The sequence below is a fragment of the Xiphophorus maculatus genome, chromosome 23, assembly GCF_002775205.1.
Source record: "Xiphophorus maculatus strain JP 163 A chromosome 23, X_maculatus-5.0-male, whole genome shotgun sequence".
NCBI classification, from domain to species: domain Eukaryota; kingdom Metazoa; phylum Chordata; class Actinopteri; order Cyprinodontiformes; family Poeciliidae; genus Xiphophorus; species Xiphophorus maculatus.
The window spans coordinates 16,274,441-16,843,020 of NC_036465.1; the positions used below are offsets into that span (position 1 = coordinate 16,274,441).

General features: G+C 39.3%; 12 protein-coding genes and 1 pseudogene across 72 annotated transcripts; 2 read left to right on the top strand and 11 right to left on the bottom strand.

The window, feature by feature from the left end:
* Positions 1-10,030: 10,030 nt before the first annotated feature.
* Positions 10,031-68,563, top strand: LOC102236441 (short transient receptor potential channel 7). 2 transcript variants are annotated; one of them, XM_014473238.2, is made up of 12 exons: positions 10,031-10,629; positions 14,862-15,624; positions 24,519-24,701; positions 28,449-28,613; positions 35,177-35,393; positions 36,680-36,913; positions 39,253-39,517; positions 56,309-56,504; positions 56,862-57,083; positions 61,405-61,485; positions 62,369-62,444; positions 63,829-68,563. In XM_014473238.2, the coding sequence occupies exons 1-12, from the start codon at positions 10,142-10,144 to the stop codon at positions 63,966-63,968; spliced, it is 3,030 nt and encodes a 1,009-aa protein (XP_014328724.1). In that variant the 5' UTR covers positions 10,031-10,141; the 3' UTR covers positions 63,969-68,563. The 2 variants fall into 2 exon arrangements, with proteins under 2 accessions (XP_014328724.1, XP_023183946.1); XM_023328178.1 differs by lacking the exon at positions 28,449-28,613.
* Positions 68,564-90,851: 22,288 nt separating this feature from the next.
* Positions 90,852-192,254, top strand: diaph1 (diaphanous related formin 1). Of its 2 annotated transcripts, XM_023328741.1 has the most exons (28): positions 90,852-91,623; positions 113,026-113,052; positions 114,410-114,571; positions 115,066-115,167; positions 115,820-115,953; positions 117,075-117,158; positions 117,250-117,322; positions 117,912-118,051; positions 118,261-118,366; positions 118,577-118,687; positions 118,891-119,009; positions 120,151-120,267; positions 124,508-124,623; positions 126,923-126,987; positions 129,012-129,191; positions 131,557-132,135; positions 133,302-133,416; positions 133,539-133,547; positions 174,230-174,325; positions 174,424-174,518; positions 174,778-174,879; positions 175,437-175,676; positions 176,919-177,048; positions 177,381-177,505; positions 177,634-177,798; positions 178,141-178,273; positions 182,116-182,205; positions 190,401-192,254. In XM_023328741.1, exons 1-28 carry the CDS (start codon positions 91,513-91,515, stop codon positions 190,583-190,585), a joined length of 3,711 nt encoding a protein of 1,236 aa, XP_023184509.1. In that variant the 5' UTR covers positions 90,852-91,512; the 3' UTR covers positions 190,586-192,254. The 2 variants fall into 2 exon arrangements, with proteins under 2 accessions (XP_023184509.1, XP_023184510.1); XM_023328742.1 differs by lacking the exon at positions 113,026-113,052.
* An 18,130-nt stretch (positions 192,255-210,384) lies between these two features.
* LOC102232233 (protocadherin gamma-C5-like) lies at positions 210,385-465,466 on the bottom strand. 50 transcript variants are annotated; one of them, XM_023328437.1, is made up of 6 exons: positions 375,780-377,598; positions 363,539-364,270; positions 218,636-218,694; positions 217,704-217,757; positions 214,949-215,046; positions 210,385-212,965 (listed from the first exon to the last, which is right to left on the bottom strand). In XM_023328437.1, the coding sequence occupies exons 1-6, from the start codon at positions 377,457-377,459 to the stop codon at positions 212,682-212,684; spliced, it is 2,907 nt and encodes a 968-aa protein (XP_023184205.1). In that variant the 5' UTR covers positions 377,460-377,598; the 3' UTR covers positions 210,385-212,681. The 50 variants fall into 50 exon arrangements, with proteins under 50 accessions (XP_023184205.1, XP_023184198.1, XP_023184212.1 ...); XM_023328430.1 differs by lacking the exons at positions 363,539-364,270; positions 375,780-377,598 and adding an exon at positions 462,958-465,466; XM_023328444.1 differs by lacking the exons at positions 363,539-364,270; positions 375,780-377,598 and adding an exon at positions 459,200-461,704.
* LOC102235430 (protocadherin gamma-C5-like) lies at positions 232,974-236,209 on the bottom strand. The gene has a single exon (XM_023328474.1). The coding sequence runs from the start codon at positions 235,507-235,509 to the stop codon at positions 233,047-233,049; it is 2,463 nt and encodes an 820-aa protein (XP_023184242.1). The 5' UTR covers positions 235,510-236,209; the 3' UTR covers positions 232,974-233,046.
* On the bottom strand, positions 236,913-247,167 carry LOC102220311 (protocadherin gamma-C5-like). 3 transcript variants are annotated; one of them, XM_023328473.1, is made up of 2 exons: positions 243,525-246,108; positions 236,913-236,946 (listed from the first exon to the last, which is right to left on the bottom strand). In XM_023328473.1, the coding sequence occupies exons 1-2, from the start codon at positions 245,991-245,993 to the stop codon at positions 236,938-236,940; spliced, it is 2,478 nt and encodes an 825-aa protein (XP_023184241.1). In that variant the 5' UTR covers positions 245,994-246,108; the 3' UTR covers positions 236,913-236,937. The 3 variants fall into 3 exon arrangements, with proteins under 3 accessions (XP_023184241.1, XP_023184240.1, XP_023184239.1); XM_023328472.1 differs by lacking the exon at positions 236,913-236,946 and adding an exon at positions 240,218-240,265 and having other exon boundaries at positions 243,525-247,167; XM_023328471.1 differs by lacking the exon at positions 236,913-236,946 and adding an exon at positions 240,218-241,266 and having other exon boundaries at positions 244,526-246,206.
* On the bottom strand, positions 236,923-239,581 carry LOC102220576 (protocadherin gamma-C5-like). Its single transcript, XM_014475685.2, has one exon. The coding sequence runs from the start codon at positions 239,398-239,400 to the stop codon at positions 236,938-236,940; it is 2,463 nt and encodes an 820-aa protein (XP_014331171.2). The 5' UTR covers positions 239,401-239,581; the 3' UTR covers positions 236,923-236,937.
* On the bottom strand, positions 380,927-385,216 carry LOC102225846 (protocadherin gamma-A6-like). Its single transcript, XM_014475201.2, has one exon. It carries the CDS (start codon positions 385,011-385,013, stop codon positions 382,542-382,544), a length of 2,472 nt encoding a protein of 823 aa, XP_014330687.1. The 5' UTR covers positions 385,014-385,216; the 3' UTR covers positions 380,927-382,541.
* LOC102223956 (protocadherin gamma-A10-like) lies at positions 455,688-458,105 on the bottom strand. The gene has a single exon (XM_023328613.1). The coding sequence runs from the start codon at positions 458,103-458,105 to the stop codon at positions 455,688-455,690; it is 2,418 nt and encodes an 805-aa protein (XP_023184381.1).
* A 5,213-nt stretch (positions 465,467-470,679) lies between the features above and the next one.
* LOC106699707 (protocadherin gamma-A7-like) lies at positions 470,680-476,486 on the bottom strand. The gene is made up of 7 exons (XM_023329064.1): positions 476,394-476,486; positions 475,539-475,601; positions 475,278-475,433; positions 474,987-475,235; positions 472,788-472,890; positions 471,712-471,869; positions 470,680-471,606 (listed from the first exon to the last, which is right to left on the bottom strand). The coding sequence occupies exons 1-7, from the start codon at positions 476,484-476,486 to the stop codon at positions 470,680-470,682; spliced, it is 1,749 nt and encodes a 582-aa protein (XP_023184832.1).
* A 10,583-nt stretch (positions 476,487-487,069) lies between these two features.
* Positions 487,070-537,657, bottom strand: LOC102228344 (protocadherin alpha-C2-like). Of its 8 annotated transcripts, none has more exons than XM_023328422.1 (4): positions 535,191-537,657; positions 500,211-500,275; positions 497,299-497,384; positions 487,070-490,166 (listed from the first exon to the last, which is right to left on the bottom strand). In XM_023328422.1, the coding sequence occupies exons 1-4, from the start codon at positions 537,558-537,560 to the stop codon at positions 489,853-489,855; spliced, it is 2,835 nt and encodes a 944-aa protein (XP_023184190.1). In that variant the 5' UTR covers positions 537,561-537,657; the 3' UTR covers positions 487,070-489,852. The 8 variants fall into 8 exon arrangements, with proteins under 8 accessions (XP_023184190.1, XP_023184187.1, XP_023184189.1 ...); XM_023328419.1 differs by lacking the exon at positions 535,191-537,657 and adding an exon at positions 532,158-534,664; XM_023328421.1 differs by lacking the exon at positions 535,191-537,657 and adding an exon at positions 528,683-531,176.
* A 667-nt stretch (positions 537,658-538,324) lies between these two features.
* Positions 538,325-540,260, bottom strand: LOC111607148 (annotated as a pseudogene).
* Positions 540,261-551,267: 11,007 nt separating this feature from the next.
* Positions 551,268-553,805, bottom strand: LOC106699709 (protocadherin alpha-10-like). Its single transcript, XM_023328476.1, has one exon. It carries the CDS (start codon positions 553,656-553,658, stop codon positions 551,268-551,270), a length of 2,391 nt encoding a protein of 796 aa, XP_023184244.1. The 5' UTR covers positions 553,659-553,805.
* LOC102226038 (protocadherin beta-17-like) lies at positions 553,692-565,021 on the bottom strand. The gene is made up of 5 exons (XM_023329065.1): positions 562,482-565,021; positions 559,024-559,698; positions 558,688-558,791; positions 554,551-555,208; positions 553,692-553,712 (listed from the first exon to the last, which is right to left on the bottom strand). Exons 1-5 carry the CDS (start codon positions 564,858-564,860, stop codon positions 553,692-553,694), a joined length of 3,837 nt encoding a protein of 1,278 aa, XP_023184833.1. The 5' UTR covers positions 564,861-565,021.
* Between the last annotated feature and the right edge of the window lie 3,559 nt (positions 565,022-568,580).

Below are 568,580 nucleotides of genomic sequence, written 5' to 3' on the forward strand. Positions count from 1 at the left end.
ATCTATAACTCACCACTTTATTCTCTCTGGACCTCTTTCAATTTGCAGCATGGATTTCCCATGGCTGTCAAAAGTGGTTGAGACTGAGATGAAGGGGTTTGGCAGAGAAATCGGATGTGTAACAAGCCACATGTGAGGCTATTGTGGGTTCAGCACGGTGCTGAAAGTGTGGAGTCATTCACAGTTCAGAGCGAAGCAGAGTGTGGCTGTAGGTTGGGTATGTGGGGACACAACAAGACAGAGGGTCCTCAGAACACCCAAATAACTCTGTTCAGTCTCCTGTGAGTGCTGTAATGATGGTACTTTGTTCCGTTAATATAAAAAACAACAGGTGGTAAATTTCACTGAGTGTAGTAGATTAGGATCTCTGCTGATATTCAAAATGCAACTCTTAGGTATCAGTTTCAACAGTTCTGTTTATGTCTGCGAGGGCTTTTATCTGGGTTCTTGAGGGATTTGAACATCATCACTTCTGTTGCTTATGTCTGCTGGCATTTACCAAAGAGCCACACACTGAATGTTTTTCGAAATGATTTGTGATTGTTAGTGGTAGAGCTGTCTTCTTTGGACCACAGAGTGGTGGCATCCAGTGCTCCAGCTGAGGAAGCAGGCTGGGACCCACAGCCAGTGTTGATCCTCCCAGTAAAGGCCACTGGTGGGGATAATTGATGGTAGGTTTCAATGTTCTGCTTCACATGTGGCAATGAAGCTGCATTTCCCCACTTTACACGGGCTGGTAGTTGCAAGTTTGTCACAAGTCCCAAGCTACACTTTTAAATTGTTAGCACAGAGGTGAAAGTATGAATCCAATTATAATTTTTTTCAGTAACAGTATTTCAGCAAAACTTCTGCCTTCCAAAAAGAGTTTGTAATATGGTAACATTAAAAATACAAATACATAATTTTAATAATAAGAATTATCAGCATATTTCAAAGGATTTTGGTTACAGAGAGTTTGTCAACAATAATATACTGTGTACCCACTAAAATATTTTCAGTGGGTTAACAGGTGGGGCTAATAATAATAATAATAACAATAATAATAGTGTTGCAATGGCACACAATAACCAAAAATGTTTTATTTAATTATATTGCTATAGTAGAACTTGAAGTTTGTCGATTTGATATGTGACATCAAATCGACAACTCTCCAAAGTTTTTATAACTCAGCAGTATTAGTATCCATGGCTTTAGAGGAATATAACTCCACAGATTAGGGTGTACTTATTTATCAGTGCCAATTTCCTTAATTTTGGGAGATCAGTGGTCAGAGACAATACTTACATGGGTAGCAGATCTTATCCTCCAATCTTATCCGCCGATCTTATGTATCTCAAGAAGGTTTAAAAGTCAACAATTGTCCTTTTCTGCTCTCCCTTCAGAAAAATTTGACTTCTCTGAAGGGAGAGCATGACCTGGTCCACCATGCTCCAGAAGTACCATCTTTTCCTTTAATTCGTTTGTCTTTTACCAAAATTACTTCTCCTCAAAATCCCTTTGCGTTTGAAGTGAATGAATAAACAGACTTTTAAAAAATCAGTAACTCAGTATCCTTCATTCTTAGCATATTACTGATCAAGTTTATCTACTCCCTTTAGATAGTTTAATGCCCTGGATATTGTGTCTGCAGGCTAATTTTAATGCTTCAAAAGACCTAGATCCCTGTGTGCTTTAGTGCTATGAATAATAACTAGCAATGATTAATCAGTTTATCATGGATTTTAACTTTTTAAATATCTCAAAACATTTTCATGCTTCACCTCTGACTCTGTCATAACAAACAAAATGGACCAAGATAATTTTTTTCCCACATAGTGTTTATTTGCATAAACTTTGATGATTTTCTGTCTGACATGAAACTGTGTTTTGTGAGTGGCACAGGCACCTGTGCATTTAATAAAAACAAGTTGGCAGACAATCTTGTCATAACCCCTGTCAATAGTCATTCATCAAAATCTATCAAGCAGACACTGTAAACATCCAATATATTTCAGGGTCTCTATTGCTTTTTGCTACTAAAATATGAAAATTTCCTAATACTGGTTTTTGCCTTCTATAAAATCCCATCTGTGAAAATGAAACTATAAACCCACGAGTATAGCACCAAATTTGTAGCCTTCAGAGAAATCTGGTTCCTACAGATGTAATAAACAAAAGATCAAGAGATCAATAAAATAACAGTGAAGTCAAATGGCCTAAAGGCGTAAGGTACCTTCACTGTTAACATTTTGTGAAACAGAAATAAAGCAGAGCAGTGTTGAGCTCATTTTCCTGCAGTTGTGTATTACCCAAAAATATGAAAAACAAAGACTATCAACACAAATTAAAATAGGATTCAGGAACAAAACGTTCATAAATAGTACAATGGTCAATTTGCTGAGAGGAAATAGAAAGCATCCTGTAAAATAATTAAAATGTGAAAATTCATAAAATAAATGCAGCATGTTAAAAATTTTAATTAAAAATAAAATCAGAATATCATGCACCACATTTTTCAGACAGTCTAATTTAACTTATGACACCTCAGAGTGTTTCATGTTTGAGGTTAATTTCTTGTCCAATAAACAACAACTAAACAGGAAACAATGATTAGTAAGAGCCAATACCAAAGTTTGTTTTACTAATTTGAGCTGATTCATAGTCATGTTCATTAATAATTGCTTTTTTCAGCAGATGGACTCACAGAAGAAGAGCAGATAAATTAATGTAGGTCCGTAATGGTGAGTAAATTCTAAATGAGAAGAACTTTTTGGATGATTTTGACACTTCTGCTGCACCAAATAACTTCAAAAATGTCTTTCTCAGAGCCTTTAGACCAATTGTTGTTTTCTATTTCCGGTGAAGTAGAACAACGTTATGCCCTGCAGTCTCTTAACAAACTTAAACGAAAGGAACAGAGATTGACGACTGTGCTGAAGCCATGGGATTGCAGCTTTCTTTGTTCAGCCAAAACCACAAACAAGTCCAGTCTTAATGATCTGTCAGTGGTTTCTGGTGGATTTTCTGTCAAGATGCCAAACAATTGTAGAGGCAAAGCAACTGTCAAATGTGGAGCCAGGACTTGGAAAGTTTATTCCAGAGTAAGTGATCGCTCGCATCAACACTCTGGCAATTCTGCTGTTCAGTGACACAAGAGAAAGGAAACCCCCCTGACAACCTATCCAACAGACTGAACTGGCTTAACTGTGTGAGGGGTACGTCTGCTTGGTTTTCCACCAGAAGCTGCAGGCAGCTAGCTGATAACACAGATGGGATTGACTGAAAGCAGTGCCCTTACTGCACATACGATGGTTATTATTGTTAAACTGTTTTCTGTAAGATTAAGAATTTTAGAAAAAGTCCTTGAGTCGATATTAAATGAGCAGTATTTATCATGCCAAGATAAAAAGATGATTCTGTGTTTGAGGTTATTTGAATGTGTCTTGTGATCTGTTTATAAACAAACTAATGGGAATTTATAGCTCCAATAACGTGTAATGTAGACTTTGATGAGTAATGGACCCTTGCAAGTGAGAGTTTTCATCTAAAAATGTTTTTATAATGGCAATTTCATGCCAAATCACACTGGGCAGAAAGATGTTCTACACAAGCTTGTTGCTTTTCTATTATCACCCAATCAGTGATTTCACAGCAGGAACTATACTTGTGACAGACAATAAATCCCCCCTACTGTGACGAAGTGATTGGACTGAGGCCAAATTTCAGACCCACACAGAGTCTTCACATTATCTAAAACCCGATCACCCCTTTGAATGATGAAACGAAGATTAATTATTTTCAACATTTCACTAGACTAATATAAGCAAATTCCTAAAAGCAGAGCAGTGATTATTTCCGTCAAATGTCATCATGCCTTCCAAAAAAACCCTCTTGAACATTTCCATTTTGTCACATTACAATCACAAACTCCTATATATTTATATTAGGATTTTTTGTGGTAAAACAAAGCAAAGCAGCATGTTTGAGAAGAGGAACATATTATGCAGAACGAGTTTTTGCTGCAAGTCTTTTTTGGGGGATGGGGGGACAATGTCAAAATGTAAATGCACAAGTGGATTTAGGTCTGGACTTTAACTGGGCCATTTTCTTCCATACATTATTCCGTTGTAGTTCTGGCAGTGTAAACGAAAGTGCAGCCTCTAATGAGTTTTTGTCTTCAACTGAATTTCATCGATCTTCCTCACAACTCTAGTCTGCTTTGGTGATGAAAAGCATCATCACAGCATAATCCTGTCATTGCACATCACTCTGAAAATACCATATGCTGACACATGAAAATAGTGTTTTCAGAGTAATGTGCAGCTCTGATTTTCTGCTACACAAAACATGACAGCCACAAAATTCAGTTTTCGTCTTTTCTGATCTGAGTACCTTCTTCCACATGTTTACTTTGTACCTTGTCCTGTAAACTTTAGCGAACTTGAACTTTACATTTTATGAACTTCTTTCCATAATGGTCTTCTAGGGGCCTTCTTTCCCTAAAAACCAGCCTTGTAGAGACCACAACTAATAGTTTTATTGTCATCCAATGTTCCCATTGGATGACAATAAAGCTCTGCAGCTCCTCTGTTTGTTCTCTAATGTTCTCCGGAACACTAAGGCCTTCAGAAAACAGCTGGATTTATACTGAAATTCAATTAAACAAAAATGGCCTTTCTTTAGTAATAGCTGACTTATGAAGCCAGTTGATTTTGCTGAGTGTCATTTAAGGGTAGCAGAGATAATGAGTAAATACAAATGGACACCGCTCTATTCAGATTTATAAATGTAAAAATATTTGAAAATTTTTCTTCCACTTTACAAGTTAAGACTTATTTTCACTGGTATGTTACATAAAATCTCAAACTGCATTGTTTTTGTAATGTGGCATGGGGAAAAGTTCAAGGTGTGACCACCACCATTTTTGCTAAAAAGCAGTACTTATAACTGTAGATGAGACACGAGGAGAACTTAAAAGCTGTAGTAAACAAGTAGCAACAGGAGAACAAGTGAACTACATCACAGGAAACCGGCAGAGGGAGAAGCTGACTAGCTTTTAACGGCATGGGAGGTGATAGAATGACACAAGGACCAAGGAAGGCTAATCAGTGTATTAGAATATAACACAGAGATGTAACTGGACACACAAAGAATCTAACAAAGTTAATAACTAAGGACTAACAATAGGATGTGAACCTAAACCAATGCACAAAAACACAACAGAAGAAACAACTAAAAAACTGTTTACAAATCAAAGTAGTCCAGCACAAAACGTAACGTGATGAAAGACCAGAATACACAGCTCATGACGGTAACTAATGAATAAAGTGTCCAACTAAAAACTCACTGCTGTCTTCTTCTCAGCTTCATCTTGTGAAAATAAAGTGTTTTTAATGTTCAGAGAATGAGATATCTGCTTAATAAAGTAGTCAGTGTATTATATGTTTTGAAATTTGTAACATATTGCTTTAATCGCAGTTAAAGTAAAAAGTCCCTGAAATGGTTTTCAGAGATTGATATATTACAGACTTGCCTCCCCACCTCTTAAATGTTTAAAATCGGCAAAAAATGTTAAACAAAATTCTTTTCGCAGCTTAATCATAGACAACTTTTTTTTTTTTTTACCCAAAATGACAATAAAATACTCAGAGCTTTGCGGTTTTAATCTTAATATATGAAGAATTTATGGGGTATTTTAACTAGTTTCTGGCATGAATCCCCATATCACAACACTTACTAAGTACTTCATGTAAATATCCTCGGGAAAGATTAGCTACAGCTTTGTTTTTCATCTTATTTAATATTCCAGCTTCTTCTGCTTTTGTTGATGCTGCTGATCTATCCCCATGCCTGGAGCCGATCTCCTGCAGAGGAATCGACTCACCTGTTGCTCACCTGCTTATCAGGTCGGCTAAGTGAAAGAAATCGTGCATGATCCTCAGTTCTTTGCCTGACATCTTGCAGTGGCAGCAGTAGGAGGGTGTTTTGGCTTGAAGCTATGTTATGTTACTTTAATGCTGCTACCAAGTGTTAACTTTTGGTTTCTGCAGAGTAGTTCTGCAATCTTCTGTTTATCTCCTCTGATCTATATGAGGTGCACATTGACTCACATACTGACTTTACTGCTGCCTTTTGCTGAAAAAGGTCTGTCAGTCTAATTTATGTTAGACTTGTTATGACCAGCAGCCAGTTGCCTCTCTTGCCGAAATTAGAAAAGCAAAAGATTTAGTATGGATATAATCCATATGTGCAAATCATATTTTCAGTCTGAAATGAACAAACTATGCAGCTCAGTTGTAAAATCTTTATTTGTTTTCTGCATGACCAAGAGAACAACAAAACTCCAATAAATTTAGACTTCTGATGTAAAGCTTACTGATGTTTTTCTTCAGTAGTATTCTAAATCTCTTCAGTATTAAATGTTTCAGTTCATCATCAAAAGAGCTTCAAAAATTGACTCCTTGAACTGAAGCTTATTTTTAATGTTTGTTCTTATTTTGTTTATTTTTTATTTTATTTATTTTTTTCTGTTTAAAAAACACCAGCCTTTCCAAAAGGCTAATTATAACTATGTTCTCTTCCCTGGCAGAAGTGAATCTAACTCACTTCACTCCTTCCATGGAGTCCGGCTCTTCCAAAGTCCCTTAGCTGTTCAGGTTCAGTTATATTTATTAACAACCTGCTCAGTGTTTTGATTCATAGATTTTAAAACAACACTGAGAAAATAAATATTTACTTTATTATAAATTTACTCTGGAGTGTAGTTGGTCAAAACATGTCTACATTTAGGGTTTTCAGATATGATTAAATTGAGTTTCAAATTGTGTTTCAATGTCTCTTATGAAATTAAAATATAAAGGGACCTTCTTTTCCACAAACTACTAATACCTGCAACAACAACTGAAAAGAGGTCACTAAAAGTATTCAGATTTATGAAAATCAACAGCACAGTGGATTATTTTCATAAAGCAGTTTTCCTTAGAGATCTTTAAAATACTGCATTAAAGAGCACCTTTTTAATAAAGCACTTGAAAATCATTAGACTAATCCCTGTTCGGAAGTAAGATCAAAATATTGTCTGCAGAGTTAAAATTTCCTTTTAACTACGGTACATGCACACACTTGAGGGGTTAGTGGCGTATGCCTAGTGCACTAGTTCTGCTTTTTTATATTGAACTTTTTAATTGGCAGGCATGGTATTTCTGTTCGTGCGAACTTGGAGTCATAGTTTTCGTACTGTGAATATGTTTTCCTGCTTAAAGAAAGTTCAAGTCTTTAAAATATTCTATCAAATGTTAAATCCTGCATTGACAAATTCTCCACTGCATTGATTTACAATTAAAGAAAGCTATATTGTGAAATGAAAATGTGAGGCGTAATTGTTAGCACTTTGACCTCAGTAATAAGACGCAGGTCTTTGTGTTTTGTGTTTTCATTTATTTTCTATGGATGTTACAGTTTTCTCAGACTACTCCAGTTTCACAATGTAGTGTAAAAACAATCATTAGTGCTGGAAGTGAGTAAGAGAGCTGACTGGGGGGTATAGTTTTGTGTTGCTGATGGATACAGCAATGTAATGCATCAGGACGTTTTCACTTAGAGTATACAGTAAACCAGAAAAGAACATTACATTTTTTCTTAAGCTGAGACGTTAACACTGTCGTAGTTTTAGACATTTACTTTGGATGTGAAAGCCAGAATCACACCTTGATGCAGGTAACCATGACTTGTGTTTAAACTCGTACTCATCACTGTCTCTAAAATAAAAAAGGCATCTACTGTATTTATAAAGTGTGAGTTTTTCTACCAACTGTGGTTTGAGTGTTGTGCTTAATTGATTTAATCATTTTAATGTTTTCACTTTGTTTATATATTACTCTAGGATTACAATAGCTTTTCCTCAGTTCAACATTTTGTTTCATAATTATTGATAATGTAGTTTGCCATTTTCTGGTGTTAGTGTGGACTGTTGTTTTAGAACTTGGCGCTTTATTTTCAACTTTTGCAAAGCACTTTGTTTTAATGTGAGTGGCTGAGTGGCAAACTGTGAGTTTTTGACTTTTGAGCAATTATGTAAAATGCAAATGCTTTAAATATTGAGCCTATCCCTAATTCAAAATGCATACATGTGTCGTATCCACTAGAAACATACTTGTGTTCAGCATCAGCAAAAGAAATCCTAGATGACACATGTTAACAAATACATTTTTTATCTTATTTTACTGATTGTTTGGTATTTTTATGTTGTAAAATCAGATCGTTTTCTTTACAACATAAAGAATTAAGAAGTTAAAAGTTGATCAGTATGAATAAAATGCTTGTTTTAAATTTGTAATTTCATTCAGTCTAGCTGCTTCATTGCTTTTTCCTTTTTATAGATTCTTAATGCAAAAACACAAACATAATAAATGATATTCATAATCTATCGTGTGTTAGAGAAGAATTTGTGTAAAGAACTGTTCCGTTTGGTTGAGCAGTTTCAGACCTCCCATATGTGCTTTGCAAATTATGGACTGTGGAAAAGCGGTGATAACAGAATAAATTTACGCCTAACAGTTTGTTTTCCTTCTTAAAGAAGAATACATATTTGGCTTGTAAGCCAAATTACTCAGTAAGTGTAGCATTTATTTTAATACATGTAGGAAGCTCTCTTTTGCAGAATAGTGCTCAGACTTCAGGGCGTTTTGTGAATGATTTTCTTCCCACATGTAATCACAAATGAAAACAGGTGTTGCGAGTGGCTGCGTCCGGTGCATAAACATAATAGCGGATCAAAGAGCTGGGTCAGGACTGGTTATTGTCTGTGTGTGGGTGCAGGAAGTCTCCATCATGACTAATGGGTCTGTGCTTCTAATTAGAGGACCATACGCGCACACTATCATGCACAGACACACACATAAAATGGATGATATTCAAGCTTATCTTCTTGTTTAATTCTAATAGGAACAACTTTAAATGGTGTTTAGTTTTGTCCACACCTTTAAGAAGTACTGCTTTGTTAAGTGCAACACTCACATTAAATATAAAGGGATTTTTTTTTAAATGGCTGTGAGCTAGTGAGTTAAAACAGTTGTCAGATTGAGAGTGTGGTCAGAAGAAGATATTCTAGTCTTGTTGCATCCACCAAAACAAGTGGGCTGCAGTCCTGGTAAATAGAGCACACTTTTTACTCTTAACATTTAAAGACACATTTTAGGATATATATGTTTTTCACCTCTAAAAAGTATATGGACTATAGAAAGAGAGATACATAAAGAGGTAGGGATTGTCAGAATTATACAAAACATTTTTAAAAAGTGGACTGAAGAAAAAATAATACCCTGCTAAATCTATTTTGTGTGCATCTGAGTTGATGACATCACAAGTGGCACAATAATTTGGCGCATGTCACGCATTAAGAAATATTTTGTCAGAACAGTGAAAGATCTCAACGTCAAATTTGATGCATCTTCATTCTTTAAATCCACAGCATCCAGACAGTAAGCTTATACTGTTGTAGCTAAAGGGTAATGGTCCTGTATGCCATTCCGCTCCCAAAGGTAATTCTGCCCATGGCCCCAATGGACTTTTGGGCGGCTCTGTGCATAGAAGATTGTTTTGGAAAGTTGATTAAATAACAATGTAGAAAAAAAAAGCAGAAACCTGCGCATTACATGTCCAATCAGCGCGTAAGTATATCTAGATTGAGTTGAAGCTTATATAAAAATCTGGTTTAAAGTTTTTTTTTTGTTTGTTTTGTTTTTAAGGCACATCATCCAAAGAAAAGGTCGCTGTTAGACTATTATAATTATTTCTTGTCTCGTTTCATTCTGTCATAGTTGATCAGTTGGCTGTGTTTCATTCTAGATAACCAATGTCGGTAAGTTCTATTTTACTCTGTAGTTTAATTATAGTTGTCTATGTTTTCTGTCTCCACTTGTTTGGTAATATTTGTTTGTGTTTCACTTGTTCCTCATCTTCCATTTTGTAAAAGGTCGGGCTTCCTGCGCGCGCGCTCTCTCTAATTAGTGTGCGCGGACCTCTGAGTGAAGGTGGAGGTTTTTGCCCCTCGCTGCCGCGCGTCTCAGCGGCAACTTGTTCAATGGAAACTTTAAAAAACACAGGAAATATGTGCCACTTTGCACAAATGCTTTAGAGTAAATGGTGCTGCCGAACTCTCCCGATGTCTGACAGGGGGGAGGAAAGCGACGGCGGCGGGAGAGCACATCTGTCGGAGTCTCCCTCGCCGCCTCTCTCTGTCAGTCTTCCCCGAGGATCTCCTTCCACTTCGCGGCCCTTGGACTTCTTCTCCTCAGCCTCTCCACTGCTTGGGGAATCGGACCCGCCTTTTCTCACCTCCTCAGAGTGTCTGAACCCGTCTCCAGGGACCCGGGAACTCGGGGGCTCCCCACATTTCACCCCGCCAAAGTTCCGCCAGCGTGCCGTGGACTCCGGGTGTACCTCTCGCTCGCGGCCGGATGTTGGGATAGATGTCGGACATGAACAGCACGATGACCCGCTTCCCATATGGAGGGGACGCGGCGCGGAGAGCACTGAGCGCCTTCAGCACCGTGGACAGAGGCTGTACAGGGCTCCGGAGCTCTCGGAGTACGGGAACCACTTCTCTGCTGAGCACATAGAGACCGAGTTCAGCTCAGACAGCCGGCAATCGTGAGTCCTGACAGTTTTATTTCTCAGTTTTAATGTAGTATTTCTGAGGCCTTGCGTAGAGTGTGCATTCATGAACTTTGCGGATATTGGACAATTGCAATTTCAAGGCAAACTCTGCATTGTGGGAATTTAATCACCGACGTCAAATCCCTCTTGTCAACAGGTACAGGTCAGGTTTGGTGAGTTTAGGATCTCCGCTGACCCAGTTGCATGAAGCATGTGAGAAGAAATGCTCTAAACACACTTCTACCTTTTAATGTGTCTCACATCAAGTGGGGAAAAGGAGGCTTTTTTTCTGTAGAAGCATCAACCTGGTTGACTAGCAATAGTTTGAGATAAATACTGTAATTGTCAGCCTCTTTTTGCGTCTCTTTGCTCTTTTAGACTCAGTTTATTACTGTGTTTCGCCTATGTTATACCTGAAGAGACTACAATGCAATGCAGTCAGATACTTTTTTTTTTTAACCAGTGACTATTATTACTGTCCTGCAATCAAACCACGAGTTTCTACTTTTGCTACCCATTTTCACTGCTTAACTATGAGATAAAGGCTCAATATTTTCAGCTTCCAGCCACTGCTCCAGTGTGGAAGCGCTCCACAGAGATCTAGGAACATGCACAATGGCACGTAATGAAAATTTAGCAGCTTATATCCATGACTATCAGAAGTTGGCAGTGGCAGGCCTCTCTATTGGCTCTTTGATCCTCCCTGGTCTGCCTCTTTGATACTCCAGTGTTCAGCTTTAAAGGTCTATCATGTGGAAAGAAGCACGTTGACTTTTACTAATGCCTGTCACCAGAATGTGAGTGTTGTCCAAAATGCAAGCAAGAGAGGGTGGACTGCATGTTTTTGTCAGCAATACAATATAGTGAAAAATGCCTTACAAAGTCTGTATTTAAGTGCATATTTAAATTAGACAAATGTGCTTAATCGCTAAGCTGATCTGAGTTGAAAAATTAATTTTCACACTTTTTCAGTGGTCTCCTTGCATTTGACTTGAAACCAAATTCATCTCTTCTCTTTTGCATGTCTTGTTAAACTGTAAATGATCTGGTATAAATGATTGCATGCACTGATAATAAATGACCCAGCGCTCACACCTTAGAGAGATCAGTTTTGAAAAGAAGCACATTATGAGCAATTAAGATCAGATTGTAGAGTTTTGTTCGGTAGATGTAATTAAACAGGTGAAAAAAGGTGTAGTGGAAGTGATGCCCGAATAAGAATATTAAGGCAAAAGATAGTCAATAGAGATTTTTCCTTTATATTGAGACATAAAAGACAATAGGATTCCTTTAACCTCAACAAATTGCTTCAGTTTAATTATACTTTTTTATATAATTTCTGAATCATAAACTTAAGTTCTTTTGAAATGGCCCCCGTTTCCTGAGTGATGGGGATTGGTTTTCTAATGTCTGTCCCTCTTGGCAATGTGTTTAGTTTAGCAATCTGCTGAAGGCCTCTGCTACATTTTGAACTAAATAACTATTATATGACATATTATAGTAATGCCTGATGTCCATTTTATTACTTGTGGTGACAGGGCAAGTGGGCTTAGTTGCTCACTGGTTTTGTGTTTTGGATTAAACTTTGACATGGACTCACATGTCATTGGTTTTCATCTAAAGTTTTAGGGGCCTAATTTATAGAAATAGTGAAGACCAAATGCTGTTTTTAAATTATGCATAAATGTTGCTTTTTAGAGGGAGAATCATCCTCAGAACAATGTTCTGTCGATTTAAGAGTCATCATTTATCTTCAGCAGAGGAGTGAAATGAAAAGGATGGATGTTTTCAGTGCAGGACTCAATAGATTGGAGTTTTTCTTCAATTTGTCAAGTGTTACATTTATTTTCAATATATATAGAAAATTTTCTCTGCATTTCCATACAGCCTGTCTGTGATTTTGGACAAACTGTCAGAAACAGTCATTTAGCATGATCACCAAATCCTACCTGAAGGAAATGGGATTATATGAGTATCATTAAAATTTGCTTTATGAACAATCAGGCAAATATAGGAAATTTAAATGAACCTGATTGGTAAATGCATTTTCATTACTCAACCTATAAAGTAATTTGCTTAATGATTTGAAAATTCCCTCAGCTAAGTAAGTAATGGCATAGGTAATTGTCTAATATTGTGGTTTATAAGTGTCCTGTATCTCTTTTGTCAAAGTTTTGCATTATATGTAAGGCTGAGCAGTATTTTGCGCATTGTTATCGCATATAATAACTGTACATGCGATATTCAGACTGCAAAGGTCTGTTTAGAGTGCAGTAATTGTTGAATAATATATCCAAATTATCCAAATCCCCCCAGGATAAATTAAGCCAAATGATTCACTTATATTTGTACATTTTGTACAAAATTGAATAAACCTTTAAAAGTTGCTTTAAGCCAGTAGTCTAGATCAACTCCTGCACACCACAGGTTCTCTGGTTTGTTTAGTTCAATATGATCATCTTTCACATAAACTCACTTGTTTTAATCTGGTGTACAAGAATAATCATAGAATGGTGCATGAATGTTATGCATCTTGTCAACAGTTAGGCATAAAATACATTTTAGAATAATTTGATAATGTATGGTATTATGTGCTTTAGTATAAAAATCACTTGGGGCTCCTGCTTCTGTGCCAGATAATCTGCCCACTTTTTTCCAGAATGATAAAAATGATCCAATTTTAGATGCATCCTCATGCAAAGTGTGCATGTAATCATACCATATCATAAGTAAGTAATGTAAGCAATCTTTTTCCTGTACGGAAATTTGTTTTTTGTCCCCAAAGCACACAGACAGTATCTCTCTATTGTGTGAGCTTCCTCTTGTCCACATTGCTGTAATTCAACTCTGCAATGATGCAAAAACATTCTATTTCTAGACCAAATCACAAGCAATCAAAGATGGATGGAGAAAGAGATTAAAAGAGATGGGAAAAGGCAATTTATTACTTGATTATAAGGTTATCCAAATGGGCTGGAAGGAGACTGTTCTTCTGTTTATCATGAATCTTCTAAATGCTTTGAAATGCAGGACGTTTTGGTGATGGTGTGAAGCTGCTAACATAAACTATAGAGTGTAACTCAAAAGCCATACACAAATTCTGATTGCCAAAGGGCTAATAATTTACATTACATGTTGCAGATAATGTATGCTATGTTGACATTATGCATGGATAGTCTGACACTTTAAATGTATGAGGAATGAAGAAGAAAAATTTCCTTCTTACAGTGATTGGCGTCCTGAGATGTTGATGGTGTAAATGAAAAATTAAAACATTGCTGACCTTTAATATGGTTTAATCACACACATTTGAGAACACGCCTACACACACCCTCTCTAAACCATGTGCATGGGATTTGGCATAGGGAGCTGTCTTCATTTTCTCAGCTCCACATCCACAAAACCCCCCAGGTGAATACATCTAGCATGAACGGGTTTCCATTTTCGCCTTCTGCTTTCTGCTCACGCACACACACCCACACCAACACACACACGCAACGAGAGTCAAAAGGGAATTACAACTAACTGAAATTACAAGCCTGTAATTTAGCAGCAACACTTGTTTTCAAACTGGACCTTTAAGAAGTTGTGTAAATATTAATGTCAATAATATTGGAATTATGTCACAAGCTTTTGTGGGAAATAATAAACTTTAAAAGTGTAGCTTTATAATCATTCATGTTCATAAGTTCTGTGGGTTATTTTGCTTTTACTATCTAATTGTTTTGATTTTTTTCTGTTAATGACTGAATGACAAAGCAAGGCATTGTAGGAAAGAAGTTTTTTTTTCACTCTTTGATGATGGTTAAATCCCAGTTCAGCGAGCAGTGTGTTTGAAATATCACTGGATCACATATTTATTTTGTCATGCCAAAAGATATTGAGCAACAAATATTGTTCTTGCAAGTTAAAGCTCAGAGCTTTAACTGGGGGCTTTGACCTTTTTAGATTTGGTAACAGTTTGTTGCTTTAGTCGGGATTGGGCTTTTCTCTGAGATCTGGATAGAAATCTGTGTTAAACACGGCCATCATCATAATCCACACAAAAAAAGAAATTACTCAATTTTGTGTTGATGTACCACAGTTCAACGTAACTGATTATACTTCTCTGACTCTTACAGCTAAATCACAAAATTGTCTGATATGTTAAACACATCTTCTCCTCCTTCATTACACTAAGTATTGCTTTTACTGACTTCTGTTTTCTGTCTTTTTCTTGCTCCCAGAGTGGAAGCCATGCATCGCCGGCACACCACACTTAGGGAAAAGGGGCGTCGCCAGGCTGTGCGGGGTCCTGCCTACATGTTTAATGAGCGTGGCTCTGCTCTCACTGCAGAAGAGGAACGTTTTCTGGATGCTGCAGAGTATGGCAACATTCCTGTGGTGCGCAAAATGCTAGAAGAGTCCAAAACACTGAACTTTAACTCTGTGGACTATATGGGCCAGAATGCTCTACAACTGGCAGTGGGCAATGAACACCTGGAAGTGACGGAGCTGCTGCTGAAAAAAGATGGCCTGGCTCGGATTGGGGACGGTCTGCTTTTGGCCATCTCCAAAGGTTATGTCAGAATAGTCGAGGCCATTCTCGGTCATCCTGCTTTTGGTGGAGGTCTCCGTCTGGCTTTGAGCCCTCTGGAGCAAGAGATGAGAGATGATGACTTTTATGCATACGACGAGGATGGAACGCGTTTTTCCCATGACATCACACCCATCATTCTGGCAGCTCATTGCCAGGAGTATGAGATTGTTCACATCCTTTTGACGAAGGGGGCCCGCATAGAAAGGCCTCATGACTACTTTTGTAAATGCTCAGAATGTGTGGAGAAGCAGAAGAAGGACTCCTTCAGTCACTCACGCTCAAGGATGAATGCGTACAAGGGCCTGGCCAGTGCAGCCTACCTGTCGCTCAGCAGTGAGGACCCTGTGCTCACAGCCCTTGAGCTCAGCAACGAACTCGCAAGGCTCGCCAACATTGAAACAGAGTTTAAGGTGAGGCGGCTAAGTGTTTATATCCTTCCTTATTTTAACTACTTTGCAAAGATATGAAGCTTCTCTTTACAGTACCTAAAACTTTTGCACATTTTTTCAGGTTACACCCACAACATGGAATTATTTGAAAAGGATTTTATGTAATCACAGAGGAGCAGATAGTTATGATGTGAAAAGGAAATGAATTTTCATTCTGTTGTATTCAGCGCCCCGATGCACCGTTGTAGATGCACTGTTCTCTCTCTGTTGTCTTTTACACTATAATGCAAAATCCTACCAAGTATTTTTGTCTAGTTTTTAATGCAAATTCCTTAGTACATTTGCAATAGGACAAAACTAACTCATAAGTAACCTTTCAGCATGTATTAGAGCAGAGGTACCCAAAGTTGGTCCTGGAGGGCCGGCATCCTGCACGTTTTAGTTCTCTCCCTGGTAGTACCAACAACCTTTTCAGCATGTCAGTGTTCTTCTTAGGCCTTCTATCGACTCATCATTTGAGCCAGGTGCGTTAAACCAGGGAGAGAACTAAAACATGCAGGACGCCGGCCCTCGAGGACTGACTTTGGGCACCCCTGAATTAGAGCTTGTTTTAAGTCAATAATTTCTTAATATGGATAAAACGTGTAAGATCCACATCAGGCAGATTGTTTCACTTACAAGGCATTGTCCATATTTTAAGTGAAATAATTTGCCAGTGGAACTATTACTTCAATATTAAGGAATTATTTGTCTAAAACAAGCTCCTAAATCTTGCTGAAAAATTACTTGTAAGTTAGCTTTGTCTTTTTTCACTTGTACTAAGATATTTACACTAAACACTACACAAAAATACTCGATTTTAATACGATTGCGTGTTCTTGCATTGTAGGGTTTGACTTCCGACTTAGCCAAAATAGCATCTGATTTTAAAAAAATTCTTTCTATCCATTTTTCTTTACAATATCAAAGTAAAATACATTTGAAATAGGACAAAGTTTGTGAACATCACTTTTCAAGTATTTCCACAGATTAACAATTAGATTTAGGTCTAGGCCTTTCTAACACATGAATATGCTTTGATTTTAACCACCCCACTGTAGCTGCATGATTAAGGTTATTGTCCCACTGGCAAGCCTCTATAAAGTTTAATTTTGTTCTCATCTGATCAGAGCATCTTCTTTAACCTGTTTGCTGTGTCCCTTATCTGGCTTGTTTCAAACTGCAGATTGACATTTGTACCTCATTCTTGTAGAAATTGACACTGACACATACTCCCTTATCAGAGCTGTGGATCTCATGTAGGAGAATGTGCCAGATCTCATTTTGCTGTAAAAATGAGCTGAATGCAAATGCATGGCCCACTTGACAGAATTTTGAGGTCTTTCTAAACAGATTTTAATTTTAAATGGATATTCAGAGTGCTTTGCTTATTGTCGGTTATGTGCATGAAGCAGCTTTCAAGTCACGTTCAACCAGACTGACCAACAGCTTCATACTTTGGGCCGTCAGAACTGCTTACACTCACAGTCGCATACAAACAGACTTGCATAACACGCCTAAGCAATAGCCAAAAATTGACTTAATCCGTCTCCTCACAGAATTTTTAACCATTTTTATGGAAGTAACACATTTTTTAAAAATCTTTCATAACTTTATCTTTTTGCTTTATGTCATTTTTTTTGTTTTTTTAATGAGTTCTTATTTTGGCGGTGCAGGGTGGCTCAGTGGGAGCTCTCAATTTCACTGCACCTCTGGGTATAATAAAGATTATTCTATTCTTTTATTGCTTTTATAAATTTTGTAATACTCATCCTGGCAAACACTCAATAAAACACTTGAATTTCATAATTGCACAAATGAAATAGGGAAAGCGCTAGAAATCAGAATGGCATGTTTCTCTGTATTTTTGTAGCATTATATACTGTACATAAATTACAGTTTTAGTTGAGGAGCTGTATAGTGCTGAAGCAAAGATTTCTACACCACACTCAGTCTGTTATTCAACATTCTCCTGCAATAATCAGGCTCTCATCTTTAATGGATTTTTAAGGCCTTTCTTTATTTGTAGAACTACTTATTTCCAATTCAGTATCTTTTCTCAGATGAAACAAAACTTGTAAATTGTACCTTAACTCTTTGTAAAATTTTAAACATTAAAAATTGTCTCGATGTGTGCGTTATATTTTCCCAGTCATTGCCTGTGTCTTAGAGCCAAACTGCTCAAGTTTTTGAAAATGTTTCAATAGCATCTCAAAAATATATAGAATTTTAAAGAAAAGGAAATAAATTCTATAACCCTTTTCTGCTTTCATCTCTCCGGGAGAAAGCTCATCGGTTTGAGCTGGGGGCAGAACATGGAAGCTATAAAGCAGCTGGGCCCATTTTAAGCCAGAGCTTGAGTTACAGAGGTGCCTGAATCCATCCTGAGCCTGATACTTTGACACATATTTTTACCTGACCCAGATAAGCAAGCATTGACATAAAAGCCACCTGGCAAATGAAATATACTCCTGGATAAAAGCTAGGTATAAACTTTCTAAAAAGATACCTTCTAGATAATTACATGTAACCATTATGATGATTGCAATTGCTTTGTTATTCTACTACGATGAAAAACAGAAATTCACATCAGTCAAAATGCTATTTTGTGCGTTTTTAGTGAAATCATTGCTTATGTAAGCTTCCTTTCTATAAGGTTTACCATTCCTAAAATTGTTATTACAGACATAATTCTTGTCAATAAATGTATTATTTTCCAAGACTATATCACAGTCACAATTTCAAGACACTGATAAGATGCAAAAAGGTGGACTTGATTGATTGGCCTCAGTCCACAAATTGGTTTTAGTAAACATGAACAGCAATCATCTAAATTACATATAATTAGACCAATATTAAGACTCATGTAATTAAAAGCACTCTTTGTGTTGCACCCATATCTTAGGTAAAATCAATACACAAATATGTGTTATGCTCATTCAATCAGATTGGATTTTAACTGTCTATTATTGTGATTTTTTTTCAATCTCTACTTCTGTGAAGTTTAGTTCACCTATTTCTTTTTTTCCCTGAAGTCTATTAATTTATGGCTGTGCCTGCCTGTCAGTTCTCACCACTTTCTGACCACATTTGTGTTTGATATGCTGCCTTTCTGCTTGTCATTCTGTTTCCCATCTCCCAACAAATTAATGAGAGGGGCTCACCTGAGGGACCAGGGTTGTGTTAGGACTTATCTGTCTCATTACCATCTCATTACCATCCCCATGTCTTCTCTCTTTATTTATCTCCCTGTCTCCCTTCACATTATCTCCTCATTGCTTTAAAGCATCAAATAATGTCTACTCGGTTTGCTAATAGCATTAGTCAATCAACTTTACATGGGCAAATTACACGTGACAAATAAACATTCATAAATAGTCTAATGAGAAACAGATTAAACTAAATGTGCATCTTTTAATGGGACTGCTGACAGAGAAATGTTTATGTCATCCTAAGTCCCCCTTTAAACCAGATTAATATCAGTCTATAAAAATGCAAATTTTTGCAACCAAACTATCCACTTTCTGTAAAAGTTGAAACACTCACAATTTAATTATTATGTTTCTGGAATCAAAAGAGGCTGCAGGGCAAAGCTTCTCTCTGACATTGTGACAAATATAAACATATTCAATCCCCTCACAGATTTAAAGTTGAAAGTAATGTTTAAGTCTGATGATCATGTTTCTTTCCTGGAAGGAATGCTTACATTTTTGAGTGTCCCGCTCCGAGCCAAAGTGATGATTTGAATCCAACTGAGAATCTGAGATTGGAGCTAAAGATTAGAATAATGAAACGGAGGCCTCCCAACCTGAAAGACATGGAACACACTGCGAAAATATGAATCACCAAATATACCAGTAGAAACATGAAAAAACCTGGTCAGCTATTATAAGAAGTATTTCATTGCTGCAATTCCAACAAAACCTTTGTTGAGAAGAGTATACCTAAACAGGCCCATGTGATTTTCATTAAAACATCAATAAAAACAAAGAAATATACATAAATGTTTTTAGATATTTCTGAGAGATCTACATTTTTTCCTGAAAAAAAACAAACAATCTCCTTGGTTAAATGAAAGTTATAAACCAAATCAGCCAGTGTTATGAATGATTTTGTGCATTATGCTTAGAATTGCAGCAGGAGGAAGTGATACATTTCTTTGGCCTCTTACTATCCTGAATAAAGCAGTATTTTATTTTTTTACCTGTAGCAAAGTATCTCTAAAAATCTGTTCTTATGTTATGTATTAGAATGAAAATAGGGGTAAAGTTTTTGTTTTACCTGTTTCCTCGAAACAAGTATGTTTGTTTGAAGTTTTTTGGCCATTTCTTTTATGGAGCGTCTTATGTTCTTTCAAATAAGTCTCAACTTAACAACCTCTCCATTTTCTGATTGTAAATGTTGTTTTTTGTGTTTGTGTGTTTTTTTTTTTTATTGGCTGGTATTTTAAAATACGTTGAATCTGCTGGACAATGCTTTGTTGAGGTTTAGGGACTAAAGTTTGTTCTCTTTTGAGAATTTAGTATTTCTCTTGGTCATCAAATTGGCTAAGAGTTTTAGGCAAAAATAGGAAATATAACAAAAGCTACTTATAGTAAACTGAACATCCTTCCATTGTCTGTTGCTTTTTCTTAAAGGGTCGCTGTGGGCCTTGTGGCTGTCTCCAGCAGTCTTTGGGCGATAGGCAGATTAAACAAACACATGGGGGCAAATTTAGAATAATGAAATAAAATAACAGTCATGTTTTTGGACTGTGGGAGGAAGCCAGAGTAATCAGAGAAAACCCACACATATATGAGGAAAGCATTTGAACTCCAACAATGAAGATGTGAGGCCGGGATTCAAACCCAGGGCGTCTGGTTGCATGGCAACAACTGCTACATCATTCAGCTTTAAACTGAACTGGTTCTCTGAAAATAACTAAGAAAAAATATAATTTTTGGTTGTTAGCCTTATGCTAATGTTTAGATTTTATATTAAAAATGTGATTGGAAATTATCTAAATAAATAAAATAAGTCCCTAAAATGACCAGAAAAAGATATACTCTTTCCATGTTGGAAGCTGGTAATTGCACATCTAAAAAAGATCTGATACCAGGTGCTCCAAATCTCTTTGGGTGCAGCAATCAAGCTATGGCATCAGCTCCCGTGTCATCTCAGAGCCACACAGATGCATAATCATAATCACGGCATACACATAACCAGCACAGCTGTCATATCTGAGATTTGAAGGACAGCTTGTGAACAGCAGCCTTTTTGATTTGAGAATCCTCCAAATTTACATCATCACAACTCAGCAATATACATTTCCTATTGTTTATTTCTTGGGTGGGTGAAACTTTGCATAAGTTTGAGAAATCAGAGCTTTTCTCTAGTTCATAAGTACAGAAAGCATTCACTGGCTTATTTCCAAGCAGACATGTTGACTTGAAACAAATTTGTAATAATTAGCAAGCTTGTAACTGTTTTAATTCATGTGTGAATGGTTGTTGTCAGTTGAATCTGTTAAAAAATATACAAGAACTTAATTTTAAATGAAAGTCGGTACCTATTCTTTGAAGAGGAAATTTCTTTTACATCAGATGTCTGATTTGCAACACAAAGTAAATGGCCGTCTTTCACTAATTTGTGAGAGCAGAACTGGACTTTAGCATTGTGGGGTTTGCTGTAATGACTGTCTCCTTACTCTGGTGGTTCAGCCTTTGGGTAGGAGCATGTTATTAGTATCTTGTAGAAAATAAACCTAATTTTAGTTACTGTATCCTCTGAGGTTCGTCTTCAAAAAGTCTAAAACTCAGATATTTTTATAGACTTGATCCATTGTGTGCTTTGCAGATTTCAACATGTCTGAGCTTCAAGAAATAACAAGCCTCTGTATACCTCACAACAGTCTTCTCTGGTGACTGGAAGCTCTGAATTAATATCCTAAACATTGGGATAATATAGAATAAGTGTGTGTAAAAAATCTCAGTAATGTGTGTATCTAAAAAGAACACAACTGCGAGAGAAATTACCAACTCTATTTCCTCTGGCAAAATACCTGACGTCAAAAAATGCAGAATTTTTTTGTTTTTAAGTTGCACATTAAATGAAGATGTGAGTACAGCTACCGCCACCAGAACCTGCCATAGTGGCTTGACATTTATCATCAAACATCTTACTTTTCAAGACAGGCTATCAATTTTGCATGTCAGCCTCCGGACAAAGGTACCCACACTTTTTAAGAAAGCGCAGTGGGGAGGGAGTTGTTTCATTTACGCAGTTCTGATTTTCTGTTTTAATTAATTTAGCTCATTTTAATGTTAAAAGAGCCAGGATGAAACACAAAGCTAATTATTGAATGAGTTTAATTCTCAGTAAAATTAGATTTTTGTTGTTCATATCCAGTTTTGTCTTGTTTATCTCTCTTGGGTTCCTCCCCATTTTGGCTGATTCACACCACATCATTCAATTTTAATCTCATGAATCTTTTGTAATCTCATATCCTGCTAAAAAAAGACATGCATCTGACATTGATATTGGATTTTTATACGCGTATCATCTGTTAGACTAGATTTTCCCACCTTGCCGTGTAAATGTTGTTGCTTATCAATATATTGTTAGTACATGTAGCACCCTGTTGTATTGTCTTCAGATTAAAATGGATTTATTTCAGCAAGCTGTCTGAAAGAAACACAGACCAAACAGATGTTACTAACAGATAGTGTAAATTATTTTCCTTTAATTGACAGACAGTGATGAGTCATCTAACCAGCGTTATCAAACGCACTTCTCTCTAGTTTTATTAATGAATCCAAGGAAATTGCACACTGCTCCAGGAGCTAACATCACTGTTTTATATTCAGCACAAATGATACAAGTTATGCTTGGAAGAACACAATCATCACAGAGGTCACACACTGAAGGAATGCAAATGAAGTTTATGATCAGTAGGTGAGCACCATACAGTTTAGATTTTTAAAAACCTGGCTGCAGAAAAAATCTATCAAAATCAAATTTCACACACTTTTTCACCTTTCCATAGAAGATGTTTTTTTTTTTTTACTTTTACTAAAATTTCATGAATCATTTGTTCTTGTAAAGCTTTGCAGGAAGTTCAACAGCATACAAATGTTCAATCTGACCTTTGTACTTTCTTTGTCCTGTCTTTGACCCTTTTGAGGTAATAGATAGCTGGAAGGAGGGACAAATGGAAAGACAGAGATAGACGGTCATATTCAATAAATTTGAATATCACTGAAAAGCTCATTTATTTCTGCACTAAGGGAAACACACTATATAGATTAATTACACACAGAATTATTTTTTCAATCCTTAATTTCTGTTAATGATTTATGAAATGTAGCTCTTCATACTGTGATGTTGGCTGAGATTTTAAGTCTTTTTTTTATTTTTCTTTCTAATGTGCCATTTATAAACCCAAATATAGAACATCAAATAGTGCTGTTTTTAAGTTATTTGGGAGTTTTTCTTTCTAAATCAGACTTTTGCTGAGGAAGACACGGTTAGTCTCTTTTTTCCTTTTCTGACAAAGGTAATCTTGAATGATTCATAAGAAGAGGTCAAGAAATGGCAGATGAACTCTTCAAATTATTTAACACATGAGTCATATTATAATTGCAAATAGCGGGGTTGTCATTTATCATGTCAAAAGTCAGGGAAGCTTTTTCAAGTATTAGTGGAAAAAGGTTCAGGAACTTTAAAACAGTGTGAAGTATGAATGTCAGTTGAGAGAATAAACCAGAAATTTGTCTGAGGTGACATAAACATGCACACACACAGAGCACGCTGTGTGTGTGCATGTTTCACACATTCAGTGATGTGTATAATCACTCATCACGTACCAGTGTGACTTTTAACCCAAAATAATCTAAAAATCTCACAGTCATGTGACATTTCTTTTCCCTTTATATATACTTGTGACATTGTATGAGTTTGTGTTGACATCATTTGCAAATTGTAGAAGTGCCTGATCAGCAACTGTGACAGAACAAACTAATTTTAGAAAGCTTGCTTTTTGTCACTGAAGATTTCACTAATTTAATACGTAAAATAACTATCGATCACACATAAGTAGTTAGAACAAATTCATAATAAACATATTCTGATACATTTATGCTACATCAAAAAATTAAGCTGTGAAATTATCAGTTAAAATCCCATGTGACATATAAGAAATGTACAGAATTTTCACAGTGTTGTAATGAATCCACATTTTAATTTATGACAAAATAATTGAACTAACTAATCTGATTCAGCATAGAGTATGTACATGAAAGGACTGAAGATGCTTAACCCTCCCACAGTAATTTAGACCCCACAAGTTTTTTGCTTTGTGCGCAGTCCGACGCAGTCGCACTGACACTGGGTGCGCTTTTACAGGGGTTTTTTTGTGTGTAGTTTCGGAAACTGACAGTCTGACGGAAAAACTCCAGCTTCCTCGCTGTCTGGCCGTGACATTTGCCATACTCCTCTTAAGCATTGCAAAAAGACCTCAGGAGGGTTAACAGAACTGAAAAATTAACATGACGGTTTATCTTTTATCTATTTGGAAACAGTTGATGCAGGTTTCTATGTCCAACATGCAATGTAAGAAAAAAGTCATGTACAGAGACCCTGACTCTAGATGGTGGAACTCAAAATCTGTTTCTCAAAATGAGATCCATAAGGTATATTTAGTTCATGCAATATATTGTACCTTATAATTATACACCATATAATTGTTTTTTATCATGGGTAATGAAAAAGAAAGTGGTGGAGGGTTACTAAAAACACTGCTAAATATCTGTTAAACTGCTTGCATTGTGTAAAAGTAGTTTTTGACATTATTTGTAATTCTGATATTATTAATGCTTCTAACCCCCTCTCTTCTGCAGAATGACTACCGTAAGTTGTCCATGCAGTGCAAAGACTTTGTGGTGGGTGTGCTGGACCTTTGTCGAGACACAGAAGAAGTTGAGGCCATTTTGAATGGAGATGTGGACCAATGCCCACCAAGTCCCTACAACCGGCCCTGCCTCAGTCGCGTCAAGCTGGCCATCAAATACGAAGTCAAAAAGGTATGAAGAAAGTAAAAATTTCAGAAACAGGAAATTGCTAAACCAGATATATAGAGTGAAATATAACCAAGATTAAAACAAAGAACAAATGAAGTTTAGCTCTATTCTTGATAACCTGGCACTCAAAAAAGATTAATTCATATGTTTGATATTACACAATATTATATATTAAATCACAGATTTGAAAAATATCAAAACTCTTCATATTTTATTAGATCAATTTGCATTCTTGAATTTTTTTCTGTACCCTTGTTATGTGAGTTTAAACTTTCGATATGCTGTTTTTGATAAAGGGACAAATGAAAATGTTTTTCCACTTAAAAGGATTTTCACTCATCCTTTTAGGTGGTATCCCATTTTATTTGGAAGTTATAAGTTTATAAACTAACCAGCAGAGTTATGAGATCAAGTTGCCTTCACTGCAACATAGTATATTTTAGATTGTAATGGGCCTTTAAAAGCTACAGGAAGAAATCCAATATAAAAAAAATACTTTCTAAGCTTAGTAAAGCCACCTGGCATAATCCAGTCATAATAGGGTTTGTTGAGGACATGTTACAGTTCAACAAAGTGTTATATAAAGAGCTTAAAATGAATGTGTTATGAATGGGTAAATAAAGCTTGCTGCCTATCACAAACTACACAGAGAGGAAAAGCCAACCAAGCTTAAAATTGTTCCAAAAACAAAATTTTATTAGTGAACATCTATGCAGAATACAAAAAAAAATCTTTAAAAAAATAAATTTCACCAGTACACATAATTCATCCAAATGTTGTAATCCTATAGACAACCTATTTGTAAAAAAAATAAATAAACAAAGTAAGAATCCAGCTCATTCTGCAGACCATATTTTGTGTAACACCATGTTGCTCTACAAATAATGAAAGTAAAAAAATGTAGCATGTTGTTTAAAAAATAAATATATAGTTCAAAGCTTTTCCCCTACCTATGACATGTTGGCTGAGCAATCACTTATATTCCATTTCAACCCACTTTGTTCTAGAAAAGCCAAACCAACAAACCAAAGTTTGAGTTTGAGGGCTACATGGAATACATGTCATGGTTTTAGGATTAAAATAGCTACTTCTGAATATTGGAAAATTTTATAAAACCATTTGCCTCTTACGTGGTCAACTGCTTGTAACATGAAAATGAATTACTATACACAAGTATCAGATATATAACAATTATACCCAGAACAATGATAATGTTCTGAGTAGAAATTCATATCCAGCTATGAACATGATTGTAAAGTAGATGTCAAGCTGTCTTTGGAGATGGAGACCATGAAGATCATTCAGATTTTTTTTCCAAGTTGCACAATACAAACATACAGTATAATGAGTGTGTATAGTGAAAAGAACAATTGTTTATCCTCATTCCTAAATTAAAATTATAGAATAAATGTCAGAAAGAATTTATCAAGGGTAACATTGTTTTTTTTTATGGGGGGTACTTAATATCAGCTGGATCAAATTACATTTTGGACCAAATTTAAAAATGCATTCATTTTATACGTATTTCAGCAAAAAATCTTACTAAATGATGTAAACGGAGTTACAGATTCATGTTTCATTTGGTGTATCTGTTTAAAAGCCTCCAACCATTTGTGGTAATGAACTCAGCAATAGCACCTGGGTCATTTAATAACTATGTGGGTAAGCATGAAGTGTTTGTACAAAAAAAATTAAAACTTTTGTGTTATTGTGCCTTTAGAAGATCTAAAGTAAGCAACTGACAGGCCCCTATGGGAGAACTAATCCGTGCTGAGCAGAGGTGGCTTTAAAATGTCAAATCAAATCCCTTTCCCCCATTTCACTTCACTAAAGTCCCATTGGCACATACTTCCATTTGGCAACAGTGCTGTATGTTTTTCTGAACCATGGCTACCCTCGTGTATGTTTATGTTAGAAATTGTTTTCCTGCGTCTTTGTTATGTGTGTGTGTTGGGCAGCAAGAAAACTGTTTGATGCCCTTTTTGTTTTTAACTAGTAAACAAAAGCATCTCCAGTAGCAAGCTGCTAATTACTGAAGTTGCAGGGATGAGACACAGTGCCGTAGGAACAAGGTGGAGCACGACTGTGTTGAGCTCACATTTCTGGACACAGGCAGAATTAAGGGTATGGGTCAGTGGCTTAAAGGACTAACTGGAAACTGACTGGAAACAATGTTATCTTTGTTTTTTAACTGAACTGCTGCACAAATACACCTTATCCATACGTCTTGCTATTGTCAGATTTGATCAGATGAATTTAACCCTACTGGGATGGAGGTGAAAACGACTGGAATGGAAACTTTTAGTTGTTATAGGTGCTTTCTCTACATCTACAACAAAGATGTAGAGAAAGCATGTTTGAACCAACAGAAACTCAGCTCCTTGCAATGTTAAACATGAAGATAATAACACTTCCACATGGAATTTGATTGTTAGGTTTAGCCATTGACTGAGCATTGATTCCTTTCCATCCCACATCCTTCCTCCAGCTAAAAGAGAAGCATGTACTCTATTTGTCCCCATAATACCTTTGCTACCTTTCATTTATCTCCCTGAGTAATGTCATTAATTAATGTGTGCACTCAGTCATTTCTACTTGCTGCCTGCTTTCATTCTTTCCTTTGCAAATCCTTCATTAAAGTGATTTCAAAACCTGCTCATAGACATATTTTCAAAATTAATGCAATTCAGAGTCATTTATGCAATATTTACAGCACAAATAACTGAGTTATAGATCTAGATCTTTATGGTTAAATACTTATTCAAATAGAACAGATTTTCTACTTAATTTACTCAATGAATAGAGGAAACATGTTCATTCTTTACATCTATCATTTTGGTTATCTTGCACTTTTTGTTTAAGGTCAAAGTACATGTAGACACAGTTTGAAATTTACTTTTTGCTGCTTTTTGTTCAGTGCTTTCTTTTGACTGATGTCAAAGAAGCCAACATTACTCCAAATGTTGCACACACTGAATGGCAGCATAAGAGCAAAGACCAGAAATCAACTTTCCAGACCAGTCACCCACTCTGCAGTTTAAGCATATTGAAATATAACTAACCTTCCCAAGGCTAAACAATTTAACTTTAAAACTATAAATTGTAATTTCTTGGTACTGATAGAGTTTTTGAATAAAATAATGATGCAGCTCAACGCCTCATTGCAATCCCCCTGTTTTACAGCGGTACGAATTAACGCAGGAAATTGTTAATCAGCTGACAATTAAATCAGCTACAGTGGTTTGTGTCAAACTATGACACAAACCATTGTAAACTTTTCTTCTGTTGTAGTAAAGAAAACAGTATGTAAAATTACCAGAAAAACATAAATTGGACAGACCTGTTGCTGAAGACATTTGCATGAAATAGATACTTGTTTTCATTATTTTTTTAAATACAATTTATTTTAGTATAGCGTGATCCTTTATTGTCCTTTGTAACAAAATGTATTAGTATCAACATCAAATTGACAAATGGAAACACACAGTGGCACAATTAAACAAATATAGTACATTAATATAATTGAAATAGTATTCTGTATTTTTCTTGGTATCAGTATCAAGTGTGAAATTTTTGTATCATTCTACCTTAATTACAGCCTTTCATCATATTGAAAAAGTGTTATTTCCAGGAACATATTACCAAAGGCACATTGGTTTCTACTTTAATTGCCTTTCATCTTGCTTTTCCACATCCCTTCGTCTATTATTTCCACATTTTTTAAATTTTCTTTTTGTTTTTTGTCTTCAGTTTGTTGCACATCCCAACTGCCAGCAGCAGCTGCTGACTATTTGGTATGAGAACCTGCCAGGCCTGAGGCAGCAGTCCATCGGCGTGAAGTGCTGGACAGTCCTGGGGGTAACCGTAGGTCTCCCCTTCCTGGCTATTGCCTACTGGATAATGCCATGTAGCAAGGTAGGACCTGACAGCAACAGCAACATCAATGTAAAACAGTGTGGAGCACTTTTGGAATTATTGTTGTTTCTATATGCAAAGCAATAGAAACATTTCTCTTGGTGTTTTATCATGTTGGTGCACCTGTAGTAAGGAAATATGCGATTGTGGACTAAAGGTTAACATTAAGGTTATCACAGCTGTCTTTCATTTGGCAGTGGTACTGTTTTTGTCTAGTTCTGACAAAAACAGAAATAGATTGCATGTATCAGTACCAACAATTTTGCATTATGATATTTTAAAGATCTAGCATTCTTGTTCTGCTTGTATAATCTGCTGCTTTTGGAAACTGTAGTTAGTATGTTAACTGTCCAAACTTTTGACAGGAGAGGTTCAAAAAAAAGTTCAAGCAAGTGTGGCTTTTTGAAAGGATTGCAATGAAAAAGTCTATTCTTAATTCAAAGACTTTTGGAGCAATGTCTGTTAGATATATGAGTCTGAAATAAAGAGCCACAGCTGTAATACACTGTATTATATTTAAGAAATCAACATACTTAGGATCTGTGCACCTTGCAGTCACTGATTCAACCATGAACTCCTTTGTATACCAAAGCATTTCAGAGTCAAATGTGAGTGTGTTTGACAGGTGGAGTTTATATGCAACCGGACTGTGGATTCAAACACAGCAAACTGAAACAGAATAGGTGAAAGTACTGAGACCCAAGGTGTTGCAGTGGCTCATTCAAAGCTCAAATTAATTGAAATGCTTTGCTGGGATTTTAACAGAAAAGCTCTGCAGAAACTAATACAATTTGTGAAAACCTTAATTAGCTGGAGCTTTGTTATAAAGAAAAAAAACACCTTTATTCTGAACAGAGTGAGAGACGGAGAAAGTCAAACAGAAAATTACTACTGCAAGTTGTTGCTACTATAGATGTTACTACATGGTATATTATCATGGGGCATTCTTGCTTTTACCTTTAATTGTAGGTACTGGATGTCACCAGCAACCAATGACAGAAGAAGAAAAGCAATATACACAGAAATGGGAATTAGTGAGTGCTTTCTTGGTGGTAGAGTTGTTTTTATTTTGTTGTTCTACAAAGAGCAAAATAAATGTGTGTGTGTGTTTGTGTTTGTGTGTTTTTAAAGTAATTTAACAGCTGGCACACTTCTACTGGTCTGGTTGGTTGAAGCTAAGCTCAAAGATAGTGATGGACTAATGGTTCATTCAATCATCTTATTTTTTGAGTGGATTTTTCTCTTGTACACATTTAACTTTTGATATGGTTTATGGATTCACAGTTTATATACTAGAACAAAACTTCATCCAAGATGTACAGTGCTGTGAAGAAGACATGATGGTAGTCACTTTTTCATATAGGACCCGTGTGGTTTGGATAGCATTTTTCTCATTCTAAACAAAAACATAATTTGAAAACTGATATTTATCCATCCATCCATCTTCTTCTTCCACTTATCCGGGGTCAGGTCATGGAAGCAGCAGCCTAAGTAGGGAGGCCCAGACTTTCCTCTCCCCAGCCACTTGTTCCAGCTCCTCCGGGGGAATCCTAAGGCGCTCCCAGTGCAGCTGAGAAACATAGTCCCTCCAGCGTGTCCTGGGTCTTCCCCAGGTCCTCCTACCGGTGGGAGGTGCCCGGAACACCTCACCTGAGAGGCGTGCAAGAGGCATCCTGACCAGATGTCCGAGCCACCTCAACTGCCTCCTCTCGACAAGAAGGAGCAGCACCTCTACTCTGAGTCCCTCCCGGATGACCAAGCTTCTCACCTAGTTCTCTAAGGGAGAACCCAGAAACCCTACGGAGAAAATTCATTTCGGCTGCTTGTATCCATGACCTCGTTCTTTCGGTCATGACCCAAAGCTGCTGACCATAGATGGAACGTAGATCAACCGGCAAACTGAGAGTTTTGATATTTGACTCGGCTCTCTCTTCACCACGACAGACCGGTAGAGCCCCCGCTTCACTGCAGATGCTGCGCCAATCCGCTCCATTTTTCCCTCATTCGTGAACAAGATCCCCAGATACTTAAACTCCTCCACTTGGGGCAGGACATCCGCCCCGACCCGGAAAAGGCACTCTACCCTTTTCCGGCTCAAGACTGTGGTCTCGGATTTGGAGGCACTGATCCTCATCCCGGCCATTTCAAACTCGGCTGCGAACTGCTCCAGTGAAAGCTGGATGAAGCCAATAGGACCACATCATCCGCAAAAAGAAGAGATGCGATCCTAAGGCCAGAAAAACGGATCCCCTCAACACCTTGGCTGCGCCTAGAAATTCTGTCCATGACAGTAATGAACAGAATCGGTGATAAAGGGCAGCCCTGGCAGAGACTGCACACAGTGTTGTTCTCTGATCAGCACACTAATTATTGAAACTTGTGGATGTGTTTGTTGGAGTGGAGCAACTGAGGTGAGAACATGAGTTTCCTTACAAAGTCTGAACCAGCTTTTAACAGATTAAGATGTTTGCCTTGAGGTTTAAAAATGACTGACTTCTCACTTTCATTACAGTGCCAAAGGCATTTTATCACACGTTCTTAATTTTCCATCAAGGAAATTATAATTTGTGGAGTGACAATATTGCAAAGGCCATGCAGGAACTCTGCAAGCAGTTATGCAAATCTGCTCATCATGCTGGATAATCCTCTACCACCTCATCATCAAGTGGGGAATGCATGCATGCGTGTGTGCGTGCTTTCCTGTGTGTAAGATTCACATACAGTGTTGTGGACCACTGGTTCCTGCCTGGTCTTTTACTGATGAGTGTGTCATTTTGCAGGGAGTGAGAGCAGTTGATGTCGAGTGTTTGAGTGAGAGGATGGCGAGTGCTATACAGCTGAGAGATTCCTCACCACTGAGACAGGGATTCAATCATGACGGACTGTCTGCATTTGATCTCACTGTGTCACAAAAACATTTGTGTACGTACGTGCGTGTGTGTGCATGTGGGTATGATTACTTTTAATTATGAATCAGCCAACCGATGAGGCTGGATCTGACAGTCTGTAATTTGTGACACTGGAAAGTGCACAAGAAGCACTGCACTAAAATGAAGTGTTGATTTAGGGATGTAGAGGCTGCTGTTTATTAGTATTAATTATATCATTCTGGTAGCTAGATTTATCAGGTTATAAAGACAAAACTACTGTAAGGGCAGAAGGACAACTACTGCAAAACAGCAATCTGGAAAATCTAGATGGCTTCTTGTATGCACTTTGATCCTCAGGTTTTTACATAGATTTTTTAATTTGAGTTGTTTGAGTTGGCCATTCCCTCAGTTTTATTTTCTTTCTTTGAAATCATTTTGTTGGCTCACTTCAGGATTGTTGTCTTGCTGAAAAATGTACCTTTGTTCATTCTCAGATTCTTATTGTACATTTCAGTACATTTCTCCATTCATCTGCTACCATCATGTTCTCACTATCAAATTCACTGCTGGTCTTTTATTTTTAGAATGATGTTTAGTGCCTTTTGTCCTCTATTTATTGGGTTTGCAGTGACATCCAAAGTTCAATTTTGGTCCCTTCTGACAAGACCATGTTGTTCAATTATTTCAACTTGTTCAAAAGCTGTAAAGCGAACTTTAAACAAGCTTTAACTTGTTTTCCTTTCAGCAGTGGAGTCTTGTGCTGTAAGTTACTTGTTGTTGAAAATTGTACCTGCTAATTCCAAGTCTTGACGGAGATCTGCTTAATAGTCTTTTGTTCATGGACAATTCTGTTGATTATTCTTTTGAATCCACTTTTGTAGATCTTACCCTATAAAATAATGATTTTTGTGATAACAATAACATTGTATTTTCTCTCAGTTTAGACAAAGTAGTTAAGATTAGCTCACATTCATAGAGAACTGGGTTACTGTGCTGGTTTCTTGATTTCCTGCGCCTGTAGCTGCTCTATTTTTCATATGTTCTGTAATTATTCCTCTGTGTCAATGCACTGGATCACACATTCATAATTTATTGAAGTAATCTTTTTGATTTCTTTGTAGGGGCCTATGTGTGGATTACTGGAGTTATTATTAACACAGAATACTGTTTTTGTACAGGAAAGCTGATTTGCACAGTATTTTTTTCTGTATGGTAGTTGAATTTTAAAATAAGATAGCTCATTTTAAAGCAACTTGCAGCAGTTTGAAGCCTGCTTCAATCTGCTGCAGAGAAGCTTTGATGTTTTTATATTACATTTTTGTAATGCCTTATCAAATACAGCTATCAATAATGATTTTATGAAAATTCAGCACAAATATTATTTAACATCTAAGATATAATTGTCCTTTTATTTACATTTCTATTAAATGAAGTAGGAAATTCCACATTGAGAGCAGCCAAGTAAAGAGAAAAAGAGTGACTCTTATGTGAACTGGTTGAAGCCTCCAGAGATGAGTCTTAGGTGTTTTGTCAAGGATTAACTCAGTCTCTGTTTGGCTAATTAAGACAGGCTGGGTGTGTGTGAGAAACATGGACTAAATAAAAATAGGTTCTACTGGAATTATGGCAGATTTGCTGTCCTTATCTTGGAACATAATTGCAACACAGTAATTACAGAAAGACTCTGTTGATGGTGATTATGAAAGCAAACCAAATCAATGATATGCTAACATTTGGAAACAGTTCAACATTTGTGAACATTCATCCAATTGATTTAAAACACAAATATTTAAGTTTAATTTTGCAAAGTGAATGTTCTTACCCTTTCAATTTTGTCTGGAGAATTTAAATCACACACAGTTTTCTATAAAAGTACACCTCTTATTTGGTGCAGGTGCAGGGACAAAAGCAGGACCTTCCAAAGCACAATGTAGGTGGTAGCTGATGGCGCCATGTTCTGGGATCAAAACTAAATCAAATTTCCAACAGCATGTGTTAACTCCAGATCTGTGCTCCTAGGTAACTTGATTATTTTCAGACAGAAAAGGTAAAATACATTATGAAGTCTCGTTGTTGAAAATTACTGAACAGAAGGAAGGAGCTGAAATGAAAACAAAGGTAATTACCCCATTTCATTGTATTTTCTATCTCATGTTTTATATTCATTTTACTAGCCGGAACATACAAGATAATGAAGATAATATAGATTGCTAGCTTAATTTTTTTATTGACATAGTTATAAAAATCATTTTCTTATAGTGCAGTTTTAGTCAGGTGCATTTGACTTTAAATACATTGCAAATGTTTTTTTAATTATTGCAGCAAAAGATAATTTTTTCCCCCATTTTTTTCCACCATTTTCCACCATATAAAAGAAACATATGTACATATACAGCATATCTTAAAATGATGCAACAGCAGCACACATTTTGCTAACATACGTTTATGACTCCTCAATGCACATCACAAATTAGAAAATACTTTATATATGTTGATTTTACAAATTCTTAAAGTTATACAGTGCTGAGCTCTGTGCAGTGTGCATAAACAACTTAAACAACTTAAAGGTTAAGACCTTTATGTTTTAACATTACGATTAAAACATAAAGGTTTTAGCCTTTATGTTTAAAACCTAAACATAAAGGTTTATATCTGTTGATTTGACAAATACTGGAAGTTATAAAGTGCTGAGCTCTGTGCAGTGTGCATAAACAACTTAAAGGTTAGCACCTTTATGTCCCTGAGAGTAAATTTGATTTACACACAGTACTCACACATGTACATATACCAAAATGTATTTCTGTTACAGTTAATGCCACTTGATAAGTCAGAGAGCACTAAAGCTTCATTATGGGTCTATGATTTCTCGATTCATAAAACCACATACTTTGCAGTTCTCATGCATCAAAAGAACATAAGCCTGGTCAGAGTTGGCCGTCTTATGAGGCTGATGGTGAAGTTGGACCAGTCTCTTTAATGCATCAGCAAAGTGAAATGAAGGAGGCCAGATCTTTAGATAAAGTTTTACAAGGTTAAAAATTATCAGGCAACCTTTACCTGCTTGATGTAGCAGTGTGTGTTGCGTCCATTCACCTTCATGTGTTACTCTGCATAGAGCAGGTAGAGGTGTCCCGTAGGTAGTTAATATTGAACACAGCAGGTTATGAGACTGGCAAATGTTGAGATCCCAGAGGTCTATATGTGGCTGCGAGTGAGAGCATGTGTGTATTTATAATCACTGACATACTGCAACCCTTGTGGTATTTTTTAACAGTTTTTGCTCAGTACCTTCCATCCTTTCCTCCTGTCCATATGGTGCTTTTCTGTTAACTGTTGATTGTTTGGCAGTGAGTTACTCTGGCATTGTTGCTTGGAAAATGGATCATTGAATCAGAACAGCTGCTGTTTTCCTGCTAAGATGGGTTTGTAGTGATGCTTTCCATCTTTTCATCTCTGAGGACCAGAATGTGTATAACTCCTCAGAAAGGCTAAGTTACCTGAGGAAAGAAACAGATGTTGTGTTTGGCTTCAATTATAATAGTTGAAAAAAATGTTTGAAAGGTTGACTCCTAGGTAACTCAACAATTTTAAAACATTCCTATTGTGTATTTAAGATAGTTTATTCAACAATATCAACAAACCACAGATCTAAACACAACTGAACAAACTAAATCCTGTTATTTTTGCCTCCAGCTTGGTCAGATTCTTCGCAGTCCCTTCATGAAGTTCGTGGCTCATGCCGTCTCCTTCACCCTCTTCCTCGGCCTGCTGGTCGTCAATGCTTCAGACCGTTTTGAGGGTGTGAAGAACCTGCCCAACGAGACCATCACAGACCATCCCCGACAGGTTTTCAGGGTCAAAACCACACAGTTCTCGTGGACAGAAATGTTGATCATGAAGTGGGTGTTGGGTGAGTCGAATAATGCACAAATATACTGATGATTTGACATTTAAGTAAAAAACAATAATGCTAGAATATATATATATTTTTTAAATACATTTATGGACCACTGCATGTATACAGTAGGTGTATGCAAAGTAAGAGAGTGTAGATACCAAACAAAGGTTTGTTTAAAACATATCCTTTGTAAATTAGTACAGGTTCTCTTCAGGGTCAGAAACATTTTGCCCGACTTTCAGATATTGCATAATTAAAATTTCTTACAGCAACACAGTAACCAAGTGGATAAAAGACAAGGTTATAGTTGTACAACCAATTATACTCTTTCATCTTCCAAAGATCAAACAGAGGTTACTGCCAGCATGGATTCAGTCCCATTCTGACTTGCTGAAGCAGTATTCATCCTGAGTCTTAATGATGAGCCTGGAGGGAAAGTTTCAGGTTCACCCGAGATGTTGTGCTGAGGAAATATACAGAGAGCTGGAGAGAAGCAGAAATGAGGGAAAAGTTTGAAGTGGCTAAAAGAGAAAGATAAAAAAAAAAGAGTGCACAAGAATGAAGCCTGTGGCTCACCAAAAGACAGGCATGAGGAAACAAGAAAATAGAGGCGAATGACAAAGATAAACTCAAAGGATAAATAGCCCATGGCGATATCTGTCAGACCTCAGCTGCTTCCCATCTGCTGATATTCTTCCTCCCGTTCATTCACACATAACAACATTATAAGTGTGGTTTGTCCATGTTGGTTCTCATATGGTCCTGCTTTTATTTGCTTATGTGTAATAGCATCATTCGTCCCTCTTACATGCTCATCTTTGGCAGCAGCTGTTTGTACAATTGTGTGTTACCCCAAATGTGTATGCATATGTGCGTTTGCACAGAGGCTCGTGGCTTAGTTGCTGCATAATTTCATTCGCAGCCATGCTTTTGTCATCCAGTAATTGTAAAAGAGATGGTGCCGATCAGGGTTTCCTTTTCACTAGGCAATTTTCCCCTTGTTTGGCTCCGTCTGGAGAGAGACATAATGGGTTCACAGCAAAGAATTTGGCTTTCAGACTTGTATGTCTGTTTGTATACACCTGAGCATCAAATAGCATCTCTTAAGTGGTTTTGTTTGAATGGAAAACCTTTGTTAGCAGTTTATTTAGATTTCTGACTCAGTTTATTTCTAATTTTGTGCTTTTTCATACATGTTCATCCCTAAATTAATAGATTTTCATACAGCTACCATCAAAAGCCTTATCACCCTTTAATGAGATACTGATGTTGGTTATAACACGTTTCTTTTCCTTTAGGTATGATTTGGTCAGAATGTAAGGAGATTTGGAGCGATGGGCCCAGGGAGTACATCATGCACCTTTGGAATGTTCTGGACTTTGGCATGTTGTCCATCTTTGTGGCGTCCTTCACTGCACGTCTCATGGCGTTCCTGAAGGCATCAAAAGCCCAGCAGTATGTAGACATGCATGTGCCAGATGAAGACCTCAGCAATGCCTCACTGCCTGACGAAGTGGCTTACTTCACCTACGGTAAACAGTTGATACACTTTGGGGGAAAAAATGGCAATAGTATAAAACAATGTTTGTTTCAACCATTTGCTAAACTTTGCTTTGGCAAAAGCTAAGTTCCCCGTGTGTGGAAACTCTTCTATTATGATGTTTAGCAATTATTTTCATATAAATGGATTATTTGACATTGTTTTAAAATCGAAAATCTTTTCTGGGTTGGTTATTTACTCTGATGCATGCATTGCTAATAAGAAGCTTCAAGTCAGATATGTAAATGTCACAAATGTAGAAATATCTCCGCTTTTGACCTGAAACATTTGCACCTGGTATTGCCATGCATATCTATGGCTCGGATTGCTTATAGACAGCTTTCTGCAGTAAAAGAGCATCTAGCAAAGTAAATAAACTCCTTTCACAGTGAAAGGCAATGCAAATGTTGCTACAGTTACAGGAAATTATTTTATCATAAAGATTTTGTCATAGCATTGATTGAATGAACATGAGGCATTTTAAAGATAGGGTCAATTCAGTTTATAGCCTCTCATGCACTGCCTGTTCTAAATGATATTGCTGCATCCTCATTATGCCGTGCCATTCTCAATATATACTACAAAGGAACTAAGCATTGAAGTTGCTTCACCCCTGAATTGGCCCTAGAGGTAATCACTTTGCCTTACAATGTTGGAGATGATACGGTGACTCAGATTTTCCTTTCTCTCCACCAGACTTTAAGCACAGACCAGGACTTCTGGTTGATCACTGTAAATAGGCAGAGTGGAGCAACAGCAGCAAAATGAGTACACCTTAGCTGCAACATTTATTTTTGTTTAAAAATTTGGCACATAATTGATCACGTTTGATTTTTGCATTGTGGTCATACGCAGATCCAAATGATGGTTGAAATTAACAGAGTGACGAGTTACAATCTACTTTTGAGATTCTGCTGGATGTGTATTAGAAGAGCTTTATAATCACACTTCTGCAAAGCAAAATGATATGGATGTTGCTTATTAATTGATATGCAGTGCATGACGTGCCAGCTGTGGCCTGCTTGTGATTCTCTCAACAAAGTGATCGCATTCAAAGCTGTATATTATTCTATAATGTGAACAATGATTAGAAAGTATGATATTTAGTGTTACTTAAATTTACAACAAGCAAATCTGTGTGAACATTTACCAAGTAATTCATTCATTTATGGTCCCTAACATATTTATGTAGCAAAAGGACTGCAGGCTGCAGGTAATGTGCTTATCTGCACATGAAAAGAAACTTCACTAGTGCTTCCCCCTGCTGGCCGGACTTTGTCACGACAAACGACTCAGCAGATGGAGGCGATTGTTCTAAATAGATACTAACAGACACAACAAAACTATAGATTTATTATATTTAGCATTTTTAAGTTGAAGGTTAACATTTCTATTCAACACACTTCCCTTTGACTCTCAGCTTATCTTCATTGCCTTCCGTCTTAATGCTCTCCTTCTATCCAATTTAAAAGATTTACTTTTACATTTCTGTTTAATCAATTCCTTTTCCCCCTCTCCCTTTGTTTGCTTTTTAACAACGTTTCCAAGCATTCATTTTCATTCACACCCTTTTACTGAATATTTGTCTGCTCTGCAATCAGAAACATTTGTAAAAGCAATCAACATGACGACAATGGTAAAATGTACAGCATGTTTGATTCAGTTTTAACCCTTTATCAATTTAGCTTTTCATTGTGTTTTTAAGAAACATGTATGTCTTGTGATCTTTTGAAGTGATTATAATTAACTTTTTTTTTTTTGCTTTTTGTAGTAATTTCTAACGCTTCACTCTTGTCCAGATCATTTTCAGGACACTTCTTTTTCCTCATTTTTTTTATTTGCCCACCTGATTTGACCTACAAAATATTCAAGCTGAAAAAAGTTTAAATAATTTTATATAACATTTTTTATATAAATAATTTTGTTAATATATTGTTTGCTGTTTTTGATTTGATCTATTTTGTGTGCCTGCCCTTATATATGTATGAAAGCTTTAGTTAGTCTGAGTTGGAAACTAGTTCAGTATCATGTCTTGACATTACATTTTAATTTTATTTATGTGTCATAGTTTTCTTTTTATCCCTGACAGTTCTTCCTCTATTATTAACTTTTCTACCTTCCCAATTTCTAAGTGCACTACTGAATATAGTCAAGAAGAAGGAGCAAAAGTAAGAATAAAAAGTTCACAAAGCAATAGAAAACTACTCAAAAACATCAATTTAGAAGACAACAAGAAGGTTTTATTCTTGAAGAAATATCTAAAGATACTAAAGGTCAGTTTACAATCCTTAAAGTTTTTTACACAAATACATTTCTGCCTTTCTTCTTCAGCCAGGATCAAGTGGCGCCCCTCTGACCCTCAGATCATCTCAGAGGGTTTGTACGCCATTGCCGTGGTGCTGAGCTTCTCACGCATCGCTTACATCTTGCCAGCCAACGAGAGCTTCGGCCCGCTGCAGATCTCTTTGGGACGGACAGTCAAAGACATCTTCAAGTTCATGGTCATCTTCATCATGGTGTTTGTGGCCTTCATGATTGGGATGTTCAACCTCTACTCATACTACCTTGGGGCCAAATACAATCCAGCTTTCACCACGTGAGTTAAGTCTGGCAGTAAGACTAGTTTGATATGTTTGAGGTTTAATTGTCTTTATTGTTACTATACTTTGAAAAAGTATTGCCCCTTACAGACTTCTTCTGGTTTTCTTTAGAGTTTTTCACACTTAAACATGTCAGGTCATTGCATTTTTAAATTGTGACTTCCTGTCACTGATGATCAGAGAATGTCCAACCAAGAAAGATTTGTAATTTTGTAAATACTTTTTGACATTGTTGTGTTCCAGAGGTATTCAATTTGTGCTCAATCTGTGTTATTGCTGCACAAGGTACAAAATAAACTGAAATATTAAAGTCATGGGGCTCTTGTAGAGGAAACGTCAGTTTTTAATCTTTATGCATTAAAACCAGACTACTTGGTTGCATTATATAAGACCTAAAGTTATGCAATAATCTATCTAATGATATGTCTACAGGCAGCTTGGATCTTGGCTTTGTGTCACTGCTTTAGCTGCACCAAATATAATTGCCATTTAGTCATTACTTTCTGGTCTTCAAGGTTTTGCTTTATCTTAAAGTGAAAAACAAAAATGGCTGATTGAAATTGACCTCTGTGAAATAAATCAGAATAAAAAAATTCAAAGACATAAGAAATTTCCAAGTGAACTAGAAACTTAAAAAGGTTAATATCACTTTACATCAGCCTATATTTGAACATGTGAAGGTATGAAACAGAGCTGTTTGAGGTGTGTTTTGGTTTAAACACCTTGGTCCTCCATCATCAATGTATTTGGTATTTGGTTTGGCATCTTTGAACCGTATTGATTACAGCAATCATATCTCACGTTCTGCACAATGTCACTTTCTTCCAGCAGGTCTATGATGTGTTTTAAACAATTTGTGGGAAAGTTGAAGTGAGGCAGGTTGTTTATTTGAGAATTTTAAATTGCAAAGAAGCTTTCAGCAACACTCATAGCGAACCTTAAAAGCTTTAATCTGCTTAGGTGTCTGTTCCTCCTATGATTATTGTCTGCCATTTCAAACTGTTAAAGTGTTTACTCTTTAAAGGCAGCAATGCATAAAGCCATTTATGTTTGCATTTTTCAGACATCATCTACAGAGGCAACATTTTTGGGGGAGAGAGTTTTCTGATAGAAAATATGTTCTGCAAAAAATGTTTACTTTTACAAAAATTAGCTGTTAGAACATCTCCTATAACATCAGTTATTCTGCCTCTTACCTCTGCATAGTTTTTCGTGTTTCCCAAATATCCGACATCAACAATGTCGGATATTTGTTTTAAGATATCAGTGTTTGGCTGCTAACATAATGTTACTGATTATTATCACTCATATTTGACAAGAAATACCCTTTATATTTTTCCCTGCTACATATCGTACTTTATTTTCTCCAAGGAAGAAAAGACTCACCCAGACAAATTTTTTAGCACTTCTAATGAAAATGTGCCAAAAGCATTAAAATAAACATGTATCTTATCACAGCTGCAGAACTTTAAACTGTATAAGAAAAAAATAGAAATATTTTCTATCATAATCTTTTTGTGATGCTATATTCACTCCGGATACTTCTAAAAGTATTAACCATTATATAAAAAACTGATTAACAATAAAAAATAGTACATTGTATAATATTGAAAGAATTGAGATTGAAAAATTTGTTGCATTCCTTCAATAGATTGAATTAGCACCTAAATTTACACTAACAGTAGGTTTATTGTTCAAAATGAGTAACCTCAAATTAGTTTAACAACTGGTTAACAACAAAAACACAAGTTCAGTTGGACATAAATTCAGGCATTAAGGTTTGAGACTTTTCATATATCTGGGCTGCCAACACATTTGTCCTTATTTGTATGTCTACGTTCACTTTGCAAATATGATCTTCATAGTTATGCAAATCCTCCTACTGAATGGCAAAAGCCATGTCATTGTACTACTATAATGTTTCATATCTAATTTCAACTTGTCGCCTTTTTACTTTCCCTTTCTCTTTGTCAGCCAGATCAGCAAAAAAGGGTGTATACCTGTGTATTTATTCTCAACCTAGCTTTGCATGTTCACTAATACTCTTTACTTGATGTACTACATCAAGCTACTATAAAGTTCAAGCTACTTTATAGTAGCTTATAGTAGCTTGAACTATTTTAAACAGTTATTGTTAGATCCTTTGTTTAAATTGTCAACTCAGATGTACATAGGGTCAAAATCAAAAATTTGATTTCAAATATCATTATCCTCATATCCTTCACCTATCAGTTATGTGTATAATGCAAAAAAATACGAAAACAAGTATATGACCTCACTAATCTTTATAGTCACTTGTTATAACAGGGAGCATAAAAGAAATTGTACTTTCTTGTTCTAGCTTACAGCCATAGCTGTGCTGTGTACAGTATCTCGTGTGCAGAGTCTCTGCACCGAGTGGCTTTGTGTTCTGCTTGGCTACCTACATGGAGCCAAATATCCAGACAATGTGGCGAGCAGACAGAAAGAGCAGAGAGTTAACTGACAGCAGCACACACAGACAGGCAGAAACAAGGTCTAATGGAGTTGGAATTGAGTGTCAAAGAGATCGTGGCCACAGACCAACCATCTGACATTAATGAAGACTTCTCACAAAGCAAAGAACAAGCACAGCACAGATGTGCAGCTTTAGACAGAAAGAAGTGTAGAATCCAGTCTCTTCTCTGTTTTAGAGTTTCTTCCTCAAAGAAGGTTGTGAATTTTGCTCAAATAAGACTGTGTTAATGCATTACTGACCTTTGTGAGTGTCTATATTTCTCCTGTGTAATAAGGAGAAATATTACACAGAAATATTGATGAATATCATCAATGAATTGATGATATTCAATGAATTGCTCAGTCTACCTGTACACACAGTAGATTTTCACTTTCGTAGAAATCGATGTTGTCTGTTTTACCACCAGGGGTCAGTCTGGTATTAAATCTTATCCAGTCGGCATGTCAGAACAAAGTATCTGGAGGCAGGCGTGCAGAGAAAGAAATATAATTTTTTATATGTATATCTCTATATGTAAGACAATATATACATTTTTGTGTTGTACATCTAACTGGAAGATTTCAGAGGGGCTTTTTGATTGTTTTTAGCATAATATTCACCCACTAGAAGAGGTAGAATAGCAGCTGAGTGTTAATAATAGTAGTGTAACAGTGTCAAATCTGTCCCTTTTGTCCTTTATTCTCTTGCAAAGAAACATGTCGCAGTGTCCTGTTTTGTAAGTGGGGGTGCGTGTGTGTGTGTGACGTCAGATATCTGAAAGGGCACGTTTGATGGAGGGATGAAGAACAGCCCAGTCTGATAGCTCTCACTCATAGAAGGGGGCGCCAGGTGTAGGAGGTAATGATACCCCAGGAGGGAAAACTCAGGCTGGATGTTGCAGTGAAGGAGGTGATGTGGAAGAAGGGAAGATTAACATAAAAAAGTGAGGCCAAAACACAGATTTACCTCAAATACCCTCACACTAATATAAACTCACGCATGAACGCACAACTTGATAGAGCTTAATGAAGACTGAACCACCCTTTTACAAAACCTGGGAAAAGCTTGAAGACACTTCCAAAATGTACAGATAAGATGCTGTTATCTGTATCTTATTATGCTCTGTTAAGAGCCCATAGACTAGTCGGTGCATATTTGTTCTTACTGTTCTTCAGAGTTTGTTTTGCTGAAATAGCTGCATATGTGCAAAGAATCTTCTGATGTTTACTGACAAACACTAAATCAAGAAATTGATTTAGACGGAGCTTTTACACTCTGGTCAGCTGTGCATGACTACATGACACACAAAGAAAGGTGGACAAAACAGAAGACATGTGACAATAAAAATATGGATAATCCTCTCTTTAAGTTAGACAGAAGAGATATGAGAATAAATACAGAAATGCCTCTGGGTGCAAAAAAGTAAGGCGACAAAGTTAATTAGGAGAAGGAGGAGAAAGATGGAGGGAAATGGAGGGGATGACAGATGAGAGGAGAACCACAGGGAGCGATGCAGAGGTGGATTTTTTTGGATTGGCTCTTTGTTCAGGCAAAATGCAGGAGACCTGCCAGAATACGTAGACAAAGGAAGAAGAAGAGCGAAGAGAGGATGAGAGAAGGTCATGGAGACTGAGCAACAGCCATACATCCTCACAGGATTAGCACAGATTTAAGCGTAAGCATTTGGAAAGGTGGGAAGACATCAGGACGCGAGCTCTGAGTATGTTTATTGCCAGCTGGCTCTCAGTGTTCATTTTATTCTGTAACATTTCATGTGACACAAGCTGCTATTTGAATTTTGCCTTAAATATTACATGAGTTTCGTTTTAGTGAAACACGTTTAAAAACACACCGTGGATATTGATTAAAGCAGACTAGATTTAATTTATGGCGAAAAGATTTTTGCTCTCTAACCTTGTAAAGCACTTTAGTCTTACAGTGTTTACCACTTACCTGGCAGACTATTGTGATAGATCACTTAAATAAGTTAGGATTTTAGCTTTTCCTTTGTAGATCTGCTATATGTTTTGGGTTATTGTTCTACTTGAAGGTGAACTTCCATCTCAGTCTCAGCTCTTTAGAAGAAAAGCTTCACGACAACAAGGTGCTGTCAGTTTCATGATGGGGAGCGGTGGAGTCAGGACGAAGTGCAATCTTAGTTTTCTGCTTCACATACCGTCTTGCAATTAGGTAAAAGAAAGCTGAGTTTTGGTGTCACTGACTACCAGCCTTATTATGTTGTCTCCTTTACATTTACAACGGTACTTCTTTCAGCTATTGGTTACTTTGTTTTGCTTATCTATGGCAAGATTTGAGGAATCTTCAACTAATAGTTGTACTCTGAGCTTTAGATCACTGCAGCTTCTCTAGATTTAATGACCTACTTGGTTCCCTTTATGATTCATAATTCAACAGTATTTTCACCTGACCTAGTGGAGAGCAGCTTAGGTTTCATGGTGTTTGTTTACTTCGGTTCTCCTGCAAATGTCAGATAAATTTATGGAAAAGCTGTATTTTTATTGGAATAATTACAACGAGGGGAGAATACAGCATTTACTAGATATGTGACTTCCAAGGAATATGGTCGTACTAAATTTTATTTAGGGTTAACAAAATGAATGGGATTAAACACAACTGCACAACACTCCTTAATGTTTTTATTTGCAAATATCTATGAAAACCTTGAAACCTTGTCCTTCCACTTGACAATTGTTTTCTGCTCTTTGTTTATCTATCACTTTAATTTCCATTAAAATACATGAAAGTTTGAGATCAGTGCATGGCAAGTGCTATTGCAAAGCATCATGTACACAATTCAATTATCTAAATAATAATCCTACCAAACATGGATGGCAATGTGTCTGTTGGAAAAATATTTCTCAGTAAATTCCTATCTTGGAGTTTTCCAAGTAGACAATGTATTCTGCAAGCCTAACATTTTGATTCTTACTTTGACATCAGCTGTTGCCCTTGAAAACATTGGTTCCATCTCAATGAAGCACAGAATGAAAACAGGTGCCACACCGCTCCATACACATGAGGTACATAAACCTCTTATGTTTTTTGTTGTGTGACTTTCTTTAGATGCTTTGTCAGTATTTATGAAAGGGAGGACGGAGCTGTCAAACTGATGGACCACTAAAGAAAATAAAATGAAAAAATAGTAGCTAACTGAATTTACTTTGAACAACGCTGACAGACGTAGACAGATTTCTCTTATTTTTTCAAAGAAGGATAAATACAGTTTGACGTTACAAAGCAGTGTCCTCACAACCCAAGTGTAATTTGGACTTTTTTGGAAAAAAATGTAATTAAAATAAGATTATTCTTAGGAATATGATTTTATTATTTTTGGATGGATGGATGTTTTTGCCATCAACCCACTTCTCTTTCCATGCCTTAAAATCAAAGTTTAGTTTCCTCATGATGAGGAATAAAATACCAACTAACAAAGAAATCCTGACTGACTTACACTCAAAAGCAAACCAATGTTTCAGATTACATATTTGATGTCTGTGATGATTCTAGTTGACAGGAGGGTTTGCCTCTCCTCTTGTCATTTCTCCTCCCTCTTCATTATGTGTCTGTTAGTCTCTTATCTGTCTCTCTGTCTGTGTGTGTGCTCGCCCATGTGGCTTCCTGGTCCCTGATAGCTTACCTGGTGCAGCTGTTGTTCATCTCCTCATTACTGCTCTGTTTATCCTCTGTGGGCTTTTTTCACTTTTCACCATAACGTTAGGCACGCCACTGGGAGCTGAAGTCTGCTTCCAGTACTCTTCCAGTACACCCCACTGCCAATCAGCCACCATCTCTTCAGCTGCTCTTTCAGTCTTTCCGGCAGGAATCAATATTCTCTATTTTACGTTTGAGTCAAATCTTTTTAATATCCTCAAGGTAAAATTATCTCTGAGTGACCTAGAAGAAGCAGTAGCAAAGCTCTGCCATGAATCAGTGGATCAGATGATTCAAGTCACCCTGCCTTTCTTTTTTTTCTGCCTTTGTAATATGTTTTACAAAATGTTATTAGTCATTTAAATTATTCTACCACAATTCATCTGAACAAGGAAGCCTCTGAATTTAAAGTCAGTCATCTGAACTTGGTCACTTTTAATCTGCTCCCACTGCTAAATGCTCTTGACTGTCATTGACCCTTTACAATTTTATTTTATGCAGTCATTTAGCAGATAAGTTTGCTTCATTGTTATATGTTACCTTAAATTGCCTCTGATACGGTGTTATTTATTGGTAAAAGCTCATCATCCTATAAAAACAAGTTGGAGCTTTAGTTTGAGTCCTCGCTGTATGTTGTCTGTCACTGTCAGAGAAAATCCTGTCACTACAGAAAAGCCCAGACATCCAGCTGACCTCTCTGCTAGGTGTATCTTGACCTAGATGACTTTTTCTGCACCTCTCTACACCCACAAGCCATTTTTACTGTATGTATCCAGCAGGCAAACAAGTCATGAAAGAGTACATTATTGGATTTTTAGCAGCAGGCATAGCCTTATAGGCCTCTTGTCCTCTGTGGCACTACTTTCCTCTCTATTTCCTAGTAAAGCAAGACATCTCCATCCCTGTATTGATCCAAACTAAATATTAATTTCCCATCTATAAATGTTTAGTCCAACAGTCAATAGCAGCCTTAACTCATCTCTCCATCTATAAACTGCCTTTCTATGAATCATAAAGTTTAAAAAGACTCTACTATCAGTAACTGGAAGAGAGAGGTTATAGATAGATTGCATGGTGAGGTTCAAGCTACTTCATGACAGACTGGAAAACTGTTCATAAATGAACGGCTGACATTGAATTGAGCGAATAAACTCCTCATTGTGTTTGAATCAGTCATAAAAAAAAACTCCTGTGTTTATTTAGCTCAAAGACCCTCTTTGCCCTCTGGGCTGCCTGTCAGGCTTCGGTCTCTCATTGAACTTACCAACACGGTTGACAAGGCTTTAGAAACCTTCATTTGTAAACATGGAGCTGCCTCACAGTGTGAAAGTTTATTCTTGCTTTTATGTCTGTCAACTCAGATCAGTTGCTTCTGAGTTTTTACCTTTACTCCTTCCACCCAACTAGGCCATTGATATAAGTTACTGGAGGGAGGGCTACAAGTACTTTGTAGCTTAAATTCAATCCCCTCTGAATACCTTACAACTCTCTAATTTGTGCCTTTCAACGTCATCATCCTGGAAAACAATGTGGTCACCATCCTGTCATGTATAAAGATTTATCTCTTAACTTTGTCACTATTTTTTGTTTACCCAAGTTTCTGGTTGTTATATTATCTGGCACTGTTTCTGTGTGTTCATGCACTGGTGGCTTCCTGGTACCTGACGCAGGTGTTGTTTGTTTCCTCATTACATACATGACATTGTACCTAATAACTGAGACAAAAACTGCACGGCCCAGGGATGCAAATACAAGAACTAAATGTGTTATTAGACAAAATAAATGAGAATTATTGTAATTTTTTTTCCCCAAAAGGTTTAGTGGAATATTTTTAGTTCACATAATGATTTAAGAGGAGCACTGAAACAGATTAATGGGTTGATGAGTTAGGCAGGGCCCAAAGCCAGAGTTTTCAGTGTAACAACAGTGGCTTTTGTTAATCTGATTAGATCTGATGGTAATTTTAGCTGCACGCCCATTCAGCACTGAGTAGTCTCAAATCAAATGAAGTGGAAAAAAACTGACTGATTTCACAAGAAAATTTCCATGAGTGATTTATGTTCTCAACAAAGAAGTAATATTACCAACCCAAACGTCATACAAGTAAAGTCATTGCAGTTTTTAGAAACAGATTTTAGAAAAAAAGAAAAAGTTCAACTTTGGTTTAAGCTGATTATAACACATTCTCCCAAAGTGTGTTTGGAGATTAAAAGAAATTAGCAAAAGGCTACAAAAGAAGTCAATGCAAATTAGTCGGCAAGTAGCTTTGGGTGAAACATTGGAATGGCACATGGAATGATTGCAATGATTTGCAATGTGATAATTAACAAAAATATTTTCTGTTCTTTTTAAAGAATAATTGCTGCCTGAACAGAAAATAAATAAATAAATTTGTGTAGGGAAGCAGACAGCCTGGTCGTCCATTCTTTTCCCTGTTATTTTTTTCTAGATGTGTTTGTTTTGTACATTTCACATTTTAATTCTGTGACTTACTTCAACATCTTGTCCTAAACCATATCTCATGAGCGTAATTTCAACTACATATGCTCGGAAACACAAAACAGAAAATATCTAAGCTAGCATTAGTCTTTAAAATTGCTCCACATCTTGTGAGGAAACAGAACAGGGCAGCTAGAGCCAAAAACCAGTCAGGCACATAAAAAGGGAACCTTAAGACATGCTTGATTCTGTAATTGCTCCTCTTTTGGCATTAAATCCTATTCTCTGCTAAATATGGTTCCTCTTACATCTTGCCTGAAGACTCACCACAACAGCCTCCCTTTGCTTTTCCTCTCTTTTAGCCTCATTTTGTATTTCCGCTGTCTATCACACATGCACACGCATGCACAAGTGCGTATAAGAGGCAAACACATCAGCTTATGTTGTTCTTCCCTCTTGGTTGATTGGCTCACTATCAGACATACACACAGATGCACATCTCTTGGGAGCCAAATTTATTTGTTGATTAAATTGAGAAGTGGATATGACCCCACCCGTCTGGTTACCATGGTGACATCTCTCTCTTTTTTCCCCCACAACAGGTAGTTATCACTCAATTTAATATTTTGTCTATATTTGCCTGTCTGACTACTTGTTTGCCTTTAGAGGTGTAGAAGAGCGGTGAATTAAATGTCTTGCTAATGACAGAATGCAGTAAGATAATGAGCAGCATACCATCTGCAGCCATTCACTGAGGGTATGTTTACATTTGCTCTATGTTATGTTAAACCCATTAGAAAAGATTTGCTGTGGATTACACAAAAATTAGAAAATAAATTATAAGAAGAGAAGATGACAGAAATAGGTAAAAGCTGTTTGGTGAAAACGATGGAGAGAGTGATATGCTAGGAGAGAAATGGGGAGAATCCTGTAAAAGCAGTGAAAATATAATGAGAAATTGGGAGCAGGACATGGCACCAAAGAGAGGCACAGAGGAGCTGGAAACATAAAGCATGGAGAAAGAAAATAAAGGCTTGTCTCTGAGACGATGAGGTTGATTTGGGCCCATTGGTGATTAAGTTTGGTCTTCTCCCGCAGAGCTGGGGTGAGTCACCAGTCTCCCACTCACAGACGCACGCCGTGCTGCATGTGGCATGATTTTGGTAGAAAGAGAATGAGAAGCAGCATCAGTTTTTTTTTACTGTTAGAGTCCTGCAGGGCTGAGTGTAAGGGTTTGTATTATTCACACCCTGGGACAGAAATCTGGGAGGCTGACTTCTTTGGAGGGACAAAAGCCAACTCTCCTAAAGCAAATATGGGGGATGGTCGTTGCTTTGGTTTAGGTCAGACCTCAAGGAAAATTATTTAAAATAGTCAGATTTCACATTCATGACTGTGCCTGTGTTTATGTGTGAAGCCTTCATGCCTTATGCAGCCTTTTGTTAGCTGGCAGCTGTGAAAACAAACAACAGACTATCTATTTCGGCTTCAAGATGAGTCCTATAAAATACAGACACATGCAATTTTAAAATGAATGAATCAGAATCTTAGCTTGTCAGAAACATTAATCCTCCATAATCTGAGGGATCAAGTATATCATCCGTCTCTTCTTGTAAAATACGCTCATAAATGGCTGACATTGGGCAAATTTGAATTTATAAGGGCTGTTGATCTCCAGGGATACATTTTAGATTTCCCATAATTGGACTTCCTCCCTGGGAGGCACCTCGCATAGATTTCAGTAAATTAAATAACCTGAAAACAAGATAAGCAAAACAAATGATGATACTCAGCAACGCTCCCTGCTCATGCATCAATATATGCCAGAACGAAAGCAGAAGCTCTTTCCTCAGTTTATACCTGCATCCACATTCTATCTGTAATGTCTCGGGTTGGTGCAGAAAGAGGTGATGCGTGGAGACTTTCCCAGTTGTACTGAGATTCAGACACATTTTATTTTGTTAGATTTCCCTTCTAGGAGTTACAGGTATGAACTATTAGTAAAGATTTTAAATTGGAGAAAAAAACAACTATTCAGATCCAATTAATAAAATGCTGCATGGTTTACAGCTCTTCAAATTGAAAAAAAAAATCTGTTTAATCAGTTGCTGGCTTTATTGCCATTATCTTTTGATCACTCAAACAAGACAAATGGTTGCATTTGATTAAAGAACAGGGAACTTCTAAGCTGTTGCTGTGAGCTACTTAGTTTAAGTTGCCTTTAAAGCAGGAGAGGGAGGATATACTCCACTAAAAAAACATAGCCATCTACTGGAAAAGTGAAACACTGCAAAGACACAACAATTCTGAAATTCATTTATTTGGTAATATTAATCTAAGATCAAACAAAACTCTAAATTTAAAAAATATATGAGAAAATTATGAATGGTACAGAGTCAGGAGAATGTCATGTCACATCTGAGAATATTAAAGCCATTTATTCTTGTCAAAAATAAAGTACAAAGTGTTGAAATATTGTCTTTAACCATAACATTATCTTTACTCTATTTTAAAATATTTTGTGGCATATAATCTTTTTGTTAAACAGTTTTATTTCATTACCACCTTGTAGCTTATGGCCCAATTCATTCATCTATCCATCCATTTTCTATCGCTGGTTATTCGAATTTCATGGAGATGCGGGGTTTCTTTGTCCAGCAGTCCACACAGAGTCACACAAACCAATTAAAATATACATTAAAATTTAGTCAGTCACAAAAACCATTAGATGAAAAAGTTGTTCCTCCAAGAGACTGGAACCAGTTATGTCAGGTCATCGACTCATCGACCCTTCAAAGAATCATTTTATGAAGTACTGAACAGCTAACAACCAAGTTTTTTAAAGGTTTTTTGGGATTTAATCTTGCCTGAGGCCTTTCTATGTTTTGTTTGCATGTTTCTCCATGTTTGAGTATTATTCAAGTGCTCCAGTTTTTTCCAACACTTCAGAAACACACCTGTAAAGTTGATTAGACATTCTTCACTGATTTTCAAGCATCATGGCTAATGAAGAAACTACATGTGGAAGAATGGTCAAGCTACCTGTTCTCTCTTGACAAACATCACTATTTGTCATTTGCACATTTTGCATGGGTTGCTGTAAATATGAAGATGTCTGTGATGTATCATGGAAGTCCTGCTGTGGTATTGCCCAGTATACCCCAACCACCTGGTCGGGTGGTTGGGATTTATTTTATCTTTATATCTAAAGATAAAACAAACAAAAACACTTTATAGTTGTAGTAAGACCTGCCTTAACAGCATAAAATAGTATTTTGTTGTTCATTAGTAGTCATTTATTGCAGAAGATCAGATATGAATTCTTTTAAAATATGCTTATATGTGCGAAAGAGCAGAAACATCTTAACTGTCACAAAATCTAGATCTATATAAAGTGAAAACTCCAGTTTGTGTCCACATTTATTAAACGATAACACCCTCTGAGCCACTCTGCCAACGCATGAATGTCACATTTTTGCAAGTCTCCTCCTATCAAACTAACAATCTGCCCCAGCAGATGAGCAATGACTATTTATAGACTTGCCTTTTGGTGAGTGTAGAATTTTAATTGTGTTTGTTCCTGCAAATGTCTGCTTAACAACACTTTAACGTTGGCTAGAAGAAAGTTGTCTATAATTATCTCCTCTTACATTTTAGAAAAACTCCTCTATATCGGGCAAGCGTTTCACAGGTTGGGAAGTAGGACCTTGAGACTGATTTTAAAAAAATCATTAGATTAGAAAGATAAATGGGCTATAACATAATCAAGAGCAGAAAAGTATCGCCCTTTTTGGAGTTGATTCAAAAGTCACTTTTTTATCTTGTAAGAGAGTCTCAGTCACTGGTCTTCACAGCATGCCCTCCAAAATCACCTTCTTTATCTCCTCTGATTGCACCAAAGCCTTTTGGATTTCATTATTTAAACAGTGCTGGAGGGGAAGTACTAATGGAAACAGCCTTCCTCCCTAGTTGCTGCCAGTAAGCCACTTAAAACCCAACACGGTGGTTTGTAAAAGTTCTTTGTTTTGGACACCTTCACTGTACATGAGATTTAATTAGATGATTGTACTGTAATCTGATGTGGAGATGGCAACCATTTAATCCCTTATTAAGTTATGTTTTTATGAATATTGCTGGCACACAAAAAAAGTACAGTGGCGCAGTTGGTAGCACTGTGATGAAGCAAGAAGGTTCTGGGTTCAATTCCCAGACCTGGGTCTTCCTGCACGGAGTTTGCATGTTCTCCCTGTGCATGCGTGGGTTCTCTCCGGGTTCTCCAGCTTCCTCCCACAGTCCAAAAACATGACTGTTAGGTAAATTGGTCTCTCTAAATTCTCCCTAGGTGTGAGTGTGTGTGTGTCTGTCTCTGTGTTGCCCTGACAGACTGGCGACCTGTCCAGGGTGAACCCCGCCTCTTGCCCAGAACATTAGCTGGAGATAGGCACCAGCACCCCTCCTAACCCCGCTAGGGACAAGGGTGTTAGAAAATGTATGGATGAATATTGCATAGAACCAATAAATGTTTGGGTAATCTCTTTGTAGGAGTTCTTCCTTTTTAACTACACTAATGTGGTGTAAACCAAAACCATTATGGCTTTTGTTTTTTTTTAAAAGAGTAATCATTGTATGAATTGTACTTGTTCCCTACAAACTAGAATGCCATAACTACATAAATGTCTACATGAGGAAGACTACTGGAGATGTCTTCTCTTTTTGCTTTTGCAACAAGATCCCACTGTGTTTTATGCTGAGGGTGTAGTTCTTGATCAAAGAATCACTACTGGTGGAGCGTTGCTACCAGTGGTCAAAGTCTTTAAAGTACCAGTCATTCATTGAGATCTACTTGACTTAGTCTGTACTGAAGTACATTGTAGATGTTCTGTGTCAGCTAAATATGCCAGGAAAGTAACAGGTAATAGTTTAAAGAAGAGACTGACTAGACATGCTTTCTTTAGTTGTAAATAAGGTTGAAAACCATGTTTTACTTTCCTCGGCTTTAAAATTATGTGTTGCATTTTGTTGGTAAAATTAAAACAGAATATTTCTATGTTGTGGATTTAATGCTTTGACATGGAAAAGTTAATTTTATTGTGAAAACGCTTCTGAGGCACATTAAAATCTCCCACATCATTAGTTGTAATTTTAGTTAAGTGGTCTGCTGATGTCATACATCATTTGTTTGAGCTGAACTGTGCTAGCTAAAACTGACCACTCCACACACTCTCCAATAGCAAAAATATAATATTTCAGATTTGTTCTGCCACTCAGTGAAAATCAGACTCCAGGTAATGATTCAACTTTTATTTAACATTTATTTCTGTTACATTTGTCATTTCTCTTCTGCAATTATTCTTTAACGCTCTCTTGATGTCAACTCACTGCCACACATATAACTCCTACATGTCATCCATGTTGCAGCCATTACAACTAATGTGCCACTGACATGACAGAGCAGTCATTACAACTAAAGCACAGCCATGGCCTCAATTACAGCAATGGCATCTCGTGGAAATAGCCATAATCACGGTTCTAGTCCGTCTCCAACAGCAACAGCAGCAGTCTGCAAAAAACTGGCAATTTGAAGGGAGTGCAATGGCACAAAGAAAATATTCCTCTATAAACCTTCCTTGCATCTAACACAATTTTCTATTGCTCAGCAGAAGCCTCTATGCACAGAGGTTTGAGTGAAAAGGAAGTCGTTTCTTTTGAAGATATGAAGCAATGTTATTATCTCAAAGCTGTCTATGCACATTAATCATTAATTATACTTTTTCAACAAATTCATGAGATTCACAAAGAGCAACAACAGCATGCCAACGTTTAGAGAACATTATAGAAATTAATTTCCACTGAACAGGCTAATTATAAATACTTTGCCCAGAATCACAATGTTTTGGAAGATATGTGAGTAAAAAAGTTACTCTAGCTGCATAGAAGAGTAAAGGATTTTTTCCCCGTCTTCTTCTATGGTATAAAAGGTGAAGCACCCAGAGGATTTTCTGTTTTCAAGAGTGAGAAAGAGAAACGTGGGGGAAGTTGACGATTGTGTATGTTCCTGTCTGACAGACTCCTTTCATGCATGTGAGATGATGGTTTTTCCTCTGTGCCAACATCTAGCCTTTTTTTGTGTGCCAGTGGATGAAGTTTTTTTGGAAGACGCTCGCAGTTCCACAACCTACACATCTTTCCTTTCCTCAGTGCTCTCTTACCTCCAAGCCCTCCAGCAGTTCAACCTGGCCGCTCATTCCTCCCACTGTGCCTCCCCTCTGTCATCTCAAGCCCCATGTTGCCTCTCATGGAATATTTTAATATACGCAGATGTACATGAAACTGGTGCTCACAGGTCATGCAGCCTTTTGCCCTGTTACTGGTTTTTCTCTTTCCAACCTTCAGGCTCAGAAACACAACTGGACATTTAACTGTGGAACTCAGAAACTTTAGATATGTCCTTTTATTTATTAAACTCTTGATTTAGAATACTTGAATAACAGAGGAAAAGCCAAATAGAGGTTAAGAACTGCCTGTATTTCATCCACAGGGATAGACAATTCTGTCAAAATTCATTCAACTGATAAAAGTAATTTTGACACAGAAGATTTTTTGAAAATGGGACACAAATTGGGTTCATTTGTGACATATTTGTTAAAATGAGAAGGGTGCCATGAATGTTATGTTTTCAGTTTTTAGTTGTGAATTTGACCTGTTCTTTTTCAGGGAGGGATGATAATATAACATACATCTTCAATGAATTAAAGAAAAACAAGTAGATTCATACATTTGAGTTCATGTTTATATACTGACCTGGTTTTTAGCACAGTCCACAAATTTTCACTATAGTTGAGGTCAAAGCTTTCCAAATATTTGACGTTAGCCAACTTTATCTACAGTATTTCAGAACCAGTTTTGATACATGACTTGTGTAAAATTCTCAAATATCTAGCTGTTGATTTTATTTAAGGTAAAAAACGTACAGGATGTCCTGCCTCTTTATTAATCTATCCATTTTGTAAAACATACCAGTACCACTGGTAGCAACTTAGCACCACATGAAGATGCTGCCATCACCAGACTTCACAGTTGTCTCAAAGTTCTTAAGTTTGCAACCCTCACATTGAATTATCTTTGATGAAAACATGTTATTGACCAAGAACCTTTGTGAAATAAAGAGCCAATGATAAAATTGTGCCGACATTGTCACTATGGAGTGCATGCTGTACTCTACCTCAAATTATGTTTTGCTTACAAAACAGGAACCATCCAGTAGTTAAGTAGCTAAGCTAAGTCTTTCTGTCTCAATCGAACATAAAGCTTTTCTCAGTTGAACTTTAATGTGTCTAATTTGAAGTGGATGCTTCTTTAAATGGAGAGCTCGCTTATCTGCAGACAGAGCCACTGTTGGTGTTCCAGCAGAGCCCTGTTTATGATGGACTTGAGCCTTGGTGATTTCTGGCCTGTTTCTGATCCATCAAACCACTTGCATTCATTTGAGTAACGATGTGAGTCAGATGGTTGAATGTTTGACTCAATGTGACGTGATTCTGAACCAGAACTTTGTCACAAATGTATTGACAACTACAAATAGCTTGTGGTTCTGAGCCACGTGTATTAATTATCTATATATTTGGGTCTGCATGTATAATTTGGAGTATTTGTGGAGTAGACATAATTATCTACCAGATGTGCATCCAATTCTTTTGGCTAAAATTCAAGAAGGTTGTTTGTTGTATAATTATTCCATTCAGAAAAATAATGGTTTAATTAAAGTATTAAAAGTCTTAAATTAAAAATATATATATTTCCAACCATATTATATGGAAGCTTTTTACAAATTTTTGTTCTGGACAAACTTTTAATATGTCTCCATTAACGTAAGGTGTCTGCTTTGCATAAAGTTTGACAAAGGGTTATAACTTAATAAACTTAGTTTGAGAAGTTAATTATCTCCTAAATGCTGCAGCTGAGTCATTGTCTGCTTTTTCATGTGTGCGCAGTTGCAGCACTTTGTGTTCGGCAGAGGCAGAAACGGGGTTGTGTGTTCAAATTGGACATGACTCATCACTCCTGCCTCACAAATCAAACATCATTAGATCACACATTGTCTGTCTTCATGTGTGTGACTCAGCAACTAGCAGCTAACAGTGTTTACCCACACCTGCACCCTCTTATGTACTGATTTCACCCCATCTCTCTTTTCCCTCAGGGTGGAGGAGAGCTTCAAGACTCTGTTCTGGTCTATCTTTGGGCTGTCTGAGGTGATCTCTGTGGTGCTGAAATACGACCATAAGTTCATAGAGAACATCGGCTACGTGCTTTACGGAGTCTATAACGTCACCATGGTGGTGGTACTCCTCAACATGCTCATTGCCATGATCAACAGCTCGTACCAGGAGATAGAGGTATGTAGCGGCTCAATAGTAAAAAGGTCAGGACGTTGTCAACAAGTCAATAAGGATCATCTGGTATCAGTGATGTGTCTACGAGAGGATTAGACTGCGACTTAAAAAATGGCATCAGCTATTGAAAATCAATCAAACAACATCAGACTCCATCAAACATAGAAAAAATTCAAAGTTTTTTTTCTCAAAGATACAAAACACAGACATGTTGTCAACAGGCAGATGTTGGACTGTCTGCCGTCGTAGCACTGTCCTCTAGAAGTCAAAGTGCTCAAGCAAGTCATTTGTTATTCCTGTCTCTCTTGTCATCATCCATCAGCAGACTCACCCTGCGTCTGTGTTTGCTTGTCCCCGTAGGAGGATGCAGACGTGGAGTGGAAGTTTGCCCGCGCCAAGCTGTGGCTGTCCTACTTTGACGAGGGTCGGACCCTGCCTGCCCCGTTTAATTTGGTTCCCAGCCCCAAATCCTTCTACTACCTGGTCCTTCGCATCAAGTCGTGCCTGATACGCCTCTGCAAGGCCAATGGCCGCCGCCGCAACAATGAGGTGGAGATGGGCATGCTCCACACACAGGCCAAGGTCAAAATTTTGCATTTTCTACTTACAGTATCTTGCAAAAGGGTACATAGCGTACCAATAGAACTTTTACATATTTTGCCACGTTAGACCAGAAACTTCAATGTATTTTGTATCAGGATTTTACAGAATAAACCTTTACAAGGTATGACATAATACCCGAACAGAAAAAAATTATATATAGTTTTCTTTGTTAAATTTCTACAAATGAATATATGAAAAATGTGGTGTGCGTTTGTGTGTAAGCTGAATCAACACTTAGAAGTAGAAGTGCGTTTTGCAGAAACTCCGGCTGCATGTGTTTTGGGCTTTGTGTGTACCAGCTTTGCACATTTAGACTGAAGTGTGTGCCCATTGTTTGCAAAGTAGCTCTTGCTCCATCAGATTGGATGCAGAGATTTTTTTCTTTCCTTTCAAGCCATAATACAGATTCCCAGTAGAATTTAGCTCTGAACTATGGCTGCTTGAATGTCCTTTTATTTAAATCATTCCATTGTACGACTGGCTGCATGTTTAATTTTGCCATTTTGCTGCTGAAGAAAAATCCTTTTTTCCAGCTTCTGATAGGTTTGAACTGGCATTGCTCTGCATTTATCATAGTTTATCTTTCCATTTACTTTTAACAGCTTTCTAGATAATGCATGCCACATTTTCCAGATCTGTATTTGTTTTATTTATTTAGATGTCCTTTATATTGCTGTATATATCTTGACTATTTTCAGAAGCCTTTTATCAGTTCCCATCCTTGTGTTTCTTGGAGTTGATCTATCTCATATTACAAGTTTTAAAAACAACTCATTTAAATTTATGGTTGTAACTTAAAATATATATGAAAAAGTTCAACGTCTGTAAGTGCTTTTTTAATAGGTTTTTCATATAAAATGAGGTTTATAATCCCTCCATCAATGTTTTTCTCTGCATCTTTCATCTAAAGTCATTTTATTTCTATCTCTTGAATTAATGTTGCAGGAGATTATTAATTTAAAAGCAGCTTATTCTTTTACCTTCTCTTTCAATATAATTTTCAGACAGTTTAATCTCCATTTTATTCTCTAGTTAAACAAAACCTGCTGCAGTGACTCCCTAATTATAGACTAATTTGTGCATTTACTGTACTAAATACTTCCTGTCAAATTAACATTTTCTGATTTCCAACATAGATCTATATAACTGCCATAATTACACTGAGGGAGAATGATAGTTGCACAAACAACAACAAAAAATCATTGTTTTCCTTCTATAATTAGACATCTGTCTGTGGTTGTTTCTGAAAGTATAATCTGTATATTTAGGAAACATGCAGATTTAAGTGGAGCATCTCTCTATATCAGATCTCTATAATAAAAAGAAAGTTTTAATTTTTAATTGGAAACACCAGAGAACATTGAACATGGCATCAAACGTAGCGCTAGCCATCATCCGCAGACATTTCCTCCGCCGGCCTGCTCGGCTGGAATGGCTCACCTCACCGGAGCTATTAGTCAGCCCATTGCTTCTGCCTGCGTTTACTGAAATGCCCAGGCAGATTTCGGATAGGGACAAGATAGGCTTCACCCTGCTGCCTCTGTGAGTGTCTAAAACCTTCTGCAGACCTGACAGTTTAACTGAGGCAGAGGCAGGAAGGTGCAGGAGGCGATCAATGGATAAGCCCACATTAGCCCACAGGAAAGCGTTGAGGATGTCAAGCGAGATTTAAGAGTGATGGGGTGGTATGTCTGAACCACTGATTCATTTTTTCTCTCTTTCAGTACTTTAATTATGATATAAGGGTGCATGTGGGCATTAAACTAAAACAAATGTTTGAGCAAAAGCAGCTGTGCCAGCTGATTGCTTTAAAACTATGTGTGAAACTATAATGAAAGTCAAGGATTTGATGTGATTATATTGTGTTGGTATTTGGCTAAAAACTGCCAGCCTGGACTTTATGTGAATCTTAGTTAAACAGAGTCAGGAGAGCCCAGCAAATCGAGCTTCTAATGTTGACTAAGAATTACAGGAAATACATTTTAACATTGCCAGTTGGCTTTGGGGATACTTCTGCATAGAAGATGCCTTCTCAGCATTCACATAAAAACTGGAAATCTCGGTCTCATCTGGGTGTAGCTGCAGTAATGTGGTGAATAGATAAATAAAATGGATATCTGAGCCACTGGCTTCTGTTCCTCTGCAGAAATGCTTCTCTTAAAAATATATTTTTTTTAAAAGTTCTTGCAGTTAATTAATAAATAATATACTCTTCATAAACACTTTATAAAGTAGCACAAAACTTTTTCTCTCTGTCTGAATTTCAGACACTTTGTTTTTTTAGGCTGATGAAATTATCAAAATGGATTTTAATTATTTATTTAAACTGTACTTTTTCCAACCTGGGATAGTCATAAAACAGTCAACTTTTTGATTTTTAGCAACATATAATCTCATGGGAGTATCACGAATGTGTGGATAAAGTTGCAGAGAAACCAAACGCTTTTACTGTTGGCTACTGTTGGCAGAAATGGTTGAGCTCATTTAACTGGATTGTTTTATTTGGCCCAGTGAACTAAGCCTGTGTCACTGCACCTCTCAGCTCCTGTTTAACATAAACAGGGAGTGAATGGGCACTGGGCCAAGAAAGACACATTTTCTACAAAATCAGCACCTTCTGACATTTGTTGCTGCCTACATGGACCAGCCGAATTATAATGTTGATAATAATGTTGGAAAAACATTATTATCAGAGGAGGTAATGAATGAAAGGACCAGAAGTATGTCTGAATGAGTCAGGGTGAGGCTTTAAATCTCATGTTTTGTCCCCGAATTTTGATCCAGACAGAAAATCACAAGAACATACAATTAAAGTTTAACCAGTTTTTTGTAAACATGAATCAACCCTGAAAAAAAGAAGAATTTGTAACATTCAAGTGAGACTTTTTATAAATGTATTTATTTATTGATCTTACTTTCTTGCTGATGAAGCCTTACCATTGGAGAGTTGACAAGAGATCTCCGGATGGCAGCAGAGACAATAAAACAGAGTAGGTGGTCGGTACAGTTGTCATTGTTTCCTTTGTGGCTTGGAGGTATGGTGAGTGGCGTGGCAGACTGAGGGTGGACAGGTAGCTATGGACTGTTTTTTCTCTAACTTGTTTTTTGGCAGTGAGATGGGTGACAGATGCAGATAAGTTAGTCCAGCAGTTCTTCTCATAAAGTTAAGCTCTAGGTAGGTGACATGTAATGGTGATGTCTGGTTTGAGAGCATAGAGTACTGAGATCACACAGGCGGGAACTCAAAGACAGTGCCAGGGCTTTCCAAAGGTGCACAGAAACAGTGCAGGTTAGTGACAGGCAAGGCAAACTTGGAAATACAAGAGGGTTGGATTTCTGCAGCCATAAATAAAAATTAGGTGGCAGGATGAGAGAACGTATGAAGGAAGAAGAAAAAAAAAATAACATTTGGAAATATGCCAGGACCTTGTTAATGTCTACAAACCTTTGTCTTCTCTGCAACTTGAAAAGTCACATTTAACCCAATGTTAGTTGGGATTCATGTAGAATTTGTAAGCTGTGTGAAACAGAAAAAAATAATCCAAAATAAATTAGATTATGTTATATGATCTGCATTCCCCTTGAAATGATTGATTAATTAATTTAAGAAGGTCAGAATTAACGATACGCAGCTGATGATGAATGCATAGAAATCTACGTCCAGAACCCAAGTGGTTCATTTGTTTCAATGTTTTCAGACATGCAGACATAGTCCTTCAGTTCATATTATATTTCTCATTGTATTTTAAGGACTAAATATTGAAAATATTTATACAACAACCCATTTAAGGATTGTATTCTGTTCTCTTATAACGCGGTTTTGGTTGAAAGGGAAAATAAAGTTACAAATAGGTTATAATCACGGCTTCAAAAGTGCTTTTTTTTCTTGATTGTAAATCTGAAGAATGGGTAAATGTTTTTAACATACGTTTGTAAATTCATCTTTGTGTTACATTTTCCTTTCTGGCTTTTTGATATTTTCACATTAATCAGACCTTATATTGATAGATTTTTAATGCTCTGTGGATTTAATGCTTTCAGTATATAATAGATTATTTTGTCTGTCCACACTAGAGGTAAAAGTCTCACACTGCAATGTGAAACTAGCACACAAGCTACAAACCCAAGTCAAATTATCTAGCAGGTAAAACATGAGTTGTTTTCAGATAAAGCAGCGTTGCTGATTCTCTCATGAATACTGAACACTGTCATTTGTTTAGTTTTTAGTTTGCAGCCTTCTCCAACATCCTTCACAAGTACTTCAATTATTCTGAAGTGTCTCTACTTCTTGCTGTTGCAGGATGAACGGTTTAGGTCTCACACACGATCAGGAGAGGAGTTCATCCAGAGAAAAGCTCGAAAACACCCGACCAGATATCAGGTGAGAGATTGACAGAACTGAAAGCAGATGACAAAGTTTAGGGTGGAGTGAAGATGAGACGGAAGGGAATTGGAAATTAGATTGAATCTGGAGGAAGAATGAAATGTGAGACAAACAGGCAGAGGAATATGTAGCAGAGAGGAATCAAAGAACTGCAGCTGCACAGATTGAGGTTGGTTGGATGGACGCTGATGGCAGGATCAGAGGAAGGAAGGAAAGAAAAGGTGCGGTAGAGATGAGGAGGTGTAAGTGAGACAAAACCAAACGACAGTAATAAGGGAATGTAACAAGTTTGAAATGAAAGGGAACTTGTACAAAGAGAGAGAGAATAATGAACATGGCTGAAAATTCCTCTAATGAGATCTTTGAGAGTAATTGAGATGAAGACACTGTGCATCAACTCATACTACATTATTTCACAAAGTAAAAGTCAAAACTCATTTTTACGCTGCTGTGAGGAAAATCCTCACAGGTCACCTGGATTATTTTTTTTTTCTGAAAATATTCTAGTTTTGTACATTTTTAAGGATATCCATTGCACACACACCAACAGCTAAACACACACAGCAGGGAATTGTCACCTGATTAGACATATGTAAGCGCTCTGTTTGGATGGTGGCAGCTATCGACCCGTATCCAGAGTGCCTACATTCAGAGACTGACTGCCTCAGGCTCAGCAGCAGCAACTGGTTACAAATCAATACTCAATATTCTACACACTGTCTGAGAGGCCGAGTGAAACTCTGTACCACAATTAACATTGTTTTCTTTTTGTCTCAAGAATGCGATGAGTTTTCTGTCTTCATAAATGCAGAATGCGTTGTCACCTCCCGCTGCTGTGTCCTTTGTCTTTAATCTTCACCTTTTTCTTTCCTCGCTGCAGAAGATCATGAAGCGGCTCATTAAACGTTATGTGCTGAAAGCTCAAGTGGACAAAGAAAGTGATGAAGTGAATGAGGGTAAGAATCGCTTTTTCAATTCAGCACACTTCAGTTGCATCATTATCAGCTCATAATGGTATGAGTGTAGAAGTGTGGACAGGAATTGATCAGTGAGTTTCTATGTACATCTGCACATCCTTGGGTTTAATGTGTTTTTTTTTCTTTAGCAGGCTGCATGTAATCATAAATAAAAATGTTTATTGGAGTAGTTAGCTAATCCATTTAACACAACAGACTGACTTTTATAACTCATTGATATCCAAGCAGTTTTCTTCTTGTGTTTGACATTTCCTGCCTGGGTTTGAAGAATCTTCCGACTACTTGAGGTTTATTTGAACTTATTGGAAAGCCATAAAAAACACGTTATCATACTTTTGTGGTATAAAACATGTAAGCTAATAACAATAACACAGCCTCTTAAACCAGGAATCTGAATCTGCATTGCTGAATCAAAAGACCATGATACGATTGGTTGCCATTTGTGCTCCAACTACAGCATCATTTTAGCACAAAGCTCAGGATTTTATTGTCTACAGCAGATTCTGCTGGGCAACATATTTCTGTGATTAGTTGGAGGGGAAAGGATCATAAAGTGGAGTTGACTTGGACCCATGTACCACTGTCTCTTCACTCTGTATCTTATCACTACATCTCACCTGGTCTTATCTTTGCATCATCAAAAGTAGATATGCAGGAGAGCTTTCGACCGTTGAGTGAAAATATAACCTGAATGGGGTCACCTTTGCAGCAGCCATTCGCTCAAAGGAATGCTGTTTATTTTTAGTTTTCAGTTTTAACTATGTTGCTTTTTATTTTGGCACCAAAATAAAATTTATGCTTAAATTTTGTGAAAATATGAACATTCTCATGAATGAGTTTCTTTTAACTGTCAAATTGTCATCACTGCAACAATATGTGCAGTGTCACAAATGCAAAAGAAAGCTTTTAAGCAATGTTGTGCGTTATCCATAGCTCGTGGGTACACTGTGATGACAAAACCAGAAGGAAAGAGTGAAGAAAATGTGACTGCAACTGTTATCATCACTGCAGTATTCAGTAATTTCACAAATTTTCCTTATATTAAGGTGCACATCTCCTCCGCCAGATTGGTTTTCCTTTGGGTTTGAACTGGCCAATCTAGGTTTCCTCAGTGAAACCTGGGGGTAAATGAATGAATGTGTCCACATCCGTATATAAAATATTTCTTACAAAATTATCCTCCTCCTTCTATACTGTATACATTGCAGAGATTTAAACTAAACATCAAAAATAAAATGCTAAAACCTCAAAGGGTCGTGTCCATTTAGACTTTACACACTGACTCCAGTTCATGCCTGGATTTGTTCCCGTCTTGATTGGTGTTTGTTCACTTCATTCTTTCTTTTCTGTGTGTGTGTTGCAGGCGAGCTGAAGGAGATCAAGCAAGACATTTCCAGCCTCCGCTATGAGCTGCTGGAGGAGAAGTCCCAGGCCGCTGGGGAGCTGGCTCTGCTCATCCAGCAACTCGGCGACAAGTTTGGCAAAAACACCATGAGACACTGACAGGCCTTGCACGACGGGGAGGGAGGAAGGAGGAGAAGATTGGCGTAGAAAGCAGATTCGGGCCAGGTAGTTCATGACCTCAGTGGGAAGACGAGAGACAATGGAGAGGCAGGATGTTTATGTGAATGGACAGGATGAACGAAGAATAGTTAGCAGCTTAAAATATTGAAACTGTGCCGAGTTAAAATGAGCTAGCTTTAGATAAAAACCCAAGTGCTTTGGACGCAAAATGACCAATTAGAGAAGAAAAGTAGAAGACTTTTGTAACTGCAACTGACTGTGAGGTTAGGAAAATAAACTCACTTGGAAGGACTTTGTGTTGACAGCTCAATTCTAATTAGAGGGAAAGATAGAGACGAGTAAGAAGGAGAAGACAAGTGTGAGGAGATATGAAGAGACACCATGGGGATCAACAGCGATGCAGTGCAGCAATGAGGGCCCCACAACCACTGCCAGAAGATATCAGTGTATCAGCTTATCACCAATTTAGAGGAGAGAGGGGAAACCCAGCGAAGGGAAGACACTGGAACAGCAAGAGAATGAGGAGAAACTGCTAGTGCTACTCACAGCAGAGATGCCTGCTACGTACCATATTCGTAATTTGTCAGATGAAGTGCTGATGCTGGTTGAGATGATGCACACACCTTTATACACAAGGCTGTCTAATTAATGCAGTTCTAATTCTCAATGCACAACCTATGATACAAGTCGAAGCAGGAACATGTATTCATTGCACTGATGTTCAACTCTTTCACAGAAATGGTTTGAAGAGTAAGATGATGTTTTTGTGTCTCTTAGAAATGAACACAACCAGTTAATTAATTGATAAATGCACTAAGTCAGCATGAAAAGATACTATGGTTATTTCATCTCAGCTGCAGACATTTTGCAAATATACACAAAGACAAAAAAGAAAATGTGTATCCCTTAAAACAGCCTGGAAAATAGGAATTGAACAACATCAACATTTTTCAGAGTAGATGTTTTTCTACTATTGGCCTGAAGTTCACCTTGTAAATAGCAACCAAAGTAACCCCCACATTAAAATGAAAACAAACTGTCTTTAAAACTAAAAGGTTCTTTCATTTTCTTCCATGCATTCTGATCTTCAATTGCCCACGTAGATTATCGTATAAACTGTTGGTCAGTTTGTTGATTCCTGCAGCTTTGTGGGGTTTTTTTTTTCTCTGAAACCAACTAAGAATTTCTTTAACTCTTTTTGTGTGTTTGGGATTGTCTTGCTAAAAAAGAAAATCCACCGGTGTTTGATATTCAGATTCTTATCCAAAGTGATTTTGGTCTCTTACAGCCACACTATATTCTTTCACTATTTCTTTGAGTTGGCCAAATGTTCTCCCGCAAACTTTAAATGTCACCATGCTGTTCCTTCAGCAGTGAATGTGCACAGCGACCACGCAGCGCAACTCTGAGTGGTCCTTGGCTCTTAATTTTTCTTTTCACTCACCTGCCAAACATTTTTAAAAGAGCCACCAGTTGTGGATGATTTGTGGTGAAATTATTCTCTCCCTGTTTTTGATTATTCAAAAGTTTGACAATACATCTATAACCGGTTACATAAGCATGTTCGGCAACACCAAAGTTGGAGAGATCTTTGCTTCATGTGATACTTTGATGATAGGACATCTCTTCAGAGCTTTAGAATACCTAATATCAATTAGCACTGACAGGAGATATGGTTACTTTCTAAACACAAACACTTTCTTTGCTTGTTGATTCAGTTTTGTTTCCTTTCTAAATTGCTTTGATTTCAAACTATGTAGAGTTTGCTTGGGTTGTTACCAACATCTGATATTAATTTAATGTAAGTAAACCACTTGAAAATATAGTTACTGAGAAAAATGTTAACGTGTTCAATACTTACTTTTCTCTGCTACGTTTCCTGAAATTTTCATGACCCATTTTCAGGACATTTTCCAAAATGTCAAAACACGTTGACAGAGTTGTGTTTGCAGCTGTAAAATCCAGGAGTCGATTTTTTAAGGCGAAGCAGTGCATTTGGGAGATGAGAGAACCTTGCAATGTGGGAATTTATTTCCACATGCATTGATTTGGCTATAAAGGTGAGATTCTTTTACAGAAGCTGCATGGAGTCATTTTCTGGTCTATTTTTTCCTGTCCCCCGAGACTCTGCTGCACAGCGTTGAGACATGAGCAGTAACAGTCTGTAGGCAACAACTGAATTTTAGCTTTTTTGATTCCTAGTTGTTTAGTTTTGCAGAGTAATAACTTAGACTTTACCATAATAAATATTGGCATGTGGTGCCTAAGCAGCTTGAAGAAATGATCATATTTTCTGATTTATGGTCTGTTCACAATAAAAAAAAAAGTAATTGACTATATTATACTAATTGCTAACAGTATACATTTTTGTGTTGATAAACCTTTGTGTAGAGACAACAATTTGACTAGCAGCAACTAAGATGTGCGCTGTTATAGCACGAGGCAAAGAAAAACAATATTTGTCATATTTGTGCTCAGATTGGCATTAAATAAAAAACCCTAACAGACTTGCACCACTTTTCCAATAATCTGAGGGTGACTGAACACGGGAACGTCATGTCTGAATGAGCACCCTGCTGCTTTGGGTAAATCAAAATGAGACATTAATCTCTGTGGGTCAGATGTAATAATATTTATCTAACACTTTCACCATGGCACAAGTTTCAACCTTTTTCCAATAATACTTCTTTACCCTTCTTGCAGCATTTCCTACAGTTTATGACAATGGAAAACATCTTTCTTGATTTCACATACTTTTATTAAATTGTTCATGAGAAGCAAATCAGACATATTTTCAATAGACTGAGCAAATAAAAGTAGATAATCTCAGCTGCTTACATCTACATGAGTGCACATCCTAATAATTGTGCAATTGTTATTTTTTTATGGCCACATATTTATGTTTAATCATGTAAGAAAGTAACTTAGATTATTCCTGATGAACATCTAATATTACCCTTTGCAATTACCTGAGTACAATTACCTGTTTTACTCATGAAATAAAATATCAAGAATACGTTTTCTAGCTTAGGAAAATGTTTATACTAACTTTAGTTTAGCTGACATGTTTTCTTAGAGAGCAAAACTTTCTTCCTCGCACATATCCCACCGAAGTTGAGTTTCTTTCTGATTTTAGAGGCATACAATTTCATATAAACAGCAGCAAAGTCTTGCTGCAGGTCCCATGCTGACATTTTAGGGTTTTTGAAGATTTACCATCTGCTTTCAGGATGAACTTGCTTAGATAACCAGACCATAGTATGTTGGAAATTACTTTGAATCTCCTTCACTTATACCCTTTGCTCTTCAACAGTCAGGAGAAGGCAAAAAAATTGGTTCAAAATGGCCGGAAATTAAAATGTTTTAAACATTTCCACGTGATTTGTTACAGTGTCTCACTATATTAAATATCTGTTTGTCCAAATATGTTTGGAAAACACACAGTCTGTTAGGTATCCTGTTTTTTTAAATAACTTTATCTAAAAAATGAAGACATTGCGACATTTACTATAAACTGAGTCACTTCTGCAAAGTGAAGAAGCCATTATTGGTTCCTGTGTCAGCTGCTTAAAGAATCTGACTGCATTATGGAAAGAATCTCTACAGAAATAAACTTTTTCTGTTTATGTTTCACTCCTCAGTCCAGTCTCAGTCGTCTCCTCTCTTTCAGTGCCTGCGTTATTTGTGCCGTGACGCAGGTTGTGTGCTGTTTACACAAAAACAGAAGTCTCCCTGATTTTCATCTTCATCTTCTGCCTGATTTGCATTTTCAGCAGCTCCAAAATCCAACAAAAGTAGTCTAACAGAGCAGTGCAAACTGAGGTTGAGCACCTTCTTGATATAATTTTGAACCTGGGCACCATTATTCCAATCTTGTCAGTGCAGCTCAGTCAGTCGCAGCTCACTTTTTTTGTGCACTCTGCTGCAACTCTTTAAAAGTTCGAATGAAACGCTTCCCATGCTGTTTCATGCCATTTTAGTAACAACTTGAGCAGTGAAGAGTCTTAAGTTCTAACAACAATGAGTTATTTTTAATTGGGAAAATTTAAATGTTTTCCATCCTGATTAACACTGACTGTGTATGAACGAGTTCCAGGGGCTTTTCTTCCTCCTCTACAGAGTTTAAACCTTTAATCCCATGAGCAGAACCAGACTCAGAAGACCCGGGGTTACGTTTGCCAGTATCTGAGTTTTTGGGGGTTATTTTTATCTGATCTATCTGATAGTTATTGCATCATTTTATTTTCAACCTGTAGTAAATTAATTTGTTTCACATACACAAATGCCCTTTATTTTAGACAAGAAGATAAAACTCAAAAGTCTCTTCATGTAGTAATGTCATGTGTGAGAGCTGCTGATTGCTCTTATTGTTTGTCTGTTTTTTTTGTTTTTTTTTCTGAATTTATGAAATCAGACAAACTATAAGATTTGGCCAAGAGAAAGTTTAATCGTTCCTATACAAATAAAGTATCTGAAATACTGTATTTTTGACTTGTATGCGAGACACACTGACCAAAATCTTGTACTGTATATTGTCATATTTTTGATCCTTGAAATAAATATGATCTAAACTGGTTGGTTTGGGATTAATGCACTTTGTGTGTCTGAGCTGGTGCAGTCTAATTGTGCTTGTCCCTGCCAGGATGATGGGTACTGGAGCGAAACCAGACAGGTGGCTGCAGAGTTGCTCTACACTTCCACAAAAGCACACAAACACACTCAGAAGGAACAAAGCCCACAGACGCTCTCGAAATAGAAATTTTAGCAGCATGTGGATCCCACCTTGAACAAACTGTATACTCAAACATACTGAGATGTAGTATTTATTATACGTCATATTTTTCTTCTGTTCAACTCAATAATTTAGTTGAGTTTTATGCTAGCTTGCAAAACTGAGCTAAAGGAACATTACAAAACAGTTTCTAATATTTAATCTAATACTGTCATATTCAGGCTAATATAAAATTGTAATTTGATTCAGATAGTAGTAATGTTCAGTAGAACCCATTGTTAAGAAAATAATCATTTAAACCAGCAGACTTTTACCTTATCTTAACTTTTAGTCAATTCCATTTCAGAGTGACCAAAAGGTAACTTTTAAAGCTACAGCATATAACACTTATTAAAAAAAACATATGTTTTTTACACATTGAACAAAACTGCCACTATAGTTTATAGTAAACAGTGGTGGAGAGGAGGACACTGAAGAAGGTTCTGTCTATTATGGACAATAACCAGCACCCTCTCCACCACATAGTGGACAGACAGCGGAGCACCTTCTCACATAGGCTGCTCCAGCTCCGCTATCGTGGGGACAGATACAGGAAATCCTTCCTGCCACATGCCATCTCACCGTACAATAAAAGCTAAATCATTGTTCTGCACTAATCAGTCCAATTTTGCACAACTGCACTGTGGCACACTTACTGTACATATATTTACATATACATATCTGGATTTTTTGAATCTTTGCAAGGACTGCTCTTAAGTTGCTTTTTATATTAACAGCATTTTATATTTTTACAATTTATAGCATTTTATGTTTTATTTTTTATTTTATCTACAACTACTACTCAGTGGTAGTTGTTATTGTGTCTTGTCTCTATGCTGTAACTGCGAAGTAATTTCCCTGCTGGGATGAATAAAGTACTTCTATTCTATTCTATTCTATTCTAGTTGTCACAGTACATTATGAGACAAACACTGTGAAAAAATCAGGCCCCTGTCTCTCCTTTGTGGTCCTACTGCTAAATGCAGAAATGCATCGTTCCTGGTTAGAAATGACCAATCAGAGCCGGCAGGAGGGTCTTAGTGCTGTTCTTTTTTCCTGGTGCAAATGATTCACATCATTAAGACCCCCCTCCTCCTGGCTCTGATTGGTTGTTTCTGACCAGGAGCTGTGCATCAATTTTTGTTAATTACCTATCATGTTATGCTGCCCCATGTCTTGACAGTTTTATGAAATGTGTAAAAGCAGCTATTCACACAGAGAAGAAACATAAATACTGAAGGCAATAGTAGGCTAAAAGAAAAGAAGTAAAGGTATAGTGCTTGGTATTGTTTACCATCCTATGCCTATGGCAGCATAACCTACAGTACATCGATAATTGGAGTCAGTTCTAACTATAAGCATTATCAAAAATGCACATTTTCAACAATAAACTTGTAGTTAATGAGTAAGATGCACTGCTGTAAAAGATTTAATCATTAGTTCTTTAAGAAAAGATGGAGCATGGTCATTAAGAGCTTTATACATGAAAGAACAAATGATTTCTGTCTTGCATGAAGAGAAGCTGAAACTGTAGAAACATGATCTTTTCATTTAATGCTTATCAGAACGCTCTGCTGTGGTTGGGTTAAACTGAAGGCTTTTTACTGAATTGCTCTGTAGGGAGTTCTACATTTACATGCTAGGAGGTTCCATTTAATATGCAAATCATCTCCTTCAGCAGCGTTTTCAGATCAGTGGCACCTGTCACATGAAATGATTCGCAGACATGTGAGGAGTAAGAGAAAAAAGTAATGACTTAGTAAGGTTTTGGGCCCCAAACCTGCAACCAGCACTGCTTATATGTACCTAGGAAAAAATTAAATCAATCTCTGCAATACAAGAAGAACGAAGCTGATCTTTTTGTCTTTGGTGTTCCACTTATGCCATCTTTAATCTGATGAGGGAGACAACATTAAACTTGCTAACAAAAACTGACTACAACATAAGAAAATTGTAAGATTTTCTTACTTATTGATCAGTATGTTTTTATTGTAATTTCAAACTGATGGCCAATGAGTTCACATGGCATTTTTGGCCATATTAATATTGTTAATCTCCTCAAAGGATTCTGTTTGTTGCAGAATATATTGATAAAATCTTCTATATTAACAAACTGTTAAAATTTGGATAAATAGCTCTCTTCATATGAGTTCTTCTAAGAATTAAATAATAATGAACTTCGATGTAATCTGGCAGCATACAGATAAAAACTCCTTTGACTTGACTGATAAAATATTTAAACACAAAACTGATATCTTGAAGGTTCTGTTTTTGTGTCCCTCTGGAGTCTAGAGGGCCACATAAGAAGCTATGGCGGTCCAGATTTGGCTCCAGAGCCTTAAGTTTGAAACATATCATTAGACTTTTGCTCTGTAGTCCAAGAATCCTCTTCTTCAAATACGCAACACTGACAGCAACCCCAGTGAGCGCTGTCCTTTTCACAGATCCAAACACAGATGTCGCTTTACTCTGTTCCTGTTTAAACACTGAGCGCTTCATGTGCCTGAAGCCCCAGCAACTCAACAGAGAGACATCATAGTTCATTAGCATACTGAAATAGCATTTTAAATCCCCATTTGTTAGATATTCTAACAAACCATATGGCATGTCAAATGACATATTGCACGTTTTTAACTTTAATAAGGACAGAAACAGAAAATAATTAGCAATGTAACATAAAGTCATACTTATAACACCACTTGATCAGCTTTCATTGACTGGTGTCCTTGTCCAAGTTTTCCTCTAGATTCTATTCTTATATACAGTGGAAAAAAAATATGTAACTGACACACAATTGTACTTAACATAACTCTGCGGGTCTTAAAGCTGCACTAATTGTCCTTACTCCCACCTCACTTATTTGATGTAAAGTAACTTTTAGAAGGTTTGAAAGTCAAAGAGCTAATGTGGAATTTGAAACCTTATTTGCCTGTAAGTGTGAGTGTGTTGGTGGGGTGGTCTTGCACCTGAGTTGACCCCACCAAAGACACTTGGCGTGAAACAGACACATCCTGAAACAGTCCCCCATAAAGCCACACTGTAAACACTGTGGTCCTACATACATCCAGATGTTTATGAGAAGTCAAACTCATCCATACCTTTCACTCAAACCGTTCTCTGCAGTGTTTTAAGCTGTGTCTGAACCACTCAGTTTTATTATCCGGGTCTGCTTGTAGCCAAAGTGAAGCTGTCATTAAAAAAAAAAAAAAAAAAAGAAACTTCCCTTAAATAGGCATCTTGTAAAATCCTGTCAGGTCTGCTACGTCTTCCTTTTTCTTTTTCATATCTTTGACAACCTTATTTATTTTGCAGAAAACCTTCAGGAAAAAAAAATCATTCAAATGTTGGATTCTGGCAACAAGTTATTTAACCCCAGTAGATGCAATGAGGAGCCCCTCATTTCTTAAACAACCATGTCAAAAGACACATTTAGGTGTTGTGGAAAAGTTATTTGTCTGTTTAGGTGCCACGAAATCATTGGCATGCTGAGAAAATATCTAAAAAGACTGCAGAAGTTACTTAAATTGTGTTACGAACTGTCCAACACTTTATTCAAAACTGGAAGACAAAAGGAGGATCATCGTCTTTGATGTGGTCCGAACAAATCCTGAGTGATAATAATTGGTGATCACTTAAATTAAATCAAATTTTAAAAAAAATAATAATAAACAACAGAACTCGATGCTGTGTGTAATGGTGAATGGAAGAGCATTTTCACATGTACAGTGTGAAGGGGAAAATGTGTAGCCATAAGACAACCACTGATTAGTGAGGCTACCTGGATAAAAGGCATTAATTTGCTAGGGAGCATAAAGATTGGACTCTAGAATGATGTAAGAAGGTCATGTGGTCTGACGCGTCCAGATTTACCCTCTTCCAGAGTGATGGGTGCAGAACACAGTGATGCTACTGTAGCAGTCTGTGAGGCAGCACTATGATTGCAGTTGGTCAGGTCCAGGTTCAGCAACATTATGAGGTCAGCTGAGTACTAAAATGCTGAATGACCAGATTAATCCATCAATTATTTTTTTTTTTCTTTTCTGATGGCATGGGTGTATTCCAAGATGACAAAGATCAGACTCAAATTGTTAAAGAGTGGTTCAGGGAGCATGAGACATCATTTTCACACAGGGATTAGTGTGCATTTTGTGTATGTACTGTGTAGACTATTGGGTAAAATAACGCAAAAGCAGGAAAAAAAATCGGGTTAGTTTAAAAATGCTGCACAGCCTGCAGGCACAAACAACCAAGCCCCTTTGCTGTAATAAATTTAGTCTGAGGAACACGGGGTCCTGGAGGTTCACAGGAGAAGTTATTATCTCACTTCCTTCAATGCTCTCCCTTACATTTCTGATATGAGTTTGAGCTTTAGGGGCATTACTCAACAATTCACTCAGTGACTGTTTGTGCATCGGTGAGCATAGTTCTCTGTTTTAATAAAAGATAATTATGTAGATAGTTTAATGTATTGATGCTTTATATGTGTGAAATGCAATCTGACAATAGATTGCAAAATTAAACAACAACAAAAACCCCAGCAATTCCATAGAGATTAGTTTGTGTCTTGATTGTTACTTTGAGCTGCATGGTATAAAGTGACATTGCTTTTCTGGTGTAATTTGTCCCTGTGGCCCGAGGTGAGGAAGAATTTTCGTCTTCTCTCCTCTTAGTGTCTCCATCTGTCTTTCTCTGTCTTCCTCTCGCTCTCTCCTGAGAGCATAGAGCCTTGTGACCTCCAGCCACTGAGAGACAGGGAATCCATGGATTTGGAGAAGAGTCTCCTACGCTCTCTCAGGGAGATAAACTTCTGCTGCATTCACAGGTCTAAAATATGGCAATTTTCTTCACAAAAGCTTCTATTGTGGTCTCAGATGCAACCTGCAAGCATTACACAGTCACTGGAGCGTTAACGCACAGAAACCCATGCAGATCTACACACCATACAACTTTTAGCATAGAAACAACAGTCGTGCAAAAGTGTGAATTTCTCTTGAACTTTTTGACATTTAAATTTTAGTGTATGCTTATTGGATTATATTTCATTGACCAAACTTAAACATCAAATAACACTGGAGTGTATCGTTTTGACCTTTTATAAATATTCCTAAAAGTGTGGTTTGTAATTATATTAATAATTGAAAAGTGGTAACAAAGACACAAGAAAGCCGTGAAAAGTCACATTTACAGTTTGCCACAACATGTGTCAGAGGTTGCGTAGACCTGCCAGACACTGGAAGTTTTCAAAAATAGTTCTTAATTTAACAGAAATGTCAGCAACAAAAAAATCTTTCAAAATGATAAGTTGGACCCAAACTTCAGGCCAAAATAATAGACTTCAATTCAGGTAGTAACACAAAGAACACAAGCACAAACTGACCTGACAAACAAGACATGGAGGGAAACTTAATAGCGGCTGATCAGACTGCTGCTGTAAATGACCAACAAACTAACATTCAGATACTGGAAATAACATTATTAATAAGTAACCTGTAAATAAATCCAATGCTATTGGGTAACAATAAGTTGCCCAAAATATTAGAAAAACTAAACAAATAACAAATTTCCCTCCTCCTTGCAATCAAATGGTATGATCCGCTTATGAGGTTGTGCCATTTAAGGAGAACTGAAGCAGATGGGACTCTCTTCTTTGTGGCTCTCCAGCAGCAGCTCCAAGGTAACATTCAGCCTCTTGTCTGATGTATGACAGCAGGAACAGATGTCACACCTTGTAGGGGTCATAGCGAGCACCCTGGTCAGATGAGACCAAAGCATTTGGCAGGAAACTAAAGCTGTACAGGCCGCTGAAGACGCCATGCCCGCAATCAAACAAAGCGGTTGCTGCTTCATACTGTGGGATGCTTTTTTCTACAAAGGACAGGAAAACTAGTCAGGGATTATTAGAAGATACATGGAAGAAAACGAGTGAGTGGCTTCAAAAGACCCGAGACTGGCCTGGGGGTTCACCTTCAGTCCGGTCAACAGCCCTAAACGTGCATCCAGAGATACAATGGATTGATTTAAATCACTGCATAGCCATTCTCGAGAATGGCTCACTCAAAGTCTAGACCTAAATTCAGGGGTTAGGGTTGAGTCTGACTAAGTAGGTAAAGACACAATGCAGTCCTTCAGCTGTAACTGCAAAATGGGATTTAACTAAGTACTGAGGAACAAATACCCCATTTTTCAGGTTCTTATTTGTAAATATTTTGGAATCCATCTATGTTTTTCCTCTTACATTACTTTGAGCTGGTCTATCACATTAAGTTCCAATAAGATATACTGAGGTTTATGGTCGTAATTTTAAAAAGCTAAACAGTGTGTATATTTTTGCAATCAACATACCTTCTGGTCGACAAACAGAAAGATTGCAAATATACTCCGAGGGATTTGCCAGGAAGCAGGTTTAAATTCAAATGCATCTCTGGCTCTAAAGTGGCGCATGTGCTGCATGTCGCTTTTATACACATATACAGCTTATATACAGGAGATTAATCACACCCGTAAGCTGTTTCAGCCTGTCATCTCGGTACTTTGTAAGAAGAACGCCTTCTGGAGGTGACTTTATCAACAAATTCCTGCTAAACAAGCTAAAGAACAGCCACGGAGCTGGAAGCTGTCACGAGCCTCCAATCGTATTCAAGTTTTTCCAACAGAAAAAAACGTGCCTTTGGAGACGTAGGAATAATTTCTAACTTGTTCTATCTCGGTTTTACTTCTCCGGCATGACGGCTGGCAAAATGAATCCGAAGTTCATGACTGTGTGACTTCTGCTGTGAATTCCGACCAATGGCGTAACGCCAATATCTCATTTCTGGAGCAGTCAGGGAGGTGATGGAGTGGCAGAGGACAGGGCCACGGGGAGGGGCGGGAGCATCAAGATGAAAAGATTTGCTGAGTATTTACCTTCTCCTCAGAGCCGCCCTCCACCAGTTCAGGATGGATGAAGAGCCTGATAGGACAGCTCCTACTGGCTCTCCAGGTGGCTCCGCAGAGCCGCGAGGGCCATGAACCGCTGCACCGAGGGATGAGAGTGGAGGCAGCCTCGACTCGAGATAAATGTGTCACGAGAGCATCTTTGTAATTGGATGCATTTTCTTTTTGCCCCCTCAGAGAAATATTCATCCTCCATCGTCACAAAATATTCTATTGTAGTTTGAGAATTATGTCCGCTCAGGCCCTCCAAGGTTCAAAACAGAGCTGGAATTTTTTGCAGTTGTGATCTGAAAGTCTTTTGGACGTGTATCTAATTAATCATCACAGGGACAACCTTCTGACTGCTGGCCCTGCAGCGTGCCAGAGACTCCTCAGGCAAGAAACCGCACTTCCTAGTGTCCTCTGCTTGTTGTCTGGGTTCAAGTGAGAATAAAAAGTGCTCCATGTGTAAAGCATAAATGTGTAATAAAAACCCTTATTATGAGCGAATGGATAAATAAAAGACATTTTAAAGCAGTTTCTAGAAACTAAATGAGAGCAAAAAGACGCTAACAGTGAAACTAAATCATTCTCTATGCTTCAGTCTTTGACCTCTTGATTAACCATTCATGAAGAACAATTGAATAAATTTCTGTATGACTATCAATCTGAATTCAGCCAACAAAGTCTACCTCAGTTCCTTTATTGTATTGTTCCATTTAGAGAGCACTCCACAGGTGATATTTGCTTAAGATGGATTTATCTTTTGAATAATCAGTTCTCTCTTCACCGTCTTACTCGTTGTGTGAAGTAACAAAATAAGGTGGGCTCCTTGTTCAGCTTTGATTATCAAAGCTCCAGCTGTTCTAACATTTTTCATTTTTGATCTGACTCTAGATATCTGCTGGTTTAGATGGACAACTATTTTCTTTTCAGTCATTTCCTGACTTTTGAAGATCACACATCTATCATGTTTTTAACAAATAAAATGATCTTTTTAACATTTTGAAAGGTGGCTAAAAGAAACGAGCTGCTGTGTTCATATTTACAACCCAGAAAAACAGGAAGTAATGAATTATTGATCAAATGTTTGTACATAATCTGATCAGCTAAAGAGTAGTTTGAAAATGCTTGTTGCATTTTTTCACATATGGAGGTGACATTTCTTTCTTTACTGCTGTAAAATGCTGTAAGTTATAGGTCGACTTTTTTTTCTACATTTTTCGGCGTAAGAATGTGCTGCTGATTTATTTTAAGTTTATTTACAATCTCTTTGAATGGTGCCAATAAATGTGCAAGCGTTTTCTGCATGTGTGTGGCAGGAATCCTTCATTTCTCGTTTCCCTCAGTTTTAAGATCAGAATAGTTACACAGCTTTTAGGATTTTGCCGTATTTCAATCCTTAATCATTATTCAGATTTGTTGTCTTGATTTTGTTTTGGCTGTGATACGTTCCTGGAGGGAGCATCACCTGAGATAATGCTGCCATCCTGCAATTGTTCCTCTACTGCTATGAACTTTCTGCTCATACTGAGCGACCATGGTTCTGCTGGAGTCTTTCCTCTTTACTGTCGCTGCATGCATGTTCGGTATGAGGGACTGCTGCAAAGTCAACAACACAATGCAAGTGATATTAGGAGGAATGAGTGCTCCAAGTCGATGACTTGAAACAATCTACTGGGTTTCCGTAAATAGAAACTTTTTAAACTAATGTGAATAATTAACTGAACTTGACTTTATTGCTTGATAACAAGGATTAATTAGAATGCATGCATGATTCAATTGATTTTCTGTTTTTTTTCCGATTTTTGTAAAGTGCCTCGGGATGATTTGTTGTGAATTGGTGCTACGTAGATAAACTGAATTGAATTGAAGTGTATGGCTTCTAAATTGCCCAAATTGTAGATTAAACCTTTCAGTTGACAAATATATTTTGTTTACTTTTCATACTTTGTTTCAGAAAAAGTCTAAAACAAAGTAGGGACAGAGCTGCTCAGTATCCGGAAATCCACTTTGAATAATATGTGAAAATATAACCTTTTAAAACGAGGATAACTACATTCATCAGATGGGGAATAGTTTTATTTGAACTTCTATTTTTAATAGAAGCTCGGAGTTCAGGAAACTATCTCATTTGGTTTGAAGTTTTATTGTGACAAATTTGCACATTTCTTTTGAGATTATAACATGGAAATTTCAGATTTTTACGTTGGCAAAAAAAAAAATTATTTTGAATATGAACTAAATTATTTAGTGTAGACATTAATATAATATAATGTCATTTTAACTTTATTATGTACTCTATGTCACAGGCAACTCCACATGTTCTTTGAGTGTTAAAACGAATCCACTGTAATCAGAGCACAGCTAATGAAATCTGAGCTGTTAAAGTCAGCATCAGCCATAATTGACCACCATGTTCCAATAATTCATCCTCTTATGAAATGCATCAGTCATATTGGCAGCTGCGCTCGGCAGATAGGAAATGCTGTTCCAGGCCATTTCCTGAACTGCAGATTTTTACTCAGATTTTCCTTCTCTGTATGAGAAATAACTGAGAGAAACCAGGAGGGAATTACAAAGAAAGTTATGTTCACAGTCGCAGCAACTCGGCTCGTAAATACAGCTAAATTTCCTCTCGGTTCTTTATGTACCTGCGACATAGTTTCCCTTTTATGGGCTTGCTGCAGTTTTTTTGGCCGACATTCATCTTCTGAATCACTTTTCTCCTTTTCACCCCCGTTTGGTTATGATCAATTTTGTTCTACTTTTTCACACTTATCCTACTTCTTTGTTTTCTTTTTTCACTTGAGTTCCTTTGTGTTTTTTATTTCTCCTTGTATGTGACATTTTTTTCAACTATCTGTCACCTCCTGTTTGTTTCAGTCTGCTTTCATTTTAGTTCGTGTCACGTTTCACGTGTCTCTTCGGCTCAGGCACACATACATGCATACTTCTGGTGGGATCAGAGGCTATGTTCTATATGGAGTGCTAGTTCTGTCATTTCCCATCTGTTTGTTTCGTTGGTCTGATATCCTCTGTTCCAGCCTTTTGCTGCTCAACATTTCCCTCTTTCCCCACTCCTTCTTCTTCAGTCATTTGCTTCTTTTTCCCCCCTTAGATCTCAGGCTTTTGGGATAATGTTTTGCTCCATCATGTGGCAACTGAACCGAGGACCTCCCCACACTCTACTCACCCGGAGCAGACCCACCTTTCACTTTACAGAACTTCTTCACTGATCCCGAACGCAAACTCCACTGAATCAGTCACATTTGAAATTCAGATCAAGCAAGGCCAACAAGATCAATGATTCTCAGCAGCTTTGCTTAGATGCTAAGAATAAACAGCATCTAAGCAAAGATACTGTAGTTCTAAAGATTGATTACACATTACGATCCCTCGTGCTTATGCAAAGTGAGCTTTATTTCTATAGTTGTCCTGCAATGATAAGATAAGATATTTTAAATTTAGCTGAGGAAATGTGGTGCAGCAGAGAAAGAAATTATATGTTAATTAAGTAAGTAATTAAGTAAGTCTTTGCTGAGAGATTCAGATTTCTTTCACTTAATTGTAGAAATACTGAAATCTTTTTTGTATCATTTCTGTCTGAATTGTGTTGATTCTTAATGCTTCTGATTAGGTACACAACAGAAAGATTTCTTTCTTTATTTCTTTTTGTTTGTTTTTTTAATAGGCGGTATGGGGTGGAGTGCGTGTGTGTGTTTGTGGGGGTGTTAGAAGGGTGTGTGGGATGGCAGATGGATAGGTTTGCCCAGGGCGCCAGTAACACTAGAATCGCTGTTGTTTCCACAAACATCCTTCACAGACTTCTGTCACAAAGTTTATTACTTGTTTCCACAACTTTGAAGGATCCCAAGAGGTTTATGATTGAAAGTGCTTTAATGGCCTTCCAAACTGATGATTTATGGTCATCACTTTGCAGTGCTTTCAATTATAGCATCTTCGAGGGTATCAAACAGCTCTGTTGTCTCACCTGTTGTAAAACGGCAAGCCCATATTTATACATTATGCTGTGGGGAACAATAAGCGCCTCTCCTTTTATCCCTCTCTCACAGAAAAAAATGGTCTAAGCATTTGGCGCTTTGTGAGATAATCAAGTGACTAATTGTGCAGCATCTGAGTTCTGCCATCGGGGGCATTTTAAGCACTGGCAGAAGAAAGTTGTGATTTGCCAGATGAAGAAGATGTGTTGAAGAGATTGAATGCAATTGCAGAAAATGAGAGAGAGGAGACATCTGCTTTGTTTGTTTAAGATTCATTCCCACTGAATCAGTCTTGGTGATAATTGGAGTTTATTGACATAAAAGACAAAAGAGCGCTCGCTGCCCATATAGATATTAGTCATCATGTTGTCTTTCGTGTGGTTGCCTGTTTTCTCTCTCAATCCGTCTCTCTGTCTGTGTTTATGTAAGTGTAAGCAATGTGTGATTCAAGATTGAGATTTATAAAGGCCAGATGACGCCCATGCATGTGTTTCATGTGCTGCATACGCAGGACCATGTACAGCAGAGCCCTTGCAATCAGTCTCTTGTGTCACTGAGAAGTCTGTCTGTGAAACTGCTATTATCTGAGGCCAATTGTAGTGTCTTGGCATGCAAACCTAGAGGATCTTATTGTTTCGAAATATCGATCATTAGTGATTTGGGGACTTTGGCAGAACTGTTTTTATGAGCCCATCTGCCACTGAGGCAGCGTAAAGCAGAGATGGATAGACCCTATAGACACTATATTTGGGTGGCTGTTGGCATCCTGCCGGTGCGTCGGCTGACTCCTCTGCTCTGTGGGGTTCATGCTGAGGAAAGCAAGAAAATAATTTAATGGAGCAAAAAATAAACAAAACTCAGCAAACTAAAGCAATTTGCCTCAGAGGAACAAGCCGTAACGGCTGAGTAAAGCACCGCTGCGAGTGGAGATTACCTCCTCTTTTGTTGCTGCTATTAACGGTGCCCTCACTTTACTGATAATTCTAGGTGACTGAAATGTAATGATGCAAAACAGCAGAGCTGCTTGAGGAGATATTTCCTGTATTTTTGTCCTGTCAATCATTGAAAAAACTGACTGATAACAAATTAGAATAGCCAAATTGTCCAGCTAGCTGATAGAGACAGAGCGGTGTCTTTGTAGGGGCTACAAACAAAATCACTGCCGACCATTCAGGTCCGTCACTTGCTTTCTGTGTGTCACATCACTGGAAGCAAGAAGACTATTTTAAACATTTAGCGTCTACAAAACTGAATGATTGAAGCACCCAAACATTCATTTTTGTGTTGTTATTATTATTAAATCTTACTTTGAGTCGTCAGTTCTTAATGAATGAGTTTCTTTCATCCTTTTATGGGATTATAGGTATTAAGAAACAGTAAATAATGAATAAAAATCAAGAAGGAATACAAGAGACAAAAGGAGTTTTCCAACAAAGTGATTTTTGTGCTGTTGTTTGAGGTAAGTGTTCACTGAGCCACAGTTGTTTCTACTGCAGCCTTAAACACAAAACCCAGCCCTGATTAACTACACAAACTATAAGTATGGGCATGGATGGGTCCATGTCAGGTCGCCCCTTCACTACCTCCATTATCATTTCATATTAGAGTAATTCTCTTGGCAGTTGAGTATAATGACTCATGAAAAAAACTATTGCTCTCAAAAGCACAGTTAGTATACTGGTGTGTTTGTGAGTAAAATAACAAGCAGCACCTTAAATCATTTCAAAATGTTTCCACATATAGGGCTATATTCATCCGGCATAACTCAAATGTAATGCAAATCTGTTAAAAGGGAAAAAATGAAAAATTGCAGTAATATATTTGCCATACAAAGACCAAAACAGCAAAAGGACAAAATGAAAAACAGTCAATATTGTACTTAAAAACTCGGGTTTTATTGTCTTTCTCTTGACCTGAAGCAATTCTGTAAGAAAATCTTGGATTCGTTGTCCAGGACTTTTGTTTTCGCTACATATTCAGGAGAAAAAAGCTTTTCGAAGATGATGACTATGCTTTTGCAACATAAAACATACAGGTTATTTCATCTTTTTATTGCTATTATATAGACTCAGTGCAGTACCATTTTGTTAGGTCAAAAGCAAATCAATAAACACACTACAGTTCATCCAAAATGCAGCCACCAGGGTACTTTCAGGTACACCAAAGATAAATATTTGGCTTCTCTTCAGTAGTTGATCTAAGAAATAATCTTAGATTTTTGCAGTTTACTTATAAAACTTTCAGTAGCCTGTAGCCCCTCTTTACAGAAAATGTCTAATTATCCCATAACATTCACTTGAACCCTTTGGTTGCAAAATGTTCATGTGAAAAACAGAGCTTCTTTTCCATGATCCCAGAGTATTTCTGTCTTTGTTTTTAAATATATAGTAAAAAAAAAAAAGTACTTGTTGAAATGAGGCTTACATCCATCGTCTGATTAATCCTTGCTTTATGCAGTACTAAATCACATTCAGTTTATTAATATTAATCTGCAAATCCTTTTACTTTACTTTACAAACCAACAATATGATAACTGAATTTAATTGTGTGAAATTAAGCTGAGTTTACTTGAATTTTATTGATGCACATATATCTATTAAAAGGGGCCGTGTAGAAGGCCGAGTCCAACTTCCAACAACCAGTTCAACCATTCTGAGATGCTCTGCTTTATCTATTAAAACCGACTTGACATTGTGTTTGATAAGATACCAAATGTCTTCAAAGGGGTTATTTCAGTTTAGTGGTATAAGGAAATGTTCTGCCATCACACTATCAAAGTGTTTAGAGAATAATGCAATGGCAGTCAGTGGTAGAAGCTTGCAACTCACCTTTTTATTACTATTTCAGGACAATGTTCAGTAAAAAAGAAAACACTGAAGAGTTGTTTTTTTTCCACTGAAATTGAAAAATGTATTATAACAATGGTGAACATTCATACAATAGAAATGTTTGCCCAATCTCTTCCTTTGGTTTGGATGAAATCCTCGCACAGGGTGAAGCAGTCTTTGTCAACATCTCCTCTTGTGTCATCGCACGGCATCTCAGTAGGCACACCTGATGTTTTGCCAATTTATTTTCATATCTATAAGAGAGAGATCGCTCCAGACAGCTTCAGTAATGGTGAGTATGGTGGAAGGAATTCACCATACAGCAAATTTGACCTTGGTTTAGTGGAGGTCAATATTATCCCACCCGATAAATGCTTCTACTAATTAAATCTGGCCCACCTAAGCCTCCTTCTTGTTCTGCCATGAGCTCTCTGAGAAGTAATTTAAAAAAGGCTTGAAGAAAATAGATATAATACGATATAATATGATTAATGCAGTACAAATTAAAACTCACACTCTCCTTTAGTCTCCTTTAGTCTGGACAACAATTTCCACCAAGAACATTTAGTCTATGTCTGTTTTTCTGAGCCCACTCTTGTCTAAAACATTTGTTATAGTGTGATTTAATAACTTAGCAGGCATCACAAGCTATTTAACTCATTAACATTTATCGTTTTAGGAAATATTTGTGGCGAATAAGTCTTCTTCTTATGCAAAAAATTCCTCCTTTTGCACTATGTGGCAAAACATGTGCAATTTGCTTGGCTTAATGTGAAATCCTAATCTTCTATGAAAAATTGAGAACTGAGAGCATACTGTTTGAAACAAAAGTAATCCTCTTAAAATAAAGCGAGTCAAAGAAAATGAGAAAAACCGCAATGAAGAATATTAAAGAATAATAAAGAGATGCCGCATTAAACTGTAATCTCCTTATAAATCACAATAACTACTGTTTCAACAACGCTTCGGGCTGTTTTCCGATTTCCCAGGAGACACACTTTCTCCCAGATACTGGATGGTTGTAATCCTCTTTCTGGGTGTGCTGTAAAGCAGGTGCAGGACAGCAGGACCTCACAAAGTAGCATGCATTATTTGCTGATTTTTTATGTTTTTTTGTAAATCATTTTGCTTGTGTCAATACGTCATTAATGTTGGTTGCTGGTTGAGACGTGTTGTATGTACGTTTGTTTGTGCGTTTGCCCCTCTGTTCTTGGGTTCTAGGCTTACCGGTTTAATTCAGTTGAAAGAGAGCAGATGCAGATGAATATGAAACAGGGCAGTGCCTTGTATGCACACTCCATCTTTAGCACCTTCACTTAAGCATCAGATGATATCAAATGCATTTCACATAGAAAGCAAACAAATCAGTGGGCCAAGTACTCACATCAGTTAGGACTTTGGTCAAAACTTAAATTAGCAAACGTTTGATCATTGAGGTAACTATTGAGTTTCCTAGGAGAACTTTTTCATTGACTAAGCGATTAAAGATTAGAACATTCTTCATTCTCCCTAATCTTTCCAACCACAGCTCTACACCATTCTCTGCTAAGTCAGTCTGCTTTGATAATATTTCTGTTTTAATGAGGGACTATGAAATACTTTGGCCCTTGATACTGTTATGACCCTAAGGGTCCTTGTAAAATCCTGCACTGTCTTTGGGCCAAGTCTGCTGGTCATAAACACTGGTGTTGTACCTGGATTACTTAAAATAATTTCAGTTAAATCCATTTATGAGAATCCTCATCTGAACCTACAGTCGCTAATAAATTACTGACCTACGTCTAAGTTTCACATTTTATCTAAAATCTGAGGGGTAAAAAGTTAAAATATCTCTTAAATTAAAATCAAATAAAATAGTCCTTTATTGTCTCAAAAGAACAAAGTAAAATATTCTTTGTGAAAGACAAAGACTATTTATCCTAGGATTATGAATGATATCCCAAAGTTAAATCTGTCAGGTTTCTGTTAGGTTATTGAGTTTCTCCATTGTTTGCATTTTTGATCACGTTTCTTGTTTATTGGTGCTTAGCCATAGTTTTTAATTATTTCTGTTTCTATCAATCATGTTTTTATTTCAACCAGTCTTCCTTAACTGCTTATCTACTTATGTTTAGATTTTACTGTGTTAGTTCATTCTTTGTGTTCAGCCTGATTCTGATAATATTCATAAATATCAGTTTGCACAAATCACTAGATTGGCACCTGGGTAACAATAATGTTGAAATTCCCAGTTTATGCTTTTTTAGAGGGTTTTAGAGGTTTGCTCTCTCCATAGCTTCACCCTGTTTCCAATCAATCACCTGTTCTGTGTTTGGTAATCAGGCTCCTCATTCTCTATTCAGGAGTCTCAAACTCCAGTCCTCGAGGGCCGCGGTCCTGCAACTTTTAGATGTGCCTCTGCTGCACCACACCTGATTAGAATAATTAGGTCATTAGCAAGGCTCTGGAGAACTTATCTACACAAGGAGGAGGTAATTAAACCATTTCATTCCAGCGTTTTGTACCTGTGGCACATCTAAAAACTGCAGGACAGTGGCCCTCGAGGACTGGAGTTTGAGACCCCTGTAGATCCTTCCGTTACCTAGCTGTTGTGCCTGTTTCCCTTGTCATATGACCAGGCCTCTTTGTGAGAGCTTTGTTAGTTTATTATCCTTTATTTTCATTCAATTAAATACTCATCTCCCTGAATATCTTTACGCCTGGGTCCTTTACAAATTGAATTACGATAAGATCATAACATTTCTCGTACAGTTCTGTTGATTCCGTCAGGGATCAAATTGAAAGTTTTATGTGACAACTGATGAGTTGGACTCTTACCTGGTATTCTTCCCCCTTGGCATCCCGCAGGTATTGATGCTTGGACCTTTTTTCTTTGTATTTATTTCCCTTGGGTCACCTCCTTCAAAGATTTAGTTCATCCTACAAAGGTCACAACTTAACAGCAATGCTTTTCAGTTATTATTAACAAAATAGCTCTTAATTTCCTCTGCTGAAATTACAAACAGATGTTCTAGTTTGTTTAGTCTTTTTTTTTTTTTTGCACCAAAGAACATTCCCAATAATTTTGTCTGATCCATTAGAGTCAAGTGTATAATATAAAACACATGACAATTTAGATCTGTTATTTATTGTAGCTATTTTCCTCTAAGTGATAAAATAAGTACCGTCCTGCCTTATGGAAACAGTAATTCTTGCTTTTATTACATTGCTCCAACATTGCTGCAACTCTGTCTATTCCTGTTTAAATAATGAGTCGGCTTCCTGCTTGCAGATGCTCTAAAACTCATCTGCAGAACTGCTTACCAACACTCCATCCATGCTCACATGATTACAGGTCTCATGTCCCTTCTCTGGCTACCAGTCGCATTCAGAATTCAATACATCCTTCTCCTCTTCCACAAAACAATCCATCACTTGGTTCCGACTTACATCTGCATTCTGGTAACATCATGGCCTCCCATTAGACCTATAAAGTCTTCCAAACTAGATCTTTTGTTTGTTCCTCAATATAGACTGAAAACGTAGTCTGTGCTTTTTCAGTGGTGTCTTTGTGCTGTGGAACAATATTCCTCTGAGAAACCAGGAAAACTACCTTTTACACATTTTTGGACACATCTCTTGTGTGTTTTTTGTTTGACTCACGTTTGATTCTGCTTTGCATCATATTTGCATTAATTTATTGTCTTGCAGTCTATTGTGTTTTTCTTACAATCTTAAGCACTTTGAAGGTTATGCTTTGAAGAAACGCACCACAAACGAAGGTAGGTCTATTCTGAAGGTTAATCATCCATTTTGAGGTAAGACATGTACCCTTCAATCTCACACCTTTCCACTGCTCTCTCATCACCCCAGTGTGAGACATTCCCCAATGCCGGTCCAGAAATGGACCAGAGCTGGGAATGGACTTCCTATCACCCCTCTGAAAACGAACCTTTATGAATTGAAAAAAGATAGACAGGGAAAACAGATGGAATAGATAGAGACGTGGTGTCCGGGGATGTGCGTGCCTCCTGATCTGCAATTCTCTCTCTGTTTTCCTCTCTCTCCTCCTTCTCTCTCCCCCTCTCTGTGTCACTAACATGCAGCCCAGGGAGAGGATGGAAAGCTGTTCATGACCTGGCGCGCTGGTGTGTTTTGCTATCCATTAATCCTCGCCTTTCACCTCGTTTTAGTGACACCGAATCGATGAACTCGTAAGGGCAGGCCGTCGGAATAGTATCAAATCAACACGCATCGATTCTTTACTGGATAAAAAGGGCAACCAGAAGGGCGGGCGACGGAGATCGCTTGCCGAGTCCCGTGCGCGCATGCAGGCGGTCCGCGACGCACAAGCCTGGCTACACGTGTGCGCACCGGCGCTCGTCGCTCAACTTCAAATTCCCAATTCATCTGGATATTGTTCTCGTAGAAAGTGTGGGCTGTGAAGCGGGACGATTGCTAGTGAGACAATGTTTTGGTTTGGTACCGTCTCCACACGTGGATTTGGTTGCATCCTCTTTATGTGACGGGAGACGGCGTTACAGCAGTCACCAGGACCCACTCAGCACGCGTGGACGCCGATAAGAAGCTGTCGACGAGCGACGGAGGGGCCGATTCGTCCTTGGCGGCGCTGGATCAGAGTCGGGGACGCTAAGGAATGCGGATCCGAGATTTTGACTTCTTCAGATTACCTGCGGAACTCTTCGCAGCTCACACCAAAGTAAATTAGTTTTTTTTTTCCCCCTGTGGAATAATCAGTGTCATAAGACCATTATTTCCTGTTAGAACCTACTTGACTACTTTATGGTTTATTTTTCTAATATCATCATTATCTTGCTGAATAGGCTACAAATGTTTTTGACGGGATATTTAAAAAAAAAACATTTCTACTCTGAAGCTTCTTCTTCTTTTTTTTCCATCTGCCTTTATTCAAACACTAAATGCCCCGTGTGAACAATTGAGATGTCAGTCAGTTGTATAATTTGTTTATTTGATTGTTTGTTTGTTTCCCTGCAGCCGACCTTCGGTGAACCCACAGGGCGTCATGTTGAGACAGATCCTCCTGAACTCCACCGACTCCCCGGACTTCGACCTGGTGCTCATGGCCCAGTCCACGACGCACGCCCCTTCCTCCCTAAATGCCTCCAACACCGGCTCGGTGAGCGTGGCCGCCCTTCTAAGACCCACCACGGGGAGGGGCGGCGGCGGAGGGGGCCTCCGGGGGGGCGAGCTGCACAAACCGGACCTGATCACCTACATCGTCATGTGCCTACTGCTTTTCCTGCTGGTCCTGCTGATTGTGTTCTTCATCAACTGTCAGCTGCGGAACTCCTTCTTCGCCTCCATGCCATATGACAGGTCACTGAGAGAGGCCCGGACCTCCTACAAATAACTCCCCACAGGGACAACGCTCTGGCATTCATGTTGTTTAGTGAACTTCTGGTGCACATTTGCTGGATCTCTTACCTGGAGTGTTATCGGTTCCGATAGATGCTGCCTGCAGGCCTGAAACTGACATATAAAAACACTTCAGTGTTGTGACGGGTGGAAAGATAAAAGGGGGACCTCAGAATTGATTCATTAATCATAGGCCTGTACTTTCTGCTAATCTAAATAATGAAACGTGAAAAAAATCCTCTGCCATGATTCACCGGCAGCTCTCCACAAAACGGAAGCCAATTTTTTCCAGGATCCTCATTCCAGTTAGTCGTTCCAGGATTAACTCATCAAACTGCTTACAAATCTGACATGGCGCCTGCTCTTTGCACCACAGAACTGAGCCCTGGGCCTGTTTTCCTTCATGCAAACATGGCTCGCAATGTGTCAGCATAGGAACTACTGTTCTAGTCTGTACAAAAGTATTTTGTAATACTGTAACTGGACTGTCTTGTCTTGTAAGACAATTAGGATACAATCTGAAAAGGTTTTTTTTTCCAACTGTAAAATGACAGATTATAGTGGCTATATATTGTTGTATAAAGATACTGAAATGTCTTCTGTAGTTTTTTTGGTTGTGCACCTGTGACCGAATAATACAGGAGAAGATGTTGCAAACTGCTGATATGACAGGCCAACTGTTTATCATTTATTACACCCACAGAGGCATTTACACACAGTGCCGCAGGATTGCAAGCCTTATCGCTTTTATAATTAACTTCTCATAGACAATTTTTAGCTTCATAACCATCATAGGGGAGGGAGACTTGTGGCGGAGTCCTGTGCGATAAAGCAGACCAAAGTGTTGTCTTTTTCAGTGCCACCAGTGATGTGCAAATCCTCTCCAATCTTGTTATTGGGAAACATCACTCACATACCACGACAGATAAAATAAGCTTGTCTTTGTGATCCTGTCTCTCTTACTGTGTGAGTGATGGCGAGAGGGAGATTAGGGGCGCTTACAAGTTTGTGTATGTCTGAGTCAAAGTTATGCAATGAATTACACCTTGTTATATCCACAAAACATACAGCAAAAATAATACCAAACACTCATTCTGTCAAAGTTTCATCTATATATTTTTAACTGATATGAAAGTCGACGTATATAATTTTTGCTTATTTTGTACCTAAGTTGAATTGCAACTTCTTTGAAAATGTATGTTTAAAAAAAGTACTTGAGGTTGTATGCTTTCTAAATTCAGAATCGAGATCCAGTCCTCCAATTTAGCATGTTAACACCAGCATGAATCCACTCCCTTCTCGCCTTGAAATAACTGCCGTTTACATTTTGACCACACGGTGGAGCCCCAGGTCCTATTATTTGTATGCACAGCATGGTTGCAGAGCAAAATGCAGAAGGGCTGCAACCACTGCAGGAAGGGAGGACTCACACATTGCTTCATAAAAAAAGAGTTCAGGCATTGAAACGTGTATGCTTGCAGAATGGAAAGGATGGAAACTTAAAGGTGGGCCATTTCACAGGGCGATACAATATGCCTTTGATAATTTCAACACCTACACACTTAAGAGCACAATGGTTAATTATTCCCTTTTTAAGACTTAGAAAATAAACTAAGTTGCCTTTGTATTATCAAAGAGGTTGGGACCCTAGGAGAATTAAGAGTTGTGTTTTTTTGGAGCATTTAGCCTGTATTTAGCTTCTTCCATCCTCCTGTGATCAGAGTTCCTCCACATCCTTGCTGTTTCACCAACATGGCTTGTAGCAAACTTTAAACAAGCTAGCTTTAAACAAGCTAATGGCTTTCTTTCAACATTGCACTTTCTTTTTGCTACTCCTCCACAAAGACCAGATTTGTGTAGTGCACAAATATTAGTTCTTCAGTCTATTCTCCCACCACATCTGTGGATCTACCGGTCCTTCAGATTTACAATGGACCTCTTTTCTTCTTTGTTGGTTGATGCTCTTCTTGCCATGCCTGTCACTTTAAGTGGATGCCTGGTTTCAGGATGCTTGTAGTTCTCCCATACTCTTTACATTTTCAGATTATGGAGTGCCATAGGGATGTTTAAAGTTTGGGATACAGTTGTAGAAACTATGCTTTAAATTTCTCTTTTAAAGGTGTTTGCATATCAACTGTAACCATGGAGGAAGCACAGACAAAATAAACATGTCTGTTGGCTTTCATGATGCAGTTTGTTCAATGTTCTCTGAAAAAACTCTTCACAGAACAGGAGTTATGTAAATTCAATTCAGTTTATATTTCCTATTAACAAATAGTCTCCAGACAAAAAAGAAAATCAATTTAATTCAATCACACATACATTCCAATTAATTCTAGTTATCAAACACTACAGTATGCTTAATTAATTATTCAAAGTAGTTTAAAAAGCTTATATCTAAGGAAGTCCAGCAGACGATCCTGGGATTAAACTACAAACAAATGAGCTCTATTTAGTAATTAGGTCAATTCTCAATTTTAATGCAATGGAAGTTATTTCGAGATGTCTGATTAAAAGGGGATGAATAAAATTTAAATAATTTTATTGTTTAATTTTTAAATTTGCATTCTTTTTCTTCCATTTCACAAATGAGAAATGGTTTAAGCTGGTATGTTTCATAAAACCCTAATAATGTAACATTTTTGCTTCCAATGTGATAGAATGAAAAAAAAAAACAACAACAACAACAAAAACTTTTGGCCAGGCGCTGCAGCTGCACACCTTACTCATTTAACGTTTGCGCTGATTCTTTCTTAATTGTTCTAGATACTAATTGATTTCTTTGATATTTTAAAAATCTAGATTATGGCACAAAGTGAAAGAGAATTCCTCTTGTTGTTCCCCTTGTTGTTTGGTGATGCTGCTTAAGCTTGATAAGATGTGATGATCGGTGTTCTTTTGCCCTGTGCAGTGATCTGTCTGTTAAATCGGCTCAGGTGAAGCTCCAGGGCGCATGCTCCGCCCACTCACCAGGACTGTCAAAGAACAGGAAGAAGTAGTCTACCGTGGAAACTACTCGCTTCTCCGTTGTCACACAGGGGTTAAAGAGTTACCTAAACTTTATTGAGCAGCCATGGAAACCAAGATTAGACACGCCACCGACTCTGGTCATCTTTAACGCCGACTCCGCGTTGTTGTTACCGAAACAACGGGAGGAAGTGGACGCGCAGGCTTTTTGTTCCGTTTTAACTAACTAATTACTGGAGCCCGCAGGCTAGCCCGGGCTAAAGCTAACGTTAGCCTTTTTTTTGTACCACATATTTGCGGGGTTTGATGTTGTTTCTTAACTCTGTGGCTGGTGTAACCTATAGAAAGTAACAGCGTTAGGTGCTCGTTGGTATTCCACAGGCGCAACAAGTTGTTTTCGTTCTTCTTGACTCGAGTACTTCGGCTTGTGCTTTGAATTTCCCTCCTTTGGTCATACACACGGGCGGCTTTGCGAGGGGGGTCGCTTGGCTGTGTACCAAATTACTAGCAGACCTGTGCTGATTGTGGCTAACTAGCTGAGATACTGCCACTGAACCTTTGGGGATACACTTTCCCACCCAAGTTAGACAGCGTTGCTGGGGAGAACGCCCGCTACATGTGTCAATCTGTACGCCAAATTCAAGGAAACGGAGTAATTTACCAATATGGATCAGAACACGGGAAGTTCAGCTTCATTTGCTGGATCCAAGAAAGAGAAGGATAGGAAATCAAAGAAGAAGGACAAGGACGAGGATGGAGATGGGAAAAAGAAATTTGTGAGTATCTCACTTGACTGAACTTAACGCATTTCTATCTTTCTTAGCCATCTGTAGAGTTGGGCCCAGGTGTTGCACCAAACTCCACACACACTGCTGGTCAGGTTTTCTTCTCAAGTTTCACACCGACACCCTACTTGTAATTACGGTAACCTCTCCAGGCTATTCACCGGCTGTTACGAGCTTCAGATATTACCCTCTGTGTATACATAGCTGAGGTCATAGTTCTGGCTACATATGAGGAAGTTATTGGCGCTTCACTTTTTTAAAAAGTTCAACTCATTTCTGCATCTGAGGCTTATACATTCCTGACTGATTGCAACATGCCAACACAGGACTTACACATTTGTCTGAGCACAGCACACACCCCTGTGTGGTTGTATTCTTTTCTACAGAGGCAGTGCATTCCCGTCTCTAAATAAAACAGTCCATGCAGAAGAATGTTTTTAAATGAATTAACTTTCAGTTTATAGGTGTGGCTAAAACTTTCTGCAGATGACTTAGTATGGATTTTTCCCTGGCTGTGTCAGCTTTTATGACTCAGGGTGCTGACTGGATGGCAACACTGAAGTAAGAGTCAACACGGTGATAAAGTTTGTCATCAGCCTGGACAAACTCTTGTGCAACTTTATCCTCTGGTCACCTCTAGCAGCAGGTGAAAGCTGATATTGATCACAAACCGTAACCATAGAGTATGTGCAGACCAACTCAACTTTTTCTCTTCTCAGGACTGAATGCACACGTTAAAAAAAGTAAATTGTCTTTTATCATCAGGGCTTCTACAACAGCCTAAGTACCAGGCAGCTGGTCCAGATAAAATTCTTGACGTTTATCATGATTGGTTTGAGTGTCCAGAGTTGGTATGTTAGTTCAGTTTTTCACAATTTCATAATGCTGCATGAATGGTCAGCTTTTGTATGTGTTGCACTGCTCATATTATGAGATAAATATATTTTATATATAGACAAGTAGAGTTTTAAATCAGCATTCCACATAATTAGACATTTAATGCTTCTAAATTATATTCAAATTGATTACTTATTGTAGTATAAATAAATATTTAATATGTAAAATAGTTATGTATTTATCTAGCTAAAATAACACCTGCATAGGAGGCTGCATCTGGGTGTGGTTTATTTAAAAAGGAGAATTGTCTCTACTGGTTGCTCTGTCATTTAGTAACTTTACAAGACATTTCAAATAATAAACTTGTTAGTAGATTGAATACCTAGCAAATGTATTACGGAAACTTAAGAGGCTCAGTATATGCATATATGATTTAGTGATAACCTGCATCCATTTCTTGATATTGTTTAAAAAAATAAATACAAGCTTAAGCAATTATATTGTGTCTGAACAGGATTGTAGTGTTATAAAATCATTTAAGGGTTGTTTCAGGTTTTCTAATTGATTTGTCACATATACGTCAATTAAAAAAACCCAACTTATTTTACCACAGTCAATGCGACGTGGTACAAAGTAATCTTTAATACAAAGTTAAAAAATCAACACATAACTTTAAAAAAAAAAATTAGCCTCTTAACGTATTGAGTTCATCGCATCTAAATGGGTTGCGCAGCAGGCAGCATTCTTTACAGCTAAGGATTTGATCCAAAGGTGTGCTTGCATTTCATGGAAATTGTATTATATTTCCATTAGCTTTTGGATTCTCAGAATTACCATAATAACCAGTCAGCACTTTTTTTAATCTCCCATTCTGTTACTGACAGCTGTGCTATCCAAGTTTCTTTTTGCTGTAGAAATCCGCTGTACTTAAATTTTTAGATAGATAGTCCACACTTAAATTTCCAGGCAGGACTTAGCTTCTGCTGTGTCCCTTTTTTTCTACCTGGCTACAGACTCATGCTCCAAGATTAGCACACTGAAGAAAAGCAAAGCAGGCATTGATGCATTTCATCTTCATGTATCACAGGCTGCCTCCAGTAGCCAATCAGCATCAATTTTCCTTTTTGTTGTCTGACCTCCCTTCCCAGCATTTGTGCTTTTATTGTTCGGAAGCTGCCTGATTTTGACGTTTTGTTTCTGGCTTAGCTTGGTCAGGTTCCCTTCCCTTCAGTTTCTGATAGCTGCTGTGCTAAGTTTGCAAAAGTTTTACATATTTGTCTTGTTCTTTTTTTTTATTAAGGATCTGTAAATATAGAGAATGTTTGGTCTTTTTTTCTTTTTATTAGAAATATTCCCCTCATTCAAAACTGTAGGTCAATTGGCTGCTCTAAATTGCCCTCAAGTCTGTTTTTATACCTTATTTGTTTCTATGTTGTCCTGAAATGTATTTTCTTCCTTTGTGGGGTAAATCCCTCCCCTTGCCCAATGGCTGCTGGAGATTGCAGCTTCAGCATGATTTAAATATAGTTATCAAGAAAAGATAATATATAGATATGTATGTTTTTCTTTACTTTGGTCAACAGTAAACAATTTTTTTTTTCAATTTGTGAAAATTAGATTTCATTATGCTCTAAAACTCTCATATTAGTACGTACAGCTGATGCTTGGGTAACAATATACCTACTTGAAAATGTCCAATCTTAATGCTTAGACTTTATTAAAGATTGTGCTCCTACTTATGACTCAGAATCAGTTTTATTCACCAAGTGTGAGCAGAATAAAACAACCTTAAATCTCTGAAGTTGTTTGGATATTTGGGCATTCTAGTGTATCAGTTGTATCAAAATGGTGGCTCTGCAACTCCACTATCTGGGCTGCTAAATAAAATGTCAGATTTTTTGGTGGTGTGTCTACATCTTTTTTTAGCTACAATTTAATAAAAATATTTAAATACCCATCATAGTTGAGATTATTTTTTAAAATTTACTAGTAAAATTATAATTTCATGCCAAAAGGCAACCCTTCTCAACACATATAATGTTGAGAGTATTTGGGCAAAAGACCTTTACTGAACCAATTTTTCAATATGGCTGTTGAAAGTATGGTGTTGTCCTGTTGTCCTGACCTTTGATAATGTAGGTCACACTAATGAGATGATTCTTTCAAGTCAGCATTTCTTGATCAGTAAATAAATTCTCTTCCCATGCCTTCCCAAGAAAGACAGCAGATCTGTTACTTAGCTTGACTATGCATGTTTATAAATTGGCTCCAAGATGTTAAACCCAATGGAGTTGTCTTTTTATTGCACCTTGTAGTTGTATAGACCTGAAATGAACTTGTTTTACAGTGTGACATCAACACTCAGCTGTTTTTCCTGTTCTACTGACTGCTCTGATTTTATTATAATTCTTCACCTCATTCAGTTGAAACCAGTAAATGGAAGACCAATGTGTCACACCTATGTGTGTGTTTTGTCTATACAACTTATTACATGGAAACCTAATCAAAATGATTAGGTTCCATAACCAGATAACTAATATGTTTTGTCACTGAATCAGTCTGTCACTCGCTAGTCAATTTTAGCCAAAAATGTCACAAATAATCAGTTACATTATTTTATGACAGCTTGGTCTTTTTTATATGCTCATTAGCTCAGGTACAGCAGAGCTTATCAACCCATATCTGACATTAAAGATAATAACTGAAGCTGACACAGAAAAAAAACAACAAATTCTTCTCTGGAACTTGAAGATGTGCTTGATAGGGGTGATATGCATCTTCCTCCATATCTACATATGTCAGGTATTTGGTTCGAAACCAAAAGCGAAGCTCCGTAAAGTCCCATCTATATCAGGTCCAGAGAAACAGAAGGTCAGCATACATAAATGCTGTTGATGTAAACATGCCTTCTGGCTCAAGCCAGTAGGCAGACAAAGTGGGGATTAGCCAGGGATCACTGCCTTGGACAGTTGTTTGGGATACAAGGTGAATTCTAGATCCCAGATTTTGGCCTAGAGTCTTTGTTTTTCCAGTGTCCAGCATAGTTTTCCCTGCAGATTTAGTGTCTTGTAGTAATAATGAGGTGTAAGTGTATCTCTTGTTGTTTTACACAAATGTAAAACAACAAAACAGCAGAAGTGTTTACATTTGACAATATGGCTTTTCTTAGGGGTTGGTAACATGCAGAATGTATTTAAAATAGTCAGCATTCTTCAAAGTGTTTGTTAGCTGGGAGAAAGCGCAGTGACAGTGAAAAAAAGACAGCCTGATTATGTCTGAACATTCCTAGGCTGAATTTCTACATGTTTGCAGATGAAAGAGTTGTTTAACAACTGCATGGTTACTTGAAGTCAGACGACTTTTCTTTTTCCTGTTATAATTAACGCTGCTGCTCCGGTCTCTGTCCATTTTTATTGCAGATTTGTAATACTGTAATTGTGTGCTTGACACACGGGAAGCAACATTGCTTTCTCTCCATTCAGTTTCTATGGAACTTGTGTGATGAGGTGACAATTGCCTTCCCTCCTCCAGCCAAGCGACCAGCGAAATTTGTGCCTGTGAAATTTTGAGCTCATACACGTGCACACGCAGGCAAGCGATGCAACAAAAGAGTATCAAAATGTTCAACCTTTATCACTGCTGTTGCTTTCCTTTTGTTGGGAAAAGTTTTGAAATGTTCGACTTCTGTTCAACTTTTATCGCTTTTGTTAAGTTTTTGCTACTGTTACGTCCTGTTTCTTGTGTTCACCCAGAATAGCGGAAAACTGTCACTTTTGTTCCGTGTATCAAGTCCATTAGGGTTGAACTCAAAATTCTTTGTACACCAGCAGATTTCAAGTAATTTTAAAAACTTTAACAAGATGTCTCTCTTGATCGGAACTAAGATTCCATTTAAGGGTGGCAAAGTTGGTCCTTATTTTTATTTTTTCATTTCTAAGGTTTTATTGGCTCTAGTGGCCTTTATTTGACAGTTGCCAGACAGGAAAGTGGGTTACAAGAGAGAGGGAAGACATGCGGTAAAAGTCATTAGGCCAGGACTAAAACCTGTGACGGCCACGTTGAGGAGTAAGGCCTCTATACCATATTTCTTATCAAAAATCTGCAGATAAGGGTGAGGGAGGCATTCCAACCTCAGAGATTTGGAGCCCATCACCAAAATGATCAAATAGCAGGGAAAATCTTCAAAAAGCTGTACTGTAATTATAGGAAGGTTTTGGTTCTTGGCATGGCAACAAACATTTACCCATTTCTTTAAATAAATGACACTTAGAAATTGTATGTTTTATTTGTCCATAAATTTAGGGTTCCCCTACACTGTTTAATACAGATGACTCTAATTTTTAATTGACTAATAAACTATTTATTTCTCAAAATACTGTAAAAACCAATTGTTTAATGAACACCTGTCATATTGTGTTGGATGTATTTACGCCTAAAAATGTAACCTGTTGTGCTTGTTTCTGCAAGAAAACATGATGTGCTTTAAATAACTCATTCTAAGAACCTGTCACTGAAAATGGTTGTGATGTTTTGATGACTGGCTTGTGTGGGCGCTCTGATAGTGTCAGCTATAGTCATTGGGTGTTTTTTTTTTGTGTGTGTGTGTGTGTTGGGCTGTAAATAATTTTGGTCAGTTACCATTCAGCTCCTGTGTGTTATGTCAGGTGGGATTTGCAATATACCTGAACTGTGAGTTACTACGGGTTTTAAAATGTTCATCAGTTTAAAGTACTTTTTACAAATTTAGCCATACTTTTTAAAAGTAACTCCAGTTGTTCAGTTATGTAGAGAATACAGCACAGAAACACTGGTCCAGGTGTAATGTCTGTGAGAAGAACATACAGTTAATAGCAGCAATATCTGCAGATGATAATTTTAAGAGTAATAGAAGTAGTTGTATAATAATTTAGAAAAAGTTCTGAATTATTAAAATGTGCTAAATAGTTTCCAAGTAAACATGAAGTCGAGATATTCATCTGATGCTAATGAGCAAAAGGAATTGTCCAATGAACGGTTTACAACAGAGCAGGAAGCTGACTTTTTCCGCAGCAGATGGTAGAACATGAAGGCGATCAATTATGTTGCAGGGATGGAGAAACCATTGTATGGCAGACCACTTGTCAGATTTTATAGATTTAACAGAGACATGTTTCCACTCCGACTAATAAGCAACAAGTAGCCTAATTAAGAGAAAAGCATGAAGGTATAACTGCGAGGATGTTTTAATATGTTCTAAAGCAGTGTTTCCCAGTTACAGTCCTCAGGGACCACTGCCTTGCATATTTTAAATGTCTACTAATTTAAATGGTTGCATGATATCCTCTACAGCCATCAAGTGCTGCATAAACCCTGCTAATCACCCAGTTATTCAAACCAGGTGTGTCGAAGAAGGGAAACATCTAAATCATGCAGGGCAGTGGTCCGTAAGGACTGAAATGGAAAAACACTTTTTTAAAGCAATCAAACGCTAAGTTACAGAACCAGATGTTGTGTAATGTAGAAAACCAATTTATAACTGAACAACATGCTGTTGTGATCAAAAGTCATACATGCAATCTGCTGTCTCCACGAATTAATCAGATGTCTTTAACTGATGTTATGAATTTTAACTTACTCTGTGAATGAGGAAGTACATGTGTACTGTCTGTGGCTACAGATGCATTTTACACACTCACAGGATGTAAATCTAACTAATCAGCTAGTGTTTATGCATCACTGTACCAGTTTGGCTATTTGGAGTTTTACTACAAAATGCATGTAGAAAAGTTAGTATCAGTTATATGGTACTACAGAGAGTGGTAAACCAGGCAAGGGGTTCTACTGCACCGTACTATGTGCTGTAAAAGCATGAAGCGTAGACTAAATATTGGAAATGATGGGTCTGTTGTGGCTGTTTTCTGTGTTTATGTCCATTCTGGTGTATAAACATGGCTTTAGATGTTTTATATTCATCTTTCGACTTAATAATGGGAGTTTTTCACTAATCTCTGGCTGGAGTTGATAACGTGCAATCTATGACCTTTTTTCCACTCAAGGACTGTTGCTCTCTAAAACCACACATCTTCAAAGTAATGGGATGTTGCACCCTTTTGCAAATGTTTTTAAATGTATTTTTTCTAGAGTACACAAATAGCTGTAGCTTGATATGAGTTCGAAGTGCTTTTAATCAGTAAACATCAGCATTATTGCAAAGTGCATCATCTTTCGAGCGTGACATCTTCTCCCTGACTGTGACTTTATGCATCAGTGTGATTACTTCCTGGGGGAACCACCTCAGCAAATGCTTATCCTTCTGTAGTGGCACAAATAAGCAGGCTAGGTCACGACTTCTCAGTCCCTCTTAAATCTGTCTCAAGTGCTCAGAGTCAAGTGGAATAGGTAAATATGCACTTGTTCTCTGATTCTCCTTGGCATCTTTTTTTAAACGTACCCACTCCTTTTGAACAACACAAACCCACATGCTGCAACAGACCTGCAACTGTTTGGTGCATCTTGGTGTAACAGGAGCATGCTCTACAGTGAATAAAAGTCTTGCCAATATGAAACTAGAGTGTTGAGTAGACTGTTAATAGGAGGGGCTGCTTGGGTTAGACTGTGGTGGTTCTCTAAAGAGCAAAACTAGACTAAAACAGTTCTAGGAGAGCTGCACTAAAGAGATGATCAGAGCTATTTTTTGAAGTATAATTACTGGGTTGACTGAGAAAAAAAAAGAATCACCCATGAGCTCATTTTGACAGCAATGTATTTCTGGCCAAGATTGAAGCACATTCATCACAACTTGAGTTGCAGACTATATATCATAGATGCGTTGAGCATTTATTTTTTATTTTCGCATCTGAATTTTTCTTTCTGCCAAAACAGTTAGTGGTGTTTTGGGTCATGGTGTTAAAAAGTTTATAAGGGTGTGAAAAAGGTCTCACAAGCCACTACATATTGCATCAGCGTTAACGTTGATTTTATAACCTAACAAGCTTTTATACCACTAACAGTCATTCATTATTCATGAGTGGACACTACCTGTGTGGAAATTAAAAATTAACATGCAGCATATTAAAGTGTTTTTTAAATGAAGACAACATATGACGATTTGGTAAACTGTTCTTGAAAACTTTAGTAATTGGTAGTGGGTTGGCATTACTGCAGAATTGATGCATTTTCTACATTCTGAGCATTTGTACCTCCTGTCAGTGTCTCTCACCAGGTTGCCAATATTTCTAAATCCCATGCTTCATGGGAGAAAGTCGCTGACGGCTTAAAAAATTAAAATAAAGCAATGTTCTGTAATCCAGTTGGCTTTCATTTGACAGCTGGAGCTCCTTGTTGCTCCTTTGTAGAGATCCAAGGAGTTCCCTCCAGTTGATATTGCTGTAGCAAGTGTACACTATAGCAAATATTTTTTTCAATTAATCAAGATTAATACATTATTGAAGTAACTGTTAACTAATTTAGTCACTGAATAAACATTAACTGAAATGTACAGCCTATAAAACATCCCATTTGCTGAAAGAACACAGTCAGAGCAGTAATTAAGCCAAAACTGTACATGAAATGTATACAATTGCATTTGAAAAACCCTCTTTGTCTAAATATATTCTACCTAGAAATCAAGTCGCGTAGTTTTTTTCTGGTTCAAATTTTGTAAAAAAAAAAAAAAACAAACAAAAGAAAAAAAACAACTTTTGTTATCCAATTATTAATTGAAAAATTTGTCAGCTTAGCCCTACAAGCAGAAAGAGCTGAGCTTTTTTTTTTTTTTTTTTTTACCTGCAAATGCATTGTTTGCTATAAATGATCAAGCTTGTAGTAAAGGGAAGCTATGCTATTGCATTTTACGTAACACAATGGGTAACACTTTGATGGGCTGTGAATAAGACTGTCATGACACTGTCATAAACATGGCATAACACCTGTCATGAGCATGAGTGAGTCTTAATGAATATTTATGAGTGTTGTCATAAAGTGTCATTCGGTAAATCATGACACTTTTGATACAAAGTTGACATTATTCAAAATGTCTTTATGACAACTTGACATTTACCAAGAAATCATGATCTGACATAAATTTATTATAAAAGTATTACTGATTAAACTTTAAAAATGATGTAGCTTTATGTTATTAAAGCTCAAGTTTAATCAGTAATACTTTTATAACACTCATAAATATTCATGAAGACTTACTCATGTTCATGACAGGTGTTATGTCATGTTTATGACAGTGTCATGACAGTCTAATTCCCAACCCGTCAAATAAAGTGTTGCCACACAATGTTTGATTTATTAGTTAAAAATTGAGGAGTCATATGCATTTATGATATCATATAACATGAACTCGCAAGATTAACTGAAACATCTGAATATGCCAACTCTTTCATCCGGTTAATCGACAATATCAATAGCATAATCGATTCCTAAAATAATCATTAGCTGCTGCGCTAGTCTTGTTAGAAATTATAAAACTTTGCAGAGCTCAAATTAAAATCTCAATCTTATTTAAACAATGATTTCTAACTTTAATAAAAGATCTAATTTGGAATAAAAACTGACCATCCACTTCTTCACATTAACAGCATCCCTGTAAAGAGGATAAGTGGTAAATTTTGCAAAACTCGTCATCATGGAGAATCTCAATGCTATGCAAAGCTAAAATATCTTGGTTAAACCTGACCTGAGGAAAGGGAGAATTTCATTTTTGTTTTAAAATTAAACTACAGTTTTATGGGTGGATTATGGATGTGATTTGTGTATTACATGTCACATAGTTATGCTAATGGCTCGTCTGAACTCCAGTAACTGCATAATAGACACCTTAGCTGAACAATGGATTAATGCAATGATTCTGCTACAGTCAAATATTTGCTGTTTTATCTGCATACCTCAGATGACTGGTATGCCATTCTGTGTGTTTATAACAAAGTTCTTTTTGCAGGCAGGTGGAAGTTGGAATGCGGAGCCACTACACCTTTTAAATACCTTACTAAGAATAGATTAAGTTCACCCCAGTGAATGTTCAAAAGTTTGGGTTAGTCTGCACTGTCACTGTGGAGGTCAAACATTACAACGTGTAACTGACCAGCACCCTGTGCCACAGTAAGCTTTTTCACACATTAAGATATTTCACATTGTCAGAAACAAACAATTGTTGACATTCCTGTTCAACAACTCATATTCCTTTCGCCCGCCTTGCCTGCTCGCCTCTGTCAGGTTGCCTCAATGGCGAGTTGGTGACTACAGCGTGTGAATGTGTGGGTGAAAGACTGAATGTAGTGTGAAGCGCTTTGGGGTCCTCTGGACTAGACAAGGCGCTATAAAAGTACAGGCCATTTCGCTGTGTTCAGAAAGCCCTAGTAGATGTTGCTGAATGCACAGTAAATGATTAACCAGTCAATTAGAAACAGTTCTAAAGGCAAATCCACCTTTTTTCATTATGCATTGCCATAAATTAGCCCTAGACGTTTAATGGTGGCTTGCCATATGTCATTAGTAATTCTGTCTCACTACTGAGATTTAAAAAATATATGTATATATTACCAGAAACCAGCAATCAAAGCCAAGTATCCAAATTTAAAATAAATAGAATTCTCAAAGAAAAATATTTGCTGGAAATCTGCAGTTATTGCAAATAACTAATCTGTCTTCATCCAGCTGGTACTAACAAGAAGTAAATGGCCTGTACTTTTGTGAATCTATCAACATTTGATTTGTTTGTGTGCTTTGTCTAAGCTTTCCTTAGTAACAGGAAGTTTTTGCTTGCATGTTTTGTTGCTCCTTCAAACTGACTGAAGGTGCAGTTAGCTTTAGGCGCTTTTCCATTGGGAATACACGAAATAACAAGTTAATGTGTGGTTTGGTTCTACCCCAGGTAGTGAGCTTCTCCATTATACAGTCTGTTCTTCACTATTGTTGGTGGGCCATTAGCATGCATCATCTGTGGTCAACTCTCCACTGATGTTTGGAGCAACACTGGTTCTGATAGATTCAAATAAACCCAGATATTTCATGTGGTGTTATAGAAGTTCATTGCGAGACCAAATATATCGATGAAGATTTCACAGCTAAGCTATCATTTTGTTTTGGAGTTTGCCCTGAGGTAATCACAAGATAATCAATGAATACAGTAAGCTGTCAATCAAATCGCTTCAGTACAGTACTCGGCTCAGTATTGCCAAAGCAGGTAAAAAGTCTGCAAACAGCCACGTGGTGCCACGATCTGCTTATGGAAAATGAATCTGGCCGGTGAGGACCAGAACCAAAGCGGTTACAGGCACTCTAGTGGAAAAGAGCCTTTTGTTGTCTCAGTGCTAATTCAACTTGTTAACTCTTGGGTGTAAAGATTAAAAATCTCAAAGTGGGTCATTCTCGCCTGTTAACTCATCCTTAACACAACAAGCTACTATAATACAGGTGCTCATTTGATGCCCAATCACTGCTTTCCCTTGCTCTTGTCGCAAAGTGCAGCTGTGTCACCCTTATTTTCACATCTTCCGGTACAAGTCTGCTTCTTGTAGCTTGTTGCTGTGCTTACATGTGCTTTCGCGTGCATTGAGCCTCTGGAGAAAACAGAAGTTTCTCTTTCTGTCTGACTTTGTTTGTCATGCGAACGGAGAGTTGTTTGAGCTGACAGTCATGCAGATTTGGTGCCCAGTATTTTTGACTTTTTAAAAAACAAATTGTTTGTTTTTCCTCATCTCGTATTTACATATACTGATGGGTTCCTGTCGAACACAGTTATATTTCTCAAATTCAGAGGGTTGTGACAGGAAGTTGTGCAAAAATGGCAAACAGGATGCTTCCTTATTTGTACTCATTATTTCTCACTCTTATCTTTCTCATTCTTTTTTCCATCAATTGTGTAAATAGGTACCAGAAGGCCAGTAATTATAATGACCCTTCTATGACTTTCTATTCTGAAGGTCTGGAAGCTTTAAAGGTCTCTGCTGGTTGAATCTAGATCAGGGTCTTTGTTACTGTAGTGATCTCAGTTTGGGGTCTGATGTTAGTTTCACATATATTTGTTGTACAGCTAGTTGCACATTTTACAATTAAGTGTTCATTTTCTTGTGGTTGAGGTTGCAAAGCTTTTGATTAACTTCCATTCTAAATAATTTATTATTCAGCTTTGTTTACTTGCACTAGTGAAAGTTTTTTTTTGTCTAGTTTTATCAACTCAAGAGTTTTCAAAATAATTGGCATATTATGTTGCATCATTAGATAAGAAATTATTAAATTTCTTAATTTTACTTATTCACACACATTTTTTTACCAAATGCTCTGCAGTAACTTTTCCTCTCTGAAGTCACCCAATCACATAAGGTCACTAGGTCACAGTCTCCAAGCCTAAATTTTCTTTGTAACCATAATCTTGTCATAATGCGGTTTTGCTGATCTTTATTCTGTGTAAGTAACTCGGCTTGGCAATTTAATTGAATGACGAGTCTAATCTGCTACTAAGTGTATGTGGTTTTATGTCATGTCTGATAGCAGGTTATTCTTTTTAATAGATCAAATAGTTTTTGTATTTCTGAGCTTTATATAGAACAAGTGTGTCTCTCTCATATGCTAGTAGACTAGTATAACACAGAATCTGTGTCACTGTCTTCATGTACATGAATTAATGAATGCTGATGTTTTAAGTACGCTATACTGAAAATTGCTGAATTGATTAGTTTTTGTAAGATGTAGCTTAGGCTTGCTGTGTCCTCAAAAGTGCTTGTTGGACTCTTCAATGGTTTTCTAGTAAGTGGGTAGAAATAATTAGCAAATACGGTAATAGTTTTCAAGGCTTAGGCTTTCATCTTTCATGATTGTGACTTTCTAATAACAGCAAGCCAGGTAACTAGCAGTAAATTATGAAATAAAATTTATTATAATGGCAATGCTAAGTACCTAGAATAAATTAGCTGCAGGATTCTTTTTTTTTTTCAACTTTTCTGCGCTACTCAAATAGCTGTTTTCTAATGGAACTTAGTTTGAGGACTGTCCCCAAACATAAGCACTTTTAATCTCCCTATTATTTTGAACAGTCAGCGGAGAGCTGGTTAGACAGAACAGCTCCTGATCCTCACAGATATGACTGGCCTCACTGCTGTGTGTTACTCGTGCCATAAAGGAGGAGCTTAGTTGGGATTACGGTGTCAGACCTTGTCTCTCTCTCTGTCTTCCCTTTAGTGATTACAGCTAATCTTTTGTCAGCTTTGTGTACCAACAACACTGTTTCAAGAAAAGGGGAAAAAAAGCATGATTCTGCTGCAACAAAATTGTAATTGTAATTTAATAGAGTAATACTGTGAACTAGTGCATTGGTTTCCTAAACTTAAATAGTGTAGCTCCAGGTTGTCAGGATAAGGTCACGATGGAAGTTTGACATTTGGACAAGTACATGAATTTAAGCAAGTACATTTTATTTAGAAAGCACTGTTTGCTGAAGAAAATGACACAAAGTGCTTTTCAGTGAAACACGGAACACTAAAGGGTACATAAGACATAGTTTAAGAGCATAAAACAATAAAGTAAATTATAGGCAGTAAAACCCTCAGTAACTAGAAAAGAAATGTCATCTGCTTTTTAAAATGATCAATAGTCTAAATATTAATGAGCATCTTAAACTAATTGTGCACTATTACTTAAAAAGTGACTATCTGCTAATTAGTTCTTGATTAGGACTATCAATAGAAGATTTGAGTGTTTGCTGAATAGTCAGACAATATCTGCCCTACTCTTGTTTTGATAACTGTAGAGGTCTGGAAACCCACCAGTATTATCGTAGTTAAATGCTGGAACAAGTTTAGATTAGCCTCAGTTCAGCAATGCAGTCAGGGAACAAGTCGGCCTCAGGGGGTTTGGCTTAATTGTTTTCACAACTTCAGCTAGCTCTGGAATTACCGTAAGCCAGTGAAAAGGCTTCAATGCATACTAGCTAGGTGCGGGAATCTTTAAGAACTTCACAATTCGATTCACTTACATTTGCGATGGGTTTATAAATCGGTTATTTATATAACATAAATTTAATCCTACTTAGCTTCTGTTGGGGGGGTAAGTGTTGACATCACTAATTTGATAGTTTTCCTGTTTACGGTGGTAGGAATAATCAGCTGTTTCATTTTTATTGCCTCTGGATTTGGTGGCACTATCTTATAAAATCTCGCACAGACATAATATTGGTAAATATTGCGATGACAATATTAGTTACGATATATGCCCGTTTTCTTTTTTTATTACTTCCTCGTGTGTGCTTCTAACACTGGCCAAAATGCTACAGGTCACAATGTCATCTGTGTCCGGTATGAGCATCTGCTGTAATGAGACTCTGTTCAGTTGGACTAATTTAACATAGGCCTGTAAAATCCATAAATCTCGGAACAAATTAGCCAACACTTAATTACTCTCCAGTCAGGCCTTTGGAAAATGAAAACTGCTTTCACTCATGTCCTCATACTATAATTACCTGCGTCTAAGTTTCACCACCTGATGTCCTCAAAATTAAGTCATAAGTTTAAAATAGTCAACTTTTGATGTTCAATTCTTAATTGTTCATATCTGCAATGTATTGACTCCTCCACACCTATTGCTACACAATGCCCAAATAAGAAAAAAAAGTTTCTTAACCCATCTGGAATATCTCCCCTATAAAATTATCAGCCAAGAAATGCACACCCAACAATCTCATTTTCAAAGGCAGTCATTAGAATAGGAAAAAATCCTCAACAATTTTGGCTTAAGACTTTTTATGATTAATTTTTCAGCAAGGGACTTTTCTGTAATGCTTCATTTCTCAGCAACGTAGCCATTTTTTTCCTCCAATGCTGCCTTTTGCTGTAGCTTTGGATTAAACAATGGTAATGGCACCATTAAGAAAGACTAACAAGGGATTTATGAACCTACACAGGGGAACCAATTGTATGTGCTTGGTAAGAAAGACCAGTAAAAACATTTCACAGAAATGAAGGGTGCTTTGTTTTTTTACCATCTATGATTTTCAGAAGTCGATATCTGATGGTGGCATGTCTTAGAGTTTTTAATTGTGCAGTTTGTCCTCTTTTTTGAGACAAGAAGAGTAGAAATCTATCACCATAGAAAGAGGATAAATAAATATCAGTTCAATCCTCTTCTGTTGGGGCTTGAACCATCAGGTTGTACCAGATTTGACTGTAGAACCCTCTAAAAATGTCTTTGTTTCTTCACGGGGCCAGAAAGACAACAAAGAGCTACATATTTGCATCATTTTAAATACGTATTACAGGTTTGGTCCTGTATTTGGTTCTGTCTTTAAAACCTATGAGCATTTAGCATTCTGTAGCCACAGTGCTGGGAGCTGCTGTCCCCTCAGCAGTTATCAGCAATGTTTTGTGCTAAACGTAGCATAAAAGGAAACTGAAAAACTGCAGTGTTATTGTTGGCTAGTGCAATGAGAACATCCACTGTGATTAACCTGTATTTTCCCCACTCTACTTTCTATTCCACCCTATAATTGTTCTAACCACTGCCTTTCAAGTTCACTAAGACCTACCTTGGATCTGTACATAAAGGACAGTGAAAAATCCTCCTGCTGGAGGAGAGTTTGGAATATATTATTTGCTTGCAGAGTTTAAATGCATAACTCATGAAATATTATAGCCTACCAAACATTGTATCCAAACAGAACAGCCCTTTGTATGTGTTATACTGCACACATAAAATTGGATCTATTGTACAGCTCTACTTCTGGTAAATATGTACTGAAGGAAACACGATGCAGATTTTTTTTAAAGCAGGGATCATAAATGTTGTTTGTGACAACAAAACAGCATTTTGGAAAGAAGCTGCATTTTAGGCTAAGTTGTCTTGTGTTGTTTTGGGCATAGAGCAACATTAATGAATGTAGATCCCAAATTGTAGCAAGTTTATATTTGAACTTCAGTTTTTATTCTATATAACCATTTTTAACCCAATACTATTTTACTAATATTAAAATAATGTTGGTCAGAATGATCTCAGCCAAATCCTCTGGTTATTCCTAGAAAAGCAGGATTCTGATTCCAGTTTCTTGGCTGATAGTTGGTGTCGGGTGCTGGAAAAATCTCTAGTGGCCAATTGTCTGAGTGCACAGTTTATCGGCCAGCAGATTTATTGGTACTGATTTTCTTAATTTTCTGAGATCCTGAAAAGATCGGCTGACACTTGAATGCAAAGGTGATCTTATCCCTTGATCTTATCTACATCTGCAAATGTTTAAAAGTCAATCACTGTCCTCTTCTGCTCTTCCATCAGAGAGATTTGACCCACCAGGCCATGTCTCCACATTTTCAGTTAACAATAGTCACAGCACTGTTGCCAACTCAGCAACTTTCTTGCTACATTTAGCAACATTCCAGACCAAAAAAAAAAGGGTATTGGCCAAAATCAAAGTCGGTCAGCAGAGCAGGCTTTTTACAGGTTGGTAATCGGCGATTGGCCAGAAAACTGCAGTCAGTGCACCTCTAGTCATCGGGCAAGAGGCGGGGAGTACCCTTTACAGGTCGAAACTTCTCACAGGATAACACAGAGACACACAGGACAAAACAGCATGCTTGCTCCTATGGGCAACACTCATTAACATAAACGTCATGCTTTTGGACTTTGGCGTTAAGCTGGAAACCCCAGACTGGTATTGCAAAACCTTTTTTCTGAAAACTGCTTTAACCTTTCATCTGCAATGGTAATTTAATTGTTGTGCTTATTGTTTTGCTTTCCACACTTGGGATTTTCCAGAACTAATGAAAGCTCATCTTGGCAATAGCTGCCTATTAATTGCACTTCATAGTAATCTCTTTTGGCCAGTATGTCTGAAAAATGAAAAAAAAAACTCTCCACAGTTAAAACAAATTAATAGTTGGTCGTTCTTGGGATTGTAGTGTGTAGAGTAAAGCTTACAGGAGAGCTGATTGTTGTTTTTTTTTTTTACATTTAAAACTCATAACTTTCTAGTAGGTGGTTTAGAAAGAAGTTGTTTTTTTTGCTTTGTTTTTTTTTTTTTTGTTGTTGCCAAAATTGCTAGCAATATGCCTGGGTGAATGGGCAGTCATGCAGCAAAAATGCCCTACTTGTTATTGCATTCAGACATAATATCTCTCACACAGTGAGTCTACTGAAAAGCACTGGATCTGTGCTCTGTAAGGCATTTAGGGACAATACCAGAATGTAGCTGTGAAAGATTGGGATTTTAAAGGATTGCTGCTCAACTCATCAGTGTAATCTTGGCCTCGTAAGGGTAGCACATTCACTCTGTTTTGGTACCATTTTTTTTAGTGGTTTAGTTTTAAAGGGGTTTTTTTATGCATTAGTTTGCACTTTGTGTGGGTTCTGTAGAGATGATAAACAGTTTTTCTTTACTGATTGTATAGTACGTTATGTTGACAATGCTTTGAGTTTGTTAAATGCATCAGAATTTAACATTTCCTGCTTTGGTATGATGTGTATGAGGCTGTAGTGTCTGGGTGTGCCTGTCACAATACTACGGTACTTCCCTATGCACACCAAGTATGCAACCATGGCAACCCAGTTTGAACAATTACATAGAGAACATAGTACACTCGTCGCCCCAATTTTACTTCAAGTTTTAAGTACTTTTTATTGTTACACAGAGTAGAAATTATTTAGTATATTCATGTATTTCATTTGCACCAAAAAAATGCATCAATCAACATTAAAAAATATTTTGCCACTTTTTGTGTTTGTAGTGGGTGACATATTTCAGGTGCAACAAGGTGCAGGTTGTTCCAATTAAGTCACTACCTTTCTTCACACTCTGTGGACTTTAGTCTTTTAGGCAAGAAAATCTTTGAGGTTTTGGTATTAAGTATGTGGAAGATTAAATAATAATGCTATTGTATTGAAATGTGATAACAGCAGCCCTTAGAAAGTTCTATTTTTTTGCACATATTTGTAATGACAATGGCAATTCAGCATATTCTACATCTGTAGCTGAAAGAACTGAACCGTTGGGCTCTTGGAACAACAGGTTATATTTAAAGGACTAAGAGTTGCTTTCAGTGTTTGCCAAAAAAAATGGTTCATCTGGTGGTCAACTATGCATCATAGTCATATCTGATGCCTTGAAATTGTCCTTTGTCTCTATAAGTAAATCCTTCCCTTTTGGAAACACTTCATTCTGCATGTCACCATAACAATGCTTCTCCATTCGTTCCATTGACACCATTTACAAGTGTAAAAGAGGCTTTTGGTTTGCATGATAAGCTGCGGATGCGCAGTCCTGCCAGGTGTTTGCTAATTGCTGCTGCCGCTAGTCTTGTGGAGCTGAGTGGAGGAGTTGTGCTCAGCTGGGGACTGAAGCTCCAAGCTGCACCTTTAGTAAATGGGCTTTGCACTGTAAGTATAGGCTTTTATGCAGCCTCTAATGGTTGCCATGGGAGAATCAGACATGCATGAATGAATCAAAGAAACTCCTTAAGTATGTGTACAACACATTGTACATGACATAATAACATTATATAAAAAATTGAAAAGTGAAAGTACATTTTTCATGATGCAACCTATAGCAGAAAAATATTATTTTTTAATTGTTTGGAAGCCATGGAGCATTTCCCAATATTTTCACACATCACATGTTTTCTTAATATCGTTCAATGGTGAACACTGTCAGTGAGGCGACTGTCGTCATTGCCCAGTATTTTTTAGGACAAAGGCTATTATCTCAGGACTAGCCACTCTGCTTTGGAGGAAGCAGTGGGAAGAACACCACTGGAAAGAGGGAGAGTGACAGCCCTGCCTAAGAGGAGAGTGATAAAGCTACAGAGAGGAAGTCATTCTATGCCACTATCAGTTAGTGAAAGCAGCAATACTGCTGCAGTGAGAGGATGGTGGCGTTATTCCACACTATATGCGGGAAATGATATGTGAAATATAATAGGGCCAATAACTTTAGGTTGTATTTGTTTTCACTGTTTGTAAACTTTGTTTCTTATGTAATGTTTGTGTGAGACTAGGAGGCTATTTAAGACTCTGTGAAGTCATCTCTATAGAGAAAAGTTAATAGCTCACTTTATTCTCAGGTTGCTGGTTTTACATGGAGCTCATGGTTTTACATGAGCTCCATGTAAAACCCATCCTTGCTTTGGGTGTTTTAATTTTGCTTATGAGTTGAAATTGCACTTTCAGAACAATGATAGTAGTACATCTCTTGGCCTGTTGTATGAAAGCAGAATATATTTAGCATATATAGTGCAGCTGAGCTGTTATCCTGTGAGTGAATCTGACTTTTGCACTTTTACAATATCTTCAGGGCATGTGAAATATTGTTTTAATGCTTTATTTGGTCAGTAAACAATAAGTTTGGCAGCATAGTTAAAAAGTGTACAAATCAGATATATTATCTTTTTTTTTAAATTAAGCATTTAGTTATGAATATTAAACAATTCATAGCTGTCAATTCTAAGGCTTCTTTTCTAGTAAGCTATGTTACCAGATGTTATATCAAGAGCTGTCTTGTCTCAAACATGATTTCAATTCTGCATAAATTCAGTTGTGGCTTAAAAAGCAGAACTTCATAGTTTATTTTTCTAAGTAGTTTTGAGTCTTGTTGTTACCCTGAACACACTCTGTTCAGGGTAAGAGCAGAGTGCGTTCAGACAGTGCATTTCCGTTGTGTGGGCACAATGCTACCACAGCTCTGGTTTTCACCTGTATGGGATTTTTCTCACATTCTGCACACGTTTATGATGTGGGTTTATCTAATGACAAGTGCTGGAGGAGAAACATCTTTCTTTTGAGGCCTTTTCCTATGAACAGAATGTTCCCACTTTCTCTTTTCGATTTCCTGCTTATGCAGGACTTACATTAATCTCCTTAGTACTTAGTACTAAATGTAAAGATGACTAATACTTAACATTAGCCTGCCTGAAACCTAAATTTGAAGTTTTTAAACCCCCATGCAGACCTAAAACATGCCTCTATGAATAATATAATCCGTGTTGAGATTATTATATTTAATATGGTCTTATCAGACTTCCTCACGTGTAAATAGGGTGAGTTTGTATTGTGTTTTTATACCAGAGCCTCAGGCAACACTCAAACAAGCACCATATGGTGATGAACAGATTGGTAGGGAAATAGCCACTCAGTGCCTTGCCCAAGGGCGCATCAACAAGTGGTAAGCGAGGAAGCTGAAATCGAAACCAAAACTTTGAGCATGCACCTGCCTGACTGTGGCTCAGCAGGAAGAGCCTAATCACACTAACAGACACACTTGTCTGATGCTCACATCTTGAATTATTACTCTGCAATTGGCTGGTGAAAATATTTTAATTCGAAACATATTGTTGAATTCTGCATAATTTTATTATTAATTAACTTTAACATTTTTCCATTCTTTATATAAATACACTTTATGTTTGTGTGAAATCCTTAGAAATGTTAAAGACAATTAATCCGTCTGCTCTTTCTTCACCACTGCCTCAGCTTTAACGGCCTGATATAATATAGTTTGCTGAGGTTTTGTTTAATATAAAATGGAATAAGTTGTGGGAGTCGCTGAAATTATGTGCAATACCAACCGTCTGGCTGAAATTATTTTGTGTGGATCCGAGCACCACTTTCATTTGAGAAGAAATGTATGGAATTATGGAGTTTTAAGTGCTTTTTTTTTTTTTTTTACTTTTCTCCCACCAGTTATTCAACTTTTTATTTTCATGAAGACCAATAAAAAAGCCTGCAGAAACAAACTTATCATAGCAGGGTTTTTTGTTTCCAACTTTCATAAAACCTCATATCTTACATGGCTGATATCAGACAATGAAACAAAATTAAGCTGAAAATTTTAAAAACCTTGAAATATTTGAACCTTGCAAAGGTAAAGTAATATTTTGTTGTTAGGTTCTCATTGGTTGTAAGAATATTAAACAGAAGTATGATGCTTTCTCCTAGCCGATTATTTCAGCCTGACATATTTGTTGGAGCATTTTCTAATCTGCCTTGATATCTAAAGTATTTGCAGCACCTTCAAAACCCAAAAGTTGGAAAATGCCTACTTTTTAATTTATTTTTCAAATATGCCTCATTTTTCAAAAATGTATTTTTCATTCTTTGTGTGTTCTTGTACATTTTCCTATGTGGTGCTATAATTCCTTTTATAATTTAATTGGAGAAGGTTAAATGGATGTGTGTAATTCATTCTTTCATTGCTTTGATCTTCCATCAGAAACATTATTTGGTACATACTGACATCTAGTGGCTCACATGTGCCATCTTGTTTTTGAAACTATATTAGTCAATTTTTTCCTTCTTTACCTTTTGTTAATCAAGACTGTATTTGGTACCTTAACATAGAATGTGTTTGCACTAATATAGAACATAATTATCCTCAATTAATAACTGGATGAAGTTTCCATAGCATTTTTTTTAGATTTTTCTCTGAATTGCTTATGTACTCTACATAATTTCCTGGAGCTGTTGCCTGTCATAATTTCTGTCTAATGGATTCTTTATTTTTCTCCCTCTCCTCCTTGTCGCCTCTTTTCTGTCATCTTGGCTGATATTTCCTACCCTCTCGTTCCATTTCCCCCCTTGTAATCTTTATACAATCTGCAGAATCTCAAACGGCTGATTCCAGATGAGGTAGGTCTGCTAATGTGTGTTACAATCACCTATGCTCGACTCACCAGCTGTCTGTCAGAGTCCCAGTTAAATGTAACCAGCACTGAGTGTGTGTTTTGTCTTGCGTTGAACATGAGCTTGATATGCATAATTTAGAGAAATTCATTGAAAGTATAAATGCTTGGCACAAAGATTAGTGAATTATTATATCACATCTTTGTGCCAAGACCTTGTACACTACTGAGCTCATGTTCTTGTGTGTTTTAAGTTATTTTAATACACAGTGTATGTCTTGGCAATACTCACAATGTTAGCACAAAGACTTAGCACAAAGACTTAACCCTAAGTATTAGACATCACCCATGTTGTTTACGTTGTGTGGTCATTGTTTTGTGCCAAAATGTCTGACACAAAACAATGACCTCATTTTGCTAAAAGTGTTCCTTTTGAAGATTTTAGCCCTTTTCAGACTCTTAATTTGGAGTGTTTCTAGTCTTAATACTTTTGAGTGACTTCTAAACTTTGATAACTAAAGCTGTTCAAGTTTAATTCATGTTTAAAAAATAAATTGGTACAGTTGATGTACACAGCACCTAAAAGTTAGATGCTGCCACCATCTTTTGGAAGGAAGGCGCCTTTGGCTCAGGAGGTGCAGATTTGTCCTGGCGTTGCCTATTCAAATCCCCAATTCTCTGTGCCAGTTGTCTTCATTGGCAAGAGACTTCAGCCACTTTGCCTGCTGCTGGTGGTCAGTAGATGACATCTGAATGGCAGCCTTGGTTCTGTCAGTCTGCCTCAGGGCTGCTGTGGCTGCAGTGGAGTTTACCACCATCACTGCATTATGAGTGAATGGTTGATTGTAGTATAATGTGCTTTGGAACCCTGGGCCTTTAAAAAGCAGACCAATGTCTAATGTGCAATGTATTCATCTAGGAAATTGGCATGAATAAATGTTCATAATACATAAGCAATTCATAAAACGTCCCTCTTCAGGTTAGGTGTAGTTCAATGAACAGGTGTGTGTGAGGTTGGAAGATTGAGACGTGATATACTGTAGGTCACATTTGTGGTTGAAGACGCACCTTTTTATTTTGGTGATTTCTATATTCCTTTCAAACATCTAGCTTGCATAGCTAGAGTCCAGTAATCTAACCACAAAAAATGTTGGTAATTTAGCTCCCTTCAAATTTTCTGCAAAGAGTTGTAAGTCTGAAAACGGCTAATGTCATATCTGCAAACTAAAACAACTTATTGGCATTAAAAACCTGATGACACTGTGGGTGTGTTTTAAAGGAGAGTAGGGCTTGCATGTTTAGATATGCCCTCTCTTTGATGTGTGTGTTTCCTCTAACCCATCTTATCTTGTTCACCCTCCCAGTTGGAGCGTCTCACCAGTATGAGAACAAAAAAGGACAAGGAAAAGCCTCTCCCTCCAAATCAGCGACACTCTTCAGCTGCCAACTATGAACTCTCACCTCAAAGCGCTATGCTCCATGAACAAAGTGATGAAGATATCCTGGCACTCTTTGAAAAAATGCTGGTGAGGAAAAAAAGGTTTCTGTTGAAAATTCACCCACTAAGAAGTCAAATAAAATTCATTATCTTGAATGTGCAGTTTAGTAAACTTGTAATCCTCAGAACTACTGAACCCCTCATTGTTTAAAGAGCCTTCATGTGGGATTACCTTAATACCTTCAAAATAATTTTGACAGCAGTTTTACAGAGTTAAGTTTTTTCTGTAAACCGATGTAAAGTCATTATGCGCTCCTATTTTCATGTGGTCACATCGTACAACAGATTTCAGCACAAACATGTATGTTTTCATGTTTAATAAAGACCAACTGTCATTTCAAAAGTTAGGACCTCAAAATACATTAAGCTATACAAAAGTGTAATAATACACCTATTTTGTGTATTTTTTTCTTTCAATCTTTTGTTTTCTTTGAGGATAAATAAATTAAATTCACAAAGTGGTTTGCCCTTCACATCATTTAATTTTTTTCTATTTATTTGCGCTTCCTATTTCTCCTAAAGGTGGACATGAACCTGAATGAGGAAAAGCAGCGGCCGCTGAGGGAAAAACACATATCGATTAAACGTGAGATGGTCTCCCAATACCTCCACACCTCTAAAGCTGTAAGTACCCAAATTAAATGCCTAGTGGACGATGCCAAAATCATTGCGCAGATAAAACATTAAAATGCATAAATAGAAACTATTGTGCTAGAAATTAATTTATGTTTCAAAAGGTGTGGGGAAGACGGCAGCATCAAAAAAAATTACAATAAGAAAAATTATTTCAGTTCAGTTTTTCATATAACTTTTACTCTGTGCAGGAGGTTTTGTTTAAAAAAATGGCTATCCTTCTCTTACCCATTTTGATTGGAGTAAGATGCAAGACCTTCTAGTTGCTATACTGTTTATATTCCATTTTGATTCAACAGATTACTTCTACTTTGCAGCTACAGTTTAAGAAAAAAATCTTCTGCACTTGGCCTTTTAATACTTTAAAGGGCAACTAATTTAACATGGAATGCTTTTCAAAGCTGAAAGGTTTTTGATTACTATTGAAGCTACTGGGATTTCATTGTAAATGAATGACTCTATATAAATAAATTTGGACTTTGATCCTGGTGTGGAAAATTCAGATGTTAAAGCAGCACAAACCAATAAATTGCAGATAAAGGAATAAAATGGCATAAATAAGAATAGGATTAAGTCTAACATAATTACTAATACATTTTGAATTGCAAATACTTTAAAATGTATTGTTTGATGTGTTTTTCAGGGACAAGACCAAAGGGAGAGGTCCAAGTCAGCAGTAATGTACATCCAGGAGATAAAGATGGAGTACAGAGACCCACAGCAGCTGCTTAGCTGTCTGGAGTCTTTGAGAGTCTCACTCAATAACAACCCTGTCAGGTAATACATACAAGACAAAAGGAATTTGGCCTTTTTTTTACCGTCAAACCAGAGGCTTCATTAAATTACATTTCAAACAAGTTAACCTATCCTACATGTGTTGGGAATCTCATCTTTAACTTGTGTGATAACAGGATCTGAAGTGGTGAACATTTTATGTTGTCAAACACTTTTTGAATGCAGTGATGGCCTGACGTCCTTTGTAGGTTTTCTTGGACACTTTGTGTCTTCTCTGGTCATGTCCTTTGTGTTTTGCTGCAGCTGGCACTAGTTTGAGGGGTTTTATGTTCTGTTCCTTTCTTTCTTCTAGTTGGAAGCATTATGATAAATGTGACTGTTGCATTAACTTACAAACTGGCCTTTCTCTTTGTGTTAAAAGCTGCTATTTCATTCAGCCTTTTTCAGTTAAAAATGTTCAGTGGATACACATGTTTCATTGTTATGAAATAATGCAAGCATTTGGTTACAGTTTCTAAGAATTGCCAATGGGGAAAATAACCATTATGGAGTCACAAAAGAATGATGTTTTCAGTTACATTTGTGCCAAACTTTATCCGGTAGAAAGTGATATTGAAGATCATATAAAGACGTTTGAAATATTTTTATCAGTCAACAATAGATGCAGATTTTTAATGAAATCTTTGGAAAGCACAAATCGATTTGTGCTTTCCAAAATAAAAATGTCGGCTGAACAAAATGGTAAACGTCTTCTTGCTGCTGTTTTTGAAAAGTTTAGCTTGCATCAAATCTAAGACGTTCTAATTTGTTCTTGGTACGCTGAAGTAGGTCAGTGAAGACACTTCTAATCATGGATTTTTATTATATGACGGATTCAAATAATTTTTTCAGATAATCTATTAGCTTAAAGTAACCTTTTTGTTATTAGTAAGGTAAACGGTAGTAAAAGTAATATAAAAAAAAAATGTATTTTGTTTCAAAGATCTATTGCCTTCTGGTACCTTTTAGTCAATCCAACTCATTAGTCTGGATTGTGTGGATGAGTTTTTGATTTGCAGATCGAGTTTCAGAAATGTCTCAGTCTTGATACATCTGAAAACTTCAAATGATATATACTGAAAAAGAAAATAAAATCTAACTTTTGTTCACCTTTTCACTTTAAGTTGGGTGCAGAATTTTGGAGATGAAGGCCTCATGCTGCTTTTGAATCTACTGAAACGACTTCAAGACGAGAAAGACGATAACTCGTAAGTCACAGAAATCAGTTAAGCAAAGTTGGGCCTTTTTATGGAATCAACTATATTTTGTAATACATTTCTGTTTTATATTCTGTTTTAGCCAATCTAGAAGTATGGGATACAAATGTCAACATGAGATCATTCGCTGTCTGAAGGCCTTTATGAATAACATGGTAAGAAAACTGTGAAGTTCATCGGTAGATTAGATTTTTTTTTTTTCTTCTTTAAAACCAGAGGATATTTGCTTTATTTGACATGAGTACTTGTTTTTTGTTTTATTAAATGTATGTAGTATACAATTCATACCACTAGAGGACAACATGACCACTATTTTAGGTTTCACTGATTATTTTTTGGATTTTCAAAGTAAATCTGAATTCTAATGACCTGAATTGAAGCAGAACATCTAAGATTGTTGTAAAAGACACGTATGCACTCTAAATATATTGAAGTATGTTTAAAGGATGAAATTATTGTGAAGCCCTTTATAAGTTCTACTGTATATTCAAGATAAAGTAGTATTTCTAATAATGTTTTCAAATGAGACATGTTCTTTTTAGTATAGTTAATTTCCTGTATAACTTATATTTTCTAATGGAAAATAGCCTTGGATTATTAGAAATTTGGGAGTGTTCCTTTTTTTTATAAGAATGTTTTTATTCCTCTATATCAAAGTAAATAATGCTTGATATGAGTGTTGTAGGCTGAAAACCCCATAAATCCCTTCTGAAATATGTGTTTTGTTTTTTATCTTTCTGTTAGTATGGTATAAAATCCATGTTGGGGACGGAAGACGGGATTCGTCTTCTAGTCAGAGCCATGAACTACAAGGTGCCCAACATGATGGTGGATGCTGCCAAGCTACTTTCTGCCATCTGTATTTTCCATCATCCTGACAACCTGTGAGGATAAATAAACTAAGTGATAACATGGTGTGACTGAGCTTAGTGAAGTGATAGTTATGTTAGGCCTGATTTAAATGTTCCTTCTATGATAATTTGTAGCCTAGTTTGACAGTCATTAAATCATGCAACAACCTGGGCTTTTTTTTGGATTTCTGTGTGTATTATTTGTTATTAGATAATGAAAATAAATCTTTCTCTATTCCAAGTCACGATCGTGTTTTGGAGGCCATTACAGAGGAAGCTGAAAAACGGGACGCTGAGAGATTTCAGCCTCTTATAGATGGGATGCAGACTAACCACATTGGTCTTAAGGTATGCAGTCTGTTTTAGAACTAAGAAAGAGAACTAAGAAAGCTCTCTTAGTTACTAAGAACTAAGAAAGAGATTTATTTAATCTGTTATACTCCTGTTTGATAAAATTCCTCATTAACAGTACTTGATATAGCCTGTCATGTAAAAGGCAAATGTTTTTACATTAAACGGTTTTCTTAATGTAAAGCTAACTTGAAGTGTCTTTTGCAGAGTGGATGTATGCAGCTGATCAACGCCCTAATCAGCCAGGCAGAGGAACTGGACTTTAGAATCCATATTCGTTCTGAACTCTTAAGACTGGGATTTAGAGGACTCCTGAGTGTAAGTTATTAGGAAATCTATCAGAGTGCGTTATATATACCTGTTCATATTGTTACTTTTGCTGTAGAGTCACTGATGGATTCTTCTGGTTAAAGAAAAAGTCTCAGCTGTCTAAGCTGAAAGATGTTTCACTGTGACACACCTCCTGCCATTCTCCTTCGAGTGCTTTCATCTCTTCTTCCATCCCATCCTGTTCCCTGCAGGAGATCCGGGGGATAGAAAATGAGGAGCTGCAGGTCCAACTCACTGTGTTTGATGAGCAGGCCGAAGATGACTCAGATGAGCTCAGAGGACGTCTTGAAGACGTCCGCATAGAAATGGAATATCCTTTCAATAGGCCTTTGTTGAACACACCACTCACATTACTTTACAAAAGAAAGAAAAGTAGAGTATTTTTCCCCTATAGTATTATGATGCATTCTTTGAATTTTTCTGTTCACACAACCCCTAAAGGGCGATTAGCAAAATATATCTGTATTATGAACACTTTTTGAAAGACATGCCCATAGTATGACCGACTGCATATTAGCTTATTCTTTTAAATTTGAATTTGGATTCTCTGCTATTTTCCTTATTCAATTTCTGGTTGACAACATTTATAAAGTGAATATTTTTCATACACAACAAACACAGTCTCGTTACTCCCTCTGTTACTTTGTTTTTGTTTATTTCTGGCAAATTCAATTTTGTGAACATAATCAAATTAGCTGTGGTAATGTCACAGTCAGCAAATAACCCAACCACTGGAGTTTTCTTAAAATAGCTCTAAATTATTTCTGTATTAGTCGTACAGTCTAGCACCCCACAAGCACAATTATTTTTAAAACGTGCCTAATTTTAAATTCTCTTTCACAGCGCTGGGTAAATTAGTGCACTGCCTACAATAAACAGTAACAAATGCATTACATCAAATGGAGTGTTTATGGTTGCTGTTATATAGTGCACAATTAGTTATTCTGACTGGATGACACATTTTTTATCACCATTATGTTTTTCCCCTGTATTAAATAAATGGGACAGTTGTGAGATAAGTTATTACAAAGAATTAAACTAAATGTATTTCACTGCTTTTGACTTGCAGTTGCTGATTTTCAACACCAGGTGTCTCCCAGGTCTTACTGCAATTATGTCCGCTTTGCACAAAGCAGCACTGCTGGTCCCTAAACACATTTCAAATCCATTAGAACAGCTTTTCAAATGACTTTTATAATTGTGTATATATATGCGTATATAGATACCTTTATATAGCTACTTATCTGAGGTAATTTTTTAAGTTAATATTACTGTTTGTCTGATCATCCAACCTCAGTATTGTTCAGTTTCCAGCAATGAATATTTATTTTTACTGTACAAATATTTCTATTAGATTGTTTATTAATGATATATTCTAGGTATACATTTTATGTATTTTTTTTTACATGATCCTCTGTCTAATGTATTCATTGAGCCTTGACTTGCTTCAATGATGTGAGGGAAGTGTTTGACATCCTGGTCAACACAGTGAAGGATTCCAAGGCTGAAAGTCACTTCCTGTCCGTGATGCAACACCTGCTCCTGATCCGTAACGATTATTTGGCCAGGTATTCCACACTAATATACAAAACACACCGATACGCATTTATTCTGTCAAAGGTAGCTGCTGCTTGCGGATTCACATGTTACATTTGACACAATTTTGCATTTATTTACCTTTAATTTATAGTGACTCATTTTGTCATTTATTGTGTCTTTGCGTTTGGGACTGAATTGGAACAGTCAACTCTTTCCTTTGCAGACATTTTGTCGCTGTGAACTGATGAAAGAGAAAACCACCATTAAGGAAAACATTGGCTATATTTTCTTATAAATTGTCAATGACATTTTATGTGATAAACCAGCACCCACTATTGCATAATTTTGAAGAGGTAAATAAACAGCTAAAAAAAAATTATATTCAGCCCTGTTGTGACAGTATTTTGTAGAGCAAGCTTGGTTTCTACCAGCTTAGCACATTAACATAATGTTGCCCATGTTGTCAGATTGGATGAGGTGTACCTGTGTCAACGTCAACTTTCAAATATTGACACAGATTCTCAACCAGTGTCGGACACGGTGTTGGGCAGTTTTGACACACAAATATTCTTAAACTTATGCCATTACATTAGCTGTGGCTGTGTGTTTGGTGTCATCTTCTGGGAGGTGAAGATTTACTTCTGTCTCAAGTATTTTTCAGCCTATGACTGAAAACTATTATTTTACTCCAGGATTGACTTGTATTTAGCTCTTGATTCCTATTAACCTTTACTGGCTTTCCTGTCCCTGTTGAGGAAAAACAAAATGGCGCCGTGATGGTTTTCCATAGTTCTAGTTATCTAAAACATGTATTATTTTAAAGTGGGCTAAAAGGTATATTATGTTCTCATTTTTCACAAAAGTGGGGTTTGTGGAGTTCACACTAGTAGTTGTCTTGCAGAGAGTCCTGAGCTCTTCATGTTTGCAGCTCCTCTAGAGTAAATGTGTGCCTCTTGGCCATTCCTCTGACTGCTGATGCTCTCCTCGCTCAGACCATCAGGTGGATGGCCAAGAAATCTTTTGATCATCTAAGAGTCATCTTGCTAGCTTGGCAGCTGTACCATATTCAATGTTTTCAGATGATTGGGCAGTGCTCTTAGAGCACTGGAGTAAACTTCTTCACACCTTCATCTGTGGAGGTCTGCTGTGTTCCTTAGTCTTTATGAAGCTAATTGTTCAAACAAATGTCTGAGGCTTTTATAGAACTCCAGTATTTGTTCTGAGATGACATCATCCTCAGGTATATAATTTTTTCCCTACTTCACAAGTATGTGCCACTTTTTGTTGATTTATTACTCAAAGCGAGTAACTAATGTTTTTCCGTTTTGATCTGACTATCGTTGATCAGAGCTGATCAAGGAAAAATTGCCCATTTTTAATCTCTGGATGATTAACTGCTCTATCTCTATAATTGGAGCAGAAAAACTCTGTAGAGATAATAAGAATGCACAGTTCAAAAGCCTAAAAGATAATGACGGGTGTACGGTTTTAAAATAAATCAAGCATACCAGAAACTGCAGTCCTCTGCTTTTAATGTGAGCAATTTACAGATAAAAAAATAAAATCATAACACTACACTGAGCACCAATGAAACATGGTAATATTGTTATCCCCATGTAACAAATACATGAGCCTGATTATGTCTTTAGGCCATAATAATCAGGAGTCTCTAGTAAATTTTTCACATCACTAGTTTGCTTATCGGCAAAAATGAACATAGCAAAAAAAACAAAAAAAACATTGTTTTATGCCATTAGATAATGAGAACAAAGTAAGAGCAAATGCAACATTTTAGTTAATGGGTAAGGGGTTAATGTTAACATGAAAGTGAAACTTGGAGAACATTATTGCCAATGCATTAAAATCTGATCAAAGGCAGTTTTTGCAGCAGATAACAGGCCTGTTTATGGTAATTTGATAAAATGTAGAACTTATGCTAATTGTTTCATGGCCAATGAAATAAAAATAAAAGAAGAACAATCTCATTTTTAACCAAAGTTTATAAGAACCAAAGTGCTTCTTGTGGCCCCAGAGCTGTAGGTTGCATACACCTGCTATGGAGAAACAATGGAATATTGTCAAAGGAAGATGATGATACTCAACAGTACAAACATCAGCAGGACTATTAAAGCAACCTGGGCTTCCTTATCTTGTCAGCATAGGACAAGTTGATCATCTCTATGCCTTGCAGAAATTATGCTTTCTACATACATAAGGAACCACAAGGAAGTGTTGTATTCATGCACTGCACAATATTTTGACAGGTTATTCAGATTGGATGAGGTGTACCTGTGTCAACATCTCTAAATTGAAATAATTTTTTCAGAGAAATTGCGTTTTGGTTTGATTTTAAGCAGTAAACTATCAAAATAAACAGAAATAAGCTCTTGAAGTAAACAATCAGGTTCAATTTCTTAAAGTGAATTAGTAAAATAAATTACTTTTTGGTGAAATAATTTATAACGCACCTGGAGCCTAGTTTGTGTCATTGCCTTTAAATCAAATGATTTAACTGTTTGATTAGCATATCGGCGCATAAAGCTTAGAAAAATAACTCATCATATAGGTAATAAACAGCATGTTTTTATAGACTAAGTGAGGCTGTGGTCAACAGAAATAATCCGATGATGATGTCACCACAGCCAAGATAGAAGTAATTTCAAAAATATTTATTAATCTTATTTTGATTCTCCTCACATCTTCCTTATTTCAGCAGTTTTTCCCATTTGCTGTTTGTTTTCTAGAGGGCCTTATCAAGACAGTGAAATTAATAAATGCAAAGAAGTCCAGTTTCATTTTAATGGAATTGAGCACCATCCACGCTTATCAGAAGAAATATGCTAATGTCTCGCTTGGTGTCCTCCAAAACCCCTCGGAGTGTGATTTAAAGGAAAGAAAGGGGAGAGAATGATTGAATGACAAAGCCATTGCAGAATAATATTAATATTTACTTAGCGTTGTGTATTTGTGTGTCCCTTATTAATTAAAAAAAAATGTTGGCAACTGCATTCTTGGCATAAAAAATTATAAGTCTGCCTGCTTAAATGGTTGTCTGCCCAGTGTCTTGACTGATGTAATAATGCAGACATTGTGGTCTATATGGTCTATTTTTATATCTTTACCAAGCAAATTTTGAAAAAAACATCTCACCAACTGATGTGTTTTTTTTGTGTGTGTAGCAACTTTTTTTTTTCCATCAAGCTGACACACAATGGAGGTGGTCTGTAATGGACTCCAAAGAGATATCGAAAGTAAGAGGAGGAGAAAGGGCTTCACAGGGCACAAAGTACAGCTTTGTTAATACAGAGATGAAAGGAAAATGAAGGTGGAGACTGTGAGACAATAACACAGAGAAAATTGAGAGCAGTGGTAAATTGCTACATAGAGTACCTGCTGATTTGCTCCTTTCTTCAGTCGTGGTTGGTTTCAGGCTCAAGTGGCGCACAGGGAAGAGTTTAGTGGATAATTGTACTATATATGCTTTATGTAGTTTTATGCACATAGTACATATTGGTAGTCTTTTAAAGGTTTAGTAGATGTACTTATAGAATTCAATTTGTTCTCTATATGCTCTTTATGTAGTAAAATAGATAAACCCCTGGCCCACTACAAACTCTTACTTGTCATTTGTAGTTGAAATCAATGTCCTCAGGATTATTAAGAATATAACATTTTTATGATAAAGTTTTTTTTTTCTTACAACACTAGATGTCTCTCTCGCTCCACGGATAAATCTCAACTTTGGGGAGGGAAAAAAACCACCTAAAGTATAGTGAAGTAGTGAAATAAGCTTAAGACAAAAGCAAAGTGAGCGAGCAGAGTACAGAGACAGAATAAATAGTGTTGAGTTTTTGAATCTGGCAGCGTCTAATGGGGTCGAAGAATAAGGCACCTCTGAAATTGAGTGTCTGTGTGAAGCTGGTTTGATCAGACGTTTGACGCTGGACACAAACCAGCAAGCGCTCGCACGAGCAGTTGCACACAATCAATCTTTGTGACAAGAAACTCAAACTGCCCTGCTCGCACAGACATCCAATCTCAGTTTCAAAGACAGAGTAGCGGAGGATGTGTGCTCACACATTTTTTTTTTTTTTTCCTGAGCAGGGTAACATCATTTGTCTTGCACAAAGTCAGAGGCTCTGTTATTGACGAGTTGAAAATACGTGCCATTTGCTTTATTTTGCACGTCAGGTTTGAAAAAAAGAAAGTGATGCTCCAAGAGTGTTTTGAAAATGTTTCTAATGATACATTTCTTCTTGCTTCTAATAGGCCTCAGTACTACAAGCTGATAGATGAGTGTATTGCTCAGATTGTGCTACACAAGAATGGGTCAGACCCTGACTTCAAGTGCCGCAAGCTCTGTGTTGACATCGAAGGTTTGATAGGTGAGTTACTGGATCAGAACATACCAGGCTTCAAGGATTTTTCATCCTTTTAAATGCTACCTTCAAGCTTTTCTGTACTTCTGTACTTGAATGCACCTTCACTCTTTGAACATGAACACAGAATGCCAATAGATGAAAAGAAAAATTGGTACAAACTGTTGGCCGTATTTGACTTGAGTCATAGCAGGTTTGCATATGAAGTTGAATATATCATTAGTAAAACCACAAGGTGGAGCCAGAGAGGAAGTACTGATATAGTCAGAATGGTGCTACAGGTTTTAACAGCACAAATAAGTTGTATAAAACACATTTTTATGAAACAAAAGATTAAAAACTGCCTCTTTCATTCCGTACAACTCTAAAATCAGCTTGCTGCTGGATGGTAGCTTGAATACTCTGCTGGGGAATGCATAAATAAAACAAGCCAGCAGTGCCCATTTTCATTTGTCTGCAGGGCACACCATCTCTTGCAGCTGCAGGCATGACACACACTTATTTTCTGGGAATCAAAGTATTAGGACTGATTTATGGTGTGTCAAAACCACTTTGTAGAACTCGCTACCTTGGATGTTTTTACCAGATCCAAATAGCTATTCTGAAAGATAAACGGAAAAGCGTCTCCAGCGATGGAGGTGATGCTTTATCATTAAAGTGGGGGCATTAAGTGTCTTCAGGGTGAAATGTATGCTGTCCCACATGGTTTACTGATTGAAAAGCTCCACAAATAGTTGAGCAACTGAAAAAAAAAACTTAAGGTTTTAACCAGTTTTTTATGACTGACAACCTGGTCAGTCACAATATGAAGTAGGAAGAAATGACTGTCAGTTTTTAGAAGAGACAGAAATGGTTGGACACAGACCTTAATCCGCCATCAGAAAGGTGTCGGGGGAGGGGATTAAAGTCGACTTTGTGATTGCCACTGATCCGTGAGATCCGTTTCATGTCACTCTCCATTGAATACAAATATAAGATGTGGATTTCTCCCCTGTAAAATAATCATTCCTGGGAGAAGCCGTGAACACTTGTCTAAATACAGAATTTCATTTTTTCTTTCGCTTGAGTGGCAGTTGTTAAAGATCACTGCCAGCAGATGGAAAAAACAAAGCAAAATGCAGGTGCAGGCCATGTCTCATGAGTTCAATGCTCTTTATAGCAGGTCTCCGTTGCTCACTGCAGGAGACTCTAATTGCGCTGCTTCTAAATGCGTCCTGACACACGCGCAGGCTGGCTGGCCTCTTTTAAGCCTGTCAGAGTTATTATTGGTGGAAAGCAGCCCAATTCTGCCCTGCATGCATTATTTAGTGTTTTTCTTTGAACTCTGAAATTCAGCACAGTTTTTTCCCCCTCCACATTCTGTCTCCCTCTGCTCTCTATTCAAAGTTTGTCCCATTTAGCCTAGCCACCATAAGAGACTCGCCCCCTCCACTAAATCCATTTCACATCCAATAACCACGTAAACTCGTACACAAATACACCCTGAAATTGCATGGAGGTTGGCATATTATATATTTCTTTTTAATCGGGGAAGGTCTTGATCTCCAGTTTTTCATTCAGTTTATCTTATTATAGAAAATCATTCTTTCCCATTTTATCTATTCCGATAGCGTTTTTCTTTTATCTCATCTCTATCTTTATGGTTCACTTTCTACTTAAGCATGCACAGATTTTTGTAATTTTCTGTGAGCTTCACGCAACTTTCTGCTTGTACTTATCTGCATCGATTCCCCCCAGTGCGACCACCCCACACCCCACTCCACACCCCGGGCACCATAAGCTGCCTTTGATCTGGTGACATAGTGGCATTTATCTTCATATTAATTAGCTCCATCACCAGCTCTGAGCCACCTGTTGACCCTGCAATTATGCAGTAAAGGCATCCTGTTGGCCATTCAGTGTCCTTCTCACCCTGTCCTCTGCCAAGAAGCATATCTGATAATACATAACTCCCAGAGCAGAGATTTATTTTGCATGAAGGGAAAACAAAGGTGTGTGTGCTGAAGGCTTAAAAGGTAATGATATGTAAAAGCAGCATGCGACACAAAGCGTCCTATTGTAATGAGATGCCTCTGCAATCGCCTCATGGATCTTGACTGCGAGTGTTGTGATAAGGGAAAAATAGGAAGACAGATGGCTTGTATCCTTCTGTGAATTTATGTGAGTGCACAAACCCCGTACCACACTGAAGGGTACAATGGCTTCGAGGCACGATGTGTGCAACTGTGTTGTCAAAATACTTATTTGTGACCACTCTTCTGGTTTCTCTCCCCTCCCCTTTTGTTTCCTCTGTTTCTGTGCAAAGACAACATGGTGGACAAGACCAAAGTGGAAGTCAGTGAGGCCAAAGCAACAGATCTGGAGAAGAAGGTACACACAAATCTACTCAATAGTGAAATAAGCCTTGCAGACACGACACAAACAATTCAAGAACAAACTGATCAACTGAGAATCACGCGACCTATAACCTAAAAGACAGTAAATAAAAAAATAAATACTGCAAAAGTGTTCTTCAGTCTGACTCAGACGTGTTTGAGTTATAATGAGTCTAGGTTGGCCATCGTCAGGCTGACATGAGATGACAAATTACAAAAAGTGAGAAAGAGAGGTTGACTGAAAATGAGCATCCACTCTCCTGAAAGCCACCCGACAGACAAGCGGACGCACGTGCTCACCCAGACACACGGGGGGGGGGGGTAAATGCCTTGATTGTGGCTCGTTGCCAGCCTGATGTTTCTGTCCTAGTGACAGGATAATTGCAAAGAGGAAGCTAAAAACTAGTCTTCATTCATAATACGCAGTTATATGTGGGATCATATCAATCGACGAGACACATCCACACTAGCAGGCGCGCCATGACGTCTAATTGTCATGGACCACACATCATATTGGTGGTTGAGCATGATGGGGTAATTGCGAGCAGTCCCTTTTGGCAGGAATTAGGGATAAGGCTGTCAGGCTGCTGACAGGCAGAGTAACGGATCCGCTTTTTGCAAATTAAACAGCTGTGTTTGTGCCTGTGTCTTCATGTATTTTTCTTTTTTTTATATCATCCTGTTTGTCAAGTGTCTGAGGGAAAATGATTTGAAAATTGTGTTAAAGTGAGAAAATTAAAAATGCTGTAAGAAGTTTCACTTAGGAGGGAGAAGGCGTTGAAAGAACACTGAGAAGGGCGCTCATTTAAAAACATTGAAGCCTCCTCACTTTATAATTGACTGCAATTTTCAGAGTAAATTATACAATAAAACAGAAAAGCACTAGACTGCAAGAAATGTTCTCACAGGCTCAACAGAAATTCTCTCAGCAGGTTTGAAATATGTAAGAACAGCTGTCTCGTTCAACAAGAATCCTTAAACCTTCTGTATGAGAGCACAGTTGGCTCTTATTTGTAAAAAATAAATAAATAAAAAACAACACTAAAAAAATAACACTTCTCAGCCATCTTTTAAATGAATTGTTTATAAAGTTAGGTTAAGTTTAAACTCTCATTGTATCCTTTGAGTACTTCAACTCCTTTGCTTTTCACATAACAAGTCGCAACGACAAACCTCAGTGTATTTTGTTGGGATTTTTGTGGTAGACCAACACCAAGTAAAACAGAGAGGTAAAATGGAAAGAAAATGATGCATGTTTTTTTTAAAATTATGAATAAAAATCTGAATCCTTTATTTTCAGCCCCCCTCCGAGTCAGTTTGTAGAACCCCTTTGTGCTGCAATTAGTGCTGCATATGTTTGGGAGGAAATGCCTCCAAAAGGTTTAGGCTGAGATTTTTGCCCCTTCTTCTTTGCAAAATACCTCGGGTCTTGCCACCGACTCTGTTTTGTTCTGGACTTTGACTTGGACATTCTGTTGCCGTGGTTTTAGCTAAACCATTAATTTTCCTACTGGGATGTCAATTTCATTTAAAAGAAAAAGGCTTAAACTATTCAGATTCCTCAACTTACACCACTTTGCTGATCTACAACACAAACTCCCTAGAAAATGGATTAAGGTTTGTTGTTGTTACCCAACAAAGGTAAAAAGAGGTAGGAGTACTTTTGGAAAACACTTTTGTAGTGTAGTTTGTAGGGGAATGTTTTTTCTATCGGAGTCCAATGTTTTTAGAAACAAGCATGATTACAAACATCTTTTAATTCATTAAATAATTACCCTTTTTTTAATCGTGTTTTCAAGTAGCAAACACAGTCAGGATTTCTGTGCAGCTCAGGGACCTTTGTGACTTTTTCTGAGTGTCCTTGTGAAATTTAGGAGAAACAATGGCTCCCTGCTTTCCAGCTAACACCTCTGCACAATAAATACAAACAAAATACTGCTACGTTTAAGCTTTTCCCTCCTCTTTTTAAGTACACTAATTATTTGGTGTCTCTCCAATCATGACTTAAATATACATCAGCTGGATGCAGAGCTGACAGCGCGCCACGAGCTGCAGGTGGAGAAGAATAAACTGGAGAGTGATTATGACCAAAAGCTGCAGGACCTGAGCCAAGAAAAGGAACAACTGGCCTGCGCCAAACTGGAGCGAGAAAAGGAGAACCAGGGTCTGCAAGAACAGCTAGGCTCTTTACAAAACCAGGTATACACAAACAGATAATCATGGTTGTATTTTCAATTGTCACTTTAATCACTGTTTTCAGTTTTATTGTGTGGATCATTAAACTTCCGATGCATTTATGTTTGCAGTTCATATATTAAGCTCTACTTCTGTATTTTGTTAATCATTCTAGTTATATAGTTAGATCAGCTACAACATGCTCTGGAAACATGCACAGAAAACTACATGAAGCAAAATATTTCAAGGTGCAGAAAAAATGCAATCTTTCAATTCCCTAGGTTGAAACGTTGCCTAAAATTAGTGAACGCCCACATTAAGACTGAAGCCCCTCATGCTTCTTGATTTTAGGAAATGCCACTGATGAATGGAAGAAAAATAAAAGGATATTGTGAGTGCGCCAAATTCTGCAGGGATTAGGGAATTTTATAAATAATAAAAAAGCGGGACATTCGGAGGGACTAAAAAGAGAAGGAAAAAAACAGGATGGAGTTGGGACAAACATATTTTCTAAGGCCAAGATACACATGCAGTTTGTGTGTATTTGTGTATTCACTCATGGGGAGGCAAAGATGAGGATTGTTTAGCTGTCATTGTCCTGCTGCCACACCAGCTGGACTCTGCCTCATAGTGACAAACAAACTCACAAACACATCAAGTGACCCAGAACCGTCTGCCTCTGAGCACGTGTGCTCATTAACTTTATGAAGATGTTTTTGTGTGTGGATGTGTGTGTGTCTGTCATTTGGACAACCACCCAACTTCCAACACGAGCTTCATCCACAGAGGCTGATGCCAGCAGAGTCAACTTCTCATCAAACAAAGGCTCTAAACAAACACACACACAGACAGTTGTCCAAAGCGTCACCAGCACCACGAGCCAGGCATCAAACAAGCTTCTCATACTAAGATGGCTCACGTTCTGTGTTTGAGGCGCTGCCGATGGAAGATTTCTTCACATGTAGAGATCTCTCGGTGTCCCCTCGTATGATGCTGTGCCCAGTTCTTCATCTGCTGCTGCAATAAGAAAGCCTGCCTTCGAGGCTCCCTGCGTCTGTTACTGTCTTCTTTTCAAAGTCCGAGGAAACAACACAGACAATTTGTTACACTGGTGCATACAGACAGGGATTCACACACATACGTGCACGCACACAGTATTTTCACTACAAATACAGAAGAATACATAGAGGAAATGAGCTTTTTGGTGCGTGCTAACTCTAAATTGTGTGTGGTGTATCAATATTCAAAAGCTAGTCTGCTTTTATTAGCTGACTGACTTTAATGACTTGGACAGTCTTCTCAAAATTTGGCACCAACTGATGTAAATACTGTAATCAGTACTTCAGTATGGAAATGAAAAATTCATTACACTCTCACTTCTCATTTAGAACTTTATCCTCGTCTTTCAAAACTTTTTTCTTTGAATTCCTCTGTAGACTTAATTCCCTTCTGCTATCGTTTTCTGTGTACTTTAATTTGCCCTGCATTCTCTTCTCATTTCTTCCAAAACTAAATCTTTTTTAGACCGTAATCACTAGCTCACTACTTTAGTTATTTTCTTTCAGTTGGCTTCTGTTTTCCTTGGAAACACAATTTGGCAAGGATGAAATTGAAAATGATGATTCAAGGGATTTCAGCGCGAGCGTCGACCTCTTCCAGTTCTACAAAAAAGACTGAAAATATATCTAGAAATGAGAGGTCATGACTGGATGCGTTTAAAAAAAATATTCATTTAAACCCCATCTTCTTGTGGCACTTTGCCTTTGAACACTTTATAACAGGAGTGTAAACTTTTTTTTTTTTTTATGTGTTTTTTTTGTTGCATGTGTTCAAGACAGCAGACTTAGAAAATCTGAACTCTGGACATGTTCCAGTTTTTTTTTCTTTTTTTTCCTGAAGTAAAGAAATGAGACCAATATGAATTGATGCGCCTTTTGGGTTGCACTATGGCACATCTTAACTTGGCTTTCTTGGCTCCTCTTTTCAAAAGTCTTCCAGATCTGTCAGATTGTGAGGGCATCTGCTGTGCACAGATTTTAAATTAGCTTCAGGCCTGATCTCTGATTGGGACTTTAAAAAACATCTGTCTTTTTCTGTTATGTTAAATAATATTGTAAAAAAAAAGGACAAAATGGATCTTGAACTTGCTACACCAAAGCTGAAACCAGCAGAAATTGCACTGCATACCCGAATAACAGTCTAAAGCCAATATGTTGGGTTTACTTAAAGCTTGGACCTAAAAATTAAAGTTGGGTCCGATGGGGCTCGGACTCTGCCTGCCAGCTCAGGCTTAGTTTTGATATTTCTTTTGACGTGTTTAGACTGGATCTAAACTTGACTGTGACTAAATGTTCTTTTCCTGGTTCTTTTCATAATGATTCACCTGCAGATTGAAAAGCTGTCAAAGGATCTGGAAGAAGCCAAAACAAAGGTGGTTACGGTTACTGTTCCTGTGCCAACACCCGGTGTGCCACCTCCTCCACCCCTTCCAGGACAGTCTGGAAGGGGTGTTGCACCTCAAACTTCGCCTGTACCAGGCCATGCAGCTATACCTGGTCCATTTCCTCCCCCTCCACCCCCACCTCCTTTACCTGGGATGCCAGGACCTCCACCTCCTCCGCCTCTTCCCGGCATGCCAGGACCTCCACCTCCTCCGCCTCTTCCCGGCATGCCAGGACCACCACCGCCTCCGCCTCTTCCCGGCATGCCAGGACCACCACCGCCTCCGCCTCTTCCCGGCATGCCAGGACCACCACCGCCTCCACCTCTTCCCGGCATGGGAGGACCACCACCTCCTCCACCCTTACCAGGTGGTCCTGGTATTCCTCCTCCACCCCCAGGACTAGGTATGCCGCCACCTCCACCAGCAAACTGGGGTCCTCCTGCACCACCTTCACTACCCTTTGGGCTCCAGCCTAAAAAGGAATACAAGCCAGAGGTCCAGTTGAAGAGGGCTAACTGGAGTAAGGTTAGTGCTGACAAAAATTGTTAAAAATTACATTTAGAATATTTAGCAACCTGTAGGTTAATTAACATGTATTTAAGCCACAGAGACTTGTAGAAACATCATTGCATAGCGTAACATTTATTCTTATGGGTTCCTCTGTACAAGTAAAATGTGAGCTGGAGCTTTTCTAGTGAAATATTCAATAAAAGTAGCTTCCATGCATACGTGTATCTCATGACTATGTGCTTCATGTTCTTCAACACCCTCTCCTCTATGATGGTTAAAACATCAAAACGTCTTTCTTTCTTTCTTTAGCCTAAAGCTACTGTTTAATGGCTAAAGCAGACTTCATCAGCATTTACTCTCTCTCTCTTTCTCAATTCTCCTTTGTTGGGGTGGTACGAGGGTTTGACAAGGATGTCAAAGAAATTGCGTTTTAATAAGCCTCCTTCTTTTAACTGCACCACTGAAAGATAATTAAAATGGTGGCTAGAAAGGATGGTATTCTTTTGTAATTTAAATTGACTTTTTTTTCTGGCTTGGGTGTCATCCTTTTTTTCCCTCCTATGCATGCTCTCTTGCTTTCTTTCTTGCTCCTTAGACTCATTGCCATATCACATTTCTTTTGCCTCACTCGCTGTCTTTTCTGTCCTACACCCATCCCTGAGGCTTTGTCCATAATGAAAGGCCTGATATCTCTAAATTTACTACCCCTACTTTCTCTTTCGTTATGGGCTTTTAATTCTCTTGATAAGAATTTTGAGAAAGTGAAGGAGAGGAAAAAAAGCATGGTTAATTTTGACTTGTGTGAAAACATGCAGATAAAACTAAGGGGTAAAGGGATTTAGAAGTAAAAAGAAGTTGGTTATTTGAAACTTAATCTGAAGTTGTTTTACACCATAATATGTACAATAATTAGAGATCATGACTACATGCGTCGTTTTCTCTCTTTCCTCTTTGTTTCCTTCATCCTCTCTACTGTCATATTTCTACCAATTTCCTTTTGTTTCTATTGACTTCTTCATCTGCGGGTCTCATTGTTTGCCAGGTGTGCAGATAACCAATTTTGGGCTATTGAGGCAATTTGATGGAAAGATTATATAACAGCTGTGATTCCTTTCCCTCCTATTCATGTCATGCTTCTCTGTCTTCCCTCTCCTGTATATTCTGACCTTTGTGATTTTTAGATTGGAGCTGACGACCTGAGTGAGAACAGTTTCTGGACCAAGACCAATGAGGAACAATTTCAGAGCAATGAACTGTTTGCCAAACTCACATTAGCTTTCTCATCACAAACAAAGCGTAAGTTTTTATCTAGTGTGTAATATCTCATTGCATTTCTAAATATTAAGTAATGCTCTTTTTTTGGTCTTTTTCTATGTAATTTCCACAATCCCTGATGCCTTTTCTACTTCTTTCATCAGCCAAGGGTGGTAAGTGTATTGCACACTGATTTTCACACATTTTCTCTTGCGCTTCTCTCTTTCTCTTATAAGCCGATGACACAGCAGGACTCCACACTAACTTTTTCAACTGGTTGCACTAGTGTGTCTAACCTTTTCAATTAGGTGCAGCCAGATGTTCACATCTCCTTTATTAGTACCATGATATGTCTTTGAAACTCAGATTTTGGTCATTTCCAGTGCAGATTGTAAATGTAAATGGGAATTTAACAACATGAAGATTTTGTATCATAATACAAAGTCATCCTTTATGTATTCAATACTGAGAAAATATAATTGACTTTTATTCTCATTTTAGTATTTCTTTCATCCCCAAATCCCACAAAGTGATAACTTTTTAACACTTTTTTAAAGTATAGCCACTAATGTTAACCAAATTTACTAAAATTAGCTTGATGAAAATGTTTTTGTGTGTGTGTCTGTCATTTGGACAACAACTACCTGTCTTTGAATATATGGCAGTTGAAGGACAAATGGCAGTCTTTTCATTCAGATAAAAAGAGATATTTATTACTATGAAATGTTACCATTAATAAGAGCAAAACAGAATATTGTCTCCAATCTGAGAAATTCTGGCACATCTAGTTTCTATTTCGATAGAAACTTTGTTTTTTCTGAAACATGAAATCGTTGGCAATATGCCTGAACTATAGCGCTCTGAGGTATAGAAAAATAATCTATTTTTCTGTGTGTGTTTTCTTGACATTATCAATACAAGTTTTCAAAACTACAAACCTCAACATAGAAGGAGAAGATATAGCCAGCAGCATAATCAGCCAAGAAATGAGTGCAAATGACAGCTGCAGACTTTCTCATATGGACATAATCAGCCATAGTTGTTAATCTGACGATATTAGCATCACTGTCTGTTGTCATGGAAACCGTCCTTGTAAATGGACTGAACTTACACAGTGCTGTTCCAATCATTTTGACCACTCAAAGCGCTTTACAATGAAGTCACATTCACCCATTTGCACTCACAAACGCACACACATTTTTACACCGATATGCAGATTGGTGGGCAACTTGTGGTTAGGTACCCAGGGGCACATCAACATGTGACAAGAGCAAGCTGAAATCGAACCTACATCGTTCTGATCACCAGACTGCTCTACCCACAGAACCACAGTGGCCCCACTTTTAGCCAGAGTCATGTTAGCATTTCAATCATGCTTAGTGTAACAATGCTTGTGCATTTGTCTTCAAGCACCCACTAAAGCAATTTCAAAGAAGCTGAAACCTGAGCCTAATTTTAATACAATCATCCGGTACTCTTCCGAGCAAAAGCTCAAACAGATTTGACCTACACTGGTTAAATAGTATTCTACTTACACCCTAGTATGCATGCAAGCTATTTTGTTTCTTCCTTTTTTTGTTATTGTTTTGCAAGGTGAGGAAAATGCTTTATCATTAAAGAATTTCTAAATGAAAAACACTATTACAGCTTTTATGAAAAATATATTGAAAATAATAAATTTCAGCAATTTTTAAAAAATGTAATTTTACATATTACCTCTCCCTAAAACATGCTGAATATCTTGTGTGTCACCTTGTTTGTTTCACAGGTCTCTTATTCAGTTTTTTGCCAATTAGTATTAGCACTAGAATAAATCTAACATGCTGGTAAAAATTAGAGATAAACTGGAGATAAACTTTAATTCTAAATAGTCTTTTTTAATTTATTTGTGTTTTAAAATGTAATTTTGACAAAAAACATGTGTGCAGTTTGTAGCTATGTTGATTTGCAGCAAGAAGGTACCAGTCTGGGGTGTTCCTGTTTGGTGTTTGCATGAGCTCAATGCTAACTGACTTAGCTTTAGCAGCAGTACAGGAAATCTTACTAGTCATACTAGAGATACAAAAGAAAAGAATTTGCAGATTCACCGATTTTTACTTACCTTTACAGGGTTGTTATTTGGAAAGGGCAAATCAAAACGATGTTATCCTCGACTTGATTACATGTCACTGAGGACCATTTTGTCATTGCACTCAGGGATTGAGCTGGGACAATCACTACTTGGGCACATTTGGAGCACACCAATGCAGGTAGACACAGACAATGGGACGACAGTATAGGAAGGGATAAGAAGAAGGTCACTGATGTCCTTTGACGAGTCACCAGCTGTCCTGGCACAAAACGCTGACACACACACACACCCCACACACGCACACACACACACACCTGTCCACTCCTCTCACCTTGTCCCGGTGTCACTGAGCCTTCTGCTCCAACTCCTCCATATTCAAATTATATCCCGGACATCAGGAGCTCCCAGACAGTGTGTATGCAATTTTATCTCACCTTCAGTCTCAATACTCATCACACACACTCAGGTCATATACATAAACAGTAGTGTGCATGCACAAGACAGCTTATGCTAGCTTTTGATGTCAGTTAAATGTCAGAGCTGGCAGCTGTCCCATCTGCATCCATCTGTATATCAAATCCTTACGTCCACCTGCCACTCCATAATATGACCTCCTCTACACTCCATTTGGCCCATGCTCCCATGAATCCTTTTTTTATTGGCTGAGACAGCCGCCTGTTCCGTATGATGTCTAATAACCTTTTCCAAGCGCTGTATATAAAGACACCATGGCCTTTTCATAGCCTCACACCTGTCTGCTGGTGGGGATGAGAATGGGGTGGGTAATGGAAGTAGGGGGTGCACAGGTAGGCGTTATTGATTTTCCTCGCATATTCTTAGGATGCTGAAACTCAGTAGTTTTTATTAAAACATTCTTACGTGCAAGATCTTTTATTTTTGCAAGGCTGATTGTGTCCAAGTCTCTAAAAAGTATTTTTTGTGAATATGTCTGTATTAGTTGCTGCTGTATAAAGTATCTGAAGCACAGATGCCACTAAGCTCTCACTCTGCTCAAACCGTGTTCCTTTGCCCATCATTCTGTTAAAAACAGCTGAAGGCCTGTTATATCCCCCCTGAGCTTCCTCTCACTTCCAGAAGCTCTCTTTCACTCTTTCCATTGTGCTTGTGTTTTTTTGCTCCTTTTGTGCTGCTCATTCCCCAGTCTCCTTGAAAAGCAAACTGAGATCACACGAAGTCTTTGCTGACCCACGCTGACCCTTCCTCCTCCTCTTCATCAGTTGCCCGGCAGCTGGACGAGCAAGCGCATACAGCCACACAAAAAATAGACATGCAGCATGGGTAATATGCTCAGGGCACGGTCAGAAGTGTCGACCTCTGCTGCTTAGTTGAAGACCAGACAACTGATGGAGGGAGACACTCATCCTCTGGCTGCACAGAGCTCCTGTAGTTGCAGTTAAACAATTTCACATATAACAATTGCATGTGCCAGAATTTTTCTAAAACTATTAGCAATTTATAGCTGTAGTAATTGTGTCCATGGTAAGAATCCTCCTACACTTGAGCTTATTTCAACACCAGCCTTCATCACCATAATGATGAGCTGTTCACCTTCTGCTTCTTCAGTTAGTGAATCTCATACAGTCTGCTCCATTTTAATTGCTCCAGTCTGCCTTCCTTTGCTGTTTCTGCAAATCCCTCACCCCAGGTCTTCCTTTTTTTTTCTTTTAATTTCATCTGACCTTATCAATGTCAAGTTTTTTCATTGATTCGGTTCTGTTCTGCACCCTTAGCAATTATTGGAGTCGTTCAACTGGGTATAAAGTGCTGTAAGTTGTTGCTCTATTTACTAGGGGTTAGAATTATCTTTTCCACTAAGCGGTAATTTATTATTTATATACATCTAGCAGATTTATTTACAAACTTTTTATCATTACACCCATCTCTACCTTTTTTAAATATTAAAACTTCCTGCTTTTTTAATCATGTCTCTTGGAGATGCCTAATAAACCTCCAAGATTGAGCGACTATCCAAATTTCCAGAATGGATTGCACTTCAATATGAGCCACACCCAATAACTTAAATGTTTCTTTACATATATAGCCTGCACTTGTCCTTAAGCCACAGGCATAACATACGATTTTTTTTTCTCTTTACTTTTCAGGAAATATGTGAATTATTTTTCCAAAAATAAAAATACAGTAGCCTACCAGGAAAAGTCATTGATCACATATTCCTTTTCTTCCTCATCCGCTTTTATTTTTGCTGTTAATGTCACTTGTTTCACTCTCGAGCATTGCTGTCCTCATCACACTGGAGTCCATCCTTTAGAAACTGCTTTGTAAAATGCCACATATCAGCTGCCTCACAGTGTTCAAAATGTGTGAAAAGGTAGCGGATTGTGGTCTGGAAATTATGGCATACGAGCTTGGATTGAACAACAAGTTGTTCTGTCTTCAGCGTTATTGTATTTCTGTATCTGCTGTTTACCAATACCCTATAGAGTCATTTATGCAAAAATATGTAAGGACTAAAGACACAGGAGTTTTCTGCAAGTAATTTTACTTCCAAATTGAGCAAGCAGAGAGGAAAAATGACAGCAATGAAAATAGACAGAAGATAAAATTGATGCAGAATTTTATTTGTACCGTCTCTTTAACTTTACCTCTATGTAGTCAAAGAGACACACTTATGCCTGTTAAAGGTAGAATGTGGATGCATAACATGGATGAGTAGAGTTGTTGAATATATCTGTACATGTGTGTATATACATATTTAAATATATACATTTGTAAAATTGTTCCTAAGACTGCATATTGAGGTTTATATGTAATGTTTGGAAATCTGATTAATAAGAAAGCTTAGTTGCTTGTTTTTTTTTTTTTGTTTTTTTTTACAGACTAGATTTTTTTTTTTTTACCATTCCTTTTGAGTAGCCATTTATTAAATAAAATCAGTTTTTTAATTCTAGTGGAATATTAATAGACGATCATCAATCGTTCTTTTATATTGTCAGACGTGCTTTTCCTCATTAGTCTAATCGTAACTGTAAACAGCCTTGTTTTGGATTTGCACTGAGTCTATAAAGCGATTAGTGCAGCAGCAAGCTTATCCCTGTATTTCCCCTTAAGCTACTTTTTAAAAATTCCTCACTTTGAAGTGGTTTGTTTATTTATTACCTTTCAGTGTTTGTTTGCTCCTCTCTTTCATAAGAAGGAATAACACTGGCTGATCAGGATTTAAAGGTCTGTTTTCAAAAGTACAAGAGATCAGTGGCGCCATTAGAATTCATGCACTGTTTTCCAGCATTTACGTATTCATCCCAAACTGCTGTCCTTTTTTAAAACTTTTTTCAGACTTTGTGTTTGGTGGCAGGTGCCTTTTTAAGTTGGCACCTCGAATAGCCCAATTAGCAAAAGAATGAGAGAGAGAGCAAGTGATGGAGGAGGTGGTGGGTGAAATAAAAGCAGACTGAGCAGAGGGAAAAGGGTATGCTAGTGGGAGCAATGGTGATTAATTTGATTCAGGAGAGAAAAGAGCCAGAAGCATATACTGTATAGTTATTAATCCTTATAATGGGTGGATCATCTTCGCATCCCAATTCTCCAGCCTTTAGAGCAATCTCCTTTTCTTTGTGTTGCTGTGTTATAGCATGTTGTCCTTATTTCTTTTTCTGCTGCCAACACCATGCAACACATTTACACATGTCACCACAGCTTTCTGTGTTACATTCCCCTCCCGTGAATAACAAATTTATTGAGAATTCATTCAGGTTTGCTGGTGCGATGTCTGTATTCTGGTGTTTGTGCTTGTGAGAGTGGGTTGGTGAGCTCTGCCACATTTAGAGACCAATTATAATAAGCCTTTTGATCTCCCTGTGTTCTGACGAAATCAATTTTCCCTCTCTGTAGGTGTGATTGTGTTCTCTCTAGGTGTGTTTGGGTCTGTATGAACACATAGACCTATTTAGTGCGTCTTCTCTTCCCCCCCCGTACCTCCTCCATTGCCTCCTCACTTTAATGAGGTACCAGTCAGCATGAAAGTACCTGCTGTGTATGTGTGTGTTTGCACAAGTTTGCAAGCCAATCAGTTATTAGGATCAAAGATGGAATATATTAAAAATAAAAGACCTAGACATGGAGAACTATGGTGTCGTGTTGATTAGGTCATTTGGTTCTTTTGCCGAGTACACTTGTTTTTGAAAAATTTCCATTTTAATCAAATAGCTGAGGCACTCCTCTGCTTTTCTATCACTGTTGTTTACTGCAGTCTGATTGCTGGACTGTTACAAAATGTCAGCACTAGGACTGTGAAATGGTGTCTCTTTACCCTCTTGTCAGCACGGCTGTCAGTTTATTTTGATGGTTTTTAACTAATTGGCATTTAAAAATGCCAAATAACTGTTTGGCAAATGTGGTTGAATAGTAGTCTTTTCCAACACAGAAAGCCAGAGTGGGCATGTATAAAGTAGTCCTCTGTTATTATTTTTAACAATCCCTGATAAGCCACTCCCACATACACACAATAAGCCTTTTTTTCATTTCCAGGTTGAAAATCATTTAAAATATTAATATTTTTCTGAAATCTCAACTTCTGCGTGGATGTTCGATTCAGATGGAGAGCTTAGAAACTGTTTATCAAAATACCTGGGGCCACTATGCACTTATGGAAGCTATACTCTATGTACGGTACCCTCCACACCTGTTGGCACCATTGGTAAAATAGTCGTAGTTCAAGTTAATGCCAAAACATGTTAATAAACTTTAAGCTTTTGAGTATATTTACTTATTGCTCCCACAAGAAAAACCCCACATTCAGAAATGTTTGGTTTTTACAAAATGACAACTGACCTATGTAGGACTTCTTGTGCCAATTCCTTTTACAACCCCTTTTGCCAGTAGGACATTATATATAGAGGAATCTCTCTGTATAATCGCTCTCTAGATTGTCCTTAGCCCCCAGGCCCTTTTTTGTTTTTGTTTTTTGTCTTTAATGCTCCCCGCAGGGCTCAGGTCTGGGTAATGAGATTGCCTTGGAAGAATGTCAGTTTTATTGGGAGAACCCATTTTTTATTTTGTGCTGTGTTCTGAATTAGTTCACAGTAGAAAGACCCAGTGAAGATTTCAATTTTCTGGCAGAGGCCAACAAATTATTATTTTTAGTGTCCTGGTGTTTTATAGTGTTCATGATGACATGCTCGTGTTCTCACTAAAACCAGGAAGATAAAGCACATAACACCAGTTTTAAAGTTCCCACACTGGCTCCCTATAGCTCAAAGAATAGACTTTAAAATACTGTTGTTACGTAGTTTACAAATCACTGAACGGCTTAGCACCACAATACATTAAAGATATGCTGTTGTATCAACCTTCCAGACCTCTCAAGTCTTCCGGTTCTGGTCTGCTCTGCATCCCCAGAACCAAACGAGGAGAAGCTGCTTTCAGCATCTATGCACCACAAATTTGGAACAAACCTCCAGAAAACTATAAAACAGCTGAAACACTGACTTCCTTTAAATCTCGACTAAAAACCCACCTGTTTAGGATTGTATTTGAAACGTAATCAATTACAAATTTATTGATGGAACTTGACTTAATATCGTGTTTTGATTATTGATTCTATGTTGCATTGTGTTTCTGTGTTTTATATGATGTAAAGCACTTTAAAATGCCTTGCTGCTGAAATGTGCCATACAAATAAAATTTTATTGATTGATTGATTGATGAATTCTAACATTCCAAGGGCCTTTGGAAGAGAGATAAGCCTACAGGATCACTGTTTTTCCACCATACTTAATAAGGCGTGAGGTGCTTCTCCATATATTTTAGTTTACTGAGAAGCATGCACCTTGGTTAGTATTATTCAACAAAGGTGCTTGCTCAAAACTTTAAAACACATCCTGAATTGAATTTAGCCTACTTCTTTAGAGTAGACTAAATCGTGAATGTTACCCAAGGGAAATTAGTCTGAGCATCATCATTTATCTCTTGGGAAAACAGTTTTTATATGGTAATTAAAATTTCCCTATGATTCTGATCAGCTTTGTTTTTTTTAAAAAAAAAAGGAAATTATACATAGATAAGATACATTTGCTTTAAATGGATTCATAGCTTTGCCAAGTAGAATGGTACTGTTTTTCCTTATGTGATTTATTTTTATTTCTAATTCCTCAACCAATTAAATGCCCTTAACATTGGGTTGTTTTGAAAATTTCAGAGTGAGATTATGCTACTTCAATAAAAGTGATGTGGTTTTTGAAATGTCTTATCCAGGGCTGCCAATAAGTATGAAGGCAGCTTTGAGATGTCAAGTTTATTCAGGCACATAAGATTACCATGACGGAAAAGGTAGTCCAGCAGAAATCTGGGAGACTAGGTGATAAAGAGACTATATTCTTCATCTATTTTTGAAATGTGGCTCAGGGCTTTCTGAAGAAATATCTGAGAACTCCAGAAGGAGAGATTAGTGAACATTTAATATCTGTTGGTCCCAAGCATGAATGTAAAATAGCTGTTCCATCTCACAGGAGGCTCTGGTGCCTCCCGTATATTAGAAAAATGAATTTACTGTGGCAGTTTATTTCTTTTACTATCAAATATTTCTACTAGAGTTCTCCTAGCATCTTGGCCTGGAGCCTGAATGTTACAATACAGGAGCACAGATGGTTTTATTGTTTTCTTTTCTTTCTTTTTTTAAGAAAAACAGTGCTCAGAAACTCTTAAGGTTCTCAGGGAAATGTTATTGGGTTCATTAGTTGACAGGAATTGATGGCTTTGAATGTCTGAAACTAAAATTCACCACATTGTTTAAATGTGAGATTAGTCCTGTATATATTAAGTTGAGATAGTTGTGATCACATCCAAGCACTTTGCTTTTACTTCAAATGAAAGATTTAGCTATTTTTGTCCACTACCTGTTTCCAGACAACCCGGATTCTCTAGCTGCATCACATAGAGTATGCCTGAGCATGAGGGAATCTGCCACTATCTTCTGTCAGAGAATCATGGCCTGGAACTTGGTGGTAGAAGCTTTCATTATTACCGCTCCAGTAAACTGCAAACCATCCAGTGCATGCTCAAGAACCGTTTGGAAAGCTCAGGATTGCTTTTCCTTCCTGTGCTGCAGCTCAAAAACCTATCCATGAAAATCCTGTGCCTAGCATTCTAAACAGCCCTTATGTCCCATATGAAGACTAAATGTAGACCAGCTACGTTTTTATGACATGCAAATTAGAATTGGTATTTTCAGGCCTGGCCTGCTTTGTATTTGTGTATACATTTCAGTGTTTATGTTCTGCCACCGCTTAAGTTTGAATCTTAGCTATACCTCTTGAAGCCCCAGCAGTGGCAGGGCATTAGCTTGGCTTTGCTGGCTCCTTAAGCCTCAGCATGTATCCTCAGTACGGCAGTAGCTTGCGTTCCCTCATTCACCATCTCTTCATGCTTACAGAACATCCGCAAAGCACTGTTTATTCATCAGGCCTTATCAGGTTCAAACACATCTGAGCGTGTTCACATTGGTTCTCGCTGCCAGCCGCAGCAGTGCTCATATGCTCAGAGAGTAGCGTACGTTTGCACATACACATGTAAGCATCTTCATAAACATGCACACAATCCCACACCTTCTCTTCCTTCCATTCCTCCCTTGTTGCATCTCTCTCCACTGTTTTACATGCAAATGAGCTAAGTGGGTTCATGCCGGCGCATTACCGCTGTGTGTCCCTAATCTCCTTGCAACCTATTCTCTTTCCTAAAGATTATCCTGTTTTTAGACGGAATAAGTCCTCTTCACAACCAGCCAGCCGGTCAGTTAGCCAGGCAGCTAGCCTGCCAAGGACCCAATCTCTCATTCCACTTCCAGTACCATGTAAATGTTCCTTTTGATGTGACAGCTGAAGATAGAATGATGGAATTTGTGTGTTTTAATGTGGATGCGCTTTTAGTATGTTTATAGTCTCTGAGTGCATGTTTAAGGTACTGGTTGATAAGTCCGAAAGCCTGTTAGAGATGCTAATGTATTATCAATGCTTGCAATTCTGTCTGGTTTCACCCACAGCTAGACCAAACAGAAGGAATGAGGGATGAAAGCAAATATCTATGCACACCTACAATCTATCCACCCACTCTTCTCTTGGTCACAGTCACATACTCTTTACTCTACATGTGTGCTTCTTTCATAGATGTCTGCTTTAGTCTTTGTGCACATGTCTGTAGATGTATTGAAAGTGTCAAAGTGAGAATAGAAGTGCTTCACTTTTGATACTGATGAGCTGAGGAGCAGCAGAAGTCATTATGATGCTGTGACTATGATTAGAAAGTACGGTTATCAGGAGGAAAAGGAAAAGCGGGGGATTAGAGTCAAAAAGTAGATTGCGTTTGTCTTCTCTCACAAACGGCAGGAACTTGCACTCTGTTTACTTTATTTGCAATATAAGCTACCTATCCCTGCGGGCAGAGAAGAACTAACGCAGGCACACATGCTTCAGACTTGGCCCACTTTGATGTCACTGATAGTGTAAGAAAGGAAAAAAAAGCACTGGTAAAGAGCAACAACTTCAAAGATGGAGCTGACAAGATATGAGCATTAACTTGCATCTCTCATCTTCTTCTCTCTCCTGCTTTCCTCAGCTCTCCCATCAATTCTGGGTAAAGAAGCCCATATGAAATGAGACAATGAGTGAGGTCTGGATCAGAAAATACTTTTCTGAACAAAACGGGGAAAAAAAAGTTGTTAAACAGAGAATGATGTACGACAGCAGTGGAGGCATGCGGAAATGTCATTAAGATGTCTAATTCTCCCAGCTCAGTGAAATTGTTTCACAGTAGCCTTAAGGCTGCAAGTGACTTGATGTTAGCTACATAGTGAGTTATTAGGCGCTACAAGGCCATTAGGCTATTGTGCTAATGGCTCCGACCATGTCCACAGGGTTCTAATACACCCAGACTTATTAAAACTATCAATTCCATTCACATTGCACTTAAGGTACACATTTTCTTGTTTACTTCCACATAGCCGTGCGTGTGCTTCATGCCCTGCCGGGTTCTATGTGAGCTTTGGGTGTGCTAGAAGCTTTTATTGCCACATCTGCTGGTGCAACGTGTCTGTTGCTGCAGAAGCGGTGTTCAAAATGGATAACCCAGTGGCATTTACACCAGACACCAGTGGTATTTACAAGGCTCTGTAGGCTAGGCCACGCTCCAATTTCTGACCTTAATTTCCTGCCAGTCTCCATGTGACTATGTGTAGAGCAACTGTTTAGGCCAAGATGTTTGACCTATGCATATTTCTGTGTGTAACTACATTATGTGTAGGTATATGTGACTTAGTTGCTGTGACGTCCGTAGCTTTGTGTTTGTGTGTTGCTCCATTACTCAGCCTCTCCATTTGTCAAGTTCTGTGAGACGTGGGTTCTGCTTTGCCTGCGAGGCACCTTAATTTTTCACCATTCTGTTTGCTACACTGTGCAGCACAAAACTGTACATCTACATCCTCTCCCTCTGTATTCATCTACCTCCCCTGTTTTTGTACTCCCCTGCGACAGCCGGCACCCCAACTGCTCGCCCATTACCGCACGTGCTCAGCTAATCAACACGAGGAGCTCCCCAGATTAGCACTTGAGAGAACTCCCTCAAGACGTTTGTTCACTTTTTACCATTTCAGGTACCCTCTTCCCTTCTCCATGTCCACCTCCTCTTCCCTAGCTTTGAATTTTTAACCTCCCCACTGAATAAGAGATGCGGCTGGCCTCATGGGGAAAGGAGAGTTGGAGGGAGGGCAGAGAAGGAAGGAAGGGAGAAGGCGGGGGAGCCAAAAGGGAAGAGGTTTTCCCTAAACACACTTTCACATTTATCCCCTAAAAACTCTACTCTGTATGCTCAATAATGCATGGCCATTCCTCATTCCCTGTTCCCATCCCTTTCCTCTCATTTCCCTCTTCCTTCATCTTCTTCTCGCTGGTTCCCAAAGCTCTCATCACTCTACCGAGCAGATTAACTACAGGGAGAAACTGAGAATGGCAAATCAGGGTGTTGGGAGCTGGCCATGAGGGGCTAGCGGTACAACAGAGAGTAGGAAAGAAAGCAGATGAGTCACTTGTCACACTTTGAAAGGAGTTAAAGCAGTGATTAGAGTGTGTGCTTTGAAGTTTTGCCATTTTAGTTGGACAGTAAAGCTTGACTGGCCTTAAGAATTTAAATTTAAGTTGAACCAAAACCACCAATATATTATCTCAACTTGAACAATGCCAGCGAAGTCTAAAACCACATTCATTTTCTAGTTCGTTCTAAGCTTGCTTTCACTCACAGTGACAGACCCATCAGTACCTAGTCCCAAAAAAATAAAAACACTGAAGAGGTTTCAAAAGTGACATTTAATTTTAGATTAAGTTTCTAACTATAATTCACACATTTATGCCTTGAATTATATTATGTGCTCAAACTTTTTTGCTTTAGTAGGCTGAGACATTCAGGGCTTATTGCGCATGCATATGGCATCAGCAAGCAGCCCGTCTCTGTTTGGATGAATGGAGCAGTGCAAAAAAGACATCTTAAGATTTCTGCAAGTTTTCCAAGTTTTTGAACTGTTTGCTGAGTTTGTGCTTTCAAATCTTTCCATGTTTGTTATTTTGGTTTTAAAGTTTTTTCCCCCTCCTTCGTTGTTTTTTTTTTGTTGTTTAAAAAAATGTGCTGTAACATTGCAAGAGCATCATAAAACACATATTTAGACTGTATGCCAAAGAGGTATTATGAGATGTTAAACAATTCTTTAAGGACGTGTGTAAAGTCTGTTTTCAAAACAATTTGTTTCCTTTAACTAAGAATGGAAAGCAAGATCACATTCTTTGTGATGCTACTTTAAAATTCAGTGTTGAACTCTAGTTATCTACAATTGTCTGGCATTTAATTTCTAATATGCAAAAACTGGGCCTCTTTTTTTTAGAAAAGTTTGTGAAGTTGTTTTCTCACAGGCCAGTCGGCTAATTACAGACAGAAAAGCTTCATTGCCTGTGGAAGTTTTTAAGCAGCAGTTAAATAAAAAGTTTAATTCTTAGATGAAGCCACTTAGAAGAACCAAACCTTTACTGTGTTTGTCAGGAGGCAAGGATGAATACAGAACAAAAACATAAAGTGGAAAAGCTCCTGGTAAGGCTTCACACCTACATACTGAAAATCAAATCTGAAAGAAGTCAAATGGTTTGCATTTATTGAAGGTATGAATCAAAATTGACATGCAACTCTACTGTTGCAGATGATTGCTAAGATGCCTTATTAGATAGGCTATTAGATTTCAAGCCGCATTCATTCACATTCTGTATGTCAGTAATAGTCTTTATAAAGAAGTATTTATTTGCTTTGAACTTTTTTACATTTTGCCTAGTTGCAACTACAAATACTTTCCAAAACCATCCTTTGCCTGTGAGTGTGTTGTTAATCTCTACCAGCTTTACATTCGTAAAGGATCATTTTTTGCTTATTCTTCACTGCACAGTAACTGAACTGTAAACAGATCCGATGGAAAGTGCCTAATCAGAAATGTTCAATTCTTGCAAAAAATTCTTAACGTTAAAATCTCACTACAAGGATTTGCGTTGAACAAATGCTACAGAACCCTGTTAATCAGCCACTATTTTAAGTCATGTGTGGCAGCAGGGAAATGGCTAAATAATGTATTCCTAGATTAAATTCTGAGCTTTATTTTATTTGCCCATTTTATATTATTATATATTATCTAGAATATGATTATGGTAAAATTTAGCAAATACCAGTGGTGCCTGTAAGTATAGACCAATAAAAGTGAGATTTTTGTCAAAGATGCAGGGGATTTGACACTCATCCTGGTTCAATAGACAAGACGGATGACGTTATTTAGGATGAAGTGAATGAGGGAGAAGCCCAAAATGAATGAAGTCGAGAGAAGGACGAGTAGAGGCAGGATTGATGTGTATACGATTGAAAAGAGCAACGAGGGAGGAAATGACAAACGATGAAAAGGTGAGCAGACTTGACGCAAACACAGTGATTGAGCAGACGGATATGAAGGTGAGGTAAAATGGGGGAAAGTGAGTTAAGCTGACTGGGAGTGAATAAGGTAAAAGGTGAAATGTGTCCATAGGTTGAGTGTTCAGGGTGGTCACATTGCTCACTGGTTGTTATAATAGTTGATTGTAATTCTCTCCTAAGCAAGTTTTCTTCTAGAAATATGGCTCTTTCCTTCTTGACACAGGAGTATACATCAGTGTGTGTGTGTGTGTCCCATATGCCCTTTCTGTCAGTACAGCTACAGTCTGTAAGAGTCTTTGTTTCCTATTCTTGTAAAGATTTCAATGCATCGTCGTCCAGCAGTGTTTGACTTTCCACTGAATCTCTCCAGACTTTATCCATGCTTTCCTTTTTCCTGATAGGTTATTTAGGGCTCTGTACTTAACTGTACATGGTTAGCGGTCAACAAGCAAACAACACACACACACACTATGCCTCTGAGTCTCCTTGGAGGTTATCTGGTTAATACTTCATAGCACTTAGAGGCATCAACAAGCCTTGTGGTGTTCCAGTGAAGCGGAGAACGCATGAAAGCATGTTAATCCCCCACCACAACCACAAAATCTCATTCCCTTTGTGACCTCCCCTTTCCGTCAAACTACTTCCACTTTCTGTCCATCCAAATATTCTCTGTATCCACTATCATTAGTGAGCAGAGAAAATGCAACAGTGCACTCACTGCAACAAACAAAACAAGCTAATAAGTAGCATTCATTTATTCTGTCAGTCATATTGCCCGTTATTCAAAATACTTAGGATCTATCACCAAATTATGTATTCAAGAAATTGTAAATATTCTTCCTCCACCATTCTATTGCTTAAAAGGCTTAAAACAAATGTTTTCCATAATTAAAAACCACCCTAACAGAATTGTTTTCTAATTTATTGAGAATATTTTTGTTGATTAATTACATCAGGAAATTTAATCAGAGAATGCTTAGATGTGAATCCAAATGCTGGAAAGAATTGGTCAACAGTTCAAATTACCATAATTAAGAACTCATTGATTTTTGTTTTATAATGGTCACAGTACAGCTTTCTGATAGTTTCCCTTCCTAGTGTATCTAAATTTAAGTTGTTTTAAACAATTATTGTATTTTCCAGACTATGTCACTGTTGAGTATTTTAGATCAGTCAAAAATGCATCAAAAAAACATATATAAGACACACCTGATTATAAGTTACAGGACCAGCCAAGAGAAAAATGTGACTTGTAGTCTGGAAAAATGGTAATGTCCTGTGCAAGCAATATTAATTTATTGCTTTTTGGGAGTTTGAGAATTAGTGTCAATTTGATACAATGTTTTACTGCAAAGACTTGCATACTAAATTCAATAATGTTCTTAGAATAAATCCCGTTTATATGACGGACATTTCAGCAGCTCGACAGTCATTTGAATATCTTACAGTGGCAGTCTTCTTTACAGTATTTACTGTTTCTGTGGAGCTACGCAGTGATGACTTTCTTGTGCACCATCGACTATATTATGTTCAGCAAGCAGCCCACGATTGAGACCCCTGTATCATCTATTGCTTTTTTGTGTTCATTTGTTGTATTATCATTCAAAATGGCGTGAACACACTCTTTGTTCATTTTTGCAATCAGTTTTATGTCTTGTGCATAGTCTCTGCAGTATGAGATTCACAAAACCAATGGACAAATGGTGTACTCTGTTTTTGATCAATGAAGGATCAATGCAATGTGCCATGAGGCTGAGCAATGATATTGGGTAAACCCCTAAACTCTCAAGTGTTTGTAGTAAAGCTATAAGCAGCCACATCTGTTAACATACTGCAATGATGATGCAGTTTTTCACCCAGCTGAGACAGCACTGAGAACTCATCTGTGTTGAGGGTAGAACATACTGTGGCTCCAGCTGCTGCAACAACCTATGACAGCCAAGATTGCTGAGTGCAGCAATAGGTTGATCATCCAAAGTGATGAATCTGTTCTGTAATGCATTTTGTTTTGTCATTGTCCCTTGGAAGCTTTTCATCTACTTGGTTTTCTCTAAGGCGTTACTTCACCTTGCTCAATTATAGCCTTGGTGAACTGGATCCATTTAGCTTTTTAGCTCTTTCTTTGCTTCCTGAGAGTTGGCTTAACTAACTTCTAAGTTTGTAAAGTCCACGGGGTTGTGTTTAATTTTGTATTTTAAAATGGTTCTGAGCTACAGACAGGATGGCATGTTGGCAACTCATGTTTTTTGTTAACTATTGGGCTTTATAAACAAAGTGTGTTGTTGCCCAACAATCTTGTTGTATAAACTTGTTGTTGGGCAACAACAAGTTTGGGGATGCGAGAGGAGTCTGGTATGACAATATAGGTCAGGGGTCTTCATATCCCGGTCTTAAGGGCTAGTGTTCTGCAACTTTTAGATGGATTCAAGAGCCCTTGATATAGTTCGTTCAAAACGAAATGATTGGGAGCCCGAGCTGATATTTGAGATCAAATTAGATCAAGATATCCCTGATTGGCATAAAAATGTTTTCTCATTTTCAACTTCTGCTTTTAATATTCTTCTTTGGGTAGTTCTTTCCCAGAAACAAGAAGGAAAAAAGGAGTGAACACAAATTGAACTCGTTTGTCTGTGAAAGTTGTTTTTATAAACTCATTTACAAAGAATTGGACTTAAAATGAATTCCATTAGTATTGGTGTCATTACAGTGCTCTGGTATTTCAGACAGTGTAAAACGGCGCCGCGTGGGACAGTTTGTGCGGCAGCTTTCAGACTAAATGTGACAGGGGAGCACTGTCATAAACACGTCCTGTATTCCCCAGTGAATCCTTACTTTAAGTCTGTAAACTCAAGCTGGAAGTCCTTGCCACTTTCAGCAGTGATTCAGAAGCATTTCTAGACCTATGATCTAGGGACCTTCATTTGTGTATTTGTGTGTGCACAAGACGTACCACTTGTATGTGCGTGAAAAGCTGGATATGTCTGCAGTTGTGTCATAGGGGACCACAGACACTGTCAGCTTCATTTCCTAACATCATGTAACTGAGGACATGCAGGCCTTATGAGACCTCAAACTGAAAAACGGCAAAATGATGCCCCCCCACACCCCTCCACACACACACACACGCGCGCGCACACACACACACACACGCACACCCCGTCATCAGGGCAAAGAGTTGAATCCTGGTCTTGTCATGCTCTGTGCAATAATCCAGTTTAGGAGGATTAATTAGGAATTAAGGAGTGTAATGTTATCGGTGCGTGATCCATTCACATACGTACACACACCCCTACACACTGAATGTGTATGTAGGCCACATATTATTTAGAGCTAAAATAGAAACTTTTTTATTTTACTTTTTCCTATTACTTTCTTTCCAATCTCCCTACTTCTTGTTGCTCATATTCCTTTCCTCAATATGAGCAGTACTTTTTTTTTTTATCTTATGTTCTTTGAATATCCATGAAATACATTTTCACTTTTTTTTCCCCCCTCACCTCTGTTTCCTGCTACATCTTTCCGTGTTCTGCCGCACCATTATCTGGTCTTTAAAGGTCCTGTGTAGGCTTTTATTCAGGCCTTTCATCCTTCTAGCCTGGCTTTGTCAAAGAGAAAAAGATGAGAGAGATTTCTATAGCTTTGCTTCCCTTTCAAGAAGGCTGCAGCATTCAGGTGTTGCCTCTCTGGATGTCCATTTTGTGTCTGGCATCCCATTTTCTTTTTCAATGGTGGGGAAGTGCGACTGGGGAGGTTCGGTACTTACAGTGGCTTTACTCAAGTCTCCATCTCTTTGCTGTGTGAAGTAGCTCGGAGTTGAGTAGCTGACCTTTGTTTTCGAGACAATGCTTTTATACTTCATTTTACCTTCTCCAGCCTTTCAGATGTACCTTATAAAAAGATTCATCTTTCTTGAACTTGATGAAATGTTTTCATGTTGCAACCACAAATCTGACTTCGTTTTGTTGGGATTTAATGCACCTACAACTAGCTGGTACATAATTGTCGAGTGGAAGAAAAACAATACATGGTGTCTGAAAAGAAAAGCGGCCTCATTCACTTTGATGCCTCTGAATAAAATGCAGTGCAAACAGTTGGCTTCAGAAGTAAACAGAGTTCATATGTTTGTAGTTTAATCCAAACCTAGCTGTACTGTCAGACTTCATGGGGGTTGTTGCTGGACATTGGTGCACAAAATGCATCGGGAAGACCAAGGAACACACCAGATAGTGTGTTAGGTTATTAAACATCCCAAGATGTAAAAATCTGAGGACCTTTCCATTTATCATCCAACAAAGAATATAGCCTACCATGAAATGGTCATTGAACATAATTAATACTCTTAAGTAAGGAGAACATTAATTGGAGAGGCATCAAAGGTGTCAGATGAGACAAAATTCAACTGTTGCTTTTGTGCAAAACATTGAATGGCTGAAAACTAAATACACATCACCCTGAATATTTAAGAAAACGTGGTGGTAGCATTATGGTGTGGAGATGCTTTTCTTCATAAGACACAAGGAAGTTCATCAGAGATGGGAGAATAGCGGAGCTAAATACGGGGAAATTCTATAATAAAACCTTTTGTCCTGCAAAATACTTTTTTTTTTGGTGCTTGTGTCTTTTTTTTTTCCAGTCGAGGTTCTGACTGAACTTGCAACCAAATTCACGTCTTGTATATTTTTCAGTTTCATTTAAGTTACTACAACTTCAGAGTTGTAGTAACCTTTCTAGCAGGACATTAAATATTTCCAAATGCCTTTTACATGAACTTGAAATAGTTTGGCCTATTTCAAGTCCAAATCTACATCGGATTGAGAACTTATTGCTAATCACACGTGCTCTTGGTCAAATTCGACTGAGCTTGACCCATTTTGCAGAGAGTAATGGACACAGATAGTTTCTAGATGTGTGATTCAGGTAGCGGCATAACTGAGACTTGCAGCTGCAATTTCAGTAAAAGGTGGTTCTACAGTTGACTGAGAGGGACTAAATGCAAATGCATACCATACTTTTCAGAAGTGTATGATGTAGATTTTGAAAAACCACACATCCTTTTCCTTCCATGTCTGAATTATGTCTGCCTTTATGTTGGTCTAAAAATGTGAATTTCCAGTAAAGTAAAATAGTTGTACATAGGAAGTGTAAAAAAGCTTAGGGGTTGTGAATACTTTTTAAACTGTTTTATCGCACTGTGCTGGAGTGATTTTAGTCAGTAACTGTAAATATAGATTTCTTTGATGAAAGGTAATAAGAGGCAGCAGAAGGGAGCCAATAAAGAGTGTAAAAATAGGAAAAGTGCATTATGAATGATTAGGATTAGTTATATCTGCCTGAGTGTTTCCTGGACTGTAATTTTCTGTGCGCCTCCCTGCAAGTACTCATGAGGTTTGTGTTTCCTGAGGCAGACGGTAATGATGTTGCTTTATTAATGCCTGTTTAATTTTTCAGCACACACTGCGCTGCTGTCAGTCATTAGTCATTTTTAATTACGAATGTCGAACGCTGCATCTCCAAATTTTCCCGAGAACAAACATTCAAGCACACAAAGGCAGTAGCTGACTAGATGTCAGTCATCCTGTTGCCACTGTTCTCTAGTACACCTGTATTTTCATGCCTCGGGTTTTGCACGCGCTTTGTCTCCATTCTTGAACCATAATTCCTTTTTTTTTTTTGTCATCTCTTTGCTGTCTGCCACCTTCCATCTCACTTGTTCCCTCTGGCACTATTGGCAGCACTGTCACTGTCAGGTGAGTGTGAGATAGCCTTCACACCAATGACTTTGAGGAGATGGGCTTTTGGATGTCTCATCCTCAATATAACTGCTTCCTTAACTCTCAGTCGCCCAGCCATGAAGAACAAGATCACTTGTTGAAACTGATCCCATTGGATTTGATTCAGGGGTTTTTGATATTTATTTGATCACGTCGAATGTGCCACATTTGTCATCCTCTACAAGAAACCCACTTGTTTTTGTCACGTTTGTTTTCCTTTTGTAAGTCGTCTTTGTATAATAGTGAGCTGGCTGCAGCACCCCATGATATTCATTGCATATCAGAGCTTGTCTGATATCCCACCATGGAGAGAGAAAACAGACCATTACTGACACACAACTGAGCCTCTCGCTACATCATAGAAGCAGAGACTATTAATATTCTTGTTTTATTCTTAATTTCAGCAGTCAGACGGCATGCATAGTGTTATCTGTGATGAACAGCAAAGTTCATGCAAGTTTAAAATCTTACACAGTTAAAACAAATTCTGTACTTAATCAAAAAGTTCTCTGAACTTCGTGTCTTGTTACACTGGTGTTACCAAGGGTTTTGACTGTAGTAACATGGGAATTAAATTTGGGTCATAATCCCAGTGGGCACCTGATATACATGGAGTCAGATTATATTTCAAGAAGGAATCTATTAGTCTTTGAATTTGTAGGATCACAACCTGGTGAAATAATTTTGCAATGTACATAGGTTGCAAGGTTCTGAAATAAAATGTGACATTTAATGCAATCGAGATGTAATTTTTTAAATAGCAAATGTCAGCCAGTAAAGCATTTTACTGTTGGACATCAAGATATATTTAAATTTTAATTGCCATAAATAATTAATGAAATAAGTGCATGTTCATTTTAAATATTTTAACTAAACCATTTTTATATGTTATGCAGCTTGTTAGGCTTACTGAAGCTCTATTAAAGTAAATTTCAGATTTTATGTGTGTGAGAGTGGGAGTCTATGAAAAAAGGGGGGGGGGGGGGGGGCATAAAAAATACTGAGTAACAAGGCCAGCTCTGCCTCTAGGCTGTTTGGCCCCAAACTCTCATCAGCCTGCTGGTGCTGAAACGGAAAACCTTCTGCCCCTTGCCAGTTTGTAACCACACAAACACAAGCATGCATAATGAGAACCTGCATGCATTCAGAATGCATACAATCAGAGTTTGCGACAATATCATCTCCCCCATCTCCCGCTGTCATCTTTACTTGTTTTATCAGTACTTCCTGTCTTCTTTCATCCACCACCCCAATCTGTCTGGGTGTCTATCACACACTTCTACTTCCCATATTTTCCCTATGAGACAAGCTCTTTTTCTCTTAGTTCTTCCGTATCTTCTGTGCACAGCTATACATTCACCAGCTTTGGATTACTTTGCAAATGTTTCTTGCCGTTTCTCTGCGCCTCCAACCCTCTGCTTCCCCACATGTAGTTTCCTCCCTCCCTCCTTCTCCCTGTCTTCTCAGCGGTGGGTTTAATGCATTATGAAAATGGATTCGGGCTAAGAAAGCGAAACAGGACAAGTTTGCCTGTTTAATGTGACTTCTTTCACTCCTCATCTGCCTCATTGGCAGTATGAATTTGTGTGTGGCGTGAAGCTTTGCTTTCTATGTGCGCTTTTGGTAGCGCTTTGGGCACACATGAAGCCTCCCGCACCCCTCCTTTTAAACACTGAAGGCTGAATGTGTCTAACGCTACTGCTGTTTTTTTTGTTGTTTTTTTTTTAAGTCATGCAGTGGCTTTTTCTTGCAAACATGAACCTCCAACACTAAAGCTTGCACACACTTAGGGCGAGCATTAAACTGCATTAATAATAAAACGGACAGGCAGACGGCGTGGAACACATGTTTCTCCGAGTTGTGTGTTAATGGAAAAGCATGTTAGGCCATGGATGGAGGGGTGTAGAGTTGTACCACAGACTTGGGATAAGTCTTACCCTACAGGCTGGTGTGACCTGGATGCAAGCCCCCCTCCCTCCCCACTCCACTCTATTTCTTGCCTCTCTTACTTTTTCCTCTTTCCCATAATAATCTCTCCAATGCCCTCCCCCCTATCCCCACTTTGTTAATTTACGTGGAGTTAAAGCTCTTCATCTCTGGAGAGAGGAAGATCATCCTGTGGAGAGTTGACTCCATATGAGCTGATTAAATGGATAAAGATGAACTGATGGCAGATGCAGAGCGGTAGAAGCACAACTGAGCAAGGAAAAATTAGTTGCTGTGTGATGAGTTAGATTAAGATGGAGACGGTGGGTGTGGTGAGCCCACTAAGCCTTCTCGTACCATCTAATGTCAACTTTTATGGTTTGAATAGAGTTGATAAAAATTGACTAAGTTTAATGAAGTTTTTCTTTGTTGCATGAAAGAACAGTAGCAGTGAATTAAAACAGCCTTAGTCTTGTCATTTTTTTTATCCCCCTTCCAGCCTCTCTGCCACCTCCTCCTTCCTCTTGCACTTTCTCTCTGATGTTGCTGAGAAAGTGTGTGTCTGTGTGGTTGGCGGAGGATATTCTGAGCTTGGGCCATGTATGTGTGTGCATCAGAGTTTAATTACGGTGTGCATAGAAACGAGTGTAATTAGCCAGCGCTCGCTTCCCTGCCGCCCAGCTAACAACCAGCATCCCCTCTGTGCCTGCTCTTTCTCTCCCTGCCTTTCTTCTTTGTCTCTCTCCCTCCCTCCTTCCTCTTGTCTCCTGCCTGTTGCCACAACGACAAGCCCCACTCCGCCATTGTTCCCCGCTGTTCTCCAAGAACAAAGGAGGAGGCTATTAGCTCCCTGAGAGAGGAGTGGTGGAAATGGAGGATAGGAATGGAGGGAAAGAGAAAGAGGATTGCTGTGAGAGTGGGATGATGAGCGTGGGGAAGAGAGAGAGAGCCGACGAACAAGTGAGGGAAGGAGAGAAACAAGCACGAAGGAAGTGCACAAGGACACAAAGGAGATGGATAAGGGAGCAGAGTTTGGGAAATTTACAAAAAGAGGTGAAAGAATGGAGAGGGAAAAAAAAAAGAGCACAAGCATTAGAGGATAAATCGTTTAGAAGAGTAGAGAGGTTTATGGGGCAGTTGAGATTGCCCTTTTTTCAGAAGAAAGAATTGAGTTATGAAGTCATTATGTTTAATTTCGAGAAACATACTTTTCTCTGCAGTTTCTTCCCCTTTTTGCCCTTTTTCTGTCCATTACGGCACAAATTTGAGAACCGGTGTGTTTGTGTGTGCTTGTGGAAGTGTTGATGCGTACGCTTCTTTGTGCGCTCATGACTACGTGTCCTTGCTCGTCACTTGTCTCCGTGTGTGTGTGTGTGGTCCGTTTGAGGGTCATTAGCAGAGAGTGTAGGCGGGTAATGCCCCGTCTACAATGCTGGCCATCTGAATGTTAACAGATTGTAATTTGAGACAGAAAGTGAATTTGGTTTCCTCGGGAAAATGGAGCAAATTACACTTTTATGGCTCTCTGCCACTGTCCTTTGCTCCTGCCATTACTCACAATGTGTAGTGAGGGGGAGATCAGGTGACTGGGAAGATGTCCTTATTGGTGAACACAATTTAAGAGTGGTGACAAAACTGGAGTTTATGGTGTACATGTGGAAGTTTTTCACTTAAGAGCACCTTTCTGTATGAGTTTAAAAGGACCTAAAGGATGTATAGGTGATCCGATTTGTGCTTGTATAGCACCAAACTACAAAAAATAAATAAATAAAAATCTCATGCCACTTTACAAAGAGGGCCAAATCAGATATGATTGCATAGAATCCTGTTCAGTTCAAATTAATTTCAGATTAGTCCATTTAAGTCCAATATAACACAATGACATATTCACATTAAAATCAAGTTACATGTATTTCAATTAAATTCCTATTACATGCAGTACAGTCAGTTGGTCGTATAATGCCATCTGGTAAAAATATACCCAGCAATTGCTTCTAATATTTGACTAAATTAGGACATTTTGGGCATTTCCTAATCCTGATTGTCCCAATCGTCAAGATTTTTCTTTTTACTTTTGAAATCTCTCCATGGTCTTTTTCAATTTTGGTTATACAGTATGTTTGTGGTTTCTCAGTTTTTCAGATAACTTAACTGAGATTCATGAAACAACTATGTAGTTTCTTTATTCTTAGTGTATAAAAAAGTTTGAATACATGTAAGCCACACCACCAAAAACATTTTCTAAATGCATATTTTCATAATACCAAAATAGGGCAGTATTAATTTTCAAATTTTGTAAACATCCCTATTAAAACATAAATTTAATTTCTGTGGAAAAATTAATTTTTTTGAAAGACAAAGGGTTCTTTCTAATGAAGATCAAAAACACTAAAGTAATGTTTGTCTTAATTTGTCCAAAACTTATAAATATATTCAAGTGGATTCCGGTCAGCCTCTATTTAAATACAATAAAAGTATTTAATTTATTGCAACCCAGTAAACTAAATATGCTTGTAGTGCTGGAAGTGTAGGCTCTAGATTCAATTGGGGAAGTATCCGTTTCTAAACTGTGTAAACAAGGACCTGCAAGTGTGTCACACAGCAGATGTGTCCAGTTTCAGTCTTTCTAGGAATTTTGCATCATACTTTCTTTGTCATGTAACAGAAGATTTTTTTTAACTGGCAACAGCAACTCACTGAGGTATATACGTATGTGTATATATATATATATATATATACTTTTTTTCAGTTCAGCTCTTCAATTGATTGAGCACTTTGGACTTACTGTGCATATTTTTTGTCAAATATCTAATTAACTATATAATTTGGCAAGGGTATTAGATTCTTATAATACACCCTCACCAAATTTTTTCTTGTAATTAAGCAGAAAGTGTAGGGGCCTTTTGTCAGCCAGCTGACTGGCAGCGCTATGTTACCCTCTGCTCCTTCATGTTAGAGAAAACGGATCAGTCTGGCACTTTCTCTGTAAACAGCCTTTAAACTGTACAAATGAATTTAACTTTTGAAAATCTTGAAACGAGTAACTAGCCAACAGCTAGTTACTCAAACAACTTGATTAATTTGTTTAGGCAGATGAAGCGCAACTCCAAGAGCTGGCACAGCAGTTTAGAACAAACTATTCTGGATTATAATATTTATAACAATAAATATGTTTATAATGAGTGGTACTGCCTCAGCGGATGTGATGCACTATAGGATCTCACTTTAGTAAATATATGGAGTTTTTACTTTTAAATGTCCTTAGGTTTTTCCCATTGACCTAAGGTTATCTGGGAAGAACTGTTTAACTCATTAAAGTTTGATTTCTTTTTAATATTCACCTCACTTATGTTCTTCTTGACATCCTGCATATATTATTTTATTCACTGCTGACTTTGGCCTGGCTTTTTGACACCATGGAGGGCTTGAAATGGGTTTCAAAGTTGAGATGCTTCTGATTCAGTATTTCTGTTATAATCTGAGCGATATTTCCAGTAGGGAATGTAAAGGTACGCTCTGACCCTGCTCACTCTCTGCTGCTCTGTATGCAGCGGTGGGTCTCGTAAATTTTCTCAGTGCCAGTACACTCTGAATCAAACAATTATTATCAGAGGGTTATTTAAATATCGACTTACTTGTGCTTGAGAAAGGAAAATTGTAGAGTGAAAAATCCACCTGGAACATTTCGGCAGTTCTGCAATTGCTGTCCATCAGCTATAATACAGCGGCAGAGTTACCCTTGAAAGCAGGGCAGACACTGTGCCCATTTATTAGACCAGGATGATTGTAGCGTTGAGTTAACTCACATGTTGAATTTGAATGAGTTTTGCAACTTCTCTGCTTGCAATGGAGTAGTCACCATGTGGATTTTTATCTGAACAGAAATGCCAAGCTTAATCTCTTTTGTCCATTTCCATGTACGTATTAATTTGAAGTAATGACTAACTCCAATGCCTTTAATACAAGAGGGGAAAAAAAATCCCTGTCTTAAATGTTACATTGGACTTTTTTAGTTTTACTCAGCAAGGTTAGACTGCCATTTTTGTAGCTGTACAACCTTCTTTCCCATCTCTTGATTTTGAAATAGATGCTCTCTAGTAGTAGATGTAAAATGTTATTCTCTGTTAAAAAAACATTATTCTGTTTTTTGTACTGCATTTTATTTAGTTTTTCCCTTTTGTTTTGAGATGATGTGAATAATTTGATAATTTCAACATTATTAGTTATTATATGATTATAAAAGAAATCCTTCTAGAAAGGGTTGGCTCTTTCATTCACTATAGTTATGTGTGTGGGTTTGCTATTTTTGGTGCCTCTTTTGGATAACAAAGGATGAACTCAAAGGCTTAAGTTAAAAGGCGTACAAGAAATCAGAAAAGCATTAAGATTCTTATCTCATTTTAAAAAAGTAACATCAAAGAAAAGGAATTAGTTTTTGATTAGAAATGAATCCCCCTTTTTCTGGAACTGAGTGAAACAGCAGCCAAGGTTGACTCAAGGGCAACATTTCACAGCCAGCCAGTTGATGTTAGTGCAGCTACACACAAGTATACTCACACACGTATAACACGCTCATATGAGGATTCACCTGCCTGACCTGGCAGATCCTTTTCCCTGCAGTGGGAGATAGGGAATATTTTTTTTTCCTTTCCTGGTGATGTGTTGCTTCTTAGCATCTCAAAGATTGTATTACCTCTTAGTGGGGGGAGCACCAGTGGGGAAGTGTCTCCATCAGTACAACTCAAGCTTTTGCATAGATTTTCTTTCATTTTGTACTTTATTCTTTTCCTTACCTTTCTCTCCATGATTTTTTTAGCCCCTCTGTCGTCCTCTGTTCCTCTCTCAATCGCCTCCTCTCCCTGAGCTGACGTTTGCTGTCAGGCAGCCTTATTATTTTTGTTCTTCAGAGTTCTGATTAGAAATCTTCTGTTCCCTCTCTTTCTCTCTTCATCCCTCTCCTTTGCTTGGTCTCTGTCCCTCTGGCCCACCCCCACAATCAGCTCTGTCCAATATTGTTTCCCTATTGCTTTTTCTCTCACTTTTCCCCCCATTCTTTTCATCGCTACATTCAGTTTGGCACAATCGAATTCATTCCGTCTCCCTCCATCCTGTCTTCGATTGTATCTTTCCCATCTCGGGTTTTTAAGGTCAATTTTATTTTTCTGTCTCACAGCCACTTTTTTTGCTCAGTATAAAGTTATTGCTGTAGTTACAACCAAGGCTTTGTCTCTGTTTTTTAATAATACTACTTTATCCTCACGTAGCCTGTTTTATGCACCTCCTTACAAGAACATGGCGTACTCAGACAAGGTGAATACCATCGCAATTAGTTTCTAGATGTTAACTTATGGATCTTGAATTAAGATTATCAAATTTAAAGGATGTTAGAACTTCTTATGGCAAGTTAATTCACCAAGACTGTTAGCTGGTTTGCCAAAGTATCCAGGAGTTCACTGTGCAACCGGACAGCAAAGGAGAAAGAAGAGGGTTGTCATGGTGATATGAATCCCTTGAGGGGATATTTCTCCCCCTCATTTACTCTCTCCCCAAGTCTGCATCTTGTCCACAACATGATTTTTTCTTTTAGGTTTTCTTGCTTCTTCTGGTCTTCCTCTGCGTATCACTCTCAGCTCTCCTGTTTGTTTGTTGTCTCCACATCTCAGGCGTTTTATTTTTTCTTTTCTCTCTCTTAATGTCTTCTTTTATTCCCATCTTTCTTCTTTTTCCTCTTTCTGTCTTCATTCTTCTGTCCCTGTGGTCCTCACCTCTTGTCCGGGCATCGAGGGAGGAGAGAAGCAGAGGAAGGAAAGGAATGCTAATTTTGTCACCACAGTGACGGAGTAGAGAAGGAGAAACTGAAATAGGAGAGAGAGGAAAATGTCACTTGTCTGAGGAAATGAGATGGCCATTGCACTCTGTTTGTGTATGTGTATGTGTCTGCATGCGTCTCCACTGAAAGATCAGGGTGACAGTTTGGGTGACATTGTGTGTTTTCCTCTGCTTTACCTCACTAAGTAAATGAGATGTATAATATAAATGTGTAAATTATTCTACGGTGGCCAAAGGGTTGTATATCTATGCTGTGTGTCTGCACATTTGTTGTTGTTGGTTTTTGTTTTCCATTGGTGTTTAATGTGGTTTTCTGCCCTTGTTGTTTTTCCAAGTCAATTATCAGTCTCTCACTTCTTCCCTCTTCACCTCTCAGTCATGTCGGAAGTGTAATCACGTTCAGGGGCTGAACTGAGGCAGAGATGGGGAGGTTGATGGGAAGGAGAGGGGGGCAAGAGAGAGTTTGGAGCGAATGCTAGAAAGAGGAAGAGAAAAAGGAAGGAAAAAAAACATCGGTATGTGTACCCAATTACCACTCCAGCCAGCCCAAAGTCACCTTCGCAGAGAATGGACGCACGCACTCTCAAAATAGCTGCTTCCATCCCGCCTCCTCTGTGCGCGCATGTATGTGTGTTTATTATAGTGGTGATGAGGCAGACTGAATAATATCATGGCCTTCCTCTCGTCCGTCAGCACAAGGCTTATTATGAGTGTGTCATCTTGTGTGTGTGGGTGTGGAAGAATGTGGGTGATTGTGTGTGTCCTGTGTCTGATTGCGCTAGCTGATTGAGTCCTGGCCCTGCAGTTTTCAGGTCCTCATCCTCTGATTAGGTGTTGCAATGTCTGAAAGAGGAAGAAATCTTGTGTGTTAGTTGAAAAGACTTAGAAGGAGAAACCTGAGGGCAGTGGCGTTCACCAGAGCCTGTTGCTCTGGTTCTTAGTAAGCAGGTTCTCAGTCTTTTGTTTGGGTGAATTCTTGCATGAAAAAAAAATTGACTTGTTTGCCTTGTTATGAAAAAGTTTTTAGCAAAGTGTAATGTCTTTTGCATCTCTTGTTATTGTTTGTGGCCATACATACCACCTAAACTTCTTGCAACTACAAATATTAATGTATTTTATTGGGATTTTAGGTGATATTGTTTTTGAAGAAAAAGATGTGTATTTAGCCCCCTTATCGCTGTACCTCTAAAGTAAAACAGTAATTTAATGTCCCTTGAGCACAGCTGTTCTATGAATATTTTTAGAAAACAAACATCCTCATGAAGACCAAGGAACACAACAGACAGAGCAGGGGTAAAGTTTCAGCAAGGTTTAAAGTGGGCCGAGGTCGTAGAACAGCCACAGGTCACTTTTAAGGACAAGTAGAAAACTGAAAACCAATTTCTGAGGCTTAAGAAGTGCTCTTTACAGGTTGCTAAAGCAAACAAAAACGTGCTTTGAAGAGACTGAAATGAACTTTTAGGCCTATAAGCGGAGTCCCTTGTGTTTGAAAACTAATAGTGCACATCCCTGGAATTCACATGCTGTCTGGGGAAGTATGGAAGTATATTTCAATGTTTTCTAGGAGAAATATTGAGATTCTAGACTTTAAGCTTTTTTCCATTGTTTGAATGTTGTCCTTCCTTCCACCATTCCTTTGTCCTTCTTGTCCTTTTGTCATTGCTCCCCATGTATACTTGTATATATTTTCTGTCCTTCTTTTTGCATTTTCCTTCTTCATGTCCTCCCTTCCTTCCTCATACACTTATTTGTTCCCTCCTTCTTGTACTTATTTCTTTATTTTCTTTATCAGTTTTCCTTCCTATCTTTCCTACTTCTATCCTTCTTCCCTTCCTCCTATCCTTTCATTCCTTGACTAAATTCTTCATTCTTTTGAGGCTGGAAACAAATATGTGAAAACCCTACATCCCCCAGAGCACTCAATTTTCCCTTTCAAATGTGGTGGTGGCAGCATTATGCAGTAGGGAAGCTGTTCTTTTGCAGGGATAGGTAATCTCATGAAGTGGTTCAGGTGAAAGTATATTCATGAACTTAAGTGGCCTAGTCAACGTCTTGACCAAAATTCAACTGAGAATCCTTGTTAAAACTCAAAAAGTTGCTCAGATGTACTCTGTCTAATCTGATTGAAGTTAAGCGAAGAAGAATGAGTGAACATTTCATTCTCTGAATAAATTGACTTGAAGGTGTAAATATACACATAAAACTTGTTTAATTTGTCAAAAGTTTTGTAAAGGACTAATCCTTCAAACCATAATTTATGCCCAACCTTGTGCTGGCCCTTTACATAAATCCTGATAAAATATATTGAAGTTTTTGAAAGTAATATGACTAGATGTAAACACTGTACTGTTGCAGACAGCGTGGGACCTCATAAGCAAACAGAGCGACCATATGTGTGTTCCCTTGTTAGCAGTGTCCTCCTTTTCTCTTGGCATTTAATTAAGAGACAATAGACCTAACACTGCCTGCTATCCCACTGTCTAGTGAGAAAAACAAAGAACAGACCAGAACAAGAGAGGGATCAAGTTGGAAAAGCTATATGCGTAGAAAATAAGGAAGGCAAGTGCCAGAAATGTTCAACCAAAAAGAATAATAGAATAAAGAGGAAGAAAAACCAAAGAGGGATTACATGAGTTGGAATAAGTGGCTCGAGCTGATGAGGAAGAAAGCAATACAAAGCATGAAATAGTGCAGACTGATGAGGATGTAAGGTCCACACACATTTTCTATTTCCTCTGGTGAATTGAAGCCATTCATTTCCATAGCCGCCTGAACATTATGCAAGCGTGCATGTGGTTTTCAAGCAGTAATCTGCTCCGTCTTATTTTTTATTTTCCATCTGTGTAGGATCTTTCACTCCATCGCTTCCAATCTTTCGCTATCACATCTGACTGATTCCTGTGGAATGAGTGCATGTGGGGTTGTACGCGCCCCTGTCTTTGGTTAGAGAACACATCCCTGTGTATCCTGGCTGAGCATCTTTGCTGTTCTCTCACCCTCTCCTGTCAGCGTGTGGTGAGTGTTGAGATAGTGGGTTAAATTTTAATGGTGCTGCCATCTCTGAGTAGCTTCTAAAGGGGGCCAATGCAGACTGACACACTCACTGAGCCGTAAGCAGAGACAAGACGGAGATAGGGACGATAGCTGGGTAGACATACACACATTCATGTGGGGCCCTGTATAAACAGGTAAATAATAAAAACCCGATTCTGTCTTTGTTTCACTATATTTTGGGCTGGGTCAGGTTGGTTTCCTACAAACCAGAGTCTAGTACTTTAGAATTTCAGCTCTGCCATGAACTTTTTAGGTACTGTTTTAAATCATCACAGTGAATTGTAGAGAATGTGCAGTCATGCTTTGAATAAATGAAATAAATCACATGTCCTCCAGTAGGTTTAACCTTAAAGAAGATAATCCTGACATAATTTCCTGAGACCTTAGAGCTGCTGTGAGCCCTAAAACATTACCCTAAAACATTACGTTACACTTCCCTTCAATATTTTGTCATTTATAGAAAACTTTAAAAATCTCTGCATACTCGCACACTGCCTCTAGGAATGCATTAGGTGAGCATAGCAGCCAGTTTGAACTCAGTCAAGCAAACACTTGTGCTTATAAGCACATTCTCTGAGCCATATTGTGTGTTGTTCCTTGATTGTTTTCATTCGGCCAACATCACATAGCTGTCTGATTGGCAACATTTCCCCTGATGGCTCACTAAGCACATGGAGGGATTAGGTGTGTGTTTTTGTGAATCCTTTGTGATTGTTTGTGTTTTTGTCTGTCTTTTTTTTCATCTTGCCCCAACAGCAGCCAATTCCTGGGAGAGGGCAGCAGACAGATGTTCGAGGACAGAATTCACATATCTATCTCCCAGTTTAAATATCATTTTCTCCTGTGTAGTTTATTTTTGTGAGCTGCTGCTTCTTTTCCAAAGAGGTTAAATCTAATTTCACAAACTTGGAGTGGTACAGCATCCCAGTAGATTATGAAGTAAACTTTTTCTGAAGTTCTTGAGTAGAGGTACAGGTTGCCAGCTCTCATTGCTTCCAGCTTCTTAGTTTCACTGATCTTTTGGTATTGCTGAATTTTAAAACTACCTGGAGCTTTAAAACTATATGGCAAAAAGGGGAGATTCTTACTGAGGCAGGGCAATGAAGTTAAAACTGAATGATTTTGTGGAATTTATTTCAATGACAGTAAAAGTGATAATTTTGGTGTTGACAGTGACTTTGGAAAAGTAGCCTATTTGGTGGGTATTTAATGAGTCATTTTATTACCTCTGGAAAATGTAAATTTCAACTTATTTTCACTCAATCAAGAAGTTTATTTTTGATAATCATGATTGGCATTTTCCAAACATAATAAATCATGCTGTGTATATGGAAAAGTCACAGTTTCAGCACAAAATTCTTCAGGTGTATTTAGAGAAAAGTACAAAAAAAGTACATAACTAATCAATTGCAACCCTTTTGCTTTATTAATCCTTGATATTTTCATGAAAACAAAATTCTAGAAAAATCACCTTTAACACATTATTGCTGAAACTGGCACATACATTTAAAAATGAAAACCAAGCCCAGAAACTATCTGGACTTCAGTTGCATTTTTTGGCTGCAAATAGATTAGTCCAGGGGTTAAATATATATGTATGGTATGTGACAAAAAGCATAGTGGTTGTAGTAACTCTGAAGTACTACGTGAACTGTGAAGTAAGTACGTCTGAAACCTCCAAGACTCTTAATAACATTGGCCTTTAAGCCAAGCTGAGTAGCAGAGCCTTGGGGCCTTGTCAAGGAGGTGACCAATATCTTGACAGTCTCTCTAAAAGCACCTATGAAGTCCTCTGCCAGAAGGTCTGCCATCTTGGCAGCACTTCAACATTAGGCTTTTAGTGGCATGATAGAAACCACTTGTGTGGGGGAGAAAAGGCTTAAATGATGCTTGAAGTTTGCCGAGTGATATTTAAAAGGATTCTGAGAGCATGAAGGAAAAGCTGTTCTGGTCTGAAGAGACAAATCTTTAACTGTTTCAAGGACAGTATCTGGCAAACCCTAGGCGCAGCTCATCGGCTGGCTAATATCTCTGCGCTAAAGAGTCATTTTGGTCCCGTCATGCTTTGAGGGGCTTGTCAAAGAATGGAGTAAGCATTCAGATGCACATGTTCTCCAAGGAAAACCTGCATGAGAGTGTGCAAAATGAAACTGGATGACCTTTTGCAATCACCAGATGGCCAAGACAGAACTGGAGTGGGTTCAGGACTTGACTGTCCTTGAGTGGGCTGCCAAAAGCCCAAACATGAATCCCCTGGAGAACATCTGTGGAGAGACGTGAAGATTGCGCTTCCCAACCACTCAGAAGGTGCTGAAAGAAGTCTGCCAAAGAGAATTTTATGAAGTGGCCAAATCCAAATTTAAACGACTTGTAGGGACTAAAATTAATTGTAAGTTGGCTGAAGTGCATTTTAAAATTGCTATTTGTTTAAATCTGAACAATGTTTGATTATTAATCGTAAATTAAACCACCATAGCATTATTGAAAGGCGAATCTTGGTCATAATTAAAAAGAAATTAATTTAAATATCAGTGTAAAATGCATTTGAAAGGTCTAAAACTGATGTCAGCTGTGTGTGTAGAGAGTCATTTCTCTCTGTTAATCAAAGCAATTGTTGCAGTCCTCCTTAAACTAGGCTCTAATTTCTTTTTCTTTATTGGTATTAAATTGACTGAATAACCTAATCTTTATTCTTTTCCTTTTTGTTCGTATCTCCTTCAGCTCTGCCTCTTCTGCAATTTCTCGACATGGATACTTATCATTAATTCACATCTTTTTTGTCTTTTTCCTTTTTTCCACTTCTCTCATTTCCTTTGCCTCATTATATTAATATGTTCCCAGAGAACAAAAAAAAAAAAACTTAACGGCAACCACCAGAAACGGCTCAATGTTTTTGCCTCCAGACAGACACTCAACTCTCTGTATGTGCAAGTCCTGCGGGTGATGACTGACATTAAAAATGGCAAATTTCCCCACTTCCTCCCTCCCATCCCCTTTTCCTCTGTGTGTCTTGCTCAAGGGATAATCAGACCTGGCAAAACTGGCCTTGTCCTCCTCCTTGTCACAATTGTGTGTCGGTGGACAAATTTGTGCTTGTTCGCACAGTCTTTTTCACCATGCGGTCAAGTCACAATTGCTAATCAGGCCTCTGAGCTTTGCCTGGAGGGACCAAGAGGAAAGGAAGAGGGAGGAAGGGTGGTCAAATGATTGAGTGCTTTCCTTTGTCCTCATCACTGAAGCAGAGATAAATACGAGAAAGGATGGATGGTTTCAGACGAGAGGATGGAAACTGAGGGATTAACAGGATGAGAGTGTGCACCAGCACTCTGACACGCTTTTAACTGTCCTCCATGGCATGACACCGTGTAGACCTCCATTTTTCTCTGTCCTCCTTTCATCTATATTTCTTTCCATAAGTCAGCGCTGCTTGTATTCATAGAGCTCTATCATGTATTCATCCCTCTCCCTCTTTTTTTTCTTGCTTCTTCTAGTTCCCACTCACTTTGCTATCTTTCCATAAGGTAATAACGAATGTTTGAGAGCTGACAGGAGTGCTGTACCTAATCCCCTTTGCCCAGGGCAAATGTGCCTCATGGGGTGCACTACTGTTGGAGTTCATCTAACTTTTTAATTGAGATGGAAATCCAATTTTTAAGTTTTCATTTCTACTTCTCTGCTCTTGTAAATGAGACTGCATGGTTGTGCATGTATCATACCAGCTGTCGGTAAGAATAGTATATGTTGCCAGTGGGGATATGCTACAAGGTAACTGGCCTAGGCATTGACCAGCATTTAGCTGTGCTTCCTAAGACTGACCTCAATGAATTTGGAGGCTCTAAGAGCTTCCTACACAAACAATGATGTTCTGTCCTTTGTTTACAACCATTATTCTTAAGTCATTCTGATTTCCTTACATAACGCTCTGTAAGAAGTCTCATTGGTCAGTGAAATGCACACAACGTGTACAGTGCCTGTAAATGTCACTCCATAGCAAGAAACAAGGATCAGACCTGATTGATACCCAGGCTACCAGAGAGCCTGGTTTATAGCGTAATTCACTCTCTTCTCCATAGAGGGAGCACTGTGCTGTGAAGGCCAGAGATGCATCAAGGGCATTCACACTTTGAATAACAAACACCATAGCACCACAGAAGGACACAGTCTGAGTCACTCACTCTCACACACACAGCTGGTTTGGGCTTCTGAACAATGAGTTTTTGTCTTTTTGTTGTTTCTGTGGACTGCATAAAAAGGCTCTGATGTTGCAGGTGGCTTCAAGGTCACTTCCTCATCATATTTGTCCTTTAAACTTCTTTCCCCTTTTATTTGCTTTCTCGTGGTCTCGGGTTTCACACCTTTATTTGCACTCGCTCCTTGTGATTTGATTTTCTTCTACACTCTGTAGCTCTCCCACACTCCCTCCCTTTCTCCTCCTTGTAATTAGCTAGTGTAATTGCTGTAGTAAATCTTTTCTGATGTCCCAAGGAGACTGGCTGATATAGGACTGATTTAATAAGCACACCATAGCGGCTCACCTCTCCCTCTGTGTTGTGTGTGCGTGTAAGTGCACACATACACCGGGGGGGTAGCTCTGTATCTTCTGTTATTTGCTTTGGGGATTTATTGGCTGTTTGTGTGGTTTCAGCAAGTGCAAATTCAAGTTCAAGGTAGTGCTGTGTCGATGTGTCAACCACAGTGTGCCTTATCAGTTATGCGGGTGGCATACTCGGGTGTTCAAGTTTGTGTGTCTCATCAGTGATGCTGCTACGTGCCATGTGTGCGTCATCACCGAAGACCTTCATGGCCAAAAGAGCACAGAGAGGTCATATTGGTCCTGGGAGAACAACACTAACAGCCTCACATCCATACAAACACAAGCCAACTGACCGAATCATGGGCCTTTCAACAGCCTCCAGGATCACCTTTGCACAAGCAGTGTTGTTTAAACTTTTTCTTCCTTTTTTTGTAGTAAATGGTATGGTTAGGGATTTGTCTGCTTTTTGTTGTAGAGCAGCAGTTTAGCAGTATGACCACTAGAGGGCAATGTGACTCCACACATGAAATGTGGGCTCATTGTAAAACCCACACATTCTTCCTCCTTGTTCTATCATTTCTATTAGAAAAATGATTTTAAAAAACTTGAAACGTTATTTTTTTACCAGTTGACATTGATGAAGACAAGGTCAAATGTAATAAAGGCAAAATATTCTTTAGGATCTCTTTTGCAGATTTGTACTGTTTTGTATATATATTTTTGTGTTATTATTTTTCTTTTTCTTTTTTTTGCCAACAAAACTTATTTAAATCATTGTTACAGTTTATTAGTAGTACTATGATTGGCCATGTATAATTATTAAGGTATTAAATCAGTTTACTTTTCTATACTTTTAGCGTAAACGACAAAATGTATTTAAATCATTGTAAATTCTATGTAATATATATATATATATATATATATATATATATATATATATATATATATATATATATATATATAATTAGCTTCTAACTAGTAAAACACTAAAGGATTGGGGGTAAAATTGTTTTGGTAATTTTATTTATTTATTTTTTCTTTGTTTACAGTAAAAGTTTTTGTTTCATCCAGCAGCTCAGGTCGATCAATTAGAAGGAAACTTGTCTTTTTCAGGACACAATTTGTTTTTTATTTTTTGATTTATAATAAATAAAACCATAAATAAAATTTGTTTAAATTTCACCTGCAGTTGCACTTTTCATGCGCCAGGGGAGCGCAAGGGAGCAAGGTCCTAGTCCCTCCCATATGCCGTCCCCCTGCGTCCTGGCCCTCCCACATCCTGCCCAGTCCCCCTCCCCACTGCCCCACCCTGCCATCTGGTGCTTTTCACACAATGGCGTGCCCGTGGACACATGCACGTACGCACACACCGTCGGGAATCTTTTCTCCTCATTTCCTTTCACAGTGGAAAAACAGGATGAAGGGGCTCTTTCAGCCTTGTGGTTACCCTGGAAACTCTTTTATTCTTCTCCTGTCAAACTCTTACATCGCAACACCAACACTTCTATATAATGTGTCAGAATGGAAGTTTAAAGTTTAAAGGGACCAGAGCAACAGCTGTCGCTCTGTCTGCCATAGTTGACACAAAGAGCAGCTTTTCCCCTCATTTTTTTATGTTTCTTGTCTGTCTTCTCAGTTTTAATAGTTCTAAACTTCTAAAGTTCTAAACTAAAACCATGTGAAGTTCTTTATTAGTTTCCATGAAATATCAAAGATTTGGCACAGGCTGTATGTGTGTTTTTCTTTCTGTGGATCACATTCAGAAGCCTTTTTTTTTTTTTCCAAAGAACTTTTCAGCTCAGGAATATTGATGTTTAAACTCGACTCCCTCTTCTCAGTTTCTGTTTAGACAGCTTCCAGACCTGGAATGCAGAATGGAAAAAGTTAGGTTGGTATTATATAAAGTTAATATGAGGGTTTTCTTCCATCGTGCCACAAGGGGGCCCATGAAAAACTCTTGATGCTACAAATATACAATGAAACACATCATCTGTAAGCTTTTAGCGGGTTAAAAATAAACCACTGGGATCTACAAACAGGGAGTGGTGATGAAAGGATGAATAGGCTACATGAAAAGGCTGAAAAAGCTGTTGTGAAGAGAAAAGGTTTTGCTTTATGAAAGAGGGATGAAACTTCTTTTGAGTCCATGCTTTAGGTTCAGCTTGGAAAGATATGAAAGAGTTTTATGTTTTTAATTTCTTTGTTCGTCTCTTTCTACCCCTCCTTTTCTTTCTATATTTCTTTTTCTTTTATGTTTCAACTAAGCCTGGCTACACATCACTCTCTCCACTCCACATTTTTGTCCTTTTAAGGAGTGAGGGAATGAGAATGGAAAGCTAGCTGAAATGGGGTGAAGGACACTCTCCGGGCTCACTAACTGATAAACAGACTCCTCTTTGTGCAGACGGACACACAAACACTGACACACAGTTTGTTACGTATTGACAAAATCCCCATCATGACTTGGCTCCTCGTGATTCTGCTGAAGCCCCCTCCTTTTCCTTTCCCCCCCTCCAACTTTCTGCATTTTTTTGGTCTCTCCACATAATTAAAAGCAGATGTCAGCAATAGAAGAATTTCTACCATGACACACACACAGCCCCTGCCAGTGTGCGTTCACTCACACACCCACACACGCAGACACACATGGTGCCAAGCAGCTGTCGAGGGGAGAAGAAGGTGGGGGTGTTCCAGGAAAAGAGGATTGTGTGTCCGTCTGTGTTGAAGCAAAGTTGGTTTGTTTTTGTAATAAAACCTGTTTTTTGTTGACTATAAGCAAAACGGACCATAAAAAACATTTCTTTCATGTGTTTTCAGCACTCCACAATTGTTTTGTGCTGGAAATGTTCATATGTGTGTGTGTCTGGTCAGACATGTGTTCTGCCTCCATCATCTTTCTTTCCTCCCCCACTATGACTAAGTGTAACAGGATGCAATGCTCTGTAGTTGCCGCCAGAGGTGCCATCGGCTCATAAATGAAAAGCCCTTGTACATGTAGAAACCACGGAGCAGCCATTTTACAGTCTGCACACCAGACCCCATTTTATGAATCAGCTATGATGTCAACACAGCTCAGACTGCGTCTATTGGCTAAGGCGCAGCCCGAGCTTTAGCTCTGTACATCCACACATATGCTTCAGTTCTGGGTCTGCCTCTCTCTGAGACACACACACTGACCCACTGACATGATGCTTCCACTGGGTCACCAGTCCTGCTCAGAGGAATTTTGTAGTATCCTAAATCTGTGCAATAATAAATAAGTTTATTTGTTTATTACTGTCACAATAATAAAGTTTGCTGGATGATAAATTGTCCCAGAAGTTATTGCGATGGAGTATAATATTGCTGATTTGAGAGCATTTTCAAGCAACATAATGGCATAATAATGTAAGAACACATTCTCAAAGATTAATAAACATTAAATTCAGATGAACATTTAACACTGGAACTGAAAGACATTTTTTAAATATTCAAAATAAGTAAAACAGAAAAAAAACAAATAAAATAAATTATGAAGTCTTTGTAAACAAAATTGTCCTTAAGAAACAGTGGTAATTAACACCAATGCACCAAATTGAAAACTTTTGTCATCCAATTTTGGGAGAAGAACGGAGAAAACAGTTCAGTCGTGGAATTGGAAATTGTTGAGCCTGTTTCAATACATCGTGCGACTTATTGCTTGTTGTGAAGGGCCTAGCTGTAGTTTTTACTTTTCTTACAGATTTGCTGAAACATGGTTACTGTTGAATGTTGTAAATTTTCCTACTATTGTTTGTAGAAATACTTTTTCTCCAATTTTGCGTCTTGCAGAAATGAAAATTGGTTTAGAGATATAGATTTTAAAAAAAATCTCATCTCTCTTCCTGTAATATGTTCAGCTGTGGCTTGCTGTGGTTATGTGTTTGTGCAAAGATGTTATTTCCTTATTGATGTGTGGATTTTCCTATCCTGTGTCTATATTGGTTACCTTCCTGCCTTAGTTTCCTGCAGGGATTGTGAAAAGTATTGGATACACAATAGTGCTTTATATGGTAACCATGCACACAGGCACAGGCTGTTTTCATAATCCCAAATATACTAAAACAATGAAAATTGTTTGTTGTTGAAAAGTTCTTATTTCTGTGAGATACGTTTCATAAAGTGGAAGCTACTGCTGAGGCAAATGATCTTAAACCCAGTGACACACTCTTCTCCCTGTGTGTATCTAAATGAGGACATGGTGTCCTCATTAGGACTATTGGCAGTTCACAGACTGTTGAACTGACTGCCGTCTCTCATTCAGACAGAGGACTCTTTGGACAGACTTGTGGATGGATCAGTGGATGAATAGAGCTGTTATCCTGTGGCAATTATGTGACTATGTGGTGACTGCTGACACTTCCACTGTTTGAATCAGGCCTCTTCAATAAACTGTGCACCATGATAATAAAGAAATTAATGCATATAGGCTGTGCAACAAGCAGGTTGGGACTTATGCTGCTAGTAACACAAGTGAAAATAGATTTGTCTGTTTGATTTCTTGTCTTTTTTTTGTACAAGTTGCAATACTTTGCTTTAGTAGTACTTTACATTATGGTGTAGAAGCACCATACAAGAGAGCTATAGAGTCATCCTGACCAGCAGTGCTCTAGAAGTTCTCATTTAACAAGAATTAGTTCTAAGGTCAGTTTAAAGAGCTTAAAACAGAGCTAGTACATGATCACATTTAACCACCTAAACATTCTGGCCTGAATTCAGTCCCAACATGAGATGGTTTTAGCTCATGACACCGATATTCAATTTGCATTTAAATTGTGTCCTCATCTAGCACTTACATTCTGGCCTTCACACTTAAAAACATCTAATTATTCCTATCTTGTTCTTTTTGTTCGTCTAAATGTAGTGTGTGGTAGCAGAATTTCCCATAAAGCCGCTCTTATCTACTCACTTGGGGATAAACCAAAACTTAGATGTGAGATCAGCCATTTTTTATCATTACAGAAATCAAAATTGGTACAGAAAAGGATGGACACTTAATAGTTTTTACTTCGAGTCCTTAAACTTTTGAGGCATTGTCAGTTCTGTGATCATAAATTAATAAGCAGTGATTGAGTAGATATTTCCTGACAGGAACAGCAGGACAGCTGTGACATCCAGAACTCTGCTGACCTTAGACCCAATGTGCCTGGAAACAGCAAGCTGTTACGTGGCCAAAGTCCACGTGACTGTTCATCTTTCACTCTTAATTTTCATCCACTTCATATCCACCCCCACACTGACACATCCTTACAGTCACAACTCTGACCTTGTCAGAACCAGTTAATCTAAAGTGTCTCTTCTCAGTGTTTGTGTGTGCGTGCAGATGCATAAGTTTAATGCAATCTCTGAATGCCCCACAGTAAGCAGATGTCTGGCCACATTTAAAAAGCCCAAGCTCAACAGAGACGTTACCCACATTTTTAAGCCATTTCATGTTAGTTTGGTATTACCCGGGGCAGCTCAAACAAAAATCCAACACCTCAGTGACATCATACAGTTGGACGAGAGTGAAAACGGCAAAGGCCGTACCAACTCTGCCACTTTTAATATGCATCATACAGGCATTGTGATGCATATTAATCTATTGGTTTTTATCCTTCAGCAATACTTATCATACACCTATTCATGCTCCACAGTCGCCTTATGTGAATAAGACGGTTTGAATGACCTCTTGTTTTCTTTCATTGTCTCCAGTTAAAAAAGACCAGGATGGTGGACAGGAAAAACAGACACAGAAGAAGAAGGTGAAGGAGCTAAAGGTTCTTGATTCGAAATCTTCACAAAATCTCTGTAAGTCACTTCTACAGATTTTTTTTATTTTATCTAGAAGTACTTTCTTTTGTTTTTGTTCATGAGGCAATGTTTTTCTTTGTGTCTTCTTCATGTAGCAATTTTTCTGGGATCATTCCGTCTTCCTTACGAGGAGATCAAGAATGCAATCTTGCAAGTCAATGAGAAGATTCTCACAGAGTCCATGGTTCAGGTACCAAGATCATACCATTTTAGATACCATTTTATTTTATATTTGTACCCAATAAAAAAGGTTGCTTTGTCCTTTAAGATTACATATAATAGGATGCAGTTATGTAGGAGTCTAAACTCTACATGTTTATTCGTTTAATTAATTTTCTATTTTCTCCATGTCTCAGTTTATTTTATAAGTAGTCAGACATGCATTGGTAAACTGGTAACTTCAGGTATACATGAACATAATCTTCTATTTTGGTCTCTGTATCACATAGAACCTGATAAAACAGCTTCCGGGTCCTGAGCAGCTAAGTGTTCTTGGAGAGATGAAGGATGAATACGATGATCTGGCTGAGTCTGAACAGTTTGGAGTAGTGGTAAGAAATTATCACCACACACACATGCAAATAAATATAAAACACAAAGAATGAAACACAAGATATGTGCATATTAAGGTATATTTGGTGTTTGAACTCTTAAAATAAGCAGATATAAACGTTTTCAGAGTCTCGTGTAATTCTGGGTTTTAGCCATTCAGAGCGGCTGTGATCCCTAACCCCCGCAAATACTGGAGTCTAATGAATTATACATAGCCGTTTTGTTTTTGTGAACAGCCTAATGGCAACTAGTTTAAGTATCCGAATGTTCTGGACCTAATAGTTTAATTTATATGTGTATATACTGTATATGTGATGACTAAGCCCAAACATACCAGAGACATTGATTTGACATCATCACATTTAAAATGTTGACACTGAGCACTGCCAGTGTACGGGACACAAAATATTCTCATGCCCACAAAGAAAGCTTGTATTGTTCAGCTGTCTTAGATTGACTGTTACTAATGCACATCTGTGTTAATACACTCACTCACATACTGGCAACCACTGCACCAAGAAGGGCCCTCTAATCGTCCATACTCTGGTTTCTCCAGATGTCCAGTGTGAAGCGACTGATGCCACGGCTTCAGGCCATCCAGTTCAAGTTGCAGTTTGAGGAGCAGCAAAACAACATCAAGCCAGATGTGGTGGCTGTGACGGCTGCCTGTGAAGAGCTCAGGAATAGCAACACATTTGCCAAGTTGCTGCAGATCATCCTTCTAGTTGGGAACTACATGAATTCCGGCTCTCGAAATGGAGCCGCATTCGGCTTCTCCATATCCTATTTGTGCAAGGTGAAGAATAGATATGTTATTTAGGGGGGAAATGGATACTTATCCTTAAGAGGACTTTGATATGGAAATATTGAACAATGACCTGAATAATGGACTGTTATGCATAGTTGTTTCTTTGCAAAACCATTGATACTCCTTTTTGTCATGTTATGTTACACCCAATAGTCTCAGTGCATTTTCTTTCTGATGTCATAAACCAACACAAACCAACTGTAAAATTATTTTTTTTTGGCAACAAAAGATCTGAAAAGTGTGTAATCAATTTATATTCAGCTACTTGTACCAGTGCTTTGCAGAACCCACTTTTATTGCACTTAAAGCCACGAGCAGCTCTGGCTTTCTCTGCCACATTTCCACGTGAAATGACCCACTGAGAATTCAAACTGAGAAGCATCTCCCCCCTAACACGTATCCTGTACTTCCTTACCTTATGTACTGCACATTTCTTTCTGCACTTCCAAATATATATTTTCTTTCTTCCTGTACCATCACACTGCTACCGCTAACCAAGCCTAACTAGTTTTTTCTATGCAACTTATTGTTAACTTTAATTTTAACTGAATTGTCATTTGTTCATTTGTAAGTTGCGTTAAATAACAGGTGTCTGCCAAATGCATAATCATAATTTTCAACTCCTTGCCACAAATTCTCATTTGGACATAGGTCTGGGCTTGGACTAGGCCATTCTAACTCATGCATTCTTATCTAGAATAGAAATTAATAAAATAGAAATAACCTTTATTGTCCCTAACGGGGAAAATTCAGGTCTAACCGCACCTGAATTTGGGATGTCATCTTTTTTTTGACTCTTATGTATTTTTCAGCAAAGTCCATCCAAAGAAACATGGACTAGAGCTAAATCTAGAGCTGGATTTAGCTCTAGATTTGATAATGAAGGGAGCAGAATACAAATGCATACCACACTTCTCAGATCATCACATAAGATTCAATACACTAAAGTTCTGGAGAGATGAATAGTGTTAGTCATATCTCTAACACTAATTTGGCACTAATTTCATCAGCCAAATAATTTTACACAGTTTATTGATAGTGATAGTAGGTATATAAAATTTCAATGGAGGGTGTTAAGTAATTTATCTAGTTTCAGTGCCTACATCCTGTTAACTTTAACACACAAAGTCAGACTTAGGAAAACAGAAAACATGCAGGCATTTGATGTTTGATCGATTTTTTTTTTTTTTTCATGTGATCCTTTTTAAAATCAATTCTGTTTTCCATTAGCTGCGCGACACCAAGTCAGCTGATCTGAAGCAGACGCTGCTCCACTTTCTTGCCGATGTTTGCACTGAGCATTATCCTGATGTCATGAAATTTCCTGAAGAGCTTATTCATGTGGAAAAGGCCAGCAGAGGTATATAGGACACTCAGCCTTTAATCTAATCCAGTTTAAGCAATTAACTATCCACTTCACCTGGTTTTACCTACAAGACATGTATTTAAGATGGTTGAGGCTGCATTTTTCTACTGTAATCTCTATGTAATAAATGAAATATTTTGAGATTTTAAATGCCATATAACTTATAAATGATGATTCAGCTATATATCCATAGTCAGAAATGTGTGAGAATGATTTCAATACTTAAAGCTTATTATTATTAGCATATATTGAATATTTCTAATGCAATCTGATGTGGTCATATTACAGTCTTAAAATTTTTATTTTTTTTATTTTTTGTCATGCAGTTTCTGCAGAGACGATTCAGAAGAATTTGGAGCAAATTGGGCGTCAGATCAAAAGTCTGCAGAAAGATCTGGAAACTTTCCCTCCTGCACAAAATGAAAATGACCATTTTGTGGAAAAGATGTCTATATCCTTTGTCTATCTGATATAATACCAGTATTCTTATTAGAAAAAAAAACACAACAAATTTTATATTATTTCAACAACTAGCTGACTGGGATGTGAGTTTTACGTACCTTAACTGTATGATTTCACAGTTTTGTAGCCTACGCTCAAGAACAGTATGAGAAATTGGATGGGATGCATAAAAATATGGAGAAGCAATACACTGAACTTGGAGACTACTTCGTCTTTGATCCAAGAAAGATGTCAGTGGAGGAGTTCTTTGGAGACCTCCACAACTTCACAAACATGTTTCAGGTGTGTGCTTGGAAAAAATGGTTGTTTTAGTTTAAACACTGAAATCTTTACAGATGGTGTATAAAAATGGAGTTTGAAATATGTCATGGATGACAGGCAATTAAAACCAGACTTCAATCATGTCAGTTTATTCTGTGTTTTAACAGTAAATTCGCCTCTGGAACATTTTACTTGTTTTACTTGCTACAGGTTGTAACCATCATTCTGTTTTTGAAGTTTTGTTTACATTTCACATCCTCTTCAGATGCCTCTTTACTGATGATGCATAGACTTGAAATACTACTTTCTATTCTTGCACTGTCTTAGTTATATTTGCTGTGCTTTTTTTTCTTCCTTTTACAGCAAGCGGTGAAAGAGAACCAGAAGAGGAAGGAAGCTGAAGAGAAGATCAGGAAGGCCAAGCTGGCTAGAGAAAAAGCAGAGAAGGAGAAAGAGGAGAAACTGAAAAGAAGCCAGCTTCCCGACATCAACGCAGGTCATGATTGCAGAGTCTTTTGTTTTTACCTGTGTGTGACTGAAGCAGACTCACACAATCCACATCTCTCAATTTGTATTTCTCTCACATTCCAGTTGGGGGCAGTCAGAGTCCACACTTCTGCGTAATATGTTTGTGTGTCAGTGTGTGAGTGTAGATGATGAAGCCTTCCATATTTATAGACCAGAGTTAATCTGATGTTGATGACTTGTTTTGAAGCAACGAACAATGAAGCTTCAGATAAAGTGAAGACACGGAGGTGGATACAATAACGGCTTGACCCTTTTTCACGCTTCTAAAGTTTTGGGGGATTTTCTTTCATGACATAAATGTGGTTTAAAAGAGCAACTTAAATGTCTTTATCAGCAATTGCAGATTTCCAGCCTTCTATTTGATGCTATAAATGCTCTTAGCGTATTGCCCCATGTAATACAACCCACCACTCTCATCCCTGCATGCAGAGTTAGCACTCAAATCCTGCCTTGCAGACACACATTTATGCACAGAGACTTTCCCCCCTCTTTCAGGCTGTGACCTACTTTTAGTACATTCCTCCTCTTTCTGGCTCCATTTGGGTTCTCCAGAGGCTCTGCTCTTCCAGGGTCACACTTTTAACAGCCTCAGTGCATTTCATCTAGTGACTGATTCTGTTTTGCTTTGCTCATGTGCTAAAAAGAACTTTGTTGGCTAATATGAGTGGTTTCTTTTTGTGTTTGTAGCTTAGCAAAAGTTTTTTATGGAGTTTGACCTACTCCTCCATGTCCCATCTGGCATGTCATCTTTTTTTTCTGACTCCTATTTATTTTTCTGCCATTCATGTAAAGTGCACTTTAAAAGAAGCCCTACTCTGGATATTGTTTCATTCATGTTGAAAAACTTGAAACATTTGTTGCTGATAGTGATTAAATTTCATGGTCATCCTCTGGAAGCACACACTATAGTAACTTCATAGAACTTGAAAGATAAGCCCAAGTGTGAGTGAGAGATAATTTACATACAGGTGGCACTTTTGACTGCGCCTGCAGCCTGGAGTCATTCAACACCCCCTATTTGAATTCAACCATACACAAATCAGTCTGATACCTGCTCTTTGTTTTGCATTTGTTTATTACCCTCATACTAAAATTTAGTTGAACAAAGTGTCCTTTCAGTAGCTGGTCTTTAACACGCTGATATCTCTCTGCTTTTATTTGTTCCTCCGATTTGCTATCTCACATGCTGTCACTATCTCATGATTTCACTTAATGCTTCTGTCTTTTTTTTGGTCTCTGTGTGTAAATCCCAAATGCTTGTAAAAAACCTGGAAAGGTCAGTGTGTGTTTGCAGTTTGTGGCCTTCTCATTCCTATGTGACTCAGTATGCACGTGTTTAAACACATGATGATAGGTACTATGAGCTGCTGTGAATGGCTCATTCTTCAGGGAGTCTGTGAAGGCTATAGCTCCTCACATACTTAAATTATCTAATCATGTGTTTTGACTATATCTGAAGGCCTTGGGGGTCAGAATGGTGAACAGGGTCAGGAGTTTGATGCTACACCCAAAGGTTCACATTCTCCTTCTGGACTTCAAATGTGATGTTTGCACTCACTAGATCTGACGGCTGCTGTACCATATATTTACAACTAGATGTCAGTGGTGTCCGCAAAAGGCTGTTGGAGACCTCGTGTTCTCATAAAGGGTGTGTGCTGATGTGGTTTGAACAAATTCAAGTGCTGGTATGGGAACTGCCACTGGGAGTGCTCACACTCCACACATAGAGTGAGCAGAGCAGCAATGAGGGGGGAGGGGATGGAGGAGAGCAGGGCAGCAGCAGATGGTTTGCTGTGGATTAGGCTGTGTTGTCGTCGCTTTGAAAAGAGGGTAAGATGAAGGTAGGAGAAAAGCATGAGATATGAGAGGATGAAATGGGATAAGCCTGGCTTGCCTCACACAGGGATGCTGTGAAAGAGGGATTCTGTTTTAGCACATTAGAAAAATAAAAATCCTGTCTCCATCTCTCAGCTGTCGTGTTTTTCACAATATGTTATATTGTTTGTTTACAGTCTACTTCATTTAGTAAATTATGTCATTAATATTCTCATTAGCAATTGTGTGAACATCCACTAGAGGTGCTGTTGCTTCACAAAAGACACTGTGCAATGTGTATCTGAGGATATGTGTGAGTGGAGAGGAGGGAAAAGTGGGTGGGTGTATTTGTTGCACAGGAACATGCCTGTGTGGGTTTCAGCAGACCCGATCCAGATAGACAGCTTTAAAAACTCACACTCTAATGCTATTGCACTAATTAATCCGTCTTACCATCTTAGTTGCTCTAAGTGCTGCTACTCCGTTTCATGCACTCTGCTGTTTATGTACGAGAAGCCACCTTGTTTTTGATGCTTTAGCTTTGGCCACATTGATTTAAGAAGCATTTTTCAACATCTAATCACAAAACAAATTCCTTTAAACAGATATAATTATCTACATTAATCCTGACTAACTTGCCATGATCTCTCCAACGTGGCTGAATCCTGGAAAGTTTTCACACTTTACACCTTTCTTATTAACAAGTTGAACTTTGTTAAACTTTTTTTTTCAGTTTAAAAGATCCAATACTGTATGTTGTCAGCAATAACTGGAAAAACAAAGTGCAAGAGAGCATGGGCTCGCTACGTCTTTTTTAGTTTTCTTTGGGTGTTTCCTGAGACCAAGAAAAGCATATCTAGTAAACAGCCAGTTTACTGTTTGACCTCAGAAGTGCCTCCAGTTTATTTTCACAAGTAGGTTTGTGTGTTTCTGTGCCTGCACGACTGCTTTAAGCCAACCATGTGATTAGCGTAAGTGGAAATATGCCAGATGTGTTCACCCTGAAGAGGAAAACTGCAGTGTGTTTTCTTTTTCTGCTCTTTTGGTGCAGTTCCATCTCTTGGGCATTGAGGGGTGTATGTGAACCATGTAAGACTCAGAGAGTGAGCCTTGCAGAGAGACTTTCTCAGACATGACAGGCGACACCACAGACCATCTGGTGCATGGCTTACTGCAGGATTAAACGCTGTGTGTTTGTGTGAGCTTGGCATGTGCTCTATGTTTGGGGGTTGGGAAGGTGACGGCATAAACCTTTAACCCTAAGGCCTACTGCCCCTTTTCCAGAACCCTTCGTCCCTTTTCAGAGTCGGAGAGACATAATTAAAAGCATCTGTCTGTGTGCTAAACACTGCCCCCGACTGCTGCACATGAAGCACACACACATGTATGCACACACTGGGCACCCCATAACCAGACAAAGGTATGAAGCACTTTTGTCTGGTAATGGTCCTCAGACACAGAGACTGTGCCGAGGAACAGGATGTAAACAAACAGACAGCCCACCATCACAGATGACACAGGCAAACATCCACAAACTCCAGATTTATATTCAGTCAGTACAAATTTAAAATGTAGGCCTCAATTACACATGCATTTTGGAGAATTTGTGGCTTTATGGGGTGTGTCTTTTTAGTTGGGGGTTTATATATTTTCAGAAGATCGCTTCCTCAGACTGAACCATGCAGCTTTTAGCAGTGATGGCTTAACTAGGTCGCTGCCTATCTGGGTTAATGAAAACAACCGCATGTCAGGAACATATATCCATTTTCTAAGTATGTGTTTGCAAGTAAGAAAAATGACAACCCAGATAATTTAGCAAATACAATTTTTTATGATCAGGAAAGAAAATGAGAAACTGGTGCTGATTTATACTAACCCTCTGATTTAGGTAGTTTTTTTGAACGCGTATGGATAGATATTTCCATGTACATCCACTTAAGATAACTTGACATTTGTTGATGCATTTCTGACGTGTTGTTTTCTTTTTATTTACAGAGGGTGATGAAACTGGTATCATGGATGGCCTGTTGGAGGCGCTGCAGTCAGGTGCTGCTTTCAGAAGGAAGCGAGGACCTCGACAAGCAGGTACCCATTCTCACAAAACATGGTGGTCTTTCAGCTTCCTGTCCTCCCAGACAGATGTGTATTAGACCTACTGGTGGTGTGGCACACATGCCGCATCTGAGACTTATTTGCTTATTTCCCCCCTTTTCACTGTGTGTGTCTGTGTCAACGCTCAGCAACAGATTTGTTTATCTTCCCCATCTCTGTTGCATGCCTCAGAGGCGGCACGGGTTGGTTTAATTCTTGGGATGTAGTAGCAGAGAACAAAGCCAGTGGCATCAGATGCTGGCACAACAACAAAGTAAAGCGAGGGTGCCATGAGTGGGTGTGGGCAGCAAAAAATTCAGTGCGGCAAATGATAAAGGTATGGTCATAGAATAGGAAAATAGAGATTTAAAACTAGGGAAAGAACCAAACAAAATGTGAGTGGAAACTTAAATAAAAGGACATCAGGGAGTAAGAAATAAGATACATGTTATAAATGTTTGTTTTTCTTTTAAAAAGTGTTGTTATGCTTAGTATGCCAGATTGGAAAGTAATTGCTTCCTTATTTGGTGAAACTTTACTGTTCTGAAGTTAAGGGTTTTTTTTGTTAATCTTTTGGAGATTAGTGGCCATTTGTAAGTTATTTTCAGTCAAACTTGCTTCCTTACAATAGATAAAATTAATCCTGTCCTACATTAGTGAAAGGTCTTTGAAAATTCATCTTTTACTTAAAAGTATTCATTCAGTGAAGGGGATTTCAAAATTTTAAAAATATATTTTTGTGAGCATTACAATTATTGACATCTCAAATATTAATGTACTTGAAGTATTTGTGTTTGTGTAGAAGTATGAGATAGAAACCAACTTGTCCTAGAGACTGCTTAAAAATGATAAATCCAGGAAAACATGTCATTCAACTAAGCCAGATCTATATTGATTTTGCAGAGCTGAATCAGCACTCTGCAGTGTCTATTTGGTCTTTCTCAGGTAATTTAGCTCTTTCAGTTATTTCAATAAGAGATTGGGTCATTTTAACACTTGAAAGAGTTAAAACTACTCAATCTCTTGTTGAAATAACTCTAAAAGAGTTAAATTAATTCTAAAAAGGCCCAAATAGACTCGGCATAGTGCTGATTTACTCTGCCAAGTTGGCTGTTTACTCGGAGCAATTATCCACAAATTTGTGGATTTGTGCAGCAATATGGCCTTCTGGTCACACCACGACAGTGAAATCAACAATGAACACACTTTGGACAACAGCTTAACCTGATTGTTGTTTCAGGCAAGTTATGTCTTACCATACAAGTTAGATAATGTCCAGTGGCCATTAACGGAAAGCAAAGGAGATGGTGTGTGTGTTCATTCACATGCAGTTTAGTGTATGTTCTCAAATTGTAGAGGAGTGTGTGCAACCCAATCCGTCCCTCAATAGAAGCCAGATGTGCAGCTTTGTTACAGTGCAGGGTAGCTTAAAGTCAGAGGGGTAGACTGCATTGCTTTTTTTCTTTTGATCTGAATTTTCTTAAACTTCATTCTTACTTATGCTTTCATTTTAATCTGTAAATGTGTTTACATAATGTTGTTGACTTGCTCTAGCAGTTGTAAAACTCATGCTGTGGTCCTGAGTTGACCTCAGTGAGGAAATATTTGAGTGCAGAAAGCTCTGCCGTAATAAACAGCGCTGTTGCATTTCTTCCAAATTCACTGAGACAAAAGTGTGGGGCGAACTGGAGGGAGAAGAGAACGGGAAGAAAAAAAAGAAACTGGGGCCCAGTCTGGGGTTCACTCAGTCATCCATAACACTGTTTGGGCACCTAACACTCCTTTACAGGAAAACCTTGATCATTTCTGTGAGAGAAAGAAACAAATTTTCCCCCATCATTACAGGACGATGATCTGGGAAGTTTGCGCAGTGTTGGGCAGAATGTCGCCTTTTCTACACTGCCCTTTTTTTTTCTTACTCTTCCCAAGTTCAGAGTTTTCTGACTCTTTTGAAGCTGGGCTGTGGTTTATTTGCAGTCTTTGTGAGAAGTTTATATTATCCTCAGCCATGTTTAAAGGTCTTGTCTTTAGTTACCCATGTTGTGTTTGGAAGGCATGAGGCCAGAAAACCGCTTCACCACCACTAGAGGATGGTATTTTGTTTTTGTGTGTGCAAGTTTTACTGGATGAGTTGAGTCAGAGGTCTTTATTTAGTGAAGCTGGAGGAGATTCATCTTAATTCTCACTCTGCTGACACATATCTGGCAATTTTCTTTTTTTTTTTTTATATAGCCTTGGCTGCCTCCTCTTCAGAATGTGAATGTAGACTTCAACAACTTGATATAAAAACTCTTTTGTCACAGGATTACTCTGGATTGTTTACTTAAACTCCTTTTGGAAATGATTATGAAGTTGGGACATCCTCAGCTTTGACAGCTCATAAAAGAATAATTTTCATTTGATTACTCATCCTTTCCAACCCCTGCTATTGTGACACATAATATGCATCTCTCCCCTGGGCCAATAGAACCAGTTAATGGCTTTACTGCAATCTAATTACTTGTCCTTGCAGCTAAAAGCACTATTAGTTTAATCCTTGGTGGTGCAGAGTTTGGCATCATCAGAAGTGACACAAACCATTTCCAAAAACCCAATAAGTATTTATTTAAGATGTAGTGAAGTTAAGTTGAGTGTTTCAGATATTTTTTAAATTGATTCTTGTCACTTTGTACATGTTTCAAATGATAACATTTCCAAAACTGAGGCAAACTAGTTAATGCCAAAGCTCTGTAGCCAGGACTAAAGTGGCATCACTGATGGGCTCCAGGATTTACAACGCTTTCGTCTTTGTTTCTGTTACAGAAATTAATGTTTAAGCTTTTCTAAGAAGTAGGCAGATGTCTTCACATAATAACATTAGACTAGTATAAATATTTGACCATCTACAGCTGTCATTTCCAGGCAGAGTTGTCTTTCCCCTGGATTAAATCCTGATAATAAATTTAGATTAATCATCTTTAGAGTGATTAATATAATCACTGTAAAGAAGTACATGTCCTGACCCCCAAGTATTAAAACAACAATTATTAATATATACATTTTTAAAAGTGTTTAGAAAATGTATTTTAAAGGAGCTGATTGTAGTTTATAGCTTATATCAATTAATCCAATAAAAGTAAACATTTGTTAAAAACATGCAATTGTTTTTCAAACATATTGACTGACTGTTGTGCCTCATTTGGATTGGTTGGAGGGCTTGCATCTGTATAACAATGGCAACATGTTTTTACTCTAAATTTATGAATCTGGACTCTGATATTTTTCATTCTGATTTTGTTTCTAATGTCTGTCGGTATGCGAAGAGTTCCCCTCCCCTTTGAATCCACCACTCACAGCTGCAGTGACTGCAAACGACACTGCTGAGCAATAAAAGACCACCGAGGGCCTATTGAGTTTGTCGTCATGCTCATTGTGTCACTGCGGTTTTACTGAATGGTGTGCCACGAGGCTGTGGAGCCAATCTGCCCACTCACCTTTGACCTGTACCCTCTGATCTGTGTTTGTGTGCATGTGGGATCCTCAGCTGCCTACCCTCCCTCCGTCTGTCTGCCACCCCCTCCTTCCTAAAGCACAAAAAGACAAAACACACACGCCAGATGCTCGCATGCCGATACAAAGACATGCAAATGAATAAAGCTAAACGCACATTAGAGGATGGACGTTTTGTATGCAAAACATCTAAGCTATCAACTTCAAATCTTTAGTTTTGAAATGTTTCTGATATTTTTATATGAATTCAGACTAAAGCAGCTCTGAAAAATCTGTTGATTTGTGTTCAGACAGGATGTCTATGCTTTTTCAGCATTGTTTAAGTCTAGATGAGTGTGGGAAAAGTTGAAAAGTACATGGATTAATACTTGCATTTAGATTCTACGTTCTATTATCTAAATGTCATCCTCCTTTTCTTTCTTATATTCTTTGTTTTTCTCCTCCCTAATGCCCTTCTGTCTTTTTGTTCTACCTTGTGCCATTCCCTTTTTCCTTTGTCCTTCCTTCCTGATGCCCTGCCTCTATTTATTATATTTGCCTCTGTGTCTTCCTTTTGTTTTTCTAGTGTCTACTTCTCCTTCACTCTTTGTGTCTCATCCTGTCCTACCTCCATTCCTTCCTTATGTCTAACCCTTATTTCCTTTCTTGCGTCTTCTTTCCCATTATTTTTTATATTTTTATAAGCATGTGTACTCTAGACGTCTTTAGAATATAAATACTAAAGTTAACTAAGAATTTATGACCAAGTAAACACAAAGAAGTCTCAACTTTTTCAATTTGAGTCTGGAAAAGCTTGGATGTTTTTCATGAGAATAAATAAGAATCCTGTTTAGGATAAATTAAGTGGAGGAATGTTGTGTCTAAACACACTATAGACCCATCTGCTCGGTCATGACCCTGAGTGCAGCATCCAATGATAGAGGTGACTTCCTGACAAAGTACCAATCACAACAGAGAGGAGGAGATAAAGAGCATAGCAACAATAGAGAGAGGCACACGCTGTCTGAGCAGTCTGAAAATCCACCACCTGATGGAATGCTTTCACAGACGCTCCCAAACACCAGCTACCATACAGACATGTAAAGCAGGATCAGTCCAACTAGACAAAGGTCGTCCATCAAGCTGTGACTGAAAAAGCAGTGACATCACATGTGTCTATACCCACAAACACAATGAAATGCAACCATGTGCCCCAGAGGCAGAAAATGCTTAATGTTTTAGCATCAATAGTTTCCTCAACAACTTGCAGTGATGCTAGATGATGTCACTATTTCCCACAATCCTCAGCTGTAGAGCAGCAGTGCATTACCCACAGCAGCCTGAGGAGGGAGGTATGTGTCCCTGGTAAAATGAAAACCAAGCTCTATCCGTATCTGCAGATACACCATTATCTTAGCTGCATCACCATCATTATGTTGTCCTGTGTGTTTCTGGGCCATAAACAGTCTGCACGATACAGAGCCAAGGTCTAAACCACATCTTATTCCCTCGTACTTCCGAGAAGTCTGACTTACCTGTAATCTATTAAAGTGGTTTTTGTTCTTGAATTACAAAGAAGTCTGAAAAGTTTGCTTTTAAGACTTTAATAGAACATAAGGGGACAGAATAGGGTTTTTTAATCCTTATAAATACCTGCAATACAGAAAAGTGTCTGAAAGTCTGAAAAGTGGGGAAGTAAGACATTTAAAAAAAAAAAAGCCTTTAAAGATTCTGATCCTTTTTTTTATGTTTTCAGCTTCTAGCTCCTTTGGAGTTACCTAGTTGAAGCTAAAGTACAAATTTGTAAAGCAGTGTTAAATATTGTTTAATGTTGTTTTAGATAGACTCGACTAAAGTGGAAAAAAGGCTGCTACTTATACAGATCCAGAGTAAAGCTCTTTTCTTTTAGTAAGTTGGCTAAATAAACACAGCACTAATTTATCCCACAAGTTGCCTGTTTTTTTGTTTTTTTTTCTCTTTTATTTCTGCATGTCTCCGCTATCAAATTTAACCGGTTCAATAAACGAAACAAACCTTTCTGAAACTACCTGAACTGAATTAGAGTGAAAAAGGAGCGCTTTAAGAAAGGCTGTGGAAATGTTGCCCCAGACGCTGTAAAAAGATTGAGAGATCGGGAAACATCATTTAAAAGTGAAGGACAAAACAATAACTTTGAGTGCTGTTGCCTACCTGCACAAAACTGCAGAGCATCTCTCATCCAGATCCTTATTTGTTAACGCAAGAATCACAACACATTGTGCAGCAGAACATTATCTCTCATCAGGTGCTCATTACATCGTCTCCTGCAGTGTAATGTGTTGCAGACTTTTTTCACTCGGCTTTTTGTGCTACAAAGCCCCCTACAGTGTGCAAACATTCATCAGTAAACAGACCATCAGCAGCCTTCATCAGCCTCAACAGATCCTGCAAATATGCTGCAGACTGTGCACCAAAATACTTTCAACATATTTCAGATCATCATATTTCTCTTCTTGTATTTAAACTTCAGTTTTTTTTGTCTGAATGTCTGTTTCCCATCCTGCTTCCTCTTCCTCTCCTCCTCGGCTCTCAAGAGGAAGAGAAGCTGTGTTGAAGGCCTTTGAAGAACTTTTTCTCTACGGGTTTCAACATGTAGGACAAGTTCATCACACATGAAGTCAGCCACACCAACATGTGCCGTTTCTCATGGCTTTTGGGCCATTTGCATAATTTCTAATTAGCACATTTATGAGTAGGAAGGGGTTGAATTGGCTAAAAATAATGAGAGAAGAGGGGGTGTTTATGATGGGGAGAGATCGGTTTCCCACAGGAAACAGTGGAAGGTGATTGTTGCTACATTAGCTGTTGTGCTGTTTATTTAAACTGATATATATATATATATAAGGATTACAGGCCTAAAGCCTGCAGCTCTGGATTGATACATGTTTTCTCCTCTCTTTCTGTAGACTCAGTTTTGTCTCTGTCGCAGCTAGTTCTGGAAACGTGCTCGGTAAATCTGTGTGGAGTTTTTTGTGTTTTTTCTTGCATCTCGTGTTGCTTGTTAAACCGTGGTCCATTTGCATGCCTATTTTTACTTACAGGATGTTTGCTTTTTGGTTTTGCATTGTCTGCGTGAGGAGTGAAGACCTCTAAACATTCACCTGGTGTAAAATAATAGCAAACACACAAGAGCAATCTTCCACTGACCTATATAGCTCAAAATGGCTGCTGCTGTACAGCTGTACTCCTACGCAGAAGAGTAAAGAGAGGTAAAGAATAGGCGAAGGAGAGGAGCAATGAGGCGGCTGTTGCTATGTAAGGAGATGACTGTAAGCAGGTAGATGAATAAAAAGACAGCATCCTCAGGGTCCGATCCGTCATACATATTCTCTTCATGAAATTTCTGTCTTATTTCTGTCAGCTCTCGTCATTCCTCTCTGCTTATTCCCTCTCTGACTCAAGTCTCTGTAGCCATTTTCGTTTCATTTTCATTCATCCCTCTGTCTTTAATCTTCCCACAGCATGAATCATCCTGCTGTTTAACCCGCTGCCTTACCTCTTGGATTTTGCATACATCATTTCTGTTTGTTCCTCTCAACAACTCCACTTTCTGTTCTCCCACTTCTGTCTTATTCCATTTGATTCCCTTATTTTGCTTCACTATATCAAGGACAGATGGACTTTGATCTAACAATAGCACTAAGTTGTTCCAGATATTACATTGATGTGCTTCTCATACAAACCACATTGGGCTTCTGTCTGTTTTGATTAAGTTGAGTTGTGAAATTTCTTTTTGACCTGCTCTTTTAGTCATCTCTGAATACAGTGTACCAGGGTTCCTAAACGATCTGAGAAATGTTTAGGAACCCAGGGTAACATGCTTTAATGTTTTTTTTTTTTTTCCCCATTTCATTTTTTATTTCATTCACTCAATAAATATGAATACTTTATGCAACAACTAAAATAATGAATGAATGAAAAGAAGCAGCAAAAAGTATAAACTTTTGTCTGCCCCCCTATTCACGTCAAGAGAAAATTAGCTATTAAATTTGGACGACTATTAGACATATTTCAAAAGACAAAAAAATCACAATAAAACATCAGCTGATTCGATGTCATATCACTCCATTAGGAATTTCACATTTCTTACTTAGGTTGTTTTTTCTCACTGTCAAGACTGTTGCATAAACTGATAGATTTAATTGAAGTTAAATCTGGATATACTTTTTTATCTGTTCTTTTTACATTGCATTTCTTTTCTCTTGTCACACATTTGTTTTATATATTGTTTGGTGTAAAAAAAAACAAAGTTTGTACTGTGTACATAGATTTTAAAATATTGTACTCTATAAATTCATTAAGTTTAACTGTATAAATATTAGGTTTGTGTGGTCTTTTTATCCACTTATGGCTCTAAGAGCTCTCTTCTGTAAGATAATAATTTAATCTGTTTTATAAATACAACCCCAAATTTCAATACAATATGTTAGATATGGAACGGTCTGAGTAATGCAATATATTCAAGGCCTGTTTGTATAGTAATTCATTTGCCTTATTTAAAATACCAATAGTTTTGGATATGATTTATACAAAATGTCCTTAACAAATGTACATTAGTGAGAACACCCAAAATCCTAATTTCTTTAGTTTTGTGTATCTCAATTCATCTTCAACATGTAATTGTGCATCAGCACAATGCATATTAATTTTTTTAATCTCACTTTGTCATTTTCCTTTCTCAGCCAACCACCGGCGAGCTGGTCATGCAGTGACCAACATCCTGGCCAAAGAGCTGATGCAGGAAGACACAACTTCATCCGGTAAAAGCCCCAAAAAGAAGGCAAAGTCTGAAAAGGAGGAGCCAAAACTAGAAGACGCAGAATCCTTGGAGGAGCTACTGGACCCTCTTTCCTCTCGGTCTAGTTAGGCCTCCAAGTACAGAAGTTAATTTTTTTTATATATATATAGTGGTATTGAAAACAGATTTTTATCCAATCCAGGGGCCAACAGCAACATTGTATTATTTTCCTGATCCCTTTGCTTGCTTGGATTATTTTCAGGATTTCTTTCCTGTTCTGGGTTAGACAGAGGCAGAACCAGAGGGCCAGCCTCTCGCCTCAGCATCAGCTTCTGAATGTTTGCCAATTTCTTTCATCAGCATGCACCTAAAGGTTAAAGTTTTGATCAAAGGGTGTTCCCCAAAGACTTCGTCAGGACTGAATCGCCTCCTTTTATTTCATGTCAGCAATTTCCTATCAGAAATTACGGCTCTTATTTCCAGGATGTCTGTACAATAGAAACGTTCTAATTTCTTTCCCCAACAAGGTAAAAAGTACTTCTTTGTAACATTTTGCGATACTGTGCGTCTGTAATACTTTGTCCATGTGTTTTATTGAAGTGCCAACGAGTCTCATAATTTCACTTGCAAGTGTAGTTCCCACTGAAGAGAGCATGTGGACCAGATCATTACGCTTCACCCGAGTTTATCTTGTAGACACGATTTATCTCAATGGTGTGCAACAAATGGTTATTTTGTACAAATAAAAATGTAGACCATAACCTACACTGTAATGGGGAGTGAATTTACATAGAAACCAAAAATATTTTTCAAAGTGTGGTTTCATACAGACATACTGTAGCCGCAGTAGTTTGCATTCCTCTGTTTTTTTTTGTACACAAGAAAAACTTGAGTGTGAAATTATCCACTTATTTTTAGTTTTGTGTGCACAAATCTGTGTGTGTGTGTTTGCTTGCAGGTTTCTGTGTTGGCGTGCACATGTGTGTTGCCATCTGTAATTACTGTACAATACCAACCGGGCTGTCATGAATGATGATCTTGTGGTCTTTCTGCTGAGAGTATAGCACACTGGAAAACAGCCCAGAAACTGCTGAGACAAGTATCTGTGTTCACTTGTTAGTCTGTCTGTTCTCCCACTGAACTGCAGCCGTCGTCTCCGGATGTCTGGCCTCGCTCCTGCAGCCCTCGGCAGACATGTTGCCATGATGTTTTGGTGTAAGACCTGACAGGAAGCACGCCAGGTGATGTCAGCTGCTCAATGCAGCGTCTCCTCCTATGCAAATCCTTCAGTGTAACCTGCAGCCCAGCTCTTTATAAGTCAGTCAGCGCAGCACTGATATGGTATGTTCTGTAAAAATGAATGTTTATTACTTTTTCTCTTTGTTTATTTTGGGAGAAAGTGGCACTTAAAGGTCATGGAACGGATTCCAGTGAAGCACTAGAGGTGTGGAAATGTCTGAGCCTGGATCCTAGTGCTTTATTTTAATCTTGAAACACAGGAAACATCCACCTGCACAAAACATCTCGTCGCTGTAATTAAACCGATGTAACTGCTGTGTTAATGATTTTCTGTGTTCAGGTAGGCAGCACTAGATTGTAAGCTTCCAACAATAGGAACATCAGAACACCACTGGAATATTCTGGCTGAGTTATTTCTTCTTTTTCTGTACTTTTTTTTTTTTTGTCCTTCTATAACATATATTGTTCCAAATAAACTTTTACAACAATTTTAATGATTTACACAATAAGAAAATGCACATTCCTTCTGTAATTTTGAATTAAAATGTCTTAAATTAAAGTGTTTGCTCTGTTTTTTTTTTTGTTTTTTTTTTTTTTTTGCCTGGTGATGTTTTCTACCCGCATACTTTCCTGTTTACTAAGATCTTTCTTTTGGGCTCTCAGTAAATTGATTGTGACATGTTTTTTGCAGCTCTGCTCCTCCCTCTCTTGTAAACACATTGTGCTGTAAAATACCATCCAGTCACTGCAGTCTGGCCTTTTGTAATTTTATGGCCAAAAGGCAGCACAAGAATGAATAAACAGTGAAGTTGATTATTTCTGCAGATAAATCCAAAGATTTTCCACGGCTCAAGTGTTTCCAGAGAGATTTTTCCAACATTGATTGCCAGTATCCAACAGGAAAGTCTCTTCTGTGTGTGTGTGTGTGTGTGGGTGTGGGTGTGTGTGTGTGTGTGTGTGTGTGTGTGTGTGTGCGTGTGCGCGCGTGTGTGTGTGTGTGTGTGTGTGTGTGTGTGTGTGTGTGTGTGTGTGTGCGTGTGCGCGCGTGCGTGTGTGTGCGTGTGTGTGTGTGTGTGTGTGCAGTGAGGGATATGGAAAATTACTTTGCAGTGTCATTGATACATGATTTTTTTTTTTTTTTTCATTCATAGACATTTCTAACTGTTTTTATTTTTATTTTTACTGACACAGTATTCTTGAAAGCCAAAATACGTATGTGGCTCAGTAGAGCAAAACTTTGTTCAGACCAGCAGGCTACACAGGTTTAGCTGGCTTTTATTTCTAGATGCAGCTCTCATTGTGGATAACCTTACTTTGGCTGTGATTGAAGAGATGAGGGGCAAAAACGGAAAAAACATTTTTCACACTTTTTCCATATTCAATAAATGCATCAAAGCTTAAGAGCTTCCACCAGTTCAGTACTATAAGCATCAATCCAACAGGAGGATAAAGTTTAGTCATTTTCTGTAATACATGGATAATCTTGTAACTCCATTTTCTTTTGGTAAGACGTGAGTTTTGAAGCAAATAACCTGTAAATCGGTTTCTTGCTTGAGTTCCTTTTTAAAAAACAAGGGAATCAAGCAAAGCCTGAGTGGTGCAACTTTAGACTCTCTCCAACAAAACATCCTAAAGTTTTCTGTCAGCTGCACAATTTTAGACAGTTTCAGACTGGAGTCGCACTCTGCAGCTCTTTAAAAATTATTTTGTCTATTTACAAGAATTAAAGAATCTCCAAGTTTAGGAGAATATCTTAATTCTTTAGTGGGAATATCTAGAAATAAAACTATTTCTTGAAGATTCTGCTAGTGGAGGATTGTGCATATTTTTTTTTCTGTCCTGAAATAGTGGACACAAAAACGACCTTACAGGTTAAAATAATTTATTAACTTATTCCTGGAGGATGCAGCTACTTTCTGTACATGTGCTTTCTATTCTAGATAGAGTTACACATAAATCCTGTCTTGTTCTAATAGATCCTGATCCCTTAAATTAGCCAGAAAAACTGAATTCAGTGTTGTTACATTCTTTGACAGGCTTTTTCAGCCCAGACTGTAAATTCTGCCGTCTTAGCGAAGCCCAGCTCGCGCGCTGATGTTTACTAGGCTGTAAATTTACAGAGAAAGCTGAGCAGAGCTCCACGTTTATGGATAGATGCGAGTCCAGATAGAGGGTCTTAAAATCACAAAACTCTTGTTAAACTTAGAATTTGTCATTTTAGGAATGACCCATTTTATACTCACGCCAGTAATCATTTTAAAAGCATTCTTCAACAGCACATGCTTTCATGCAGTTTTTGCAACTTGCTGTGCCAGTCTTGTGCAATATGAGTTGTGCATTTCAAAGCCGTTACAGTAAACATCCTGGAGACGTCGACTCGCGCTCTCATATCTCTCCCATGCATTCTTCAGGGACCCAAAGCTTCCTTTCACCCAATTAGCAGGACCAGTTAACACCACCAGAAAAACCACAGCTTCCTTTAATCCTTTATGACCTCCCGTTTGGCTCACAAACGTGAACGCCAGAGGGCAGAAATCGTTCTGGCCCAACACTAAAGACCATATTTAGATGATACTTAAATTCCTTAGTTTTAGGGGTTTTTTGTCATACTTGCTGATTATTAGAACATGCATATAGATGAATATTTTTAATCTTAATCCTCATTTAAGCCAACGTGGAAATATCATGCTTTTGATGTTTAATATAAGGATTGTAACCATTATGTATTTTATGGAGGTTTATATGTGACTTGGTTAAAGTCAGATATGTGAGCTTAGGTTGGAAGCATTGATGCTGAAAGTAGCGTGCGAAGTTATAAAATCAACTTTTAAAACAGTTTGCTGTTTTTTACCCTCAACTGAAATTACTCATGAATCTGACTGCAAGCTATTGTACATTTAACAGAATTTCAGTAAGTTACATTTTCACTTGACATGAGTCCTTTCTCAGCAGCATCAGCCAGTTTCTACAACAGTTAGTCCTAACACAACCTCTTTAAGAGTGTTTTCTGTCTTTCTGAGCTCCCGTCACTGTTTTCCCAACATGTTGGAGAGTGAAGGGTGTGGCACCAAACCTTCATGCCACTTAAACGTACACACTGCCACTTTTAGACGTCTCCCCGAAACATACAGCTGATCCATGGCTTTGTTTTACAGCCCTGTCTTACAATAAAAATCTATAAATAGTGTTAATTGCTACAAATTTGAAAGCCTGAACTGTATTTTCACTTTCTAATTAAAACCAGAAGTGAGTAGTCTGGGATCATTTTTTTTGTTTTAAAATTGTATTCTTTATTATTTTTGTCAAAATTATTAATATTCATATGTTCAAATATGCTAGACTTTCACAAGGCATCCTATTTTTTTCTTTAAACCAGATGGTCTTACAGGGTAAACAAGACAAATAAAAGCAACAGGTGAAAGATGGCACTGAGGAAAAAAACTATTTAGGGAGAAAAACTTAAAATACTTGGAAGTATTTATCTTGAAGCTCCATTATTATTTATCATTTTATTCTAACCGTTTTCATATATGAGGGTTAACAGTGATCTATATAGAAGTCTCATTACTATGAGTTTCAGGTCCTCCTGATTCCCAGACTCCATCATGACATTCTGAGGAGCTAGAGGAGATTGGTATGCATGTGTCAGTCGGTGTGTGTTTGTGTGTGTTCATGGTGTTAAAAGTGTGAAGGGGGTCTACGAGAGAAAAGGGCTCCGAATAGAAGAAAAGGGGGCAGTATAATTGGCTTTGGCAGTGCCAGACGACACAATGACAAGGCATTGATAGAGGAATGAACTCTGGGGAGCAGGGGACCAATGGAGGAGCAGGAGGCTGTTTTTCACAGCCTCTGATTGGCCAAGCAGTGAGGCTGTCGGTCTCCAGGTAGCAAAGTGAATCTGCCACCCTTCCTGGAGGAGAGAGGGAGGGAGCGCCGGAAGAGCTGCGACCTCAGCTGTGGGGGAAACAATGAATTTACATAAACAGAACATGTGATGTTTTATGCTCTGCGTCATCTCTTCTCCTAGTTCCTCTTACCTACTAGACCAAACTCCCATCGGTCAGATTTCTCTTCAACCAGTTTGGATTTCTTTGGCTGCCATTAGTGTCACCAGGCCAGGGGCTCTGAAATAAATGTTTAGTTTATCTTTGACTTGGCTGTAAACCCCTCAGTGGTTCTTTCTCTCTCAGTCTGTTTCTAGGAACTGTGTAGTTTAAGCTGGACGCCGTTCGGCATTCCTACTGCTTGGGGGGAGAAATATACACCAGAGTGGCATTTAAACTCCAACAAAACTGACTTGTACTGACTACTAATGAAGCTAAAAAGGTTTGTTCTTAGCACATGGTTTATATGCATCAGTGTATGTCTTATCCTTATCCCAGCTCTTCACACATCTGGAAAAATTGTCTCTTGTTGCATAAAAATGTTTCACCAAACTGTAACAGCATTTTTTCATTATTAATAGAGCAAAATGAGAGTAATTCAAGTCCTTTTTTTTTTTTTTAGTACAGTTGCCAATCTTGGAGTAATAGTTCTGTTGAGCTACCCACATCCTCAGCTCTCAGCAATAATGACTTCATGGAATTTTTATGAATACATCTGATTGTTTTAAACACAGAATCACAGGGATTCTTCTTAATGTGATTATTTCATCTGATTGTTTATGAATCAGATGAAATAATCTGATTATTTGTTCTGCCACTAAGTGAGGCAGAACAAAATGAAACTACAGCACCGGATATTTGTTTGGACTGTCTTGGCTCATTTATCAAAAAAATATTAGCTTCTTCCAAACCTTTGACTTGCATGTTGGAGGCCCTGCCCCAACCAAAAGAAATGTTCCTTTTGATTACTGCCCCCATTTTAGATTTGATTAACCTATACTAAATAACAGGTCAAACGTGTGAAGGGAGTCTATGAGAGACCCCTCTCTGTAATTAAACCTTCACTTAAGAAACCTTCTCACGATCTTGATTCTCCAATTGGAATATAAGTGACTGAATGTCCATACACCATATAGCCTCATATAATTCAATTCTTATAAACTGTATTAAATGAATTTGAATGAGTAGATTGGTTGTTGCACTGAATTTGCCTACAAGTGAGTGGCTAAACTCCTGCCACTGCATCTTAATCTTTTCCATTTAGTCCTCCTGCATCAGCCGTTATATCTTTATGATTTCAACATGATCCGATTACTCGGTTGTTTGTAAAACATCCTCCATGTGACACACAATTAACAATTAATTAAAACGGGACCAGCAGTGTCAACCGATTGGCTGTGCCGCTGCACCTGTGAGTGACATCTCCATCGTCTCATGGCGACCGGTCGTCACCCTGAAGCAACAGGATTCAAGCCCAGAAATCTTCTCTCTGACTCATGCAGGAATCTGTCCATCTCGGTTTAGTTATAGTTGTTGAGCTGCTTCCACTATTCCTATAAACAGTAACATTTTCTCTTAATTGTGTGGCCCTTTTAAAAGTCTTCTGCTTGTCATTTAATTTCCTCATTCGTTTCCTCATTGCTCACACGACTCCCTGAAACAAAATATTTCTGCTGAGAAAACATCCTGCATGTCAGCACAAGCATCTGCAACTGACATCATGTTGGGAAGAGGCCTTTGATCCCTAGCGGAACAAGTCAGCGTGGGACCGGGGGGCGGGGCAAATGACCGGACTCTATACCCAAATAATAAAGCTCATGATAATTTAACTTTACAACATAGACCTGCCCGCAACAGCGGAGCTTACATGTTTCACCACCGCAGAGAGCGACTATGTCATTCTGAAATCCATCTGACATGAAGTACAACAAACCAAGAGAACAACAGAAACATCAGGCTACTGGTCACTAATGACGAAACAACACAAATTCAAATCAGTTCAGAACCGCGGATAGCGATCGGATCATTTGAACACTTCCATCAATTTACCTCGTTGAACCAGCATGCAGCGCGCCGAGTCCGTAAAAATGCTCTAACTAGTTTGCCATCTGTTGCCAAGTGACTGATGATGACGTTGGTGGACGGTTGGTGACAAGCTCTACCCAGAATAAACTTGGAGACAATATGGACGATCCGCTTGCAATTTTGTGTGTCATAAAGTTAAATGTACATAAAGAAAGTCATGTAGCAAAACGTTTCATTCAATATTTCACACTCACTGTGTCACTAAAATCAGTCGGTCTTGTAAAGTTTTTAACAACCATGAGTCAACAATGACTGGGGTAACCTACTTTATAATATACTGGGGCACCATTCTATATAATCCTGCATCATACTCAACAGGAGAGGGCCCGCCTTCTCCAGCTCTCATCAGACGTGGTAAAGGTTTGATCCCTGAAGTCATATTCAGGCCGCCCTCCCAGGCCCCCCTGACGCTCCGCTCCTGCCCTTGATGTGTAGCAATGCCTACCTCAGACCTGAAGACATCCACCAGCATTAAATAGCATTGGAGAGCAGATGTGAGATTTGTAATATTTCTGAAGGAGACCACAAATTGAGACAAAATATGACCTTTAACCACGTGAGGTTAAAGAACTATTATTTTTGGACCAGCAGCTCCTGAAGAACATTAGGTTTCACTTTATTTCTTTCATTTCATTTCCATGTTGGATTAGTTGTATTTTGTTTATAAAATTTAGGTTGAAAAATCAAAGTCTACAAATATAAACTGCATGTCTAAAACATTTTAAGATAAGTTGATTTTTGTTTTATTCTTGGAATATATGTGTGATTCAACTAACTAGAAACATTTTGATATTTATTGTCCACTCAATTGATTTTTTTCTATTTTATTTTTGATCTTTTTTTCTTTTATAAAAGGCTCTGTAATTTCACAGTTATATTAACAGTTCTCAAAGTATAGCAAGGTGGCAGAATAAAAAATTTAAAAATTACATATTGATGTATTGACCCTTTGCACGTGACGTCACGCTCTTCGAAACTCTTTCGGCTCCACCATGACGGACGTAAAAAAAACTTAAATTGTAATGACTGTCATAAACACACACGGGGCAGCCCAATATCCTTTTTATTTAGCTGATTTCACTTTTAAAAAAAGATGTCAAATATCGCATTGTGGCGAAGTGTCTAACTATTAGTAACCATGGAAACAATGTCATGTAGCCTAGCATATACGGAAGAAACTGGTTAGCGTCTGGTCTTCTGTACGTTTTTAAGGCTGCTCCGGTGAAAGGGGAAACGCTGTTTATGACAAAGTGACATAAATCATCTTGTTAATTCAGGAAAAGTCGGTAATTTGATGAACATACCTGGAGAGGGTCGAGGAATGGGTCGGTTTCTAAGCTAGCTATTTCCAACTTTTGTAAATACCGTCATCTCGGGGTCCCGACCACGTGTGTTACGTTCTGAGACAAATTAGCTCGACTTGAACAAGCAGAAGCCAAACTGGCAAAGCAACTTTAGAAAACAATTTCAGACAGTCCCTCAGTTCAATGCTTCGAATGATTAAGTGAGGTAGTTGCAAAGGATCAATATTCCTCTGGTAGGTCTCTCGCGTTGGGAATAATTACAAACAGTATCAAACGGATTATATTTTCTGCTTTTTTCTTGTGAAGTTTGCTTTATTTTATTACACATTGATATCCAGAGATTAACGTTTTTTTTTTAAATAGGTTAACATTCCTCTAGTCTCTCCTGTATTTTTGCTTGTCTCGCCATCCATGGATTATTTTCTCTGATACTTACTGGCTAAATAAAGGAGGAAATAGATCTTCTCTCTGCCTTCACTGGCATGATGAAACTTTGGGAAATGTCACATGCCATTTTTATTTTACCTCCACCATTTTTGCTGTGCTCCTTCAAAATAACAATCGCCTCAATGTTTTTTTAAGCATCTTCAGATATCATGCCACATATTAACGGAACACTTTCTCACTGTAGGTTTTAAATCATCACAAGAGCAAGAGCAAAGGTAGGCCAGCACCCATCAATACGCGCCAGAGGTTACAGAGCCATGTTTATCCACATAGTGTTACTTTTTGCTGCCCTTTGATTTTCTCACAATCACACAGGCTGTCAGTGATCCCTATAGAGCCTTTACATGTGTAGCAAACAAATAATGTGGGCACTAACATCTTGTTTACTACTAAACTCAGAAGCATTGTAGATGCAACAAACCTGACACAACTTTTCCTAAGCAAGCAATAATGTCCTTGACCATTCTGATTGTGTGAGTTGTGAATCATTCTGGTGGTGTGGTAAAGGGGGGAATGCTATGCAAAGTAATTTTTTAAGCTTTATATTATAATATTATTTCTTCATCAAAGAAAACACACCTGGAGTGTTGCTTTGATTCTGTCATATTTTTTTGAAAAACCCTTGAATTTCACGTGGCAGCTCATCCTACAAATTACTTCTCAGTGCAACACTGGTAAAAACCGTTGTAAATGGCATCATGGGAAACATTGTTGTGATGACTTCTTGAGGGCAGATTGTCAGAAAGAGCAGAAAGTTCATAAAGAGATGGGCTTAATTTCTAGCTTTAATAACATAAAGCTATATAATCTTTAAAGTTTAATCAGTAATACTTTTATAACAAATTTATGTCAGATCATGATTTCTTGGTTAATGTCAAGTTGTCATAACAAAGACATTTTGAATAATGTCAACTTTGTATTAAAAGTGTCATGATTTACTGAATGACACTTTTTGACAACAGTCATAAATATTCATAAAGACTTACTCATGTTCATGACAGGTGTTATGTCATGTTTATGACCGTGTCAGGACAGTCTCATTCACAACCCGTCAAATAAAGTGTTATCCACATTTGTTAAAACTGTCATTATGTATGAGTATGAGACACACTGGAAAAAAAAAATTAAATGGTTTTCCTAAAAATGGTAACTTGTTTCTCCATCTAGCAATGCATACACAAGGTTGATTGACAGCACTATGACCTTCCACCTGGCATTGATTAGTTAAATACCCCAGCTTTAATGTTGTCACTGTGTTATTGGTGTTGGGTGGATGTGACTCCCAAACAATCCACCGACTTCTTATTATTTTATATTTAGCAGCAAGTGTCTGAATAGAAACTCAGACAGAAAGTGTGCAGGCACCGTGTAGCTGAAAATATTTGCAGTTTAAGCAGAGACAATAATAAAAGTTGTAGATTTTGTAGTAGATAAGTTTTTGCTTTCAGGGGAAACAATCACAACACTCCTCTGTCCTTGTTTTAAGCACATGTAGTTTTAGGGGAGAGAAGGTGACAGCAACTGAGAGAAAAGCATGATGGGACAAAGTTGAAATGATGCTAACGTTCATGTGGAAATCCCCCTGAAGCTGTTGTGTCTCCTCCAGCAGTCAGGCTGAAGTCACAAGAGTCCGACTCTTTGACCCATATGAGGAGATCTTTCTTTTATTTGCTACATGTTTGTGCTTGCAGGCCCGGTCACATGGTACGCTGCGCCACAGAGGGTTAAATTTTGATTACACTGTGGTAGAGATCATAAAAATAAAGAGCTTTTGAATTAATTTACAATATTTGTATCTGCGTGTTTATATGCCTGCCCCGCCCTCTTGCACCATTTACGTCCACACACATCATTGGAGGTCAGGAAGATGTCAGTCAATTGACCTACATCAGCAGAGTCTGCGACAGTCTGATTTCCTCGGGTGTGGTGTATCTGTGGTGCAGAGACGTGACTTGCAGGAATGTCTGCATCTAAGGAGGGTCAGCACTTAAAGAGGACTGTATCCACAGTGACATTTCAAGGTTAAAAAAGGAAAAACTGAAAAATCTTAAATGACACGTTCGTGTTCACAATCCTAAAGATGAACATGGATTATTTTCCTGAACCCTTTTTTATGCTGTCTCTTTAAACGTTGACCACGTAGTTATAAGAAAATTTCTCAATCTTTAAATTTTGCATTTTTATTATTGGGAGATTAAATGCTCACAGATAAATGTTCTTCGGGTAAAGTGAACTCAGCTTTGTCAAAACGTCAGAGTCTGTTACCTTTGTGCTGAATTTTAGCCTGTTATCAGTTGGTGTTGTTTATTAAAGCAAACCTAAAATAAATGATCTCATAATTTGTGGCTAATTAAAATAGTAACTAATAGGTAATAGTAGGATCCAGCAGGAGATGAATAGTCTGATTTGGGCTTCATCTGCAGTTTTGCAGGCGATGCTTTGATCATCACAGGAAGCACAGAGCTGAGGCAAACGTAAAAGCTCTTGATTTAGTGGTCTGTCGACATTCAGATCCTCAAATATGGTCATGAGATTTGGATCATAGCTTAAGAGAAGGAGGTCCCAGACCGAAGCGACTGAAAAGAGCTTCCTCCATAAGATCAGCATTAGAGATAAGGTGAGGAGAGGGCAGACAGGCTTCTAGGGCCGTCCAGCAGGAAGGAGACCACAAGCCGGAACAATAACTCTGTCTTCTATATACACAGGTTTTTGGACTCAAGATTTAGATCCAAAAAAGTGATCCTGGGAGGAGAAATATTAGTTTCTGTACTTGTTTTATGTCTGAGAAAATACTGTTCATTTCAGCTTATTAATATAAAAATGTCATCTCACGGCAGCTTATAAAAAGATATAATAATAATTTAAATACAATTACACATACATTCCAATTGATGCTAGAGTTAGGGCTCAAAATACATTTAAAAATTTCTAAGAAAAATGAAGATAAATAAATTTCCTCTCCTTCTGACATCAACTGAAGTACTGACAGTAAAGTAAGACTCCATAAAAAAGACAAAGACAATACCACCGCACCTGGAGAACAAAAATGATGTCACTCCTTTGCTTTGTTGCCATGGTTACACTCACCTGCTGCTGTCAAACATCAGTATTTTTCGTTGCCTCCTCTGTTCTCACACTTTTTTCTGTGTGTTTGGGTTTCCGGTAGTTTTATTTCCCTTCCCCTTTGTTCTAGTGGATTTAACTTTTCTCTTTCTTCTGTTTCATATATGAATTTATTTCATTTTTAAGAGGCTCTGTTTGACTGCCTGGTAAAACGGAGGCTCAGGTGGTGGCAGAGGAGTGAGTAAAAACAAAGACGAGTGTGTATAGACACAACTGGAAGTGACCCACATGAAAAAAGACACACACACATAGATGGGATAATATCACTGCAGCTCAAAAGGGCTGGTGGTCTCTAACAAAGGGCAATAAAAACTGGGCAGTGATGCTCAGTCAGGCAGAATATATGACAAATTGGAAGTGATGAGAAGAAAAGATCAGGCAAGAGACCAACAGCTAAAGTGAGATTTGCAGGCAGTCCCAGCTGGAGGTGTTTTCACTCTGAATCACAGCTTTGTGCTGGTAACATAAAGGAGAGTTGGGTCAAGAGCTCCATTTGATTTTTTTAAATTTTTTTTAAGGAAGTTACACCTCAGTGCAAAGAAGAGGATGAATGCTGCATCCTGGTCCAATTTGTTCAGACACTCAGGGAGGGAGGTGGGGAGCGGGGAACGAGACATGCTACAAGTCTTTGTTTAGCTGCATTATAGTAAGCAGCTTACAGTCTCGCTGCAGAGCTGCTGCTTTATACGTGCTGGGTGGGTGAGACGGGGGGCAGGCAGTGCAGAGGGGAGACAAAGAGGCGACGAAGAGGAGGAAGGAAAAAAAACAACAACCAGAAGACATGCAGTCCCATCATCTCCTGGTGATCTACTCTCTGTGATGCCAAGATCCCTCGTCTGCTCGCGACTTGTTTCCAGGGAGGTATCGGTCGCCCCTCCCTGTGCTGCCCAACAAAGGCGAGAGAGGAGGGATGGAAATGGATGGTGGGGGTTGCCATGGAAACTGAGTCTTTCGCCAGCCGACTTCATCTGCTGTTGCATGGCGAGGCGCCGCGGCAAGAAGCGGGCACATGAATATTTGATCTTTATGGACACAGACAGACGAGTGCGACACACTGCGATGTCCACTGGCTCCTCGGATGCAAATGCAGAGAGGTCACTGGAAGAGTAGGGAAAGAAGGAGGGAGGAATGGACGGTGGGGTCAGCAAGACAGACTGCCAGACCACACTGCTATCTGGAGCAGGAGTCTCTGTTATTTGGCTTGACCAAAGACAGGCAAGGGAGTGGAAGCAGGAACATGTAATAAGAGGGGATAAAATAAAAGGATTTTATGAAGCAAATTAGATTTGTGCACTGACAAAAATGCAGAGTAAAGAAAGCAAGAAGGGAGGGAGAGAACAAAGAGAGAGAGAGAGGTGGAGGGAGGGAGAGGCGGCGTACCATGAGAACAGTAAACTAGGGCACTGGAGCTGCTTTTTCCACTCAAATCTCTCCTCATTTTCCCTTAAGCCATTCTGCAGTGTTTATAATGAATCATCTTAAAGGGCTGTTTTCCCTACAAGATAAACACACTGATGCAAACAAGAGATTGATGATCCAAGCAGGTTTCCAAATAAGAGTGAACAGATTTGACTGTACTGGATCAAAAGGCACAGGTTTACATCTCTGATCTGGGTTTATAGAGTCCCTCTTTTTTTTTTATCAGCATTTGCATTTTTATATTCGTTCTTGCATTTGAGTTCATTTCCTGCAGACTGCGCTGCTCCTGCTGATGGCTTTAACACCTGTCCCCGAGCTCTCAGCATTCAGCAGAGTCCCTGGTGTCTCATCCACACTGCTGATTTTCAAATCACTGTCAGAACATGAGCTGCAGCCCCTGAAATATTCCCACGTTCCCCTCGGTTAAGTTCATGTCTTAAAATCCAGATTATTATCCCCCAGTGTTTAACAAATATGCAACTTTCTCACGACTTCCTGTTGTGTGTCTGACTGCTACAAGTCATCTTCACTGAGGATTTACGATGTGGCTGGAAATCTGTGCATTCCACAGATGTTTGACATTTCTGTCTGCTGGCACACAGGCAAAACTGACCCTGAAAAAAAGGTGTATGTCTTCATTTTAATTCAATGCAATTGAAATGGTTGTAAGTAGCATCCACTATCCATATAATTAACCATCAGGTGAAATATAGTTGCAGTATATGGACAGAGCCTGAGTAGGGCAGAGCGATATGGCTTAAGAATAAAATTGCTTTTTTTTTCATACCAGGTTTTAATACTTTTTTCTTGCTTTCTTTTCTAAGAAAAAAACGACAAATGACATCCAATATTTTCAAAAAGTGACTTTTATATCAATCATCCCTTCTGTATGATGGCGGATTAGGGTCATGCTACAGGAATGTTGTAGAATTACAAGAATAGTCATGATCAGAATAACGGTGCAATTCAAGGAACATACATAAAACTGATCTTGACTTCAAAGTCCGCTTGAAGCCATATTGTTTTTAACAATTGTGAACAATTTTCTAACAATTTTCAAAGGAAGACAAAATGATATACTTTAAAGATTGCATTGTAGCATTTTAAAGAGCAAATTTTTCCAATTATTTATCATAATTTTCTCTTTTATCCATTGTATATCATTTTTAATCCTTAAATGATTTTTAAATGAACAGATACCAACATGATATTGAGCCTTGTATCACAATCTTTAGACTGGACTACACACACAATAACTTTGATTGTCTTTTTTATTTCAACCCCAATAATTTCAACAACTCATCTGATTGCTTTGTCAGTTTATGCATCAATGTGACTGTTTCTTAGTTGTGAGCGCTCAAAGTTAGAAATATTCTCACTAGAAAGTTCCTACTATCCTCCAGTTATTGATTATTTGAAGTTGTAGCTGCTATTGGCTTTATAATTTCTCTTGAGTATTTCTTCTCCAAAGAAAGTACTGCTATATGTGTGTTTTTTGTTTTTTTTTCCCTAATAGTCAGGCGTTCTGTAATAAGCAAAGTCCCTCTGGGGACTGGTTTTTACAAGGCTGACTTACTCTTTATCTTTAACAAGAAAAAGCGTAAGACAATACAGATTAGGAAAAGTCAGATGTACAACAAAGCTTTTATTTGTGAAAAGGGTGTGTTGGTGGTAAACGACCACAAACACCTGAGTTCACCTGGATACCTGACAGGACTAGAAAAATAAAACTAAAGCTGTTTCTTCAAAATACATAGACTGAGCACGTTTTCACAGCAACAAATTTGTTTTTATTTTTATAGGAAATGCTAGATAGTCAATATATTTTTCAGACTGATACTTTTACTTTGCTCCAATGAAGAGAAGCAAGAATTCAAATCAAGATATAGTAATGCTCTTATTTCAGGACTCCATAATGACCAATGCCAATGATTTGTTTATTTATTCTTCAATTGTATTTTTAAATGAATAAATTGTGATCTTACTCCAGCTGATAAATGAATTTTAATTTCAGGTCTGACCTATCTCTACTTTTGCTGACTTTTCCTTTGGTGAAGCTCATATGACGACATGCAAGTAAACATTTCAAAACAGACCTACCAATCCCTTTGTCCTTTGTGATGGACTGATGTGTCAGTTTTTAATACTCTATGAAGTGAAACGTCTTTTTTTAGGCAAAGCAGTCATTTTTATAACAGCAATGGAAGAAGAGTTTTTGGTTTGTTCTTAAACAAACAGTATGTGTAATGACGGGCTCCCAGTTTGAGTTTGCACTTTTTCTTTCTGATTCCAGTCTGGGGTGTGTTGGCTCAGAGCTGAGGGATGGGGAGGGGAAATGGAGAGCTGTTTGATGGTCCGGGCTTATTAGCTCGAAATATCCAGGCAACAGCTGCACCATTTCCGCAGCAACACCTGTCAGCATGGCGTGGAGCTGTCGACATGCGCCTGTGTCAGTGCCTCCATGTCTGAGGGGCCTGGTGTTCACAGACCTTTGGTAACATGAACACGCTAACACTTTAACACACAGTTGCTTTCTCAGCTAAAGCCCTGGCATGTGCAGCATCTAGTACATGTTGCAGAACATCTAATCTTTGATGCCAAATCGTTCACATGAACACAACTCCTCCCCCAGGCCCCCTGTCTTTAAGGCTTCTTTGTCACACATTTTGGTTGACAGCTTCCTCGCAGCTTCCTGCTAATTCCCGCATCTGAAATCTGGAATTTTCCGTAACTATGACAACAGCAGCGGTGGAGGCAGTGGATTAGATGGTGCGTGCTGCTGTGGGGGGTGTGGCAGCTGCATTTGTGTGAGAGCTGTGGGCTGCTTAAATGGGGGGGGTGTATGATGTGTGTGGTGGGATTGGGGTTATGCTGGCATGTTGTTATTTCATGTGTGTTGGATGCAAGGTGGGGGTGAGGGACGCCCTCAGCCCACTTTACACCAGATGGATTGTTCTGAATCTCCTGAAAACACAAATATTTATGGTACAACTCAGATTTATTCATGATTCCTTGAATAGTTCACATGATTTTATTGCCACTAATTGTTGCTTTGGATGTAGTTCCGCTCTCCTCTTGCTACTTGTCAATGAATCAGTTAACCCTGTCTATTTAGTTGTCTAAATTCGCCCCTTTCTTCATCCCTCAGCTTATCATTCCTTGCTTCATTCCTGTCTCCCCAATAGCCCCCCTCTTTTTCCCCTGTCTGACTTCCATCCTCCCAGCTGAGAAAACAGGCCCCGAGAGCACTTGGCAAAGGAGACGCGGGGAGAGACAGAAGAGAGAAGGGTCCTTTCAGATCAAGAGACTAAAAAAGAGTTTTCAGCATTCAAAGGACGCATTGTGCTCTTTTTCCACATTGCTACAGCTCCATCTCTGCGATTCAGCGGAGCCAGCAGCCAGCACATTACTGTGTCTCTTTAAATCAGGGTAGCGTTAGCCGTAGCAACGTTCAGGCTTCGGTGCTTCGGTGCTCTTCCTCGCTCCTCTGCCTGTCTGGCCTCCTTATTATCTGAGCCTGATGGGCGCATTCCTCTCAGCAGAAATGATAAACAAAAACAGACTTTATGGAAACAGGGCTTGAGGTCTGGTAACTTTAGAGTGTTTGGTAAGATCTGAAGAGTCCTGGAAAGGATACAAGCATGAGGGCAGCATGTGTTCATTCTTAATCAGAGCAGGATATTTGACCCTTGATTCTGCGGAGGACCGTCAGGGAGTATTTTTAGAGTTGGCTGAGTTTTTTTATTCCTCTCCCTTTCCCTTAATTATTTTTTATTGTGACATCAAAAGAACAACGTATTTTCAGACTATGCACTGGCAAAAATCACATTCTTTTGACAAAATAAATCTTTAAAGAGGGTGTCATTCAGTTTCAGTGCTAAAGTCCATGGGTAAACTGGTCTTTGTGTTTCCACCAGTGCATATTCACAGAGCAGTGCTCTGTCCTCCAACATGTGGACACAGAGACAGCTGCAGGATGGGAGGAAGGAGGAGACTGGAGGGAGGCAGGGGGGGCGATCAGGGAAGGAAGGAGAGAGGAAACCAGTGGTGGAGGATGGGGAATGTGGGAGCACTCCTTCCTTTCGCCTCACCTCTGAAGGGTTAAAAAAAAACACGCGGGAAACTCGCTTCCTCTCCCGCCACTAGCAGCCAAAAGCGTCACATCCTGATTTCTTTCCTTTCAGCGGAACCAATATGACCTCCTCGCATTACATAATGTTTTCTTATTCCAAGCTCAGATACTGAAACTTTCATTTTTGCTTTAGTACTATGGAAAAAATGAACATCAGCTTTTTGTCAAATCTGCTCCTCTTTTTTTTTTTTTTTTAATTAAAGGTGCTTCCAACTTTTTGTGACTCATGTCTGCGGAACGTGAGCAAGTTCCTGTTTAAGGAAGTGTAAATGCTTACTTGGCTGTTTTCCAGACTTTCTGACTAAGTTTATGGTCGAAATCTAGCATCCAATCATCATGTGTCGATGATGTTTTCTTATTTCACAGTGAAACTTGTGAACTGTTCTTGTGCAACTATTGTAAGACAAATTATTATAAATTCAATTTAAAGTTAGTTTCATCCTTATTTTTTTCTTTCTTTGTGTGTTGACTATTTGTGACTCGTATTACTACAAAGCATGTTTCTCAGCTTCCTTTCCATTATAAAGGAAGGGAAGATCTCCACCGTTCTGCTTTGTGTCCGTCCTGTCTGACTGATATTGTAAAACACAGACAGGTCATTGTCTACATCCAGTCTGAAGCTCCTCTTCTTTGCTATAACTTCACTACTTTCGAAGGCCTTTACAGTATATTGGTCTGTGTCTAATGAACAAGAATGTGCTTAATTGAGTGAGCTATGGTGGTGGGGCACAAAAGGGGGCAACGCCAGAACAATCTCCTCATTCTGCCGTCTCCTCCAGGGGAAATGGGTGACCCACGGGGACACCGGGAGCCTCTGTGAGTCACAGGATGACAAACATCAGCTGACATAGTAACTCTATGTGCTAATAGTCCACGCATTATTCCCCTATGAGAATACTTCTTTAGTTTCCTTCGATTGTTGCCCAGATTTAGATCAGCTCCCGTACTACAGATCTCCAGTGAATGAAACTGAGACAAGCCCACGCTGCTTTATTGTCTCTGACTCATCGGACTTGTGCCTGTGTGTGTGGGGGGAAGTTCTCCTCCATGTTTCCTGCATAAGTCTCCCTGGGTTGCCAGGTTTGACTAATGGGTGAACATGTTTGCCTTTTTGTGGCCTGGAGCAGCGGCCAGTGATGGCCACTTCTGGGATCAGTAATGAAGACGTGTGGTGAAGAGCATAGAGTTGCTGGGGCTGACAGTTGCCATGGCAACCCTGTAATACATCTAGGGGTAGGGGGTAAATGGAGTCAGCCATTTTGGGTTTGTGAGTCTGTAGTGACTGGTGCTGGAGAAACTACAGGCTCAAATGAAGAATGAGCCTGTCAGTCAAAAACTGACGATTTTATTTCTTCAGGCAGGCAGATGTTTCACAGCTGTGCTTTTACAGGTGTTCATGAAACTCAGTCTAGAAAAAATACATTATTCACCACTGAATTGGGCGTCATGCCTTTTTAATGAACAATACCGGTCACCGCCGTCCCTCCAGCTGCTTGGTCTTTTCTTTTATCCCCCCCCCTGAACATCTGCAGCAGCATGTTGCAGGCTGCTCCTTTTGTTATGCTCAGCAATGTATCATTGGCTATTTATAGGTTGTGAAGGGCACAAAGAGCCTGAGTGCTGACTGCTATGATCTCTGTTTGGTCTTCTGATTTTTACATGAATAAAAATAACATGTCTCTAATTTCCCAAAAATAGGGAAAAAGAAACTTTTTTTTACTATTAAAATGATTTGAGAATTTGATGAATGAACAAAATGGGACTTAGAATGTGGTGGAGAAATCTTTGGTGGTGCCCACAGCACTGCAGTATCACTTAAAGATAGCCAAAAATGACTATTTGTCTTTATGTGAGACACTCTGGGTCACAGAGTGAAAGCAACAGATAAAATGGAATAATGATAAATTGACATTCCAAGAACTCTACACTTTCATGATTACAGCTATTATAAGACATCCAGACACTTTGTTCTGTGTTTTTACATTTTCTTTTTGGATTTAGTGGTTCGTATTCAGTTTCTTTACAAGAACCTGAAATCCCCTCAACAATTAGAGGCTGTTAGTTTTTAGTAAGTAAATGTTTCACACAAGCTTGGTTAAGTTGCGTTAAACCCTCTCATTTTGGTTTTGTTCCATTTATCTTTCATAAAATCATAAAAACAGATTCATAGAGTTACTTGCCTGCACTGTTGCATGTTAAAGCTGTAAAATGTCACAGTAGGATTAACAAATCCTACTTTGAATTTGTTAATCTACATTTACTGTAAACAGAATTAAAACAAGCAACGTACATGTAAGGTTTTTCATATGATTTCTTTTATTTGAAATGTCAGTGTCCAAGAGAAAATAAAACAGAAATATAAATATTAGCATAAAAATAAGAGAGTAACACAGGGTTGTAGCGTGGGGAGAGGGCAAAGCATTTTATAAGAAAGATAATACAGCAGGATAGAGTAGTATTAATTCAGCAGCGGACGGACTTACACATATATAATATTTATAATCATTTGTTCATATGGACAGAAAGAGAATGAGAGGCATTATTTCACAAATGCACAAGAGAAAAATCACCGCAAAGTAACATTAAGAGGTTACAGAAGGATAGAAAGACTTCCATATTTTTTTTGTCTCATTTCTTTACAGGGTGATAAAGGGTAGTAAAGAGAAAAATAAACACAAAAATATGCGCAACACATACCACAAGTTACCTAGTCTACGTGTGTCACTTTGTTTTTTACTCATCTAAAGTTATCTTTAAGTCATTTATTTACACTGAAGAGTTAGTTGGCTTCAATGGTGCTCAGTTACTACATTGCAACACAAACTGTTGAAGAACATGTCAAACGTTTTGATTATTGTTGATAAATTTTTTGTGGGGTTTTTTTTGTTGTTTTTTTTTTTTTTTAAGCTGTGGTTTTTATTTTTCTTGAAAAACAAAATGCAAACACATTCCAGTAGTAAGCCGCGCCTTGTTGAGAGGGGACAGTTGGAGAAGGTCCCTGCTGTACAAATACTTGGCTCATACCATCAACCGGACTCGTGTTTATTTACAGCGGGGTGGGAGCCTCGCAGAACGAGGGGGGAGCGGACGCAGACAGGTGAGAGGCGGAGAGGGTCGTGTTTGCCACTGATTTCAAAAGTGGAGAAGATGCCCCAGAGGGGCGTCTCCTCACCAACAGGTTTGACTGTGCTTGGCTCTGTTGACCTCTATCAGGGTCAGTGCATTGGAGAAAATTAAAAAGGGCGGGCAGGCCAGCATTGGTTCCTCTGTACATTCAGTGGGCAGAGCCAAAGGTTGTAGGTTGTACCCCACCTCGATCGGTTTAGCTCTCACCGATCCCCTTTTGCTCCCCTTTGACCCAGCCTGCGAGCTGCCCTCTTTTTCATGCAGTTTTATCCTGACAGACAGATATATGGCAAAGTATCTTAAAACAAACCCCTTTTATGCTATTGAATCAATATCTCCCAAAAGGAAAAAAAAGGAAAGAAAACACATCAAGAAATTTCTTTTCAGCACCTCAAGAAAGTGCCCTAGAGGCTTACAAAGTGTCTAGAAACTCCTAAGCACTTAAGTTTACCACATCTACATGTTTCCCTAAAGATTGAAGTGATTACAACCCCAACTCGGTTTCTTCTTCAGCATACGAACAGTGCATTTCTCATAGTTTGGCTCAAATTGGGGGTGAGGGAAGGACACTAGCTGGGCGCAAGGGGGGGGAGAGGGCAGCAGGACATGTCTGTACTCGTCCTGAGGTTTTATATAGGAACCAGGATAAATCAGAGTACGTGCCATGCCTTCACCACAGTCCTCTGCCAACCCCTCCCTTCAACTGCGGGTGCATGCTCAGATCATAGAAAATATCAGAAGATTAAATTCTTATATCTTTTTCTTTTCCTTTAAAACTATGATTACAAAAGTTATTCTCGTTTTCTGTCAAGTAAACACTACATGTGCATTACGTTGACCTGCGATTGGAGGGAGGAACAAGGATTCAGAATGTTCCTCTCTTTGCTTTTGCAATGCATAGTTTGCAACTCTAAACTAGCATATGTGGTTTGAACCTTAATGAGCATGCAGAAGAGTCTGTAATACCTGTCAAACAGCAGCCTTATGCTTTACGGCTGACCCTACAGAGGAATATAATGAATGGCAACTAGCAAACTTTACAATAGCCGGCTTTCCACTTTCGGAAAGTGCACAATAAATCCAACATGAAAGACATTAACTTTTCATCTCTGAATACATCGCTGTGTGTAGCCTTGTCATTCCAGCAAGGTTTTCTACACTGAATCTCTTTGTCTATTAATTTTTTTTTTTTCATTTAAAGAAAATAATGGGGGGGGGGGGAACCAACAGCAACCCCCCATACCCAGCCAAAAAATATCTACCCACAAAGATTACATGAACAATACTAGACCTTTAAGCACAACATGGGTTAGTAACACTAAAACCTCCAGCACATTTGGATTCTTGGAGAAAATCTTCAAAGAACCACCAACAGCGTCCATGTGACAGCAGATACCTAATGGTGGGGCATGGGGGGTTGGGTTTCTCATCACTTCATCATGCCTCCACCTCCTCTCCACCAGCATCTACTTCTTCTCCTTCTTGGTGGACTTCTTCTTGGAGGCGGGGGTCTGGGCGGCCTTTGGAGGCTCAGCCTGTGCCGAGGCCTGAGGCGGAGGCAGCGCCTGCTGCGTGGCCTGCTGGGCCGTAGCCTGCTGCTGCTGAGGGTTGGAGGTGAGGGTGGCCGTGCTCCCGGGGATGTAGACGTTCTGGCGGTAGTCGGGGACGTGCTGCAGGGTGAACTGGGGGCTGTAGCGGGTGCTCAAGCCCATGGTGCCGGGCCCGAGGGTGGCCGTCGCCTCACTTACTTCTGGGGAGAACAGAGATAAGAGTTTGGGGGATGACGGGGGGCAAAGACAGAGGAGGAGGAGGAGGAGAAGAAGAAGGGTGGAACGTGTTAAAAGTGCTGGAAAGTTTTACGGCGACAGTGTTAAAAGAAGCAGTGAGTAAAAAAAAAAAAAAAAACATGGCCAAAAAAAAGAGCAATTACCTAAGCTAAATGAATGTGATGTGAATGGAAGTAAAAGCTGAGCACTGAACAAAAGGAGAAACGGTGCAACCAGAGCAGACGCATGCTTGTTTGTGTCAACGGGTCTGTACTGGGCATGCTCTGTGTCTTTAACTGCATGACGTAGCTGCTCTGCTCATAATTCTCCCAGAGCCCCTGCATTGCAGAGCCAGAAACACAAATGCTCCCTCCCCCATCCTGAAGCTCCTCTTACACCATATAAACCATATATACAGACAAAAAAAATTGTCAGATTTTTAGTAAAATCCTTTTCAAAGAGCAAAACTAATGCTGAAAACAAAATTATCTCCAGTCAATGCATGGAACAATAAGGTTAAGCAACGAGAGGAGAAATGACCTTCAGGGTTTATCACCAGTCGTTGTTTACCCTTTCCTCCCTGATCATTGTAACTATTCAATCTGTCTAACCTTGTGCTGATATTCATCTAATCAGACGTTTCTCCTTCAGTTTGGATTTTCCTTTCAGTGGAAAATAAAATCCACACAGAATCCTCTGTGATGTCCAAGATTGGAGTGTGAGTTTCTCAAGGGAAGGAAATATGATTTGTTAAAATTACACTGGAAACAATGACTTTAGTGCGTTTTCTTATTGGTTTTCTTACTCTGCTTTCTGCAAATATGATCAATATTTTCCATGAAGTATCAAATACTTGCCAGGTCGATAATGACTCTCTACATGTGCGCGTCTCTTGTTCATTTGTACAATAGGAACAAGAAATAGAATGATAATAGTTCCTGGGTGTCCCTGGAGCTCTGCTTATGTTAAAACACTTTACGGATGTGTAGAGTGGAAACACATCTTGGTTGTGTTTTTAAATTCAACACTGTACTGCAGAAAGGAAAACAACTACAGGTACTCATGTCCGCTCTCTGACTTTGGGTACTTATTACCACACGACCTCAAAATGGAATTTTTTTCTAATGTGGACAGAGAGGGCTTTATCAATGAATGAGCCTGGCTGGACGCTGTCCGAGCAAACAGGAAGGCACACAAACAAGCACTTCCCACGCATCCATGTGCACATGAAGAGAAAAAAGGCTAGCAGGGAAGGGATAGAAAAGAGAAAGATAATAGCTGCGTTTCCATTGGCCATAGAAATGTGCCAATTGAAATTCTGAAAATAAATCTGCTTAATGGAAACTTTGAACAATTTTGAAAAAACGTTTTTGATAAAAAAGTTTCTGCGCTATCAGAATGGATGTATTTCGCAAAACTGCAATGGAAACACTTTTTTGCGCATCATACGACTTACGTGATCAACAGTCAGATGATGACTGGCAAAAATGACAAAGAAGGCGACAGGAAGTAGTTGGAGGATGATGGTTTGTTTTTGTTTGCTCTCACAGCATCGCACAGTTCATAAGAATTTGTGTGTTATTCAAATGTGTTGAATCCATACCTCTATTTTAAAATTGCCGACTACAATTTTCCCAAAACGCAGCATATGTAGCCACTCCCTTTTCCCTCCAACGCCTGAATAAGATGCCAACAATCTCCTCTGATGACTGATAGATGACGAGCACCATCGCCATTTCTGAGTTATGAGTATATCTCATGTAACTGTTTACATCAGTTTCTTAATGTCTTATCGCGTGAACGAGCTTATTCACGTGCGATTTTAATTCAATTTCTTATTTCTTTATCTTTTTAAACACCGCAATTACGAAATTGTGTTGTTTTTCTTTTACATTAGCAGAATATCGACAAAATACTTGTGCACATTAGTAATGGAAATGCAGCTGGTGACAAGGTGTCGGACTCACCGTTGGCTGCTGCCATCAGTGCCTGAAGCTGCTCGGCTTCGGTGGGGGGCTGGGGCCAAGGGCCAGTTCCCATGGCTACCTCAGGTCCTCCAGTTGCCCTAGAGGTAAAAAGAAAAATAACAAAAAACAGAGAGCACCTAAGTAAGAGGTAGCTAATCCTCAGCAGTTTGTGTGTTTAGCATAATGCCTTCACAGTTGGCGCTTTATCATGTAAAAGCAAAGCAGCTGATGGTGGACTCAGCAAGAATAACAAGAAGGACGTATAGTTTACAGAACAGGGCGAATCTCAAACAGTTGTGGAGGCGCGAGCAAATGCATATGCACACAGCAGCCAGCAGTGTGTTGGTGTATTCATGGTACCACACTCACTGGTATGCCAGTGAGCACTGAGCCCGCTAGTAAATCCGACTAAATATTTAATGATTCCTTCTTTAATGAAGGAAATAGCAGTCTACATGGTGACACACGTGGCGCCCATTGAGAGCTGAACATTTCCATATGGGCAAACTTTGTCTTCAAAGCCTGGTTTATTTACAGTCTAGAATTTGCATGTGAGGCGAACAAAGGAGAAAGCAGACATTCACCAATCTACTCCCCACATGTGCAGCAGACCAACATGCGCTCAACGGACAACTAGATCACGATACTCTAATCCTGCTTGGACTACTGCTGCTAGATAGCAAATAAAGTTCATATTTGGCTTTTTTTAAAGGTAGCATACATTATATAATTGTATGCAGATGACGTTCTGTTATTTGCATACAATTTGTATAACCCCGGCTTTAGAAGTGCTGGACAAATAACTCTAGGCAAAGGGACTTCCTTGTTAGCAACAAAAATAACTATCAATCTACGTGGAACATTGATTTTTTGGACTTTTCACTTAAGAACACTTAGCCGAGGACCATGTTTTAAAAAAAGGGTTCATAATAAACAGCTAAAGCAGAAATGTATACACAGCACATTGAAAAGGCTTTAGGCACCTGAGATATCCATATATATTCTTAGGAAGCTACATGGAGCATGTTTTTGAGCATAATCAGACAACCTGCGCTATATAAAGATATTCCTACATCTGGTCATTTTGCCCCATCGTCATTTCATACCCTAATTTGGTATCAGGCCAATAACACATTAAAATAAGATGCAATATCATTTTTGAGAAATTGAGACAAAATTATGTGAAATTATACATGGGAGTTGGCCGTTTATACGACAATTTGTGTTTACAAATAAAAATGATATATTGATGTACAATAGTTTTAAGTACATTTTTACAAAATCATGTCTACAGTTATGAAAATGGAAGTGGGAAGAGACAAAATATCAACATGTGGATATGAAATGGAAATATAAATTGAGGATGGGCAAATTGAGCAAAAGATCCTGAAAAAATGGTTTGAACTACATGCAGTCTGAATTTTGAGTCGTTTTATGCTCACATGAAGATGTTATGAGAGATTAAATCAAGATAACTGAGGTGAGGTCGGTACCGCAACTACTGAGGTGTTATAGACTATTTTAAGCAGTGTTGTAGTTGGTCTAATTTTTTTTATGTCATCCATCACTGACAAATTTAAAGAATTTCAAGCCTCGTTTCTAAAGTCCTCAAATGATCTTAAGTGCCTCAAACCTTGGAGAGATAAACACAGGGGATGTTCACAGGAACAAGTTTTTCCTTCTCCAAACCACCTAAAATGTCCTCAGATGCTGAGATAAATTAGTTTTTTCCCCAGGATATTCAAAAAAAGTACATGGCAAAAAAGAAAAAAAAAAGGAATTCCAACACAAAACATAAGGCCTTCTTAGAGAACAGGTTACCAGTTTGTACTGCAAAAAAGTGGTTCTCAGTTTGATGCCAGAGACAGAGAGAGGGAGAGAAACATCTAGGTCCTGTGCCAGGCAGACAATGCAAAACAGACAGAGCAAAAACACAGTGAAGGCGACCATTTTGTGCCTCTTCACACATTTGGAGATAAAAAGGAAGGCTTGGTTCAAGCTAAATTAACATCTAGTTAGACTTATCACATCCTGTGGTTTGTTGAGCATTTCCCGTTGTCGGGATTATCACTTCCTGACCAGATAATTGTCCTAAGTGGGCCAGAAAGGACCATCAATTTCCCTCCGCAACCTTGCATGACATGTTTTTTACCTCCTCTGGCCAGCTCGTCCTTTTTCAGCACTAATATTTTGATTGTAGCAATTTAATGCAGGCTTTTGTTTCCTCTGGAAGAGGACTTCTCCAATGATATGAAACATCCATTTTTATTATCCTCTGCTTCATCATAAATCACAGAGAAAAGCTGCATGTGGTGGTGTTGGGCTACAACATCACAGACACACATCAAAGGCAGCAAAGAAGGAGAGGAAAAAAGGAGCTCTTGGACTTAAATGACTAAATGTATAGCACACATACAAGGCACAGCAAATCTACAAAAAAAAAAAAAAACACTGTACAGAAATATGCCACAGTCCTTGTTCTATGCCACAGCAGGCATTGTGGCCTATTTGCACATCGACCAACAACAAACCCCATCAAACTTTCAGGGAGGCTATCAGAAGCTATGGGTTAGGTACAACTACACACAGCACAGCACTTGACTGCAGTGCACTACCTAAAGTTTTTTCAGTCACTCTCTGCCCTTAGGAGAGGATCCAATTCTTTTTCCATTGATGGATTAGAGGGTTTAGCTGAACCCAGATCAGCTGCTAAGGACAGAAAGCGACCGCACAGAGTCTAAGTCTAAGCTGGTACCTTGTCCCATTCTTCGGCGTCCATCGTATGTGTGTACCGTACGGCATGTGGGGACTAAAAACACAACAAGTTATACAAACTGAAAGAACCACTGTGTATTTAGCTGAAAGCTGGGGTTCATTTAAAAGGACATTTCTGAAACAATCTGCTGTAGATCTGACTGTGTTGCATAAACTCAAAGTTTCTTTCAGTTTATGTTAATTTTGGGACTGTGCAGCCAAAATCTAACACTCTTCTGTCTTGTGCTTTTCTAGCTATACAAGTTTTGCCTCAGCTGGTGTGTTTCAGGGGAATGACTTGACTTATTCAACTTATACGCAATCACTGCTAGGAAAACAGTTTTAGCCCACACAAGATGGGCTAAAACCAACATTCATGCTTAAAAAAAAAAACTATACATCTGAAACAGAAAAATCTCACACCTGATCTGCTGCATTTTAACAGGAAAGCTAAAAAAAAGCTATATTTGGCTATGCGTCAGTGGAAAATGAAGATAGAGAAAAATGGATAAACACGGTATCCAACCCCTACTCCCCCAGCTCTGGTCAGTGTCGCTCATCAGTAGTACTGAGTGATGGCGCACAGGCTCGGGGAGAGCAGGGAGGAGAGACACAGCAGGGGAGGGGGAGGGGAGTGCAAGCTGTGGCAGCCATTTTATAAGGCAGCCTGGAAACAAGCAGAGATTCTCATTCTGGAGTCTGGACACATCTAGCAGAATCTTTCAGTGGAATTTGACTAAAGTCGATGCTAACGTGCAGCTCCAAGTCAGACTAAGACGTTCACGCCGTCATTCAAAATCAACCCCCTACAGGCAACTTTCCTCATCCGTTTTTATTCTTTTATCTTCATGTTGAACAACGCTGGGGCTGATATTAATTAACACTTTAACTGCGGGGGTGTGGGCGCGCACAAGTGTGTCTCAGTTAACTTACCCACTAGGTCCAGGCCTCTGTCCTTGCGTGAAGCGCCAGTCATTGTTGGGGGGCTTTTGCTGCAGAGAGAAGAGAAGATGCAACATGAAATGGACGTTTCATTGCAGCAATGGCAAAAATGTTTCTCAGGTTTGTGTGTGTGTGCTTTGTAACTGAGACATCTGCATGTAATAAAATCTGTGTGTGTATGTGTTTGTGGAAGAGTTCCCTTTTGTGTGATTCAGAAAACATGAGGCTCAACAAAGAGCTACAGATGGCTACAAATGTGTTGACGTTCAGGCGGCCATGCTGTTCTGAAGGCTGTGAGGCACAAAGTGCAGCACAGGAGCACATTTACACTGCAGTGCAAGGTTTATACAGACTAGGAATAAACAGCAGGTAATTCAAGAAGAAATGTACATGATCAGTGAACCAAAAAAAAAAGAGATGTAAAGAGATCTAAAATTCTAAAAAGCATCAATGCAGCCAGAATATAAAACATGATGGCTAGATAGCTACGTTCTCACAAAATGATTTCTAGTTGATGTAAGAGGACACAGAAAGTCCTTGGACATTCATTTAGTTTGTGTCCTGAAATCAAAACAGTCCATGTTCCTTACTAAGCCTGGATAAAGGACTCAGTGCTATTCTTTATTAATATCTTCAAGCCCACTGCACTCCTGTCCATCGCTACCCGTGTCGCCATGTCTTTCCCATCTCTCCTGCACTCTCCCTCTCTCTCAGCTTCTCTCATTGTGCAGTGATGCGATGAATAAAAAACCCTGGCTTAGCTCCAGACTCTGCCGCCTAATCGACACGAGAGCTCCCGGGAGAGAGAGTCCAGGAGCCCAATGTGCTGCATTATTAAAAGAACTGTCCTACCCGATGGAATGATGGAAAAAAAAAAAACAAGGGCGCAGGGGAAAAACAAACACGGAATCCAGCAAAACATTCCTAAACAGAAGGGAAACAATATAAAACTTTTGAACATCATGACCAAGAAGAGGATAATAGTAAATAAATGTGCAAGTGAATAGAAAATGAGTCTTGGAATCAACGGTCGTTCAATTAAAAAAGGCCTTGAAATGCATATAGAATAAAGTGAACCAAGTTCATTTCAACTTTCTTTTGAAATGATTTCATGTATTTCAAGGAATGGTAAAAATGGTAAAGGTGCACAAATAAAGACTTATGTGGCACTATCCTCAAGCAATTATTAACATTACAGATAGAATATCTATAACAGGACTGGGTCCATGCAAAGAAGCTAAAAACAAACTCAAAAAATGTGCAAATATGCGTGGGTGTGAGAGTCTGAGTTGTAGGAAGAGTAAAAGATGAGCACAGACCAGTGGGACAGAAAGCACACTCACTCAGAAAAATATGTCAGTATTCAGCTTTGATCAAACCAAATGTATACCCTACTAGGATACTACACTCTGTTACAGCTTTACGTCTCTCCATGCATTATGCTTTTCTATGTTTTCGCCTGTAGGTGTGCAAAATTCAAAATGATGCATTTCTATTTGGCACATAAAAGATTATTTCAGTATGTTTTCATTAGTAACTTGAAAACTTTTATTAGTCGCATTATTTTTTTAACAAGCTATCTATGCAGCAGCACAGATGTCAAGGCTTCAGAGGATTATCCGTGAAATCTACTTCTTATCTAGTCTAAAAGAAAAACACACTAATTTGCATAAAGGTCTGTGTATAAAGGATAGACAAGTAGGACACAATCACTCAGTTCAGAGCAAGACTAATGGAGCTGTGTGGACCGAGATTCTCACTTAACAGACAATCACACTAACCTTAAAGCCATCAGTCTTTTTCTGTACATCTTTCACTCGAGTCAAAGAGCTCTGAGGCATCTCTAGGTTAATTACAACCTGACCATGTTACACCTTAATGTCATTTGAGGACTACCATGTGTAGAGCTGGATTTAGCAGTGGGTTTAAGTTAAATCCATGAGGACACGACACACCTGAATGCCACCTGGGGTGAGGTGAGCATGTGAGTGTGAACCATGCACAATAATCCCATATACAGGCTAACAACTTCTCTAGTTAGTTGTTCTGTTTGTATGAACCGACATACAATCAGCGCAATCCATTTTGTTCAACATCTGGAAAGAGAAACATATGCATGTACAACACATAAATGCGAGATTTATTAGATACATGTTGCGGTTTGTGATTATGTTTGCCAAATGCAAACATAATCATGCCAAATGCAATGACTCTACCGGTATTGTTCTACTATTATTTCAATATCAAATAGCTTGTGAAGTTTTATAAGAGAACATCTTTTGTACAGTAATATATATATAAAAAAACAATGGATGAAAAAAAAAAATAATCTAAGTTTGGATATGATCTTGATTGACTCTGAGGGTCGAACTCACTTAAATTGAAAAACAGTAAAACTCGGCCATGAGAAAGTTTAGGTTGTGAGAAAGATGAGTAAACTAAACTGCAGAAAATTAACTAAAGCAGCTTCATGTAAATCAAACATACAACATTAGTCACTACGAACATAGGTCTCTGACCCCTTAAAACTGACACATTACTAAACAAACTGTGCCAAAACAACACACTGTGGATCAATAAAGGACACAAAGAGGAGCAGTGAGAAGGCACTACGGCCCCCAGGGTCCTGCTAAAATTAGACACGACCACAGAGCTACTTGTTATTGAAGCTTTGTACACGCAATCTCATGCACATAAACACCCCTAGTGAGGGCAACTGCTCTAAAGCCATTAGGCCTGAGCCTTCTGTCACTGTGGCACACGTGCATAAAGCCAAGCTTCCTTTTCAGTTTTCTGTCCCTTTATCTCTTTTCCACTGCTGTCCTCATTCCACACGTGTCACTAGAGCAGGGAGACAGATGGCGTCCTCCTGACCGCGGGTACAACACAACTCAGATTAGTCTTAGCAAACTTGCATGAAAAGGAAGAATATTATACATGAAAGCAGGAGAAAAAAAGGTTAAAAAGGTTTTTAAAAAAGAAAAAAAAAGCTCTAGCAACAGTAATGATTGTACAGGACACACGGCGCAAGACCCGCTTCACATGTGCTGCTGATTCCTGGAACCAATCACCAGAAGTTCAGAGGACAAGAGGAAGTCAGGGTCGGGCCGATGACCCCACAAATTCCTGTTTTTCGGTGACTGCTTTATTCTTTGGCCTACACTTCCACCTATCTGGCCATTTTCCTCTTCACCCCCACCATCCCTCCTTCTGTCATCCTGTTCCTCTCTGTCTCCACTCCACTGAGTGGACTCTGCAGGACCCATTTCATCTGGATGTCTCCTCCTCCCCATCTGTTAGAAGCACTAATGTTTTCCCCTTTACTTTTCTATGTGACCGTTTGCTGAACTAGCTTCCTTCATCTTAATTTGTCTTTATCGTTCTCTTTTTTGTCTATGCAGAAAGCTCTACTTCAAACGAAGTAGCCGTGTAGATTAGGGGAACTTCAAAAATCCTCTCACAATATGAAGGAACTAATCTTCAAACTAAAGTGACACTCACATAAAATCCAGCAAAGACACATTTTGCTATACTGCCATAATTCAAAATTAACCAACTGAACGAAAACTGCTTTTGGAGATGTTTAAAAGACATCTAAAATGGAATGATCTACAATAAAACTCAGTAATGCTCTTATCCCAACTGTGGATGGCTTCCTCTCACCTCAATGGCTGAGTTCATGAGGTTCTTCCTGCTGAGCGTCATGTTGAGCGTGTTGTTATGACTCAGCATGGGTGTCTTCATAAATACAAAGTCACTTCGACTAGATATAGTGGAGTAGCAGGGTCGATAGGTGCGTGTGTGTGGCTCCTGGGGCCCTCCCACCACCTCCATGTATCGTATGGGTCCATCGGTGTTGAGCTGCAGGTGCAGGTCTTTGCTGGGCCTCTGATGGTAGCGGCTGGACCTGTGGTGGCCATAGCAGCAGCATTCAGAGTCTCCCAGCCCTGAGTCACGGTGCCTTAGGCAGCGCACCATGAGAACCATAAATGTGATGAAAGCTACACCCGACACACATGCAAGAGAGATTATGAGATATAAAGTGATGTTAGACATTCCGTTATGGTGATAGAAGTGGTTGTGGCGAGTGTTCACTGGAACGTCGATGGCTGTGGATTTCTCCTCCACAGTTATGGTGATGTTCACCGAGCTGGACCTCGGTGGGTCACCATTGTCCTGGATGATGACCGTTATGTCATAAGTAGAGCCCACTTCCTCTTCGGCCCATTTGCGGGCTGTGCGGAGCTCCCCGGTGTGGGCCCCGATACGGAACATGCCAACATTTGGTCCAGGAGCGATTGAGTAAAACAACCACGCATTGTGCCCACTGTCTGCATCCACTGCCACCAGTTTATTTATGATGTGGCCTGGGCCAGCAGATGGGGGCACAGTGAGCTGCAGTCTTTTGTCTTTTGGGTAGGAGGGATGAACAATCACTGGTGAGTTGTCATTCACATCCACAACAAAGACATGTACAGTGACATTTGTTGCCCGTGGGGGTTCCCCTGCGTCCCGGGCCTGCACCTGAATGCGGAAAGCATTGAGCTTCTCATGGTCAAGGGAGCGCATGCTGTATATGTGGCCAGTTTCTGGGTTAATGTACACATAAGAAGAAATAGGCGAATCCTGGACCATGCTGGGAAGGATGGCATAGGAGATCCGAGCATTCTCACCCAGATCGGCGTCTGTGGCAGAAACGGCAGCGATCGGGGAGCTGGGGGAATTGTTCTCAGGGAGGTCCACAGAGTATGAAGGCTGGGAGAAAGATGGAGCATTGTCATTTACATCCAAGAGCTTCACTACAAAAGTTTTCTGAGATGAGAGGGGTGGGGAGCCAGCATCAGTCGCCTTGATAACCACTGTGTACTCTGGGACAGTTTCTCTGTCCAGGCTGCCAGCAGTTTTCAAACTATAATGGCCATCAAAGGCTAAAATAAGTTTAAATGGCAAACCTGGTGGGATGGTTAATGTAACCTTTCCATTGTCTCCAGAGTCCAGGTCTTTAGCGGTTATGACAGCAATCATTTTCTCTGGAGGCGAGTCTTCTCTGATGGAGCTGGTCGGTGACATCAGTGTCACCTCTGGGGCGTTGTCATTCACATCGATGATGTCCACTATGACGTTACAGGAACCCTCCATGGCAGGGTATCCCCCATCTCTGGCCTGCACTGTGATGTGATAAGATGCGGCCTTCTCGTAGTCTACATCCCCCTTCACACGGATCTCCCCGCTCTTGGAGTCCACAGTGAAGAGCTGGAGAACACGTTCTGGTGTGTATTTACTAAACAGGAATGATATTTCACCGTTGCTGCCAGAATCAGCGTCAGTCGCATTTAATTTTGTAACTAAAGTGCCCTGTGCGACGTTTTCCGACAGCGTCACCTTCGTCACCGTCTCCGCAAAAACCGGAGCATTGTCATTTACATCCAAAATTTTAATGAGCAAAAGTGTTGAGCCAGACTTCTCCGGCTGACCCCCATCCACGGCAGTGAGCAACAGGCGAAAGGAGGCCTGTGTCTCTCTGTCCAGAGGTTTATCCACGACAAGTTCTGGAAACTTGCTGCCGTCACTCTTAGCCTGCACATTCAGTGCAAAAAAGTCATTTGTAGCCACATGGTACGTGCGTAAGGAGTTGGTGCCCACGTCTGGATCGTGTGCGCTTTCCAGGCGGAACCGCGTGCCCGGCGCGGCCGCCTCCGACACCTCCAGAGAAATATTGCTGGTTGAAAACTGCGGCGCGTTATCGTTCACATCCAGGATGTCCACCATGACGCGATGAATCTCCAGTGGGTCCTCCAGCATAATTTGTATTTGTTGCGAACACGTTGGACTCAGTTCGCACAGTTGTTCCCTGTCAATTTTTTGTTTAATAATTAAATCACCAGTTGCCTGTTTCACCTCGAAATACTCCACCGCTGACTCGGAGACCACCCGTAAATTCCTCTGGACGATACTCTGAGCCGTATAGCTCAGATCTTTCGCGATGTTTCCAACCACCGAGCCTGGCTTTAGTTCCTCTGATACGGAATACCTGAGCTCAGCGGACGCTGAGCACACGCAGGCCAGATAGAGGTAAATCCTCCACAGCGTCCCTCCTCCGGAGCGCTTCCTCTGCCTGGAGTCCATTGTGCTGCGCTCCCAGGATCGGGAAAGTTTCTAACTTCTTTCACCGTCACGTATCCATAACCAAGTGTTAAAACGAGCCTACACGGCTCGATGTAAACATTTCCACTCTAACAGCAAAGCGATGGAAAGCTTTGATATGGTCATGGCGGCCGACATTAAAGAGAGAGAGAAAAAAGAGAAAATCACGGAGAAAACTCAAAGTTGTCCTTGGCTCCACTAAAACTCTGCTCTGTCTCCTCCGCCTCACTCTCTCTGTGGGCGGGGAGAGACCACAGAAGCCTGCCCTCTCATTGGAAGACAAAGCTGGAGCAGCGCTGTCACACTTCCGACACCCACACCAAACTTTTCAGTAACTTCTCTTTCACAGGCGAGTAAAAAACAAAACTGTAACGTTTTAGGAGGTTTGAAAGGGCAGATGGAACAGAAAAAAAAATGCAGCAAGGATATGAAAAAGTACACTTAGCACAACAATGGGCGTTTAAGTAAATGAAAGACATTTACCTCCTGTCAGATTAGTCTCCGCACCGTCAAACTATTATTAAACAAATAACACAGAGACCTGTGCGCTCTACTTCCGCGTGGGGGCGTAGTTTCCAAAGAAACTCTTTGACTTACAATAACTTTACTTTTTATCTGGACTTAATCGGGATCATATAAAAAAAAAGCAGTAACGCTCATTCTTAAAATTATTATTTTAAAGGGCCAATTTAAGTTTGTGAGAATGACAACTGAAAAACAAAGTAGAAATTATGTAAACAGTTTTTAGCAATTGTATCTCATAGATTTCGATTACTTTAAATAAGGAAAAGAAAAGAGAAACTAAAATATACAACAATTTGGATTAATGCATAAAAAATTTGATCGAGACAGAACTATAAATATGGAAAAAGAAGAACCAACAATGAAGGAATTTTTTTTAAATACATTTGCTCTAAAAGATGCAATTAGAGACACACATTGTGCGGTGTTAATCTTTTTTTATTTATTTGTTGTGGGGATTATTTTCAATGTCACTCTAGATAAAATGTTTTTAACCTATTTTTCAATTTAAGCCATGTCCTCAAAAATAGACTAACAGAACGCAAATTAAATCCATGACGCGTAACCTCAAAATAGGCACTAAGGAACAAAATAAATATAAAAATTAACCAGAAGCGAGCCAGTAAACGCATGTGTGTACACTATAGCTGCTGTTCTTTTAGCTCACCTGTTGGCTCTCAAAGGTCCAGGTGCTGTCGGGTAAAGACGCATCCAGAACACTGATGACTTCTTTAAAGTCTGTGGTGCTGCTGGGTTTGATCAATGTGAAATCACTGTACTCTGACATCGGAGACATGCAGGACCTGAACGACTGACTCTGAGACATCATGTCTCCTCCCAGGACCTCCACGTATTTTATAGGTCCATCAGTGTTGAGCTGAATCTGCAGGTTTCTGTTGGGGTTCTTGTAATCATCACAGTCGCTCCTTCTCATGCAGCAGCTCCCGCTGCTTCTGTTCCCCCTGATGCATTTCACCGCCAGGATGAGGAAAGTCACCAGAGACAGCACGGACACCGAGGCCAGAGACAGAATCAAATAAAGGGTGATTCTGCCAGTTTTCTTGCTGGGCTCGGACATTTTGTGTCGGAGGTCTAAAATGGGTTCATGGAGACCGTCCTCCAGTAGGATGGACACCGTGGCGGTGGCGGACTGAACCGGCTGCCCGTCGTCCTTGATCTCTATCAGCAGCCTCTGAGAGGAGTCGTCCTGCTCGTACACAGCGCGTTTAGTCCTCACCTCTCCTGTGTACTGATTGACGGTGAACAGAGAGGCGTCTGTGGCCTCCGCCAGTCTGTATGAGATCCAAGCATTATAGCCCGAGTCAGCGTCCACGGCCGTTACTTTGGTAACCAGGTGACCCGCTTTAGCGGAGCGGGGCATCCTCTGATGAGAGAGAGAGCCCAGCGCAGCGGAGGAGGGGTAAATAACAGCGGGGGTATTATCGTTCTGGTCCAGGATGAAAACATGGACAGTGGCGTTGCTGCTGTGAGAGGGAGAGCCCTGGTCCTTTGCCTGAACCTGAATCTGAAACACTTTCAGCTTCTCATAGTCAAACGAGTGCATGCTGTAGATGCTCCCGTTATCTGAGTTAATGTAAACATAAGACGAGACAGAGACGTCCTGCACTTTAGAGTCCAGTATGGAGTAAGAGATCTTTGCGTTTTCACCAGAATCCAGATCAGATGCGGACACTGAATAAAGTATAGATCCCGGTAATCCATTTTCTTTTAAATACACATTATAGGACGACTGAGAAAAACTAGGAGAGTTGTCATTTACATCAGTGATGCTGACATGAATAGTTTTCGTACTGGACAGTTGTGGAGTACCTGAATCAGTGGCGGTTATCTCAATATTATACTCAGAGGCGCTCTCTCTGTCTAAAGTTCTGCTGGTAACCAGCGCATAATTATTAGAAAATGAAGGCTTCAGATTAAAAGGGGGACCTTTGGCGAGATGTAGAGTCACTTTACCGTTATCACCGGAGTCAAGGTCTTTTGCGTTTATCAAAGCAACTACAGTACCGCTTGGCGCGTCTTCGCGCACAGGTTTCGGCTGAGAAGTAAAAACAATTTCAGGGGCGTTATCATTAAAATCAGTGACGTCTACCTGGACACGACAGTGGCCTTCCATTTGAGGACTGCCTTTGTCCTTTGCGATGACATCAATGTCATATGACTTAACTGTCTCATAGTCTAAATCCCCTTTCAGAGTTATTTCACCTGTTAAAGGGTGAATATCAAAGGCTGACAGCACAGAAGGCGGCGTACGAGGCGCAAATGAAAATTCAACTTCACCGTTTGAGCCTTCGTCTGCATCTGTCGCTCTGGGTTTAATAATAACTATTCCTTTCAAACTTTTTTCACCCAAAGATATTTTGTACAGGTTTTTCTCAAACACCGGAAAATTATCATTGATATCAAGAACAGTTATAGTTATTTGTGTAGTCCCAGACCTTACAGGATTTCCTCCGTCTAACGCTGTCAGCAATATTTTGTGAACAGACGTTTTCTCTCGGTCGAGAGTTTTTTCCAAAAACAGCTCCGGGGCAGCCTTGCCACCCTCAATTTCTTTGATCTTCAGGGAGAAGCAGTCGTTTTTACTGAGTGTATAAGATTTAAGTGAATTGCTCCCAACATCAGGGTCCCCTGCGCTCTCTAAAGGAAAGCGCGTACCAACAGCCGCCGATTCGGCTATATATAAAGAAATCTCGTTTGAAAGGAAATTTGGAGAATTGTCATTAATATCTCTTATTTCAACTTCAATTCGATGTAGCTGTAGAGGATCCTCGATTACAACCTGCAGAGGCAATATGCAGCTGGTGCTTTGTCCACATAAAGCCTCTCTGTCTATTCTGTCATTCACCACTAACTCGCCCTTCCCCACATCCACGCTGAAATGCTGCCCACCAGCCTCGGAGGGGACACGTAGCTTGCGCTCAAAAATGTCCGATAATCCCAAACCCAGATCTTTTGCAAGATTTCCAACCACAGAACCCCGTTTCAGCTCCTCTTGTATGCTGTAACGAGTCTGTCCATGTATTGTATTCCACAGAAGAAAGAAATGATGCCACCAAAGCGCCATCCATCTCCAGTCTCGGTGTTCTTTCCTCTTTGTCATCCTCATTCTACAAACGAACCCGTTTCCATTCCATATAAGCGCAGATCAGAGAGAAAAAAAGGAATATCCGGCGAGCGCAACATATCCACTTGGAATGAGGGCTATTTCTGGTCAAACATTAAATAAAGACATGATGCTGAGCTCTAAATATATGAATTATTTGCTGATTGTTCTCCCACTCTGAGCGTTGTGGTGGCTGAAGCTGCAGGGGGAGGGACTAGATCTCTTTTTTACAGAGATGAATTCTATTGGTTCACAGCATCCACCACTGATTTCCAGTCAGAGTAACACTGGTAAAGACACATCTACCTGCTTTTTGATGCATGATAAGATAGCAAAGAAACAGCAAAGTCAGATATTTTAATTTACATCCGACAATATGAAAAAAAAAATCACAAATATTACTCAAGATTGTAAATATATTTTGTACAATTAAGTTATATTTTGTTTATAATAAAATAAAATATTTCGTTCATCAATTAATTGTTATTTTTTAAAGAATTAAATAAAAGCGGTCTGTGTCAACATTCAGTGTATCCTCTACACTTCATGGGATTACGGTCGCTGTCCAGCAGTGCAGTGCTGAAGTGCTTTGCTCTGTACTGCACTCAACATTTGATTTCTGAGATGATTTTTTAAACCGGACACATTATTTTTCAGGGTTTTTAAAAAACAAAAACAAACAAACAAAAAAAAAAACAACAGTCAGCGGAGCACAGGTAAGGCAAGTCAGCAGAAAGCAACTAGATTAGTAAAGTGTTTTTTGTTAAGATACATATAACCTTCACAAAATGTGTTTAATGTTGATGTAAATCTTTCTAAATGACAATTAAAGCAACTCTATGCTCACCTGTTGGCTCTCAAAGGTCCAGGTGCTGTCGGGTAAAGACGCGTCCAGAACACTGATGACTTCTTTAAAGTCTGTGGTGCTGCTGGGTTTGATCAAAGTGAAATCACTGTACTCTGACATCGGAGACATGCAGGACCTGAACGACTGACTCTGAGACATCATGTCTCCTCCCAGGACCTCCACGTATTTTATAGGTCCGTCAGTGTTGAGCTGAATCTGCAGGTTTCTGTTGGGGTTCTTGTAATCATCACAGTCGCTCCTTCTCATGCAGCAGCTCCCGCTGCTTCTGTTCCCCCTGATGCATTTCACTGCCAGGATGAGAAAAGTCACCAGAGACAGCACGGACACCGAGGCCAGAGACAGAATCAAATAAAGGGTGATTCTGCCAGTTTTCTTGCTGGGCTCGGACATTTTGTGTCGGAGGTCTAAAATGGGTTCATGGAGACCGTCCTCCAGTAGGATGGACACCGTGGCGGTGGCGGACTGAACCGGTTGCCCGTCGTCCTTGATCTCTATCAGCAGCCTCTGAGAGGAGTCGTCCTGCTCGTACACAGCGCGTTTAGTCCTCACCTCTCCTGTGTACTGATTGACGGTGAACAGAGAGGCGTCTGTGGCCTCCGCCAGTCTGTATGAGATCCAGGCATTATGGCCCGAGTCAGCGTCCACGGCCGTTACCTTGGTAACCAGGTGACCCGCTTTAGCGGAGCGGGGCATCCTCTGGTGAGAGAGGGAGCCCAGGGCAGCGGAGGAGGGGTAAATAACAGCGGGGGTATTATCGTTCTGGTCCAGGATGAAAACATGGACAGTGGCGTTGCTGCTGAGAGAGGGAGAGCCCTGGTCCTTTGCCTGAACCTGAATCTGAAACACTTTCAGCTTCTCATAGTCAAACGAGTGCATGCTGTAGATGCTCCCGTTATCTGAGTTAATGTAAACATAAGACGAGACAGAAACGTCCTGCACTTTAGAGTCCAATATGGAGTAAGAGATCTTTGCGTTTTCACCAGAATCCAGATCAGATGCTGATACTGAATAAAGTATAGATCCTGGGACTCCGTTCTCTTTCACATACACATTATAAAAGGACTGGGTAAAAACAGGTGGGTTGTCATTTACATCAGTGATGCTGACATGAATTGTTTTCTTACTTGACAGAGGCGGGGAACCTGAATCAGTCGCTGTTATCTCAACATTATATTCTGCTGTTTGTTCTCGGTCTAAAACATCAGCAGTAATCAGGGCATAATTGTTTGAAAAAGAAGCTTTCAGACTGAAAGGAGACCGATGGGCAAGTTTTAATGCCACGTTGCCATTATTGCCTGAATCGAGATCACGTGCACTTATTAAAGCTACCACGGTACCTTTTGGTGCGTCCTCTCGTACGGGACTGGGCTTGGACGTTAACATTATTTCTGGCACGTTATCATTGACATCTATTACAACTATTTGTACGCGACAGTGACCCTCCATTTCTGGAAATCCTTTGTCCTTTGCAGTGATACTTATTTCAATCTTACTGCTGCTCTCATAATCTAACGCGTCCAATAAGATAATTTCGCCTGTATCTGAATTCATCTTAAAAATGGACAGCAGCGACTGGGGCGTGCTGTCAGCAAATCTGTATTCAATCTCTGCATTGACCCCCTCGTCTTCATCCGTGGCTTCAACTTGAACAAGCACAGAACCGACGGCGCTATTTTCAGGCACAGAAATATTATACAACGTCCTTTTAAACACTGGCACGTTGTCGTTATTGTCCAACACGGTCACGATGATATTTGTGGTTCCAGTTTTCACCGGGCTGCCTCCGTCTAACGCCGTCAGTAACAACTGATGCACGCTCTGTTTCTCTCGGTCTAGCGGTTTCTCCAGCACGAGCTCAGGAACATGTCGGTCACCAGACAGTTCCTTCATTTTCAAGCTAAAACATTCGCTTTTACTTAATGTGTACGACTTTACCGAATTACTGCCAAAATCCTGATCCTGTGCGGTGTCCAAAGGGAAGCGTATACCGGCAGCGGTAGATTCGGCGATCTTTAGATGCCGCTCTTCTTTCATGAAAACCGGAGAGTTGTCATTTATGTCTTTTACTTCCACTTCTATCCGGTGCAGCTGTAGCGGATTCTCTGTCACAACTTGCAGTGATAGAATACAGCTGGCGCTTTGTCCACACAGAGCCTCTCTGTCTATTCTGTCATTTACCACCAGCTCGCCCTTCCCCGGGTCCACGCTGAAATACTGCTCGCCAGCCTCAGAGGCGACACGCAGCTTACGGTCCAAAATGTCTGATAATCCCAAGCCGAGATCTTTTGCGAGGTTTCCAACCACAGAACCCCGTTTCACTTCCTCCGGGATGCTGTAGCGAGTCTGTCCTTCTATTGTAATCCTCAACAGAACGAAATGATACCACCAAAGCCCAAGCCATTTCCACTCTCGATATCTCATTCTCTTTGTCATCCACGGCGGCTGCCCGGTCCGCTACAACGTTGTATTTCCCATGAAGATATTCATCCACGTAATCCTGACTTTGAAGTCACCATTAATACGGAAATTTTTCGACAATTTGGTCAATTATGACTAACAGAACACATGATAAAGTTGGATAAAGACGTAACGTACGAAATGCATCTCCTCTCCGGCTCTGAGCACAGTGAGGGTTGCTGTGAGGAGAGCGAGTGGGGGAAGGACTAGATCTCTTTGTACAATTTTGTGAGCTATTGGTCTCCATCTTCCAGCCCATCAGTCCAATCACAAGAAGCCGAGCATGCCTACGAAGCTGCAGCAGGAATCACAGCAGGCGCAACATCACGTACATGAACAAATAAAGTGGTAAATAAATGAATTCTGGATCTACATCTTAATAAAAGCTACTTTCATTTTAAAGGTTTTGATCCAAAGAATGTTTTTCTTTTCTGTTCCTGTCTTTTATTTCTTTCATTTTTGTTTTACAAATGCATATTGTACTGCAAAAATTCAACAACAATGAAATGCACAAAAACAATAAAATAGCTTATTAACGCCCACGAGAGACATTAAATTTTTTATTAAAATTTAATCAAAACGTTTGACATTTATATGTTGTATGTGTGTGGGTGCCTTTGATTCAGCTACATTTATGGATTTTGGTTAATGTTAATGGGTTTTAGGCTTTAAATTGAAAGGCTAATCGAGGCAAGGACTTTGCAGGTCCTAATGAACGTTTTTAAATTTCTTTATGAAAAGTCCTTAAACATACTGAAACAAACAACCGATTTGGCTAAAGTGAAAATAAATTACTGTTATTTAAAAATGTTAAATGTTCATTCATTCATTCATTCATTCATTCATTCATTCATTCATTCATTCATTCATTCATTCATTCATTCGTTTCTTGAATAGAGGCCCCCAAACAATACCAATCCCCGTGCTCCAGCCGTCTTAGTGAAATAATGTCGCTGTCCAGGCCAGCAGTGCTGAAACACTGAAACGCAATCAAAACTTAAGGTTTGGCTGCCACAGATGGCAAGAAACAGTAAGAATTAATAAGTGATTAATATACTTCTGCAACATAGCATACTTTAATGTCTGCTGTGAGACGAACTGTCCAATAGAAAAAATAAAGAAATCTTCAACTATGTAAGTTTAAGTTTAAAAAAAAAAAGAAAAAAAAAGAAGATCTGAAATGCTTTAGTTTTATGGGAACAAATGGACGAATCACCCATTAATTTTTATGCTCGTTAAACATATAGTAAAAATGTAGTGGAAATATTTATGAAATCTGATTAATCTTTAGCTCACCTGTTGGCTCTCAAAGGTCCAGGTGCTGTCGGGTAAAGACGCGTCCAGAACACTGATGACTTCTTTAAAGTCTGTGGTGCTGCTGGGTTTGATCAATGTGAAATCACTGTACTCTGACATCGGAGACATGCAGGACCTGAACGACTGACTCTGAGACATCATGTCTCCTCCCAGGACCTCCACGTATTTTATAGGTCCATCAGTGTTGAGCTGAATCTGCAGGTTTCTGTTGGGGTTCTTGTAATCATCACAGTCGCTCCTTCTCATGCAGCACCTCCCACTGCTTCTGTTGCCCCTGATGCATTTCACCGCCAGGATGAGAAAAGTCACCAGAGACAGCACGGACACTGAGGCCAGAGACAGAATCAAATAAAGGGTGATTCTGCCAGTTTTCTTGCTGGGCTCGGACATTTTGTGTCGGAGGTCTAAAATGGGTTCATGGAGACCGTCCTCCAGTAAGATGGACACCGTGGCGGTGGCGGACTGAACCGGCTGCCCGTCGTCCTTGATCTCTATCAGCAGCCTCTGAGAGGAGTCGTCCTGCTCGTACACAGCGCGTTTAGTCCTCACCTCTCCTGTGTACTGATTGACGGTGAACAGAGAGGCGTCTGTGGCCTCCGCCAGTCTGTATGAGATCCAGGCATTATGGCCCGAGTCAGCGTCCACGGCCGTTACCTTAGTAACCAGGTGACCCGCTTTAGCGGAGCGGGGCATTCTTTGATGAGAGAGAGAGCCCATGGCAGCGGAGGAGGGGTAAATAACAGCGGGGGTATTATCGTTCTGGTCCAGGATGAAAACATGGACAGTGGCGTTGCTGCTGAGAGAGGGAGAGCCCTGGTCCTTTGCCTGAACCTGAATCTGAAACACTTTCAGCTTCTCATAGTCAAACGAGTGCATGCTGTAGATGCTCCCGTTATCTGAGTTAATGTAAACATAAGACGAGACAGAGACGTCCTGCACTTTAGAGTCCAGTATGGAGTAAGAGATCTTTGCGTTTTCACCAGAATCCAGATCAGATGCTGATACTGAATATAGTATAGATCCCGGTAATCCATTTTCTTTTAAATACACACTATATGTGAATTGCGTAAAAATAGGTGGATTGTCATTTACATCAGTAATATTAACGTTTATTGTCTTCTTACTGCTCATTGGTGGTGAACCTAAGTCTGTCGCGGTTATCTCAACTTCATACTCTGAGAATTTTTCTCTGTCTAAAGGACCGTTTGTAATCAAAGCATAGTTATCAGAAAATGACGCTTTTAGTTTAAAAGGAACATTTTTATTAAGATGTAGTATTACTTTACCATTATCTCCAGAGTCAACATCTCTTGCGCTAATTAAAGCCACTACAGTCCCACTCGGTGAATTCTCAGGCACAGAGTTTGGTTGAGAGGTCAGAAATATATTTGGAGGATTATCATTAACGTCTAAGACTTCAACATGGACAGTGCAATGACCCTCCATTCTCGGACTTCCTTTATCTGTAGCGGAAATGTCTATCTCATAATTAGAGTTGGTTTCAAAATCTAAATGACCAATCAGGCGTATTTCCCCAGTTAACGGGTCAATATTAAAAACAGATCTGACGTTATCTGGTGTGTGCGCACCAAAAGCAAATTCAACCTCTCCGTTAAGACCTTCATCAGCATCTTTTGCAGCCAGTGTAAGAACTGAAGCCCCTTTCAGCGCGTTTTCACCTATGGACACTTTATATATGCTTTTCTCAAATGCAGGAAAATTGTCGTTAATATCAAGGACATTTATCGTTATTTGACAGGTCCCAGACCTTACTGGATTTCCCCCATCTACTGCAGTGAGAGTCAGTGTATGTGTGGGTTTTTTCTCTCTGTCAATAGATTTAGACAGCGCTAACTCTGGAACTCTCTTTCCACCAGACACTTCTTTAATTTTCAAACTAAAGAACTCATCTTTGCTCAAAGTATAAGATCTCACCGAGTTAACGCCAACATCAAGATCTTGAGCTGTTTCTAGCGGAAAATGCGTCCCCGCCGCTGCCGACTCGGCTATTTGCAATATTTTTTCTGTCGACGGAAACGTGGGAGAATTATCATTCACATCTTGTATTTCCACTTCTACTCGGTACAGCTGTAAAGGCTTATCAATAACAATTTGCAGAGTTAAAACACAGCTGGCGCTTTGTCCACACAGAGCCTCTCGGTCTATTCTGTCATTCACCACCAGCTCGCCCTTCCCCGCATCCACGCTGAAATACTGCTCGCCAGCCTCGGAGGCGACCCGCAGCTTACGGTCAAAAATGTCAGATAATGACAAACCCAAATCTTTGGCGAGATTTCCGACCACAGAACCCGGTTTCAGTTCCTCTGGGATGCTGTAGCGAGTCTGTGCTTCTATTGTACTCCACAGGAGAAATAACTGATTCCACCAGAGCGCTTTCCATCTCCAGTCCCGGGATCCTTTTGTCTTTGTCATCCCGGATTCTCAAGAATTATTTCCCAGTGAAATGGTCAAGAATGAAAAATATCAATGTCGTCCATGGCAGTAAAGAATCGATCATACGAAAGATTCCAGAATCACGACTAAAAAACATGTGTATTTTTTTGGTTTGCTTTAGCTGTGTTAGTAGCATCGCTCCGTTTCATCCATCTGCTTGCAGAGGTAGAGATTGTGACTGTGTGGCTGCATGGGGGAGGGACTAGATCTCTTTGTACAGCTCTGCATTTCATTGGTGCTCAACACCCATTTCTGCCATCCATTAAGGGAGTGAGAATTTCATATAAAGACACAGATGAGCTGAGGAGAACTAAATTCAAAGTAGAGTTAATCTTTCTCAAAGAGTGAGGTAACATTTTATCTGGCGGGCTGTGAATAAGACTGTCATGACACCGTCATAAATATTACATAACACCTGTCATGAACAGGTGTTATGTAACACCTGTTACATAACACAGGTGTTACGTAACAGGTAACACCTGTTACCTGTTACAGAAGTCCGGGCGAAGTCCGGCCCCTCCGCCCGAGCTTCGCCGCTCTGGGGCCGTGGAACAAAGTACTCACTGCGCCCTCTCTCCCCCTCGTCCCCGGCGCGGCTGTCGACCGGGGCAGACTGTCCTCAGTGCGCCCCAGACCGCGCCGCCACGGCGGGGACCGGCCCACGTCAAACATAAATTATGTAGCTTTATGTTATTAAAGCGAAAGTTTAATCAGTAATACTTTTATAACAAATTTATGTCAGATCATGATTTCTTGTTTAATGTCAAGTTGTCATAACAAAGACATTTTGAATAAAGTCAGCTTTATATTAAAAGTGTCATGATTTACGGAATGACGCTTTATGATAACAGTCATAAATATTCATGAAGACTAACTCATGTTCATGACGGTGTCATGACAGTCTTATTCACAACCCGTCAAATAACGTGTTACCAAGAGGGAGACTGAAACTCTCCCCGCACTTAATTACAAAAATATAGATATATAAAAAGTTGTGATTTACAATAAAGACAGATTTATAAATCACGTACCGTATGAAACTAACTCATTATGCTATTTCAAACAACCAATTTTCAGCAGCTTAAATCTCATATCAGAAATCTTGTTGAAGTTGTCGCTATTCAGGGTTGAGGTGCTGGACAGCGACAACATGAACTGAAAAGATAAAATTGATACACCATAAAAAACAGATTACGTGGAACGAAGAAGTCACTATTTGGAAGCTACTGTGCGAAAGCGAAATGAATGACGTATCAAACAGCCCCAAGATGCAAGACTAGCGGCACAGATAAAAATCAACGTCAAAACAAGTCAGTTATAGCTTGTACTAATTCAGCATTTCGAAGAAAAATAAAATGGCATAAATGCATAAAACATTTGTTTCAATAAATAAAGATGGCTGTTCGCTTAGCTCACCTGTTGGCTCTCAAAGGTCCAGGTGCTGTCGGGTAAAGACGCGTCCAGAACACTGATGACTTCTTTAAAGTCTGTGGTGCTGCTGGGTTTGATCAATGTGAAATCACTGTACTCTGACATCGGAGACATGCAGGACCTGAACGACTGACTCTGAGACATCATGTCTCCTCCCAGGACCTCCACGTATTTTATAGGTCCATCAGTGTTGAGCTGAATCTGCAGGTTTCTGTTGGGGTTCTTGTAATCATCACAGTCGCTCCGTCTCATGCAGCAGCTCCCGCTGCTTCTGCTGCCCCTGATGCATTTCACCGCCAGGATGAGGAAAGTCACCAGAGACAGCACGGACACTGAGGCCAGAGACAGAATCAAATAAAGGGTGATTCTGCCAGTTTTCTTGCTGGGCTCGGACATTTTGTGTCGGAGGTCTAAAATGGGTTCATGGAGACCGTCCTCCAGTAGGATGGACACCGTGGCGGTGGCGGACTGAACCGGTTGCCCGTCGTCCTTGATCTCTATCAGCAGCCTCTGAGAGGAGTCGTCCTGCTCGTACACAGCGCGTTTAGTCCTCACCTCTCCTGTGTACTGATTGACGGTGAACAGAGAGGCGTCTGTGGCCTCCGCTAGTCTATATGAGATCCAGGCATTATGACCCGAGTCAGCGTCCACGGCTGTTACCTTAGTAACCAGGTGACCCGCTTTAGCGGAGCGGGGCATTCTCTGATGAGAGAGAGAGCCCAGTGCAGCGGAGGAGGGGTAAATAACAGCGGGGGTATTATCGTTCTGGTCCAGGATGAAAACATGGACAGTGGCGTTGCTGCTGAGAGAGGGAGAGCCCTGGTCCTTTGCCTGAACCTGAATCTGAAACACTTTCAGCTTCTCATAGTCAAACGAGTGCATGCTGTAGATGCTCCCGTTATCTGAGTTAATGTAAACATAAGACGAGACAGAGACGTCCTGCACTTTAGAGTCCAGTATGGAGTAAGAAATCTTTGCGTTTTCACCAGAATCCAGATCAGATGCTGATACTGAATAAAGTATAGATCCCGGGACTCCATTCTCTTTTAAATACACATCATATGAGGCCTGACTGAAAATTGGAGGATTGTCATTCACATCAATGATAGTTACTGGTATAACTTTTTTACTAGAAAGTGGAGGAGAACCTGAATCACTCGCTGTTATCTCGATATTATACTCTGAGAATTTTTCTCTATCCAAAGGGCCGCTTGTAACCAGCGCATAATTATTAGAAAACGAAGGTTTAAGGGCAAAAGGAAAGACTTTATTTGACTGTAGCGTAACTTTGCTATTATTACCAGAATCAGCATCACGTGCATTTAGCAAAGCAACTACAGTACCGCTTGGTGCGTCTTCCCGCACAGGCTGAGGTTCGGAGGTGAGAACAATTTCCGGTATATTGTCATTAATGTCTAAAACGTATATCTGTAAATGACAGTAACTTTCCATTTCAGGAACTCCTTTGTCTTTCGCAGATATTTCTATTTTATAGGAGACGTCTTTCTCATAATCCAAATGTCCTTTCAAATATATTTCTCCTGTTAATGGTCTAATTTCAAATATGGATAACACGGACTCTGGGGTCCTCGAACCAAATGAAAATTCAATTTCTCCGTTAGATCCCTCATCTGCATCCGTGGCCGTAATTTTAATTACAGAGGTGTCCTTGACAGTGCTCTCCTCCAGAGAGACTGTGTAGGTATTTTTTTCAAATACAGGAAAATTGTCATTAATATCAAGAACTGTAATTACAATTTCTGAGGTACCGGACAGGGCTGGATTCCCCCCATCTACTGCTGTCAATTTTAGCTTATGAACAGCTTTTTTCTCCCGATCAAGAGCCTTTTCTAACACCAACTCAGGAACTGCTCTGCCACCATTAACATCCTTCATTTTTAGTGTGAAGCATTCGTTTCTTGTCAAAGTGTAAGACTTGACAGAATTAACCCCGACGTCTAAATCCTCCGCGGTTTCCAAAAGAAAGCGAGTTCCCACTGCTGCCGATTCTGCAATTTTCAAAGACAGTTCTTTTGCTTGAAACACGGGAGAATTATCATTAATATCTTTAATTTCAACCTCCAGTCGGTGTAAATGTAATGGGTTTTCAATAACAAGTTGCAAAGGTAACACACAGCTGGCGCTTTGTCCACACAGAGCCTCTCGGTCTATTCTGTCATTCACCACCAGCTCGCCCTTCCCCGCATCCACGCTGAAAAACTGCTCGCCAGCCTCAGAGGCGACCCGCAGCTTACGGTCAAAAATCTCAGCTAATGACAAACCCAAATCTTTGGCGAGATTTCCGACCACAGAACCCGGACTTAGCTCCTCCGGAATACTGTAACGTGTTTGAGCTTCTATTGTAGTCCACAGGAGAAAGAATCGCTGCCACCAAACTGCTTTCCATCTCCAGCCTCGGTATCCTATTGTCTTTGTCATCCCGGATTCTCAAGAATTATTTTCCAGTGAGGTAATCAAAATGTGGTCGGTATCAGTCATGGTAGTAAACAATCAATCCAATGCAAGAATCCAAAGTTAAGGTTAATAAATATTTCCATCTCATTTGTTTGCTTGAGGTCTATTAGTAACATCGCTCCGTTTCATCCATCTGCTTGCTCTGGGAGAGATTGCGACTGTGTGGGTCTGGATGGGGGAGGGACTAGATCTCTTTGTACAGCTTTGCGTTTCATTGGTGCTCACTACACACTTCTATCACCCAGTAAAAAAAGTGGTGAGGATTTCATTTAAAGACGTGTGTGCTGAAAAGCTCAGCAGCATCAGCGCAACGGAGGAAGGAGAGACAAATCTCCACCGAACATAATGAGAAAGACGAGGCATGGCTGATTTTAAAATGTGATGACAAAAATAAATAAATAAATAAAAAAACACAACATTGACTCTGTACTTTACATCAATTTGAAACAAACTGTGAATCAAAGTTTTACTAAAAAATGCATTTTCAGCAGTTTGTGTTTCGTGTAAGAAATTATGCAGTTGTCGCTGTCCAGTATGTGGTGCTGAAAAATTATGTCTTTCATGAAAGTGTAAAGGGAAGTTTGGATCATACCAGAATATCTCGAGGTGAAAACAAATATCATATACTGAACACGACTTCAAGAAAATCAGCTAATAGACACATAAATATGCCACAAGTTACAACTGACACATAAAAAACTCAACAAGAAACAAACCGCTAAAGGATCGCTTTCACTCAATGTCAGTCACGCAATGCAACTTATTTAAAGAACATATGAATATTAAACCACTGATTTTATGCATGAAGGTTGCTGCTCCCTTGACTCACCTGTTGGCTCTCAAAGGTCCAGGTGCTGTCGGGTAAAGACGCGTCCAGAACACTGATGACTTCTTTAAAGTCTGTGGTGCTGCTGGGTTTGATCAAAGTGAAATCACTGTACTCTGACATCGGAGACATGCAGGACCTGAACGACTGACTCTGAGACATCATGTCTCCTCCCAGGACCTCCACGTATTTTATAGGTCCATCAGTGTTGAGCTGAATCTGCAGGTTTCTGTTGGGGTTCTTGTAATCATCACAGTCGCTCCTTCTCATGCAGCAGCTCCCGCTGCTTCTGCTGCCCCTGATGCATTTCACCGCCAGGATGAGAAAAGTCACCAGAGACAGCACGGACACCGAGCCCAGAGACAGAATCAAATAAAGGGTGATTCTGCCAGTTTTCTTGCTGGGCTCGGACATTTTGTGTCGGAGGTCTAAAATGGGTTCATGGAGACCGTCCTCCAGTAGGATGGACACCGTGGCGGTGGCGGACTGAACCGGTTGCCCGTCGTCCTTGATCTCTATCAGCAGCCTCTGAGAGGAGTCGTCCTGCTCGTACACAGCGCGTTTAGTCCTCACCTCTCCTGTGTACTGATTGACGGTGAACAGAGAGGCGTCTGTGGCCTCCGCCAGTCTGTATGAGATCCAGGCATTATAGCCCGAGTCAGCGTCCACGGCCGTTACTTTGGTAACCAGGTGACCCGCTTTAGCGGAGCGGGGCATCCTCTGATGAGAGAGAGAGCCCAGGGCAGCGGAGGAGGGGTAAATAACAGCGGGGGTATTATCGTTCTGGTCCAGGATGAAAACATGGACAGTGGCGTTGCTGCTGAGAGAGGGAGAGCCCTGGTCCTTTGCCTGAACCTGAATCTGAAACACTTTCAGCTTCTCATAGTCAAACGAGTGCATGCTGTAGATGCTCCCGTTATCTGAGTTAATGTAAACATAAGACGAGACAGAGACGTCCTGCACTTTAGAGTCCAGTATGGAGTAAGAGATCTTTGCGTTTTCACCAGAATCCAGATCAGATGCTGATACTGAATAAAGTATAGATCCTGGGACTCCATTCTCTTTTAAATACACATTATAGGAGGCCTGACTGAAAATTGGAGGATTGTCATTCACATCAATGATAGTTACTGGTATAACTTTTTTACTAGAAAGTGGAGGAAAACCTGAATCACTCGCTGTTATCTCGATATTATACTCTGAGATTTTTTCTCTATCCAAAGGGCCGCTTGTAACCAGCGCATAATTATTAGAAAACGAAGGTTTAAGAGCAAAAGGAAAGACTTTATTTGTCTGTAGCATAACTTTGCTATTATTACCAGAGTCAGCATCACGTGCATTTAGCAAAGCAACTACTGTACCGCTTGGTGCGTCTTCCCGCACAAGCTGAGGTTCGGAGGTGAGAACAATTTCCGGTATATTGTCATTAATGTCTAAAACATCAACCTGTAGTCGACAGTGGCTCTCCATTTCAGGAACTCCTTTGTCTTTCGCAGATATTTCTATTTTATAGGAGGTGGATTTTTCATAATCCAAATTTCCCGTTAAATAAATATCTCCAGTTAATGATTTTATTTCAAATATGGATAAGACGGACTCTGGGGTCCTCGGACCAAAAAAGAACTCAATTTCTCCGTTCGGTCCCTCATCTGCGTCAGTAGCAGTAATTTTAATCACAGAGGTACCCTTCTCAGTATTTTCTGGTAAAGAAATTTTATAATTGTTTTTTTCGAATACTGGGAAATTGTCGTTTACATCAAGCACAATAATTACAATTTGCGCGGTACCGGACAGGGCCGGATTTCCCCCATCGACTGCAGTCAGTTTTAGTTCATGAACAGCTTTCTTCTCTCGATCAAGAGATTTTTCCAACACTAGTTCGGGGACTGCTCTACCATCATCTACCTCCTTCATTTTTAGCGCAAAACATTCGTTTCTTGACAAACTGTATGATTTTACTGAGTTACTTCCAACATCCAGATCCTCTGCATTCTCCAATGCGAAGCGAGTTCCCACCGCCGCTGATTCTGCGATTTTTATAGACAGTTGTTTTGCTTGAAACACGGGAGAATTATCATTAATATCTTTAATTTCTACATCAAGTCGGTGTAAATGTAAGGGGTTTTCAATAACAAGTTGTAAAGGTAAAACACAGCTGACGCTTTGTCCACACAGAGCCTCTCTGTCTATTCTGTCATTCACCACCAGCTCGCCCTTCGCCGCATCCACGCTGAAATACTGCTCACCAGCCTCAGAGGCGACCCGCAACTTACGGTCAAAAATCTCAGATAATGACAAACCCAAATCTTTGGCGAGATTTCCGACCACAGAACCCGGTTTCAGTTCCTCTGGGATGATGTAGCGAGTCTGTGCTTCTATTGTACTCCACAGGATAAAGAGCTGATGCCACCAGAGCGCCAGCCCTCTCCAGTCTCGGTATCCCATTTTCTTTGTCATTCCCGATCCGTTAGCTCGTAAGATTTCCCATCATGAAAATTATGGCACTCATCCAGCTCCAGGAAGGTTCAAACAGGATGGTAAACGATCCAAAATCATCTTCATTCATGCCTTCAACTGAAAATCTATTATTTTATTCTAAGGGCCGAGTTATACGCGCCTCACACTGCAATCTAACTCATTGCATTACGAACGTGGTGCTGAAGCTGATGGAGGAGGGGGTCGATCTCTTTGTACTTTCCTTGTCTGCTATTGGAGCACAGAATGCTTCACTGTCATCCAACGGGAAGCGCTCTGAGCAGAGCTTTTAAAGATACAGCAGCGCTCATGAAAGCAGCTCGGCATGCTGTTGTACAGATTGAAGTTGTGTTACATGTACTTTAATTTACTAATGGATTAAAAATAACAATAAGTAATAAATAAATAAATAAATTAATTAAATTAAAAATAATTTTCGATCAAGATTTTACAGACATACACCAGCGTAAATGTTTACTTGAATATACATTTAATTATATAACGAAAACTTTCACAAGCATCAAAATATTTTGCTTGTGAAAAATATTTTATTTAACGAATAAAATATTTGTGAACATATTTGATTGCCATATTAACCTGTTTGACAAAATCTGCTTTTAATAACGAACAAAGCTCAGAACTGAAAACAGTCACCCACATCATACTGCAAAAAAGTAAATTAAAGTATATACAACTGGCAACAGAAACTAGCAAGCAAGAATGCCCGCCATTTATTTCTTTCACTGAATTATTCAACTAATGTGATAACGCAATTCTTTTAGCTCACCTGTTGGCTCTCAAAGGTCCAGGTGCTGTCGGGTAAAGACGCGTCCAGAACACTGATGACTTCTTTAAAGTCTGTGGTGCTGCTGGGTTTGATCAATGTGAAATCACTGTACTCTGACATCGGAGACATGCAGGACCTGAACGACTGACTCTGAGACATCATGTCTCCTCCCAGGACCTCCACGTATTTTATAGGTCCGTCAGTGTTGAGCTGAATCTGCAGGTTTCTGTTGGGGTTCTTGTAATCATCACAGTCGCTCCTTCTCATGCAGCAGCTCCCGCTGCTTCTGCTGCCCCTGATGCATTTCACCGCCAGGATGAGAAAAGTCACCAGAGACAGCACGGACACCGAGGCCAGAGACAGAATCAAATAAAGGGTGATTCTGCCAGTTTTCTTGCTGGGCTCGGACATTTTGTGTCGGAGGTCTAAAATGGGTTCATGGAGACCGTCCTCCAGTAGGATGGACACCGTGGCGGTGGCGGACTGAACCGGTTGCCCGTCGTCCTTGATCTCTATCAGCAGCCTCTGAGAGGAGTCGTCCTGCTCGTACACAGCGCGTTTAGTCCTCACCTCTCCTGTGTACTGATTGACGGTGAACAGAGAGGCGTCTGTGGCCTCCGCCAGTCTATATGAGATCCAGGCGTTATGGCCCGAGTCAGCGTCCACGGCTGTTACCTTAGTAACCAGGTGACCCGCTTTAGCGGAGCGGGGCATTCTCTGGTGAGAGAGAGAGCCCAGGGCAGCGGAGGAGGGGTAAATAACAGCGGGGGTATTATCGTTCTGGTCCAGGATGAAAACATGGACAGTGGCGTTGCTGCTGTGAGAGGGAGAGCCCTGGTCCTTTGCCTGAACCTGAATCTGAAACACCTTCAGCTTCTCATAGTCAAACGAGTGCATGCTGTAGATGCTCCCGTTATCTGAGTTAATGTAAACATAAGACGAGACAGAGACGTCCTGCACTTTAGAGTCCAGTATGGAGTAAGAGATCTTTGCGTTTTCACCAGAATCCAGATCAGACGCTGCTACCGCGCACAAAATCATCCCTGCAGCATTGTTTTCTTTAACATAAACTGTATACAATTTTTGAGAGAAAACTGGTGGATTGTCATTTACATCTAAAAGTTGAACTATTATTGTTTTTTCACTTGTTAATGGCGGTTTTCCAGAATCTGAGGCGGTTACCTTAATACTATACTGGCTGTTTTTTTCACGGTCAAGTGGACCATTTGTGACTAGTGAAAAATGTTTTGAGATCGATGGGTTTAATTTGAACAGGGATTTCGGTGACAACGTTAATGTCACTTTCCCATTGTCACCTGAGTCTGCGTCTCTTGTGCTTATGATTGCAATGACTGTTCCAATTGCAGAGTCTTCGGGAACGGGTGTTGTTAAAGAGGTAACAACTATTTCTGGATTATTGTCATTGATGTCATTTATTTTGATTTCCACTCCACAATGCCCGTCCATTTCCGGATTTCCTTTGTCTTTTGCAGTTATATCGAATCTGTGTAAAGAATTTGATTCATGGTCTAAAACCCCTTTGACAGTAATAACCCCAGTGGATGGGTTGATGTCAAATAAGGATAAAGTAATATCTGAAGTTTGCTCCGCAAACACATATTCTATTTCTCCATTCAGTCCTTCATCTGCATCTGAAGCTTTAACCTGCAGGATTTCGGTTCCAATTGCAGACCTTTCGCTGACATTTGCTTCATATACTTGTTTTTCAAATTGCGGTGCATTATCATTGATATCGAGCACTATAACTGCAATTTCTGACGTCCCTGAACGCACCGGATCTCCCCCGTCCACAGCTGTAATGACGAGGTTGTGTACAGCCTGCGTCTCTCGATCAAGAGCTTTTTCAAGCACCAGTTCAGGAATTTTTCTCCCATCTTTAAGATTTTTAACTGTCAATTTAAAATGCTCATTTTTGCTTATGAGATACGTGCGCACAGAATTAGCACCGACATCAGGATCAGTGGCACTCTCTAAGGGAAACCGCGCACCTGGATTTACTAACTCCGCGATTTTCACCACTTTCTCTTTGGTGAGAAAACTAGGGGAATGATCGTTCGTATCCTGTATTTCAATTTCAACTCTGTGCACCTGCAGCGGGTTATCTATAACCAGCTCCAAAGGCAGCAAACAGGACGGCCTTTGTCCACACAGTTCCTCCCTGTCTATTCTGTCGGTCACCAGCAGCTCTCCCTTTCCCAAGTCTACATTAAAATACTGCTTACCAGCCTCCGAGGTTATCCGCATTTTACGCCGAAGCAGTTCAGGCACAAGCAAACCCAAATCTTTGGCTATATTTCCCACCACGGATCCCCGTTTCAGCTCCTCAGGGATGCTGTAGCGAGTCTGCGCGTCTATTGTACTCCACAAGATAAAGAAATTATGCCACCACAGAAGCACCTGCCATGTTGACAATTTGTTCCACATTATTCCACGTCCCGCACGCTCCATATCGTTTCACCCCAGTCCCAACCTCTGAACTGAAGATATTGTTTGTAATCCAACGCAGACGAGGCTTGGAAATCAACAGTAAAAGTCATGCTTCGTGTCTGCATCCGTCTCTTCTTGTGCAGGACATTGTAGCGCTTCTGAGCTGACGCTTCTCACTGAGACAGAGTAGATCTCTTTGTACAGCTCTTAACATCATTGGTGCACAGAGCAGAGGGATTTCCACCAATCAGGTCCACGCAAATGTGACGTATTAACACAGATTAAAAAAACCCCTGTATTTAATTAATTTATTAGATGGAATAATATTCCATATTAGACGTATTACTTTAATCTCTTTTGTAATATTTATGTAATATGAATATATACACACAAGAATGTATTTCACTATTAAAACTTCAAGAGAGTAGAAGCACAAATACAGTAATACGTGTACAGTTGCATTATTAATCAACATCGTTTTTATTAATCAGTCTGTCCTTTTTATGGTGTTCATCTGCAAGCTTGCACCTGCATCTGTGGAAGGCAAGGCTCTTTGTTGCCTTCCCGTGGTGACACAAAGTCAGTGCAGCCTGCATACTCCATGACGTCCTCGCAGCTCTCTGCACAGCTTAGACAAAAAAAGATCTCTGACAGCGACTGACGTAAAACACCCGTATGGAGGTTTGTAGAGCAAATGAAAAGGGAGGGGAAGAGCACATGATGCAGAAAGGGGCTCACTGCGGCTCTCTCTCTATCTCTCTCTTTTCCTGCCTCTCTCTTTCTCTCCCACACACACTAACAGACATGGAGGCTGTTTAATCTGTTCTATTAAAAAAAAACCCACATATTCCAGGAGCGAAGGTCCTAAATTAATCAATAAATAGAAAAGAAGCAGCTTGTTTAATTTCGGAATAGATTAAAAACAAAAAAAAGATCAGAATAATATTTTGCTGTTTGTTCTGTTCAGACTATGTAGAAAGAGCAGAGCAGCACAGACGGAGACGTGGAGAGTCGAGTGTGAGAGGAAAGGAGACGAAGGGAGGGGTGAGCCGGAGAGTATTTCAGCACCACCGGCTGTGCGGACAGCGCCACACAGGCGGCGAAGTGATGCAGCTGCAAGATGCTGCAGACGTTACAGCCCTCACAGTCTGTCTCTGCAGGGAGGCAGAACAACAACAACACAACTCACCTATCACAGATTGCTTTTTTCTTTTCATCCTTTTCTTTTCTTTTCTTTTCTCTTCTATTCTTTTATTTTCTTTTGTTCCCTTTTCCTTTCTTGCCTTTTTTCCCCCCAGTAGACGACAGCAAACCCCGAAGCTTATTTATTTACTTATATTTATTTACTTAAACACATACACATACAGAAGTTTAATTAACAAAAATAGCTGTAAACATGCCTCTAAGTGTAGTTTCTGAGCTCAAACAGGAAAAATAAGCATACAGCCTTATACCTTTAAAACGTGTGAATTGTAAAATTTGTATGTTCTGATATGGAGCAGCATGTTTGAGCGTTGCCATGACAAGTTTAGATGCCTAGTACAATCCAGCAGCCCTGTACTAAAACCTGAAAACAACATTTTCTCAATGGATTTAGAAATCTGAACGTAAAAAAGATACAAAAAGAACTACAAAGCATTATTTGCAAAGGTTCTTATTTTATCTTCATTTTCTTGTTATAGAGATTATTTAGTTTTGCAAAACTATTTTCCACTGTTTTCCCTGAAAGTCTTTTTCAACCATTTAAAGTTTTTTTTTCAACTAATTGCCAACATTGTATTATGTTGGCAATTGTGCAACAAAGTTCACAATAAAATATTAACTGAAAATAAAAATAAAAAACTCTAAATGAATACTCCTTTCCAATAATCAACATAAAAATTAGACAAACTTAGAAGTTTTACTGTGGTTTATTTTTAACATGTTTATTGCTGATGAACGTGTGTTTGCATTTAAGTGATCTTTGTACTGTAGGTGTGTGTAAATAATTAGGTCAAAGCTAAGTAAACAAATAAAGAACCAACACAAAACCACAGCAAGCCAATATAATCATGCAACACTATTTCTTCAAGTACACTTACCTGGACTCACAGAAGGAAAACAAAACATATTTACCTTATTTCAGTCATGACTGAGTCTGAGTCTTAGTTTCAGTTTTAGATCAAAGTGTTTTATATTCACTGATGTTTGTGTGTTAGTTATTATATTTGTTCTATTGTTATTGTACAGGAAAACATATTTATTGTTGTACTTTCCTTTTTACTTAACCTATATACTTCACTTAGGTCATAATCTCTGGCACTTCAGCTGAACTCAAAGTGCCAGAGAGTCTTTACTGCTAATACTTTTCTTAAACCACATAAGCCTATTAGCAAGTAAAGCTGTCTTACAACACACAGTCCAGTTTGAAACTTTTTGGTATCCTTAAATCTTGTGCATCTTTAGGTAACCTAACTGTATCTAATCTGCAGAATGAGGTACAAATATTCTTCAAATGATGACAAGTGAAGTTTCAGTGAAGCTTAAGGGACCCTCTAGTGATTATGTTGTGCTGTGAGCAGCAAGACACACAAAATATTTTACATCAGTGTTGTTAACAGTACATCGCGACTACCTGAGATATAACAGTTTCAGTTGCCATGAAAAAGTTATTTCATTTTTAAGACACAGCACTTTGCATAAGTCTTGAAACATTCCTTTCTGGGTTTTTAATCCCATTTTAATTATTTCTATTCTACTAGAACTGGTTTTTGAAACCCTTGACAAATTTCACAGTAGTTTGTTTAGTCGACCACTAAATTATGTGATCAATTAATCAATTCAAAAAAGTTTTCTAAATATGAGTGTTCTCACAGCATATGTGCTACACAACGTCTCAAAGCTAGCAGTCTAGTCTTAGCACATTATTATCATTCTATTACAAAAACACAGTTGGTTCCCAAATTGCGCTTCCTTTAGTCAACTCAACTGTAATAAAACACTAAAGACAGCAGATTTCCACACATGACAAACTACTTTAGGAACAACTAAAGAGAATTTAACATAGTTATGATAATCAGCTGAAGAACAATGGATTCTTTAGATCCTGTGTCAGGGCTTTGGTGGGTCATTTCCCTGTTTTATAAAGACATAATTTTCATATGTTTATTATTTATCTGGTCAAGATATTCTTAATGTATCAATATATTCCATTTTCTATAAACACACACTTCACAACATGATAGGCTACCTCGGTCACATAAAAACGCTGACAATAATCAGTACAATATAGTCAAAGTGCTAAGATCAATTTCAAAAGACTTTAAGAAAGTCTAGAGAACTACTGATGAAGATCCCTTTAACAGATTATAAGAAACTTTGAATCCATGGAAGCAAGACACCAATATGATAGGGTGAAATCAAACTTTCGCAATGTCACATACTGTATGTAACATGTGTATGTCATTAGATGTGTACCTTGTGAATAAATCACACAATTGGCTTCTGTCAGAGTGAATATTGGCAGTTTGAGCACAGCTATAAAACAGTTTGTGTTTTAACTGTGTTCACGCAAGGTGAAATTAACATGACTGACTGTCAGGATGCCTATAACGATTGTGTGCAACTATATGTGCTTTGTTGGATGTACTATGACTTATATAGATAGAAACAATTTCTTACCTTATTAGGTGAGTCAGGATTCGACACAGGTTGGGGAGGAAGCAGGACAGCCATCATGGAGAAAGAAGGACATGGAAAAGAAAAAACAGAAGAAAGAAAATCTGTTAGACTGGTGGTGGGCATACGCAGTCTGTGGGGAATGCATCATACTTACCATGCGGAGCACAACAAATAAAGTTGCAAGTTGTTTGGTGTTAAAGAGAAAACCAAATTTGCTACTTTACATATTTGTATTTATGCTGTGTAGAAAATATTGAGTGCTGCTAAAAATACACTTGAAACATTTAGATTGAAAGTAAAGAGCTCATAGAAATATATATGTAAATAACTGTAGAATGTGCTTATGGAATAGGTTTGGCATGTATTTAAAACAAAATACTAAAACATACATATATGTAAAACTGCAGTGAAGAAGCCTAGATGTGAGCTTATAATCATAAGAAAATGTGTGTAAATGTTAGATTCATGGGGTTGAAAGAGACAGAGAGGAATGATACACAAACGAAAATAAACAGGAATCAAGAGTGAACCCTAGTAGAATAGTTATAAATTTGCTTAGAGGAGTAAGGAAAATAAAATATAAGTATAAAGAATTGCAGAACATGTAGTGTATAAATAAAAATGTATCCTTAGTATTTTGAAATATTTTCAACAGCTTTCACTATCTTTTTCTTTAAAAAAGCTTACACCAACCTTCTGACAAATATATACAAAGATCAACCAATATTGTCTAAAAAAGTAACAATTATCAAAGTGAAGCAAATACAAGAACCATATTACATGATCAATCTATGAATGTATCAAAAATGCTGCACTAATGCACAGAATCACTACCTTAATACCAACAGCAGAGGGCCTCAAGGCGATGGCCTGAAACAGCTCTGTGGCATATTAATGAGATTATTATCCTCCTGTTTGTCACAGCTGATGCAGGCATGACTGCTTTTAGATTTGATGTCAAATCTAAGCTTTTGGGACAAAACAATACACCATCTGTATTAATTAGACTTTACTGTAATTTAATGTAAAAAAACCAAAAAAACAAAATGTTACTGTTTTGCAACTTTGAGACAAACAAAGAGATCTAATAATATATGGGTTGAATCATTACATATCATGAGCTTTAGGTCTTGACAACAGGGCATCCTACAAAGACTGGAAAATAAAATATCACCAGAAGCCATTATAACCTCCCCTCAAAGCCCTCTTTATCATCACACACCCAAGGTCTGAGAACACTGAAGCAAAACAGGGGTGATTCCTGGCCCCTCAGATTCAATATGCACATGTACTTATCATACAGTGTGGGCTGCATCGGCTGCTGACCCCCATAGATACAAAAAATGGTACAGTCTTGCCAGTGAGTCAGCTTGTTGCTATGGTACCACATCCCACCTCCCCTGCTTGCAATCTATCCTGCTCACTGCAAGCAACTGGGTTGGTAAAAAAAAAAACTAAAAACAAAAAGAGGCAACAACAACATGGAGATGACATGTGGCACCAGAAAGAGACAAGAAATGACATTTTCTGACAAATATATGTGTATATCGGTTAAACCAGAACATACATAACATCAAAATAGAGCACACTCAAATCTCTTGATTAGATGTAAAAACGGTACAAAGGACACCATTTTTCTTTGGTCAAAGCATCACAAAGAAGGAACCAGAAGCCACAAATCTTTTTATAGACATGATAAAAACGTCCTGCATTTACAATTTTCCTCTTCCTTTTTCTCTGTGTGCCTTTCTTTCTCTGCAGCAAAGTGGTGCAGCTGGAGAGGGGGAGGGGAGGGATGCAGAAAATGAGATCAGGAGGAAAGAGGAGCACTGTTGGAAACCAAGACAGGCAGATGAACAGTGGCTATCCAGTTTTGTCAAATTGAATATGTTTAAAACAAATCATTTGATTAAATGCTAATTTTATAAATAGCCAGTGAAGTAAGTTGTTTGCATTGGTATAAAATTACAAAATAATTAAATGTAAACAAGTGTATAGGTTATCTTACTTGTGTCCAATGTTTCCTCTAATTTTTCATGTGTCTGTGCATACACACAGGCTCCCTGAGTAAACTGAGGACCACTGTGAGCAACATCAGCTGTGCGCACTATGGCCACACACCAGTATTACACCTGTTATAAATCTGGGATCATAGAAAGTTACATGGCTTATTAAAATAATCAGATTACAGCAGCAACTTCCATTAGTTTGCTTTTAATATAAGTGATTTGCCCCACTTAAAATGAAAAAAACACAAACATTGCTGTTCATGAGATGCATATTATCTTATATATAAGAGTCCTGCTTTGGCCATGGTGAGAAATGAGACAATTTCACCTTTCAGACATAACTTTTTGTTCACATTAAAACAATCACATTCTGCACAATGAAATGTGTGCTCTAGCTTGTGATAGTGTCTAATTTTTTGTAACTCTTTGTCTTAAAATATTTAATTTCAGTTTTTTCAAGTCTGTCGTTCTCACTTCTCCAGTAGTTGTTCGCTCGAGGTAGTCCAACTTCCATTCAGTCCATTTTTCCCTCTGAAAACTTGCTTGCTACTTTGGCTTCGCTGCATGTTTTGCAGAGTAAACCTTTCTCACTCGATAAAGAAAAAATATCACCCAGTTTCACCACTTGTTCTTCTTTTTGCACAAGCTCCGACAGCCATTCCATCTTAAAAGAAGCGCATTTCTGTTTTGCTTTGGCTTGATGAGTGGATGTCCCACTGCCCACTGGTCGCTTAGCCATGATAGAGTTGTAGCTTTAGCGTCTCTTAACTCCGCCGTACTTTTCCTACCTAGCAAATCTGCACGGTGCCACAGCGCAAGGCACGTACACACAATAGCATGCAATGATTGGCTACGTAGCGTAAGTGAGCCGCATCGTATCATTGGCTGGACACCTGTGACTCACCGAGTTATATCGTTATACGTTATTGGTCCATAGTTAAAACTGATGTCTGAGCTCAATGTATAGTTTACGTTGGATTTTATTTTATGCGCTGCATAGATTTTATTATGCGCTGAGAATGTGCGAGCAGTGCGCGATTGCGCAAAAGCGCAGCTTAGAGGGAACATTGCTTGTGTCTTGCAAACCTTATTTGATATTATGAAGTTAGTGTTTTAGTTGAGCTCAAAGGTGACTCTAAATCACGCTAATACATAAAGGTTGAAAACTAAGCAATGTTTTACATACCAAAAACATACACTTCTTATGATTAAACATGTTACAACTGATCAGTGGTGTTATCTAACACCACTAATTATGTTTTTGACACTTTCACATCTTGAACAGCAGTCAATTCTGTTTTAAATCTAATTTATAAGTTCCATAGAAAATGAGTTCATCCAAGTTAGATTTTCCTCTCACTGTCATCTTATTCACCCATAACAGTAAAATACATTTGAAGCAGAAAAATCCAAAAAGATAAACAGCACACCTAAAGAAAAAGTAGAAAGAGAAGCAGAAGATGAGAAAATCTACTAAAATAGATTGAAGGTTAAATTCAAAATACCAACTAAGCAAACACAAAAGTGAACATAGAAAAAACAGTCTCCACTTACAAACAGTAAGTACAGTACTCACAATACAATTAACTCTATTGTGATGTGAATACTGTCTATTCAAAATATTTAAGAAAGGTACTGTATGTCACAAGTAAGTGCATGATATCACACTCTAAAGTCCCTACAGTGCAATATTTTGCAAAAGTATCCATACCTCTTGAAGTTTTCTTATTGTTACAAGCACAAATGTCGATGTGTTTTTCAGATATTTTATTTGATGGAACGACACAAAGAAGCACATCATTAAATGAAAATAAAGTGTTGCATGGTTTAAATTTTCTATTTTTACAAATAAAATCTGTGTGACATACATGCATATTCAGCTCATTTTACTTGAATGTATCTTTTGTATTTTAGCTGTAGTATAAATTTAGTGACTCTGTAAAGGTTTTGGAGGTTTGCTAGAGAACAAAGGTGAACTGTAGCAAATGTGGGACAACATTCTCTGCTCAGATGAGGACTTGTAAGCCTACATGTAAATTCCCACAGTGAAAAGTAGGTGTGGCAGTACCATGCTGTGTCGGTGGTATTCTTTAGGAAGGTAAGGGAAGTTGATAAGAACTGGTGTAAAGGTGGAATCAATTACTAGCCAGTCACAGAAGTTAACATTTACCTAAACATACAGCCAAAGCTAAAATGAAAGGATGTACTTCCAAGCATTTTCATGTAATAGAAGAATGTTTTCCAGACCCAAATTCAGTTGAGAATCTGCTGCAGGACTTTAACACTGCTGTTCACTCAATGTGATTGAGTTTAGGCTGTTTGACAAAACTGAATGGCAAAAATGTTCAGATTTTTGATGTTCAAAGCTACTGTCAACCTCCTAAACTCTTATAACTGTAACGGCTTTGAGATCAGTTAAGCAAAAGAACTGACTTGGGGGGATTTATTACATTTCAATTGGTTAGATTTTAAATAAATAGAAAACCATGTGTCCTTTTCTTTCCACTTCTCTTCTATACACTATTTTGTGTTGTTCCATAACAAAAGATTTAATCAAATTTATTCATTTGTGTGGTTGCAGAGTGACATAAACAAGAAAAAAGTTAAAATATGTGGATACTTTTCAAAGGTACTCTGTGTACAATGTGTGCTCTAACTTGTAAACACATAAAAAACGGCTCACAGCATTAACACTAACCACATCCTCAGAAGCAAAGCAGAAAGTGCTAAATAGACCCGTCGGCATAAACGAGGGCACACAGCTGCTCAACACACTTCTTTACTGGGGAGAACCGGACCATTAAAGTACTGCTTGGGTCTGTGAGAAACAGGAGCATCTGCATCTGATTAGTCAAAGGAAAGTTAACAAAATTGATTCATGGAGGTTGTGCAGCACAGAAAATAGCTGGTAATTAAAACTTCAAAGGTGGTTTTCCTACAGGAGAATCATAAAATAAGGCATTCAACTAGTGCAGCTTGACAGACAGCCTGAAGTGTTTACTTGATTGCTCAAATGTTTCAGAGAGCATTAACCCCTATGGGGTAACTGAGATCAAAGGGAATTATAACACAGACAAGATGCCCCCATCACAACTTTAAACCTGGGAAAAGAGGCTAAACTGTTTGGATAAATCTGAAACAAAAGCATTGATGTGATCTAAAAATAACAATAGAGTCTTTCAGGTAAAAATAACACAACAACGTTTCACTTTTACTTGTCATATGCACTTTTTACATCCACACTTTAAAATACACTTACAACATAACCCAGAACTGTCTCATGCAGACTATTTTATACCCTCAATGAACTCTGACTCCATTTCAGAACAGAAAAGTTATTCTCCAACTGTGCCAGGATTAACTGATCTTTAGTGAATTATTAAAAAGAAAAAAAAAACGTAAAGTATTTTAAAAATAATAACTTTGACTTATTATTCTGCCACAATAATTCAAAATAAATATTACATTAAAATGCAAAGCTGTGCATTTTAATCAATCTCTCTCTTTGTATTTTCATGACCTTGCTATTTTTTTCAAACAATTTAAAAATAATCCAGGTGAATTCCTTTGTCACTGCATTTTGATCAAACTGCCTCTATCCTGATTACTGACCTTCTCTTATTTATTGTTATGTAAGCAATTTCACGCTCCCTGTCTTGCTGTATCTCATGTCAAACCTCTCATACTTTTTCAAGACAAATATCTATGTGCCTGTATCCTCCACACTGTAAGAAGTACCTGCATTCAAATATGTTTTGAAACATGTAAGACTTCCCTGTTTTCAGCTCATTTCAGCAGACAAAGCAAGCACCAGATCAAAATGGCTGCTGTGCATCACTAGCACTGCTGCACAGGGTTGCTGAGGCTGTGCTGCCTCCTCCCCTCCCCCGCTGCCTCTCTGCATCTCACCATCACAGTGTCCCTCCCTTGTTGTCAGTCTCTCTGTGGTCATGAGTGTGCCCTCGTTTTCTCCACCACAATTTAAACGCTTGATCACAAAGATCGTGTCACTTTTTTAATGTTCTTGTGCCCAAAATGAATTTCTCCTGTTGAAAGAAAACATATGTGGTCTCCATCTTTCCTCCAATTCTTTGTACGCACAAATGAGTGCTCATGATTAGATGGTGTTATGAAGAGAAGTAGGTCATTGAAAATCTAGTGCAGCGCACAGTTCGGTATCTCTCCGTGGAAACAGTCTTTAATAAAGCTTTGGTACAAATGAAGTGTTGATTTAAAAAAAACAAAACATTTTAGCTATCAGAAATATATATGCCATCTCTGTCAGGTTTTCTGATATACGTTAAAGACTTAGTTATGAATCAATCCACAGATGAGGTACAGGTTTGTTTAAACATTGACAAGTATCACGTGATATCAAGCTTATTATGGTGCTTTCAACCGCTAAAATTATTACTTTACAAATTTAAAGCAACAATATGATTTGATGTTAAGAGTACTGAAAATGACAGCTATTGTCAAGGATTTGATGTACCTTATAAAATGCACAGATGAATAAACGGATGGATGGATGGATGGATGGATGGATGGATGGATGGATGGATGCAGACAAAATATTTTATGTCATCTAAAAAAGATAAATTCAACATCCACTGTGTTGGATGTAGAGAACATGTTTTATTGACAACTAAAAATACTAAATTTGTTAAGATTTAGGTACAAAGAAAGAAAACGATGCATGGCAGCAATCATGTCAGGGAAGCTGCGGTGATCTCACCTCTGTTAGTAAATTCTCCGACTCTGTTTTAAGCCTTGGCATTGTCCTGCTAGCGCTGCGGTCAACACTCAGAGTGCTTTCACCGAAGGGCCTCAAGTCTTTGACATCACTCATCCTAGAATCAGTAGTGCCGTACACCTCGTAGCCAAAATCCTGCTTTAAATTGCCTGTACCGTCTGCATAAAGAGGCGGGTAATATGGAATCACTGGGAGATTCCCACTAGATTTGTAAAATACTCGCTCCTGTCTCCATCTGTAGATCTTCACTGATATAATAACCACTAAACACGTGATGAAGAGGAAGGAAACCACAGCCAGAGCCAACACTAAGTAAAAAGTCAGATTATCATTGTATTCCTTATCATGTGGAAAGTCACTGAACTCCGACAACACTTCAGGGAAGCTGTCCGCCACCGCCACGTTAACAATGACTGTAGCTGAACGAGAGGGCTGCCCGTTGTCCTCCACTATGACAGTCAGTCTTTGTTTCACAGTATCTTTATCAGTCACCTGACGGATAGTTCTTATTTCTCCATTCTGTAAGCCCACTTCAAACAGCGCTCTGTCTGTGGCTTTCTGTAGTTTATAGGAGAGCCAGGCATTCTGTCCAGAGTCCACATCCACAGCCACCACTTTAGTCACCAGGTAGCCCACATCTGCTGAACGAGGCACCATTTCAGCCACCATGGAGCCACCAGTCTGGACTGGATACAGAACCTGGGGTGGATTATCATTCTGGTCCTGGATGAGGATTTTCACAGTCACGTTGCTGCTGAGCGGAGGAGAGCCTCCATCCTGCGCTTTGATATGAATGTTGAACTCTTTAAGTTGCTCGTAGTCAAAGGAGCGCACTGCCAGAATCTCTCCGCTCTCTGCATTTACCGAAAAATAAGTTAAAGCCGACATCCCATTCAGCTGGATGTCCTCTAGAAAATAAGAAATGCGCGCGTTGTTTCCATCATCTTTGTCCCTGGCTTTGACAGACAGAAGACTCATACCCGGCGAATTGTTTTCAGACACAAACGCAGTGAAAGAAGGCTGTTTGAACACCGGGGCGTTATCATTTACATCTGATATTTTTAAATTAATTGTTTTGTTTGCGGAAAAAGCGGGCGAACCCTTATCCACTGCTGTTATCGTTATATTATAAACAGGATTAGTTTCACGATCCAGAGCATCATCAGACACGAGACTATAAAAATTAGGTGTTGATGATTTGATTTTGAAAGGCAGTTCTGGGTTTATAAAACAGTGAACTTGGCCATTCTTTCCTGAGTCTAAATCTTTAATATTGATCATAGCAATAACTGTATTTAACTCAGCATCTTCAGGAATGGGATTGGAAAGTGAAATTATGCTGATTATAGGAGGATTGTCATTTATGTCAGTCACCTCAATCAGAACCTTACAGGCGTCTGTTAACCCTCCGTTGTCTGTAGCTTCAATATCGATTTCATAATGCTTAACTTTTTCATAATCTAACACAGCAATTAATGTAATTTCTCCAGTTTGATGATCAATACTAAACAGGGATGACACAGTGTTAGTATGCTGTGAAAAAGAATACGTCACCTCTTGGTTTTCCCCCTTATCACTATCAGTAGCACTAACTCTGACAACAGCTGTACCTCGAGGTGCGTTTTCAGGAACGATGACTCTGTAAACAGACTGACTAAACACTGGCGCATTGTCATTAGCATCCAAGACAATCACATTTATTTTAACAGATCCGGATTTCTGAGGATTACCCCCATCTAGCGCAGTCAGGGTCAGTTTGTGCTCGTCTTGTTTCTCTCTGTCTAGCAGCGTGTGAAGAACCATTTCAATGTACTTTGTTCCGTCAGACCGAGACACGGCGTTCAATTTGAAATGGTCTGTAGGGTTTAGTTTATATGTTTGTATGGTGTTTTGAGCTACATCTGGATCTTTGGCACTCTCCAGCAAATAACGAGACCCCGAAGAGGCAGATTCGCTAACCTGGAAATTGTATTCTTTTTTAGAAAAAAACGGAGAATTATCGTTAACATCTGTAATCTCTACGTCTACCCTTTGCAGCTCCATTGGATTTTCTAAAATAATTTGGAAATGCAGAGAGCAGGGAGACACCTGCTTGCACAATTCTTCTCTATCAATCCTTTTAGTCACGACCAAGGTTCCTTTCTCTATATTCAGCCCGATGTACTCACTGCCGTCTTCGGTAAAAATCCTGGCACGCCCAGACTTCAGTCGTTTAATATCCAAGCCTAGATCCTGGACAATATTCCCGACGACCGAGCCAGTCGACATCTCTTCGGGGATTGAATAACGGACCTGACCGACAGCAATCTCTGCGACACAGAGGCTGAGGAGCAGCAGCCACATCGGAAAAATTCCCTCCTTGTTTAAACGCCACAAAGCAGCCATTTTGAAAAACCACTGAAAGAACCGAATGGACAAAGTAATAGATGTTCAATACTGACGGAATATTACACTATGAGCGCATGTTGAGTTCGGAGCGAGTCTCTTTGTCGGGCAATCTGCGAATAAAACAGAGGATGGAGCGTTTCTGTCGAAGAGAAGGTTTAATTTTCCTCACATTAACCAACAGCGACCCCTCGAGATATAAGAGGAAACTACATAATTTTTACACAGTCAAAGGGCTAAGTAAAATATGAATCGATAAAATAAGATAGACATACAGACGAACATTCAGACAGACAAACAGACATACAGACAGACAGACAGTCACACCGATAGATATAAGGAAAATACGAAGATTTTCCTCTGTCCAAGGTGCTGATCAACTGGAGTCAGCTAAGACCGTAACTAAAAATAAAATAAATAAATAAATAAATAAATAAATAAATAAATAAATAAATAAATAAATAAATAAATAAATAAATAAATAAATAAATAAATAAATAAATAAATAGTGGTGGCTTGAAACACAAATAACCAACCTCCAGAGGAGAATCGGGTTCATCCAGGATGTTCTTTTTACTCTGTATCCGCTGCAGCGTCTCTGAAGAACTGGGGTCCATTATCAACACATTCTGACTACCAGCTCTTCCTAATTTACAGTCACTCTTTCTGGAGTCAGTCGTCCTGCACACCTCATAATTGTACACGTGTGGCAGAGTTCCTGTTCCCAAAGTGTCTGAGTAACGAGGTGGATAATATGGAATCACAGGGAGGCTGGAGTGATACAGGATGCGAGACTGTCTCCATCTGTAGATCTTCACTGATATAATAACCACTAAACACGTGATGAAGAGGAAGGAAACCACAGCCAGAGCCAACACTAAGTAAAAAGTCAGGTTGTCATTGTATTCCTTATCGTGTGGAAAGTCAGTGAACTCCGACAACACTTCAGGGAAGCTGTCCGCCACCGCCACGTTAACAATGACTGTAGCTGAACGAGAGGGCTGCCCGTTGTCCTCCACTATGACAGTCAGTCTTTGTTTCACAGCATCTTTATCAGTCACCTGACGGATAGTTCTTATTTCTCCATTCTGTAAGCCCACTTCAAACAGCGCTCTGTCTGTGGCTTTCTGTAGTTTATAGGAGAGCCAGGCATTCTGTCCAGAGTCCACATCCACAGCCACCACTTTAGTCACCAGGTAGCCCACATCTGCTGAACGAGGAACCATTTCAGCCACCATGGAGCCACCAGTCTGGACTGGGTACAGAACCTGAGGCGGGTTATCGTTCTGGTCCTGGATCAGGATTTTCACAGTCACGTTGCTGCTGAGTGGAGGAGAGCCTCCATCCTGCGCTTTAACATGAAACTGGAAATCTTTGATCTGCTCGTAGTCAAAAGAGCGAACTGCATGGATGACTCCACTATCAGCACTGATTGACACATATGAGGAGACTGGCACTCCGTTAACAGAGGATTCCTCCAGAATGTAAGAAACACGAGCATTCTGTTTCCAATCAGCGTCTCTAGCTTTTACTGTGAATATAGAGACACCTGGTGTGTTGTTTTCTACAATGTAAGCCTCATATGAGCTTCTCTCAAATACAGGTGCGTTGTCATTTACATCAGAGATCTGTAAGTTGAGAGTGACGCTGCTAGAGAGGGAGGGCACACCTTCATCAGAGCAGGTCACTGTGATGTTATACTCGGATGCTATTTCTCTATCTAATTCATTTTCTGTTATTAAGCTATAAAATTCTCCTGTTGAATATTTCATCAGAAACGGAATATTTTCATTTATGTAGCAGTGAACCTTTCCATTGTCTCCTGAATCTGCGTCTTCTATGTTTATCATCGTCACAACAGTGCCGAGCGTGGCATCTTCTGATATAACGTTTGATTTGGATATAATTTGGATATTGGGTTGATTGTCATTTACGTCTATGACGTCAATCGTCACTTTGCAAGAGTCTTCTAACCCACCATCATCACTTGCACGAATATTCATTTGAAACGAGTTAACTTTTTCATAATCAACATCTCTTTTCAGTGTAATTTCACCACTTTCAGCATTTACTTCAAATATCCCGCGCGCATTTTCAATTGTACTAGATATTGAATAAGTTATTCTACCATTGGAGCCTTCGTCTGCATCTGTCGCTGTGACTGCCATTACAACTGTTCCTACCGGGGAATCTTCTCTGATTGAAGCCTTATAAGCCGACTGTGTGAAAACAGGAGCGTTATCATTGGCGTCTAAAACAGTGATGAGGATCTGCATTGTTCCCGTCATCTGTGGCTCTCCCCCATCCAGCGCAGTCAAAACCAAAGAAATGCGTTCCTGCTTTTCCCTGTCAAGCGGATTCTCCAAAATCATCTCAACATTCTTGGTACCGTCTGCCTGGTCATGTAACTTGACCACAAAATGTTCCTTCGGTTCAAGTGTATAGGTCTTTAGTCCGTTTATGCCCACATCAAGATCAAAAGCACGATCTAAAATGAATTTAGCCCCACGGACAGCCGATTCTCTTATTTTGAATTTCACATCGCTTTTTTCAAACGAAGGAGGATTGTCATTAATATCTGTAATCTCAAGAGTAACGCTGTAAAATTCCATGGGATTTTCTAATATAATCTGGAAATGCAGCGAACAGGGCGTCGTTTGTCCACACAGCGTCTCTCTGTCTATTCGGTTTTTGATGAGAAGGACGCCTCTTTCATTATGCAGCTCAACATATTTATCACCGTCTCGACTAAATATTCGAGCTTTTCCTGTTTTTAGTCTTTTAATATCCAACCCAAAATCGTCAGCAACATTACCGACTAGAGAGCCTTTCGGCATTTCCTCGGGAATGGAGTAGCTGACCTGACCGAACACCGAGCAGACGAAATGGGCCGAAAAAAACAACAGCACTTCCCTTCTCATTGTTTGTCCGACGTGATCCACAGGCAAAGTACTAAGAACCAAAATGTGTTGTATTCCATAAAATAAAGTATTAAAAAAATTCCACGAGGACTATGAATTATTCAAAGAAAGAAAATTGTATCCAGATATCCAGGACGCTGCATTTCGCTTCTCTCTCTTTCTCTGTCTAAAATAAAGACGTGATGGGAGGCAAAACGAGTCTGCAGTGTATTTGATACAAACTAGCCAACAGCGGCACTTCGAGCTCAAAACGAAGCAGTGCACCGAGAAATCAACAACTAACATAGAATTTAGAATTCTATGTTTTAGAATTTAGAATTAAATCCCAGTGTTCTTACAACCAATCAAAAATATTAAATAATAAGCATATGTCATCAACCGACTGAAAACGCTAATGTTTAAATGAAAGGAATCTTTGGTCTTTGCATTTCATAAGGGATTTTTATACATAAATAGAAGGGCATGTGAATGGAGGGGCGGGACATTCACTGGCCAGGGTACTGAAAACAAGGCATTAAATTTTTTTTTTTAATGAAATATTCATTTCATATTTGCAATGGCATGAAATATAAAATGATAATATCATTTTTGCATAACATTGTAGATTAGGGCGAGGAACTTATAAATACAAAAGCAGATCACTAGCCAGGGTACTGAAAACAAGACAAATTATTTAAAAGTTTCACAACCAATAAAAATCACAGCAGAAAATGCTAACCTCTAGAGCAGTGGTCCCCAACCACCGGTACCGGTCCGCGGACCAATTGGTACCGGGCCGCGCAAGAAATAATGAACTACTTCCGGATCTTTTATTTTGAAAATCCTAAACCGGATTTTACCGGTTACGTCTTGCGCGTCAAAATTGAGTCAACTTGCAGCAGAATGAGTAACAAAACAACATCGGAGTACAGTGAACCCTCGCTATTTCGCGGTTCACCTTTCACGGTCTCGCTGCTTCGCGGATTTGCATCGTGCATTGTGTTCTGCATTCTGATTGGCTAAACAGTCTCTCCCCTTCTTCTCTACCTGTGTGTCAACAACGTTGCGGTTTAATATGTACACGTAGCTACGTAAAACAGCTTGCCAAATTTAACATAATCGATGGTGGCATGTCAGTTTATAAGAATCTTTTTGCCCAGAAGAAAAAAGAGCGACAACAGCTACCGATAACTATGTTCTTTTCTCAAAAAAACAAAACGCACCTGCACCGCGGGCTTTAGAAGAAAAAACCGCTACAGAGCGGAGTCAGGATGTAGCGGCTCAGTCAGAAGAGCAGTGAAATACAGGCGAGTCACTATTTGTGCACTTTGTTATGTTTTTTTTCATAATCATTTTTTATTTTCTCCCGTTCTAATCCAATAACTCAGGTCGCGGTGGGGCGGCGCTGATCTCCGCAATTCGGCCTTCAGTTCATATTAAACTTATTATTTTACAGTACAGTAGTTATTTGTAAAAAAAAAAATGTTTACACAGTACTTTTTATTTGTTAAACAAATGTTTGGGCCTGTAAAAAGGTTTTGTTCTTTGGTTTCAATGTATTATGGAATATTTCATTGTATAATAATTGTAAAAAAAATAAGGGTTCACTGTACTGCCCGTTGTCCAGCGTCACGTTTTGTACTAATACAAAACGTTTTAAACATGTACGTATTCCTCAAAACGAGATCAAAATTCCGACACGATATTGTTGAATCTTATAGACATCCGTGCATTTATCATTTACTGCCATGTCCAAGTCTTACGTCTTTCTAAAATGTAGAGACAAAGGGAGGTACCACTCGCTTATCGAGTGTAAAACGAGCACAGACTGGTCAACAGCGTCGCTTGGAGTTAAAAAAAAATAACAAAATTGCAATGCACATGCTCCCACTGAAATTCTGATCACTGGACTAGGATAAGATGTGCAAAACCAATAAGCACTTTGGAGCATGACAGTAACAAACAAGAAGGATGAATCAGTGCAGGAAAGTGAGGGGAATGAAAAAGGCAAACACTTTCTCATGAGAAAAGTTATTTCTTTGTATTACGTTGAAGAGTACACAGTGAAAAGAGATACATTATATAGTAGGTTTGTGGTGTCTTATTAAGAAAGATACTCATATACTAAAATACAACATTCTTTATGATGAAATGTTGACAATAAAACGTAAAAGAAAAGAGAAAAGACAATATCATGTCAAATGCAATTTCTAGAAGAAAGCAAGGTTTGACTCTATCCATGGTCCTGAATGCAAGTGTATTATAATGATGAGGCACACATGACTGATCACATGACACCCCCACACGCACGCACGCACGCACACACACACACACACACACACACACAAATATATATATTTTAGATTCCAAAACATGTCTGAAATAACTAACCTCTAGAGGAGAATCTGGTTCATCCAGAATGTTCGTCTCATTCTGTATCCGCTGCATCGTGCCTGTAGAACTGGGATCCATTATCAACATGTTCTGACTACCAGCTCTGCCAAATTTACTTTCACTCTTTCTGGAGTCAGTCGTCCTGCAGACCTCGTAATTATACACGTGTGGCAGAGTTCCTGTTCCCAAAGTGTCTGAGTAACGAGGTGGATAATATGGAATCACAGGGAGACTGGAGTGATACAGGATGCGAGACTGTCTCCATCTGTAGATCTTCACTGATATAATAACCACTAAACACGTGATGAAGAGGAAGGAAACCACAGCCAGAGCCAACACTAAGTAAAAAGTCAGATTGTCATTGTATTCCTTATTGTGTGGAAATTCACTGAACTCCGACAACACTTCAGGGAAGCTGTCCGCCACCGCCACGTTAACAATGACTGTAGCTGAACGAGAGGGCTGCCCGTTGTCCTCCACTATGACAGTCAGTCTTTGTTTCACAGCATCTTTATCAGTCACCTGACGGATAGTTCTTATTTCTCCATTCTGTAAGCCCACTTCAAACAGCGCTCTGTCTGTGGCTTTCTGTAGTTTATAGGAGAGCCAGGCATTCTGTCCAGAGTCCACATCCACAGCCACCACTTTAGTCACCAGGTAGCCCACATCTGCTGAACGAGGAACCATTTCAGCCACCATGGAGCCACCAGTCTGGACTGGATACAGAACCTGAGGAGGATTATCGTTCTGATCCTGGATCAGGATTTTCACAGTCACATTGCTGCTCAGTGGAGGAGAGCCTCCATCTTGCGCTTTAATGATGAACTGGAAATCTTTGATCTGCTCGTAGTCAAAAGATTTCACTGCATGGATGACTCCACTATCAGCACTAACAGATACATATGAGGAGACTGGCACTCCGTTAACAGAGGAGTCCTCCAAAATGTAAGAAACACGAGCATTCTGGTTCCAATCAGCGTCTCTAGCTTTTACTGTGAATATAGACACACCTGGTGTGTTGTTTTCTACAATGTAGGCCTCATATGAGCTTCTCTCAAACACAGGTGGGTTGTCATTTACATCAGAGATCTGTAAGGTGAGAGTGACGCTGCTGGAGAGGGAGGGAACTCCTTCATCAGAGCAGGTCACTGTGATATTATACTCAGAGTCTCGCTCTCTGTCTAATTCACCTTCTGTCACCAAACTGTAGAAATTATTTGTGGTTAATTTAAGAATAAAGGGAATGTCCTCATTTAAAAAACATTGAACATTTCCATTTTTACCTGCATCTGGATCCTGGATATTAATCATTGTAACAACTGTATTGGGATTTGCACTCTCAGATATTACAGTAGATTTGGACATAATTTTAATTACTGGCTCATTATCATTTATGTCTACAACATCAACCATCACTTTGCATGAATCTGTTAGCCCTCCATTATCTCTTGCACGAACGTTGATCTGAAACAGTTTTTTCTTTTCATAATCCAAGCGCCCAATTAATGTAACTTCACCGTTTTCTTCGTTTACTTCAAAAATCTGCCTTACTTCATCCATAGTGCTTGTAATGGAATATGTGATCTTCCCATTCAAACCCTGATCAGCATCTGAGGCACTAACAGTGGTCACAACCGTGCCCTTTGCAGAATTTTCACTAACAGTGGCTTTGTATATTGGCTGCGTAAAAACAGGCGCATTGTCATTGGCGTCTAACACTGTAATGAGAATCTGCATTGTTCCAGACATCTGCGGCTCTCCTCCATCAACAGCTGTTAATACCAATGAAATGAACTCATTTTTTTCCCTGTCTAGAGGTTTCTGTAATACCATTTCTACATTCTTTGTGCCGTCAGCATGATTCTGTAGTTTCAATAAAAAATGACCACTGGGTTTAAGAACGTAGCTTTGGAGAGTATTAATGCCAACATCCAAATCCACAGCTCTCTCTAAGTCAAATTTTGCCCCAACAGCCGAAGACTCGCTGATTAAGAATTTGATTTCAGCTTTTTCAAAAGTCGGAGCGTTGTCGTTGATATCTGTAATCTCAACAGTTACGCTGTAAAATTCCATGGGATTTTCCAGCACAATCTGAAAATGCAGAGCGCATGGCGTTGTGTCACCGCATAGCGCCTCTCTGTCTATTCTTTCTTTGACGAGGAGAACTCCTCTCTCAGCATTCAGCTCGACGTAATCGCTACTATCACCAGAATAAACGCGGCCGTTTCCTAACCTCAGTCGTTTAACATCTAAGCCTAAATCTTGAGCTACGCTACCAACCAACGAACCTTTCGCCATTTCTTCCGGAATAGAATAGCTGACTTGACTGGATACTGCTCTAAAAAGCAGAATGGTTACAAACAACAGCGCTTGCCGTCTCATTGTGTAAGGAAAATATCGGTAAGAGAACAGTGCACCCTCCTGATTGTCCGCTTCAACGAAAGAAGAAAAAAAAAACATAGAGATAAAGAATCCTCAGATTTACGTGGGAAATAGATATCCTGCCGCAGTTGAAGTGTTGAAAAAAATCCCAAATGAAGACAAAGCGGTCAACGCCGTCCCCTTCAATCTTAAACATCTAAGCGGAGAGGAGGTGCTGCTGTTTAAATATTGTAACTGCGACGTAGCAGACAACAGCGGCCCACTGAGTCAAAACAAGAAAACTGCATGAAATGGATTATGTAAAGCCAAAAAAGTAAGAGAAAGAAAAAAAAAACAAAACAGAGAAACGAAGATCTACGATTAATTAAATCATCCACTGCAAAACTAATTTATATAAAGCACATATGTAAGAATCAATACGAAGAAAAAAGTCTTTATCACATTGTATAGCTAATAAAAATATGATAATGTTGCTCTCCAAGGTGCTGAAGAAAATAAATTGTGCAAAAGCTTTCGCAATGATCACAACTGTGTTATTAAAAAAATATATGAAAGGGGCAGAAAAATGTCTAAGAACATGTACATTTAAAAATATGTTTGTTTTTTTTTAGGTTACTGAATGCTAACCTCTAGAGGAGAGTCGGGTTCATCCAGGATGTTATTCTCATTTTGTATCCGCTGCATCGTGCCTGTAGAACTGGGATCCATTATCAACATGTTCTGACTACCAGCTCTTCCGAACTTATTGTCGCTTTTTCTGGAGTCAGTTGTCCTGCACACCTCATAATTGTACACGTGTGGCAGAGTTCCTGTTCCCAAAGTGTCTGAGTAACGAGGTGGATAATATGGAATCACAGGGAGGCTGGAGTGATACAGGATGCGAGACTGTCTCCATCTGTAGATCTTCACTGATATAATAACCACTAAACACGTGATGAAGAGGAAGGAAACCACAGCCAGAGCCAACACTAAGTAAAAAGTCAGATTATCATTGTATTCCTTATCGTGTGGAAATTCACTGAACTCCGACAACACTTCAGGGAAGCTGTCCGCCACCGCCACGTTAACAACGACTGTAGCTGAACGAGAGGGCTGCCCGTTGTCCTCCACTATGACAGTCAGTCTTTGTTTCACAGCATCTTTATCAGTCACCTGACGGATAGTTCTGATTTCTCCATTCTGTAAGCCCACTTCAAACAGCGCTCTGTCTGTGGCTTTCTGTAGTTTATAGGAGAGCCAGGCATTCTGTCCAGAGTCCACATCCACAGCCACCACTTTAGTCACCAGGTAGCCCACATCTGCTGAACGAGGAACCATTTCAGCCACCATGGAGCCACCAGTTTGGACTGGGTACAGAACCTGAGGTGGATTATCGTTCTGATCTTGGATCAGGATTTTCACAGTTGCGTTACTGCTGAGTGGAGGAGAGCCTCCATCCTGTGCTTTAATGTAGAACTTGAAATCTTTTATCTGCTCATAGTCAAAAGAGCGAACTGCATGGATGACTCCACTATCAGCACTAACAGATACGTATGAAGAGACTGGCACTCCATTAACAGAGGAGTCTTCCAGTATGTACGACACACGAGCATTCTGGTTCCAGTCAGCGTCTCTAGCTTTTACTGTGAATATAGACACACCTGGTGTGTTGTTTTCTACAATGTAGGCCTCATATGAGCTTCTCTCAAATACAGGTGCGTTGTCATTTACATCAGAGATCTGTAAGGTGAGAGTGACGCTGCTGGAGAGGGAGGGAACTCCTTCATCAGAGCAGGTCACTGTGATATTATACTCAGAGGCTGTCTCTCTGTCTAACTCACTGTCTGTCACCAAGCTATACAAATTACTGGATGTTGACATAATCGTAAACGGAGTATTTTTATTTATTGCACATCGGACTTTACCATTTTCTTCAGAATCAGGATCACTAACGCTCATTATGGCTACCACTGTGTTTGACTTCAAATCTTCTCCTATTGAAATAGATGACGAAATAATGTTGATAATTGGACTGTTGTCATTAATATCACCTACATCAATAATTACCTTACAAGAGTCAGAAAGACCTCCCCTGTCCACCGCTTCTACATCGATTTCATATTTTTTGGTTTTCTCATAATTTATAGGCCCATTTAAAATTAGCTCACCATCTTCATTAATGTGGAATATTTCTAAAATAGATTTCACGCTATTTCCTATTACGTAGCTTACTTCTCCATTCGAGCCTTTGTCTGCATCGGAGGCACTCACTTTGGTGATTAGTGTTCCTTTGACTGAGTTCTCCTGGACTGTAGCTTTGTAAATGGGTTGTGTGAAAACAGGAGCATTATCGTTTGCGTCTAACACTGTAATATGAATCTGCATAGTGCCAGACCGCTGCGGCTCTCCGCCATCTACTGCTGTTAGCAACAATGAAATAAATTCCTCTTTTTCCCTGTCGAGAGGTTTCTGTAAAATCATTTCAGCTCTTTTTCCACCGTCGGACTGACTGTGCACTTTAAGAATAAAATTATCACTTGGCTTCAGGGAATAGCTTTGGAGACCATTTAACCCGATGTCTGGGTCTATTGCTTTCTCTAGCATGAATTTGGAGCCCACGACTGCAGATTCGCTAATTTCAAACCGTCTTTCTTCCTTTTCAAATACAGGAGCATTATCATTTATATCAGTGATTTCTACGGTAACGGAAAATATTTCCATCGGGTTCTCTAACGCAATCTGCAAATGCAAAGCGCAAGGCGTTGTCTGAGCACAGAGAGCTTCGCGGTCTATTTTTTCTCTGATCGTAAGGAGCCCCCTCTCCTTGTTGAGCTGAATGTACTCTGCATTGTCTCCCATATGGATGCGAGCTTTACCAGCGTTCAAACGTTTAATATCCAGTCCTAAATCCTGAGCTATGTTACCGATCAACGACCCTTTGCTCATTTCCTCCGGAATGGAATAGCTGACCTGGCCGAGCACCAAATGCAAAGCGACGGCAGAAAAGACCAACAGTACTTGCCGTTTCATTGTTATATCGGGAGCATCGGTCCAGCAAAAATACATCCGCTTATGTCAGTCAGATTTATTGAAGAAGAATATGGTTGAAAATTGGATTGTTTTGAATGAAGGATGGAAAAAACATGTTCCAGATTGATATATTCCTTGACGATTGTTTCTTTCGGTGTGCTCCACTGAAAAGCCCGATCTTACTGAGAAAAAGCATGGCGCTTTCCTTCTCTATAAACGCTATTTAAATAGCATTACGTTGATCAACAGCGGCCCAGAGAGTTCACATCACGCAACTGCACTACACGAGTAATAAAAAAAAATCTTTGCAACTCCCAATATGGTTAATGAGGAACACAACTTATGTTCCCTCTAATATTTCATGTGTCTGGACATACACACAGGCTCCCTGAGTAAACTGAGGACCACTGTGAGCAACATCAGCTGTGCGCACTATGGCCACACACCAGTATTACACCTGTTATAAATCTGGGATCATAGAAAGTTACATGGCTTATTAAAAGAATCAGATTACAGCAGCAACTTCCATTAGTTTGCTTTCAATATAAGTGATTTGCCCCACTTAAAAATGAAAAAAACAAAAATATTGCTGTTCATGAGTTGCATAGTATGTTTTATATAAGAGTCCTGCTTTGGCCATGGTGAGAAATGAGACAATTTCACCTTTCAGACATAACTTTTTGTTCACATTAAAACGTTCACATTCTGCACAATGAAATGTGTGCTCTAGCTTGTGATAGTGTATAAATTCTTGTAGCTCTTTTTCTTAAAATATTTCATTACACAGTTTTTTCAAGTCTGTCGTTTTCACTTCTCCAGTGGTTGTTCGCTCGAGGTAGTCCAACTTCCATTCAGTCCATTTGTCCCTCTGAAAACTTGCTTGCTACTTTGGCTTCGCTGCATGTTTTGCAGAGTAAACCTTTCTCACTCGAAAAAGAAAAATTCTCACCCGGTTTCACTACTTGTTCTTCTTTTTGCACAAGCTCCGACAACCATTCCATCTTAAAAGAAGCGCATTTCTGTTTTACTTTGGCTTGATGAGTGGATGTCCCACTGCCCACTGTTCGCTTAGCCATGATAGGGTTGTAGCTTTAGCGTCTCTTAACTCCTCCGTACTTTTCCTACCTAGCAAATCTGCACGGTGCCACAGCGCAAGGCACGTACACACAATAGCATGCAATGATTGGCTACGTAGCGTAAGTGAGCCGCATCGTATCATTGGCTGGACACCTGTGACTCACCGAGTTATATCGTTATACGTTCTTGGTCCATTGTTAAAACTGATGTCTGAGCTCAATGTATAGTTTACGTTGGATTTTATTTTATGCGCTGCATAGATTTTATTGTGCGCTGAGAATGTGCGAGCAGTGCGCGATTGCGCAAAAGCGCAGTTTACAGGGAACATTGAACATGAGTACTAAACAGTCAAAGTTGCCTTCTTCACAAAATAATTAAATAAAAAAATATGAATAACTATGGGGAAAATAATTAAAACATTCAAAGATTATTGATCATGTTAAGAAAGAGAGAGGTTTAATAAAATATATGAAATAAATATGTTGCTAACCATGGTGCTGAAACCACATCGACTACAATAATAATAAAAAAACAGTTATTGTTTAGTAAATATAAGATGTATGGAGCATTCTAACCTCTAGAGGAGAGTCAGGTTCATCGAGGATGTTCTTCTCACTTTGTATCCGCTGCATTGTCCCTGTAGTACTTGGGTCCATTATCAACATGTTTTGACTACCAGCTCTGCCAACCTTAATGTCACTTTTTCTGGAGTCAGTCGTCCTGCACACCTCGTAATTATATACATGTGGCAGAGTTCCTGTTCCCAAAGTGTCTGAGTAACGAGGTGGATAATATGGAATCACAGGGAGGCTGGAGTGATACAGGATGCGAGACTGTCTCCATCTGTAGATCTTCACTGATATAATAACCACTAAACACGTGATGAAGAGGAAGGAAACCACAGCCAGAGCCAACACTAAGTAAAAAGTCAGGTTGTCATTGTATTCCTTATCGTGTGGAAATTCAGTGAACTCCGACAACACTTCAGGGAAGCTGTCCGCCACCGCCACGTTAACAATGACTGTAGCTGAACGAGAGGGCTGCCCGTTGTCCTCCACTATGACAGTCAGTCTTTGTTTCACAGCATCTTTATCAGTCACCTGACGGATAGTTCTTATTTCTCCATTCTGTAAGCCCACTTCAAACAGCGCTCTGTCTGTGGCTTTCTGTAGTTTATAGGAGAGCCAGGCATTCTGTCCAGAGTCCACATCCACAGCCACCACTTTAGTCACCAGGTAGCCCACATCTGCTGAACGAGGAACCATTTCAGCCACCATGGAGCCACCAGTCTGGACTGGGTACAGAACCTGAGGAGGATTATCGTTCTGGTCCTGGATCAGGATTTTCACAGTCACGTTGCTGCTTAGTGGAGGAGAGCCTCCATCCTGCGCTTTAATGCAGAACTGGAAATCTTTGATCTGCTCGTAATCAAAAGAACGAACAGCATGGATGACTCCACTATCAGCACTAACAGATACGTATGAAGAGATTGGCACTCCGTTAACAGATGATTCCTCCAGTATGTACGACACACGAGCATTCTGGTTCCAGTCAGCGTCTCTAGCTTTTACTGTGAATATAGACACACCTGGTGTGTTGTTTTCTACAATGTAGGCCTGATATGAGCTTCTCTCAAATACAGGTGTGTTGTCATTTACATCAGAGATCTGTAAGGTGAGAGTGACGCTACTAGAGAGGGAGGGAACTCCTTCATCAGAGCAGGTCACTGTGATATTATACTCAGAGGCTGTCTCTCTGTCTAACTCACTGTCTGTCACCAAGCTATACAAATTACTGGATGTTGACATAATCGTAAACGGAGTATTTTTATTTATTGCACATCGGACTTTACCATTTTCTTCTGAATCAGGATCACTAACGCTCATTACAGCTACCACTGTGTTTGATTTCGAATTTTCTCCTATGGAAACAGATGTCGAAATAATTTTAATAATCGGACTGTTGTCATTAATATCACCTACATCAATAATTACCTTACAAGAGTCAGAAAGACCTCCCCTGTCCACCGCCTCTACATCGATTTCATATTTTTTGGTTTTCTCATAATTTATAGGCCCATTTAAAATTAGCTCACCATCTTCATTAATGTGGAATATTTCCAAAATAGATCTCACGCTATTTCCTATTACGTAGCTTACTTCTCCATTCGAGCCTTTGTCTGCATCGGAGGCACTCACTTTGGTGATTAGTGTTCCTTTGACTGAGTTCTCCTGGACTGTAGCTTTGTAAATGGGTTGTGTGAAAACAGGAGCATTATCATTTACGTCTAACACTGTAATATGAATCTGCATAGTGCCAGACCGCTGCGGCTCTCCGCCATCTACTGCTGTTAGCAACAATGAAATAAATTCCTCTTTTTCCCTGTCGAGAGGTTTCTGTAAAATCATTTCAGCTCTTTTTCCACCGTCGGACTGACTGTGCACTTTAAGAATAAAATTATCACTTGGCTTCAGGGAATAGCTTTGGAGACCATTTAACCCGATGTCTGGGTCTATTGCTTTCTCTAGCATGAATTTGGAGCCCACGACTGCAGACTCGCTAATTTCAAACCTTCTTTCTTCCTTTTCAAATACAGGAGCATTATCATTTTTATCAGTGATTTCTACGGTAACGGAAAATATTTCTATCGGGTCCTCTAAGGCAATCTGCAAATGCAAAGCGCAAGGCGTTGTCTGAGCACAGAGAGCTTCGCGGTCTATTTTTTCTCTGATCGTAAGGAGCCCCCTCTCCTTGTTGAGCTGAATGTACTCTGCATTGTCTCCCATATGGATGCGAGCTTTACCAGCGTTCAAACGTTTAATATCCAGTCCTAAATCCTGAGCTATGTTACCGATCAACGACCCTTTGCTCATTTCCTCCGGAATGGAATAGCTGACCTGGCCGAGCACCAAATGCAAAGCGACGGCAGAAAAGACCAACAGTACTTGCCGTTTCATTGTTATATCGGGAGCATCGGTCCAGCAAAAATACATCCGCTTATGTCAGTCAGATTTATTGAAGAAGAATATGGTTGAAAATTGGATTGTTTTGAACGAAGGATGGAAAAAACATGTTCCAGATTGATATATTCCTTAACGATTGTTTCTTTCGGTGTGCTCCACTGAAAAGCCCGATCTTACTGAGAAAAAGCATGGCGCTTTCCTTGTCTATAAACGCTATTTAAATAGCATTACGTTGATCAACAGCGGCCCAGAGAGTTCACATCACGCAACTGCAGTAGACGAAAAAAAAAATCTTTGCAACTCCCCATATGGTTAATGAGGAACATAACTTATGTTTCCTCTAATATTTCATGTGTCTGGGCATACACACAGGCTCCCTGAGTAAACTGAGGACCACTGAGAGCAACATCAGCTGTGCGCACTATGGCCACACACCTGTATTACACCTGTTATAAATCTGGGATCATAGAAAGTTACATGGCTTATTAAAAGAATCAGATTACAGCAGCAACTTCCATTAGTTTGCTTTTTATATAAGTGATTTGCCCCACTTAAAAATGAAAAAAACAAAAACATTGCTGTTCATGAGATGCATAGTATTATATATATATAAGAGTCCTGCTTTGGCCATGGTGAGAAATGAGACAATTTCACCTTTCAGACATAACTTGTGGTTCACATTAAAACATTCACATTCTGCACAATGAAATGTGTGCTCTAGCTTGTGATAGTGTATCAATTCCTGTAAGTCTTCGTCTTAAAATATTTCACTACACAGTTTTTTCACGTCTGTCTTTCTCACTTCTCCAGGGGTTGTTCGCTCGAGGTAGTCCAACTTCCATTCAGTCAATTTTTACCTCTGAAAACTTGCTTGCTACTTTGGCTTCGCTGCATGTTTTGCAGAGTAAACCTTTCTCACTCGAAAAATAAAAAAATCTCACCCACTTTCACCACTTATTCTTCTTTTTGCACAAGCTCCGACAGCCATTACATCTTTAAAGAAGCGCATTTCTGTTTTACTTTGGCTTGATGAGTGGATGTCCCACTTGTCGCTTAGCCATGATAGGGTCGTAGCTTTAGCGTCTCTTAACTCCGCCGTATTTTTCCTACCTAGCAAATCTGCACGGTGCCACAGCGCAAGGCACGTACACACAATAGCATGCAATGATTGGCTACGTAGCGTAAGTGAGCCGTATCGTATCATTGGCTGGACACCTGTGATTCACCGAGTTAGATCGTTATACGTTATTGGTCCATAGATAAAACTGATGTCTGAGCTCAATGTATAGTTTACGTTGGATTTTATTTTATGCGCTGCATAGATTTTATTGTGCGCTGAGAATGTGCGAGCAGTGCGCGATTGCGCAAAAGCGCAGCTTAGAGGGAACATTGAACATAAGTACTAAACAGTCAAAGTTGCCTTCTTCACAAAATAATTAAATAAAAACAAATATATGAATGAACATGTGGAAAATAATTAAAACATTCAAAGATTATTGATCATGATAAGAAAGAGAGAGGTTTAATGAAATACATGAAATAAATATGTTGCTAACCATGGTGCTGAAACCACATCAACTACAATAATATAATAAAAAACAGTTATTGTTTAGTAAATATAAGTTGTATGGAGCTTTCAAACCTCTAGAGGAGAGTCAGGTTCATCCAGGATGTTCTTCTCACTCTGTATCCGCTGCATTGTCCCTGTAGTACTTGGGTCCATTATCAACATGTTTTGACTACCAGTTCTGCCAACCTTAATGTCACTTTTTCTGGAGTCAGTCGTCCTGCACACCTCGTAATTATACACGTGTGGCAGAGTTCCTGTTCCCAAAGTGTCTGAGTAACGAGGTGGATAATATGGAATCACAGGGAGGCTGGAGTGATACAGGATGCGAGACTGTCTCCATCTGTAGATCTTCACTGATATAATAACCACTAAACACGTGATGAAGAGGAAGGAAACCACAGCCAGAGCCAACACCAAGTAAAAAGTCAGGTTGTCATTGTATTCCTTATCGTGTGGAAATTCAGTGAACTCCGACAACACTTCAGGGAAGCTGTCCGCCACCGCCACGTTAACAATGACTGTAGCTGAACGAGAGGGCTGCCCGTTGTCCTCCACTATGACAGTCAGTCTTTGTTTCACAGCATCTTTATCAGTCACCTGACGGATAGTTCTTATTTCTCCATTCTGTAAGCCCACTTCAAACAGCGCTCTGTCTGTGGCTTTCTGTAGTTTATAGGAGAGCCAGGCATTCTGTCCAGAGTCCACATCCACAGCCACCACTTTGGTCACCAGGTAGCCCACATCTGCTGAACGAGGAACCATTTCAGCCACCATGGAGCCACCAGTCTGGACTGGATACAGAACCTGGGGTGGATTATCGTTCTGGTCCTGGATCAGGATTTTTATAGTGACGTTGCTGCTCAGTGGAGGAGAGCCTCCATCTTGCGCTTTGACACTGAACTGGAAATCTTTGATCTGCTCGTAGTCAAAAGAACGAACAGCATGGATGACTCCACTATCAGCAATAACAGATACATATGAGGACACTGGCACTCCGTTGATAGAGAATTCCTCTAGAATGTAAGAAACACGAGCATTCTGGTTCCAGTCAGCGTCTGTAGCTTTAACTGTAAATATAGACACACCTGGTGTGTTGTTTTCTACAATGTAGGCCTCATAAGAGCTTCTCTCAAAGACAGGTGCGTTGTCATTTACATCAGAGATCTGTAATGTAAGAGTGACGCTGCTGGAGAGGGAGGGAACTCCTTCATCAGAGCAGGTCACTCTGATATCATACCCAGAATCCCTTTCTCGGTCTAATTCACCGTCTGTCACTAAACTGTAGAAATTATTTGACGTAAATTTAATATTAAAAGGCACGTTTTCATTTATAACACAGGTAACCTTACCGTTATTTTCAGAGTCTGGGTCATCAACACTCATTAAAGCTATGACTGTGTTCAGTGCTGAACTTTCAGGTACTGAGTCTGAAGTGGATATCATATTAATAGTTGGGCTATTGTCGTTCACATCACTTACATCAATTATTATTTTACTCGAATCAGAGAGTCCACCTTGATCGATCGCTTCTATGTCGAGGTTAAATATTTTTTCTTTTTCATAGTCGATTGGTCCGTCCAGTATGACGTCACCATTACGAGTAATGCGGAACAATTTTGAGACTGGGTCCATGCTATTTCCTACAACATACGTCACGTTTCCATTTTGTCCGCTGTCCGCATCAGAGGCAGTCACCTTAATAACGAGAGTTCCCTTTTCTGAGTTTTCAGTGATGGCTGCTTTGTAGATAGCTTGACTAAAAACTGGCGCGTTGTCATTTACATCTAGAACTGTAACGTGAATCTGCATCGTCCCCGTCATTTGCGGTTCTCCTCCATCCTCCGCTGTCAGAATTAAAGATACATGCTCTTGTTTCTCGCGATCTAGAGGCTTCTGTAAAATCATCTCTACCTTTTTGCTTCCGTCAGACTGAGGGTGCGATTTAAGAATAAAATTATCTATAGGTTTAAGCGTGTATCTCTGCAAACCATTTATTCCAATATCAGGATCAATCGCTTTCTCTAGCATAAACTTTGAGCCGACAGCTGCCGACTCGCTTATTTCAAAAATCCTCTCCTCTTTTTGGAAAACGGGAGCATTATCATTAATGTCAGTAATTTCAACTGTTACAGGGAATAACTCCAGTGGATTCTCCAAAGTGATTTGAAAATGTAAAGCGCAGGGTGTCGTCTGTCTGCAGAGGGCTTCGCGGTCTATTTTTTCTTTTATGAGGAGAACTCCTCTTTCTTTGTTCAGCTCGATGAACTGAGCACTGTCGCCGATGTAAAGGCGAGCTTTTCCGGACTTCACACGTTTCAGATCTAAACCTAAATCCTGTACAATGTTTCCGACCAAGGAGCCTCTTGCCATTTCCTCGGGAATTGAGTAGCTGACATGACCGATCACATAGTCGAAGCAGAGGACGGAGATCACCAGTACTTGCCGTATCATTGTTCTTTTTTTTTTGTCTCCGCTGTCACAGGAAAGCCGCCGAACTCTGGTCGTTTAAAATGTAAATCCGGTCAGACACACAAAGTATTCAAAAATATTTAACATAATCCAAGGCGTGGTAAAGAAAATTCCACTTTAAAGTGTCCACAGAAAAACGTGAACCCCAGCGAGTGCGACGTGTTTCTGACGGCTCCACAGTAATATGGTGAGAACGATGTCTTGGTGAATGTGTTATGAAAGCTAGTCTAAACCTCAACACACTGGGCAACAGCGGCCCGATGAGTACAAATGGTGAAAGTACAGAGAAGACCATAATAGTGCGACAAACACACACACACACGGTTAAGAGGAAGACTGAGAAAAATATTACAATTATTTCACCTGAAACCAATTTAAATCTAATATTTAAAATAGGAAGGCATACAAATTGATCATAAAACAAAACTAAAAATAAATTAATTAATTAAGAAGAGACGAGGTTTATTAAAAGGAAGGAAGAAAGACTGGCGCAAGAAAAGGGCACTTTCTAAAGCCAGAGTCCATTTGCCACTGTCCGGGGTGCTGAAGTACACTCAGTTATTCACTCGCCACTCGTCATATATTGACGCATCGGACGGTCCGTCCTCGTCACATATTGACGCGCAGGGTACCCCTTTCGCGTCATTATGTGACGCGAGGGGTTTTACCCTATGCCATACCGTAATTTTTGCCCTAAACTTAACCAAATCATCGGCGTTTGGAAGGTTCGGCAGCGGTTGCGAGAACCCTTCGCGTTAATAATCCACGTAAAACATGTGACCTACCCAAATCGTCAACATGTGACGCTGAAGGACCCTGCCCAAGTCGTCAATATGTGACGAGTCGGGAGTGAGAATGTGTTGGTTAATCGATTGAGCAAAGCCTGACACATTTCAAATCAAAAAAGTCAAACGAGGTTAATAAAAAAGCTCAGCAGAAACAAAATTTTGATTAAAATGAAAATTGGAGAGATAATGTGAAATCAAAATTACACAAGAAAAGCACGGGTATGTTTTTTTTTTTTTAATTTATGTAAATATCACACGAAAAAGTGATGCCCACAATCAATAAATTGATTAAACATCAGGATGGTGGTCTAACCTCAATAGGAGAGTCGAGTTCATCCAGGATGTTCTTCTCATTCTGTATCCGCTGCATCGTCCCGGTAGAACTTGGATCCATTATCAACATATTCTGACTACCAGCTCTTCCTAACTTATTGTCACTTTTTCTGGAGTCAGTCGTCCTGCACACCTCATAATTGTACACGTGTGGCAGAGTTCCTGTTCCCAAAGTGTCTGAGTAACGAGGTGGATAATATGGAATCACAGGGAGGCTGGAGTGATACAGGATGCGAGACTGTCTCCATCTGTAGATCTTCACTGATATAATAACCACTAAACACGTGATGAAGAGGAAGGAAACCACAGCCAGAGCCAACACTAAGTAAAAAGTCAGGTTGTCATTGTATTCCTTATCGTGTGGAAAGTCACTGAACTCCGACAACACTTCAGGGAAGCTGTCCGCCACCGCCACGTTAACAATGACTGTAGCTGAACGAGAGGGCTGCCCGTTGTCCTCCACTATGACAGTCAGTCTTTGTTTCACAGCATCTTTATCAGTCACCTGACGGATAGTTCTGATTTCTCCATTCTGTAAGCCCACTTCAAACAGCGCTCTGTCTGTGGCTTTCTGTAGTTTATAGGAGAGCCAGGCATTCTGTCCAGAGTCCACATCCACAGCCACCACTTTAGTCACCAGGTAGCCCACATCTGCTGAACGAGGAACCATTTCAGCCACCATGGAGCCACCAGTCTGGACTGGATACAGAACCTGGGGTGGATTATCGTTCTGATCCTGGATCAGGATTTTCACAGTCACATTGCTGCTGAGTGGAGGAGAGCCTCCATCCTGCGCTTTAACGCAGAACTGGAAATCTTTGATCTGCTCGTAGTCAAAAGATCGCACTGCATTGATGACTCCACTATCAGCACTGATGGACACATAAGAGGAGACTGGCACCCCGTTAACAGAGGAGTCCATCAGAATGTAAGAAACACGAGCGTTCTGGTTCCAATCAGCGTCTCTAGCTTTTACTGTGAATACAGACACACCTGGTGTGTTGTTTTCTACAATGTAGGCCTCATATGAGCTTCTCTCAAATACAGGTGCGTTGTCATTTACATCAGAGATCTGTAAGGTGAGAGTCACGCTGCTGGAGAGGGAGGGCACACCTTCATCAGAGCAGGTCACTGTGACATTAAATTGTGCGGTTTCTTCTCTATCTAAAGCTACGCCTGTTTCTAGACTATAAAATCCGTTCTTTGAGTCCTTTATTTTGAAAGGAATCTCGTCATTAATTTTACAGTGCACCTCGCCATTTCTTTCGGAATCTGGATCATTTACGCTGAGCATGGCAATCACAGTATTCTCAGGCGCGTTTTCTAAAACAGATGCTGATTTTGAGAGTATTTTTAACTGGGGACTGTTGTCATTAATGTCAATCACATCAATAATAATCTTACTGGAATCAGAAAGCCCTCCGTTATCTGTCGCCTCGACGTCTATTTGTAAGACCTTCGCCTTTTCATAATCTATTTCTCCTGTCAAAATAACCTCCCCGGATTTTCTATCGATTTGGAAGAGCTCGGATAATCGTTGCTTGCTATTTGTAATTGTGTATGAAACCTGCCCGTTTAACCCTTCGTCTTTGTCTGAAGCTCTAACAGCAATAACACTTGTACCACGGGGAGAATTTTCCACTAATGTCGTCTTGTAGACGGATTTAGTGAAAACTGGTGCATTGTCGTTTGCGTCTAACACATTAACAGTTATCTGCATTGTACCAGACATTCGCGGCTCTCCGCCGTCCACAGCAGTCAGTAGTAAAGATATTTCTCTCTCTTTCTCTCGATCTAGAGGCTTCTGTAAAATCATTTCTACCTTTTTACTCCCATCCGCTTGACTCTCTAGTTTAAGAGCAAAATTGGTTGTTGGTTCAAGCAAATAGCTTTGAAGTCCGTTCACGCCAATGTCAGCATCCAAAGCTTTTTCCAAGACAAATTTAGACCCAATAAAGGCCGTCTCGCTGATTTCAAAACGTTTCGTAGTCGAAGCAAAACTGGGCACATTATCGTTAATGTCGGTAATCTCTACAGTTATTCGAAACAGCTCCATCGGATTTTCCAATATCATCTGTAAATGCAAAGCACAGGGAGTCATGTCTCCACACAATGCCTCTCTGTCGATTCTCTCTTTGATTATGAGGACACCCCTGTCTCTGCTGAGCTCGATGTATTCTCCACTGTCCCCCGAATAAGGGTGAGCATTGCCCGACTTCAGCCTTTTTAATTCTAAACCTAAATCCTGAGCAATGTTACAGACTAATGAACCTTTCACCATTTCCTCAGGAATAGAATAGCTGACCTGCCCCGAAACCACGTCCACGCAGAAAACGCAGAAGAATAGCAGCACTTCTCCTCTCATTGCGTAGCCGGGATATTCCGAATCGAAATCCAGATGGAAAAAGGCGGAAAACGTCAAAAGGGTATTAAATATCCGTCCAAAAATGACGAGGAGTTTTAAGCATGAGCGAGGATAGATCCGTTCAACCAACTGCAGGCGTTTCGGGTCTTTTTATTGTCTAAGACATCACATGTAAAGGGGAGGAATATTTACAAGTCCTATCTAAGACTGCCACATACTGGCCAATAGCGGCGATTCCGTTAAATGCTTTGAAAAAGAAAAGATACGCAAGACGAGCAGAATGAATAATATTGCTCAATAAGCACTGAAATAAATGAATAAATATTAAAAATGATAATAAAAACTATAATAAAAGACTATATAATAATAATAATAATATAATAATAATAATAATAATATTAATAGATAATATTAATAATATATTATATATTAATATATAATACACATCATATATTAATAATAATATATAATATTATATATAATAATATATAATTCAATATTATATATTATAATATGTATTCTAATATATAATAATAATAATAATAATAATAATAATAATAATAATAATAATAATAATAATAATAATAATAATAATTTTTATTATTATTATTATTGTTATTATTTCACTGTAAATAATGCATCTCTTTATAAGAACTAGTGTCATCCACCCTTTATAATGATATAGTCATTATTATTGATTTACTGTTGATATTACTTTTTACTGATTCAACCAAATGAAAAAAGTTGTATTACTAATATGATACATGTATAGTTCCCTAATAATTTTCCATTAACTGTGAGCATTAATAATCTTTGCTTTTATTGTTACAATAAATAACAGAAACACAGAACCCGAGAGAAAAATCATTGTACAATATAGAGAGACAGTGGTAGAATTTTCAAAAAATAACACAAAACCATATTTAAATAAGATAAAAAAAACCCATCAAAATCAGAAGTATAATATTTTGAGTATTAAAAAAAATGTAGTATTCATCATCTATATTGATCTCTAACCTCTAGTGGAGAGTCGGGTTCATCCAGGATGTTCTTCTCACTCTGTATCCGCTGCATCGTCCCTGTGGAACTGGGGTCCATTATCAACAGGTTTTGATTGACAGTTCTGCCGAACTTATTGTCACTCTTTCTGGAGTCAGTCGTCCTGCACACCTCGTAATTGTACACGTGTGGCAGAGTTCCTGTTCCCAAAGTGTCTGAGTAACGAGGTGGATAATATGGAATCACAGGGAGGCTGGAGTGATACAGGATGCGAGACTGTCTCCATCTGTAGATCTTCACTGATATAATAACCACTAAACACGTGATGAAGAGGAAGGAAACCACAGCCAGAGCCAACACTAAGTAAAATGTCAGGTTGTCATTGTATTCCTTATCGTGTGGAAATTCACTGAACTCCGACAACACTTCAGGGAAGCTGTCCGCCACCGCCACGTTAACAATGACTGTAGCTGAACGAGAGGGCTGCCCGTTGTCCTCCACTATGACAGTCAGTCTTTGTTTCACAGCATCTTTATCAGTCACCTGACGGATAGTTCTTATTTCTCCATTCTGTAAGCCCACTTCAAACAGCGCTCTGTCTGTGGCTTTCTGTAGTTTATAGGAGAGCCAGGCATTCTGTCCAGAGTCCACATCCACAGCCACCACTTTAGTCACCAGGTAGCCCACATCTGCTGAACGAGGAACCATTTCAGCCACCATGGAGCCACCAGTCTGGACTGGATACAGAACCTGAGGCGGATTATCGTTCTGATCCTGGATTATCATTTTCACAGTCACGTTGCTGCTCAGTGGAGGAGAGCCTCCATCTTGCGCTTTTATGCAGAACTGGAAATCTTTGATCTGCTCATAGTCAAAAGAGCGAACTGCATGGATGACTCCACTATCAGCGCTAACAGATACATATGAGGACACTGGCACTCCGTTAAGAGCAGAGTCCATCAGAATGTAAGAAACACGAGCATTCTGGTTCCAGTCAGCGTCTGTAGCTTTTACTGTGAATATAGACACACCTGGTGTGTTGTTTTCTACAATGTAGGCCTCATATGAGCTCCTCTCAAAGACAGGTGCGTTGTCATTCACGTCAGAGATCTGTAAGGTGAGAGTGACGCTGCTGGAGAGGGAGGGAACTCCTTCATCAGAGCAGGTCACTGTGATATCATAATTGGGAGAAACTTCTCTATCTAAAGCTACTTCCGTAACTAATCTATAAAACCCATTTAAAGTCGCCTCTATTTTAAAGGGAACATTATCCTGTATATAACACCCAACTTTTCCGCTACTCTCTGAGTCTGGATCACTGATACTTAACATTGCAATTACAGTATTTTTTGGTGCGTCCTCCATTAGATTATCTGTCTTTGAGGCAATATTTATTTGGGGGAAATTGTCATTTTCATCGATAACATCAACTATTAATTTTGTGGAATCTGACAAACCACCACTATCAACCACCTCAATATCCATTTGATAAATGGCTGACTTTTCATAATCTATTTCACCAGTCAGTGTAATTTCACCAGTTTTAGGGTTAATATTAAACATCTCAGTCAAATGATGTTTGCCTGGAGATATGAGATACGACAATTCCTGATTTGAACCAATATCTTTATCGGACGCTTTTACGGTGGTTACACTGACGCCCTTTGGGGAATTTTCTGATATCTTAGCTCTGTACAGTGGTTTATCAAATATTGGAGCATTGTCATTTGCATCTAAAACAGTGACGAATATCTGCATTGTCCCTGACATCTGCGGCTCTCCGCCATCTGTAGCTGTCAGCAGCAGTGTCATAGATTCCTGCTCTTCTCTGTCTAGCGGCTTCTGTAAAACCATCTCAACCTTTTTGCTTCCATCTGCTTGATTTTGTAGCTTTAAAACGAAGTTATCAGTCGGAGAAAGTGTATATTCTTGCAGTCCATTCATCCCAATGTCAGAATCCATCGCTTTCTCTAATATAAATTTCGAGCCTATGGCTGCAGACTCGCTGATTTCAAAGCGCTTTTCCGCGCGTGTGAAACTAGGCGAGTTGTCATTTATGTCGGTAATCTCGACTGTGACGCGAAACAATTCCATAGGATTTTCTAAAATAAGCTGAAAATGCAAAGCACAAGGCGTCGTCTCCCCGCACAAAGCCTCTCTGTCTATCTGCTCTTGAACAACGAGGACTCCCCTCTCTTTATTTAGACGAATATATTCCATACTACCCCCTGTATATACACGAGCGTTACCTGATTTCAGCCTTTTCAAATCCAAACCCAAATCGTGAGCTATGTTTCCTAACACCGAACCTTTGGGCATTTCCTCGGGAATGATGTAACTGACCTGTCCAAGCGCGTAGCTCACACAGAGCACGGAAAGAAAAGAAAGTACTTGCCGTTTCATTGTTCTGTCAAACCTGGATCCTTTCTAAAAAACACACACAAAAAACACCGATCTTTCTAAAAGAGTCCATGCAAAGAAAGCATAGTAGTCGTTCCACTCTGCAAATTAAACAGAAAATGCGCATTCATAAGAAAAAATCTCTCCTTCCTAGAGATTTTAGCGAACGTGAACTGCTCGTGTCGTCTATTAAAACGCTAGGAAACGAAGGCGTAATGCAACACAAGGAGACGAGGAGGAGAGAGAGAGAGACACTATAAAAATACAACCTTTCAAACAGCGACCCTTAGAGTTGAAAATATTAATTGCAGAAATTAGAGGCAGACAACTTTCTTTTTCAGAGTCCGATTAAACAAAAATGATACTCAAAATCAGCTTGACTGAATTATTTTTAAAATTTTAATATTTGTTTTATATTTTGTTGCAGAGACAACCCACACTCCAAACTATGTCACTGCAGAAGGTATCTGCAGCAGTAGATTGATGTATTTAAAAAGTTACGCAATGAAGCATCATTCCTCTATCCAGGGTACTGAACAACAAAACGTGTTACATTTGAAAAGGAGAAAAGTCAAACAAAACCTCGTGGCTTAATGGTCCGCAATCAAAGCTGTAGATGATGAAATACATTAGGAATAACAAGCAACTTAAAAGTCTCTAACCTCTAGAGGAGAGTCGAGCTCATCCAGGATGTTCTTCTCACTCTGTATCCGCTGCATCGTCCCTGCAGTACTGGAGTCCATTATCAACAAGTTGGGATTACCAGCTCCGCCAAATTTAGTATCACTTTTTCTGGAGTCAGTCGTCCTGCACACCTCGTAATTGTACACGTGTGGCAGAGTTCCTGTTCCCATAGTGTCTGAGTAACGAGGTGGATAATATGGAATCACAGGGAGGCTGGAGTGATACAGGATGCGAGACTGTCTCCATCTGTAGATCTTCACTGATATAATAACCACTAAACACGTGATGAAGAGGAAGGAAACCACAGCCAGAGCCAACACTAAGTAAAAAGTCAGGTTGTCATTGTATTCCTTATCGTGTGGAAATTCAGTGAACTCCGACAACACTTCAGGGAAGCTGTCCGCCACCGCCACGTTAACAATGACTGTAGCTGAACGAGAGGGCTGCCCGTTGTCCTCCACTATGACAGTCAGTCTTTGTTTCACAGCATCTTTATCAGTCACCTGACGGATAGTTCTGATTTCTCCATTCTGTAAGCCCACTTCAAACAGCGCTCTGTCTGTGGCTTTCTGTAGTTTATAGGAGAGCCAGGCATTCTGTCCAGAGTCCACATCCACAGCCACCACTTTAGTCACCAGGTAGCCCACATCTGCTGAACGAGGCACCATTTCAGCCACCATGGAGCCACCAGTCTGGACTGGATACAGAACCTGAGGCGGATTATCGTTCTGATCCTGGATTATCATTTTCACAGTCACATTGCTGCTGAGAGGAGGAGAGCCTCCATCCTGCGCTTTAATGCAGAACTGGAAATCTTTGATCTGCTCGTAGTCAAAAGAGCGAACAGCATGGATGACTCCACTATCAGCACTAACAGATACGTATGAAGAGACTGGCACTCCATTAACAGAGGATTCCTCCAGGATATACGAAACACGAGCATTCTGGTTCCAGTCAGCATCTGTAGCTTTAACTGTAAATATAGACACACCTGGTGTGTTGTTTTCTACAATGTAGGCCTCATATGAGCTTCTCTCAAATACAGGCGTGTTATCATTTACATCAGAGATCTGTAAGGTGAGAGTGACGCTGCTGGAGAGGGAGGGAACTCCTTCATCAGAGCAGGTCACTGTAATAACATACTCTGAGTGATTTTCTTTGTCTAATTCGCTGTCTGTCACCAAACTATAGAAATTATTTGCTAATGATTTCAAACTGAAAGGCAGATTCTCATCAATGTAGCACTTTACGTTTCCGTTTTGTTCCGAGTCTTTGTCTTCGATGTTTATCATTGTGACAACTGTATTTAGTTTCGCGTCCTCTGAAATAATGGTGGACTTTGACATTATATGTATTTCTGGTACATTATCGTTTGTGTCTTGTATGTCAATAATAATTTTGCAAGAATCCGTGAGTCCTCCTTCATCAGTAGCAAGTAAATCTATTTCATAACTCCTCGACTCTTCAAAATCTGTCTTTCCGATTAAAGTTACTTCGCCGTTTTCCTGGTTCACCTTAAACGTTTTTCTCACGTTATCTAATGTGTTTCTAATTGAATATCTTATTTTACTGTTAGATCCCTCGTCTGCATCTGAAGCTGTAACTGCAGTGACAATTGTTCCCTGAGGCAAATTTTCAATAACGCTAGCCTTATATAGCTGTTGTGTAAAAACTGGAGCATTATCATTAGCGTCTAGCACTGTAATAACAACCAGCATCGTACCTGACATCTGTGGCTCTCCTCCATCTACAGCTGTTAGCACCAGATTTATCTTTTCCTGTTTTTCTCTGTCTAAAGGCTTCTGTAACACCATCTCCAAGTTTTTATTGCCATCAGGATTATTGTGAAGCTTTAAAGCAAAATTCTGTGTTGGCTTTAAAGTGTAGCTTTTGAGGTCATTAATTCCAACATCAAGATCGACAGCTCTCTCCAGAGCAAATTTAGCTCCAGTAACAGCCGATTCACTTATCCTGAAATCAATTTCATCCTTTTCAAATTTCGGCGCATTGTCATTTATATCTGTTATTTGGACGGTGACGCTATAAAATTCCATCGGATTTTCCAAAATAATCTGGAACTGCAGAGCGCACGGCGTCGTCTTTTTACAGAGCGCCTCTCTGTCAATTTTTTCTTTAACAAGGAGGACCCCTGTTTCTCTGTTGAGCTCGAAATACGCGTCGCTGTCTCGAGTAAAAATCCGTGCTTTACCCGAAGTTAGACGTTTAATTTGCAGACCTAAATCATGAGCCAAGTTCCCGATCAAAGATCCTTTGGCCATTTCCTCCGGTACAGTGTAGGACACCTGCCCGAGCACAAAGGCGAGAGAGAGGACGGATATGAACAGCGTTACTTGCCTCATCATTGTTCTGTCCTAGTAATATTCCATTGAGAAATCCTGATGGTAATACTCTTGGCGATGATGTTGATGTAAATTCAGCTCATAACCATTGTTTCAAAACCAGCAACATTCACGCAGCAACGATGATCCGAAAACGGTTTCAAAAACTCTAAAAGGCTTTAGCGATCCTTTCACGTCGTGTTCTTGCTTCATTATGTCGACGGTGCGGAGGAGAAGCTGCCATAAACCCACTGTTTGTTAGACACTGTGGTCGACAGCGGCCCTAAGAGTTCAAATGGAAAAACTACACAGATATAAAATGGAGATGCGTCTGGCAAAGAAGAAGCAATAATAATAATAATAATAATAATAATAATAATAATAATAATAATAATAATAATATTTTATTTTTTTTTATTATTAATATAGTATATTATTGGTATTATTATATTATGTTATATTATTATTATAACATAATATATTATTATTATTATTATTAATATAATAAATTATAATATAATATAACATAATAATATTATTAATAATAATAATAATAATAATAATTATTATTATTATTATTATTATCATTATTATTATCATTATCATTATCATTATTATCTTTATTATTTTTATTATTATTACAGTAGAAAAACCTTAAAATAATCCAAAAAGGTGCATTTCAAGTCGCAGAATGCTTTAAGTCATTAATACAACAATATCCTTAGACCATAGAGCAGGTTTTATAAAGAAAAAAAAAAGAACTAAAAAGGAAATGTATATTAAAGGATCTGATAACTCAAAATGATAGTAAACACGTGTATGTGGTTTAATGAGACATGGAATCAAGCCCCAATCCTCGAGAGGTGACGTAATGCAACTTTTACATGCTTATCTACATCAACATACCAGAATGCATTTATTAGATCTTAAACAAGAATGAAAAAGTATCTGCCTGCTTCCGTAGTAGCTGACCCATATAATTTACGTGTGTTGAATCGGGGACACATCTAAATGTTGCAGGACATCAACCTTCGAAGATGGTTTCGCTGTCCATTGTGCTGAAATGACCGAGTCCACAATACTAATAGATAATGCAGTCAAGCACGACCATGCATTGCCACTAGCAAACTAAAACAAAAGTTCACCATTTTGAGGAAAAAATTTAATTTTTCAAGACTAATCAATCATATTAAACAAACTAAAGATATAACAAGACAACTTTTTCTAAAAGGTTATGGGATAAAAAATATATTAGTCAAGAAATATTTTTATCTGGATTTATGTGCTACAAAAATAATCACATTTTGTCAAATACCCCATAGCTTTATGCATATAAGTTAAAAATAAAACCAAAACTATGTAGTAAAATAGTAACTAGCGTTAAATCATTTTGTGCTTTAACAGAGCCATAAGACCCCAAAGCTCTTCACACGAGATTCAGTCATAGGAACCAACAAATGCTCAGCAAAAAATGCAAACAGACAATTTTAAATTTAAATATTTCACCTTTAAAAAAGCAAGTGCAATGAATAAAACAGCTATGAAGTTTCCTGGTTCTCTTACAAATACACACAATGCCTCTATGCTAGAATTCAAAATAGGTAAAACAGAATAGAAAGAGTTAGAGCCTTCTAACCTCTAGAGGAGAGTCGGGTTCATCCAGGATGCTCTTCTCATTTTGTATCCTCTGCATCGTCCCTGTAGAACTGGGATTCATTAGCAACACATTCTGACTACCAGCTCCACCAAATTTAGTGTCGCTTTTTCTGGAGTCAGTTGTTCTGCACACCTCGTAATTGTACACATGTGGCAGAGTTCCTGTTCCCAAAGTCTCTGAGTAACGAGGTGGATAATATGGAATCACAGGGAGGCTGGAGTGATACAGGATGCGAGACTGTCTCCATCTGTAGATCTTCACTGATATAATAACCACTAAGCACGTGATGAAGAGGAAGGAAACCACAGCCAGAGCCAACACTAAGTAAAAAGTCAGGTTGTCATTGTATTCCTTATCGTGTGGAAAGTCACTGAACTCCGACAACACTTCAGGGAAGCTGTCCGCCACCGCCACGTTAACAATGACTGTAGCTGAACGAGAGGGCTGCCCGTTGTCCTCCACTATGACAGTCAGTCTTTGTTTCACAGCATCTTTATCAGTCACCTGACGGATAGTTCTGATTTCTCCATTCTGTAAGCCCACTTCAAACAGCGCTCTGTCTGTTGCTTTCTGTAGTTTATAGGAGAGCCAGGCATTCTGCCCAGAGTCTACATCCACAGCCACCACTTTAGTCACCAGGTAGCCCACATCTGCTGAACGAGGAACCATTTCAGCCACCATGGAGCCACCAGTCTGGACTGGGTACAGAACCTGAGGGGGATTATCGTTCTGATCCTGGATCAGGATTTTCACAGTTACGTTACTGCTGAGTGGAGGAGAGCCTCCATCCTGCGCTTTAATGCAGAACTTGAAATCTTTGATCTGCTCGTAATCAAAATAGCGAACTGCATGGATGACTCCACTATCAGCACTAACAGATACATATGAGGAGACTGGCACTCCGTTAACAGAGGATTCCTCCAGCATGTAAGAAACGCGAGAATTCTGGTTCCAGTCAGCGTCTGTAGCTTTTACTGTAAATATAGAAAGTCCTGGAGTGTTGTTTTCTACAATGTAGGCCTCATATGAGCTCCTCTCAAAGACAGGTGCGTTGTCATTTACATCAGAGATCTGTAATGTAAGAGTGATGCTACTGGAGAGGGAGGGAACTCCTTCATCAGAGCAGGTCACTGTGATGTTAAACTCCGCTTTTGTTTCTCTGTCTAATTCGCTGTCTGTCACTAAACTGTAGAAATCATTCGCTGATGATTTTAAACTGAAAGGCGTATCCTCATTTACGAAGCATTTTACTTTTCCATTTTTCCCTGAGTCTTTGTCCTCGATGCTTATCACTGTTACTACTGTATTTAGTTTCACGTCCTCTGAAATAAGAGTAGACTTTGACATGATTTTAATTTGTGGGTTGTTATCATTTGTGTCTTGTATATCGACAAATAATTTGCAAGAATCTGTGAGACCACCTTCATCACTGGCAAGTAAATGTATCTGATAACTTCTTGACTCTTCAAAATCCGTATTTCCAATTAAAATCACTTCACCGCTTTCCTGGTTGACTTCAAATATATTTTTGACTTCATCGAACGTGTTTGTTATTGTATATGTTATTTTACCATAAGAGCCTTCGTCTGCGTCTGAAGCTTTAACTGTTGCAACAACTGTTCCCTTTGCTGAATTTTCAGTAACAGTAGCTTTGTATATATGTTGTGTGAAAACCGGAGCATTATCGTTAGCGTCTAGCACTGTAATAACAATCTGCATCGTTCCTGACATCTGCAGCTCTCCTCCGTCAACAGCTGTTAACACCAGTTTCATATTTTGCTGTTTTTCTCGGTCTAATGGCTTCTGTAACACCATCTCTACGTTTTTATTCCCATCGGGGTTGTTGTGTAGTTTTAACTCAAAATTCTCTGTCGGTTTTAAAGTGTAGCTTTTGAGGTCATTAATTCCGACATCAAGATCGACCGCTCTTTCTAAAACAAATTTAGCCCCGATCACTGCCGACTCACTAATCTTGAATTTCTTTTCTCGCTTCTCAAAAGATGGCGCATTGTCGTTAATGTCTGTGATCTGGATCGTAACGCTGTAAAATTCAATTGGATTTTCTAAAATAATCTGAAAATGTAAAGAACAAGGCGTCGTCTTTTTGCAAAGGGTTTCTCTGTCGATTCTCTCCTTCACAAGGATGGCTCCCGTTTCTCTGTTTAGCTCGACGTACTCGTCGCTGTCTCGGGTGAAGATTCGCGCTTTGCCTGATGTCAGGCGTTTGATTTGCAAGCCTAAATCGTGCGCTATGTTTCCTATTAAAGATCCTTTGGCCATTTCCTCCGGAATAGAGTAAGAAACTTGCCCGAACACAAAGCCGAGGGAGAGGACAAAGATAGTCACCGTTACTTGCCTCCTCATTGTTCTATCCGTGTATTGTTCCACTGAAAAACTCTTTGGTTAAAAATCGAGTATTTTGTCTCCGTTCCAGCCGCAGTCAATCTTTCAAACCAAGCACAATCCACGCAAAAGCACGTAAGTTGTCAGTCTGATATTTCTTTCCCCTTTTTTTTCCTTTTAAATATCTGCTGCGGTCCTTTCCCGTCGTGCTCCTTCTTCATTATGTGAACGATAGAAAGGAGGTCCTGCTGCAAATCTACTGTTCAAAACACACTATGGTCAACAGCGGCCCTGTGAGTTCAAAATGAAAAACTGCAGATTAAATTTAGACTTATATATCGAAAACAAAAAAATTAAAAATGAAATAAGTAAAATAAATAAATAAATAATAATCATAATCATCATATAATATTTCAAGAAAAACTATGCACAAAAAAGAAGGTCTTTTCAATTGTTATCGCTGTAACCCGGCAAATGTTTTTAAAGCTTTTGTTTTAAAATAACAGAATAACAAATAAGCTCACAACCAATGATCCCTCTAATTTTTCATGTGTCTGGGCATACACACAGGCTCCCTGAGTAAACTGAGGACCACTGAGAGCAACATCAGCTGTGCGCACTATGGCCACACACCTGTATTACACCTGTTATAAATCTGGGATCATAGAAAGTTACATGGCTTATTAAAAGAATCAGATTACAGCAGCAACTTCCATTAGTTTGCTTTTAATATAAGTGATTTGCCCCACTTAAAAACAAAACAAAAAAAAAACATTGCTGTTCATGAGATGCATAGTATGTTATATATAAGAGTCCTGCTGTGGCCATGGTGAGAAATGAGACAATTTCACCTTTCAGACATAACTTTTTGTTCACATTAAAACATTCACATTCTGCACAATGAAATGTGTGCTCTAGCTTGTGATAGTGTATAAATTCTTGTAACTCTTTGTCTTAAAATATTTAATTACACAGTTTTTTCACGTCTGTCTTTCTCACTTCTCCAGGGGTTGTTCGCTCGAGGTAGTCCAACTTCCATTCAGTCCATTTTTCCCTCTGAAAACTCGCTTGCTACTTTGGCTTCGCTGCATGTTTTGCAGAGTAAACCTTTCTTACTCGAAAAAGAAAAAATATCACCCAGTTACACCACTTGTTCTTCTTTTTGCACAAGCTCCGACAGCCATTCCATCTTAAAAGAAGCGCATTTCTGTTTTGCTTTGGCTTGATGAGTGGATGTCCCACTGTTCGCTTAGCCATGATAGGGTGGTAGTTTTAGCTTCTCTTAACTCCGTCGTATTTTTCCTACCTAGCAAATCTGCACGGTGCCACAGCGCAAGGCACGTACACACAATAGCATGCAATGATTGGCTACGTAGCGTAAGTGAGCCGTATCATATCATTGGCTGGACACCTGTGACTCACCGAGTTAGATCGTTATACGTTATTGGTCCATAGTTAAAACTGATGTCTGAGCTCAATGTATAGTTTACGTTGGATTTTATTTTCTGCGCTGCATAGATTTTATTGTGCGCTGAGAATGTGCGAGCAGTGCGCGATTGTGCAGATTAGAGGGAACATTGCTCACCACTCTATTAGTTTGAATGAATGATCAAATATATGATCGTATCTGATAGTCAATCTAGTTTTTTTAACTTTATGTGAAAGCACCATCAAAAGTTTTAAAAGAATGCTGTAGAAAACGCCGCTGTCCGTTGTCCTGAAATTGAGAAAATGCCTTCATACCCACACGACCTAATCGGTTATCTCGAGCTGATTGTATTCAGATGAATTGAGGTTGACATCAAAAAATGTATTTTCATTAAAATAAAGCAAGACTGTCGTTTGGCAGAACAAGCCAGCGCTATTGACGTTGATAGGTAAGCCCATGTTTTACTAAAAATGCCCTACCCTATGCTTCACCCAACTATTAATAATAAAAAAAGGGAAAATGGTTCCACAAAATTAACAAAATAGAAACTTGACGTTGACTAGCATGGAATTAATAATGACTAAAAGACGTAAGAAAAAACGCAAAAGAGGACATTTGCATTTGACTTAAAGTATCTATGTGCTATGAGACAAAGTAAAACAAATAATGCTTCACTTTTTAATCCTCTTCAAATAATTGTTAAATAAAGCTTTTTTTGTTTTGATACCAAAGAAGAAGAATTCAATTAAAGAGGTAAATGATTTCATTTAATCTATAAATGTTAATGTGTGAAAAACAGCGTGTAGCGTAAAGAGTTTTGGGGTCCTCTAGATAAAGTGCTACATAAGTACAGGGCATTTACAATTTAAATATATGGAAGGGATATAAAGCATAAGAAGGATCAAATAAATAAAGTATTCCAACCTCTAGAGGAGAGTCGGGTTCATCCAGGATGCTCTTCTCATTCTGTATCCGCTGCATTGTAGAACCCGGGTCCATTATCAACAAATTCTGATTACCAGCTCCTCTGAACTTACAGTCACTCTTTCTGGAGTCAGTTGTTCTGCACACCTCGTAATTGTACACATGTGGCAGAGTTCCTGTTCCCAAAGTGTCTGAGTAACGAGGTGGATAATATGGAATCACAGGGAGGCTGGAGTGATACATGATGCGAGACTGTCTCCATCTGTAGATCTTCACTGATATAATAACCACTAAACACGTGATGAAGAGGAAGGAAACCACAGCCAGAGCCAACACTAAGTAAAAAGTCAGATTATCATTGTATTCCTTATCGTGTGGAAATTCACTGAACTCCGACAACACTTCAGGGAAGCTGTCCGCCACCGCCACGTTAACAATGACTGTAGCTGAACGAGAGGGCTGCCCGTTGTCCTCCACTATGACAGTCAGTCTTTGTTTCACAGCATCTTTATCAGTCACCTGACGGATAGTTCTGATTTCTCCATTCTGTAAGCCCACTTCAAACAGCGCTCTGTCTGTGGCTTTCTGTAGTTTATAGGAGAGCCAGGCATTCTGTCCAGAGTCCACATCCACAGCCACCACTTTAGTCACCAGGTAGCCCACATCTGCTGAACGAGGAACCATTTCAGCCACCATGGAGCCACCAGTCTGGACTGGGTACAGAACCTGAGGCGGATTATCATTCTGGTCCTGGATCAGGATTTTTATAGTGACGTTGCTGTTGAGTGGAGGAGAGCCTCCATCCTGTGCTTTAACAATAAACTGAAAATCTTTGATCTGCTCGTAGTCAAAAGAGCGAACTGCATGGATGACTCCACTATCAGCAGTAACAGATACATATGAAGAGACTGGCACTCCGTTAACAGAGGATTCCTCCAGGATATAAGAAACACGAGCATTCTGGTTCCAGTCAGCGTCTGTAGCTTTCACAGTAAATATAGACACACCTGGTGTGTTGTTTTCTACTATGTAGGCCTCATATGAGCTCCTTTCAAAGGCAGGTGTATTATCATTTACATCAGAGATCTCCAAGGTTAGAGTAATGCCAGTGGAGAGGGAGGGTACTCCTTTATCAGAGCAGGTCACTGTGATGTTATAACTAGAGGCCATCTCTCTGTCTAACTCACTGTCTGTCACTAAACTATAAAATTTCTTTGAAGTTGCTTTTATCAAAAACGGCATGTTTTCCTCAATGCTACACTCAACATTCCCGTTTTCCCCAGAGTCAGCGTCTTGGACATTAATTATCGTAACCACCGTACCTGGTTTGGAATTTTCTGTTACCGATTTTGTTTTAGACATAACATTTATAGAAGGTTCATTATCGTTTGTATCGGTAACTTCAACAATAATCTTACACGAATCTGTCAGGCCCCCGTCGTCGCCAGCTTGTACGTGTATTTCATAGCGCTGCGTCTTTTCGTAATCTAAGCTTCCAATTAAAGATACAACGCCGCTTTCTTCCGCTACTTGGAATACATTTGGCACGTCATCTAGTGTGTTTGTTATCGAATAGACCACTTTTCCATTCGAACCTTCATCTGCATCTACTGCACGAACTGTACTCAGAATAGTTCCTCTCGGAGCAGTTTCCATAACAGTAACTTTATAGGTTTCTTGCGTAAAAACGGGAGCATTGTCATTTGCATCTAACACGACAATTTCCACCCGCATTGTTCCTGACAGCTGAGGCTCTCCGCCATCACTGGCAGTAAGAGTTAATGCGATGTGATCTTGCGCCTCTCTATCCAGCGGCTTTTGCAAAACCATCTCCACCTTTTTGCTGCCATCTTGTTGGCTGTTGAGCTTTAAAATGAAATTATCCGTTGGTTTAAGTGAGTAACTCTGCAGCCCGTTCACCCCCACATCTAGATCCATCGCTCTCTCTAATACAAATTTTGCTCCAATCACAGCCGACTCGCTGATCCTAAATTTCATCTCTTCCTTCTTAAACGTGGGCACATTGTCGTTTATGTCATTAATTTCGACATTAACGGAATAAAATTCAATCGGGTCTTCGAGCGTAATTTGCAGATGTAAAGCACAAGGCGTTGTCTGTCCGCACAGCGTCTCTCTGTCGATTCTTTCTTTGACTACCAGGAGACCTCTGTCTGTGTTTAGCTCGATGTATTCTGCTTTATCTTCTGTATATATTCTGGCTCTACCGGACTTCAGTCTCTTCACGTCCAACCCTAAATCGTGAGCTATGTTACCAACAAGGGAGCCTTTTGACATTTCCTCTGGAATAGAGTAAGTGGCCTGCCCTGCTACACAATCGAGCGCAAAAATCACGACAAACAACAGTACTTGCCATCTCATTGTTCTCTCCAACATGGTATCCTCGTTAAATCCTAAAAAAAATAATGTTTCTTAATTCCAAAACGTGAAGTTTCCCCAAATATAAGATCGTCCAGCAGAGAATGTTGTATTTTTTTATATTCTTGTTCCCAAATATATGCAGAAAGTGCAGCGAGATGATTGCTGTCCCTTTTGTTGAACGCTTGTGGTCTATCTGAATAAATCTTTCGCTGTTCAGGGCATCAAAACGAGGAAAGAAATCTCTGCATGAGCCAACAGCGGCCCTGAGAGTACAAATTCGTGCACTGCAGACATCCAGTCTTTGCAGGAGCAGACCGGATGTGAAACTACAATTCACCTTAAACTGTTAAGATAAAAATACTACACGCACTTAGTAATACCGGGCATCATATTAATAAAAGGGCATTTAATCAAATCCAACTTTTAAAAAGCATAAATTCATATTACAGCATATCATTTTCTTGGAACTATAATTATTATTATTTTTAAATTATTGTCCGTTTACCATTTAACGCTACGTATAAGGGGTTGAGGTACATTAAGCACGTTGTAGAAAAAATGATACCTCGCGAAAAAATAATTAAAAAGAAAAAGAGATCTTGAGGTAGTTGATACAGTTAAGTGTTCATCTTGCATATGAATTAGAAATAGTGAAAAAGTACAATTATTTAGTTCATTCTGGCATTTTTTAGATAGTATACAGACACGTAATGTATCAAAAATTACCCAGTCCGTCAGTCACGGCAAGTTAATACAAGCAGTTTGAAATAACTAAACTATTTAAGAATAAATAATCCAAAATAGGTGTGGATATAAACACCAAATTGATCATTTGGTAAATAGGTTATTTTTTAAAAAGAACATCTTTATAAAAAAAAAGAAAAATAGGAGAAAAATATCTCAGTGATTGCCTTAAAATCGAAAGGTGTAAAACATCACATGGCTACTTTTTTCAGCCGTAAAATATAGACTCCAAGTTCACGCAACTGAAAATAAACAGAACAGAGTTTTTAAAGCAAGGACTTGTAGTAGCACACACTAGCTTGACAAAAATGATGAAAACATTTTTTTTTTTTTTGTCAGGCTGTAAACTTCTCAGAACTGTCTTTTTTGTTGGTGCTTATAATTTTAATAACCTCTTTAGAGATTTATCAATGAGAAACTAAGACTAGTTATGGTTATGCCATGTTTTTTTTTTCTAACAAAGACAGAGGTCTGTGCAGTGGTCAGCACTGAGACATTCTTGCCTTACAGCAAGAAGATTCTGTATTCAACTTCTGCTTCAGGGTATTTATGCATAGAGTTCATCTGTTCTTCTCCATGAATATGTGGAGATTCCCTGGGTTTACCCAGTGTGTTGGGGTGTGCATGACTGCCGCCTAATGATCACTGGACATAAGAAACACCACAACTTTGCAAAGACAAGCATGTACAGGAAATAGATGGATAAGGACAGATTAAGATTTTAAAACAAAGGAACACTTGTCTCAAATGCCCCAGGTAGAGCAGTAAGCTACACTTAAGACAGAATACTTAAAAAATAATCTTTAGTATGACTAGTTTAAAAGGTCAAGCTAAATTGTGTTTGTATAAAAAGCCATATTTAGCACTGAGTTTTAGAATAAATAAGAGTTTATGAACACAGTTTGCTAGTAAGAAGAAGAAATTAAAGATGCTGATAAAACAAGGTGTCCAAAAAACAAGTCAGCATAATAAAGGAAATGATTAATGTTCATACAGTATGTATGTAAGCATAAAATATGACAAAAAGGCAGACAATTCAAGCACATGCCTTGGCTAGAAATCTGAATATTTTTAACATCTTGTCAAATATAAAAAGATATCAACACAGAATGTTGAGCTCCCAGAAATGATTAGACCACATGTTGTTAGGCCTTAGCTGTTTTTATATTAATTTAAAGTGGAAAAATTTTGTCATCTTTATATCTTACATCTATATTTGCCTACTTACTAAAGCTTACTTTTTCAAACAAATATGGTGTGAATTTCACTTGAAGCTGTAGTGTTAAAAGCAATTTCTAAATAGTGAACAGTAAATTCTTATGAAAATTAAGGTATCAACACATTGTAGAGGATACTGATAATTAAAATTACTAGACATATTTACACAACAGAAATGTTTAGACAATCATTTGCCCCAACAAAATGTATCCAAAATTGCACTTAGAATAAAAGTCCATTACACTGCTGAAAACAAGCTATTAACAAAGTAATACAGGGCGAGAAAGCATGTTACTGTTACAAAACAATTTAGTTTAATGCAAACTTTGAATGAAAGTGGTTGTAAAACTATAACATGCAGATGGCAACTGGATTTTGATAATAACATTTGCAAGTAATGTGATAATGTTCTAACCTCTAGAGGAGAGTCAGGTTCATCCAGGATGATCTTCTCACTCTGTATCCGCTGCATCGTCCCTGCAGTACTAGAGTCCATTATCAACACATTCTGACTACCAGCTCTTCCTAATTTACAGTCACTCTTTCTGGAGTCAGTCGTCCTGCAAACCTCGTAATTGTACACGTGTGGCAGAGTTCCTGTTCCCAAAGTGTCTGAGTAACGAGGTGGATAATATGGAATCACAGGGAGGCTGGAATGATACAGGATGCGAGACTGTCTCCATCTGTAGATCTTCACTGATATAATAACCACTAAACACGTGATGAAGAGGAAGGAAACCACAGCCAGAGCCAACACTAAGTTAAAAGTCAAGTTGTCATTGTATTCCTTATCGTGTGGAAATTCACTGAACTCCGACAACACTTCAGGGAAACTGTCCGCCACCGCCACGTTAACAATGACTGTAGCTGAACGAGAGGGCTGCCCGTTGTCCTCCACTATGACAGTCAGTCTTTGTTTCACAGCATCTTTATCAGTCACCTGACGGATAGTTCTTATTTCTCCATTCTGTAAGCCCACTTCAAACAGCGCTCTGTCTGTGGCTTTCTGTAGTTTATAGGAGAGCCAGGCATTCTGTCCAGAGTCCACATCCACAGCCACCACTTTAGTCACCAGGTAGCCCACATCTGCTGAACGAGGAACCATTTCAGCCACCATGGAGCCACCAGTCTGGACTGGGTACAGAACCTGAGGAGGGTTATCGTTCTGGTCCTGGATCAGGATTTTTATAGTTACATTGCTGCTCAGCGGAGGAGAGCCTCCATCCTGCGCCTTTATGTGAAAACAGAAATCTTTGATCTGCTCATAATCAAAAGAGCGAACTGCATGGATGACTCCACTATCAGCACTGACCGACACATATGATGATATTGGTACTCCATTTACAGACGTATCCTCCAGGATGTATGAAACACGGGCATTCTGGTTCCAATCAGCGTCTGTAGCTTTAACAGTAAATATAGACACACCTGGTGTGTTGTTTTCTACAATGTAGGCCTCATATGAGCTCCTCTCAAATACAGGTGCGTTGTCATTTACATCAGAGATCTGTAAGGTGAGAGAGACGCTGCTGGAGAGGGAGGGGATTCCTCCATCAGAGCATGTTACCGTGATATTGTACTCAGAGGCTGTCTCTCTGTCTAATTCACTATCTGTTATGAGGGTATAAAAGTCATTTGATGAAGTTTTAATAGCAAATGGTATATTTTCATTTATTTTGCAATTTACACGACCATTGTTACTTGAATCTGGGTCAGTAACGCTAAACATCACTATGACCGTATTATAAGGAGAGTCTTCCAGAATAAAGTCAGATTTTGACATGATACTTATAACAGGGTCATTGTCATTTACGTCAATAACATCAACAATAATTTTACTGGAGTCAGAAAGACCACCGCTGTCTGTAGCTACAATATCAATTTGGTAATTTTTCGCTCTTTCAAAGTCAATCTCCCCCACTAAAATTACCTCCCCATTTTCTTTTATTTGAAAAGTATCAGACAAACTATCAATAGAAGTCGATAATGCATACGAAATTTTTCCGTTGATTCCCTTATCTGCATCAGAAGCACTGACTGTCGTCAGTGTGGTTCCTTTCTGAGAATTTTCTGCTATAGTTGCTTTGTACACTGACTGTGTAAAAACAGGAGGATTGTCATTTGCATCGAGAACAGTCACATAAATTTTCACTGTACCCGACATTTGCGGTTCTCCCCCATCTACAGCTTTTAGCAATAATGAAATCTCTTCCTCTTTCTCTCTGTCTAAAGGCTTATGTAAAATCATCTCAACCTTTTTATTTCCATCCGCCTCATTTTCTACCTTCAACACAAAATTGTCCGTAGGTTTTAAGCTGTAATTCTTTACACCATTTCTGCCGATGTCTAAATCAACTGCTTTTTCTAAGACAAATTTAGAGCCCGTCACCGCAGATTCGCTGATTTCAAAGCGCTTCTCGCCATTTTTAAAGCTGGGACTGTTGTCGTTGATGTCGGTAATCTCGACTGTTATCCGAAAAAGCTCCATGGGTTTTTCTAAAATGACCTGCAAATGCAACGCACAAGGCGTCGTCTGTCTGCAGAGCAACTCTCTGTCGATCTTTTCTTTCACCAGAAGGACTCCTCTTTCTCTGCTCAGCTCGATGTATTCCGCACTTTCGCCCGCAAAGATGCGCGCTTTACCCGACTGTAATCTTTTCACATCCAAACCCAAATCTGTTGCTATGTTTCCCACCACAGATCCCTTTGGCATTTCTTCAGGAACAGAGTAGCTGATCTGACCTAGAGCTGAAGAGACGCAGCAAAGCAAGATGGAAAACAGTACTTGCCGTTCCATTGTTCTGTCCGATGCTTTGCACTCCCGTTCAAAAAAATAGATTCAATCTCAATTTACTCAAAGAAATAGAGCCAAGAGAACGTGGAAGAAACAATAAAACAAAACCCATTCAAATCCGGATGATAGGAAGAACTTGCAACAAAACAGTCAACAAACGATCTGTGAGTTTTACGAAGCAGCGCTCTTCTCTCAATTTCCTCTCTAAAATAATGACATGGCACGGGAGGTTTGCTTTAAACCTTTTCAACAACTGCAAAAAAATTGACCAACAGCGGCGCACAGAGTTGACAGAGCAAAACTGCAAGAGTTGTTAGGTAAATATAAAATGACTTCTGTAAAACCGCAATAAATTTTTTTTAAAAAAATTAAATCATTCAAAAAAGAATAATGGGTAACACAAATCACCAAAGGGAACCAACAGTGCATAATTACTGAAAAAAAACCAAAAAAAAAAACAAACAAAACATTCCCAAAGTAAAGAAACAAATGTAATAGAGTATTAAGACACAAGGAGAGAGAGAGAGAGCGAGAGCGAGAGAAAACTGCAGCAGGAGTTTAGGTGATTATTAGCGCTTCTGTCCAGGGTGCTGAAATTTAGCATGCCTCTAAGCCTTTCGTTACCAAGTCTTATAGTGACTACAAATTAAATTAACTTAAACTAAAAAAAAAAAAAAAAACATTTTAAAGTACAATAAATAACCTTGAAACACTCGAAAAGAAGAAAGAGATAAAATAATAAGCCTCGGTAAATTATCAATAAAACGTTATTGCTTTGGAACTAAGCAAAAAAAAAAAAAGAAGAAAAAAAAAGTTAAAATTCAAACAAACGTGCAGAAATTCAAAAGACTGTAGCTGATTATTATAACTGACCTCTAGAGGAGAGTCGGGTTCATCCAGGATGCTCTTCTCATTTTGTATCCGCTGCATCGTTCCTGCAGTACTGGAGTCCATTATCAACACGTTCTGACTACCAGCTCCTCCGAACTTACAGTCACTTTTTCTGGAGTCAGTCGTCCTGCACACCTCGTAATTGTACACATGTGGCAGAGTTCCTGTTCCCAAAGTGTCTGAGTAACGAGGTGGATAATATGGAATCACAGGGAGGCTGGAGTGATACAGGATGCGAGACTGTCTCCATCTGTAGATCTTCACTGATATAATAACCACTAAACACGTGATGAAGAGGAAGGAAACCACAGCCAGAGCCAACACTAAGTAAAAAGTCAGGTTGTCATTGTATTCCTTATCATGAGGAAATTCACTGAACTCCGACAACACTTCAGGGAAGCTGTCCGCCACCGCCACGTTAACAATGACTGTAGCTGAACGAGAGGGCTGCCCGTTGTCCTCCACTATGACAGTCAGTCTTTGTTTCACAGCATCTTTATCAGTCACCTGACGGATAGTTCTTATTTCTCCATTCTGTAAGCCCACTTCAAACAGCGCTCTGTCTGTGGCTTTCTGTAGTTTATAGGAGAGCCAGGCATTCTGTCCAGAGTCCACATCCACAGCCACCACTTTAGTCACCAGGTAGCCCACATCTGCTGAACGAGGAACCATTTCAGCCACCATGGAGCCACCAGTCTGGACTGGATACAAAACCTGAGGTGGATTATCGTTCTGATCCTGGATCAGGATTTTTATAGTCACGTTACTGCTGAGAGGAGGAGAGCCTCCATCCTGCGCTTTAACGCAGAATTGGAAATCTTCGATCTGCTCGTAGTCAAAAGCGCGAACTGCATGGATGACTCCACTATCAGCACTGACAGATACATATGAGGAGACTGGCACTCCGTTAATATAAGATTCCTCCAGTATGTAAGAAACACGGGCATTTTGATTCCAATCAGCGTCTTTGGCTTTCACTGTGAATACAGAGACACCTGGTGTGTTGTTTTCTACAATGTAAGCCTCATAAGCGCTTCTCTCAAATACAGGTGCGTTGTCATTTACATCAGAGATCTGTAAGGTGAGAGAGACGCTGCTGGAGAGGGAGGGAACTCCTTCATCAGAGCAGGTCACTGTGATATTATACTCCGAGGCGCTCTCTCTGTCTAATTCACTGTCTGTCACTAAACTATAGAAATTATTCGTTGATGACTTCAGCATAAATGGTATGTTTTGACTAGTGTAACAATGCACCTTCCCATTTTCTCCTGCGTCTCTGTCCTCAGTATTTATCATGGTAACAACGGTATTTAATTCAGCGTTCTCTGGAATTACGTTCGACTTTGACATTATGTTAATTTCCGGACTGTTGTCATTTGTGTCTTGAACGTCAACAATTAATTTGGACGAATCAGTGAGTCCACCATCGTCACTAGCAACAAGATTAAGTTGATAATTTCTGGACTCTTCAAAATCAAGATTACCAGTTAACATAACCTCGCCGTTTTCTTTATTTATGTCGAATATTCTACTTTCGTCGTCATTTCTAGAAGTGATGGAGTATGTTATTTTACTGTTAGAACCTTGATCTGCATCTGCTGCTGTGACGGTTACAACAACTGTCCCTCTGGGTGAGTTTTCGGTAACAGTAGCCTTATACGTTTTTTGCGTAAAAACTGGAGCATTATCATTCGCGTCTATAACTGTAATCACAATCAGCATCGTACCTGACATTTGCGGTTCTCCTCCGTCTACAGCCGTCAAGAACAGATTTATCTGCTCCTCTTTCTCTCTGTCTAGCGGCCTCTGTAACACCATCTCCACATTTTTATCTGGCTGATTATTGTAAAGCTTCAGAGCAAAATTATTCGTCGGCTGTAGTTCGTATCCACGGACACTATTAACGCCAACATCAAGATCTACAGCTTTTTCCAGAACGAATGTTGCTCCAATTGCCGCTGACTCGCTTATTTTGAAAACGACCTCCTTTTTCTTGAACATTGGTGCATTATCATTAATATCTGCAATCTGGATTGTTATTGTATAAAATTCCATGGGGTTTTCCAGTATTATTTGAAAATGCAACGCACAGGGCGTCGTCTGCTTGCAGAGCGTCTCTCTGTCGATTCTCTCCCCGACGAGGAGGAGTCCTCTTTCTCTGCTGAGCTCCACGTACTCACTGCTGTCTCGGGTATAAATCCGAGCTTTGCCCGAAATAAAACGCTGCGCCTCCAAGCCCAAATCGTGAGCTATACTACCAATCAAAGATCCTTTCGGCAATTCTTCAGAAATAGTGTAGCTGACCTGCCCGATAACCGAACCGAGAGCGAACGAAAACAGAATCAGCGTTACTTGCCTTGCCATTGTCCTGCGAAAATTCTTGTCTAAAGTGCGGTATTCAATCTGTAAAACGGGCATCAAATCCAATGTGAATTGTCCTTGCGGGGTGGTAGTCCACACGAAAAATTAGTGCAAAATTCCACGGTTCTTTCCAAGACGACGTACAGAAACGGAGCGCCTCTTTCTCCTCTGTTCAGTCCTTTCTTTATCATGCGGGCGGAACAGAGGAGGTGCTGAAACAGACGTGTCTGTTTTCTACACTCCGGTCAACAGCGGCCCTAAGAGTCTGTATATGAAAACTGCGGAACACAAAAAGCAATGAATCCTTTTTTTAATGGGTTCAAAGTATAAAAACCCGATGATTATTGAAAGCTTGCATAGTTATTATGAATAAAGTTTTTAATATAGTCTTTCATCAGTCATCATATTTGTTTACAAGCCTTGAAGATAAGTGGTAAGATTTTGGAAAAAAAATAGGCATTAACAGTATGAATGTGTTGCAGTATATCATCCTTGTTCAACTCAGTATCCTAATTTAATGCAAGGCTACGCAGGTAGAAGGTTTCTATCACTCAAAACATCATCATGAACTTCTCGTAAAATGATATGTCAACTGATAATATGAGTATAAAACACAACAAATAAGCAAAAAAAGAAAGTCAGAAAGTACATGCTATCTAAGCTGAGACGGATAAAGAACTGACCGTGGTTCTGAAACCAGTCGTCCTCAACAGTCACTATTATTGACTGTTAGTTCAGCCATAAATTATAGATACTACTTTTTTAATCCAAGTATATCTGTAAAAGCGTTCAGCGTTCAGCAGACAAATAAAGACATATAACATATAGCAGAAAATCAAAGACACCTTTGATAATTGAAAAACTGATAACGTACACAAAAAATGGTTTACTAAATAAAAAAAAAGGCTCCTTCAAGATGATAATTCATCGATTTATCTGAGATGGTATTAAAAGATGAAGATGTAGGAATTTTAAAATAACCCGTTCTTGAGATGGGCAAAACATTTTCACAAAGGAATAAATAAAAACAAAATAAAAGAAAAAGGAAAATCCAAGCAAATAAAAATTAAAAAACTGCTAAATATTATAGGAAATTTTAAACAAATAAATGAATGGGGTTATGGTGGTGTTTACTTCAACTGTTGCTGTCTGTGATTCTCATACAAACAAATTGTGAATGAATAAAAACACTGAACAACTGATTACAAGTATCAGAAATAATCAAATCCAACCTGTTTGTCTGTTTCTCTGCCTACTTAAATGCCTGCCGCCTTTTCCAGGCATAAGTGGGTCATTATAGGTGTAGTTAAAACACTGTTGCAAAAATACTTGTCAAACTAAAGAGAATTGTACTACAATCAAACAAAATATGAGGTACCATAAAACATCATATAATGTAAGTGACTGTTATTAAACACTAAACTTGAATGGATACAGAGTAATAAGTTTTGGGGTCATCTGGACTAGATAAAGTGCGACACAAGAACAGGGCATTTATGATTTAAATATATTGTAGGGCAACAAGGCATAAGAAGAACCAAATAAATCAAACCATTCTAACCTCTAGAGGAGAGTCGGGTTCATCCAGGATGTTCTTCTCATTCTGTATTCGCTGCATCGTCCCTGTAGAACTGGGATCCATTATCAACATGTTCTGATTAGCAGCTCCTCCGAACTTAATGTCACTTTTTCTGGAATCAGTCGTCCTGCACACCTCGTAATTGTACACGTGTGGCAGAGTTCCTGTTCCCATAGTATCAGAGTAACGAGGTGGATAATATGGAATCACAGGGAGGCTGGAGTGATACAGGATGCGAGACTGTCTCCATCTGTAGATCTTCACTGATATAATAACCACTAAACACGTGATGAAGAGGAAGGAAACCACAGCCAGAGCCAACACTAAGTAAAAAGTCAGGTTGTCATTGTATTCCTTATCGTGTGGAAATTCACTGAACTCCGACAACACTTCAGGGAAGCTGTCCGCCACCGCCACGTTAACAATGACTGTAGCTGAACGAGAGGGCTGCCCGTTGTCCTCCACTATGACAGTCAGTCTTTGTTTCACAGCATCTTTATCAGTCACCTGACGGATAGTTCTTATTTCTCCATTCTGTAAGCCCACTTCAAACAGCGCTCTGTCTGTGGCTTTCTGTAGTTTATAGGAGAGCCAGGCATTCTGTCCAGAGTCCACATCCACAGCCACCACTTTAGTCACCAGGTAGCCCACATCTGCTGAACGAGGAACCATTTCAGCCACCATGGAGCCACCAGTCTGGACTGGATACAGAACCTGAGGTGGATTATCGTTCTGATCCTGGATCAGAATTTTGATAGTGACGTTGCTACTGAGTGGAGGAGAGCCTCCGTCCTGCGCTTTGACACGAAACTGGAAATCTTTGATCTGCTCGTAGTCAAACGAACGAACTGCATGGATGACTCCACTATCAGCACTGATGGACACATAAGAGGAGACTGGCACTCCGTTAACAGCAGAGTCCATCAAAATGTAAGAAACCCGCGCATTCTGATTCCAGTCAGCATCTGTAGCTTTTACTGTAAATATAGACAAACTTGGTGTGTTGTTTTCTACAATATAGGCGTCATATGAGCTCCTCTCAAACACAGGTGCGTTGTCATTTACATCAGAGATCTGTAAGGTGAAAGTGATGCTGCTAGAGAGGGAGGGAACTCCTTCATCAGAGCAGGTCACTGTGATATTATACTCAGAATATGTTTCTCTGTCTAATTCACTGTCTGTCACTAAACTGTAAATATTATTCGTTGACATTTTCAGAACAAATGGTATATTTTCATTGATAAAGCATTTCACATTCCCGTTTTCAGCAGAGTCTGTATCTTCAATATTTATCACTGTTACAACGGTGTTCACTTCAACGTCCTCTGATATAACATTTGACTTCGACATTATACTAATTTCAGGATTATTGTCGTTTATATCTTGCACTTCAACAATTAGCTTACAGGAATCAGTAAGTCCTCCATCATCTGTAGCTCCTATAATAATTTCAAATAGCTTGTTTTTTTCGAAGTCAATATTTCCAATTAGAGACACCTCGCCATTTTCCTCATTAATCTCAAATATTTTCCTAACATTTGATTGCGTACTTGTGATTGAATATGTTATTTTTCCGTTAGAACCTTGATCTGCATCTGACGCTGTGACAGAAGCAACAACAGTGCCTATCGGCGAGTTTTCAGTAAGCGCTGCCTTGTACGTTTGCTGTGTAAAACGTGGAGCATTATCATTTGCGTCTAAAACGGTTATTACAATAACCATCGTTCCCGACATTTGCGGGTCTCCTCCGTCTTTAGCGGTCAGTACTAGATTTATCTGCTCCTCTGTCTCTCTGTCTAAAGGCTTCTGTAACACCATCTCCACGTTTTTGCTATCATGTGGATTATTGTGCAGCTTCAAAGCAAAATTATCGCTTGGTTTTAATTCGTATTTTTGAACTCCGTTGATTCCAACATCGTGATCCTCAGCCCTCTCTAACACAAATTTGACTCCTGGTGTCGCTGATTCACTTATTTTAAAATGCATCTCGCTTTTTTCAAATGTCGGCGCATTATCATTAATATCTGTAATCTGGACGGTAACGGTGTAAAATTCTATGGGATTCTCCAAAATAATCTGAAAGTCTAGACTACAGACCGTAACCTCTGTGCACAGCGCCTCTCTGTCGATTTTTTCCTTTACGAGGAGCAATCCTCTTTCTCTGTTCAGCTCCACGTACTCCAAACTGTTCCTGGTATGAATCTTCGCTTTACCTGATATAAAACGTTTCGTATTCAAACCCAAGTCATGTGCGATGTTTCCCACCAGGGAGCCCTTTGGCATTTCCTCTGGAACAGAGTAGCTTATTTGTCCGATCGTCGAGTTGATGAGAGAGAGAGAGAAAAACGCCAGCAGTACTTGCCGCTTCATTGTTTGATCTGATTCTCTCCCAATGGAGCCCAGCCTCTATTTCCACACAAGCTGGTATTAATCGTCCAACATCAAATCCGAGCGCGTCTTCATGAAACTCTGACGGCGGAGAAATCCAAAATGGTAATGTGTAAACGCCAAGCTTTATCAAACAACCATCGTCCGTCAGCAATTTTCGGAGGCTTTCTGTTCGAGCTCCCGTTGCGTTATGGCGATGTTACAAAGGAGTTGCAGCAGCCTCACGCATATACTGGGTCAACAAATTTGAAGTCAACAGCGGCGCTAAGAGTCCAGAGAATAAAACTGCAGAGCAGAATTAGGACGTTCAGCTTTTAATGTTTCTGCATAAAAAAAAAGAAAAAAAAAAAAAACGTATGAAAAACATGAAGCTTGACTGACCTGACTTAACACGTAATTACAAAATATTCAGACGTAAAAGTCAAAAAATAATTTTTAAATCAAAATCCTTCACACTTTAAAATCGAAATCATTTTGCATCCGCATGTTTCAAAAATACGTAAGAATTCAAGAGAGAAGCCAGGAAGTTAGTGAACTGAAACAGGACGGTGATCATTAATGATCATTATTAAGGTGATTTTTGAAAAGGACAAATATCATAGAATTATGAAAGAGAACGTTGTTGGAAAGTGGAGACGAAGATAAACATAAATAAATCACTGTCCATGGTGCTGGCGTTAACTAGCGTCGTGAAGAAGTAAAATATTCTGATTGATAAAGGTGAAAGATAATTTTCTCAAATGAATTTAACCACTGAGGGCATATTTAAAAAACAATTTACTTCAAAAGGGGCAAAACCCATGATCTATGTTTACATTATCTGAAATCTCAGGCTGTTTTTCATTTATTTCTTTTTTCAAATTCACACTGTCAACTCACAAATACACTGTACATCCACCAAAACTTATTACAATGCAGAACTTGTAATTTATTTATTTTTTTTTCATGAAACTTGCGGTAATTGCATTTTAAACGCTTGATGACAGAAAAAAAAGGGGGGAAAACAAACAAAAATAACTATCTAACCTCTAGAGGAGAGTCGGGTTCATCCAGGATGTTCTTCTCACTCTGTATCCGCTGCATCGTGCCTGTAGAACTGGGATCCATTATCAACATGTTCTGATTAGCAGCTCCTCCGAACTTAATGTCACTCTTTCTGGAGTCAGTTGTCCTGCACACCTCATAATTATACACATGTGGCAGAGTTCCTGTTCCCAAAGTGTCAGAGTAGCGAGGTGGATAATATGGAATCACAGGGAGGCTGGAGTGATACAGGATGCGAGACTGTCTCCATCTGTAGATCTTCACTGATATAATCACCACTAAACACGTGATGAAGAGGAAGGAAACCACAGCCAGAGCCAACACTAAGTAAAAAGTCAGGTTGTCATTGTATTCCTTATCGTGTGGAAATTCACTGAACTCCGACAACACTTCAGGGAAGCTGTCCGCCACCGCCACGTTAACAATGACTGTAGCTGAACGAGAGGGCTGCCCGTTGTCCTCCACTATGACAGTCAGTCTTTGTTTCACAGCATCTTTATCAGTCACCTGACGGATAGTTCTTATTTCTCCATTCTGTAAGCCCACTTCAAACAGCGCTCTGTCTGTGGCTTTCTGTAGTTTATAGGAGAGCCAGGCATTCTGTCCAGAGTCCACATCCACAGCCACCACTTTAGTCACCAGGTAGCCCACATCTGCTGAGCGAGGAACCATTTCAGCCACTATGGAGCCACCAGTCTGGACTGGATACAGAACCTGAGGAGGATTATCATTCTGATCCTGGATAACAATTTTCACAGTAGCATTACTGCTGAGTGGAGGAGAGCCTCCATCTTGCGCTTTGACGCAGAACTTGAAATCTTTGATCTGCTCATAATCAAAAGAGCGAACTGCATGGATGACTCCACTGTCAGCACTGACGGAAACATAAGAGGAGACTGGCACTCCGTTAACAGAGGATTCCTCCAGTATGTAAGATACACGAGCATTCTGGTTCCAGTCAGCATCTGTAGCCTTTACTGTGAATACAGAGACACCTGGTGTGTTATTTTCTACAATGTAGGCCTCATATGAGCTTCTCTCAAAGACAGGTGCGTTGTCATTCACGTCAGATATGTGCAAAGTGAGAGTGACGCTGCTGGAGAGGGAGGGAACGCCTTCATCAGAGCAGGTCACTGTTATATTATACGCAGATGCGCTCTCTCTATCTAAATCACTGTCTGTTACTAAACTGTAGAAATTATTTCTTGATGATTTTAAAATGAAAGGCACACTTTCTTTAACAAAGCATTTTACCTCTCCGTTTTTTTCAGAGTCTAAATCTTCTATGTTTATAATTGTAACAACAGTATCAGGTTTTGAATCCTCAGCTATTACATTTGAGCTTGACATTATCCTTATTTCAGGTCTGTTATCGTTTATGTCTTGCACATCGACAATCAATTTAGAGGAATCCGTCAGTCCACCATTATCACTAGCGAGGAGATTTATTTGAAAGTGCTTTGAAGTTTCGTAATCAATATTTTCAATTAATACAATTTGTCCGTTTTCCTCGTTTATCTGAAACACCTTTCTGACGTTATCTAACGTGTTTGTCATTGAATATGTTATTTTACTGTTAGGACCTTCGTCATGATCGGACGCCGTAACTATAGCAACAACTGTTCCTTTCGGGGAATTTTCAGTAACAGAGGCTCTGTATGTTTTCTGTGTGAAAACTGGAGCATTATCGTTAGCGTCTAAGACTGTAATATCTATTAACATCGTCCCTGATCTCTGTGGCTCTCCCCCGTCAACAGCTGTTAACACTAGACTTATCTGCTGCTCTTTCTCTCTGTCTAAGGGCTTTTCCAAAACCATCTCGACATTTTGTCGGCCATTAGCGTCACTGTGCAGATTCAATGCGAAATGGTCTGATGGTTTCAGCACGTAATCCTGGAGATCATTGATTCCGACATCATGATCCGCCGCCCGTTCTAACACAAATTTTGCACCTTTCATTGCAGTCTCGCTAATTTTAAATTTCATCTCGCTCTTTTCAAACGTCGGTGAATTATCATTGATGTCTGTTATCTGGATGGTAACTGTGTAAAACTCCATCGGATTCTCCAAAATAAGCTGAAAATCTAAAGCACAAACCGTGGTGTCTGTACACAGCGCCTCTCTGTCGATTCTCTCCTTGACGAGCAGGACGCCTCTGTCTCTGTTGAGCTCTACGTACTCCGCGGTGTTTCTGTTAAAAATCGTGGCTTTACCGGATACCAAACGTTTAGTGTTCAATCCTAGATCGTGAACGACATTTCCAATCAAGGATCCCTTTGGCAATTCTTCTGGAATAGAGTAGCTGGCCTGCCCGACCACCGAGTCCAGAGAAAAGAGAGCGATAACAAACAGTACCGCCCGATTCATTGTTCTGTTTTTCCCCGTTTGAGCTTCCAGTCTTTTGTATAAAAAAACCCCCAACAAAACAAACAATCACTAAAATCGACTTCCAGCCTCCGGTTAAGAGTTCAGTCATTTGCAGAATGAAAAAAAATGGTCGAAGTAGTACGCGTTTATCCTTTTTTTCAGCAATCCTTCCGCAGTATAACTGTCAAATGATCAACTGTGCAAATTGTAAGGATGGTGGAACCACAAAGACGCCCTGATCCGTCAGCATCTGGCCAACAGCGGCCCTAAGAGTCTAAACCATAAAACTGCAGAACGTCACGCATAATCTCCATGTCTGGTTCTAAAATTTGAAAACACATGTACAACATTTAAAAGAAATATTTTATAAGGATTTTCCCACACAGCTGTGGGCAATATTTATAAAATATATTATTTATATAATTAAGATGTATCAAAATATAACCAAAACTACAGTAAATTGATCAGATTTAGGAAATGTAAAAGGGCCAGAGTTATAATAATAATAATAATAATAATAATAATAATAATAATAATAATAATAATAATAATAATAATAATAATAATAATAATAATAATAATAATAATATTTTTATTTCTGGTGAAAATATGTTTGGCACTTCATTATCTCCTGAAACAAAGCTCAAGAATGTTGATCTTGATTGTGTTTAATGGTTTTCTTTCATGTTTAAAATAAATGCTTGTACTGTCACTTTAAGAGAGCGCTGTAAAGTGACGTCAGCGCTTTACTAACTCTCAGTTGGCTCAATGCAAACCGAGAGGAAAGGACTGTTGACCTATGAGAGCAGAAAACTGTATGTTCTTGAGGAGTTATGTTATTTTAACTGGTTCAAGCATGTGTCACTGATTTATATCTGAAAACAAGCAGAAGAAGAAAAAAATCCAGAGGGAAAAAATCAACAACCTTGAATTAAAGTCCACAGCGTGTAGCACAAATCATTTCAAAATGCAAATTTTAAACATATTTTTATGAGAAAAGACCATAGAGAAGAAACCTTTACATAGAACAAGCTGTTCAAAACTCAAGGCAAAAATTGAACCATGGACAGCGCATGACTCTCCCAGCTAATGTTTCTGTCCATGGTCCTGAAGTTAAGACAATGCATTGGTCAGAAGATTATTCATTCTACCTACAGCAGGACGTGACAATAATACAATAATTTTTGCTTCATACTAGAGAACTCAATAAGCATTAATGTTATGGGCTATTACAGTGAGATGTTTGTAACAGGGACCAAAAATGTTGTAGAGGTAAGCAATATAAATATAAGAAAATATACGTCAGATGTCAAGCTACCTTTTAAACAGGGTAAGAAATGATAAAGATTATAACGCAAAAAAGCATTCTAACCTCTAGAGGAGAGTCGGGTTCATCCAGGATGCTCTTCTCATTCTGTATCCGCTGCATCGTCCCTGTAGAACTGGGATCCATTATTAACACGTTCTGACTCCCAGTTCTGCCGAACTTAATGTCACTCTTTCTGGAGTCAGTCGTCCTGCACACCTCATAATTGTACACGTGTGGCAGAGTTCCTGTTCCCAAAGTGTCTGAGTAACGAGGTGGATAATATGGAATCACAGGGAGGCTGGAGTGATACAGGATGCGAGACTGTCTCCATCTGTAGATCTTCACTGATATAATAACCACTAAACACGTGATGAAGAGGAAGGAAACCACAGCCAGAGCCAATACTAAGTAAAATGTCAGGTTGTCATTGTATTCCTTATCATGTGGAAATTCACTGAACTCCGACAACACTTCAGGGAAGCTGTCCGCCACCGCCACGTTAATAATGACTGTAGCTGAACGAGAGGGCTGCCCGTTGTCCTCCACTATGACAGTCAGTCTTTGTTTCACAGCATCTTTATCAGTCACCTGACGGATAGTTCTTATTTCTCCATTCTGTAAGCCCACTTCAAACAGCGCTCTGTCTGTGGCTTTCTGTAGTTTATAGGAGAGCCAGGCATTCTGTCCAGAGTCCACATCCACAGCCACCACTTTAGTCACCAGGTAGCCCACATCTGCTGAACGAGGAACCATTTCAGCCACCATGGAGCCACCAGTCTGGACTGGGTACAGAACCTGAGGCGGGTTATCGTTCTGATCTTGGATGATGACTTTCATAGTGACGTTGCTGCTGAGAGGAGGAGAACCTCCATCCTGCGCTTTAATGCAGAAGTGAAAATCTCTGATCTGTTCATAGTCAAAAGAGCGAACTGCATGGATGACTCCACTATCAGCACTGACAGACACATAGGAGGAGACTGGCACTCCGTTAACAGAGGATTCCTCCAAAATGTAAGAAACACGAGCATTTTGATTCCAATCAGTGTCTGTGGCTCTCACTGTAAATATAGACACACCTGGCGTGTTGTTTTCTACTACGTAAGCCTCATAAGAGCTTCTCTCAAATACAGGTGCATTGTCATTTACATCAGAGACTTGCAAAGTGAGAGTGACGCTGCTGGAGAGTGAAGGAACTCCTTCATCAGAGCAGATGACAGTGATATTATACCCTGATCCTATTTCTCTGTCCAATTTACTTTCTGTCACAAGATTAAAGAAACCATCTGTTGCTAATTTTAATGTAAAAGGAATCTGTTCATTAATTGCACAGTGAACTTTGCCGTTTTCTCCTGAATCTAAGTCCTGAACATTTACCATGGTCACTATTGTCTCCGGTTTAGAGTCTTCTGGAATTACGTTAATCTGTGATATTATATTAATAACAGGCTTATTATCATTAATGTCAGTCACATCAACAGTTACTTTACAGGAATCTGTTAATCCTCCTTCATCACTTGCTTGTACATGTATCTGATAGTAACGCGCTTTCTCGTAATCTATACTGTCAGCTAATATTAGATCGCCATTAGATTCATTCATTTTAAACAAATCTCGTATATCTGCTATTGTGGTGGAGATAGAATAAAGTATTTTGGAGTTTAATCCTTTATCCGCATCAGAAGCACTAACTCTGGTTACAACTGTACCCTTAGCGGCATTTTCTGGAATAGTAGCTTTGTAAAGTGGTTTAGTAAAAACTGGCGCATTGTCATTAGCATCAAGCACCGTGACATGGATTTTTACTGTGCCGGTTAGTTGCGGTTCTCCTCCGTCCACTGCAGTCAACACTAAAAATAGCTCCTCCTGTTTTTCTCTGTCAAGAGGTTTTTGCAAAACCATCTCAACAATCTTTTCACCGTCTGGTTGATCTTTCAACTTCAAAGCAAAATGCTCTGTTTTGGAAAGAAAATAACGCTGAAGACCGTTCGTGCCAACATCGGGATCTACGGCTCTCTCCAACAAGAATTTTGCTCCTATCACCGCCGACTCGCTTATCTTAAATGTCATGTCCGACTTTTCAAATAATGGGGCGTTGTCGTTTATATCGACAATTTCAACAGCAACCGTGTAAAACTCCATGGGGTTTTCCAGAATAACTTGAAAATGAAGGGCACAAGGCGTCGTCTGCCCGCAAAGCAGCTCCCTGTCTATTTTGTCTTTGACAATGAGGACTCCCCGTTCTCTCTTCAGATCAACGTAATCCGTGTTGTCTCCAGTAAAAATTCGAGCGTTTCCCGAAAACAGCCTTTTACTGTCCAAACCTAAATCCCGAGCGATGTTACCGATTAATGATCCTTTTGGACTTTCCTCGGGAATGGAGTAGCTGACCTGGGCAGTCACCAGAGAGAGGAAGAGGAACAAGAAAAACAACAGCGCTAGCCGCTCCATTGTTCCCTCCTTATTTTCCATTCAGAAAAAAAAGACAAATCCCAGTTACGTTTTTTTTTTTCCAAACCGTGGCTAAAAGGAAATCCTTTCCATGGTGATCACAACGCATTTAAGTTGTCCATCAGTCGCATTTATCGGACAGTGAAGGGTCCAGACATTCGCTCTGCGTGTTTGATGTCCTCTGATTTAAAGAGAAAATGGATCACGGGGAAGAAACGGAGGAGAGCTGCTTCAATGCTTACACTCACTGGCCAATAGCGGCCCTTAGAGCTTAATATAATGTACTACAACAATGTCATACAATTAAACAAGTAAAAAATAAAATAAAATAAAGAACATTGCCTGATTTATGTATAATAAAAAAGAAAGCTGTCAAAAAGGTTAAGGAGAAAATACATTTAAACATTCATGAATACATTTGAAAGAAAACTATAGCGAACGGTTAGTTGAAATCAGCTGACATCATGCAAGATAATCACATATTTTTCAAAGCAAGAGCTTATCTTTCGAAACACACGAACCATGTTCAACCTGAAATATGTGAAGCTATTCAACTGCTCGGTGCTAACATTGTCACACACATTGCAAGCGTCGGGTTACTTCCAAAAGCAACAACTTTGAACAAAACTCCAGAAAAACATAAATAGCCATATTGAGTAATTATTTTTAAATTAATAAATCCTCACCTCTACAGGAGAGTCGGGTTCATCCAGGATACTCTTCTCACTTTGTATCCGCTGCATAGTTCCGGAAGAACTAGGATCCATAATCAATACGTTTTGAATTCCACCTCCCCCAAACTTATTGTCACTTTTTCTGGAGTCAGTCGTTCTGCACAGATCGTAATTGTACACATGTGGCAGAGTTCCTGTTCCCATAGTATCAGAGTAACGAGGTGGATAATATGGAATCACAGGCAGGCTGGAGTGATACAGGATGCGAGACTGTCTCCATCTGTAGATCTTCACTGATATAATAACCACTAAACACGTGATGAAGAGGAAGGAAACCACAGCCAGAGCCAACACTAAGTAAAAAGTCAGGTTGTCATTGTATTCCTTATCATGTGGAAATTCACTGAACTCCGACAACACTTCAGGGAAGCTGTCCGCCACCGCCACGTTAACAATGACTGTAGCTGAACGAGAGGGCTGCCCGTTGTCCTCCACTATGACAGTCAGTCTTTGTTTCACAGCATATTTATCAGTCACCTGACGGATAGTTCTTATTTCTCCATTCTGTAAGCCCACTTCAAACAGCGCTCTGTCTGTGGCTTTCTGTAGTTTATAGGAGAGCCAGGCATTCTGTCCAGAGTCCACATCCACAGCCACCACTTTAGTCACCAGGTAGCCCACATCTGCTGAACGAGGCACCATTTCAGCCACCATGGAGCCACCAGTCTGGACTGGGTACAGAACCTGGGGTGGATTATCGTTCCTATCCTGGATCAGGATTTTTACAGTCACGTTGCTACTGAGTGGAGGAGAGCCTCCATCCTGCGCTTTGACACGAAACTGGAAATCTTTGATCTGCTCGTAATCAAAAGATCGAACTGCATGGATGACTCCACTATCAGCACTAACAGATACATATGAGGAGACTGGCACCCCGTTAACAGAGGAGTCCATCAGAATGTAAGAAACCCGAGCATTCTGATTCCAGTCAGCATCTGTAGCTGTTATTGTAAATATAGACACACCTGGTGTGTTGTTTTCTACAACGTAGGCCTCATATGAGCTCTGCTTAAAAACAGGTGCGTTGTCATTCACGTCAGAAATTTGCAGAGTGAGAGTGACGCTGCTGGATAGCGAGGGCATGCCTTCATCAGAACAGGTCACTGTTACATTATATTCAGAAGCTTTTTCTCTGTCTAATTCCCCCTCTGTAACGACAGTAAAAAAATTATTCGTGGATGTTTGAATACTAAACGCAGAGTTTTCACTTAAAACACACATTACTTTGCCATTTTCATTAGAATCTGGATCCTGTATATTCAACATTGTCACAACCGTTCCGGGTTTTGCATTTTCAGGCAATGCGGTCGATTTCGACATCACGTTAATGGACGGGGGATTATCATTTATGTCTGTAACATCTACTATCACTTTGCAAGCGTCGGACAATCCTCCTTGATCCGAGACCTGAATGTCTAACTCATAAATTCTTCTTTTTTCGTAGTCTATGTTTCCGTTCAGCATCAATACTCCATCTGCAGAATTAATTTGGAAGAGACTTGCAGCTGCTGATTTTGGAATTGTGTACATTATCTTTCCGTTGTTGCCTTTATCTTTGTCACTAGCCTTTACTGTGGTTATAATCGTGCCAGCAGGAGCATTTTCTGCAACACTTACTTTATACTCCGGTTTAGAACAAACGGGTGGATTGTCATTTACATCTAACACCGTTATGATAATCTGCATTGTTCCGGTGAGCTGAGGTTCGCCGCCATCCAGAGCGGTTAATGTTAGTGACAAATGTTCATTTTTTTCTCGGTCTAACGATTTCTGTAAAACCATCTCTGCGTGTTTAGTGCCATCAACTCGGCTAGTCGTCTTCAGAACAAAATTGTCGTTCGGTTTAAGGGTGTAGCTGCTTAAACCATTCACACCAACATCATCATCAATTGCTTTTTCTAGAACAAACCGAGCGCCAATAAGAGCCGATTCAGGGATCTCGTATTTCATCTCCCCTCTCTCAAATGTGGGAGGATTGTCATTTATATCAGTAATCTCCACGGTCACCGTGTAAAATTCCATTGGGTTTTCAAGGATTATTTGAAAATGCAGCGCGCAGGGCATTGTTTGACCGCACAGCGTTTCTCTGTCTATTCTCTGTTTTACATTTAGCACCCCTCTTTCCCGATTCAGCTCCACGTACTCCTCAGTATTCCCAGTGTAAATTCTAGCTTTGCCAGATTTTAATCGGTCCACCCCTAAACCTAAATCGTGAGCTATTTTACCAATTACAGACCCGCTTTTCATTTCCTCGGGAACGGAGTAACTGACCTGACCGCGCAAAACACCGAGGCGGAGCAGAGAGAAGAGCAACACCATTTGCCATCTCATCTTTCCAGCCGACATAAAAATGCTGAAAATTAGAAATCCTTCGTCCTCTTCTTATCTCTGCTATTCGGTTTTGAATAGCACAAATAATGGCGAGGTCCCCAAAGCACGAATAAAATGCACGGTAAAACAAAGGGATCTATTTGTGCAGTCCTCCCTCCTGCTTTTTACGGAGATCCTGGTTGTTAACTCGACCACTCTCTGCCTCCCAATGCGATGTGCTGACGTACAGGAGAGCACAATATGAAAAACCTCCTCAGCAACTTGATGGCAAACAGCGTCCTTCACTGTTCAACAAAATGAACTGCACTACGTCAAAACAGTTCATATCGCAGTACTTTAATAGTTCATTTTAAAGAGATCACACAATCACGGCGTCGTCTAACTACCACCCAGTGAACACATTTCAAATATGTTATCCTGTTTATACTGAAAGGTAAAACACCCCCACTAACATTCAGTTCAGGTAATTGAATTAACATGTGCAGGTGCATTTAATGACCAGTTAAAAAAAGTCCAGATTAAATCATTCCCAGGAGATATTAAATTCACATTTAAACGCTGTGACTTCTAGCTTGTGAGTGCAAGCATGATATTAGATAGATCACACATAGTTGTAACATGGATCAGTTCTAACATTTGCAATGGCTCCAATCAGAAAGAAGTTGGAAAACATCTGACTGACTGCAGATTCTCAGTTTAGTTCTTAATTCATGTATGAAGAGCAACTTGTGACAAACGTTTTAAAAAGAATGAATGTGAAAATGATTTTGAGGTAAAAAAAAAAAAGTATTTTTTGGGTGAGTAAATAAATTGTGATTACATTTCCTACTTTACAGTTGAACTAGTTAAACCTCATTCATGTTGATTCCGTTGGTGTTCACTTATTGTTAATATAAATTATTCGTCCTAATGTTTAAGCTGTTGGTTGCAAGACAAACTATTTCATCACTAGTTCATCAGCAATGTGGTAATTATAATAAACATGCTTGGAGTAAGTTGGGACATTTTAATCAATGTTATAAATGAACCAAAAAACAAATTTGGTACAGGTAGAAATAAAATATATTTTATTTCAGCATCCTCAGGCCTGAGATGATAGACACTGACAGAGGTGTGCTTCTAAATATTAAAAAAAAAAAAAAACATATAGAAAATCCAGAAAAACTCTGTCAGAACTGTAGCAAAATTCTATGCTATGTCACACTCTATATATTCTGCAAATCTAGAAGAAAGATATAAGACCAGGGGTCAAATTTAGTTCCTTGTGCTGGAAACAATCGTAGAGAGAAATTGTTGACTGATTAACAAGATAAGTAGTTGACAAAGTATCTTAAGGAAGATGCTAATGGACACTATTTATTGTATATATAAAAGAATTAGCACTTAAGCTTAATGCAAGATAAGTCAGGATAAACTGATGAAATGTAATTATTATAAATATAAACATATATTATTGGTTTATTGTGGAGGCCAGAGCAAAGGTTTTATAAAAGCTGCAGCTATTATGCTATTAGAAATTTTAAGTTGTTAGAGTCTGAGGTTTAGCAGCGCTATTTGGCTTGCATTAAAAGATTACATAATTTATATTGAGAACTGCACTGCATTCAGTTTGTGTTAATTTCCAAATGTTGTTTTCTGAACTTTCAAAGAAGCTTTCCCTAATTTAAGACATGGTCAAAATCCTTATTTTTGAGGTTACAATTCAATCCCTATCAATCCCAATGAGATTAATTCATGACTTTTCTGTGTGAAGTACTGATCTGCTTGCCAACATATTTAGTAGACAACACATATATCAAGTTTATATCACAGTTTGAGCTCAGAGGGTTAAAAAAGGCAGAGTTGGAGATAAGAAAAAGATACTACATGTTACAAGATGGTATCCAATAAATCACAAATGAGGAACAAAAAGAAAGGAAACAAATGATTAAAAGGGATTATGAGGAATTTGGATCTCCTTCAAACATATGCAGAAAGGCATTCCACATGAGGAAAGAATTTGAATCTATAAGAAAAATGAGTAGTATAAATAGATGTGCTTAATATTATTACCAACCTCAACAGGAGAGTCAGGTTCATCCAGGATGCTCTTCTCATTCTGTATCTGCTGCATTGTCCCTGTAGAACTGGGATCCATTATTAACACATTCTGACTAGCAGCTCTTCCAAACTTGCAGTCACTGTTTCTGGAGTCAGTCGTCCTGCACACCTCGTAATTGTACACGTGTGGCAGAGTTCCTGTTCCCATAGTATCAGAGTAACGAGGTGGATAATATGGAATCACAGGGAGGCTGGAGTGATACAGGATGCGAGACTGTCTCCATCTGTAGATCTTCACTGATATAATAACCACTAAACACGTGATGAAGAGGAAGGAAACCACAGCCAGAGCCAACACTAAGTAAAAAGTCAGGTTGTCATTGTATTCCTTATCGTGTGGAAATTCACTGAACTCCGACAACACTTCAGGGAAGCTGTCCGCCACCGCCACGTTAACAATGACTGTAGCTGAACGAGAGGGCTGCCCGTTGTCCTCCACTATGACAGTCAGTCTTTGTTTCACAGCATCTTTATCAGTCACCTGACGGATAGTTCTTATTTCTCCATTCTGTAAGCCCACTTCAAACAGCGCTCTGTCTGTGGCTTTCTGTAGTTTATAGGAGAGCCAGGCATTCTGTCCAGAGTCCACATCCACAGCCACCACTTTAGTCACCAGGTAGCCCACATCTGCTGAACGAGGAACCATTTCAGCCACCATGGAGCCACCAGTCTGGACTGGATACAGAACCTGAGGTGGATTATCGTTCTGGTCCTGGATCAGGATTTTCACAGTCATGTTGCTACTCAGTGGAGGAGAGCCTCCATCCTGCGCTTTAACACAGAACTGGAAATCTTTGATCTGTTCGTAGTCAAAAGAGCGAACTGCATGGATGACTCCACTATCAGCACTGACAGATACATATGAGGAGACTGGCACTCCGTTAACAGAGGATTCCTCTAGAATGTAAGAAACACGAGCATTCTGGTTCCAATCAGCGTCTCTAGCTTTCACTGTGAATATAGACAAACCTGGTGTGTTGTTTTCTACAATGTAGGCCTCATATGAGCTTCTCTCAAAGACAGGTGGATTGTCATTTACATCAGAGATCTGTAAGGTGAAAGTGACGCTGCTGGAGAGGGAGGGAACTCCTTCATCAGAGCAGGTCACTGTTATGTTATATGCAGATTCTGTCTCTCTGTCTAATTGACTGTCTGTTACAATACTGAAAAAGTTATTTGATGTTGTAGAAATAGAAAACGGGATGTCTCTTTGAATTGTACATTGTACTTTCCCATTTTCAGCTGAATCTGGATCCAGTGTATTTATAATTGTCACGACTGTACCAGGTTGAACGTCTTCTGTAACTACAGTTGATTTTGACATAATATTTATAGCTGGTGTGTTGTCATTTGTATCAATTATTTCTATAGTAACCTTACAAGAATCAATCAGACTTCCAGTATCACCTGCCTGAACATGTAACTGATATTGTCGTTTCCTCTCATAATCAGTGTTTCCGGCCAACTTAATTTCACCAGTCTCTCTGTTTATTTTAAATATTTCAGACGCGTCATCAACGGAGTTTAATATTTCATATGATATTTTTGCGTTAGATCCCTCGTCAGCATCCATGGCACTAACTTTAATGACAACGGTTCCTGTTGGTGAATCTTCTCTTATTGATGATTTATAGACTTTCTGTGTAAAAACCGGAGCATTATCATTGCTGTCGAGGACATTCACATGTATTTGAACTGACCCGGAAAGCTGCGGCTCACCGCCGTCTACTGCCGTCAATACAAGGGAGAGACGATCTTTTTTTTCACGATCTAGTGGCTTGTCTAATATCATTTCCACTATCTTGCCTCCGTCTGCTTGATTTTGCAGTTTCAGAATAAAGTTATCTGTAGGATATAACAAATAACTCTGCAGATCGTTCTTACCTACATCCAGATCAATCGCTTGCTCTAGAACAAAAGCTGTTCCTGTAACAGTCGACTCAGAAATTTTAAATTTCATTTCACCTCTTTTAAACATCGGTGCGTTGTCATTAACGTCGGTAATTTCCACGGTGATGCTGTAAAATTCCATGGGATTTTCTAAAATAACCTGGAAATTTAGAGCGCACGGCGCCGTCTCTGCGCAGATAGCTTCTCTGTCGACCCTGTTTTTAATAATGAGGACTCCCTTTTCTTTTTCCAGCACGATGTACTCGGCACTGTCTCCGGTATAAATGCGGGCCTTTCCCGATTTCAGTCTTTTCACATCCAAACCTAAATCTTGCGCAATATCTCCGACGAAAGATCCCACGGGCATCTCCTCAGGAATAGAGTAGCTGACCTGTCCACTCACTACAATGAAACACGGGAGCGTGATGAAAATCAGAGCTAGTAGTCCCATTGTTCTGATCGTCGCCATCCTGTCAATCCAGTCTCCTCAAATGCCGATTCTAATTATATTTCCGTTAAGATGTAAATAACAAAAATTCGGTCACTTGGTCTAATGTAATCAGCAATTACACTGTGAGCTGCAAATCCAGAAAAAGAATCATCCAGCGAGGCGAAAATAATCCAAAACCGATAAGTTGCGTCAACCTCCTGAGCTGTTTGTTCTCTATCTACCGTTCTCTCTCTCTCTCTCTCTGAAATGAGAAGGGAGTTACTGAATATTGCATCTCTTTGCAAACACAGACTAGCCAACAGCGGCCCTAGGAGTTCATCAAGCTGAACTGCAGAATATTACAAAGATGGAAATAAAATTGATTCTTGACGTCAAAAGGAGTCTATTTCAAAAACAATGAGTAAAAAAAAGAGAAACCATATTACGTATCAGAAATTAAAAAAAAAAAGTTCTAAATGGTCATGGCGAAGAAAAGGAACGGATTATGACAGATGACATGCAATGTTGTTGCTATTTTATTTATTTAAAAGGAAAAGAAAGTTTGAAGTGAACGTTAGCATGTATACAATGAAATTGTTTTTATATTATTGTACTTTGCGGTGAATTCGAACTACAAACTCAATTGAATTACTCACAAATTAAACCAAACATGTCTCTCATATTATTGAAATATCATTTACAAAATGAGCTTTATGGCAAGTTCCAGATTAATCAGTGCATTAAAATGTGTTCAAAATCTAATCCCACAAATTAGGTAAATCCTTCAAAATGGATATTTACAAATATTATAAAGACAGGTGTGGGTCCGAGTTGCTAATATGCCATGCAAACAATGCAAACTGATCATTTTATTGATAAAATTATGTACAACCCTCTCAGACAAAGCCTGATACATTAGCAATAATAAATTATGACAAAAATAAGGTGATGTAAATGAGAATATTTATATCCATCATAAGGACAAGGTTGATGATTGCACGTTATTAAAATTAGATATCAGAAAAACAGAAAATTAAAGATAGAGCTCTGAACTACGGCACTTGAAACGAGTTAGGAGCTATCCATGGTGCTGACTTTAAAATCAAATTGCGTTTCTGAAAAGCAATTTACAAAGACGTAACCAGGGAAGTAGGCAGTTGTTTGCAATTCTATTGTGCAATAAAAAAATATGGCAACATACTTTAAGAAAGCTGTCTATGCAATGCAGATGCGACCAGGCAGATTTAATTAAAATTAAAGCTGCAAGCAGCCTCGGGCGGCCCTCGCAGCAAGCGCCGCTCCGGCCTATTGGCCACCGCGGGGGTTCCGGCCACCGCAGAAGCTCTCGCGCGTTTTCCAGAGCCGCAGCCCGCTCCCCACCGCGGAAGCTCCGCCGCAGTTTCCAGCACCGCCGCCCGCCAGCCGCCACAGAAGCTGTCGCGCATTTTCCCCGCCCGTCCACCGGGCGACACGCATGAATGCGTTCGGCGGCGCTCCCCGACGACTGTCGAAAAATCTGGCGCAGATCGGTCGATGCGTCGAGGAGATACAGCCCATGTATTAACTTAGGGGGCGCAGTGGAGTCAAATTACATTTCAAACCCGTTGGGCTCTTTAGAGGTGAACAAAGGTCATACATATCCAGTTTGGCGCCAATCGGATGATCTATGCGTGAATAAGAGCCAAACGTATGCATATGGCGAGGGACTGATATTCGCCATTTGGCCACGCCCACACGGTTCAGCCAGCAGCGAGCATTGACAGAGTTTATCATCCGAATCATCTTGATTAGGTCAAGAGAGCCATAAACGGAGCTTTCCAAGTAAAAAAACGGCACTTCCTGTTCTGAGGGGGCGGGGCTTAGATGACGTCATAATATGATGACATAGGGTCGTCAAGGATCCCACCAGGGTCACTCGTGCAAAATTTGGTGCAGAAGCTATCGACCGTTCACAGTAAAATACAAGACTTCCTGTTGTCAGGGGGCGTGGCCTACGTGATGTCATCATTTGACCATTGGATATTATTGGACACAAGATAATGATCAATAACTCAAACTTTGGTGTCTCTGTGAGTTTTTGTGTTAGAATTACAAATTATTTAATTTTTTCCTGTTCAATTCAACATTGAACTCTCATTCCGTAGGGCAATGCTGCCCTCTGGTGTCGAATTACTGAAATTACTGAAATAGTTTCATTATTTCAGTAATTCGACACCAGAGGGCAGCATTGCCCTACACATGACAACGGATACCCTTTGTATTACACAGTCGATCACAGGGGAACTTTGAGCCTTGCTAACTCCCCTTCCACCTGTTCAAATGTCACCGTTTTGATAACTTTGAATTAGACATGCCTTATGATCAGACTGACCGAGTTTGAAGCCGATCAATCGAAAACCCTAGGAGGAGTTCGATCAAATGCAAAGGCTGTAAACGTCAAAATCGAGGTCAAATGAACTTCAATCTAAAATGGCCGACTTCCTGTTGGGTTTAGAGCATGGCTCTAAGAGACTTTTTTGTACGTCCCGACAAGATACACATGTGTACCAAGTTTCGTAATTCTAGGTTTAAGCATGGCTTGGGGCTGTTCATTTAAAATACTCTAGGGGTCGCTATAGAAAAATTAGGCCACGCCCACCAAATATCGCTATGGATTCCTGTTCGGGGATGGATAAGGATCCATCCTAGTGAGTTTGGAGCAGCTCACCCCGAAACTGTGGAATTCAGAGCCAAACGAAATTCGAAGGCGTTCGCAACGCCGCCACGCCCACCTGCTTCATCGCAGCCGGTCGGGGTTGGAATCCACAACACACCAACATGTCTTCTGTCTCTGGACACAGTTTCATGTTGATTAGGTCAAAGGGCTAAGATAGCGACCGTTCACAGTAAAACATTACACTTCCTGCTCTCAGGGGGCGTGGCCTACGTAAAAAAAAAATTTCACTGCAGGGTATTATAGGACACCCGATGCCGATCAATCACTGAAAGTTTGGTCCCTCTATGTGTTTTTGTATAGGAAATATAAGAGGTTTTTGTTTCATGGCGTGTAGGTGAACTTTGACCCCTGGTAACCCCCCTTCAACATGCTCCAAAACTCACCAATTTGATAACTTTAAATCAGACATGCCTTATGATCAGACTGACCGAGTTTGAAGCCGATCAATCGAAATCCCTAGGAGGAGTTCGATCAAATACGAAGGCTGTAAACGTCAAAATCGAGGAAAAAAATGGACGTTCAATACAAAATGGCCGACTTTCTGTGATAGTTGCACTATGACATTACTTGTAAATTCTGAGCGTCTTAGTGAGCTCTACAACTGTACCGAATTTCAAGTCTCTACGATGAAGTAAGTGAATAGCAATGGGTCTTTTGAAAATTGCTAGTTGCTGCCGTTGAGCAATTTTTTTTGCGATTTTTGCGACGACCTTAAAATTCAAAATTTTTACACCGCCTAGTCGCTTCCGCCAAGTTTGGTGAGTTTTTGAATATGATAAAGCCCCCAAAAAGGCGCACGAAGAGGGGGGCAGAATCGTAAGAAGAATTAAAGCTGCAAGCAGCCTCGGGCGGCCCTCGCAGCAAGCGCCGCTCCGGCCTATTGGCCACCGCGGGGGTTCCGGCCACCGCAGAAGCTCTCGCGCGGTTTCCAGAGCCGCAGCCCGCTCCCCACCGCTGAAGCTCCGCCGCAGTTTCCAGCACCGCCGCCCGCCAGCCGCCGCAGGAGCTGTCGCGCATTTTCCCCGCCCGTCCGCCGGGCGACACGCGTGAATGCGTTCGGCGGCGCTGCCCGACGACTGTCGAAAAATCTGGCGCAGATCGGTCGTTGCGTCGAGGAGACACAACCCATGTATTAACTTAGGGGGCGCAGTGGAGCCAAATTACATCTCAAACCCGTCGGGCTCTTTAGAGGTGAACAAAGGTCATACCTATCCAGTTTGGCGCCAATCGGATGATCTATGCCTGAATAAGAGCCAAACGTATGTATATGGCGAGGGACTGATATTCGCCATTTGGCCACGCCCACACGGTTCAGCCAGCAGCGAGCATTGACAGAGTTTATCATCCGAATCATCTTGATTAGGTCAAGAGAGCCATAAACAGAGCTTTCCAAGTAAAAAAATAGCACTTCCTGTTCCGAGGGGGCGGGGCCTAAGTGATGTCATCATTTGACCATTGGATATTATTGGACACTCGATTATGATCAATCACTGAACGTTTGTTGTCTCTGTGAGTTTTTGTGTTAGAATTACTAATTATTAAATTTTTTCCTCCATTACAACATTGAACTTTCATTCCATAGGGCAATGCTGCCCTCTGGTGTCGAATTACTGAAATAATGAAACTATTTCAGTGGGCAGCAGAGGGCAGCATTGCCCTACAAACAACGAACATGGACTGTTTATTATGTAATTACACAGAAGATCTCTCTAATTCATTCTGAGGGGGCGGGGCTTAGATGACGTCATAATATGATGACATAGCATTGTCAGGCATCACACCAGGATGAGTCAGGCCAAGTTTGGTGCAGCTCGGTCGAAACATGTGGAATCTAGAAGCAAACGTATGGCATCGGCGTTACAGGTCACTTCGCCTCGCCGCCACGCCCACCTGCTATGTCAAAGCCGGCCGGGGTTGGAATCCACAACACACCAACATGTTTTCTGTCTCTGGACACAGTTTCATGTTGATTAGGTCAAAGGGCTAAGATAGCGACCGTTCACAGTAAAACATGACACTTCCTGTTCTCAGGGGGCGTGGCCTAAGTGATGTCATCATTTCACCACAGGGTATTTTAGGACACCCGATGACGGCCAATCACTGAAAGTTTGGTGTCTCTGTGAGTTTCTGTGCAGGATATATAAGAGTTTGGTGTTTCATGGCGAGTAGGTGAACTTTGACCCCTGGTAACCCCCCTTCAGCAAGCTCATACAGTCACCAATTTGATAACTTTAAATCAGACATGCCTTATGATCAGACTGACCGAGTTTGAAGCCGATCAATCGAAATCCCTAGGAGGAGTTCGATCAAATACGAAGGCTGTAAACGTCAAACTCGAGGTCCAAAATGGACCTTCAATAGAAAATGGCCGACTTCCTGTTGGGTTTCGACCATGGCTCTAATAGACTTTTTTGTACGTCCTGACAAGATACACATATGTACCAAGTTTCGTAATTCTAAGTTAAAGCATGGCTTGGGGCTGTTCATTTAAAATACTCTAGGGGTCGCTATAGAGAAATTAGGCCACGCCCACCAAATATCGCTATGGATTCCTGTTCGGGGATGGATAAGGATCCATCCTAGTGAGTTTGGAGCAGCTCACCCCGAAACTGTGGAATTCAGAGCCAAACGAAATTCGACGGCGTTCGCAACGCCGCCACGCCCACCTGCTTCATCGCAGCCAGTCGGGGTTGGAATCCACAACACACCAACATGTCTTCTGCCTCTGGACACAGTTTCATGTTGATTAGGTAAAAGGGCTAAGATAGCGACCGTTCACAGTAAAACATTACACTTCCTGCTCTCAGGGGGCGTGGCCTATGTAAAAAAAAAATTTCACTGCAGGGTATTATAGGACACCCGATGCCGATCAATCACTGAAAGTTTGGTCCCTCTATGTGTTTTTGTATAGGAAATATAAGAGGTTTTTGTTTCATGGCGTGTAGGTGAACTTTGACCCCTGGTAACCCCCCTTCAACATGCTCCAAAACTCACCAATTTGATAACTTTAAATCAGACATGCCTTATGATCAGACTGACCGAGTTTGAAGCCGATCAATCGAAATCCCTAGGAGGAGTTCGATCAAATACGAAGGCTGTAAACGTCAAAATCGAGGAAAAAAATGGACGTTCAATACAAAATGGCCGACTTTCTGTGATAGTTGCACTATGACATTACTTGTAAATTCTGAGCGTCTTAGTGAGCTCTACAACTGTACCGAATTTCAAGTCTCTACGATGAAGTAAGTGAATAGCAATGGGTCTGTTGAAAATTGCTAGTTGCTGCCGTTGAGCAATTTTTTTTGCGATTTTTGCGGCGACCTTAAAATTCAAAATTTTTAAACCGCCTAGTCGCTTCCGCCAAGTTTGGTGAGTTTTTGAATATGATAAAGCCCCCAAAAAGGCGCACGAAGAGGGGGTAAGAATAATAATAATAATTAAAGCTGCAAGCAGCCTCGGGCGGCCCTCGCAGCAAGCGCCGCTCCGGCCTATTGGCCACCGCGGGGGTTCCGGCCACCGCAGAAGCTCTCGCGCGGTTTCCAGAGCCGCAGCCCGCTCCCCACCGCGGAAGCTCCGCCGCAGTTTCCAGCACCGCCGCCCGCTAGCCGCCGCAGGAGCTGTCGCGCATTTTCCCCGCCCGTCCACCGGTCGACACGCGTGAATGCGTTCGGCGGCGCACCCCGACGACTGTCGAAAAATCTGGTGCAGATCGGTCGATGCGTCGAGGACATACGGCCGATGTATTAACTTAGGGGGCGCAGTGGAGCCAAATTACATCTCAACCTCGTTGGGCTCTTTAGAGGTGAACAAAGGTCATACATATCCAGTTTGGCGTCAATCGGATGATCTATGCGTGAGTAAGAGCCAAACGTATGCATATGGCGAGGGACTGATATTGGCCATGTGGCCACGCCCACACGGTTCAGCCAGCAGCGAGCATTGACAGAGCTTATCATCCGAATCATCTTGATTAGGTCAAGAGAGCCATAAACGGAGCTTTCCAAGGAAAAAAACGGCACTTCCGGTTCCGAGGGGGCGGGGCTTAGATGACGTCATAATATGATGACGTAGGATCGACGGGCATCCCACCAGAATCACTCAGGTCAAGTTTGATGCGGCTCGGTCAAAATATGTGGAATGTAGAGGCAAACGTATACGAACGGCGTTGCCGCCATTGAAAACTCTTGGCACTTTAAAGCAAGCGAGATCAACTTCCTATCTGTCATCCAACACAGAATCAACTTGATTAGGTCAAGAGAGCCATAAACAGAGCTTTCCAAGGAAAAAAACGGCACTTCCGGTTCCGAGGGGGCGGGGCTTAGATGACGTCATAATGTGATGACGTAGGATTGATGGGCAAGCCTCCAGGATCACTCAGGCCAAGTTTGGTGCAGCTCGGTCGAAACATGTGGAATCTAGAAGCAAACGTATGGCATCGGCGTTACAGGTCACTTCGCCACGCCGCCACGCCCAGCTGCTATCTCAAAGCCGGTCGGGGTTGGAATCCTCAACACACCAACATGTCTTCTGTGTCTGGACACAGTTTCATGTTGATTAGGTCAAAGGGCTAAGAGAGCGACCGTTCACAGTAAAACATGACACTTCCTGTTCTCAGGGGGCGTGGCCTAAGTGATGTCATCATTTGACCATATGGTATTGTAGGCCACCTGATGATGATCAATCACTGAAAGTTTGGTCCCTCTATTTGTTTTTATATAGGAAATATAAGAGTTTCGTGTTTCATGGCGAGTAGGTGAACTTTGACCCCTGGTAACCCCCCTTCAGCAATCTCAGACAGTCACCAATTTGATAACTTTAAATCAGACACGCCTTATGATCAGACTGACCGAGTTTGAAGCCGATCAATCGAAATCCCTAGGAGGAGTTCGATCAAATGCAAAGGCTGTAAACGTCAAAATCGAGGTCAAATGAACTTCAATCTAAAATGGCCGACTTCCTGTTGGGTTTCGACCATGGCTGTAATAGACTTTTTTGTACGTCCTGACAAGATACACATGTGTACCAAGTTTCGTAATTCTAGGTTAAAGCATGGCTTAGGGCTGTTCATTTAAAATACTCTAGGGGTCGCTATAGAGAAATTAGGCCACGCCCACCACATTTTGTTATGAATTCCTGTCGGTGGGTGGATAATGATCCATCCTAGTGAGTTTGGAGCAGCTGGGCCCGAAATTGTGGAATTCAGAGCCAAACGTATGGCAACGGCGTTACAGGTCACTTCGCCACACCGCCACGCCCACCTGCTATGTCAAAGCCGGTCGGGGTTGGAATCCACAACACACCAACATGTCTTCTGTCTCTGGACACAGTTTCATGTTGATTAGGTCAAAGGGCTAAGATAGCGACCGTTCACAGTAAAACATGACACTTCCTGTTCTCAGGGGGCGTGGCCTAAGTGATGTCATCATTTCACCATAGGGTATTGTAGGGCACCTGATGCCGATCAATCACTGAAAGTTTGGTCCCTCTATGTGTTTTTATATAGGAAATATAAGAGTTTCGTGTTTCATGGCGAGTAGGTGAACTTTGACCCCTGCTAACCCCCCTTCAACATGCTCCAAAACTCACCAATTTGATAACTTTAAATCAAACATGCCTTATGATCAGACTGACCGAGTTTGAAGTCGATCAATCGAAATCCCTAGGAGGAGTTCGATCAAATACGAAGGCTGTAAACGTCAAAATCGAGGTAAAAAATGGACGTTCAATACAAAATGGCCGACTTTCTGTGATAGTTGGCTTATAACATTAAATGTAAGTTCTGAGTCTTTTGGTGAGCTCTACAAGTGTACCAAATTTCATGTCTCTACGATGAAGTACGTTCATACCATTGTGTCAACAGAAAATTGCTAGTTGCCGCCGTTCAGCAATTTTTTTTGCGATTTTTGCGACAACCTTAAAATTCAAAATTTTTAAATTTTCTAGTCGCCACCGCCAAGTTTGGTGAGTTTTTGAATATGATAAAGCCCCCAAAAAGGCGCCTCTTTGGGGGGGCAGAATCGTAATAATAATAATAAGAAACAGTACAGAAACAATAGGCCTTCGCAGCGCTTTGCTGCTCGGGCCTAATAATTAAAGCTGCAAGCAGCCTCGGGCGGCCCTCGCAGCAAGCGCCGCTCCGGCCTATTGGCCACCGCGGGGGTTCCGGCCACCGCAGAAGCTCTCGCGCGTTTTCCAGAGCTGCAGCCCGCTCCCCACCGCGGAAGCTCAGCCGCAGTTTCCAGCACCGCCGCCCGCTAGCCGCCGCAGGAGCTGTCGCGCGTTTCCCCCGCCCGTCCACCGGGCGACACGCGTGAATGCGTTCGGCGGCGCTCCCCGACGACTGTCAAAAAATCTGGTGCAGATCGGTCGATGCGTCGAGGAGATACAGCCGATGTATTAACTTAGGGGGCGCAGTGGAGCCAAATTACATCTCAATCCCGTTGGGCTCTTTAGAGGTGAACAAAGGTCATACATATCCAGTTTGGAGCCAATCGGATGATCCATGCTTGAATTAGAGCCAAACGTATGAATATGGCGAGGGACTGATATTCGCCATTTGGCCACGCCCACACGGTTCAGCCAGCAGCGAGCAATGACAGAGCTCATCATCCGAATCATCTTGATTAGGTCAAGAGAGCCATAAACGGAGCTTTCCAAGGAAAAAAACGGCACTTCCGGTTCCGAGGGGGCGGGGCTTAGATGACGTCATAATGTGATGACGTAGGATCGACGGGCAAGCCTCCAGGATCACTCAGGCCAAGTTTGATGCAGCTCGGTCAAAATATGTGGAATGTAGAGGCAAACGTATACGAACGGCGTTGCCGCCATTGAAAACTCTTGGCACTTTAAAGCAAGCGAGACCAACTTCCTATCTGTCATCCAACACAGAATCACCTTGATTAGGTCAAGAGAGCCATAAACAGAGCTTTCCAAGGAAAAAAACGGCACTTCCGGTTCCGAGGGGGCGGGGCTTAGATGACGTCATAATGTGATGACGTAGGATTGACGGGCAAGCCTCCAGGATCACTCAGGCCAAGTTTGATGCAGCTCGGTCAAAATATGTGGAATGTAGAGGCAAACGTATACGAACGGCGTTGCCGCCATTGAAAACTGTTGGCACTTTAAAGCAAGCAAGACCAACTTCCTATCTGTCATCCAACACAGAATCACCTTGATTAGGTCAAGAGAGCCATAGATGAAAGTTTCCAAGGAAAAAAATAGCACTTCCTGTTCTGAGGGGGCGGGGCTTAGATGACGTCATAATCTGATGACATAGAATTTTCAGGTATCACACCAGCATCACTCAAGCCAAGTTTGGTGCAGCTCGGTCGAAACATGTGGAATCTAGAAGCAAACGTATGGCATCGGCGTTACAGGTCACTTCGCCACGCCGCCACGCCCAGCTGCTATCTCAAAGCCGGTCAGGGTTGGAATCCTCAACACACCAACATGTCTTCTGTGTCTGGACACAGTTTCATGTTGATTAGGTCAAAGGGCTAAGAGAGCGACCGTTCACAGTAAAACATGACACTTCCTGTTCTCAGGGGGCGTGGCCTAAGTGATGTCATCATTTGACCATATGGTATTGTAGGCCACCTGATGATGATCAATCACTGAAAGTTTGGTCCCTCTATTTGTTTTTATATAGGAAATATAAGAGTTTCGTGTTTCATGGCGAGTAGGTGAACTTTGACCCCTGCTAACCCCCCTTCAGCAAGCTCATACAGTCACCAATTTGATAACTTTAAATCAGACATGCCTTATGATCAGACTGACCGAGTTTGAAGCCGATCAATCGAAATCCCTAGGAGGAGTTCGATCAAATACGAAGGCTGTAAACGTCAAAATCGAGGAAAAAAATGGACGTTCAAGACAAAATGGCCGACTTCCTGTGATAGTTGGCTAATAACATTAAATGTAAGTTCTGAGTCTTTTGGTGAGCTCTACAAGTGTACCAAATTTCATGTCTCTACGATGAAATACGTTCATAACATTGTGTCAACAGAAAATTGCTAGTTGCCGCCGTTGAGCAATTTCTTTTGCGATTTTTGCGCCAACCTTAAAATTCAAAATTTTTAAATTTTCTAGTCGCGACCGCCAAGTTTGGTGAGTTTTTGAATATGATAAAGCCCCCAAAAAGGCGCCTCTTTGGGGGGGCAGAATCGTAATAATAATAATAAGAAACAGTACAGAAACAATAGGCCTTCGCAGCGCTTTGCTGCTCGGGCCTAATTAAAGCTGCAAGCAGCCTCGGGCGGCCCTCGCAGCAAGCGCCGCTCCGGCCTATTGGCCACCGCGGGGGTTCCAGCCACCGCAGAAGGTCTCGCACGATTTCCAGAGCCGCAGCCAACTCCCGACCGCAGAAGCTCCGCCGCAGTTTTCAGCACCGCCGCCCGCTAGCCACCGCAGAAGCTGTCGCGCATTTTCCCCGCCCGTCCACCAGGCGACACGCGTGAATGCGTTCGGCAGCGCTCCCCGACGACTGTCAAAAAATGTGGCGCAGATCGGTCGATGCGTCGAGGAGATACAACCCATGTATTAACTTAGGGGGCGCAGTGGAGCCAAATTACATTTCAAACCCGTTGGGCTCTTTAGAGGTGAACAAAGGTCATACAGATCCAGTTTGGCGCCAATCGGATGATCTATGCCTGAATAAGAGCCAAACGTATGCATATGGCGAGGGACTGATATTCGCCATTTGGCCACGCCCACACGGTTCAGCCAGCAGCGAGCATTGACAGAGTTTATCATCCGAATCATCGTGATTAGGTCAAGAGAGCCATAAACAGAGCTTTCCAAGGAAAAAAATGGCACTTCCTGTTGTGAGGGGGCGGGGCTTAGATGACGTCATAATGTGATGACGTAGGATCGACGGGCATACCACCAGGATTACTCAGGCAAAGTTTGATGCAGCTCGGTCAAAATATGTGGAATGTAGAGGCAAACGTATACGAACGGCGTTGCCGCCATTGAAAACACTTGGGACTTTAAAGCAAGCGAGACCAACTTCCTATCTGTCATCCAACACAGAATCAACTTGATTAGGTCAAGAGAGCCATAAACAGAGCTTTCCAAGGAAAAAAACGGCACTTCCGGTTCCGAGGGGGCGGGGCTTAGATGACGTCATAATGTGATGACGTAGGATTGACGGGCAAGCCTCCAGGATCACTCAGGCCAAGTTTGATGCAGCTCGGTCAAAATATGTGGAATGTAGAGGCAAACGTATACGAACGGCGTTGCCGCCATTGAAAACTCTTGGCACTTTAAAGCAAGCGAGATCAACTTCCTATCTGTCATCCAACACAGAATCAACTTGATTAGGTCAAGAGAGCCATAAACAGAGCTTTCCAAGGAAAAAAACGGCACTTCCGGTTCCCAGGGGGCGGGGCTTAGATGACGTCATAATGTGATGACTTAGGATTGACGGGCAAGCCTCCAGGATCACTCAGGCCAAGTTTGATGCAGCTCGGTCGAAACATGTGGAATCTAGAAGCAAACGTATGGCATCGGCGTTACAGGTCACTTCGCCACGCCGCCACGCCCAGCTGCTATCTCAAAGCCGGTCGGGGTTGGAATCCTCAACACACCAACATGTCTTCTGTGTCTGGACACAGTTTCATGTTGATTAGGTCAAAGGGCTAAGAGAGCGACCGTTCACAGTAAAACATGACACTTCCTGTTCTCAGGGGGCGTGGCCTAAGTGATGTCATCATTTGACCATATGGTATTGTAAGCCACCTGATGTCGATCAATCACTGAAAGTTTGGTCCCTCTATGTGCTTTTGTATAGGAAATATAAGAGTTTCGTGTTTCATGGCGAGTAGGTGAACTTTGACCCCTGCTAACCCCCCTTCAACATGCTCCAAAACTCACCAATTTGATAACTTTAAATCAAACATGCCTTATGATCAGACTGACCAAGTTTGAAGTCGATCAATCGAAATCCCTAGGAGGAGTTCGATCAAATACGAAGGCTGTAAACGTCAAAATCGAGGTAAAAAATGGACGTTCAATACAAAATGGCCGACTTCCTGTGATAGTTGGCTTATAACATTAAATGTAAGTTCTGAGTCTTTTGGTGAGCTCTACATGTGTACCAAATTTCATGTCTCTACGATGAAGTACGTTCATACCATTGTGTCAACAGAAAATTGCTAGTTGCTGCCGTTCAGCAATTTTTTTTGCGATTTTTGCGACAACCTTAAAATTCAAAATTTTTAAATTTTCTAGTCGCCACCGCCAAGTTTGGTGAGTTTTTGAATATGATAAAGCCCCCAAAAAGGCGCCTCTTTGGGGGGGCAGAATCGTAATAATAATAATAAGAAACAGTACAGAAACAATAGGCCTTCGCAGCGCTTTGCTGCTCGGGCCTAATTAAAGCTGCAAGCAGCCTCGGGCGGCCCTCGCAGCAAGCGCCGCTCCGGCCTATTGGCCACCGCGGGGGTTCCGGCCACCGCAGAAGCTCTCGCGCGTTTTCCAGAGCCGCAGCCAACTCCCCACCGCAGAAGCTCCGCCGCAGTTTCTAGCACCGCCGCCCGCCAGCCGCCGCAGTAGCTGTCGCGCATTTTCCCCGCCCGGCCACCGGGCGACACGCGTGAATGCGTTCGGCGGCGCTCCCCGACGACTGTCGAAAAATCTGGTGCAGATCGGTCGATGCGTCGAGGAGATACGGCCGATGTATTAACTTAGGGGGCGCAGTGGACCAAATTATATTTCAATCCCGTTGGGCTCTTTAGAGGTGAACAAAGGTCATACATATCCAGTTTGGAGCCAATCGGATGATCCATGTGTGAATTAGAGCCAAACGTATGAATATGGCGAGGGACTGATATTCGCCGTTTGGCCACGCCCACATGGTTCAGCCAGAAGCGAGCAATGACAGACCTCATCATCCGAATCATCTTGATTAGGTCAAGAGAGCCATAAACGGAGCTTTCCAAGGAAAAAAACGGCACTTCCGGTTCCGAGGGGGCGGGGCTTAGATGACGTCATAATATGATGACATAGGGTCGTCAGGGATCCCGCCATGGTCACTCGTGCAAAGTTTGGTGCAGAAGCTATCGACCGTTCACAGTAGAATTACAAATTTTTAATTTTTTCCTACATTACAAAATTGAACTCTGTCTTTCCGTAGGGCAATGCTGCCCTCTGGTGTCGAATTACTGAAATAATGAAACTATTTCAGTAATTTCAGTTATTCGACACCAGAGGGCAGCATTGCCCTACACATGACAAAGCCCTTTGTATTACACAGTCGATCACAGGGGAACTTTGAGCCTTGCTAACCCCCCTTCCACATGTTCAAATGTCACCATATTGATAACTTTGAATCAGACATGCCTTATGATCAGACTGACCGAGTTTGAAGTCGATCAATCGAAATCCCTAGGAGGAGTTCGATCAAATACGAAGGCTGTAAAAGTCAAAATCGAGGTCAAATGAAATTCAATCTAAAATGGCCGACTTCCTGTTGGGTTTAGAGCATGGCTCTAAGAGACTTTTTTGTACGTCCCGACAAGATACACATGTGTACCAAGTTTCGTAATTCTAGGATAAAGCATGGCATGGGGCTGTTCATTTAAAATACTCTAGGGGTCGCTATAGAGAAATTAGGCCACGCCCACCAAATTTTGTTATGAATTCCTGTCGGTGGGTGTACAAGGATCCATCCTAGTGAGTTTGAAGCAGCTGGGCCCGAAATTGTGGAATTCAGAGCCAAACGAAATTCGACGGCGTTCGCAACGCCGCCACGCCCACCTGCTTCATCGCAGCCGGTCGGGGTTGGAATAACTCAACACACCAACATGTCTTCTGTCTCTGGACACAGTTTCATGTTGATTAGGTCAAAGGGCTAAGATAGCGACCGTTCACAGTAAAACATGACACTTCCTGTTCTCAGGGGGCGTGGCCTACTTAAAAAAATAATTTCACCACAGGGTATTTTAGGACACCCGATGACGATCAATCAATGAAAGTTTGGTCCCTCTCTGTGTTTTTGTATAGGAAATATAAGAGTTTCGTGTTTCATGGCGAGTAGGTGAACTTTGACCCCTGCTAACCCCCCTTCAGCAAGCTCATACAGTCACCAATTTGATAACTTTAAATCAGACATGCCTTATGATCAGACTGACCGAGTTTGAAGCCGATCAATCGAAATCCCTAGGAGGAGTTCGATCAAATACGAAGGCTGTAAACGTCAAACTCGAGGTCCAAAATGGACCTTCAATACAACATGGCCGACTTCCTGTTGGGTTTAGAGCATGGCTCCAAGAGACTTTTTTGTACGTCCTGAAAAGATACACATATGTACCAAGTTTCGTAATTCTAGGATAAAGCATGGCCTGGGGCTGTTCATTTAAAATACTCTAGGGGTCGCTATAGAGAAATTAGGCCACGCCCACCAAATTTTGTTATGAATTCCTGTCGGTGGGTGGATAAGGATCCATCCTAGTGAGTTTGGAGCAGCTGGGCCCGAAATTGTGGAATTCAGAGCCAAACGAAATTCGACGGCGTTCGCAACGCCGCCACGCCCACCTGCTTCATCGCAGCCGGTCGGGGTTGGATTACTCAACACACCAACATGTCTTCTGTCTCTGGACACAGTTTCATGTTGATTAGGTCAAAGGGCTAAGATAGCGACCGTTCACAGTAAAACATGACACTTCCTGTTCTCAGGGGGCGTGGCCTACTTAAAAAAATAATTTCACCACAGGGTATTTTAGGACACCCGATGACGACCAATCTCTGAAAGTTTGGTCCCTCTCTGTGTTTTTGTATAGGAAATATAAGAGTTTCGTGTTTCATGGCGAGTAGGTGAACTTTGACCCCTGCTAACCACCCTTCAACATACTCCAAAACTCACCAATTTGATAACTTTAAATCAAACATGCCTTATGATCAGACTGACCAAGTTTGAAGCCGATCAATCGAAATCCCTAGGAGGAGTTCGATCAAATACGAAGGCTGTAAACGTCAAAATCGAGGAAAAAAATGGACGTTCAAGACAAAATGGCCGACTTCCTGTGATAGTTGGCTAATAACATTAAATGTAAGTTCTGAGTCTTTTGGTGAGCTCTACAAGTGTACCAAATTTCATGTCTCTACGATGAAATACGTTCATACCATTGTGTCAACAGAAAATTGCTAGTTGCCGCCGTTGAGCAATTTTTTTTGCGATTTTTGCGACAACCTTAAAATTCAAAATTTTTAATTTTTCTAGTCGCGACCGCCAAGTTTGGTGAGTTTTTGAATATGATAAAGCCCCCAAAAAGGCACACGAAGAGGTGGGAAGAATAATAATAATAATAATAATAATAAACAGTACAGATACAATAGGCCTTCGCAGCGCTTTGCTGCTCGGGCCTAATAATAAACAGTACAGATACAATAGGCCTTCGCAGCGCTTTGCTGCTCGGGCCTAATAAATGTAAATCCTCCCAGACAAAAGTTAGAAAAGAATAACTGAAGTACTAGGGTAGAGTATTTGATTCTCTCATTTAAAGATATACAATACAAATAAAATATCCAGATAATATGAAGTGGTAATATATCATTACACTGTTGACTCTTAATAACTAACCTCCACAGGAGAGTCGGGTTCATCCAGGATGTTCTTCTCACTTTGTATCCGCTGAATCGTCCCTGTAGAACTGGGATCCATTATCAACACGTTCTGACTTCCACCTCGGTCATACTTAATGTCACTCCTTCTGGAGTCAGTCGTCCTGCACACCTCGTAATTGTACACGTGTGGCAGAGTTCCTGTTCCCAAAGTGTCTGAGTAACGAGGTGGATAATATGGAATCACAGGGAGGCTGGAGTGATACAGGATGCGAGACTGTCTCCATCTGTAGATCTTCACTGATATAATAACCACTAAACACGTGATGAAGAGGAAGGAAACCACAGCCAGAGCCAACACTAAGTAAAAAGTCAGGTTATCATTGTATTCCTTATCGTGTGGAAATTCACTGAACTCCGACAACACTTCAGGGAAGCTGTCCGCCACCGCCACGTTAACAATGACTGTAGCTGAACGAGAGGGCTGCCCGTTGTCCTCCACTATGACAGTCAGTCTTTGTTTCACAGCATCTTTATCAGTCACCTGACGGATAGTTCTTACTTCTCCATTCTGTAAGCCCACTTCAAACAGCGCTCTGTCTGTGGCTTTCTGTAGTTTATAGGAGAGCCAGGCATTCTGTCCAGAGTCCACATCCACAGCCACCACTTTAGTCACCAGGTAGCCCACATCTGCTGAACGAGGAACCATTTCAGCCACCATGGAGCCACCAGTCTGGACTGGGTACAAAACCTGAGGTGGATTATCGTTCTGGTCCTGGATCAGGATTTTCACAGTGACGTTGCTGCTGAGAGGAGGAGAGCCTCCATCCTGCGCTCTTACTGTAAACACAAGCTGTTTTATTTGTTCATAATCAAATGTGCGTACTGCTTGTATGACTCCGCTTTCGGAATTTATTGACACATAAGAAGAAACTGGACTACCACTAACCACAGTGTCCTCCAGAAAGTATGATATTTTTGCGTTTTGATTCCAATCTGAATCGCTTGCACTCATACTGAACACTGAACCCCCCGGGTTGTTATTTTCAATTATTACTGCCGAATAATTAGGATTTTCAAAAATGGGCGGATTGTCGTTTACATCAGAGACTTTCAAATACAAAACTGCAGACGAAGAAAGCGATGGAGATCCATGATCCATTGCGGTAATTGTTATATTATATTCAGGAGTCGTTTCTCGATCAAGTGACGCATCTAATAGTAAATTATAATAATCCGTGAGGGAGGACTGTATCTTAAATGGAAAGTTGGATTCAATAGAGCATTTTATTTCCCCGTTTCTGTCAGAATCAGCATCTTTTACATTAAAAACACCCACAGTCGTACCTGGAGGTGCGTCCTCTGAAACTGTGTTTGAGAAGGACATTATGCTAATTACTGGTGAATTATCATTAGCGTCCAAAACGTCGATTGTAACTTTTGTCGCGTCAGTGAGACTTCCCTGGTCTTTTGCGATTACTCTTAATTCATATTTCTTGTCTTTCTCATAATCAATACTATCAACCACAGTTATTCTGCCAGACATGCTGTCAATTTTAAAGGCAAAATTTCTTTTTACATTGGAAAACGAATATGTAACTAAGCCATCAGAACCGCTGTCTGCATCTGAGGCATTTACCGTTGTTATGTACGTGCCTATGGGGGCGTTTTCCACCACAACAGCTTTGTACACTAACTGACTAAATTTAGGAGGATTGTCATTAAAATCTAGAACATTGATCTCAATATTTACTGTTCCGGAGCGCTGCGGAGTTCCTCCATCTACTGCTATCAGCTTTAAAGAGACGTGCGCGTTCAGCTCTCGGTCTAATGACTTCTGTAAAATCATGACAGGAAATTTGACTCCGTCTGCGTTAGAATACTGCTTCAAAGCAAAATGATCATTCGGTGAAAGGACGTAATTTTGCAAGCTATAAATACCCGCATCAGGGTCATAGGCGCTTTCTAAGTCAAAGTGGGATCCTATCGTCGCAGACTCGCTAATTTCTAAATTGATCGCTTTATTTTTGAAGGTCGGCGCATGATCATTCACGTCTAGTATTTCCACAGTGACTCTATGCAGTTCAATTGGATTTTCCAAAATAACTTCAAAGCTGAAACTGCACGGCGTTACCTCTCCACATAGCTGCTCTCTGTCGATTTTCTCATTCACGACTAAAATCCCTTTGTCCGCCTTCAGCTCGGTGTACTGATTGCTCTCTCCGCTCACGATACGGGCACGGCCAGAACGCAGCCTACTCAAATCCAGACCAAGGTCTTGTGCAACATTACCGATAAGGGAACCTTTCTTCATTTCCTCTGGAATCGAATAACGGATTTGGCCGTCAACGGAGAAAGCCATCAAGAGAACAAGAAACAGTTGCCACAGAGGCGTCATGAGCCGCAGAAGCCATTTTCCACATCGATGCTGGTGGGTCTCCATCAGGAAATATGACAATACCGAATTTAGATCCACTTAAGTTAGTCAGGTATGAGCAAGCTGAACAAAAATCAAAATCCTCTGCATCTAGGTCGGACAAAAACGACCACTTCTTGTCTAACGTATCGCTCCGTATAAGCTTATTCAGTATGAGGAGGCTTTTCTCTGTCTCCTTTCTCTCCTCTTCCTCAGTTGCAAAATGTTTTCCTGGCCAACAGCGTCCCTTAGAGTCTGAACAGCGTAAAGAAAATTACATCGGAAGAAACTTTTAACCAAAAGCTGAAATAAAGGTGTATTGGATACATGACTTTAAAGTAAAGCAAAAGCCACATAAGCGCTGCAATTTCATCATATCAGTGAAATATGTTCACAGAAAGCACAAGCTTCACACTATATCTAGCCAAAAGCACATTTAAAAAAATATGCAGTGCTTCTACAATATCCGAAGACAACAATCTGTCAGATGACACCGAAAAAAAAAAAAAAAAAAAAAAAAATATATATATATATATATATATATATATATATATATATATATATATATATATATATATATAAATTGTTGACTTATTAAAGTAAACGAAAAATACAGGCCAAGATTTTGGAAAACACATATTTATTAATAAACAATACGAAAAAAGACATTGAGTTGAACAGTACGATTATAAATGTTAATATAAAAAAAAACCCATCATCTTAGAAAGTAAAAGAGTGTAATAAGCGCATTATTTTTTTTCAGGAATGATATCCTAGGAGAGCTCATCCATCTGCCTCACCCACACGAAACAAATCACAAACTTATTTTCTCCAAAAACGAAGCCATTTTGCAATAAATATGCACACATACAGACAGACAGACTTGTGGCAGGTAACATGACAGCAAGTTGCTTTTGAGGAAAAAAGCTTTCACATTCGCCAACAAAAGCAATACTAATCGCTGTCTCTGGTTCTGAAATTGAAACTCACAGCGACAAATGTAGTTTTTCTACTCATTAGTCTACTGTATATAAGAACAAAGAGGGAGAACAACTAACCTCTAAAGGAGAGTCGGGTTCATCCAGGATGTTCTTCTCACACAGAATCCGTTGCATCGTCCCTGTAGAACTTGGATCCATTATCAACACGTTCTGACTACCAGCTCCGCCAAATTTAATGTCACTCTTTCTGGAGTCAGTCGTTCTGCACACCTCATAATTGTACATATGTGGCAGAGTTCCTGTTCCCATAGTATCTGAGTAACGAGGTGGATAATATGGAATCACAGGGAGGCTGGAGTGATACAGGATGCGAGACTGTCTCCATCTGTAGATCTTCACTGATATAATAACCACCAAACACGTGATGAAGAGGAAGGAAACCACAGCCAGAGCCAACACTAAGTAAAAAGTCAAGTTATCATTGTATTCCTTATCATGTGGAAATTCACTGAACTCCGACAACACTTCAGGGAAGCTGTCCGCCACCGCCACGTTAACAATGACTGTAGCTGAACGAGAGGGCTGCCCGTTGTCCTCCACTATGACAGTCAGTCTTTGTTTCACAGCATCTTTATCAGTCACCTGACGGATAGTTCTTATTTCCCCATTCTGTAAGCCCACTTCAAACAGCGCTCTGTCTGTGGCTTTCTGTAGTTTATAGGTGAGCCAGGCATTCTGTCCAGAGTCCACATCCACAGCCACCACTTTAGTCACTAAGTAGCCCACATCTGCTGAACGAGGAACCATTTCAGCCACCATGGAGCCACCAGTCTGAACTGGGTACAGAATTTGAGGAGGATTATCGTTCTGATCGAGAATATTTAATATAACTGTTGTGTTGCTGCTTAATGGTGGCGAACCTCCATCCTGACCTTTTAGGTGAATGTTTATTTTTTTAATTTGCTCGTAGTCAAATGATCGAACTGCTTGTATAACACCGGTATCTGCATTCACTGATACGTAGGTGGATAAGGGGCTACCATGTAAATCAGTATCAATAAGAAGATAAGACACTCTGGCATTCTGTCCTGAATCAGAGTCATGAGCTTTTAAAGAAAACACTGACAAACCCGGGGAGTTATTTTCCACGATACTAGCTTCATAAAAACCCTTTTCAAATAGAGGGGCGTTATCATTTATGTCTGATATTCTAAGCGTTACAGTCTTGTTCGTAGAAAGCGGCGGAGTTCCTTCATCCACAGCCATAAATGTGATGTTATATTCCGGTTTATGCTCTCTGTCCAGAACACCGTTTGTGACAAGAGTGTAATAGTTTTTAAGCGATGACTGTATTGCGAACGGAATATTGCCATTAACGGAGCAGTCCACTTTTCCATTTTTGCCTGAATCTAAATCTTTAACGTTTATTATAGCAACAGTGGTTCCACTAGGAGAGTTTTCAGGGATCGTATTAGAAAACGAGGTAAGCGTTATTAAAGGCGCATTGTCATTCACATCTATCACCTCAATTATTACGTTCGTGGATGTGCTTTGTCCGCCTTGATCCTTCGCTTGAACCCCAATTTCGTACAATTTATTTTCTTCATAGTCAATCTTTCCCTTAACAGTTAATTCACCGCTGTTTTCATCCAGATGGAAGATCTCGGCAATCTTATTGGACATGTGATTAAAATGATAAGTGACGTGTCCGTTCTTCCCTTCATCTGCGTCTGTTGCGCTCAAGCTCAATACTAAAGATCCTTCTGGAACATTTTCTTTTACAGAAGCCTTAAAATTATGCTGCATAAAAACGGGAGCATTGTCATTTGTGTCTAGAACAGTAACGTGTATTTTTAGGCTTCCTGATCGCTGCGGTTCGCCCCCATCAACAGCAGAGAGGGTTAAAAGTAGTTTTCCGTCCTTTTCTCGATCTAGAGCATCAGAGAGATACAGCTGCGCATATTTGTGGCCATTCGGGCTGGAGAGAACTTTAATGTTGAAATGAGTCGTCGGCTGTAATGCATAACCGTGTAAAGCGTTGATGCCGACATCTCGATCTGTTGCGCTGACTTGTAATATTTCTGTTCCTGGAAGAGCTGATTCCGGTACTTCTACGTGCATTTCCTTTTCATGAAATGTGGGCGCATTGTCGTTAATGTCTAGCACTTCGACCACAACGCTATGCAGCTGCATCGGATTTGTCAGAATCATTTCAAAATTCAGGCTACAGGGCGACGTCTGCCCACAGAGCTGCTCTCTGTCTATCCTGTTTCCCACGACTAGATTCCCTTTGTCTACATCAAGCTTAATGTACTCGCTGCTATCACCGCTAACAATTCGGGCACCACCTAATTTTAATCTTTGAGCGTCGACACCCAAGTCCTCAGCTACATTTCCCACATATGAGCCCTTTCTCATTTCCTCCGGGACGGAGTAGCGGATCTGGCAAACGGTGGATTCGATGAAAAAAACAAGAAGGAAGGCCTGTACTTGCCATTTAACTGCGTGTTCCGTGCTGAAAAAATGCATATTCCCGAAAGAATACGTCCAAATACGAGGGAATCTCCGTCCAAAGTCTGAATTGTCACACAGTGTATAGCCTCTGATTTATTTTCCTATACGATCCAGTCGGGATACACCGCACGCTTCAGTGTAGAAACCGCTGATGAAAATAAAAAGCGAACGTCCTGCCCTCCGCGGAACACTAAGTCAGGCTTCGGAGGTGTAGCGCCTTTTCATAAGCTTTATATTTGCTGCGAAGACTTACAGCGGCCCCCACAGTCTAAAATGAAAATAGTAAATGTGTCAATATAAAAACAAAATGGAAAAAAGGTTAAAAAAAAGAAGCATTAATCTGCGCATTAGTACTATTCAACGTTTGGAGCACTGTGGATACAGTAGTAAAGTTTTTTTTTTCTCCATTATCTAAAGAAGGAGTAAGAAGAGGGAAAAAACAGACAATGTCACCTTAAGCTGGAAAAAAAGTTTGAATTCATATTCTAAACAAACCAGGTATGGACGAAATCCGCTTTGCAAAAAAAAAAAAAAAAAAAAAAATCTCCAGTGTTTGAATTTTTGAAGTGTTAATTTGGATGTAGAAAATAAACAGAAAATTAAAAAGTGGAAGAGAGTATCAATGAATATTGTTACATTATTAATCTGAAACTTCATGGAACCAAATACATACATCAAAAACATTTTTAAATGAACTTAACGTGAATTAAATATATCTGATTTACATAAATAAACTTCACTGGCACTTGAACAACACTTTAAAAAAGCATTTTATTGCTGTTGAACAATAAAATGCTCAAAGGCAAACTGTATCAGTTGATGAGGATAACTAACCTCTAGAGGAGAGTCAGGATCATCCAGGATGCTCTTCTCGCTCTGCATCCTCTGCAGAGTGTCTCTAGAACTGGGATCCATTATCAACACGTTCTGACTACCAGCTCTTCCGAATTTACAGTCACTCTTTCTGGAGTCAGTCGTTCTGCAAACCTCATAATTGTACACATGTGGCAGAGTTCCTGTTCCCAAAGTGTCTGAGTAACGAGGTGGATAATATGGAATCACAGGGAGGCTGGAGTGATACAGGATGCGAGACTGTCTCCATCTGTAGATCTTCACTGATATAATAACCACTAAACACGTGATGAAGAGGAAGGAAACCACAGCCAGAGCCAACACTAAGTAAAAAGTCAGGTTGTCATTGTATTCCTTATTGTGTGGAAATTCACTGAACTCCGACAACACTTCAGGGAAGCTGTCCGCCACCGCCACGTTAACAATGACTGTAGCTGAACGAGAGGGCTGCCCGTTGTCCTCCACTATGACAGTCAGTCTTTGTTTCACAGCATCTTTATCAGTCACCTGACGGATAGTTCTTATTTCTCCATTCTGTAAGCCCACTTCAAACAGCGCTCTGTCTGTGGCTTTCTGTAGTTTATAGGAGAGCCAGGCATTCTGTCCAGAGTCCACATCCACAGCCACCACTTTAGTCACCAGGTAGCCCACATCTGCTGAACGAGGAACCATTTCAGCCACCATGGAGCCACCAGTCTGGACTGGGTACAGAACCTGAGGTGGATTATCGTTCTTGTCCTGAACTACTATTTTAAGTGTAGCAACTGAGCTCAGAGGAGGGGATCCAGCATCCCGAGCACTTATGTTAAACTCAAAACACTTTATCTGCTCATAATCAAACGATTTCACAGCCTGTATGACACCACTATCTGAGTTCACTGATACTAAATTTGTGAGAGTTATTCCATTTATCTGTCTTTCCTCTAAAAAGTAAGACAACCTCGCATTTTGACCCCAATCTGCATCAGTAGCGCTGACTGTAAACACGGAGCATCCAGGTGAGTTGTTTTCTGGTATGCTCATTGTGTATTCTGATTGACTAAACTGAGGTGGGTTGTCATTCACATCAGAAACTTTTACGTTCATGTTTTTGGTACTAGAAAGAGGTGGAAAACCCTGGTCAGACACAGTCATGGTGATATTATACTCTGGGTTAGTTTCTCTGTCTAAGGTACTTTCGGTCACTATAGTGTAATATCCCGTCAGAGAGGACTCAATTTTAAAAGGTATGTCAGAGTTAATGGAACACCTGACAAGACCATTTCTTTCAGAGTCTTCATCATCCACGTTAACTACAGCTATAGTTGTGCCTGGGGGAGAGTCCTCTGAAATTAAATTTGAAAATGACATGAGCTGTATTGTAGGTGCGTTGTCATTTTCATCAATTACTTGAATGATAACCTTACACGTATCTGAGTATCCCCCGTGGTCACTCGCCTGAACGTTTAGTTGAAATGTTTTAGACTTTTCAAAGTCCACCTTACCTAAAACCTTAATCTCACCTGTTGCAACATTTACATCGAAGAGCTGCTTCGCCTCTTTTCCGACATGAGGGATGGAGAACGTCACCTCGCCGTTAACTCCTTTATCTGCGTCATCTGCCTCCACTGTTGTGACCACTGTTCCTTCAGGAGAGTTCTCCCTCACCTCGGCTTTATACACTGACTGACGGCACACTGGAGCATTGTCATTAGCATCTAGCACAGTGATATGGATGCTGACTGTTCCTGATCTGCGTGGTTCGCCCCCATCAGAGGCTGTCAGCACCAGCGTGTGCGTGTCTTCCTTCTCTCGATCCAGAGCGTTTTGTAAAACAATTTCAATGAACGTGCCTCCATCGGGTTGGTTCTGCACTTCCAATTTAAAATGGTCTAAAGGTTTCAAAACATATCTTTGAATGTCGTTTATGCCAACATCCGGGTCATCTGCGCTCACCAGAGAGAAACGAGTCCCGGGCGCAACACTTTCAACGATTTTTAGGTTTATTTCTTTCTTTTGAAAGGACGGACTGTTATCATTGACATCTACCACCTCTACTGTAACCCGGTAAAGCTGAATAGGGTTTTCTAAAATTACCTCGAAGCTGAAGCTACAGGGCGTCGTCTTTCCGCACAGCTCTTCTCGGTCAATTCGCTCTTTAATGACAAGAATGCCTTTCTCTCGGTTTAAATCCACGTACTGCTGGCTGTCTTTTGTAATAATACGAGCATTACCTCCCACAAGCCTCTGCAAATCCAAGCCCAAATCCCTGGCAATGTTTCCAACAAAAGAGCCCTCTGATTGTTCCTCCGGTACGGAATACCGAGCCTGGGCCGTTACCGAGCTCATCTTTAAAAGACAAAGGAGAGCAACCAGCGCTTGCATTCGGTCTCTGGCAGCGGGTATCCACGCACAAAACATCACGAATCCAAATGCGCTCAAGCAGATATCCCTTCCGGGTTAAACGGTGTAAAGAAAATCCAGAAATTTAAAACGGGCGATGTTTTCAGGAAGGAGCAATCAGAAGAGATTAGACGATGAAAAATCTGGAGGTCTGTGCGTCGACTTGTGAAACACTGAATGTCAGGGAAAGGAGGTGGACTGCTGCAATCTTGATTTGCACAGGGCTTCAGTGATGTATCAACAGCGGCACTCAGAGTCCAGTCAGTGTAATAATTTATACTGAGTAGAAGGAAGATTTGTTCACCGTATTAAGAAAATAAGAAAGCTTTATGATTACAAGAGGGACCGTAGAGACATAATAAATTGCTAGAGTGTTACATATTAACCAAAATCCTTAAATTAAATAAATGCACAGTATAAATTAATGAATAATTACAAGATAATAGTAATAACAACAACAACGATAAAGATGCCACCGTTATACGAGGAAATAATACAGAATTTAAACCAGTAATAGTGTGGAGATACAGTCCAAGCTGCTGTGCATTTATTTATTTATTAGTTCATGCAACAGTACACTCAACAGTTTCCTTTAGATACAAGGTTTTCCTCTAAATAACACAACTTGATTTCTTAGTTTTTATTTTCTTATGTTTCATTTTTAATATATAATGTATAAAGTGAAAAAGTGATTAAAAAAAAAGCCTATTTCAGGAATAATCCTTGAGAAAATGTCATTTTGTTTTACTTCGGTGCGAGTTCAACTTTTACTCTGTTACAGTAGGAAACGTGAAATGTTGTGGTAGATTAAAAAAAATATAGAAGCCCAAGCATTTTGTAGTAATACTAACACCTGATTTAGTGCTAATTTAGAAAAAAACTGAATTTTATGTGAATGACCTAAAATAAATCTACAATAAAAAAAAAGTAGTTCAGGATTTCTTTTTTCTAAAATTACCAACTGATTCCTGCAGCACCATGGAGAGCGACATAAGATAAAAGCCGATATTCGTGTAAATTGGGAAATTCCTACAAAGAAATAGTGTTAAAAGGTTTAACACTCACCAAAGTCAGCGTCTGCAAGGTATGTTTTGTAAGATGCTCTTGCGGTGTATCCGTTTCAAGTCCATCGACACTCACTAAGCTTTGATTCCTTGGTTGCATGTCACTTTTTCTGGACTCAGTCGTCCTGCACACCTCGTAATTGTACACGTGTGGCAGAGTTCCTGTTCCCATAGTGTCTGAGTAACGAGGTGGATAATATGGAATCACAGGGAGGCTGGAGTGATACAGGATGCGAGACTGTCTCCATCTGTAGATCTTCACTGATATAATAACCACTAAACACGTGATGAAGAGGAAGGAAACCACAGCCAGAGCCAACACTAAGTAAAAAGTCAGGTTGTCATTGTATTCCTTATCGTGTGGAAATTCACTGAACTCCGACAACAGTTCAGGGAAGCTGTCCGCCACCGCCACGTTAACAATGACTGTAGCTGAACGAGAGGGCTGCCCGTTGTCCTCCACTATGACAGTCAGTCTTTGTTTCACAGCATCTTTATCAGTCACCTGACGGATAGTTCTGATTTCTCCATTCTGTAAGCCCACTTCAAACAGCGCTCTGTCTGTGGCTTTCTGTAGTTTATAGGAGAGCCAGGCATTCTGTCCAGAGTCCACATCCACAGCCACCACTTTAGTCACCAGGTAGCCCACATCTGCTGAACGAGGAACCATTTCAGCCACCATGGAGCCACCAGTCTGGACTGGATACAGAACCTGGGGTGGATTATCGTTCTGGTCCTGGATCAGGATTTTCACAGTCACGTTGCTGCTGAGTGGAGGAGAGCCTCCATCTTGTGCTTTCACAATAAAAACTAACTCTTTAATTTGTTCATAATCAAATGAGCGTACCGCCTGTATGACTCCACTTTCTACATTTACAGAAACATATTCAGTTATTGGTGACCCAGCAAACGTTATGTGATCCAACGTGTAGGATATACGAGCGTTTTGATTCTCATCCGGGTCTTTAGCTGACAGTGCAAGAACCGAGACACCGGGGGAATTATTCTCTCCTATAAAAGCGTTGTAAGCAGTTTGTGAAAAAACTGGCGCGTTATCGTTCACATCAGACACTTTTAAATTAAAGATTCTTTTAGCTGAGAGCGGGGGTTTTCCGCTGTCAGAGGCAATGACGGTGATATTATATTCTAAAACACTTTCACGGTCTAATAGAGAATCTGTTGTCAAAGTATAGTAATTTCTTAAATTAGACTTTATCCTAAAAGGAGCATTCCCTTCGATCTCGCAGCTCACCTGTCCATTATCACCCGAATCCAGATCTTTTACATTAATGATACCAACAGTTGTCCCAGGAGGAGAATCCTCTGACACGGGACTAGTAAAGGACATCACGTTTATGACAGGGGCGTTATCATTTACATCGATAACTTCAATAATCACTTTACTGGAATCGGTGAGACCGCCTTGATCCTTTGCATCAATTCGAATTTCATACTTTTTATCCTTTTCGAAATCTATGTCTCCCGCGACAGATAACACCCCAGAATGCGGATCAATGGACAACAATTCAGCGATGTTGCTCTTTGCGTTTGAAACGGAATATGTGATGTGACCATTCGTTCCGCTGTCTGCGTCTGTAGCATTGACAGTAACAATATGAGTGCCAGCTGCCGCATTTTCCGTGACAGTTGTCTTATACACGGACTGGTTAAAAACGGGCGCATTATCATTTGCATCTAAAACCTTTATATCTATATTCACCGTACCAGATCTTTGTGGATTGCCACCGTCGAGTGCCATAAGTCTTAAAGATAAATGCGGTGTCGCTTCTCGGTCAAGTTGCTTCTGCAGAACCATCTCTGCATATTTACTCCCCTCCGGACTGACATGCTGCTTTAAAACGAAATTTTCGTTCGGGGTTAAAATATAATTTTGCAAGCCATTAACGCCAACGTCAGGATCCTCCGCGCTGTCCAACACAAACCGCGCTCCGAGATTAGCGGACTCACTGATCTCTAGCATAATGTGTGCTTTCTTAAACACGGGGCTATGATCATTCACATCCAGCACTTCAATTGTTACGGGATGCAGCTCCATCGGGTTTTCTAAAATCACTTCAAAGCTGAAACTGCACGAAGCTGCCTCTCCGCAAAGCTGCTCTCGGTCTATCCTTTCACTCACTACGAGAGTCCCTTTGTCTACCTTCAGCTCGGTGTACTGGACGCTCTCTCCGGTCACGATGCGGGCCCGACCAGCACGGAGTCTTTTCAGGTCCAAACCTAAATCCTGCGCTATATGACCGATAAGAGAGTCCTTCTTCATCTCCTCTGGAATAGAGTAGCGGATGTGTCCAGAAACCGTATGGGATGAACAAAACAGCAAAACAGCTTGTATCCACTGAAAGCAGAAAAGAAAACGCCATTTCCGAGAGGGCTGCTGAAACGCCATTATTGTGAGATTAAACTCTGAGAACAGACGAAGGGGGAAAAAAAATCGTCAAAGAAAGATTTTTCAAGCCTTTTCCAGTATCCGCTCCTTCACATTAAATCTATTTTCTTAACAAACAAGAAAAACAAAGAGTTGGTGTATTATTTCCCATAAATTTCCATTTCCTAACGACTGCAGCGCTTGCAGTCATCAGCCCTTGCAGGATCTCACACAACAACACCCACAACAGAGGACGACACACGAAACTGTTGTATTTTATCTTGTTAAACAGCGTCACCTACAGACAAAATATGAACACTAATAACTTGACTTAGGATGAGCGAAAAAAAAAGGAGTAAAAGAAAAAAAATGAAGATGAAATTTACGATACTGACGAGGATTAATGACGGTGATATTACTATAATAATAATAATAATAATAATAATAATAATAATAATAATAATTATTATTATTATTATTATTATTATTATTATTATTATTACTATTATACAGTGTACAACATTGCATAAAAATGACTTATAGCTTTACCTATAAGGTATTTAAAAACCGGTACTGCACACTCAGAAAACATCAGTGAAAGAGGAGCTGTCCTTACTGTGGTGCTGAAAACATGTGCATTTTACTCATATGCAATTAACTACATGCAACATTTATTCATCGAGATAACATAAACGCTCATTAGTATGTAGTAATCTCAGCTGCTCACCTCTAGAGGAGAGTCGGGTTCATCCAGGATGCTCTTCTCACTCTGTATCCTCTGCATAGTCCCGGTAGAACTGGGATCCATCATCAGTATGTTTTGACTAGCAGCTCTTCCGAACTTAATGTCACTCTTTCTAGAGTCAGTTGTTCTGCAAACCTCGTAATTGTACACATGTGGCAGAGTTCCTGTTCCCAAAGTGTCTGAGTAACGAGGTGGATAATATGGAATCACAGGGAGGCTGGAGTGATACAGGATGCGAGACTGTCTCCATCTGTAGATCTTCACTGATATAATAACCACTAAACACGTGATGAAGAGGAAGGAAACCACAGCCAGAGCCAACACTAAGTAAAAAGTCAGATTATCATTGTATTCCTTATCGTGTGGAAATTCACTGAACTCCGACAACACTTCAGGGAAGCTGTCCGCCACCGCCACGTTAACAATGACTGTAGCTGAACGAGAGGGCTGCCCGTTGTCCTCCACTATGACAGTCAGTCTTTGTTTCACAGCATCTTTATCAGTCACCTGACGGATAGTTCTGATTTCTCCATTCTGTAAGCCCACTTCAAACAGCGCTCTGTCTGTGGCTTTCTGTAGTTTATAGGAGAGCCAGGCATTCTGTCCAGAGTCCACATCCACAGCCACCACTTTGGTCACCAGGTAGCCCACATCTGCTGAACGAGGAACCATTTCAGCCACCATGGAGCCACCAGTCTGGACTGGATAGAGAACCTGAGGTGGATTATCGTTCTGGTCCTGGATAAATAATGTCACAGTCACGTTGCTGCTGAGTGGAGGAGAGCCTCCATCCTGCGCTTTGACAACAAAAACGATCTCTTTAATCTGTTCATAATCAAATGTGCCAATTGCCTGTGCAACTCCAGTTTCTACATTTAAGGAAACATATCTAGATACTGGAGAACCGCCAATATTCGTGTCCTCTAAAATATAGGATATACGAGAATTTTGGTTCTCATCAGGATCTTTGGCTTTCAACGTAATAAAAGGCAAACCCGGGGAGTTATTCTCTTTTATATAGGCTGTATAAACAGTTTGTGAAAAAACTGGAGCGTTGTCATTCACATCAGAAACTTTTAAATTAAACGTAATTTGGGCTGAGAGAGGAGGTATCCCACCATCTGTAGCAATAACACTGACGTTATATTCTAAAACTGTTTCTCGGTCTAATACAGAATCTGTTATTAGAGTGTAATATTTTCTTAAATTTGATTTCATTTTAAAAGGCGCATTCCCGTCAATTTTACAGCTCACCTGTCCATTATCACCGGAATCCAAGTCTTTTACATTAATGATACCAATAGTTGTTCCAGGAGGAGAATCCTCTGACACGGTATTAGTGAATGACATCACACTTATGACAGGGGCGTTATCATTTACATCAATCACTTCAATAATCACTTTACTGGAATCTGTCAATCCGCCCTGATCTTTTGCGTCAATTCTTAGTTCGAACTTTTTTTCTTTTTCATAATCAATGTCACCATTTATGTAAATTATTCCAGTAATTTCATCTATTCGAAATAAATTATTTAGACCACTTTTGTGATCTGAAAAATGGTACGTGATCATACTGTTGGACCCGAAGTCTGCGTCGCTAGCATTAACAGTGGTGACGTAAGTGTCTTTAGGAGACATTTCCGTCACCACAGCTTTATACACAGACTGATTGAAAACAGGCGCATTATCGTTAGCGTCAAGAACAGCAACATTAATATTTACGGTGCCAGATCTCTGAGGTGTTCCTCCGTCCACAGCGATCAGTTTCAGCGACAGATTCGGGTTTGCTTCTCTGTCTAAAGGCTTCTGAAGCACCATCTCTGCGTATTTCTTTCCGTCTGCATTTGAATGTTGCTTGAGAACAAAGTGATCATTTTCACTCAGTAAATATTCTCTCAAACCGTTCACACCCACATCGGGGTCTTCTGAACGAGTTAATGAAAAACGCGCTCCAGTTGTAGCCGACTCGCTAATGTCAAAATTGATTTGATCGGTTTCAAAAATGGGCGAATGATCATTTATGTCTGTAATCTCGACCGTAATCTGATGCAGCTCCATAGGATTCTCTAAAATCATCTCAAAACTGAAACTGCACGGCGTTGTGTCGCCACAAAGCTGCTCTCGGTCGATTCTCTCCTTTACTGCTAAAATCCCTTTGTCCGCGTTCAGCTCGGTGTACTGGACGCTTTCTGCACTCACGATACGGGCATGACCGGAACGCAGTCTTTTCAGATCCAAACCGAGGTCTTGTGCTACATTACCGATCAGTGAGCCTTTCTTCATTTCCTCTGGGATCGAATATCTGATATGTCCGGTAACAACCGGGCTGAGGTGACACAGGAGAAAAAAATGAAATAATTTATGTCCGAATCCATCACGCCATTTCACCCAACCCCTATGCCGTTTTCCACAAGCCATGGCAAAAGCCGAAACAAGCAAAAATAATAAAGAATGTTGTAAAACGATAAAACAGCGTTTTTTGTGTGAAAATGAAAAAAAAAAATAGGAGTTGTAGCTTTTTAATATCCTTTCCTATTTCTTCGTTGAAGTGTCTTTAATGCTGTGATTGTCCGCACAGATGAGGGAAACTGTAGGCTCTCCTCTCATTGGCCACAGTAAGGGGGGGGGGGGGGGGGGGGGGATGTGATGTAACATTTTAGAAGACATGCATTGACCAACAGCGTCACTTAGAGTCCAGAATGAGCACCATGCGGATTAAAGTAGACATTCTTAAAGGTTAACATGGTCTATTACTTCTTTATTAATAATAAAGACAAAGACAATCACCTTCAAAAGAGCTTTTGATTAACTGAAAATGATACTGGTAAACATGTATCCTTCAAGTTTAACTTAGGATAAAAAGTTCCACTTTTTAAATAAACAAATGCACAAAAAAAAATCACTTAAGTTTTCATTCTTTCTGGATCATTGATATGTCGTGGAACTCCACAAAAATTAAAACTCTTCAGTATATTGTTGAATTAATGTTCCACATCATGCCTGCCTTAGACAATACAATCAAGAAAATAATGAGAGTTCTCATTTATATTAGAGGCATCCTCAAGTACTCTAAAATTAGTTCACACACAAATGAATTGGATTATTTGACTGAATATTTTTATTTTTTATTTTTTTTGCCAAAGACGAACTTTTCTTTTGTTGTTCCATGTTTTAATGAGTCATTTTATCAAGATAGATGAATTTCTTAAATACAACAAAATCACTAATGTTGGCAATTTTAGCATAACCTGAATTGCTAAATAAATTAACTGCATTCAAATATATTTTACATCAAGTGCCCAAAACTCCCACAAGATAAATGCAAGAACAGAGTGAGCTCATCATTTTAATTTTCACTCATAAACCCTAGAGCGTAACAAAAACCTGTCATCTTGTGATGAGACTATTAAACCACAATTTGACCTTAATTATCAGGAAATTGACAAATAAAACGATTACAAAACATTTGTTTCAGCTCCGACCCTGATATTTAGCACACTGGGGTCAGAAGGAGTGGGATTATGCAATTTTGCAATCACATAAGAATATGGAAAAGGACCTGACTTAAAAGTACATCACCACAATACCTGCTGTAATATTCTTACAGAATCTCTTCAGATATTCAGATAAAATTAATATCAAAGGCTGCTAAAAGTAACATTACACCAGACAGTGTTCCTCTCTGAACACTAACAAATAAAGAATCCTTGAGCCAAAGAAAAGCTTTTTTATTTGCTAAGGAGATTCAGCAGGATTGGTTACTTCCTACCCTACCAACATCACTAAAAGATCTTTAGGTGATAACAAAGTAGTTGGAGCAGTCTTTCTAGGTATGAAAAGAAGCCAATGACACAATGAATCATGAGATGAACATAAACAAAATAAAAAATGCATCTTCTCCACGAAAGCAATGAACTGGTTGAGTTAAAAAACAAAAAAAGAAACAGAACGGAGCATCAGAGTTAATGGAATGAAATCAAACCTTCAAAATTGCACAATAACAATTACACAAGATTCCATATCACCTTTTTTACTTATATACATCAGTGATATATGCAGAGGCCTCCATTATGTATGTGTCTGAATCAAAATTGCATCAAAAGGATCTCAATGTGTTATACAAAATGAAGCAGTCTGTAGAAATGTCACTGTTATGATGGACAAAATAGAAATCTTAAAAGTGGATGAGTGTAAATACATGGATGTCATTTTGGCAGGAAGGGTTGATGAAGAAAAACTAAGGACAGAACTAGCCAAAGTCACTAACCTCTAGAGGAGACTCAGGTTCATCCAGAATGCTCTTCTCATTCTTTATCCGCTGCATCGTCCCAATAGAAGTAGGGTCCATTAGCAAAACGTTCTGACTGCTAGTTGGGCCAAACTTAATGTCACTCTTTCTGGAGTCAGTCGTCCTGCACGCCTCGTAATTGTATACGTGTGGCAGAGTTCCTGTTCCCATAGTGTCTGAGTAGCGAGGTGGATAATATGGAATCACAGGGAGGCTGGAGTGATACAGGATGCGAGACTGTCTCCATCTGTAGATCTTCACTGATATAATAACCACTAAACACGTGATGAAGAGGAAGGAAACCACAGCCAGAGCCAACACTAAGTAAAAAGTCAGATTATCATTGTATTCCTTATCGTGTGGAAATTCACTGAACTCCGACAACACTTCAGGGAAGCTGTCCGCCACCGCCACGTTAACAATGACTGTAGCTGAATGAGAGGGCTGCCCGTTGTCCTCCACTATGACAGTCAGTCTTTGTTTCACAGCATCTTTATCAGTCACCTGACGGATAGTTCTTATTTCTCCATTCTGTAAGCCCACTTCAAACAGCGCTCTGTCTGTGGCTTTCTGTAGTTTATAGGAGAGCCAGGCATTCTGTCCAGAGTCCACATCCACAGCCACCACTTTAGTCACCAGGTAGCCCACATCTGCTGAACGAGGAACCATTTCAGCCACCATGGAGCCACCAGTCTGGACTGGGTACAGAACCTGAGGAGGATTATCGTTCTGATCCTGGATGATCAGTTTCACAGTCACATTGCTGCTGAGAGGAGGAGAACCTCCATCTTGTGCTTTAACGACAAAAACAAGCTCTTTAAGTTGTTCATAGTCAAATGAACGTGCCGCCAGTACGACTCCAGTCTCTGCATTTACAGAAACATATTCGGAAACTGACGATCCTGCAATATTTTTGCCTTCTAAAATATAGGAAATGCGAGCATTCCGATTCTCATCGGGATCATTGGCTTTCAGAGTGAGGACAGAAACACCTGGGGAGTTATTCTCTGTAATAAATGCAGTATAAACTCTTTCTGGAAATACCGGAGCATTGTCATTCACATCAGACACTTTAATATTAAATATTCTTTGAGCAGAAAGAGGTGGTGCTCCACTGTCTGTTGCGACAACAGTGATATTATATTCTGAAACCATTTCACGGTCTAAGACTGAATCTGTTGTCAAGGTGTAATAGTTTCTTAGATTAGACTTGATCTTAAAAGGAGCTGTCCCTTCAATTCTACAGCTCACCTGTCCGTTATCACCTGAATCCAGGTCTTTCACATTTATAATGCCAATTGTTGTTCCAGGAGGAGAATCCTCTGATACAGGACTGGTAAATGACATCACGCTTATGGCGGGAGCATTATCATTTACATCAACTACTTCAATTATCACCTTGCTAGTATCTGTAAGACCTCCTTGATCCTTTGCGTGTATCTGAAGCTCAAACTTCTTATCTTTTTCAAAATCAATAAACCCCGTAGTTAAAACGACGCCACTTTTCTCATCAATCTTAAATAAATCTCCAAGAGAGTTAGAAAGGTCTGAAAAATAATATGTCACGACACTATTTGATCCAACATCGGCGTCACTAGCATTGACAGTCGTAACGTAAGTGCTTTTTAGGGCATTTTCTGTCACTGTAGCTTTATATAAAGTCTGATTAAATACAGGTGCGTTATCGTTAGCATCAAGAACAACAACATCAATATTTACGGTACCAGATCTCTGAGGGGTTCCACCGTCCACAGCGATCAGCTTTAGAGAGAGGCTGGGGTTTGTCTCTCTGTCTAAAGGCTTCTGAAGCACCATCTCCGCGTATTTCTTTCCCTCTGCATTTGAATGTTGCTTCAGGACAAAATTATCATCATCATTCAAGATATATTCTTTCATTCCATTCACACCGACATCCAGGTCTTCTGCAGTTGCTAATGGAAAACGCGCACCCACAGAAGCAATTTCGCTTATTTCAAAACGCATGCTATCTCTTTTGAACGTCGGAGAGTTATCGTTTATATCTGTAATCTCGACCATAATCTGATGCAGCTCCATCGGATTCTCTAAAATCATCTCAAACGTGAAACTACACGGCGTTGTGTCACCACAAAGCTGTTCTCGGTCGATTCTCTCCTTTACTGCTAAAACCCCTTTGTCTGGCTTCAGCTCCACGTACTGGATGCTCTCTCCGCTGACAATGCGGGCCCGACCCGAACGGAGCCTTTTCAGATCCAAACCGAGGTCCTGCGCGACATTACCGATCAGTGAGCCTTTTTTCATCTCTTCTGGGATCGAATATCTCATATGTCCGGTAACAAAATGGCAGATGTAACAAAAGAACATAAGATGCAGCAATATTTGTCCGCAGCAAAAACGCCATTTTACCGATTCTGGGTACTGTTTGATTCCAGGCGACATAGCGAGGAAGAAAACAAAAATGTTTCTTAGGCTGCTATCCACACACTTAAAATATCCAAAAGTACAACAGGGAAACGAGTTTCTTTTAGGTTTCAGTTCTTGTACCGTCGCCTGAATTTACAGAGAAATCTAGTCCTCCCCTTTCTCCTACACACAAGGAGAGTACGGTAGTGAAATGCGCGGTCATATATGAGGGGATATGTTTATTGAACAACAGCGTCGCTCAGAGTTCAGAGTCAGGAAACACAAAGAGAGCTTTAAAATTGCCTTAAAAGGACTGATTAAATTCCGTTGAATCAGAATAAAAGCAATGAAAATTTATTAATGTAAATCATCAAATATAAAATGATGCGACTATGAGACGTAAACAGTGGCATCTAAATGCAATAAATCCATTTCGTTTTGAAATATATTATTACATGTAAAATAATCTAAGATATTAGTTTTGATACCCGTTGAACAATTTGTCAGTTCAGTGGTTGGAAAATATATGTATCTACTGCAATATAATTCAAATAAGAAAGGAGAAAAGACCAAAACACACTGAAAAGAGAAACGCTAAATAGAAGAGTTGAATAAAAGCGTTGATAAGAATGAGAAAAAAATTTCAAAAATAATTTAAATATCAATAACTTAAAAACACCTCCAAACCAAGTACCGCTAATCAAAGACCGAAAAACATTTGGAGAGGTTTCTATTCCAAACTAGTGGCTGTTTGAATAGAAACCTCTAAAGTTTCTCTCCAAGGTCCTGAAATAGGTTATTACTGCATTTGTGTTATTACATTGACAGGAAGTAGAAGTGAAATACAAAGTAAAGTTATGAATAACATTACATTATAAATCTCACCTCTAAAGGAGAGTCAGGTTCATCCAGTATGTTCTTCTCACTCTGTATCCGCTGCATCGTTCCTGTAGAACTGGGATCCATTATCAACATGTTTTGACTTCCACCTCGGTCGAACTTAATGTCACTCTTTCTGGAGTCAGTTGTTCTGCAAACCTCGTAATTATACACATGTGGCAGAGTTCCTGTTCCCAAAGTGTCTGAGTAACGAGGTGGATAATATGGAATCACAGGGAGGCTGGAGTGATACAGGATGCGAGACTGTCTCCATCTGTAGATCTTCACTGATATAATAACCACTAAACACGTGATGAAGAGGAAGGAAACCACAGCCAGAGCCAACACTAAGTAAAAAGTCAGATTATCATTGTATTCCTTATCGTGTGGAAATTCACTGAACTCCGACAACACTTCAGGGAAGCTGTCCGCCACCGCCACGTTAACAATGACTGTAGCTGAACGAGAGGGCTGCCCGTTGTCCTCCACTATGACAGTCAGTCTTTGTTTCACAGCATCTTTATCAGTCACCTGACGGATAGTTCTTATTTCTCCATTCTGTAAGCCCACTTCAAACAGCGCTCTGTCTGTGGCTTTCTGTAGTTTATAGGAGAGCCAGGCATTCTGTCCAGAGTCCACATCCACAGCCACCACTTTAGTCACCAGGTAGCCCACATCTGCTGAACGAGGAACCATTTCAGCCACCATGGAGCCACCAGTCTGAACTGGGTACAGAACCTGAGGTGGATTATCGTTCTGATCCTGGATGATCAGTTTCACTGTCACATTGCTGCTGAGAGGAGGAGAGCCTCCATCTTGTGCTTTAACGACAAAAACTAGCTCTTTAAGTTGTTCATAGTCAAATGAACGCGCCGCCAGTACGACTCCAGTTTCTACATTCACAGAAACATATTCAGAAACTGACGATCCTGCAATATTTTTGCCTTCTAAAATATAGGAAATGCGAGCATTCTGATTCTCATCGGGATCGTTGGCTTTCAGAGTGAGGACAGAAACACCTGGAGAGTTATTCTCTGTAATAAATGCGCTGTAAACACTCTTTGAAAACAATGGAGCGTTGTCATTCACATCAGACACTTTAATATTAAATATTCTTTTAGCAGAAAGTGGAGGTGTTCCGTTATCCGTTGCAACAACAGTGATATTATATTCTGATACGGTCTCACGGTCTAAGACTGAATCTGTTGTCAAGGTGTAATAGTTTCTTAGATTAGACTTGATCTTAAAAGGAGCATTCCCTTCAATTCTACAGCTCACCTGTCCATTATCACCTGAATCCAGGTCTTTCACATTTATTATGCCAATCGTTGTTCCAGGAGGAGAATCCTCTAATATGTGACTGGTGAATGACGTCACGCTCAATGCAGGGGCGTTGTCATTTATATCTGCTATTTCAATTATCACTTTACTGGAGTCTGTCAACCCCCACTGATCCTTCGCATCAATTCTAAGTTCATACTTTTTGTCCTTTTCATAATCTATATCACCATTTACGGAAATTACTCCTGTTTTTTCATCAACCGAAAATAAATCACCAAGAGCGCTGTCGAGGTCTGAAAAATAATATGTCACAATTGCGTTTGAACCAAAATCTGCGTCGCTAGCATTAACAGTGGTGACGTAAGTGTCTTTAGGAGACATTTCCGTCACCACAGCTTTATACACAGACTGATTGAAAACAGGCGCATTATCGTTAACATCAAGAACAGCGACATTAATATTTACGGTGCCAGATCTCTGAGGTGTTCCTCCGTCCACAGCGATCAGTTTCAACGACAGATTTGGGTTTGCTTCTCTGTCTAATCCTTTCTGAAGAACCATCTCTGCGTATTTCTTTCCCTCTGCGTTTGAATGTTGCTTAAGAATGAAATTATCGTTCTCGCTCAAGAAATAATCTCTTAGTCCGTTCATACCAACATCCAGGTCTTCTGCGCTTATCAAAGAGAAACGAGCACCGGTGGCAGCAATTTCGCTTATTTCAAAATGCATGCTATCTCTTTTGAACGTCGGAGAGTTATCGTTTATATCTGTAATCTCTACCGTAATCTGATGCAGCTCCATAGGATTCTCTAAAATCATCTCAAAAGTGAAACTACACGGCGTTGTGTCACCACAAAGCTGCTCCCGGTCGATTCTCTCCTTTACTGCTAAAATCCCTTTGTCTGACTTCAGCTCCGCGTACTGGATGCTCTCTCCGCTGACAATGCGGGCCCGACCAGAACGGAGCCTTTTCAGATCCAAACTAAGGTCCTGTGCAATATTACCGATCGGTGAGCCTTTTTTCATCTCTTCTGGAATCGAATATCTGATGTGTCCAGTCACAAAATGACAAATATAACAAAGAAAAATCAAATTGAAAAAATTCTGTCCGACGCAATAACGCCATTTTATCCATCCGGTTCTGAGCGGTATAATACGAACCATGGTTAGAAAAAAAAAAAAAAAACATAGACAAGAATTATATGTTTTCTATTAATCCAAATACTACTCTTCACAGAAAAAATACAGCAGGCAAACGTAATCCTTAAATTTCCTTCGTATGTCTAACTAGCAATGTCTTTTCTCCCTCACAACAGCTCTGATGAAGTTAAGCGGCTCCTCTCTCCACAATGAAGGGAGGAGATGTCTGGAAATGCAACGCCGTGTGTTATGTTGATCAACAGCGTCCCTTAGAGTACAAACTATGTGATACAAATGGAGGTTTGCAATGAGATAGAAATGAGATACGTTCACTCTTTGATATTATAACCAGTCATCAAAACATAATCAAAAGCATGTTTTTACTCAAATCAGTCCGTTAGTAGCGTAAAATGAAAGCCTCTGTCTTATAGGAAACAAATCAGAGTTCCAGTGGAACACTTCATAGTCGGATTAACATTTTCGAAAAAAGACAACTTTCTTTCTAAAATATGAGCTTTTCAGAGTGTTAATTAGCGTCTTCGCATATTCTGATTGCATTAGAATTTGTACTTCACGTTAACATCTTTATTCAACTCAAATGGCAAAAAAAACACACAAAAAACAAAACAAAGCAAAACAAAAAAAAATCAATCTCAGAGAATCTCTCTCTCTGTCTGTGTATCTTCTTACAGGACATAATATTAGCTGAACAAATTACTGAAGGTTATAGTAATTACTTGAATAATAAGTAGCTGGTTGATGTGAAATTAAATTTTTAGAGATCACAGGCTGTGTAAACTATTACAAACATGCCAAAATAGAAACATTAAACATCTACTGCGTAAAGTTAAACATTTTTCACAGGGCTTTAATCCTTACACATACCAGCAATTAAACAGAAAAGCCTCAAATATTACTAACTTACAAAAAGAACTGCTGAAAATTATAGAGTTCTCAATTCAAATTCAAAACATTTAATTAAAAAAAGGACTAACAAGGGAATAAATACTTTTGCCTACATTGAAATTCACTTTGTCAAAACAGTGACAGTAAACGCAAAGTATTTGAGGGATTCAGATTTAGTAGCTGTCCATGGTGCTAGAAAAGACGCTACCCTTCTAGAATAATGACGCTTTATTATATAGTAGCACAAGTTTGAGAAGATTCACTTTCTAACTCACCTCCAAAGGGGAGTCGGGTTCATCCAGTATGTTCTTCTCACTCTGTATCCCCTGCATCGTCCCAGAAGAAAAGGGATCCATTATCAACACGTTCTGACTATTTGCTTGGTCGAACTTAATGTCACTCTTTCTGGAGTCAGTCGTCCTGCACACCTCGTAATTATACACATGTGGCAGAGTTCCTGTTCCCATTGTGTCTGAGTAACGAGGTGGATAATATGGAATCACAGGGAGGCTGGAGTGATACAGGATGCGAGACTGTCTCCATCTGTAGATCTTCACTGATATAATAACCACTAAGCACGTGATGAAGAGGAAGGAAACCACAGCCAGAGCCAACACTAAGTAAAATGTCAGGTTGTCATTGTATTCCTTATCGTGTGGAAAGTCACTGAACTCCGACAACACTTCAGGGAAGCTGTCCGCCACCGCCACGTTAATAATGACTGTAGCTGAACGAGAGGGCTGCCCGTTGTCCTCCACTATGACAGTCAGTCTTTGTTTCACTGCATCTTTATCAGTCACCTGACGGATAGTTCTGATTTCTCCATTCTGTAAGCCCACTTCAAACAGCGCTCTGTCTGTGGCTTTCTGTAGTTTATAGGAGAGCCAGGCATTCTGTCCAGAGTCCACATCCACAGCCACCACTTTAGTCACCAGGTAGCCCACATCTGCTGAACGAGGAACCATTTCAGCCACCATGGAGCCACCAGTCTGGACTGGATACAGAACCTGAGGAGGATTATCATTCTGGTCCTGGATGATCAGTTTCACTGTCACATTGCTGCTGAGAGGAGGAGAGCCTCCATCTTGTGCTTTAACGACAAAAACTAGCTCTTTAAGTTGTTCATAGTCAAATGAACGCGCCGCCAGTACGACTCCAGTTTCTACATTAACAGAAACATATTCAGAAACTGACGATCCTGCAATATTTTTGCCTTCTAAAATATAAGAAATGCGAGCATTCTGACTCTCATCAGGATCGTTGGCTTTCAGAGTGAGGACAGAAACACCTGGAGAGTTATTCTCTGTAATAAATGCGCTGTAAACACTCTTTGAAAACAATGGAGCGTTGTCATTCACATCAGACACTTTAATATTAAATATTCTTTTAGCAGAAAGTGGAGGTGTTCCGTTATCTGTTGCAACAACAGTGATATTATATTCTGATACAGTCTCACGGTCTAAGACTGAATCTGTTGTCAAGGTGTAATAGTTTCTTAGATTAGACTTGATCTTAAAAGGAGCTGTCCCTTCAATTCTACAGCTCACCTGTCCATTATCACCTGAATCCAGGTCTTTCACATTTATTATGCCAATTGTTGTTCCAGGAGGAGAATCCTCTGATATGTGACTGGTGAACGACGTCACGCTCAAGACAGGGGCATTGTCATTTATATCTGCTATTTCAATGATCACTTTACTGGAGTCTGTCAACCCTCCTTGATCCTTCGCATCAATTCTAAGTTCATACTTTTTGTCCTTTTCATAATCTATATCACCTTTTACGGAAATTACTCCTGTTTTTTCATCAACCGAAAATAAATCACCAAGAGCGCTGTCGAGGTCTGAAAAATAATATGTCACAATTGCGTTTGAACCAAAATCTGCGTCGCTAGCATTAACAGTGGTGACGTAAGTGTCTTTAGGAGACATTTCCGTCACCACAGCTTTATACACAGACTGATTGAAAACAGGCGCATTATCGTTAACATCAAGAACAGCGACATTAATATTTACGGTGCCAGATCTCTGAGGTGTTCCTCCGTCCACAGCGATCAGTTTCAGCGACAGATTTGGGTTTGCTTCTCTGTCTAATCCTTTCTGAAGAACCATCTCTGCGTATTTCTTTCCCTCTGCGTTTGAATGTTGCTTAAGAATGAAATTATCGTTCTCGCTCAAGAAATAATCTCTTAGTCCGTTCATACCAACATCCAGGTCTTCTGCGCTTATCAAAGAGAAACGCGCACCGGTGGCAGCAGTTTCGCTTATTTCAAAATGCATGCTATCTCTTTTGAACGTCGGAGAGTTATCGTTTATATCTGTAATCTCTACCGTAATCTGATGCAGCTCCATAGGATTCTCTAAAATCATCTCAAAAGTGAAACTACACGGCGTTGTGTCACCACAAAGCTGCTCCCGGTCGATTCTCTCCTTTACTGCTAAAATCCCTTTGTCTGACTTCAGCTCCGCGTACTGGATGCTCTCTCCGCTGACAATGCGGGCCCGACCAGAACGGAGCCTTTTCAGATCCAAACTAAGGTCCTGTGCAATATTACCGATCGGTGAGCCTTTTTTCATCTCTTCTGGGATCGAATATCTGATGTGTCCAGTCACAAAATGACAAATATAACAAAGAAAAATCAAATTGAAAAAATTCTGTCCGACGCAATAACGCCATTTTATCCATCCGGTTCTGAGCGGTATAATACGAACCATGGTTAGAAAAAAAAATAAAAAAGGAATTATATGTTTTCTATGAATCCAAATACCACTCTTCCCAGAAAAAAAATATACTACTTTAAGCAAACATAATCCTTCCTAATTTCCTTCGTATGTCTAACTAGCAATGTCTTTTCTCCCTCACAACAGCTCTGATGAAGTTAAGCGGCTCCTCTCTCCACAATGAAGGGAGGAGATGTCTGGAAATGCAACGCCGTGTGTTATGTTGATCAACAGCGTCCCTTAGAGTACAAACTATGTGATACAAATGGAGGTTTGCAATGAGAAAGGAATGAGATACGTTCACTCTTTGATATTATAACCGGTCATCAAAACATAATCAAAAGCTTGTTTTTACTCAAATCAGTCCGTTAGTAGCGTAAAATGAAAGCCTCTGTCTTATAGGAAACAAATCAGATTCCATAGTGGAGCATTTCATAGTAAGATTAACATTTTCGGTAAACCAAACGTCAGTGTCCCTTTTCTGATCTGAGTCTTACATGTTTTCAATTAGCGTCTTCAGACACAGCGATTGCATGAAGAGGGAGCCTACAGTTTTACTTCTCTAATGTTTTTATTTAGCTAAAATACAAAAAAAAAAAAAAAACAATAGACCTCTTTTTCTCTCTTTTGTGCCCTCTCTGTCTAATCAATAGTATTTAAAGATCATGGAATGTCTGAAGTATTACACACAAACCACAGCAGAGACATTAAACTTCTGCAGCTTAAAGTCAAGAAATGTTCACAGGGCTTTATTCCTCACAACTACCAGCAGTTATAAAGTCAAGCCTGAAATATGACCAACTTACGCAAAGAACTGCTGAAAAACTATATTCATTCATCATTTCAAATTAAAATCACTTAACTTAGATATAGACTGACAACAAAATAAATACTTAAGTCTATGATGCAATTCACTTTCTCGAAGCAGAAAAGTGAATGCAAAGTATTTGAGGGATTCATATTTAGTAGCTGTCCGTGGTGCTAGAAATGACGCTACCCTTCAAAAACAATGACGCTTTATTATATAGTAGCAGCAGAAAGAGAAGATTCACGTTCTAACTCACCTCTAAAGGGGAGTCAGGTTCATCCAGGATGTTCTTCTCACTCTGAATCCGTTGCATCGTCCCTGTAGAACTGGGATCCATTATCAACACGTTCTGACTACCAGCTCTGCCGTACTTAATGTCACTTTTTCTGGAGTCAGTCGTCCTGCACACCTCGTAATTATATACGTGTGGCAGAGTTCCTGTTCCCAAAGTGTCTGAGTAACGAGGTGGATAATATGGAATCACAGGGAGGCTGGAGTGATACAGGATGCGAGACTGTCTCCATCTGTAGATCTTCACTGATATAATAACCACTAAGCACGTGATGAAGAGGAAGGAAACCACAGCCAGAGCCAACACTAAGTAAAAAGTCAGGTTGTCATTGTATTCCTTATCGTGTGGAAATTCACTGAACTCTGACAACACTTCAGGGAAGCTGTCCGCCACCGCCACGTTAACAATGACTGTAGCTGAACGAGAGGGCTGCCCGTTGTCCTCCACTATGACAGTCAGTCTTTGTTTCACAGCATCTTTATCAGTCACCTGACGGATAGTTCTTATTTCTCCATTCTGTAAGCCCACTTCAAACAGCGCTCTGTCTGTGGCTTTCTGTAGTTTATAGGAGAGCCAGGCATTCTGTCCAGAGTCCACATCCACAGCCACCACTTTAGTCACCAGGTAGCCCACATCTGCTGAACGAGGAACCATTTCAGCCACCATGGAGCCACCAGTTTGGACTGGGTACAGAACCTGGGGTGGATTATCGTTCTGATCCTGGATCAGGATTTTTATAGTCACGTTGCTGCTCAGTGGAGGAGAGCCTCCATCTTGTGCTTTGACCACAAGCTGAAACTCTTTTATTTGCTCGTAATCAAATGACCGAACCGCGCTTAGAACTCCGGTTTCAATGTTTAAAGAAACGTAAACAGAGACTGGATTTCCACCAACTTGTGTGTCTTCTAAAATATATGAGATTCTGGAGTTTTGGTTCCAGTCCGAGTCCCGAGCACTGACAGAAAATATTGAATAGCCAATTGGATTGTTTTCCATTACGTATGCAGAATAGCTACTTTTGTCAAACAATGGAGCGTTGTCGTTGACATCCGATATTGTAAGGCGCAATTCTGTTGACGATGACAGAGGAGGATAACCGAAATCAGTAGCAGTTACCGTTATGTTATACTCTGGGACAGATTCCCTATCTAAATCTTGATCTAAGACCAAATTGTAGTAGTTTGTTAAAGATGATTCAATTCTAAAAGGAAGTTTTCCAACTACAGAACATTTAATTTGACCATTTTTGTCAGAGTCAGCATCTTTAATGTTTAAAATAGCGACTGTTGTACCAGTAGGTGCATTCTCCACTATTGGACTGGAAAAAGACATCACACTTATTACTGGGGCATTGTCATTAATGTCAACTACATCAACTATAACTTTGCTTGTGCCGATCAAGCCACCCTGATCTTTTGCCTCAACTCGCACCTCATATCTCCTCTGTTTCTCAAAATCTATTTCGCCAAAAACATAAACTGTGCCCGTGCTATTATCGATGCTAAAAACATCCGCGGCACTCCCTTTCATTTTAGACAAACTAAAAGAAATGAGCCCATTTGATCCGCTGTCAGCGTCTGTTGCGTTCACGGTAATAACGCTTGTCCCTTTAACAGTGTTTTCTACCACAGACGCTTTATAAACCGACTGATTAAATACTGGAATATTGTCATTGGCATCTAACACGGTCACATCTATATTCACTGATCCAGATCTCTGCGGAGTCCCTCCATCAACTGCGATTAGTTTCAAATGCAGATCGGGACGTTGTTCTCGGTCTAAAGCCTTCTGCAGCACCATTTCAACATTTTTACTTCCGTCCGTATTTACATGTTGCTTCAGTATAAAATTGTCGTTCGGTGATAAAACATAATCTTTCAACGCGTTTTGGCCTACATCTAAATCCTCTGCGGTCTGCAGCGGAAACTGCACCCCGACAGCAGCTAATTCGCTGACTTCAAACCTGATTGGTTTATCTTTGCTTGGAAAGACGGGCGCATGATCATTTATATCCAAAACCTCCACAGTGATTCTGTGCAGTTCCATCGGGTTTTCCAAAATCATCTCAAAGCTGAAGCTGCAAGGCGTAACATCTCCACAAAGCTGTTCTCGGTCTATTCTGTCGTTCACAAGGAGGATCCCTTTGTCTGCATTCAGCTCGGTGTAGTGAACGTTTTCTCCGGTCACAATACCGGCGCGTCCCGTTCGGAGCCGTTTTACATCCAAGCCGAGATCTTGCGCCACATTACCGATGACGGAGCCCTTCTTCAGTTCCTCTGGAACAGAATAGCGAATCTGTCCATCTACCATGTGAATGAAATAAAGCAGAAAAACAAGCAGCCCCATTTGCCGTTGGGTCCCGGAAAATAGTCGCCATTTCATCCATGCGAAGGACACGCATTTTATATTCCCCGTCATTTAAAGGTATAAGCGATAACTGTCCAAACGATTCTTTACTCTGTCGCGGTTTAAAATGCTATTTGATGTTTTTCTCCAAAATATTTCGATTTTCCAAGTCTTCTTTTGTCAGTGCAGTAGAGCTACTGCCTTGAATTTGCAACCAACTAAAACGAAGCGCCTCCTCTGCACTTTCTGCATGAGGACAGCCTTAGTGACGAGATGCACAGAAAATCTTTCACAGACCAACAGCGTCGCTTAGAGTAAGAAAAAAAAGTCAAACGAGGGCTAAAGACTGTAATACTCTTCATGAATCTGTTTTATATATATATATATATATATATATATATATATATATATATATATATATATATATATATATATATATATATATATATATATATATATATATATAAATAAATAAATCCCTCAGTGTAAGATTTAATGTTGAATTTAAATAGAAGAGGGAGATAAAACAGATAAAAATAATAAAGTTAGAGTAAAATGAATGAATGTACAACTAAAGACCAATTGCTAACATCAAGACAGAAAACTCAGAAGCATGTAATCAAAGCTTAAATTACTTCCTGATAGCATCAGAAAGTGATATAGCGATGACATGTCTTCTAGCTTTGACCATTATTTTGGGGAATTAAAAAGGTGACCAGGTGATGATTTATAACATATGATAACTGATGATTGTTCTCTTTTAACCAACACATCCAGACGCGACCACATCTGGCCAGCACATTTTCGGCAACATGGGCTTGTATCCACAAGCCCATGAATTCCAGAATTCCAGAATTTTCAGAATTCCAATTAAGATTTTTATATTTTATATTAATGCCGAAAATAATTATGGCCTTTCTTTTCTCTCAGAAATTCCACCATTTTGTGAAAATAAAACGGCAATGATGTTTGCAAATCTATGCACGTTAGCGTCTACAATGTGTCTGCATACAAATCAGAGAGTATATTTACGCACCTGAGGGAGAATTTTCAGGACTAAAGACATACATGAGTTGACAGCACCTCACATTTTTATCCCCTACATATTTTTGTCCATTTCACGTTGTGTAGCGGCAAAGTCATCTAATGTAGAGGACTATTATTTTCAGATGTATTTTAACTATTCTTTTCAAATGTTTTGTAAATTGACATATAACTTACAGCACAGAGGAAAGGCAGAATGCCAGAACTAACCTCTAGTGGAGAGTCGAGTTCATCCAGGATGCTCTTCTCACTCTGGATCCGTTGCATCGTCCCTGTAGAACTGGGATCCATTAGCAACACGTTCTGACTACCACCTCTGCCGAGCTTACAGTCACTTTTTCTAGAGTCAGTCGTTCTGCACACCTCGTAATTGTACACGTGTGGCAGAGTTCCTGTTCCCAAAGTGTCTGAGTAACGAGGTGGATAATATGGAATCACAGGGAGGCTGGAGTGATACAGGATGCGAGACTGTCTCCATCTGTAGATCTTCACTGATATAATCACCACTAAACACGTGATGAAGAGGAAGGAAACCACAGCCAGAGCCAACACTAAGTAAAATGTCAGGTTGTCATTGTATTCCTTATCGTGTGGAAATTCACTGAACTCCGACAACACTTCAGGGAAGCTGTCCGCCACCGCCACGTTAACAATGACTGTAGCTGAACGAGAGGGCTGCCCGTTGTCCTCCACTATGACAGTCAGTCTTTGTTTCACAGCATCTTTATCAGTCACCTGACGGATAGTTCTTATTTCTCCATTCTGTAAGCCCACTTCAAACAGCGCTCTGTCTGTGGCTTTCTGTAGTTTATAGGAGAGCCAGGCATTCTGTCCAGAGTCCACATCCACAGCCACCACTTTAGTCACCAGGTAGCCCACATCTGCTGAACGAGGAACCATTTCAGCCACCATGGAGCCACCAGTCTGGACTGGGTACAAAACCTGAGGTGTATTATCGTTCTGGTCCTGGATCAGGATTTTCACAGTGACGTTGCTGCTGAGAGGAGGAGAGCCTCCATCCTGCGCTCTGGTTACAAATACAAATTCTTTGATCTGTTCATAATCAAACGATCTAACGGCATGAACGACACCACTTTCTGAATTTACTGAAAGATATTCAGAAATCGGGGAACCACCAATCTGTTTCTCTTCTAAAATGTAGGAAACCCTAGCATTTTGGTTTTCATCGGAATCTTTAGCACACAGAGTTAATATGGAGACGCCAGGAGAATTATTTTCATTAACTTCAGCATTGAACATGTTTTTTAAAAACACAGGGGCATTGTCATTGATATCCGAGATCTGGAGATTAAACGATTTTTTGCTTGAAAGAATAGGAGACCCTTGATCTGAGCAAACAAGAGTTATGTTGTATTCTGAAACAGATTCTCGATCTAATTCAGCATCAATTGTTAAGGCGTAATAATTTCTGACATTGGATTTTATTTTAAAAGGAACATTCCCTTCAATCCTGCATCTCATTTGTCCGTTTTCTCCTGAATCGACGTCTTTAACATTAATGATACCAATTGTTTTACCAATAGGTGAGTTTTCTGAGACTGGGCTGTTAAAAGACATAACGGTAATGACTGGAGCATTATCGTTGACATCGAGAACCTCAATTTCAACTTTGCTTGAGTCTGTAAGTCCTCCCTGATCTTTTGCTTCGACTCTGAACTCAATTTTTTTGTCTTTCTCAAAGTCAATTTCTTTAGTCACATATATTTTTCCCGTGGTTTCGTCTATATCAAATAGATCAGTTTTCCCTGCTTTTGATTTTGAAAAATGATACGTTATTTGAGCATTTAAACCGCTGTCTATATCGCTTGCATTGACAGTGATAACATGAGTGCCTTTTGGGGCATTTTCGGTCACCGCGGCCTTATATATTGTTTGATTAAACACTGGTGCGTTATCATTTGCATCTAAAATGTTAATATCTATTAATACTGTACCAGATTTCTGGGGGTTTCCGCCATCCACCGCAAGCAATTTCAGAGAAAGGTGTGGCTTTTCCTCTCTGTCTAAAGATTTCTGAAGCACCATTTCGGCATATTTACTTCCATCCGGATTAACATGCTGTTTCAAAACGAAATTATCGTTTGGAGTTAAAATGTAGTTCTGCAGGCCGTTCTGACCAACATCTTTGTCATCCGCGCTCTCTAAACCAAAACGGGAGCCGAGTGCTGCGGATTCGCTAATTTCAAATTCCAAGTGATTGGTCTGGAAGGTGGGAGCGTTGTCGTTCACGTCCAGGACTTCTATGGTTACAGGGTGCAGCTCCATTGGATTTTCCAATAAAATCTCAAAAGTAAAGCTGCACGGCGTGGCATCTCCACAGAGCTGCTCTCGGTCGATTCTCTCATTCACGATTAAAGTCCCTTTGTCTGCTTTCAGCTCGGTGTACTGGATGTTTTCTCCGGTCACGATGCGGGCCCGACCCGAACGGAGCCTCGTCAGATCCAAACCAAGGTCCTGCGCTACGTTGCCAACAAGAGAACCAATTTTTAGCTCCTCTGGGATCGAGTACCGGACCTGCGCATTTGCCGGATGAAGAAAGGACAGCAGAAAAACGCACACAAGCCTCAATCGCCATCTTACGCCACCTTCTCGTTGCAGGTCTTTGAACTCCATGTAAAAACTAGTCTTCGAGCAAACGCAGCGACAATCAAAAAACGGTTTAGCTCAGCGACGGGCACATTTTCTTTGAAATTATTTCTGTAGTCAAATATGAAGTCGTGTTGTGGATTAACGTCTATAGTCTGCTGATGTAAAATGCAATGACGAAGGAATAAACCAGCTCTGCCTTAATATGCTCCAAAAGTCTCCCGCATTCACCAGACAACAGCGTCACTTAGAGGAGAAAATGAAGAACTCCTAACTTAAACTCTGCTTAGTGTTGGGTTAAAGTGTCTAGCGCAACTTTCCAAAGAACTCTTGTTCTAGTGCATGATTGAATCCTACTATCATGTCCGAAATAAAAAAAAAAAAAAATTCTTTTAAAGTCGTCCTGTCTCAAAATCACTAAGTGAAGCATTCATGTATCTAAATACATATATAGACACAGACAGAGTTTATTGTCACGCAATTGTACGTTTAAAAACGTACAAGTTGAAAGAAATTTTGTTGCAAGGCTCCAATAATAAATAAATGATAATAAAAGTATTGATGTAAATATTTAGGTCTTCTATAGTTACAGGGTGCATATATGAGAAACATGCAAGTAAAAGACAATATTCTTAATTTATTAATGGTATACTGAGCTGGGCAAAGCAACCTGAATTCAATTAACAAACATAAATCTACAGAATGAGCGTAATTGCCCAAATTTAAATTTGGAACATTTCATAGCAATTTCAAGTTTAAGATTTAAATTGTAATGTTATATAATGTCTAATAAATTAACTAATCTTAAGTAAAATATTTACTTTAAAAGAAAAACAAATAAAAAAATATATAGAATGACATTTAACCAATGATTATTTTGAAACACTGAAATACTAAATATCCATAGTGCGATATAATTAGCAATCAAAAGGAAAGATACATTAGCTGAATCTGCATCCAAACTAAAGGAAAAGCTTCATCTTAAGTATCTCTATTGAAAACACACCTCATTCCAGTGGAAGCAAAAACTTTAACTCAAAATGCCTGAAACTTTTCTCTTTATAAAAATCACCCTAATATGATGTAATGATAAAATGCATTGAATTAAAAACACCATATCACATTATAGTTGAAATGTTTAGCAGCTTTTAAATTAAATTAAATAATGAGTATGGAAATTCAGGTTATTTATTACATTATCAATGTAACATAGATCCACCTTTGTCTAAATACTGTTTTATAAAACACAATTAATATGGGACATACTATTTGAGTCATGAAAGCATATTATGAACTAGAATGCTGTCCTTTACAAGCTATCTATCTACTATTGCACACAATGTAAAATTGTTCTTCAGTATTTAGTAATACAGTGGATTATTATAGAAGTGTTTTAAATTTAATGTCAAATATCGTTTTACATAACATATTTCTTAATTAATCTGAAGAGAAAAACCAGACAGTCAGTTCAGGACCATGGAGAGCGAAACAGCTGCAGTCAGTGGTCAGTCGCATAGACCCCATTATATGAGCTAGTGAGTTAAGAAAAACAGTAACTTCAAAGAAATAATGAATACATAAGTTATTGACATATTTTATCTTCATATTACACTCAAACAAACCCTTAATATAATTAACACTAATGTTCCATAAATTTGAACGTTATTGGAAAAGTTTATTCATTTCTGCTTCTCAATTGACAAAGTAAAACGCATTTAAAAGGTGATCTAGAACCAGCTTAAAGGACATTATCAAAAAGCACCAAGTCTCTGCAACATTCTGCAGACACTCATTGTGTAAAAGCTGAAAACCGGTTATTTTGTTGATGTTATTTTTTATAAGAAAGAGATGCTGCAATTTCTTGAATATATTGGTGTGACGTCGGTGTGTATACTTTCAAAAAAAATGTTACAAATGTTTACAACAAAACGACAAATATATGAATGAAAAAAGGGAACTTAGCTAACCTCTACTGGAGAGTGAGTTTCATCCAGGATGCTCTTCTCACTCTGTATCCGCTGTATCGTCCCAAAAGAACTGGGGTCCATTAGCAAAACGTTTTGACTGTTTGCTTGTCCGAACTTAATGTCACTCTTTCTGGAGTCAGTTGTCCTGCAGACTTCGTAATTGTAATTGTGTGGCAGAGTTCCTGTTCCCATAGTGTCTGAGTAACGAGGTGGATAATATGGAATCACAGGGAGGCTGGAGTGATACAGGATGCGAGACTGTCTCCATCTGTAGATCTTCACTGATATAATAACCACTAAACATGTGATGAAGAGGAAGGAAACAACAGCCAGAGCCAACACTAAGTAAAAAGTCAGGTTGTCATTGTATTCCTTATCGTGTGGAAAGTCACTGAACTCCGACAACACTTCAGGGAAGCTGTCCGCCACCGCCACGTTAACAATGACTGTAGCTGAACGAGAGGGCTGCCCGTTGTCCTCCACTATGACAGTCAGTCTTTGTTTCACAGCATCTTTATCAGTCACCTGACGGATAGTTCTTATTTCTCCATTCTGTAAGCCCACTTCAAACAGCGCTCTGTCTGTGCCTTTCTGTAGTTTATAGGAGAGCCAGGCATTCTGTCCAGAGTCCACATCCACAGCCACCACTTTAGTCACCAGGTAGCCCACATCTGCTGAACGAGGCACCATTTCAGCCACCATGGAGCCACCAGTCTGGACTGGATACAGAACCTGAGGGGGATTATCATTCTGATCCTGGACGCGTATTATAACTGTTGTGTTACTGCGGAGTGAAGGAGAACCTCCATCCTGTGCTTGTACACGTATTTTATATTCTTTGAGCTGTTCATAATCAAATGAACGCAACGACTGGATGTCTCCACTTTCTGTATTAACTGAGAAATATGCAGACGCTGGATTTCCATTAATTTCGCTGTCGATAAGATAATACGAAATACGTGCGTTCTGACCAACATCTGGGTCCCCTGCGTGGACCTGCAGCAAGGAAACACCAGGAGGGTTATTTTCCATAACCTGAGTGATATAATTATCCTTGATAAATGCTGGAGCATTGTCATTAACATCAGTGACTTCTAGACTTAAAACCTTCGTGCTTGATAAGGCAGGAACGCCTTCATCAGTGGCAGTGAGAGTAATGTTGTATTTCGAGTGTCTCTCCCGGTCGAGGATTTTTTCCGTCGCCAGCGTATAATAGTTTCTTAGAGACGATTTAATTTTAAATGGTAAATTTTCTTCTATAGTTAAGTGCACCTGACCGTTTCTCCCCGAATCCTTATCTTGGACACTAATCAAAGCCACCACCGTACCATAGGGAGAATCTTCAGAAATCTTCCCTGAATATGAGGTCATTGTGATGACGGGGCTGTTGTCGTTTACATCTGCTACCTCAATCATTAACTTACTGGCACCTGCTAACCCCCACGGATCTTTAGCTTGGATATTTATTTCATAACTTGGATACATTTCGAAATCTAGCTCACCAGTTAGTTTAACCTCTCCACTGACTGGATTGATCTCAAAAGGACAAGAGGAATCATCTTTTTGGTGGGTGAAAGAATATGCGATGTTGCCATTGTAACCTTGATCCGCATCTTCCGCACTGACTTTCGCTATAACCGCACCTGGTGAAACATTTTCCAAAACAGTTGCCTTATATGACGACTGCGTGAAAATTGGCGCGTTGTCGTTTGCATCTAAAACAGACACATTAATCTTTACGGTTCCTGATTTTTGCGGCTCTCCGCCGTCAACCGCTGTTAAAATCAGCGCATGCTCGCTTTGTTTTTCACGGTCCAGATTACTTTGAAGCATCATTTCAGGATATTTACTACCGTCCGCTCTAGTATGTTGCTTAAGAACAAAATGTTCGTTTCCTTTTAACGAATATGTCTGCAGTGAGTTTATTCCCACGTCGGGATCAACTGCGCTATCAAGCAGAAAAACCGTGCCTGCGGACGTCGACTCACTAATTTCTAAATTAATTTCATTTTTCGGGAAAACGGGAGCGTGATCGTTCACGTCTTGTATCTCAATTGTAATAGCAAACAACTCGAGTGGATCTTCCAGGACAATTTCTAGAGTAAAGCTGCAGGGCGACTTTTTTGCGCAAAGGATTTCTCTGTCAATCCTCTCATTGACCACGATGTGTCCTTTGTTCTGGTTTAGCGTGACATATTGATGCTCATCATCTATTACAAGTCGAGCCCGACCGGACACCAACCTTCTAATGTCCAATCCTAGGTCCTTTGCAACGTCTCCAACAAACAGTCCTTTCCTCATTTCCTCTGGTATAGAATAGCGAATTTGCCCGCTGACCGCAGCATGGAGGCAGAAAAGCAAAATGGAGATTTTCCAAACGAGCGCAGGGCCTCTGTGCTTCAGATCACCCATTTCGTCTCAAGGAATATTAGCAATTCAGTTATCCATACAGTGATGAAAAAAATATGCCTTCGTTTTTTTATTTTTTATATAAAGTCTTCAGAATCAAGCAAAGCCACAACTCAATCCAAATGGAGTGAGTAGAAATCCAATCCTTGTCTTGTTTTCTGTCTGAGACGGGTGGAGACAGATTCATTAAACACACCAGCAGTGTGCTTAGGCAACAGCACCATCTAAAGTCATAGAACAGAACGACGTAATCTCTGTGTGTGCAAAACTATTCCACTGTTTCTGATGTTCAGTTCATCCAGACATCATACATCCCTCTTTTCTAACCCTCTGTGTTACAGGACATCAATAAAACTGTTTAAAATGAAGGAAAATGTGGAAAATGGATGATATAAAATATCTGAAAAATTATTCCTGGACTATTTTTTAATTATCTGTGTTTGTAAGACTCTTTAACAAACTTGTCACAACATAAATTACACCAATTTTAAATACACATAAAAAATGCCAGGCTGAGTAGAAGAATAAAAGACAGCAACCACTAAACCTTCCCTTTAAATTGTAATAACAAATCACACAAGAAAGGAGAGTAACTGAAACAACCATTTAATGAGGAAAAAAAAATAAAAGATTGAAAAGACTGAACGTACTAAGACAATTGGCTGGGAAGAGTAACATATAAAGAAAAGTAGGAACATATATAAATAAGTAGATTTAAACTCTCCCCCCACCCACATGTACTCTCCTTGATGAGTGCAGTGACCTACATTTGAACAGCAGAATCAACATCTACACTGCACAACACTCTTTCACATGCATAAATCATTGTGCAATAATTTAAACAGCACAATTCTTCCCAGTCTCTGGAGGCGTATTTTTAGTTAAGTTTTTAAAGGTCACACATTTGCCTTGAACCTTTTAATAGTTTTCTTGAAAATATGTTAAAAACAGAATCATATACTGTATGTCTTATTATGGTGCATAACTCAGATATAGACTAGCTAATGGAAACTTGGATAATAAATATTCAAGTGGTGGCGCAAAGTCTGGGAAAAAAAATATCCAACACTGCACACGGAAAACATAGTAATGCATCAGCCTGTGTTACAAAACTAAACTACCATTTCAGGAGTTTTTTGGTATACCTTTTAATTTTGCCCATTTTGCTTGTGGAAAGTACAATGACATTGTAAGAGTGCTGGTATTGGTGTTATGTGATAAAAGTTAATGCAAATAAAAAGGACACCAAGAAAGGAAGACATGCTTAATTTGTCTCTGATTTGTGAGCATTGTTCATGGTGATGTTGAGAATGCAATATAGAGGTGCTTGTCCATGTCTGTAGGCCAGTCTCTGTTTGTGTGTGTGTGTGTGTGTGGGTGTGTGTGTGTGTGTGTGTGTGTGTGTGTGTGTGTGTGTGTGTGTGTGTGTGTGTGTGTGTGTGTGGGTGGGCATGTGCGTGGGTTTGTGTGAGTGAGTGAGAGAGAGATATATTTAAGAAAAAGGAAAATGTTCTTACCTACAGCGAATGGAACAGATATTTCATCCATGATGATCACCGAGAAAGGGAAAGAGAAAACACAATGATTAGTTGCTATAAATCCTGTAGAAAATTTTAAACATGATTCCTGAAAAAAAAATTGTATTAAAAAAAATGAGTTAAAAGACATTTTCTTCTTTCTTTTCAAAGGTAAAGTCCAAGACAAGTAAACAGTGAAATGACATTAGTTCTGGACAGAGATGATAGTGGAAAAGATCTCAGAGTCAGACATTTTACTAAATTGTCATTTAAAAATACTAAATGAGTCAACCTTTCATTGAACTAAATAGTTTCATCTAAGAAGTGCAGATATTTTTATGATTTTTATAATTCATTGAACTGGACAAGGATTTTAAAATTATTATCTATAAAGACTATCCTGGCTAAACCTGGCAGGAAAATAGAACAAAACAAAACATTGCACCTATATTTATGATTTGTATAGATCTTCTGAGCTCTTCAAAGTTTGGGCCAGTACAGTCTTTATCGTGTTGCATCATTGCAAGTATCATCATAATAACCACTGGCAGCCATGATTAGCAAGGACCTTTTAAGGCCTCATCTTCTCATAAGCATTTAAAAATTGTTAAAGTTTTTTTCTGTTACACCACGCCTTAAGATTTATGTCATGGAAGAAGACAATATTTATATATTTTTTTCCTTCCCATCTCAGTACAGACTATCAGTACAGTTCAAAGAAACAGAATTTGCAAGTAGAGAAAATATTCTGTTCTCCTTTGGAAAAGTTAGGCCAGTAGGTATTTTCTTTTTCATAAATGAAAACCTGCTTGCTCAGATGTAGAACGAAGTGCAGTCTGACTTTACTAAATAGCAGATAAAAGTTGTATGTGTACTGAGCCCTCACGTTCCCTCATACTGCCTAAGTAACATGACCACACAAACGTGTTTGCATTTATGAATATAGGATTAACATATTAACAAGGATCGATCTGGTGTCAATAAAGAGCTAATTTACATGCTCATTTGAGAGCAAGCTCAAATTTGCTAAAACACTTAGGAAAACGAACAAAAAGAGGAAGCGATTACAAAAGGAACAATAAAGCTACCAAACATGCAACATTATTAGTGAGATAGATTTCTGATAAACAAAAGCATTTTCAAAAATCTTTGTGGGTCTAAGGATTGCTATTTGTTAATAATAATAATAATAATAATATGTTGTGAGTTGTGCTGTAATACTCTATTCATCACCTTTTAGAGCAGCACTCCTGCGACCTAGATAGGAGTAAGTAAAATTGAAGCACAGCTTTTCCTCCTCCTACCGTGGCTAAATATAGAAACATGGATACGCCTGCAGCAATAACAAATTCAGAAATTCATATAAATTTAAAATGAGAGTCTTTTCATGACAAATATGACCTACTTCACCACAGCGAACCAGTCAGCAAAATGCCCCAATAGGCAAACAATTCCTCTTTATATGAGAGAGAAATAAAACAACACAGATTTGTTGTTTTATAAAACGGTTAGCACAAGATTGAGTGAAGCTCACACAAATTTAAACTGCTGTTCGTTGTTGATATGAGCTGAAGGCTGATTAATGTTTCATATTTCATTAATTAAAATTACCTTCCAATTTAGATATGAATACAGATCGGAATCTGAAGATGTTACTAGTTTGTACTTTATGTTAATGAAATAAAAATAATGTAGGGAAGAATGAAATAAATATTATGAATAATTATATGCCAAGTAAAAATATGTTTATTTTATTGGAATTGATTTAGAAATATTTTTTGTATACATTTTTGAGTGTAATTAATTGTCAGCCAATATTACATATAACCTGATGTAAGGGGAAAACAATGTATTTATGTTTGTTAATCTCTATTACATCGATTAAAAACATGACAAGTGAAAGTTTGACAATGTTTTGTAAGAAGCACACGGGGAAAAATGGAAAAAAAGAAGTACAATACTCTAGATAAGTTTATTTTTCTTTGCGTGTGTACAGACTTTATATATCTTGTTCCATTCATGAAACTAATTTATGAAATTATGCAAAGTCTTTTGTGTCACACAAGAAGTCACATTATACTCTTTCAACCAAAATATCACTCGACATTATTTGACCTATAGTGTCTACCAAGTCACAAATGTAATACGTGGAATAGCTCCTACACAGTGAACATTTTAAAAACAAACCAGAATAGTTACTATTCACTGGACATTAAGTCAACTACATCATACTTAAACATAAATCATGCCCTTTGTATAAAGCAAAAATAAAACAAACAAAAAAGAAAAGGTTGCAAAATTAAGCAACATTACCCCTGAGTATAATTGACATTTATAGAAGTTGATGCTCTGAGGAGGACTTATATAAATAATCTCATTTTTTTTTTTTTATACTTTGACAAAGAAAACTTGATGTAACATCTAACTGCCTGCTTAAAGCGGTTACACAGGAAGCAAATAAAAATATATATTTTTATAATATATTAAAGGAAAGGTCTACCAAGCTTGAAATTACTTTCAGTGTTTAAACCCGGGTTGTTCTAAAATTGTGTACAAAATTAGTGAACATGTTCATGCAAATTTATCAAAGAAAAATACAAAACAAACAAAAACATTTTACACATATGTAAAGTAATCACAATTGAAGTCCAAAGCACAATATATTCAAACGAAATCTGGGATCCAGTATCAGTATCACAGTGTTCATTCACTTATTTATTTGTTTCCCTGTTTATTTATTTAAATAAATGTGAATGGCATGCTCCAAAATTGCCTGAAGAATACTATACAGGTAAACTGATTCACACCACAACCCGTAAAAACATTGCATAACATTGTTATATAATCTTGGATGGAAATGCATAAACGATAAAAAAGCCTTTTTTTTTCCATTACAGTGACGGACAACTTTACCACTAACATAAGCTATGAGGCGTCTGTTACCATTACTAAAAGTGGTTATGAGCTACTTGTTGCTGGTGGCAACACATGTTGTGCAGAACAAAATACTGACTGCCAACCATATTGAAATTAAAATATATATCCAAAAAAAGCAGCCCTATATTAATATGCACTAATCTGATAACCAATCAGTAACAGTAACATAGCTTTTTTACATTATTGGCAAGCTCTTGGTTTTATCGGCTTTAATTCTATTTTACTTTTTTTTTTGCAAGTTATGACATTGACAGATGTTATTATATCATTGGTTGCTCATATGCACCTTCAACAAAAATCAATAAGAACGTAAATTACTCGTATCATTGAGTGGCAGCACTTCCCAGAAACACCTGCACCTTTTAAATAGATGAACTGTCTTTGAACCAAACAAGCATAAAGAATTCTCAGAATGAAAATTACATAATGTATTATCTACAGTAATTTTGGACAATGAGCAAACAAGTAAAGCTTATTCGTAAGTGTTAAAAAATAAAATAAAAGCAAAGTGGGGAGCCACGTGGTTGTAATTTGAATTGGGCCCCATAAAGACTAAATCCGCCCCTGGTAAAATGAATACATTTGTCAGAAGATGCGACTACATTTACCCCACTGATCTACTGTTTGATTCTCATTTTATAACGTAACAAGGATGCGTTGGCCCTGCTCTGACCTTCAGACTGGGCCTCTCTGCGCTCAGGCGCCTCAGTGTGTTCTTTTGATATGCTGCGCTTCTTTTCTTAAGCGTATCAGTATCTGTATTTGATCCGAAACGAAAATCACCTCTCCACGAGCCCGTGGTCATAAAAGGGTCGTATCTGTCATCTCTCAGCAAGGTTCCACATCGGCTAAAATCATTAAGTGTAGAGGTGCAGTATGTGGTGGGGAAAACGGGGAGACTGCTTGTATTTGAACGATACACATAGCTGCGCCGACAGAGATTAAAGTAAAATACACCACTGATCAGCAAGATGAAAAGAAATGAAACGGTCGATAAAGCGATTATTAAATAGAGTGTTAAGTTGTCGTTAGCATTGTCCTTTGTCTCTTCAACAAACTCATAAAGTTCGCTCAAGACAGGAAGCCCGTCACTGAGCCTTATGCTGACTGTCGCAGTGGCGGAAAGTGATTCGCGCCCGTTATCAGTTACCAAAACCACAATGGTGTGTTTGATTTCGTCTTCGTCCGTAAAGGTCCGAAGAGTTCTGATTTCACCCGTGTGCAGGTCTGCCATAAACAGATTGGACCGCGTTGCTTTGATTATTCTGTAAGAGAGCCATGCGTTATGGCCGCTATCCGGGTCAACAGCCACCACCTTAGTAATCAGGTAGCCTTTAGGCGCTTCAATTGGAACCACGTCTTCAGCAATGAACCCTGAGGTTTGGACGGGGTACAGGATAACAGGTGCGTTGTCATTTTGGTCTTGAATAAATACATTTAAGGTGCATGTGGTGGAAAACGCAGGGTCACCTCCATCTCGAGCTGCCACCTTCATTTGGAAGTGGGCGGACTGTTCATAATCAAATAAACGTGATGTGAAGAGCTCCCCTGTGTCTGGGTTAATGGTGAGAAAAGACGACACTTCCGAATTTGCGTCTCTTGATATGTGGTAAAGTATTTTAGCATTTGTTCCGTCATCGCTGTCCTGCGCTTCAAGTTTCATCACAAGTGTGCCCATTGGCTGGTTTTCTAAAATGTTGACATTGTATTGGGAGTGCGTAAATGTCGGGGGATTATCATTGACATCATTTACCAATATAGTTATAACTTTTACGCTGGAGAGAGAGGGAGAACCAGAATCGGTGGCGGTGACTGTGATGTTGTACTCTGACTGGAGTTCTCTGTCTAGCACTTCGTCAGTCACTAGCATATAATAGTTTTTGACCTCAGAAAATATTTTAAATGGAACATTGTCTGGAATTGAACAAGTGACGCGCCCACTGCTGCCAGTGTCCATGTCATAAATATTAATCAGGGCAACCATAGTTCCTACTTTTGCGTCCTCGGCTATGTTAGCAGACACTGACTTTATTTCTATCACTGGTTCATTATCATTCAAATCAATTACATCAATTACAAGTTTACAGTGCGAGGCCTGACCGCCGCCATCTTTGGCTTGGACTCCCAGCTCATGCGAGCTCGCTTCCTCATAGTCAATAACACCTGCCACCCGAACTTCTCCAGTCAAAGGGCTGACTTCAATAAGCCCTCCCATCTTGTCGGACAGGTGACTCAGGGAGTAAGTTATTTCTCCATAGACGCCCTCATCTAAGTCCGTGGCATTCAAAGTTGTTATCAGAGTCCCTATGGCGGAGTTCTCTGGCACAGATACTTTGTAAACTGTTTGGCTAAACACTGGGACATTATCATTGGCGTCCAAAACATGAATATGGATGAAGGCAGTTCCTGATCTGACTGGTTTCCCCCCGTCAATTCCATTGATCTCCAGTAGATGTTCGGCTTCAGCTTCCCGATCCAACTGCCTTTTAAGGACTAATTCCGGATAGGTGTTACCATTTATCTGGGTGCTCATTTCTAGAGCAAAGTGATCGTTGTGGCTCAGTTTATATTCACGGATCGAGTTCGTGCCTAAATCGGGGTCATGCGCGCTCTCCAGAGGAAAGCGCCTCCCCAGAACAGTAGATTCGACTAACTCTAGTTTTACGCTCCCTGTGGCAAACACTGGACTGTTGTCATTTATGTCTGCGATGTCCAAGACTAAGCTGAATGCTTGAAGGGGATCTTCCAGTAAAAGCTGAAACTGTAGAATGCAGATGCTGGCTTGTGCACACAACTCCTCTCGATCTATTCGTTGGCTGATCAAAAGATTGCCGGAGGCTGTGTCCAGTTCACAGAGCTGGCTGGTTCCTTCAGCAACAACGCGAGCTCGACGCGCTTGAAGCTCCGACGCCTGCAGCCCAAGATCCAACGCAACGTTTCCGATTACCGACCCCCTCTTCATCTCCTCTGGAAGGACATAGCGGATTTCTCCATATGAAACACCGAAAATGAGAGCGCAGACGAAAAAATAAATCCGCCATTTAAAGCTGATGTTAAGATCCATCATACACCATGCCTTAGCAAAAGGATGCGAAGTCGACATTTGATTAAAATCCTCTAAATGTCATAAAGCTGCAAACGCTGCTGTAATCCAGCAGCTCTGGATTTCTCTTGCCGACTTAATCATGCTCTATTAGGGATGCTGTCGGCTTGTGTTCCGCCCTCTCTGTTCCCATTCCACTACTTCTTTCTCTCCATCTCTCTCTCTCTCTCTGACTCATTCAGTCCCACTGGCACACAGCCGCGCTCTCCTCTTCTCCATCATGCACACAGGCACAAATGCGCATCCATGCACAACACCCCTCAACCCATTGCTCTAGTTCCACTGACACAGATTGGAAGAGACACAAACAGCCATGGCTCAGGCATTATAGAAGAGCGCCATCAAGAGAGGGAAACGATTGTTGCATGTGTTTCTTTTTTTTTCTTCTATTCTTTCAAAATCACAGGGTTCCAGGTTTTCCAAATAATATTAAATAAGCAGTTGATGATGAAATAAATGAAACCAGCATGTACTCAGAATGGACAAAAAAGACCTTAGAGCCCTGGAAGGATAATGTAGTATGTGACCCTATCACACCTTGATATAACATATTTCAAACCGCAAGACTTATGTTTGTAACATCTCTAGTGTTTGGGTCAAAGAGAACTTCATATTATTACAATTTCACTGAAATTCAAACATCCCTCTACTCCAAAGTGCTAAAATCCTCGATTTTATTTCTGCATGTTAAGCATGATACAAACCTATCCTTAAAATCTATAAATGAACTCAAAAACCTTCTTCCAGAAAATCAGTTATTTTCCAGGAACCATGTAAGAATTTCTTTCAAATCTGCATCACCTTTCAATTGTATAAGCAAATTACTTAACAGATATTAAGTGATTCCCCACAGAGTGAAACACACAATAAAACTGTGAAACAATAAAGTGAAACTGCTGGTGCTGTTCACCAACTCCTGTACGTATTGTAAAATAAAAGATGATTCAAATGAAAAGCTTAATTTTCCAAAACGTTGACGAGACAAGCATTGCATTTTGAAAATTGTGTAAGTTTAGAAAATGCAATTTAAGTTATCAACTTTTTCAACTTATATTTGGGAAGAAATTATTTTTAAAAAACAGTGAAGAAAATTTAGTTTCTTGAATTAAAAGTGTCACCAGGCACAAAACAAAACACAATTTATTTGCCATGCTTTCTCTATGGAAAAAGGGTATGTGCTGAAATGCAAACATAAAAACCACGGTGAAAATGTCATTTTCTTCAACATTTCTTGCATTTTGTAAGTTGGTAACCAAATTGACATAGAAAAAGACATTTTCTCAAGAATTAATAGTCTGGTTGTCTTATTTTATTAAAAAGCTAAATGGACCTTGGTACTAATTCTTTTATCAAAAGGATGAGGGCAACTAAATATTTCTTAAATCAAAATGATAAATTCACAAACACCTAAAGCATTTTAGATAAACTACAACAGTTCAGTATTTACTAGTCATATAAACTAAGGTAACAATTCTGTCATTCTTTTAAATGAACAGAACTTCAGAAGGAGAATATCACAATTGACAGTAGCAATGTCCATTTCATCATTAATGATGTAGAAAAGAGAGAACTGATAAAATAACATAAAAAAAGAATAAATAAATTTTGGAGGTTGCTTAGGGCCCATGCTGAACTGGGGATGTTAAGAGAACTTGGATTTGCATTGGAACAGCTGACAAATGCTCTAACGGCAAATACTCCTCTTCTGTTGACACACAGAAGAAGATCTTGCAAATTATGTTAACAAAAATTATGCTCAAGCGAATTAACAATTAGTGCTGCAAGTCTCTGAAAAAGGAAAAAAAAGCACACTATCTGTATCAGAGTGATAATTTAATTATGTTTGCTTAGAAAGATGATCCCTCTTTCTCAACTCAGTTTATACTTCATTGGTGATGAAAAAATGCAGTATAACAAACATGAAAAGCAAAGCACAAACAACAACAACACAGAAAAATAAATAAAACAAGAAAATAAATGAGGGGGTGGGCTTAACAGTAAATGGCATTGCACATTGAATTCTATTGAAGGCATAAATATTGTGAAGTGAATATAGACATTATTTAAAATAGGAAAATGCAACAACACATGTAAAACATACTGTGCAGAGCCAGGTTTTACAATATATTTAAGAGAAATGGTCATACCTCAGGGGAATCATTGATGTCACCAAATGCATCAACAAAATCACTCAAACTTTTCTTCAGAGTCTGGTCAGCAGGCAGTGTGTTGTCATTGTAAGATGATACAAACTTAAAGTCACTGGTTCTAGATCCTGTTGTCAGGTAGGCATCATAATTATAGGTGCTGCGTAAAGTTCCTGTTCCGTCAACATCTGAGTAATCTGGAGGAAAATAAGCTCCTGGGATGGCTACTGCTCCATCAAACAACAGTCTGGGCTTTCTTCTACGACAAAACCTCACACCCAGGATGATGATGATGAAGGTGAGAAAGAAGGTGGACACAGAAACTAGTGCGATGATTAGGTAAGAAGTCAACTTGGAGTTCTTCTCATCATAAGAAATGTCTTTCAGTTCAGGAATTTCCGCCAAGTTATCAGAAATAAGTAAAAACATTGAACAGGTGGCAGACAGAGAGGGCTGTCCATTATCTTTCACTGCAACAATCAGGTTCTGTTTCATGCTGTCAGATTCTGAAATGTCCCGCTGTGTCCTGATTTCTCCACTGTGCAAATCAATAATGAAAAGTTCAGGATCTGTGGCTTTGACTATATGATAGGACAGCCAGGCGTTCTGTCCAGAGTCTGCGTCCACTGCTATCACTTTGGACACCAGAGACCCTCCATGTGCAGCTTTGGGGACCAACTCAGTCATGAAGGAGCTGCCCTCTGGTGCTGGATACAATATCTGAGGAGAGTTGTCATTCACATCAGATATGAACACACTGACAGTCACGTTGCTGCTGAGAGGAGGAGAACCATTGTCTCTGGCCATCACTTGGACTTTAAAACTCCTGAACTGTTCATAATCAAATGACCTCACAGCGTGGATCACTCCTGTGTCTCCATTAACAGATAGATAGGAGGACACCGAGGCACCGTTCACCTCACCAGGTAACAGAGAATAAATCACTGTACCGTTTTGTCTCCAGTCAGGATCTCGAGCAGAAACAGTACATAAAGAGGAGCCAGGTTTGTTATTTTCACTCACATATGTGCTGTAGGACTGTTCCTCAAACACAGGTGGGTTGTCATTGATGTCAGCTACAGATAAATGAATAGTTTTAGAGGAGGACAGAGGAGGAGAGCCTTCATCAGTGGCAGTGATTGTAATGTTGTAATCAGATACTAGTTCACGGTCCAGTTGTCCTGTGGTCACCAGAGAATAATAGTTTTTAATAGAAGGAACCAACTTAAAAGGGACATTTTCCTGGATGGAGCAGCGAACCTGTCGGTTATTCTCAGAGTCTCTGTCCTGTACATTAATGATGCCCACCTCTGTACCAGCTGGAGTGTCTTCTGGTATGGGATTGGTCAGTGATTTCAGACTAACTACAGGGGCGTTATCATTCACATCAGTAATAGAAATGATAACCTTAGCATAAGATGACAAGCCCAGACCATCTTTTGCTTTAATACGTATTTCATATGATGCAGTAACTTCATAGTCCACAGCATCAATTAAACTTATTTCCCCTACTTTGCGGTCAATCATGAATTTCTTTCTCACATCTTCATTAACATTCCCAAAATCATACACTCTAAAAAGAAAATAGTTGATCCAACTTAATTGAATTGCTTCAATTGGTAACAAGTAATTCAATTAATTTTATCCAACCTAATTTATTAAGTTTGGTTAACTTGACAAATTTAAGTCAGTCTTAATCAATTCATTTACTTTATTCCAAATAAAAAATTTAAATCCATCTTACTTAATTTTATAGAAAGTCAACTCAAAATTTTAAGTTGTTCCAACTTAAAAAACTAAACTACCCCAAATTAAATTATCACTCACATTTTACTTAAAATATAGCTTGCATTTAAATCATTTTAAAAGTTTTTTTTAGCATGTTATTTTAGTTTTTAAAATAGGAGTAAAATACCTTCATGCTACTCAGAAATTCCACTCAGTTAAAATAATAAATCTACACAAATGGAACATTTTAAATTTTATTGTGAAAACATCACAAACTTACAGGTTTTTCACAAAATATTATGCATTAAACATGCTACACAAATCTTTTGAAACTTCATAAGGGATATTACATTTCAGCGACCTGCTAGATCAGAGGTGCCCAAGTCCAGTTCTGGAGAGCCATCATCTTGCAACTTTCAGATGCATCCCATCTCCAATACATCTGAATCAAATGAACTGCTCATTACAACGCCTCTGCTGAGCTGAATGTCTGCTGGTGTGTAAATTCAGAAATTAGCTTCAGGTGGTATTGAAATAGGGTCCATCTGAAAGTTGCACAATGGTAGCTCTCCTGGACAAGACTTGGACACCCCTGTGTGAGGTTGTAGAATACACAAGTATTCCTCAGGAAAAAATTTTTGCTTTTTTAGATTTAACACAAGTCCTCCTAAAAAAGAAAATCCACACTCTTAAACCGTAACATTTGCTGAGAACATGTTTTTGACATAAAATATGATGACACTAGTGACTATTTTTACACTGAAAACAAGAGCAATACCCAAAAAATATTTAGGCAAGTTTTCAAACAAAGATGTGGTGTAATAGCTGCCTAGTTTAAACCAAGTCCGTTAATTTAACTGACACCAGAAAAGAACAGAATAGTAAACATTATGATCTAGATCCATTCAACCTCCTTCAAAAAACACTGAACAAATCTGTTGATTCAAATTTTAAAAAAAAATGCAAAAAGAAAATTCTGTGAAAATGTCCACAAACTGCAGCAGCCTACTACTTTCCTACTTTAATTTTTCCCCCTTAACTTGTATTTTTTCCCCACACAAAACCAAAGAGATGAACCATGTAACTTTATGAAATGTCAAAAACAAAAAAGACCTACTCCCAAAATGATAATGTTCATCACAACCTCATCAGTAAACATCCTCCAGAAATACCGGTCAATTGTTATCCAGTAAACTCTGTATTACTTGTGGCTTTAATATGAACAATGTCCCAAAAGAAGTTCACAAAGTGCAGTTCCTTGAGGTGTTAAGCTTCCAAAACATGGCGTTCTTCTGTCCAAACAAAGAAGACTGAAGATCTTCTGTCCTGTTGCACAACATGCCAGTGTCTTTACTGTGAGGTCTGAAGTCTTCCAAACAAATTTTGAACTTTGGGAGACATCTTGTGCTGCTCAAGCTGCATGAAGATTTTTTGGAACACTTCAAATGTGAAGCGCAGAGCCTTTGGATAAGCCAAGTTAAGGGAATATATCAAACCCAGAAGCAGGGCACATGCTGAGGCAACTGAAGTCAGGTCCTGCAACACCTCCACTCCCTCAATGACGATGCCAATGTCTTCTGGGGGTTCTTTCAATCCCTCTCCCTCCTTCCGAATCACAAACACTGCCATGGTGAGTTGTTTGAGTTCCATCTGGGCATCATCTCCGCTGCTGCCCTGTAGTGAGTTAAAATTTGAACACTGTAATTAATCTCTCACTACAGAATTTGGAAAATAAAAGCCTTGTAAATGTAAGCACCAAGTATAAGATGTACAGCTTGTGAATTGAAGAGTGGTTTACGGCATTTGAAATATCCTTGATAAATTTTCCAAGTTCAAAGTTGCTTTACAAATTGAATAACTCAAAGGGTGATTTTTAATGTTTTTGAAAAGATAATACATGTATATAGCTTTATATATGTTCCATCATATTACAGGCTTTAGCTTAAAAACCAATTTCTTAGATTTTATATCAAAGCAGAATACTGATCCAGCCAATGGTCATCTTAGGGTGGAACTCAATACAAAATGCATATTTGTGTTGCTTGTCAGATATTTTGGAGCTGGTATCAAAATACCATGACTCTAAAACATATTCTTATTAACTTGTTTGGCATATTGGTAAACAAGAAATGAAGTTGATGTGCTCTGCTGAACAGCAAATTCACCATTTCTGGATTTAAGCAGGATACAGCCATGTTAAATTTACATTTCTGACACCAAATCTGCCCCATTTTTTCAAACAGATGTTCACATTTAGAAAAGCCAGTCCATAAATCATTTAAGAAGGTAAAAACAACTGACATTGAATTTGTCCATTTGCTTGAATGGGATGAGATGCAACTTTAAACCTTTAAAAACTTACACAGTATTCCTTAATAAGGTCTTTTGCATCCTCTCCAAGAAAGGTGACGAGCCCTTTCAGAACACATTCCCTTCGAATCCCAATGTCTTCAACCTGGAGAAAAGTTATCGTTATCAATATTTCATATCTGAAGAGATTCATGACATAACTAATATATTTGGGCTGTTCACAATAGCAAAGACCTATCAGATGCCATAATGTACAGCCCACAAGTCCACTGTGTTTTAATGCTGCACTTCAAAATTATTCATAGTCCACCTCTGCCACATTTTATCCTTCACATCTCAATTTGTGAAACTAGACTGTATTGTTAAGGTTAAGGCTTTTTCTTAGCACAATCTACCAGAGCTAGTGAATATCATTTCCCATTAAAGAGATCTCTTACAGCATAGAATTGATACAAGTTTAACATTTAAAAATGTTAAAATTTAAAAGCAATAGATGCTCAAAAATTTGGCTAAATTGCACCGGTTTCTGGCAAGTTGGATAGAAAGGTGTATTTTATTGAATTCATGAATAAACCAGAATACAAACTTACTATAACAACTAAATGCAGCAGAAATACATGACAGGCAAACTTGCTTTTCTTCAAATGATATCAACTTTGCACAGAAAGTGTATCAAGTATTATAATTAAAACAAAGTCTGAAAGTAACTAATCACTTTTAGTTCTTTGTTTTAAATGGAAAAAGGTAAATGGCCATAGCTTATTTCACTGTGTCCATATTGATGATATGCATACCTCATCATAAGTTCTCATGATGCCAGCCATTTTTGCACGTGTTGCTCCTCCTTTGGCCTGGATGACTTTAATCAGCTGACTTGAGTGCCTGTCCAACTGGGCCAAGAACGTCTGCTCAAGGGGAAGAGCCATGAGCCTCTGGAACTCCGCATTAATCTGTGAAACAAAAAAAAAATTACTATGTTAAACAAAATTACTTAAAGTAAATACTCAATCATTCCCAAAGTCTAAGTTCAAAAACCTTGACATTTAATTTCAATCTGCATTACTACCTCTTTCTGTTGGAACAGAGCAGGCCATCTGTCCTTGAAATCCTCTATACCAGGTTCTTCATTCACCACCTCCTGACGCCTGTAGGCAAAGGTACGAGCCATTTTCTCCGCAATGACCCTGTCATTGTTCCTCCTTTTGAGTGCTGCCAAGAGTTCAATTCTCTCTTTTTCCATGCTTTCTTGTGTTTCTCCCAATGGAAAGGATGGATAAAAGTTGGCTTCAGCTCGTCTTGGCTTCTTTATTTTTGCAGCAGGAGAAACAGAAATACTAGCTTTGGATTTAAGAGAGTTTACAGACAACTCTGGACATCCTTGTGATTTGAGTAGAGTCCTGTAGTTTCCCATTTTGTACTTCAGCCTTTGCTTCCAACCGTAGCAACCATTGAATGAACCGGGCTCTTTTAAACACGGATGTTTTTTAACCAAGGCCTCTGCAACTACACAGAACTGTGCATCCTCTGGGTAGGCTCTGTATCTGTAGATCTCTTCTACTAATCTATTTAGGATGTCAGTCTTCATTCGGGAGGTGACTGTCAACATTTTGTTGTTTGCTTGATACTCAGAATTCCCCTTCTCTAGCTGACGTTCAGTGTCATATGAAAATATGGGAATGGGAAAGTTGGCTGGCCATTGTTGTGTTCGCGATGACAAGGGTTCAGGGGAGGAGAGGATTATAGTGTCATTTGAGGCTAAAGAACTGCTGTCGTCAGAGTGAACTGTAGAACAAGATGGAGCTGTTTCAATGACATCAACAAAAGTTTGAATGGCTTTTTCTTGAATCACCTTGACTGTTCCCAAGTCCTCCAGGTCAGAAGTTGAGCTGAGGTTGAAGAAGTCATTACCAAAGTCTTTGTCCATATATTGCAATCTGACATTGGTCTTTAAACCAAAGGTATCCTTCACCTTGCTGAGAAGCTCATCCAGAGAGTCTGGTATGCCATCTGGAAGAGTCAGTTTTTCAGTGTTGCTCTCTCCTAGAATCACCTTCAGTCTTGCAGGTTTTGAACTTGCCATGACAATCTGAGAAAAGGGTACATACAGAGTTAAGCAATGCTGGTCGCTATTTAAAGTCATTACAAAATATTTTATATACATTATTAGTCAAATGTTTGGACATTTGCTTGTAGAGGGCCAAAAAAATATTAAGGTAGTTATTAAAATATTACTGTATTTTAAGTTCAGCCATACAAACACAAAAGTCTTTTGTACCACGCATTTAATTTTTTGTACAATCTTGTATTACCTCACCCTTAAACGTGAATATATCTTTTCACAGTAACAAGACGTATTCCTCTAATTCTGTAGTCTTCCAGCGGGTATACATCTGTTAGGTCTTGTAGCTCAACCAGTTTCAGTTCTTTGTCTGATGTTTTCAGCTCATAAGATCTGTAATGCTCAACATACCACCCCTCAAGTTTTCTGACCAGAAAGAATAACTGGTTTGCCAGGATCACCATTTGGATTATTTCAATGAACTCTGGTAATCCTCCTAATGAGCCATGGATCAAGATCATCCCGCATCTGTACTTCAGTCCATTAAATGTTGCACTTTTAGTCATGCACACTGTGGCCAGATTTGAAAACTTCTGTTTTAGAGCATTTACTATTCCCTTGTCGAGAACATCAGTTGTTACTGTGGAAACATTTGTAACTTCCAAAAGAGGTTTAGGAAAACCAGATAAATGCAAATGATGTGCCATCTGATACTGGTGTCTCTCTGCAAGGGAACAGAGGACATTTTTAAAGCACTTGATATTTCGTGCAACTCTTTTAAAAAAGCTATGCTTAGCTTCAAAGCGCATGGACCATAAGGCTACTAAAGGACCAAATTGGCGAATCAAGTGCGGGTAATGTTCCAAGAAATGGTGTTTTGGTTTAAGGTCACAATTAGGAAAAACCTCCTGGAATTGTGTTCTGTGCTCTGAGATCTTAAAGTCAAGGTAAGCAATAGAGTCCTCTGTGTGAATAGGACAGACCACAAGATCAACAATGTCCCTTAAGTCTGTTAAGATCTGCCAAGCTGGCTCTTCATGTTGCACTCTGTGTCCAATCAACAAAGGTAAAAATCTGATCAAACTCCAATTCTCATGTGCATTACCCCCAACACTTTTTTTGGCTTCAAAATTGAGAGCAATTGGATGAGGTCGATTAGTTTTATCAGTCCCCTTAAAATTGAAAGATGCTATTGCGTCATTCAGTGATACCAATGTGAAATATTTTTTCTTAATCAAAACACCCAGACACAAAGCTAATTCAAAAGGAACAACTCCTTCAAAAAGGTCATGCACAATGTCTGGAGGAAGACCTGTGGTAATGTCAAAATACAATAAATGTGATAAAATGGAAGTTGATTTGACACCCTGATAACTTGGAAATTCACGTTCCTGAAGAATTTTTAAGTGATCTGCATGAATGCTTTTCGTTCTCAGGGTAAATGCACCACTTCTAACCTCTGTAGTTTGAATGTCTGTTTTAACTGCCAAACAAAACCTACATATGTATGACCCTGTGAAGTTCTCTACAAAGCCACCAAGACTGTGGGCAGCAAGATTATCTGCAACCACGCACTGAACTGTGCCTTTTACAGCTCTACCCAACTTTGACACAAAGACCCCTTCTTGTTCCAAAATCACAAGCTCATTAAGTAAAGGTTCTAAAACCTTCTCGTAACCATAGCACTTCAAATCATTAGTTTTGATTAAAGCAGCCAGGTAAATGGAAGACAAGTTAGAATTACACCCCTGTGGCAAATTACCAAGAATCCAGTATAAGCCACAAATTTTATGCTTCCGTTTAGATGTACCGAGAGGGTTGCATATTTCAAAATCATCAATATACAATATTAATGAAATGCTCTCCTCCTTACACAAAAGCTCATTTTCACTAAAAAATGACCCGTCATAGAAAGACCTATATGTATGAACACTACTTCTTTGTAGTAGTTTATTCACACAATTTAAATTATCAGTCTGATCCAAGATAACCTCACAGTCAAGAACTTGCTGCAAAGACTTTAGGATTGATACATACTGGAATGACTTATTATTTTTTTTATCAAGAATATATTCTTCAGGTTCTACCACTTTAAAATGTCTTTTATAGAATTGTTTTCGTCTCCAAGCACTAGAAAGGGAGCCTTTATCTCCTATTGCTTTGTTTACAGGGTTTGTTTCACAGAGGGCCCTGGCAAGTTTTTCAATAACTGACTGGTCAAACTGGCAAAGGTGATCATGTAGTATTTGGGTTACAGTTCTGCATGTAACTGGCAGGGACAAAGAACCAATTAAATAGTTTAACTCCTGCAATAGTTCATCAATAGCTGCATTTGACACAAGAAAACTGCTTTCTAACTTTAGAAGAACTGATGCAAGTTTAAGTTCAATATCTCTCTGTAAGTTTTCAGAATCAGTCTCATTAAATGTGTGATCTTGATTAGCTTGTGCAGTACTGTCTTGATCAAAAATATCAGTACCAGAACTAACACACAATTCTTCACCACAGTCTAATTGTTTTTTTTCAGTAATCCCAGTCTTAAATGTATTGCTAATGTCAGAATGTTTTCTGTATTTATGACTTTTGTAGTTCTCGTAAATATTTGTTTGATAAACACAGTCCTGAAACACACACGTGACAGTTTCCTTGTTCTTGAGATGTTGAAATATATGTTGAAAAAAATCTCTCTCAGTGGAAAGTTGATTAAAATCACAAATGGGGCATTTGAATCTGGTTAAGTCTTTGGTAACTGTTTGTTTGACTGGATGATTTCTTGATAAATGGCTCAGTAAAGCATTCCAGGTCTTGAATCTACATGCACAACTTAAATATGAGCATGGATACGAATAACCCCGTCCATAATGCCTGTGGTCTAGTTTGTAGTGCTTGAGCAATTCAGATCTTCTGGAAAACACCCTCTTGCAGTCTTTGCATCTCCACATTAAGTGCAACACTAGAAGGACAAGAGAGGAACTTTGTTACCTATATGTTGCCAAATCTGAAGGCAAGGAAGATGAAACAAATATGGAGGCAAGAGTCAATTTTGAATACTGTGACAACCCTAGCCCCATGCAATACTTTAGATGATTGTTTTACTGCTTGGTAAAATATAGATTCAGAATGGATTTGTTACCATAACTATTTCACTGTTTTTAATACCATACTGAAAACACTCTATATTAATCAATGTCATATTGTTAGTATTGCAAGGAATTTTTTTAATGCACAAATACACATTTCTTAAATTGCCCTTCTCAGTTGCATATTCCTTAGGATGGGAGTAAGCTTTTTTTAATGACTCCACAGTATTTTTAGGTTGTAATTTTAAATTTTTTGTGTGCATATATATCCACAAATATATATGCATGTCTGTTTGTGTGAATAAATTGCCTGTCACTTTCTGCTGTTGCACTGGAAATTTCCCACTGAAGGACAATAAATGTCATTTCTATTCTTATTTTATATCTGTCCACTATTTAGTGTTAAAAATTACAGTAACTTTAGATATTGGTGGGAAAAAATGCTTATTTGACTATAATCAGTTCTCCACTGCAAGGGCAGCTTCCCTCTCCCCAGCCACCTCCCCACTTGTGTGAATCCTGAAGACTTTGCATTTTAGAGCACACATATTTCATATTATCAAAATAGCATATTCATTTTGCATTTAACTTTTTTTTCTAAAATTAGAAGCTTGATGATATTACATGAATCCTTTATGAAGAAAATATGGCTCACCTTATGTGGTTTGATGATTCTTGGTTCTAGGCCTGGAAAGAGAAGTGGGTAAAAGAAGTTAATACAACAGGGTTCTAGCCAGAAATGCTAATGCCTGAAATTTTCATTTGATCTTAATTTTTCTTCTTTCTTTTCCTCGCGTTCATGCCGGTTGTCATTTCGATTTCTGTAGCCGGTGAAATCAAGGGCGCGGACGACCATAGGGAGATCAAACATGCACATTGTGAACTGTCCGTGCGCTGTGGTAGATTGCAAATTGCAGAGAAATAATACAGGGCAAGAAGCGATCTAGCCGGGGCGGAGTCTGTGGGGCAGGCTACTAAATGCAGAGCTCCGAAAGTGAAGCTGTGAAATCCTCAGCCCAGCCCGAGGGCGTCTCAGCCCGGCCCAGTGCCTGGGGATCAACGGCTAGCTAGAACACTGCGCAATGTTCCTACAGACACAATTTGCTTTTTTAAGAGAAATGACACCTGATGGATTCTTAGCGCTGTCAGGATATTATGCGTTTTATATTATGTCGCCAGTAAGCAGCATGAGAAAACTGGAAAAAATGGCTTCACCGGCTGCAGCTAACAGTGATTAGCACAGTGGAGTTGCATCACATTAAATTAGTTTTGCACAGAACACCCCCACCTCTGTAATTTCAAGTTAGGTTTTTTAGCGTAAAAGTACACATACAAAATAAACATTCAGTCTGACTCAGAGTAGTTATGTTAAAACATGTTGAGATTTGAACCGCCGAACAGCGCGGCTAATTACAATTAGCAAATGTGTTAAGAGCAAATAACTGATGACACTTCGACGTTAAACACAGTTCAATGTTTCAAATTTAAGTTAGAAAAAGTTTTAAATATTTTTACACCGTTTATTTAATGTTTGGTTATGGTGGGGCAGCATACTTACTATTTTATCTGAATCTCGTCGACAGTCAATGCTCAGAAGAAATGGCGGTCGGTACCAGAGATGCAGGATTTGCCCCGGGCGGAGCTTACGTAATGACGTCAGACGTAAAGCTGCATTAAACTTAATTGTTTCACTTCGACTCAAATTAAAAAGTTCGTTTGAGATAAAATGCGTGATTGTTAAGTTAATTGAACTCATGAAAGCAAGTTGTCATAACTAAAGTAAAAGAATTAAGTCAGGTTAATGTAAATAAGTCCATAACATGAACTACAGCCCAAATACACTTTTTAGAGTGTAGGTCACGTCTCCATTCATTCCCTCATCTGCATCAGTTGCGCTCACTGTTAACACTACAGTACCAATAGGAGAGTTTTCAGGCAGACTGGCTTTATAAACGGCCTGGCTAAACACTGGGGCGTTATCATTAGCATCCAGTACAGTTACATGTATGACCACTGTACCTGATCTCTGAGGAGATCCGCCATCTAAAGCTGTAAGGAGTAAATTAATTTCCTTTTGTTTTTCTCGATCAAGCTCCTTATCTAAAACAAGCTCCACTGTGTTTCCATTAGCAGCCAGAATGAAATGTTCGTTCTTTTCAAGGCTATACTGCTGAACTGAATTTTGTCCTACATCCGCATCGCTCGCCTCCTCTATCACAAAGCGAGCTCCTCTGTCTGCCGATTCTTGAATTTCTTGACTGATCAGTTTTTCGTTGAACTGCGGAGAGTTATCATTAACATCTTGAACATTCAGACTGATCCGATGCAGCTCTAGAGGATTCTCCAAAACGAGCTCTTGTTTTAAGATGCACGAAGCCTTTTCGCCACAAAGCTCCTCTCGGTCAATCCTCTCCGCCACAATCAGCTCGCCGCTCTTCAGGTTTATGTCACAGTAACGTTTATCACTTTCCTCGGTGTCAATGCGGGCTCTTCTGGTGGACAGCGCTCCTGTCTGCAACCCGAGATCCTTGGCGATATTTCCAATAACTGATCCTCGTTTCATCTCCTCCGGGAAAGAATAGCTCATGTCTCCATGCGCCACGTTGATCCACAAAATGAATAAAAAATATCCCCACGACAGAGCAATGGCGAACACAGAATTCATCATTAATGATTAATTTCAGTAAGTATGAAAAAAGCAGTGGACGACAAAATAAACAGCTTAATCCTAAAACACCAACAACGACACAAATCTGTGATTTTCCTCATCGACTAGACCAGAGGAGTATGACGAAGACGCGCAAAACGAGTGAGGACTGAAATATCCTTATCTTGTTTTATAGCGCCACCGTGGGTTCAAGTTTAAGAAAAAATCTTCCAAAACCTCAAACATGCTCAGTGTGTTCAAGAATATACAAAATATAAAGTCAATTTTTAACAATAATGAACGATCTATGGCTTAAAATAATCTCATAACATTCTACTTTTGATTCATCCAACTCTATTCCAATGTACACTTGACTTTTTTATGCATCCACAAAGTCCTTCTTTCTCAACGGTGAATATCTTCATCATTTTCAATGTTTATTTATTTATTTTTGTCAGATGTTTCATGTTCGACTTCCATAGCTGCAAAAATAGTTATTTCTAATGTTTGTCCATTCATTAGATTTGATTTACTTCCAAAGAACATTAAACTTACAATTTAAGTCTTAACCGCTTGTTTTTCAAAGACATGTTGATTTTTCTGTTCACCTACATATACATCATACATCTACCCCAAGCTGAAAGAAATGCAGCAGGCAAAGAAAACAGGTGGTTTATATTCCTGAAACATTTCAACTGTTATTGCAACCATGCAATATTTTCCTTGCTGGTCTTAATTACAACTGAGATAATTGTGTAGGATTTAATTGCAGTCATGCATTAAGCTCCAAAGTCAACAAAATATTTTAAAATAAATATCCAGACAAAAAGCAGGGACATATATATTCAACATAAAGCGTGTTTATTTCTACCACAAAAAGTAAGTTGAAGACTTGAATATGCACTAAATTTCCGAACTACTGAAACACCTCAAAATTCAACTCAAAAACTTTTAACAAAACTGTTTATAATGTAGTTTTGTTCCTATAAAAATCATAATTTGTACACAATATCCTACATGAAGTACATTAAATGGATTTGATGCATTCCAAATATAAACTGATTTCTTATTAAAATGATTTTTATCAATAAAAATGCAAAATAAATAAACCCTGGTGACACAGTTAACAGTAAACTATTGGAACAAAATAAATTAAGATATGAATATTAAGTTAGCACAAAACCTTGATGAATCATATCAGAACATGTTCTTTGCTGAGAGAATCCAAGATTTGACAATAAAACCACAGAAAAAAGTCAAGAAAGGAGGGAAAACCACTACAGCTTACAAAACAAAAAATCCAGCAATGTCTTTTTGAAAACGCTTGCATTCTTCAACATCACAAAGTGTAATAAACAAGGAGCCTGAAACGTTCAACTCATTCCCTTCGAGAAACATATATTTCTACTCTACACCATAAAACCAAGTGAATATTTCAAGAGAATAATAATTAATGATGTGACGTTCACAGAAAACCCGATTCTTCTGAACGACTCGTTGCCATAACACTGGAGTGTCTGTTAATGAGAGCCATCCTTTGTTTTTCGCAATTCCGCTTTCTTACAATGCTCTGCACACACTGCAGTAGCTATAATTTTTCTGTTTAATTTAAAATTATGCTTATTTAATTGCCAAACAAATCAAATGCAACAAAAGATGAGCACACAGGGTGCATTCTAAATGCTCACTGTTTTCATCACATGTCCTGGTTGTGACGATGCTGCAGGCTTCATGCAGTGGAAAAGAGGATGAAGGAGATCAGAGTGTTCTCACAAACCTATGTCTCTTCTGGCTTGTTGCTCCTTGGTTAATGTTCAGTGTTGAGTGTTGTTTACCATTAATGCATTGCCTTAACTGTTAAATTTAATGGTACAGAAGAAGATTTTTGTTTCTGTCAAAGCAACTCAAGTCAACATTGTTTCTCTGTAACATTTTTTTTGGTATTTTGTTCCAATATTATAAATGCCACTAAGGTGTTATTAATGCACAAAACAATTGTGCCACAGAATGTTATGGGTATTTGAAATTTTGTATTTTATGAAAATATACACAGATTTTTATTCTTTTATTTTGGAAGAAGACAATGTATTTTTTACTCAAAAACAGATGACTCAACTTTTAGGTGAACTTCATCATCAAAAACCTAATATAAAATTACATTAGGCATAAAATGGATTGTTTTTTTTTTATGTATCATTTTGGCGGCTCTTTTGAATAAATCTTAAGTGAACAGATCTTGACGAATTGGTTCCTTTAAAAGGGTCATAAGTTCCATCATTAATAACAATAATTCTGTAATTTAGTTTAAAAAGTCAACATGTAAATACTAACCAAAAGCTCTGCATTCTTACATCATTACCAGTAATGTGATTGACACTTTATTCTCTTTATAAACAGGTGTAGTATACCCCAGCATGCCGTGTGAATTTATCATCCAGTTTATTACACTTCTGAACACTATTTAATTCTCCTGAGAGTTAATGGCAACCTGGACTATGCCTTTACAGTGAAATAGTTACACATAGTAACTGTAATTTCTCTGCTATGTATTTCACACCACAATGAGTTGACATTAGCTTATTCTTGCGGGGTATGAAGGACCTGATAAATATATACAGCAGTCGTTGCAGTAGAGGAATACAACCAGGAAGACATGCTTGCATATCACAAGGCAACATAAAGACAAACTACAAAAACAACTTTGCACATGTTGAGTGCATTTTATAAAAGACACAAATTGACCTAATATGAGGAAACTTTGACCACAGAAAACAAGCCAGATCAGAGCAGCCATGGCCAAGTACTGAACTTAGGAATGTCTTGGTACAAGTTACACTAAAAACAAGTTCAATATGCAAAAACAAATAAAAAAAAGTAAATTAATAAATAGGAAAGTATGGGGGACAAATGCATAAAAGGCTGAAGAGTGTCATCATACCTCTGAGTATCCTTCCAGTTCTCCAAAAGGCTCAGTAAAATCACTCAAACTTTTCTTCAGAGTCTGGTCAGCAGGCAGTGTGTTGTCATTGTAAGATGATACAAACTTAAAGTCACTGGTTCTGGATCCTGTTGTCAGGTAGGCATCATAATTATAGGTGCTGCGTAAAGTTCCTGTTCCATCAACATCTGCGTAATTTGGAGGAAGATAAGCTCCTGGGATGGCTACTGCTCCATCAAACAACAGTCTGGGCTTTCTCCTACGACAAAACTTCACACCCAGGATGATGATGATGAAGGTCAGAAAGAAGGTGGACACAGAAACCAGCGCAATGATCAGATAAGAGGTCATCTTGGAGTTCTTCTCATCATAAGAAATGTCTTTCAGTTCTGGCACCTCAGCCAAGTTATCAGAAATAAGTAAAAACATGGAACAGGTGGCAGACAGAGAGGGCTGTCCATTATCTTTCACTGCAACAATCAGGTTCTGTTTCATGCCGTCAGATTCTGAAATGTCCCGCTGTGTCCTGATTTCTCCACTGTGTAGATCAATACTGAAAAGACTTGGATCTGTGGCTTTGACTATATGATATGAAAGCCAGGCGTTCTGTCCAGAGTCTGCGTCCACTGCTATCACTTTAGACACCAGAGACCCTCCATGTGCAGCTTTGGGGACCAGCTCAGTCATGAAGGAGCTGCCCTCTGGTGCTGGGTACAATATCTGAGGAGAGTTGTCATTCACATCAGATATGAACACACTGACAGTCACGTTGCTGCTGAGAGGAGGAGAACCATTGTCTCTGGCCATCACTTGGACTTTAAAACTCCTGAACTGTTCATAATCAAATGACCTCACAGCGTGGATCACTCCTGTGTCTCCATTAACAGATAGATAGGAGGACACCGAGGCACCGTTCACCTCACCAGGTAACAGAGAATAAATCACTGTACCGTTTTGTCTCCAGTCAGGATCTTGAGCAGAAACAGTACATAAAGAGGAGCCAGGTTTGTTATTTTCACTCACATATGCGCTGTAGGACTGTTCCTCAAACACAGGTGGGTTGTCATTGATATCAGCTACAGATAAATGAATAGTTTTAGAGGAGGACAGAGGAGGAGAGCCTTCATCAGTGGCAGTGATTGTAATATTGTAACCAGATACTAGTTCACGGTCCAGTTGTCCTTTGGTCACCAGAGAATAATAGTTTTTAATAGAAGGAACCAACTTCAAAGGGACATTTTCCTGGATGGAGCAGCGAACCTGTCGGTTATTCTCAGAGTCTCTGTCCTGTACATTAATGATGCCCACCTCTGTACCAGCTGGAGTGTCTTCTGGTATGGGATTGGTCAGTGATTTCAGACTAACTACAGGGGCGTTGTCATTCACATCAGTAATAGAAATGATAACCTTAGCATAAGATGACAAGCCCAGACCGTCTTTTGCTTTAATACGTATTTCATATGATGCAGTAACTTCATAGTCTACAGTCTCTATTACACGTATTTCCCCTACTTTGCGATTAATTGCGAATTTCTTTCTCACATCTTCAGAAACATGTCCAAAATCATAGGTCACGTCTCCATTCACTCCCTCATCTGCATCAGTTGCGCTCACTGTTATCACTACAGTACCAATAGGAGAGTTTTCAGGCAGACTGGCTTCATAAACGGCCTGGCTAAACACTGGGGCGTTATCATTAGCATCCAGTACAGTTACATGTATGACCACTGTACCTGATCTCTGAGGAGATCCGCCATCTAAAGCTGTAAGGAGTAAATTAATTTCTTTCTGTTTTTCTCGATCAAGTTCTTTATCTAAAACAAGCTCCACTGTGTTTCCATTAGCAGCCAAAATGAAATTTTCGTTCTTTTCAAGGCTATACTGCTGAACTGAATTTTGTCCTACATCCGCATCGTGAGCCTCCTCGATCACAAAGCGAGCTCCTCTCGCTGCCGATTCTCTAATTTCAAGACTAATCAATTTTTCGTTGAACTGCGGAGAGTTATCATTAACATCTTGAACATTAAGGCTGATCCGATGCAGCTCTAGAGGATTTTCCAAAACGAGCTCTTGTTTTAAGATGCACGAAGCCTTTTCGCCACAAAGCTCCTCTCGGTCAATCCTCTCCGCCACAATCAGCTCGCCGCTCTTCAGGTTTATGTCACAGTAACGTTTATCACTTTCTTCGGTGTCAATGCGGGCTCTTCTGGTGGACAGCGCTCCTGTCTGCAGCCCGAGATCCTTGGCGATATTTCCAATAACGGATCCTCGTTTCATCTCCTCCGGGAAAGAATAGCTCATGTCTCCATGCGCGACGTTGATCCAAAGAACGAATAAAAAATATCCCCACGACAGAACAATGGCGAATATAGAATTCATCGTTGAGTAACTTCAGTCAGTATGAAGAATCAGTGAATAATGAAGTAAATATTATTCAGTACAAGCAGAAAACACCAGCAACCTCACAAATCTGCGATATTCCTCCTCTACAAGACAGGAGCAGTATGATGAAGACACGCAAAACGGGAGACGAGACTCTAAATATCCTATTCCTGTTTTATAGCGCCACCCTGGGGTCATGTTTAAGAAAAATCTCCCAAAACTTCAAACATGTTCAGTGTGTCCAAGAATATAGAAAATGTATAGTTCATCTTTACTCTTCTGTACAATAGATGGCTTGATAAAAACAACAACATATTTTCTCAACCTTGTACTTTTGAAGCAGCTGTGGTATTAAAAAATCCAATTTAATGCAGAATTGATTTTTTAATGCATGCACTAAGTCTCTTTCTTAACCATGAATATTTTCAATACATTTTTTTTTTGTCAGAAAGTTCACCTTAAACGTTTGTAGGTGAAAATAAGACTGGTCAACAGTTTAATAGCATCTCGTCTGGAAAACTGCAGTTATCATATCTTCACTTTCCCTCATACTTCCACTTGAAAACTGCATTTGTTTCCAAATGCTGCTATCTTTGTGATATCCAGAAATCCATCCACCATTTCACCTATCTTTAGCAACTTCACAGAATCAAAATCAGATTCTGCCCTGAATTTGAAGTCCTGTTTTAAATTTTAAGGTCATCCATCACCTCACTCCTTCATAATGTATTTATCTGAACCTCCTCCACATGAACTCTCCTTCTCGGTCTTTTAGTTCAGCCTCCTCTGTAAGCCTCAATATGACTCCTTCTCATCTGACATGGTGGTAAACAAGGCCTCAAAATGATTTCCCACTCATCTCTGAAAACATTGGCACTCTCATTTTAAATTCCAGCTGAAAATTCATCTGTTCAAACAAGAAATTTCACTTTAATTTCCTTTTTGGTTTCTCTAAAGATTTTCTTACACTACTTTGCTTTTTTAGAAGGTAAAAGTGTGTGATCTGAAAGGTGCGTTTTAAATCAAATGCATTATTATTATTAAAAGTCTAAAGAGGAACAAATTTTTATGAGATAATATTTAAGGGAACAGTATTTAAAGTTATATTTTACAGTTGACATGGCCCTCAAAAACATATTAAGATGAAAAAATATATGATAGATGTTGATGGATGACTTTTGAATTTAGAAAAATGTCAACAAAGAACAGCTCACTAAGGTAATGACAAAGGTAAGAAGTACAGCATAAAACAAACTGATGTTGATCATTTAAAATGACAGATAAAATGAAATAAAAAGTGAAAAAAGGAAAAATCATTAACAATAAAACTGAAAATAAAAATGTCATATTTTTTTTAGAAATGTTTTGCAAATTATAATTCAATAACCAAAAAACCATAAGGAATGAGATAAAAACAAATTAATAAATACATATCAATTAATCAATTTTGCATATCAGCATATCATTGCAGACGATGGGGCATGTGATGCTTCTCTGCAGCGTTAGAGGAAAATACCTTAAAAAATTTGTTTGCACATCAAGTCAAACTGAAAAAACAACTTTGCACAGACGGAGTGCATTTCATAAAGGACACAAATAACCTAATTATGAACAAACAGAAACAAAACACAGTGGAGCAGACCAAAGGAAAAATTTAATCTAGGACAGTTTTGGTTGAAGAAAATTATGTTAAGAACTATTTAAATTTGCTAAACAAATATTTAAATAATTATGAGAGTATGGAGGAGGGGGTAAATGCAAAACTGTCTGAAGAGTGTCGTCATACCTCTGAGAATCCTTCCAGTTCTCCAAAAGCCTCAGTAAAATCACTCAAACTTTTCTTCAGAGTCTGGTCAGCAGGCAGCGTGTTGTCATTGTAAGATGAAACAAACTTAAAGTCACTGGTTCTGGATCCTGTTGTCAGGTAGGCATCATAATTATAGGTGCTGCGTAAAGTTCCTGTACCGTCAACATCTGCGTAATTTGGAGGAAGATAAGCTCCTGGGATGGCTACTGCTCCATCAAACAACAGTCTGGGCTTTCTCCTACGACAAAACCTCACACCCAGGATGATGATGATGAAGGTCAGAAAGAAGGTGGACACAGAAACCAGCGCTATGATCAGATAAGAAGTCATCTTGGAGTTCTTCTCATCAAAAGAAATGTCTTTCAGTTCTGGCACCTCAGCCAAGTTATCAGAAATAAGTAAATACATTGAACAGGTGGCAGACAGAGAGGGCTGTCCATTATCTTTCACTGCAACAATCAGGTTCTGTTTCATGCTGTCAGATTCTGAAATGTCTCGCTGTGTCCTGATCTCTCCACTGTGTAGATCAATACTGAAAAGTTCAGAATCTGTGGCTTTGACTATATGATAGGACAGCCAGGCGTTCTGTCCAGAGTCTGCGTCCACTGCTATCACTTTGGACACCAGAGACCCTCCATGTGCAGCTTTGGGGACCAACTCAGTCATGAAGGAGCTGCCCTCTGGTGCTGGATACAATATCTGAGGAGAGTTGTCATTCATATCTGATATGAACACACAGACAGTCACGTTGCTGCTGAGAGGAGGAGAACCATTGTCTCTGGCCATCACTTGGACTTTGAAACTCCTGAACTGTTCATAATCAAATGACCTCACAGCGTGGATCACTCCTGTGTCTCCATTAACAGATAGATAGGAGGACACCGAGGCACCGTTCACCTCACCAGGTAACAGAGAATAAATCACTGTACCGTTTTGTCTCCAGTCAGGATCTCGAGCAGAAACAGTACATAAAGAGGAGCCAGGTTTGTTATTTTCACTCACATATGCGCTGTAGGACTGTTCCTCAAACACAGGTGGGTTGTCATTGATATCAGCTACAGATAACTGAATAGTTTTAGAGGAGGACAGAGGAGGAGAGCCTTCATCAGTGGCAAAGATTGTAATGTTGTAATCAGACACTAATTCACGGTCCAGTTGTCCTGTGGTCACCAATGAATAATAGTTTTTAATAGAAGGAACCAACTTAAAAGGGACAATTTCCTGGATTGAGCAGCGGACAAGTCTATTATTCTCAGAGTCCCTGTCCTGGATGTTAATGATGCCCACCTCTGTACCAGCTGGAGTGTCTTCTGGTATGGGATTGGTCAGTGATTTCAGACTGAATACAGGGGCGTTGTCATTCACATCAGTGATATAAATAATGACCTTAGCATATGATGACTTCCCCAGACCATCCTTTGCTTTTACACGTATTTCATATGATGTTGTAACTTCATAGTCTACAGTTTCTATTACACATATTTCCCCTACTTTGCGATCAATTGTGAATTTCTTTTTAACATCCTCATTAATGTGTGCAAAATCATAGGTCACGTCTCCATTCACTCCCTCATCTGCATCAGTTGCACTCACTGTTATCACTACAGTACCAATAGGAGAGTTTTCAGGCAGACTGGCTTTATAAACGGCCTTGCTAAACACTGGGGCGTTATCATTAGCATCCAGTACAGTTACATGTATGACCACTGTACCTGATCTCTGAGGAGATCCGCCATCTAAAGCTGTAAGGAGTAAATTCATTTCCTTTTGTTTTTCTCGATCAAGCTCCTTATCCAAAACAAGCTCCACTGTGTTTCCATTAGCAGCCAGAATGAAATTTTCGTTCTTTTCAAGGCTATACTGCTGAACTGAATTTTGTCCTACATCCGCATCGTGCGCCTCCTCGATCACAAAGCGAGTTCCTCTTATTGCTAGCTCATGGATTTCTAGGTTGGTTAATTCCTCATCAAACAGCGGAGAGTTATCATTAACATCTTGAACATTAAGGCTGATCCGATGCAGCTCTAGAGGATTCTCCAAAACGAGCTCTTGTTTTAAGATGCACGAAGCCTTTTCGCCACAAAGCTCCTCTCGGTCAATCCTCTCCGCCACAATCAGCTCGCCGCTCTTCAGGTTTATGTCACAGTAACGTTTATCACTTTCTTCGGTGTCAATTCGGGCTCTTCTGGTGGACAGCGCTCCTGTCTGCAGCCCGAGATCCTTGGCGATATTTCCAATAACTGATCCTCGTTTCATCTCCTCCGGAAAAGAATAGCTCATGTCTCCATGCGCAGTTTGCAGCAGAAAAAACGAGCAGCTCCACGACAGAAGGACAAATATGTTCAAATCCATTTTTTTAAGAAATTGGTGTAATATAAGCAATGGTATTACATCAGTCAAAGTAAGTTAGTAGCGACAAGATATGGAACAAACGCGATCCGCAAATGATCCGCACTGTCTTTATCTGCAACAGCTCAACGGCGAATGAAATAAATCAACAAAAGAACAGACATATATTTAAGGCTGGTGCACAGCGACATCTTGAGTTCAGCTGACCGACATAAACGGTATAAAAATAGTATTTCGTCGTAATTTGGAAACGGAACGCAGGCTTATCGTGGATTTTAGTAATTTTTTTTCAGCAATAATTTAACGTCAACTGGGTTCAATTTAAAAGTATGGGTGTTTTGAAATGTATTTTTTTCCAGATATACTTTTATTTTACACGCTTACATTTTAATTATTCTGTAACCTAACAGATAAATCACTGAAATCTATCAGAGAGTTTTGTTTTAGGCAGTTTGGCATCAGACCACTAAGCAAATTCTTTTGAGTTTTAAAGGATAATTTTGTTCTAAACCTTTTCTAATCATCAGCCGTTTTTAAACACAGGGAGTTGATAACATGTAAATTGATACCTTGAGTTCTGATTAGATCTAGGTGCATGGGGAATTTACATCTTCTAATTATTTCTATTTTATTTGTTGTTATTGCTATTTATAGTTGTGAATAAGTGGAAAAATCCTTTCTAAAAAAACAATTGAAATGAAGGATTTTCTACAATGTGTATTAAAATCAATTTATTTAGCATATTTCAGTTTCTCTGTCCCCTCCTTTCCATCTTTAACAATTTTATAAGAACATTTGATCTCAAATTCCTTAGCTCTACAATACACTATTTCACTGTCACTGGCTTTTGTCATACTTTTGAACACATAAAGAAATGATTATTACTCAGCACTTTATCTAATTGGTATCTAACTGACAGTCAATTGATTTATCTTCTTAGAAACAAGACTTAAAGTCCAGACACAGCGTGGCGCAGACATCAAGTTGATAAGCAGCTAATTATACAAAATCATACGCTTGTACCAATACAAGAAATGTCAACAGCAGACATGCTGCAGTCCCCACACTCAACTCATCATGTTTTTCTTGTTTTACTTGCTGAAAACATTTATTCACCAAGAGAAACGTTGGTGCTTCATGGTTCTGCGTGCTGCAATAAAGGTATTTGACACTCCCTTTGACTTTCTTTAATCCTGACCAGTCCTGAGTTAGACCCAAAAATGCAAACTTAACATATGAACAGGAAATTGAAAAGTAATGAGAAGTTTTGATCTATATTTTGTCCAACTCCTGCTGCAGATGTTTAAGTTTTTAAGATTTTTTGAAAGCCTTTTAACATGTTAAAATGATGTCAAGCATTTAGAAACTCTCACTCAATTTTGTTTAAAGCAACATGTGAGTTTTATTTGTGTCTTTCAGGAGGGTCAAAAGAATTACTGGTACTTTTTGTTTCTAGCAAGATTGCAATATAGATAAGGACAACATCCATGTGTTTGGAGAAAAATATCTGCATTGGATCACATTTCTATAAGATCCATTGCCAAACCCTGTCCAACTAACTCTCCAGGTGCATAACATGCAATAAAAATGAATAGTCTCTCCTACTTTTCTGGTGCTTTCATTGTGGTTGTAAGATGGAGATTTCTACCAAGTTCAAATTTTCTGAATAACCACTAAGTTAGCACATTAAGTAAGCACATTTCAAATTAGCAACTTCTACTAAAGTAAAGTTCAAATACAGACCACTGAGATTTATGGATACATTTAGATTAAGGAGAAATCGCAGATAACCTGCTTAAACTGCAAACTTCATACAAACCCAAACTTCATAAATAATGGATATGAAAGAGTAGCTAAAAAGGTGTTTGCAACTCATGGGTAAGACATGCATTCACAACAGCATGTTTAAGTAAGCTTTTAAAATCAGACTGGTTAACAAATGAGTAGTACTGAACTTGACATAAGTTTTAGAAAAACAAATAAAAAACCACTTTGTGTCACTGAGCCTGTGCTTAGGTGATGTTTGTATGGGTTTGCCTCACCAATTATGGACTTTTACACGTTAAGCTTACTAAAGGTTATATCTCGGTTTTAATTGTCACTGCACATCAGAATTTAAAAAACACAAGAATATGGTCTTTTATAATTTTTGCCAGGAAACATCTTTCTATTTAATGGCTTATAGGAAATGGACCAAAAGGAGCTATGCACTCACCAGGAAAAAATATGAGATGTGCTCATTGACAGAGATAAAAAAAACACATTTCAAATAAAAAAAAAACAAATTCAGTTGCAAACAGAAAGAAACCATAATCAACAAAATGCATTCTCTTGAAGAACTGTAAGCCACCTCAAAAAATTGCTATCAAATTCAGGAAAAAATACCAAACCTGTGGCACAACAAAAGATCCTGGGATTTTGCTGTGAAGGATATTTCATTGTGATATTAAAAAGTTTCAGCTGCACAGCTGTAATTAAAATCATTTATTCAGAATAAATGAAAAAGAAAACCTGAGTGCCTCTCAAGAGTGGCTTATGTGCTGAAAAGATGTAAAAGTACACAAAACAGACTATAACCTGACCAAGGATGAACACCTAAACCAGTCCTTACATGTCTTTTTCTATCCAATGCATCAAGATGAACCACAACAGGAACAACAAACTATCATTTAAGTATAAAGCAGACTCAAAACAAAATTCAGAGCACAACTTTTATAATTCCTTTGCCATTAAAGAAGTTGGATATTTTTAAAACCACTGTTGCAATTGCAGTGAAAGTCTTTCATACAATGAATCTGACAATGGTTAAATATTTTTTTTTAAAACTAATTGGAAAAGATGTCTGAACAGCAATCATGAAGTTTTAATTAAACTACATCACCTACAAAGTAATATCAGCATTGGCCTTAAGTACAGAAGACCCACAATTAAAAAAATTTCAATATTAAAAGCTTAAAAGAAGAATATTGAAATTTTAAGATTGCCATAAACAACATATTGTATAAAAAAAGCATCGTATATATATTGTACTTCTTTATATGTAAGCTAAAGAAGTGGATGGGTTACACAGAATTTGAAAAAAAAAAATTATAATGCTGAGCCACTGAATACGCAATAGAATAATATTATTATATATATATCAATATGTTCAAATATGGTTAATTGTAATCACATATGACACAAAGAAACAACATTATTCAATGCAAAAATCATCCAAATAAGAAAAAAAAATATGCCAAAGAGAAAGCATTTCTATAAATGACTTGTGTTTCAGCACCAAGGACAGAGAAGACCAGGACAAACACAAAAATGCATGAAGGCTGGGACGTAAAACAAGAGCAAAAGAAAAATGCGAATCGCTGAAAACAAGAGCAAGAAAGTATTTAATAAATTTCAAATAAAATAGGTTCATACCTCTAGAGAATCGTCACTATCTCCAAAAATAATGGCAAACTCTGTTGGACTTTTCTTCAGAGTCTGGTCAGCAGGCAGCGTGTTGTCATTGTAAGATGAAACAAATTTAAAATCATTGGTTCTGGATCCTGTTGTCATGTAGGCATCATAATTGGAAGTGCTGCGCAAGGTGCCAGTGGGGTCAATGTCTGCATAATTAGGAGGGAAATAAGGCCCAGGAACTGCAACTGCTCCATCAAACAACAGCCTGGGCTTTCTCCTACGGCAAAACCTCACACCCAGAATGATGATGATGAAGGTCAGAAAGAATGTGGATACAGAAACCAGGGCAATGATCAGATAAGAGGTCAACTTGGAGTTCTTCTCATCATAAGAAATGTCTTTCAGTTCTGGCACTTCAGCCAAGTTATCAGAAATAAGTAAAAACATGGAACAGGTGGCAGACAGAGAGGGCTGTCCATTATCTTTCACTGCAACAATCAGGTTCTGTTTCATGCTGTCAGATTCTGAAATGTCCCGCTGTGTCCTGATTTCTCCACTGTGTAGATCAATACTGAAAAGTCCAGGATCTGTGGCTTTGACTATATGATAGGACAGCCAGGCGTTCTGTCCAGAGTCTGCATCCACTGCTATCACTTTGGACACCAGAGACCCTCCATGTGCAGCTTTGGGGACCAACTCAGTCATGAAGGAGCTGCCCTCTGGTGCTGGATACAATATCTGAGGAGAGTTGTCATTCACATCAGATATGAACACACTGACAGTCACGTTGCTGCTGAGAGGAGGAGAACCATTGTCTCTGGCCATCACTTGGACTTTGAAACTCCTGAACTGTTCATAATCAAATGACCTCACAGCGTGGATCACTCCTGTGTCTCCATTAACAGATAGATAGGAGGACACCGAGGCACCGTTCACCTCACCAGGTAACAGAGAATAAATCACTGTACCGTTTTGTCTCCAGTCAGGATCTCGAGCAGAAACAGTACATAAAGAGGAGCCAGGTTTGTTATTTTCACTCACATATGCGCTGTAGGACTGTTCCTCAAACACAGGTGGGTTGTCATTGATATCAGCTACAGATAAATGAATCATGTTAGAGGAGGACAGAGGAGGAGAGCCTTCATCAGTGGCAATGATTGTAATGTTGTAATCAGATACTAGTTCACGGTCCAGTTGTCCTGTGGTCACCAGAGAATAATAGTTCTTAATAGAAGGAACCAACTTAAAAGGGACATTTTCCTGGATGGAACAGCTGACAAGTCTATTATTCTCAGAGTCTCTATCCTGTACATTAATGATGCCCACCTCTGTACCAGCTGGAGTGTCTTCTGGTATGGGATTGGTCAGTGATTTCAGACTAACTACAGGGGCGTTGTCATTCACATCAGTGATAGAAATGATAACCTTAGCATAGGATGAAAGTCCAAAACCATCTTTTGCTTTAATACGCATCTCATAAGATGTTGAAACTTCATGGTCAATGGCAGCACCTAAGCAAATTTCACCTTTTTTACTATCAATGTTAAATATTTTCATTACTTCATTGGTAACATGTCCAAAATCATAGGTCACATCTCCATTCACTCCCTCATCTGCATCAGTTGCGCTCACTGTTATCACTAAAGTACCAATAGGAGAGTTTTCAGGCAGACTGGCTTTATAAACGGCCTGGCTAAACACTGGGGCGTTATCATTAGCATCCAGTACAGTTACATGTATGACCACTGTACCTGATCTCTGAGGAGATCCGCCATCTAAAGCTGTAAGGAGTAAATTAATTTCCTTTTGTTTTTCTCGATCAAGTTCTTTATCCATAACAAGCTCCACTGTGTTTCCATTCACAGCCAGAATGAAATTTTCGTTCTTTTCAAGGTTATACTGCTGAACTGAATTCTGTCCTACATCCGCATCGTGAGCCTCCTCGATCACAAAGCGAGCTCCTCTTGCTACCGATTCATGAATTTCTGACGTTATTAAGTCATCCTTAAACTGTGGCGAGTTATCATTTATATCTTGAATATGAAGGCTGATCCGATGCAGCTCTAGAGGATTTTCCAAAACGAGCTCTTGTTTTAAGATGCACGAAGCCTTTTCGCCACAAAGCTCCTCTCGGTCAATCCTCTCCGCCACAATCAGCTCGCCGCTCTTCAGGTTTATGTCACAGTAACGTTTATCACTCTCCTCGGTATCAATGCGGGCTCTTCTGGTGGACAGCGCTCCTGTCTGCAGCCCGAGATCCTTGGCGATATTTCCAATAACGGATCCTCGTTTCATCTCCTCCGGGAAAGAATAGCTCATGTCTCCATGCGCGACGTTCAGCAGAAAAAATGCGTAGCAGCTCCACGACAAAAAAAACATTTTGTGGAAATCCATTTTCAAATATCAGGTGTACATGTAAATCGGGCAAGTTTTCAGCTCAATCACTTTATCATGAAGATATAAAACTAAAATCTACACCACAGCTTAGCCCCACTGTACTGTCATTGTTAACAGCTCAAAAGCGCATAGACTACGAGTCGACAAAAGAGAGAGGAGTTAGCATTTAAGACTGGTATGTAGCGACATCTTGAGTTCATACAGAAAAGGTAACCGAAATATTTTCAATTAATCTTCAGCATCTACACGTCCAAACCTTCCACAATTTTCATCTTAATTTTTTAAGTTGCCTTACAGAAAATATTTCCCACTTCCAGTCACACTCCACCATAGCAGATCAAATCAGATCTTTCTCCCTGTCAACTGCTCTAACTCCTGAGAAAATGACATTTGAGGCGAAGGAAAACTGTTGGACACACAAGGAGACAGATGGCCACCATATATCAAGACACTACATTGCAGCACCCAATGGCATCTACAATCACCTTATCCATCATATAGCACTTCACAAGATTGCTCTGCTAACAATCTTTCTTCAGCAGCGGAGACGACAGCAGGCCTGATTCACACCAGTTATTACTACATATATTTGTCAGCTGGGTTGATAATATCTGTGGATGGAAAACTAAATCATGAACTTTAAGCTTGAATTAATACTTTCTGTTTGACACAGGAAAATGGAACTCAGTAGATTGTTATTTTTATCTATAAGCAAACTGTCTGAATTTTGTGTTTTGTGGAAAGAAGAAGTATGGACCAGATACCTGCAGAGGGTTTTTTCCTCTCAGAATAGATTACTGATGGGTAAAGTGGAAGAGAGAACTGCTGTCTATAAGAACTTTGCTTGTACTCTTAGATTTTGTTCTCAGCTGTTATGAGAGACTTCAAAACGCTGTTTCGGCCTTTTGAATATTAAATGACAAAATTAATTTTATTGTTCTTGATTTGTTCTTAATTACAACAGTGTCTAATCTCAAATATAATTAATTAATCTCCATAACATCTCTTTGACAATTTGTCATTTTCAGTCTTCTTATAGATCCACAAATGCCAGAGTAACGTGCCATCATCCAAGTAAAAAGCTACTCAGTCCGTAAGTACAATTTTTCCACAGCAGCTCAATAATTTTATGAAATTCCCATCAAAGTTTTTGTACATTTCTAACTTTTTCCACAAGATACTAAAAATCTCAAAGCACTGCTGTGAATTTATAAATGACTCTACTCAGTTTTGTACAAAGACAAGGTTTCATTTACCAATTACTGCAGGCCTTAGTATTTCATCATGAATAAAACTAGCTTACCACATCCATCAAAAAGGCATGAGTAAAGAAAAATCTGTTCTGTAGACACAAAAGCTCTGTCAAAGTAATGTTTTTTTATTAGCTCTGTTAAAGTATTCTGTCTTCATTTTTGTTATAATCTGTGACTAACATTTCATTTTAGGGATCACAAACCGAAATACAGGAAACCCAGTTTTTAAAATCCTGCTTTTCAATGAAAAAGTATGTTAGCAATTACTAAATACAACACTTAACGCATTCACAAAATATTGAAAGACATATTCATTACTCCCAATGTGACTTCTTGTTCAGGCTAATCATTTTAAATGAACTGTATATCTTTGAAACATGGCTGTACTTTACAGTTGAAAGAACGTGAAAAGCAACAGGTAACCATTTTAGAATATAGTTAGAATATAGAATATAATTAGCTTAGAATATATATATTCTAAGCTAATTATATTCTATATTACGCCTGCCTGAAATGTACTATAGTACATTTCTGTGCAGGCGTAATATCAGAACAAAACAACTATACTATCAAAAAAAGAAGAAAAGAATCTGATGTGACCACTGAAAGACACATAAAATATAGAATATGACTCAGTCAGACTCTGACACAACAATAAGAAAAATCACTGCTAGAGGAAAAGGCCTCAAAGCATGCTCTGAAAGTAAGAGTGAGAGAAAGCCTAATCTGAACTAAAAGGAACCAGCACTTTATTTTAAAGTTCCTATGATAGCATTGAATGTAGGCATGAGCTTTTGAACTCTAAGTGAAATGTGCATATAAAATGAAAACAAAAAATAAGAGAGAATAGTATGTTAGTTTCACTTGAAAAAAAAGACATGTGAGCCTGTTTGATCTGCTCTGATGGAATACACAAAACAAAAAGTGCATCTGACGAATTAACGCAATCCTTTTCTCGCAGATGCAGCATCTTCTAACTTGTTATCCACACAAGAAGGAAAGACAAAGTCCAAGAAGAAGACTGACATCAATGTTAACTTTAAGCTGCGCTTTTGCGCAATCGCGCACTGCTCGCACATTCTCAGCGCACAATAAAATCTATGCAGCGCATAAGATAAAATCCAACGTAAACTATACATTGAGCTCAGACATCAGTTTTAACTATGGACCAATGACGTATAACGATCTAACTCGGTGAGTCACAGGTGTCCAGCCAATGATATGATGCGGCTCACTTACGCTACGTAGCCAATCATTGCATGCTATTGTGTGTACGTGCCTTGCGCTGTGCCACCGTGCAGATTTGCTAGGTAGGAAAAGTACGGCGGAGTTAAGAGACGCTAAAGCTACCACCCTATCATGGCTAAGCGAACAGTGGGACATCCACTCATCAAGCCACAGTAAAACAGAAATGCGCTTCTTTTAAGATGGAATGGCTGTCGGAGCTTGTGCAAAAAGAAGAACAAGTGGTGTAACTGGGTGATATTTTTTCTTTTTCGAGTGAGAAAGGTTTACTCTGCAAAACATGCAGCGAAGCCAAAGTAGCAAGCGAGTTTTCAGAGGGAAAAATGGACTGAATGGAAGATAGACTACCTCGAGCGAACAACCCCTGGAGAAGTGAGAAAGACAGACGTGAAAAAACTGTAATGAAATATTTTAAGACAAAGAGTTACAAGAATTTATACACTATCACAAGCTAGAGCACACATTTCATTGTGCAGGATGTGAATGTTTTAATGTGAACAAAAAGTTATGTCTGAAAGGTGAAATTGTCTCATTTCTCACCATGGCCACAGCAGGACTCTTATATATAAAATACTATGCATCTCATGAACAGCAATGTTTTTGTTTTTTTCATTTTAAGTGGGGCAAATCACTTATATTAAAAGCAAACTAATGGAAGTTGCTGCTGTATTCTGATTCTTTTAATAAGCCATGTAACTTTCTATGATCCCAGATTTATAACAGGTGTAATACTGGTGTGTGGCCATAGTGCGCACAGCTGATGTTGCTCTCAGTGGTCCTCAGTTTACTCAGGGAGCCTGTGTGTATGCCGAGACACATGAAAAATTAGAGGAAACATTGACTGACATAGATCTTTGAGTCACTTGAATTAATTTTATATTTTTAGCGTCACTCAGTTGTGGACTGAGTGATTTGCAAAAAGATTTTGAATTATAAAGATAATGGTGATAATATTATTAAGAAGCTTCATATAGATTTTAGGCTTAAAGTATTTTAAAATTCAATCACAAACTCAATTGTAAAGATGAATGGGCACAATCCGCATTTCGAATGACTGAGAAAAGAAGGCTGATGATAAAATACCTTCACAAACAAAACAGAATTAAAATATCTATAAATGACAAAAAGAGTTTTATGGAATAAAATAAACTAATGGAATACAGAGGAAATTAGAACAATTTTATTTCTTCTGTGAAATACTTCAGCAGAGGTGTTTCATTCATTTGTACATGTGGGGAAGAGTTATTATTTCTAAATAACAACTAAAATAATGCTTTGTCACGTAGATATGGAAAAAGTTATTTTAAAACCAAAGTTAAATTGTGTCTGAAAACAAATCTATAGATTCATACCTCTGGGGAATCATCACAGACGCCAAACACATCAGCAAAGTCTGATGGACTTTTCTTCAGAGTCTGGTCAGCAGGCAGCGTGTTGTCATTGTAAGATGATACAAACTTAAAGTCACTGGTTCTAGATCCTGTTGTCAGGTAGGCATCATAATTATAGGTGCTGCGTAAAGTTCCTGTTCCATCAACATCTGCATAATTTGGAGGAAGATAAGCTCCTGGGATGGCTACTGCTCCATCAAACAACAATCTGGGCTTTCTCCTCCGACAAAACCTCACACCCAGGATGATGATGATGAAGGTCAGAAAGAAGGTGGACACAGAAACCAGCGCGATGATCAGATAAGAGGTCAACTTGGAGTTCTTCTCATCATAAGAAATGTCTTTCAGTTCTGGCACTTCAGCCAAGTTATCAGAAATAAGTAAAAACATTGAACAGGTGGCAGACAGAGAGGGCTGTCCATTATCTTTCACTGCAACAATCAGGTTCTGTTTCATGCTGTCAGATTCTGAAATGTCCCGCTGTGTCCTGATTTCTCCACTGTGCAAATCAATAATGAAAAGTCCAAGATCTGTGGCTTTGACTATATGATAGGACAGCCAGGCGTTCTGTCCAGAGTCTGCGTCCACTGCTATCACTTTGGACACCAGAGACCCTCCATGTGCAGCTTTGGGAACCAACTCAGTCATGAAGGAGCTGCCCTCTGGTGCTGGATACAATATCTGAGGAGAGTTGTCATTCATATCTGATATGAACACACTGACAGTCACGTTGCTGCTGAGAGGAGGAGAACCATTGTCTCTGGCCATCACTTGGACTTTAAAACTCCTGAACTGTTCATAATCAAATGACCTCACAGCGTGGATCACTCCTGTGTCTCCATTAACAGATAGATAGGAGGACACCGAGGCACCGTTCACCTCACCAGGTAACAGAGAATAAATCACTGTACCGTTTTGTCTCCAGTCAGGATCTTGAGCAGAAACAGTACATAAAGAGGAGCCAGGTTTGTTATTTTCACTCACATATGCGCTGTAGGACTGTTCCTCAAACACAGGTGGGTTGTCATTGATGTCAGCTACAGATAAATGAATAGATTTAGAGGAGGACAGAGGAGGAGAGCCTTCATCAGTGGCAGTGATTGTAATGTTGTAATCAGATACTAGTTCACGGTCCAGTTGTCCTGTGGTCACCAGAGAATAATAGTTTTTAATAGAAGGAACCAACTTAAAAGGGACATTTTCCTGGATGGAGCAGCGAACCTGTCGGTTATTCTCAGAGTCTCTGTCCTGTACATTAATGATGCCCACCTCTGTACCAGCTGGAGTGTCTTCTGGTATGGGATTGGTCAGTGATTTCAGACTAACTACAGGGGCGTTGTCATTCACATCAGTGACAGAAATAATGACTTCAGAATAAGATGACAACCCAAAACCATCCTTTGCTTTAATACGTATTTCATATGATGTTGTAACTTCATAATCTACAGTATCCATGACAGATATTTCCCCTTTTTTACTATCAATGCTAAATATTTTCATCACTTCATCAGTAACATGTCCAAAATCATAGGTCACATCTCCATTCACTCCCTCATCTGCATCAGTTGCGCTCACTGTTATCACTAAAGTACCAATAGGAGAGTTTTCAGGCAGACTGGCTTTATAAACGGCCTGGCTAAACACTGGGGCGTTATCATTAGCATCCAGTACAGTTACATGTATGACCACTGTACCTGATCTCTGAGGAGATCCGCCATCTAAAGCTGTAAGGAGTAAATTAATTTCCTTTTGTTTTTCTCGATCAAGCTCCTTATCTAAAACAAGCTCCACTGTGTTTCCATTAGCAGCCAGAATGAAATTTTCGTTCTTTTCTAGGCTATACTGCTGAACTGAATTTTGCCCTACATCCGCATCGTGAGCTTCCTCGATTAAAAAGCGAGCTCCTCTTACTGCCGATTCCTGAATTTCTAAGTCTATTTTTACGTCCTTAAAAACTGGTGCGTTATCATTAATATCTTGAATATGAAGGCTGATCCGATGCAGCTCCAGAGGATCCTCCAAAACGAGCTCTTGTTTTAGGATACATGAAGCCTTTTTGCCACAAAGGCCTTCACGATCAATCCTCTCGGTCACCATCAGCGCTCCGTTTCTCACGTTGATGTCACAGTAACGTTTATCACTCTCCTCGGTGTCAATGCGGGCTCTTCTGGTGGACAGCGCTCCTGTCTGCAGGCCGAGATCCTTCGCGATATTTCCAATAACTGATCCTCGTTTCATCTCCTCTGGAAAGGAATAACTCTGTTCTCCATGCGCGACGTGCAGAAGAAAAAAAGAGAAGCTAACCAGCGACGGAAAGATTACCATCTTTAAACCCGATTTCAAATGTTAGTTCTGAAAGGGTTTAGGTAGTAGTTCCTTAAATACCACCGGATGACATGAAACGACGAAATGCGTCAATTCATCGATCCTTCTTTTTAATATAGAACAGCTCCAAGGCGCAAATCCGGGAACTTAACAAAGGAAGGAGGAATGATGTTATTTTATGCTGGTATAGAGCGACATCTTGAGCTCAGCTGAGCAACATTGCTCGCCTTTAAACAATGCAAATAAATCGAACTGATAATTTTTATTTTTTTTCTTCAAAACTTTAAACAATTTTCATTTTAATAAACATGACAAATCTATTAAGCTTGGTCTAAGAATATCCTGCATCCTAATGCACTTACATCTCCCTTTACTATTCCAGTGAACAAAGCTTTAACGTCTTATATTTTAAGCAGTTACCATAAAATTCATGAAAGATTTCACAGTTTTTGTTGAACCTGTTCATACAACTAGTAACAATTATGTACTGCATAATTACAAAGTAAAATCTGACATGTTTCCCAGTTAGTAAAGGGAAACTCTACTACAAAAGAAAGTTCTTGTTTTGTTGAGTTTAAACAGATATATTATCATGTAACTCATGCATGACAGCACATTTGTATTCATCCTGTTCATAAAGTAGCACCAGTAAAATACTGCTATATTGGAAAGTAAAACACAACAAATTATTGAGTAAGTATGGGAAACGGCAACGTAAGAGAGTATTTTCTCCGATTTTAAAGAAACATTGCATGTAACTCACAGAGCTTAGTGTTTTCAGTAAACCAGTTCATAAACTAGAAATATTCAAAATCTGCAATTTTACCAAGTAAAACACAAAACATTAACCAGTAACTAAGGCAAAACTCTACTGTAAAGGAAAGACAGCTATATATATTTTGAACAGTTTTTATTATGTAACTCACACTGAAGTGTGTTGGGCAGAAAACTTACAAATCTCAGCTTTTTTTAGATGCATTTCTTCTAGTTAAACACAAACTGGATAGAGTTAATACAGACATGCCTGCATGTCATCAGGCAACAGCTTGTTCAAGTGAACCTTATAAAAGTAAATGTCTACCTTTTTGAAACTGTACCACAACTTTAGAACGACTTACCAAGAAAGTAGAGTAATATAACTTTTATATTTTGGCTGACAATATGTATATATGAATGTTAGAAAAAAAAATGTTATTATGAGCCAAACTCAAATGAATTGTTCACTGACAGAAAACATGACTAGCTTACACATAAATAACATCAGTAAAGAATAACACTACAATCATCAAAAGCAATGCTTCCAAAGCAGAGCAAGCCATAACAACCAGAGACATGAGACTGAGGCTGGGTAACAATAATAACAATGGGGAAAACATGAAATTCACAGTGAGGGATCTTTGTAAATGATGATTCCAGGCTTAAATTTTCTAGCAGTATTTGCAGATATATGCATAACAACCAGAGAGACATACAGTATGTGGAAGTTTGATGAATTCTGTGGAAATTGAACTATAAAGATGCACATCAGCCAGACTACAGATAAAACACAATCCATTCCTCAGGATGAGCAACAGCAACCTGTTTATCCATGATACAGCAAGAAGACAGGACAACAACCAAAAGTCAGAGCCACAAACCAACTTTAGCCGCCTCACATAAAAGTCAATAAATAACAAGATTCTTCTGCAGCTGATTTGGCTGCTCTGCAATACTATGCTTTTTTAGACAACAATATTATCCAGGATGTAAAAGGTTTAGAAACATGTTAAAGAACTTTTCCGTGACCATAATTATGATTTCTTTAGAATATGAGTGAATTAATCTGCTTGTTGAATTTTTAAAGACAAGATTAAGATTCAAAAACCTGAAGCAAAACTCAAAATTTCCCAGTAGAATCTGAAACATATGACTAAAACCCACAAATGCTTAAAAAAACAAAAACAAGAAAAAAAAACATGATTACAATAGATAACACGGTATTCAGATTTTTGCAAAATGCCAAGTGCGGCAACATCAAATGTTAAAAAATTGGAGACATAAGAGATGAGGGTATGTTAAAGGTGAAAAGAAACTGAAAAAAAAATAAATAAGTAATAATAATAATACCATTATTTTAGAAAAAAATACCTGAGAATTCTTTTGAAGATACCAATAACATGGGAAATAGCAAAAACTCAAATACTAAAATCAAAATCTCCTGTTTAATAAACATATGCTTAAATGAGTAAATAAAGCCAATTAGTAAAACACAAATTTTGCCCTGACAACAAACTACTTCAGACCACACAAAGGTACAACTCTTTCTGAAGTGGATATCAGGACCAAGGACAGAGAAACAAAAGAGCCAAAGAAACACAAACAGTGGAACCATTCATGAAAAATAGCCGAAGAATAAAAATGGAAAATAAGAATGGAATAAAAGGGCATGTGTAAGACCTGAGTGTAAAATCACAGCTAGCAAAGTAGAAGAAATCACCGAAAAAAATAAAGAATGACATGCAGAAGTCAAACCCAAAAATCAGAAGTAAAGTCAATCATGACAATGAACTTCTCTAATATGCTTTGTATGTGGAAATTAAGAAAAGAAAGTGGGTTATGAAAGAACTTCATGTACATAAATACACTAAAAATAATTTATCATAAATACGAAATGAGTTTCACGAAATAAAACGAGTAGTGACTGAATCCAAAAAGATCTATAGATTCATACCTCTGGGGAATCATCACAGACGCCAAACACATCAGCAAAATCTGTTGGACTTTTCTTCAGAGTCTGGTCAGCAGGCAGCGTGTTGTCATTGTAGGATGATATAAACTTAAAGTCACTGGTTCTAGATCCTGTTGTCAGGTAGGCATCATAATTATAGGTGCTGCGTAAAGTTCCTGTACCGTCAACATCTGAGTAATTTGGAGGAAGATAAGCTCCTGGGATGGCTACTGCTCCATCAAACAACAGTCTGGGCTTTCTCCTCCAACAAAACCTAACTCCAAGGATGATGATGATGAAGGTCAGAAAGAAAGTGGACACAGAAACCAGCGCGATGATCAGATAAGAGGTCAACTTGGAGTTCTTCTCATCATAAGAAATATCCTTCAGTTCTGGCACTTCAGCTAAGTTATCAGAAATAAGTAAAAACATGGAACAGGTGGCAGACAGAGAGGGCTGTCCATTATCTTTCACTGCAACAATCAGGTTCTGTTTCATGCTGTCAGATTCTGAAATGTCTCGCTGTGTCCTGATTTCTCCACTGTGTAGATCAATACTGAAAAGTCCAGGATCTGTGGCTTTGACTATATGATAGGACAGCCAGGCATTCTGTCCAGAGTCTGCGTCCACTGCTATCACTTTGGACACCAGAGACCCTCCATGTGCAGCTTTAGGGACCAACTCAGTCATGAAGGAGCTGCCCTCTGGTGCTGGATACAATATCTGAGGAGAGTTGTCATTCATATCTGATATGAACACACTGACAGTCACGTTGCTGCTGAGAGGAGGAGAACCATTGTCTCTGGCCATCACTTGGACTTTAAAACTCCTGAACTGTTCATAATCAAATGACCTCACAGCGTGGATCACTCCTGTGTCTCCATTAACAGATAGATAGGAGGACACCGAGGCACCGTTCACCTCACCAGGTAACAGAGAATAAATCACTGTACCGTTTTTTCTCCAGTCAGGATCTCGAGCAGAAACAGTACATAAAGAGGAGCCAGGTTTGTTATTTTCACTCACATATGCGCTGTAGGACTGTTCCTCAAACACAGGTGGGTTGTCATTGATATCAGCTACAGATAACTGAATAGTTTTAGAGGAGGACAGAGGAGGAGAGCCTTCATCAGTGGCAGTGATTGTAATGTTGTAATCAGATACTAGTTCACGGTCCAGTTGTCCTGTGGTCACCAGAGAATAATAGTTTTTAATAGAAGGAACCAACTTAAAAGGGACATTTTCCTGGATGGAGCAGCGAACCTGTCGGTTATTCTCAGAGTCTCTGTCCTGTACATTAATGATGCCCACCTCTGTACCAGCTGGAGTGTCTTCTGGTATGGGATTGGTCAGTGATTTCAGACTAACTACAGGGGCGTTGTCATTCACATCAGTGATAGAAATGATAACTTTAGCATAAGATGACAAGCCCAGACCATCTTTTGCTTTAATACGAATTTCATATGATGTTGTAACTTCATAATCTACATTATCCATTACACGTATTTCCCCTTTCTTACTATCAATGCTGAATATTTTCATCACTTCATCAGTAACATGTCCAAAATCATAGGTCACATCTCCATTCACTCCCTCATCTGCATCAGTTGCGCTCACTGTTATCACTAAAGTACCAATAGGAGAGTTTTCAGGCAGACTGGCTTTATAAACGGCCTGGCTAAACACTGGGGCGTTATCATTAGCATCCAGTACAGTTACATGTATGACCACTGTACCTGATCTCTGAGGAGATCCGCCATCTAAAGCTGTAAGGAGTAAATTAATTTCCTTTTGTTTTTCTCGATCAAGTTCCTTATCTAAAACAAGCTCCACTGTGTTTCCATTAGCAGCCAGAATGAAATGTTCGTTCTTTTCTAGGCTATACTGCTGAACTGAATTTTGCCCTACATCCGCATCGTGAGCCTCCTCGATTAAAAAGCGAGCTCCTCTTACTGCCGATTCTCTAATTTCTAAGTCTATTTTTACGTCCTTAAAAACTGGTGAGTTATCATTAATATCTTGAATATGAAGGCTGATCCGATGCAGCTCCAGAGGATCTTCCAAAACGAGCTCCTGTTTTAGGATACATGAAGCCTTTTCGCCACAAAGGCCTTCACGATCAATCCTCTCGGTCACCATCAGCGCTCCGTTTCTCACGTTGATGTCACAGTAACGTTTATCACTCTCCTCGGTGTCAATGCGGGCTCTTCTGGTGGACAGCGCTCCTGTCTGCAGGCCGAGATCCTTCGCGATATTTCCAATAACTGATCCTCGTTTCATCTCCTCTGGAAAGGAATAACTCTGTTCTCCATGCGCGACGTGCAGAAGAAAAAAAGAGAAGCTAACCAGCGACGGAAAGATGACCATTTTTAAACCCGTTTTCGAATGTTAGTTCTGAAAGGGTTTAGGTAGTAGTTCCTTAAATTTAACCGGATGACATGAAACGACGAAATGCGTCAATTCAGCGATCCTGCTTTTTTATATAGAACAGCTCCAAGGCGCAAATCCGGGAACTTAACAAAGGAAGGAGGAATGATGTTATTTTATGCTGGTATAGAGCGACATCTTGAGCTCAGCTGAGCAACATTACTCGCTTTTAAACAATGCAACCCCCCGCTCCGCAAAAAACAAGTGGTGGTGTTTAATATTTTCGAACCATTTTCCTTTCAGATCATTTAAAATTAATTCAAATCTGGGAATGGGGGAAACATAACAAATCTATCAAGATTGATCCAAGAACATCAACACACTGCATCCTAATGCACTTCCTTCTCCCTTTAGTCTGCAACGTAATCTATTACAGTAATAAGAACATGACTTTACGTGTGGTCATAATAATAATAATAATAATAATAATAATAATAATAATAATAATAATAATAATAATAATAATAATAATAATAATAATAATAATAATAATTTATATTGCACTTATTAGTACAGCCAAAGTCACCTAACAAGAGAAAATACTAACAAAAAAAAAACATGTTCTAAGTTAGACATCTGAAGATGTACACAGAGAATATTTTAGGACTCATGGATCCTTAAAATGTACTACCAGCCCAGTACACAATTCTGATTTTTGTACAGAACTCCAAATAAGTTTATTCAGCTCCTTTCAGGTTATGTAAATTGCCATATATTACCAGGTAAGTGATGCTATTAAATTATAGCGAAGAGAAGTTTTAACTTCTGAAATTGTAAAAAGTTATTCCCAAGTAACTTAAGCAGTGTTGTACAGATTTCATTTTGTCCTGTTCATAAACTGCAAACAAAAAATTCTTGTGTAATTACAAAGTGAAATCTAACATATTACCTAGTTAGTAAAGGGAAAATGTACTTTGAAAAAAAATCTTATTTTGTAAATTTTAAACAAATATTATCATGTAACTCAAGTAGAATTGTATGTCTCTATTTACCTTGTTCTTAAGGAAGCACCAGTAAATTACTGTATTTATGCAAAGTAAATCACAAAGAAATTTTCAAAAAGCGTGGGGAAAATGATGGGTAAAGTAAAAGGTTTTTCTCTGATTTTAAACAAATATTATAGTATAACTCACATTGGATTGTATATCATTTTCAATTAACCATTTCATAAACTTGCCATACTTAAACACACCAAGTAAATCATTGTGCATTAACACCAAGTAAATCACAAAATATAACCCAACAAGAAAGATGAAACTCTACTGTTAAAGAAAACCAGTCATTTATTTATTTATTTATAACAATTATTAATAAGTCACTCATTCTGGATAATTCTTTTAGACAGAAAACTCTTACAAATGTTGAAAGTTTTTCTGAGGTGGCTGATGGAAAAAGGGTTTGTTCAGGTGAAAGTGAATGTCAACCAATTAAAAAAATCCTCCTTCTAAACCTTCCAAGAATGTAGCACAATAGAATTTCCCCCTTTGGTACGAGAATATTTATGAACTGAAAAAAAAGTAAGTCTGCTGTCATAAGATAAATTCAAATGATTTGTTCATTGACAGAAAATGTAATTAGTTTCATTTCAAAGAAATTCATTAGTAAAAAGAATGTGAAGAAAATGATTTCTTCAATCATCAAAACCACTATTAACCAAAAAGAGCAAGCCACATAAAGCCAGAATTCAAAACAAGACATGAGAACGAGACTAGGGCAAACAAATAATATATTTTTTAAAAAGTGCAGTGGTGATCTTTGGGAAGTGACTAATCCCAAGTTAAGTATATGCACAATAACCAGAGAAACAGCTGCTAAAAACAATTGTGGGAGTTGGATGTACTCTGGAAAAATGGACTTAGGCCAGCTAGACATGAGCCTGACCACAGAAGAAACACAATCTGTTCCTGACAATATGCTACAGGATCAATATTTTGTTATTCATGACGCAGCGACAAGTCAAGACAATGACCAAAAGGAAAAGGTCACAAGGCAACTTTAACCAACCCTCCTAAAAACAAATGAGAAATAAGGGTCCTATGTATTATAAACAATGAATCACTTGAATTAAATCCTTATTTATTACAAACACAGGCATCAGTGAGCTAATAAATCGAAATGGTACACAGCAAATATTACCCTGAAAACAAATTACTTTAGAAAACACAAATGCAAAAGATTTTATAAAGTAGATTTCAGGACCAAGGATAGAGGAAGAAACAGAAGCTCTGGTTCCTTTCAACAAGAAGCAAGAGGATGATTAGAGAAACAGCAAGAAATATAAAGAAATTTGTAAGATTTGTGTGAAAAGTCATAGATATAAAAGAAACCCCCCTCAAAACCTACTTTGAAAATGTATCAACAGAAAGCACAAGAGAAAGACTGGCTTGAAATGAGCCAGCATTTTACAGTAAAGATACTTTGTTAGTGATTCCAAGCTCGAGCTTTCAAACAATATGCAAAATATCAAATCAGAAAAAAGACAAAATGGCACCTTAGGCTCATTCTAAAAAGATTTAAAGGAGAGCATGTTTCATCTGCACTAATGAAGTGCAACAGAGACACAACAAACTGACCCAAAACAATAAGCAATATATTTCTCACATATAAAGCATCATGCAGCTTGTTATTAATCATTACAACAAGATAACACAATCCAGACTAAAACACAATGCCTTTGAAGCTCTTGTCATGAAAGCTTTAAATGTTTCATGACAAGAGCCATCTCTAAGGTCATCTCTATAGGCGATTGTGTGCAAAAGGACTTTGAAAAAATCAAGATGATGGGTATTGTTCAAAAGTCAGATTCCAAAAGCAATAAAAAAATTGATCTTAAACATGAACTTGTACAATCTGTGTTTTTAATGTTGACTTTAAGAAGACTAGATAAATCATAAACTACCTTCAAAAACTTGAAAAATAAAATCATAATGAGGACATAAAAGAGATTCAAGAAAAAAAAGTATTGATTCAATCTGGAAAAAATCTATAGATTCATACCTCTGGAGAATCATCACAGACGCCAAACACATCAGCAAAGTCTGTTGGACTTTTCTTCAGAGTCTGGTCAGCAGGCAGTGTGTTGTCATTGTACGATGAAACAAACTTAAAGTCACTGGTTCTGGATCCTGTTGTCAGGTAGGCATCATAATTATAGGTGCTGCGTAAAGTTCCTGTACCGTCAACATCTGCATAATTAGGAGGAAGATAAGCTCCTGGGATGGCTACTGCTCCATCAAACAACAGTCTGGGCTTTCTCCTACGACAAAACTTCACACCCAGGATGATGATGATGAAGGTCAGAAAGAAGGTGGACACAGAAACCAGTGCAATGATCAGGTAAGAGGTCAACTTGGAGTTTTCATCGTAAGAAATGTCTTTCAGTTCTGGCACTTCAGCCAAGTTATCAGAAATAAGTAAATACATTGAACAGGTGGCAGACAGAGAGGGCTGTCCATTATCTTTCACTGCAACAATCAGGTTCTGTTTCATGCTGTCAGATTCTGAAATGTCCCGCTGTGTCCTGATTTCTCCACTGTGTAGATCAATACTGAAAAGTCCAGAATCTGTGGCTTTGACTATATGATATGAAAGCCAGGCGTTCTGTCCAGAGTCTGCGTCCACTGCTATCACTTTAGACACCAGAGACCCTCCATGTGCAGCTTTAGGGACCAACTCAGTCATGAAAGAGCTGCCCTCTGGTGCTGGATACAATATCTGAGGAGAGTTGTCATTCACATCAGATATGAACACACTGACAGTCACGTTGCTGCTGAGAGGAGGAGAACCATTGTCTCTGGCCATCACTTGGACTTTGAAACTCCTGAACTGTTCATAATCAAATGACCTCACAGCGTGGATCACTCCTGTGTCTCCATTAACAGATAGATAGGAGGACACCGAGGCACCGTTCACCTCACCAGGTAACAGAGAATAAATCACTGTACCGTTTTGTCTCCAGTCAGGATCTTGAGCAGAAACAGTACATAAAGAGGAGCCAGGTTTGTTATTTTCACTCACATATGCGCTGTAGGACTGTTCCTCAAACACAGGTGGGTTGTCATTGATATCAGCTACAGATAACTGAATAGTTTTAGAGGAGGACAGAGATGGAGAGCCTTCATCAGTGGCAAAGATTGTAATGTTATAATCAGATACTAGTTCACGGTCCAGTTGTCCTGTTGTCACTAGAGAATAATAGTTTTTAATAGAAGGAACCAACTTAAAAGGGACATTTTCCTGGATGGAGCAGCGGACATTTTGGCTGTTATCCGAATCTACATCCTGTACATTAATGATGCCCACCTCTGTGCCAGGAGACACATTTTCAGGTACTTGGTTTGCTAGAGACTTTACATAGATAACAGGTGAATTGTCGTTTACATCTGTGACATGTACAGTCACTTTCGTGTAAGATGACAATCCCAAGCCATCTTTTGCTTTAATGCGTAGGTCATAAGTTGGAACCGTTTCAAAATCTATCTCGCTAATGAGTTTTAATTCTCCTGTCTTATGATCAAGGCCAAAAACTTTCTTTACATTCTCTGAAACATGTCCAAAATCATAGGTCACATCTCCATTCACTCCCTCATCTGCATCAGTTGCGCTCACTGTTATCACTACAGTACCAATAGGAGAGTTTTCAGGCAGACTGGCTTCATAAACGGCCTGGCTAAACACTGGGGCGTTATCATTAGCATCCAGTACAGTTACATGAATAAGTACAGAACCGGATCTTTGAGGAGATCCGCCATCTAAAGCTGTAAGGAGTAAATTAATTTCCTTTTGTTTTTCACGATCAAGTTCTTTATCTAAAACAAGCTCCACTGTGTTTCCATTAGCAGCCAGAATGAAATTTTCGTTCTTTTCAAGGCTATACTGCTGAACTGAATTTTGTCCTACATCCGCATCGTGAGCCTCCTCTATCACAAAGCGAGCTCCTCTGTCTGCCGACTCTCTAATTTCAAATTTAAACGACGCTTCGTTAAACTGCGGTGTATTATCATTAATATCTTGAACATGCAGACTGAAAGGATGCAATTCGAGAGGGTTCTCCAGCACGATTTCGCGCTTTATTACACAAGACAATCGTTCTCCACACAGCTCCTCTCGGTCAATCCTGTCGGAGATAATTAAATCCCCCGTGCTTCTATTGATATCACAATATCGCTTCCGATTCCCTGCGGCATCAACACGAGCATTCCTAAGCGACAATTTACCCACGTCCAGGTTCAAATCCTTCGCTATATTTCCAATAGAATATCCGCGTTTCACTTCCTCCTGCACTGAGTAGCTCACGTCTCCATTCACTCCGAACCAGAACAAAAAGAGGAGATACAAAATGCGATGCTCCATTGTGGTAGATAGGAAATGTGTTTAAAACACAACGAGGGACTCTTGGTTATATTCCTCAAAAAAACAGCGGTAGAAACAACAACGCAAAAAAACTGCAGTAATTCGAGAGCTTCTCAATCTGTCTGGATGCGCAGATTGAATTGTAAGGCTTCCTTACATCTAAAACAGCGCGGGGAGGGAAGAAGAACCTTCTCATAGAAAGGCAAATAGTGACACCTTGAGAAAAAGGAAGAAACAGCACTGTTCTCAGTATAAAAGTGTGGCCTTGGAAAAAATATTTTCTTCTTTAGCATAATTCGTCCTCTAAGCGATCTTAAAGGCTAAACAATGCTGCAGAAGCATTTTTTAAAAGCAATAAGAACTCTGAATAATTTCTGATATTCACTTCATAAATATGGTGAGTGCTAAAATCATACAAAGAAATCTGTACGGTTCATGTGTACGGAAAGTGACACAGACAAAATTTACGGAGTTTGACGGATGATGCTCATCCTGCCCGTCATTAAAAACTTTCACAATAAAAACTTTTTATCTCTTAATAATCTATACAGTGTCTCTAAGAATAATCATTAAAGCAGTCATGTTAGTATGTGTGTGTGTGTGTGTGTGTGTATTGTTCATAACTTGAACAACAACAAAACAAATCAAACAAACTAAAAAGCAATAACCCTTCCTTAATTTTATTGCTAATACGAGCATGTCCAAAAACAGATTTTTGTTATTTACAGATTTGAAAACTTATCTCATTAAGTACAACTTATATAGACTCTGTTTAAAGGAAGAGTAGTATGGCGTTATCTTTGCAATACCATTTCAAAGAAATCAGACCAAAAAGTGTACATGGGGGTTTCTTAAGAATTTTTGACCACAAGATAACGCAAAACCTGATATTGTACATGTATTTAAAGATAAAAGCAAAGCAAATACTATGGTTGGACTAATAAAATTGGTGTCAGTGTTGTGAGAAGCTGCATACTAAATGCAATCTTTTGTCATACTTTTTTCAACCTTCCACTGTTATGCTTGAAGATTTCAGATATTTAAGAGAGAATATTAGATAACTGCAAATACCTCGATATGACACCAAATTTGTAAACAATAAGATATTGCATGGAATATTGCAAAGACACAAACTGAAGTAGTATTAGTACGTCAGACAGGTGCCTACCTCGGGAGAAATGTCACAGCTACCAAACACATCAGCAAAATCTGTTGGACTTTTCTTCAGAGTCTGGTCAGCAGGCAGTGTGTTGTCATTATAAGATGATACAAACTTAAAGTCACTGGTTCTGGATCCTGTTGTCAAATAGGCATCATAATTATAGGTGCTGCGTAAAGTTCCTGTTCCGTCAACATCTGCGTAATTTGGAGGAAGATAAGCTCCTGGGATGGCTACTGCTCCATCAAACAACAGTCTGGGCTTTCTCCTACGACAAAACCTCACACCCAGGATGATGATGATGAAGGTCAGAAAGAAGGTGGACACAGAAACCAGTGCAATGATCAGGTAAGAGGTCAACTTGGAGTTCTTCTCATCATAAGAAATGTCTTTCAGTTCTGGCACTTCAGCCAAGTTATCAGAAATAAGTAAAAACATTGAACAGGTGGCAGACAGAGAGGGCTGTCCATTATCTTTCACTGCAACAATCAGGTTCTGTTTCATGCTGTCAGATTCTGAAATGTCTCGCTGTGTCCTGATTTCTCCACTGTGTAGATCAATAGTGAAAAGTCCAGGATCTGTGGCTTTGACTATATGATAGGACAGCCAGGCGTTCTGTCCAGAATCTGCGTCCACTGCTATCACTTTGGACACCAGAGACCCTCCATGTGCAGCTTTGGGGACCAACTCAGTCATGAAGGAGCTGCCCTCTGGTGCTGGATACAAAATCTGAGGAGAGTTGTCATTCACATCAGATATGAACACACTGACGGTCGCGTTGCTGCTCAGAGGAGGAGAACCATTGTCTCTGGCCATCACTTGGACTTTGAAACTCCTGAACTGTTCATAATCAAATGACCTCACAGCGTGGATCACTCCTGTGTCTCCATTAACAGATAGATAGGAGGACACCGAGGCACCGTTCACCTCACCAGGTAACAGAGAATAAATCACTGTACCGTTTTGTCTCCAGTCAGGATCTCGAGCAGAAACAGTACATAAAGAGGAGCCAGGTTTGTTATTTTCACTCACATATGCGCTGTAGGACTGTTCCTCAAACACAGGTGGGTTGTCATTGATGTCAGCTACAGATAAATGAATAGATTTAGAGGAGGACAGAGGCGGAGAGCCTTCATCTGTGGCAGTGATTGTAATGTTGTAATCAGATACTAGTTCACGGTCCAGTTGTCCTGTGGTCACCAGAGAATAATAGTTTTTAATAGAAGGAACCAACTTAAAAGGGGCATTTTGCTGAATGGAGCAGCGAACCTGTCGGTTATTCTCAGAGTCTCTGTCCTGTACATTAATGATGCCCACCTCTGTACCAGGTGACATATTCTCAGGTATGGGGTTGGACAAGGATTTTATATTTATTAATGGGGCGTTGTCATTCACATCAGTGATATCAATAATCACTTTAGCTTCTGAAGACAGGCCGTAACCATCTTTGGCTTCAATCATCAGTTCATACTTCGATCCTTCTTCATAATCTAATTCACCTGCTACAATTATTTCTCCAGTTTTTTCATTAAGTGAAAATAACTTTTTTGATTTTTCAGACAGTCGGCCAAACTCATAAGTCACCTCGCCGTTAACACCTTCATCTACATCGTTTGCACTTACTGCGATAACTGGAGTATTTAAAGGAGCATTTTCCGGAAAACTGGCTGTGTACACAGCCTCGGTAAACACAGGAGCATTGTCATTAGCGTCGAGCACAGTAACATGTATGACTACAGCTCCCGATCTCTGCGGAGATCCACCATCTACAGCTGTTAGCAATAATTTCAATTCTTGCTGCTCTTCTCGGTCTAATTCTTTATCTAAGACTAACTCTCCATATTTACTGCCAGCACTGGTCGTTTGAATGCTAAACACAAAGTGGGGGTTTTGTTCTAAGGTGTAGCTTTGAATGGCGTTCTGGCCTATATCTGCATCGTGCGCTGCATTAATGCGATACCTGGCTCCTTTGTCAGCAGACTCTCTGATTTCCAGCTTCACTGTATCTTTTTGAAACACTGGAGAATTGTCGTTTATGTCCTCAACCTGAAGGGACAACCTATGCAGTTCCAGGGGATTTTCTAAAAGCAGGTCAAATTTAAGAACACAGCTCGGTTTTTGTCCACAGTGCTCCTCTCTGTCTATTCTTCCGGCGACCACTAAATCTCTGGTTCTCGGGTCAACTCTGATATACTCCTTCTCGCTTCGTTCCATTTCAACACGGGCTTTACGAGCCTCGATTCCCTGCGATCCCAGTCCTAAATCCCTGGCAACATTTGCGATGACAGATCCGTGCTTCAGCTCCTCTTGGACGGAGTAGGTCAGTTCTCCCTGTGTGCAGTGTTCAACAAAAAGGACAAAGAGGAGTCCATAGATCCCGGGGAAACGTATTCCATGCGCCATCATCAGACACGTAAATAATCCAGATAAGTTTTCGGTAACGAAGTATTTTCGATTACGATTTCAGCATTCCTTGGGCTTTGCTCCAGCTTTAGAGGAAAAAGACGAAATACGTCCCAGTCCTCATGGTGGATCGTGTGCAAAACATCTTCGGGGTTAAACGCGTTGCTGGTCTTTAGTGACACCTTGAGTATAGCTAAAAAATGACAACTCAGCAAAAGCTATCAAAATCATGATCTGTATTTTGAAAAGAAAATGATTCCATTAAAATATTAAATCAATCAAATAAATGCATTCTTATTGAAGTAAAATCGGACTTTTATTTTGTGTCATTACTGCAGAGGGTCATCTAAATTTTTAAATGTTTAAAAGTGCATCATCCCCGTGTCGTTAAAACGTAAAAAGCGTTTTGAGTTTTCCAAAATAGAATCAGAAATTTCATGTGTCTTTTTCGTAGTTAATAATTGTTAAATCGCTCCGTGCAAATATAAATGCAAACACCTTTCAAGTGAACGCGATCATACAAGTTTGTTTTCAGTAAAGAGAAAACGTGGAAACACTGAATGAGAAAAAAAAAATCGTTAGCGGTCATCACCGCGTCGGCTCCGTATTTCAATGAATTAAATTTTAATTACATCTCACAAATCTTTTCACGATTGTTTTGTTTTTTCATTGACTTTTTTCTTTTTGTGAGGACAAAGTGAAAACACCAATAACTTGATAAACGTTTTTGAAGTATTCAAAAATCCAACCATTCAACCTTATTATTAACTTATTTTTTTCTTTCTTTCTGTCATGAACCGTGGCGGTGGAAGCGGTGAGGGAAACGCAGCAGACCCAGATGAGATGAATGATGGGAGTTTAATGATGAAAATAGGCTCAAATAAATTCTAAAAGTCCAAAAACCTGGCAGCACAATTGAGCGGAAGGCTAGGGCTCAGCACTGGTAGCAACAGGCTACACGCATGGACATGACCACATTGACAAGGACCCGACAGTGACACAGACACACAGGTGGCATTAAATACGCAGAGGGCAATCACAGAAACGAGACACACCTGGGAATAATCAAGGGGGAGACGGGACGGCACAGAGACTCAGGGACACAGAAAACTCAAAATAAACACAGATAAAAACACATATCACGACACTTTCTTTTAAATCGGAGATCGTAGCATCCAATTATATGATCTAATAAGAAGTTATTGACAAAACTTTGATTGAAATGTCTTTCGGCATGTTAAACAAGTGGGTCATTCATAAATTTCAACGACTAGTGTAGCAGTCAATTTCAGCACCCGGGACAGAGACATAAACTAAGCTGCTATCTCATTTGGAGAAATCGGGGAAATCCGTGAGCCAGTAACTGGGGAACATAAAGTTCCGCCGTTGTAATACAGATCATCACTTCATGTCTTAAGTTCATTTTGAGCTTTTAGCAGTAATCATGGAAAGCGAGCGTTCACATTGAAGTCGGTGAAATTATAACAATAAAAACCCCGCATTTGAATGTAAAAACACAGAACACTGACAAACGAGCAAACCGTAGGAGTTTAGAATAGTTCCTGACACACTCACCAACATATGAAACGATGGTTTATAATATATGACAGTTTCATATTATGGATGTTGAACAAATTATCACAAACAAGTCACTGCTAACGAACAAGTAAATAAAGTGCTCACAACTACCTCAAGATTTCAAATATGTTTTAGAAAACTGATGAAAAGTTATACTGTTTGAAAGAGTGAAAAATATGCATACGCTAGTTATAGCTTAGAAAAATACAACAGTTTGAAGTAAAAAAAAAACGACAACTTATGACCTGGCAAAATCAAAGAATAAGAGAACATTGAATTGTACTGTATACGCGTAATAAAATGGTGCAGTAAGAGAAGAGAGACAAATATGTGCTCAACATAAGAAAAGTGTGGGGATAAAAATTACTAAAAAGGTATGGAATATCCAAATATGAACATCCTGTGTAAGCCATGACAGAAATTGCAAATTATTCAGAGGGATAAAAAATTGAAAAGGAGCATTAAAATAAAAGGAAAAAAAGATGAGGGAGTTATATAAATTTTGGTGAAAATATCTCTGAAAAGGGAAAAACTTTGAAGAACCCTACTATGAGAGGTGGTATGAAAAATGAGTGAATAAATATGAATAGGAGCGATAAGAACTTGAAGTCAATAGGCAGGTCAAACAAAACATTGTTTTTTTACCTCGGGAAAGTCCTTGTTGTCTCCAAACACATCAGCAAAATCAGTTGGACTTTTCTTCAGAGTCTGGTCAGCAGGCAGCGTGTTGTCATTGTAGGAAGATATAAACTTAAAGTCACTGGTTCTAGATCCTGTTGTCAGGTAGGCATCATAATTATAGGTGCTGCGTAAAGTTCCTGTGCCATCAACATCTGAGTAATTTGGAGGTAGATAAGCTCCTGGGATGGCTACTGCTCCATCAAACAACAGTCTGGGCTTTCTCCTACGACAGAACCTCACACCCAGGATGATGATAATGAAGGTCAGAAAGAAGGTGGACACAGAAACCAGCGCTATGATCAGATAGGAAGTGAGTTTGGAGTTTTTCTCATCATAAGAAATATCCTTCAGTTCTGGAACTTCAGCCAAGTTATCAGAAATAAGTAAAAACATTGAACAGGTGGCAGACAGAGAGGGCTGTCCATTATCTTTCACTGCAACAATCAGGTTCTGTTTCATGCTGTCAGATTCTGAAATGTCCCGCTGTGTCCTGATTTCTCCACTGTGCAGATCAATAGTGAAAAGACCAGGATCTGTGGCTTTGACTATATGATATGAAAGCCAGGCGTTCTGTCCAGAGTCTGCGTCCACTGCTATCACTTTGGACACCAGAGACCCTCCATGTGCAGCTTTGGGGACCAACTCAGTCAGGAAGGAGCTGCCCTCTGGTGCTGGATACAATATCTGAGGAGAGTTGTCATTCATATCTGATATGAACACACTGACAGTCACGTTGCTGCTGAGAGGAGGAGAACCATTGTCTCTGGCCATCACTTGGACTTTGAAACTCCTGAACTGTTCATAATCAAATGACCTCACAGCGTGGATCACTCCTGTGTCTCCATTAACAGATAGATAGGAGGACACCGAGGCACCGTTCACCTCACCAGGTAACAGAGAATAAATCACTGTACCGTTTTGTCTCCAGTCAGGATCTCGAGCAGAAACAGTACATAAAGAGGAGCCAGGTTTGTTATTTTCACTCACATATGCGCTGTAGGACTGTTCCTCAAACACAGGTGGGTTGTCATTGATGTCAGCTACAGACAACTGAATAGTTTTAGAGGAGGACAGAGGAGGAGAGCCTTCATCAGTGGCAATTATTGTAATGTTGTAATCAGATACTAGTTCACGGTCCAGTTGTCCTGTGGTCACCAGAGAATAATAGTTTTTAATTGAGGGAACCAATTTAAAGGGGACATTTTGCTGGATTGTACAGCGGACCTGGCGATTATGTTCAGAGTCTCTGTCCTGTACATTAATGATGCCCACCTCTGTACCAGGTGACACATTCTCTGGTATGGGATTGCACAATGACTTTAAGTGAATAAACGGGGCGTTATCATTTATATCAGTTACGTCAATAATTAAGGTTGCATATGAGGCCAATCCTAAACCATCTTTAGCGCTGATTTGCATTTCGTACAACGATTTCCTTTCATAATCAATAGTTCCACCTACTCTTACTTCACCGGTTTGTGGATTTAAAATAAAAATTTGGTTTTCATCCGACACGTGATCAAATCCGTAAGTGATTTCGCCATTCACTCCCTCATCTGCATCCGTAGCAGATACTGTTAGGACAACAGAATCCATTGATGAATTTTCAGGGAGACTCGCTTTATAAACTACCTGGCTGAACACTGGGGCGTTATCATTTGCGTCCAGAACAGTGACGTGTATCACAACGGTGCCTGATTTCTGAGGAGATCCGCCGTCAAATGCAGTCAGTAAAAATGTAATCGTGTTCTTGTCCTCCCTGTCCAGCTCTTTGTCTAAGACTAACTCGCCATATTTCCGTCCAATTCCTTTTGACTTTACATTTAACTTAAAATATTCATTTTCCTGTAGTGAGTAGCCCCGCACAGCGTTGTCGCCAATGTCTGCGTCATGCGCTTCATCAAGGAGAAACGTCGCACCTCTCAGCGCAGATTCTCGAATTTCTAATTTAATTGATTCCTCTTTAAACTGGGGAGAATTATCATTAATATCTTGAACGTGAATGTTAATACGGTGCAGTTCTAAAGGATTTTCAAGCACTACCTCCTGTTTTACGACGCACGATGCCCGCTTCTCACAAAGTCCTTCCCTGTCCACTCGTTCTTCGACAATTAGAGTTCCAGTCTTGACATTCAAGCTGCAGTATTTAACGCCGTTATCCTCTGTCTCAATACGAGCCTTTCGAACAGACAGCGTGCCCAGATCCAGTCCTAAATCCTTAGCAATATTTCCGACCACGGATCCTCGCTTCATCTCTTCTGGAATGGAGTAGCTCACGTCTCCAAAAACAAGGTGGATGAAAAGAACAATAAAAGCAAGGCCCCAGCGCACGACATCCCGAAAGATATTCATTTTTTTCCCTTAAGAAACGCCACTTTAGAATGAAACTGTGAACAAAAACTTGCACTCCGTCTATCCTGCATTCAAAATGAAGAACATCAATTGTAAAGCATGCGTAATTTGTTATCTGTTCTCCAAAAGCAAATTCTGGGTATGCGGTGGCAGTTCAGGGAGGAGAAAGATTCAGACATCTCGTTTACTAGTACATACTGACACCATGAGTATTTCCTGCGGTACGACATGTCTGTATTTTTATGTTTCCTGCATTAGCAACGACACGGATTTTAACATACACTTAAACTAATTAGAAATATGTTAATGTGTAATTTTTTACTGACCAAAGAAACTAAAACCTTTGATATTACGAAAATTATTTTTAGAAGGATAATAATAATAACATTATTGTAATAATAAGAAATGTGCGAAAATCGAAAATAAACCATATGACCCTGTTTCCAAAAGCAAGCTGGAAAGAAAAAGCATCATTTTTCTATCAGCGCCAAATTCGTCACAACTTTGAAAGTAATATCAAATTAATGCACATCATTGCAAATTAGATACAATTCAAGATGCAAGAAATGAAAAACGGCAATTAAAAAAAGATTAACTATAAATACACAAAGTAAAAAAAAAAAAAAAACTCAGCCAGTCACAATGCAAATAAGAAGGATGATAAAATGTTCTCTTTTTTAAGGTAGTTCTATAGAATTGACCTAACAAAAAAAAAAAACATACCTCTGGCACGGAGTAAAGCTCCCCAAAGACATCAGCAAAGTCTGATGGACTTTTCTTCAGAGTCTGGTCAGCAGGCAGCGTGTTGTCATTGTAAGATGATACAAACTTAAAGTCACTGGTTCTGGATCCTGTTGTCAGGTAGGCATCATAATTATAGGTGCTGCGTAAAGTTCCTGTTCCGTCAACATCTGAGTAATTTGGAGGAAGATAAGCTCCTGGGATGGCTACTGCTCCATCAAACAACAGTCTGGGCTTTCTCCTACGACAAAACCTCACACCAAGGATGATGATGATGAAGGTCAGAAAGAAGGTGGACACAGAAACCAGAGCGATAATCAGATAAGAGGTCAACTTGGAGTTCTTCTCATCAAAAGAAATGTCTTTCAGTTCTGGCACTTCAGCCAAGTTATCAGAAATAAGTAAATACATTAAACAGGTGGCAGACAGAGAGGGCTGTCCATTATCTTTCACTGCAACAATCAGGTTCTGTTTCATGCTGTCAGATTCTGAAATGTCTCGCTGTGTCCTGATTTCTCCACTGTGTAGATCAATACTGAAAAGTCCAGGATCTGTGGCTTTGACTATATGATAGGACAGCCAGGCGTTCTGTCCAGAGTCTGCGTCCACTGCTATCACTTTGGACACCAGAGACCCTCCATGTGCAGCTTTGGGGACCAACTCAGTCATGAAGGAGCTGCCCTCTGGTGCTGGGTACAATATCTGAGGAGAGTTGTCATTCACATCAGATATGAACACACTGACAGTCACGTTGTTGCTGAGTGGAGGAGAACCATTGTCTCTGGCCATCACTTGGACTTTGAAACTCCTGAACTGTTCATAATCAAATGACCTCACAGCGTGGATCACTCCTGTGTCTCCATTAACAGATAGATAGGAGGACACCGAGGCACCGTTCACCTCACCAGGTAACAGAGAATAAATCACTGTACCGTTTTGTCTCCAGTCAGGATCTCGAGCAGAAACAGTACATAAAGAGGAGCCAGGTTTGTTATTTTCACTAACATATGCGCAGTAGGACTGTTCCTCAAACACAGGTGGGTTGTCATTGATATCAGCTACAGACAACTGAATAGTTTTAGAGGAGGAGAGAGGAGGAGAGCCCTCATCAGTGGCAATTATTGTAATGTTGTAATCAGATACTAGTTCACGGTCCAGTTGTCCTGTGGTCACCAGAGAATAATAGTTTTTAATTGAGGGAACCAATATAAAGGGGACATTTTGCTGGATTGTACAGCGGACCTGGCGATTATGTTCAGAGTCTCTGTCCTGTACATTAATGATGCCCACCTCTGTACCAGGTGACACATTCTCTGGTATGGGATTGCACAATGACTTTAAATGAATAAACGGGGCGTTATCATTTATATCAGTTACGTCAATAATTAAGGTTGCATATGAGGCCAATCCTAAACCATCTTTAGCGCTGATCTGCATTTCGTACAACGATTTCCTTTCATAATCAATAGTTCCACCTACTCTTACTTCACCGGTTTGTGGATTTAAAATAAAAATTTGGTTTTCATCCGACACGTGATCAAATCCGTAAGTGATTTCGCCATTCACTCCCTCATCTGCATCCGTAGCAGACACTGTTAGGACAACAGAATCCATTGATGAATGTTCAGGGAGACTCGCTTTATAAACTACCTGGCTGAACACTGGGGCGTTATCATTTGCGTCCAGAACAGTGACGTGTATCACAATGGTGCCTGATTTCTGAGGAGATCCGCCGTCAAATGCAGTCAGTAAAAATGTAATCGTGTTCTTGTCCTCCCTGTCCAGCTCTTTGTCTAAGACTAACTCGCCATATTTCCGTCCAATTCCTTTTGACTTTACATTTAACTTAAAATAATCATTTTCCTGTAGTAAGTAGCCCCGCACAGCGTTGTCGCCAATGTCTGCGTCATGCGCTTCATCAAGGAGAAACGTCGCCCCTCTCAGCGCAGATTCTTGAATTTCTAATTTAATTGATTCCTCTTTAAACTGGGGAGAATTATCATTAATGTCTTGAACGTGAATGTTAATACGGTGCAGTTCTAAAGGATTTTCAAGCACTACCTCCTGTTTTACGACGCACGATGCCCGCTTCTCACAAAGTCCTTCCCTGTCCATTCGTTCTTCGACAATTAGAGTTCCAGTCTTGACATTCAAGCTGCAGTATTTAACGCCGTTATCCTCTGTCTCAATACGAGCCTTTCGAACAGACAGCGTGCCCAGATCCAGTCCTAAATCCTTAGCAATATTTCCGACCACGGATCCTCGCTTCATCTCTTCTGGAATGGAGTAGCTCACGTCTCCAAAAACAAGGTGGATGAAAAGAACAATAAAAGCAAGGCCCCGGCGCACGACATCCCGAAAGATATTCATTTTTTTCCCTTAAGAAACGCCACTTTAGAATGAAACTGTGAACAAAAAAATGTACTCCGTCTATCCTGCATTCAAAATGAAGAACATCAATTGTAAAGCATGCGTAATTTGTTATCTGTCTTCCAAAAGCAAGTTCTGGGTATGCGGTGGCAGTTCAGGGAGGAGAAAGATTCAGACATCTCGTTTACTAGTACATACTGACACCATGAGTATTTGCTGCGGTACAACATGTCTGTATTTTTATGTTTCCTGCATTAGCAACGACACGGATTTTAACATACACTTAAACTAATTAGAAATATGTTAATGTGTAATTTTTTACTAACCAAAGAAACTAAAACCTTTCATATTACGAAGATTATATTCAGAAGGATAATAATAATAACATTATTGTAATAATAAGAAATGTGCGAAAATCGAAAATAAATCATATGACCCTGTTTTCAAGAGCAAGCTGGAAAGAAAAAGCATCATTTTTCTATCAGCGCCAAATTCGTCACAACTTTGAAGTAATATCAAATTAATGCACATCATTGCAAATTAGATACAATTCAGGATGCAAGAAATAAAAAACGGCAATTAAAAAAAGAGGAACTATAAATACACAAAGTAAAAAAAAAAAAAAACTCAGCCAGTCACAATGCAAATAAGAAGGAGGATAAAATGTTCTGTTTTTTAAGGTAGTTCTATAGAATTGACCTAACAATAAAAAAAATCATACCTCTGGCACGGAGTCAAGCTCCCCAAAGACATCAGCAAAGTCTGATGGACTTTTCTTCAGAGTCTGGTCAGCAGGCAGCGTGTTGTCATTGTAAGATGATACAAACTTAAAGTCACTGGTTCTGGATCCTGTTGTCAGGTAGGCATCATAATTATAGGTGCTGCGTAAAGTTCCTGTTCCGTCAACATCTGCGTAATTTGGAGGTAGATAAGCTCCTGGGATAGCTACTGCTCCATCAAACAACAGTCTGGGCTTTCTCCTACGACAAAACCTCACACCAAGGATGATGATGATGAAGGTCAGAAAGAAGGTGGATACAGAAACCAGCGCGATGATCAGATAAGAGGTCAACTTGGAGTTCTTCTCATCAAAAGAAATGTCTTTCAGTTCTGGCACTTCAGCCAAGTTATCAGAAATAAGTAAAAGCATTGAACAGGTGGCAGACAGAGAGGGCTGTCCATTATCTTTCACTGCAACAATCAGGTTCTGTTTCATGCTGTCAGATTCTGAAATGTCTCGCTGTGTCCTGATTTCTCCACTGTGTAGATCAATACTGAAAAGTCCAGGATCTGTGGCTTTGACTATATAATAGGACAGCCAGGCGTTCTGTCCAGAGTCTGCGTCCACTGCTATCACTTTGGACACCAGAGACCCTCCATGTGCAGCTTTAGGGACCAACTCAGTCATGAAGGAGCTGCCCTCTGGTGCTGGATACAAAATCTGAGGAGAGTTGTCATTCACATCAGATATGAACACACTGACGGTCACATTGCTGCTGAGAAGAGGAGAACCATTGTCTCTGGCCATCACTTGGACTTTGAAACTCCTGAACTGTTCATAATCAAATGACCTCACAGCGTGGATCACTCCTGTGTCTCCATTAACAGATAGATAGGAGGACACCGAGGCACCGTTCACCTCACCAGGTAACAGAGAATAAATCACTGTACCGTTTTGTCTCCAGTCAGGATCTCGAGCAGAAACAGTACATAAAGAGGAGCCAGGTTTGTTATTTTCACTCACATATGCGCTGTAGGACTGTTCCTCAAACACAGGTGGGTTGTCATTGATGTCAGCTACAGATAACTGAATAGTTTTAGAGGAGGACAGAGGTGGAGAGCCCTCATCAGTGGCAATTATTGTAATATTGTAACCAGACACTAATTCACGGTCCAGTTGTCCTGTGGTCACTAGAGAATAATAGTTTTTAATAGAAGGAACCAACTTAAAAGGGACATTTTGCTGAATGGAGCAGCTGACCTGTCCATTATTGTGAGAGTCTCTGTCCTGTACATTAATGATGCCCACCTCTGTACCAGGTATTACATTCTCAGGTATGGGGTTGGACAAGGACGTTATGTCTATATCTGGTCTGTTGTCATTTACATCTAAAATATCAATGATAACTTTTGTCTCTGATGAAAGACCATAACCATCTTTTGCCTCCACAAAAATCTCATATCTTGTTCTGTCTTCATAATCTATTTTCCCTGTAACAGTGATCTCCCCTGTTTTAGAATCAAGAGAAAATAAAGACTGAGATTTATCAGAGAGTCGACTAAATTCGTATGTAACCTCGCCATTTATTCCTTCATCTTTATCTGATGCACTTACTGTGATAACTGGAGTTTTTAAAGCAGAGTTTTCAGGTAACCTCGCTGAATACACGGACTCGGTAAATACGGGAGCATTGTCATTAGCGTCGAGAACAGTAACATGTATGACTACAGTCCCTGATCTCGGAGGAGATCCGCCATCTACCGCTGTTAATATAATTCTTAGTTCTTGCTGCTCTTCTCGATCTAACTCTTTATCTAAAACCAGTTCACCATATTTTCTCCCAGGGCTCGTCTGAACATTGAGCACAAAATTGGGGTTTTGCTGCAGGTTGTAGCTTTGGACAGCGTTCTGGCCTATGTCTGCATCGTGCGCAGCATTAATGCGATACCTAGCTCCTTTGTCGGTTGACTCACTGATTTCAAGCTTAATAATATCCTTTGGAAAGATCGGCTCATTGTCATTTATGTCTTGTATTTGCAGAGACAAGCGATGCAGCTCCAGAGGATTTTCCATAAGCAGGTCGTATTTGAGAATACACGTTGGGTTTTCTCCACACTGCTCCTCTCTGTCTATTCTTCCCGTGACAAATAAATCTCCGTTTCTCAGATTAATTCCGATCATCTCTTTGTCGCTTCCTTCCACCTTAACCCGGATTTTACGAGCAGATAGTCTTCCCAGGTCCAGTTTCAGATCTTGTGCGATATTTCCAATTACAGATCCGCGTTTCAGCTCCTCCTGGACGGAATAGGTCAGATCGCAATTGGAGTATTGCACCAGAACAAAGAAAAAAATAACGCCGTGCCATTCTAGATCCCGTCGTTTATGCATCATCTTCAAGTTGGTCTACAAAAGCTACGTCTTCTTTTAATGAGGGTTATTGTATTTCCGAATTAGGTTCTCTACCGCGCTTGTCCACGGATTCTCATATAATAAGACTGGTTCAGCCCGAAAATGTGTGGTGTGCAAAAGCCGATGGAGAACATTTAAATCCAAAACGGGTCTATAGTGACACCGTGAGTTTAAATGATATTACAACGTCTGATCAGAAACAGTGAATATTATTGTGAAGAGCTGTCACATATTCCAACAATATAATTTCAAACTGTAAAATTCATTCTGTTTTACAAAAATGTTATAATTGTAGTGAAAAAAAGAATTGTAATTACATTTTTTCATTATAAACCAATTAACAGAAAAGTTTTATTTTAAATCTCGTAACGTAGTAGAAATTAAACATTTTTAACCTAAAATAATTCTCCGTATTCATTTATTTATTTATTTTAACTCCGCGTTGGCACTAGCAAAACCGATACTTCCCATCCCAGATTTATTTTCTCATTACCGATCGTATCACTTTTTTTTTTCTCGTGACCCGAAAACTAATTCTTGTTCAGCATTCCATAAATTCAGGAAAGTCTCATCAAGAACATCAAACAAATTCATAACAAAAGTAAAAATGGTGTACTAGCCCTTTTAGGTGTGTGCGCGTGTTTGTAACAACAATATGCAAGTCATTTCGAAACTAAAGTCAAAGAGAGGCGAAATAAATTACCATGGCGACTGTAATGTTTGATATTGGTAAGCAATTTGGGGAAAGCAGACATTGCTGAATATGCAACGTTATTCCCCGGAACGCAAATTATTATGAAATGTTTCTACCGTAGAATCATGTTGTGAATGTGCGACGGTACAAATGTAAACAGCAGTGAGAGCGTCTTTTTTTTCAGAACCAAGGACAGAGAAACACATAAAAAAAGCTTTTTTTTTCTAATGCAAAAATCAAAAGCTGGCACAAATATCCACTACCAAAAATAAAGCAGATTATAATATCTCACTGGATGCCAAAGAGCAAAACGCTGTCTTAATTAGCAACATGAAATTAGGATCTCAAAGTACTCAATGTAATACAACTGTGGTGTATTTTCCCACTGCATCTGTGTAGTTATTTTAAATCATTCGCCAGAAAGCAGGTATGCCTAATACATATTCCACAAATCATACAGTATATTTAATAACTTCGCTGTTAGACAGTTAAGAACATAGTAAGGTAATACTATGAGTGATGGAACTTCGTGAAAAAACAGCATTTTTTTAAAATTGATTATAGTAATGAAGACAGTTCATCTTACAATCGAGTTAAAACTAACTACAGTTGAAAATGTTCGGAAAAAAATTGCAAAAGTACAATTAAAGGCCAAAGATCCTGACCAGAAGATGAGTAAAGCGAAACGGTAATTCAGCAGCAAGTGCAAAAACGTCAGTCAGAACATAAAAGCTAAACCATTTCAAGCAGAAAACTGGACAAACGCAGATGCTACAAGACATGGAAACACAAAACAAATGAAAAAACAAAAAAATAAAGCATTTATTTTTTAAGTTAACATGTAAAGAAATATTATGTATTCGATGCAATGTTAAACACAGCGCAAGAATCTACAAACAGCTTTAAAAACACTGTCATACGTCTCAATATGGGAAGAAGCAAAACAAATATTTATCATTATCAAGTTGATTTCAAAACGCAATCTCAAAAACATAGCGGGAAGTATTCCTACCTGAGGAGAGGAATCATTAAGTCCGAATACATCAGCAAAGTCTGTTGGACTTTTCTTCAGAGTCTGGTCAGCAGGCAGCGTGTTGTCATTGTAAGATGATACAAACTTAAAGTCACTGGTTCTGGATCCTGTTGTCAGGTAGGCATCATAATTATAGGTGCTGCGTAAAGTTCCTGTTCCGTCAACATCTGCGTAACTTGGAGGAAGATAAGCTCCTGGGATGGCTACTGCTCCATCAAACAACAGTCTGGGCTTTCTCCTACGACAGAACCTCACACCCAGGATGATGATGATGAAGGTCAGAAAGAAGGTGGACACAGACACCAGTGCAATGATCAGGTAAGAGGTCAACTTGGAGTTCTTCTCATCAAAAGAAATGTCTTTCAGTTCTGGCACTTCAGCCAAGTTATCAGAAATAAGTAAATACATTGAACAGGTGGCAGACAGAGAGGGCTGTCCATTATCTTTCACTGCAACAATCAGGTTCTGTTTCATGCTGTCAGATTCTGAAATGTCCCGCTGTGTCCTGATTTCTCCACTGTGTAGATCAATACTGAAAAGTCCTGGATCTGTGGCTTTGACTATATGATAGGACAGCCAGGCGTTCTGTCCAGAGTCTGCGTCCACTGCTATCACTTTAGACACCAGAGACCCTCCATGTGCAGCTTTAGGGACCAACTCAGTCATGAAGGAGCTGCCCTCTGGTGCTGGGTACAATATCTGAGGAGAGTTGTCATTCACATCAGATATGAACACACTGACAGTCACGTTGCTGCTGAGAGGAGGAGAACCATTGTCTCTGGCCATCACTTGGACTTTAAAACTCCTGAACTGTTCATAATCAAATGACCTCACAGCGTGGATCACTCCTGTGTCTCCATTAACAGATAGATAGGAGGACACCGAGGCACCGTTCACCTCACCAGGTAACAGAGAATAAATCACTGTACCGTTTTGTCTCCAGTCAGGATCTCTAGCAGAAACAGTACATAAAGAGGAGCCAGGTTTGTTATTTTCACTCACATATGCGCTGTAGGACTGTTCCTCAAACACAGGTGGGTTGTCATTGATATCAGCTACAGATAACTGAATAATTTTAGAGGAAGACAGAGGAGGAGAGCCCTGATCAGTGGCAATGATTGTAATGTTGTAATCAGATACTAGTTCACGGTCCAGTTGTCCTGTGGTCACTAGAGAATAATAGTTTTTAATAGAAGGAACCAACTTAAAAGGAACATTTTCCTGGATGGAACAGCTGACCTGTCGATTATTCCCAGAGTCTCTGTCCTGTACATTAATGATCCCCACTTCTGTATTAGGTGACATGTTCTCAGGTATGGGGTTAGACAATGACTTTACATATATAACTGGGGCGTTGTCATTTACATCTATAATATCAATGATAACTTTTGCCTCTGAGGACAGTCCGTAACCATCTTTTGCCTCCACAAAAACCTCAAATCTCGCTCTGTCTTCATAATCTATTTTCCCTGTAACAATCATCTCTCCTGTTTTTGAATCAAGAGAAAATAAAGACTGAGATTTATCAGAGAGTCGACTAAATTCGTATGTAACCTCGCCATTGATTCCTTCATCTTTATCTGATGCACTTACTGTGATGACTGGAGTTTTTAAAGCAGAGTTTTCCGGTAACCTTGCTGAATACACAGCCTCGGTAAATACGGGAGCATTGTCATTAGCGTCGAGAACAGTAACATGTATGACTACAGTCCCTGATCTCGGAGGAGATCCGCCATCTACCGCTGTTAATATAATTCTTAGTTCTTGCTGCTCTTCTCGATCTAACTCTTTATCTAAAACCAGTTCACCATATTTTCTCCCAGGGCTCGTCTGAACATTGAGCACAAAATTGGGGTTTTGCTGCAGGTCGTAGCTTTGGACAGCGTTCTGGCCTATGTCTGCATCGTGCGCAGCATTAATGCGATACCTAGCTCCTTTGTCGGTTGACTCACTGATTTCAAGCTTAATAATATCCTTTGGAAAGATCGGCTCATTGTCATTTATGTCTTGTACCTGCAGAGACAAGCGATGTAGCTCGAGAGGATTTTCCACGAGAAGCTCGTATACAAGAATGCAGGCTGGCTTTTCTCCACAAAGCTCCTCTCTGTCTATTCTTCCCGTGACAAATAAATTTCCGTTCTTCAGGTTAATTCCGACATACTGCTTTTCGCGTCCTTCCATTTCAACACGAGCTTTACGTGTTGCTAGTTTCCCCACGTCCAGTCCCAGATCTTGCGCGATATTTCCGATAACAGACCCATGTTTAAGCTCCTCTTGGATGGAATAAGTCAGATCTCCGCCAGCGAAAGGCATCAGAAAAAAGAAAAAAAATATACCGTGTTGGCTTTGAAGGCGGCGTCTATTCATCATTTCAACGCTGCTCTCCAAAAGCCACACCATTTATTAGTGAAGGTTAAAAATTGAATAGTAACGCGCTTTTGCCGCACTTGCAAAAAAGGCTCTGTTTTTCTATAGAACAGAGGTAAAACCCAGTTGCGGGTGGTGTGCAAAGCAGTGGAGCAACATTTAAATCCAAAGAAAGTCTATAGTGACACCGTGAGTTTAAATGATATTACAACACTTCAGAGATTTTTTTTTTTAGTCTGACCCTATTTTGGTATCAAATCTTCTTGCAATAAAATGTTTTCCATACATCACGTTTAAATCATTTATTTTAATATTACAAGTAAGAAAAAGATTTCTCACCTTGATTTGAGTTACATTGCACAGAAGTATCCAAATGAAATCATTGTCAAACGTCGCAACCGCAATAACTTAATGCACATTTGACATACTTAAAACCACTAAATAAATACTAAAAATATTTATTTTTGTTGGAGATATTTACCAGAAAAATTCCTTTTATTGGATACATTTTCACACACCACGCACAAATTACCAATTGAAAGTAAAAAAAAAAAATGTTTTTATCTAATTGAAATATGAAATAAATGCGAAGAGACAGCAAAATTTAGACAATGGTGTCGCAAAGAAAAATCCATAATTTTCATTTCTAGGGGAATATTAAACTATCTACGTAGTGTATTTCTTACGGAATTGTAGATTAAATGCATCATCGATACTCAACCCAATCTCAATCTCACTCCCTACTCGTCATGTATTGACGCAGGGGAAGGTCCGTCGGCGTCACATATTGACGCGCAGGGTACCCCTTTCGCGTCAATATGTGACGCGAGGGGCTTTACTCTATGTGTTGCACACTCGAACAAAAGTGATGTCGAGACATGCGGTTGTTGTAAATTTCCTTTACTTTCCTTTTTTTCTCGAAACACGAACATCCATAATCCAACGTGCGTCACACTCAGGCTGCTAGCTCCTACTCGGCTTCTTCAACACGCAAGCACTTAGGACCCAAAGCTGCCCTAAGCGCCTATTCAAAAGTGATGCTTTTCTAAACTCATTTCACTCTCAGCCAGAATAGTTATCAACATATATATGAATGTACAGCTTCACATGGACAATGAATCGCAGTGCTTTTTAATAAGAAAACAAAGCAAAATATTCATAGGAACAAGAATAGAATCATTTTAATGGAAGGGGGGGGGGGGGGGGTCCTTGATCTAAAGTCCCCAGCAACTGGTCCCTCACATATGCCTTACCGTAATTTTTGCCCTAAAACTAACCAAATCGTCGGGGTTTTGAAGGTTCGGCAGCGGTTACAAGAACCCTTCGCGTCAATAATCCACGTAAAACATGTGACCTTCCCAAGTCGTCACATATTGACGCGAAGGGGGTCAATATATATTGACGTCCCAACTCGTCAAAATATGACGAGTCGGGAGTGAGAATGTGTTGCGATACTAGTTGTTCTCATAATTTCTTTAGTATTTTTTCTACAATTCCATAAATTTGACCTGACATACCAATATACAAAATATGATTATTCTGCTTAATTTATTCAAATTGAACAGACAACGGTGGAAAAGCAAGGTTTTACCAATAGATGCTGTTATTTCCACATTTCTCAGCAGATGCATCAATATTAGGTAAAAAAGCTGTCAGGCTTGACAACACCACAATTTATTTCAGCACCACGGACAGTTACATACACTAAAACACACACAGACACATGCCCATATACACCAAAAAAGGACCAACATCCACTTTAAAAATATGACAGCCATGTTGTGACTCAATTGGAATTCAAAAGCGGCTGAGCATTACTGTATGATGAATAGTGAAAAATACATGTACAAAATTATAGATGTAAAAATTTTAAAATATGTTTATTATCCAAAATATATTTACTCATAAGGTAAAACTATTCCTACCTCAGGTGAAGTATTGATATCTCCAAAGACATCTTCTAATTCTGATGGATGTTTCCTCAGAGTCTGGTCAGCAGGCAGCGTGTTGTCATTGTAGGATGATACAAACTTAAAGTCACTGGTTCTAGATCCTGTTGTCAGGTAGGCATCATAATTATAGGTGCTGCGTAAAGTTCCTGTTCCGTCAACATCTGAGTAATTTGGAGGAAGATAAGCTCCTGGTATGGCTACTGCTCCATCAAACAACAGTCTGGGCTTTCTTCTGCGACAAAACCTCACACCCAGGATGATGATGATGAAGGTCAGAAAGAAGGTGGACACAGAAACCAGCGCAATGATCAGATAAGAGGTTAAGGTGGAGTTCTTATCATCATAAGAAATGTCTTTTAGTTCTGGCACCTCAGCCAAGTTATCAGAAATAAGTAAATAAATGGAACAGGTGGCAGACAGAGAGGGCTGTCCATTATCTTTCACTGCAACTATCAGGTTCTGTTTCATGCTGTCAGATTCGGAAATGTCCCGCTGAATCCTGAGTTCTCCACTGTGTAGATCAATACTGAAAAGTCCCGGAACTGAAGATTTAATTATATGATAGGATAGCCAGGCGTTCTGTCCAGAGTCTGCGTCCACTGCTATCACTTTGGACACCAGAGACCCTCCATGTGCAGCTTTAGGGACCAACTCAGTCATGAAGGAGCTGCTGTCTGGTGCTGGATACAATATCTGAGGAGAGTTGTCATTCACATCAGATATGAACACACTGACAGTCACGTTGCTGCTGAGAGGAGGAGAACCATTGTCTCTGGCCATCACTTGGACTTTAAAACTCCTGAACTGTTCATAATCAAATGACCTCACAGCGTGGATCACTCCTGTGTCTCCATTAACAGATAGATAGGAGGACACCGAGGCACCGTTCACCTCACCAGGTAACAGAGAATAAATCACTGTACCGTTTTGTCTCCAGTCAGGATCTCGAGCAGAAACAGTACATAAAGAGGAGCCAGGTTTGTTATTTTCACTCACATATGCGCTGTAGGACTGTTCCTCAAACACAGGTGGGTTGTCATTGATATCAGCTACAGATAATTGAATCATTTTAGAGGAAGACAGAGGTGGAGAGCCCTCATCTGTGGCAAAGATTGTAACGTTGTAACCAGACACTAATTCACGGTCAAGAGTTCCTGTGGTCACTAGAGAATAATAGTTCTTTATAGAAGGAACCAACTTAAAAGGGACATTTTGCTGGATAGAGCAGCGAACTTGTCCATTATTCTCTGAATCTCTATCCTGCACGTTAATGATGGCCACCTCTGTACCAGGTGACACGTTCTCAGGTATGGGGCTGGAGAGTGATTTTGTATAAATCACTGGAGCATTATCATTTACATCAGTGATATCAATTATGACCTTAGAATAGGAGGTGAGTCCTAATCCATCTTTTGCTGTCACCCTAAGTTCAAACAATGACACCGTTTCAAAATCAACTGCTCTCATCAATTTAATTTCACCTGCTTTACTGTCTATGTCAAATATATCCTTGACCTCATCAGAAATGTGTCCAAAATCATATGTAACCTCGCCATTAATTCCCACGTCTGCATCAGTTGCTCCAACTGTCAGAACAACAGTACCTACTGGAGAGTTTTCCGGCATACTGGTTTTGTAAATTGACTGCTTGAACACAGGAACGTTGTCATTTGCATCCAAGACATTTATATGAATCATCACGCTACCTGTCCTTTGCGGAGATCCACCATCTAAAGCCGTCAAAAGAAGACTGATTTCTTTTAATTTTTCACGGTCAAGTTCTCTGCTCAAGACAAGCTCCACGGAATTAGTCCCAACACCGAGAATGAAATGTTCATTGTTCTGCAGGTTGTACGTCTGCACTGAGTTTTGGCCGACGTCTGCATCATGAGCTTCCTCTATTGGAAATCGCGCACCTTTTGCTGCAGATTCCCTTATGTCAATTAGGATCAATTCTTTATTAAACTGCGGAGCGTTATCGTTTATATCCTGAACATGCAGATTTAGCCGATGCAGCTCTAACGGATTCTCCAACATAAGCTCTTGTTTCAAAACGCAGGATGCTTTGTCTCCACAAAGGCCTTCTCTGTCGAGCCTGTCAGAGACAACTAAATCTCCGTTACGGATGTCGATGTCAAAATAATGTTTGTCACTTCCTTCCGTATCAATACGAGCTTTTCGAGCGGACAGTTTGCTGACCTCGAGACTCAAGTCTTTGGCGATATTTCCGACCACTGATCCTCGCCGCATCTCCTCTGGAAACGAATACCTCAAATCTCCCTCTGCCAAATGTACAGAAAGAAAAAGCACGCCACAGACAAGACACTGGACTGCAGAGCTCGTGATAGCCATCCTCGTTGTCTAATCCTTGTCAAAACGGAAAAAAAAGTTAAAAGGGAAAAAAAAAGGAATTTATGCTGAAATCCTCGCAGTCCAAAATCGCATTTCTCCCTCTTCTGATCGGCTACAGAAGCCCTGCCTCACGGTCTCTGTCATAATGCTGTGACGATACTGACAGCAAAACGTATGGTGTTGGCACACAGCGACCTCTTGAGTAAGCACGATAAATTGCTACCTGGGGTTCCACCAAGACAAAACCAACATTTAATTTTACTAGCCAATACAAAGTTTGAAATATCTAAAAGTGATCACTGACTGAAGAGGTCCCTCTCTCATGCATGCTAACCTGAGCACAACTTATATTTAAATGCTTGCCACAGAACTGCCTCAATTTAACTGTAACATCTGAACACGATGGAGTTGCAACATCTTCTGTCAAAAAAAAAAAAAAACATATACGTTTCCTAAATAGCTGTAAACCATTAAAACATGTTATGTGAGAAACGTCCTTCTGACATGATGAAAAAGACTATGCACCAAATGGAAAGTTTTAGATGTCCAATAATCACTACAAAGACCATACTCAATAAAATAAATTTAAAAAGTAATGAAAAAAATCCAGTTTTTGTTTGACTGCTTTAGAAAAATTGTAATATGGTGGCACTTAAAAGAAAAATTCTCACTAATATCAAACTGATCTATTTTCAACAGACACAAAGACATATCCGAAATCCTTCACCAAACACAAATAACTACATTTGAAATAATTAATGCATTGCATGTTATGAAGTTGAAACTACAGCAGAGGGAGCAGAAATGGGTGACTGAGGAAAGTGGAAAAAATAGAGCTTAACGTGCTAAAGCAGATGTGACAAAAAACAACTGCTTCAAATGAAATAGCCACAAAACTGTTGATCATTCAGAAAGAATATATATTTCTTCAAGAGACAGGGCTCGCTATTACCAGAATAGAATAATTTTTACTTTAGAATAGGATTGTGACAATTATTTCACTTCCGTCTTATCAAAACATCAAAACAACAACAATATTAATTTTTAAAAAAATCAACAATGATTTAATCTTCCTCAAAAACAATAATAAATAGAAACTAATTGGGAACACTTACCAATAAATACATAATTTTATATTAGGCTAATGGAGATAATCAAAGTTGCTACAGCAACAAAGAAATGCATATCTCTCCTACAGTTTGTTTCTCCACAAATAACTAATCAGCAACATTCATCAAGCGATGAAAAATGTCATTTTCCAATATGACCATTGAAAAAGAAAGGAACATTTTGCTTAAACCTTGAATACAAAGCGAGTGAGATGTAAGAGTAAGATGTCTTTATGGTGAAAAAGCATTTAAATAAACATGTTATTAACACCAGAGAGGAATCATTATTTCCAACCATATCAGTAAACTCGGTTGAGCTTTTTTCAGAGTTTGGTCAACAGGTTGTGTGTTGTCAATGTACGACGATACAAACGTAAAGTTGTTGGGTTAAAAGATCCTATTGTCACATATACGTCTTAGCGCATTTACATCATGCAATATGATGCAAACCTCTTAAAAAAGAAAAAGCTATATCATGAGATGCAAAGCTGAAAAAGCATATCTATCATTTTAAGAAAAGCAGAAGCTTGTGGTTCAGATCACAAGTTTACTTAAAGGGACGCATTTTATAGAAACATAAAAAACAAGCTGTTGAAAAGGCAGCCTAAATGGCAGACAAATAGAAGCAACATATATACAATTTTACACAGACCTTCCAGCTTTGGAATATGGAAACAAAATTAATATCCAAACAATAACACTTAAGAATTTCAAAGAACAACAGTAAAAGTGTTTTCAGAGAAAAATACATCAAGAATGATTACAGAAAACAACAAACAATACAAATAGAAAAAAAATGATTAAAATGTAGTTCTAACACTTGGAAAACAACATAATATTTAGGCCTACCTCTGGAGATTCCTCTGATTGACCAAAAATATCAGCAAATTCAGTTGGACTTTTCTTCAGAGTCTGGTCAGCAGGCAGCGTGTTGTCATTGTAAGATGAAACAAACTTAAAGTCACTGGTTCTAGATCCTGTTGTCAGGTAGGCATCATAATTATAGGTGCTGCGTAAAGTTCCTGTTCCGTCAACATCTGCATAATTTGGAGGAAGATAAGCTCCTGGGATGGCTACTGCTCCATCAAACAACAGTCTGGGCTTTCTTCTGCGACAAAACCTCACACCCAGGATGATGATGATGAAGGTCAGAAAGAAGGTGGACACAGAAACCAGCGCGATGATCAGATAAGAGGTCAACTTGGAATTTTCATCATACGAAATATCTTTAAATTCTGGCACTTCTGCCAAGTTATCAGAAATAAGTAAAAACATTAAACAGGTGGCAGACAGAGAGGGCTGTCCATTATCTTTCACTGCAACAATCAGGTTCTGTTTCATGCTGTCAGATTCTGAAATGTCTCGCTGTGTCCTGATTTCTCCACTGTGCAAATCAATACTGAAAAGTCCAAGATCTGTGGCTTTGACTATATGATATGAAAGCCAGGCGTTCTGTCCAGAGTCTGCGTCCACTGCTATCACTTTGGACACCATAGACCCTCCATGTGCAGCTTTGGGGACCAACTCAGTCATGAAGGAGCTGCCCTCTGGTGCTGGATACAATATCTGAGGAGAGTTGTCATTCACATCTGATATGAACACACTGACAGTCACGTTGCTGCTGAGAGGAGGAGAACCATTGTCTCTGGCCATCACTTGGACTTTAAAACTCCTGAACTGTTCATAATCAAATGACCTCACAGCGTGGATCACTCCTGTGTCTCCATTAACAGATAGATAGGAGGACACCGAGGCACCGTTCACCTCACCAGGTAACAGAGAATAAATCACTGTACCGTTTTGTCTCCAGTCAGGATCTTGAGCAGAAACAGAGCATAAAGTTGAGCCAGGTTTGTTATTTTCACTCACATATGCGCTGTAGGACTGTTCCTCAAACACAGGTGGGTTGTCATTGATGTCAGCTACAGATAACTGAATAGTTTTAGAGGAGGACAGAGGAGGAGAGCCCTGATCAGTGGCAATTATTGTAATGTTGTAATCAGATACTAATTCACGGTCCAGTTGTCCTGTTGTCACCAGAGAATAATAGCTTTTAATAGAAGGAACTAATTTAAAAGGGATGTCTTCTTGAATGGAGCAGTGGATCTGTCCATTCTTATTAGAGTCTCTGTCCTGAACGTTAATGATGCCCACCTCTGTACCTGGTAGTGTATTTTCTGGAACAGGGTTTTTAAGCGATTTTATTAACGTTAGTGGAATGTTGTCATTGACATCCGTGACGTCAATTATTAATGTGGACGAAGAAACTAAACCAGGACCATCCTTGGCAGTAATTTGCATTTCATAGGATGGTTTTGCTTCATAATCTAATGTTCCAGTAAGCTTAACATCTCCAGTTATTGGATCAAGAGAAAATACGTTATTGTCGTCAGAAATGTGATCAAAATCATATGTCACTTCTCCATTTACTCCCTCATCGGCATCTTTTGCGGTTACTTTAACAACCACAGCATCTAATGGAGAGTTTTCAGGCAGACTAGCCCTATAAACGGCCTCGGTGAACACCGGGGCGTTATCATTAGCGTCCAGCACAGTAACATGAACAACAGCAGTACCTGATCTCCGAGGAGCGCCCCCGTCCGTTCCTACAAGCACAATTGTTAGCGTCTGCGTTTGTTCTCTGTCCAACTCTTTTTCTAAAACTAACTCACTGTATTTTCCTCCACCACTTTTAGAAATAACATTGAGTCTGAAGTGTTCGTTCTTCCCAATACTGTATTCCTGAACGGCGTTAATTCCGATATCTGCATCATGGGCCTCTTCCAAGCGATAACGACTTCCCTTCGCTGCGGATTCACTAATTTCAAAATGGATATCCTTCTTTTTAAATTGTGGTGAATTGTCATTAATATCTTGGATGTTAAGCATAACGCGACGGAGCTCTAATGGCTCTTCTAAAACGAGCTCTTGTGTTAAAACACACAACGACTTCTTTCCACAAAGCCCCTCTCTGTCGATCCTGTCTGCAACAATAATGTCTCCGGTGCTCAGATTAACGTCACAATACCGTTTGCCGTTTCCGTCAGCTTCTATGCGAGCCTTTCGAGCAGCCAGTTTGCTCACTTCAAGACCCATTTCTTTCGCTAAATTTCCAATAACTGAGCCTCGCTCCATCTCCTCGGGAAAAGAGTAGGACCCATCTCCAAAGGCGGCTTGCGGCACATGAAAAAATATCCCAAGAAAGGAGATCAAGAATGCTTTGTTCTCCATCGTCCATTCATTCACCTATTAATGCGAGAAGTAAAGGTTGAAAGTACAAAAACAACAAAGGAGAAGAAGATTTCTGTCGAAAATGTGTGGGGACCTTTCTTAAATGTGATATTTTGTGGTTTAGTCAGCGGAAGGTCTGCAGTCAGTTTGAAATGAAAGGTTGAACAGCGATAGAGGAAGGGTTTAGCAAGGAAATCTGAAGGAGAGCGACACCGTGTGTAAAATTCCAGCATTACACAAACCGTATAATTTCCTGGAAATGGAACGTAATAGCAGGTCTCATACAGACTAAAAATCTAACAAGGCATGGATTTAATGCAGTCAGAAATGTCTTAATCTCACGGCAAAGTTAATGTGAGAGAGGAGTCTGAACTGGGTTCGTTTCAGCACCGCGGACAGAGGCAAAGCCACTATTTGCCAGTGCTGAAAATGTAATTTTATACACATACAGACAAAAAGAAAAAAATATCGATCAGCTTACATTGTGAATATTCTACAAGAAACCAACTTCGTTTTGTCTGCTTAATGACTGACGATAAGTTATGTATAATGGTTCCTCTAAATAAAACAAAAGATAACACGTTGAATTATCTCCCAACCGTTGTCAGATAGACGTCATATATGTAAGTGCTGAGTAAAGCAGCCTTTAACATCTATGTAATTGGGGGGAGAAGTATCTCGGGGGTTGTCGACACCCCCAAACACAAAAATCTGAAATTTCAGCTTTTAATTTTTTGTCAGGTAAAAAATAAGGCTGCATAAAGTCATTGGGTCATCTACAACTGCAAAATTGGAGAGGAGGAAAGCACCGTGTAAAGCTAGAGCTCCATAAAACAACAGTCTCGGCTTTCCCTTGTGACAGAACATCACAGCCAACATGATGATGTAAAAGGTCAGAATTGAAAGGGACATAGAATGTGATCAGAAAAGATGTCAGTTTGTACTTCTTGTTATCATAAGCACAACTCCAAACGACGCTCATGCTATAACCTAGCAAAAATAAATTAAAATATATTCGTAAAGAACAACCCAGACATAAAAAAACCTCCTTAAGATTATATAGAAATATGTCATTCTGACATTTAGATTCTTACCTGGGGAGAATCATCATTATCAGTCAAAGACTGGAGGAAATCTGTCGGACTTTTCTTCAGAGTCTGGTCAGCAGGCAGTGTGTTGTCATTGTAAGATGATACAAACTTAAAGTCACTGGTTCTGGATCCTGTTGTCAGGTAGGCATCATAATTATAAGTGCTGCGTAAAGTTCCTGTTCCGTCAACATCTGCGTAATTTGGAGGAAGATAAGCTCCTGGGATGGCTACTGCTCCATCAAACAACAGTCTGGGCTTTCTTCTACGACAAAACCTCACACCAAGGATGATGATGATGAAGGTCAGAAAGAAGGTGGACACAGAAACCAGCGCGATGATTAGATAAGAGGTCATCTTGGAGTTCTTCTCGTCATAAGAAATGTCTTTCAGTTCTGGAACTTCAGCCAAGTTGTCAGAAATAAGTAAAAACATTGAACAGGTGGCAGACAGAGAGGGCTGTCCATTATCTTTCACTGCAACAATCAGGTTCTGTTTCATGCTGTCAGATTCTGAAATGTCTCGCTGTGTCCTGATCTCTCCACTGTGTAGATCAATACCGAAAAGTCCAGGATCTGTGGCTTTGACTATTTGATAGGACAGCCAGGCGTTCTGTCCAGAGTCTGCGTCCACTGCTATCACTTTGGACACCAGAGACCCTCCATGTGCAGCTTTAGGGACCAACTCAGTCATGAAGGAGCTGCCCTCTGGTGCTGGATACAATATCTGAGGAGAGTTGTCATTCACATCAGATATGAACACACTGACAGTCACGTTGCTGCTGAGAGGAGGAGAACCATTGTCTCTGGCCATCACTTGGACCTTGAAACTCCTGAACTGTTCATAATCAAATGACCTCACAGCGTGGATCACTCCTGTGTCTCCATTAACAGATAGATAGGAGGACACCGAGGCACCGTTCACCTCTCCAGGTAACAGAGAATAAATCACTGTACCGTTTTGTCTCCAGTCAGGATCTCTAGCAGAAACAGTACATAAAGAGGAGCCAGGTTTGTTATTTTCACTCACATATGCGCTGTAGGACTGTTCCTCAAACACAGGTGGGTTGTCATTGATATCAGCTACAGATAAATGGATAATTTTAGAGGAGAACAGAGGTGGAGAGCCCTGGTCAATAGCAGTGATTGTAATGTTGTAATCAGACATTAATTCACGGTCCAGTGACCCTGTGGTGACCAATGAATAATAGTTTTTAATCGACGGAACCAATTTAAATGGGACGTTTTGCTCGATGGAGCAGCGGACCTGTCCATTAATATCAGAATCTCTGTCCTGTACATTAATGATTCCCACCTCTGTTCCAGGTGACACACTTTCTGTCACGGGATTCGTCAGAGATTTCACATAAATGACAGGGAAGTTGTCATTCACATCGGTAATCTCAATAATTACTTTAGAATCAGTTGAAAGTCCATAGCCATCTTTAGCATTAATGCGCATTTCATATTCAGAATTACTCTCGAAATCAAGACTCCCAATGACTTTTACTTCCCCTGTTTTGTTATTTAGTGTAAAAACCCTTTTAGCTCTTTCTGGGATGCGGCTAAATTCGTACGTAACTTCCCCATTTACACCCTCATCTGCATCGGCAGCTTTAACAGTTACTGCGACGGAGTCATGGGGCGCGTTTTCAGGAAGACTTGCTCTGTAAACTGCCTGATCAAAAACGGGCGCGTTATCATTAGCATCAAGAACAGTGACGTGTATATTTACGGTCCCTGACCTCCGTGGGTTTCCATCATCAACAGCAATGATGGTGAAATTCAACTCACGCTCCTTTTCACGATCTAACTCTTTGTCTAAAACTAGCTCGATGGTTCTGGATCCATCAGTATCTTCTCTAACTGATAAAACAAAATGTTCATTTGTTTGCAAGCTGTACTGTTTTACCGTATTCTGTCCGATGTCCGCGTCATGGGCTTCATTAACACGAAACCGCGCTCCCTTAACAGCTGATTCCGTTATTTCTAGTTTAACTGCATCTTTAGGAAAAACTGGGAAATTATCGTTCACGTCTTGAATATGCAGAGAAATCCGATGCAGCTCCAAGGGGCTTTCTAAAACCAATTCATATTTCAGCAAGCATGAAGTCTTCTCGCCGCACAGCTCCTCTCTGTCAATCCTTTGCTTTATGACAAAATTTCCCGTTCTTAGATCAAGATCACAGAAATGCTGATTGGCGTCCTCAGTATCAATCCGAGCTTTTCGAGTGGACATTTTCCCCACTTCCAGTCCGAGGTCTTTAGCAATATTTCCGACAATGGAACCAGGCCTCATCTCCTCTGGAACGGAATAGCTCAGGTCTGCAGCAGAGGTGTCTATGTAAAAAGCCAAACCGCACATGATACTCAAGAAAAAATATCCACTAAAGCCCATGGTTTCAATTCAACTTTGATACAAACAAACCCCGCCTTTCTTCGAAAAACCAGGATATTTATAAAATGCAGGTAGGTAAAGGAAGCTCTTGGAACAATGGAGATTCTGGTTTCACATCACGTTTGCGATATTGCTAAGGGTGGAGAACAAAGACTGTCTGCAAGCCAATAGCGACTCCATGAGTAGATATTGAACATTACAAAACGCAAGAAACCAAAATAAGTCTGAAAATCACAATTCCACTAGAAAGACTACATCAAAAAACCTCTACTTTAAATCACAATTAAAATAATTCCTCAGATATTTTCCATCTAAAATAGGAGGCATAAACATGTATTTCAGCACCACGGAAAGCAGGTTCTGTACCCTCCAGCCCCTCACACACACTCTCTCTCACTTCTGTCCACAGAAAAGGGAATAAATAAATAAATAAACTGCTCCAAAGTCTTCACTTTAATAAAGCAAGCAGTTATTTATTATTTTTATTTGACATTAGCTTAAAATGCTTAATAATAAATTGCGTAAGGAGAACCCATTGTTTCATTGAAGGATATTTTCATTTTACATTTTTCATCCTGAGACTTGAATAAAAAACACTATCAAGTTCAAGAGATCTTTAAGTTCGTTAAAAGTCCATATTCTCAAATAATTTCGGATACTTTTGACTAAATTTTTTTAAAAACTACTACGTCTTAGAAGGGGAATGGTGAATTGTAAAATAAATAACTAGGTCCCAATTTACCTTGATGAAATCTTTAAAAGGTTTTGTGAAAACTCGCAAAATGTTTGAAAGATGTCAATTGGCGATTTTGGGTGATGGGATCACATTAGTTGATCGGCATGATGTTATATTTAGTCTGTGTTTCTCCGTTAACATGTGTTTCCTCACAGCAACACACCGCAGGTAAAGCGTGAGTAGTTCACTGTGGTGCGAGAAGTGGGCTTTGGTGTTATTTTTTTCGCCGTTTCCCCATCGGATACCGTCTATCCTGCGCCTAAAAACAGAAAACTAAATTGCCATAAACACGCAGAAAGGAAAATCTGTGGGCGTGGAGTTTTTTAATTGCAATAAATAATCGGATAAAAAAATTCTATGAATATTGTAAAGAAACAAATAAAATGTTCTTTAAATTGTGCATTAATATATATATATATATATATATATATATATATATATATATATATATATACACTGCTCAAAAAAATAAAGGTTACACTTTAAGTGTTAAACACCTGTTTAAGTGTTCCCTTTATTTTTTTGAGCAGTGTACATATGTGTGTGTGTATGTATGTATATTTAACACATAATTTAAACAACATTAAACATAATTAAAACATTTTTAATATCATTTTAAATAATTGCCTACCTCCAACGATTCATCTGGCCGGATAAGTACCTCAGCGAAATCTGATGGACTTTTCTTCAGAGTCTGGTCAGCAGGCAGCGTGTTGTCATTGTAAGATGAAACAAACTTAAAGTCACTGGTTCTGGATCCTGTTGTCAGGTAGGCATCATAATTATAGGTGCTGCGTAAAGTTCCTGTTCCATCAACATCTGCATAATTTGGAGGAAGATAAGCTCCTGGGATGGCTACTGCTCCATCAAACAACAGTCTGGGCTTTCTCCTACGACAAAATCTCACACCAAGGATGATGATGATGAAGGTCAGAAAGAAGGTGGACACAGAAACCAGTGCAATGATCAGATAAGAGGTCATCTTGGAGTTCTTCTCATCAAAAGAAATGTCTTTAAATTCTGGCACCTCAGCCAAGTTATCAGAAATAAGTAAATACATTGAACAGGTGGCAGACAGAGAGGGCTGTCCATTATCTTTCACTGCAACAATCAGGTTCTGTTTCATGCTGTCAGATTCTGAAATGTCCCGCTGTGTCCTGATCTCTCCACTGTGTAGATCAATGCTGAAAAGTCCAAGATCTGTGGCTTTGACTATATGATAGGATAGCCAGGCGTTCTGTCCAGAGTCTGCATCCACTGCTATCACTTTGGACACCAGAGACCCTCCATGTGCAGCTTTAGGGACCAACTCAGTCATGAAGGAGCTGCCCTCTGGTGCTGGATACAATATCTGAGGAGAGTTGTCATTCATATCTGATATGAACACACTGACAGTCACGTTGCTGCTGAGAGGAGGAGAACCATTGTCTCTGGCCATCACTTGGACTTTAAAACTCCTGAACTGTTCATAATCAAATGACCTCACAGCGTGGATCACTCCTGTGTCTCCATTAACAGATAGATAGGAGGACACCGAGGCACCGTTCACCTCACCAGGTAACAGAGAATAAATCACTGTACCGTTTTGTCTCCAGTCAGGATCTCTAGCAGAAACAGTACATAAAGAGGAGCCAGGTTTGTTATTTTCACTCACATATGCGCTGTAGGACTGTTCCTCAAACACAGGTGGGTTGTCATTGATATCAGCTACAGACAACTGAATAGTTTTAGAGGAGGACAGAGGTGGAGAGCCTTCATCAGTGGCAATGATTGTAATGTTGTAATCAGATACTAGTTCACGGTCCAGTTGTCCTGTGGTAACCAGAGAATAATAGTTTTCAATTGAAGGCACTAACTTAAAAGGAACTTTTTGTAGGATGGAGCAGCGGACATGTCCATTTTTATCAGAGTCTCTGTCCTGAACATTAATGATGCCCACTTCTGTACCAGATGAGACGTTCTCAGGTATTGGGTTTGACAGGGATTTCAGGTAAATTTCTGGCGCATTATCGTTCACATCATTAACATCAATTAACACTTCAACATGCGAGTTCAGTCCTAATCCATCTTTCGCTTTAACTCTTATTTCAAAGGAATGTCTTTCTTCATAGTCGATTGCTCCCATCACAGTTATTTCTCCCGTTCTGGAATCAATCGAAAACAAATTCGCCACGTCTTCAGTCATGTGGCCAAATTGATAGGTGACATCTCCATTGACTCCCTCATCTGCATCAGTAGCGCTAACAGAAACCACTATTGTGTTTAAGGGCGCGTTTTCAGGCACAGTCGCCTTATAAACTGTCTGAGGAAACACTGGGGCGTTATCATTAGCATCCAGCACTGTTACATGTATGACCACTGTACCTGATTTCTGAGGAGATCCGCCATCTAAAGCTGTAAGAAGTAAATTGATTTCCTTTTGTTTCTCCCGATCAAGTTTATTCTCCAGCTTCAGTTCAACCTTGCTGCCATCTGCAGCAAGAATAAAATTATCATTCGTTTGAAGTATGTATCTTTGCACTCCATTTGAACCTATATCGGCATCATGGGCGTCCTCGATAGAGAAACTGTATCCTTTCTCTGCCGATTCGCTTATTTCCATTTCGATCAATTTTTCATTGAAGTGTGGCGAATTGTCGTTCACGTCTAGTATATGAAGGCTTAAACGATGAAGCTCCAGCGGGTTTTCCAACACCAGACCTGCTTTTAGAACACACGCAGATTTTTTGCCGCAAAGGCTTTCTCTGTCTATCCGTTCCGACAAAATCAAATCTCCGGTGTTCATTGCAAAATCACAGTAGCGCTTCCGAGTGCCTTCAAAGTCAACACGGGCTTGTCGAGACGCTAAAGTCCGCAGATCAACGCCCAGATCCTTTGCTACATTTCCAACAACAGATCCCCGTTTCATCTCTTCTGGAATAGAATAGCTCAGATCCCCACGTACCTCTTGCGGCGCGTCAAAAAATAAAGCAAAGCACAAAATCAGGCCAAGTCTTGCGAATCCTTTGTCTCTCATCTTGATTAAAAATGCGTTTTGGTCGTTTTTGAAGGACACCATAGCGAATGTTTCAAAACACCGTTAAAACACGAAGTCATAAAACGCATACAGCCACCAGTAACAGTTCAACATGGCCACTATATTCTAACATTTCCTTTGTAAAATGCAAACTGAATATCCAGTCAGCAGTGGGTGGAGTGGTCCACGATAGTTTTCTGACAGCCAAGAGCGACATCTCCAGTCGCCTTTTATTTTCACTCCATGTCTCCTAGCATAACCACAAACAAAATGCATAAAATTTATATTAAAAAAAACGAGATCTATTTTTTTTTTAAGATTGAAACTAAATACGCACAGCATACCTTCAAAGGAGCCAAAAGATACAACGGATATGTCTTTAAACTTCAGTTACTTAAAGTTTTGCTTCAGATGTATTACAGGTTTTTTCCGTGGTTAAATTAATAGAAAATTCTTGATTCCTCATAAAAATAAGGTTGTTGTCAGACGGCGTTATCCATAAAAATGTAAAATAAATCTGAAATATTTAGGCTGAGAGCAACTGCTGAATGCAAAATAGACCATGTAATTTTGCTCTAAAAGACACAAAGGCAAAGGCTACAATAGATATGAACTGACATGTTGACAAATAGAGAAAGGGGTAGAGAGAGAGAGAGAAAGAGAGAAACCTGCCCATCATTTGTGTTCGTTCACATCAATAAAACCAGCTTATTTGTAATGAAGCACTTTATTAAATAAAATAAAAAACATTTTTTTGTAACTGTCAGCATTAAAGAGAACAATGAGTTCATTCCCTGAATGCAACAAAATGTGCTCTTAACTCTTAACATAAAAACAAACTAATATTTAAATGAAGTAGAAGCGACATTTCAACAGAAAGCCAAACAATAAATGTTGCTCAACATGACAAAAGCGATGGAAAATGTAGAAACATGCATAAAACTGTAAATAAACACCAGTATTAAAACCATTTGCAACGTGTTGAAAGAAATAGAAAAATAATAATAATATGCACTAGTGACATAATGAATTGAAGGTTAGATAAGTCATTCTGGTAATTTCAATTCTGTTCTGAGAAATGCAAGTGACTGAGAAAAACTATAAAAATCTGATGTAAAGCAATTAATTTAGAAAGAGAAGTTTCTGGAAACATTGACCATTGTAAAGAGTCGGAGTCACTTTAGTGCAAATTCTTCTCACAGGAAAACCAATAAACTTAAGCTTTCTGGCAATTAAGGTAAGCAAGGCCTGATCACACGCATGTTGCCTCATTAATAAGTCCTTTGATGTCAAACTGACTGATGTTAAACTCTTTTTTTTCAATGGTTGCCAAAAGCCTTAGGGATAATTATTAACTTTCCACATGATGCCTTTAAGGCCTCAGTTAATTGTGTTATAAAACTAAAACACAGGAATAAACAAATTGAGGATTTTTGAGAACATAAACATAAATTGTAGTGTTCAATAGATTTCTAAAGATTAATAAAAAAATAAATAATAGGAAGATATGACAAAGGGGTTCATCTAACTACTGGGGAAAAATGCAAACCCAAATAATTGACAGTGGCAGTTAGTCATTGCCGCAAGGTTAATAGAAATTTTGTGGCGAAGATGTTGAGCACCTTATTTGCCAAACAAACACAATAAATCATAGAAGAAGAAAACTAATCACTGAGTAAGACCAAAAAAGAAACTGAGACCATATCCTCAATTGTGGAGAAAATGACAGTCCTACCTCAATGGAGGTCTCCAGAGTTAAGAGGGGATCCTCAAAGTCTGTTGGACTTTTCTTCAGAGTCTGGTCAGCAGGCAGCGTGTTGTCATTGTAAGATGATACAAACTTAAAGTCACTGGTTCTGGATCCCGTTGTCAGGTAAGCGTCATAATTGTAAGTGCTGCGTAAAGTTCCTGTACAATCAACATCTGAGTAATTTGGAGGAAGATAAGCTCCTGGGATGGCTACTGCTCCATCAAACATCAGTCTCGGCTTTCTCCTGCGACAAAATCTCACACCCAGGATGATTATGATGAAGGTCAGAAAGAAGGTGGACACAGAAACCAGTGCAATGATCAGGTAAGAGGTCAACTTGGAGTTCTTCTCATCAAATGAGATGTCTTTCAGTTCTGGCACTTCAGCCAAGTTGTCAGAAATAAGTAAATACATGGCACAAGTGGCAGACAGAGAGGGCTGTCCATTATCTTTCACTGCAACAATCAGGTTCTGTTTCATGCCGTCAGATTCTGAAATGTCCCGCTGTGTCCTGATTTCTCCACTGTGTAGATCAATACTGAAAAGTCCAGGATCTGTGGCTTTGACTATATGATATGAAAGCCAGGCGTTCTGTCCAGAGTCTGCGTCCACTGCTATCACTTTGGACACCAGAGACCCTCCATGTGCAGCTTTGGGGACCAACTCAGTCATGAAGGAGCTGCCCTCTGGTGCTGGATACAATATCTGAGGAGAGTTGTCATTCATATCTGATATGAACACACTGACAGTCACGTTGCTGCTGAGAGGAGGAGAACCATTGTCTCTGGCCATCACTTGGACTTTGAAACTCCTGAACTGTTCATAATCAAATGACCTCACAGCGTGGATCACTCCTGTGTCTCCATTAACAGATAGATAGGAGGACACCGAGGCACCGTTCACCTCACCAGGTAACAGAGAATAAATCACTGTACCGTTTTGTCTCCAGTCAGGATCTCCAGCAGAAACAGTACATAAAGAGGAGCCAGGTTTGTTATTTTCACTCACATATGCGCTGTAGGACTGTTCTTCAAAAACAGGTGGGTTGTCGTTTATGTCACCTACAGATAATTGAACCATTTTAGAGGAAGACAGAGGGGGCAAGCCCTCGTCAGTGGCAGTGATTGTAATGTTGTAATCAGATACTAATTCACGGTCCAATTGTCCTGTGGTGACCAAAGAATAATAGTTTTTAATAGAAAGAACTAATTTAAAAGGGACATTTTGCTGTATGGAGCAGCGGATCACCCCATTATTCTCAGAGTCTCTGTCATGAACGTTAATGACGCCCACCTCTGTCCCAGGTGACACATTCTCAGGTATGAGTTTGGACAGCCATTTTAGATAAATGGCTGGTGAATTATCATTCGAATCTATAACATCTATCAACACTTTTGCATATGATGTCAGTCCTAATCCATCTTTGGCTTCAACGCTCATTTCAAAATAATTATTTTCTTCATAGTCAATAACGCCTGATAATTTAATTTGCCCTGTTTTGGGATCAATAGAAAATAAACTGACATCATCCCCAGATACGTGTCCAAACTTATACGTTACATCTCCGTTCACACCTTCATCGGCATCAGTAGCACTAACAGTAATAACCAGCGTTTCTGGCGGCGCGTTTTCAGGCACACTTGCATTATAAACGGCCTTAGAAAACACCGGGACGTTATCATTAGCATCCAGCACTGTAACATGTATGACTACAGTTCCTGATTTCTGGGGAGATCCGCCATCAATAGCTGTTAGAAGCAAACTGATCTCTCTTTGTTTCTCGCGATCAAGTTTATTCTCCAGAGCCAATTCAACCTTATTGTTTTCAACAGCAAGAATAAATTTTTCGTTAGTTTGAAGGATATATCTTTGAACGTCGTTTTGACCTATATCTGCATCATGGGCGACTCCAATAGAAAAGCGGCTACCCTTCTCAGCCGACTCGCGAATTTCCATTTCAATAACATTTTCAGTAAATCTTGGCGAGTTATCATTTACATCTACTACATGAAGACTGACGCGATGAAGCTCTAAAGGATTTTCTAACACCACGTCGATTTTCAAGACGCACGAGGGTTTCTTACCGCAAAGGCTTTCTCTGTCAATTCTGTCCGACGTAATTAAATCCCCGGTGTTCATATTAATGTCACAGTACCGTTTACGAGCCCCTTCAACGTCTATACGAGCCTTTCGAGAAGAAAATGTTCCGAGATTAAGTCCGAGGTCTTTGGCAATATTTCCAATAACAGAACCACGTTTCATCTCCTCTGGAAAAGAATAGCTCAGATCTCCTCGAACAAGAGGCATTGTCACAATTATGGCAACAAAGCAGATGATCAGAAATAGCGCAGAAAATCGTTTGCATCCCATCTTCCGTGCAAATAGTCTTCAGCTAAAGGCAAAACATATACTACAGAGCGATAAAAGAACACTGCATTGACAACAAGATGTTTGGATCCACTGAAAATAGGCAGAACTCTAAATATTCAAGTCTTTAACTGCTTTTGCAAAAAAGCTTTATCTGCTGTCTATGCATTAACGGGTGGAGTGGCAATGGTGATATTGTTTTGGATGAGCCAACAGCGACACCGTGAGTTATTTTTAAATGTTAGAACTTTTCACTCTAAGCTCTCTAATATCTTAATAATACAGCCTTTAATTATGTGGTTGATATTTCATAATGGAAAGGTTGAGAAAAGCAAAACCTTCAATGTTAGAGAAAAGTGGGAAATGAACTTCACTATTTATTGTGTTGTTATTATTTAAGTTTAGTATCATGATTACTAATGAAAATAAAATTCATCATGTTACTACTACTACTACTAAATAATAATAATAATAATAATAATAATAATAATAATAAATCAAAGAAGATTAAAATATAATATAATATAATATAATATAATATAATATAATATAATATAATATAATATAATATAATATAATATAATATATGTTTTGAAGTTTGATGACCAAAACACTATGCAGGTTTATCATGTTTTGAGAAAAAAATCAATAATTCAACCACACTAAACTGAATTATGTTTATTACTAAAATGATTCAGCACCACAGACTGGTGCTTTCACAAAAGTCAAGATGGAAGAAGTGTAGCAAATATTATGCTGACAGCAAGAATTTCAATATAAAGCAAAAAAAGTACAAGACAGAATGTCAAAATATGACTATATCAGCTAACTGATATAGTCATTTCCACAACCACTCCTACCCTCCTGTGCAGTGGAAAATAAACTTCAAATGCTTTGGTGAAATTTTGTATAACATAATATCACAAGGATTTTAGATCAAAATAAACTGAAAGAAGAACTCCCAGAGGCAGCAAATATGCGTTTCAAAAATCTGATGCAATTTTTACAATAAAAATTGAAGTGTATCAGGCCAACAAGAATGTGATTAAATGTCGTCATGAAATAATTAACCATTCATATGTTAGTCAACAATATTGAAAACAATACCAGCCATCAGAATAGGTTTTGCAAAATGCTAAGTTACAATGTGCTGACTCAATTCAAAATTGAAGGAAAAAACAGATTCTGAATGATATGACAACACAAAAACTAAAAGAACCTTAGTTTCCTACCTCTTCAGGTGTCTCCAAGCCTTCAAATGGATCAGTAAACTTTGTTGGACTTTTCCTCAGAGTCTGGTCAGCAGGCAGCGTGTTGTCATTGTAAGATGATACAAACTTAAAGTCACTGGTTCTGGATCCTGTTGTCAGGTAGGCATCATAATTGTAGGTGCTGCGTAAAGTCCCAGTCCCGTCAACATCTGCATAATTTGGAGGAAGATAAGCTCCTGGGATGGCTACTGCTCCATCAAACAACAGTCTGGGCTTTCTTCTACGACAAAACCTCACACCCAGGATGATGATGATGAAGGTCAGAAAGAAGGTGGACACAGAAACCAGTGCGATGATCAGATAAGAGGTCAACTTGGAATTTTCATCATACGAAATATCTTTAAATTCTGGCACTTCAGCCAAGTTATCAGAAATAAGTAAAAACATTGAACAGGTGGCAGACAGAGAGGGCTGTCCATTATCTTTCACTGCAACAATCAGGTTCTGTTTCATGCTGTCAGATTCTGAAATGTCCCGCTGTATCTGTAGTTCTCCACTGTGTAGATCAATACTGAAAAGTCCAGGATCTGTGGCTTTGACTATATGATATGAAAGCCAGGCGTTCTGTCCAGAGTCTGCGTCCACTGCTATCACTTTGGACACCAGAGACCCTCCATGTGCAGCTTTGGGGACCAACTCAGTCATGAAGGAGCTGCCCTCTGGTGCTGGGTACAATATCTGAGGAGAGTTGTCATTCACATCAGATATGAACACACTGACAGTCACATTGCTGCTGAGAGGAGGAGAACCATTGTCTCTGGCCATCACTTGGACTTTGAAACTCCTGAACTGTTCATAATCAAATGACCTCACAGCGTGGATCACTCCTGTGTCTCCATTAACAGATAGATAGGAGGACACCGAGGCACCGTTCACCTCACCAGGTAACAGAGAATAAATCACTGTACCGTTTTGTCTCCAGTCAGGATCTTGAGCAGAAACAGTACATAAAGAGGAGCCAGGTTTGTTATTTTCACTCACATATGCGCTGTAGGACTGTTCCTCAAACACAGGTGGGTTGTCATTGATGTCAGCTACAGACAACTGAATAGTTTTAGAGGAGGACAGAGGAGGAGAGCCTTCATCAGTGGCAGTGATTGTAATGTTGTAATCAGATACTAGTTCACGGTCCAGTTGTCCTGTGGTCACCAGAGAATAATAGTTTTTAATAGAAGGAACTAATTTTAAAGGGACATTTTGCTGAATGGAGCAGCGGACTTGTCCATTTTTCTCAGAGTCTCTGTCCTGGATGTTAATAACACCCACCTCTGTACCAGGTGACACGTTTTCTGGTGTGGGATTGGAAAGAGTTTTGACATAAATCGCAGGTGCATTATCATTTACATCGATAACATCTATTAATACTTTAGCATATGACGTTAATCCTAATCCATCTTTTGCTTGTATCCTTATTTCAAAAGAATTATTGTCTTCAAAGTCTATCTCTCCAGTTACTTTAATTTGCCCTGTTTTTGGATCAATAGAAAATAAACTGACATCATCCCCAGATACGTGTCCAAACTGATATGTTACATCACCGTTCACTCCTTCATCGGCATCAGTAGCACTAACAGTAATAACCAGCGTTTCTGGCGGCGCGTTTTCAGGCACAGATGATTTATAATCTGCCTTAGAAAACACTGGGGCGTTATCATTAGCATCCAGCACTGTAACATGTATGACTACAGTTCCTGATTTCTGGGGAGATCCGCCATCTATTGCTGTTAGAAGCAAACTAACGTCCCTTTGCTTCTCGCGATCAAGATTTTTCTCAAGGACTAATTCAACCTTATTGCTGTCAACCGCGAGAACAAAATGATCGTTCTTTTGTAAGATGTATCTTTGTACAGTATTTTGACCTACATCTGCGTCATGGGCCTCTTCGATAGAGAAGCGATTACCTCTATCAGCTGACTCACTTATTTCCATTTCGATTAAATTTTCTCTAAATCTTGGCGAGTTATCATTTACATCTACTACATGAAGACTGACGCGATGAAGCTCTAAAGGATTTTCTAACACCACGTCGATCGTCACTACACACGAGGGTTTCTTACCGCAAAGGCTTTCTCTGTCAATTCTGTCCGACGTAATTAAATCCCCGGTGTTCATATTAATGTCACAGTACCGTTTACGAGCCCCTTCAATGTCTACACGAGCCTTTCGAGAAGAAAATGTTCCGAGATTAAGTCCGAGGTCTTTGGCAATATTTCCAATAACAGATCCACGTTTCATCTCCTCTGGAAAAGAATAGCTCAGATCTCCTCGAACAAGAGGCATTGTCACAATTATGGCAACAAAGCAGATGATCAGAAATAGCGCAGAAAATTTTTTGTCTCCCATCCTCGGCATTAATGGTCCCCAGAAACAATACTACCGCGCGAGAAAGAACACTGTATTGGCTCAAGTGTTAGCAGCTTCTGCATCAAGGCTTTGTCTGCTTTTTATGCATTAATGGGTGGAGTGCCAAAGAATATGTTGTTTTGGATGAGCCAACAGCGACACCGTGAGCTCTTTTTGAATGTTAGAATTTTTCAAAGTTTTCTCAGTCAAAAAAATAATGCGTCATTTAATGCTATGGTTTACATTGCAAATTTCAAATACATTTCAGTACATTGTTCCTCCCCCACCGATGATTTTGTTCTAAGCGCACGTTGAAGCTTTCGTTGGGGATTACATGAAGTTGTGTTATAAATATCAAACTAGATGAATATGTTATCTGACAGTTGCTTTCCCTCTACACATCACATAAACGTCTGTCTTTCCTTGCATGTTTTTTTTCCCCCCTTTGTTTCACCCTTGTGCCGAGTTGCTAATTCATCAGGATGAGATTCAGAGAGGCGCGCCGGCGCTGCTGCAGCTGAACCCTATTAATGTTTCGTGTGTCACACTTGAAAATTTACAAAAAGGGAACCTTAAAAGAGGGAATAACGAAATCAACTTGAAGAAATTGCCAAAATTAATAGATTTATTATAATATAATATAATATAATATATAATATAATATAATATAATATAATATAATATAATATAATATAATATAATATAATATAATATGTCTTGTGGTATGAAGAAACACATAGGATACGCTATGCAGGTTTACCATATGTTTTAAGAAAAATAATTTAAGAGCCTACCACACTCAGGTCTATTATGTTCCGTAAAAAAAATAATTAAATAAACAAACTAGAAATTGCTTTTGGTGCTGTAGTCGGGAAACTGTTTCGGATTGTTTCAGAAACCATGGAAAGGTTAAATGGCAAAAGGCAAGATTGAAGAAATGTTCCAGATTGTGGCACTATTGCGCCCCACGTCGAAAAATACCACTCAAGATAATATCTTAAAATAAGACTACCAGCTTTTTGAATTCAAATTCCACCTCATTGTGGATCGGAAATGACATTTCAACTTATTTTGTGACCGGATGTGCGAACAGTATAGAAAGATAAAACACAACTCTGAGGCACCAAAATGTGTTAAATAGATCTAAGATGTTTTGCAAAAAAAGTGGAGGTATAGGGCCTACAGGAGTGTGACAGAAAAAGATCATAAAATAATTAACCGAAATTATGCAACACACTTATGTTAGTCGACAATGCTGATTAAAACACATGCGGCACCTTAGCAAAGAGCGCAAGTTACATCGCACCTGTTAAATTAGAATTTTTATATATATATATATATATATATATATATATATATATATATATATATATATCTTATGACTGAAATAAAACTGAAATAAAAACATGACAAAAAAATCCCCAAAATAAACAGTTTCCTACCTCTTCAGGTGTCTCTAGTCCTTCAAAAGGATCGGTAAATATTGTCGGACTTTTCTTCAGAGTCTGGTCAGCAGGCAGCGTGTTGTCATTGTAAGATGATACAAACTTAAAGTCACTGGTTCTGGATCCGGTTGTCAGGTAGGCATCATAATTATATGTGCTGCGTAAAGTTCCAGTGCCATCCACATCTGCGTAATTGGGAGGGAGATAAGCTCCGGGGATTGCCACTGCGCCATCAAACAACAGTCTGGGCTTTCTCCTCCGACAAAACCTCACACCCAGGATGATGATGATGAAAGTCAGAAAAAAAGTCGATACAGAAACCAGCGCAATGATCAGATAAGAGGTCAGTTTGGAGTTCTTTTCATCATAAGAAATGTCTTTCAGTTCTGGCACTTCAGCCAAGTTATCAGAAATAAGTAAATACATTGAACAGGTGGCAGACAGAGAGGGCTGTCCATTATCTTTCACTGCAACAATCAGGTTCTGTTTCATGCTGTCAGATTCTGAAATGTCTCGCTGTGTCCTGATCTCTCCGCTGTGTAGATCAATGCTGAAAAGTCCAGGATCTGTGGCTTTGACTATATGATAGGACAGCCAGGCGTTCTGTCCAGAGTCTGCGTCCACTGCTATCACTTTGGACACCAGAGACCCTCCATGTGCAGCTTTGGGGACCAACTCAGTCATGAAGGAGCTGCCCTCTGGTGCTGGATACAATATCTGAGGAGAGTTGTCATTCACATCAGATATGAACACACTGACAGTCACGTTGCTGCTGAGAGGAGGAGAACCATTGTCTCTGGCCATCACTTGGACTTTGAAACTCCTGAACTGTTCATAATCAAATGACCTCACAGCGTGGATCACTCCTGTGTCTCCATTAACAGATAGATAGGAGGACACCGAGGCACCGTTCACCTCACCAGGTAACAGAGAATAAATCACTGTACCATTTTGTCTCCAGTCAGGATCTCGAGCAGAAACAGTACATAAAGAGGAGCCAGGTTTGTTATTTTCACTCACATATGCGCTGTAGGACTGTTCCTCAAACACAGGTGGGTTGTCATTGATGTCAGCTACAGATAACTGAATAGTTTTAGAGGAGGACAGAGGAGGAGAGCCCTGATCAGTGGCAATTATTGTAATGTTGTAATCAGATACTAATTCACGGTCCAGTTGTCCTGTGGTCACTAGAGAATAATAGTTTTTAATAGAAGGAACCAACTTAAAAGGGACGTTTTGCTGGATGGAGCAGCGAACCTGTCCATTATTCTCAGAGTCTCTATCTTGAACATTAATGATTCCCACCTCTGTACCAGATGGTAGGTTTTCAGGTGTGTTGGTAGACATGGAGTTTAGATAAATAGCTGGTGCATTATCATTCACATCGATAACATCTATTAACACTTTAGCATATGAGGTCAGTCCTAAGCCATCTTTGACTTCAACGCTAATGTCAAATGAAATTGTTTCTTCAAAGTCAATCACACCCGTTACTTTAATTTCTCCGGTTTTTGGATCAAGTGAAAATATATCTAGATTTTCTTCAGATACATGTCCAAAGTCATAAATCACGTGTCCGTTCACTCCTTCATCTGCATCAGTAGCACTAACAGTAATAACCAGTGTTTCTGGTAGTGCGTTTTCATGTACACTTGCTTTATAAACAGCCTGAGTAAACACTGGGGCGTTATCATTGGCATCCAGCACTGTAACATGTATGACTACAGTTCCCGATTTTTGGGGAGATCCGCCATCTATTGCTGTTAGAAGCAAATTAATTTCCTTTTGTTTCTCTCGATCGATACTATTTTCCAATTGTAGTTGAACCCTTTTACTATCCGCTGAAAGTATAAAATTATCATTCTTTTCAAGTACGTATCTCTGAACGTCGTTTTGACCCATGTCCGCATCATGGGCCTCCTCGATAGAGAAGCGGCTTCCTTTGTCTGCAGACTCACTAATTTCCATTTCGATTAAATTCTTTTTGAATTTAGGCGGATTATCATTCACATCTTGCACATGAAGACTGACTCGATGAAGCTCCAAAGGATTTTCTAACACCAGGTCGATTTTGACGACACAAGAGGGTTTCTTACCACAAAGGCTTTCTCTGTCAATTCTGTCCGATGTGATTAAATCCCCGGTGTTCATGTTAATGTCACAGCAGCGTTTCCGACTCCCTTCCATATCCACACGGGCCTTTCGAGAAGATAACGTATTGAGATCAACTCCAAGATCCTTGGCAACATTTCCAATAACGAATCCTAGTTGCATCTCTTCTGGAAAAGAATAGCTCAGGTCTCCTTGGACGAGATGTCTTGTCCCAGTAAGGGTAACAAAGAAGTGGATCAGAACGAGCACCAGAACCCGTCCGTTTCCCATCATTGTAAAACAACGCGTTTACAGGCGTTTGCAGGAACGGTTTAAAAATTGACCAAATAATCGCTCAGCAGGAAACACAATGAAAGTCACAATCTTCGTCATCTCAGTAAAGCTATACGGCAGTAGGTGGAGAAATGTGTTCCGCTTGTATGTTAGCCCACAGCGGCACCGTGAGTCGGTTTCCATCATCTACATCTTAATATTTTCAATGTCAAAAACTCCATCCTCAAAACAAAACAACACAAAAGCTTTAAATGTAATGAACAAAGCAAAAAAACAAAACAAGATAAACAATAAAACGCAGAATGTAAAAACTCGTTTCCGTGTGCATAGGGTCAGCTAAATATATTAAAAATGTTTTCCAAGTTTTCAGTGAGATCGAAGTGCAAACAGTAAAAGTGACGTTTTACAAACGAGCGCGACACTTTCAGGCTTAAAAGCGGTGGTTTCAGTACCGCGGACAGAGACAGTTAATGGTCACGTCACAGGAAGATGCCATCTCAAAGCCTAAATAACAAAAACTGAACAAAACTCCAAGATAAATTAACGAAAAATATACAAACACATAAATGTGGCTGCGTTAAATATAAAATATTTAGCAAACATGCAAATGAGTGTTCTGCGTCTCAATGTCAAAATGGACTCCAGGATAAACTGAACCAATGGTCAACGAGAGACTCATTTACAAAGACTTGGAGAAACCAGCTATTCATAAATCCAGATGTTTTTAATCCGTGTGTGCTGATGGATCCACGCAGACGTTATTTGTGCATCCCACTCCACGTGTAATCAAGCGAACAAATTCGCTTGTATAAAAGGAATAAATCGTCTCGTTATACACTTCAATTCACACATGGGAATATATGTAAATAATTACTGCACAAACATCTAATGTTCTCGCGAGAAGAACGTAATAGTATTTCTAAATGCGTCGTGTAAAAAGAGCCAGCGAGCGCTTAAGTGCAAAATCAGACATTTATCAACAATGTCCTCCGTTTACATCGATCGCACACACTGTTACTGTAAAGGAAGGCAGAAGTGCAGCAAGGAAAGAGGGAGGCCGCAGCTTTTGAAGTTCGCATGTATGTGTTCAGATAGCAGCTGTAAACACCGAAATCTAGGGGCGTGGCACAACGCGATGAAATTCTAGCTTAACCAAAAAAAAAAAAAAAAAAACAAAAAAAAAAAAAAACAATGAGCGACACTCCACTTGCAAAAAAGAGATTTCTAAACTAAGAAGTCACCGATCCCACATCGTGCCAGCTTCTACTCAGTTCCAGCCCTGCTGTAAATTATAATGGATGAGTCGCGGCAAGCCACTTCACCACAAAGTTGGCCAAAAGCACTTATCCATGGGAAAAGGCTCATCCAAATGCCAGTCCTGTTTGACGATGTAATATTATATAGGATAAAAAACGAAAACAGTTACAATATTTATAAATGCACAGAAGGATTCACACAAGAACAGAAGATTTGCACGTGTATTTTTGATGCAAACAAATATATCTTGATGCCTCTGGTCTGTGGACTTTGATGCATTTGTATGTGAATTTTGAGACTCCCCTGTCATGGATCAAACAACTACTGTCTTTTTTTTTTTTTTTTAAAACAGGAATGATCTGCACCCAATTTTCATTGTTTCAGCTATTGGTGAGAATGCAGCCTGAAGAGAATACATTTAATTATGTTCTGTCTTTGTTCTTAATGTGTCCTGGGAGTTGTCCCTGGCCCCAAGATAATAATAGCGATTGGAGATTTTAAATTGTTATAAAGCCCTGGTCTTAAAATGATAAATTATTATAGCAATATAATAATTCATTTGAACAGACATTTTATAAACACAGGGGGATTATTTTACACATCCTACAAGGTTGAACATGCCATCTGCCAAAATATGTGTCCCCATCTCCAATGTGAAAGGTTTGGATCAGTAGTACAGTGGTGGGTACATTTGAAATGTTTTATTTAGTACATGGGTACAATTTCTGAGATCACTCTTCAACATTTAACAAACATTTCAGTTCTGACATACAATATCTTTATGTTTGATCCCATAGATCAGTTGTGTCAAACTCCAGTCCTCCAGGGCCGGTGTCCTGTAACTTTTAGATGTTCCTCTGCTGCACCACACCTGAATAGAATAATTAGGTTGTGGCACATCTAAAAACTGCAGGACAGCGGCCCTTGAGGACTGGAGTTTGACACCTGTGCCATAGATGGTGATCCGTAGTTACCTGGCCACAGCCAAACTGACACCAACAGCGATGATGAAGACACTTACCAAAGAGACAATAAAGAAGAACTTAAAGTGCATAGTTAAGGTTCTTAGCGTTGTAAACTCTTTTTCCTTGAAATCTATGTTTTGGTTGCAAATAGCCTTTGTATAATTAATTATTCTGAATCCCTGGTCCTAATAGATTTTCATAGTGATGTAAAAAATTGTTCATATAATCCTTTTCATATACAAAGTAAATATTTCACTTATCCTACAAGGCTGAACATGCCATCTGGCAAAATACATGTCACCTTCCAAAATACATGAGTCACGTGTACTGGACTAAGGAAACATCTACAAGTTCCAAGACAAAGGGCCCTTGACGCCTGGAATATTTTATCTGAGGTAGATGAGAAATAATAATAAAAAAAATCTACTATACACTATATAGTATCTATATAAAAAACTTCAAAAACAGGAAGTCATTCTGAAAAAAGACAAATTTCTCAACAGATATGGATAATGCTTGAGAATCAACAAGCTTCAGAAGTAATTGCTCTTTTTTTAAAGGGATATCATTTTACAAGAGGGAATGACAGCAACAAGTCAATGTCATTTGCCTCTACACAAGTCCAAAGCAGGAACTTATGGACCTCAGGACCATCACCAAGTCCTGGTGAAACGTCCTGTAGGTCTGGTAGTGGCCGGGGAGCTTCAACTTGAAGAAGCAGGTGAGAGCCACTGGAGAAGCTGAAGTTACTACCTCCACACTGAGGTTTCTTGTTGGTAGTTTCCACCCGATCCAAAACTTCATCAGGTCACTCAGCACATCAGATGTCACTGTGGAAGAGAAAAATAAAAGTCAACCCAGAAAAAAATGAAATGGGAGTAGATCTTTCAAAGAAATAGGAAGTACCAATTCTTAATTTTATTTTTTTTAACAAATCCTGTTTAGAGCTCTTAGATAATCAAGTAATGATTGCATCAGCAATGCTTACAGGTGACAAATATAAAACAGATCAAGTTGTTACACGTGTGCTGAACTTAAAGGGTCTTGTAACAAAAGTGAAATCCATGTACTCTTTTCCTCTCATAGTTTAGAATGTTCAGAGGATTTCCTTATATACTGTGAAATGTAAACAATGTATGAATTATCTTTTACCAGGTTTCTGCATTTGTGTTTTTCTTCTCTTAGTCCGAGTTGGGCTGTCCTGTTTATTTCAAACATTCACTTTCATCTCCTTTCCCTGTGCTGTTTTGAAAAACAGAGGAGAGAAGTGAGGAGGGAGAGAAACATGACCAGTTGACAAAACAGTAAAGTCCAGCTCATACTCACATGAAATGCAACAAAGACACATCAACGTGCTAAATATAAAAATATCCTGTTACTGTAGTAACTAGGGCTTTTATGAAAAGATAATTGCAGGTACAATTTAAAACAAGAATAAAATATAAAAAAAACATGTATTGCCTTCTTCTATGAATGTTCTCAAAAATCCAGTGAAGGGCACTTTTATTTTCCAATGTATTAATTTCTTCCTCCTTGTTGCTGTCACAGTTTGGTTGTGGCTATGTGGCATCTACAGGGGATGAAAGAGGAACATATTTCATGTCAATAATGTCACTTATGTAAACTCACTTTGTGTATATTAGACATGTGATTTAATTGATTTAATACATTGCTATAATAATTTATTATTTAATGACCACACATTTATAATTAATAATATACATAGGCTGTTATTACAAAGGCTTGTGAAGACAGACTCTGTCAAACAGTTACCTTATTCACAAGAAATTCAACTACATGGAAAGGCACCAGCCTGACGTAAAACAGCATGAAGAAGCGCTGGCGTAGCTTGTGTTGATAGTTGCACAAATAAACAAATTAACATTAATAATAAAAAAAAAAAAAAGTTTGTAACATGGGGATAAACATCTAAATGTTAAGTTAGATATTTTACTTACTACCACTCTGCTGTCGCTGCCAGAAGCCATGTTGAGGTCCAAACTGTCTGAACTTCAGTATGGATACAACAATGTTGAAATGGGTTAATATGATTGGCTTATGCATAAGTTACAGCCCCACGGGTGTGTTGTTATGATTGGCTGTAACAAGGAAGATATCCGATTGCTTGCAAATCGTTCCCTGTTAAAAATAAAAGACATTTGTAGGTTAAAAAAAAGACATTTGTGGGTTGAGCCAGAGTCTCAAAATTCATACACAAATGGAGTTAAGTCCACAGAACAGAAGCAGTTTAAAAATCAAGATATATTTGTGTTTGCATCAGAATTACAAATGTGAATTTTGTGTGAATCCTCCCATGCATTTGTGAATCTTGTTCTGTGCATTTGTGAACATTGAAACTGTTTTTAGCTTGATAGCTCTTACCCCATATGGTTCAAACAACATATGGGGATATTTCAAAAGCTACATAAGACAGAGGAGAGTTGTACTCTTGCAAGAAGAGTTGAGCATCTAACAAACTTGGAAAGTTGTGCCTACATGAACTAGGAGGTCCCTGGCAAGAGGACCAGGTCTACCAGATAGATATTGTGGAGCTAAACGAATAGGCTCACTGTTCAGAACTGCATGCTATTGTATAAACACATGTATGGATAAGGTCCACAGCTTGGAGGTGCAACGTACACAAGCAATGACACCAAAAATGGGAAGTTGTTGCTGTGCTGACTATTCCCACATAAAAGGACAGAGTGACTGTAGTTTCAGGGGGGACTTTTACTGGCTTTATCCCACTGATCGCAACAGGTTTGTAAATTTGGATCGCTTAATAAATATGTTTAGTTATTTGAGTCATACAGAGTCTTTTCTTATGCATTTCACAGATGGTATATTATAGGCAACCCCTAAAATATACTTCACCGCAAAAGTCAGGATTCATCATCTAGGGATGGAAGACTAACTATTACGAAGGAAATAGCTACAGATTCATTTGGGGTGAAAACTGAGGATGGGCAAATTCTTAGACTTAATTTCAGTATACAGAAAATTTCACAAGTAACTGTTGATGATATGTGAAGGCTGTGAGTAGTTACAGCCTTCATCTCCAGAACAATAAAAACTGTCACACAGAGAAAACCTGTGAGAATCCAGCTCACTGTTGAGGAGAGCCACCTGAACAGTAACTGGATTGGCTGAATATAAAACTGCAACATAAAAAGTTAATTTGAATATCAGAACCAAGTTCGTGTTGACTATCTAAGCTCAAAATTGGTTTAAAGTCATGCTGTATTGTGCTCTGTATCCTAAACATGAAATATGTCATCACTGATATGATAAAGTATTACCTTTATGGGATTATCACTTTAAATAAAGTGGAATGTGATGGTTAAATGTAATGTTCTTTGTCCACTAAGAAGAAATAACAAGAAACAATCACAGGTCTGTGTGAGTGTTTAAAGGTAGGTATGAAAAAATAGAGCAAGCAAACAGCGGTGACACGCAGATAAAAAGAAAAATCCTGGTGGGGCTAAAGTGCCCATAGATTTCCCTTCCTAGTCCAGTATAAAGATTCAAATTAATGGTAAGAAAATTACTACAACTGTACTATATTAAATGAACTAAAATAAAAGGTTTTTTTTAATTGCTTGCAAAATATACAGTATGAAATCATGATAAAATCACCTCTTAATTAGACTCAAAACTTTGAAAAGAAAAAAAACAACCGGCTGAACTAATTGTTAATAATGATGCTGCCCTTAATGCATTTTGAGTTTCTTCTTCTGTTATAGTGTTCATGTTTGGTTGATATCATGATGTTTGCTGGGTCAGGTGGTATTTTAATGTGCTGTTGTACTGCTGACTTACTGCTGTACGTCCTGTTTGCTGACTCAGTTCTATCAACATTTGTGTTAAGATTTTTGCTGAGCTCCCAAATGTCAGATAAATCCAGAGGGACTTCTTGGTGTTGTGGTTCCAGTAGAACAGGGGTGGGCACTCCTGGTCCTCGAGGGCCGGTGTCCTGCAACTTTTAGATGCATCTCTACTTCAACACACCTGAGTCAAATAATGAGGTCGTTAACAGGACTCTGGAGAACTTGACTGCACTTAGGAGGAGATTCAGCTGTTGGATTCAGGTGTGTTGGACCAGGGAGACATCTAAGAGTTGCAGGACACCGGCCCTCGAGGACCAGGAGTGCCCACCCCTGCAGTAGAACCTGGTTAGGACTTCTGGGTTAATTTTCTGTTTGTCCCTGTGATCATTTCATCCTATTGTATATCTCCAAGGCCTCTGCTGTCAGGTGTTGCTCATTAGTTGATTCTTCTCAGTTTTAGAACACAATTAGCATTGTGCTAACCGGAAGTACACGAGCATCAAATAAACTCGTGTACTTCGTTGCTGTATTTATTAACACAGCAACGTTAATAAATGACCGAAGAACAGAAGATGAACAGAAAAGGTCAAGAAAAGAGCAGTGCATTGTAGCAGCAAGAAGTAATAAAACAGAAGAGGCAGCTTACCGGCCATCTGTAAAATCCTCTGCATTGTCAGACCAGATGAAGAATCAGGTCTAGCTAGCAAGTAGCTTCCCCTCTTAACTGCACCGGCTTTATCATCATCATAGCAAGGAAAACGCTCCGATATCCACTATGGCAGGGGGCAAAGAAGAAGAAGAAGTAATGCTTAGTTTGATAACTTTGTCACTTTTATCCAAACTGTTAAAAAGTGACAAATCTAAAGACTCCTAGCTCAGCATTTCCCTCTTCCCAAGTCAGTTTGACAGCCGCCCGTCCTGCAGTAAACCGTTGGCAACAGTCAGAGCAGAGGAGACACATTTCACTCCATGTCCACATCGCAAATAAATCACATTTTTGTAAAGCTGAGTAACTCCACTGATCGGTGCTTGGCAGTGATCTTCCGTAGTCCCAACTCCTGACTCGCCACCTGACGGCTGTGTGTCTGAGTGACGTGGTTTCATACGTGAAGGCGGGGACTGAGTGACGTAAAGCCTTACGGTTTAAAACAAAAAGGAAATTTCAACAACTGCTTAGACACGTTTGACGTTTGACCACTGACGCGTTCCGTCAAAATAATGCAGAGCGAAACAAATATACGTTAAAATGCCCAAATTCGCTAAGAAACATAAATATAGTACCCTTGGCTGACCTTTTTAGACACTTTATCAGTGTTGTGTAAAAACATAACATATCTTTAAAACTTGCAAAAATGACCCATGAAAAATCCTTAAATTTTAAGATGTCCTTTTTCCCCCAAAAGTAGCTATATGTAACAGGTAAACCTCTAAACACGTTTTATTTAGCTGGACGGAGGGGTGAGAGGTGTCTCTGGATTGTAAAATTGAAGACAGCTGATATTATAGATTATCAAAATATGTGCCATCAATTTACTGCATTTTCTGCATTTTGACTGATTTTCTGTCAAATTAGTTAAAAACAAATGAGGCAATGGTTGCCATCGCTTAGCTAAAGTTCAAAGTCCGATATTCTATGTCGAAGCTGATTTGCAAAACAAAGAAATGAAAACACTGAAGAGCTTTTTCAACGGGCTTCTTGCTTTTAAAACCGATGTGCTGTGAGGTTTTAACCAGGAGATGGCGCCTTTACTCCTGACTCCTTCGGCTCTTCTGCATTTACAGCAAACGCTATAAACATAGCAGCAAATAGACGATGCAGGGCTAAATGCCCCTCAGAAACCGTCGATGTTGTCAAGCCCCGACTTACTGACCTCGTGTCCTTGTTAAACTCAGCAGCTGAAATCTCTACATTAGAGACCAAACCGGTGCGAGTATCTTGAGCCCACTGTAACAAACATGGCTGGCAAACCATGGGCTCTGTTCCAACCCCATTTCTCTGTTTTTGCTGACAGCAACAAGAAAAGCTCAAATATTTTTTTTATTTTATTTTATTTTATTAGAATTTTTTATTTTGTTTAATAATAATAATAATAATAATAATAATAATAATAAAGTCACAAATGTTGCAATTCAACAAACACCTAATAATAATGAATAATAAATAATAATACCTGCTCTCCATAAAACTCAAGCACAGCTAAATTGGCCAAAGTAACTCAGCTATTGAGTCATATTTATTATAGTCTTATGAATTGAATGTCTCGCCATTAGGGGCGCTATCTCAAGTCGAATGTGTTGCATGTGTTTCCCACAAGCTCATATGATTGTACACATTAATCTCAGTCATCTTCAGCCGAGTCACTTGATTTTGCTTCTGCCCTCCAGGGTGATGGTTTTGCTGACTCACTGCAGCTGGAAACATCACCAGTCAACTCAAGCCCTAAGACAAAAACTATTTACTATGTGTGCTTCTGTGTGAAATTACTGGAGAAACCAGCCAAAGATACATTTATCTGTTTTAACACCTTTTAGTTACAATGAATTGTAAATGACTGCTGCCTTAACAATTCATGGTCTTTTAGTTGACTCCCTATTGTGGGAGTAAAGAATGAACTCCTGTAACCTATGTTATGTGCTGTATATTGTTTTGGATTAACCTTTGTTTTGTCTATGAATTCCCAACATATAAAATCTTTTAAAAAGTGCCAATTGCTTTGCAGCATTAGTGTGCTTATTGTACATATTCAGTCTTCAGAGCTTTTTTTTTTTTTTACTGTGAAAACAAAGCGGTGGAGGCTGCTTTCATAATGTGTGTTTCTTAACTTATTTGCATAGTACACATACAATTCAGTAGGACCAACACTCATTTTGTTAGTGCTTTTGGGAGTAAGTAAGTGGAGGCATTTTGATTGTGTGGGTGTTATTTATTTATTTATTGATTTATTTCAGTGTTTTACTTCTGTGGATTTGCTGCTCTTACAGCCAAAACATCAAGCTGTGAGTGTGAATGTTTAGTAGGAGATTAGAAGTGAACGTAATCAGTAAAGTGCTTTCTCTGCCATTTGTCAAAGCCACACCCTTTTGACCCCATCAGCGAGCCTCACTAGCTCAGTATGCCCATGTTTGGTACATATACATGGCTGTTACTATAGAAACCATTCCCCAAATAGCTGTAGCCATGGAAACACCTTTCCTGTCTCCATCAGGGTGCAAAAAGAAAATGCAGCCTTTTTACCAGCAGTTCTGTTAACATGAACTCTTGAACCTTCTTTATTATGCTCTTCACTCTCTGGATGAAAAATGAAATTCAAACCTGTAAAAGAGACTTATCTGTCTTATTATAATTTAAGAGCAGAAGGAGTATTACATATTGGATGAAGCTTCCGGCTAAAGAAAAGCCTGAAGAGTGATTACTACTTATTTTTTTTCACTTGTAGAAAGCAAATAAATCTGCTAGGTGCCACATATTCAACTTTCCTACAAGAAGCTTTTAAGCTGTATGCTAGAGTGACTAATTAAAAATATTGATTATCAAGCTTTCATTTCTCTCAAGACCATCATGAGTAATGCCTCTCTGATTTGATTAACTATTTCCTTCAAACCTACCCACTGAGACACTATAAATCTATTTAGCCACTCTATTAAATTATTGTACGTCTGGAAGCTTCGTTTTCATACGGGACTGTTTGGACCATCTGCGACAAGGCTTTCAGAAAGGAGAGGCTGAGCTGTGTAGATCATTGTGTGCGTGTGTGTTTCATGTCTGCAGGGTGATATCCTTTCTGACTGCTTGTTAGTCCACAAAAGGAAGTGTGACATGAAAGTGTGTGATAGAAGAGTGCAGCCCGGAGACAGTTTTGACAGTTTGTCAGCCTTGCTCATCAAAATAAAATGAACTCTTTCTCTGTTTAACTCATCCATTTCTTTCCTCCACTAACCCGGACCTAAATAGAAAAACAAAAGCATTCCTTCTGAAAGCCTTTCGTGTATTTAATTATGTTTTTCAATATAATAAAGTCTCAGCCTAATATTCCTATAAACTGCACTTGGAAAAACCGCAGAACCATGTTGACAAAACAGTCTTACGTGAACAACCCCAAAACAATAAATCCGAATGTACGCTTAAGAAAGAAAATTTTATTTGTGATTTTTAAACCAAACACATTACCACTGTATCCATTTAGGTAAAATAAAAAGTATGAAAAATAAATGAAATAAATGAAATTCACTACTTTTCACTGTTACAGTTGATGAGAAGGTGTACAAAAAAAGTTTCACAACATATCTCTGCTAGTCCACTCAGGACAGCTCACTGCCACCATAGTTCACCACCATACATTGGGAAAGAATGACAGCATGAACACTCACTAAACACAAGAATATACTAACATATAGTCTTTTTTTTTTTTTACAGGATTTTCTTCTTCCATTTTTTTATAATGAGAGTGAAAGGGAAGTGATAGCTCTTCATAGAATCATACATATTTCAGTTACAATAATACAGAGTTAAATCGTCATGTCAAAGCCAGAGACAGAGTGATTTTTTTTTTTGTTTGCTTTTTTTTCTTTTTTTTTTTTTTGCTTTGCTTTGCTTGTCTTGAAACGCAAAACCACTGTTGGAAAAAGAGAGAAAATGAACTTGCAGTTGAAAGGTATCACACTATATCATTTACAAATACCTAAAGAAGGTTAGTGGATGCCGTAAAACATCTGTGGAGTGTGAACATTGTGGTACATGGATGCTTGGGAGCGACAGCAGTACATACAGATATTTCCTGTGCGATTAATGAAGAAAAAAAAATAATAATACAAAAGAATAAAATCAGAGCAATCTATCTATCTATATATATATTTCTCTATATAGTGTTTGTTTCCGTAGAGCAGTACATGCAGCAGCCACTTAATGGAGTGACGTCATACTGAGCCGCAAAAACTTTTGGGACGTGGCAACAAGTTACAGGCAACGGGAGGGTAACCAACAGAAGCAGGTCTTGAGGCACATCAGTGCCCCTTTTCAAAAACTGTCTGTGAGAAGGTTGGTGGGATAAAGCTCAGGGAAAAAAAATCCCTGTGTGCCCAATATTTCTCAAGTTTCAAGAGCTACTGTTCAATCTATGAGAAGTCTACTATACATTTACAGCGTACATAGAAGCTAGTATGTGACTTAATGTTCCTAAACAATCAAGTTGGTGAATTTATTTACTTTTTCTTAATCGGTCCTTATTTCATCACATTTCTTCACAGTCGCTGTAATCAGCCCTATCCCACCATACCTCCTCTTGTGATTATCTACAAACAGGAAATGAACCACATACCGTAGTTTACACAAGTTAAAAAGCACTGAACCATTTTGCACTTCAGAAGCACCTGACACGGGTTCAGGGTGCAAAGCCCTGTTTGGTTCTCCCTGGGCCTCGTCCGCATTACTCCATGCTGTTCTCAGCACACCACAATGTTCAGAGCAGGCCATCAGAGCAAGGGGTCGAGTGGGTGTCTGAGGACAACAGTGAGGTGGGCGTATAAAGCATAAAGCAGTTAAAGCTATGAAGAAAAATAAACACGGGTATCATTGAATCTCTTTAAAGAACATAAAAGACATTTCACACATTATACAGGAGAAGCAGTCGACATGATGGGCAATGAGCAAAATAAAAAGTGATTTTCAGTAAAATTTGGTTTTGTGGCAGCTGGGAACAGATACAAGCAGGTGATTATCTGTAAACTCAAGGTGTCAGGTAAGGATTGGTTGCTACCAAACATTCAAAGCAGAAAGCGTTTAGCTGTTGCTGCAAAAAGGAGGAGAAAAAGTGATATCAAAATTTCTCCAAATACTCTGCAAGGTATCTTCAGAGTCCACCATATAAAGCCACCTCAGCTGCACTCAACCCTCTGTGATGCTCAGGAGAATGTGAAGCATCTCCCCATTTTCCCTCCATATCTTCCAGTGGTCTCTGTCCTCCTCAGTTGGGATTCTTGCAGAAGATAAAGCTCTTTGTGTGCTCTCCAAGCAAAGATAGAGCTATTGCAAATGGTTCTTCTTCCATCCTGAGAGAGTTGATGTACATCTGCACTCTCAGAAGTGAGTGCGCAGGGCAAAGAACTTGCAGTGTCCAGTTTTCAGCCAGTCTTTTCTCTTATATTTTCTCTCACTCGTTCTTCCCAGGCCTCAGGTGCTTCCTGTGTCAATTGTCTCATGGGTAATAAGTTGCTGTTTGCACGTTTGGATGTGTTAGTGTGCGCGCATGTGGTTTCATTGAGATTTAAGGGAACACTGTTGGTAATTACCAGTGAATCTGCAGCAGTGCCAGTTTAGCCTTTAGGGTTCAGTGACTCTTGTTTGTGCTATTTACAAGTAGAGTGTGTCCAGCTCCAGACTGCATGCATCTGTGTCAATCTTTTCACATTTTCCTCTTTTTTCCTCGGCTGGCACAGCTTTATGTTGTTTTTGTTCAATGTACTGGTCTCTCAGAGAATTCTTTACACATTGTCGTTGGGGAGGGGATAAGACAGAGGTGCCAACGTGCCCAGTGGGTTAAAGGAGAAAAGAAGAACAACACAAGGACAAGAATTCTACTTCCATTTTCCAAAAAGATAATAAAAGTAGACTCAGGGTGCATAGGCACATTGGGGCATGGAGAGGAAGAAACAATCATTTTCTCTTTTTTTTGTAATCATTAATTGTATCAAGGCAAGATAAATAATTTACATCAGTATTTAACTGAAGATAAACTATATCTTGGTAAGGCCAGAATCATAACAGAAAAAGCTTTGAAACGTTATCAGCAATAATGAATAATGGTATAAAATATTCTCTTTTTACCCAGTGAACTTTGGTTGGTACCTCTGTTTTAACAGCACCCTTTTCTTCTTAGCCATTTTATGCATTTTCTGCTCTCTGTTTTACTCGTCACCATCATCCTTGCCTTTATCCTTCTTATCTTTCTTCTCCTTTTCCTTCTTCTTCTTCTTCTTTTTCTTGGCCTCCTCCTTTTTTCCGAAGGTGATGAAGTCGCTCTTGTCGTCCTCTCCTCCCTGGTTCTGTCTGATGGAAATTATGGCTGGGGAGCCAGGAATAATGAATGCCTCTGGAGGAACCTCTCCAGGCTTCAGGTGCTGTGGGGGCGCTCCGGGACCACCCGGGCCGTAACGAAAGTGCCAGCTGTTGCTGTCTACGCCGGCACCCATAGGTGGGGAAACCTCCCCTCCTTCACCATCTAAAAGAGAAACACAGAGAAATTAAAGATTAGCTTCAAATCTCCAATGAAATCAAAGACTTGACATACATAAATTCTTCCAATTTTTATGACTGAATGAGATGTTTGATTGCAAGTCCCTCTATTTATGCGCTTTACAAATTCAGTACAGCCTCTTGCTATTTTAAATAAGTAACAAGCTTCTCATATCGCTACATTTTTTATTTCTTCTTTGAACTGAACACAAGTTAAATCTCACTGCCTTGCTACATATGCTTGTAAGAGACAATCTCAGTGGGTCATAATTTAATCATATGCTACAAGTTAAATGAAAGTCAAAGGAGAAAAAGGCATGACACACTCATAAAATCATCGTCAATTCAATCCAACTCTAATTAAAATTCACAGATTTTCACAATTTGTAGTTCTTAGCACTTACAACACATACTGTTTGAGGAGGGAAAAGATTAAATGAATGGATGAAAGACTCACTTGAGTCAAAAGCTACTATTCCAATCAACTCTTTACACACAACCATCATAGGCATGAATGACATTAACTTTAAGCTTTTAATAGTTTGAATTGTTTTTTGTCAGGATGGACTAAAAATAAACAAAACTTAAGTGGATGTTGAAGTTTGATTTATTTTTAGACTTGCATCAATGTTCCTTAGCAAGAAAATCCCACACACTGGGAAAAAACCCATTTAGCACTGTTAAACACTGTAGATTTTCAGCATGCCTGCAGTCAGGGCCATTTAAGAAGCTTAATGTTAGCCCGCTTTATCCATTCACAAACCAGTTTTGGTTTACGTTGTTCTGTTGGATCTCATAAATGTTGAAGAATGTTCAGTTTTCATTATTCAATCTGTCCAACTTTTGCATTGCAATAATTACCAGCAAGACACCCTATGCTCAACATTTCACACATGCAGACATGAATAAAAAACAGAATGTTTTAAACTATGTGTTAGAATTGTGATGATGTTCTGGGTTTGTGCAGCTCACCAAACTTCCCCTTGTTGGTAAATGAAAGGCTCAAAGAAATCCTCTAACTCTTCTGATTTCTGTTTTGGTTATTCTTTTTAGCAAACAAATTTTGCCTATAATTTATCTCGTTAAATTATTTAAAAGAAAAAGAAGAAACAGCATTCTATTTCTGGTGAATGCATCTTGTTTATTTATAAACTTAACTGAAGGGTCACAGGAGTAATATGTCTTTTCTCTTCAAGAAAATACCCCCCAAAAAACACTCACAAAACCTAAACATGTACGTATAAAAAAATATTAAAAATCTGACAAGTCTAACGTGAACAAAGAGGTACTGCATCATTTTTAGTCATATAAGAATCTTATCGGTATTTAGAGTGAAAATACCATAACCAAAACTCAGTGTGCTTTAGCATGCAGAGTGTTGCAGCCATTTTGCTTTACTCTGCAAAGCAATGACCTACTTGCCATCGTTTCCTCACATATATTCTTTGCTTCTCTGATTCCTTTCCTGAGCTGTTACCAAAGGGGAGATTAACTGAGGACAGATCCAGTCAAGCTGAAAAAAAAATCATGTCTGGTAAAAGACAACTGGCCTCCTGCACTACTCAGAGTACACAAGCATCTGAATTGTATTTTTCCTTTATCCTTACCCACAGAGCATAATAATACATGTGAAGATTTGCTGTATAAGTGAAACAAACATTTGAAAGGAGTATTTTTTTAATGAACTGGCAATAAACGCTGTGCATTGATTTTAATATTCCAAAACCTAAGAGAGCATATGGTACACTGATGGAATATTCATCAAAACCAGATTCTTAACATTTATATACTGTGACAGAAACAGTCACATTGTTTCTTTTTCTTTTTGGCAGAGAAAGATTTCCCATTTGACTCCTTCACTAGGCAGCTTCTCAAATTAAAAAAAAAAAAAAGCGAAGACCAAACAGATCAAGCCCAAAAGGAATAAAAAATACTGGTGAGTTGTTTCTCTAAAGCGTCCATTTTGTATGTTCTAAAATAACACCTGTCTAACTCAAAGTGAAAACTTGATGAGACAGTGGTGCCTATGTGCAACCTCGCACTAATAAACTTAATTACACCCCAGAGAGTGATGAGTCACGATGGAAGCAGACAGATGGAGCAGGTAAGGTAGACCAGAGTAACACTGCATTGTTTTATTCTCATTCAAGTAAATAAGGAAAAATCTGAAATCTGTACAACATTCTGAATATAGTGATATGCATTGTTGTTTATGTGCATCATTTTAACAACAAATACTGACATAAAGATTGCCTTCCTTTTAGGTTTATTCAATTTATTTCTATCTCTCCTGAAGGTAATAAAATCCGCTCGTCCAGCAATGTTTCAAGGCAAAGCACTTTCCTTTTTCTTGGACTGTGAGAATGGATGTTGTGCGGAACCCCTCCCTTTCCTTCCACCTCTTCTTTTCCTTGACCTTTTATCTAATCCAGCGTGAAAAACATTGTAAACTAACACCCATCCCTCTGAGTAATTGATGCAACTCTTAATTATGTCTATCAGTGTTAGTGATAACGTTAATATGATCTCGTATTAAACTGCTTGCCCATCAGCCATAACCATCAAGTACATTAGGGACACTGACAGTAACGTATTTCATAGTTATAAGGGTTACTTCTCTCTGTGCATATGCTGTCTGAACATTTTAACCCTGCTGCCTAAAGAGCTGTAAAGCCCCATTACATTACTGCTTGTGATATTTTCTGCATGTCCACTCTCCTAATTTTTACTTCTGAAGTCATCAGTCAAGCTTCTTCTTGTGTCAATGTCCCTTTATTCTCTTTGTGCCTCCAGTGGGGTTTCACAGCCACTCAAATCACCCAAGCTCCATTTTGCCACATCTACTTTATCCATCCGCTTGTCTTGCCCTACCATCAGCCAGTTGGACAGTTGCACAAAGGACTGCAGCGCAGTGTTACATAACGTCCTAAGGAGGAGGAGGAAAAGGGGCCATGAGGAGCATAGATGCAGATAAAAATGGTGATGCCTAACACAAAACTAAAGCATAGAAGAGAAAAAAAAAAGATTTCCTGGATGTAATTCTTCACATATCAATCCTGCAGAGGGACCACACCTATTTTTAGAGGGTTTATTTTAACCTGCTGTGCAGTTCATGAGTATATTCAAAGAACAAAAATAGGACATTGCTATCATCTCAATCACATGTTGTTGCAGACAGTGTCTGTGTGAATTAACATGTATTCTCAAATCTGAACAGAAAAAGGAGATGTGACTGATGGCAAACATCTTCATGATAGTGTCTGGTGCTAAGGCTAAACGTGTGTGTAGAATATTAGGTGTGTTCCTGGTTAGGTTTCTTGTTAGTTTCATCATAACAACGTTATATTGCCCAGATAGCCCATATAGCAGATGGTTGATGTAATCTTTAAAAGTACAGATACTGCTCTGAAATTCTGCATCTCCATGCAGGTTTGAAAGTGTGTGTCTGTGTACATCTCAACATTGTTGCAGTGACAAAAAAGTAGTGTGAAAAAAGGATTTATACCTTAGTGACATAAAGGAGGTGAGAACTGGCAAGAATTTTAAAGGCAATGGCAGCAGAGAACAGAACAAAGCTAACAGAAAAGAAAATAACCCAGATAAAAATAGGAAGCAGATGGGCTGAAAGTATTCAAAAATAGTGAAATATCCCAGATTGTTTCTCTTCTCTACCCCACCTTTCTGAATGAGCCAAAAGGTTTCCACGTTATATCGACAATGGCTGACAGAGTACTGCAGCCCAGAAGTATCCACAATTAAATTTAAATTGACTCCTCCTTTATATTCACAAAACATTCATGATGAGTTTAAGAAACTAAATGTAAAATACTGCAATAATGGATAGTCCATAAATGTAATGGCTCAGATAGTAAAGCTTCAAACCTCTCAAAGTGCAAAATACAGCACTATCTTTGTCTCAATTTCTGCTCGTCATTTGGACAGTTTTTGCCATCAACACCAATGAAAACTGCGTGTCTCTGCACCAGTGGTTATGGTGAATGTGTCACTATGTGTGTGTGATGCTCGAGGACGATGCGGGAAACAGTGAACCTGCATCCATATCTGCAGTACACCACCACCCTAGTGAAAGTAGGTCACTCTACTTCTACTAACTCCTCTTCCTCTTTCAACAACTTTCACCTCAAATTAAAGAGGCAACTTTTTTAGCTTGTTTATCTCTACTCTTTCTCGTCCATTTGCTTATTCGGTCTAGTCTTTCATGTAGTGCTCGGTTATTATTCCTCACGATTCCCCTTCTTGGAGATCTTCTTTTGCACCGTGCCATATGTTTGCACCCTATCTTATGCACACCCACCACTATTTCCTCCCGCCCCTGTCAATATCAGGGGCCATGAATGGTTGCCATGGAAACAATGTCTTCCTGTGAAGCAGTAGGACATTGGTAGGAGCCATGGTGACAGTGTTTATGCTGATGGAGAATAATGCTCGAAGCTTTCTCTCACTCCCTCTCACCACTGTCTGGTCTAACCACACTCCCCTAGCAACAGCAGCCTCATTCAGCCTCCCCTCTTTATTGCCGACTATGTCTCAGTCAATCAGTGTGATTTAGTCACTGTCACTCCTTCTCATTACTTATTCAATATTGCTTAAAGTGTTCTTTACTTTTAAATCATTCGCCTTGCAAGTCATCTATTTAACCCCCCCTTTTCCTTGTCTCTTCCAATCTCACAATATAAGTTTTTCTATTTTTATTTCAGTTCTACACAAAAACCCACACGTCAGTTTGTTTTAGCAGCAGATTTGTGAATTAGAGGGACAGACAAGGTGATGACACAAGGAATGATGAACAGATAGGAAGGGTGACTTGAACACAAGCCCAGCCCTGGTTTCCCTAATGTGGCTGTGTTAATCTGGGCGTGGGCTGTGCACCATCTGTCACAACAGGAGCAGCACAAAGCAAGCAGACAAAACACTTGGACTCACAGGCGGTCAAATATAGGGACATACACGCGAAACACAAGGCATTGAGTGCAGATTCAATGATTTGATTCAAAAACAGAAGAGTAAAAACATGGGCGTTGTCGGCTGTCCAAGTCTCACGGTGAAGAGACACCACCCCGCCACCACTGCACCCATCCTGAAACAACGGCTTCAAAGAAACAAAACCTTAAAGACAAGAGACTACCTGATAAACAGCGGGATTTAGCTATAAATAGCACTGTAACTGTGAAAGTTCAGATTAACTCAACACACCCATTTTCCGGATATGATGAAAGAGAATTGAGATGAACTCCAGTAGATAAGTCATTCTTTTGATCATCAGAAGAGCAGAGCTAGAATTTTGTATTTCTTATTACTATCACTACAAACCCTGGAGCCTTGTTTGTCACACCCTAAAATTCATATTAAATCTAATGTAACCTTCAGTTATTTCTATTCATAGCATGGCCAACAACGAGATAAAGAGGGGGCAGGCAGCCCTTGGGTTAAAATGGTTGAAATGGCACAGGATGTCGTCTCTAACTGCGACAGCCAGATGAGACCACCTTAAGTCCGTGCAAGCTGATCTCATAGCCACTGATCTGCCCTAAGGACGTCACTGCTGTCTGTTGTGTCCTCTCCCTCTTTCTTGCTTGTCTGTGTTTGCTCTCCATTTTGTCCCTCACATTTTGAAGTGCCTGCAAGCTGTAAGTTCTCAGCTAAGGCAAGAAATCGATGGCATAGCAGAGGAGGCTGTTTGTACGCAAGTGTGGATGGGAGGAGGCAATCGCTAGCTTGTGTGATATGTCTTTTTTATAATTTAAGTCTTAATCCTTCTTCATCACACTTATGTCTGTATTAGCAAAGATAAAAACTAAGTTCTCTGTAAGAGAGTTAATGCATATACAACACAGCCTATTTTTCATCACAAATATTGGTAAGGAGCATTGGGTGTGTCAAAGTTTTTAGACTAAGTTACATGTGCAAGGGTATTCACAGCTGGGTGACAAATGTATATGGACTCATCATGTTTTCTCTGTCCTGAAGGTTAAGATGCTTCAGGACATCTTAACCTTGAGGAAGCATATCTGTTAAACTCCAGTACCAGTTGGAGTACCTCAACAAGTACTACAAACCTGTTGAGATCGATCAATAATCCCAGTAGACTTTGTGGGTACGTATAGGTTGTGGTAATGATCCATTTCTTCTTTTGGATGACCAAGTTAAAACATTCATGTATGAAACATGTCTCTCTCGACAAATATTTTCTTTTCTAGTTGACCATGACTCCTTGAGTCTTTCTTTTGTTAGTTACAAGGAAATCTTCATGATGTGGTTCCAAAATTGTTCCTAGCATTATTTTAAAATAATCCTTTATCTGTAGTAAGTCCCTTTCTAGCCAAATTATGGTAACATTTAAATATTCTATCTTTATCTGAATGTAAATGACAATCTTTTTGTTTTTGAGAGAAAATTCTAAAAATATTTTTTTTTTCTGGAAATAACCAAACGTTAAGACAGAGAGCAGATGCTTCAGGTTCTGTCTGCACAATAATCAGTCCTGCCAATGCAAATTTTATACAAACTAATTATGAAAAAGGATTGAAGAAAAAAAAAACTTTTCAAAAATTGAAACGACTTCTTGTGACTCTAATTCTTTGATTTCCTGTGTGTGTATAGAACTTGAGGAACAGAAGAGGCCAACATTAAACTGAGATCGAATGTAATTATGTTATTATTCTGCTGCAATGTTTGTCCTCTGTGGCTCACTTATGATATAAACATTTTGCTGACAATCCAATCAACTGTTCTCAGTTGGTTTTCTTTCTATGCTTTGTCACTAATCCTGCAACAGAAAGCAGGTAGAGCTGTGTGGAGATCCTGCAGGAGTGAGACAAGGCAAGGGCGAGTCGAGGGAATCTCAAATGAAGTATCATAGTTATTTAATTATTATTTTTAGTTTACTAAGTTATTGGATAATCTGCCGGTATGAATAAATAATTATCTTAAACTGTTGATATGAGTTTTTGGACTCACCAAACAAAAAATATTTTAATTAATCAGTGCTGCCAACATGAAGACTAGAGTAGGTCTGTGTGTGTTGTATTGTTTAACTTCACCAAACAGTTCTTCAGTGGTTTACACTCTAAGGTGAAAACAGCTTAACAGATTCTTACCAGCAGCACTCGATGCAGTGGGCCAGTTCTGTACCAGGACTCCCTGAGCTCCCTGCATGACTGCAGACTCTTCCATGTGGACTGAACTAAAAGACAAATGGCACATTAATATGTTAAAAATTAGAGAGGTGTTGCAATACATAAACTATGCTTTATGCTTCTCAAAATTCAAGGGCATCAATAAAGAGACAGCTATCCCAAACGTAACACTGAATTATGTGAACAGAGCAAAACTTTGCAAATAAAACGCTTTCTTAGTAACTAAATAAATAATCCATGCTGATGAAATTGTAAAGTCTTGATGACACTTTTTCTTTAACTCTGGGGATTATGGGTACAGATGGTCATTTTTACATTTTCACACCCAGTCTGAGTAATTTTGCACCCTCCTTCTACTGAACACACAGTCATAAAAAAGAGGGTTGCTGCAAACTAAAGCTATCTTTATCTTGACAATAATCATATCGTTTGGCTCAGATAATAAGAGTTTTAGATAATATTGTTTCCTGCTTTTTCACCTGATCACTATAATCAAAACGTCTAGAAATACTGTACATTGCTGGGATATTAATGTAAAATGTACATGGTGCATAGTAATTTTCCAGTGATGGAGGCTGCACTTCTATAACAGACTCCTGATTACATTTGGTGCTGTGAAATAGATCAGACAGACAGACAGACAGACAGACAGACAGACAGATAGACAGATAGACAGATAGACAGATAGACAGATAGATAGATAGATAGATAGATAGATAGATAGATAGATCTCAAAGCAAAGGGGGGTGAAAACTTGCAGATGATGCTTTTCAGATTTATGTATTTCCCAAGTAAAATTAAACACAAGAATAACTTTCTTCCTCTTCACAAATGTTTACTATACTTGGTTGATAACAAAAATACATCGACATTTGTGGTGATAACATAACCAAATGTGAGAAAGTTTCTGGTGAGTGAATATTTATATAACACATTGTACCTTTTTCCTAGTTGCTAATCCCACTCTCATCAGTTTTAACCACTGATCCTGTAAATCTTACTTTTTGTCAGAGTAGTGTTAAATTACCCTATAAATAAATTTGATCGATTTTATACAGTCTTACCCAAATACATTAAGTCTCATGAGTGTCATCAGTAATCGTAAAGGAATTTGAACAACGTTGATGCCAACATATAAACTTATAATAACCTCCCAAACACAACAGAGGGCACATCTGTTGTATTTGCACTGAATTAGGTGCAAATAGATAAACAATTTATTTGAACTGTTCTTCAATTCACACACAGAATGACTAATGATGTTCAGATTTTCAGACTGCACGACACTGTTAACACATCATAATCAAAGCGCAGCAACCCGAAAATGTGAGGACTATACAAACATCCATATTTCTGAGGAAATGTTTTATATGTATGTGATTTAAGCATTACAGTAAACACTACAGTAATTTGTTTGTAGCCAACTACCACAATGCATTTTAAACACTTACATGTGCTTTACTTATTATATGAGTGTGAGGAAGAAGTGTATTATTTAGAGTCTCTTTAAGATATCCATAAATAAATGAATATATTTAAAAGTAATTGATTTAACTATTATAAGTTTTGATATTAACATCGTTTGTAATTATTGTGCCATGATGTCAGAATGACCCTTCATTTAGTTTTCAGAGATGATATTTCCACCTAACAACCTGTCCTTCATGCATCACTGATCATCTCTCTGTTTGCTCTTCCCTCCTGTCACTCCTCCATCTGTGTAAGGAAACATATAGTCTGCCATTTCAAAGTGAATTTATATTTGATGTTCAAGAAATACATTTCAAGTTATGTAATTTAAAATAAATATATATATATATATATATATATATATATATATATATATATATATATATATATATATATATATAGAGAGAGAGAGAGAGAGAGAGAGAGAGAGAGAGATTAATCTTTAATTAGGTCTCAACTCAAGGTTAAAATCGTTGACTTACAGAAAAAGAAATTGCTTCAGATATGTTTTTACTAATATTGCCTGTTTTTCAGAAACAGAAATCTTCATAAATATTTAAATTTAGCTATTTTATATCCTAAATGGCAAAAGCAAAGCCCCACCTTTTCTCTTAAAGTAGTCATCATAAGAGCTTCAATATAGATATGTATTTAACGAAATAAAAATAAAAAAAAGATTCACATCACACAGTGAATAAACATGATTTGCCTGCAACCACATGAGACATTTACGTAGAGCTGGCTACATTTATTGAAAATTTCATTATTTTGCCTTTCAGGTGCAAAAATTGGAACTGGCATGCCATTTTAATTTTTTTTTAAGTGAAAGATTCAGCTTCAGTGTTCAGAATTTATTAAGATGTAAGAAAAGAAAACACATATACTATTATTATTAAATGAATTGCACATTTCTGCCATCGAAAACAAACCACAACAGACTGCCAAAAATTGGCAGTGGTCTTATTATTTTAAATTAAATTCTTGGTTTTACCTAAAGTTGGATGTTGTAGTCAGGTCAAGACTGTCTGAGCACACTTTTGCTTATGAACAAAAGGTTCCTAAGACTATTTATAAAAAGAGATTTGCCACCATAAAATTATCGTTTGTGGGTTTTTTTCTCTTTTGTTTTTTTTAGCTGTAGGATGAAACAACTCATCTATAGTTCTGTAAATGAACTTTGCATAATCTGGATAGGATATTAGTAAAACAATTTTTGAAGATTATTTAACTATATGTTTCATAACAGAGACTCTATGGTCACTTACTAAGGGTGAAGATGCAATTTTTTAAATCAAGGTCTGAACTAAACAACAGTGTTTTTACATCAGCTATGAAATTAGACTGGAACTATAATGAAAGGGGTGAATGTGAAATACTTAGAAGAAAGAAAATATGATGCTTACCTCTGCATTACACCACCTGCTCTCAGGGAGGCTGAGTATCTCCAGTCCGAGTTAGGTGCCTTGGGCTGCAAGAGAGAATGGAAGGAATTGAGTCTTAAGTACAGGCAAAAGCCAATACCATCTCATTAATAAATCATGGTGAGAGCTGCTGATGAATGTGTGCCACACACACACAATCAGGCAGTGGCAGCTTTCTTCAGCCTTTGAAAAGAAAAATGAGTAATGAGCAGAATACTGTTGGTGCACACATCTCCTCCCATTATCACATTGCCTCCCTTCTTCCATCTGTGACATTGAAAGAAAAAGAAAATGACTTTGAAAGATTTTACTTCAGCACTCAATCCAACCAGGTGTTGGGTCACAGGAAAATAAAAATAAAATATATTCATCCAGTATGCATCCTTTCAACATGGCACAACCCTTGCAACAGCATTACTGCAAATGTTTCCTGAAAATCATTTGAAGTTAGGCCAACAGAAATACACAAATACAGAAATGCACAAATCTGGCTTAAAATGTATGCAATGCAAACTTATTTGACATTAATATTTATTCATACTTGATTATTAATGCATCACATATCCAGACTTCTCTTTCTTTTCTTTGATTATTCTGCTGCATATTCCTCACCACCTTTACTCTGCTATTTGCTTTCACATCTATGCTGAACAAAACCTTAAATTTCTCCCTCACAAAGTCGGCCAGAAAATGTAGTAAATGTCACCATGGAAACTATACAGAACCATGTCTATCTTTTACTTCCTGCCCACCATTCTCCTGTCATCTTAGTTTAGTGAAGGTCATAGGAAAAAGGAAGGTGAGGGGGAGGGAGATAGAGGAACAGATTTTTGGCATCATATTCAGACAGTTCTATGAAGGACAGCATGGGAAAAAAATTGGTTTGAAGCATTCTAAAATGTATCCCTTACATCTAAGAATTGTAAAAGAAGACTCTAACAAACCATGCTTAATCATGATGAAAGATTATGCTTGAAGGGAAGCAAAATAGGCTGCTAACCCAACCATATCACCAAGATGAGATTGCATTTTCTCCTTCTTCCTTCTTAACCTTCAGAAAAATAAACTGACGCCATATTTCCCCTGTTTGGCCATGCAGTTCACAGAAGACCCATTTGCAATCTCATTTCCTTTCAAATTTGACAGATGTTCACTTTCTGCTACAGCCGCATTGACCCCCATGGGTCTGCAGTCCACATTCATCACACTCTGAATTCAATATTTGGTTAAATGAGAAAGGCCTGTTTTTCATCTCCTGTAGCAATTCAAAGGAGCAGAAGGTTGACAGAGACACGGGGCACTGCAGGATGTCTAGAAGCCAGAAACTGAAGGCAGTACGTGATTAGATGAAAACAAGTCACTGATCTTCAAGCAATCAGTGCAAGGATCAATGGTTTAGACGAGGGACCAAGATATTAGTGTGGACAATATTCACACAGTCAGAAGAAACCTTTTACATTTCCCTCCAATCACAGCAAGCAACAACAAACAACCAGTTCAAAATAGGACCAGATTGTCCGCAAAATGGGACTAAACGGCTTTGTTTGCTCTTTTGTTGCACTGAAGTGGCCAAAGGGAGATTAGTCTGTTTGGCCGTATGGTGTTTATGGGGGTAAACAGAACTGCACAAACAATAAAGCACAAACATCTGTAACATAAACATGTCTGCAGTTTACTGTACACCCAGGGGAAAACTTGAAAATTAACTCTTCACACAGGAAATCCGAACTGGAATTACTACCCAAAAAAAGAAAGATCTGAGGGAAAATTAAATAAATAGCTTATTATTTATTTAATCAATAAATAATAAATAATGATGTCCATATAAATATTTAAATAGATTCCCATGGGCCTTTGAATATTCCTATCCTTGCACTGTCTTCTATGAATTGTGTGATCAAAAACTATGAGTATTGCTAGCCTTTATCTTGCCATCTCTTCAATTCTCGCCTCTCTGAGTGAAAGTTCCTTCCATGGATACAGAGCTCACACCTCTGCTATCAGCACTGTGTCCAATCACCTTTTATCCCCCGCCTCATCGGCTTCTAGGCAGCCAATCCTCTCACAGAGCCAACAAAACACATTGCTGCTACTTAATTACACAGCAAGTGCAAACATGACTGGCATTTAATGAGGAACAGGTCAGCGTATAGCAGCACAATAACCTTTATGCTTTCTTTATTGCTTTTAAGGTATTTCTTCTTCTCATATATCTCTTCCTCCACTGGTATAAATATTGTTTTATAATGTGTTTTGCAAAAAATAAAAAAAAAACAATATAATGGACCGTTTTGATTCATCAATGCAATGTAAGTGCATTGAAACAAGACCTCACACTATATTTTTACATTTTTCATCAATTTCTCAAATATTTTGACTTTTCAATAGCAGAGAGCTGTATGACAGGAAGAGAAGATTTGCTACTGTGAACTGGTTGCACCGGTAGCAGCCATCGCTGTTTTTTTTTTCCACACTTTACAGAGATAATATCCAACACCATCTAAATTCAGTTTAATATTGTTGCACAAAGCTCATCTTAGGACTATAACATCTAGGGATGAAGGTCACAATAAGCATCTATCTGAGAGATTTTCTGTCACCAAAGTAAGTAAAGCTGTGTTGAGATTACAATTGAGTAGATAAATAGATTTTCCAGTTAAATTTTCTTGACTGTGCTGAAAATGCACAGTCAAATGATAGTGCCCTTGAAATCACAATACATCACAAACACAAACTGTTAGTATGTGTGAAAAAACACAAAGTAAGTTTTAACAGGTCTAGTTTCCAGCTTCCCAGAAAAACAACCAATCAATCCCTAAAAGATGTCCGACATACATGATCCCATATATAAGCTGTCAAGAATCATATCTAATTTATACGGTCACATATTTGGAATAAAGTTATGTGCCCTCTGCCATATTGGTGAGCACTATGAATTAGTTTGAGGAAATACAAGAGATAAAACTTAAATAGAAGAAATTAACATCTTAAAAACTCCAGAATAAATGCAAAGTCATATATAAACACATTTAAAACATCACACCAGACAACACACCTGTATGGCAGTTGCATCTGGCATACTGAGGCGGCGCACAAATATCTGGCTCTGTCCGCTGTGGCTGGTGACATAGCCCGAGCCCCAGGTGCCACTGTGCGGCCTTCCCGTGTTGTAGAACATGAAAGTGTCACTTCCCGATGTGGCGGTCAAGCACGTCTTATAACAGTACGTTTTGGTCAAAGACCCATTTCCTCTCACTTCAATATAATGCGGCTCCACTTTGAGGTCACGGCGCAGAGCCACATTGATGTTTTGTTGCACTCCTGCAGCTCCTCCACCACCACCTGCAGCCCTTGCTCCACCACCACCTGCTGAGGTGCCACCCTCCGGCATGTTCTTCTGGGATACGCAGCAAGGGGAGCAGGAACCAGTCTGGCTACAGTAGGCATGACATCGCACAATGGCAAGAACAAAGACAGTGACTAGAAATACAAAGGTGGTGGCACACAGGGCTATGATGAGGCAGAGAGTGACGGGTGAAATCATTAGCGGGCTGTCAGGCCTAACAATCTGTTTCGGATCAGGGGTAAACTTCGGAGGAAGGTCCATCACGTGCACATGGATAGTGGTGGTTGAGGAAAGCGGTGGCATGCCGTGGTCTCGAACCAGGACAGTCAGAACAAAGGTAGTAGAGTTGTCTTCCATGACTCGCCTGGTGGTGCGGATCTCACCTGTGTACTCATGAACTTTAAAAAGGTCTAGGTCTTTGTTGGTCTGGTTCAAGGTATAAAACAGCCAGGCATTCTGTCCTGCATCGCCATCCCATGCAGTCACCTTGCTAACTAAGAGGCCGGCTTCAGCATTTTTCATTAGTGTTCCATTTGCAGGTGGATAGACAATCCTAGGAACATGATCGTTCTGATCCATAATGTAAACATATACTGTGGCCACACGGCTAAGGGGAGGCACGCCGTTGTCCTGGGCTTTAATCTGAAAGTGAAACTCTCTAAGCTTTTCAAAGTCAAAGGCTTGCAGGGCATAGGTCTCACCTGTGTCAGGTTTGATGCCAACATAGCTGGCTACAGGTATCCCATGATTGTTGTCATTAAGGACAGTATAAGTTATGCGTGCATTTTCTGCATCATCAGCATCCATGGCCTTAACAACACAAAGAGATGCCCCAGGAGCATTGTTCTCTGTGATATAGACAGTATATGATGTCTGCTCAAAACGAGGTGGGTTATCATTAACATCTGCAACATCTACCCTGAAGCTCATTTGAGATGATAGGTGTGGCGTGCCCTCATCCACAGCGCTGACTGTAACATTGTATGATGAGATAGTTTCCCTGTCCAGGAAAGCAGATGTGACCACAGTGTAGTGGTTTCTGAAGGATTTAATCTTAAAAGGCAAGTTGGGCATGATCTCTAGGGATACCTGTTTGTTTTGTCCAGAATCGCCATCATTAACAGTAATCAAAGCCACCACTGTGTCTGCCCGTGCATCCTCACGTACAGGGCTGGAAAGTGAAGACAGTACAATCTCAGGAATGTTATCGTTGACATCCAACACTTCTACGACTACTTTACAGTGTGCTGCAACAGGAGCTGGGCCTTTGTCCATTGCTTGTATGTACATTTCATAGGATTTAGTCTCCTCATAATCTATATTATTTCTTACCCTAATCTCTCCCGTGTTTGTGTCCATAGAAAACACCTGTCTGACTCTTTCAGGAGTGTAGCTACTAAAAGAGTAAAACACTTCTCCGTTTGAGCCCTCATCTGGGTCTGTTGCATTTAACTTAATCAAAAGTGTCCCATTTGGAGAGTTCTCAGGCACTTTAACTTTATACACTGAACTGTTAAACTTAGGCACATTGTCATTGGCATCAAGGATAAGGACATTGATTTTGGCCGAGCCAGTTCGCTGTGGAGTGCCTCCATCTATTGCTGTCAGAATAAGTTGATGAGAGGGCATCTGCTCCCGGTCAAAGGGCTTTTTGAGAATTAGCTCAATTTGATTATTGTTGGAGGAGGGTTTAATGGAGTCCAAAGTGAGGTGGTCGTTTGGAATAAGTCGGTACTGTTTCACGGAGTTGGACCCCCCATCTGCATCTTGAGCTCCCTCGATGTGAAACCGCGACCCGGTGAGAGCAGACTCTGACACCTCAAGCTGGTATTCATCCCGAGGGAACTGAGGTTCGTTGTCGTTAACGTCCAATATCTCCACCTCCACGTTGTGCACTTCCAGCGGGTTCTCCAACACCACCTCCAGGTTACGTGAACAGGTACCACTGAATTCACAAACTGTTTCCCGGTCAATTCGGTCACTCACCACCAGCTTTCCGGTTTTGTGGTTTATTGTGAAATATTTCCGCCCACTGTCCGACGTGATTTTGATGCGTCGAGTGGAAACTTTTTTCAGATCCAGACCCAAATCCCGGACAATGTCACCGACTGATGCCCCGTTCTCCAGCTCCTCTGGAATTGAGTATCGGATTTGTGCGTTTATAAGGCCACTTAACATGAACGTCAACACACAGAAATAGCTAAATATATTCTCCATTACTCTGTAACAGCATCGTACCGACCCAGCCATCGCAGGCGGGCAGAATTTGCAGACGGTTCGGAGAAATCTTTCCGCCTTTTCAGGTTGCTGCGGGTCCCCACCCGCCTCATCAAAAACTGAGTCCGTGCATAACTCCGACAGTGCGGGGTAAACTCCGTATCCTCTGTGATGCATGCATGAAGCAAAAAAATTTCACTGCGTCCATGTTTTCCTCGTCGGTCGAGGTAATGTTTTGAATTGCTCTATCTCTCCTGCAAGGTTGTCTCCTTTCCTCAGATATCGCTATTGGTCTCTCTCTCTCCCTCCCTCTCTGCCTTTCTCTCTCTCTCCTTATGTTTCTCTCTGCCTGTCTGTGGTGGCGATGCTGTCGGTGGGCAGAGAGGGAGGGAGCGCCACTCGTTCAAATGGTACTGGCTGCATCTCAGCATCTCCGATCAAACAGCATATAACAAGCAAAATGTTTAATTTTTTATTTAGTTCTTCGCCTCAGTTCATGTAAGTACGAATGTAAATAGAACCGCAGTTGACACCCGCATAATGTAAAAATTTTTTGAAGCAAAAATAAAGAACGTTTTTCTCTCTCCTCTTGTCAGCGCCACCGCCCTTTTTTGAGCCGAGGAAAACTGATTTATGTGCAGCTATCATCAGACTCCCTTGCTGAGGCAAATTAACAATTACTCAGGAGCAAGGCAAACGGAGCAACAAATCATTTTAAAAACAGGTAAAAAAATAAATAAATACAAAATAAGAACCTGAGCACCTTGTCAATGCAGTGTTAGTCAGAGTCTCTATGATGCCATCGTTATACAGCTCTAAATCTCTGGAAGAACTAGTCATAGCAGGTCACTTTCCTAACAGAACCATATGTGTAATTAATTAATCTATTTTATTCTATCAGCGAGCAAAACCTCTGTTCAATAACATGCACTTCATATTTTTTTACCCCTTTGTTTTCACATGGTATCAGAAGGCAGAAAACAGAAAACTATCTAATAATTAACTAGTGAAACAAATGTTTGTGTCCTTAACCAAGTCACAGACAATATACTCCAGATGTGACCCCCATTGCACATCTGGCAAAAACACCACAACTGTCCTGAGAGACAACATTTACACACGTTGTGTTTGCTCACATGCTAAAGTCTGCAAACATACACTAATGTATGAGGTACCTTTTAGTATGTTTTTTTTTTTTTTCTTACAATGCACTATATGTCAAACAAGAATGAAATAATTGCAATTCAGAGCTTATAAGCACTAAGGGGGGGATATTTTTAGCACACTGACCAGAATCAAGAGGAATTTTTTTTAAATGCAGGTTTGTTGTAGGAAATTTCACAAATTCCCAATATAATCTGAAGCCAATAACACTTCTAGATGTCTCCCACTAGTCTAATTTCAGCTAATTTTAGTTTGCATAGAATGTACCAAAGTTTAGGACTTTTTGCTTTACAGAAATGCCTTGTCCTTCTCTTTGTGAAACCATCAATCCTTTTGGTTCACCACAGCCACTGGGCTAAGATGAGAATCTATCCACCCACATTATTCCTTTTCCATGGTGTTTTGCCACTCTCACCCACGCTAAATTTGCCCACAGCGATGACAACGCTTGGCACCCAGAGACGGAGGGAACAGTGACTCACTTGGATGCAGCTAAAGGATTGGCTGATGACTTCTCTAACTCAAATGCCTTAAATTTTGGGTGGCAAAATTCATAATTAAAACAGAATCCTAATGTTCTATAGAAAAATTTCATTTCATGCACGAGCTACTTATTAAAATTAAAAAGTACATCCAGTCAGTGCCGTAGCTCCACCCATGTGCAAAAGAATCAGGCTCGGTCACTATAATTAATCATGATGACAACATATTTAGCAAAAAATAAAAACATTAAATATTTAAATATGAAGCATGTTAATAGATTATAAAATATAACAAATGTGCTTCAGAAAAAGAAAAGAAAATTCTCCAGTCTCCTCCGTGGTGTTAACAATTACTTGTTACTTGTTGTAACAATTAATTGTTTTTCTCCCCACCTCCCAGTGGTCCGTTCTATCGTGCCTCAATTTCAAGTTTGGCAGAAACGTATTTGAACACGGCCTCTAAAAGGCATCAAAAGTTGGGACTGAAGCGCATCTGTGCTCAGAACACCCAAATACCTAGCAACGGCCCTGCATCCAGTTACATATATGTCAACATGTTATTATCAAAACTATTATAGTTTAGATAATAACGACTCTGTTCACTTAGCCTGGCCATTGCCTTCCTCTGCTATTCTGATGGATTCAAATCTTGCTTCACTGTCAGTCTGGACTTTCTCCCATTGACTTGGATTCCTCCAGTAAAATTCCAACCTGGCCAAGGAGAAGTTGTAAATGATGACAGATTTTCTGCGCTGTTTTAGAATTGCAGTCTGCCTCTAGCTTTAGCCATGGCAGCTGAGGAAATGAATGAAGCTGTTCAGTCTGTGTTGGTCACACTTCCAAATACTGAATTAACATTAATAGCCTTCTCATTTGGCTCCACACTTCTGTCTTTGCAGTGAAGGATGGTTGTTTACAGTGCAGGAAATTTCCAGTAAGTTTCATACCGTTGAACCAGCGCATTACATACATCAAGGGCAAAAGTTAGCTATGGAGTAAAATTTAAAACCTGAACTTAGTCCATGCATCCAGGAAGCAATTGTTTCACATTAGCGAAGAGCCCAGACCCTCTGTACGAAGCAAAGTGTAGAACAAGGAGCTGTTTTTTACCAGGCCACTGTTCACTTATTCTGCAAATTACTATTTAAAAGTTGAAGGCTTAACAATGTTTATCTGTATTTATCATGTTGTAATCATACACCTACAAGGTAAGGGATTATCTTCCCCTTCTTTTTAATTGCAGAAGGATATCTCAGATGGCTCCACATGTAGATCTACAGTTATAACCATGACATTTAACAGATTTTCCCAGTGGGGTAGTTAAACCTCCGTGTTTTGCTGTGATAAAAAAAAAAAAAGAGGACCAGTGACATTTATTTGGCAAACAATAAACACAGAGGTCTATTATACCTGACCTTTTCATGCGTCTCACTTTTCATGACTTCCAACTCTTTTCTAATTTATGCATATCACAGACTTTTGAACAGCTCCCTAGTGCCTGTGCCTGCGTCACAAGCATCCATCTGTCCCAGCATTAATTGCACGCCTCTCAGCTGTAGATTTCATTTTTTCACTCAAGGGTGCTGCGGATAATGCCATCAAAACTATTCTACGTGCAGACAGATGCCTGTCTGGGTTCAACAGATGCTAATCTTATAGAAGATAATTGGCTCAGATAATTGGAGAGTTTGTCTCTCTCTCTTTTTTAAATTGATCCTTTTCTTAATTATCAAAACCTTCTGTGCCATTAGGCAAGGCACTTGTTGTCTACTGATATGCATGTCAGTGTATTATTGTGTGTGCATCTGTGAATGTAATTTATGTGGATGTGGTGTAAAGTGCGTTAAATTGGCTTAAATTGATATGACCAGAAAAATTAATACATTTTGTCCATTTCCCACTTGTTTTCCCAGATCTAGACTTTGCCTAGCTGCAGCACTGTGAGCCAACTGCTGTTCCAGCTGAGGGGGAAATGTCTCTAATGTCATTTGAATATTTTCAGACTGAGAAAATGGGTAAAATACGACCAATAGCTTTGAAAATAAATTCATGTGCTGGATTAAAGCCAAGATTAAAGTTGAAGCTTCCTCCTTGTTCACTGTATCTACCCCAGTATGAAAGAACCCTAATTTCATCAATTATGTAGTATGTCCACTAGATTAATAACATTCTCTCCAACCTCATTAATACTGTAAGCAGACACTCTAAAAACCATTTGTATTAGTTCCCCCAGGAGATTTTTCCATGGAATCCCCCATTTTAGTGAGTCAGAGTATAAAATAAATCTGCAAAGAAACTGGTCATGAGTGGGCTATCATGAAGCTTCACTCATTACGTCATTCCCTCAGCCACCGCATACAAACAGAAGCAGCCATGCAAACATAATGGGCATTTGTGCCTGTAGGTCTGGGTGCTCTCACACAACAGTGTAGAATGGTATCTGAGGACAAAATGATTTTGTCTGAGTAAATGTTGGGAGATAGTTTGCAGTTCTCGCTCTGAATTTTAAATGCCAGGGAACCGTCTTCTCCTGCCAAGAGTTTGATGAGCAGATGGGAACAGAGAAGTGAAGCATGCATTTCCTTTTTTTAGACTGTCTAAAGAGAATGGCAGAAATAGGTGGATTTCTTATTTTCTTGTCCCCTCATTGAAAAGTGCCATCTCCGAGATTTGAGTCTGATCCTGTTACAGTCAAAATCTAGTCTACAGGGCAGTGGCGTTGTAAAAGCCAACTTTAGAATGCACCTGACAAGTTGTGTAGAAGAACAGAAATGCATCAATAAAATCATGAAATTTGCAGTACAATTTAAATGACAAGGTAGGAAGTAAATTCCCCAAAAGAGCCAAACAAAAATACTTGCAAAATAAATAGGTATAATGAATAGGATCAAGTCAAATAATAGAATAAATATTAAAAATAGAAAGTCAAATTGATAATTCCCCTTAAAAGCTTTACTTTTGTTTTGCCATTGCTTTATTGCAATGAAATAACTGCAGCAGCAAAAAACACGTCATCACAGGAAGCCTAAATCCAGCTGTGTATCAGGAGGTCTGAGTCAGTAAAAAGAAATGGTCAATGAGAACAGCTCTGAAAAGTTAATCCCTATGTCAGTCAGAGGGGCAGAGAGGTGGGAGAGACGGTGAAATTGGTCCCTCTGTTGGAAGAAATCAGTAGTGCAAAGATTTAACACGTGATTCTCTCCCTCTGCTCATCCACCCTGGCTTTTTGCATTAAGCCAAAGTACTAAAGCATAATCTCATCTATGACAGTGTGTGTTTGAGAGCGAGAAAGGGAGGCGGTTGGAGGGAGGCGAATACGTCATTCTGCCCCGGCCGGTCAAGTTCTTTATCTATTCTAGGGCAAGCGCCATACTGACAAAGCTGGATGAAAAAAAAAAAAAACAGGGCAATGTGTGGAGGTGAAAGCAAGGGGACGGTTAAACGTATAACATGTCTGTCTCCATTTCAAACAATGATAGCACACACCACGTTCTGCATTCATCAGATAAATATTGCGCAATTAAAATTATTTAGTTGAACAAAATTGTAAAAAATGTAGAGCAAATAATAAAAAAAGATCAAACTAAGTATTACAAAATCAAAAAGAATATACTCATATGTTACTGAAAAAAACACAGCTTAAGGACAGAGTTGTGTCCTCACACCTTTTGAAGAATTGGCTCATTTAAAGCCTAATTATAACCACATTCTTGTTCAGTATGGTTTGTAAAGCAAGCACGCAGTGAAGATGTTCAATAGGGATGTTTGTTCTGATCCCACGTGTACCTTTCCTTCAAAAATAAAGGTCATGAGAACAAAAAGCTGCCTAAATCCCTCCCCATGGGAGAAAGCACTGGCTAAACAACTTCTTGCATGTCCTGATTCCGGCATGAATCAAACAAATCCTCAGTGCTGCACCAAAGAAAGCTATCAGGAAATGCAGGCAGGCTTTGGATACTTTCCTCTCTGGATGGCCTGGCTTTGTATCTCTGTCGGATTGGTTAGGATGGGCCCCGTGGTGCAGAGCATGACAAAGATAATTTAATGAGAGCAAAAATATTCCAGTGCCAGTGAGAAAGAAGGCTTGGTGGAAGTAGGGGATGTATGATGAGTGCCTTTTTTTAATGTGTGACCGATTGTAAGCTTGTAATTTTTTCACTCAGCCTTAGGGCATGCATTTGATGTGTGTGTGTGTGTGTTTTTTTTATCCATCTCATTCTTGCAAACCCTGGTTTTCTCACTATTTCATGCTCAAGGCTCAAATCTGTGCTGCTGTATTTGTGTCTTTCTGTGAAACATTTTCCATTCTGGAATTGTACCAATCTCACTCTCTTTCCCCCTTGTTTGATTTGCTTTATCCTGTTTACACACCAAATAAAGAAAAAAAATCAACAACAATCTTGCCAAGGTTGCTGCAAATCTGTACCATGCATCTCTCTCTTCCTCTCTCTCCTTATTTATTCCTTAAGCATCTCTTCATAACCATGCGGCTTCCTTCCAGCTTGCATCCATGTGAAACATGCTGGGATGGAAGCGAGAGTGAGAGTGGGGGTGGGTGCACCAGCAGCAGCTCCCTGGAAACAGACTGGCTCATCATCACAGCCCAGAAACAGTCTCCATGGCAACCTAACTTCACTCTCACACAAAGGACACACCCTTGTCAATGAGAAAAACAGGAAGTGGTCCATGAGATGTGCGCGTCAGAACGGCAAATGAATCTCAAAGCTAGTTTGTTGATCTCCTGCGTTCCCCACGTGTGTAGACTTGGGGTGAGGAGACATTTATACCATGCTTTTTGTCCAGCTGTTGAACCCATCTGGGCAAATGACTTGCAGTTAAAGCCTCTGCTGCAGGACATCAGTCCTCACACTGCGAAGCTCTTCGCCGAGAGCTCCTGCAACCATAATGTACTGTAGAATAAATAATTTAGTGCATGTTGCAGCATCAAGGGAGGCAAAGTTAGAAGCTTTTATCATATATACATTCTAGAGCTTTCATGGCTTTGTTTTTAAACAGTGTGTGCAAGTGAGACACTGAATTGCATCCTTTATATAAAATCCGACCGTCCAGTAGCTCAATACTGCATGGATAAAAAGCCTCCTCCCTCCTACTGCCCTCTAAAACACAGGTTCAGCTGTGATCGACATTGGGTTATGTCCGGCCCCGCCCAGCCGCAGAGCCGAACAGGAGGGAGAGCTGAGGCGAACTGAGCTGATGCCTCGATCGGAACGGAAGCTCCCTACTACTGCTACTGCAAAGGGTAGCGGAAAATTACCTGCCCCTCCCCCACTTTCTACCTCAGAGACAGAGAGCCGCAGCATACAGTGCACGAGCTGGAGCATTTACGCAGAGAGGCAGATCCAGACATTGTTTCTGGATTAGGAGCGTGCGTACAACCTACATTGCGCATCGACTGTATCGGACATAGAGCCGCGCAGCAAACACAAGTTCAGTCTGATGGCGCCTGTAGCGTGCTGCCGTGGTCAAATCACTCGCTGACCCACTTAAGCGACGCTCATAACCTGATAGACTTGGCTCGCAATATTCCGCGTGTGTGAGAGAGGACGGAGCCGGGTTTCACTCTCACCAGCCAAGAACAAATAAAAAAAAATAATAATAAATGACTGAAGCTTTGACAGATGATTGTATGACTGTGTGTCTTGAACCACTCCCTGAAATGAGGTCATAGCGTCTGAGTGGGTCACAACAGTATGAAGCCATTGAAAAAAAAAAAAAACAAACAAAAAAAAACTCAGCCACTAAACCTCACTGGGATTACCTGAACCCAAACCACCTGCAAAACGCAGAATTAAATATTTTATGATTATACCTGTACAAATGAATACGCGACCAGCTTCGGGACTAAAGCCTACTTGACCTGACACGGAACTGGATTTTGTAAGCACATTAAGGATAGTAATGAAAATATATTAAATCAGGTTTACAGCGCTCCGCAGCTGAGAGCATGCATGTCTGAAGAAATGGAGTTAATTTCCTGTTAGCTCCTTCAGCTGCTCCCCTTCACCAGGAGGGAATGTGCAAGTGGGGGGAGGGGAGGAATTCATCAGGATACGCAAGAGAAAAGAGACGCCCGAGCAATGGATGTCATGATTCAGCCTTTCCTCGGAATGAAGGTTATAAGGTTTTCTGATAAAATATGCTAAAGAACTGTAAATAAAAACAATACACCAGAATGGGAGCAGCAGGGGACCAAACAGAAGACCAGACTCATTACACAGAACACCTGCAAAACCTTGCAGTCTCTAAGAATGGGCACAAATGTGTATCATGACTAAAAATGTATGGACATTTCCCTTAATAGGCTAGAATTTATATTGATGTGTTATGTAGCATCCATTATGGGTCAGGCTATGATCAACACAGATTTAAGATTCAAGCAGAATTGAACAACAATTATTACATCAAAAGAAAGAATGAACAAATGAAAATGAACAATGAGAGCAAATGTTAGCTTATTGTGAAATGAGACAATCATAACATTAGTAACACATCTAATGTTCTCTTTATGTGGAAAGCATTTGTATCTCAAAATGTTATGAACTGGTTTATATCTCGTACATAAATGATATGTAATAAATAAAACTTGATTCTGTGTACTTGAAAAGTGCAAGTGTAAAATAAATTATTTTTGAAATATTACGTATGCCAGCTTTCATGTCAGGGTGTCTGTTTTTTCATAGTAGATATCACAACTTGTCTAAGCAGAGAAACACACATGTCAGGCTAAAAGCGCTGTCAGTTACATTATGTGTCCCTACACTGCACTGCAGTGAGGTCTGCACAAATGTTATTGAGAATTGAGATTTCATTTTTAGAAGAGCTTTTAGAATTTCCCAGGACATGGCTTGTGACCAGAGGAAACTATTTTCTCAGTTGCAGGCCTGAGGGTCTGGAAAAGTCTACATTTTTTTCAGTGAGGTCTGCTGGATCGCTAAATGATTTTAAGTCTCTCTTAAAAACTCATCGTTAAAAAGAGACTTTTCATTGCAGAGAGCAAGTCTTTGTTTTCTAACTTCATTGCCTATTCTGGCAACCTTGAATTTTGCTTAGAGTTTTGTGTCATTATTATTATTATTATTATTATTATTAGTAGTAGTAGTAGTAGTAGTATTATTAGTAGTAGGTGCTTCAAAAATAAATTATGATTATGATAATGATGAAGAAGAATCTGAAACTCAGAATAAATTCAGGGTCAGGTAAATGTTGAGAGTTTTAAAGCTTTGAACATCTCACTGAGTACTGTTGAATTCATCATCAATAAATAGAAAGAATAAGAATGGCACAACTGCGAACTGACTAAGACATGCCTCTCCACCTAAATTGACAAGCCAACAAAGTGGAGTATTATTGCACATCACAGCACACTAAACATGTCTGGCCTTCATGGAAGAGTGACAAGAAGAAAGCCATTGCTAGAAGAAAACTACTAGAATGCCATAAGTTGAGGACACAGCAACAGCATGGAAGATGGTGATCAGGCCTTCTTGATCACCTGACGGAGCACCTGTGATGATGAATTGAGCTAAAGAAAATGGGAAGAGTTCAGACTATGACAGAGGTTCACCTTTGTGTGGTGCAACTCCAAACATACAGAAAGAGCCACAATAGTTTACATTAAATCATCTTGATGTGTAAGATTCCAACAGTTAGGGCCCGACCTGAACCAAATAAAACTGTGTGGCACAACTAGCCAACTACTTTTCACAGCTGCTCTCCATGCAGTATGACAAAGCTTGAGCCATTCTTGAGCAAGAAAACTTTGGAAATATTTCAGTCTATAGAAACACAAACAGGTAGCCACCAGAGACATGTCCCAAAAGCCATCAGATATAATTACAGCCAAAGGTAGTTTGACAAGCAAAGACTCAATATCAATATGTAACACTTTTTACATTTCAAACAATGAAGCCATGTGTAGTCTTACTTTTATTTTACAGTTGTGCTTAAACTTCTATTGGCCTGTCATAAAATACACACAAGTTTGTTTCCCTATGTGAAAAAATTGCAATTGTTAAAGAGGCATGAATACCCCTGTAAGGGATTGCAAATATAGATATACCTGATCAGCTCAGATCCAAACTTAACAGCTGCTTGTGATGCAATAGGAGAACACAACTTAGCAAGAAATACACAGAGGGGATATAAAAGAACAACGATTAGAAAAGACTACCCTCTGCATGAAAATGGTGGCTTTGTAAGTCAACACAACTATTTGCAATCATTAATTAATTTTATAAAGTTTTACAATTACTCTTGTATGTTTAATTCCTGCTTAGAGGTTGCTACTTTTAATCTGACACACAAAACTCATCAGGATGTATATTCTAATTTATTGAATATGACTGATTGTCAGATACAATTTTTATTTGATTTTTTTCTCTAGCTTATTTTGTTTGGGTTGTTAAATTATATACAACAATATTTTTGGGAGTATACATTTAAGTTTTAGGCTTTAATTTGTTGAAGAAATCAGTTATTTCAAAACTAAGAAGTGTGAAGGGAATGGTTTCAGCACCAAGGACAGAGCTCAAACTTAACGCTGTCCTTGGTAAACTGGCTGGTCATAGTAGATGGAATTATAAGGCAAACATGAGAGGACGATTTTAACGCGGGTCAGATCTCACCTTGTCTGTGTTTGGTAAAGTCTGAGTTCTGGTAAAAGTGTCTGTTCCGTTAATACTGATCAGTTCAGCATCTACAGGTGGAAACGGTGCGGGGAAAACCACTACGTCACTCTTCAGTGTGTCTGAGCTGAAACACACGTCATACTGCTGAGTAGCTTTAGAGTAAGACCAGCTCCCGTCAGGGTGGGTGGTGATCATGGGGGCGCTGTACCTGCTGAAATCACTGTCTGTCCTGTGGCATCTGACAGCTATTAAACTGATGAGACTCAGCAGAAAGATCACAGACACTGACACGATGGCGATCAGTAGATACAAGTTCAAATCAGAGAAGTTGTCCTCCTTTATAGGCACATGTCTGAACTGAGTCTGGACATCAGCTGTGCTTTCAACCACCATCACATCAATAGAAACAGTGGCTGACAGAGAAGGTTCTCCATTATCAGAAACCAGTACCACCACGGAGTGAGTTTTCAGGTCATTGTCGCTCATTCTCCTCTTAGTCCTGATTTCTCCGCTGCTGGTTCCGATCCTGAACAGGTTGTTTCCTTTTGACTCCGACAGGTGATAAGAAAGCAGCGCGTTGTATCCAGAATCTGCGTCCACAGCCCTGATCTTTGCTACAAAGTATCCAGATTCAGCAGAATAAGGGATGGTCTCACTGTTAACAGAGCCGTGCTCAGAATAAGGAGCTAAAATAGTTGGATTATTATCATTTTCATCGAGAATTAAAATGTTAACAGTCACGTTGCTGCTGAGCGGAGGAACACCAGCATCTGTAGCCTGAACTTTAAACTGAAATGTCTTCAACTCTTCATAGTTAAAAGACTGCAGACTGATTATTTCTCCAGTGTCTGCTTTCACGTTAACCACTGATCCTATATCATTATGTCTTTGATTATTATTATTACTAATTACCGAAAACGTCACCTTTCCATTTCCGTCTACATCAGGATCATCCGCAGTTAAGGTATAAACCACATCGCCAACTGGTCCGTTTTCTTTCACAAAAATATTAATTACTCTTTCCTTAAAACGTGGCGCGTTGTCATTGACATCTGATACATGAACCGTAATCACGCTGGTGCTGGAAAGAGGCGGCAGTCCTTCGTCCATCGCGGTTATTGTTACATTATATTCAGAAACCTTTTCTCTGTCAAGCGCTCCATCCACCACTAAGGAGTAATGATTTTTATACGTGTTCTTAATTTTAAAGGGAACGGAATTAACTATTTTCACCTGAACGACACCGTTTTTATCTGCATCCGGATCTTTCACCGTTAAAAGTCCGACCATTGTGTCGACAGGTGCATCCTCCCTCAGAACATTGACTAACGATGTTACAGATATTTCTGGTGGATTGTCGTTTATGTCTGTTATTTCAACGAGTATTTTACAATGTGAGGCTCTTGGGCTTGAACCTTTGTCTTTTGCTTGGACTCGGAGTTCAACCGCGTTGTTCTTTTCGTGGTCTAGCTCACCTTTTACACTGATTTCTCCCGTTAAGTGATCGATGGTAAATTTATCAACATTGTTATCATTATCCTGGTTGATTAAAGAATACTGAATTTCTCCATTGAGACCTTCATCTAAATCTCGAGCGTACACAGAAATTACAGCTGCGCCTAACGGTGTGTTTTCTGGCACTCTGACTTTGTACAGAGGTTTGTCAAATACTGGAATATTATCATTAACGTCTTGCACATTAACATTGATAAGTAATGTCCCTGATTTAGCAGGTTTACCCCCATCTGTAGCTGTTAAGGTTAATTTTATAAGTGACTGTTTTTCTCGATCTAAAGGTTTCTGCAGAGTCATTTCAACAGACACAGTTGGATCGCCTCCGTTTTGAACATCCAGCGCAAAATGTTCATTATGGCTTAGTTTATAAGCCTTTACTGAATAAACGCCAACATCTGCGTCAAATGCCTTCGGAAGAGCAATTTTTTCACCAGAAAAAGCCGACTCAGACACGTTCAGATCAATCTCTGGTATCCTGAATGAGGGCGTGTTGTCGTTTATATCAACTATTTTAACCTCAAACCGATAAAGATTTAGCGGAGACTTCACAATGGCTTCCACTTCCAGGGAGCATTTGGCTTTACGAGCACAGAGCTCCTCTCGGTCTATCCTGTCTTTCACCAGAAGTGCTCCAGTCTTGATGTTCACATCAAAATACTTCTCATTAGGTCCCGAAATCTGGAAATGTCTTTTTCCCAGTTCTTGTATATCTAGCTGTAAATCCTTCGCCAGATTTCCAACAACCGTACCCGGACTCGACTCCTCCGTAATCGAATATACAATCTGAGCCTCTGCGACCATCAGGACGTGCAACACAAAAAACAAATTATACATCCACGTCGGGTCCTTCTTTCCTCGACCCATTATGTCCCGATCTGACAAAACACACGGAATAAATAGTTATAAATCATTCCGGGGTTAACATATTTCCATGACTGTAGAGTCAGATCACAGCCCCTCAGTGCGGTGAGGACGTTACTCACGGCTTCCCAAACAAAGAGCTTGAAGCTCTCTCTTAAGGGAGGAGCATTGCACATGGATACAATGTGTTAAAACGCCAACAGTTCGAAGTGACATCTAGTGGCGATTTGAAGTGAAATAACGGGTAAAAAAAAGTTTATTCATTTATTATTATGACTTTAAGTCATACCAGACGAAATTGATTGAATTCCTCACAATTTTTTTAAGAGAAGGAGGTAAACAATGGGTGCTAAAGTCTAAGAGTGCCAAAGTTAAGAATTCAAATGTTGTCACCTTCCTCAAACTTCCTGTAATTTTTTTATCAAAATTGATTTTTTTTTTGCCTAAATTATCTTTTAGCAAAAAGGAGGTGGTGATTTTCTTTTTTTTTTGCCAAAATATGATTGGCAAAAATACTTTGGCTTTTATCTAAGGCAGGTGATAAAAGTCACATCATAATGAATGAATTGCTCATTCATTTGGAATCAAAAACACTTTCAAGAATGAAACATGAAAGAATAATTATATTTGACTGTCCAAAACAAACAAGTAAAAAAAAATTTCAAATGTAATCAAAAGTTTTAAACTCGGCTTAACAATAATTGAATAATTGCTATGTGCGGCATAGGGAATTGAAATAGTATTTCTGAATTTCTTACCTTGTCTGTGTTTGGTAAAGTCTGAGTTCTGGTAAAAGTGTCTGTTCCGTCAATACTGATCAGTTCAGCATCTACAGGTGGAAACGGTGCGGGGAAAACCACTACGTCACTCTTCAGTGTGTCTGAGCTGAAACACACGTCATACTGCTGAGTAGCTTTAGAGTAAGACCAGCTCCCGTCAGGGTGGGTGGTGATCATGGGGGCGCTGTACCTGCTGAAATCACTGTCTGTCCTGTGGCATCTGACAGCTATTAAACTGATGAGACTCAGCAGAAAGATCACAGACACTGACACGATGGCGATCAGTAGATACAAGTTCAAATCAGAGAAGTTGTCCTCCTTTATAGGCACATGTCTGAACTGAGTCTGGACATCAGCTGTGCTTTCAACCACCATCACATCAATAGAAACAGTGGCTGACAGAGAAGGTTCTCCATTATCAGAAACTAACACCAACAAGTGGTGAGTTTTCAGGTCATTGTCGCTCATTCTCCTCTTAGTCCTGATTTCTCCGCTGCTGGTTCCGATCCTGAACAGGTTGTTTCCTTTGGGCTCCGACAGGTGATAAGAAAGCAGCGCGTTGTATCCAGAATCTGCGTCCACAGCCCTGATCTTTGCTACAAAGTATCCCGCTTCAGCAGAATAAGGGATGGTCTCACTGTTAACAGAGCCGTGCTCAGAATAAGGAGCTAAAATAGTTGGATTATTATCATTTTCATCCAGGATTAAAACATTAACAGTCACATTACTACTTAGCTCAGGAACACCAGAATCATTTGCTTGAACTTTAAACTGAAATGTTTTCAACTCCTCATAGTTAAAAGTCTCCAGACAGAAAATGTCTCCAGTTTGAGAGTTTATGTTTAAAACTGAAGTTATTGGAATACTTTTTGAAAAGTTACCAAATAATGAATATCTTATTTTAGCATTTTCTGCCTCATCTGGGTCCTTTGCCATTATAATTCCAATATTGGTTCCAACTGCACTATTCTCTTTGACATAAACATTTATTACAGAATCTGGAAAATTAGGGGCATTATCGTTAACATCTGAAATGTGAACAGGGATAACATTAGTACTAGAAAGGGGTGGATTGCCCTCATCTATAGCATAAATTGTGACATTATAATGAGAAACACTCTCTCTATCAAGAGGTCCATCAACTGTTAATGAATAATAATTTTTATAATTTAGCTTAAGCATAAAAGGAGCCGACCCCATGACCTGAGCTCTGGTAATACCATTTTTACCCCCATCTTTGTCAGTCACGGTCACCAGAGCAACAACAGTTCCTGTCTCAGCATCTTCTTTAACTGGATTCATCAAGGATGTGACCACAATCTCGGGTACGTTGTCATTAACATCTATCACTTCCACTAACATTTTACTGTGAACACTCCTTGAAGGCGTGCCTTTATCTCTGGCTTGCAAGCGGATATCAAACGCTGCAGTTTCCTCATAGTCGATCTGTCCTATCACATTTATTTCCCCCGAGTCTGGGTTTATTGAGAATAAATCATCAGGATTAATGTTTCCTCTTCTAATAAATGAATATAATATTTCACTGTTTATTCCCTCATCTGAATCTTCAGCACTGACAGTGAGAATGGAGGTTTGCAACGGGGTGTTTTCAAGAACCTTGACTTTATACAACGACTGACTAAACACTGGAGCATTATCATTAATATCCATTATATGTACAGTGATCTTTAATGTCCCCGTTTTGGCAGGTTTACCTCCGTCGAGAGCAATTAATGTTAGGTGACTTGCAGCATTTTTCTCTCTGTCTAACGACTTTTGCAGCACTAATTCGGCAGATTCACTGTGCTGGCCCCCGCTTTGTATGTCAAGCAAGAAATATTCATTGGAACTCAGCTTGTAGCTTTTTACCCCGTTATTCCCCGAATCCGCGTCGTTTGCCATCGGGAGCAAATACCTCTCTCCGGGAGAAGACGATTCTGAAATATTCAAGTTAATTTCCTTGTCAAGAAAATACGGTGCATTATCATTGATATCCGTTATCTGAACCTCTATGCGATGCAGATGCAAAGGATTGCTCAACATGGCTTCAATATTCAGGAAACATTTCTCCGAGTTTGGACAAAGCGCTTCGCGATCAATCCTGTCGCAAACATACAGCGTACCAGCTTTCAAATCCAAGTCGAAATACTTCTTAAAGTTCCCAGAGACAATTCGCAGATCCCGTCTTTCCAGCTCACTGACGCTGACTTGTAAATGCTTAGCAAGATTTCCCACCACTGTTCCTTTGTCAACCTCCTCGGGAATGGAGAACGAGAGCAGCGCTGTGCACGCGCCACAGAAATACAGCAGAACCCCGATATTTATCCGGATTGCGCCTGTATGTCCTCCACGTCCCATTGCTGCCAAACCACGACAAAAACACCATATAATTTTAGAACACGTCCATTTTGCGGTAAATATCAGACGGAATCCTCTCTGCAGCGTGACCGAATGCGTTTTCTCACAAAGCAGCGGTTCACTAAGTCTACACATGGAAAGGAGGAGTCTGGAGATAAAAAAAGAAAAAGAAGAAAAAAACAGGAGCCACCCATAAATTTATGGTCTCCAGCGACACCAAGTGCTGCTTCTAATATATAAATAAATCATTGCAGTTTAGCTAAATACTGGCAAGATGTTAAGCGGAACATTAGATATGAAAAAAACAACAACAATATACGTTGATTATTGCACTAATAAATGCAGAAATATAATTTTTTTTTTCCAGGTAAACCATTTTAAAGACACAAAACAGAGATTGCGCTGACATCTTCAGTAATATAATGACCACACCAGTTGCCACCACACCGAAAAACAACATCCAGAAATCAGCACCGTGGACAGAGTCCGCAAATAGACAACTTCAATCTGAACTTGCTTACAGTCCTTAGTTACAAAATTGACAATTAGCAACTACTTTCAGGTTACAACAGACAAAAGAACATCCACGAGTCATTATCTTAGCCATCTGAAAGACTAATTAGCAATCGAAAAATATAGTCAGCAAAAAATACAGGTCGACATAATCTCGCCAACAAAAACCTCCACGGAAAAACAAGTACAAAATAGACAAGCTACGATCAGCAGAACTGCCCAAATATATTTGGGATATGAAAAAACTCGTTAAATTACAATAAAATGTTTGAAGGTGGTTTGCCAAAAAAGAGTGAATATCAAAAGCTTTCAAATAAAATAAAATAAAATCATATAGAAATTTTTACGTGTTTTAAACAAATGCTATTTCTGCCTTCCTTACCTTGTCTGCATTTGGTAAAGTCTGAGTTCTGGTAAAAGTATCACTCCCATTAATACTGATCAGTTCAGCATCAACAGGTGGAAACGGTGCAGGGAAAACCACCACGTCACTCTTCAGTGTGTCTGAGCTGAAACACACGTCATACTGCTGAGTAGCTTTAGAGTAAGACCAGCTCCCGTCAGGGTGGGTGGTGATCATGGGGGCGCTGTACCTGCTGAAATCACTGTCTGTCCTGTGGCATCTGACAGCTATTAAACTGATGAGACTCAGCAGAAAGATCACAGACACTGACACGATGGCGATCAGTAGATACAAGTTCAAATCAGAGAAGTTGTCCTCCTTTATAGGCACATGTCTGAACTGAGTCTGGACATCAGCTGTGCTTTCAACCACCATCACATCAATAGAAACAGTGGCTGACAGAGAAGGTTCTCCATTATCAGAAACTAACACCAACAAGTGGTGAGTTTTCAGGTCATTGTCGCTCATTCTCCTCTTAGTCCTGATTTCTCCGCTGCTGGTTCCGATCCTGAACAGGTTGTTTCCTTTGGGCTCCGACAGGTGATAAGAAAGCAGCGCGTTGTATCCAGAATCTGAGTCCACAGCCCTGATCTTTGCTACAAAGTATCCAGATTCAGCAGAATAAGGGATGGTCTCACTGTTAACAGAGCCGTGCTCAGAATAAGGAGCTAAAATAGTTGGATTATTATCATTTTCATCCAAAATGCACACATTAACAGTGACATTGCTGCTCAGTGGAGGAACACCAGAGTCTGTAGCCTGAACTTTAAACTGAAATGTCTTCAGTTCCTCATAATTAAAAGACTGCAGACTGATTATTTCTCCTGTATCCGAGTTAATGTTTATAAACGACGTCACAGGGATATTTTTGGCGTCACCCTCTAGTGAATAAGTTATTTTTGCGTTTTCATTCATATCAGGATCGACTGCACTAATTTTAAAAATATTGGCTCCAACTGGGCTGTTTTCTTTCACATAAATATTGATCACGGATTCCAGGAAATGAGGCGCGTTATCATTAACATCAGAGATTTGTACATTGATAACGGTGGTGCTGGACAGAGATGGGACTCCATCGTCATTAGCTATAATTGTGAGATTGTAAGAAGCACGTGCTTCTCGATCAAGAGGTCCATCTACAACTAAAGAGTAATAACTCTTATAATTAGTATTTAACTTGAATGGAGTTGAACCAACAAGCTTACATCGAGTCTCACCGTTTTTACCACCATCTTTATCCGTCACTGTCACCAAAGCTACAACGCTTCCTATTTCAGCATCTTCTTTAACTGGGTTCATCAGTGATGTTACAACAATTTCTGGGGTATTATCGTTTACATCCACTACTTCTATTAAAAGCTTTGCATTTGATCGTCGAGGTAAGAAACTTCTGTCTGTTGCTTGCACGTGTATTTCGTAGGCTGACTGCGTTTCATAATCCAGTTCACTTTTAACGCTGACATCTCCTGTTTCTTCATTTATGAAAAATATGTCAGATGGGTTAAAGTTTGCACGTTTGAAGAAGGAGTAAACTACTTTTCCGTTTTCCCCTTCATCTAAATCGGTGGCATTGAGCTGAATAACTTTTGATCCGATTGGCGCATTTTCGTAAACGCCAGCTTTGTAAAGTGATTTGCTAAAAGACGGTGTGTTATCGTTCACATCGAGAATATTAACAATGATTTGCAGAATTCCAGTTTTTGGAGGCCTGCCGCCATCTATTGCGGTAAGTGTCAGTTTAATAGTTGCTTGTTTCTCTCGGTCTAAAGCTTTCAGCAGCACTAATTCAGCAGATGCGCTGTGTTCTCCGCCGCTCTGTACGTCGAGGGAAAAGTATTCATTCACACTGAGCTTGTACGTCTTTACAGAATTGCTGCCTGAATCCGCATCGACTGCTAAAGGCAGCAGGAATCGCTCGCCCGCTGGTGAAGATTCAGAAATATTGAGAGAAAATGATTTCTCTGCAAAAGTAGGAGCGTTGTCGTTCACATCATTAATCACCACCTCGATGCGTTTATGCACTACAGGATCACTCAGTATGACCTCGATATTTAATGTGCATTTAATAATGTTCAGACAAATCTCTTCACGATCGATCCTCTCATTGACATAAAGCTCTCCTGTTTTAAAATTAGCTTCGAAGTATTTCTTACTGCGTCCCGACACAATATTTAGATTCCTGGTTTGCAGGTCTCGGACGTTGACGTTTAAATCCTTTGCGAGGTTCCCGACAACAGTTCCTTTGTCCGCCTCCTCGGTGATAGAGTAGGACATCTGAGCTGCAGACCAGTCGGATGCAAATAACATGACCAGGAAAAATAAGATCCCATTATTCCTTCTTCTGCTCATCGCTGATTCAAGAGAAACGCACGATATCCTTATTGTTTCTACACTGACACCATTAGTTCGGCAAATATGTTCAAAGCAAGTGATTCCACTCCCTGGTGTTGAGCCATGGTTTCTGCTCATCAAACAAAGCACACATAGTCTGCTGTGACGCATGAAAAGAAAGGAGGAGACTGAAAATAAACAGCTTTAAGAATCTCGTGGTCATCAGCGACCCCTCGCGCCATAATTATAAACTGTGAGAAACGTAAAAGAAATGATACAAAACCTAATAGCGCAGATTTTGTTCAACATATGAAAGTATGACATTTTAACACAGCACAAATCATTTAAACTTATTGCTAATGGATATCAAATCATGTGAAACATGTGAATAAGTGAAACATGAACAAACTGCAGAAATTATGCAACTGATAAACATATACATTTAAAGACATCCTTGAAATCGATCTATAATTATCGTACAACTGAAAAACATTTTAAAAAACAGATAAAATGACAGCACCGTTACGTATAAAACGTCTTTAAAACCTGCTTTGTCGACAAGATAAAACATTTATCGGTTTAATTTTAACAATAGAAGTATTAATTCCCTGTCTGTAAAATGTTGGTAGAAAATATAAATACACGTATTAGAATATGTCATACATGGGAACTAGCAATAAAATACACTATTTATCTAGCAATTAATTTTGCACAATGTAATCAGTGACCAATATTAACTCACCTTTTCTGTGTTTGGTAAAGTTTGAGTTCTGGTAAAAGTGTCTCCTCCATTAATACTGATCAGTTCAGCATCTACAGGTGGAAACGGTGCGGGGAAAACCACTACGTCACTCTTCAGTGTGTCGGAACTGAAACACACGTCATACTGCTGAGTAGCTTTAGAGTAAGACCAGCTCCCATCAGGGTGGGTGGTGATCATGGGGGCGCTGTACCTGCTGAAATCACTGTCTGTCCTGTGGCATCTGACAGCTATTAAACTGATGAGACTCAGCAGAAAGATCACAGACACTGACACGATGGCGATCAGTAGATACAAGTTCAAATCAGAGAAGTTGTCCTCCTTTATAGGCACATGTCTGAACTGAGTCTGGACATCAGCTGTGCTTTCAACCACCATCACATCAATAGAAACAGTGGCTGACAGAGAAGGTTCTCCATTATCAGAAACTAACACCAACAAGTGGTGAGTTTTCAGGTCATTGTCGCTCATTCTCCTCTTAGTCCTGATTTCTCCGCTGCTGGTTCCGATCCTGAACAGGTTGTTTCCTTTGGGCTCCGACAGGTGATAAGAAAGCAGCGCGTTGTATCCAGAATCTGCGTCCACAGCCCTGATCTTTGCTACAAAGTATCCAGATTCAGCAGAATAAGGGATGGTCTCACTGTTAACAGAGCCGTGCTCAGAATAAGGAGCTAAAATAGTTGGATTATTATCATTTTCATCCAAAATGCACACATTAACAGTGACATTGCTGCTCAGTGGAGGAACACCAGAGTCTGTAGCCTGAACTTTAAACTGAAATGTCTTCAGTTCCTCATAATTAAAAGACTGCAGACTGATTATTTCTCCTGTATCCGAGTTGATGTTTATAAACGACGTCACAGGGATATTTTTGGCGTCACCCTCTAGTGAATAAGTTATTTTTGCGTTTTCATTCATATCAGGATCGACTGCTTTAATTTTAAAAATATTGGCTCCAACTGGGCTGTTTTCTTTCACATAAATATTGATCACGGATTCCAGGAAATGAGGCGCGTTATCATTAACATCAGAGATTTGTACATTAATAACGGTGGTGCTGGACAGAGATGGGACTCCGTCGTCATTAGCTATAATTGTGAGATTGTAAGTAGCATGTGCTTCTCGATCAAGGGGTCCATCTACAACTAAAGAGTAATAACTCTTATAATTAGTATTTAACTTGAAAGGAGTTGAACCAACAAGCTTACATCGAGTCTCACCGTTTTTACCACCATCTTTATCCGTCACTGTAACCAAAGCTACAACGCTTCCTATTTCAGCATCTTCTTTAACTGGGTTCATCAGTGATGTTACAACAATTTCTGGGGTATTATCGTTTACATCCACTACTTCTATTAAAAGCTTCCCATTGGATCTCCGAGGTGACACACCTTTGTCTGTGACTTGAACATGAATTTCGTACGCTGACTGTGCTTCATGGTCTAATTTACCTTTAAGGCTGATATCTCCGGTTTCTTCATTTATAAAAAAGATATCAGATGGGTTAAAGTTTGCACGTCTGACAAAGGAGAAAACTACTTTGCCATTGTTTCCTTCATCTAAATCTGTGGCATTGAGCTGAATAATTTTAGATCCCACGGGGGCATTTTCATTAACTCGAGCTTTATAAAGTGTTTTGATAAAATAAGGTGTGTTGTCGTTCACATCTAAAACATTAATAATTATTTGAACAGTTCCAGATTTTGGAGCTCTGCCTCCATCAGTAGCAGTGAGTGTCAGTTTAATAGTCGCTTGTTTCTCTCGGTCTAAAGCTTTCAGCAGCACTAATTCAGCAGATGCGCTGTGTTCTCCGCCGCTCTGTACGTCGAGGGAAAAGTATTCATTCACACTGAGCTTGTACGTCTTTACAGAATTGCTGCCTGAATCCGCATCGACTGGTAAAGGCAGCAGGAATCGCTCGCCCGCTGGTGAAGATTCAGAAATATTGACAGAGAAATATTTCTCTACAAAAGTAGGCGCGTTGTCGTTCACATCATTAATCACCACCTCGATGCGTTTATGCACTACAGGATCACTCAGTATGACCTCGATATTTAATGTGCATTTAATAATGTTCAGACAAATCTCTTCACGATCGATCCTCTCATTGACATAAAGCTCTCCTGTTTTAAAATTAGCTTCGAAGTATTTCTTACTGCGTCCCGACACAATATTTAGATTCCTGGTTTGCAGGTCTCGGACGTTGACGTTTAAATCCTTTGCGAGGTTCCCGACAACAGTTCCTTTGTCCGCCTCCTCGGTAATAGAGTAGGATATCTGAGCTGCAGACCAGTCGGATGCAAATAACATGACCAGGAAAAATAAGATCCCATTATTCCTTCTGCTGCTCATCGCTGATTTAAGAGAAACGCACGATATCCTTATTGTTTCTACACTGACACCATTAGTTCGGTAAATATGTTCAAAGCAAGTGATTCCACTCCCCGGTGTTGAGCCATGGTTTCTGCTCATCAAACAAAGCACACATAGTCTGCTGTGACGCATTAAAGAAAGGAGGAGACTGAAAACGGCAAGCTCACGAAACGCACGGTCATCAGCGACCTCACGCGCTGTAACCATATAGTATGAAAAATGTACAGAAAATATTCAGCATACAAAAAAATGACACTTTTATTATGCAAAATCACCTAAATTATTTGCGTCAAGCGGACATTTTTTTCATGTCAGTCTACTGTGATTCAAGCAAGATGAAGTAAAAAAATATAATGTGAACATACTAATAGTAAATGCAACAAACAAAGATAGAACATGTAATGATATCAATTTGAAAAACCCTTCATCCTTAAAGGACCGACGAAGGCAAGAAGTGAACTATTTTATACGAAAAAGAACATAAAATTACGGAAAGAATCTTAGATCGGCGCGTACTTGTCAAGGTAAATAAAATGTATCTGTTTCGTTGAAAAATAAAAATTAATATCCTTACTTTCACAATGATTAAAAACCATACACGTACGTTTCATTAAATATAGATATGTCAGTCATAAAATATTATTTCAAATATTTTCTCTGCAAGTTCCTTTTACACAAAATGCTTGTGATCAAAATAAACTCACCTTGTCTGTGCTTGGTAAAGTCTGAGTTCTGGTAAAAGTGTCTGTTCCGTTAATACTGATCAGTTCAGCATCTACAGGTGGAAACGGTGCGGGGAAAACCACTACGTCACTCTTCAGTGTGTCTGAGCTGAAACACACGTCATACTGCTGAGTAGCTTTAGAGTAAGACCAGCTCCCGTCAGGGTGGGTGGTGATCATGGGGGCGCTGTACCTGCTGAAATCACTGTCTGTCCTGTGGCATCTGACAGCTATTAAACTGATGAGACTCAGCAGAAAGATCACAGACACTGACACGATGGCGATCAGTAGATACAAGTTCAAATCAGAGAAGTTGTCCTCCTTTATAGGCACATGTCTGAACTGAGTCTGGACATCAGCTGTGCTTTCAACCACCATCACATCAATAGAAACAGTGGCTGACAGAGAAGGTTCTCCATTATCAGAAACCAGTACCACCACGGAGTGAGTTTTCAGGTCATTGTCGCTCATTCTCCTCTTAGTCCTGATTTCTCCGCTGCTGGTTCCGATCCTGAACAGGTTGTTTCCTTTTGACTCCGACAGGTGATAAGAAAGCAGCGCGTTGTATCCAGAATCTGCGTCCACAGCCCTGATCTTTGCTACAAAATATCCGGCTTCAGCTGAATAAGGGATGGTCTCACTGTTAACAGAACCAAGTTCAGAATATGGCGCAAGAATTGTTGGATTATTATCATTTTCGTCCAAGATTAAAACATTTACAGTCACGTTGCTGCTGAGTGGAGGAACACCAGAGTCTGTAGCCTGAACTTGAAACTTAAACGTTTTCAGTTCCTCGTAGTTAAAAGACTGCAGACTTATTACGTCACCAGTGTTTGAGTTGATGCGTAATACTGAAGAAACTGGCATACTCTTTTGAAAAGCATTCGAAAATCTGTAGATAACTTTTGCATTGTCATCCGCATCCGTATCAATTGCACTTATTGTGCAAAGTTTTGAACCGACTGGGCTGTTTTCTTTGACAAAAACGTGAATCACGGGTTCGGTAAAACGAGGTGCGTTATCATTAACATCTGCAACTTGTACAGTAATTACTTTGATGCTAGACAGACATGGACTTCCCTCATCTAAAGCTGTAACGGTAATTTCATATGTAGAGATGTTTTCTCTATCGAGCGGTCCATCAACTACTAATGAATAATCATTTTTGTAGTTGGACTTGAGCTTAAAGGGAAGCGATCCAGCTACGCTGCATCTAGTTATTCCGTTTTTCCCGCCATCTTTGTCACTCACCGTAATGAAAGCGACGACCGTCCCCTGCTCTGCATCCTCTCTTACGGGCGTCATCAAGGACGTGACAGATATTTCAGGAGAATTGTCATTAACATCAATAACCTCTATTAATAACTTGGCGTGCGCACTGCGTGGAGGGACCCCCTTATCCTTTGCCTGAACTCTGATTTCATAAGCACGTGTTTCTTCATAATCTAAGCCTTCTTTTACTGCTACTTCCCCGGTTTCTGCGTTTAAATCAAACAGGCTAGACGGATCAATAGTTCCCGTTTTTATGAAGAAATAACGAATGTCACTGTTCACACCTTCGTCCAAATCCGTCGCATTTAACTTGACAACAAACGTTCCGGGACTAACATTTTCTCTGATCTGCACCTTGTACAGAGATTTACTGAACACGGGACTGTTGTCATTCACATCTATGACGTTAACTGTCAGCTGCAATGTCCCTGATCTGGGTGGCATACCTCCATCTACAGCAGTGACAACAAGTTTAATCGCTGATTCTTTTTCTCTGTCCAAAGCTTTCTGCAGCACCAACTCGGCCAAAACGCCATGCTCTCCACCACTCTGTACATCCAGCGAGAAATGTTCATTCTGACTCAGCTTGTAGCTTTTTACTGCGTTGCTTCCTACGTCCGGATCCACCGCTGCAGGGAGAGGATATCTCTCTCCTGGTGATAATGACTCCCAGATATTTAATGTATGTGTTTGTTCAATAAACAAAGGCGAGTTATCATTTACATCAAGAACGTTTATCTCGATACGGTGCACATTCATTGGATTGCTTATAGCCGCTTGTATTTTCATAGAGCATTTTAGCGCATGTGGACAAAGCTCCTCTCTGTCTATTCTCTCAGTAACAAAGAGGTTGCCGGTCTTTAAATTCACGCCAAAATATGCCTTGCTGAAACCAGAAACAACACGTAGATCCCTGGTGTTCAGATCGTGCGCGTTCAGGTTTAGATCCTTAGCAACATTTCCCACAACAGTCCCTTTGTTCACCTCCTCGGAAACGGAATACGATAGCTGGGATGTGGAGCGCTCACAAAGAGAAAGCAGCGCAGCAGAATAAATCCAAAGATGCCCGTGTTGTGTTGCCCAAAACATCCTTAATGTGGCAACAAAGCAGACCCGATTATACCATTTATATTCAAAAAAATATGCAGATCCTATTTGCAGGACAGAGTATGTTCCTTTCCACGCCGTACGACCGAATGATAGGAAGCTACAAAGGCTGATGACGGGTTTTTCTTTTCGAGATCCACGAAGGAGGGTTTATGGAAGTATAATCTAATTCATAGTAATGGTCTCGAGTGACATCATGTGGTAGAAGATATATAGACACTTATCAGAATAGCAAACTAGCGTTGTAACTGAGATACATATCACGTACTCGTGGTTGTATTGCTTTAATAAAATCACAAAAAAAAGAAAATAAATATAATCTTCATGTAGAAGCTTAGAAATGTCAATAATAAATGCAAATATGAAAATAATTGTAAGAGTACAATGATAATTTCAAAACAAATATTATAACATGACATTTTATTTGAAATGTCCAAATAAAATGTATGAAGTTATAATCTTGTTCATGTTGCACAGTAGTGTGATAATTAATCTAATCTAGTATTTTTACATACATTGAAGAAACAAAGATAACTGGAGCGGAGTGAGGAGGTATTCAGATGCTGCATCTTTGACATCAGTACCATGGATAGCGCCGACATGACTCAGCTATTTTTTTCTTATTTTTTAACTGAGCAGTCTCGTTATATAAAGAAAACATATTGAGAGGACGTTCATTTCATGGTGATTGATATCCAGTGTTTCATTATGAGTCAATAGGACTATATTACAACATGTTATAACAGTGGCACATCAGAACAATAACTAATTGAGTACATTTTTGTAACATTTTATGGTGTTTATATCTCGCAGCAGTAAATGTTTGTATTTTTAGATCAAGTAAGCACCTAAGATTAGCTAGAGTATGTGAATTTCAAACTGGATGCACTACAGTATTGCAGTGGTGTCTCAAGGAAGATATATAATATTCATTGAACAACTCACACAAAAGTTAAAACATGTTCTTATGTGTTTGTAGAAATAAAGTTCAACCAGACACCTTCACTTCAGCAATGACAAGAGTTGATTTTAACAAAAAAGATAAATATGACAACATACAGTCTCGTTGATGACATACCTTATCATTGTTTGGTAAAGTCTGAGTTCTGGTAAAAGTGTCTCCTCCATTAATACTGATCAGTTCAGCATCTACTGGCGGAAACGGTGCGGGGAAAACCACTACGTCACTCTTCAGTGTGTCCGAGCTGAAACACACGTCATACTGCTGAGTAGCTTTAGAGTAAGACCAGCTCCCGTCAGGGTGGGTGGTGATCATGGGGGCGCTGTACCTGCTGAAATCATTGTCTGTCCTGTGGCATCTGACAGCTATTAAACTGATGAGACTCAGCAGAAAGATCACAGACACTGACACGATGGCGATCAGTAGATACAAGTTCAAATCAGAGAAGTTGTCCTCCTTTATAGGCACATGTCTGAACTGAGTCTGGACATCAGCTGTGCTTTCAACCACCATCACATCAATAGAAACAGTGGCTGACAGAGAAGGTTCTCCATTATCAGAAACCAACACCAACAAGTGGTGAGTTTTCAGGTCATTGTCGCTCATTCTCCTCTTAGTCCTGATTTCTCCGCTGCTGGTTCCGATCCTGAACAGGTTGTTTCCTTTGGGCTCCGACAGGTGATAAGAAAGCAGCGCGTTGTATCCAGAATCTGCGTCCACAGCCCTGATCTTTGCTACAAAGTATCCCGCTTCAGCAGAATAAGGGATGGTCTCACTGTTAACAGAGCCGTGCTCAGAATAAGGAGCTAAAATAGTTGGATTATTATCATTTTCATCGAGAATTAAAACATTGGCAGTCACATTGCCGCTTAGTGGAGGAACACCAGCATCTGTAGCCTGAACTCTAAATTGAAATGTTTTCAACTCTTCATAGTTAAAAGACTTTAGACTAATTATATCTCCAGTGTCTGAGTTAATGTTTAAAACAGATGATATTGGAATATTTTCAACGGCATTATCTAACAGTTTGTAACTAAGTTTTGCATTTTCATCCAGGTCTGGATCGAAGGCACGTACAGTGTAAATTTTTGAATTCAATGGCCTGTTTTCTTTGACATAAATGTACACGACTGGTTCTACAAAATGAGGTTTGTTGTCATTTACATCTGCCACCTGCACAGTGATCACACTGATGCAGGAGAGAGGAGGGTTCCCCTCATCTGTAGCTGTTATTGTGACATTATGAGCAGAAATGTTTTCTCTGTCTAGTTGTCCATCAACTACTAAAGAATAATCATTATTGTAGTTAGACTTCAGTTTAAAGGGACCAGATCCGATTACGTTACATTTAGTAACACCATTATTCCCTCCATCTTTATCACTCACTGTAACTAAAGCAACAATGGTCCCTAATTGTGCGTCTTCTCTCACTGGTGTCATTAAAGATGTGACAGATATTTCTGGTGCGTTGTCATTCACATCAATCACATTTATCAATAATTTCGCATATGCACTTCGAGGTGATGCTCCCTGATCTTTTGCTTGGACTCTAATTTCATAAGCGCGTGTTTCTTCATAATCTAGATTGCCTTTCAGAGTTATTTCTCCGGTTTCTGAATGTAAGTCAAAGATATTTGTTGGGTCAGTATTTCCTCTTTTAATAAAGGAGTACAAAATCTTACCGTTTATGCCTTCGTCCTTGTCTGTTGCATTTAATTTTATTACAGGAGTTCCAAGAGGGGCGTTTTCCTTCACACTTACTTTGTAAAGTGACTGACTGAAACTTGGTATATTGTCATTTGCATCTATAATATAAACATGTACGTTTATTGACCCTGATTTGGGAGGCTTACCTCCATCAATTGCCGTTAACAGAAGTGTTATGACCGAACGCGTCTCCCTGTCCAAAGCTTTCTGCAATACCAATTCAGCGGACACGCCATGTTCTCCGCCGCTCTGAACATCGAGAGAGAAATGTTCATTCTGACTCAGTTTATAGCTTTTCACAGCATTGCTCCCCATGTCTGCATCCACAGCCACGGGGAGGGGATACCGCTCTCCCGTTAGCGAGGATTCAGAAATATTTAGGGAATGTTTGCTCTCAACAAATGCGGGAGAATTGTCATTTATGTCTACTATATTCAGCTCTATGCGATGTGCAGTCATTGGATGACTTAGAACTGCTTGGATCTTTAGCGAGCATTTGATCAGATTCGGACAAAGTTCCTCTCTGTCTATTCTCTCGTTGACAAAGAGGTTTCCGGTTCGCAAATTAACGTCAACGTATTTCTTACTGTAACTCGAAACAACATGCAGTCCCCTGTCCTCCAGGTTCTGAAGATTCAAGTTTAAATCCTTTGCGATGTTCCCCACAACCGTGCCTTTGTTCACCTCCTCCGATATGGAATAGGACAATTGCGAGAACGAGCAGCCGCACAGACAAAGAAACGCTGCAAATGTAATCCATATGTATTCCTTTCCCCGTCGTGGATGCATCATGGGATCATAAAAGATAAATCAAGTGAAGTAATCATCTATCCGGCGTAAACATGTGTTAGTTCACAGGAACGGTGCTGACGGCAATCTATTCCGCTCCTCCAAGCGATTGTTGCACGACTAACGAGCCCTGCACGCGGCTTGCTGATGGCTAAAAAAAGAGAGATTTTTTTTTCTGTCTCGAAAGGAGGAGCTTTTAAATATATATTCAAACTAAAATCCGCGGTCTCCAGCGACATCAGGTGGTAAATAATCAGTTTGTTCCTGAAACCAAAACACTTTTATTAAAGGAAGCGGCGTTACGGCGAGGCTTTACAAATAACGATATGGATATTTGGGTTGGACCTAATATACAACTGAACAATTATTTACTGAAAAAAGTGGAGTTTTACAAGTGTCAACATGATTATAGTTACATAATTTTGGCTTAATGCTTCGACAATGTTGAAAAAGGCACTTTTCAATAAAGCATATATAATAGCTAGAAACCATGACATTTGTCAAAAAATGATATAGTAATTTTGAATCAAAAATGAAAGTTAAAAAGAAAAAAAAAACATAAAACCATTAGATGTGTATTGTTAAAACGACTTGCAACATAAATCCTACTAATATTTGAATACATATTACGGTATGTGGGAATATATCGCTTACCTTGTCTGTGTTTGGTAAAGTCTGAGTTCTGGTAAAAGTATCATTCCCATTAATACTGATCAGTTCAGCATCTACAGGTGGAAACGGTGCGGGGAAAACCACTACGTCACTCTTCAGTGTGTCTGAGCTGAAACACACGTCATACTGCTGAGTAGCTTTAGAGTAAGACCAGCTCCCGTCAGGGTGGGTGGTGATCATGGGGGCGCTGTACCTGCTGAAATCACTGTCTGTCCTGTGGCATCTGACAGCTATTAAACTGATGAGACTCAGCAGAAAGATCACAGACACTGACACGATGGCGATCAGTAGATACAAGTTCAAATCAGAGAAGTTGTCCTCCTTTATAGGCACATGTCTGAACTGACTCTGGACATCAGCTGTGCTTTCAACCACCATCACATCAATAGAAACAGTGGCTGACAGAGAAGGTTCTCCATTATCAGAAACTAACACCAACAAGTGGTGAGTTTTCAGGTCATTGTCGCTCATTCTCCTCTTAGTCCTGATTTCTCCGCTGCTGGTTCCGATCCTGAACAGGTTGTTTCCTTTGGGCTCCGACAGGTGATAAGAAAGCAGCGCGTTGTATCCAGAATCTGCGTCCACAGCCCTGATCTTTGCTACAAAGTATCCAGATTCAGCAGAATAAGGGATGGTCTCACTGTTAACAGAGCCGTGCTCAGAATAAGGAGCTAAAATAGTTGGATTATTATCATTTTCATCCAAAATGCACACATTAACAGTGACATTGCTGCTCAGTGGAGGAACACCAGAGTCTGTAGCCTGAACTTTAAACTGAAATGTCTTCAGTTCCTCATAATTAAAAGACTGCAGACTGATTATTTCTCCTGTATCCGAGTTAATGTTTATAAACGACGTCACAGGGATATTTTTGGCGTCACCTTCTAGTGAATAAGTTATTCTTGCGTTGTCATTCATATCAGGATCGACTGCGCTAATTTTAAAAATATTGGCTCCAACTGGGCTGTTTTCTTTCACGTAAATATTGATCACGGATTCCAGGAAATGAGGTGCGTTATCATTAACATCAGAGATTTGAACATTGATAACGATGGTGCTGGACAGAGATGGGACTCCATCGTCATTAGCTATAATTGTGAGATTGTAAGTAGCACGTGCTTCTCGATCAAGAGGTCCATCTACAACTAAAGAGTAATAACTCTTATAATTAGTATTTAACTTGAATGGAGTTGAACCAACAAGCTTACATCGAGTCTCACCGTTTTTACCACCATCTTTATCTGTCACTGTAACCAAAGCGACAACGCTGCCTATTTCAGCATCTTCTTTAACTGGGTTCATCAGTGATGTTACAACAATTTCTGGGGTGTTATCGTTTACATCCACTACTTCTATTAAAAGCTTGCAATTTGATCGAAGAGGTGACGCACCTTTGTCTGTAACCTGAACATGAATTTCGTATGATGACTGTGCTTCATAATCTAATTCACTTTTAACGCTGATATCTCCGGTTTCTTCATTTATAAAAAAGATATCAGATGGGTTAAAGTTTGCACGTTTGACAAAAGAGTAAACTTTTTTTGCGTTTTCCCCTTCATCTAAGTCAGTTGCATTGAGCTGAATAATTTGAAATCCTACTGGGGCATTTTCAGTAACTCGAGCTTTATAAAGTGTTCTGCTAAAAGACGGCGTGTTATCATTGGCATCTAAGACATTGATAATGATCTGGACAGATCCGGATTGTGGAGGCCTTCCTCCGTCTAAAGCAGTAAGTTTTAGGTTAATAACTCCTTGTTTCTCTCGGTCTAAAGCTTTCAGCAGCACTAATTCAGCAGATGCGCTGTGTTCTCCGCCGCTCTGTACGTCGAGGGAAAAGTATTCATTCACACTGAGCTTGTACGTCTTTACAGAATTGCTGCCTGAATCCGCATCGACTGCTAAAGGCAGCAGGAATCGCTCGCCCGCTGGTGAAGATTCAGAAATATTTACAGAGAAATATTTCTCCACAAAAGTAGGAGCGTTGTCGTTCACATCATTAATCACCACCTCGATGCGTTTATGTGCTACAGGATCACTCAGTATGGCCTCAATATTTAATGTGCATTTAATAATGTTCAGACAAATCTCTTCACGATCGATCCTCTCATTGACATAAAGCTCTCCTGTTTTAAAATTAGCTTCGAAGTATTTCTTACTGCGTCCCGACACAATATTTAGATTCCTGGTTTGCAGGTCTCGGACGTTGACGTTTAAATCCTTTGCGAGGTTCCCGACAACAGTTCCTTTGTCCGCCTCCTCGGTGACAGAGTAGGATATCTGAGCTGCAGACCAGTCGGATGCAAATAACATGACCAGGAAAAATAAGATCCCATTATTCCTTCTGCTGCTCATCGCTGATTCAAGAGAAATGCACGATATCCTTATTGTTTCTACACTATTTGTTCGGTAAATATGTTCAAAGCAAGTGATTCCACTCCCCGGTGTTGAGCCATGGTTTCTGCTCATCAAACAAAGCACACATAGTCTGCTGTGACGCATTAAAGAAAGGAGGAGACTGAAAACGGCAAGCTCACGAAACGCACGGTCATCAGCGACCCCACGCGCTGTAACCATATAGTATGAAAAATGTACAGAAAATATTCAGCATACAAAATAATGACACTTTTATTATGCAAAATCACTTAAATTATTTGAAACAAGCGGATTTTTTTCCATGTCAGTCTACTGTGATTCAAGCAAGATGAAGTAAAAAAATGTAATGTGAACATACTAATAGTAAATGCAACAAAAAAAGATAGAACATGTAATGATATCAATTTGAGAAACCCTTCATCTGTAAAGGACCGACGAAGGACAGAAGTGAACTATTTTATACGAAAAAGAACATAAAATTACAGCACGATGGAAAGATCCTTAGATCGGCGCGTATTTGACAGGGTAAAAAAACTGTATCTGTTTCGTTGAACAATAAAAATACATATCCTTAATTTCACAATGATTAAAAAAATACACGTACGTTTCATTAAATATAGATATCTAGAGATGTCAGTCATAAAATATGTGTTATGTTTGGAAGCTAGGACGAGGTAGAAGCTCAAGTAGACAAAGAACCCTTAACAGCTTTTATTCATAACTCGCTCTGCAGTAGAGCAACATCAAGTATTCCTTTCCTCTATCTTATCTCTTCTTCTTCTTCTCTCTAGCCTATTCTCGTACACCACCTAGTGGTAGACACAACAATATTATTTAAAATATTTTTTGCAAATTCCTTTTACACAAAATACGTGTGACCAAAATAAACTCACCTTGTCTGTGTTTGGTAAAGTCTGAGTTCTGGTAAAAGTGTCTGTTCCGTCAATACTGATCAGTTCAGCATCTACAGGAGGAAACGGTGCGGGGAAAACCACTACGTCACTCTTCAGTGTGTCTGAGCTGAAACACACGTCATACTGCTGAGTAGCTTTAGAGTAAGACCAGCTCCCGTCAGGGTGGGTGGTAATCATGGGGGCGCTGTACCTGCTGAAATCACTGTCTGTCCTGTGGCATCTGACAGCTATTAAACTGATGAGACTCAGCAGAAAGATCACAGACACTGACACGATGGCGATCAGTAGATACAAGTTCAAATCAGAGAAGTTGTCCTCCTTTATAGGCACATGTCTGAACTGAGTCTGGACATCAGCTGTGCTTTCAACCACCATCACATCAATAGAAACAGTGGCTGTTTCTGGAAATTTAGGCGCATTGTCATTGACGTCAGAAATATACATGTAGACAACAGCAGTACTAGTGAGCGCTGGACTTCCTTCATCTACAGCAGTGATAGTCAAATTATGAACGGATACAGTCCCTCTGTCAAGAGGACCGTCAATTATTAATGAATAATAGTTTTTTAGTTTGACGTTAATTTAAATGGGACGTCGTCTTGGATTTTACAGCTAGTGAGGCCATTCGAGCCTCCGTCTTTATCGCTCACTGTTACCAAAGCAACGACTGTTCCAACTGCCGCATCTTCCCGCACATTGCTCATCATGGACGTTATCGAGATTTCTGGTGCATTGTCATTAATATCAACAACCTCGAGCAACACCTTGGCGTAACCACTCCTTGGGGACGCGCCTTGATCTGTTGCACGCACTCTTAATTCATATACATCACTTTCCTCGTAATCCAAATCAGCTTTGACAATCATTTCGCCGCTCTCCGGAATAACACTGAATTTTCTAGAAGAGTCTGCCGTTCCCCCTCCCATTAAAAAATATGTGATGGCTGCATTCGGACCCTCGTCTAAATCAGTTGCATTTAATTTTAATATTGTTGTGCCCACCGGTATGTTTTCGCTGACACTTATTTTATAGAGCGAATTACTAAACAAAGGCGAATTATCATTAGCATCTATCACGTTTACGAGAATTTGCATGCTGCCAGACGTCAAGGGTTTTCCTCCGTCCACAGCTGTCAGGGTCAGTTTCATTGTGGATTGCTTTTCTCTGTCTAAAGCTTTTTGCAGAACCAACTCGGCAGATACGCTGCCGCGACTGCTGCTGACATCGATCGAAAAATACTCATTTGGACTCATTTTAAAGGTTTTGACTGAATTGATGTCAGTATCTGTGTCGTGAGCTGCTGGGAGAGGATATCTTTCCCCCGTGGAGGATGATTCAGAGATATTGAACACATGAATTTTCTCTGAGAATGCCGGTTCGTTATCAGTAATATCCATAATGTTTACTTCAATTCGATATACGTTCATGGGATCGCTCAGGATTCCCTGTATGTTTAAGGGGCACTTGGGTGTATTAGGACAAAGCTCTTCGCGGTCGATTCTGTCGCTTACAAACAACGCTCCTGTTTTTAAATTGGCTTCAAAATACGTCTTACTGTGTCCAGACACAATTCGAAATCCCCGTTGCTCCAGTTGCTGTGCGCTGACGTGTAAATCCTTAGCAATATTCCCGACCACTGTCCCTTTGTCCACCTCCTCGGAGACCGAGTAGGAAATCTGAGCGGAGGACCAATCCAAAAAACAAAGAGTAATGGCGAGCAGCATCCATTCGGATTCTCTTTTCAGTTTCCGATTCATTATTGTACAAGACGGTCAATCCAAACTAAGCTCCTTTATTTATAAAACGGCAAAAAAGTAAAAAATACGTTCGAAATCTCCGAGTCTCGAGACCATCTTGCCCCACGACGACGTCCGAACCAACACCAAGCACCGAGTGGTTCGTACTTCAGCAAGTAAAAAGAGGAGTTTCGAGCCATTAGGCGAGCATCAGGGAATGTATGGTCTCGTGTGACATCTTGTGTCCGATATACAGACTTTCATAGATTGAAAATAATGGGAAAGAAACCCCTGACAAAATCACTCAGTGGTATTGTTTTTTTTTCTTTACTGAAAAACCATCAGCCGGTCAGCCAAGTAATATTGACGTCAGCTGATAATCATAACCTTTAACCACACAGTGTGAAAAGTCTTAAACATAGTGACGGCTTTAGAAGAAAAGCACAAATAGATGAGCTGGCGGAAGAGAAAAGCTACGACTACTTTTATAATAATAATAATAATATATTATTAAATTATTAAATATTGAAGACGGCTCTTTCTAGTTATATTTACATATAATTTAACCAGTAGTCATATCGATATTGTTTTACAGGACCATGACTACCGCCATTTGCGAGGATTGGTGGACCACAAACGAACCAGTAAAAATTGTAAACTCAAAGCTATGCCAGATTTTACTTTCATTTAAAAGTGAATTTACTGCAAATTGACTGATAATGAACGTTTGTCATCGATGTTTGTCAACTTCACAACACAAATAGAAAACCAGCATACGTTTCATGGATTTAAACACATGAAGATCTTACTTCCAACGGAAGTTGCGGCAAGGAAATCGCTATTTTTTTTTTTCCATTTTTAAGAAATATAGTTTTGAAGATGACTCACCTTGTCTTTGTTTGGTAAAGTCTGAGTTCTGGTAAAAGTATCATTCCCATTAATACTGATCAGTTCAGCATCTACAGGTGGAAACGGTGCGGGGAAAACCACTACGTCACTCTTCAGTGTGTCTGAGCTGAAACACACGTCATACTGCTGAGTAGCTTTAGAGTAAGACCAGCTCCCGTCAGGGTGGGTGGTGATCATGGGGGCGCTGTACCTGCTGAAATCACTGTCTGTCCTGTGGCATCTGACAGCTATTAAACTGATGAGACTCAGCAGAAAGATCACAGACACTGACACGATGGCGATCAGTAGATACAAGTTCAAATCAGAGAAGTTGTCCTCCTTTATAGGCACATGTCTGAACTGAGTCTGGACATCAGCTGTGCTTTCAACCACCATCACATCAATAGAAACAGTGGCTGACAGAGAAGGTTCTCCATTATCAGAAACTAACACCAACAAGTGGTGAGTTTTCAGGTCATTGTCGCTCATTCTCCTCTTAGTCCTGATTTCTCCGGTGCTGATTCCGATTCTGAATAAGTTGTTTCCTTTTGACTCCGACAGGTGATAAGAAAGCAGCGCGTTGTATCCAGAATCTGCGTCCACAGCCCTGATCTTTGCCACAAAGTATCCAGATTCAGCAGAATAAGGGATGGTCTCACTGTTAACAGAGCCGTGCTCAGAATAAGGAGCTAAAATAGATGGATTATTATCATTTTCGTCGAGAATTAAAACATTAACTGTCACATTGCTGCTCAGTGGCGGAACACCAGAGTCTGTAGCCTGAACTTTAAACTGAAATGTTTTTAACTCCTCGTAGTTAAACGATTGCAGAATTATAATATCTCCTGTATTTGAGTTAATTGTTATCATCGAATTAATCTGCGTATTTTTGGGAGAATTAAGTAAACTGTACGTTGATTTAGCATTTTCATCCAAATCTGAATCAAACGTAGATAGTCTATGAATTGTTGTTCCAGTTTGGATGTTCTCTTTTACAAACACGTTAATTAGAGAACCAGGGAATCGAGGAGGATTGTCGTTTACATCAGAAACCTCAAGCGCAATTACTGCTGTTGTCGTAAGCTCAGGTGATCCCTCATCTGTTGCTTCAATTGATATATTATATTTAGAAATATTTTCTCTGTCAAGTGGTCCATCGACCAACAAAGAATAGTAATTTTTATAATTAGATTTTAATTTAAATGGAACAGAACCTGTTATCTTACAATTGATTTGACCATTTTTGCCTCTGTCTCTATCGGTGACTGTTACCATCGCAACAGCCGTGGCTATTTCAGCGTCCTCCTTTATTGGGCTCATCAGAGATGACACCAATATTTCCGGAGCATTGTCATTGACATCAATCACTTCGACTAAAACTTTACTATGTGCACTACGGGGTGTACTTCCTTTATCTCGTGCTTGAACACGGATTTCAAATGCTTGGTATTCCTCATAATCAATGTTGCCTTTAACTATAATCTCTCCGCTATTGTTATTTAGAGAAAATATTTCTTCAGGATTTAAACGCGCCCCCTCTGTGAAAGAATAAACGATCTGACCATTGACGCCTCCATCTAAATCAGTGGCACTCAGTGTTAATAAGGTTGTGCCCATATTTGCATTTTCAGTCACTTGTATTTTGTAAAGATTCTTACTAAATACGGGCGAATTGTCGTTTACGTCCAAAACGTTCACTTTTATCTGTAAAGCTCCTGCTTTAGCGGGTTTACCGCCGTCAACTGCAGTCAGAATCAGCTCGATCACAGGCTCTTTTTCGTGATCTAATGCTTTTTGCAATATTAATTCAGCAGAGACACTCTGGTCACCAGCGCTCTGTATATCTAATGAGAAATACTCATTTGTGTTTAACTTGTACGTCTTCACCGAATTACTTCCCACATCCGCATCATGAGCGACGGGGAGTGGATGTCTCTCCCCAACATACGAAGCTTCAGATATATCTATTGTAATCGCTTCCTCGAGAAAAAAGGGAGCGTTGTCATTAATATCATTTATCAACACCTCAATTCGATGGAGGCTGCGAGGGTTGCTCAATATGGCCTCGATGTTTAAAAAACATTTTGCCAGATTCGGACAAAGCTCCTCCCGGTCTATCCTTTCGCAGACGAAAATTACTCCAGATTCACGATTTATGTCAAAATAACGCTTTCGATACCCAGACGCCATCTGGAGGTCCGTGTTCTGGAGCTGCTGCACACTGAGGTTTAAGTCCTTCGCAACGTTTCCAACCACTCTGCCTTTGTCCACCTCTTCGGAAATGGTGTATGATATCTGAGCCACGGACCGATCAACGAGACAAAAAAGAGTGAAAATCAGGCTCCACATATTATCCCATCGTGTCCGAGCCGCCATCGCTTTTCATAAGAAGCCCTACACGTTCTGCTTTAGTGCTTAAAAAGCATGTTTTTTCTTTCATATATCCATTCTTGCAAAAGATCCTCACTCGTTACGGGCCTCGCTCATCTGCGAGGTGTTTTCACAAAGCAGCCTCTGATGATGACGTTGCTGCTTTGTCTTGAAAATGGGAGGAGTTTACAGCATATTAAACAGCTTTTTTTGCGCGGTCTCAAGCGACATCTTGTGTTCACTTAATTGTGCAACAAACTAATATTATTAGATTTTGGAAAACAAAATTATTGGAAAAAAATTCTGATTGGGCAAGTGCGCAGCAAAGTATGTACTGTTGGAATAGAGATCCTATTATAAAGATGCTAAGTTAGTGAGTTATGTATTTTAAAAGCCAAAAAGCAAACATGTTCCTGGTAAAACAAAACAAAAACATATCTGTTCAATAGCACGCAGAGTATTAGGTTGAACTACAGCATCAGCACCAAGAACAGCTCTTGACTCTCAACACAGACTACAGCTTAGAGGCACACATTAGTCAGAACCACGGACAGCGCATGGACAGAATTCCTGTGTCTTTCTGCCACTTATTTAACAAAACATATTTGTTGCGTATATATTCTCTTTTGTCATAGACTTTCTTAAACTCTGGCTAAGTAAAGGCTTCCTGAAACTTCACCAACATCTAATTTGAACATAAATTAAAATGTACAGAACGAAGCAGAACATGTAAATGTGCAGGTTTGGATCACTTTAAAACGTCTTCATTATGGTGAAATGGTGGTTATCATTGACATGTGATTAATTTGTTGAGTAAATCTACACTATTGCTTTATCAAAGGAAATTCTCATACCACAGCTGAAAAATATTCTGTACAGTTTAATCTTGTAGCTGATATGTACTGTATATAACAAATTACCTTTCAGCAAAATTAAAATTGACTCAACACATGTACATTTCTTACCTTGTCTTTGTTTGGTAAAGTCTGAGTTCTGGTAAAAGTGTCTGTTCCGTTGATACTGATCAGTTCAGCATCTACAGGTGGAAACGGTGCGGGGAAAACCACTACGTCACTCTTCAGTGTGTCTGAGCTGAAACACACGTCATACTGCTGAGTAGCTTTAGAGTAAGACCAGCTCCCGTCAGGGTGGGTGGTGATCATGGGGGCGCTGTACCTGCTGAAATCACTGTCTGTCCTGTGGCATCTGACAGCTATTAAACTGATGAGACTCAGCAGAAAGATCACAGACACTGACACAATGGCGATCAGTAGATACAAGTTCAAATCAGAGAAGTTGTCCTCCTTTATAGGCACATGTCTGAACTGAGTCTGGACATCAGCTGTGCTTTCAACCACCATCACATCAATAGAAACAGTGGCTGACAGAGAAGGTTCTCCATTATCAGAAACTAACACCAACAAGTGGTGAGTTTTCAGGTCATTGTCGCTCATTCTCCTCTTAGTCCTGATTTCTCCGGTGCTGGTTCCGATTCTAAACAAATTGTTTCCTTTTGACTCCGACAGGTGATAAGAAAGCAGCGCGTTGTATCCAGAATCTGCGTCCACAGCCCTGATCTTTGCTACAAAGTATCCAGATTCAGCAGAATAAGGGATGGTCTCAGTGTTAACAGAGCCGTGCTCAGAATAAGGAGCTAGAATAGTTGGATTATTATCATTCTCGTCCAGGATTAAAACGTTTACTGTAACGTTGCTGCTGAGTGGAGGATTACCAGAATCTGTGGCCTTAACTTTAAACTGAAAGGTTTTTACTTCCTCATAATTAAAAGACTGTAGGCTCATTATATCTCCAGATTCAGAATTAATACTAATCATTGGGGTGAAATGCTGTCCTTTACTGTTAGTTTCCAGAACCGAATAGCTCACCTGACCGTTTTTGTTGATGTCAACATCGACTGCTGTCACTGTTTTTATTATTGTACCCACTTTACTGTTTTCTTTCACATATATGTTTATGACAGGTTCCTGAAAGTCCGGCGCATTGTCATTTACATCAGAGACAAAAACAGCAACAAGGCTGGTGTTTGAGAGAGGAGGTTGCCCCTCATCTGAAGCTAATATTATTACATTGTACTGAGAAGTCACCTCTCTGTCTAAATGTCCATCAACAACCAACGAGTAATAGTTTTTATAGTTTTTCTCAAGTTTGAAAGGAACTGTGTTTACAATCTTACAGGTAACTTCGCCATTTTTACCACTGTCTCTGTCTAGTACCGAAACAAGAGCAATAGCCGTACCGACGGCAGCGTCTTCCTTGACGCTACTCGTAAGTAACGTCACAGTGATTTCAGGGGCATTATCATTAACATCTATGACTTCAACCAGCACTTTACTGTGAGCAGACATGGGAGGCTGGCCTTTATCTCTTGCCTCCGCACGGATCTCAAAAGCTTTCTTTTCTTCATAGTCGATTTCACCTTTCACTGAAATGACTCCCGTTACAGAGTCTATTTCGAAAATATCAAGAACATGATCTTGATCTTTACTGCGAAGAGAGAACACTATCTCACTGTTTGATCCTTCATCAGCGTCTGTGGCATTTAAAGTCAAGATTGCAGTGCCAACTGCGACGTTTTCTAGCACGTTAATCTTGTAAAGACTACTGCTAAAAATAGGTGCGTTATCGTTTATATCCAAGACATTTATTTCAATTTCTGATGTACCTGAATTTGCCGGAGAGCCCCCGTCGAATGCAGTTAACAGGAGTTTTATATTTGATTTTGTCTCTCGATCTAAGTTTTTTTGCAGCACTAGTTCTGGAGATATGCTCTCTCCTCTTTTGTGTGTGACGAGACTGAAGTATTCATTTGGACTGAGCTTGTAGCCGCTAACGCCATTTTTACCTCCGTCGGCGTCGCTTGCTTCCGACAAGGCTAATTTAAACCCGGGCGAGGTATTTTCTGCTACATCCAATAGTTGGGATTGCGCATTAAAAGTGGGAGAATGATCGTTGACATCTTTAATTTCTATCTCCACGCGGTACAACTTCAACGGGCTGTTTATTACAGCCTCCAAGCTAACAATGCATTTGGACTCATCTGCACACAGCTCCTCTCGATCTATCCTCTCATTAGTGATCAAAAATCCGGTCTTTAAATTTACCTCGAAGTATTTCCTTTTAGATGCAACAATTTGAAACAAGCGGGAGTCCAAATCCTGCACGTTCAAGTTAAGGTCCTTCGCAATATTTGCTATGTTAGTGCCTGGTTTTACCTCCTCTGAAACAGAATAAAACAGCTGTGTCGTCGCCGCTTCCTGGTAACAACCCAGCAGTCCCAGCAGAAAATGTGTAATAGCAGGTCTCCAGAAATTTGTTGATAACATAATTCCGTTTAATGTGATCAAGGTATAGTTCGCTTATATTTCATTTGCCTCAGAGAAAATCAAAATTCAAGGCGAAATCCGTGGCTTTGTTGAAATGTATTCCATAATGTCGTCCCGTCGGTTCCCAAATCTCTTTGTGCTGAAAATCGCAGCCAGCCTCCTTTTGCTCTACGAGGAGCGTTACCACTTCAGTGTTACGGTCTATAGCGTCGCTTTGTGGTGATCTCGCAAAACCACACTCATCAGAAAGAATAATAATAAAAAATGACTAACTCGAATAAAAATAAATAAAGATTCTACTGAAGGTCACAAGTTACATTCCGATGCAGGAAAGGTTTTTGAAAGGTGTTAATTATTACTAATATTATTGTACTCTTTACACAGAAAGAAAGGAGGGGGGGGGGGGGGGGGGGTGCGTGTAAAAAATATTTATAAAGCGTTATTAAAAGCGTCACTACACGGCATGAATATTTAACGGCAAGAAAAAATAAATAAATGCTTTTTACTTTATATACAAAAAACAACAAGATGTCAGAATTTAATTTCAAGGAAATTGTCGCCAACGAGAAAACGTGTCAGAGCAAAGAAAATCGTATAGATTATGCTTTTGAAGATTTGTTTCTTTAAATTATTTAAGATCAATTATGTGTGTAGGCCTACTTTATGTTATTATACGGTATACACAATTGAACAATGCTAATTTCATCAAGCGTGGATTTGACACAAAATATCTAGTCAATGTATGAGCGCAAGTAACATACATTTGAACATAAAGAAATCAGCGACGTGGAAAGTGGAGTTCAGTTCTGCAAGCAGTAACAAACATAACATTTCTGTTTTTCTTTTTGAGGATCATGCAAGACATGCATGATCCTCATCGATGTAAGCATTACCCATAACTTTGGTAACAACAACAAAATTTGAATTTTAAAATAAACCTTACCTTATCTGTGTTTGGTAAAGTCTGAGTTCTGGTAAAAGTATCATTCCCATTAATACTGATCAGTTCAGCATCTACAGGCGGAAACGGTGCGGGGAAAACCACTACGTCACTCTTCAGTGTGTCTGAGCTGAAACACACGTCATACTGCTGAGTAGCTTTAGAGTAAGACCAGCTCCCGTCAGGGTGGGTGGTGATCATGGGGGCGCTGTACCTGCTGAAATCACTGTCTGTCCTGTGGCATCTGACAGCTATTAAACTGATGAGACTCAGCAGAAAGATCACAGACACTGACACGATGGCGATCAGTAGATACAAGTTCAAATCAGAGAAGTTGTCCTCCTTTATAGGCACATGTCTGAACTGAGTCTGGACATCAGCTGTGCTTTCAACCACCATCACATCAATAGAAACAGTGGCTGACAGAGAAGGTTCTCCATTATCAGAAACTAACACCAACAAGTGGTGAGTTTTCAGGTCATTGTCGCTCATTCTCCTCTTAGTCCTGATTTCTCCGGTGCTGGTTCCGATCCTGAACAGGTTGTTTCCTTTTGGCTCCGACAGGTGATAAGAAAGCAGCGCATTGTATCCAGAATCTGCGTCCACAGCCCTGATCTTTGCTACAAAGTATCCAGATTCAGCAGAATAAGGGATGGTCTCACTGTTAACAGAGCCGTGCTCAGAATAAGGAGCTAAAATAGTTGGATTATTATCATTTTCATCCAAGATAAAAACATTAACAGTCACGTTGCTTCTGAGCGGAGGAACACCAGAGTCTGTAGCCTGAACTTTAAACTGAAATGTTTTCATCTCTTCATAATTAAAAGTCTGTAGACTTACTATTTTTCCTGTTTCTGAGTTAACGTCAATCATTGTTGACAGCGGTACAATGTTATTGTTACTGATTATGGAGTAGCTCACCATGCTGTTTTCACTAGCATCAGCATCAGTTGCATATACTGCTTTTAAAACCGTCCCAACTGGACTATTTTCCCGCACATACATATTAATTACAGCCTCAGAAAACTGAGGCGCGTTATCGTTTACGTCGGAAACTTGAATCGAAACAACACTTGTTTTAGACAGCGGAGGGCTCCCTTCATCTGTAGCTTTAATTGTAATGTTATACTGAGAAATTATTTCTCTATCTAGAGCGTGACTTAAAACCAGAGTATAATAATTTTTGTAATTTGTCTCTAATTTAAAGGGAACGTTGTTCGAAATCTCACATTTCACTTCGCCATTTTTGCCACCGTCTCTATCGAGAACTGAGACAAGTGCAACTGCAGTGCCTATTTCAGCGTCCTCTTTGACACTACGGAGCAGTGACGTGACAGTGATGTCAGGCGCATTGTCATTTACATCCACCACCTCCACCAGGACTTTACACTGAGCTGTTAGCGGAGGATTGCCTTTGTCTGCAGCCTGCACGCGAATCTCAAAAGACGGATTTAATTCAAAGTCTATATTCTCTTTAACTGTTAATACCCCCGTGTCGCTATCAATTTCAAAGATTTCTAAAACGTGGTCCTGATCGTTTGAATTCAATGAATATACAATTTCTTTGTTCAATCCCTGGTCGGCATCAGTCGCAGTCACCTCGACTAAAGTCATTCCGAGGGGTGCATTTTCTGTAATGCTTGTTTTATACAGTGTTTTGATAAAAGTGGGAATATTATCGTTTATATCAAGGACACGAATAATAATTTCTGATGTGCCTGATTTCACTGGTGTCCCTCCGTCTATTGCTGTCAGCGTAAGTTTAATTATTTCCTGCTTCTCACGATCTAAGGCTTTCTGAAGGACTAACTCCGCTGACACACTCTCACCTTTGTGTACTTTTAAAGAAAAATACTCGCTAGGCTTTAGCTTATAGGTGCTTATACCGTTTTTCCCCACATCAGCATCATATGCGGACAACAGAGGAAATGTTGTTCCTGGCAAAATGCTCTCCGCTATGTTGATAGTTTGAGATTTCGTACTAAAAACAGGCGCGTTATCATTTACATCTAGAACAATGACTTCAATCTGATAAAGTTTGAGTGGATTGTTAATCACAGCTTCTACATTTATGGCGCATGCTGTCGCCTTCGCACAAAGAAGTTCTCTGTCGATTCTCTCACTGACGTAAAGAAATCCTGACTTTAAATTGACATCAAAATACTTTGTCTTTGATCCGGCAACTGTCTGGAACATACGCGACTCCAAATCCTGCACATTAATGTTGAGATCCTTCGCCAAATTGCCAACTGAAGTCCCGGGGTTTACCTCTTCCTGCACAGAGTAAGAAAGCTGCCCAGACACGGCTCCACTGTTATGCTCCACGGAAACAAACAGCAGATATATTCCAAAGGAGATCACTCCTCTCAGAGGATCCATAGTTCCGCCCAGCGATAACAAAACATAGATCCGTACAAAACCCTTGATTCATATGGAGAGGGAATATTTTTACAGACGCGAACACAAAATGTAGCTGTCTTTCACTGCGTCTAAGCCTCACAATGTACCGATAAAAATGGATGCTCTGAACATGGGAGGTGCCTTTTCAAATCAACGATCCCCGTCGGTGTTACGGTCTTGACTGTCGCCTCATGGACGTTTGGGGGAACTGCATCAAACCAACAAAACTCAGTTAAAATACTTGTTTTAAAATGCATTTACTCATATAGGTATATGAATCGAAATGAATGTTTTGCTTGTATATAATGTGAAATTTATTTTTTACGATGTAGGAGTATGCAAACAATAATTCACCATTGTGAAAACAGCAATTAGCGAGGCGCAAGGTGACATTCATTGGCATGGGGAGAAGAGATAATAATATTCCAATATGCTGCAAATCATACATGTATAATTATGCATCAGTAGATTGAGCCACAGTATAAAAGCAAACCACGATTTGAAGTGTTTATTGCAACACATTCTCACTCCCGACTCGTCACATATTGACGACTTGGGAAGGTCACATGTTTTACGTGAATTTTTGACGCGAAGGGTTCTCCTAACCGCTGCCGAACCTTCAAAACCCAACCATTTGGTTAGGTTAAGGGCAAAAATTACGGTAAGGCATAGTGTAAAACCCCTCGCCTCACATATTGACTCGAAAGGTGTACCCTGCGCGTCAACGTGTGACGAGGACGAACCGTCCCATGCGTAAACATATGACGAGTTGGGAGTGAGAATGGGTTGTTTGTTGACACTTCATATTTAACTTTTCATCAGCCTTACCGAGAAAATCAAATTCAATAAATAGGCTGCTCAGTAATGCTTTCCTTCCTAAATATAATTATAGACCAACATTTTCTTTTGTTCGTAAAACGTATTTAATACCAAACATCGCACGCCAGAGATTTGAATACAACCACTAAAACTGTAATAACGGAAATTTAAAAATACAGCTACGTTAAAAAACAACGAAAAAGCATGCAAAAAAAAATAAAAACGTGAAGATGTGAATTGATGTTATACGTACATAAGGGTGGAAGAAGGCGGTGTTATATTCTTACCTTTTCCTTATTAGGTAAAGTCTGAGTTCTGGTAAAAGTATCATTCCCATTAATACTGATCAGTTCAGCATCTACAGGTGGAAACGGGGCGGGGAAAACCACTACGTCACTCTTCAGTGTGTCTGAGCTGAAACACACGTCATACTGCTGAGTAGCTTTAGAGTAAGACCAGCTCCCGTCAGGGTGGGTGGTGATCATGGGGGCGCTGTACCTGCTGAAATCACTGTCTGTCCTGTGGCATCTGACAGCTATTAAACTGATGAGACTCAGCAGAAAGATCACAGACACTGACACGATGGCGATCAGTAGATACAAGTTCAAATCAGAGAAGTTGTCCTCCTTTATAGGCACATGTCTGAACTGAGTCTGGACATCAGCTGTGCTTTCAACCACCATCACATCAATAGAAACAGTGGCTGACAGAGAAGGTTCTCCATTATCAGAAACTAACACCAACAAGTGGTGAGTTTTCAGGTCATTGTCGCTCATTCTCCTCTTAGTCCTGATTTCTCCGCTGCTGGTTCCGATCCTGAACAGGTTGTTTCCTTTTGGCTCCGACAGGTGATAAGAAAGCAGCGCGTTGTATCCAGAATCTGCGTCCACAGCCCTGATCTTTGCTACAAAGTATCCAGATTCAGCAGAATAAGGGATGGTCTCACTGTTAACAGAGCCGTGCTCAGAATAAGGAGCTAAAATAGTTGGATTATTATCATTTTCATCGAGGATTAAAATATTAACAGTCACGTTGCTGGTGAGTGGAGGAACACCAGCGTCTGTAGCCTGAACTTTAAACTGAAACGATTTCAACTCCTCGTAATTAAAAGACTGCAGACTGATTATATCACCTGTTTCTGAGTTTATGTTGATCATCGATCTGAGTGGCATCGGGTTATTATTGTCAATTAAAAGTGAGTAGCTTATTTGACCATTTTGATCAGTGTCTGCATCAACTGCTGACACTGCTTTAATAACTGCTCCAATTTGACTGTTTTCTTTTATGAAGACATTTGTAGCGGCCTCTGGGAAACTTGGTTTGTTATCATTTACATCAGAGACGTGCACAAGAATGACACTGGTGCTGGAGAGAGAAGGACTCCCCTCATCTCTAACACTGATGCAAATTTTATAGTGAGCCGCTGTTTCTCTGTCAAGCGCTCCATCAACAATTAAGGAATAGTAATTCTTATAATTAGCTTCTAATTTGAACGGAACATTATTGGAAATTTCACAGTTAACCATTCCATTCCTCCCGCTGTCTTTATCAAATACAGAAACAAGAGCTATCGCGGTGCCAACGGGCGCATCTTCTCTCACTGTATTTAAAAGCGACGTCACTGTAATTTCAGGCGCGTTGTCATTCACGTCTAAAATTTCAATCAGTAATTTTGCGTTTGATGTGAGAGGAGAGTTTGCACTATCACTGGCTTGCACTTGAATCTCAAAAGCATTGTTCTCCTCAAAGTCTATGTTGTTTTTGTTCGTTATTGTGCCATTTTGTTCGTTTATCGTAAACAAGCTCGTTTGTTTACCTTCGTCTATTTCAATCAATGAATACAATATTCGGCCATTTTGTCCTGCATCTAAGTCCGTAGCGTTTAGAGTAATTATTGGTGTCCCGATTTTAACGTTCTCATACACACTGGCTTTGTAAAGTTTTTGACTAAAAACTGGGTGATTATCATTAACATCCAGCACATTTACTACAATAGTCATACTTCCTGATTTAGCTGGTGTTCCCCCATCAATGGCAGTCAGCGTGAGTCGTATTACAGACTGCTTTTCTCTATCTAGCACTTTCTGTAGGACTAGTTCGACAATCATATTCTGTCCCTTATGCGTATTCAGAGAAAAATACTCATTTTGACTGAGCTTGTATGCATTAACAGAGTTCTTCCCTACGTCTGCATCGTGAGCCCGTTTCAGCAGGAATTTAGCTCCCGCTGCTGTGCTTTCTGTAATATTAATCGTCTGCGACAGGCTGGGAAATGATGGCGAGTTATCATTGACATCTAAAACAACAACTTCTATACGGTACAGCTTCAAAGGGTTATTTATGACTGCTTCTACTCCGAGTGAACATTTTGACTCATCACCACAGAGCTGCTCTCGGTCGATTCTTTCATTTACATAAAGAGAACCAGTCTTCACGTTTACCTCGAAGTATTTTTTCTTAGATCCAGCAACAATCTGAAACATCCGCGTTTCCAACTCTTGGGTATTAATGTTCAGATCTTTCGCTATGTTTCCCAAAACAGTTCCAATGTTTGACTCCTCTGCGACGGTGTAAGTGAGCTGTCCAGATACAGCGTCCGAATAACAGTTCAGCAGCGTGAGCAAGAAATAAATCCATATCGAGCTCGGTCTATCCAATAGATGCATAATTCTAGACGTATGACAAAGCGGACGGACAAATCAGGACAACATCTTGCAGTACTGTATAAAAAAAGCACAAGATAGGAATCAGAAAGCAACTGTTCCGAATGGAAACGCCACCATGTTCGCAACAGACGACGACCGTCCTTTGTCTCGAGACCTCTTTGTAACAGAGCAAAGACGAATCGTTCACTGAATCTGGGAGGAGTCCTGAATCAGTTCATATAAATGCTGCGGTCTGCACTGTCCTCTGTTGGAGCCTTACTGGAAATATCTACCCTTAAGAATTTGGTGAACAAATAGCATAAAACGGCATTTACCTGTGCAATATTTTTATTTATTTTATGTATTTATTTATTTATTTATTTATTAATTTATTTATTTATTTATTTATTTATATATTTATTTATTTACAATTCCAGATAGAAATCTATTTGGAAAATTAAATAAAAAAACAATTATTAAGACAAATTAATCGATTAGACATCGTAGATGGACAACATAAACTGAAAAAAAATACACTTTGTGTACTTTTAGAATAAATATGCTAGTGAACATTTCTACACATATTACGAAAAATAATGTAAAAATAAATATGTTTAAGGTTTTTTTAGATAACGTGGAAAAGAGATTGTTGATGAATATAGTTTCAGAACCATGGAGAGCGGTAACATGCATTTGTCAATTAATGTTACACACACACACAAACAAATAACTGACTTCTTCACAAACCCTATCTAATAAATTTTTTATGAGATTGAAAAAATATCATCAGCTGGTCTGTAAAAATATGATGCAGAAGGATTTATTGCAGCTATATAGAAAAAAGGCATACGCAAGCCAGCATATTTTGACATGTTGAATTAGAGGGTAACAAATAATTTAACAATATGCTTACCTTCTCTTTGCTTGGTAAAGTCTGAGTTCTGGTAAAAGTATCATTTCCATTAATACTGATCAGTTCAGCATCTACAGGTGGAAACGGTGCGGGGAAAACCACTACGTCACTCTTCAGTGTGTCTGAGCTGAAACACACGTCATACTGCTGAGTAGCTTTAGAGTAAGACCAGCTCCCGTCAGGGTGGGTGGTGATCATGGGGGCGCTGTACCTGCTGAAATCATTGTCTGTCCTGTGGCATCTGACAGCTATTAAACTGATGAGACTCAGCAGAAAGATCACAGACACTGACACGATGGCGATCAGTAGATACAAGTTCAAATCAGAGAAGTTGTCCTCCTTTATAGGCACATGTCTGAACTGAGTCTGGACATCAGCTGTGCTTTCAACCACCATCACATCAATAGAAACAGTGGCTGACAGAGAAGGTTCTCCATTATCAGAAACTAACACCAACAAGTGGTGAGTTTTCAGGTCATTGTCGCTCATTCTCCTCTTAGTCCTGATTTCTCCGCTGCTGGTTCCGATCCTGAACAGGTTGTTTCCTTTGGGCTCCGACAGGTGATAAGAAAGCAGCGCGTTGTATCCAGAATCTGCGTCCACAGCCCTGATCTTTGCTACAAAGTATCCAGATTCAGCAGAATAAGGGATGGTCTCACTGTTAACAGAGCCGTGCTCAGAATAAGGAGCTAAAATAGTTGGATTATTATCATTTTCATCGAGAATTAAAACATTAACTGTCACGTTGCTGCTGAGTGGAGGAACACCAGAGTCTGTAGCCTGAACTTTAAACTGAAATGTCTTCAGTTCCTCATAATTAAAAGACTGCAGACTAATTATATCACCTGTTTCTGAGTTTATGTTGATCATCGATCTGAGTGGCAGCTGGTTACTATCGTCAATTAAAAGTGAGTAGCTTATTTGACCATTTTGATCAGAGTCTGCATCAACTGCTGACACTTTTTTAATAACTGCCCCTGCTGGACTGTTTTCTTTTATAAAGACATGTATGGCGTTTTCTGTGAAATAAGGGTTATTATCATTTACATCAGAGACATTTACAAGAATGAAGCTGATACTGGAAAGAGATGGGTTGCCTTCATCTGTGGCTGTGATGCTGATATTATAATGAGCTGCTCTTTCTCTGTCCAGAGCTCCATCAACAACTAGAGAATAGTAATTCTTATAATTTAACTCTAATTTAAAAGGGACAGTGTTTGAAATTTTACAGTTAACAATGCCATTTTTACCGCTGTCCCTGTCAAATACTGAAACAAAAGCTATTGCGGTGCCAATGGATGCATCCTCTTTCACTCGATTTAACAGGGATGTCACTGTAATTTCAGGAGAATTGTCATTTACGTCAAGTACTTCTATCAGTAACTTTGCATGCGAGGTCATAGGAAATATTGCCCTATCACTGGCTTGTACTCTAATCTCAAAAGCATTATTCTCTTCAAAGTCAATATTCTTTATATTTCTGATTGTTCCAGATTTTCCGTCTATTGCAAAAAGCTCATTCAGTTTTCCTCTACCGATAGCACTCAGAGTGTACAACACCTGCCCATTCATGCCTGCATCTAAATCTGTAGCAGTCATTGCAATTATTGACGTGCCTATTGTGACATTTTCATACACGCTGGCTTTATACAGAGTTTTACTAAATTCTGGGGCGTTATCGTTAATATCTAAAACATTTATTATCAAATCTATTGTTCCAGATCTAGCTGGCGTTCCCCCGTCCACAGCAGTTAGGCTAAGCTGTATAACATGTTTCTTTTCTCGGTCTAAAACTTTCTGAAGTACCAGTTCGGGTGTTTCACTTTCTCCCTTCTGCGTTTCCAGAGAGAAATGTTCATTTTGACTGAGCCTGTACGAGTGTACGGTGTTTTTTCCGACGTCTGCATCGTGAGCTGGATGCAGAGGAAATTTCGTGCCCACTGCTGTGTTCTCAGTGACGTTCAGCTCCACCGTCCTGCTAACAAAATCCGGGGAATTATCATTGACATCTAATATTGCTATCTCTATGCGATACAGTTTCAACGGGTTATTAATAATCACTTCAACATTAACAGCACATTTGGCCTCGTCACCGCAGAGCTTTTCTCGATCTATCCTCTCATTGACAAACAAGACTCCCGTCTTTAGATTCACCTCAAAATATTTCCTCTTTGCTCCAGCAACGATCTGGAACATACGAGGTTCCAGGTCCTGAACATTGAGGTTGAGATCTTTTGCAATGTTTCCGACAGCTGTCCCCGGATTTACCTCTTCAAACACGGAGTATGAAAGCTGTCCTGAAACCGCTTCCCAATAACAGTCCAGCAGCACAAAGACGAGGTGTATCCATACAGATCTCGATCTGGTCTTAAAATGCATTTTCCCAGTTAAAAAGAAAAAACGGCACCGCCAAAATGTCCTGGGTCATGTCACAACATCAACGGAAAGATCAAATCCACAAAAAGAAAAAAAAAATTGTGTTATTTTCAAGAAGAAATCGCCTAGGCGTCTTGATTCTTCGCCCTGTTTCTCTCTTTGTTTCAAAACGATAGAACATCATCAAGCTTTGAAACTGGGAGGAGTTGAGAAGCCGTAGTGGAAATTTAGATGTCACGGTCTATAATGTCCCCTCCTGGACAACGACGACAATTACAGCCAACACTGACACATAAATACCATCACCTATGTTGCGTACATTATTTACAAAAATCTAAAAGAAAGTGAATTTTAATTTATTCTCGGCAACTCATAGCTCGCATTACGAATTTTTATGTTTATTTTTCTGGAATGAATTGTCAGTCCTCATATTAATACAAAGTATATTAACTTTGACTTTGCATAAAAGATGCAGAGCTCCAACGAAGTTGTTCTCAAGACGGGAAGTTCAGGTTTTGCTCTGCTTACACCAAAACTAGAGATTCCTTTCAAATGCGTTGATGGAGGAATCCTCTTGACCAGCAGCATTTTTTATTTAATATAATATTTTACGAACTTAGAAAGATAACGTAATATTTCCCGCATCCATCAGATATAATAAAGTCAAAATATATAATTCATCTAATATCTTCTATTTAAAAAAAACATAGAAATATAATAATAGAGAAAGATAAAGAAAATATCTTAATTAAATTTACGTTAAAACAGATGTCCAATCGAGACTATGAAACATGACCGGAATCAGCGTGGGGACAAACACGGAATTGATATACAGTGAACCCTCGCTATTTCGCGGTTCACCTTTCGTGGTCTCGCTGCTTCGCGGATTTGCATCGTGCATTGTGTTCTGCATTCTGATTGGCTAAACAGTCTCTCCGCTTCTTCTCTACCTGTGTGTCAACAACTTTGCAGTTTAATATGTACACGTACGTAAAACAGGTTGCCATATTTAACATAATCGATGGTGGAATGTCGGTTTATAAGAATTATTTTGTCCAGAAGAAAAAAGAGCGACAACAGCTACCGATAACTATGTTCTCTCGAAAAAAACACACCTGCACCGCGGGCTTTAGAAGACAAAAGGAGCAGTGAAATACAGGTGAATCACTATTTGTCCAACTGCACTTTGTATGTTTTTTCATAATCATTTTTTTCCCGTTCTAATCCAATGACTCGGGTCGCGGTGGGGCGGTGCTGATCTCCGCAATTTGAAGCCTTCACTTCGTATTGATGATTAAAATTATTATTTTTCAGTATAGTAGTTATTTGTAAAAAAAAAAAAGAATATGTATTAAGAATATAAATTTATACAGTACTTTTATTTGTTAAAAAAATGCTTGGCCCTGTAAAAAGGTTTTGTTCTTTGTTTCAAATGTATTATGGAGTATTTCATTGTATAATAATTGTTAAAAAAAATAAAGGTTCCTACTTCGCGGATTTCGCTTATCTGTTCTAACCCCCGCGAAAAACGAGGGATCGCTGTAAAGAAATAACCCTAGATAGAGAGAGAATGGCGGTGTATCACGACATGTAGACAAGATGCAGTAAAAATGTAGCTGCAAAGCAGTTCTGCAGAAAATTACATAAGCAAAAGGCAAAATACAGCTAATGGAGCCTAGGCGAAAATTCAAGCTGGGAGACAAAACATACAGCCGATCCACATCATCCACTCACCACGCCCCCGCCGCAGCCAATCAGGACCGGTGCGCGCACTCGCTCATCAGCCGCGCTTTGAGCTCCTCCATCTCAAGGCTCCGCTCCACCACCAGTATTCGGACCGGGGGGGAGACTACCCTGAGCTTCACCTGAACCGATCACCTGCCCTTGGTGATCCTCAGCTCACAAGTCTTCCGCCGGGTTCGAGCGCGAAAGAACTTTGTATCATTAAATCTTCTAACTACTATTCTTTCTCTGTGTGAGTTTATCCAGATTGAATTGAACTGATGAGACTCAGCAGAAAGATCACAGGCTTGAATAGCAAAACTTATTTCCACAAAATAGAAATAGACATTAAAATAACTCAAGCTGCATTCTTACCTTGTCTGTGCTCGGTAAAGTCTGAGTTCTGGTAAAAGTGTCTCCTCCATTAATACTGATCAGTTCAGCATCTACAGGTGGAAACGGTGCGGGGAAAACCACTACGTCACTCTTCAGTGTGTCTGAGCTGAAACACACGTCATACTGCTGAGTAGCTTTAGAGTAAGACCAGCTCCCGTCAGGGTGGGTGGTGATCATGGGGGCGCTGTACCTGCTGAAATCACTGTCTGTCCTGTGGCATCTGACAGCTATTAAACTGATGAGACTCAGCAGAAAGATCACAGACACTGACACGATGGCGATCAGTAGATACAAGTTCAAATCAGAGAAGTTGTCCTCCTTTATAGGCACATGTCTGAACTGAGTCTGGACATCAGCTGTGCTTTCAACCACCATCACATCAATAGAAACAGTGGCTGACAGAGAAGGTTCTCCATTATCAGAAACTAACACCAACAAGTGGTGAGTTTTCAGGTCATTGTCGCTCATTCTCCTCTTAGTCCTGATTTCTCCGCTGCTGGTTCCGATCCTGAACAGGTTGTTTCCTTTGGGCTCCGACAGGTGATAAGAAAGCAGCGCGTTGTATCCAGAATCTGCGTCCACAGCCCTGATCTTTGCTACAAAGTATCCAGATTCAGCAGAATAAGGGATGGTCTCACTGTTAACAGAGCCGTGCTCAGAATAAGGAGCTAAAATATTTGGATTATTATCATTTTCATCAAGGATTAAAACATTAACTGTCACGTTGCTGCTTAATGGAGGAACACCAGCGTCTGTGGCTTGAATTTTAAAATGAAAGGTTTTCAGCTCCTCGTAGTTAAAAGACTGCAGACTGATTATTTCTCCTGTCTCTGAGTTGATGTTTATCATTGATCTTACAGACAGCTGGTTACTATAATCATGTAAAAGGGAATAACTAACTTGACCATTCCGATCAATGTCTGCATCCACTGCAGACACTTTTTTAATAACTGTTTCTGCTGGACTGTTTTCTTTTATAAAGATGATTATATTATCTTCTGTGAAATGAGGTTTGTTATCATTTACATCAGAGACATGAACAAGAACCACAGTTGTGCTGGAGAGAGGTGGGCTGCCCTCATCTTTAGCTGTGATGCTAATTTCATATTGTGGCACTTTTTCTCTGTCCAGAGCTCCATCCACGATTAAAGAATAGTAATTCCTATAGTTTGACTCTAGTTTAAAAGGAACATTATTGGAAATTTTGCAGTTCACTATAGCATTTTTACTGCTATCTTTATCAAGCACTGAAACAAGAGCAATCGCTGTGCCAATGGTTGCATCCTCTTTCACTGTATTTAACAATGTGGTAACTGTAATTTCAGGAGCGTTGTCGTTCACATCTAAAACTTCAATAAGCAATTTAGCATGCGAGGTGAGAGGTGAGTGGCCTTGATCTCTGACTTGTACTCTAAGTTCAAATGCATTATTCTCTTCAAAGTCTATATTCTTTTTATTTGTCACATATCCTGTATTTTCATCTATAGCAAAGAGATCTGTCTCTTTCCCACTTACCTCGCTGAATGAATAAATTAGTTGTGCATTTTGTCCTGCATCTAAATCTGTAGCATTTAGTCTTATTATTAATGTCTCTATTTTTACATTCTCGTACACCTTTGCTTTGTATAAAGCTTGACTGAATGCTGGAGGGTTGTCATTGTTGTCCAAAACATTTATTATTATCGTCATGCTACCTGATTTAGCTGGTGTTCCTCCATCAACGGCCGTCACTATGAACCGAATCAAAGACTGTTTTTCTCTATCTAGCATTTTCTGAAGCACCAGTTCTGGTGTTATTTTTTCTCCTTTTTGTGTTAGTAGAGAGAAATGTTCATTCTGACTCAGTCTGTAGGTACTCACTGAATTTTTTCCTACGTCTGCATCATGAGCTGAATGCAACGGGAATTTAGTGCCCGCTGCTGTACTTTCGCTAATGTTGATCATCTGAGACGTGCTGGTGAATGTGGGTGAATTATCATTTACGTCTAAAATTGCAATGTCCATGCGGTACAATTTCAGAGGATTGTTAATAACTGCCTCTACACTCATTGAACATTTTTCCCCATCACCGCACAGTTCCTCTCGATCTATTCTCTCGTTGACATAAAGGGAACCGGTCTTTAGATTTACCTCAAAATATTTTTTGTTCGATCCTGCAACGATCTGGAACAAACGGGGTTCTAAATCCCTGACATTTAGGTTGAGATCCTTGGCAATATTCGCGATCACAGTCCCGTGGTTTACCTCCTCTGACACGGAGTAAGAGAGCTGTCCTACAGCCGCTTCCCAGCAGCAAACCAGCAGCACAAAGACGAAGTAAATCCACAAAGACGCTGTTCTCCCCGGGAAAATCATGTTTCCACAAAAGAAAGGACACACAAATAAAAAAAGATTTTGATACGCCGTGAAAAAAAAAAAACAGTAGGTATTCGGGAATCTGTTAAAAAGGAAAGGCCGAAGCTCCACAAAATCGCCCTTTCGTTGTTGTGTTTCTACCCTCCTCTCTTTGTTTCAAACGCCAGAGAAACATCATCATCACCATCTGACTCTGGGAGGAGTCCGTGGAAATAAAAAGGAAATTCAGATGTAATGGTCTACAATGTCCCCGCGCGGACACCCGCGAAAATTACACCCAACTCCAAAAAAGCCTACGAGGTACAAACACCAGAATTTATCTTGTAAATATCTTGTTTCTTTTTTATGAATCGGCAAAACATTAAAATATGCTTAATCTATAATAGTGTTAATCTTGGCACTTGTCAACTCAGAAAAACCAGAAAATAATCACAAGACAGGCAAAAAAAATTCAAACATTCAATGAAATGTTTGAATATTTTTTCTCAGAGGAAATTATTTTTTTCCGTTTTGTTGAAACTTTAGGAGGCTCCTTTAAGTAGGATCGATACGGACTATGTTAACGAACGTAAAAAGTAATTTGAGTCCAAAAAGTCTAAACGGAAGAAAAAGTTCAATGTAATTCGATAAAAGTAATTTGGATGATCTCAGCTGTAATATGTTCAGGATTCCTGCAAGCTCGTGGAATTTTGCACCGTTTAGAATCGAAGTAATAAATATACAACTGCATTCAATTTTGATTTAAAAAAAATCCCATGCAGAGAGAAATTGTTTTTATCAGGTATCGAGACATGCTTAAATTAAAAATTTTTAAAAATAAGCAAAATGAACCATAATACAGGAAATAAAATATTTCCTAATGAGAACTACGGACAGAAACCGTGCAAGCAAACAACGAGTATTTATTTTTATTAGTACTGTTCAGTTCAGGTCAATTTAGTTGAATTCTATTTGAAAGGTTAATCGATAGTTTATATTCAATAACATTTTTAGCTAAATTTATAATCTTTAAAACAATCGGATATACACAGGAAATAAAAGCGATACAACAGGAAGTAACAAGAATTGAGCAACGATCTTACCTTGTCTGTGTTTGGTAAAGTCTGAGTTCTGGTAAAAGTATCATTCCCATTAATACTGATCAGTTCAGCATCTACAGGCGGAAACGATGCGGGGAAAACCACTACGTCACTCTTCAGTGTGTCTGAGCTGAAACACACGTCATACTGCTGAGTAGCTTTAGAGTAAGACCAGCTCCCGTCAGGGTGGGTGGTGATCATGGGGGCGCTGTACCTGCTGAAATCACTGTCTGTCCTGTGGCATCTGACAGCTATTAAATTGATGAGACTCAGCAGAAAGATCACAGACACTGACACGATGGCGATCAGTAGATACAAGTTCAAATCAGAGAAGTTGTCCTCCTTTATAGGCACATGTCTGAACTGAGTCTGGACATCAGCTGTGCTTTCAACCACCATCACATCAATAGAAACAGTGGCTGACAGAGAAGGTTCTCCATTATCAGAAACTAACACCAACAAGTGGTGAGTTTTCAGGTCATTGTCGCTCATTCTCCTCTTAGTCCTGATTTCTCCGCTGCTGGTTCCGATCCTGAACAGGTTGTTTCCTTTTGGCTCCGACAGGTGATAAGAAAGCAGCGCGTTGTATCCAGAATCTGCGTCCACAGCCCTGATCTTTGCTACAAAGTATCCAGATTCAGCAGAATAAGGGATGGTCTCACTGTTAACAGAGCCGTGCTCAGAATAAGGAGCTAAAATAGTTGGATTATTATCATTTTCATCGAGAATTAAAACATTAACTGTCACGTTGCTGCTCAGTGGAGGAACACCGGAGTCTGTAGCCTGAACTTTAAACTGAAACGTTTTCAGCTCCTCATAATTAAAGGACTGCAGACTGATTATATCTCCAGTCTGTGAGTTAATACTTAGCAAAGAACTAAGAGGCAGCGCGTTGCTGTTATCATGTAAAATTGAATAACTAATTTGACCATTTTGTGCAATGTCTGCATCCACTGCTGACACTTTTTTAATAACTTCTCCTGTTGCACTGTTTTCTTTTATGAAGATGTTTATAATGTCTTCCGTGAAATGAGGTTTGTTATCATTTACATCAGAGACGTGAACAATAATGACGCTGGTGCTTGAAAGAGGCGGGCTCCCTTCGTCTGTGGCTGTGATGCAAATATTATAGTAAGGTGCTCGTTCTCTGTCCAGAGCTCCATCCACAACTAAAGAATAGTAATTCTTATAGTTTGACTCTAGTTTAAAAGGGATGTTGTCTGCAATTTTACAGTTCACCATTCCATTTTTACTGCTATCTTTATCGAACGCAGAAACAAGAGCAATCGCGGTGCCAATGGATGAATCTTCTTTCACTGTATTTAATAGGGAGGTAACTGTAATTTCTGGAGCGTTGTCGTTCACATCTAGTACTTCAATAAGTAATTTAGCGTTTGAAGTCATAGGTGAGGAAGCTCCGTCACTGGCCTGGACTCGAATCTCAAATGCATTAGTCTCTTCATAGTCTATATTCTTCTTGTTTGTCACTGTTCCGGTATCTTCGTTAATTTCAAAGAGCTCAGTCTGTTTACCACGACCTACTTCGCTGAATGAATATGTTACGTGTCCATTTTTCCCCGCATCTAAATCGGTAGCATTTAAACTTATGATTGGCGTACCGAGCTTCACGTTTTCATACACTCTGGCTTTGTACAGAGTTTGACTGAAAACAGGGGCGTTATCATTAATATCCAACACATTTACGATAACCACCATGGAGCCTGATTTTGCAGGCGTTCCTCCGTCCAAAGCCGTCAGTAGGAGCCGAACCGCAGACAGCTTTTCTCTGTCTAACACTTTCTGAATTACAAGTTCAGGCGTTGCACTCTCTCCTTTTTGCATTGCTAGAGAAAAGTGTTCATTCTGACTAAGTCTGTAGGTTTGTACTGTATTTTTGCCAATGTCCGCATCATGGGCGGGATGCAGCGGAAATTTAGTTCCTGCTGCCGTGCTTTCACTGATGTTAATCATTTGACGACCAATAAGAAAACTAGGAGAATTATCATTTACGTCTAGAATTAGAATTTCAATGCGATGCAATTTCAGAGGATTATTAAGAACTGCTTCTACACTTATTGAGCATTTTGCTTCATCACCGCACAGTTCCTCTCGATCTATTCTCTCATTGACATAAAGAGCACCGGTCTTTAGATTTACCTCAACATATTTTTTCTTCGATCCTGCAACGATTTGGAACAAACGAGTGTCCAGATCCTTAACATTTAGGTTGAGATCTTTGGCAATATTTCCGATCACGGTCCCTTGGTTTACCTCCTCTGACACGGAGTAAGAAATCTGTCCTAGAGTCGCTTCCCAGCAGCAAACCAGCAGCACAAAGACGAAGTAAATCCACACAGAGCTTGTCCTCCCCGGAAGAATCATGTTGCCATAAATGCATGGAAAACATATATTCAAAATCCTTCTGTGAAAATGCAAAGTAATTGAGGCAATCCTCCTCGAGAATTAAATAGCAAAAACTATGTAAACACCTTGACAAAAACCCCGTGATTGCGGCAGCGTTGGTCTTTTTTAAGCTTCTCTTCCCTTTGTTTCGAACGTAGAAGAAACGTCATCTGAGTCTGGGAGGAGTTCCGTTAAATCAGAAATGCATTTCAGATGTGACGGTCTACAATGTCCCCCTGTGGTCAAGTGCAAAACCTACACCCTGTGGCAAACATTTAATTTCAACCTTACACCATGCGGTACAAAAGTCTTTTTTTAAATAAAGTGACTTTATTGAATAACTTTTTTTTTCAAGATCCATAAGAGTTCTTTAATATTTTCTTCTCTCTACGATCGTCTATGTTTGGAAGAGATTCTGCAATATGGGACTTCTAATAAGCAAAAAAAGTGTTGAATTACAAATTATCAAACTGAAAGAAAATCCACATTATACTATACAGTATTGTTTATTTATTAACAATTCTTTCAAAATCAATATTAGAGAGTTCTAGACGTTTTGTTTTTTTTAGCATGGAACGAAGTAATATATATTCATATCAATTGTATATACAAACACGTACAGTGCGGAGACAAATGACTTCCCCGGCTTTCAGCACCGTGGCCAGTTCCCCTAACACACTTGTAATAGTGACTCGAGGGTGGACGTTGAACCAACACATTTTACGGAACAAGCAACTTTAATTAAACATAACAGCTCAAATGGGAACTTCTATATTTTTTTGTTTTTAGCTAAAGTCAACATTTTGTCGAAATGAGGAAAACACGCACAATCGTGAGCAATAAAACCTGCTGAGACAAAAGTTAAGCTCGGATCTTACCTTGTCTGTGTTTGGTAAAGTCTGAGTTCTGGTAAAAGTATCATTTCCGTTGATACTGATCAGTTCAGCATCTACAGGTGGAAACGGTGCGGGGAAAACCACTACGTCACTCTTCAGTGTGTCTGAGCTGAAACACACGTCATACTGCTGAGTAGCTTTAGAGTAAGACCAGCTCCCGTCAGGGTGGGTGGTGATCATGGGGGCGCTGTACCTGCTGAAATCACTGTCTGTCCTGTGGCATCTGACAGCTATTAAACTGATGAGACTCAGCAGAAAGATCACAGACACTGACACGATGGCGATCAGTAGATACAAGTTCAAATCAGAGAAGTTGTCCTCCTTTATAGGCACATGTCTGAACTGAGTCTGGACATCAGCTGTGCTTTCAACCACCATCACATCAATAGAAACAGTGGCTGACAGAGAAGGTTCTCCATTATCAGAAACTAACACCAACAAGTGGTGAGTTTTCAGGTCATTGTCGCTCATTCTCCTCTTAGTCCTGATTTCTCCGCTGCTGGTTCCGATCCTGAACAGGTTGTTTCCTTTGGGCTCCGACAGGTGATAAGAAAGCAGCGCGTTGTATCCAGAATCTGCGTCCACAGCCCTGATCTTTGCTACAAAGTATCCAGATTCAGCAGAATAAGGGATGGTCTCACTGTTAACAGAGCCGTGCTCAGAATATGGAGCTAAAATAGTTGGATTGTTATCATTTTCATCCAAGATAAAAACATTAACAGTCACGTTGCTGCTGAGCGGAGGAACACCGGAGTCTGTAGCCTGAACTTTAAACTGAAATGTTTTTAACTCCTCAAAGTTAAACGACTGTAAGCTTATAATATCTCCAGTCTCTGAATTAATATTTACCATCGACGAAAGCTGCATGTTGCCATTACTTACAGCAACTGAAAAACTCACTTGAGCATTCTGATCAATGTCCGCGTCTAATGCAGATACTCTTTTTAAAACAGTTCCTACCGGAGCGTTCTCTTTTAAATAAACATTGAACACAGAATCTGAAAATCGTGGGTAGTTGTCATTCACATCGGAAACAAAAACTGTAAAATCCTTTGTGCTCGTCAGAGTGGGTTTTCCGTCATCTGAAGCAATGATGGTCACATTGTAATATGAATCAGTCTCTCGGTCCAGCTGGCTGTCCACCACCAAAGAGTAATAATTTTTATAATTCGTTTCTAACTTGAATGGGGTTTTATTTTTAACGCTACAGTGAATTACTCCGTTTTTACCCCCATCTTTATCTACCACCGAGACAAGCGCAATAGCTGTTCCCAATTTTGTGTCTTCTTTAACGGTGTCAATGAGAGTGGTTACAGATATTTCGGGAGCATTATCATTTAAATCGATTACTTCTATCAGCACCTTGCACTGTGAGGTCATAGGAGGATATCCTCTGTCACTGGCCTGAACGCGTATTTCAAAAACCGGGTGCTCTTCAAAGTTAATGTTTCCTTTCACAGTTATTAAACCTGTAAGTTCATCAATTTGAAAGATGTCTAAAATGTGGTCTTGGTCTTTGCTGCCAAGTGAGAAGGAAATCGCTCCGTTTGGCCCTTCATCTTTGTCTGTCGCTATGACTGTTATCACCGACGTACCAAGTGGCGAATTTTCGGTAATAGTTGATTTGTATAAAGGCTGAGCAAACATTGGTACGTTATCATTAATGTCCAAAACATGTATTACTAACTGTGATGTTCCGGATTTTACTGGTGTTCCTCCATCTACAGCAGTCAGCGTCAGACTGATAACAGACTGCTTCTCTCGGTCTAAAGGTTTTTGTAGGATGAGTTCAGCAGACACTTTCTCTCCTTTGTTCACTGATAAGGAGAAATGATCATTTGCACTCAGCTGATATGCACTGATATCATTTTGTCCTACATCTGCATCATAAGCTGACAAGACTAGAAATTTAGTCCCAGGCAGTGTGCTTTCTGCTATTTCAATATTTTGAGAAGTACTAGTAAAAGATGGAAAATTGTCGTTAACGTCTATAATATTTATCTCCAAACGATAAAGCTTCAGAGGAGAATTAATCACAGCTTCGACGCTCACTGTGCATTTCTTTGCTTTTGCACAGAGCTCCTCTCTGTCGATTCTGTCGTTGACAAAGAGAACACCTGTCTTTAGATTTACCCCGAAGTGTTTATTCTTTGCTCCATTAACAATTTGAAACATACGCGCTTCCAACTCGTGCAGACCGAGGTTTAGATCTTTGGCGATATTTCCCACTGAGGTTCCGGGATTTACCTCTTCCGATATGGAGTAAGATAACTGCCCGGACACCGAAATCCACCCGCAGCCAAGGACAATGAATATTTTGAAAGTCCACACGGGAATCTCTTGAATTGAATTCATAATCCGACCGAGAGAAAAAATAAACAAATATATCCTTCACTGTAGATCCAGCAAAAACGAAAGCTATATCTCATTCTTTTCAATCAGTCCTCAGCGTAGCTCATACGCCGTAGTCTCCCCTCTGTGTTTCTTCGTCGCTTTGTGCCGCAGCCCAAGAAAAAATCACGTATTAAAAGGGACGAACTTCAGTATTCAATTCAATATGTAAAGGTCGACAGCGCCCCCTGTTGTCGTTTTGTCTTCATTACACAATAAGGCAAAAAGAAAAAATAAATCATTAAAGTATATCAAATTGAAAAAAAAATAAAATAAAACAAACAAATATATATATATATATATATATATATATATATATATATATATATATATATATATATATATATATATATGTGTGTGTGTGTGTGTGTGTGTGTGTGTGTGTGTGTGTGTGTGTGTGTGTGTCCTATAC

Coding starts and splice junctions, on each gene's coding strand:
- LOC102228344 (XM_005795282.2), bottom strand. CDS start 505,968: ATGCATCACAGAGGATACGGAGTTTACCCCGCACTGTCGGAGTTATGC. Junction 500,276..503,283: donor CAGATGCAACTGCCATACAG/GTGTGTTGTCTG, acceptor TCTCTCTTGCAG/CCCAAGGCACCTAACTCGGA. Junction 490,167..497,298: donor CACTGCATCGAGTGCTGCTG/GTAAGAATCTGT, acceptor TTTCTCTTTTAG/ATGGTGAAGGAGGGGAGGTT.
- LOC102220311 (XM_023328472.1), bottom strand. CDS start 245,993: ATGGAGCGTGCGGGACGTGGAATAATGTGGAACAAATTGTCAACATGG. Junction 240,266..243,524: donor GGACCTTTGAGAGCCAACAG/GTGAGCTAAAAG, acceptor GAGAGCCAACAG/GTGAGTCAAGGGAGCAGCAA.
- LOC102225846 (XM_014475201.2), bottom strand. CDS start 385,013: ATGTCGACTTCGCATCCTTTTGCTAAGGCATGGTGTATGATGGATCTT.
- LOC102232233 (XM_005810864.2), bottom strand. CDS start 224,770: ATGGACTCCAGGCAGAGGAAGCGCTCCGGAGGAGGGACGCTGTGGAGG. Junction 218,695..222,307: donor TCATGAACTCAGCCATTGAG/GTGAGAGGAAGC, acceptor TTCTCTCTGCAG/CAAAAGCCCCCCAACAATGA. Junction 217,758..218,635: donor CAGAGGCCTGGACCTAGTGG/GTAAGTTAACTG, acceptor TTGTGTTTTTAG/TCCCCACATGCCGTACGGTA.
- LOC106699707 (XM_023329064.1), bottom strand. CDS start 476,486: ATGGAAATTAGTGAGTCTGCAGACAAAGGAAGCCGCTTCTCTATCGAG. Junction 472,891..474,986: donor AACAGAACCTGATTGTTGCA/GTGAAAGATAAT, acceptor TCTTCTCGAAAG/GCTCGTGTAGACATTGAAGG. Junction 471,607..471,711: donor AACAGTCCTACAGCGCATAT/GTGAGTGAAAAT, acceptor TTACCTGGTGAG/GTGAACGGTGCCTCGGTGTC.
- LOC102220576 (XM_014475685.2), bottom strand. CDS start 239,400: ATGACAAAGACAATAGGATACCGAGGCTGGAGATGGAAAGCAGTTTGG.
- LOC102235430 (XM_023328474.1), bottom strand. CDS start 235,509: ATGACAAAGACAAAAGGATCCCGGGACTGGAGATGGAAAGCGCTCTGG.
- LOC102236441 (XM_014473238.2), top strand. CDS start 10,142: ATGTCTGACAGGGGGGAGGAAAGCGACGGCGGCGGGAGAGCACATCTG. Junction 24,702..28,448: donor TCAAATACGAAGTCAAAAAG/GTATGAAGAAAG, acceptor TTTTGTCTTCAG/TTTGTTGCACATCCCAACTG. Junction 39,518..56,308: donor TACAATCCAGCTTTCACCAC/GTGAGTTAAGTC, acceptor CTTTTCCCTCAG/GGTGGAGGAGAGCTTCAAGA.
- LOC102223956 (XM_023328613.1), bottom strand. CDS start 458,105: ATGGAGAACAAAGCATTCTTGATCTCCTTTCTTGGGATATTTTTTCAT.
- diaph1 (XM_023328741.1), top strand. CDS start 91,513: ATGGATCAGAACACGGGAAGTTCAGCTTCATTTGCTGGATCCAAGAAA. Junction 113,053..114,409: donor AACGGCTGATTCCAGATGAG/GTAGGTCTGCTA, acceptor TCACCCTCCCAG/TTGGAGCGTCTCACCAGTAT. Junction 126,988..129,011: donor CAACAGATCTGGAGAAGAAG/GTACACACAAAT, acceptor AATATACATCAG/CTGGATGCAGAGCTGACAGC.
- LOC102226038 (XM_023329065.1), bottom strand. CDS start 564,860: ATGATTCTTCCGGGGAGGACAAGCTCTGTGTGGATTTACTTCGTCTTT. Junction 559,699..562,481: donor CTTTACCAAACACAGACAAG/GTAAGATCGTTG, acceptor CCTTATTCTGAG/CACGGCTCTGTTAACAGTGA. Junction 555,209..558,687: donor ATGAGCGAGTGCGCGCACCG/GTCCTGATTGGC, acceptor CTCTGTTAACAG/TGAGACCATCCCTTATTCTG.
- LOC106699709 (XM_023328476.1), bottom strand. CDS start 553,658: ATGCATCTATTGGATAGACCGAGCTCGATATGGATTTATTTCTTGCTC.